Source organism: Lithobates pipiens, unplaced genomic scaffold (genome assembly GCF_037356315.1).
Source record: "Lithobates pipiens isolate NorthernLeopardFrog02 unplaced genomic scaffold, aLitPip1_a1.2 Scaffold_19, whole genome shotgun sequence".
Lineage (NCBI taxonomy): Eukaryota > Metazoa > Chordata > Amphibia > Anura > Ranidae > Lithobates > Lithobates pipiens.
In genome coordinates, this window is record NW_027507764.1 from 547,356,761 (window position 1) to 547,761,616 (window position 404,856).

At 43.5% G+C, this 404,856-nt stretch overlaps 2 protein-coding genes across 2 annotated transcripts; both read left to right on the forward strand.

Moving 5' to 3' along the window:
* The first annotated feature begins 113,009 nt into the window (after window positions 1-113,009).
* On the forward strand, window positions 113,010-195,083 carry COLEC10 (collectin subfamily member 10). The gene is made up of 6 exons (XM_077493253.1): window positions 113,010-113,216; window positions 150,325-150,396; window positions 160,695-160,766; window positions 180,099-180,152; window positions 188,145-188,240; window positions 192,051-195,083. Exons 1-6 carry the CDS (start codon window positions 113,081-113,083, stop codon window positions 192,437-192,439), a joined length of 819 nt encoding a protein of 272 aa, XP_077349379.1. The 5' UTR covers window positions 113,010-113,080; the 3' UTR covers window positions 192,440-195,083.
* A 6,336-nt stretch (window positions 195,084-201,419) lies between these two features.
* Window positions 201,420-361,761, forward strand: TAF2 (TATA-box binding protein associated factor 2). The gene is made up of 26 exons (XM_077493254.1): window positions 201,420-201,589; window positions 204,311-204,365; window positions 207,512-207,672; window positions 214,149-214,267; window positions 214,368-214,509; window positions 214,761-214,992; window positions 220,661-220,845; window positions 228,240-228,353; window positions 230,489-230,588; window positions 230,745-230,830; window positions 240,053-240,188; window positions 254,753-254,907; window positions 257,393-257,507; window positions 264,897-265,006; window positions 268,116-268,181; window positions 279,049-279,301; window positions 289,306-289,446; window positions 293,884-293,994; window positions 298,453-298,646; window positions 307,896-308,035; window positions 318,844-318,913; window positions 327,792-327,901; window positions 342,391-342,620; window positions 345,124-345,225; window positions 347,914-348,019; window positions 360,894-361,761. Exons 1-26 carry the CDS (start codon window positions 201,537-201,539, stop codon window positions 361,154-361,156), a joined length of 3,549 nt encoding a protein of 1,182 aa, XP_077349380.1. The 5' UTR covers window positions 201,420-201,536; the 3' UTR covers window positions 361,157-361,761.
* The last annotated feature ends 43,095 nt before the right edge of the window (window positions 361,762-404,856 follow it).

The following is a 404,856-nucleotide window of genomic DNA, read 5'->3' on the forward strand; positions in this document are numbered from 1 at the left end:
CTCAGAAGCAGGACGTGTGTAATGTTGGGTATAATACAAATATATTTTTTGTAAACGAATTAACTGTACAAAACCATGCTAATGCTTTGTATAGGAGCAGGGTTATATATCTCTCTCTGAGGTCTATACCTTGTGTAATATGCTATATGAACAAAGTTTGTGGTCAAGCTTTTTACAAGCTGTTGAAGTGTGTCTTGGAATTTGTACAGATTCAGACAAAAAAACCTTGTGAGATCAGAGGAAAACAGGGGGAAGGTAAGAGTGTAAGGGTAGCTGCTGAGGCTAGCCAAACATATACTTGAACCCACAAATTGTATGGTGGACTATCTCGGTACTGATAAATTCGAAGTACAATTCTTTGATAGAAATTAAATGTATTACATATAAAAAAAAGACAAGAAAACATACAAGAATCACATTAAAATGATTAAATAAACCGTGTATAAACACTAGGTTTCCCCTAGAGGCTTCTGTTGATGGAGTGTTTCCCATAGATTAACCAGACTTCAACTAGTTTCACAGTACAAACACTGCTTCGTCAGGAGAGTAATGTATAAGACAAGTAGTCAAATGAAACACAGGAACATGCAGTGAAAATTTACAATGAACATCAGGTAAACAAATACAGTTGAGCAGAAACAATGGAAGGTTGCTTACCCCACAGGCCAATTGCCAAGTACAAGACCCAACCGCTCAGAAATTACCCCCCCCCCCACAGCGGACAAGGGGGGGATTGTGCAGAATATAAATCTACATAAGAATAAGGGTAAAATTGTAAAGGGTACTGGGTCAGATATTGCCCACCTAAGGAATGAAAGACTGTGCTCCAGAAGGGGGGGAGGGGGAAAGCAGGGGGAGGAAGAAGGCGGGGGAAGGGGGGGGAGGGGTTGGTGAGGGAGGGGCAGGAAAATAAAAAGGAAGGGAAAGAGTGCTGAAAGGGGAAGGGGGGCGGAGAAGGGGACGAAGGTGAAGCCGAGGTAAGGGGAAGGGGGGTTGGGAGGGAAAAAGAGGGAAATAGGAAAGAAAGAAGAGGAAAGGGAAGGGGAAAATTGGGAGGGATAGGGAGGGGGAGGAAGGGGGAGGGGGGAAGAAGGAAAAAGATGGGGGGGGGGCAGGAGGGGAAGAGGGGTGGAGTGAAGGACAAGGGGTAGGGAATGGGAAGGAGGGCTGGTCAGGGGAAGAAAGTGCACATATATTTCATAATTAAATGGTGTAACCCACCTGTAATAAGATCTAAAGAGATCTTAAATAGTCATATACAGTACTCCGGGGGGGCATGTTAGGCAGGAACAGAGTGCAGGCAACGGAACCATGTAAAATGCACACTTGCCACAGAAAGTAACTGGGTTGATCATCCAGGACACAGCTGAATGGCTATCGGCTGGAAGTAAATAAACATGGTACCGATATTGATGTTGGATGAGAAGACCTGGCTCTTAATCTGCATTGCAGTTCATCCCATAGGTGTTCAGTAGATTTGAGGTCATGGTTCTGTATAGGGTAACCATGTAAAGAAAACACCACATAAGCGCTCAGGTGTGAAAGACAATAGCGAAGCAACTTAACTGAAAGCAGAGAGGCTAGTGGACTATGAAACTTATTGTCTGGTCAATCTGTACAGTACCAATGATCCATTTGTAGCTTTGCAGCCCACATACGATTGAGAATATCTTGATTTTAAATAAAAAAATAGCAAGAAGGGTGCACCAACCTTGTCTATTACCAAAACACTATTTATTGATAAGAAAGTAAAAGTATATACTCACAAAACTGTATGATCGTAAACATAAATGAATCATTGGACTGGGTCTCTTGGCATCTCCAAGGTCTGGGTGGCCAATATAGAAAACCTTATCAATCCTTAACTACCCAAAACGACACAAGGTCTTCTATATTGGCCACCCAGACTTTGTAGGGGCCAAGAGACCTAGTCCAATGATTAATTTATGTTTGTGATCATACAGTTTTGTGGTTACATGGTATAATAAATGGTGTTTGAGGAAATACACAAGGTTCGTGTGCCCTTCTTGCTGTTTTTCTTTTCTGTGTAGAGCACTTGAGTTCTTCGGCATCAACTTTGCCAAACTATGCCTTTTTTGGAGCTGGCTATTTGCTCAGGGGGACTGTCATGTTGGAACAGGAAATTATTTTCCCCAACTGTTACCACAACGTTAAAGGAGAACAACTGTCTAAAATGTCATTGAATAGTGAACCATTAGCATTACCTTTCAGTGAAAAGATCTGAACTGAGGGGAGTTCATAGAATATAAGCGGGATGAGCAGGTTTTCAAACACGTCTGTCCATATAATATACTGTATTTTGCTCACTTCTGAAGCTGCAGATTGATATAGCATGAGCTGAAAGTTTTTATATTTACTAACTCTGCACCTGCTCTTTAAAGGATTTTGCCCTTTGAAAAGGGTGGACAACCATCATTGTCCGTAACACATCTTTTGAAACCATGGTGATTGGAGTTGACCATGGGTCCCCAACATTTGTTGAAACTTATGACACTGGGATGACTTAAGAAACCTAGAATAGTGATGGCAGACCAAGACCGAGTAGTCCATCGAGTCTGCCCCTTTTTTTGTTTAAAAACGTTTTTATTTGGTGTAAATGTAGAATTACAACAGAACATGTCATTCAAAGCATATCAACATGTAATACAGTATGGAACATAACTAATCTCTGAGAAATGAACCGAAGGCTTACTGATTGGGGACATCTGGTGAGTGGCCATTCTGCTTGGGGACGGTGGCACAGTTTTGGTTATTTTAGTTGACACAAGTGGACTTTTGATTAGAAGATGATCGGTGATTAAGACGGCACAATTGGAGCAATCAAATTAAAATATCGCACAATAAGGACGCTATATTTTTTGCAATTATATATTTGGGATAATATGGGGGCACAATGATTATTTAGTGAATATAAGTATTATTAAGCATATTCTATTGAGAAGGGGGTAGTATAAATAGTGAGTGGGAGGCGCAATCCCCTAAAGATATACATATACATCATCCACTTACCCTGGTTTTTCTGGGGGGGCTAAGACTGGGATTGCAGCGGACCCTCAAACACAGCAAGGGGGAGGTTGAGCGCCGGTACAACTTGTTATTTTTAGTTCCTTTTCAGCCAAAATCCCTTTCAATATTAAAAACCGACTCTCGGGGTCCCTATATACTTATTGTACATCCGAGGGAAATGTGTTGTGCAGCAGTATAGCCACACCTCTGGATTTTGCTTTATATAGGGTAAAATAGGCTTGCTTATATGATCTGTGGAAGAAGGTTGGGTTCTTATCAGAGGCAAAGTGGGTTTCCTGTAACAAAATGACTTTGGCTCCCAATTTTTTATGTCGTAAAGGCCTTTTTCCGCTTATGGGGAGAATTAAAACCCTGCACATTGTGAGTAATACAAGTAATTACCATGAACTAAATTGTGTTCGTTTAAGCTCACCTGTCAGGGATAGTGTTACAGTTCGTGTATCACCCGAATTCTCTATCACAAGGGGAAAGTCATCGAAGAGATGTTGCTTTGTAAAGAGTGTTATGATCGCTATGCCTCAGAGACTGCTGAAAGGAAACCTGAAACAGTAGGTATTCAAACAACAAAAACATATCAAAAATAAACAACATAACTATAATGAGTAAATTAAATATTGGGTCAGGATGAAAATCGCATAAACCTGAAACAAAGTGATTTGTTATGTGAGAGGCAGAGGCGCCTCTCCCTCCAGAAGTCACACCATGAGCTCGAAAAGAGCTCCCAATATGAGCCAGATAGATGGTGAGCCATCTATTGACATATAATACCTTGTATAATTCTATTTTAAACATTGACATATCTTATATACCTTTATAGGAATCTCTGGTGCATTTGCTCCTGATGAGTGGAAAAATCCATGAAACGCGTCGAGCTACACTTGATGACACAGTTGTATTCCATATGGATTGATCCTTACCCAGTTATTATCAATATTTTATGATATTGCTCTTATACTAGTCAATAGATCTATATATACCCTGTGGGTGCATGTGCCAGTTTTGGGTCTGTCGCTGTGGCATTTTTTGCGCCATAGCATTTATATTTCTCTTAAAAATCATTTTCTCCTTTTTATTTATTTATTTATTTATTTGACTCTGATCTTATGTCGTTTTGACTGTATTATTCTACTCATTATGTTCAGGCCTTATGTGCAGTATATATGTATATGAAATAAATTATATTCTTTATGACTCTAGATGAATGTCATCAATTAAATATTTAAATATTATTCATTTACAGTTTGTCTCTACTATACAATTGCTTCATTTAAAGTCCCAACCCCCCTTTAGTTTTTGCTGACTATCGGGATGGAAGCACCATGCTGTGCTTCATTTAAAGTCCCAATCTCCCCCCTTCTGTTTACCTAATTTAGGGATGGAAGCAATTGTATAAAAGGGATTTGGCAGTGTTCCCCTGCTGTCCCTGGGTTTGGTTTGTCTTTGTTTACTGGATATTTTTTGTTAAGTCTCATATTTTTATGACACTCATTTCCATTGCTTCTATATATTTATATAAACAAAAGTTGGTTGTGTATATGGTAAATATAATTATGACAGACAGTACTCCTGACGCTGGCCCTTTGTTCCCACAGGTTTGGCCCCTTTTAGACATCCTATGCATGCTCTCCACCTGACTAGTAATATGCTCCATGTGGTTGTTCTGGCACAGGGTCTTGGCTTTGGTTTTTTCTCCCGTCGCGGGAGCTGCGATACGATCGGTGGGTCCTCCCTCTCCTCCCTTTACTATTTTTACGTTCGGGAGATTTGGGCGGACACCCCTCCTCTCATCGGCGCCACGCTCATCAAGCTTTTCAGCTGTGGCGGCGGGTATGCCGCGTGTGTGACGCCTGGGATGACGTCACACGCCGGCGCCCAGCTAAAACACCTGGTGTTCCCATGGAGGAGTTTCAGTGCCGGTCACTGAGTGGCTACTCAGCCCTGGTGAGGTCTCGTCCCCCCCATTGGTTCACCGTGTGGCGTTAGCGGCATATATATACATCCCTCACTCGGAGCTGGCCATTCATCGGACCGGTCTCTATCTGGGGGGTATAGCACACCTGTTGTATCCTTCTGCCGGTGGTGCTTTGGTGCAACATTTTGGTATGTTTTTCCCTTTTTCCCTTTCTCTTTTTGTCGGTGTTCTGTCTTTCTTTTTTTCTTTTTCATGTTTAATTTTTTGATTTTTTTTTCTTCTCCTTTTTCATCGTTGGGCTTTTTTTTCATGTCCTCACATTTATACATTCTCACCATCTATTTTTATACCCACTTAATTCCTCACTTATTATTTATTATTTAATCTTTCCCCACCATTATTAGGGCCGGTTCACACAGGGGGCGACACGAGGCGACACGACTTGCCGTGCCGCGACCTGACAAGTCGCCCCCGTTCTGTACTACGGAACCGTTCTAAGAGGAGCGACTCGAGTCGCTCCGACTTAGAAAAAAGGTTCCTGTACTACTTTTGGGCGACCTCGGGGCGACTTGCATTGACTTCTATACAGAAGTCATTTGCAAGTCGCCGCTGAGGTCGCAGCAGGTCGCGGTGAGGCAAGTCGTGTCGCCTCGCATCGCCCCCTGTGTGAACCGAGCCTTACTTTTTTTTGTTTTATTTTATATACCATGGTAATTACTCCTTGTGAAGTCACACTGGGTTCACTATATAAATAATTTATTCATAATACACCTCTGTTATGCACAAACACATATATTTAGCATAATATTTTGTTCCCAGATATTCCTGTTCCACTGATTACACATCATCACGTCTGGCTATATGAAATTGGCTGTCCACATTGTACACTTCTTTTGTTCGTCTGATGTTGCACCTCCATATTATGCCGCCTCAGCTCCCGTGGTGGGGTCTACATCCATGGCCTACCCTGCGCCGGTCACCATGTGCTGCGTGCGCTGTCTGGGTTGGTGAGTGTGTTTGGTGAGCCATCTATTGACATATAATACCTTGTATAATTCTATTTTAAACATTGACATATCTTATATACCTTTATAGGAATCTCTGGTGCATTTGCTCCTGATGAGTGGAAAAATCCACGAAACGCGTCGAGCTACACTTGATGACACAGTTGTATTCCATATGGATTGATCCTTACCCGGTTATTATCAATATTTTATGATATTGCTCTTATACTAGTCAATAGATCTATATATACCCTGTGGGTGCATGTGCCAGTTTTGGGTCTGTCGCTGCGGCATTTTTTGCGCCATAGCATTTATATTTCTCTTAAAAATAATTTTCTCCTTTTTATTTATTTATTTATTTGACTTTGATCTTATGTCGTTTTGACTGTATTATTCTACTCATTATGTTCAGGCCTTATGTGCAGTATATATGTATATGAAATAAATTATATTCTTTATGACTCTAGATGAATGTCATCAATTAAATATTTAAATATTATTCATTTACAGTTTGTCTCTACTGTACAATTGCTTCATTTAAAGTCCCAACCCCCCTTTAGTTTTAGCTCCCAATATGAGTGGAGTGGGGTGGCATGGTAATGACAACCGCTGAGCCAGCCACTAATGTATAGATATCAGGCATAGTGTGTGCATGCTGCCTTTTTATGTGTTTATAGGCAAAGAGCCAACCATGGCAGTCTGTATCTGCGACTAGCGCCTAGCGGTGATTTTTCTAAAAAAAGTCATGTATGTACAGACTATCACTCCCTTTAGTTGTATACAAGGAAATATGTCCACTGAAATAAAAAAAAAACAAAAAAAAAACCTCCACATGATACTTTCCCTGTCCACATTCCCATATATAGATAATCCAAAGGTTCAGGCGTATTTTACAAGCTCCAGCTTTCGCTCGGAGTGAGTATGATTTATTGTCTACTGGGATGGAAGGGGAAGTGTTCCACGTAGCAATGTGCAGTGGACTGTGAAATAGAAAACCAAGCAAAGGGAGTACTTGAAAAGAGAAACCACTAGGTGGCGATCTCACCATAGAAGGACTCAGTCAGTAACAGGTACAGTCAGGCGATGAAAGGGATAGCAGCTCCTAGAACAGGCATATGCAATTAGCGGAACTCCAGCTGTTGCAGAACTACAAGTCCCATGAGGCATAGCGAGAAGCTTACATCCACAAACATGACACCCAGAGGCAGAGGCATGACGGGACTTGTAGTTTTGCAGAGTGCTTCTTCTGTTGCATCTTGGAGAAGGAGTGCACCAAATTGGTGTTGGTCTAGGGGTGGTTGGTGGACGAGGGATGGCGGTAGGATCCAGCAGGCCCAGTTTTACCAACAGTTCTTGTCCCTCCAGCAGTGCAGTGGCAATATATGTAGTGCCATTATGGGGAACCGAGAGCTTAAAGGGAAAGCCCCATCTGTACTGTAAGCGTGCAGCAGCTAGTACTGTGGTGACTTCTTTCATCTTGCGACGTCTATCCAGAGTCGCTGGAGAGATGTCCGGATAAATTTGCACTGGGGTACCATCCAAAGTGATAGATTGGGAGTTGCGAGCTGCCCTGAGGATCTCCTCTTTTATAAGAAAATCTTTGAGGCAGAGAACAATATCTCTCGGGGGCTTATCAGGGGGGGTTTTCGGCGCAGAGCGCGGGGGATCTGGTCGCAAATAAATGCCTCCATTTCCTGGTCAGGTAGCAGTGAGTGAAACAGCTTGCATATAGAAGGGAATATAATCAGTGTTGGATTCGGGGATCCCCCTGGCTCTAAGATTGTTTCTGCAATTGCGATTGCCGAGATCTTCGACTTGAGATTGCAGATGTGTAACAGTCACAGAAATGGCTTCATATTCCCTTGAGAGATCGTTATGCTGAGTTCTTCATGTTTTGTTTCTAACTGGCCTGTGCGTGCACCTAAAGCTGCTATCTCTTGGGACAGGGTGTTAGTGCTTTTGTGCAGCTCTGACTGGAATTTAGAGGCTATTTTACTGTATATGGACTTCAGACTACGGTTCAGATCCCCTTTTGTGAGGGGGGCAGAGTACTCACTGTCTCGGTGAGGTGCTGTGTCCGCTTGAGGTTGCTGTGAAGAGGGAGAGGCAGGGTCACCGGCGCCATCTTGGGACATGTTTTACTTCTCTCGTGACAGCAGCAGAGAGTTCGTAAGGGATCTCTGCGGCTTTTCCGCCGCCTTTTCCTGTTTCGGCGGCATGCACAATGGGTTCCTGGGGGTGGTAGCAGCAGTTCATGCTGATTTCGCTGGATTCTGGCCCTATAGATCGCGGTGAGCGGAGCTACTCCGACATGTGGCTGATCCCACGGAACCCGTGCATGTGCCACCCCCCTGCCCCCGAGTCTGCCCCCCTTTTTTTTTTTATATTGTTTTTTTTTTTGTTAACTTTGTTGTCTGACTATAGACCTATGTTTATTCCAAGCATGTTTGAAGCCATTTACTGTTGCCAGGACAGTACAAATATCTCCCAAAATGACCCATTTTTGGAAAGTAGACAATCCAAGGTATTTAGTAAGAGGCTTGGTGAGTTTTTTGAAGTTGTAATTTCGTATCACAATTTTTTGGAAAATGAAGAAATGAAATAATTTTTTTTACAATATTTATTCAATTCTTTTAAACTTTTGATTTATTTATATATTGATTTTTTTAGGATATTCTTACATACTTTCATCAGAGCAGTTCAATGTCACCATAGTGACACTGTATTGCCATTCATGACAATTTTGCTTGCATTTAATTGTGTGATGGACATAGCGATCACATGATGGGTACTGAGCACCGTGATCCGCTGTGTCCACCGCTGGTGAGAAGTAACTTCCAGGACTGAGCACAAGAGAAAGTGGCCCAGCTGAACCTGTGAGGGCAGATGAGATCTGGTTGAGGCTGTGGGACCCTGGATGTACTTCAGTTTCGAAACCCTCAATTAACAAGTGCTATTTGACCCCTCGATTTATAAGGGGTCAATATAATTTGGTAAGAGGCTCTGTGTGCTCACTAGTGGTGGATGGTGTGGAAGGGTAACAATCTTTTCTCTGGGCACATCAGAAGTGCCCAAGACTTCTGGACTCTTTATTGGGACTTTTTGATTATTTAATACAGAATATTTATTTATATAGGCTCTATTTATATATATTTCGAGCACCACACTTTATTGATTTCATGTTATTTGAGTTTGTTGTCAACAAATTGTGTAAGCCGCTACTAGTATTTGGAGATCCAAGCACATTTGTTTTTTGAATATTCTGTTTACTATAACTGAACTCCCCATCACTAAAGCCCCTCTAACTGAATCTTTAGCATTGTCTATTTCAGAGATTTCCAGCTTCCAGGAGCATCAGCCAGGTATGGTATATACATAGTTACACTGATCCCAGATGGAGCAATTTAAGTATGTATAAAATATCCATACCAGGATTTCCTCTTTAAGGGTGCACTCACGCTGTCACGTACCTGGATCGTGAGCGTGACATGTAGAGGAGAGCCTCTCTTGCCACACTGGCTTGTGGGCCCCCGAGGTTGAGACAGTAGCCACAGAAGCACCGTGATGCAGAAGTGCCTGGGTTCAGTCCAGTATTGGTATGGCTGGGTGCTCGTGGCTGGAGATGCAGCAGGAAGACTGGTAGAGCTGGGTAGACCAAGACTGTGTTGGACTGTAATGCAGCGGAAACAGGAACTGATGCGACCCGTAGGGCAGGGCTGCAGCAGGCTGGAGAAGTAGATGCAGTCAGGCAGGTCGGGTCGGTAACGTTCTGGTGGATCAGGCAGAGCAGCAGGCAGAAGAGAAGTCCAAGAAGCAAGCCGAGGTCAGGGTATCAAGCAGACAAGGTTAGTAAGAGCAAGCCGTTTAGAGAACAGAAGTCAGCACAGATAATGGTTTTCAGGACACACAGACGCTGCATACCGAACAGCAAGAAGTCTTGGTCTGACTTCACTTTAAAGCGGGAGTCCGCCGGGACTCCGCGTTTTTTTTTTTTTTAAAGTCAGCAGCTACAAATACTGCAGCTGCTGACTTTTAAAATAGTGACACTTACCTGTCCAGCGCGCCCGCGATGTCGGCACCCGAAGCCGATCTCTAGATCGACACTCGAGTGCTGCCGCCGCCGCCATCTTGGGTATGGGAATCAGGAAATGGAGCCTTTCGGCTTCATTTCCCGGTTCCCTACTGCGCATGCGCGAGCCGCGCTGCGCAATGAGGACGGTCCCCGCTGCCTCTGGGATCTGTGTGTTTCCCAGCAGGCAGCGGGGCACTTGCGGAAGGGGGCGGGCAATTGCGGAAAGGGGCGTAATGTACGCCCCTTTCCGCAGAGAGCTAGCCCGGAAGTGGGTGCAGTTACCTGGATTATCCAGGTAACTGCACCCCCCTCCCCCCCTGGAAGGTGCCAATTGTGGCGCCGGAGGGGGGGAGCAATCCGATGAGCGGAAGGTCCATTTTAGGGTGGACCTCCGCTTTAAATAGCCCCTTTGGCGTCAACGTTGGTGACAGGCGCACATGTGTGCGCGCCAACGCACCATTAACGTGCGCTTCTGCTGAGCAATTCCTGCTGCCATGCCATGCTCATGCCATGAGTCCACAGAACTGTGCCTGGGAACAGATAAGCATACCATGCCCATGACCACTTGCATGAGGTTGACCTTGGTATGGTTCACTTATGGTCTGGTATGGTTCTCTTCAGTGTGAGCTCAAACCGTGCCTGAGCGCTGAACTCTCCATAGATGAATACGAACAGATATAGAAATCACTATAATCTGGTTGACAGAGGTGACGATTTAAGTGCTTATAGACCAGTATGAGTTCAGACCATCGGTGGAGTAGGAAGAGAGGACAATTGAATATAGAAAAGGTTGGGTTCAACCGTGCCTCAGCTGACCCAGGAGATAGCAGAATGAACTTATCAAATGTGTGTATCACAAGAATGGTTCACCAAACAATAAATATTTCAGTACTTCGAATATAAGTTTAGTTGTTGGCTAGTGAAATGTAGGAAGGAGAATTGTCATGGTAGTCACAAGAATTGTAGGGAGTTATTTACAGGGAAATTTACGAGTAGTTTTTAAACGTCCTTTTTGAGAATAATATACCTGAAATAATGTGCAGGATTTTTTTGCGCTTGTGACCTTACTCAGGTCTTCTCTTGCTGGATACAAGGTATAATAAAGCTTTTTATGGAGACTGTGGAATGACAGGTAGTTACCCATGCATCAGTCATGTGAAAGATGTTAATTCCCTTTACCTTAACTAACCTCCTGATCACCTGCCCTATATGTTCACAGAGACATTCCTGAACTACCTGTAATGGTTCACTGTAAGAATGGGAATGCAGGGGGGTAGCATGCTGTTAATGAGTCACTGATCTCAGTTATACAGACTACTTACAGACAACAATAGGCCCTTGAAGCTGATCTCACAAACTTTCATAAAATATATTTCTTTTTAGCCACAAAGAATATAAATCCACTTTTTGTGCATCAAATGCCGTTACAGGCACTCCTCCTGCTTCCCATCTCCTCTCTGCAGTGCCGACAGCTCTCAGGAGCGAGGAAGGGGCTGGTAATTATTTAACCATTTAAGGGGTGGGTCTCTTTTTTTTAGATGTTTTGTTTTTAAGTTAGAAACTGTTTTTTTTTTGCTAGAAAATTACTTAGAACCCCCAAACATTATACATTTTTTTTTTAACTATCTAGAGAATTAAATGGCAGCCGTTTCAATACTTTTTGTCACACAGTATTTGCGCAGCGATCTTACAAGCACACTTTTTTTGGAAAAAATACACTTTTTTAATAAAAAAATAAGATCAGTAAAGTTAGCCCAATTTTTTTTAATGCTGTGAAAGATAATGTTATGCTTAAATTGATACCCAACATGTCATGCATCAAAACGTGCAATTAAAAAAAAAAAATCTTATTTATTTTACCTTTTATTTTTTATATTTACACTGTTTAAAAAAAAAAAAAAAATGTGTCACTTCTATTCCTATTACAAGTAATGTAAACATCCCTTGTAATAGAAAAAGCATGACAGGACCTCTTAAATATGAGATCTGTGGTCAAAAAGACCTCGGATCTCATATTTACACTAAAACGCAATAAAAATAAATAAAAATAAATTGTCATTTAAAAAAAATAAAAAGTGTCCCTTTAAGAGCTACGGGCGGAAGTGACATTTTGACGCCGCTTCCGCCCTGCAATGTCATGGAGATGGGTGGCCATCTTCCCCTCACTTGTCTCCATGCCAAGGAAGAAGGAACATCCGATCGTGGTGGGGGGCCCTCTCCCACGCCTATAAAAGTGATCTTACGGCGAATCCACTGCAGTGACTACTTTTATCTTGAAGCGGACCGCCGGCCGAACAAGAAAATACCAGAGTTATGGCAGCTAGCTGCTGCAGTAACAACGATATCCCCCCGTCAAAGTTAGGACGTATATTGGCGTACGGCGGTCCAGAAGTGGTTCATTAACCAGCCTTCATTTTCTGAACACAGTGAGTGATCTGTACCAATTGCTTCTGTCTTCATTCTCAACTGAAGCATAGTAAACTATGTTTATTGCAGGCTGAAGAGAAAGGGACTGAGGAATATCTGTCCTCAGTTTCTTTCTCTGTCTAAAAAGTGAGACATCGGGGGTCTGTTTAGACCCTTGATATTTCACCAAAGCCCCATCATGGGGCTCCTAAAAAAAATTGTGAAAAATAATGAAAAAATAATAAAAATAAAAAACTACTAAGCGCTTCTTGATCTCTAATAACGCAGACAGGATCCTCTCCTCTATCATCGGATCTCAGGAAGAGAGGTCACTAACATGACTCAATTGTGTCAGACGTGGCAAAACGACATCCCGGGTCTAGTTGCTGAGGAGTGAGAGGAGGATATACAACAATTTCTACCTATGATGATTTCAGAAAGGGATGGGTTAATCCAACTGAAATGTTTGTACCGTGCATATTATTCTCTGCAGTAACTATCTATTATGTACCCTGGGGTCGACTAGTCCTGCTCTAGGTGTGGAACGGAGGTGGGCACATTCATATGGTCTGGTCCTGCCCTCCGACCCTATTGGCAAGGAGTGGTGGAGGAGCTGGGCGCTTTTGTGCAACAACGGGTCCCTCTGGATCCTGCTTTTTTATTATTGGGGGTGAGTTCCCAAATGGAGGTTTCCTTTCATCAATGGTGCTTTCTTCTCTATCCAACGTTTTATGCACAGAAACTTACCCTACCTAAATGGAAGACATCTGTGGCCCCCAGGGTTCGGCAGAGGAGAGAGTTGGTGAACCAGGTGCTTCCCCTTTATAAACTGATGTATATGGGTCGGAACTGCCTGAAAAAATGCAATACTATCCCTCCCATCTATCCCTTTCCCCTCTCCTCCCTCAGATCTGGTAGCTACTCCTCCTCCCCCTTACGTGAGTAAGTAAGATGGAGTTCCTGAATTGAGTACCCTAAATTCTGAGTGTATAGTAATGGAGTTAACCGCTTAAGCCCCGGACCATTTGGCTGGCCAAAGACCAGACCACTTTTTGTGATTCAGCACTGCGTCGCTTTAACTGACAATTGCGCGGTCGTGCGAGGTGGGCCCCAAACAAAATGTATGTCCTTTTTTCCACAAATAAAGCTTTCTTTTGGTGGTATTTGATCACCTCTGCAGTTTTTATTTTTTGCACTATAAACAAAAAAAGAGTGACGATTTTGAAAAAAACGCATTTTTTTTAACTTTTTGCTATAATAAATATCCACAAAAAATATATAAAAAAACATTTTATTTCCTCAGTTTAGGCCGATACGTATTCTTCTACATAATTTTGGTAAAAAAAACGCAAGAAGCGTTTATTGATTGGTTTGCGCAAAAACCTACAAAATAATTTTATGGCATTTTTATTAATATTTTTTTTTTACTAGTAATAGCGGCGATCAGCGATTTGTATTGTGACTGCAACATTATGGCAGACACGTCGGACAATTTTGACACATTTTTGGGACCATTGGCATTAATACAGCGATCGTTGTGATTAAAATTGCATTGATTAATGTAAAAATGTCACTGGCCATGAAGGAGTTAACACTAGGGGACAATGAAGGGGTAAATGTATGTCCTAGTATGTGTTCTAACTGAAGGGGGAATGGGACTGTGTAGGGAAACTAAAATATCGCTGTTCATACTCTGTATGAACAGACGATCTGTCAGTTCACTCCTCAGAGAACCGGAAACTGTGTTTACACACACAGCTGCCGGTTCTCCATGTGACCCGAGCGATCGCGGGAGCCCGATGGTGATCAAGATCGCCGGGCACCCGCATGAGCGCGGGAGGCGCGCGTGCGCTTCCGGCGGCGCACAAGCGCCCCCCTTGTGGCCATTTATGTTACCAACGTAACATAACGGCGATTTGCGCAGCCGAGCCATGTTGCCGCAGGGGCTAAGGCGTCTGGGTAAGACCCTGCAACAAATTTTATATGTATTGTATAATTGCTCTCTTCATTTTTCTCCATGTTATCAAAGATTATTTCATACAGTTTTTATTGACCTAATTGTGACTTATGTATATATCTCTAGATGCTTGTATTTCCTCAAGAAGCTGAAAAAGCGAAACTAGGTGAAATACTACACCTCCCCCATGAGTTATTGCTATGTTACATTGCGAAATGCTTTTATCTTTAATAAATGATTAAATCTTACGTTATAAATATTTTTTTCTTCCTTGTCTTTTCAGTGTTTATAAATGTGTAATGTGCACCGCAATAGTCCCCTTGCTCGCATTCTCTTTTGATGTTTCTGGCCGGAGACCAGAATTTCCAAATATTTATTCTATATATAATTGGGATGATGGTGCATCATGAAAATTAATATTCCTAATTTACTACTTTATGAGGCCATATCTAATTTTCAAGACTCCTGGGATGTATGACATCATTTTGGCCTAGGCCAGAAACCAGGAAGCAACTGAAGAGATTTAAAAAAAAAAAGGTTAAAACAAGAAAATATCATATACCTTCCTATCTATGTACTAATGCTAGCAGCATAAGTATTCATTTTAGTTAAATTACATTAAGAGAATGTAGTTCTGCTTTAAAGCATTACTAAACCTAGGACCCCTCCATTCTTTATATCTGGTCTCCCACAGTAATAGAACATGGAAATTCTATTATTTTAGTACATATAAATTGCTAAATACCTTTTCTCATCAACAATATATATCAGTCTTGTGACTTCTATTAGTGTCTGGTTAACACTTGTAGGAGGAGTTTTCATTCTCCTTTGACTGTCCTATGAGGCTGCAGGACCCCTGACCCTCTGTTTGGACTCTCTAGCAATACACACTAAACTGAGCATGTGCAGAGTGACTCCAAAGGTTCTGTACTATCAGGAGATGGATTGGGAACAGTGTAAGAAGAGGAGAATCAGAGAAGACAGGATCAAACAGCCTTTCTAGACAATGCAGAAGATTAACCCCTTAGGTTCCATGGTGAGTATAACCAGCATGCTTCACTGCATATACAGATTGAGTTTACTGTTGTAGGTTTAGTAACACTTTAAGATAAAGAAAGATAAAAAAAGATATCAAATGTATCAACAATATATACAGAAAAAGTTAATGACAATAAAAACACACACTATACATAATGTACTCAATGAAAAAAATAAAAAAAATAAAAATAAAAATGTAAAACTGGTAGATTTTTGTATGAATGCTCACACAAAAAATCTCAGTACGTTTCGATCAGCACATTTGATGATGTCATCAGATACTTATGAAATGTTGTTGAAAGGTGCTTTTAACATTTGATTTTAGAATGAATAAAATTTCCACATTCACTGTTAGAATTTCATTTTAAAATACTCATAGTTTTGACCTCATTAGAAAATCAAATGAATGTTCCTAAATGGAATTTTTTAAACTAATTTTTAACTAAAAATTCTCCTCGTCAGCTTAAAGAAGATAAATGTAGACATTTATTTATTTATTTATGAATTTTTTTTCATGAACTTATACAGACATACACCTGTCTACCCAAAACATGTGCTATTCGGGGCCCTCAGTTCTTGGAGAGTTGGTAAACTCCAAGTGACCGTACTCAAATTATTGGTATAATCCAGATCACCCACCACCCCCACATTCCTCTGATTCCTTCAAAGATTTACAAAGTGCAGGTCCTCCTGTCATCAATGAAGCATTCTGGAGCAAAGAAGAATCCCCTGCTACATAGAATGGGGATGGCATTTCCTATACAGTAAAACCTTGGATTGCGAGCATAATTCGTTCCGGAAGCATGCTTATAATCCAAAGCACTCGTATATCAAAGCGAATTTGCCCATAAGAAATAATGGAAACTCAAATGATTTGTTCCACAACCATTTATTCGTAAGTCCTTCAGTTTATAGTCCATATAAAAAGATTATAGCAATGTGATCAGGTTGTGCAACCATAAAATGTCCATCCACAAATGGAAGCCTCCAGGGGGGATTATAAGCAAAATCCAGTAGGAGCTACAGAGTATAAAAGAGAAGAGAGGTGTCTCTAAGTGTAGCAATATGGTTACATTTAATGAAGGTACAACACTTAGCAACTCACATGGTTGATGATTAGTGAGGCTTGAACCGCTCATGGAGCGCAGCGTGGAAGGGAAGACGTCAATGGTGGTGAGGAGGATGGTCTAAGTCAGGGGTGCCCAACCTTTTTAAGAGCGAGGGCCAATTAAGCAACTTGGTAACCAGTCATGGGCCACAATGAGCGGAGCGTGTGGATGACAGGTCACGGCTACTCTATACGCCCTCTGATCCGATCCACCCAGATGGAAGGGGATGAATTCCCCCTTTTTTTTTTTATCAGATTTTTAGTATCGCATTGGAGGCAGGCGGGCGTCAATGGACAAAAGTCTGTTTTCATCTTCCGCTCTGTAGAGGTGAATTGAGGGTCCGATTGGGTAGGGGCGATCGTGTGAAAAGGGCCTAAACTGCTTTCACACTGATGTGCTGCGGTTTACTTACACCGCGCATGCAGCGTAGTGCACCTGTGTCTATCCTGTGAGTTAACTGAACTATGCCATAGACTCTGCCTGTGGCAAAAGCCGGCGCTGTACAGGAAGCATTGGCTTATGGGGCTCTGCTCTGCAGCCACTTTCTTCCTCTAACACCAGCTTCATTCACAACACTGATGCTGTGGTATGACGGGTCAGCAACCTGCGATCTGGTCTTGCTAACCCGCCATTCCAGAGCAGGTGGTCACGGGCCACATCAGAGGGCTCCGCGGGCTACATGTGGCCCCCGGGCCACTGGTTGGCCACCCCTGGTCTATGTGGACATCTTTACCCCAGATGCCTGTATACTTAGATGTGCCTGTTTTATTCATCAACCATGTGAGTTTCTAAGTGTTGTACCGTCATTAAATGGAACCGTATTCCTACACTTAGAGGCACCTCTCTTCTCTTTTATACTCAGTTGTGACATCACGCTACTTGTATATCAAGACATTGCTTGTATATTAAGTCAAAATTCATTAAAAAAATGTTGCTCGTCTTGCAAAACGCTCTCAAACCAAGGTTTTACTGTATATCAACTTTGTTGAATCCTCAGCACAGCAGAAATCAGGCTACAAGTAGAAAGGGTCTGTGTTATGAACCAGTTGGTCCTGTTGAGCTCTACTGCATTGTGCCATGCTGTCATCCAGACAGCAACATGGGAAAAACTTCAGCACCATGTTGGCTGATTCACAGTCCAATGTGGAGTTTAAAAGTTGGGAAGTCACACCAAAAGCTACAAGTCGCAAGATCTAAATATTGGTGTCACTGTAGTGGTGGGGCAAGAGGTTGTAAATCAGAAAAGTAGCTGAATATTACAAAGTTTTGGCAAGTAAAAGAGGTCCCGTGTGTATTTCAGCTATGCAATGGCTGTTTGACCACAGTTCTTCTTTAAGTTGTAGCTTCACCCAAGTGCATTCTTCTTATCTCCATAATTGCCATACCATAATGCTGCATTCCGGTTATTTTAGGTGGTTTTGTAGCATACAAACAGTACACAGAGTCTAGTATGGCCCATAGAGAAATCACTCAGGGATTTTCCAAAGATGAATCATCGTACCCACCTGAAAACTGACCACTTTACAGACAAACTACAGAGCAGCTCAAATAGAATATCTTCCACTTTTAGTTATGAATTCAAACTCTGTACTTTTTTCTTTCTTTTTTGTTGTTGTTCCAAGAACCTTGTGGTTTTCACTGTTGTTTGATGGGTGTAAAGTACGGGAAAGCGCCCCCTGCTTGTTAGAAGTACTAGTGAAATGACTGTGTTTCCAGTTATGTAGGACGAAATTTGTTCCGCTCCTCAGAAAGGCTGAAGATAACGCCGTCATTGAGGTATATTTAAATCGAACTTGCTGTACGTTGTCTAGTCATTCTGAAACTACATAGGACATGGAACACTTTGAGTACAGTAAATGTGACTATGACAGTGACATTTCCGATGGCATTTGTAAAATTATGTATCATTGTTTATAAACAACAAATACTGTATACAGTATATTTTTTTTACTTTAACCACTAAAGATGACTAATATCTCCCAAAAGCAAGATGCAAAGTCATTCTAACAGTATTAAAAACAACCGCAGTATAATCAATATATTTTCATCTGCAGTATAAATATAAGATATAATAAATAATATTATATTAATATATGGTCTATCTGAATTGTTCAAGGGGATGCTGTCTGTATATCTTATGGTGACCATGCATATGCTGTTTTTTTGATCTGATTGATGTGTGCTTCAATCAAAATGATCGATTCAACAAATAACCATAACTTCTCTTCTGATCAATTTAGATCAGGGTTTCTCAACCAGGGTTCCTCCAGATGTTGCTTGGGGTTCCTTGAGCAATAAACGATTTCTGCCTCTTAGATGAGTAACCGCTGATACCAATTACGTTTTTAGCTATCTGCAAATGTAAGGCGCATTCTTCTCAATGACCATCGCAGTAATGTACTTTAAGCTGTAAATATAATGTAGCACTCTGGTGTTTAGGCAGGGTTGCTCCTAAATTTACCTGCCAGGTATAGCTGCCTTGGCTAATTGTTGACGATCAATTGATTTCACTCTGTCTGTAATTGCTGCACTTCTCTCTTTTGCCGCTAGGTGGCCGGGTGCCTGGTGGCATTAGATATGAGGACACTGCAAGGTCCGATTTTAGGTATATGGGGCATCTCAGCCAATAGGCAGGAGTTTTCTTGGATTCATTGGCCTGCTGGGAGAACCTATTTATTTGGGTGGAGTCAGGTTATTGGTGTTCTATGCCATCTGGATGGCTATCTGGGTGGACGTGTGTTGTATTGCCCGGGCTGCTAGGCCGGAGATTGGGCCTATCCTGGGCACATCTGGCTGCTAGGCTATCTGAGGGCATATCCAGAAGCGAGAGAGCAGCGCAGGGTTGGGATTGTGGGTTGCCGGCTGGAGAACCTGTCATGGCCAGAGGTTGAGGGGAAGCTGTCGCCACTAAGGGTCCATCCACCTTATTACCAGGGACCACAGTAAGTAACTGAAGCAAGTACCGGAGCAGTATTCTAACCAACCGGGGACGGTGAAGAATCAGGAAACTTAGTGGGTATCAAGCCAGGGACCCAGCCAGCGGCGTTGACTCTTGCAGAGCAGCTTTATGTGCCAAGCCAGGGACCAAGCAGGCCAGTGGGGTGAAGTTGAGAAGTATCTTGAGTGCCAAGCTAGGGACCCAGCCAAGAGGTGGGGATGATGCTTGAGGAAGATACTACCGCGAAGAGTGGAGGAACTCAAGCAATTCAGTGGCAGTGAATCATCTAGTCTAGTGAGAGAGACTGGGAGCTCAGAGTGCCGAAGAACTGTTATGCTGCATACACACGGTTGGATTTTCTGACGGGAAATGTTGGATGTGATCTTGTTGATGGAAAGTCTGACCATGTGTATGCTCCATCGAACATTTGCTGTTGGAATTTCCTCCAACAAATGTTTCTTAGCAGGTTCTCAAAAAGTCTGATTGTGTGTACACAAGTCCATCACACAAAAGTAAACACATGCTCTGAATCAAGCAGAAGGAGCCGCACTGGCAATTGAATGTCCTTTTTCTTGGCTTGTTGTACGTCACCGCGTTCCCACGTTCGGAATTGTTGGCCAACATTTGTGTATGTGTAATGTGTAATGCAAGACAAGTTTGAGCCAACAACCTTCGAACAAAAATCCATGGTTTTGGCAGAAAGTCCGATCGTGTGTACGTGGCATCACACTTTGTGTTAGGAACTGTTAAAGACTGTTACCATAGACAGTATTCCTAAACATGCAGATGTGGCACATGTTGCTGCATGCCTAGATTTTTTGGCTGGAGCTACACGGGTTGTTGCTGGGGGATCTATTGTTACTGACTGCAGGGGATCTATTTAACAGCTATTCTTGTCATTAACAAATTCCATCCAAATTATTTAGCACCACAAAACCATACTTGGTTCTGTATTCTCTAAAAGGGGCGGTACTGGGAGGTGGGTAAATTATGAAACTAGAGTTGCCACCTGTCCAGGATTCACCCGGACAGCCTGGTTTTTGAATCATATGTCCGGGTCTCAGTCTGTCTGAAACCCAGACACATTATTCAGACTGGGCTGTGGCTCCCCAAGTAACTGAGATAGTTACACAAAACGTTGTTCCTTTCTGGGACCTGCAGGCCCCTGTCTGGGGGCAGGTCCAGCATCTCTGGGGGGGCTGATGATGTCAGCAAGAGCAGTTTGGCCAGACCCACTGTTTAAAGTGTCCCAGGTCTTTTATAAGTCTATAGTGTATACTACATGGAAAAAAGCGCCCTGTGCCACTAAAGTGTTTGGGTTTGGCTTGAAGAAAAGGTGTCAACCCTAGGTGGAACCAAGGAATGGTGCTCAGAGGTGGGTAGGGGGTGGAAACAAGGGGTGACAGAGAAGGAGGGAGTACCTGCACTATTTCCTAAGAAGAAAAAAAAAGCCCAGGTTCAGACATTCAAAAAGCTCTCTAAGGTCCTCTGAAAGAAGATTGTGGATGCATGTACGTCTGGCAAAGAATTTAAAAAGCTCCCATGCTCCCCACTCCTACACTTCCCATCCCCTTATCTGCCCCGAAGATCCTCGGTGGGTGCTCAGAGGGTACCTGGCTAGTCTCGGCTTTTGACATTGCTTAATTGTTATCTTATAACATAATAATTTTTCCTCCTGTTGAGAATATGTCTCTCTTTCCTCGAAATCTATAATAGTCCTTTGCCAATTTACAGAGGTGGAGGGGGGGATAGCTGGGTCTGCCCCCTGCTCTGACTCCCCGGCAAGGGTAGGAGCGGTTTCTGCCTGTATTTCATGGACAGGCCTCTCCACTGGTTCCCCCTCCCCCTTGTTGAGGGATGGTGGACACATATTCCCTTGCCGGCGGCATCCTCGGACACTTCCGGGCGCGCACCTCAGGCACGTCCGCTCGTTTGGGCGAACGCGCGTGACAGATACTTCGCGCGCGTCCGTTCGATCGAGCGAACGTGCGTGACGTTGTGACGCCACGTGTTTGCGACGGAAGTGACGTCATTTCGGGGCCGGTTTCCGGCCTTCCAGGACGCCGGGGCGGCCACACGAGGCTGATCCTATCCAGGCAGCCAATACGTTCGGGATACATCGGTTGATTGGTGGGCGTATGCACCTATAGCCAATCTCCAGGCTTTATATACGAACCTTCCTTCATAGGAGGTGTACATTCATCCAGGAGGAAAGAAACCTGTACCTGTGGTTTGGTGAGCACTTATTTTCCCTTTGTATTTGACCTGTACTTGGTGACGTACTGCACCAAAACAAGCCTTTTTACTGCCCGTTTGACATGCGGACTGATCTAACTAATTTACAGATCGGACTTCAGGAAATACGGTGCAGGGACCGCGCCAGTTAACCTTTGGGGACTGACGCCTAAGTCGTCGTCCCGCATCTTCACCTTCTGGAACAGTCTCCCATTAGGTCTTACAATCCAGGTAATAATCTCACCACTTGCCTGGCTGTTCCAATGAGGCTAATATACCTGTTTGGTATTTTCTCACACACTACACAGATACACCTTCCTTACATGTATATATCATCATGCACTTGACACTCTTATTGACTATGCCTCCCACTACTGTCACCCATTTTAGCGCATTTCGTTTTTGCACACTTTCACATGCGGTATCTTTTTGTCTGTTTCGCTGCATGTTTTTGTTTGTTTTTTCTTCACTTTTTCACCACTTCCTTGCGCATTTTTTCTTTCTTTCTTTGCTTGAGTGCACTCTCACACCGTCTTCACCAGTCCACTTCCTACCACCTTTTCATTTCTACTTTCCCTCTTTTCCCCATCCCCTTTCTCTTGTGTGTCATGGCTTACACAGCAGCACACATTTACACACTCACCCATTTCTGTCCATCTTGTCCTGCGTTCCCCTTTTTTCCTAGGCTCCTTGGACCCCCAGGCATGACCCCCCCTCCCCCTCTCTTTTTTCTTTCTCTGTCCTGGCTTTAGAAAGCATGCTATATGGATATTTGGACAATTGGGGGCGCACATGTATATATGTATATATACATATATACAACCCTTGACATACATTGTGAGGATATGATATCATTAGCCTCATATCATGTATGCACTCTATGTTTCCAATGTCAAATAATCCTTGCTTCTAATTAATTAATTAATTAATTTTTTGCCTGTTGTTGGGATTTCGCTGCAGGTGTGACTCGCCATATCTCCGGTGTACCCTTACTCGCACCTACCCCCCCGGAGTTTCCTCTTCTGGGGGGCAAGGGATTAGTGTGACCTCCCGTGAGTCACGCCAGTGGGTTTGTGATGCTGCCTCCTCTTCCGTCTGGCATCTTGGCAACACATATGGACCAGGTACCACTCAAGATGTGTAAAGGAAATTGAGACATTGCCCTATGGGGGAATTTTTATCCGAAGCACTTTAATCCACCTTACCTACCTGGAAGTATATTATTGGGTAAACCATTTTAAATTAATATTGGGTATCCCTAACATGTATAACACCGGATTCATTTATTCAGTGTAAATCTTGTTTTTCTTTTAACAGACCACCATCTCTGAAGAAGACCCCCCTTGGGGTTGAAACGCGTTAGTTTTATGCTCCCACTGTTATCTACCCATACAGTGTTAACATAGCTGTGTCTGTTACTTTACTTCCATGTGACAATATATGTACTTTATATACATGATTTTGTCTGTTATTCAAGTGTTCAGGTGAAGCTCATGTTTGTTTTTACCAATTATTATTAAAATACCTTTTATACTACTTCTACTGGCTTCTATTACTGTCTCTTGCTGCCTAAAAACCCCGTTTGTGGGGGAACTAGTTCTATAAGAATTTAAAAAGTACACAAAATTATTTGAAATCAATGATTCCATTGTAAGTGGAGTAGATTTCAGAAGACTGCTAATTTGTTCAAGACTGGCCGGCCCAGCGAATTCAGCCCAAGAGCTGACTGTTTGATGGTAAAAGAAGTATCCAAGGACCCCAACATTTCATTGCAGAATCTGATTTTTTTGCATTCAACCATTAGGTTGAACAACAAAAAATTCACAGATTCCCACATTCACACAAGTGATGTGGATGCAGGGATCCCTCCTGCTGCTCTATTTTTTTTCTGTCAGTTGCCCCCCCCCCCCCCCCCCACACACACACACACACACACACACCAAAATACCCAGAGGTCAACCCTACAGCCATTAGCTGCATGCACTGATCGAATACTGTATTTCCAGCAGGACCATCAACAGAAGCCAATAGACTAACTTTTGTTGAACCAACAGGGGTACAGGCAGAGCAAAATTTTCAGTCTGTGTTTTTACCCTGCTTTATTCCTGCAACAGTTGGTGTCAAAGTGCATGCATCTACAAATCAGAAATGGATTACATCAACTTAACCTGCATTAAAGGTGTGCCAGAAAAAAGCCTTTGTTGTTCAAAAGGAGCTATAGAGCAAGATTATCATTTGCCATTAAAGTGGTTGTAAACCCATTGCAAAAACTTTAACCTACAGGTAAGCCGAGATTAAGGCTTACCTGTAAGGGCAAGAAATATCTCCCAAACCTAAAAGGTTTAGGATATACTTGCAAAAATAGCGGCGCAGATGTCTACGGGCGCAGGTGCACCGAGCGTGCAGTTTCTAACGGTGATCATGCCGTTAGTGGAGGCACCAGCACGCGTGCACGGGAGTGATGTCATTGCGGCTCCAGCCAGTCACAGCGCCGGAGCCACGATACCCGGAAGTCACTCCGGGATAGATTGCAGCGTCGGAAGAGGCGAACGAGGGCCGATGCGGGGGCTTCAATCTCAGGTAAGTAATTCATAATGAGCTAGTATGCTATGCATAGTAGTGTAGCACTGACCCCCGAAGGAGTTGCTGAAATTAGATTTGGGCCTGCACTCTGCTAATGAACCCCCCTTGAATTGGCTCAATCCCCTTGACACAACTGTGGTGCAATACAATATAATGTAATACAATATACCTGTATTGTAACCTCAGGATCCACTGGCTCCACCTGCTGGGAGAAAACAACACTCCACACTCTTGGATACTTAACCAAATATATTTTACTATGAATATGTTTCAAACGTGATTACAGTAATTGTGCTGTCATCCCAACATAGGACGATAGTACAATGGATTTCAACAAAAACAATTGCAAACAATATATATATATATATATATATATATATATATATATATATATATATATATATATACCTGGGAGCTCCCCCTACTTTTAAAGTTATGCGTGAGATCTCACTTAAAGTACTTAGTCTTTGATCTTCTTGTCTTCGCTAGCTAAAGTAACTCATTGTGATTTGTAATCCACATGTTAAAGTAAGTTAAGTTGAGGTAAAGGTGCTCCTGGTGTAACTTCAGTAACTATATTACAAGGCTTAGGACGTCAGAGTAGATAGGCCTCAAGCCTGCTCAGTGTAAGTTGCTCTGCTCCTCCTCCGTGGAACTATAAATCCCAGTGAGGCCTGTGTATGAGTCTAACTGAGTGTGAAAGTTAACAAACTGTGGACCGTGACCCGCTCACCAACTGGACCGGGGCTCCGTGTAATCGCTTTGGGCCGGTGACTGCAGCTTGCTTCTCCGTCAGCTGGGCCCGTCATTCCATTGCCCTCCGCTGGGTGAGTCCGGTCCCCCGATGCCCAAATGAGTGTCTCTGGATCTCTCCAATCCAGTCACTGTGTCTCTGGCACCGTCAGGTCACTCACACAAACTGCTGGATTCGCGCTCTGCAATAGCTGTAGGCCGCTTCCTCCGGGAGGACCTCCTCACAGATCCTCACAGGCAGGCCATGCGATCCCAAGAGACCTAAAATGGCCGCTCGGGATCCTTTTATGTGCTACCCAGCATGCAGTGCAAGAGAGGGTGCCCATGTGTAGGTCACCAAGCATCCTGGGTAAAAAGGTCAACCTTCAAATGTAAATAATCAGTCACTTCCTGTATTGTATTCAATGCTTGAAAAACCAAAGTTATCCCAGTCCACTTCCTGTATTTGACCGCTAGATGGCACCAAATACTAAGCTATAGAATTGTCCATAGGCTTGCATTGTAAAACATTAACATCACATTAATAGGCAAAAATATGTCAGCGCTACACTAGCTTATTATGCCTTTGTCTTGCAGGGTGTATTTTTTTTTCAGAGGCTTTACTTCCTCTTTAACCACTGGAGATCCGCGCTATAGCCGAATGACGGCTACAGCGCGGACCTGCTTTGCCGGGACGACGTCTATTGACGTCGTCCCGTGCATGAGCGGCCTTCGCGCTCTGTGATCAGCGAGTCTATGAGACTCACCTGATCACGGATGGGAGCAAGGGGTCGATCCCGACCCCTTACCACGTGATCAGCTGTCAGCCAATGACAGCTGATCATGTGACACAACAGAGTCGGTAATCAGCTATTTTTCCTCCTCGCGCTGACAGCGCGAGGAGAAAAGAAAGGCCAATCCCCGGCGGCCGTGAGAGGGACTTCAGTCCCGATCACGGCCAGCTCATCAGTGCCCATCTGCCCCCTGCCAGTGCCACCTAAATATTAAATATTAAATTAAATACTAAATATTAAAAAAGTGCCACCCATCAGTGCCCATAGTGCCACCCATCAGTGCCCACAGTGCCACCCATCAGTACCCACGGTGCCACCTATCAGTGCCCACAGTGCCACCTATCAGTGCCCACAATCTGCCTCAACAACAGTGCTGCACCTCAATGCCACATATCCGTGCCCATCAGTGTCATCTACCAGTGCCCATCAGTGCCGCCCATCAGTGCCCAGCAGTGCCACCTATCAGAGCCACCTATCAGTGCCCATCAATCCCATCTATCAGTGGTACCTATCAGTGCCGCCTTATCTGTGCCCATCAGTACTGCCTTATCTGTGCCTATCGGTGCCACCTTATCTGTGCCTATTAGTACTGCCTTAACTGTGCCTATCAGTGCCCACCAGTGCAGCCCATCAGTGCCCACCAGTGCCGCCTCATCAGCGCATTTCAATGAAGGAGAAAAATGACCTGTTTGCAAAATTTTATAAAAAACTATTAAACATGATTTTTTTTTTTTTGCATCTTTTTTTGTTTGTTTAGCAAAAAATAAAACTCTGAGCTGTAATTAAATACCACCAAAATAAAGCTCTATTTGTGGAAAAAAAATGATAAAAATTTCATTTGGGTACAGTGTTGTATGACTGCGCAATTGTCATTCAAAATGCATCAGTGCTGAAAGCTGAAAATTGGACTGGGCAGGAGGGGGGTTTAAGTGCCCAGTAGGCAAGTGGTTAAAGTTGCTGCAACTTTAAGTTGCACATATTTAAACGGTTTTCATTGAAAAAAACATGGGGTGCGACTTGTCATGCAACTTTAGTGTCCAAAGTCTCATAACAAGTCGCACAAGTGTGAATGGAGCCAAAACCTTCATTTGCTGCCATTACCCATTTTAACTCACAGTTAGCAAACTCTTGTGTTTAACACATAGTAATGTGTATTCAGTATACTCACCGTTCTTTACAAACATAAAAATGATAAAATTTCATTTAGGTACAGTGTTGTATGCCCGCGCAATTGTCATTCAAAGTGCATCAGCGCTGAAAGCTGAAAATTGGACTGGGCAGGAGGGGGGTTTAAGTGCCCAGTAAGCAAGTGGTTAAACATATACGCAAAGGCAAGGCTTCCCGAAACAGTTTTATGAATCAAACTCTGATTGATTCACCCAGGACAGAGGCTTTTGGAGCGAACTGAATTCTAACCTCTTTCCTACTGAATATGGGCCCTGGATTTTAAGGGAACACTACTCTTTGTGAGGTGTATGCCCGAGGACCCTTGGAGTAATGTTACTTTGGATTCAAGTCCATGTCTCCCGAGACACACATGGGAACCCTGTATAGGGCCTATATGACATATTAGAAATAGTGACGGCTTCACACTGTTGGGACTCATTGCAGATGCTGATGTCATCAACTCTAGCCACCTGTGGGGGGTTGTCTGCTAATATGTGTTTATTGTAAATGAGTCTAGTATGGCTTCTAAAGGGCTTTCACCCATTGTTATTTGTGCTAATTAACTCAGCTATTGTCTTTCTGCTAGCAAACCTTGTGAGCTGTGTTTATACTTGTAATACTATGTCTTTTGTATTTACTCTGGTAGGGGCCGAAAAGTCAAGACACCTAGGCTGGTTTAACCACTTCAGCCCTGGAAGATTTGGCTGCTGAATGACCGGGACATTTTTTTGTGATTCGGCACTGCAACGCTTTAACTGACAATTGCGCGGTCATGTGGTGCTGCACCCAAACAAAATTGACGTCCTTTTTTTCCCACAAATAGAGCTTTCTTTAGGTGGTATTTGATCACCCCTGCGGTTTTTATTTTTTGCGCTATAAACAAAAATAGAGTGACAATTTTGAAAAAAAACAAAACAATATTTTGTACGTTTTGCTATAATAAATATTCCCTTTTTTTTTTAAAAAAAAGAAAGCTAATTTTTTTCTCTGTTTAGGCCGATATGTATTCTTCTACATATTTTTGGTAAAAAAAATTGCAATAAGCGTATATTGATTGATTTGCGCAAAAGTTATCATGTCTACAAAATAGGGGATAGATTTATAGCATTTTTAGTATCATTATTTTTTTACTAGTAATAGCGGCAATTTTATCTGGACTACGACATTATGGCGGACACATCGGACACTTATAACATATATAAAAATGCACTGGTAAGGAAGGGGGTTAACACTAGGGGCAATCAAAGGATTAACCGTGTTCCCTATGTGTGTGTTTCTAACTGTAGGGGGAGGGGACTGACCTATAAGAAATTACAGATCATGGTTCCTAGCTATTAGGAACTCACAATCTGTCTCTCCTCACAGAACAGGGATTTGTCCATTGCTACCACCGGCCACGAGTATCGGCACTCTCGCAGTGCAGCGGGCGCACGCCTGCTATCCTGCTTAAAGGAACTGATGTATAGCTACGACGGCTCGTGGGATTGTGCCGACCTGCCGCAGTATAATGCCGGTGACTGGTCGGCAAGCGGTTAAATGACTAGTTAATTAGGTTTCTGTTTACAGTTGTATTGTTGGGGTAATTTGATCAGGAGAGAGGGATGTCATCCTGCTGTATATATGGAGATTTCAAAATAAAACAGTTCTATTTCTGGTGCACTCCAAGACTGGTGTTATCTGGTTCTTGGGGTTTCTATAGCCAGATCCATTGGTCTCGTGTTCCAGGACTTGGGAAGCCACTTCTTGGCAGAAATACCCAAAAGGGTGTCCTGAGTCTGTCACACAAACATTGGGGTCCTGAGTCTGTTACAAAAACAAAGAGTTGTTTGGCCACAGTAACAGCAGACATGCTTTGTGCAAACTGAAGGCAGTATTTCAGGGGAAGAACCTCAAACCAACTATGAAGCATGGTGGTGATAATTTTTTGGTTTGTGGTGGCTTTGCTGCTTTGGGGCGTAGGCGGCTTACAGTCATCAAGATTTCTGTATCATATCCAAGTGTGTGTCATGAGAATCTGATGTCATCTGTTCAAAAGCTAAAGTTTAACCACTTGAAGACCTGGCCTTTTTCTGACATTTGTTGCTTACAAGTTAAAATCTGTATTTTTATTCTAGAAAATGAACCCCCAAATATTATATATATATTTTTAGCAGAGACCCCAGAGAATACAACAGCAGTCGTTGCAATATTTTATGTCACACTGTATTTGCGAAGAAATCTTTCAAATGCAATTTTTTTAGAAAAAAATACATTTTACTGATTTAAAAAAAAACAAAAAAAAAAAACAGTAAAGTTAACCCAATTTTTCTGTATGATTTGAAAGATGATGTTACGCCGAGTAAATAGATACATAACATGTCATGCTTTAAAAGGTTTCTACATCTGAGACCCTATCAAAGCCTTTTCCGACTTTATTTGGGTCTCCAGCCAGCCAGTGGACATTCCGGGTGGTCGCTTGAGTCTCCCGGTGGGACTGGAGAGCCCAGGCGAGGGGCGCAAGGCAGTGGTGGGGGGGCGTCCTTTACCGCTGCTTGTGATACCAGCCAGGCGGCTGCTTAGCCACATTTGTTGTTATTACTTTTAGAGCCGGCTGTCAGCTCTAAAAAACAGTCCCGGGTGATGCTGCCTGCAGCTGCAAGCATCACTCCGGTACAACCACTTGAAGACAAATGATGTACAGGTATATGATTTGGCAACCAGTGGTTAATTAGAAATTGATCTCTCAACATAATAAAGATCTGAAGCACATTGGCAAATCCACCAAGAAATTTAAAAATGGAGGGTTATATTCTGGCCTTGTCAAAGCCTTCATTTGTACCCCATTGATATGTTAAAAAAAAAACTCCTACAGAACTACACTATATCTGAGCACCACAAGCCAAAAAGCTATTTAATTCTTTTGTAAAATTCAAAACAAATTCCCCTATCCATCCATGTCTCCATGCTTTATTATGCTGAAAAAATGCTTTGAAAAACACCCTCCTGGCATTTCTGTCCGTGGCCATCTTAAGTAAGGGGAGATGATTCATGTAACATTTACGTCCTGGAATTCATCTGCTCTTAGCTCAGGCATGCCAGCAGGCAAGAGGGTGTGCTTAGAAGAAATAACCCCTCCTCCCCTTGTTGAAGACCCCTGGGATGTAGGACATCATTTAACTAGGCCAGAAACCAGAAAGCAACTGAAGAAGTGTAAAAAAAAAAAAGTTTAAAAGAAGTAAATAGAATATACTTTTCTAACTATTTACTGAGGATAGCAGCTTGAGGATTAAAACTAGTTAATGTCGATTGAGAGAGTGAAGTTCCACTTTAACCACTTTCAGACCGGACCATTTTGCTGGTAAATGACCAGAGGTCTTTTTACACTTTGGCACTGCGCTGCTTTAACTGGTAATTGCGCGGTCATGCAATGTTGTACCCAAACAAAATTTGCGTCCTTTTCTTCCCACAAATAGAGCTTTCTTTTGATGGTATTTGATTGCCTCTGCGATTTTTATTTTTTGCGATATAAACGTAAAAAGACCGCAAATTTTGAAAAAAAATGATATTTTCTACTTTTTGTTATTAGAAAAATCCAATAAACTCAATTTTAGTCATACATTTAGGCCAAAATGTATTCAGCCACATGTCTTTGGTAAAAAAAAAGTCAATAATTGTATATTTATTGGTTTGCGCAAAAGTTGTCACATCTACAAACTAAGGTACGTTTTCTGCAATTTACGCAGCTTTTAGTTTACGACTGCCTATCTCATTTCTTGAGGTGCTAAAATGGCAGGGCAGTACAAAACCCCCCCAAATGACCCCATTTTGGAAAGTAGACCCCCTAAGGAAATTGATAAGAGGCATGTTGAGCCCATTGAATATTTAATTTTTTTGCCTCAAGCGATTGAATAATGACAAAAAAAAAAATTTTTTTTTTTTTTTACACAAAGTTGTCACTAAATGATATATTGCTCACACATGCTATGGGCGTATGTGAAATAACACCCCAAAATAAATTCTGCTGCTTCTCCTGAGTACGGGGATACCACATATGTGGGACTTTTTGGGAGCCTAGCCGCGTACGGGGCCCCGAAAACCAAGCACCGCCTTCAGGCTTTCTAAGGGCGTACATTTTTGAGTTCACTTCTCACTACCTATTACAGTTTTGAAGGCCATAAAATGCCAAGATGGCACAAAACCCCCACAAATGACCCCATTTTAGAAAGTAGACACCCCAAGCTATTTGCTGAGAGGCATGTTGAGTTCATGGAATATTTTATATTTTGCCACAAGTTGCGGGAAAATTACAAACTTTTTTTTTTTTTTTTTTTTTTTCACAAAGTTGTCACTAAATGATATATTGCTCACACATGCCATGGGCATATGTGAAATGACACCCCAAAATAAATTCTGCTGCTTCTCCTGAGTACGGGGATACCACATATGTGGGACTTTTTGGGAGCCTAGCCGCGTACGGGGCCCCGAAAACCAAGCACCGCCTTCAGGCTTTCTAAGGGCGTAAATTTTTGAGTTCACTTCTCACTACCTATTACAGTTTTGAAGGCCATAAAATGCCAAGATGGCACAAAACCCCCACAAATGACCCCATTTTAGAAAGTAGACACCCCAAGCTATTTGCTGAGAGGCATGTTGAGTCCATGGAATATTTTATATTTTGCCACAAGTTGCGGGAAAATTACAAACTTTTTTTTTTTTTTTTTTTTTTTCACAAAGTTGTCACTAAATGATATATTGCTCACGCATGCCATGGGCATATGTGAAATGACACCCCAAAATAAATTCTGCTGCTTCTCCTGAGTACGGGGATACCACATATGTGTGACTTTTTGGGAGCCTAGCCGCGTACGGGGCCCCGAAAACCAAGCACCGCCTTCAGGCTTTCTAAGGGCGTTACAGTTTTGAAGGCCATAAAATGCCAAGATGGCACAAACCCCCCCCAAATGACCCCATTTTGGAAAGTAGACACCCCTAAATTTAGGGGTACACTAGTGAGACTAGGTAATAAATGGCGGGTGCCCTGAAACTATAAAAAAATAACTAACCAACCAGCGTCACCTGTAACAGTTATATGGTGATCACTGGTGAAAGGGTTAACTAGGGGGCAATCAGGGGGCTTTATGCGGTAGTATATGGGGGTCCCTGGCGCTATAAAAAGCTGCGGCGAACCTAAATACCTACCTGCCTAACTAGCGTCACCTGTGACACTAATACAGCGATCAGAAAAACGATCGCTTATTAGGCTGGGTTCACACTGGAGCGATGCGGGAACGCCACGAATGCGCGGCGGGTTCCCGCATCGCATGCCTCCCGGCGGCAGTTCACACTGCCCTATGCGAACTGCTGGGAGTGTCAGTGAAATGTTAATGACACCCCCAGATCAGTTCGCATATCGCAGTGCGATCTGCAAACTCGGATCGCATGGTGTGAACACCCATGCGATCCGATTCTGCTGCGGGCCAAAAAAAGGGTCCCGTGCGAATTTGCGGCGGGTGCGGCGGGTGTGGCGGGTGCGGCGGGTGCGGCGAATGGCTGAACTCGAATCGCACAGAGATCGGATGTGATTTGCACTGCAGTGCGGTGCGAATCACATCCGTTCTCATAAACCGCTGCAATGTGAACCCAGCCTTAGTGACACTGGCGACGGGGGGTGATCACGGGGTTAAACCTTTATTGGGGGGGTTAGGGGGGTACCTTAGAACTAAAGGGGGCTAACCCTAACTGCCCTAACAGTTATTAGTCACAAATGACACCCGCCGGGTGATCAGGGGGTTAAACCTTTATTAGGTAATAAATGGCGGGTGCCCTGAAACTATAAAAAATAACTAACCAACCAGCGTCACCTGTAACAGTTATATGGTGATCACTGGTGAAAGGGTTAACTAGGGGGCAATCAGGGGGCTTTATGCGGTAGTATATGGGGGTCCCTGGCGCTATAAAAAGCTGCGGCGAACCTAAATACCTACCTGCCTAACTAGCGTCACCTGTGACACTAATACGGCGATCAGAAAAATGATCGCTTATTAGGCTGGGTTCACACTGGAGCGATGCGGAAACGCCGCAAATCCGCGGCGGGTTCCCGCATCGCATGCCTCCCGGCGGCAGTTCACACTGCCCTATGCGAACTGCTGGGAGTGTCAGTGAAATGTTACTGACACCCCCAGATCAGTTCGCATATCGCAGTGCGATCTGCAAACTCGGATCGCATGGTGTGAACACCCATGCGATCCGATTCTGCTGCGGGCCAAAAAAAGGGTCCCGTGCGAATTTGCGGTGGGTGCGGCGGGTGTGGCGGGTGCGGCGGGTGCGGCGAATGGCTGAACTCGAATCGCACAGAGATCGGATGTGATTTGCACTGCAGTGCGGTGCGAATCACATTCGTTCTCATAAACCGCTGCAATGTGAACCCAGCCTTAGTGACACTGGCGACGGGGGGTGATCACGGGGTTAAACCTTTATTGGGGGGGTTAGGGGGGTACATTAGAACTAAAGGGGGCTAACTCTAACTGCCCTAACAGTTATTACAGTCACAAATGACACCAATGCAAAAAAAAAAAAAAAAAAAAAAAAAATGACATTGGTGTCACTGTGACTGGGGGGCAGGGGTAATTGGGGGGGTGATCGGGGGGTAAAGGGGGGGTGTGAGTGTGCCTGGCATGTTCTACTGTGTGTGGGATGTGTTGGTGCAACTCACTGATCCGCTCTCCTCCGTGTCGGAACGAAAAATACCGACACGGAGGAGAGAATACATCACTTCCTCTCCTGTGTTTACATTACAGGAGAGGAAGTGATGTCACGGGGGATTCCTATTCGTCGGGAGCGATCGCGAGGGGGTGGCCATGAACGAATGGCCGTCCCCTCGTCCGGGATCGCTCCCGCACGAATACCGACCGCCGCAGGCACCGGGCGGGGGCCCGATCGGGCCCCCGACCCGCGGGAGGCAAGGGACGTACATGTACGCCAATATGCCTGCCCGTGCCATGCTATCGACGTACATCGTCGTGCGGCGGTCGGCAACTGGTTAAGTACCATATTTTTCACTCCATAAGACGCACCTAGGTTTTAGAGGAGGAAGACCAGGAAAAAAACTATTCTGAGCATTGTGGTTATTTGCTATTAGGGATGAGCTTATTAGGGCGAATTCCGAACGTTATGGGCCGTTTGCGCCAAATTCGTGTGGCGCTCACGGCCCACAATGCACTGCGTCATCGCAGTGCATTGCTGACTCATGATTGGCCAAGCATGCACTGTGACCCCGCATGCTTGGCCAATCACAGCGCCAGCAGCGAGGAGAGCCATGATTGGCCACAGGCAGGATGCCTGTGGCCAATCATAGCTCAGGCTGTGTAGTACACGCCCCACACTATATAAGGCCGCCAGCGTGGCGGCCTTGTGTAGTGTGTTGGCGTCTGAAGCAGTTAGTGGGTGTTCTGTGTACCTTCAACACAGTATACACCGATCGTTATCAGCCGATTTTCGATCTTGCTCTTCTGTAGTGGTTGTTGTCTGCGTGCCCTGACCGCAGTATACACCGCTATATTCACCTCACCTATATAGCTAGTGATCTATCTTTTATAATAGAGCTTGCAGTCAGTAGTGTTAGGAGCTTGTGCGTGCTGTCTGCGTGCTCTGTACCCAGTACACACCGCTATATCCACCTACATAGCTTTTCTCTATTTGAGCCCACTTGCCATCTGCAGGAGTTATTGGAAGTTGTGTGTGCCTCCAGCACAGCACAGTATACATCTGTATATACCCCTTTATCTCTGGTGTTCTATAATAAAGGCATCTGCAGGAGTTAGTGGGTGTCATGTGCCTCCAGCACAATATACACCTGTATCTACCCTTTATTGCTGTTCTCTAATAGAGCCATCTGCAGGGCTTAGTGGGTGTTGTGTGACTCCATTACAGTATACCCCTTTATCTCTGGTCTTCTATAATAAAGGCATCTGCAGGAGTTAGTGGGTGTTGTGTGCCTCCAGCACAATATACACTACCCAAATGCTGTTTTACCCAACTCCCTTCAGGCCATTACCATGTCTGGAAGGCCAGCAAGGAGAGGCAGACAGGTGCGAGCCGATAAAAGAGGGCAAGCAGGCTCTGTGTCTAGAGACAACAGTGCTGGTCGTGGACGCGGTGCATTGTCATCAGCACGTGGCCATGGGACACGCTTGTCCTTCTTTTCGGCAGCTGGACATGTTGAACCGCAACATGCCAACGACTTGGTAGAGTGGATGACCAAGCCCTCTTCATCCTCCTCATCCTCTCTCACCCAGATTTTTAGTTTTTGCACTATAAACAAAAAAAAGAGCGTTAATTTTGAAAAAAAAATGCATTTTTACACGGATGTGTGGCGATCAGGATGCGCCTCACATCTTGTCCTCCTTTCTGCTGACACAAAGGAGCCAAATGACCGGCCTGGTATTGCAACACGACGGCGGCTGCGGCAACGGTGGGGTGGGGAGTCCTGGTCAATATATGCTCCATAAGATGCACAGACATTCCCCCCCCATTTTCTGGAGGAAAAACAGTGCGTCTTATGGAGCGAAAAATACAGTAATTTTAGGTAGATGGCAATGCCATAGTCTGAGGCCAAGGTGCGTTATTTTTTTTCACAGTGCACAATTATAATCTATTGATATTTTTGTTGAATAAATGTTTGAAAAGACAAATTTGTCTTGTGTTTTTATTCAATTATATCACCTTTATCTGTAGGAAATGCTTGAGTGCAGATCTAATGATTTATTTTCAAATATGTTGAAAACGCCAACAGGTGTACTTATGGTTAGTTATACATGTGTATTCAAATGCGTGTTAATGTGCTTTCTGGTATGTGTAAACATGCATGCACCATGATGGATTATACAGTATATCATGGTAAATGCCACTCCAACCACATATGTACAGTATAAAGAAATGCACCTGTCCTTTAGTGCACCACAGTGGAGAGAGGTAAATGCACTGTGTGTTGTGGCACTCACAAAAGTGCAGCATGCAAAATGACATGACATTGTGTGAAAATGTAGGTGTGAAGAGACAATTAAAGAGGAACTGAATTGCTGAAGCTATGCCATAAAGGCAAGCAGATGACAAATGACTGGTTACCAGCAATAAATACTGTAGATTGTATAATCACTTTTTTAGTCTCCCTGCAGCTGATGTGTTTCCCCATTACAGAACTATGCCTTATTTTGCAATGTCTCTGTGTGGATCTTGGTGCCATACTGGTAGAGGCACGGTTTTGCATCCTCATGTCAGAGATGCTTTCTTGATGACTGATGAACTATTGACTGGTGGGGGGTATTTTTAAGAATCAGCAGGAAAGGTGCAGAAAACGATCCACAAAAAATGGATGATGATGAAGCAGTGAGATACTTGCATTGCAGGGCCTCAGGGACAGCTTCCTCTCCAACAAGCAGAACAGTGAGCAGCATGGAGCTGACATCTCCAAATCCAATCAGATGCAGTTACTTTTTGAGTATTTAGGCATTTGCAGGTGCTATGGCTGCTTGAATACAGAAGCCAGCCATGCAAAATCCTCCATGCATGATAAACACTGTGGATCTATTGATTTTCTATGTTCAGCCTGTGGGCCATCTTAACAGAATCAGGGTTTTTCTTTTTTCCTTTTCCCCACCCACCTTGAATACAGGTGATTTGATGATGGGTGGGGCAATACGCAAGAAGCAGCAGGAGGAGTAGAGGGAGCCTTGGTTCAGAGGAGGAATGAAGCCCAAGAATGGTGTCACATACCTAGTAGATGAGCCCAAACTGCAGAAGAAGGCCTCTCTTACGCCTCTGACTCAAGGCCCCTGATAGAATAAACAAGAGGTGAAGGAGTGCAGAGTAGCACGAGTGGCTGGCAGGATCAACAGCAAGGAGGTCAGTCCAGAATTCCAGATGGCACTGTGCAGGGTGGTCAGCAAGCTGGAACAGCTGACAGGAACAGCAGACAGGAACAGCAGACTATAGGCTGGAACAGACTGGAAGGAGATTCCCACAGGACTGGAAGTCAGAAGGGTCAGAAAAGCCGGGTCATACACAGACAGGTATACTGGAACAAAGCAGAGGCAGGGGCAGGGTCACTGGAACAAGCCGGGTTGGTATCTAGCGGGCAGCAGAAGGACCAGAGGAGCAGGCAGGTGCAACGTCAAGACAAGCCGGAAAAGTCAGAGGCAAGCTGGGTAATACACAGGAATAGGTTCAGAGTGACAGGTAACAAAGGGGAATGCTGTAGATCAGACAGCAATGATTCTGTGTGTGAGCCTGGCTTAAATAGCCTGTTTGGTGCTAGGGATCCCGTGTACGCTCGCGCATGAGCATTGGCACCTGCAAGCACACACCAGTTTGTCCAGATCTTCCATTTCTGGTAGCCTTTTCCTGACAAATAAACAGTCTTGTATTGCAGGTCCTCAGGTACAGCTTTTTTTCCAGAAAGGAGAACAGTGAGCAGCACAGAAGTGACATCCCTAAATCTCACTCCAAATCTCCTGATACATTTAGAGGCAGCAGTGTTTTAGATGATCTCAGATATACAGTCAGGAGGAATTCTAGACAAAAGGTAAATCTTTCAGTGTAGGTAAGGTAAATGTTGCCAAAAATATAGCAAATTTTCACTTTTTGAGTTCCGGCTTAAAGTTCAGATAGGTTTGACAATAAAGTCAACCTCATTCAAGCAGATAGAAACAGCTGAGTATATCTAAAAACTGTTGTACCTGGCAAAGGATCAGTAAAGTAATACATAAATGGCTGTCATCCCTTTTCCGTTGCACTAGCTAGCTGCAGAGTAAATACAGGATGACACCATCAGAGCTACATGCCACTGTCACACGCCAAAAATAAAATGTATCCTCCTGCTGCCCATGCAGATACTGCTGAATCTTACATTTCCAGCAGAGTCGGTTTTGTAGTTATCTGCCATGTGCTTTTTTTCTTCCTGCCAGCCCCCACATTACTATAGAATACAGTCATGACATATAAGGAATCATCAAGGACAGGGGGAAGACCAGACTTACAAAAGTGTTGAATTCTACAGGCTCTTCCGCCGGGGGTTTCTTCTACCTTCTGCAGAGATGGGCAGCAGGGGCAGTAAGGGGGCAGGTTTATTTTTAAGACTAATTTTTAAGGACAGAGCTGTTTTAAAATAAATATAGAAAATAGTAAGGTGAATGTCTTATAGTTAGAAATATATGGAGGCTTCTCCTGCTAGGTGGCTAAACAGACTGAAATGCTCTGAAGCTTGCACAGTTTCTCCAACTGCTCTTTTTGATAGACTTCTCATTGGGTAATTAATATCTGGCACACATCTATGATAAAGCGGAAACTAACTGTAATTATATGTAGCGCCGGCACTATGTGTTTGGTCATTTAATATTCCTGGAACCTCAATTTGGTTTTGGGTTCAATTACACAAATTTTTGGCCTCAGTACCAGTCTGGCTGGATTGCATGGTGTTCTGCCTGGTCATGGGTGGCGCTGTCATCTCTGGCAGGTGATGGAACGCAGTCCAGTCCAGTCTATTCTCTCTCTGAACCAGCCCAGTGGGGGGTTTCCTCTTGCTGTTCATTCTGGGAGAGGGTACTTAAGGTGCTGATGTCATGTGCTTCGGGGTTCCCGTCCAGAAGAGCTTTCTGTCTGTCTGGTCCTGGTCCTCCTAACCAGCCTCCAGGGCTCTGATGTCCTGGGGTGCGGATCCACCCGATTTCAAGTCTTGGGGCTGGCTGGCCCGAGACAATGTAACTGAAGGAAGGATTCAACGGTGGTCCGGTGCCATGTCGAATTTATGGAGAGGCCCAGCAACTGGAGAAGCATCCAGGGGAGGATTCTTCGGGAGAAGGCCACGCAAAGGTTTGCTTCTCAGAAAGAGCGTGGAGGCTAAGTTGAAAGACCCCAAGCGAATCTGATCTCGTATGATATCGCCGGACCGGCTGCAAGATACTGGTGCTAGACGAGGGTTCTATAAGCTGCCTACATCTTTCAGTTATTCCAGTGTTCTACAACATGTCTGTGGCAGAGACTTTATTCAAGTGTTCTACAACAAGCCCGTGGCAGAGACTTTATTCAAGTTGCCTATAGCAAGTCTGTGGCAGAGACTTCGCTTCATTTGAGCACCTTGTTGGCTGCTAGACCTAGTGAGAGAAGGACTATCCGATAAAGGTGAGGATCCAGTTGTGAATGGCTAATCTCTGGATTTCCTAATGTGAGAAGCTCTTTTCTAATTGACTTAGTTTCAAGAGTACCTTGACTTTCCACCTAAACCCTCTAACCTTACTTCGAGAGACTGTGTTTCGTTTATTCTTCTTTGCAAATAAAAATCCCATAAGTGGATCTGGTGTCAGTCTCTGCAGTTCTTGGGCCATCTACCTCGGGAAACCCGTAGACATACACAAGGTCAAGAAGGTAACGGTAAGCCCAATTAAATCAGCCGCTCCTCGGAGGTCAGTGCTACATATAGGTAAATCAATATATTCATATATTATTATTACTATTATTATTACATTGTCATCCTCTTCCACTAGTTAAAATTGATGTATGTACCTATATGCATTTTAGGAAATTTAAAATTCAAACTTGATTTTTACGATTTCCCCTCATTTGAGAAAAATGTGAAGTATGTTTTATGCATACAATTGATTTACTTACATTAACCTACCAATTAAATAAAATTTACACCTTGCCCTTTTACAACACCAGTTCTTTGAATTTCTTTTCAAATTGATATTTTTATTTGTTTTCTAAGTATGCACAAGACATTTTGTTTTTTTTTTACGTTTTTACGTTTATACATATATTTTATGGTATCTTTTGATTTTATAGATCTGAAGAAGGGAATGTAATATCTCAAACTCAATGGCTCCTCTTCAAGTTCTGATTAAAAAAAAAGAACTATGCTTGATATCCAAATTAAGTCTCCTGAGTTTCTGGTTGGTTTATCATTTTGTTAGAAAGCTTTTGTTTTAGGAGCATTCATTCCTTTTTTTAATTCTTAGTCAAAACGATGTTCATTTTCGACCACAGTGATGGGAAAATTCAAAGGAGCAGGATGGAAAATTTTTCTGAAGGAACAAATTTCTAACAGTGAATGTGTTTTTTGTTCAGGGAAGTCCATGCTCTTCATAATTGAATGTTAAAAGCAAACGTTTATTGAAGTACTTTAGAGCAACCTTTGCCTGGTCATTGAATGCACTGATGAAAATTTCAATACAAACGTTTGTACAAAAACTACTAGTGAAAATCTGCTAGTGTTTGGCCTACTTTAAAGCTGCTGAACTCTAATTGCTACTCCCAGGCTAGTAAATGCTAGCTCCCTGGCTGTCATGGGAATGCTTTACTGGCTGTATGCTTGTTCCAAATGTAGTCGTACCCCCCCCCCCCCGTAGGGGCTGCTGGTAATTGTGGTCCGTCTCTCACCCTGACAGGCACATGACTTTCCATACATTCAGCAGTCAAGAAATAGTCCTTGTACTTGTTTTTATTATTTTTATTGAGGGGATTATAACTTGGATGGGAATAGGGGACATATGGGATGCCCATTGGATCAATAGGAATTCGTTATGGACACAACTGTTTACATTCTGTATATGTACACCTCTTTTCTTCTCTCTCCAGCACTGACTTGCTTGTAGAATTACAACTCTGAGTACCAGCTAGCACTGAATTGCAGGCCTTACACTGGCTCAGCCAGACCCAAAGCAAAATGCACTTTGCAGGCAGGGACCGCGGGCCCCTTTGATGTACCAAATGTGGTAGTCCTAGTGCTAGCTGTCCCACGTGGCTACTGATCCACCTCTCCAGGCCCTGCCAGCCCTCCTGGCTGCAGCTGCCTCTTTCCCCTGCCCGTGCCCCACAGTCCTCCTTACTGGCTCAGACTGCACCCATTCCAGACCTGCTTGCTCCCAGTCCTCTCAGGCATGCCTCCCAGTCCTCCTGACTGTGTGTCACTCACCAGCCCTTTTGGCTGCATCTTGTTCTTCCTCCTGGAGACTTTCCTGGCAGTGTTCTCCCACTGTCCTCTCTTTTCTCCCGTGCCTCCTGTCCAGGACACCTCTGTGTGTCTTGAGAGGGTCCTGTCTGCACCCGAGCCCAGATCCAGGGTCAACCCCCCCCCCAGACTGGGGAGCTCCCTCCAAGCACACAACAGCATAACAATCCATCTCCAACTTCCACCTGAACAGCTCCTCCCCAGCTGGGCTGACGCAGAGTATTTGAGGGTGCCTGTCCCCAGCCAAACCAGGTTGGGAATTGGTCAGGGTCCTCAGCATACTCCTGGCAGCTCCACCTTACCTCTCCTCCTCCTTTCCAGAAAGTTCTAGTGCATTCTAGAAAAAAGGGGGGAGGTCTCAGTGATGCTACATGTGAGTCATCCAGCTCTCCCTGGATTTCTGCCAACCCAGGGATCAAAAACAGACAGCCTTGGCTACCAGCCAAGCCTGCATACATTTTCCTGTGCAAAAACAAAAAATAATATTTCTACTTCTAGCACTAGAGGGTGCTACACTGGTCATTGATTCTGGATGTACCAACACCAGAAAGAGAGTGATGCAACTAGCATCTTCAGAAGGAGGTCAACAATGTCTAAAGCCCCGTACACACGAGCGGACTTTTCAACATCCAAAGTCGGACGGACTGAGTCCGTCAGACTATTCGATCGTGTGTGGGCTGCAACGGACTTTTGACTCGCCAAAGTCCGAAGGACTTTAGAATATGGAACATGCTTCAAATTTTTCCGAAGGAACTCCGCCGGACCCGGTCCCTTCGAAAAATTTGCTCGTGTGTATGCTATTCCGACGGACTAAAACCGACGCTAGGGCAGCTATTGGCTACTGGCTATGAACTTCCTTATTCGAATCCAGTCGTACGTCATCACGTTCGAATCCGTCGGAGTTTAGTGTGATTGTGTGTGGCCAAGTCCGCTCCGCCGAAAAGTCCGTCAGAACTCCGTTGGAACTCCGGCAGAACTCCGACGGAACTCCTTCGGAAGACTGTCGGACATAAGTCCTCTCGTGTGTGTACGGGGCTTAAGTATTTCTTTGCGAATTGTTTTCTTTAAAACTTTTAAATCTATTATTTTCATAGGGTTTCCTCTTGCTGTTCATTCTGGGAGAGGGTACTTAAGGTGCTGATGTCACGTGCTTCGGGGTTCCCGTCCAGAAGAGCTTTCTGTCTGTCTGGTCCTGGTCCTCCTAACCAGCCTCCAGGGCTCTGATGTCCTGGGGTGCGGATCCACCCGATTTCAAGTCTTGGGGCTGGCTGGCCCGAGACAATGTAACTGAAGAAAGGATTCAACGGTGGTCCGGTGCCATGTCGAATTTATGGAGAGGCCCAGCAACTGGAGAAGCATCCAGGGGAGGATTCTTCGGGAGAAGGCCACGCAAAGGTTTGCTTCTCAGAAAGAGCGTGGAGGCTAAGTTGAAAGACCCCAAGCGAATCTGATCTCGTATGATATCGCCGGACCGGCTGCAAGATACTGGTGCTAGACGAGGGTTCTATAAGCTGCCTACATCTTTCAGTTATTCCAGTGTTCTACAACAAGTCTGTGGCAGAGACTTTATTCAAGTGTTCTACAACAAGCCCGTGGCAGAGACTTTATTCAAGTTGCCTATAGCAAGTCTGTGGCAGAGACTTCGCTTCATTTGAGCACCTTGTTGGCTGCTAGACCTAGTGAGAGAAGGACTATCCGATAAAGGTGAGGATCCAGTTGTGAATGGCTAATCTCTGGATTTCCTAATGTGAGAAGCTCTTTTCTAATTGACTTAGTTTCAAGAGTACCTTGACTTTCCACCTAAACCCTCTAACCTTACTTCGAGAGACTGTGTTTCGTTTATTCTTCTTTGCAAATAAAAATCCCATAAGTGGATCTGGTGTCAGTCTCTGCAGTTCTTAGGCCATCTACCTCGGGAAACCCGTAGACATACACAAGGTCAAGAAGGTAACGGTAAGCCCAATTAAATCAGCCGCTCCTCGGAGGTCAGTGCTACATATAGGTAAATCAATATATTCATATATTATTATTACTATTATTATTACATTGTCATCCTCTTCCACTAGTTAAAATTGATGTATGTACCTATATGCATTTTAGGAAATTTAAAATTCAAACTTGATTTTTACGATTTCCCATCATTTGAGAAAAATGTGAAGTATGTTTTATGCATACAATTGATTTACTTACATTAACCTACCAATTAAATAAAATTTACACCTTGCCCTTTTACAACACCAGTTCTTTGAATTTCTTTTCAAATTGATATTTTTATTTGTTTTCTAAGTATGCACAAGACATTTTGTGTTTTTTTTACGTTTTTACGTTTATACATATATTTTATGGTATCTTTTGATTTTATAGATCTGAAGAAGGGAATGTAATATCTCAAACTCAATGGCTCCTCTTCAAGTTCTGATAAAAAAAAAAGAACTATGCTTGATATCCAAATTAAGTCTCCTGAGTTTCTGGTTGGTTTATCATTTTGTTAGAAAGCTTTTGTTTTAGGAGCATTCATTCCTTTTTTTAATTCTTAGTCAAAACGATGTTCATTTTCGACCACAGTGATGGGAAAATTCAAAGGAGCAGGATGGAAAATTTTTCTGAAGGAACAAATTTCTAACAGTGAATGTATTTTTTGTTCAGGGAAGTCCATGCTCTTCATAATTGAATGTTAAAAGCAAACGTTTATTGAAGTACTTTAGAGCAACCTTTGCCTGGTCATTGAATGCACTGATGAAAATTTCAATACAAACGTTTGTACAAAAACTACTAGTGAAAATCTGCTATGCCCCGTACACACGAGAGGGATTAAGTCTGACAGACCTCCAAAGGAGTTCCGCCGGAGTTCCGCCGGAGTTCCGACGGAGTTCTGGCGGACTTTTCGACCGAACGGACTTGACCACACACCATCACACCAAACTCCGACGGAGTCGAACGTGATGACGTACGACTGGATTCGACGTAGGAAGTTCCTAGACAGTAGCCAATAGCTGCCCTAGCGTCGGTTTTAGTCCGTCGGAGTAGCACACACACGAGCGGATTTTTCAAAGGGGACCGGGTCCGGCGGAGTTCCGTCGGGAAAATTTAAAGCATGCTTCATTTCTAAAGTCCGTCAGACTTTAGCTTCGCTAAAGTCCGTTGCAGCCCACACACGATCGGATAGTCCGCCGGACTCAGTCCGTCGGAGTTTGGATGTCGAAAAGTCCGCTCGTGTGTACGGGGCATTAGTGTTTGGCCTACTTTAAAGCTGCTGAACTCTAATTGCTACTCCCAGGCTAGTAAATGCTAGCTCCCTGGCTGTCATGGGAATGCTTTACTGGCTGTATGCTTGTTCCAAATGTAGTCGTACCCCCCCCCCCCCCCGTAGGGGCTGCTGGTAATTGTGGTCCGTCTCTCACCCTGACAGGCACATGACTTTCCATACATTCAGCAGTCAAGAAATAGTCCTTGTACTTGTTTTTATTATTTTTATTGAGGGGATTATAACTTGGATGGGAATAGGGGACATATGGGATGCCCATTGGATCAATAGGAATTCGTTATGGACACAACTGTTTACATTCTGTATATGTACACCTCTTTTCTTCTCTCTCCAGCACTGACTTGCTTGTAGAATTACAACTCTGAGTACCAGCTAGCACTGAATTGCAGGCCTTACACTGGCTCAGCCAGACCCAAAGCAAAATGCACTTTGCAGGCAGGGACCGCGGGCCCCTTTGATGTACCAAATGTGGTAGTCCTAGTGCTAGCTGTCCCACGTGGCTACTGATCCACCTCTCCAGGCCCTGCCAGCCCTCCTGGCTGCAGCTGCCTCTTTCCCCTGCCCGTGCCCCACAGTCCTCCTTACTGGCTCAGACTGCACCCATCCCAGACCTGCTTGCTCCCAGTCCTCTCAGGCATGCCTCCCAGTCCTCCTGACTGTGTGTCACTCACCAGCCCTTTTGGCTGCATCTTGTTCTTCCTCCTGGAGACTTTCCTGGCAGTGTTCTCCCACTGTCCTCTCTTTGCTCCCGTGCCTCCTGTCCAGGACACCTCTGTGTGTCTTGAGAGGGTCCTGTCTGCACCCGAGCCCAGATCCAGGGTCAACCCCCCCCCCCCCAGACTGGGGAGCTCCCTCCAAGCACACAACAGCATAACAATCCATCTCCAACTTCCACCTGAACAGCTCCTCCCCAGCTGGGCTGACGCAGAGTATTTGAGGGTGCCTGTCCCCAGCCAAACCAGGTTGGGAATTGGTCAGGGTCCTCAGCATACTCCTGGCAGCTCCACCTTACCTCTCCTCCTCCTTTCCAGAAAGTTCTAGTGCATTCTAGAAAAAAGGGGGGAGGTCTCAGTGATGCTACATGTGAGTCATCCAGCTCTCCCTGGATTTCTGCCAACCCAGGAATCAAAAACAGACAGCCTTGGCTACCAGCCAAGCCTGCATACATTTTCCTGTGCAAAAACAAAAAATAATATTTCTACTTCTAGCACTAGAGGGTGCTACACTGGTCATTGATTCTGGATGTACCAACACCAGAAAGAGAGTGATGCAACTAGCATCTTCAGAAGGAGGTCAACAATGTCTAAAGCCCCGTACACACGAGCGGACTTTTCAACATCCAAAGTCGGACGGACTGAGTCCGTCAGACTATTCGATCGTGTGTGGGCTGCAACGGACTTTTGACTCGCCAAAGTCCGAAGGACTTTAGAATATGGAACATGCTTCAAATTTTTCCGAAGGAACTCCGCCGGACCCGGTCCCTTCGAATAATTCGCTCGTGTGTATGCTATTCCGACGGACTAAAACCGACGCTAGGGCAGCTATTGGCTACTGGCTATGAACTTCCTTATTCGAATCCAGTTGTACGTCATCACGTTCGAATCCGTCGGAGTTTAGTGTGATTGTGTGTGGCCAAGTCCGCTCCGCCGAAAAGTCCGTCAGAACTCCGTTGGAACTCCGGCAGAACTCCGACGGAACTCCTTCGGAAGTCTGTCGGACATAAGTCCTCTCGTGTGTACGGGGCTTAAGTATTTCTTTGCGAATTGTTTTCTTTAAAACTTTTAAATCTATTATTTTCATATTTTGCTTTACAACTTTACTTGCTTACCTTACTAACTTACCTGTGAAAAATTGCCAATTTCGCAATTATCTTATCAGTATGCATTATTGCAATGAAAACTATTATTTGTAGTTTATAATTACATATACACATGGGCAGCCATACTTGCTCATTCCATATGCAGACTTTGCTTAGACTCTCTCTATTCTCTGATGGAACAGACTCTAAAGCCCCATACACACTATCAGATTTTCTGCTGATTTACCAAAACCATATAATATATGTGTCAAACCTAAGGAGTTTCAATTTCAAAAATCAGCAGAAAATCTGATAGTGTGTATGGGGCTTTAAAGTGGCAGAAATCCAGACACCATATATGATCTTTGTCTAGGCTTTAAAGCCCATCTCAAGGCAGAGTATGTAGCCTACTGCTGCTCCCTCCCACTTCCATGCTCACACCAATCTCTACATATTTTTTTGCAAACATTCCTTCAAAGGCATTTTATTCTTACCTGAATCTGAAGACTTAGTAATGAGTGCATATTTTGTTTATATTTTTTTTTTCCTTTGTAAAACATTCTATTCCGTGCATATATGTATAAGCCGTGGATCTCTTGCGAAATGCGTTGGTCCTAGACGCTGACTAAAATCTTACTGGCTATATGTATCCATGTTTTTTGCAATTATTTTGTCTTATATGCATTTTTTATATTTCTGTAATTAGATTGGTATTTTAACCTTGTGATATTTCTTGGTGGCACATATAAAGTCCCATATGCCTATCCCTGCCCCTGATGGGGATCGGAATGGTGTGTTTTTTTTTGTATGGCCATTTCTTAAACCCCATCCTGCCAAATAAGGGCTACATTTGTAAAAGATAAAAATGACTGAGGAGAGACCAAAATGGCACCACATCCAACTTTTGTTTTAAAATATTTTAGTTAAAGCCAAACTCCGAAATGAGCAAATATTGTCTAAATACAAGAGTCATGTGTATTGTTCCTTGAATCTCATGTATCTGCATGAATGTGCTTTATGTATTTGTTGAGACTTTTCCTTCCTGTAATAAAGACCGGTCAGGGCTGCTCTCTCTCCTTGTGCAGAGAGACTAGTCTTGTCTCCGCCCCCCCTGTAGTTTTCTACAGTCAGTCTGTAGTGGGTGGAGCCTGCTGAGTCCATCCCACAGCTCAGTTCTCTGCACAGGCTATATAGAGCACAGTGATAATGTCACTGCTACTTTTTTAAGGTGATATCTGTTTTTGCAAAGGCATTTGGGGCATACAAAGTGGATGAATATAATTTGTGGCTACTATAGAATATATTGACATTAACGTTTTTGTGCCTGAAGTTATTGTCATTAAACACTTCATTTCCTTCCCCTGGCTTTTTTATCATTTTACATTTATGTTAGTTTGGCTTTGTTTGTGTTAGTTTGACTTTGGCATCCTCGCCTTGGGCGCTAGATGATCTTGTCCTGGCACTGTTCATCGGGCAGAGATGTGGGCTTCCAAAGAAGGACCGTCCCAGAAAGAAGAAAGAAGACACAGGACCCCACACATCATGTTGCCATGGATTCAGGTAAGTATTTTTTTAAGTTTTTAGAATAATCTTAATTATTTACAAATGTAAGTGGAGCATTAGCTAAGGCAGTAGTGGTGAGTGTGTTAAAGTTTATTTGAGTTCAGCTTTAAGTCAACTCAGAAGTAGTTGGTAATGCTGACATGTGCACCACCAATTCATTTAAAGTGTGATATTTAATGACAGGTCCACTTTAAGATAAGAATTCTGAGAAGCAATGTAAGTGGCAAGATGAGCATGCAGGGCAGGGCTCAGATTATCATTCTGTTCTGATTCACAGGTCTGGAAATGAATCGGTGAATGGAAGGTTTTATTAAGCATTTGCGGTGAGAAAATGTCACAGCTTTGCTTGCAGTTTTCACAGTGGATGTTATAAAGGGTAAGCAAAAAAGATCTGATGAATAGTCCTTCAAACTTAAGCAGCGCTAAAACATTTAAAACACAATAAATCTAATGATAGTATGTGAATCCAGGAGAGGAATAATGCAGAATATCTGTGTAACAGTTCATATAAAAGACATCAGCTGTTTGACGTTCAACCATCACCGCAACAAATGATTCCGCTCCCTTTAGGAGTGGCACTCACCGAATTCCCAATAAAGAATCGCCTTCGCATATATGTTCAGCCTTTGCGGTCAGTGCCAAAAGGACATCAGTCCGGAACTCCAATATCGATCAACCAGAAGGATATTGTGACGGAACCGATCCCACACTCCGATTGAGTGCTTCCGTCAGTATACCGCTTCCTAAGTCTGAATATAGATATCAGATATTCCAACCGCTTACAAGCACAAAACAAGACGACACATGCTTAGCTGCTCAACATGGACTGATTTATTAGAACCAAAATGACAAGTATTTATAATGCGGTAGAAGACTAAAACCTAACCTAATTAGCATGAGCTAATTATCTAATCATTGACCCAGACTAGTTGTCTGAGAGATAGGACTTTTCAGGGTTTGTCTCCTAGCTCACTGATTGACTATTCAATACATATTACCATAAACATAAACACAGGTTTAATTAGCACAAACAACAATGTTTTGAATACTCTTACAAGCCAGACTCATTTACACAACAGACAGGTGGCTGGAGTTGATGACATTAGCATCTGACAGTGTGTGTCCCAACAGCATGAGACAACACACATTATATATACATATATACAGCATTGAATCTGACTAGCACAGATTATAGTGGGGTTCTCATTCACCCTGTGCCCCTTAAAATCCAGGGCCCATAATTGATCGGCAAGAGGCTGGCATTCATTCCTCTCCAAAAGCCTGTGTCCCGGCTAGGTCTGTCACAGATATCAAACATTCTGATCCTATGCTTAGCACAGACCAAGCAAGCCAAAATCCTTTCATACAGCTCAGGCACAAGGAAGGAAAAGAATCCTCATAATGTACAACTGTAAAACTTTTATGCAAAAGAAAATCCCTTCCTCTATGCCAATGCACTTACAAACATAATGTAAAAAAAAAATTCAGTATAAATATTGCACTTTGTATTCAGTTCCGATATTCTCACCACCTCTCATGGAGATATGATCGTCTGAGGTGGTTCCCGGGAAGAGATCGGAGCCAGTGACAGAAGCAGCAAGCCATGTGGTTGGCATGGAATTGCAACATTATAGCCTACTAGTATTGTACATGAACCCCTTCTGATCTTCAGAGGTTCCCACCACAAAACGATTAAACTCACACTATACAAACCTATTGGTAATATCTATCAAGGGTCAAAAAGGCATTTTTGTAAACTGTGGGAATGGTGGCCAGTGGCCACCCAAACAAGCAGATCAAAGTGTCAATGCCTGTTCAAAAGGAAGCCGTTGTCACCACTCTCCCCCAAAGTTATCAAAATAAATATGTGCACATACATATACATACCCTCCCGAAGGTTCATAAAAATATGTCTAACCCTCCGGCCCGACCTATTGTGAATAATATAGGTTCAGTCTTAGCTAGATTGGGACAGTACCTAGATTGTTTTCTGCAGCCTAGTGTGACTAGCACCAAGGCTTATCTTAAGGACACCAAGGATTTTCTTTTGTGTCTTAATAAAATCAAGCTCCCGGAGGGAGTCGAGATTTATATGGTAATATGGCTTTTCTTTTGAATAAAAGTTTTACAGTTTTACACTATGAGGATTCTTTTTCCTTCCTTTTTCCAGAGCTGTATGAAAGGATATTGGGCCTGCTTGGTCTGGGCGATTCATAGGATCAGAAATTTTGATATCCTTCTGGTTGATCGATATTGGCGTTCCAGGCTGATGTCCTTTTTTGTAGTGACAGCAAAGGCTGAATATATATGTAAAGGCATGTGTGCTTCATTTAAAGTCCCAATTCTGTTCTCTCCTCTCATATAATATTGATAGGGATGGAGGTAGGCATTCCTTTAGTGCCAGCCTCATTCAAAGTCCCGAAAATTCTCCTTTTCCTTTAATGATTATGTAAAGGCAATTGTTTATTGGGAATTCAGTGAGTGAAACTCCTAAAGGGAGCGGAATTACTTGGTGTGGTGATGGTCGAACGTCCAAACAGCTGATGTCTTTTATATGAACTGTCACACAGATATTCCGAATTATTCCTCTCCTGGATTGACATAATATCATTTAAATTAATGTGTTTTAAATGCTTTAGCGCTGCTTAAGCTTGAAGGACTATTCATCAGATCTTTTTTGCTTACCCTTTATAATGTTTTGTACTAATAGAGGCGATTCAGTTCGCATTGTGCGCTATACAAGTATTTCATTCATTTATTCAATATAGCAGCTGATTAGTTTAATTAGAACTATTTGTACACCTAAGCGCTGGAAAAGTGACCCTGTTTACTTCCTTTTTGTGTTTCACAGTGGATGGCTGACGCCTTCACAGCACACAGCGAGGCATCTGTAATTGTGAGTTCTTAGTGCTTGACAATGAGCATCTTCTGTGGCAAGGGAGTGACTGATACATGTTATTGGTATGTAGGATGTAGCTTGTGATGAGGTTTGGGAAGCTGTAGCTATCTTCCAGCAAAGGTATGTCATTAGAAAAATGCATATCGTAAAAGGAAAGGTACATCCAAAGCTCATTTGGCTGTATTTCTCCTGTAAATCCTGTGACCTATTTTCAGCAGACAGTGGGCTGAAGTCCGTTGTCGGCTGACGTCACAGATCCAGTCCAGGCTGGGGTAAAATTGCGACAGTATGGTCAGGATCTGCCCACACCCCTGGACCAGCACCTGGCATCATCCTCTCAGCGAGCCCCCAAGTGCCTGAGCCAGCCACTTCTGCCCCTTCACAACCCAGTGCTCCAGTGAGTGTGGGGGAGCAGAGCAGAGAGCTGGTGACTAACAGTCACTGTCTCTCTGAGCTCTGCGAATTGAGCGATCAGTGGTGTTTGATTGTTCTCAGTCTTAGAGCCGTGGGGGGGGGGGGGGGGGCATCAGACTAGGAAAGTATGATTTTTTTTAAAAACGTCTCTTTTAAAGCTGACCGTCATTCAAAGTGCTGAACACAGGGTTAAAGGCCTCATTTACACTAGCTTCGCCCTCTGAATAGCGATCCGTGGTGGATCTCTTTTCAGAGCATGCAGTAGGGTTGCAGTGCAGTTGCAACGCAGCCCCATTCACTTTTCTCTAGTTGACAACAAACATTAAGCACCAGACAACATTTTAAGGCCCGACTTCAGAAAACCTGAAAATTGTCCCTTGCAGTGGGATTGTGCCTGCACTGCAAGGTTAAACTTCTCGTTTGGCTCTGTAGCCACCTTGTCATTCAGGGGTGTCTAGTAAATGTATCTTTGCTGGGTAGTAATTTTCCTGGGACAATTTGTATTTTCTCATTTGGTTTCTCACCTGTGTTTTAGGATTGCTGTGGTACCCTACTGCCACCACTATGTGTTACTGGCACTTAGGGAATTAGTTTGAGGATGGTAGCAAATCTTGTACCTTGAAACAATTAACCCTATATGTTCTATCTGGCTACCACTGGTAGTTTCCTGACAGTGGGGCTTGCTGGGGGAGGCTGTAAAAGGGGGCCTGCTGAGTTTTCTTTCCCCCAGACTTCAGCCTGGGGAGGATGTGTGCAAAGTGTTTGTGCTGTGTAGGCATGAGTCCTACAGGGCCTAGTACAGGGTTCTTCAAGCTGCTCTGCCTGGTCAAGGAGGGTATAGCTTTCAAGGAGGAAGACCCTGATGGATGTTTGCTGGAGGAGAGTTGATGTCCATCCCGGGGATCCTGGCACTCCCTTGGAAGTCGGGAAGCCCTTGTTGCTACTGGAGACCTAACCCTAAAACTCTCTCCCTGTAAAGCTGGAGCAATAAAAAAACTAAAGTGATTGGCGCCCTTCATTGTTGTGCACCGTTCTCCACTGCCACCATGGATCCACTCTGAGAAAAATGCCTTCTCCCTGCGGGGGATGAGCCCACTCCTCTAATCCATGTAGGAGGGGTGCCACAGGTCTAGGGGCATAAAAAAGTAGATTTACGTACCCAATCCTCCACTCCTCTGCACTGCGGTACTTGCAGCATGTTCTCCTTCATGTTCCAGCGGTCTAAGGTCCTGATGTCATCAAGTCCTAGAGTCCAGGGTCCATAGCTCTGTATTGGATGTGTAGACACAGAGAGACAACCCACTACAGGAGCATGGGGGGGTCACTGTCTGCCGGGGGAGCAGAGGATCAGGTAAGTAAAAATGTTATTACACTTTTCTAAACTAAAGGAGAAATTACGTTTTGCAGTGCAGATGCAGCACCACTGCAATTGAGAATTTTCACGATGTTGGGCTTTAAGTAGCATTGGCTAACTGGCTCCTGGGATCCACATTAGTGGTCAGTGTGGAAGTGACCCCTTGCAATGGTGGTTATTGTAAGTAGGAGATCAATTAACAATTGCTCTCTGCTCAATTAGCCCCTCAGGAATCTCAGGAGGACTCAAGGAGTGCCATGGAACCCTGGATGAGAAATGCTGGTTTAGGTTTATAACACATTTTTTGCTAACTGTAAAGGAAAAAAATACAATTATTTACTTCTCTCAAAAATTGCAAAACAAGGAATATAGTTCTTACAGTATGTGTAAACATTATGGCACTGTATGACATTATGACACTTTTATATCCCTAGGTCTAAATAGCTACTGTGCCAACACATCCATCAAGCTGGGATTTTTCTGTTCTTGTTTTGAATTATGTATACTGGATTGCACAATGATTTACAGCAGAAGTCATATTTAACTACTACATTTCTTACTACTAGAAAGGATAAACAGATTGTTTCCCATCTTATGTTTTTCTCTCAAGTCACTTAACCATAGGGTAATTTTCCCAAGCAAAGACACAAACAGCAATAAAACCGAATTCCAATTCATGAAACGCGTTAATATTTGCCAGGTCTGCATTGATGTCATGATGTCTACCATGTTGTCTGATGATTTTTATCTTCAATAAAGTCTTCACTTTTGCTTCAAACCTATGAGTGCGATCAAACCTTTTCCTGTTCCAGTATCAATAAAACCTTAGCGGAGGCTCTAGCACGTTGGATTAGCTGTTTACTGCAAAATGATTTTGGAAATGGGTTGTGCATAATGGATTTGGAGCACTGTGTTGGTGCCAAGGTGTGAGCCTACAGTATTTGTATTAATCCTTTGTGCTTTGATAATTTTTCAGTTCAGATAAAAAAAAAAAACACCTTTAAATATGCTGCTTTGCTACTGTGAAAATGTATTAAAAAGCAGCCTTCATTGCAATATTTACCTTAATCCCGGCGCAGTCCCCTAGAAACTTTGTGCTTCGAAATCCTAAACCACTCATCTGTTCTAAAGACTGCAGAAAAAATGGTACATATTGGGCTTTTGAGAGGAAAAACTAAAACCAATGGGGGCTTCAGGGAGGGGAGTTTATCTATAGTAATTTTTATTTTTTTAGTTTTGGAAAGAATGTGAAAAGGTTAGGGGTGTCTGATTTGTTTTGTTGGTTTTGCTTTCCTTGTCTGGGTTGAGAAGACTGGTTCTTCTTTTTAGACCTGGTGACCACTCGCAAGGGTATAGAAAGTAATGGGGAATCCAAAATCTTACAGTTATCACAATACAGTAACAGAGTGGATATCTTTCAATGGGGACACTTGCATATGAAAATCATAAATGGTCAAAACAAACACATTCTCATATGACTATTGGCAGTGCTGGATTTATAAGTTGGCAAAAGGAGAAATTGCCCTAGGCCCCCCTGCCAAAAGGGGCCCTAGACCTCCTTTATAAAAAAAATTTTAATAGTACTTATAAAATTAATTTTATTATTAAAAAAATGAACAAAGTGTGTGTCTGTTTCAGTATATGGAACAGTTAAAGCGGAGTTCCACCCAAAATTGGAACTTCAGCTTTTCTGAATCCTCCCCCCCTCTGGTGTCACATTTGGCACCTTTCAGGGGGTAGGGGAGACTAAATACCTGTCTAATACCACCCACGCGTATATACGCCACTACCCCCCCCCCCCCCCCCGCTGTCTTCTGGGAGACACACAGGTTCCAGGAATCAGCAGAGACCAGTGGGAACGCGCAGCAGGGAACCAGGAAGTGAAGCCACAAGGCCTCACTTTTTGGTTCCCTTACCAAAGATGGCGGCAGCAGCACCTGAGAGTCGAGGGACAGATAGGCTTCAGGTGCATCGCAAGAGCCCTGGACAGATAAGTGCCCATATTTTAAAAGTCAGCAGCTGCAGTATTTGTAGCTGCTGACTTTTTTTTTTTTATCGGTGGAGCTCCACTTTAAGCCTGACTTCAGAGGCAAAGAAAGGGAAGAGGGCTTCTGGCAGATGTTTTACATTTTAGGTTCAGCAAGTCAGCAAGAACTGATGCTACTGAAGTCCGTTTAGATATATACAACTCTATTTGAAATGCCCTCAGAGGTATTGAAAGTGACTTGGAGCAAACACCAGAAGCAAGACATGAACCTGGGGCATTGGGAGAAAAACTAAACTGTCTTGGAACTGCTCTGATGTCTAAAATGTAGAACATAATTATTGTACAGTTCAACAGTACAAGTAAAGCTTTTAAAGGAATTGACATTGAACTGAAAAAAGTGATGGATCTAGCTGATTCTCTGCAAAAGTTTTTGGATCACTTCAAGATAGGTATGAACAGCTGGAACTTGATGGCAGGAACTTCTGTAGCAAGCAATATGATGTAAACCCAACATCATTCTCATTTCTCCCAAAGAAAAATTCTGATGTAAAACTTTCAATGATATTTTAGACCAGTTGTCTGTTGCCTAACAAGAGCGCAGGGTAGCATACTATTATGACAGGTTCAAAGTAATAGTCAATGTATGTAGTCTACCTGATGCAGAGATAAAAACTGAGAAGAAAATGCTTTCCCTTGAGACTTCGGTAATGTGTTTATTGAGGAAACTGTCCAGTTTGCAGCCTTTGCCAAGTTCCGATCATGGCTCACTCCATATCAACAGGCATTTTTATTACACAATGAAGGGCTTGCTGATACCTTTCCAGGTGTTAATGTTGCTCCTAGAATATATTTGAGCATTGTAACACCCCCTGGAGTGCTAGGTATGGGTTTTGTGTTTGTGTATGTAAATTTTCAGGCTTGGCTGGCAAACAAGCTTGTGTGTTTTTCTGGGTCAGGGTTTGAGTGGCTCAGGTAGGCTGGATGTCTCATCAGCAACTTCTCTGGTGACTCCCCCTGCTATCTGGAAAAACGGGCCCACGGTCCCTGCCTGCAAAGAGCATTTGCTTTGGATCCTCCCATCAGTGCTAGCTGTTCCTGGGAGATATAGTTCTACAAGCAAGCCTGTGCTGGAGGTAGAAGAGGAGTGTATATATATCAGATGTATATAGTTTGTGTCCCTGAAGAGTTTCTACTGATCAAATGGGCATCACAACAACCCTTCCCCATCCAAGTTTAACTCCCCTAAATAAAAAAAAACAAAAAAAACAAGGCTGCAAGGACTGCTTCTTGTCTCAGGAGTGATTGAGAAATTCATGTGCCTGGCTGTGCAGGGTGGGAGATAACCAACATTCACCAGCGGCTCCTATGGGGGTAGAGCTACAACATGATGGTCACTAGTTGTTTGGGAGAATGATCATTCAGCAAATTGGCACTGATAAATAATTATCTGAGAACCATGATGACCCATGAAAGACTAAGTGCTCTGTGCCTATTGGCTGTGGAGAGCTGTGTCCTTAACCACTTGCCGCCTGCCATATAGCAATATGACGGCGGCAAAGTGGTTGCAATATCCTAACCGGACATCATATGACATCGCCAGAATATGAAGCCACTGTGCGCCCCCAATCAGTCTGACACACCGCAACACCGATCTAGGTAAAGAGTCTCTGACGGAGACTCTTTACCACGTGATTAGCCGCGTCCAATCACGGCTGATCACGATGTAAACAGGACGAGCCGTTGATCAGCTTTTCCTCACTTGAGCCAATCGACTGCTCCTCTGACGGGGGGTCTGTGCTGATTGATTATCAGCACAGCCCCCCCCCCCCGAGGATGCCTACACTGGACCACCAGGGATGCCACCACTAGTCACCACCAAGTATGCCACACATGGCAATCAGTGCGCAAAATGGATGCCATTCAGTGCCCACAATTGGCATCACTGATTGGCAGGCATTATTGTTTGGCACTAAGTGGCATCCATCAGTACCATCCATTAATGTAAATCAGTGCCACCTATCAGTGCCCATGCATGCCCATCCATGCCACCTATCAGTGTCCATCCGTGCTGCCTATCAGTGCCCATCAGTGCCACCTATGTGTACCCTTCAGTGCTGCATATCAGTGCAACATAAAGTTTACTGGCGGAGCACATTTTTTACTGGCAACCTGAATTACAGAACTCCTACTGAAAACTAAGTGAATATTTAAACAGTATAAACATGATATGGAAACACTGACAATACCTATAACAAAGTAATTTGCTTGATTTACACTTAACCAGTTGCCGACCGCCGCACGACGATGTACGTCGACAGAATGGCACGGGCAGGCATATGGGCGTACTTTTACGTCCCTGCCTTCCCGCAGGTGGGGTGCCAGCGGCGGTCGGAATCCATTCAGGAGCGATCCGGGATGAGGGGGCGGCCATTCATTCATGGCCACCCCCTCGCGATCGCTCCTGACGAATGGAAGTGCAGCGTGACATCACTTCCTCTCCTGTAATGTAAACACAGGCAGAGGAAGTGATGTAATCTCTCCTCCGTGTCGGTATTTTTCGTTCCGGCACCGAGGAGAGAGGATCGGTGAGTTGCACCCCCCCAATCACCCCTGCACCCCCAGTCACAGTGACACCAATTGCATTATTTTTTTTTTTATTGCATTGGTGTCATTTGTGACTGTAATAACTGTTAGGGCAGTTAGGGTTAGCCCCCTTTAGTTCTAGGGTACCCCCCTAACCCCCCCAATAAAGGTTTAACCCCGTGATCACCCCCCGTCGCCAGTGTCACTAAGGCTGGGTTCACATTGCAGCGGTTTATGAGAACAGATGTGATTCGAACCGCACTGCAGTGCAAATCACATCCGATCTCTGTGCGATGCGAGTTCAGCCATACAGATAGTATGGCTGAATTCGCATCGCACCCGCCGCACCCGCCGCAAACTCGCACGGGACCCTTTTTTTGGTCCGCAGCAGAATTGGATCGCATGGGTGTTCACACCATGCGATCCGATTCCTGTCCGAGTTTGCAGATCGCACTGCGATATGCGAACTGATCTGGGGGTGTCATTAACATTTCACTGACACTCCCAGCAGTTCGCATAGGGCAGTGTGATGCGGGAACCCGCCGCGGATTCGTGGCGTTCCCGCATCGCTCCAGTGTGAACCCAGCCTAATAAGCAATCGTTTTTCTGATCGCTGTATTAGTGTCACAGGTGACGCTAGTTAGGCAGGTAGGTATTTAGGTTCGCCGCAGCTTTTTATAGCGCCAGGGACCCCCATATACTACCGCATAAAGCCCCCTGATTGCCCCCTAGTTAACCCTTTCACCAGTGATCACCATATAACTGTTACAGGTGACGCTGGTTGGTTAGTTATTTTTTTATAGTTTCAGGGCACCCGCCATTTATTACCTAATAAAGGTTTAATCCCCTGATCACCCGGCGGGTGATATAAGTTTGAGGGTCAGATAGGGTCTGCGTCGTCCCAGGCAGCGTCAGGTTAGTGCCAGTACCGCTAACACCCACGCGCAAAGCATACACCTCCCTTAGTAATATAGTATCTGATCAGATCTATATTAGCGTCGCCAGCAGTTTAGGTTTCCCAAAACGCATTGTTAGCGGGATCAGCCCAGATACCTGCTAGCACCTGCGTTTAGCCCTTCCACCAAGCCCAGCCCAGCCCACCCAAGTGCAGTATCGATCGATCAATGTCACTTACAAAGCACAACATACATAACTGCAGCGTTCGCAGAGTCAGGCCTGATCCCTGCGATCGCTAACAGTTTTTTTTGTAGCGTTTTGATACAGTCGCTGACAGCCTAGGTGCTTTTTTACCTGTGAGTCTCACTAGTGTACCCCTAAATTTAGGGGTGTCTACTTTCCAAAATGGGGTCATTTGGGGGGGGTTTGTGCCATCTTGGCATTTTATGGCCTTCAAAACTGCGATAGGTAGTGAGGAGTGAAATCAAAAATTTACACCCTTAGAAATCCTGAAGGCGGTGCTTGGTTTTCGGGGCCCCGTACGCGGCTAGGCTCCCAAAAAGTCCCACACATGTGGTATCCCCGTACTCAGGAGAAGCAGCAGAATTTATTTTGGGGTGTCATTTCACATATGTCCATGGCATGTGTGAGCAATATATCATTTAGTGACAACTTTGTGAAAAAAAAAAAAAAAAGTTTGTAATATTCCCGCAACTTGTGGCAAAATATAAAATATTCCATGGACTCAACATGCCTCTCAGCAAATAGCTTGGGGTGTCTACTTTTTAAAATGGGGTCATTTGGGGGGGTTTGTGCCATCTTGGCATTTTATGGCCTTCAAAACTGTAATAGGTGGTGAGAAATGAAATCAAAAATTTACGCCCTTAGAAAGCCTGAAGGCGGTTCTTGGCTTTCGGGGCCCCGTACGCGGCTAGGCTCCCAAAAAATCGCACACATGTGGTATCCTCGTACTCAGGAGAAGCAGCAAAATTTATTTTGGGGTGTCATTTCACATATGCCCATAGCATGTGTGAGCAATATACAGTGGTGTGAAAAAGTGTTTGCCCCCTTCCTCATTTCCTGTTCCTTTGCATGTTTGTCACACTTAAGTGTTTCGGAACATCAAACCAATTTAAACAATAGTCAAGGACAACACAAGTAAACACAAAATGCAATTTGTAAATGAAGGTGTTTATTATTAAAGGTGAAAAAAAATCCAAACATCATGGCCCTGTGTGAAAAAGTGATTGCCCCCTAAACCTAATAACTGGTTGGGCCACCCTTAGCAGCAACAACTGCAACCAAGCGTTTGCGATAACGTGCAATGAGGCTTTTACAGCATCCTGGAGGAATTTTGGCCCACTCATCTTTGCAGAATTGTCCTAATTCAGTTACATTAGAGGGTTTTCGAGCATGAACGGCCTTTTTAAGGTCATACCACAACATCTCAATAGGATTCAGGTCAGGACTTTGGCTAGGCCACTCCAAAGTCTTCATTTTGTTTTTCTTCAGCCATTCGGTGGTGGACTTGCTGGTGTGTTTAGGATCATTGTCCTGCTGCAGAACCCAAATTCGTTTCAGCTTGAGCACACAAACAGATGGTCGGACATTCTCCTTCAGGATCTCTTGGTAGACAGCAGAATTCATAGTTCCTTTTATCACGGCAAGTCTTCCAGGTCCTGAAGCAGCAAAACAGCCCCAGACCATCACACTACCACCACCATATTTTACTGTTGGTATAATGTTCTTTTTATGAAATGCAGTGTTCCTTCTACGCCAGATATACTTGGACACACACCTTCCAAAGAGTTCCACTTTTGTCTCATCGGTCCACAGAATGTTGTCCCAAAAGTCTTGGGGATCATCAAGATGTGTTGTGGAGAAATTGAGACGAGCTTTGATGTTCTTTTTGCTCAGCAGTGGTTTTCTCCTTGGAACTCTGCCATGCAGGCCATTTTTGCCCAGTCTTTTCCTGATGGTGGAGGCATGAACGCTGACCTTAACTGAGGCAAGTGAGGCCTGCAGTTCCTTGGACGTTGTTGTGGGGTCTTTTGTGACCTCTTGGATAAGTCGTCGCTGCGCTCTTGGGGTAATTTTGGGCGGCCGGCCACTCCTGGGAAGGTTCACCACTGTTCCATGTCTTCGCCATTTGTGGATAATGGCTCTCACTGTGGTTCGCTGGATTCCCAAAGCTTTGGAAATGGCTTTATAACCCTTTCCAGACTGATAGATCTCAATTACTTTCTTTCTCAATTGTTCCTGAATTTCTTTGGGTCTCGGCATGATGTGTAGCTTTTAAGGATCTTCTGGTGGACCTTACTGTGTCAAGCAGCTCCTATTTAAGTGATGCCTTGATTGTGAACAGGTGTGGCAATAATCAGGCCTGGGTGTGGCTAGAGAAATTGAACTCAGGTGTGGACAACCACAGTTATAGTATGTTTTAACAAGGGGGGCAATCACTTTTTCACACAGGGCCATGATGGTTTGGATTTTTTTTCACCTTTAATAATAAACACCTTCATTTACAAATTGCATTTTGTGTTTACTTGTGTTGTCCTTGACTATTGTTTAAATTGGTTTGATGTTCCGAAACACTTAAGTGTGACAAACATGCAAAGGAACAGGAAATGAGGAAGGGGGCAAACACTTTTTCACACCACTGTATCATTTAGTGACAACTTTGTGAAAAAAAATAAAAATAAATAAAAGTTTGTAATTTTCCCGCAACTTGTGGCAAAATATAAAATATTCCATGGACTCAAAATGCCTCTCAGCAAATAGCTTGGGGTGGAATAACTGAAATGGTAGAAAGAAGTTCTTTCTGTTTTCCTGAGTTTATCAACATAGAGTTTAATTAGTATTAGGCTGAGGGAGACTATTGGGTTCTTTGGAAAAAAGACCTTGGCCTTTATTGCTATCTATTTATCCTCTACGAGTCCACTTTGGAATGGAAACCTGTTTTTAGGTAGCGCCACTTAACCCGATACCATTTCAGTTATTCCACTCTTAAAAAGGAATCCTATTAAGGGATTCCCTTTTTTTCCGGGGGGCAGCAGCCTATGTAGTGTTTTACATACAGGTATACTATATTTATACAGAGGTTTATACTGATCTGGCTTAAGCTACTCCTGTTGTTGAATAGCGCGGTTCTTCTATATTTTTATTTTTACTATCAAATAGCTTGTGGGTGTTTTGTGCCATCTTGGCATTTTATGGCCTTCAAAACTGTGATAGGTAGTGAGGAGTGAAATTACAAATGTATGCCCTTAGAAATCCTGAAGGCGGTGCTTGGTTTTCGGGGCCCCGAGCGCGGCTAGGCTTCCAAAAAGTCGACCACATGTGGTATCCCCGTACTCAGGAGAAGCAGCAGAATGTATTTTGGGGTACAATTCCACATATAACCATGGCATGTGTGAGCAATATATCATTTAGTGACAACTTTGTGTAAAAAAACTTTTTGTCATTATTCAATCGCTTGAGGCAAAAAAATAAAATATTCAATGGGCTCAACATGCCTCTTATCAATTTCCTTAGGGTGTCTACTTTCCAAAATGGGGTCATTTGGGGGGGTTTTGTACTGCCCTGCCATTTTAGCACCTCAAGAAATGAGATAGGCAGTCGTAAACTAAAAGCTGCGTAAATTCCAGAAAACGTACCTTAGTTTGTAGATGTGACAACTTTTGCGCAAACCAATAAATATACAGTTATTGACTTTTTTTTTACCAAAGACATGTGGCTGAATACATTTTGGCCTAAATGTATGACTAAAATTGAGTTTATTGGATTTTTCTAATAACAAAAAGTAGAAAATATCATTTTTTTCAAAATTTGCGGTCTTTTTACGTTTATATCGCAAAAAATAAAAATCGCAGAGTCAGTCAAATACCTTTAAAAGAAAGCTCTATTTGTGGGAAAAAAAGGACGCAAATTTTGTTTGGGTACAACATTGCATGACCGCGCAATTACCAGTTAAAGCAGCGCAGTGCCAAATTGTAAAAAGACCTCTGGTCATTGACCAGCAAAATGGTCCGGTCTGAAAGTGGTTAAAAAGTTAACACAGCATGAAATTATCAGCCCGATATTTACTGGCAGTTGTAAAAAAATCACTGATTTTTACAAACCGTCAGTAAATTTACTGGCGGTTGACAACCCTGGTTGAGGGGTCCCCAAACTCGAAGTGCCCTGGGCCCTTCCAAGGTCTAAATCCAGCACTAACTGTAGGCACTGTTAAGGTAATATGCTATCCATGCCTACAGTCCACCATGAATGCTGCTGCCAGACTTATCCACCTTACCAACCGGTCAGTATCTGCTAATCCCTCCACTGGCCTCCGCTCATCCAATGAATTAAATTAAAAAGGCTAACAACAATTTACAAAGCCATCCACAACTCTTCCCCCAGCTACATCACTAACCTACTGTAGTCTCAAAATAGCAACCAGATTGTTCTTTTTGTTCCTCCCAAGACCTCCTGCTCTCTAGCTCCTTTGTCACCTCTTCCCATGCTCGCCTCCAGGACTTTTCCTAGGCCTTTCCATCCTATGGAACTCCCTACCCCAATCTGTCCAACTATCTCCTATTTTGTCCACTTTAAGGCAATCCCTGAAAACCCCTCCTTTTGAAGAAGCCTACTCTGCCTCCACCTAACAACTGTACTTTTATACTTATCAGCTCATCCCCCACAGTTATTACCTTTTGTATCACTTGACCCTCTCTTTTAGATTGTAAGCTCTAATGAGCAGGGCCTTCATGTTGTAAAGCGCTGTCCTAACTGTTGGCGCTATATAAATCTTATAGTGCTGGGTTATTTTTAAGGGTTCTGTTAGGTTAAATGTCTTTTTTTGGAGAGGTTGAATCATTGTTTTATTTTCAAGATACTTTTATTGTGTTAAGTCAAGAATGCCTTCACGCAGACTTGCAGATTTCCCATAAGGTCACCATATGTTCCATGTAATGTGCAATCTGTATTCATTCAGGCAGACCACTGTACAGTGGGCCCCTGTGCCTTCAAGGAGGGGTGGGCTACCTTAGGCTCACCGGCCCTCTACCTATCTATCAGAATGCATGTGCTTCCATTGTGGAGGCTCTCATAAATTTACAAGAGTTAGGCCTGCAGAAATATTGGGGTGCCTTGGAGCAGCTTATGCATGTATTTTCAAATGTGTGCTAACTAAACCCCTGAGCTGGGAAATTTCCTTGGTTTTGTTTTCATTGCACTACATAGTTTTTGGTAGATCTAAAGAAGGTTGCACAGATTGTAATGTGTGTGGCAAGCTTTAAGCATGAGACCTAGAGAACCAGAATTTTTCAACTGCAGCTTCCATGTCTGTCTGATGACGGGTTTTCTTTATAACTTGGTACAGTTCTAGGATGACATCATATGATTAAAAATCATGAAATATAAAAATAAGGATTCAATTTAGCCATGGGCTTTATGGATCAAAACAAATGTGAAAGCTGAATCCGCTCTGCACATGGAAGACGTTATCCCTGGCTGGTTCTAATATCGCTCTGAAGTTACTGCCAGGCAGGGTGAATTTTTATTAGTCGGGAAACACATCGCCATTTTTATGTCCACATAAAAGTCAAGCATATGAGTGCAAGGAGGTACAGGTAAAGAGAGTTGGCAAAACTTCTATCATTTTAAAAATAACAAAAGAGAGGTCTAGCTAGGCCACTAATCATGTTAGAGGAAAATGTTTATTTTTTTTCAGGATCAGTCAGTCTATATGTCGTACAAGCAAAGCATGGGCTACCTTCATTGCAAGGAGAAGGTAAATGTGCCTGTTCGTTCTGATTGGTAGCACTATATAAAAGATTGCAAAAGTCCAAAATCCTTTTATCTGGGCACACCACCTACTAATATTCTATAACTGTGTGACCTTTGTCTCTGTTTTGCACTTTTCCATGATTCTGGACAGTATATTGTGTCACATTATAACTATGTTTAGTGTATGCCCTCCCCAATGCCAGTGATACCAGCCTGTTATTGATAAAATAACAAGCCAAGCCTAATGAGAAGGAAAGTATGGACGGCTGCACTACTGAAATGATGTTTTTACCCATAAAATCGAGTAAAAACATCAAGCACGCAGCAAGGGAATAAAAGGAATCCCCTATTGCATTTCGCACTGTACTACCACTTACTCCTAGCAGCTGCTGCTAGGAGTAAGTGCTAGAACAATGTGAAACATGCTAGCGGGTTCCTCTTATTCCCCTGCAGTATGCTTGATGTTTTTACCCGATTTTATTGAACTTTTGTAATAAGGGTGGTACTAGGTACCTGGGAGGTGAGCCTGACTTGGTGGAGAAGACTTCTCTTACGACTCTGGTTCAGGGTCCACTGGAGTGAGACAGTGGACCCGTGAGCGCAGCGGGGTAGGAGTGTCTGAGCTGGAAGCAGCAGTAGATGCAGGCAGTGGGAGTAATCCTCTGGACGGCTGGAACTGCAGGAACTGGCAGAAGCTTGTAGAACAGAAGGACGATCACACAGCCGGATAGCAGCAGACACTGGAACAGTGGAAGTGGATCCTGGAAGGAGTGCAGCACACTTGGAACAAGCAGAAGATTAGTCAAACAGGCCGGGTCAGATCAGGCAGGTAGAAGGCAGGAGCGGCAGGCAGAAGCAAGGTCACAGGCTAGCAGAGGTTCAGCATCAAGGATAAGCAGTCCACAAGCAGGGTCAGACAAGCCGGGATCAGAGCAGGAGAAGGCAGCAGAGTCAGATGTGAGCCGGGTCAATAACGGTAAACAGATAGGCAGGTAACAGAAGTCTCAGGTACAGCTGCAGACAAAACAGCACTGAACAAGTGCGGCTGTCACCTTTAAATAGGCCCACTGGCGCCAAACTGCGCTAGCGCGCGCCCGGGATGCACACTGGCACGCACGCACACGCCGATGCCGGTCTGTCCAACCACGCGTGCAGAGCCCTGACAGGTGGCTTCAATAGTGCGGACATCCTGACTTCCTTTCTCATTAGTACTTCAACTGCGAGCTGGGCTAGCACCTGATTGTGCTACTGTGGCAGATGGTAATCTGGCCGACTTGGAGCAGCATGTTTATTTCTAGTGGTTTCAGAACACGTTACGTCTGTTTAATAAAAGGGAAATTGTGGCCCATCTTGCACATATGTGTTGTATGTATCAGAACAAATTGTTATTAAAGTGGATGTAAACCCAATTCGTGAAATTTGAGCTGGGCACATATATCTGCAGTGTTTTCTTATCCCTCTTCAAAGCACTAAGTCCCTTGGCTTTCTCCTGCTCCAATCTTCTGTTATCAGCATGATAACTTCTGACAACTCTGAGACATGTGATAAAACCAGGCTGAAATTTGTGTTGGGGAGGTTGCTATAAATAGATTAGCAGACAGCTGAAGTATTCACAAGACAAGTCTGAGAGTCTCTGCCTATGAGGAGAGGGGGGCGTGTGCCTTTCCTCAAATCAACTGTCTTGGCTGTGTGCCCAGACTTCACACTCAGTGCAGAACAGGAAGAAAACATCTCTAACAGGATCTGAACATTCTAAACAGTATATAAAGCTGAAGACAGCAGATATACATGTATAACTTATGTACGGAGATTTGTTTCACCTCTGTGTACCATCTGAGGCTGTTCACTTCACTGGGTATATGTGAGGGTTTACATCAACTTTAAGGAATACCCAAACGTGCTGAATCAGGTGGGCTGTGTGAGATATGATGCATATGCCATACATGTTCTAGGGCGCTGCCCCAGGTTGCATATGGTGCATGCACCAGATCTCGCCTAGCACATGCTCTGTATGTGGATTGGCGCAGCATGTTATTCTCTGCAACAAGGCACCTTGCTCTCATATAGTGTATGCACAAGATTAGGCAAGGTTTCCATGGAAGGCTGTGGTGAAGTGCCAGCTGCGTGTACCCTTGTGGCCAGGGCAACATCACCACTGCCTCAGCGAAACCCAGACAGAAAAAAAGGAAGTTTTACAAAAATGCTTAAATCTAAGGAATGGCTTGTGTGACTTTTATGTGCAGCGGTACCCCTGTGAGGGCTGCTGATTGACTCTATACCCCACTGGCTACTCCAACTCTGCAGATCCTCTCTTACCTCTAACACCCTGGGTTCCATTCTGCAATGTAACGTTAGCAATGAGAAACTCACACAATATCCCTGAACCACTCAGAAAAGTTTACTAAAATAAGTAATGGAACACAATGAAGAGCATAAATAAACACAAATAATAATTGACAATTGTTATCAATTAATGCATGAATACAGAACTTATAACCTTATAATCGCTTTAAGGAGTATATGTGCACAGGTGCACAGAAGGATAAATACTCAATATCTTTAAAACATATATTAAATACCTTCCCACTGAGGCCTCAACACACAGAACAAAATGCAATTTATATTCTTTACATTCAAAAACACAGTATAAAGTCTAGCATATACTCAATGGCTCCCCCTAGGTTATATTTCAGAGTTCAGCTTATAAGCAGAGCAGCAATGCTTGGTAAAAGAGGAAAATGGTGAAAGTTCTTTCAACTCCGGATATCTTCAGCTAGCCTGATGTTTAAATGATAAATAAATGACTGTAGAACAAAAGGTGTGCTGATGATTGTGTAACTGAAGAAATATCACCACCTGTAGATTCCTCCTTACATGTGAGTGCAATACAGTACTGACCTTACAGCGTAGGGAAGAAACAAGACCCCAAAATCCAGCTGTATGATGCCTGTGAAGAAGTTGATTCACCTCTGTGGAACTACAAGTCTCACCAGCAGTCTGTAGAGAGAACACACTCAGCAATACTGTAATCTCTACTGGAATGGGCAGGTGTCCTCTCACCACAATCGACTCCAATGGCTGTGAGGCTCCATCTGGAATCCCCTCCTGGTGTCTCCGTCTGGTAAAATGGTGCCACCGTGCTGCAACTCCTGATGGGGTGAAGTGCAGGGGCTTCCGGTTGCTCTGAAGCGCAGGCCGGTCCTCTTGCTAGGTATAGTAAGGCTGTACACCAAGATCTCTCAGAGGTGGGCGATCCGGCTCTCTGTTGTATAGGCCGCAGTCTCTCACTCATGATCAAACACAGACCTCCTGCTGGCAAGTGCTAAATGGCTTCCAGAGAGGCTGAAAGCAGGCTGCACTGGTCCTTTTATCACTCCTCCCAGCAGGCAGTGCTCCGCGCTTTGCATTGTCTCTCCTGTAGTTCAGGGCTGATCCAGCTAACAGAGTCACTTTCTCCTCCAAACTATATCTCCCACAATACTTTGCTGCATTCCTTCTCAAGGAATAGGGAAAAATCCTAACAGAGCCCAGCGGCCAATAGAGGGAGCCAAACTAATTTGAAACAACAACAAACTGTTCAACTATAATAACTATAGTAGCAAACCCTTGGCTACATATGGATGGGCATGAACCATTCATTTTTGAGGGGTAAGGTACACTTAATAAAATTTTAAAAGTACATTTAAAAATACAGTCATTATAATGCCTCCATCACATAGAACCCCCTAGCCAACATTATTGACAGTTTAAACTGAAAAAAAAACTGGTGAAGTGAGCACTAAACCGAAATTGTACAGCTGCTAGCGAAAAGGCAATATAACAAGTCCTTCAAATCAATAAACATACAACTGCACAGCAGCAGTTTTTCCATATTGAATTGATTATTTTTATGTTTTAATGTTTTTTTATGCACATCTTTGATGATTATTGACAGTTTAGATATCACTTTCTTGTGACTCTCAAGTCAATGTGCTATATTCCATGTTTACCTATACATTATCTATAAATGAGGCTAAGAATCTTTCTTCTACACATTTCTCAGAACTAGTCCACTTGCTCTGGAAGACTAATTTCAATGACTGCAGATTCCAAGAGGCATGGTCACTAAAACCATCCTTGGGGTGCAGGGGCACCAAAAAACTGCCTGAGTGCCAACACAGATGAACTTGTGCAAGTCCAAATATGTGCAGGGAGTAATCATAAATGTCCAAGATAGATATGAGAAGAGGAGGAAATAAATGAGCTGACCGCACATCTCCGCTCACTAGCTTCCAGTCTCCGACCATGATGTTGTGTTAATAAAGCCAAGCTGTCAAGACAGGTATAACCTGGAAGATATGAGGATCCTAAACAGTGCTGGGGTTTGTAAATACCTGATTTCCAGAGAAGGGATAATTCTGGGACAGGCAGGCCACTGTCTGTGAGGTGGCAGAGGTGTGCTCTTCTTCACGGCTTCTTAAGGAATCAAGATGTAAAAAGTAATTTTATTAGTTAGAACCCCACCACATGTTAAAAGACTACATTAAAAACACCTACACACACAATACAAGAACAATTTAAAAAAACATACTTACTCTACACTCTTCCTTCCTGGCTGGTACGTTGGGGATATTACAGACTTTCCATCAAGACCCTGGGAATGCTAAAGATTCCAAATCTTGCAAAGAGATGAGCCTATGCACTGCAGTGGTTATCGGGTATTTCCTTTGCTCTTAGGGTAATGAAGGAATAGATGCCTACTGTCTCAGATTAGACAGGACAGTCCCACATCTTGGCCCACCAATGCTGTGTCCCTGGATCACAGCATCAACCCTATTGGAGTTACTACATATGAGCAGCAACTCAAAAAAGTCATTAGTTTCAGAAATCAGGGCTGCAAGGGGGCATACCCAACACATTTAAAGGCAGGGTCTTGGGGAGGAAGGGGGACCAACACTTGAAATGAGCATCATTTAGGAAGAACCATCCCATGGAGGGCATGTGATTTGGGTATGCTCATGCAGATGATAAATGGACAAAATGTGGGCCTTTGACAAGTTTAACAGTGTTTCAGGATCATAAGGTTGGTAAGTATTCAGGCTAGTAAAGAAGACCTGTGGTTTTGCCCATCATGGACAAAGCACTGGTTTGCATTAACCATGCCAATAGCAGGTTCTTAAAACATAATCGTGCCAAAACTTTTTATAAACCTTGATATCAGTTTGATTAAAATGACCACCATTGCTTCAAGCTTACAACTTTGTTAATGCTTTTTAAAGCTTTCTGTGCACATTGCTTTTATACAGACTACACATTAGATCAGTGGTACTCAACCTTTTGAAGAGCAAGGGCCACTTTAGTGATTTGGTAACAGGTTGTCGTGGGCCACAATGAAATGAAAATGTTAAGAATTTGGGATTTTTTATTTTGAATAGCATAATGAACGTTTTTCTCCTGTAGCGGCTGAATGCCAGAGTCTCCCTTCACGTCCTGTCCCGTATCCAAAACAGGAAGTGAAAGGAAATACCTCCAAAGTGAGGGAATCTTTGGTTGTCCCTTTTGAAAGATTTTTCCCCCTATTTTTGTTCATTTTTTAATTTTCTTCCACGTTCACACTCGATAATGGTAAAAAAGACAAATAGAGAGAGTGAATCACCTAATTAGGGACACAGGCAGCAGTAAAAACCTGATAGGTGCTCCAATCTCCTTTCTATCTGAATCTAAAAAGAAAAAGTTTTGCCTTAGTTATTCTTTAATGTATAGTTTTGAAAGAGTATGCACTCAGGATTCATGTTCTATGAGCTCCAACTTGCATGGTGAAGATCATTGCGAGGCCTTGCATTCTGGACAATGTTATTCTATTGCTATTTAAAGAGACATACCGTTGAGAGCTAGTATACTCCGTCTCTCATTAGGATTAATGGTATAATAGGCCACCTGGGGATTCCCTCTTTAGTGATAGAATATGCAGTTGTGCTCATAAGTTTACATACCCTGGCAGAATTTATGATTTCTTGGTAATTTTTCAGAGAATATGAATGATAACACAAAAACTTTCCTTTCACTCATGGTTAGTGTTTGCCTGAAGCCATTTATTATCAATCAACTGTGTTTACTCTTTTTAAATCATAATGGCGACAGAAACTACCCAAATTACCTTGATAAATAGTTTACATACCCCAGTTCTTAATACCGTGTATTGCCCCCTTTAATATCAATCACAGCTTGAAGTATTTTGTGGTATTTGTGGATGAGGCTCTTTATCTTCTCAGATGGTAAAGCTGCCCATTCCTCTTGGCAAAAAGCCTCCAGTCCCAGTAAATTCTTGGGCTGTCTTGCATGAACTGCACATTGAGATCTCCCCAGAGGGGCTCAATGATATTGAGGTCAGGAGACTGAGATGGCCACTCCAGAACCTTCACTTTATTCTCCTGTAGCCAATGACAGGTCGACTTGGCCTTGTGTTTTGGATCATTGTCATGTTGGAATGTTCAAGTACGTCCCATGTGCAGCTTCCTGGCTGATGAATGCAAATGTTCCTCCAGTATTTTTTGATAACATACTGCATTCATCTTGAAAACAATTTTGACTAAATCTCCTATGCCTTTGTAGCTCGCACATCCCCAAAACATCAGCGATCCACCTCCGTACCTTTCATCATAGGCCTTGTTGACTCCTCTCCAAATGTAGTGTTTATGGTTGTGGCCAAAAAGGTACATTTTGGTTTCATCACTCCAAATGACTTTGTGCCAGAAGGTTTGAGGCTTGCCTCTGTGCTGTTTGACGTATTGAAAGTGGGATACTTTGTGGCATTTGCGTAGTAATGGCTTTCTTCTGGTGACTCGACCATGCAGCCCATCTTTCTTCAAGTGCCTCCTTATTGTGCACCTTGAAACAGTCACACCACATGTTTTCAGAAAGTCCTGAATTTCACCTGAAATTATTTGTGGGGTTTTTCTTTGCATCCCGAACAATTTTTCCTGGCAGTTGTCGCTGAAATTTTAGTTGGTCTAACTGACCGTGGTTTGGTTTCTTTTTGGATTTCCTTTAATAACCTTCTCCTGTTTTATACAGTTCAACTATCTTTTCCTGCAGATCCTTTGACAATCTTTTGCTTTCATCATGACCCAGAAACGTCAGTGCAGCAATGGATGAAAGATGCAAGGGTCTGTCAGGAGTCCAGAAACTCAGTGACTTTTTATACATACGCACTAATTACATGCAAACAGATCACAGGTGAGGATGGTTAACTTTAATAGTCATTCAAACTCCTTTGTGTCAACTTGTGTGCATGTTATTACACCAAAATCACCATGGTATGTAAACTTTTGATCAGGGTCATTTGGGTAGTTTCTGTTGTCATTATGATTTAAAAAGAGTAAACACAGTTGATTGAGCACTGACCATGTGTGAAAGAAATGTTTTTGTGTTATCATTCATATTCTCTGAAAAACGGCCAAGAAATCATAAATTCACCCATGGTATGTAAACTTATGTACATTGATATTGTTATAATTGTGATTCAAAGTTGTTATTTACTTTGCTCTAGGGGATCTTTTCAACTGAGCTTTGACTCTTTACCCAGAACTTAGCTGACTAATACCCTGTTTACAAGACTCTCCCTTTGAACAAGTAAAATTGGAGAGAATTAATCAATCTTCATTCTGTTAGTGTGTTATTTAACCAGTTACCAACTATCCACTGCAGTTTTACTGCGGCAGAATGGCACGGTTGGACAAAACAAAGTTATGTAACATCACTTCGCCCTGTGGCCACTAGAGGCGGCGTATCGCCACCAGAGCTGATGCGAGTGCCTGGTGGTCACGATCACCACCAGGCTCCCAAGATTGCTGGTGACACACCAAGAACTGGGATCTGTGTGTGAACACACAGTTTCCGGTTCTCTAAAGGGGAAAAGAGACTGATCTGTCATCTCCCCTAGACAGTGCCATCCCCCCTTCAGTTAGAACACAGAGAGGGAACACAGTTAACCCCTTAACCTCTAGTGTTAACCCTTTCCCTGCCAGTGACATTTTTACAGTAATCAGTGCATTTTTATAGCACTGATTGCTGTATAAATGCCAATGGTCCCAAAAATGTGTCAAAAGTGTCCGGTGTGTCCGCCATAATGTCGCAGTCCCAATAAAAATCGGATCGCCGCCATTACTAGTAAAGAAAATAATAATAAAAATGCTAATGCAATTTTTTCAAAATTGACTCTTTTTTTTGTTTATAGCGCAAAAAATAAAAACCGCAGAGATGTTAAAATGCCATCAAAAGAAATCTCTATTTGTGGGGGAAAAAAGGACATCAATTTTGTTTGAGTGCAGTGCCGCATGACCGTGCACTTGCCAAAAATGGCCTGGTCATTCAGCAGCCAAATCTTCCGGGGCTGAAGTGGTTAAAGGTACATACAACATGTCTCTGTCAAAAACCATGAATCAGACTGAGACAGAAGTACAGTTAAATCTTACTTGTTTAATAATAATAAAAAAAAAGTAAACGGAGTAAATGTAGTCAAAACATAGCCAGAGTTCAGGAATCGGAATGAATAGTCAGACAAACCAAAATGTCAGGGAGCAAGAGATGAGACCCTGACAGTCTGTACCCAGAGTGTCAGGAGGGCTGGAAAGTTTACAAGGTCAAAGTGGAGCAGATGAACATGCAATTTTAAGCAACCAACTGTCAGGGCTGGGCTCAACCCTTCCTTCTCTGAGCTGGCCGCTCAGCTGTCGGCTAATTGCCAGCCCCTATCTCTCCACAGCTGCTCAGCTGTTGATAATATCCTGCTCGTCAGTCCTGCCTACTTAAGCCATCCAGTCCAGAGGAGCTCTACCTTCACCTTGGTCAACATCACAGAAACATCTCCTGCGATCCTGTTCAAGACTTGCTTTGCTGACATCCCTTCTGGCTCCAGATCCTGCTTGCTGTTCCACTAAATTGATCCCTGTCTTCTGGCTTGGCTGACTATTCGTTACACTTACTGAACTCTGGCTATTTTTTGACTACATTTGTTCTTTTTACTTTTATTATTAAACAAGTGTGATTTAACTGTACTTCTGTCTCGGCCTGATTCCATGGTTTCTGACACCACCAAATGGTCAGTGCTACAATTGTAAAGTTGATCATATACCAGTAAAATTTCATTCTTTTTTTTTGGCGGTAAATGTTTTTTTCCCCCTCTCCCCCCCAGTCCCTCTTTTTTGCTTTCTTCCCATCACTGGTTGTTTGCTTACTTTCCCCCTCCTGATTTATCTCTTCTCTGAGGGGATAAGATAACCTTGACGTCATATAATGTAAAGGTTTTAAATAGCCCAGAGAAATGAACTAGGTTACTAATTGAATTATGGAAACTTAAATCTCATATTATTTTTCTCCAGGAGAAACATTTCAGAAAAGATAAAATTCCTAGATTAAGAAATCATAGATTCCCAATGGTGTATCATGGTGCCTCTCAGTCATCTAAATCAAGTGGGGTTTCAATTCTTATTTCTAAACAGATCCCAGGAAGGAACTAAAAGTAATCACAGATGAGAAGGGACGTCTCCTAATCGTCAGGGGGCTTCTTTGTGAGCAAAAAGTTACTCTTGGTAACTTATATCTGCCAAACGAGGACCAGGTCTCCACATTGGAGACACATCTTTACCTTGTACAACAACACAAGGAGGGCCTCTTGTTGATTGGAGGAGATCTTAATATAGCGATTGATCCTTTGATGGATGTGTCGAAAGGAGTTTCTCATCTCTCAAATGCCAAATTACGTGAAGTCAAAAAATTCCTTAATGATTCTCAGTTGGTGGATACGTGGAGAACTTTACATGTACATGATAGGGATTATACATTTTTTTCAGCCAAACACAAGACATACACCAGAATTGATTATATCTTTCTTTCACAGAATGTTTTGATAGACATATCGGAGGCCAATATAGGCTCATTTACCCTATCGGACCATGCACCGACGAGCTGCATTATAGAAGTAGGGAAATCAATGCCTCGTGAATGGCATTGGAAAATTAATAAGACACTGCTGAAAGACTCGGAATATGAGAGACAGATAGCCCAAGAGTTTAAATCCTTTTTTGAAACTAACGACACAGGAGAAGTAACAGCTCTGTGCCTATGGGAAACACATAAATGTGTTATAAGAGGGATCTTGATATCTCTGGGGGCGAATAGAAAACGTCTTATGACAGCAAAGATAGACTCGCTACTGGAGATATCCAGACATGGGAAACTACTCACAAGAGATTACAAATCCCACAGATAGAGGAAAAGTTTGTGCGTCTACGTGAAGAGTTAAACTCACTACTTATAGATAAGGCAAAGGCTAAATTAACGTGATGTAGACAAACATTTTATGAATTTGTAACAAAACAAGTAGGATTCTGGCTAATGCCTTGAGAGAGATGAGGGCACGGAATTACATATCTCATATTTAAACAAGGTGATGTGTTGACTCTTCACAAAAGATAGCACAATATTTTAGGGACTACTATGCAAACCTATATTAGCTGGAGGGGCAGCATTCCCCTGAAACGACAGACAGTAAACTGGATGATGCAGGGAGATATTTTTGAACCTCAGGAATGCCGAGGCTACCAGAAGATATAGTGAAAGAGCTGGAGGCCCCAGTAACGACTGAGGAGTTTTAGGCCTCTCTCAAGTCTCTGAAATCGGGTAAGGCCCCAGGGCCGGATGGCTACACCCTATCTTATTATAAGTTATTTTCAGAGAAACTGGCACAGAGATTTGTGACCGCCTTTAATTCATTACGAGAAGTGCAGATAATACCAGCAGAGACACTACTAGACCACATAACAGTCATACCTAAAGAGGGGAAAGACCCTTCTATCTGCTCTAGCTACCGCCCAATTTCTTTGCTCAATGTTGATCTAAAAATCTTTACGAAGATCATAGCAATGCGATTAATGCCCTACATCCCTATGCTGATAGATCCTGATCAAGTGGGCTTTACTCCAGATAGAGAGGGTAGAAATAATACTCAGCGGGTGCTGAGTGCTATACCTCTCTCCCAAACTCATCATATGCCCCCTAGTGCTGTTATCCACAGATGTGGAGAAGGCATTTTATAGGGTTGACGACTGGAGATTTTTAAAAGCTATGCTACAACATACTGGACTGGTGGCAGGGATGCAGAGCTGGTTCTCAAATCTATATTCAACACAGATGGCACGAGTTAAGATCAGTGATATATTGTCAGATCCCTTCCCAATAGGAAACGGGACTCGCCAGGGTTGCCCATTGTCTTCTATCATTTTTGTTCTTAATTTAGAACCACTTTTGAGAATGATACGAGCCAACGGGGATATTAGAGGTATTTTAACAAAAGGCGGAGAACATAAAATTGCTGCTTATGCGGATGGTTTGATGTTCTTTGTTTCTTCGCCACTAATATCCCTTCCATCTCTACTACAGGAGCTGCGCACATATGGCTCACTGTCTAATTTCAGGGTGAATTATGAAAAGTCAGAAGCGATGGGGGTGGAGCTGGACACCAGATCGCTTCCAAATTTGTGTTTAAATGGACAAATTCTCATGTTTGTTACCTAGGAACAAAGATATCAAAGAAAGCGTTGAGGGCCTTTGAACTTAACTTTGCCCCTATGATGAGTCCGTTTAAATTAGATTTTCAACGATGGAACAAGGAGGTTTTTACATGGTTCGGTAGGATCAATATTATTAAAATGAATGTTATGCCAAGGCTGTTATACCTATTCCAGACACTACCCATAAAAATCCCCATGGGCTTTCTGTAAGATATTAGATCAGAGTTTATGAAGTTAATTTGGGCCGAAAAACCAGCGAGGTTGCATAGAAATATTCTATAGCTTCCAAAGGAGAAAGGGGGTGTGGGAGTCTCGGATCCAGTTAAATACTATGAGGCCTCTCATCTGGCACGGGTAGTGGTTTGGTATGTGCATTTAAAGAAACTATGGATCCATATGGAACAGCCAACTTTTGATTTACCTTTGGAGGGGCTTGTCTGGATTCCAGACAGAGACATTCCCCAATCTGCAAGAGACACCCAATGGTGGGTGTGACCCTACGAACAGTTAAGAAGATCTTTAAAAACACCACTATCTCGCCAGATACGACTCCCATGGTTCCAGTTCTGGGAACATCGACTTTTCAGCCAGGAATGACAGATCCCCGTTTTAAGGCCCTTTTACGACAGGGCACTAGTAGGCTTTTTCATTTTTCAATAGAATAGAGAGATTGAAGGCAATTTCTCAGCAGACCTAGATTTCCTTCTCCAGTTACGGCTGAGTACGTATATTCGATCTCAGTTAAGACTTTAATATGTGACCCTTCGACTTTTGAACAGATATGTTTAAAGGGGGAATCATTAAAACACTCACTGTCATATCTATATGCCATGCTAATTGAAATAGAGGCCCTACATGAATTGCCTTTTTTGCAATGTTGGGAAAGAGATCTGGGGGTATCTTTCTCACAGGCACAAAAGGATAGGATTTTATTTTTCGCTCACAAAGCCTCACTAGCAAGTAGATATCAAGAAGGAGGCTATAAAATCCTTACGAGGTGGTATAGAACACCGGTAGCATTGCATCGGATATTTCCTCAAGTATCGGATGTATGCTGGAGATGTCAGGAATCAGAGGGCACCATGATGCATATTTTTTTGGAATGTCCAGTGTTGAGGGAATTCTGGAAGATGGTTGAGGAAACTGTTGAAATGATTACGGGTGTGTCTTTCTCTTGCATGACACTCCATTGTCAAATGAAAAATATAAAAACTCAATGTTAAAACATTTGCTCACTGCAGCAAAGGCTTGTATTCCAGTATTGTTGAAAAGTAATATATCCCCAACGAGATTACAGTGGATGGCAAGGGTTTCGGAAATTCAACAAATGGAAGATCTGACTATGACACTGAAAGAACAGGAGGAAAAATATTGGAGGATCTGGAATCCCTACTTTCAATATAGGGAACAGACTCTCCTATCTGAGTAATGTTGGTCAATACTGAGATAGTTATTTAATAGTTCGAGATTGGGCAGTGAATATGGCTGAGATGGGCCTTGGGGGGGGGGGGGGGGGGGGTTGAGAGGGGAGGGGGAGGAGGATTCATTTTTTTTTTGTTTTTTTTCTCTCTCTCCTTGTTTATCTCTCTGCCTATAGAGACAAAACAAGGACTTGTTCTTGGAAAGGATAAAGAAATGGTGTTTATTTTGTTAAGAGATTGAGCATGTAACATGATAATTAATATCAATTAGGATTAAGATAAGAAGAAGAAACAAAATATATATAACTGTGGTGTTTGAAGCAACAGACCGCTGACATCCTTCAATATGTAGTGGGTTTTGAGGCCTAGTGGGTGCAAAAGTGGTAAAAGTCATTGGGCACCAGACACTTCTTAGATGAAAAAGAGGTTTTTATTTCTTTTAACAGCCCTTTAAAGAGGAAGTAAACCCTGATGGGTTTACTTCCTCTTTCATTCCCTGCAAAGGTAAAGCATAAGGGACTACTATGCATCGCATAGTAGTCCATTATGTGTCACTTACCTGACACAGGAGCCAGCGAAGTCAACGCTGTCCCCTGTAGTCCGGCGCATCCATCTTCTCAGTGGGTCTCACTGCTGCGCTACTGTCTTTCGGCGAAGCCGCGATGACATCACTCCCATGCATGCGCACTGGACCCGCCACTCGCAGCATATCGCCGTTGACTGCGGCACGCTCAGTGCGCCTGCTCGTCGCTGTCTACGGTGCATGCGCCATAGACAGCGGTGCCTGTCTTTCGGCAAATATCTCCTAAGGTTTAGGAGATAGTTCTTGGAACTACAGGTAAGCCTTAATCTAGGCTTACCTGTAGGTCAAAGTTGGTTGTAAGGGTTTACAACCACTTTAATGGCATCCCAGTCTTAGTCCGTAAGGTTCAATATTGAGTTGGCCCACCCTTTACGGCTATAACAGCTTCAACTCTTCTGGGAAGGCTGTCCATCAGGTTTAGGAGTGTGTCTATGGGAATGTTTGACCATTCTTCCAGAAGCGCATTTGTGAGGTCAAGTACCAATGTGGATGGGAAGGCCTGGCTCGCAGTCTCCACTCGAATTCATCCCAAAAGGTGTTCTGTCGGGTTGAGTTCAGTCAGGCCAGTCAAGTTCCTCTACTTCAAACTTGCTTATCCATGTCTTTAAGGATCTTACTTTATGCACTGGTCCAAATCATTTGGTGGAGGGGGGGATTATAGTGTGGAGTTGTTTTATAGGGGTTGGGCTTGGCCCCTTTAGTTCCAGTGAAGGGAACTTTTAAGGCGGCAGCATACAAAGACATTTTGAACAATTTCATGCACCCAACTTTGTGGGAACAGTTTGGGGATGGCCCCTTCCTATTTAAACATGACTGCACACCAGTGCACAAAGCAAGGTCCATAAAGACATGGATGAGCAAGTTTGGGGTGAAGGAACTTGACAGGCCTGCACAGAGTCCTGACCTCAACGTGATAGAACACTTTTGGGATGAATTAGAGCAGAGACCTTGAGCCAGGCCTTATTGTCCATATCAGTGCCTGATCTCACAAATGCGCTTTTAGAAGAATGGTCAAACATTCCCATAGACACACTCCTAAACCTTGTGGACACCCTTCCCAGAAGAGTTGAAGCTATTATAGCTGCAAAGGGTGAGCCAACTCAATATTGAACCCTACAGACTAAGACTGGAATGCCATTCAAGTTCATGTGCGTGTAAAGGCAGGCGCCCCAATACGTTTGGTAATATAGTGTATGTGTGTAATCCAATGTGAAACTTTGCCTCAGTGCAGGAGCTTCCTGTAATAAATACCACTCATTGCTGCTCTCTTTTCTTGTGCAGGATGACTGGTCTTGTCTCCGTCCCCTCCTGCAGTTTTCTACAGGCAGCCTGTAGTGGGTGTGACCTGCTGGGCTCCTCCCACAGCTCTGCTGTCTGCGCAGGCTATGTACACCACAGGATGATGTCACTGCTACTTTTACAAGGTAATATCCAGGTTTGCAAAGATATTTGGGGCACACAAAGTAGATTTATATCTTTTGTGGCCATTGAAAAATACAGTATATGCAAAAGAAAGTCGGTGTGCCTGGAGTTCAACTTTAACCATCAGTTGTAATAACCAGATGGGCCAAGGCAACATATTTCAGGGTGTCAGGTCCTGGACTCCCTCCCTGGAGCTATAAGTGTTAAACAGCGGTATTTGGTTGTCGCAATAGTACTCCCTTTAAGAACAAAATCAGATTTTCCATTGGATTAATGTTTTTGTAAGAGCAGCATGTCTATGGTAGTAAATGTCAATAAAATGTCTGAAAAACTGAGAAATTTTTTTACTTCTTCTACTTTTCTTCAAAGAATACATCGCTGCCAACTTCTGCTTGTTTAAGAAGTGCCTGCTCGAGAAATGAAAGGAGTTCTATTCTGGCCGGTTGGCAGAGAGAAAGATGTCAGCATTGCAGGGGAGAAGCTAAGCTGACGGCTGCTCTGCTAAGGTAAGGACATTACAACTTAGAAACCCACAAACTTACAAATGCTTTAGAATGAATGTGTGAACCTAAAGTCTTATCTAATGCCATAGGGACTGATCTACTACAGCAGTGGTCTCCAAACTGTGGCCCTGCGGCCGGATGTGGCCCTTTGCTTGCCTTTAACCGGCCCTTGAGGCATTTTTTCCTGCCACTGAAACCAAGAATGCCACTAACACCAACGAAGGGGCACAATTCCTTCCACTGACAACAAAAATGGGGCACTATTCCTCTCAACGACACCAACTATTTCTCCCCCTAATACCAACGTTTGGGCATTATTTACTCTGACTGGGCACAGTCTGCCCCCCCTAAAGTCTGAAGGAAAGTAAACTGCCACTTTCTTTACAAAGTTTGGAGATCCCTGTACTAAAGCATGCTGTGAGGGTAGTTGCACCTGTCTGTCATTTAATTGTCCAATCCCCCTCAGGGCAATTTGTACAAAAAAAACAAAAAAACATAATTCCTTCTATATTTGGTGGATGAACACAGATACACTTCACAAGCACTTTAGACTTTTTTTTAGATCAGGCCTACAGTTTGGAACGGTCTTTTTCAACTAGGTTTTCCATGGGACCCTAGGGTTCCACCACAGATTTCTAGGGGGTTCTTTGAGCAATAAGCAACTTCTGCCTCTTAGCCCCTGTACACACGGTTGGACATTCTGCCAACCAAATCCGTCGGATTTTGTCCGTCGGATTTTGCCTGTTGGATCTTGTCCGAAACTGTTGCATACACACGGTCGGACTAAGTTGTCGAAAAATCCGATCATTCAGAACGTGATGACGTAATTTCGTTACGATGGGACTAGCAGCCAATAGCTTTGATGTAGGAATTTGATCTGAGCTTGCGTGGCACTTGGTCCGATCAAAATTCTCTACACATGATCGGAGTATGTCTGATCGAACCAGTTGGTCGGGAAATATTTCCAACATGTTGGAAAATTGGGTCAGACGGATATTCCGACGGAATCAGTCCGATGCATACCACACACAGTCGGATTATCCGACAACACGGTCCGATAGGACACATTCCGACGGATTCTCCGACCGTGTGTACAAGGGCTAAGATGAGTAACCAATGACACCATTGATCTTTTAGCTACCTGAAAAAGTGGGATTGTTCCCAACTACCACATATATAAGGATCATTCTTCCCCTACTAATCATCACAGTAATGTTTCATCAGTTGTAGATATAAGAATTATTAGCAAGAGTTCCCTGAGACCAGAAAATTATTTCAATGGTTCCTCCATCTTAAAAAGATTGAGAAAGCTGATTTAGAAAGCCATGGCGAGCCATACGTGGTTCAATGTAAGTGATGCATTCAGTCTTTGTATCTTGAACAAAATCTAGGCCATTTAGATTTCAATAAGGATAATTCACGATCCGGCACTAGGCTGAGACTGTGACAAAGCCAGAAGTGGCTTCGATCTAGTCTTCTATGTAAAAACATGGAAGTGACGTAACAACGTCACTTCCAGATTACTCGGCTGCCAGTGGCGTCGATTTAAAAAAAAAAAAAAGACAGTATTCAGAATTGCTGTTTTTGGTGATCTGAATACTTTTAAGTGCAAAGGGCGGATTTGGGGTCTTTTAGAAGTGATCAGAATTTTTTTTTTAAAGGACAATGTAAAAAAAAAAGAAAAGAAAAAAAAAGGAAACATTTTTTTTTTTTAAAGCGCCCCCGTCCCCGTGTGCTCATGCAGCAAAGAAAACACAGGTGTAAGTTGCAACCCCATATGAAAAGGTTTTCAAATCACACATGTGAGGTATCATCACAATCGCCAAGAGCATTAATTAATTATTTAATTAGCATTAAAAGACCTCCTCGGTAACTCTAACTTGATAACCATTAAAAAATTTTAAAGCACCACCTATGGAGATTTTTCAGGTACCATAGTCTGTCACCATTCCGCGTGTGTGCGCAATTTCAAAGCATGACATGTTAGCTATCTATTTACTCAACGTAACATCCTCTTTCACATCATACAAAAAAATTGGGCTAACTTTACTGTTTACTTTTTTTTTTATTTCTAAAAGTGTATTTGTTGAGAAAAAATTGTGTTTGAAAGGCCGCTGAGTAAATACCGTGTGACATAAAATATTGCAACAATTGCCATTTTATTCCCTAGATATAAAAAGATATATAATATTTGTGGGTTCTAAGTAATTTTCGAGCAAAAAAAAATGGATTTTAACTTTTAAGCAACAAATGTCAGAAATAGGCATGAAAGGGTTTTAAGATAAAAAGCCTTCTGTGTGCAGCAGCCCCCCCTCAGCACCCCTCAGCCCCCCTAACACTTACCTGAGGTCCCTCACTGTCCAGCGATATCCACGAGTATCTCAGCCTTCTGATATTCCCCTGTTTGGCTGAGATACAGCAGTAGCGCCATTGGCTCCTGCTGCTGTAAATCAGTCAGCTAGCCAATCAGCAGAGCAAGGGGGCGGGGCCATTTCGGGCTCCGTGTCTGAATGGACACAGGGAGCTGTGACTCAGCTTGGGTGCCTCCATAGCAAGCTGCTTGCTGCGGGGGGACTGAACAGGAGGGAAGGGCCAGGATCACAGAAGAGGGTCCCGAGAAGAGGAGGATCTGGGCTGCTCTGTGCAAGTCTACTGCAACAGAGCAGGTAAGTATAACACGTATGTGATTTTTATAGGAAAAATTAGACTTTACAATCACTTTAAATTGGTGTCCACAAGGCAGAATTACCCCCCTAAAGACATCTAAAAAGATCACTGGCTCCTTCAAGTGGAATTAACCTAAGAACTATTCAGGCACAAATAAATGGGAGGTCAATCAGCTGATGGAACCTGTAACGACCTCTGGATCAACCCTAGGGTTCCACGGAACTCTGGTTGAGAGTGGCTAATGTAGGGACTACAGATGGCATATGGTTTTCATATACTATAGAACATTGATGTTGAGTTGCAGTCCTGGGGTATGGTCTGTCTATTCAGTCTGTATATTATACTACAAAGGGGGTGTTGGGCCCCTGTGGTTCTCCTGTGTATATTGCTGCTGAGTTGGCCTCTACTGGTTGGACAAAGTGATGGTTAAACAAGTATGGATCTATCTATCTCCTCGAGAAATGGACATAGGCTCAAAAATCTACAGTTGTTTGATAATATGAATGTACATAGATACTTGAGGGGCTGGACCTTGTTGGAGGCGAAATTTCACTACAAATCTAATGAGACTAGCAATAAGAGGCAGCACTACCCTAAACTATGTTACACTGCGTATATACAGCAATGAGGCTCCAGAAATTGTACCACTATTTTCAGGTTGGTAATTCAGGGTACTACCTTGGAACAATTTACATTTGCAGACATTCCCTCCAACAAAGCAAATAATCACTTTTGATTTCAATTCCACTTTAAATTTTGCTTTGAGAGAAAATGGACGTTGGGCCGCTTTAAGCGATGGTTCCAAAGTCTAGAGATCGTAAACACGTCAGTGGACAGCCATCACTTTTATCTTTTTATAGTAAGGCTTTCAGGGAGTTCCCTCCAGTGGTCACCACTAAATTGCTTTGGTTTCTTCGAGCCAAGATCATCAACTATTACTACAGCGTGTCAGAAAAAGCAGAACTTAACCTCTTGCGATTCTGTACCTGCCCACTTGAAAGAGGTTTTAGTTTCCTTCTATGATGCCAAATTGCCTCTTTGTTACAGATGTGACAGTTTCAGTTTTTGTCATTTTGAAACTATTAGTGCTTTGTTAGCGAAACCTGGCCTTCTTTGTAGATAACATCAGCGGTTACAAGCGGTTGTTTGGTTATGTATTATCTTAAATAGAAAAGAGGTCTTCAAAATAACCAGACTCAACTGCGCCACCCTGAGGCAAACTGTGCTACTACAAAATTATTTTTTTCTGTCTGAGTGCTCAGCACACAAAAATCTCTTTTCACTGATTATTTTACAATATTAGATGTGACCACTTTGTAATCTATGCCATATTAGAACAACATGGGGTAGGAATTTACATGTACCTTGCAAGGTCTAATGAAAACACCAAAACATAGAAATGTATGTAAAAATAAACATATCTTTATTCTATACATACACATAGTTGATTGTAAAAAAGTTCATAAAGAACTAGTTAAAAACAGTTACAGTAAGGTTGTCCAGGATGTTGTTATTCCAACTGGAAAATCCGGGTACATGGCCTACGCGTTTCACGGGATTACCCGCTTCATCAGGGCCTCAGATTATAACACAGAATAGCTATATTCTGTAATGATATATAAACATATTATTAAAAGAAAATCATATAGAAAACATATACCAAAATATATATTGGGTGGCACAGTGGTGTAGTGGTTAACACTCTCGCCTAGCAGTAAAAAGGGTCGCTGGTTCGAATCCCAACCACAACACTACCTGCCTGGAGTTTGCATGTTCTCCCTGTGCCTGTGTGGGTTTCCTCCGGGTACTCCGGTTTCCTCCTACACTCCAAAGACATGCAGGTAGGTTAATTGGCTTCTGTCTAGAATTGGCCCTAGTATGGAATGGGGACCTTGGATTGTGGGCTCCTTGAGGATAGGGACTGGTGTGAGTGTACAATGTACAGGGATAGGGACAATTGTAGACACTCACTGAGGATGGACTGGTGTCTTTATTCAACCTTAGTAACTATGTAACTATATACGTTCTGTCAGGGACCAACCCGCAGGAGAACTGGCATCAATGGCCAGCAGAATCATGGATCTGCAAATGCTAATTCTTCAATGCTAATGCGCATGCGGGCGAAAACAGCCAGGACAACATATTCGCCAGTATGCACATGCACGCACGCAATACGTGAGAGGCGCCAGTGTCCTATTTAAAGCCTGCTGCAGCAGTGACCAAATGCTGCATGATCTTCAGCTTCTTGTGTGTTCCTGAGTTCCTGTTCCGTTGTCTTGGATACCTGTTAACGACGCGGCTTGCCTTGACCCGTCTGATCTGTGTTGACCTTGGCTTGTTCCTGTTTACCCGCTTGACCTGCTGCCCTGTGCATGACCCCGGCCTGTTCCATTGACTTTGCTGCTGCTTGCTGTCCTGTGCATGAACTCCGGCTTGGCTCCTGACACGGCTTCTGGTTCCTTCTGCTGCACGATCATCTGGTACTTCCGAGGTACCCCTGCCCAGCGGTCTACCCTGCTCATCAGCTGCCTACCAGTGGACTTCTCTTCTCCACCTCAGCTTGCCACAGCCAGCAACCCCTGCTGCTTTGAGTATAGCTCTCCCTGTCACCTTCAGGGGTTCGCTCTGCACTTAGTCGCAAGGGAAGCCCTCCCAACATTTCAGCCTCCAATCAGGTACGTGATACCTTCATTGTGTATTTCAACAGTGTTAATAAATTATATTACATTAAATTTACATTACTTTCAATGATCAGTTATTAAATCTACAAAACATATTCCAATCAAAGCTTGTTATGGCACATTGTGGAAGAGAGAGAGAGAGAGAGAGAGGAACAGAACGAGCACCTATAACAAAGTGCCCATATAGTCTAAAATGCACCCCGTTACTAAACTTTAAATATATACACAAAAAAAAAAAGTCAAAGAAAAAACATAATTGAATTAGTTAAACCTGTACCTGTTAAAAGTCAATGAGCAGCTTGATGGGAGTAAAGTCTGGGGAGTCTGTTTTTTGGGGGGTTTTTTTGTTTATATATTTCAAATTTAGGAACTTGTTGCATTATAGACTATATGGGCACTTTATGATAGGTGCTCGTTCTCTCTCTCTCTCTTCCACAATGTGCCATAGTGCATATAACAAGCTTTGATTGGAATATGTTTTGTAGATTTATTAACTGATCATTGAAAGTAATGTAAATTAAATGCAATATAATTTATTAACATTGTTGAAATAAACAATGAATGTATATATTCGATATATGTTTTCTATATGAATTTTTATTAATAATATGTTCATATATCATTACAGTATATAGATAATCTGTGTTATAAACCGAGGTCCTGATGAAGCGAGTTATTCTGTGAAACATGTGGGCCATCTATCGGGATTTTCCAGGGTGGATAACAACACCCTGGACAACCTTACTGTTATGCCCCGTACACACGGTCAGAAATTCAGACGGAAAAGGTCCGATCAGATTATATTTTCGGAAAAACCGATTGTGTGTGGGCTCTATCAGACTTTTTCAGTCGGTAATTCCAATGGAAAAAATTTGAGAGCAGGATCCCAAATTTTCCGACAACAAAATTAGATTTTTTCCAATCGTTTGTAGAAAATTTCCGATCAGACAAAATGCCACGCATGCTCATCAAAGTAGGAGAGCAAAGCTATTGGCTACTAGCCTGAACGTAGTCCTGTAGGAACAAACGAGCGTCATGACGTTCTGAACGATCGGATTTTCTGACAACTTTGTCCGACCGTGTGTAGTTTCGGACAAAATCCGTCGGGAAAAAAAATGCGACGGATTGTGTGGTCGGAATTTACGACCGTGTGTACGGGGGGGCTAACTGTTGTTAACTAGTTCTTTCTGAACTTTTTTTTACAATTATGTGTTTGTATAGAATAAAGATATGTTTATTTGTTACATAAATGTATATGTTTTGTGTTTTCATTAGACATGTGCACACTAAAATATTTCGTTTTGGAATTTCGTTTTTGTCCGAAAAATAAATTTATTTAGTTACTCCTGAAATTCATTTTTATTTATTTGGTTTTGTTAAAAAATGCATTCCTCTGAAAATCCGAAATAATTAAGGTTGAATCTGTCATTGAAGGCTTATGGTGTCTGTCGAATGTTCTAAGAAGATTCGACGGAGCAGCTAAACTGTACAACGCCAATCGTACATTTCCGGTCGAATGTTCCGCCTACAAGCTATAGTAGAATTCTAATGTTGTATGACACTAGTAATAATTATATTTATTAATTATTATTACTAGTCAACCAACATTAGAATTCTTCTATAGCCTATGTAGAATAATCTTGGACTAATAGAGTTAGGTTAGGCACATTCAACCTTTTTTGCTATTGTCTCTATAATGTGGAATCTTTTCTCTCTATGTAGAATAATCTTGGACTAATAGAGCTAAGGTTAGGCACATTCGACCACAGGTTGGATGGATACAGATCGCTATTGTCAGCGTCATGTCGAATCTCCTATCTCTATCGAACTGTTGTCACAACAAAAACGAAAATAAAGCATTTGTTTATGTCAGATCTTTTGGTTTTTGGATTCTGCACGTTCGTGATCGTTTGTTAAAATGATAACGAAAATACCCGAAATTCTGACGAAAATTCATTCGGATGAAAACGAATGCACAGGTCTAGTTTTCATTAGACCTTGCAGGGTACATGTAAAGTCCCACCACATTTTGTTCTAATATGGTATACGTTTGTTTTGGGATGGTACCTTAGTAAGGTCATAATTGTCTCACACTGGTCCCCCGTACCTCTTTACCACTTTGTAATCTATATATTGTTCAGAATTTTAGACTAAAGTAAAACCTTGGTTTGAGAGCGTTTTGCAAGACAAGCAACATTTTTTAATACATTTTGACTTGATATTAAAGCAATGTCTTGATATACAAGTAGCGTCATGTCACAACTTATGCCCCGTACACACGAGCGGACTTTTCGACATCCAAACTCCGACGGACTGAGTCCGTCAGACTATCCGATCGTGTGTGGGCTGCAACGGACTTTAGCTTCGCTAAAGTCTGACGGACTTTAGAAATGAAGCATGCTTCAAATTTTCCCGACGGAACTCCGCCGGACCCGGTCCCCTTCGAAAATTCGCTCGCGTGTGTGCTACTCCGACGGACTAAAACCGACGCTAGGGCAGCTATTGGCTACTGTCTATGAACTTCCTACGTCGAATCCAGTCGTACGTCATCACGTTCGACTCCGTCGGAGTTTGGTGTGATGGTGTGTGGTCAAGTCCGTTCGGTCGAAAAGTCCGCCAGAACTCCGTCGGAACTCCGGCGGAACTCCTTTGGAGGTCTGTCAGACTTAATCCCTCTCGTGTGTACAGGGCATTAGTATAAAAGAGAAGAGAGGTGCCTCTAAGTGTAGCAATATGGTTACATTTAATGAAGGTACAACATTTAACAATATATTGCTACACTTAGAGGCGCCTCTCTTCTCTTTTATACTTTGTAGCTCCTGCTTGTAATGCCCTTGTGGAGGCTTCCATATGTGGATGGACATTTTACACAACCTATCACATTGCTATAATCTTTTTATATGGACTATAAACTAAAGGACCTATGAATAAATGGTTGTGGAACAAATCATTTGAGTTTACATTATTTCATATGGGAATATTCGCTTTGATATACAAGTGCTTTGGATTACAAGCATGTTTCTGGACCGAATTATGCTCGCAATCCAAGTTTTTACTGTATAAGTAGATATGAAACTGGAATTAAAGTATATGTAAACATTCAGCTAGTAAAAGTACCCATTCATTTAAAAATAGAAATGAAAGGCAAAATATTTGTGTATATAGATTAAAAAAAAAAAAAACGATATACTATATAAATATATATATATATATATATATATATATATATATATATATATAAATATATATATATACACACACACACATACATACATTGTTCCTATTTTTTTATAAGTGATACATGCCCTCTGTTCGCAGCTGCATAAAAGCTAGGGGAGGATTAACAGCAGCACACTGGTCTTCCCAGTGAATGGCTGTGCAGGGGGGGCATATTGGGACAAATCTGATAAATTAAGGAGAGCAGGCTGAGTTCTCAGCACAGCCAGAAAACAGACCTGGCTGTGCTTTCCTGCCTAGTGTGGTCAGTTTTTTTGTTTTGTTTTGTTTTTTTATTGGAAAGCAGAGGAACTAGCAGGAACACCAAGGATTTCACACAAAGGAAGTAATACAAAGAGAACAGGATACTTTTCATACAAGTACATGGTACAGCAGGCACATATTAAGAATATGAAATGTTGGGTTTACATATTCTTTAGAGCAAATTTGGCAGGTGTCTATGCAGGGCAAATCAACAGGTTTATTTTATTGCCAACCCAATGCACCCCGTCTCTGTTTCACTTCTCTTTACATGGGATAAGCACAATTTCAAATTGTCCCCAAGTTTTGCAGAAAATCTGGAGTTATGGCTACATTTTGCTAGTTAGGTGAAATGTATTGGAGTTGATGATGAAAGTGAAATTAAAGCTGAATTCCAGATACGGCAATCTTTGCATAGTTCCATTGGTCCAGCTTGGACCAATGTAAGTATGTATGTGCCATATCTGTGGGGTCCTGGTGGAAGCTGGAAATCAGTGTTGCTACACCAGCAAATGCCACTAGCTTCTGAGTCAGCACAGGAGCCATTCAGGGAACATGGTCCATTTTCTCAATGAATGCAAAACGTTCTCTGATTGGATGAGGGGGAGAAGGGGAGCGGTGACATCACAATCTCCACCTTATCCAATAAGAGAACACTTTGGATTAATTGATAACATGCAGAGTGTTTCCTGAATGGTGTTGAGGAATGCAGGGCAGCTGCTCGGCATGAGATCCAAAAGGTAGTGGTGATCACTGTAGTAGCGATATCTACTACAGTGTTTTCCAACTTCTGGAGAGATCCCACAGATATGGCACATACATACTTGGATTGGTCTAAGCTTGACCAATGTAAACATCGATATACCTGGAATTCAGCTCAGAGACTGTGAACATGAGACAAGTGATATTCAGACTGTGGATATAATATGAGATGGTAATAATACATAATACAGGAGATTGTCAGAGACTGTAGACATGACACACAAGATGGTCAGAGACTGCCGATATAATACAGAAGATGGTTAGAGACTGCAGATAAAATATTAAAGATGGTCAGAGAATGCAGACATGATACAAGAGATGGTTAGAGACTGCAGATAAAATATAAAAGATGGTCAGAGACTGCAGACATGATTCAAGAGATGGTCAGAGATTGCATAAATAATAAAAAGGATGGTTAGAGACTGCAGATAAAATATAAAAGATTGTCAGAGGCTGCAGACATGATACAAGAGATGGTCAGAGAGTGCATAAATAATACAAAAGTTGGTTAGAGCCTGCAAATAAAATATAAAAGATGGTCAGAGACTGCAGACATGATACAAGAGATGGTCAGAGACTGCAGATAAAATATAAAAGATGGTCAGAGACCACAGACATAATACAAGAGACCATTAGACACTGCATATATAATAAAAAAAGATGGTCAGAGACTGTAGATAAAATATAAAAGATGGTCAAAGACTGCAGACATGATACAAGAGATGGTCAGAGATTGCATAAATAATACAAAGGATTGTTAGAGACTGCAGATATGATACAAAAGATGGTTAGAGCCTGCAGATATATTACAAAAGATGGTCAGAGACTGCAGATAAAATATAAAAGATGGCCAGAGACTGCAGATAAAATATAAAAGATGGCCAGAGACTGCAGACATGATAAAAGAGATGGTCAGAGATTATAGACATGCTGAAGGAGACTGTCAGAAACTGAACCTATGGGAGTTGTTGGAGACTGGAGACATGCTTTCGGAGACAGTCACAGATTGGAAACATTACATAAGACTGCTAGAAATCATACCGTACCAGGACAATAGGACCACATGCCATACCAGGACAATAGGACCACATGCCATACCAGGACAATAGGACCACATGCCATACCAAGACAATAGGACAACACAGATTAACCACTTGAGATCCGCGCTATAGTCAATTGACGGCTACAGCGCGGATCTCCTTTTCCGGGACTACGTCTATTGACGTCGTCCCGTGCACGAGCGGCCTGCGCGCCCCCTGAGGGGCGCGCGCGGCGCGCTCTGTGATCGGCGGGTCTACGAGACTCGCCTGATCACCGATCCGTGCAAGGGGTCGATCCCGACCCCTTGTCACGTGATCAGCTGTCAGCCAATGACAGCTGATCATGTGATATAACGGAGCTGGTAATCGGCTATTATTCCTCAGCGCGAGGAGAGAAAAAAAAAGCCGATCACCGGCGGCCGTGATCGGGACATCAGTCCCGATCATGGCCAGCACTGCTAGTGCCCACCTGCAACCCTGTCAGTGCCCACCTGCCCCCTGCCAGTGCAACAATAAAAAAAGTAAGTGCCACCCAGCAGTGCCCATAGTGCCACCCAGCAGTGCCCACAGTGCCACCCAGCAGTGCCCACAGTGCCACCCAGCAGTGCCACCCAGCAGTGCCCACAGTGCCACCCAGCAGTGCCCACAATCTGCCTTAACAAAGGTGCTGCACCCGTGCCACATATCCGTGCCCATCAGTGTCATCTACCAGTGCCCAGCAGTGCCACCTATCAGAGCCACCTATCAGTGCCACCTATCAGTGCCCATCAGTCCCATCTATCAGTGGTACCTATCAGTGCCCATCCGTGCCACCCATCCGTGCCACCCATCCGTGCCACCCATCTGTGCCACCCATCCGTGCCATCTTATGTGCCCATCTTTGCCCATCAGTGCCGCCTTATCTGTGCCCATCGGTGCTGCCTTATCTGTGCCTATTTGTGCCGCCTTAACTATGCCTATCAGTGCCCACCAGTGCAGCCTATCAGTGCCCACCAATGCAGCCTATCAGTGCCCACCAATGCAGCCCATCAGTGCCCACCAGTGCAGCCTATCAGTGCCGCCTCATCAGCGCACTTCAATGAAGGAGAAAAATGACCCGTTTGCAAAATTTTATAACAAACTTTTAAACATGATTTTTTTTTTTGCATCTGTTTTTGTTTGTTTAGCAAAAAATAAAACTCAGAGCTGTAATTAAATACCACCAAAAGAAAGCTCTATTTGTGGGAAAAAAATGATAAAAATTTCATTTGGGTACAGTGTTGTATGCCCGCGCAATTGTCATTCAAAGTGCATCAGCGCTGAAAGCTGAAAATTGCTCTGGGGCTGAGGGGGGTTTAAGTGCCCAGTAAGCAAGTGGTTAATGTCTGCAGGGGCCCAAAGGGCCTCACAAAAATTGCCAAAGGGCCGCATATTAGGCATCAGAGCAGTAGAGGATGATTGGAGAGGCACACAGAGGTAATAAAAATCTTTTCTTTTCTTTTCCTTTCTGAAGAAAATTATGTAACAAGACTTGCTACATTTGTGAAGTATGAAATTCCATAATTTAATTGGTTAAATGAATCATGGCGAGACAATCGATAACATGTTTACATCCATATGACAAATATTCCTGTAAACTCACCTTTTTGGATACACACAGAGATGTGTCATGTACTGTATATTCTATGGATATATTGAGTTTCATAAATTAGAGTGTAAGATTACTTTCATGAAAAAATAAACTTCTTGTAGCACTAGAATTTTGGTAAATGAAATGACGAATCATTTCTAGAAAGAGTCCTTTTTATGTTTGCATGTATTTATTTATTCACCTATATATAAATGAGGCTTTAATGTGTCTCATTATGATGTCATTGTCTATGTGGAAGACCGTATTTAGATATTGCTATGTTTAATGACATAAACTCATGCACTCAGCTAGATGAGTCATTGCACTGAATGGAGTGGAAAGTGGCAACACTTTGATCTCTATTTGTGTGAATTTAGATTCTTTCTAGTCAAATGACTAAGCAGACATACCCGGCTCAAGTTATTTCGAATGGCATAAATTATACAGGGCCAGGATTATTATAGATGGGCATCATTTTTCGGTCGGAAACATCTAATCCTTCACAGCACAAAAACAAATGACTTAGCTGATTACACCTTTTAAACAGAATGAAAGTATAACTAAAGGCAAAACTTAGTTTGGGATAGCATGGAGAGGGATTAGCACACCTGTCAGATTTTCATTATTGTCTGTGCCCCCTCTAGATTTGAAAGAAATACTTAAATTTGGGGTTGTCATGAGAATAGGAAATGGGGGGAATATTCCAAAGGGAACACTAATTGGGGTTGTCATGAGAATAGGAAATGGGGGGAATCTTCCAAAGGGAACACTAATTCTGGTGACAACTAGGGATTCCCTTACTTTAGAGACATTTACTCTCACTTCCTGTTTTGGCTATGGAACAGGAAGTGACAGAAAATCTCCCCAATGGAATACAGATGACAAAATATAACCTGACAGGAGTTATAATCTTTCAGAAACCATGAAATCAGACCGAGACAGAAGTACAGTTAAATCACACTTGTTTAATAATAAAAGTAAATAGAACAAAATGTAGTTCAGGAACCGGAACTGATAGTCAGACAAGCCAAACGTCAGGGAGCCAGAGATGAGCGTAGTAAAACAGCAAGCAGGATCTGGAGCCAGAAGGGATGCCAGCCAAGCAAGTCTTTTAACAGGAGTGCAGGAGATCGTCTATGTGATGTTGACTAAGGTGAAGGCAGAGATCCTCTGGGCTGGATCGCTTAAGTAGGCAGGACTGACGAGCAGGATATCATCAACAGCTGAGTAACTGTGGAGAGTTAGGAGCTGGCAATTAGCCGACAGCTGAGTGGCCATCTCAGAAAAGGAAGGGCTGAGCCCAGCCCTGACATAATCATCCCTTTCACTACCCAAAATGGAGAAATAAAAGTTTCACTTCCAGTTCTACTTTAAAATCTAAGAGGGATCATCAATGTGTTTTGGTAGATGACCATTTGATTCCTGTATGTGTATGTGTATGTGTGTGTGTGTTGGGTGGGGAAAGTATTGTAATTCTGTGTCCAATAAACTGTTATGTGAAACATAGAAAAGTGGCGGCAGAAAAAAGACAGAGTAGTCCATTTTTTGTCTAAGTATAGATCTACAGTATGTTTGTCCCAAGCGTGTTTGCCATTCACTGTTGACTGACTCACGACCTCTGCTGGAAGTTTATTTCAAGCATCAACCACCCTTTCAGTAAAATAATACTTTATAAGATTAGTTTTGAACTCCAGGTAATTTGAGTCATGTCCCCGTGTTCTTAATTTTGGTTTTATGTTCAAAAAAACTGCCCTAAACCTTATTTACCCCCTTGATATATTTAAAGTGGAGGGCCACCCTGAAAAACAAAAGTACATAAAAAATTAGCAAAAAATCAGAAAAAAATAAAATGAAAAAATTGTTTTTTTTTAACTTACCAGAAATGCCTGTTTCAAGGCATATCGTCCTAATCTGCCTCTTCCTCCTCCGCGGTGATGTTCTGTCTTCTCTCCTCCGTGCGGTGTCTTCTGGGTAATGGGTCGCGCTGTGTTCTGGGAACTGTGTGTCCCAGAACACAGCGTGCCCCATTCACAAAGCGCTGCGCGACTCGCGCATGCGCAGTAGGAAACGGGCAGTGAAGCCGCAAGGCTCCACTGCCTGTTTCCCTTCGTTGAAATGGTGGCACTGGGACCCGAGAGCCAAGGGACGGGTCAGCCTCGGACGGCCGACATCGCGGGCGCTCTGGACAGGTAAGTCTGCTTATTAAAAGTCAGCAGCTACAGTGTTTGCAGCTGCTTTAAATTTTATTTTTTTTAAAGCTGGCCCTTCTCTTTAAAGGTTTCACTCATGTTTCCCTTTTCCCTTCTTTCCTCCAGACTGTACATATTAAGTTCCTGAAGTCGCTCTCAATATGTTTTATCTCTCAGAACTTTCACCATTTCTTTTTTTTTTTTTTTTGGGGGTTTCAAAGACTTTTATTAAGAAAAGAGAACAGTGTACATAAACTGCTGTACAAAATTGTAACACAAGGTATATATAAAAAAAAAGTACAGTTGCTTATTATATAAGTATTACGAACATATTGTTTAACATTTACTTCAAAGAGAAATGCATTACATTTAGATCTCCAGTAGGGGGTCTGGAGTGAGGGGAGGTAGATGAGGGTAGGAAGGGTGTAAGGAGAAGAGGGGGGGTAGGTGATGGGGAAGCTACAATAAGACGTTTATTATAGAGAGGGATAAAAGATCTCTTTGAGGCTGGGACCACTCGGAGAGGGCTCAATCTGTTTTAGATATGGGGCGAGGACAAAGGCTCTCTCCAGGTAGGAGAAAGTTATTATGGGGGAGATCATACTTGTGTAATCATGAGCAGGGCCTGGCTCTGTAGTCAGATAGCCAGTGACTATAGAATTTTCCTAGAGTCATGTGTGCTTTCGCAAAGAGGAATTCAATTAATAAATGTTCATTCATTCAATGACATTCGTGGGGGAAGGTGCACAAAGCTGCTTCCAGCGGCGGGCAATGGCTAGTCGGGCCGCTATGAGTATGTGTGTAATAATAGGGTGAAATTTTAGGGGCCACACTGAGGGGTCTAGACCAAAGAGAGCCGTCTGCGGGGTCACGACAGAGGATATGTTAGTAATCTCTCAGATAAGGGTGGAGATGTGCATCCAAAAGGTACTCATGGACGGACATTCCCACCACACATGAAAGATATGCCACAGTTCCTCCAGCATTTGCTAGAATGAGAAGGGAAGATTCTTGCTAGTTTTACTGGGGTGTAATACCATTTGTACAAGATTTTCTTTACAGTCTCCCAGTGGGAGATGTTTTTGGAAACAGTGGAAGGCAGGCGTATCGCTCGGTACCAGAGCAATGAGGGAATTTGGATTTTTAGTGTGGACTCCCAGTAAGATATCGCTGGGAGAGTTTCTTCTGGGGTCGGTTTTGTTAGGAGTCCACAGAAACAAGAAATGCCACGAAGTTTGGTGTTGGTTGTAGCTGCATTATGTCCTTGGTCCACGTATTTTGCGAAGTTGGGATGGAGGCCAGGATATTCTCAGGTAGATATAGAAGTCCTTGTTGGGGAGGTGAAATTGGTTTGAGAGTTGCTGGAAGGAGAGGAGTTGGTTATGTTGAAATGTGTCTCTGAGGGTTTTTATGCCTTGTAGGATCCATCTCTGTATTGGCAAGTCCAGAGATAAAAGTGAGATGGAAGCAAATGGAAGTTGGTATAGGGCTTGGGTGTGTATTCCACCTGAGGCTTGCAGAATCGTGTTTGTAAGTGCATTTACTGTTGGTAAATGAGAGTGCGTAGGGTGTTAACCCATCCAAATGGCCACTAAGATGTGTGATGGGGTTTGCATTAAGCTTGTGGCTTCAATAATAGTCCATGGATGTAATGAGGTTAGGTCCCATAGTTTTTGGGTTTGATCCAATATGATGGCTTTGTAGTATGATCTGAGGTTGGGGACTCCTAGTCCAGCGTACTTTGTAGGAGTGTTAAGCAAGGAGGCTCTAATGCGTGGTTTATGGGCTGCCCATATGAAATTGTTAATAATCCGTTGAAGTCTGGCTATGTCTGGTTTCAGCATTGGGATTGGTAAAGTCCTGAACAGGTATAGAACGTGCGGTAAGAGGAACATTTTGGTTAGGGCTATTCTGCCAGCCCAAGAGGCCCTCACAGAGAGAAGTGATTTGACAATACCTTGGAGTTTCTGGGTAAGCTGAAAAATGTTAGTACGGGGGAGGTCAGTTGAATGCAGAAGTAGGTCATGGAGGAGCTGGGCGCCCAGGAGAAAGGAGACACTGGTGAGATGCTAGTTTTGAGTTGTGGGGAGAGGGAGATCCCTAGCATAGCGGATTTGGAGTGATTGAATTTATATAATGATACTTGGCTGAAGCGTTGTAGGAGGGCACACGGGGGGGGGGAGGGGGGGGGTAGGGAATGTAGGGGGTCAACCCCAGTCAACCTCAAGACCGGCTATGTCCGTGTTGGTTCTAATTGCTTGCACTAGCGATTCGATCATCAGTGCGAAAATTAATGGTGATAGGGGACAGCCCTGGCGGATCCCATTAGTGATGAGGAAGGGGGAGGACAACAAGCCCGATGTTAGGACTTTTGCGCTTGGGGTGGAATAGAGGCCCAATATGGCTTGTCGGAACGGGCCAAGGATACCAAATTTTTGTAGGACCAAGTCTAAGTATAGCCAATTGACTCTATCAAATGCTTTCTCTGCCTCTAAGGAGATCAGCAGAGAAGGCATTTGACCGTGCTCCGCCCAGTAGATCATATCTATAAGTCTAAGGGGTACCATCCGAGGCTTGCCTGGAGGGGATAAAGCCTACTTGATCTGGGTGGACAAGATTGGGGATATATGTGGCTAAACGGGTGGCTAAAAGTTTTGCATATAGTTTAGTGTCAGTATTAAGTAATGATATAGGGCGATAACTGGCCAGGTCGTGGGAAGGTTCCCCACATTTATGTATGGTAGTGATCACCGCCTCTAGGGACTCAGATGGGATTTCTCCTGTATTTAAGAATCTATTGAAAGAGTTGCATAAGTGAGGTATGATTTGGTCCGTGTATGTTTTATAGTATTCATTTGTGTATCCGTCGGGTCCAGGTGCTTTGTGCAGGGGGAGTTCTTTTATGGCTTCAATAATCACTTGTTGAGTGAATGGCTGGGCTAGCGAATTTAGTTGCGAGGGGGAAAGTGAGAGGAGCTGAAGGGGTGCAAAGAAGTCTTGTATAAGGTCAGGGGTGGGATGTGATTCAGACGAAGATTGGGAGAGGTTGTACAATTTAGAGTAAAAGTGGCTAAATTCATCTGCTACTGTATATCTTTTGGGTTTGTCAGTTTGTGGCCCTTTTGGTTTAAGAGAAATGGGATTCTATTCTGCGCTGCTCTCTATTTGTATTGTTGGGCAAGGTGTTTCCCAGCTTTATTGCCTTGGGAGTACCAGGTGGGGCGAAGACGCCTGAGGTAAAAATCATGGTTTTTATGGAGGAAGGAGCTAAGGTCATTCCTTAAGTCGCTGAGTTCTTTTGCGTTTGCTAGGGTGGGGTTTTGCTTGTTTATGGATTCAACTGTGTGAATTTTTTGTAAAAGGGAGTTAATTGTGGAGGTTCTCTTTTTCTTCTCCTGGGTGCCCAGTTTAAGACACATTCCACCGGATAACTGAATTGTGGGCGTTCCACAGCGTAGTTGGGTTAGATACAGAGCCAGTATTGGTGTCAAAGAAAGAAGAAATCTCAGATCTGCTCTTGGGTCTCAGGAACACTGAGGAGTGCAGCATTTAAGCGCCAAAGTGTATGTCTGATGGGGGGTGGGAACATGGTGATAGTTATGGATACTGGGGCGTAATCCGACCATGTAATGAGGCCAATATTGGCTCTAATGATTTTCTGGAGTAAAATTTTGGAGACCAAGAACAGATCAATCCGAGAGTATGATTTCTGAGTATGTGAATAAAAAGAGTAATCCCTCTCGGTACCATGTAGACATCTCCATGGATCATGGAGGTCTTCTAGTGAGGCTACTGAGGATAGAGCTGTAGACTGCCTTTGTTTTGTATTGGATGTATCTATCTGGTTATCTAGGACTTTGTTAAAGTCACCACAAATTACGATATGGTCTTTGGGGTAATGTTGGACCTTATGTATTATGGAATTATAGAAGGCTTTTTGACCGGTATTGGGGGCATAGATATTCACTATGACAAGTGGTTGGTTATTGAAAGTGGCTGAAAGGATCAGATACCTACCTGCAGAGTCTTGTTTAAAGTGGGTAAGGGAAAAGTTTACAGATGAGCGCACTGCGATCATTACCCCCTTGTTTTCTTGTCAGCTCGTGCGTAAAAGCAATGGGGGAATAGTCTGTGAGAACACTGTGGGGGGTTGGGTTCAGGGAAGTGTGTTTCCTGTACACATAGTATGTCTGCTTTTTGTGTTATAGCTTCTCACCATAGAATGGATCTTTTAAAGGGGCTGTTGAGGCCCTTGGCATTCAAAGAAACAAAGAAACAATTGTGAGTGACATCACTTCTGGTGAGAGGGGCCAAGCGGAATGTTTCGCTATGGTACCGAGAGGGATATACTCCGATTTTGAGGAAAAGGAGAGGTGGAGGGCAAGGCTGTCAGAGCAGAGGTGTAGCAGGAGAAGATATCGCATACAGCGGGGTATGTGAGCAAGTCAGGCCGGCATGGAAGAGCGGGCCTGACCTGGTCACACAAAGTAATAAACAGTACAGCGACAAAATTCAAGTGAACAAATAAACAATATTTTCGACTCAGCAATAAAACTTTTTTTCTGTGAACTTAATAATTCAAACTAGTTGATGTGCTTAGCACATCAAAGGTAGTGGAGCATGGAAGGGGTATCATATATACTTCCACTCCCCCACTGCATCATTGTGTGTGAAACACATGACAGAACTACATTAACCAGCGTCAAATAGGTATTGTTTCTAGGAAGAGGAACCATAGTGGATATTGTATGTTACCTATTGTTGGAGGACGTCTTGTAGCTAAGTGAGAGCGTGAGTCCCAGGGGTTGGCAATTCTGGATGAGGGCCTCACATTAGGGGTGGGAGGTGGTACTTGGGTGATGAAGCCCCAGTTGTGGAGTTGTTTGAGGCCTTCCTTCAGAGACATAATGGCGACTTGCTGGTTGCGATGGGTCACCAGGAGCTTTGTGGAATGGCCCCATTTATAGTAACCGGGGCAAAAGCCCTGCACGCCTGAGCGGTGGTCGCAGATATGTCGTTGAAGAGCAACACTTTGTTGAAGGGGTCTGGTAGCGATCACATGGATCTCGCTGTGTGCATGATTTCCTCCTTGACATGGAAAAAATGCACTCTTGCCAGTATGTCTCTGGGGACAGAGGCTGGAAGGTGCTGAGGCTTGTGAATTCTATGCGTGCGGTCTATAAGCATGTCCTGCGTTATTAGTGATGGGACAAGTTTGCGGAACAATTGGTGGAGGTACGGTATTATTTCTGTTGTTGCCAGGGATTCAGAGACCCCCCCCCCCTTATTTTTATATTATTCCTTTGCAAGAGATCCTCGAGATCTGCGATTTTTAGGCGAAGTTGACTGATCACTGTGGCCTGTTCATCTTGTATGTCTACCATGGTGTTATGCGCTTTAGTGGCTTCAGAAAGGTGTTGCTCTATATGGTCAGTGCGTTGCTCTAAGGAGTTAACTTTTTCTTGAATTTGATTTACAGATATTTTAAGCTCTCTATATAGCTCTGCTTGTAGGGACATTAGCATGGCTTTAATCAAGTGCTCAGAGGCTGGATTATCGGTTGTTGGATAAGCAGCAAGTGGCTGTGAGGCTGTTTGTGCTGTGGAGGGACTACAGGTCCCAGCGCCATGCTGTTTCTTGGTGGGAGGCTGTTTATCAGGTGAATGTGCAGGAAAGTCTGCCAGCCTCTTACCTCTGTCTCCTGGGGATGTGACTTGCTTATTAGTCTGGTCCATGGGGTCAAGCTGTTCAGGGAGCGCAGAGGGATCCTCTGTCTGCTCGGTGGATGCTCTGGGCTTCCCTGCTCGCGGCCGGCGCCATCTTGCAGCCCCTGCTGTGCTGCCTTCATGTAGAAGTCTAGGAGTCTGCGGGGTCCTTTTAACTTTGATTTCTTCCGGGACATAGTCCCACAGTTGTGTCCTCCGTTTAGGAGGGTATGTGCTGGGCGGATGGCAGCTGGTTACGCTCGGCTGGGCTGTGGAGGAGCGGAGCGATCGGTTCAAGCGGCCATCATCTTCAGCGGCCAGGCCACGCCCCAACTTTCACCATTTCTGTTACCCGTCTCTTGACTCATTCTATTTCATTAATATCTGTAAGTGAGATCTCCAGAACTGGACACAGTTTTCTAAATAAGGTCTCACTAAAGAACTATATAGGGGAATCAGGACCTCCTTCCTCCTGCTGGTGATACCTCTACTAATGCGTCCTATAATTCTATTCGCTTTTCCCTCTGCCTGGTCACACTATTTGTTCATTTTACAATCATCTTAAATAAGTACCCCCAAATCTTTTTTCTCTGTAGTGCTAACCAACACTGTACCCCAAATTTTCTACTCTCTCAGGGGGTTCTTTTTCCCTAGGTGCATTATTTCACTTTTAGAAACATTGAACTGCAGTTTCTACTGCTAAGTGGTCTTTTTGGACCATTTTTACCAACTAATTTATATCACTGGGTGTACAATAGAGTACATTCCACTATGAATTTCTATTATGTATTCATTCTGGGGGATTTTTTTTTTTCTAAAAGGGACACACGTTCAGGTGATAATTAGGGTTTTACTCGCTTTCGAGGGATTTCCTCTAAATCCTGTTTTGGCTATGAGACAGGAAGTGAAGAAAAATCTCCCCAATGGGTTAGAAAGATGGGGGAAAAAACTGTCAGGGGTTATAACCATCCCTTACTTAAAGTGGTTGTAAACCCTTACAACCAACTTTGACCTACAGGTAAGCCTAGATTAAGGCTTACCTGTAGGTCCAAGAAATATCTCCTAAACCTACACGGTTTAGGAGATATTTGCCGAAAGACAGGCACCGCTGTCTACGGCGCATGCTGTGCATAATGGACTACTATGCGATGCATAGTAGTCCATTATGCTTTACCTTTGCAGGGAAACAAAGAGGAAGTAAACTCATCAGGGTTTACTTCCTCTTTAAATGTTTTGCCTTCAGTGACACTTTCAATAAGAACTCTAAAGTCAATCTGTAGCGGGCATACAAGTTGACTATAGAAGATGATTTCCAGTGATACAGAGTAAGGTTACTGTTGTATAAAAGACACCATAGTTTTTTTCAGCCTTTTATGATTTGTTGTTTGGTATCTTGTAAAGTATAGCCAAAGCCATCCCATAAACATGAACCTTCAGGTATTGGAATGTAGTGCCTACCTCTGCAGAGGCTGCCAGGCTCAGGTATCAGCTCCAGAGCACACAGACAAAACAAAGGCTCAGTCTAGGGGTGTATTCTTCTATTTTTATTGTAGTACGGGAAGGGTGAGGATACTTCAAAAACACAAGCATTTACAGGAGAACAGATTCTCAAGCAAAAATCCTTCAGTAGTAGGCTTAAATATTACTGGAGGTTGAGGGCACAGCCAGCTAGTCTGAGACTGTGTATGAGCAAAGTCCTTGTAGCAACCTCTGCCACCTAACTCTCAGTGAACAGGCACACCTGGTTTCCTAGGCAAAAGGTCCAACTCACAATGTCCAGAGACAGAGCTCCCCAACCAGCTTCCGTGACACTCTTTAGTAAAAGTTCTTCCCCAGCCCAGCTTCATGAGGTAGTGTCCTCCAGCAGATATCTTTCAGGCCCTCATCCAAGCACATGTCGAGGCCTAAAAGCAACAGATCTTTTATAGCACAGGCTGCATCCTGGAGAAGAAGCCCCAGCTCTTCTGGAAGAGCTCTGAACCGACCCTCCCAAACAATTATCTTCCCCCCAGCCACCTTCTGGGCACCCCCTTCCAGGCATTAGCTGAGGTCAGGTGAATATACATAACTCAGTGGCTTACCCTCCTACTCTTTCTGGAAGCTTCTTCCAGAGGCAGGCAGGAGCAATCAACCACCAGGCTTAGGAAAAGCTTAAACAAACCTAAAAAATCAATTGTTGCTCAGCTGAGTACAGCAGTTCCAAAAAACAGATTTGACCTGTTGCCAGAGTAGCCAATCACAAGGTCTCAGCAATAACACATGGGGGGGGGGGGGGACAAGAGGTGGGCTCACCTACACCTATGCAAACACTTTTTAAACAAAGATAAGTAAACAGTGTTTGCCTTGTAACAATTCATCACCCCACCCCTACACAATGAGCATCGGCAGGCACACACTGTACAGAGCATAACATGTGCCCACTGGTGTGCGTTGTGTAGGGGTGGTGTGATATAGCCCTTGAATGGGTTGTGTGCTTATCCATAAGGGGTGCCGCACCCCTAGTTTGCATGTGGGGTGCTGGACTCATAGGTTTTTATGAATACATTTTTTTGCCATAGGCTCCAATTGGCTTGAAAACGGTTGAGCTCCCACTTATGACACTAGCCAATCAATATTTGCTATTCTATTCTGGCTTCCTCTCCCGGCCAAGCAGGACAGGAGGCAGATTGGGTTGGCCGGGAGGAGAAGCCGAGGAAGCTGTGGAGGGGCTGAGTGTGGTGGGGACCATGGAGGGCTGAGTGTGAACCTGGGGGGGGTTGTTTGCCCCCCCAAAAGTTTAGCACCAGTCGCTACCGATGTTTATGCTGCTTAAGGTGCCAGGTGCTGCATGCAAGCAGCACAAATAGTGTACGTTCAGGACCCCTTACACCTGCACACCTGTCAAATTGGGACAAAGTGTGTCCTTGCAGCCACTGCATCACCATACACATACACGGGCTGCCTGCACACGGCACCAGGCAGCCCGGCTCATTCACGGACTACAGGCCTATTTGATTGTAAAACAATGAATGGGGATATTTCTTGTATTAAAGAATCCTATTTTCCCAAAAATAGAAATAGCGCGAAATAGCGTCCTGTGATAAGCAGTAGACACAGAGCAGGCTCTGACAAAAGTTTGCAAGTTTATATATACAGACATATCAGGATGTCCTGGCAGCTGGATTGTGTCATCTTCTAGTGTCTCCTATTACAAAGTTCCAGAAACCAAATATGAAATCCTTCCAATGACACCAATGATGGGGCATTATTTTTTCCCACTGTTGTCGGGACATTTTCTACTCCCAATAGCCACAGTCCGGCCCCACTGAAGTCTTAAGGACAGTAAACTGGCCCTTTGTTTAGAAAGTTTGAAGACCTCTGCATTGGACGGAAGGAAAACTATGGATCACATCTTTAGTAAAACTTCACAGTTTATGCAATATATATTTATATTTAAATGTACAGTATGTATGAGTTTGCATTTAAAATGCTTTTTTTCTCCATACAAGCCACAGTGAAAGTTGTTTAACTGCTTGAGATCCGCGCTATAGCCGAATGACGGCTACAGCGCGGACCTGCTTTGCCGGGACTACGTCTATTGACGTTGTCCCGTGCACGAGCGGCCTGCACGCCCCCTGAGGTGCGCACGCGGCGCGCTCTGTGATCAGCGAGTCTATGAGACTCGCCTGATCACGAATCCCGACCCCTTACCACGTGATCAGCTGTCAGCCAATGACAGCTGATCATGTGACACAACAGAGCCGGTAATCGGCTATTTTTCCTCCTTGCGCGTGACAGGGCGAGGAGAAAAAATAGCCGATCACCGGCGGCCATGATCAGGACATCAGTCCCGATCACGGCCAGCTTATCAGTGCCCACCTGCCCCCTGCCAGTGCCACCCAAATAATAAAAAAGTGCCCCCATCAGTGCCACCCATCAGTGCCCATAGTGCCACCCATCAGTGCCACCCATCAGTACCCACAGTGCCACCTATCAGTGCCCACAGTACCACCTATCAGTGCCCACAATCTGCCTCAACAACAGTGCTGCACCCCAGTGCCACATATCCGTGCCCATCAGTGTCATCTAGCAGTGTCCATCAGTGCCCATCAGTGCCGCCCATCAGTGCCCATCAGTGCCACCTATCAGAGCCACCTATCAGTGCCACCTATCAGTGCCCATCAGTCCCATCTATCAGTGGTACCTATCAGTGCCACCCATTCATGCCACCCATCCGTGCCACCCATCAGTGCCATCTTATCTGTGCCCATCTTTGCCCATCAGTGCTGCCTTATCTGTGCCCATCAGTACTACCTTATCTGTGCCTATCAGTGCCACCTTATCTGTGCCTATTAGTGCCGCCTTAACTGTGCCTATCAGTGCCCACCAGTGCAACCTATCAGTGCCCACCAGTGCAGCCTATCAGTGCCCACCAGTGCCACCTCATCAGCGCATTTCAATGAAGGAGAAAAATTACCTGTTTGCAAAATTTTATAACAAACTATTAAACATGATTTTTTTATTTTTTTTTATTTTGCATCTTTTTTTGTTTGTTTAGCAAAAAATAAAACTCCCAGCTGTAATTAAATACCACCAAAAGAAAGCTCTATTTGTGGGAAAAAAATGATAAAAATGTAATTTGGGTACAGTGTTGTATGGGCGCGCAATTGTCATTCAAAGTGCATCAGCGCTGAAAGCTGAAAATTGGTCTGGGCAGGAGGGGGGTTTAAGTGCCCAGTAAGCAAGTGGTTAAAGAAACTACTAATTCAAAAGCAAATTGAAGCAGGTCAGAGCAACTCAAGAGCAAGCCATTTTCCCCAAAAATCTTATTGCATTTCAATTGCGTCTGATGCCTGTGTGCATGAACTCTGTTAGGACTGAGGTTATAAATATTATTTTTCAGGGGTGATTCTTTACGTCAGTACACTTATACCCCCTTCCTGCCAAAGCCAATTTTCAGCTTTCAGCACTGTCGCTGTTTAAATGACAATCGCGCAGTCATGCTACACTGTACCCAAACATAATTTTTATCATTTTGTTCCCACAAATAGAGCTTTCTTTTGGTGGTATTTAATCACCTCCTCTGCGTTTTTTATTTTTGCTAAACAATTAAAAAAACACCTAAAATTTTGAAAAAAAAAAGTTTTCTTTTGTTTCTGTTATAAAATTTTGTAAATAAGTAAGTTTTCACTGACGGGCACTGATAAGGCGGCACCAATGAGGTGGCACTGACGATGAGCACTGATAGGCGGCACTGATGAGCACTGGTAGGCGGCACTGATGGGTGGCACTGATATGCAGCACTGATGGGCACTCATGGGTGGTACTGGTGGGAAATGATGGACACTGAAATGCTGCACTGATGGGTACTTATGGGTGGCAGTGATAGGCGGCACTGATGGGCACTGATATGTGGCACTGTAAGAATTGATAGACATCACTGATGGCACTGGCAGGCATTGGGGATGGGCACTGATTGGCAGGTGCTTGGGCACTGATTGGCATTTCCCTGGTGGTCTAAGGTGGCATACCTGGTGGTCCAGTGTGGAAGCCAATCCCTGGTGGTCCTGGGTGGGCATCCGAGGGGGGGTGCGCTGATAAACAGCACAGACCCCCTGTCTCGAGATAAACCGATCGGCGCTCCTCTACTGACGTCTGTCAGACATGAATGAGGAAAAGCCGATCAAAGGCTCTTCCTGTTTACATCATGACCAGCTGTGATTGGACACCGCTGATGACGTGAGATCAGTGTAGCGGTGGGTCAGACTGACACACCACACCACTGATCGCTGTGCTGCACGACCCCACGGGCGCGCAAGAGCGTTCGTTCTGTAGGGCCGTCATATGATGTCCACCCAAAATGAGAGCCACGCTGCCCAGCTGTCATTTGACGGTGGGTGGGCAGCAAGTGGTAGAATAATTTCTCAACTACATTACACTCTCCCTCCTCTTTGGCTAAGAAAGCAGCGGCAGCCATTTCGCTGAATGAATGAATGAAATACTTGTATAGCGCACAATGCGAACTGAATCGCCTCTAGGCGCTCTGGCGAGCTTTGATCATCTGCTAAAAGAGGAAGGTCTTAAGTTTTTTCCTAAAAGCCAAGTGATTTTCTTCCAGACGGATGTCGATTGGTAGAGCATTCCATTGCCGGGGCCCTTGGACAGCGAATCTCCGATCCCCCTTGGATTTATACCGGGCTTTGGGCACGAGGAGAAGGTTTTTGTTGGCTGATCGAAGAGTGCGGTTTGGTGTGTAATGATTTATTTTCTCCATAAGGTATTGCGGAGCTTCTTTATGCACGCATTTGTGGGTGAGGCAAAGGGTCTTGAACGTGATCCGATTTTTTACAGTTAGCCAATGTAAGCTCCTCAGCGAAGGAGAGATGGATCCCCAGGGTTTTTTCCCTGTTATCAGCCTTGCCGCCGTGTTTTGGATAAGTTGTAATCGCGCAAGTTGATATTTGGGTAATCCTATGTAAAGCGAGTTTGCGTAGTCCAGTCGCGAATTGATGATTGTTCCAACTACCACTGCTTTGTCATTCTTTGGGATAAAAGGGATGAGTCTGCGAAGCATGCGCAGCAGATGGTGAGATCCACTGACTACTGCTCCTATTTGCGCATCCATTGACATTTGTGCGTCTAAAATAACCCTGAGACTCTTGGCTTTGGTCTTTGGGGAGATAGTCTGCCCAAAGACAGTTATTGGAGACCAGGGGGTTTTTGTTGCGGGTTTATGATTTGGGTGTAAGATAAGCAGCTCTGTTTTTGATTCGTTCAGCAGGAGGGAGGTCATCCAGTCCTCTATTGATTTGAGGCAATTTTCAAGTTGTTGTTGGTGATCTTTTTTTCCATTGATCCTTAAATAAAGTTGTGTGTCGTCAGCGTAAGAGTTGAAGCAGAGATCTGAGCATCTGATGATTTGGAGCAGTGGGTGGATGTAAATGTTAAAGAGAACGGGTGACAAAGGAGAGCCTTGAGGGACTCCGCAGGTGACTGCCCGAGATTCAGAAAAGTATTTTCCTAGTTTCACTGTCTGTGACCGATTTCCTAGGAAGGACGCGAACCATTGGATATCTATGTCTTGGACTCCGGCTACTTCTGTGAGGCGGACGAGTAGAGTATTGTGATCTATTGTATCAAACGCTGCACTTAGGTCTAACAGTACGAGGAGACACGGATCGCCGTCATCTGCTGCTTCGAGGGCGTCATCCCAGATTTTCAGGAGTGCTGTTTCTGTTCCATGACCCGGGCGGAAGCCTAATTGCAGCGGGTCCAGGAGTTTGTTAGTATCCAGGTGGAGTTGTAGCTGATGTGCTACTGCTTTCTCCATGATCTTGGAAATTGTATTGAGGCTTGTAATTGGCCTACGGTTGTTTGGGTCCTGAGGGTCCAGGTTTGGTTTTTTGAGTAGAGGTTTGACAATGCCTTGTTTGAGGATGCTGGGAACAATCCCTTCGATGAATGATCGGTTTATGAGGTGGGTTATGGTTGGGGCCACGATGTCTGAACATTCTTTCAGTAGTTTAGTGGGGATGATGTCAATAGGTGAGGTACTATTACGCAGTTTATTAATGATGTTTTTTGCGGTGTCTGCGGTAATCGGGGATAGTGAAAATCTTGGCGGTTTGCGAAGTGTTGGTGCAGACATCCTCTTTATGTGTTTGCTGTCTGAGGTCTGATGTTTTCTTCTGACAGATTGTTTCCCTGATGGATTTGACTTTATTGATGAAAAAATCCGACAGTTTGTCACAGTAATCCTGGGATTCACTTTCTGGGGGTTCTAGGCACACTGGATTCATTGATAGATTGACTAGATTAAACAGTTCCCGTGGTTGGTTTGCGGCCGTTGCGATTGTGTATGAGAAGTGGTCCTTTTTGGCTTTGAAGATTGATTTCCGATAATTCTCTGTGATACCTTTGTAGTTAAAGTGGTTTTCCTCTGTGGGATTTCTTCTCCATGTTCTTTCCGCTCTTCTGCGTTCTTGCTTTAGTACGGAGAGGGAGCTATTAAACCATCCAGCATTTTTCTTCCTGATGAGAGCCCTGCGTTTTGGTGCTACCGAGTCTGTTGATTGCAGTAATGCCCTGTTCAGGGAGTTGAGTGTTTCCTCTGTAGAGTGGTTTAAGGTTATTGTAGATATCTTTTTGGACAGAATGGTTTTGAAGGATTCGGAGTACAGTTTTTTATGCGATCTGGTCCAGTGCGTTGTTACAGGATTCCGTTTTGCGTTGGTGATGTTGGTAGCGATTTTGAATTTGATGGCGTGGTGATCCGTCCATGGCAGGGTTATGTTGTCGAGTATGTTGAGGTCAATGTTCTGTTTGAAAATGAGGTCCAGGGTGTGTCCTGACCCTTGCGTGGGATTCTTTATCAGTTGCTGGAGACCCAGTTCTTCTAGTTGATTGATGCAGGCCGTCGTGATGGGGTCTTTGGGCTCGTTTGCCCAAAGGTTGAAATCTCAGAGTGCCAGGAAAATTTTGAATTTTAGGGTTTGCATTGCGAAGGATTCCGTGAGGGGTGAAAGAAGATTGCACTTTGGTCCCGGTGGTCTGTAGCACAGTAGAATATGAATGGTGTCATGGGGAGTTGATTGAAGATGAAGCGTCAGGGTTTCCATAAAAGGCACTGGGTTCTGTGATGATGATTTAGTGAGATCCAGGTAAGCTTTAAAGATCACTGCTAGGCCTCCTCCTTTTTTCCCTATACGGTGTTCGGTTAGGATCCTGTAGTTTTCTGGCACCAATTCGGTGAAGATGGTTTTGCAATCAGAGGTTAACCAGCTTTCGGTGATGAAGAGGCAGTGTACATTGCTCTCGATGATGAAGTAGTGTACTTCCAGTTTATGTTTGACTGCAGACCTGGCGTTAATCAAGGCGCAATCTAATTGTAGTGGTGGGGTAGATCTATTCCTGCGGTTGGGAGTTGCTAGTCGTCCAGTTTTTAATAGTTGTTCTCTTTGCAGTATTTTTTGTATGGAAGAAGGCAATGTGGTGTTGAAGTTCCTTAGTCTGTGCAGAACTTCCGCTGAGTATTTGAAGTGGCACATGGTTTGTGGATGTGGTTGATGATACGATGGGCCTAAAGATGCTGATCCTGATCAGGGTTATTGATCCTGAGGAGGGGCTAGGTATCAGACTTGCCGCCGTGCTTGAGGCTTAGCGCGCAAGTTGACCAGGGGATGCCTATATGGATGCGAAAGCAGTTGTTGTAATCGGTGGCTGGCTGTTCCAGCTACCTTTACTTGAGGTGAAGGTCCCTGTAATATCGCTGCTATGAATCGCAGCCAGTAAATCAATGGGGAGAGAGAGGGGGCAGGGCCGAAACTGCGGCTCTCTTTGTGCATGGACACGCAGAGCCACAACTCAGGAGCAAGCCTCGGGAGCAAGGTGCCCCCACTGCAATCTGCTTGCTCTTGGGGCACTTGGCAGGAAGGAGGGGCCAGGAGCCCTTGCAGGGGATCTAAGAAAGGGAGGATTTGGGCCTGATCAGTGCAAAAAAAACTGCACAGAGCAGGTATGACATGTTTGTTATTTAATAAAAACGAACTTGACTTTAATATCACATTAATGAACCTGGAGTCAAATGGAATCCACCTTTTATTCATCACACCTAGTAAAATGAAATCTGATTGATTGCTATGGGTCACTACACTGTGTTCAGTGCTTTGCAAGCTATTTAAAGTGTATCTATGGTCGAAAAAGTGAGCCGGCGGGGACACCGTATTTCTAGCACTACAGGTGTTTCCTACCCTATCCGGTTTTGCTTTGGCTCCATGGCTGAGCCTCCAAGGGGATGATATTTGATACACCATTAAAAGGCTTTTTTTATCTTTACTTGGTGACCGACTAATTAAAATTCAAGATCATATTAAAGAATTAAAGAGACACCTCTAATTTTTTGGCTCGTCTTACATCATTTATGATATTCTTATTTAAACCTCTGTGGTTTTCTACTTGCTCTCTGTCCTAATTTACCTACAATACTCCATCTCGATTAGAATTACCATTCTGTCTCGGCCACCCCCAAGGGTGGATAATTTGCCAGTCCAGGTGTCCCACAATAGACCAAAACACCATTAATTGTTGTACCTTACTGTTTGGAAGAATTGATCTGGCTCTCCACTTGTTTTATGTGGTGTCACCCAATATATGTTCAAGGCCAATCAGCACCTACCCATCTTTGTCCTGAGGAAGCAATTTGATGGGAAATGCATTGACAGACAAGCATGGAGGAGGTCATGGACCCAGCCTTTTGATATTATACTATACTATACTATTAATTTTCTTTTAAGGCTCCATGCCTCCATGTCTCGTTATTTGGGTATCTGTTGACCTTGTCCAGTAGAGGGTGGAGTTGTTTGTCATATTATGTGTAATTGTTTAACATTTTTGAAATAAAAATATGTTTTATGCTAATTATCCTTACCTCCTGTTGTGCCCACAAAGTCCTTTCATTTTTTTGAGAGAGTTTTACTCTTTCAATCCCTTTTCTACAATTATTGGATGTTGGTATGTTGGGGGTCCTCTCTTCTTATGGTCAAAATGTTAAACCATATATCCATTCCCACATTGTAATATCAAAAATGCATCACAGATATCAATATACTATATTTTTTTTATATATGCTCTCTTTATTGCTAAATTACTCTGGAATTCAAGACGTAGCTGGGTGTAGTAAGATGTCTGCTTCTGCCTTCTGACTGCAGGTGTTCTGTCAGATTAGCAAACCTGGTAACGGTGGAATGCATGTGCAGCTGACAGAACGTCCCTTCCATTACCTAATCTGACGGGTTCGCTATTCTGACAGAACACTTGCCCTCTGAACTACAGAGGTGCTGTGAGGAGGAGTTTCAGGGGGCGGAGTCAATACAGGAATAACTGCTTGCAGGTAGCAAGGTGCCATGGGATATGTAGTCTTTAGAGACTGAAAGTAAACAGCAGAGGGGAAGCTGCAAAGTATGCAGGGAATCCAGGAAGTTGTGGAAAGAGACGACCAGAGGACAGGCAATTCTCACGATCTGAAATGAGATTTTTCAAGCTTACACTTAATTGTGAAATAAAACTATTGTTTTTATTGTTAATACAATGCTGATGTTAGAAAATTAAAGTGTATGCTGTGACTATAGATCTGTAATTGACCTTGTCAGGCTAAACAACATGTTATTACAACAGTCCTCTGGCACTCAAGGCTAGGAAGCCAAAGTGCTCCCCCATCCAGTGCTTTAATTTGGAGCTACGAAAACCTAAACTTAAAACGTATACAAATGGTAAAAAAAAAAAAAAAAAAAAAAAAAAAAACTAAGAGAAGGAGTAAAGGAGTTAAACTATAACTAAAGGCAACAGTTTTTTTTGTATTGGCTAGAGTGGAGATGGAGTGCCCCCAATAAGGAGATTTGCCCTCTCTATTTGTCCAGTTTACCAATATCAATGCAAGTCAAAGAAAATCCCAAATTTTGGGTTGTCCCCAAAACAGTAATAGATGGGAAATCGTCCAGTGGAGACATTAGTTGATTAATTGATCTGGGGTTCCCCAGGGAATTCCCTTAATTTGCAGGGATTTCCTCTCACTTCATGTTTGGCTATGAGATAGGAAATGAAGCATAATCTCTAAAAAAAGGGATACAGATGGTGAACAAAAAATTTGACAGTGGTTATAATAACCCTCCCTTGCTCTATCCAAAACAAAAGAAAATGTTGTCTATATTTCTACAGTGCCTTGAAAAAGTATTCATACCCCTTGAAATTTTTGACATTTTGTCATGTCACAACCAAAAAAGTTAATGTATTTTATTTGGATTTCATGTGATAGACCAACACAAAATGGCACATAATTCTGAACTGGAAGAAAAATGATAAATGGTTTTCACATTTTTTACAAATAAATATCTGAAAACTGTGGAGTGTATTTGCATTCAGCCCCCTTTACTCCAAAACCCCTAGCTAAAATCTAGTGGAACCAATTGCCTTCAGAAGTCACCTAATTAGTAAATAGAGTCCACCTGTGTGTAATTTAATCTCAGTATAAAGTAGAGTAGAGGTTTGTTAGAGAACCTTAGTGAACAAACAGCATCATGAAGGGCAAGGAACACACCAGATAGGTCAGGGATAAAGTTGTGGAGAAGTTTAAAGCAGGGTTAGGTTCTAAAAAAAATATCCCAAGCTTTGAACATCTCACAGAGCACTGTTCAACCCATCATCTGAAAATGGAAAGAGTACGGCACAACTGCAAACCTACCAAGACATGGCCGTCCACCTAAACTGACAGGCCGGGCAAGGAGAGCATTAATCAGAGAAGCAGCCAAGAGGCCCGTGGTAACTCTGGAGGAGCTGCAGAGATCCACAGCTGGGAGAATCTGTCCGCAGGACAACTATTAGTTGTGCACTCCACAAATCTGACCTTTATGGAAGAGTGGTAAGAAGAAAACCATTGCTCAAATAATGCCATAAGATTTCCCATTCACAGTTTGCGAGAAGCCATGTGGTGGACACAGCAAACATGTGTAAGAAGTTGCTCTGGTCAGATGAGACCAAAATTAAACTTTTTGGCCTAAAAGCAAAAAGCTATGGGTGGCAAAAAACTAACACTGCACATCACCCTGAACACCTCATCTCTACCGTGAAACATGGTGGTGCAGCATCATGTTGTGGGGATGCTTTTCTTCAGCAGGGACAGGGAAGCTGGTCAGAGTTGATGGGAAGATGGATGGAGCCACAATCGGAATTTCGGCCAGAAAAAGACCGATGAGAGCTTTTCATCGGTAAATGCGACCGTATGTATGTTCTATCAGACTTTTCCTGGCCGAATTTCCGCCAGCAAAAGATTGAGAGCACGTTCTCAATTTTTCGATTGGAAAAAGTTCAGATCGGAAATTCCGATCGTCTGTACCAATTCCGACACACAAAATTCCTACGCATGCTTGGAAACAATTCGACACATGCTCGGAAGTATTGTACCAAATTTTCTCGGCTCAGCAATCCCTGGACCACTGGTGCAGCTTCAGGAGCAGGGCCGGACTTACCATTGGGCTTGACTGGGCCTAAGCCCATGGGCCCCACCCAATAGGGGACCCCGCCGAGATGCATAGCCAAGTGTATTCGGCTCCGCTCCGCTCACAATCACGCCCAGTCCCGCCCTATGATGGACATAACACAGGCACTGGGCGTGACTGTGAGCCGAGCTGAGTACACTCGGCTACTCTTGGACTGCAAGAGGACCCGAGAGGCGCCGAGAGGATCTGAGAGCCACGAGAGGACCCAAGCTGCCGAGAGGCACCGAGAGGACCCGAGAGCCACAAGAGGACCCGAGAGCAACCGGGGCGCCATTTTTAAACTTCAAGACTGCAATGACAAGGCTGCAAATAACACTGGGGCAAGGCTGCAGATGGACACGGATAAGGCTGCATTGATGGGCATTTAAATGTAAGTTTTTTTTCCTTAAACTTCCCTCCTAAAAGTTTTTTTCCTTAAAATTCCCTCCTAAACTTGGGGTGCGTGTTATACACCGATAAACACGGTAATATATAGAAGGTAAAGCCCGAAAGTGACTCAAGCCCTGCCCTGTTCAGCCCCGGAGGTAAGTACAGCTGTAAACCATAGTTAAGCTGGCCATAGACGGTCTGTTGTTTTTATTTGTTCAGCCAGTGGACAGAACTAAAAAATATAAATAAAATGGAACAGATTCCCCCATCCACACAAACAAGTCTTCTCATAAATATTATAGAATGCAATGAACCAAAGTGGTGCGTTTTAGTTTTCAATCATCCTGGAGTTTGCATAATTATCCTTTTTGCAGACCCCACATAGAATGCTCCACTATTGCACCATTCAGAGATAATTAAACATAAACATGTCAGGATAGGATAAATATTTCTGACACTGAGCAGAGACCTCGATGATAGAACACCAATTACTGAACACTAATGACATGTCTTTCTTACACATAGTCCCTGGACAGTCGGACATCAAAGACGGGTCCCCCGCACCCTCTGAACATGGTTCCTGTGATCCGTACTCAATTCGGCATCTACCTTGTTCTATTTGTATTTTTCCTCCACCGTACTGGTGCCTCCGAGGCTGAAAACCGATCGGATACTTGTTCAACGCACACCATATTACCCGGACCAAAAGGTAAGAGATTCAAGACAGGAAATAATTGCATATGAAGGCAAGCCAGACTGTGTGGGCTGCTTGTAGCTCTTTAAGGGCTCGTTTACACCACAAAAGTGCTTTGTGCACAGTTTTGCATGCGCTTGCAGCACATTTGCTGTGCTTTCTTAGGCAATATTTATGTTTTTTTCCCCAGAGTTGCATTTACATGCACTTGCGTTCATGTGCGTTTACATGCATTTCTGTGCGTTTACATGCAAAAAATGCAGCATGTTGTAATTTTTAAATGCACTCGAAAGCACCACAATAGTGTAAAATAAACTCATTGAAGTATTTTCAATTTTATTGCATATGCGTTTCTCCTGCATTTAAGGCTTCATGTACACGACTGCTGGTAAACGGACGTTCAGAGGCAGTTGGATGCTTTTTTTCAGCTGCCCCTGAACTCATCCAATGGTATCTTATGTGTACATGTACAAAGGTTTGTTTAATGTCGTTTTTAGGCAGTTGAGTTTAGAGGCCTTTTTGGAAAGCAAAAAAAATGAGTTCAGACGCTGAATTTAGAGTCATTTCAAGCGCCAAACGCTTCAAAATGAGGCTAAACGCGGTAAATCGTGTTTAGCAGCGTTTCGTTTACAGACGTTTTTCATTTTTTGCTATTTTTTTTTCAAACACTTCTAAACGCAAACGCAGCGTGTAAACGTGGCAAAACGGAAGTTTTAAACGTCGGTTACTATCTGTCAAGATTAATCGTTCAGGAGAGGTTGTAAAAAAAAGTCCTGTGTACATTAAATCGGGAGTCCGCCGGGACTCCGCGTTTTTATTTTTTTTTAAAAGCCAGCAGCTACAAATACTGCAGCTGCTGACTTTTAAAATAGGGACACTTACCTGTCCAGCGCGCCCGCGATGTCGGCACCCGAAGCCAATCTCTAGATCGTCTCTCAGGTGCTGCCGCCGCCATCTTGGGTATGGGAATCAGGAAATGAAGCCTTTCGGCTTCATTTCCCGGTTCCCTACTGCGCATGCGCGAGTCGCGCTGCGCAATAAGGACGGTCCCCGCTGCCTCTGGGATCTGTGTGTTTCCCAGCAGGCAGCGGGGCACTTGCGGAAAGGGGCGTAATCTACGCCCCTTTCCGCAGAGAGCTATCCCGGAAGTGGGTGCAGATACCTGTACTGTACAGGTATCTGCACCCCCTCCCCACTGAAAGGTGCCAATTGTGGCGCCGGAGGGGGGGAGGGTTCCGATGAGCGGAAGGTCCACTTTAGGGTGGACCTCCGCTTTAAGCCTAATGCCCCATACATACGATCGGAAACTCTGCCAGCAAAAGTCCGATGAGAGCTTTTGGTCGGAAATTCCGACCGTGTGTATGCTCCATCGGACTTTTGCTGGCGGAATTTCCGCTATTGAACTTCCTTTTCTAGTCCCGTCGTACGTCATCACGTTCAAAAGGAACAAACTTTCAAGCAGACTTTAGTCCTTTCGTGTGTGGGCAAGTCCGTTTGTTTGTATGTCCATCGTAACTCCGTCGAAAGTCGGGAAGACCGTCTGACCTTTTCTGTCGGAAAGTCCGGTCGTGTGTACACGGCATTAGTGTCACTTTAATCCAGAGAATGCAGAAAATGCAAGTTACAAAAAAACCTTTAGCCTTTACAACCACTTTAATGTAGCAGTTTTTGTTTTCCTGACCTACTTTTGTTACATGCTAGTAGATCCATGATTACTCTACTTCCTATAACAGGGTGACAATGCTGCTTGTTTGCAGTGAATTCAAACAGTAGCGTTGTCACCCTGTTTATTTAGAGCGTATTTATTTATTTTAAGTATTTATATACAGTAGCACTGGAAATTTACACAGCGCTTTTACATATTGTACATTTACATCGGTCCCTGCCCTCAAGGAATTTACAGTCTAAAGTCACCTGCATGCAACCTACACAGAATCATTTAGAAAGGAGCCAATTAACCTACCTGCATGTCTTTGGAGTGTGGGAGGAAACTGGAAGAAAACCCTTGCAAGCATAGGGGGAACATGCAAACTCCATGTAGACAGGGTCATGACTGCAATACAAACTGGGGATTCCAGTGCTGCAAAGAAGAAATTCTAACCACTGAACCACTGTGCTGCTCAATGCCTTTAATGCCACGTACACACGATCAGATTGTCCGGCGTACTTAGTCCGCCGAAACGCATTTCAGCGGACGATTCGATCGTGTGTGGGCTTCAGCGGACTTTTCCAGCGTGAAGTCCGGCGGACTAAGAGTATTTTTGCACTCCAATCTTCCCAGTCGGACTTGGGTTTCAGCGGACAATACGTTCGTCAGTATGCTAGTACGGCGGACTAAGAATGGCGCATGCTCAGAAGCAAGTACGAAAAAGGAAGCTATTGGCTACTGGCTATTGAACTTCCTTTTTCTAGTCCCGTCGTACGTACTGTACGTTATCGCGCAAGCAAATGTCGGACTTTCTGTGTGTCCATGTGTGGCCAAGTCTGTTCGGTAGAAAGTCCGCCGGATTATCCGCCGGATTGTATGTCGGACTAAGTACGCCAGACAATTGGATCGTGTGTACGCGGCATTAGAGACACAAACCTCTGGTTTAAAAACAATTCTATCCAAGTATATATAGTTAAAGGGGTTGTAAACCCTCATGGTTTTCACCATAATGCATTCTATACATTAAGGTGAAAAACCTTTTGTGATACAGCTCCCCCAGAGCTCCCCCGGTTACTTACCTTACTGCTGGAACGCACACGTCACTTCCGGTAAGCCACGGCACTGACGCATTTTGTCATATCCGACTTAGTCACGAAACGTGTCAGAACGGGGCTTACCGGAAGTGACGCATGTGTTCCAGCGGTGCGGTCCAGCCAGCAGGAACTCAAACAGACACACATCCGCTGTATCCAGCGGACGGTGTGAGTGCTTTCCGATGGCAAACCCCTTCTGAGACAGGCACAGTGCATTTTATTAATTTATGCTTCATTTTACATTAAGTTTGCTACTCAGTTTTTATATAAGGGGGGCTTTGTGAGACGTTGAATTGTTTACGGTTTTACACTATGTGGACATTACATTTTTTTCACATGAGCTTGGAACCCTATTGAAATTCTGACATCTAGTGGATGGTGTGGAAAGAACTGGTGCGAGGTGGAATAATCTTTATCTTAAAAGGCACAAATTCCTCAGCATTGTGGTGAGTGCATCCCCATAGGGGAGTCTTCATTGCACAGGGTGACCCTTGGTGGAAGCTTTTCAGCACAACAACAAAAAAAACACATCTTTCTGATCAGTCCATTAATCACTGGCAATTAATTTTGGACCGTTTATGGGAAGCGTTGCTGCAATATTTATGAAGGAACTGTGACATTTATATATATATATATATATATATATATATATATATATATATATATATATATTGTGAGGGGTTAGCTCGGTAGCGGGTGTGTGTGAACCCCTGGATGGGTTCACAACACAAAGTCAGGCACAGCAGACAGCGGTGTAGGTTCAAAAAACAAAAGATCCGGTTTATTTCTGCTTCATGCAGTGATACATAAACAGCCAAACAAAATAAAACAGGAAAATAAATCCTGGTCAGCTTGACCTCTAACTACACACGTAGACTCCCTGTCTAACAACTGGGTGCAGCCTTGTGCTGCCCCAGTCCCTGTCCCTGTCTCTATTGTAGGGGTTTGCCACATAGGCGTTAACTCACCGCACAGAACAGATCTCAGACTCCCCAGTCTATACACACAAAACTGGTTCCAGGATGGAGCATCTCCCTATGCATGCTGGGGTTTTTTGTAGAGGTCTTAATGAGCCCACTTACTTCAGCTGGGCTCATTAACTCTTCCCCTCTAATTGTAAAAGTCTGCATAAAGCCTGAATCTAGGACACACATATTTCCCATCCTGAATACAACCAGGTGATTTTACCTGCGTGCTGCCACATACCCCCCCCTCTTGTTTCAACCTTGGGGTTGTAACACAAGCAGCCAGACACGCATGTATCCGAGACAAAGCATCCACATTCCCCATTTTAACACCAGGGCGATGCTTAACTGTAAAGTTAAATTCCTGTAGGGCCAGGAACCACCTATTTACTCTTCTATTGGTCTCCTTGTTCTGAGCCATCCACTTTAAAGGAGCGTGATCAGTCACCAGGTCAAAGTGCCTACCTAGCAGATAGTACCGAAGGGAATCGAGAGCCCACTTCACTGCTAAACATTCCTTCTCAATCGTGGCGTAATTTACCTCATGGGACTTCAACTTCCTGCTGAGGTAAATGACTGGGTGCTCTTCCCCGTTCCAGACCTGGGATAACACTGCTCCTAACCCAACGTCTGATGCATCAGTTTGTACAACGAAGTCCTTAGAGAAGTCTGGTGAGTACAACACTGGCTGGCTACATAAGGCTGTTTTTAAGGACTGAAAGGCTTCCTCAGCCTCTGGGGACCATTTAACCATAACCGACTCTTTCCCTTTTGTCAGGTTGGTGAGGGGCACAGCCTGAGAAGCAAAATGGGGAATGAATCGTCGATAATAGCCAGCGATTCCCAGAAAGGCTCGTACCTGTTTCTTGCTGTTGGGACGTGGCCAACTCTATATGGCCTCGACTTTATTGACTTGGGGTTTTATCACCCCCCTCCCAATAGTGTACCCAAGATATTTGGCCTCCTCCTGTCCAATGGTACACTTCTTTGGATTGGCCGTAAACCCAGCTTACCGGATAGAGTCTAGGACTGCTTGTACTTTTGGCAAATGTGAGACCCAGTCTGTGCTATGGATAATCACATCATCCAGGTAAGCTGCAGCATATTTTTGATGGGGCCTCAGAATCTTATCCATTTTCCGCTGGAATGTTGCCGGTGCATTCTGTAACCCAAACGGCATTCTCTTATATTGGAATGCCCCATCTGGGGTTACAAATGCAGTTTTCTCCTTGGCCGACTCGGCCAGGGGAATTTGCCAATACCCTTTGGTGAGATCAAGAGTTGTCATATATCGGGCTGTTCCCAGCCGGTCAATCAACTCATCTATACGTGGCATGGGGTAGGTGTCAAATTTTGTAACTTTATTTAATTGTCTAAAATCGTTACAAAACCGCCAGCTCCCATCAGGTTTGGGCACTAGTACAATAGGACTGGACCAGTCACTCTGGGACTCCTCTATCACACCCAATTCCAGCATCCTTTGAACCTCCCCACGTATTGCCTCCCGTCGGGCCTCTGGTATTCTATAAGGTTTTAGTTTTACCCTTTCTCCTGGCGGGGTGATAATGTCATGCTCTACGCCAGATGTTTGTCCCGGAAGCTCAGAGAAAATCTCTTTGTTACGAAGTACAAACTCTTTAACCTCCTGTTGTTGGGGTTTCGATAAGGTGTCTGCTATTCCAACCTCAGGAACTAAGCAATCAGGCTGTACTTGTGACAAAGTCTCTGCGACTAGGGATTCCCTATCCCTCCAGGCTTTCAGCAGATTGACGTGATAGATCTGCTCCGGCTTTCGCCTTCCTGGCTGTCTAACCCTGTAGTTCACCTCACTAATTTTTTCAATTACTTCATATGGACCTTGCCATTTGGCCAGAAATTTGCTTTCAACCGTAGGGACTAGCACCAAGACCCTATCCCCCGGGGAAAAAGTACGGGTCTTGGCCCCACGGTTGTACACTCTCTGCTGTGCTAACTGCGCTTGGGTCAAATGTTCCTTTACAATTGGCATTACCTGTGCAATTCTATCTTGCATCAGGGCGACATGCTCAATCACACTCCTGTGAGGAGAACTCTCATTTTCCCAAGTTTCCTTGGCGATATCCAGCAGCCCTCTTGGGTGTCTCCCATAGAGCAACTCGAAGGGTGAGAAACCCGTAGAGGATTGGGGTACCTCCCTAATGGAAAACATCAGATAGGGTATTAGACAATCCCAATTCTTTCCATCTCTATCCACCACCTTCTTTAACATTTGTTTTAGGGTTTTGTTGAATCTTTCAACCAACCCATCTGTTTGGGGGTGATACACAGATGTACGCAATTGCTTCACTTTGTACAACTTGCATAATTCTTTCATAACCCGGGACATAAAGGGTGTACCTTGGTCCGTAAGCAGTTCCTTACAAATACCCACGCGGCTAAAAACAAGGGATAGCTCTTTGGCTATAGTTTTGGCCGAGGTATTTCGGAGAGGAATTGCTTCCGGATAACGGGTGGCATAGTCCAATATAACCAAAATGTACTGATGCCCCCTAGCAGACTTCATTATCGGACCTACCAAATCCATTGCGATCCTCTCAAAGGGGACCTCAATGATAGGAAGAGGTACCAGTGGGTTACGGAAATGTGGCATAGGTGCCGACTTCTGACACACAGGGCAGGAGGAACAATACTTTTCTATTTCCTTCATGACCCCAGGCCAATAGAATCTCTGCAGTACCCTCTCTCTGGTTTTCTCTGTCCCCAGATGACCTCCCAGAATGTGTCCATGAGCCAATTCTAACACCAACTCCCTGTAAGGTTTGGGCACCACAAGTTGCTCAATGGTTTCTTCTGCCCTTTGAGCCACTAGATACAGCAGGTCCCTTTCCACAGTGAAGTACGGGTAAGTGCAAGTCTTATCTGGGTTCACTAACTCGCCATCTATTTTCACCACATTTTCCCGTGCCTTTATTAGGGTGGGGTCTTTTAACTGTTCTGTGGCAAAATTTTCCCTGTGAACCTCAAGATCCGAAAACTCCACAGACGGCATGTTTTCAACTGAGGATGTTGGCTCCTCCCCAGTTTCTCGAGTTTCCCCCGCCAATACCGACAAGGGAAATTCAGGAGAGTCCTCACCACTCCCAGAGGAATTCTGGTCATCTTCCTGGTCTATAGGGGCACCAGTGGGGGGCTCAGGACAATCCCAGAGTTCCCAGAATTTTGGAAAATCCCTTCCCACAATAGCATCATGTGGTAAGTGAGACACTAACCCCACCTGATGAGAGAGGTTACCTTTGGGGGTCTCAAAAAACACTGAAGTTACAGGATACTCTCGGGTGTCCCCATGTACACAAATAACAGCCACCCTGTTCTTCCCAGAGACCTCTGTAGTAACTAATTCAGCTTTTATCAATGTTACCAGGCTACCTGAATCTAGCAACACATCAACATGTCTACCATTAATACACATTTTACATAAATGTCTCTCAGGTCCCCGAATGGCAGTGCATGCAACTGTCGCAAACAGCGACTGACGTCTCTCCCTTATAAAGTCACATTGCATAGGCTCATCCACAACTGGGCAATTGGCTGCAATATGTCCCTCTTGCCGGCAGCGGTAGCAAATAATTTTTTTCGCTGCCTCTTGCAGCATGGGCTTCCTGGGCTGCTCCCGCCAGACCTTAGGTAGAACTCCCACCCTCTCACTTTCTCCACCCTCACCCCTTGGAGTCATCTTACCCGCCACTGGGGATGATCTGGTCTTAGGGGGGAAAGTCCGTGAGTCCCTGGAAGAGGTGGTCAAGTTCTCTGTAGCCAAGTACCTCTCAACCAGATCCACAAGTTTATCTGCATTTTCTGGGTCTCCATGGCTTACCCATTTTTGGATGGCAGTAGGAAGAGCTCTCAGGAAACGATCCATAACCACACGTTCCACAATGTTTGGTGCGGTCAAAATCTCTGGCTGCAGCCACTTCCTGCTCAGGTGAATGAGATCATACATTTGAGACCTGGGAGGTTTTCCAACCTGAAAAGTCCAGTTATGCACACGCTGAGCCCGGACTGCCAGGGTGACACCCAGCCGTGCCAATATTTCTGCTTTTAGCACCACATAGTCTTTTGCTTGGTCAGGCTCTAGGTCATAATAAGCTGTTCCCCAGTTAACAGAGGGGCCACCAGTCCAGCCCATTGCTCCTTAGGCCACTTTTCCCTTTCAGCAGTCCTTTCAAATGTGGTCAAAAACACCTCCGGATCATCCTCTCCAGTCATTTTTGTCAGTAAACGGCTCACACCAAAGGATGCGGTATTATTGTACCCACTTGCTTCATTGGTCTGCGGACGTTGCTGTATCAATGTCTCTATTTGCTGTTGAAAATTCTGCTCTTGCCTCTGCAACAGGTCTATGAAGCGGGCCTGCTGCTGGGCTTGTTGTTGAGCTGCAAGGCTCTTTTGTAAAGCTGCATTTGTTTGCTGCTGATTTGCATTTGCTTGCTGCTGGTTTGCATTTGCTAGAGCCAGCTGTCTCAGTATCTCCTCCATTGCTGGCCTTTAAAAAAAATTGAAAAAAAACTTGCCAAAATTCTCCACCAACTGTGAGGGGTTAGCTCGGTAGCGGGTGTGTGTGACCCCCTGGATGGGTTCACAACACAAAGTCAGGCACAGCAGACAGCGGTGTAGGTTCAAAAAACAAAAGATCCGGTTTATTTCTGCTACATGCAGTGATACATAAACAGCCAAACAAAATAAAACAGGAAAATAAATCCTGGTCAGCTTGACCTCTAACTACACACGTAGACTCCCTGTCTAACAACTGGGTGCAGCCTTGTGCTGCCCCAGTCCCTGTCCCTGTCTCTATTGTAGGGGTTTGCCACACAGGCGTTAACTCACCGCACAGAACAGATCTCAGACTCCCCAGTCTATACACACAAAACTGGTTCCAGGATGGAGCATCTCCCTATGCATGCTGGGGTTTTTTGTAGAGGTCTTAATGAGCCCACTTACTTCAGCTGGGCTCATTAACTCTTCCCCTCTAATTGTAAAAGTCTGCATAAAGCCTGAATCTAGGACACACATATTTCCCATCCTGAATACAACCAGGTGATTTTACCTGCGTGCTGCCACAATATATATATATATATAATATATATATATATATATATATATATATATATATATATATATATATATATATATATATATATATATATATATATATATATATCTATATCTATCTATCATAGTTTGAAGAGTATATAACTGTAGCACTAACCCCCGAAGGAGCTGCTGGTTTAATTGGGCTTAACGTTACCTTCTTCACCTCGATTTGCGCCTAGGGGTTTCCCGTGGTAGATGGCCCAGAAACTTTAGAGACTGACGACAGATCCGCTTAAAGTGATTTTTATTTGCAAAAACGTAGTTAACGAACAGTCTCTTAGTATAGGATCAGAGGGTTAGGAAGAAAGTTCAGGTACTCTTATGCCGTGTACAAATGATCAGAATATCCGGCGTGTGTGTGCTCCGGCGGACTTTTTTTCCCCAAAAGTCCGTAGGACTTGGAAAGTAGTTTTGACTCAAAAATTGTCCGACGGACAATCCGGCCGATTGTGTGCTAGTCCCCCGGACTTTTGAAATGAACGGACTTTCCCGCACACGGAGAAAAGTCCGTTCATTTTGAACGCGACTCCAGGTAGCCGGGACTAGCGAAGGAGGTCAATGTCGCCGCGTCTTCCTATAGCTCTTTTACTAGCGGTGGCCTGGTCTTCTGTTGCCGCCGCCTCTTCTTCCGACTTCGGGGGGTCTTGTCCCAATTTTCGGTTCTTCTTGCCGGGTCTCCACTTTCTTCCTTTAGGTCTTTTACTAGCGGTGGCCCGGTCTTCTGTCGCCGCCTCTTCTTCCGACTTCGGGGGTCTTGTCCCCCTCTTTGGGTTCTTCATGCCAGGCCTCCGCTCCTTCTTCCAGCTCTTTTACTAGCGGTGGCCCGGTCTTCTGTCGTCGCTGTCGCCGCCGCCTTTTCTTTTTCCTTGAGATGCTGACTCGACGCTTTCTCTGGCCGCAATGACAGGGAGGTGTTGCGCGGCGACTTATATAGGGTCAATGGGCGGGGTCACCGGGTGATGTCCCCGCCCCTTATGATGTCCCAGTCCCAATAAAAGCTGACCATTTGTAGGTACCCCCACCAATGAAATATGGTTTTCCCCGGGGCGTAGATAAGGGCCGGGGTCGAGGGTGTTCAGACCCCCCCACGGGCAAAATAAAATGCATGGTATCCCTGCTCTGCAGCCGCACATGGCACCAGCGGCAGGCAGCACTGCAGTCAGTGGCACACTGAGTGGGTATGCCTAATTATCTATTACACTTGCTGCATAACGCCTGTTATGGTACACTGCCAGGCCAGTCTATGTTCATATGTATGTGGTACAGGAAACGCTGTGATCCCTGTGCATTTCCTGCACTATATTGCAATCACACTGTGTTTTTGATCTGCTGCATGTGTCAATTCAAAGTTAACAACTTCCCAAAAGAAGGTCACAAATGCAGTGTTTGTCTGAACCAGATGGCATGGTTGGTTTTCAAAAAAAGGTGCCTGCACTTTTTTGGTGCGATGTGGTGTGATTCAGCCCATTCAAAATGGGCTCAAATCACACCACACAGAATCGCATGTGAATTGCACAGGAATGCGGCGCAGTTCCTGTGTGCGAATTACATGCAAACTATAGTGTGAAACCAGGCTTACTGTGTTAATTGCGGTGCGATCAAGGCCCATTCATTTTGAATGGACTCAAATTGCACCAAAGTCATGCATGCACCAATTTTGGAACCGCACTGCAACCGGTTTGCATGGTCGTTTGGGGAATGCGATTTGGTGCAGGCAAACACACTGTATTTTGCAACCTTAGCTTGGGGTGTCGTTAACCGCTTCCCGACCGCCTCACGCATATATACTGTGGCAGAAGGGCACATACGGGCAGATTAACGTACCTGGACGTTGCCCTTTAAGAGGCGGCTAGCGAGCGCGTGCGCTTGCCGGGAGCTCCATGACCGTGATCGCGGGCCCCGGGAAACCGATGTCCAGGGATACCCACAAACGCCTCACGGTGAGTAAGAACGGGGAGATGCTAATGTAAACAAGCATCTCCACGTTCTGCCTAGTGACAGTGTCACTGATCTCTGCTCCCTGTAATCGGGAGCAGTAAACAGTGACATGTCACACACAGCCCCTCCCCCCCCCACCGTTGGAATCACTCCCTAGGACACACTTAACCCCTACAGCGCCACCTAGTGGTTAACCCCTTCAATGCCAGTGACAATTTTACAGTAATCAATGCAATTTTTTAGCATTGATCTCTGTATTAATGCCAATGGTCCCAAAAAAGTGTCAAAATTCTCCGAAGTATCCGCCATAATGTCACAGTCATGATAAAAATTTCTGATCTCCGCCATTACTAGTAAAAAAAAAAATTATCAATAAAAAATGCCATAAAACTATTCCCTATTTTGTAGATGCTATAACTTTTGCGCAAACCAATCAATAAATGCTTATTGCGATTTTTTTTCCCAAAAATATGTATCGGCCTAAACTGAGGGGAAAAAAATTTTTTAAATATTTTTTGGGGATATTTACTATAGCAAACAGTAAAAAAATTTTTAAATATTTTTGTTTATAACGCCAAAAATAAAGACCGCAGAGGTGATCAAATACCACCAAAACAAGGCTCTATTTATGGGGAAAAAAGGACATTAATTTTGTTTGGGAGCCATGTCGCACGACCGCACAATTGTCAGTTGAAGCGATGCAGTGCCGAATCGCAAAAAGTTCTCTGGTCTGGAAGGGGGTAAATTCTTCCGGGGCTGAACTGGTTAAAGTGGTTGTAAACCCTTTACAACCACTTTTTGCTACAGGTAAGCCTATAATAAGGCTTACCTGTAGCTAACTCGAATATCTCCTAAACCTCATCGGCACATGCACACTGAAGCAATAGCATGTCCGTGCCGTTGCTTCAGCTAGTGTGCGGTTACCAGCCGCTCCCGCATGAGAGTGACGTCATCGAGGCTGTCTGACACAACATAGTGCACTTTGCACCATAATAGCTAACCTTACTTAGGAGGTGCAAAGGGCACCATCTCCTTGTAAGTAGGTAGGCAGCAAACTCACTTTGCACCTATTCAGTTTGGACACTAATACTGGACAATAGCCAACAGGGTTCATAAAAACTGGAAGAAGGAAAATCAGGTTCTATTTTCTAAAGGACCTGATAAAATACAATTAGGACGTGATTGCTTACTAGCAGAGCCGGTACGGGGGGGGTGCCCTGGGGGTACAATTTATTGGTGGTGGGGGGGGGCACAGTGGAGTGTCCTTCTAAAACAGCTATCACTAGTTTGCTGGGACCGCGGGTTTCCCCAGCAACAAGTGATGCTGCGTGCGTGCGCCCGCCCCCTGCTCCTCACCGCGTGTCTCGGGTTTGTCAGAAGACCAGCTCGCACTCACGGACCACAAGTAGGGGCGTGACATCACGTGCATGCCCCGCTCCTCGCCCCCCTGCTACTCATAGTTCCCGGGTCCTGGCTCTCCATATCTTGCAGCTTCTGCCCCTTTGGTATTTCAGTTGTGCCCTCCTGCATTCAAGGTATGTGGGCCACATGTTAACCTGTGATCACTAATGGGCATATTTTTATTGGGCATATTTTGTTAAAGGTCACGCTGATGGGCACCTTTTTTATGTTAAGGGGCACTCTGATGAACAAATTTTATTTTAAGGGGCACGCTGATGGGTATATTTTTAATGTGCACACTGATGGGCATATTTTCTTAAAGCGGTGTTCCAGCCATTTTTTATTTTTTTTTACAAACACTGTAGCTGCTGACTTTTAATAAGGGCACTTACCTGTCCAGCGAACCCACTATGTGGCCCCCCCAGGCAAATATGTCCATCGGATCGGGTGCCGGCGCCACTATCCTAACTAAGGGAAACAGGCAGTGGAGCCTTGTGGCTTCACTGCCCGTTTCCTACTGAGCATGCGCGAGTCGCACGGTGCTTTGTGAATGGCCCTGTCATTTTATGGGACACACACATGCCCCAGAATACAATGGGGCAGCTCGCCAAAGAGGAGGAAGAGACGGAACAGCGCCGTGGAATAGGAAGAGGCCGATTAGGAAGACTGCCTAGCGACAGGGGTTTCTGGCAAGTAAAACATTTTTTTCCCACATTTTTTTTTATACATTTAAGGGACACATTTTGGTGTGCTCATCAGAGTGCCCCTTAACATAAAATGTGCCCATCAGCGTGCACATTAAAAATATACCCATCAGCGTGCCCTTTAACTTAAAAGGTGCCCATCAGCGTGACCCTTATTTTATGTTAAAGGGGCATGCAGATGGGCACATTTTATGTTAAGGGTAAGTCTGATGGGCATATTTTATTTTAAGAGCAACACTGATAGGCACATTTTGTATTAATGGGCACTCTGATGGGCACAACAAAAAGTGCCCCTTAACATAAAATCTGCCCTCTGAAGGGGCACTCTGATGGGCAGATTTTACATTAAGGGGCACTTTTTGTTGTGACCATCAGAGTGCCCCTTAATATGAAATGTGCCCATTAGGGTGTCCCTTAACATACAATTTGCTCATCAGAGTGTCCCTTGATATTATAATAATAATAATAATAAGTATATTCTTGTTTTCAAATGACATTGATTCTTTCTTAAAAAGTGAGAGGAGGAGGCGCAGTTTGCCATCTTCGCCCCCTGGGCAAATGGCCTTGTTCCAGCACTGCTTACTAGGGGCAACACATATCATTTTTCCTTTTTCCAGTCTTTATCATTTTGGCGCAATTTATTTTATTTAAAAAGACTTTTACTTAGTACCTGCTGTTGAACCCCCCCAGAGCAAAAAATTATCTACGGCTCTGGTCTGTCCATTCCCATGGGACTATTACTTTTGCTGGACACATCGTCTGCATGTAAATGTGGAAAATTATATAAATAAAGGCATGTGAAATAAGAAAAAGGAATTCATACGCTGTATACTATCATTACAGGTGTTAACCACATACAGTTACCAGAATACAATATTTTCAATTGAATGTGGTCCAGTCTGTTTTGTGGGCTGGTAAGGCTGCTTCTTCAGGTTTTCAGCTGTTTGAAAAAAAAAATTTGTACTTTTATCGCTGTTGGACATTTGAAAAAAAAATCTAAAGTCAAAGTGGTATCTTTTCCCGTTACAGAGTTACAAAACTTTTTAATATTTCTATAATATATACACACACACACACACTATTAATTTTGGATATAGTGTGTATATCTACTATATTATATTTGGTATGTTAATCCCCAAACTTTGGTGATGGATACATAGATACTCGGGGCCGTTTTTAGAACCACTGCACCTTCTTACTCCCTTATAGATTATTATTATTATTATACACGATTTATATAGCACCAACAGTTTACGCAGTGCTTTACAATGTATAGGGGGGACAACACAATTACAGTACAATACAAAAGGTACAGGAGGGCCCGGCTTGTAGAGCTTACATTCTAAAGGGAGGGGGTGGTGGTACAAAAGGTAATAGCTGCAGAGAATGATTTGATGGGGGTGGCTATAGATTAATTTTATAGATGAATTTTACTCAGTTTGATATTCTGTTGCTAATTTAAAGGCCAGATTCAGTTAAAGGCCTGTACACACGATCAGAAAATCATATGAAAAATACAGTTTTCAAAGCGATCGTACGATTAACTGATCATTAGTACACAACTGTCGAAAGTGTATGCAAGACAAGTTTCGGCCAAAATCAGTCGAAAAAAATCCGACGGATTTTGTGCTCGGAATGTCCGACTGTGTGTATGGGGCATTAGAGTAGACACTGCGAGCAAGGCTTTCTCGTCCGCATCAGTGCCTGACCTCACAAATGCGCTTCTGGAAGAATGGTAAAACATTCCCATAGACGCACTCCTAAACCTTGTGGACAGCATTTCCAGAAGAGTTGAAGCTGTTATAGCTGCAAAGGGTGGGCCAACTCCATAATGAATCCTACAGACTAAGACTGGGATGCCATTAAATTTCATGTGCGTGCAAAGGCAGGTGTCCCAATACTTTTGGTAATATAGTGTACGCCACGGCTGACGCAACCCCTACAACGCCAGCCAAAACTTTAACATCACAGTACACATTGGCATAATAAGCACACAAACCAAAAAATTAAGTAGGCGTCTGCCTACATGCCATTGTTGAAAGATGGTAGCGCCAATATCGAGGATAACTGGTTAGGAAATTTCCAAGGCAGGAGGGGTGGAGTAGGACATTGTATAGTAGGGGGCATGGCTGGACTTACCATTGGGCTTGACTGGGCTCAAGCCCATGGGCCCCGCCCAATAGGGGGCCCCGCCGAGATACATAGCCGAGTGTACTCGGCTCGGCTCCGCTCACAGTCACGCCCAGTCCCACCCTATGATGGACATAACACAGGGACTGGGCATAACAGTGAGCCGAGCCGAGTACACTCAGCTATTCTCGGCTCCGCTCGGGACTGCGAGAGGACCTGAGAGCCGCAGAGAGCTGCCAAGAGGACCCGAGAGCCGAGACTCTGTATCTCGGTGGTACCATTTTTAAACTTCAAGACTGCAATGACAAGGCTGCAAATGGCACTGACAAGGCTGCAAGATGGACACTGATAAGGCTGCATTGATGGGCATTTAAATGTAAGTTTTTTCCTTAAACTACCCCCCTAAAAGTTTTTTCCCTTAAATTTCCCTCCTAAACTTGGGGTTTGTGTTATACGCCGATAAATAAGGTAATGTATAGAAGGTAGGGCCCGAAAGTGACTCAAGCCCAGGGGCCCCCACCACCCCAAGTCCTGCCTTGGTAGGGGGATTGGCTTTTGGCAAATGAGGAGGAGTGATTTCTAGGCCAAGTCAAAATATGCATATTATGCCACCACCTGCAACTCTGTATATGAGGTCAGGGTCATTGGTGAGCTGCCTTCTGTAGAACGCACCCATGTTCTTGCTTTGGAAACTTTTTTCTAGTGACAGATTCCCTTTAATTGTGCCATTTACTGGCATGTCTATACACAGGCACTCATTGAAAATAACATTGTGTTCCATCACAGCTTGTTTGCTACAACCAAACACATCTGTCTAAATACTGAAAGTTGGAATGTGAACTTTTGTTACATCTGTTTTTCTGCAAATGTCCCGGGCACATGATATGCCAGGCACGCCCCCACTCACATACCAACCGATAGCCTACAGGACTTCCTCTGCCCCAGCGGGAGACCCAGAGAGGCGGATTCCCTGGGCGAGAGCATTGTTTTCCTGGTTTTAAATAAAGGCATCAGTCTGTTATTCTAAGGTTTAGGTTTCCCATGTTGTCTCACAAGTGGCTGAGCAGGCGCAGCGTACACACACTGAGCTACAACAACATCTCATGTGTCAGCTATTAGGTGGCATTGCCCTTTCTATAGATACATTGTTCCTAAAATCCATAGCTTTTTTTTTTCTTTACAATTGGCAAAAAAATACATTTTAAAGCGGAGTTCCGCCCAAAAATGGAACTTCCACTTTAAGGGAGGTGACCCCCTGAAATGCCACATTTGGCATGTAATTGTTTTTGGGGGAAGGGCGGAAACCCTCTTTTTAGAGGGTCCCAGCACCTACTTCCTTCTGGGGCACCGCGGCACCCGGAAGGGAGATCACCTCTCCCCCCTCCCTCTCAGCAATCATCTGGGACTCGTCACAGGTCCCAGATGATTGCCCGGCCAGTCACGGCACGGGGCTCGCGCAGTGGGTGCCCGGCTGTGAAGCCACAGCCAAGAGCCCACAGTTATAATGTCGGCGCCGCAGAGAGGAGGGGGAGAGGAGCGAAGCTTCATGCGTCCGCATCTCTGGACCCTGGGACAGGTAAGTTTCCGATTATTAAAAGTCAGCAGCTGCAGTATTTGTAGCTACTGACTTTTAATTTTTTTTTTTTTTAAGTGGAACTCCGCTTTAAGGGGTTATAAACCTGTAGCATGAAAAATGAGCAAATCCAGAGCACTAAGTGTCATTTCTGTCTGCTGCACGGTTCCTCTGCTATTATAGCATGAGTCACTCTGAAATTTTTTCTTGACACCAAGAGAAAAATTGTGATGGGGCGGGAGCCTGTGATTGACAGTCTCAGCTCTGTTCCTGTGTAAATGTGGGTGTGTCCTTTCCCTCCAATTAGCTCTCATTGAGCTCTGCAGAGTGTAACTTCAGTTCATTGACCCCCTGCTTTCTGAAAGCTCAGACAAGCTGTATAAATTATGCACTTTTATTGGCTGTAGCCAAGAGAAGACTGCAGATAAACAGGTACAACTTAATGAAAGAGGATTTGTTTAATTTGTTTGTATTACCCAAGGCCAGTCACTTCACTGAGTATATGTAAAGGTTTACAACCAATGGGAAAGTACAGTGGTTTTGTGCTTTTTGTATGTATTATGTAGGACTTACATCTCTCATTGTTCATAGACTGCTCTGTCAACTTACAGCTGATGGTCCCACACTAATGACAAGGGACCAATCAGAATGGTTCCTGACCATATTTATGACAGCTAATCCTGGTGCTCACATGACCTGCTGTCCATATCTGTCAATTTGCCCATCGTGTAAATAAAAAAATGAGGAAAGACTGCGAAAAATAAACAAAAAATTTTATTTTTATTTTTTCTTTACATTTTTGTAATTTTTTTCAATTGAAAAAATATGAGCTGAGTTTTTATTAAACCAGCTTACTGAATAATAGGGTTTTAAGCCCTTAAAGTAAAACTAAAGCCTTTTTTATTTTGGATAGAGGAAGGGAGGGTTATAACCCCTGTCAGTTTTTTTTGTTATTGTTTGTGTCCCATTGGGGAGGTTTTCCTTCACTTCCTGTCCCATAGCCAAAACAGGAAGTGAGAGGAAATCCCTCTAAAGTCAGGGAATCCCTTTTTGTTACCAGAACTTGTATCCGCATTGGAAGATTTCCTCTCTATTTCTGTTCTGTTGTCACACATAATTTGGGATTTTCTTTCCCTTTCAGTGATAACAGTAAACAGGACAAATGGAAAGGGTGAATCTATCTAAGGCAGGGGTCTCAAACTGGCGGCCCTCCAGCTGTTACAAAACTACAAGTCCCATGAGGCATTGCAAGGCTGACAGTTACCAGCATGACTCCCACAGGCAGAGGCATGACGGATTTGTAGTTTCACAGCAGCTGGAGGGCCGCCAGTTTGAGATCCCTGATCTAAGGTAGGTGCACATCTATGTGGTTGTAGTTAATGCGGTTTTCAGGCACGCTTTGCGTTTTTAAACCCGCGTTTTGATGTGTTTTTGCATGCAGTTTTCATGCATTTTGCATTTTTTTTTCTCTTTGCGGTGCATACTAGCTCATTATGCCATTTGCCTTGCAGGTGTGAAAAACACAAAAAACATATCAGCGGGTTTACTACCGCTTTAACGTGTTATCATATTGCATTAACTAGTGGATTATTTCTAGGGGATTCCTCACCTGAGTCTGGGCTTTTTATCCAGGACTCAGTTGATCAATAACCCCTTTTGGTAAACATATCCTTACTGCAGTAAAATCTAATATAATATCTATTTGACTTGTGTTGGAGTGTCATTCAAAGGTGCTTGCAAGAGGATTTCTGAACCCAGAGTGTCAGGAGAGTTGGAGCGTTCACGGGCAGACATTGTTTTTTTATTTTTTAATAAAGGGCTGGTGAAAAATTCTTGTACTGTCCTTATTCACTTTTACACTTTTTTGGTGAATTCGCATAGGGGAGACAAGGTGCTTAGTGGGGGGGGGTTGGGCAGATCCATCTAATCTATCCAAAACTAAAAGAAAAACCAAGTTTTGTATTTAGTTATACTGTACTATAAAAAATATTTTAAAAACAATTAGGTCAGCTCCTTTAGTGGTAGTTATGCCTTGTGCACGCGGTCGGAATTTTACAACAGGAAATATTCAATGTGAGTTTGTTGTCAGATATTCCGACCGTATGTACGCTCCATCGGACATTTGCTGTCGGAATTTCCGACAACAAATGTTTAAGAGCAGGTTCTCAAATTTTCCGACAACAAAACTTGTTATCGGAATGTCAGATCGTGTGTACACAATTCCGACGCACCAAGTCCACGATGCTCTGAATCAAGCAGAAGAGCCGCACTGGCTATTGAACTTAATTTCTCTTGGCTCGTCGTACGTGTTCTATGTCCCCGCCTTCTTTACGTTCGGAATTTCCGACATCATTTGGGTGACCGTGTGTATGCAAGACACGTTTGAGACAACATTCTTCGGAAAAAAATCCATGGTTTTGTTGTCGGAAAATCCTATTGTGTACGTGGCATTATTGTCACATTGACATATATGGACAATGCTTTCATGTTTTCTGGTTAAGAAAGGGTTACCCTGCATTGGAAGCTATCTCTGTGTCTTGGTGAGTTAAACAATCTTTGGATTTTCTCACCAACTCATTAAATTTTACAGCTGTTCTTGATATTTCACAGGAATATGCAACAGTATTTCCTCTACATCATATTAAAGTGGTAGCAGAAGTCTGTACTTCTGTTAAAGTCTGTTAAAAAATGCCCCCCCCCCCCCCCCCCCGGCAGCTTTAAAGTGGAGTTCCACTAATTTTTGTGTTTATTAACCACTTTCAGACAGGACCATTTTGCTGGCTTAAGACCAGACCACTTTTTGCAATTCGGCACTGTGCCGCTTTAACTGACAATTGCACGGTCGTGCGATGTGGTTCCCAAACAAAATTGCCATCCTTTTTTCCCCCACAAATAGAGCTTTCTTTTGGTGGTATTTGATCACCCCTGCGTTTTTTATTTTTTGCGCTATTAACAAAAATAGAGCGACAATAGCCATCAGCTGCCCTAGCTTCGGTTTTAGTCCGCCGGACTAGCACACAGACGAACGGATTGTCGAGTCCGGCGGACAATTTTGAAGCAAGTCTTATTTCTAAGTCTGCCGGACTTTTGGGAAGAAAAAGTACGCTGGAGCCCACACACTAATGAATTGTCCGGCGGACTCTGGTCATGTGTACGTGGCATAAGCCTGTATCTCAATCCAGCAAATAGATGATGACTTTGGATGATGCCAAAGATGGCTCTGTCCTATGGAAAGAAAAACAGATGCAGGTATTGTCAGGGATTATAAATACCTGTATTGTAAGTCAGGGGCGTATCCTATACCTGGCACCACCCCAGGCGGGCAGGCTGTGCAGTCACGTGTAGCGCCTCCAAGCACTGTGACCCGAAACCTAGAAGAATCCTCCTCTCTCTGCTCTCCCGGACAGCCAGGCCCCTCCTTCTCCTCTGCAAAAATGGCATCAACCGACCCAAGGATTGTCACTGGACGGCCAGCGCCAGACATAAATGCATGTAACTGACAGTGGCACACTTGCTGTGTGCTACTGCCAGTGGCATCAGCAGAGTTGGTGTCACTGTCACCTGGTGCAGTAAAACATGGTGTCACCCCCCCCCCCCCCCCAAAAAAAAAATAAAAAAATTCCTGTTTTATGAAAGTGTGGCAAAGATGGAGCATGTGGCACTTTTGTGTGCGCTTTCAGAAAATGCAGAAAAAAACAAGCAACCTAATAGAAATCTATAGGCCTGCATCTATAACTGAGGGTAAAATGTAGGAAGACCCCCTTTACATTACACAGCTCCCATATCTCTGGACCCCTTTACATTACACAGCCTCCCCCGCACCTCTGGACCCCTCTACATTACACACCCTCCCCACACACCTCTGGACCCCTTTACATTACACACCCTCCCCACACACCTCTGGACCCCTTTACATTACACAGCCCTCCCACACCTCTGGACCCCTTTACATTACATAGCCCCCAACACCTCTGGACCCCTCTACATTACACTCCCCCCCACACCTCTAGACCCCTTTACATTACACTCCCCCCCCCCCCCCCCCGCAGCTCTGCCTCTTCCTACCTTATTCGGGCATGCTGAGCGGAAGACACAGGAGAGCGAAGCAGGGAGCAGAACGAGAGAGAGAGACAGGAGAGCTTAAAGAGGAAGTAAACCCTGATGGGTTTACTTCCTCTTTTTTTCCCTGCAAAGGTAAAGCATAATGGACTACTATGCATCGCATAGTAGCTCATTATGTGTCACTTACCTGACACAGGAGCCAGCGAAGTCGCCGCTGTCCCCTGTAGTCCGCCGCATCCATGTTGCTTGTGGCGTCTCGCAGCTCCGACGAATCACAGCGGCGCAACCGCGATGACGTCACTCCCGCGCATGCGCACGGGAGTCGACAAATTTGGCAAATCCATTCTTGGATTTGCCGCATTTAGTGCGCCTGCGCGCCGCTGTCTACGGCGCATGCGCCGTAGACAGCGGTGCCCATTTTCGGGCAAATATCTCCTAAACCATATAGGTTTAGGAGATATTGCTTGGACCTACAGGTAAGCCTTAATCTAGGCTTACCTATAGGTCCAAGTTGTTTGGAAGGGTTTACTTCCTCTTTAATAAACAACGGGAGCTGCCAGCATTTACAATCAGGGGAGTGATTTTGCTTGGTGGTCTTGGCAACCAATCACTGGTTTGTTAATATGAAAAATGAACTCCGACAGCTAGCGCTTTCTGCTGTCTGTCTGCTGTGTCTCTCTCCCTTTCTGCCCCCTGCTCCGCTCTCCTGTGTTAGTGAGTGGTGGAGGCAATCCAGCGGCCGGTCCTGGGTGTCACCCCTCTGGTGAGTGTTACCTGGGTGCGGCCTGACTCCTCCCCCAATGTGTGGCCCCTGGGGTGCCCCACTTTTCCCCATTCGGCCCCCATTGGTACACCAGTGCCCCAAATACAAATCCTGCCCCCTTCTACTAAAAATCAATCAACAATACTTCCCAACTGTCCCACTTTTTCTGTGACATTCCTGAGATATGAAAAAAATCCTGCAAAGCCGGACTAAGGGCCAGTTCTCACCAGTGCGCACTGCGGGAAACCTGCGTTCCATGTGCATTTCTCACACTGCATTGAAAACGCACTACAGTTGTGATCTGCAGTGGGTGTCAATGTTAACATAATGACACCACAAACACAGGTCCCAAATGCATTTACCTGTATTGGATCGTACGGTACAGTAGTATCATGTGATCCATTTCCTTATAACTCTTGGTGCGGTCCGGCACAATTTCAGCTCACTCAAATGAATAGGCTGAAATTGTAATGCACCTGGAACGCATTTGAATCACACACAGTGTGATCCTGTGCAATTCATTGTATAAACTGACCCTGAGTCCTGGAACCCAGTGACAGAAAAAGTTCTGCCACCTGACTCCACTAATTTGCCTGGCAGGGGTGCACTAGTTTGAGCACTTGGGGCGATTAGCATGCATCTCTAGCGGGGTGCCCAGGATCCCAGATGCCATGATTGACCTCTGTGTAGCAGCCAGCATCTCTTTGAATTAGGGGTGGGGGAGAGGGTACTGCATGTGCTAGAGGGCACTTTGGGAGGAGAGAGGACTTCTGCTGGGATGGGGGGGGCAGATTTAATAGCCCACATTAGCACACCCCTCCAGGGAAAGTCAGTGCTCCAGCAGGATTTAGCCTGCATTTACTGGCAAGCAAGGGCCGAATAATCAAGAAGGTATGGCTGACACCCCCCCCATGCCAATGTGTGGCACCCTGGGAGGACCACCTGCCCCCCCCCCCCCCTGTTGGTACGCCACTGCTGCAAGTGTTATATTTATGCATACAGTAACTAGCAGGAAGCAGAAAACCACAAAAAATTAAGCAAAAGCAGCAAGATTCTTGTATGAAGATCCTGAGTTACAGCTTCCCCTCCAGCAGGGAGAACAGTGAACATTTTAGTAGTGACAACACCACTCTAAATCTAGTGAGACTAGCAGTCAGAGGCAGAAGTGCCTTAGATAATCTCACACTGCAGATATAGAACTATGAGGCTCAAGGCACAGAAAGGATGCTGCTATTTTCATTAGGAACTCAAGGCAAAAGGTACATTCTTCAGGGTACCACTTGGGCACAATTAAGATTTCTAAATGCCCTGTATAAGACAGCAAATGTTAATTTTTTGGGTTCAAGTGGTTGTAAAGGCACAAGGTTTTTTACCTTCATGCCTTCTGTGTGCAGCAGCCACCGCCCCCCCAGATACTTACCTGAGTCCCCTCTCAAACCAGTGATGTCCACGAGAGCCTTGGCTCTCCAGGGACTCACACTCCTGATTGGATTTTGGCCATTGGCTCCCGCTGCTGTCAATCACAGCCAGTCAGGATACGGAGGGGGCGGGGCCGAGCTGCAGCTCTTTATGTGAATGGACACACATAGCGCCTGCTTGGGTGCCCCCATAACAAGCTGCTTACTGTGGGGGTACCCAGCAGAAGAGAGGGGCCAGGAGCACCGGCAAGGGACCCAAGAAGAGGAAAATCCAGGCTGCTATGGGCAAAACCATTACACAGAGCAGGTAAATATAACATGTTTGTTATTTAAAAAAAAAAAAAAAAAAAAAACAAGGCTTTAATAGTGCTTTAAGGCTGACTTTGTTCCTAGTAATTTGACAATAATTAAATGGGTCTGTCTACAATTCTGCTTTATGCTGTCTTGCATCTTTCTCATACATTTGCAAATGTATGCTAACCCAGATCCATGTCTTGGTTATTGTATCAGAAATGGGTTTTAATTACTTTTCTTTTGTTGGTTTAGGTGGATGACTGCTGAGGAATTTTAATACCATGCTTATTATTGGGGATTTTTGCACCGAGATGGAAATTTTTTATTTATTTTTTTAACAGTTTTTAGATAGACATTTTATTACTTGTTAGCGAATGTGGCATTGAAAATAGTATTTCATTATTTCATTAATAACCGTGGTCCCGAGACAGACACATCAAAATTATTTATTAACTGTGACACAGAGAGTGCAGACTATTACTTTTTAACAATCGCAGCATTGAGATTAACATGTTTTTATTCAAAAACTGCTATGGAATTTTATGACCCTGGAACAGCTGTGGTATTTTATTATTATTTTTTATGATATTGGCATTGAGCCTGGTGTTTAATCTCTATGTAATGACGGTAACACTGGTGGTGTTTTATTCATTTATTGTATTGACAACGCTGTTATGAAGATAACCATGACCAGGCCTTTTTTGTTTACAAGGTAAAATCAGTATTTTTCGCTACAAAATTACTTATAACCCCTAAACATTATATCATTTTTTTAGCAGAGACCCTAGGGAATAAAATTGCGATCGTTTTTCTTATCTCACGCAGCATTTGCGCAGCGCTTTTTCAAACAGTTTTTTGGGGGAAAAATTGCGCTTTAAGGAATTTAAAAAAAATAAAAACATAATATATACTCACATTTTTTTACAATATGAAAGATGGTTGCGGTGATATCTCACCTGTGCTGTGAACACCGTTTACATATGCCTGAGTGACCTATGTATATGTTTGCTTCTGCACGCAAGCATGGATCGATTACTTTTTTATTTTTTTATTTACATTGTCTGTTTAGTTTTTTTATCACTTTTATTACTATTACAAAGAATGTAAACATCCCTTGTAATAGAAATAAGGATGACAGGCCCTGTTTAAAGTTTTTAATCTTTTTCTTCCTAGACCGGAAGTGACGGACGTCACTCGGCTCCTCCAAGGGCATAGAGGTGGTCAGTGATGATCTTGTCTCTGTTCACCTCTGTGACCAGCCGGTCGAACCGTTTCTCAGGCACACGGGTAAAAAATGGTAAGCTACACCAGAGTCCCCTCGCTTCTGAAAGCAATCTAGCAGCCAGGGGCGTCGGGAAGGGGTGGCTAGGGGGGGCTGAAGCCCCCCGAATGTGCCCCTGAAAAGCCCCGAGTCTCAGACATTTATTTTAAAATGTTAATCCCCAAGTCCCCCATGAAAGTGCGGCACTGCACTGCGCACGAGTGAGGATGAGCGAGCGCCAAGTGTACGTCCGTCGTCATGTCACACACAAGGTCCCGCCCGCCGCCCGTGATCCAAGGATTGACAGTCCATCATAGGCAGGGCTGCTGATAGAAACCATGGGGCCCCGTACAGCCTACCTGATGGGGCCCCCTTCTGCCCCAACCTCAACCCCACCTATCCATCCAGCGAAAGGGCTGATGTAGGTGGGAAGGGGTTAATGATGCCAAGAGGTGCCCATGTCTTACTTTGTAAACTTACAATCTTTTTTTATTTATGTGCATTATATTAAAATATGCAGCAAAGTCAGTATAACTGGCAGAATATGCGGGGGGTAGGTCAGTAGAACAACGGACAGAGTCCCCCATTTCATATCAGAGTCCCCTCCATCACAGAAGAGCCCCCTCCATCACAGAAGAGCCCCCTCCATCACAGCAGAGCCCCCTCCATCACAGCAGAGCCCCTTCCATCACAGCAGAGTCCCTTCCATCACAGCAGAGTCCCTTCCATCACAGCAGAGTCCCTTCCATCACAGCAGAGTCCCTTCCATCACAGCAGAGTCCCTTCCATCACAGCAGAGTCCCTTCCATCACAGCAGAGTCCCTTCCATCACAGCAGAGTCCCTTCCATCACAGCAGAGTCCCTTCCATCACAGCAGAGCCCCCTCCATCACAGCAGAGCCCCCTCCATCACAGCAGAGTCCCCTCCATCAGAGCCCCCTCCATCACAGCAGAGTCCCCTTATATCACATCAGAGCCCCCTCCATCACAGCAGAGCCCCCTCCATCACAGCAGAGCCCCCTCCATCACAGCAGAGCCCCCTCCATCACAGCAGAGCCCCCTCCATCACAGCAGAGCCCCCTCCATCACAGCAGAGTCCCCTCCATCACATCAGAGTCCCCTCCATCACATCAGAGTCCCCTCCATCACATCAGAGTCCCCTCCATCACATCAGAGTCCCCTCCATCACATCAGAGCCCCCTCCATCACATCAGAGCCCCCTCCATCACAGCAGAACCCCCTCCATCACAGCAGAACCCCCTCCATCACAGCAGAACCCCCTCCATCACATCAGAGCCCCTTATATCACATCAGAGCCCCTTATATCACATCAGAGCCCCTTATATCACAGCAGAGCCCCCTCCTTTTACAGCAGAGTCCCCTTATATCACAGCAGAGTCCCCTTATATCACAGCAGAGTCCCCTTATATCACAGCAGAGTCCCCTTATATCACAGCAGAGTCCCCTTGTATCACAGCAGAGCCCCCTCCATCACAGCAGAGCCCCCTTATATCACAGCAGAGTCCCCTTATATCACAGCAGAGTCCCCTTATATCACAGCAGAGTCCCCTTATATCACAGCAGAGTCCCCTTATATCACAGCAGAGTCCCCTCCATCACAGCAGAGCCCCTTATATCACATCAGAGCACCTCTCAACATCAGTCCCCATTTCAGGTTGGTGGGGGAGGGGGCCTCTCAGGAGGTGTTAGGATCGTTTACATTACAAAACATTTCTGACTGTTCGTGTTGTGTCTGTGCTGGCAGGCCAGATGCAGTGTCAGTGGGCCTGTTTTAATCTGTGCCAACATGAGAGAACTCTCCTGCACAGCAGCATGTCTCTTACCTAAAAAGCTCCTGTCCCGGGCTGCTAATTAGACTTCTCTCCTCCAACCAATGAGAGCAGCGGAGGGGTGTGGTCTTGGGTCTGTGGAGAAGGCAATCTAGAAGCTCTGGACTGGATTACAGAGCTCAGCTGAGGTCCTGGGAGACACAGATTCCTGGATTCTGTTTCCAGGATTTTGTAATGGAAAGATCCAGTGTGTAGTGTACAATGAGCGCAGGGAGCCACTTGTAAATTAGAAAGCGTTTTTTGGGTTTTCTCCACTGAACTGTCTTTGAAGCTGCACAGGCCCCCCCTGCTGGCTGGGCCCGGTACAACAGGGCTGGCTGTACTGGCTTATCAGCGGCCCTGATCATAGGCGTTGCGCTGTCATGATGGACCGATCAGTGTGGCCGAGTGTAGCCAAGTCCTGCCGAGTGTGGCCGAGTGCCATAGCAGGTCCTGCCATCTGGAGCCTGCAAAGCCATGATAGGCGATGCAGGCTCCAGAAGGCGGGAATTACAATGCGACCACCGCACCACATCCCTGCTCGGTGCTCGGGTGGGTGCGGCTCTGCTTTCCTCCTCTGACAACTGACTGACTGCCTGCTGTGACACCGCACACCACGGCTGAGCTGAAGTAGGTCAGACAGCGTATGTAAATGTCAGGGTATGTAAGTCAAGCAGGTCAGTGAAGGTAGTTCAGTGTAGGTAGGTCAGTGTAGGTAGGTCACTACCGTCAGTGTTGGTAGGTCACTACCATCAGTGTATATAGGTCAGGTAGGTCACTACCGCCAGCATCACATATAACACACCCCCTCCCCTGTTTCCGGCCTTGGACTTTGGGCTGAAGCCCCTGGTCTTTTTGCCACCTAGCAATGCCCCTGCCAGCAGCTAATGAGCCGCTCGGACTGCTTTCATGAGAAAACCAGCCGCCAGCTGAAAGGAAAAATACAGAGGTTGTGGCTGATAGCTTTAGCCGTATATATGTATTGCAATTAGCAAATGGTTTAAAAACCGTAGTGCTGAAACTAGGTCTGCATTATAAAGTATACCTAAATTTTAAACTTTTTTTGTTTTTACTTTTGAAAAGAATAAGGAAAATCTAAAACCCTTGCAGGCTTTTTTGTGTGCCACAGGGGGATATTCCTTCATCTCCTGTGAGAGGAGAGCGACCAAGAGAGAAGGACAATGCTATTACAGACCGCTATCACCGCAACAAGTATCCTCATTCACAGATTTGCTCTTGCAGGGATCCTGCCTTATGTTGTTGTGCCCCTAAATAACCAGTTAAGCCCCGGACCAATTTGCAGCCAAAGGACCAGGCCCCTTTTTGCGATTCGGCACTGCGTCGCTTTAATTGACAATTGCGCGGTCGTGCGACGTGGCTCCCAAACAAAATTGCCATCTTTTTTTCCCACAAATAGAGCTTTCTTTTGGTGGTATTTGATCACCTCTGCGTTTTTTATTTTTTGCGCTATAAACAAAAATAGAGTGACAATTTTTAAAAAAAAATTATATTTTTTACTTTTTGCTATAATAATTATCCCCAAAAAATATATAAAAAAACATTTTTTTTCCTCAGTTTAGGCCGATACGTATTCTTCTACATATTTTTGGTAAAAAGAAAAATCTCAATTAGCGATTATTGATTGGTTTGCGCAAAAGTTATAGTGTCTACAAAATAGGGGATAGTTTTATAGCATTTTTATAAATATTTTTTTTTTACTAGTAATGGCGGTGATCAGCGATTTTTATTGTGACTGCGACATTATGGCGGACACATCGGACATTTTTGACACATTTTTGGGACCATTGTCGTTTATACAGCAATCAGTGCTATTTAAAGTGGTTGTAAACCCTTACAAACCACTTTGACCTACAGGTAAGCCTAGATTAAGGCTTACCTGTAGGTCCAAGCAATATCTCCTAAACCTATATGGTTTAGGAGATATTTGCCCGAAAACGGGCACCACTGTCTACTGCGCATGCTCACTGAGCGCGGCATTCTCAGCAACGGAGCTGCTGCGCGTGTCGGCTCCCGTGCGCATGCGCGGGAGTGACGTCATTGTGGCTTCGCCGAATGACAGCGGCGGAGCTGCGAGACCCCACCAACAAGATGGATGCGGCGGACTACAGGGGACAGCGGTGACTTTGCTGGCTCCTGTGTCAGGTAAGTGACACATAATGGGCTACTATGCGATGCATAGTAGTCCATTATGCTTTGCCTTTGCAGGGAATGAAAGAGGAAGTAAACTCATCAGGGTTTACTTCCTCTTTAAATGCACTGATTCCTGTGTAAATTACACTGGCAGTGAAGGAGTTAACCACTAGGGGGCAGTGTAGGGGTTATGTATGATGTGATGTGTTTTTTTTATTGTAGGGGGCGTGGCCTGGCTTATGACATCACTGATCGTCCTTCCCTATAAAAGGGAACAGACGATCGGTGACAGCCACACAGGAAAGCACGGGGAGAGGTTTGTTTACACAGACCTCTCCTCGTTCTTCAGCTCTGTGACCCGATCGCGGGACACCAGCGGCGATCGGGTCCACTGGTCCCACGGCCACAGTCACGGAGCACAGGACTGGGTCGGGAGCGCGCCGCCAGTGGCACGCTCCCAACCCATGGCTGGGCACTTAAAGAATCACGTACCGGTACATGATTGTGCCCAGCCGTGCCATTCTGCCGACGTATATCGGCGTGAGGCGGTCCTTAAGTGGTTAACCACTTCAGCCCCGAAAGGTTTTACCCTCTTCATGGCTAGTGATGGGTTACGTAAACAGGTGGCCCTGCCCCCCTCTGATACCCCAGGAAAGCCATGGGGAAGTCCCCGTGCATCAGAGGGGGGAGAGGTCACCCAGGAACGTCACCACGTGGCCCCGACCCTCAGTTATATAAGAACTGTCAAAGCGAAGACAAGTCATACGGGACGTGCCTCCCATGGAGGCGGGTCGGTCACGAGAGAAGATGAATGGACTTTTTTAATTTTTTAATAAAGGACTTCTCCCAAGCTGTGTCTTGTCTTTTGTACGATTTTGACACTTTTTTTGTGAAATGGTAGGGGTACATTTGTACCCCGTTACCATTTCACATAGGGGGGGGAGGCCGGGATCTGGGGGTCCCCTTGTTAAAGTGGGCTTCCAGATTACAATAAGCCCCCCCACCCGCAGACCCCCACAACCACCGGCTAAGGGTCATGGGGATGAGGCCCTTGTCCCCACAAGGTGCTTTGGGGGCTACCCCAAAGCACCCCACCCATGTTCAGGGCATGTGGCCTGGTACGGTTCAGGAGGGGGGCGCTCTCTCATCCCCCCTCTTTTCCTGCGGCCTGCCAGGTTGCGTGCTCGGTTAAGGGTCTGGTATGGATTTTTGGGGGGACCCCCGCGCCATGTTTTTTTTTACATTTTGGTTCCTCTTAATATTCATACCAGACCAAAAGGACCAGGTAATGGACTGGGGGGATCCCATGCCATTTTTTTTCAATTACTTCTTTTATCTGTATTGATATACAATATATAATTCATTATACCCACGAGTACTTTTAAATTACTTTTTTTCCTTTAGAAATGTCATTTTGTTCTCGGACTGTTCTTTACAGGCATACTATAGATACCCCCCCCAGGTATGAAACGTAAAGGAATGTTTCACTTTTATTGTTTCACTTTAATCATTATTAAAATCACTGCATCCAAAAAAATCTGCGTTTTTAAAACTTTTTTTTGCATTGATACATGTCCCCTGGGGCATGACCCAGGTCCCCAAACACTTTTTATGACAATAAATGGCATATAAGCCTTTAAAATGAACACTTTTGATTTTTCATTCTAAGGTCCCATATATTTTAACATTGTTCCGCCGGCTTTAGAATTTGCCCTGAACACCGCATATCGTTCGGTATTCTGCAGAACATCTAAACAACCAAAGTTCGGCCCGAACTTATGCTCGGGCCGAACCATTCGCCCATCCCTATTCATGACTGACAATTAGACGGTCATGCGACACTGTGCCAAAAAAAATTAACATACTTTTTTTCCCACAAATAGGGCTTTCTTCTGGTGGTATTTGATCACCTCTGCAGTTTTTATTTTTTGCGCTATAAACAAAAAAAAAGATCGACAATTTTGAAAAAAAACAAAACAATATTTTCTACCTTTTGCTATAAAACATATCCAATAAAAAAAATAAAGTAAAAATCTAATTTCCCTTTTCAGTTTAGACCAATATGTATTCTGCTATATATTTTTGGTAAAAAAAAATATCCCAATAAGGGTATATTGATTGGTATGCACAAAAGTTATGTTATCTACTATGGGATAGCTTTAGGGACTTTTTTTTATATATATTTTTTTTTACTAGTAATGGCGGTGATTGGCAATTTTTAGCGAGACTGCGACATTGTGGCTGACAAATCTGACACTAAGTGACACTTTTTGGGGACCCGTGACACTAATACAGTGATCAGTGCTAAAAAAATGCACTGTCACTGTACTAATGACACTGGCAGGTAAGGAGTTAACATCATCGGTGATTGAAGGGTTAAATGTGTGCCCAGGGGGTTCTTGCTAACTGTGTGGGGGATGGTTTAACTGGGGATAGAGTGAGTTCCGATCTCTCTTCCACACTGACAGAACGGCGATCTGCCTTGTTTACATAGGCAGACTGCTGTTCTGCCTCTCTACGAACAATCGCTTGGTTCTCAGTGGGGATTACACATCCGCCGGACCTGCTGATTGGCTCCCGCTGTGTTCCAGACCCGGAAGAAGCAAACAACGTTCAGGAACATTGTTTCCACAGCAGGGCCAGTCTGGCGGTGTGCGGTGGGTGGTCCAGAAGCAATTAATGTGATTGTAAAGGTAATTTTTTCTAATAACAAACATGTTATATTTAGCTGCTCTGTACAATAGTTTTGCACAGAGCAGCCCTGATCTTCCTTTTCTGGGGTCCCCTGCTCGTGCTTCTAGCTCCACCCCCTTTCCGAGTGTCCCCATAGCAAGTTACTTGCTATGCAGGCACTCATGCAGGCTCGATTCTGAGTAGGGCTCTGTGTGTCCATTGATTCACCCAGCACAGCTTGTCCTCACCAGCTGCTCTTTCCACAAAGGCTGTGATTGACAGCAGTAGGAGCCAATGGCTCCCACTGCTGCCTCCATGTCCAGCAAGGCCCCTTTCACACTACCGTGACTTGAAAGTCATGCGACTTTGCAGCGATTTTACTGTGATTTTGTGGCCGTGATTTTGACACGATTTCAGGGAGTGCCTGTGTAAACTTGAGGTGTATGGACCTCAACTTGCATCAAAGTCGGACAAAAGTAGTACAGGGACTACTTTGAAACCGGTGGGACTTGAAGTCGCACAGATGTGAATGGTACTCATTGGAAAACATGGGGTATGACTTGTCATGCGACTTAGCAGTCCCAAGTTGCAGGGCAAGTCACATAAGTGTGACAGGGGCCTAAGTAGGGAGAGAGAGGAGAGAGCCGCTGCTCTCAGGCACAGCGCTGGATCAAGATCAGGCTCAGGTATTTAGGGGGGCTGGGGGGGGCCAAACACAGAAGGTGTTTTACCTTGCAGAGAATGTGTTAAGGTACAAAACCTTTATAATCACATTCAAATTAATGTGTTTCTTGCTAGGTTGTAATTTTAAAGCAGAACTTCAGTGTGCCTCCCAGATGGCTTGGCCCCCCTTGGGTGCCATTACTAAGGCACATGCACAAATGTGCCCACAGGCTCTTCAGGTCCTGGCAGAGCTTGATGGCACATCTGTGCACGTGCAGGGGATTTTCAGCGCATGCACAGAGAGAGAGAGAAAGAAAGAGAGAGAAAGAGATAAAGAGAGAGATTTAGGGTGAAGTTTTAATTTTAAAATTATAAATCTTTCTATGAATACATTGGCTTGTACCCACATCCCATTAAAGTGTAAGATAATAAAATGTAACAAAATTGTGTAGTGGGTACATAATAGCAACCACAATACTATATATATATATATATATATATATATATATATATATATATATATATATATATATTAAAATATATAGAACTTTATTTTTTAAATGCCTTAAAACTACATATGGACATATGCCATTCATTAAAAAAAACTATCTGCATACATATGAAAAGTACATATATCATAACACTTCACATATTAAAAAAAAAAAAAAAAAAACATCAAGCCTCCATATCACCCTAAACATCTAGTACTATATTGTATATTGCCCCAATCATCTCCATAGGGATCACTGAAGCAGAGGCATATGTGTTCCTCAACGCGTTTCCTAGACCATTGATCTTCTTCGGGAGTTCAACATTAGAATAGTATTATTCCATTACAATCATTCTGAAATCACCCATAATATACAGTAACTGTGTGGGTCTGTCCAATAATCCCAAGTGGAAATATCAATGCCCATAGACAATGTGGACATTTGTAATTACAGGACATATTCAGAGACATCAACTGCAAATTGATGTGTTTGATGGACTTTATTTTACAATAGGATCATGGGTTTCCATTTCATGGACACCATGTTAAAAGCCTACAACTGTTGCTACTTTGAGTGAATAATAAAGAGAGAAAACTATGATAATAATGAGAGTTAAATATTGATAATGAAACAGTATATGAAAAGGATTCCCACCCATTGATCGATTTAGGACTCTCACCAATGGAATGCTCATTACATTTGTGGTCATTGGGAAGAATGGCCCCTCAAAGACACGTAACAAGAACCCTATTGTCAATGGTTACTTATCTGAGAGGTAGGTATTGCTCATTGCTGAAGGAACCCCTAACAACCTCTAGAGCAGTGGTTCTCAACTCCTCTCCTCAGGACCCACCAATAGGCCAGGTTTGCAAGATAACTAAAATACATCACAAGTGATATAAGTTTCTGCTCAGTGATTGCAGTATTCTAGTCTGCATCTCTCTAAGGTAATACTTAAAATCTGGCCTGTTAGTGGGTCCTTAGGACAGGAGTTGAGAACCACTGCTCTAGAGCAACCTAGGGTTCCGTGGGACCTTAGTTGAGAAAGACTGGTGGAACAATTTCAGAGGGCAGTAGAACAGGGGCTACCAGGCATTCAGGAGGGGATCCTGCCACCTCCTGGATGTCTCCATTTTTTATTTTTTTTAAATCCCAAGGGTAGTTTGTATTACACTACCTCACCACAACTGAGAGCCAGGTGCTTGGCTTGTGGTTGTGGCACGTTTGGCAGGTGGTGCCACCTGACAGAGTCTTCAAGCCGATTTAAGTTTGCTGTGGCCATGAAGTAAAGCATGTCTTTAGCCCCTTCGGGCTACAATGGTAGAAAGTGAGTGGTGAGCCGCAATGACTAGGCCTCACTAACTAATGTCCTAGCAAGTAACATCCTGGGAGTATTCTAGCTTCAGGAGGTATGTAAATATCCTACACCTATAGCAAGGGCATTTTTCTGCTGCACAGTTTGCTTTTATCCCCAAACATCCTGTACCAGCATAGGCAGTTTTTTGTTGTTGTTGTTGTAAAGGTGAACTAACCCTTTAAGATAGCAAGCACTCACTTTCTGAGTCCAGGTCCACTTTAAGCAGAACATAACCCCACATATATTTTTCTTCCATCTCTCCTATTTAAAAGGTGGTGTGTAATAACATCTCATACTGTGAGAGAGGAGGAACGTGCCAAGCTGCCCACACTTCCTGAAGAGTCTGTGATTCTGTTTCCCACATCCCGCACAATTGTAAACCGATGTTCCTCTTCCCTGCTCTGTTTTATTTCATCTAAAGAGAACCTGCAATTTATTGAATTTGTTTTGGATGTCCAGAGCCAGCATATCCCCCAATTAACTCCTTCTCTCCGCTTGCCTCATAATATTTCCAGTAAATGCCCCGCTATCTGTTTTTGGATAAATGTAAATATATTACTCAGTGCTAAGGTATAGTGCGTCACCAGACACATAAAATAAATTTGCAGTGTAATAATAATAGCGTAGTTGTAATATTTAAAATGCATTGAAAAAAAAAAAAAAAAAAGAAAGGCCGGCTCCTGGAATCTGCAAGCTGCCCTGGTAAAGATGGATGAGAAGAGATGTTAAAAAGAATTATATATAAGGTGAACTCCATGCAAACAGCTAAATAAAAAAAATAAAAAAATACATATAATGGCTATGTTTTACCTGCCAAAGCATTTGTGTTTCTGTCCATCCAGTCCTAATGCCCTGTACACACGGTCGGATTTTCTGAAGGAAAATGTGTGATAGGACCTTGTTGTCGGAAATTCCGACCGTTTGTATTCTCCATCACACATTTTCCATCGGAATTTCCATCACACAAAATTTGAAATCTCGTTCTCAAATTTTCCGACAACAAAATGCGTTGTTGAAAATTCCGATCATGTGTACACAATTCTGACGCACAAAGTGCCACGCATGCTCAGAATCAAGCAGAAGAGCAGCACTGGCTATTGACGTAATTTTTCTCAGCTCGTCGTACATGTTGTACATCGTCGCATTCTTGACGTTCGGAATTTCTGACCAACTTTGTGTGACCGTGTGTATGCAAAACAAGTTTGAGCCAACATACGTCGGCAAAAATCCCATGGATTTTGTTGTCGACAAATCCTATCGTGTGTACAAGGCATAATGCCCCATACACACGGGTTGGACATTCTGACCACAAAATCCTTCTGATTTTTTCCGACGGTCGCACAAAGTTGTCTGTATAATCCGAACGTTCTGAATGAGGTGACGTCAAACATGTACGTCCGGACTATAAACGGGCCAGTAGCCAATCGCTTTCATCTTTTAGTTTATTCTGAGCATGCGTGGCACTTTGTCTGTCGGAATTGTCTACACACGATCGGAATTTATGCGATCAGATTTCATTGGAAAATTTTAGATCCTGCTCTCAAACTTTGTGCGTCGGAAAATCCAACGGGAAAAAGTCAGATGGATCCCACACACAATCAGATTTTCTGACAACAAGATCCGATCGCACATTTTACGCCGTTGTGTATGGGGTCTGGATTTTTTCCGACGGATTTTGGCTGAATTTGTCTGGCATACACACGGTCGCACAAAGTTGTTGGAAAATCTGATCGTTCGAAATGAGGTGACTAAAAAATGTACGACCTATGTAGAGGCCAGTAGCCAAAAGCTTTCGTCTCCAAATTTTTTCTTAGCATGTGTGGCACTTTGTGCGTCGGAATTCACTACACACGATCGGATTTTAGATCCGGCTCTCAAACTTTTTCTGTTGGAAATTTGTCAGATTTTCCGCCAACATAATCCAATCGGAATTTCCGACCGTGTGTATGGGGCATAAGAGTTACACAGCTCTGTCACATCACATCTCTGTTTGGTGGAACAGGAGACCTGATCTTCCTTCGCTGTAGTTTCACTTACAGATCTCCATCCCATTTTATTTTCTCCTTATTCCCCCTGTGCTGTCCATTAATTGGGGAGAGCAATGACTGAGAAAACATTTTGCCGAGTGGCTTAAAGTGGTTCTAAAGCCTCAAGGTTTTTTACCTTAATGCATTCCGCCCCGTGGACATCCATTTGCTCAGTGGGGATCGCTCTGTCGATCCCCGCTGAGCATGAAGATGACAGGTCCGTCTCTGCACTCTGTGCAGGGACGGACCTGTCAGAGCGCCGCTCTCCCCTATGGGAGATCGGATGACGATGGACCGCAGAGTCCGTTCTCACCCGATGACGGATGGAAAAGTACGTTTTTCCTCTGTAAGAACCAATAATTTGAATTGATGATTGAAATAAATCAAACCCATAATAGAATTATAACTTAATCTGTCCTTGCTTATCTTTTACATTCTTCCGTGCAGTTTCAGGTAATTATGAACTCTGCTCTCTCCAATGTGATCTTACGGTGGTTTTTCACTTTTTTGCTTTCTGTCTTATTTCACACGATGCACAATTCCCCCCTTGTGGGGTGGCTATTTTGGTTCATTTCCAGTTTTTTCTTTTTTACTCACCTTTGTTTCTTCCTTCCACCAGTCTGCCAACTAGTCCTTCTTTCCCAACTGCACTTACAATTTTCTATTTTCTGCCTTCACTAGTTTCTTGGGCTCACTCCCATTACTTTTGGTTTTGGCAGAGTGAACCCCATCCTCAATGGGTTATTTATCTTATTTTATGCCCGGTTGCCGATTTTGGATGTTACCTCAGCTTTCGGGGGGATGCCAATATACAACTCCCAGCGCCTCCGATTTTTATCACCGTTACCATCTACTATATATATTACTTGCGATCCCTAGGTAAGAGTGGTTAGGACTATTGTTATGCTCCCCCTTTTCCTATGCTTATAATCAATTACCATTGATTATTATTATTATTAATATATTATCTATCACAGGTGTTTTCAATATACAGCTGCTCCTGATGAGTGGAGACAATCCAAGAAACGCGTCAAGCTTTTTACTATTGGATGCTATGCCCCACTAACCATGATTCTAGTATGGGTTTGATTTATTGCAATCATCAATTCAAATTATTGGTTATTATTGTATACACACTTTGGAATGTCCTCTTTGTTCATTATTTATTATGTGTAACAATACCATTGTATTATGAATTTTATTGTGCTATGCTGATTATTATATTGCCTAATTTTGTTTATTACATACTGACTTATTATTAATACACCCATTGTACTATCATTTGGTGTGTTCCCAATAAATTAGAAATTTAATATATAATACTAATTGAATTAATATACCCCAAGTATCTTGTTTCATATAAAGTCCCACCTTCCACTTTTGCCCCCCTTCCCTTTCTCTTTATCAATTATCGGGGATGGAGTCTTGTGTACTGGATGGTCTACGGCTCATATAAAGTCCCACTTGCATTTATTTCTTCCAAAATGGATTCTCAATATGTTGTGTATTCATTTTTGTGCTTCCTCTTTAAATCCTACATTTTTTTTTTCAGGCGATGTTGGTGAAAATGGGGATATTGGTGAGATTGGAAAACCGGGAAAAGAAGGTCCTAAAGGATCAAAAGGTAAAATACATTTGTAGAATATTTTTACTGTGTTTAGGTGGAGTGGAATTTTAAAAATTAAGTTTAGGTATGGCAATTTTTACAAAGTTACCGTATTTATCGGCGTATAACATGCACTTTTTTCCCCTTAAAATCAGGGGAAAATCGCGGGTGCGTGTTATACACTGATCCTCCATGATTTTTGAGCCTCTGGGCGGCTTTCAGCCACCTTCGGCCCTTCTCTGTGGCTTTCGCCGAGAATGGCCGAAGGCGGCCGAAAGCTGCTGAGAAGGGCCGAAAGCCGCCGAGAACGGCCGAAAGTCGTTGAGAACGGCCGAAGGCGGCCGAGAACTACCGTTATTTTTAAAAATAAAACCTGAAAATAAAACTGACAAGGCTGAAAATTACACTGACCACGGGACAACGATGGACAAGGCTGCATGACAAGGCTGCAATGATGGACAAGGCTGCATGACAAAGCTGCATATGACACTGACAAGGCTGCAATGATGGACAAGGATGCATGACAAAGCTGCATATGACACTGAAAAGGCTGCAATGATGGACAAGGCTGCATGACAAAGCTGCATATGACACTGACAAGGCTGCAATGATGGACAAGGCTGCATGACAAAGCTGCATATGACACTGACAAGGGTGCAATGATGGACAGGCTGCATGACAAGGCTGCAAATGACACTGACAAGGCTGCATTGATGGGCATTTAAATGTAAGTTTTTTTTCCTTAAACTTCCCTCCTAAAAGTTTTTTTCCTTAAAATTCCCTCCTAAACTTGCGGTGCGTGTTATATGCCAACACGTGTTATATGCCGATAAATACGGTACATTGTCCAGCTCTGCAAGTTCCATCTATTAGTATGAGTAATAGGGCCTTTGGATAGCCTGAAGTAGAATTTCCTATGGCATATGCTGCTTAAATTTCATTTGGTCCCCGTTTTATTCAGTGCATAAACCTCTTGTATTCAGTTCCTAAGGCCCATGTACAAGTGAATGGGGTACTATCAGATACTTTTTCCCTCTCTTGTGGAACTAGGCAGGGATGTCCCTTATCCCTTCTCCTTTTTGGTTTGGCCCTAGAGCCACTTTCTTTTGCCATTCGGAAATCCCTTGATATTGTGGGTTTTTGTAGGCATACTGGTAAAGATCGGATTGCTCTTTATGCCGATGACACTTTGATAAAGGCAAATTGACAACTGCACTCTGCAAGTGCAGTTGCTCCAGAGCTTAATAAATGAGCAGAAGCTCTGCTGACTTCCATCCTCCAATCATGTTAAAGCAAAAATGCTGTTTTTTTTAACCACTTTAAGACCAGGTCTATTTTTCAAACTTGTTGTTTACAAGTTAAAATCATTTTTTTTGCTAGAAAATTACTTAGAACCCCCAAACATTATATATATATTTTTTTCTAACACCCTAGAGAATAAAATGGTGGTCGTTGCAATGCTTTCTGTCAACGACCGCCATTTTATTCTCTATAGTGTTAGAAAAAAATATATATGGAAAACAATACACTGTTTTGAGTTAAAGAATAAGTAAGAATAGTAAAGTTAGCCCAATTTGTTTTTATATTGTGAAAGATGATGTGTAAATTGATACCCAACATGTCATGCTTCAAAGTTGTGCCCGCTCGTGGAATGGCGACAAAACTTTATCCTTAACAATTTCCATATGCGACGTTTACATTTTTTTACAGGTTGCATGTTTGGAGCTACAGAGAAGGCCTAGGTCTAGAATAATTGCTCTCGCTCTACCGATCATGGTGATACCTTACATGTGTGGTTTGAACACCGTTTTCATATGCAGGTGCTACTCGCGTATGCTTGGCAGGACGGGGCGCGTTTAAAAGATTTTATATATATATATTTTTTTTTTTTTTTTTTTTACTTTTATTTTTACACTGTTCTTTTAAGAAAAAAATGTTGTCACTTTTATTCCAATTACAAGGAATGTAAACATCCCTTGTAATAAAAAAAAAAAAGCATGACAGGACCTCTTAAATATGAGATCTGGGATCAAAAAGACCTCAGATCTCATATTTACACTAAAATGCAATAAAAAAAAAATGCTGTTTGAAAAAAATAAAAATAAATGTTGCTTTAAGAGCTATGGGCGGACGTAACGTTTTGACGTTGCTTCCGCCCTGCAATGGTCTGGAGCCGAGCAGGGCCCATCTTCCCCTCACTCAGCTCCATACATAACAAGGAAGAGCACCGATCGCCTCCGCCACTGCCGGTGGCTCTGGTAAGGGGTGGAGGTTACCGGAGCATGGTGGGAGGGGGGCCCCTCTCCCGCCACCGATAAAAGTGATCTTATGGCGAATTCGCTGCAGAGACCACTTTTATCTGAAAGTGAACCGCCCGCTGAAGAAGAGGATACTGGGATTATGGCAGCTAGCTGCTCCCATAACAATGATATTCCTCTTCAAAGTACCAACGTATAATAGCGGGCAGTCCCTAAGGGACCAGTTTAGACAGGCCCTTAATGAAGTTCCTGCACAACAGGCCCTTAATGAAGTTCCTGCACAACAGGCCCCCGATTTAGCCGAATTACCAAAGGCTCTATGTTTTGCCAAAGACGCCATGAAAGATTCTATTCATCAGGCGTCCCGCCTTGCGCTTGTGCTAGTACACATGCGTAGGACCCTGTGGTTAAAAAATTGGTCAGCCGAAGCACCTTGCAAAAGGCTTATGACTGGTTTCCCTTTTCATGGGGATCGACCATTTGGGGAGGATTTATACAAATACATCCAAACGATTTCTAGTGGGAAGAGTACTCTTTTGCCAGTTAAAAGAAAGTACTTCCTTCATTTAAACAGGCTCTTTCCCCTGCGCCAGGGGCATCCGCCTCTAGGCAGTGGTGATGGCCTCCACTGTCAGACTCTAGAGGAAAGCCTCAGGGTCAGGCCCAGGCACAGAAGAAGACCATGGGCCAGAAATCTGCAAAGCAGAATACTAAAGCCTCATTATGAAGAGCCGCCCCCCCTCGCCAGAGTAGGGGGAAGACTTCTGCAATACTCAGAAGTCTGGCAAGAGGAAATTCAGGACAGATGGGTCATCTCCACAGTGTCTCTACAATACAAACTAGAATTTCGGGAGTTTCCACCGTCTCGTTTTCTGAGATCAAACATTCCCAAAGATCCCGGAAAAAGGCAATCTCTGTTTCAGGCATTAGACCGATTACTAGCTCAGGGGGTGATAATACAGATCCACACAGAAGAGCAAGGTTAGGGGTTTTATTCAAACCTCTTTACGGTAACAAAAAACCAGATGGAGATGTCAGACCCATTCTAGATCTAAAGAATCAATCGCTTCCTGAAGATCCGCTCCTTTCGCATGGAGTCGATCAGGTCAGTAGTTTCTATACTACAAGGAGGAGAACTTCTATCGACATCAGGGATGCATATCTGCATGTCCCTATATTTTCCGCTCACCAAAGGTTTCTGCGGTTTCGAAGTAGAACAGCAGCACTTTCAGTTTGTAGCCTTGCCCTTCGGGCTAGCCACGGCACCCCGCGTGTTCACAAAATTACTGGTCCCACCTCTAGCCAGGTTAAGGGCACAGGGCATAACAGTCTTGGTGTACCTAGACAATCTATTGCTAATAGACCAATCGGTGGCTCGTTTGAAGCAAAGTGTATGCATTACACCCAATTACCTGAAAAGTCTGGGTTGCATTCTCAACCTAGAGAAGTCTTCCTTAAAACCATTAAAAAAGCTAGAGTATTTGGGTCTGATCATAGATACAGCCCAGAAAAAGGCGTTCTTGCCTCAGGCAAAAATAAACTCTATAAGAGAGTGTGGATGGTCAGGTCAAAAGGAGATCCCTCCATTCGCCTTTGCATGAGGTTGTTAGGAAAGATGGTGGCTTCATTTGAAGCAGTTCCCTATGCCCAGTTCCATTCGAGACAGTTGCAAAACAGTATTCTATCTGCTTGGAACAAAACAATCCAAGCTTGCCAATGCAGCTGTCCCCAAGGGCGTCCCAAAGCCTCAATTTCTGGTTACTAACCCAGAATCTGCTGAAAGGAAAATCCTTCAAACCAGTTATATGGAAAGTGGTAACGACAGACGCCAGCCTTTCAGGCTGGGGAGCAGTACTAGAATAGACAACTGTTCAGGGACAGTGGTCAAGAACCGAAAGAGCCTTGCCCATCAATATCCTAGAGATTCGGGCAGTCCATCTGGCTCTGAAGGCCTGGACTTCCAGGTTACGGTATTGTCCTGTTAGGATCCAATCCAACAATGCCACAGAGGTGGCCTATATGAATCACCAAGGGGGCACCAAGAGTCTTGCAATGCAGACAGAGTTGAACCATATTCTAACTTGGGCAGAAAGGAATGTTCCGTGCCTGTCGGCAGTCTTCATTCCGGGAGGAGGGAATTGGCAGGCGGACTACCTGAGTCACCAGCAGTTATTCCCAGGGGGAATGGTCTCTTCACCCTGACATTTTTCGGGCTGTTTGCAAAAGATGGAGGACTCCAGATGTAGATCTTCTAGCTTCCAGATTCAACATGAAGTTAGTCAACTTTGTGTCCAGGACAAGGGATCCACTCGCATACGGAATAGATACGTTGGTGACCCCGTGGGATCAGGTCTCACTGATCTATGCATTTACCCCTATTCAATTGCTACCTCGACTTCTTTGCAGAATCAAGCTGGAAAGAAATCTGGTAATTCTGATAGCACCAGCATGGCCTATAAGGTCATGGTATGCAGAGATCGTAAAGATGGCAGTGGAGGATCAATTGGCACTTCCACTACGGCCAGACCTACTCTCACAGGGGTCGATATTCCATCCTACCTTATGAACGCTAAATTTAACGGCTTGGCTATTGAAACCCACATTCTGAAGAAATGTGGGCTTTCCAGGTCAGTTATCTCTACTCTGATTAATGCAAGCAAGCCAGCTTCCAGAACTATATATTATAGAGTCTGGAGGGCTTATGATTCCTGGTGTGAATTCAAGGGTTGGCACCCTCAGAGATATATTATAGGCAGAATTCTTGCCTTTTTACAATTAGGGGTAGAGATGAAGTTGGCCTTTAGTACTATTAAAGGCCAAGTCTCAGCTTTATTGGTCTTATTTCAAATACCGCTTGCTACACATTCCTAAATCCACCAGTTAGATCACATTTGAACCCTTGGGACTTGAACTTAATTTTGTCAGTGTTCCAAAAACAGCCATTTGAACAGATACAGCAAATTTTCTTAGTCCTTCTGACAAGGAAGCTGCTGTTCTTGGTTGCTATATCCTCAGCAAAGAGTTTTTTTTCGGAATTGGCTGCTCTTTCTTGTGAAGAGCCATATTTGATTATTCATGAGGACAGAGTGGTGTTACGGCCTCGTCCATATTTTTTGCCAAAAGTGGTCTCAGGTTTTCACCTGAACCAAGATATTGTCATGCCATCATTTTTTCCAAAACCATGTTCCAGGGAAGAAAAGTCACTACATTGTCTTGATGTGATGTGGTGAGAGAGGTCAAAGTCTATTTAAAGACGACTGCTCAGATTCAGAAGACTGATGTCTTATTTATTCTGCCAGAGGGTCCTAAGAAAGGACAGGCAGCATCGAAATCCACTGTCACTAAGTGGATTCGGCAAGTTATAATTCAGAATTATGATTTAAGGGATAGGACTCCCCCTTTTCAAGTCAAAGCCCACTCTACCAGGTCAGTTAGTGCAGTCTTGGGCAGTGCGTCACCAGGCCTCCATGGCTCAGATCTGTAAGGCCGTAACTTGGTCTTCAGTACATACATTCACCAAATATTATCAGGTGAATGTAAGGAAGCATGAGGATATTGCCTTCGGGCGCAGTGTGCTACAGGCAGCAGTATAAATCCTCAAGTCTGAGGGTACCCTGCGGGTTGTCTCTCCCTCCCCTCAAATAACATTGTTATGAGATATCCCATTAATAACTATGGCTATGTGTCCCATGATGTACAATAAAGAAACTAGGATTTTTATAACAACTTACCTGTAAAAACCTTTTCTTGTAGTACATCATGGGACACAGAGGTCCCTCCCCTCTTTTTGGGGTTTAGATATATTTCTTTGCTACAAAAACGGCGGTACTCCTGGAAGAAGGAGGGGTTATATAGGGAGTGAACTTCCTGTATTGGGTATACCAGTGTCCATCACCTGAAGGTGACTATATATCCACATAGTGATTACTATGGTGCTCTGTGTCCCATGATGTACTCCAAGAAAAGGATTTTACAGGTAAGCTGTTATAAAAATCCTATGTTTTTGTCCTCTCAAGCTCAGCATTTTACTAGATGGGGAGAATAGGCATTGCCCAGGACCCCGTACAAAGGGTGTTGCTATCCCAATTACCGCAAGATCCACTGGTCTGTTTATTGAAGGCCGGATTTTTTTTACTTTTATAACAATTCCCCCCCTTTTTGCTGATCCATAAGACCTGTAAAGCTATTCAAACGGTAGTGGGCTATTTACAAGAGTAGTCAATGTCCAGGCAAAGGTCGAAGCAGGCGGCAAGCATGAGAAAAGTTGGGGTCTAAGTGAAGGTCAAGGTAGGCAGCAGGTAAAGTGAATAACAGGGACAGGAAAAGTCGGCAATGAGCTGGAGAAAAGCGCAATCAGATGATCCATGTCACCTGTAATCAGAGTAACAGCAATATTATGCACAAGATAGCTTGTAAAAATACACATCCCCAGCCACCAGAAAGGAAGATTTTAACACCCTACAATGTGCACACCCATCATCTCGGATGCATGCTAATGCATCTGTTTTGGTTTAACATGAGTGCACCCATGCTTACATGCACGATCAGTCATAGCCCGATGACCATGTGACAAGCTGCAGACGGACAGAATGGGCCATACCACTGGCTGTGCATTAATGGATACTTGAGCAGTATCAAAACAACAGAGCAAAAAATAAAAATAAAAAAAAGTACACCTCATCAAGATACTGCTATATGGAGAAAGACACCTTGGTGGATGAACTAAGGGCCATCCACAAAAATCTGATAGCATATCACCTTTATAGGGTCCAGAGGGCTCAGTATTGTTTGATCGCATCATGATTTTTCCAGCTGTACAGAATGTGGAACCTAGTTTTGGATCAAATTAATATATGTTATGCAGTTAAATATCTTCATTATGTTGCTATGGAAACAATGAGTCGCACGGTTAGATATTGCTTTATAATGATGCAGCTCTCCGTAACGAATTCCCTATTTTTTGTAAGAAATGAGGAGCATAGCACCTTTTATGTTTGTCTGAGGCTAGGTTACATATATTGATTCCCCTGGTTAGCACAACTTGTACTCCTTGCATAGCCCATGTCACGGACCTCCATCCTCAACAGGATTATGTCTGCCGTAAATGCTTCTTTTGTCCGGTACCAGCCCAATACAAGACCCCGTAGCCCACCCAGTCACTAGCCGTAACTCAGTGTAGGGGGGAAACATAAGACTGTTTATTCAAACACAGGTACAAAGGGATATATAACTTCCACCTCCCTTTGCATAATGATTCAGAGTGGGGTAAACAGTCCAATCTGCAATAAGAGACACACAGGTATTCAAACATTTCAACAATAGACCACCTTATCTGCAGGGAGGGCTGTTGGAGGGATTCCCCCCTCCCAAGGCAGACAGACACAATAGAACAATGGGATACAGGCACTTAACAAACGTATAACAACCCCCACTCCACCTCAAACTATCTAGCAATGGTCTGTAAAAAAAAAAAAAACACTCCTACAAGAGTGTAGCAGTCTTAAAGGTGAAGTTATTCATCTTCATACATTTCTTGAAGGATATTGCTCACAAACATTAATGTCCCATATGAAAAGAGCCCCTTCCTTCTTTCAACACAAACCACAGACACAGAATCCAGAACAACAGTGTCAAAAGGAAATACTGAGTCCGATGTGGTTGTACGGTGAGTTGGGCTAGGCATACCCAACTGGGGCTCCCTATCACCCTGGGCCCCTAATAGACACACATAGGAGGGACTGGGGGAGCTGGACAAGGAGCTTCCAGTGCACTCCAAGTTAAGCTGGGCTCCACCAGCCCCCCGTCCCAAAGTGATTCTCATCACAGCCCAACTGTCTCTTTTTAAATTTAGTCTGTCTTAAAATGAAAGCTCCAAAAAAGACAGTAAATACTTACCTCTCTTGTCACCCACATCTAAGTAGGTGTTTCCAGAAAGGTTATTGCATGTGTGCTTTTATTGGCTGTTGCATTGTTTGGTTATTTTTACCCTGCTGAGCTGGTGCCTCCTGAGGGTCAAGGATTAACAATGCTGGTCAGGTTTTCCTGGTCTTTTTGGAAGGTACCACTCTTTGCTGGGGCAAATGTATAAAAGACAGAACCGCTTCTAGTTGCTGTGTCGAGGTCTCTTCATGTATAGGAAGGTAATCAGTGTGATACTGAACATGTGATCAACATTTTACTGCAAGATTACCCCTTAGCGGGAACCCAGTTGGGGTTCAAGGACTTGTGGGCTTGTGTTCAAAGGACTTTAAGGATAAGAACTTTTACTACAATTTCACCCCTTAGCACGGCGCCTCCTATTGACCTAAGAGGTTTCTGATCATGTGACCGATGTGATTGGCTATCACAGCGATCACATGATCAGAAAGCTCCCAATCACAAGTAAAGATTGGGAGATTTCCGTTAGCCACCGTAAGCTCTGTTTACATTGTGATACACATATTTGTGGCCTCTTGGCGTTAAGGCCCACCCACTGAGGGGCTGCATATATGCATACCGCTGGCGCAAAAAGGTTAAAGGTATGACTACCTCAATGAGCAGGAGGCATCGAAAGATAGCACGTTGTGAGAGGAATGGATGTCTGGGAACAATCAAGCTGTAATAATATTTAAACTTAAAAAACTTTAGTAAAATAACTTTGTTGTTAACATATTTTGCCTGGTCTGAAATCATACATAAAGGGGTACATGCAAGGCATATAACACCAGGGGACAAGACAATTCAAGAGAAGTAGTACTAAACTTTAATGTGCGGTTGAGCTAACCCGAGATGGCTATATTGCTAATGACTACAGTACTAGTGTCTATATACATATAGCAGCCAGCCAGTCAGGAAGTGGAGGTGACTTGGCATAGGTGACAGAAGACCCTGGTAGTGAAGGAGCCTCAGTGAGTGAGTGAGGCCTCAGGTGAGAATAAGCATTGAGCATGTAAGGAGTGGAGCTTCCTTTGAACTTCCTGGGAGTTAAGTCTAATCACATTTATGTATTGAACATATGGATCAATGTCACTGGGATGAGGTGACGGGTAACTGGGCTGGTGGAGATTGGTGCATGTCACGTGGCACTGGATCAGAAATGCTGCAAGGGAAAATAAGCAATGTGTAATGTGGAACTGTAATCCATAGTATACAGAGTATAAAAGTTCTAGAACTGTGCCACAGAATGTCTTTCTGAAGAAGTGACGCTCATTTACGGAGTGTGCCACCTTAACATCAACTCCATGTTTTGGTATATGCCTCTGTCGGCCTCTATGGGCATGAGTGTGTGCTCATCCTTGTCCCCACATTGTGAACTGCCCACACCATAGTCATGCGCATAAAGTGTGGCAGGTGCGCCTGGGCACACTGGGCTGTGCATATCCCCCCTGCTGCAGGCCACCCCCCCCCCACCAGCAGGAATTTTGGCTACCCTCCTATCCTCTGACTGCTGCTGTTGACATACAAGGGGATGTTTCAGGATGGAGAGCAGGAGAGAAGGGGCCTTTATCCTTTTCTGAATGAACACTGATCACTCACTGTGTTCATTCATAACTGAAGCATAGTCAATGGTTTACTATGCTTCCATTTGTGAATGAATAGAAAGCCACTCAGCACAGAGTGCTTCCCATTCATTCACTGTCCAGTGTAGAGAAAGGGACTGGCGAATCTTTGACCTCAGCTAAAAAAATGCACAGTGCTTTCTTTAAAATACAGATGTAAGAAAAGATATGAAGTAAGAGTGATCCACAGCGAATAAAGGAATCATTAAGAATGGTGATTAACAATGATGACACTGCTAACATTGTACTGTACAGCTTGTGATTGTTTTGTTGGCATTTAACTTTAATAAAAATAATTTATACAAAAAAAAATGCACAGTGCTCAAAAAAGGTACATTAGCTTGTTTATTGCAAGCAGGATAGCCCATTAAAATAAATGGATTGCCCTGCAATGTAAAATGCCGGATATTGTGCTAAGTAGTGTGAATGAGAGCTAAATAAAACGTGTGGTTCAAAAGGATTGGTGTGTTTAAGTGATTTGCATTTTTTTTTTGTATTGTTAACATGTTTTATATTTCAGGTGCTAAAGGAGAAATTGGGTACTTGGGTGGCCAAGGGCTGATAGGTAAAATTGGCCCTATTGGAGGAAAAGGTAAGACATTTTGTTTTCTTTTTAATGTTATAAAAAGTCAAAGTATTTCTATGAATGTAACATCGTTCCTTGGAATGATAATGTTAGTATTATTTGCAGTTTTTTATTATCTCTCTAGGATTTGGCACTTTTACACACATAGGAGAAAATGTTAGACCAAGAACTTTTGCTCTCCTGTGACTCAGAATCAGCTGACAGCAGGCTAAAGCATGTTCTCGGCTGACGCAGCAGAGCAGCTGGAAGGATCCCAACAATATAGTCAGGATCCATTCAACTGCCTGACAGACATCTGACTTCAGATCTCAGCGCTGAGCTGAGAGCCGAGGCTATCTGTGACTGCCCCCACTTTCGCCTGGCTCCCCAGTGAGTGCCAGAGGCAGGGCCGGCGCCATCATAAGGCAGCCATGTGGCTGCCTGAGGGCGTCAAGAGGGGGCCAAAGCCAGAGGGGCCCAAAGCCAGGGGTTTCCCACTCGATCCTTATCCTAGGGTCTGCAGCCGGCCCTGCTCGCATCTGTATACAGTTTAGCAGATACTGACACTCAGGTAACTTCACCCGCTTTTTTGAAAAACGAACATTTGGCCCTGAGAGCAAACGATAGTGCCATCATGTAATGACCGATCAATCATTCAGTGGATATAAATTAATAAATTTTTTGTTTTTTTACATATACCTAGTGCAAACAGTTCAGACGGGAAACACATTAACCTTTCAATTTATCTTTGGTTCAGCAGAAAATTTCCAAACTTGTCCTTTTTTTCGTCTCAAAAACATCCCAACGATTATCGATTTTGTGCACATTAACTGGTCGAAGAACAAATTAACTGTCTAAATGACCGAATTTCAGATGGTTTTTCATACAGTGTATGGCCAGCATTAGTCTCCTGAGCCATGTCCACAGGCTCTTGAGGCATGTATGCAGTCTTTGATCGTCTCTTGTGCCACGTATGCAGTGTCTGTGGACTGTGATGTAGGGGGAAGGTCGATGGACACTTGAGTAGGGAGGGGGCTGTAGTGACCAGGGACTCGCTTACATCAGTTTCCCTTTACACCAGAGACCGCAGCATTCTCCTTTTCATCAGGGTCCACAATGTTCCCTTTTTCATCAGGGTCCACAATGTTCCCTTTTTCATCAGGGTCCACAATGTTCCCTTTTTCATCAGGGTCCACAATGTTCCCTTTTTCATCAGGGTCCACAATGTTCCTTTTTACATCAGGGTCCACAATGTTCCCTTTTTCATCAGGGTCCACAGAGTTCTCCTTTACATCAGGGTCCACAATGTTCCTTTTTACATCAGGGTCCACAATGTTCCCTTTTTCATCAGGGTCCACAGAGTTCTCCTTTACATCAGGGTCCACAATGTTCCCTTTTAGCGATGAGCCAAACACCCCCCGGTTCGGTTCGCACCAGAACTTTCGAACGGACCCCAAATTCGTCCGAACTTTAGAACCCCATTGAAGTCTATGGGACTCGAACGTTCGAAATTAAAAGTGCTAATTTTAACGGCTAATATGCAATATGCTATCCTAAAAAGGGTTTGGGGACCTGGCTCCTGCCCCAGGGGACATGGGTCAATGCCTAAAATGTTTTTAAAAATGTCAGTTTTGGCGGGAGCACTGATTTTAATGACGATTAAAGTGAAAAAAAAAGTGAAATATTCCTTTAAATATGGTGCCTGGGGGGTGTCTGTAGTATGCCTGTGAAGTGCCACGTGTTTCCCGTGTTTAGAACAGTCCCTGCACAAAATGACATTTAACGGAAATAACACCATTTAAAACTGCTTGCGGTTTTAATGTTATATCTGGTTCCTGCAATATGGTTGAAAATCATTGAGAAAAATGGCATGGGTAGCCCTCCATGGCCATTACCAGCCCCTTTGGGTCTTGTACGCATATTAAGGGGAACCCCGTACCCATATTGAAAAAAGGAAATGCGTGTGGCCCCCAGGCCCTATATACTCAGAACAGCAGTATACAGGCGGTGCAAACAAGACAGGGACTGTGTAGGTTTGTTGTGTTAAGTTGAATCTGTTTGTAATTTTCAACTGGTACATTTTTAAAGTGTAGCTCCAGTCAAAAAAACTATTTTTAAGCTTTTTGGAAAACATAGGGAAGGGTTATCACCCCTGTATAATTTGTTTTGTCGTCCATCTTTTTTCATCTCACTTGCTGTTGTCTCCTTACGTTTGCAAGTAGGAGATGTTTGTAAGTTGGATGTTTGAAAGTAGGGGCCTGCCCTATATGCTCTGCAGAAATGGTGGAACAAGGTGTTGGTTTTGCCACAACATTGTAAGCCCTGAAAGTGACTCTTGGTGGGCGCTGGAGCGCCCTGCTGTGAACGATTATATCAAGAATTGTAATTGCATGCCATTGTTGAACAGTGGTAGAAAAATTGACCTTTGGTGGTTGTGGTGCTGGTGCCACAACACTATAAGTCCTCACAGTTACTCTGGGTGGGCACAGGAACGGGCCCTCCTGTGAAATATTATATCAAGAATTGTAATTACATGTCCCTGTTAAACAGGGGCAGAAAAATTGGGCCTTAGGCACTGGTGCTGGTGCCATGACACTGCAACCTCTTCCATATACTCTAGTTTTATTGCAGGAATTAGCCCTGCTGCAAAGCATTGCATCAAAAATTGTAATTAAACGCCCCTGTTAAACAGGGGCAGAAAAATTGAGCCTTAGGCACTGGTGCTGGTGCCACCACACTGCAACCTCTCCCATATACTCTAGTTTTATTGCAGGAATTAGCCCTGCTGCAAAGCATTGCATCAAAAATTGTAATTAAATGCCCCTGTTAAACAGGGGCAGAAAAATTGGGCCTTAGGCACTGGTGCTGGTGCCATGACACTGCAACCTCTCCCATATACTCTAGTTTTATTGCAGGAATTAGCCCTGCTGCAAAGCATTGCATCAAAAATTGTAATTAAACGCCCCTGTTAAACAGGGGCAGAAAAATTGGGCTGATGGCATCACCCAGAACCAGAAATGTTCTTCCAATATATCAGCGGAGGAGGAAGAGGATAGACAATCAACATAACAGGACAGTCACTCAGCATCAGCATAGGCAGTCTTGAAGGGATGTGATATTTCAAAAAAAATTATTCGGTTACATCAGCTTCAGGTGCTTGGTAGCTGTGGGTTATCCAAGACTGATTCATCTTGATGAAGGTCAGTCGATCAACTGATTCGGTGGACAGGCGCACCGTGATCGGTAACAAAGCCACCAGCAGCACTGAAGGTGCGTTCCGAAAGAACGCTGGATGCAGGACAGGCCAGTAACTCAATTGCATACTGTGCAAGCTCTGGCCAGTGATCCATCCTCAAGACCCAGTAAGCCAGAGGATTTTCGGTGGGAAAGGTGTCCAAGTCTGACCTTGCCCCTAGGTATTCCTGCACCATGTAAATCACACGCTGGCGATGGTTGCTGGAACCGATCATACCTTGGGGCTGCGGACTAAAAAACTTGTCTGAAAGCATCAGTCAGACGGCCACCTTCTCCACCGCTCCTTCTGACCAATGCCTCAGCAACACGTTGTCCAGGACCAGGAGTTTGTAACCTCCCAGTCTCTGGGAACGCGTTGCACAGACCTTTCTGCAATGCATCCGGGAGATGTCTCATCCTCTGCTCCCTCTGCGATGGCAAGATAAGGTCGGCAACCTTACCCTTGTACCGTGGATCAAGGAGAGTGGCCAGCCAGTAATGGTCCCTCTCCTTGATCCGAAGAATACGAGGATCTTTCCGCAGGCTTTGCAGGATCAGGGAGGCCATGCAGCGTAGGTTAGCTGAGGCATTCGGTCCGGAGTCCTCTGGGTCACTAAGGACAACATGATCCGCAGCTACCTCCTCCCAGCCACGTACAAGTCCACGGGTTTCTTGGGACTGTAAATCATCCCTACAAGACTGCTGCTGCTGCTGATGCTGAGTGCCAGCCTCCACCTCCATGCTGACACAATCATCCTCCTCCTCCTCTTCCTCTTCCTGTGTGATGGGTGGCACAGCAGGAACACTGTCTGGATAAAGGGGGCCTTGAGAGGCAAGGAAGTCCTCCTCTTCCTGCCTCTGTTCTGCCTCAAGTGCCCTGTCCATTATTCCACGCAGCGTATGCTCCAAGAGGTGGACAAGAGGTACAGTGTCACTGATGCATGCACTGTCACTGCTCATCATCCTTGTGGCCTCCTCAAACGGTGACAGGACAGTGCATGCATCCCTGATCATGCCCCACTGGCATGGTGAGAAAAAAACGAGCTCCCCTGACCCTGTCCTGGCGCCGTAGTCGCACAGGTACTCATTGATGGCCCTCTGCTGCATGTGCAGCCGCTGCAGCATGGCCAACGTTGAGTTCCACCTGGTGGGCATGTCACATATAAGGCGGTTCTTTGGCAGGTTCAACTCCTTTTGGAGCTCAGCCAGCCGAGCACAGGCATTAAATGATCGGCGGAAATGCACACAGACTTTCCTGGCCTGCTTCAGGACATCCTGTAAGCCTGGGTACCTGCCCAAGAACCGCTGCACCACCAGGTTAAGGACGTGAGCTACACAGGGCACATGGGTCAGTTGTCCCTGTCGGAGGGCGGAGAGGAGGTTGGTGCCATTGTCGCAAACCACCATTCCTGGCTTAAGCTGGCGTGGTGTCAACCACCTCTTGGCCTGCCCCTGCAGAGCTGACAAAACATCCGCCCCAGTGTGGCTCCTGTCCCCCAAACAAACCAGCGCAAGCACGGCATGGCATCGTTTTGCCTGCGTACTTGCGTAGCCCCTGGAACGCCTATGGAGCACCGTTGGTTCTGAGGACAGAGCACTGGAAGAGGCCATGGAGGAAGAAGAGGAGGGGGTGGAGGAGAGAGGTGTGTCACAACCAATAGTAGCATTTTGGAGGCGTGGTGGCAGAACAACCTCCAACACTACTGCACCTTGTCCTGCATCCTTCCCAGCTGCCAGAAGAGTGACCCAATGGGCCGTGAAAGACAGGTAACGTCCCTGTCCATGCCTGCTGGACCATGAGTCAGCGGTAATATGCACCTTACCGCTGACCGCCCTGTCCAGCGAGGCAAGGACATTGCCTTCCACATGCCGGTAGAGAGCCGGAATCGCCTTCCGTGAGAAAAAGTGGCGTTTGGGGACCTGCCACTGAGGAACCGCACATTGTACAAACTCACGGAAGGGGGCCGAGTCTACCAACTGAAAAGGCAGCAGTTGAAGTGCTAGCAATTTAGCCAAGCTAGCATTCAACCGCTGGGCATGTGGATGGCTGGAAGTGAACTTCTTTCGCCGGTCCAGCAGCTGGGGCAGGGACATTTGCCTGCTATAATCGGACGTGGGTTTACTGCTAGCAGAGTGCCCGGAAGCAATTGGCTGTGACACACCTAATTCTACACCTTCATTCCTCTCAGAGCAGGTTTCAGAGAGGACTGAAGGTCTAGTGTGGTTGGAGATGCCAGCTGATGAGGAGCAAGGAGAGGTCCGCTTTGTTCTTTGGTGTGGGTCTTTGAGGTACGCTTGCCAACGAGCTGCATGGCAGGTCAACATATGTCTGGTCAAGCATGTGGTGCCCAAGCGGCTGATGTTTTGGCCACGCGATTTACGCTTGAGACATATGTTGCAAATAGCAGCGGTGCGATCTGATGCACTCGTCTCAAAAAAGGCCCACACCAAAGAACTTTTAGAATAACGCGCAGAGGCAGTGCCCTGCACAGGCGGAGCTCTGCGGTGTGATTCAGTCGGTGTGCTGCCCCTAAGCTGGCCCCCAGAGGGCATCCTGCCTCGTTGGACATGTGCCTCCTCCTCCTCCTTCTCCTCCTCCTCCTCCTCCTCTCTCCTACCAGTTACCAACGTGGAGTCAGTGCCCTCATCATCCACTCCCTCTTCATCACTGGAGCAAACCTGGCAGTATGCTGCAGCTTGTGGAACATGACTGCCAGATTGATGTCCTTCTTGAGCATCCCCTCTCTCTGCATTCACGCTACTGCCTTCCTCTAGCTGAGTATCATCATCAGAGCCTACAAAACACTGGGCATCCTCCTGGAGCATGTACCCAACACTGTGCTCAAAGAGTTCAGGAGACTCCTCAGGAGGACGTGGTGGGTCTAGGGAAGGAGTCACTGATGATGACATTGAGACGAGGGAAGACGATGCGTTGGCAGCTGCTTTGCTAGTACCCTGAGACTGGGTGAGAGAGGATGAGGAGGATGAAGAGGGCTTGGTCATCCACTCTACCAAGTCGTTGGCATGTTGCGGCTCAACATGTCCAGCTGCCGAAAAGAAGGACAAGCGTGTCCCATGGCCATGTGCTGATGATAATGCACCGCGTCCACGACCAGCACTGTTGTCTCTAGACACAGAGCCTGTTTGCCCTCTTTTATCGGCTCGAGCCTGTCTGCCTCTCCTTGCTGGCCTTCCAGACATGGTAATGGCCTGAAGGGAGTTGGGTAAAACAGCAATTGGGTAGTGTATATTGTGCTGGAGGCACACAACACCCACTAACTCCTGCAGATGCCTTTATTATAGAACACCAGCAATAAAGGGTAGATAAAGGGGTATACTGTACTGGAGACACACAACACCCACTACGCCCTGCAGATGGCTCTATTAGAGAACAGAAATAAAGGGTAGATACAGGTGTATATTGTGCTGGAGGCACACGACACCCACTAACTCCTGCAGATGCCTTTATTATAGAACACCAGCAATAAAGGGTAAATACAAATGTATACTGTGCTGTGCTGGAGGCACACACAACTTCCAATAACTCCTGCAGATGGCAGATGGCTCTATAGGTGAATATAGCGGTGTATACTGTGGTCAGGGCACGCAGACAACAACCACTACAGAAGAGCAAGATCGAAAAATCAGCCGATAACGATCGGTGTTTACTGTGTTGAAGGTACACAGAACACCCACTAACTGCTTCAGACGCCAAAACACTACACAAGGCCGCCGCACTGGCGGCCTTATATAGTGTGGGGCGTGTACTACACAGCCTGAGCTATGATTGGCAGGATCATGGCTCTCCTTGCTGCCGTCGCTGTGATTGGCCAAGCATGCGGGATCACAGTGCATGCTTGGCCAATCATGAGCCAGCAATGCACTGCGCTATCGCAGTGCATTGTGGGCCGTGAGCGCCACACGAATTTGGCGCGAACGGCCCATAACGTTCGGAATTCGCCGAACGGGGGAACAGCCGATGTTCGAGCCGAAACGTATGTTCGACTCGAACACGAAGCTCATCCCTATTCCCTTTTACATCAGGATCCACAATGTATCCTTTTTCATCAGGGTCCACAATGTTCCCTTTTATATCAGGGTCCACAATGTTCCCTTTTTCATCAGGGTCCACAATGTTCCCTTTTTCATCAGGGTCCACAATGTTCCCTTTTTCATCAGGGTCCACAATGTTCCCTTTTACATCAGGGTACACAGAGTCAACCTTTACACCGCAAAGGAGAACCCTCTGTTGGGTTATATTAACCTGACCTTTATATAAACAGAGAAATATGTTTTTTTGCCTTTTGTTATACCTTGACCGCTTAAGAGCCGTCCCATGTACATGTACTGCGGCTGCGGCAGGGCAGCCCTTTAGTGCAAAGTCACATACCTGTACATCATTACTTGTTCCGCTGATTGCCTGTAGCAAAAAGTGTGTTGTAAGGGTTTACAACCACTTTAAAACAACCCGATCAGATTAGCAAAAAATACAGAATAAAAGCCCCAGCAAAAGAAGGGGACTTAGGGCTTAGGTGTACGCATAGGGTGCCTGGGCACACCCTTATTACCCCATGCGGTGCCGATTCCCCCTGCTTCCCGTCACCCCCTTGCACTGCTGCCAGCTTCCCTCCTCTCCGGGCGGGGAAGGGGCTGGTAAATACCTAGTTAACTGGCCTTCCTTTTCTGAATGAACACAGTGAGTGATCTGCACTGATCGCTCCTGTCTTCATTCTTAAATGAAGCATAGTAAACTATGTTTACTGCAGGCTGCAGAGAAAGGGACTGGAGAATCTCTGTCCTCAGTTTCTTCTTCTGTTTTCAAAAGTGAGACATCAGGGGTCTATTTAGACCCTTGATATTTCACAAAAGCCCCATAACGGGGCTCCTAAAAAAACGGTAAAAAAAATTATAAAAAATATTGTAAAAAATATATCAGCTCTGCTGATAGACGCATGTGTGTTTGTGCTCTGGGGTGCACACCAATGGCTTTTATACTCACCTCCCCAGAGACCCGTGTCTCCTACCTTCCCTCCAGTCTACTGCTATATCTTTCATCAATTCCTTTGACATGTGACAATTCTGTATCCCCTACTCTGGTCGTTACATCAAATAACAGTACAAGCTAACTCCTGCGCTCGAATGTGGTGCTTAGCGTTTGGTAGGTTATCCACTCTTCGAACCTATGGTCTGCCTGGCGCTGCAATACCTTGCCATCCTCCTAGGACTGTGGGTGTCTCTTCGCAATGCAGCACTAAACAAACAGACAGATGGCGCCCTGGCCTAGTGCATTACCTTCATACACACTTTGATAAGCAAATGATATATATACTCACAAACAGTGTCAATAGGTACAGGTGCATCTTATAAAATTAGAAAATTGTCAAAAAGTTCATTTATTTCAGTAATTCAAAAAGTGAAACTCATATATTTGATATAGATGCGCTTCACACATAGTGATATATTTCAATTATTTCTTTCTTTTAATTTTGATGATTATGGCTTACAGCTAGTGAAAACCCAAACCCAGTAGCTCAGAAAATTTGAATATTACACAAGACCAATTAAAAAAATAAAAATAAAAAATAAATTAAAATAAATATTTAAAAAAAATAAAAAAATGTTGGCTAAAGCCCCATACACACTATCAGATTGTCTGCTGATTTTTTCCATCAGATTTACCAAAACCATATAATATGAGTTCAAACCTTAGGGGTTTCAATGTGTATGCAATCAGGCAGGCCCTTGTACTACATGGTTTTGGTAAACCTGAAGGAAAAAATCAGCAGACAATCTGATAGTGTGTATGGGGCTTTACTGAAAAGTATGTCCATGTACAGTATAATATGCACTCAATACTTGGTCGGGGCTCCTTTTGCATGAATTACTGCATCAATGCGGCGTGGCATGGAGATGACCAGCCCTGTGGCACTGCTGAGGTGTTATGGAAGCCCTGGTTTCAAAAACCCCATAGAGAATCTGTGGAGTATTGTCAAACGGAAGATGAGAGACACCAGACCCAACAATGCAGATGAGCTGAAGGCCTCTATCAAAGAAACCTGGGCTTCCATAACACCTCAGCAGTGCCACAGGCTGATCGCCTCCATGCCACGCTGCATTGATTCATGCAAAAGGAACCCCGACCAAGTACTAAGTGCATACTATACTGTACATACTTTTCAATAAGCCAACATTTCTGTATTAACATTTTTTACATTTTTTTATTTAAAAAATATTATTATTATTTTTTTTTTTATTGGTCATATGTAATATTCAAATTTTCTGAGATACAGAATTTTGGGTTTTCACCAGCTGTAAGCCATAATCATGAAAATTAAAAGAAAGAAATGCTTGAAATCTATCACTCTGTGTGTAACGCATCTATATAAAATATATGAGTTTCACGTTTTAATTGAATCACTGAAATAAATGAACTTTTTGATGATATTCTAATTTGTGAGATGCACCTGTATTTCAGATATTCAAGATGTGACTGTCATCAGATCCTCAACACTTAAAGGGGTTGTAAACCTTCGTGTTTTTTTTTTTTTATGAAAATAACAAACATGTCTATATTTACCTGCTCTGTGCAATTGTTTTTCACAGAGCAGCCCCGATCCTCCTCTTTTGGGGTGCCCCGCCGGCACTTCAGACCCCCTCCTCTTCATCGGGTGCCCCCACGGAAAGCTGCTTTTCATGGGGGCACCCGTGCAGACTCGCTACCGAGTCCCACTGCTAAGTCCATTGACACAAGCAGTGGGACCCGGTCCTACCCTCGCTCCTGTGTCACTGGATTTGATTGACAGCAGTGGGAGCCAATGTATTAAAAAAAAAAATATCTATATATATATATATATATGTGTGTGTGTGTGTATTAAAAAATATACATATTTATTTTTTTCAAGCAAAAAATACTGATTTTAACTTTGTAAGAAACAAGTGTCCGAAAAAGGTTTCGTCTTTAAGTGGTTTAACTTCCCTCATTTACAGGCCCCAAGTTCATTCCTTTGATCTATGTAGGAAAAGTTACAATGTTTCTAGTTATCTACCAGCACAGACAATGTTGTGATAAACTTGGCAGACCGTTTTTTTTTTTCTTCTTCTTTTGACAGCTGAATGAGCAGAGAATTCTCTTTACTTGTTACATGAATGAATCAGGAAATTCTTCATAGAGATCGTGGGGGGGGGAGGGGGGTTTTAATCGAGATCACGATTTTTTTAATGAATAATCGTGCAGCTCTACTATGTAACAATCCTAGAGAATGAATATCAAATACACAACATACAGTGCTAAAATAAATTGATAATAAATAAACCAATGCTGACATAATCCACTCTTCAAATGAATGTGCATATCAAAATAACAAAAGAATCCACTGTAAAAAAAGGAATTAAGGAATTCAACAAATGTCCAAAGCAATACAAAGTTCAATGGAGTGGTTTCTTAAGCCAGGTACACACGATGAGATTATCAGACGAATAATCATCCGTTTTTTTTTTTTTTTTTTTTGCATGCTAGTCTCATATTGAAAATGAAGAGGTTACTAAACCCACAACAGTAAAATCAGTCTGTATATGCATTAAAGCATGCTTGTTATACTCACTATGGAACCTATGGTTCCTCTGTTTTATGTAAAAAGGCTGTTTGATCCGGTCTTCTCTGGTCCTCCCCTTCTTCCACTGTCCCCAAACAATCTTCTGATAGAACCGAGGCTAAGGGACAAGCTGCACATGCTCAGTTTGGTGTGTATTGCTGTTGTTTTTTTTTTCCTTGGGAGGGTGCATGTGATCAGCATAGGGCAATTCAGCACTGCCCAGACAGAGAGTCAGGGGTCCTGCAGCCTCATAGGACAGTCAGAGGAGAATGAAAACGCCTCCTACAAGCTTTAACCAGACACTGATAGAAGTCACACGACTGCTATATACTGCTGATGAGAAAAGGTATTTAGCAGTTTATATTTACTTAAAATAATTGCATTTCCGTGTTCTGTGTACTGTGGGAGACCAGATATAGTGAATGCAGGGTCCTGGGTTTAGTAACACTTTGTTAGTGATTGTAAAGTCTTGTTTTCTTTTTCTATGAAAATAACAAACATATTATACTTGCCTGCTCTGTTGCAGTGGATTTGCACAGAGCAGTCCGGATCCTCCTCTTCTCTGGTCCCTCTTTGGTGCTCCTGGCCCCTCCCTATTGTTGAGTGCCCCCACAGCAAGCAACTTGCTATGAGGGTGACCGAGCCGAGCTGCAGCTCCATGTATCCATTCAGACAAGGATCTGCGATTCGGCCCCACTCCTTCCCTATCAGGAGGGAGACACTTGTGGACATTGCTGGACAGAGATGGGGCTCAGGTAAGTATTAGCGAGGCTGCTGCACACAGAAGGCTTTTTATCTTAATGCATAGAATGCATTAGGATGAAAATCCTTCTGACTTTACAAGTCACACATATATAGGAGGTTATCATTGGAAATCATGGGGAACAACTTGTCATGCAACTTTGATGTCCAAAGTTGCATGGCAAGTCACACAAGTGTGAATAGAGCCTTAAGCCTTGTACACATGATCAGATTGTTGGCCAATAGAGAGTCAGACTTTTGTCAAAAGGGAGTGTGCCAGGATTTTGTCTTGCATACTAACGGTACACAATTGTCAGCCAACAAACACGATCGTAGTGACGTACTATGAGGAATTTCAGCTCTTGAGCGCCACCCTTTGGGCACTTTCTGCTAATGTCATGTTTGGTGAGCACTGATTTCGAGCATGCGTGTTTGTACTTTGGACTTTTGTGTGATGGACTTGTGTACTGACAATACGAAAATCTGACAACAGACCGTTGTTCGCTGAAAATTTACTAGCCTACCATCCAGCATTTGTTGGCCAAAAGTTGAATTGTCTGAAGGAGCATACCAATGGTCGGATTTTAGCACAATAGTCTGTCATCACACCATTCCCTGCCAACAATCAGATCATGTGTACGAGGCTAAGCGAAATCAAAACTTCAAGGGGACACCAGTGGAGGCCCGTGCACTGTGGGCCCCCATCCATGCGCCCGGCCCCTTTCAGGACGCCGGACACATGGATTCCTATGGCAGGGGTGGGAGGGGGTGGTGCCTGAGGCTCTAATAGGCTTCAAAATAGGGTGTGCTTGGGGCACAGAGAGTGCACCCTGATCCCACTCAATTGTGTGACGATAGCAAATAAATGTTTGTTATTTTCACACTAACCTTCCTCTCTGCCAATCAGGAGGCAGGGCATCAGATCTGTTTCCTGATTGGCCAAAGCCTATTGGATGCCTGGCACTTAGGTAGAGGAGGAGACAAGTGCTGGAGCATCGCCGCCACTACTGCAGGGACTAAGACCAACTCTCCGCACCAGACCACTACTATCTCCCAGGGCACCGCGGCCACCCTACACGGGCTCTTCATCAAAAGATATGCCGCTGACACCATCCCCTCCGTACTCGCCTATCAGAGCCGCTACCTGCCGCTGCCTGCTACAATGACAGGCTCCAGGAAAGATCACAAGGAGCCTGGACATTACAGCTGTATAGAGGCCGAGACCCAAACCAGCCACACCAGTGTCAAGTTAAGGGGCCCATCCTATAGGGTCACTGTCTGGGGCATGGACTGCAGTCAGCTTTTGCACAGTGGCTGCATATGATGGGCACTAGTGGCTACATATACTGGGCACAAGTGGCTGCAATTGACGGACACAAGTGGCTGCATAGGACAGGCACAAGTGGCTACATTTGATGGGCACAAGTGGCTGCATTTGACGGGCACAAGTGGCTGCATCTGATGGACACAAGTGGCTGCATGTGATGGGCACAAGTGGCTGCATATACTGGGCACAAGTGGCTGCATATACTGGGCACAAGTAGCTGCATGTTACGGGAACAAGTGGCTGCATATGATGGGCACACGTGGCTGCACATGATGGGCGCAATGGCTGCATATGATGGGCACAATGGCTGCATATGATGGGCGCAATGGCTGCATATGATAGGCACAAATGATTGCATTTAAAAGGCACAAGTGGTTGCGTTTGATGGGCACAAGTGGCTGCATATGATGGGCAGAGTGGCTGCATTTGATGGGCACAGTGAGGCTTCAATTGATGGGGGGGAGGGGGTGTTTCAGTATTTTTCCGTTTTTTTGCGTCCCCCCCCCCAAAAAAAAAAATTGATCACCAGCCGCCACTGGGAGACACATTATGTCAACTAAGGGCCACACCTATATGTATTTTCAGAAAATGAGACTTCATGCATTACCATTATAATTACACCTTACAACATTTTGACCCAGAGAAAGCCTTTCCTGGGTTATTGTGCTGTGGAATTAGGTGAGAATTGTAGCCAATACCAACCGGAGAACAGCTGTGGAGACTTATTTAAACTGGCTAATGGCCACAAATGAGAAGTGAAACATGCGGCCCAAAAAACACCAGATTGACAACCTGGACCTGATGTGTAGTTAACACCATCTAGTGTTTATTCTATGACATTACACTATTCTATGCTATATTTTTTGAGCATATCCACAATTATTAAAAGTGTGAGTTTTCAGTATTTTTTAGGTGTTTTTGTGTATTTATATTCAATCTCTTAAGAATTCTTCCAGAGCAGATAAAATCCATTTCAAGTGCTAGACCAGCCTTTTTCAACTAGGGTGTCTTCAGGTTTCTTCAGGGGAGCCATGACAAAATGCCAACAAATTACCCAAATGTGTATACAAGCCAGCAGGTAGTAACTCCACTTTTGTGGGGAAAAAAATAGCCAACAAAGAATAAATAATATAGCGTATACAATTGCGACACAAATCATATTGTCATTGAGTGTTATTATAAATTATCTTTAGTCCTCTGTAAAATGCAATATGGCAACCTGGAGCTGTTCTGTAAACAGAGTGTGTACAGAACGCCCTACCACAAACATCATTTCCTGCCTGTGTGATTGGCCCACTGATTTTCCCATAGAAATTCAGATTTTGGGCATCCCCTGCAACAGAATGTAATTTTTGGTGAGATACTCCCAATAGGAAATCATGTGTAAAGGGATGCAGGCCCAGTAGCTTTCCTCATTAGTGCCCTGCAGGTGCAGCAGCTGATTGATAATTATGAAACCACTCCTATTAGTCTCACTTTCCCACATGGACACAGAGAAACATACAGGGATTTCTTCAGAGTAACAAAAGGCAGGAACCTGCAACAAAGTTTGTTAACCACTTCCATACCGCAGGCCGTCATATGACGTCCTTGGTTTTTAGGGGAGATATCTGAATGATGTCTGCAGCTACAGGCATCATCCAGATATCGTTTTTTTTTAGAACTGGCGATTCTGAGCACAATAAAAACAATCATATCAGCTGTTCAGCCGCTTGAGCATTCTTAGCGGTGATGGGAGGGGCTTCTCCGCGCTCTCCTGTGCAATTGGGGACCTGGAGAACAAATCGGCCGGAAGAGAGGCATAGAGATTTCCGAGGGACAAATGGACCCGGCAATCTCTATGATCCTCGGAGGCCCCGGGCGCGCCGTTATTACGTCACGTCCGGGCCGCACAAGTAAACAAAGCCGAGATCTCAGCTAGAAAAGCATCAGATCGTCAAATTTTTAATTTTTTTTTTGATCTGATGCTTTCCGTCCTGGAGGAGAGATATGGGCTCTGATAGACCCCACATCTCTCCATAAAGAGGACCTGTCACACACTATTCCTATTACAAGGGATGTTTACAGGAATAAATGTCATCCAAAAAAAATTGTTAAAAGGAAAGTGTAAAAAAAAAAAATAGTGCCCCCTATCCCCACGAGCTCGCATGCAGAAGCGAAAACATACGTAAGTCGTGCCCACATATGTAAACGATGTCCAAACCACACATGTGAGGTATCAACACTAACGTTAGAGTGAGAGCAATAATTCTACCACTAGATCTCCTCTGTAACTCTAAACAGGAAACCTGTAAAAAAAATAAAAATTAAACCGTAACTTATGGAGATTTTGAAGTACCGAAGTTTGGTGCCATTCCATGAGTGTGCACAATTTTAAAACGTGACAAGTGAGGTATCTATTTACTCAGGGTAACATCATCTATCACATATAAAAAAAAATGGGCTAACTTTACTTTTTTTTAATTCATGACAATGTTTTTTTTCCCAAAAAATAGCGTTTGAAAAATTACCACGCAAATACCGTGTGACATAAAAAGTTACAATAACTGACATTTTTTCCCCTAGGGTGTCTGCTAAAAATAACATATATAAATAATGTTGGGGGGTTCTGAGTAATTTTCTAGCAAAAAAAAAAAAAGATTTTTACATGTAGGAGAGAAGTGTAAGAATTTGCACGGTATGGAAGTGGTTAATATCCCTGCAATGTACATGGATCACTCGGGTGAATTTTTTTTGTCTCAACAAAAGGGGAGTTACGCTTTAAACCTGCATTTAGTTACACAAAGCCGCAGGTTTTCATTGTGCACCTTGAGGCTGGGTTCACACTTAATGCTGATGCGGTTCCCAGCAGGGGTCCGGTGCGTCCCCGTTCATCGTTTCAGGTCCGATTTCAACCCAAATGTTTGGGCTGAATTCGGACCTGAAACGGAACAAAAGACGCACAGGACTCCTGTACAAATTTGCACCGGAGCCGCATCGGAGATATGTAAACCAGCTCCATAGAGAGCCGTGTCCTATCACATAGTGTCCCCCATCGGATAGTGTCCGCTGTGTACTGTGCATGCGCAGTACACAGCACACACAGATTCTGAAAATAGCCGAAGATGAACTGCGCCTGCGCCGTGAGTCCAGGTTCTAGCCCCACCATCCAAGTGGACATAGAGTTAGAATAAAAAGACCCGAGCGCAGCGAGGCCGTGCCTGAAGCGTGGCGAGCAAAGCGAGCCCGCGAGGGGCCCTCTAATATTTACAGCCCTATGTCCACTTGGATGGTGGGGCTAGCACCTCCACTCACGGTGCAGGCGCCGTTCATCTTCTGAGATTTTCCGAATCTCCTTCTGCTCCGTGCTGCGCCTGTGCAGTACGGGGCGGACAGTATCTGATGGCCGGACGCTATATGGCAGAACACCGGTCACAATCTCCTGCTATTGCGGATTGGATGCGGAAGATCCCACATCCAATTTGCAATAGCGTGAACCCGTATTGCAACCTTCTAGCCATCATTCATCCTAACAACCAATGATGTGATTGGTTGATAAGGAGGATGTCAGGCACCTGCACAGCATCCTTGTTTGTCCCTCTGTGTCAGCACTGATGTCACATTAGTTGAGTGAGAGATAAGAGAAACTCTGGAATACTAGTCAGTCCCAGTGTGGAAAGGTGTATTTACTTTGGAAGAATAAATCACCTCTGATGTCGGCAATCGGCATACCTCCCAACTTTTTGAGATGGGAATGAGGGACACCTATCAGCAAAAGTATGCAGGCATATGACACACACCCTACCACACCCCTTTAAAGGAGAATTGTACAAAAAAAGCAAGATTGTTTAAACACACAAGTGCTTTTTTTTACCACTACTATTCCTTTATATTGGCTTTTGGAATTTACAAATGCAGCAATTTAGAAATCAGATGAAAGGTTTAGGGCTGGAAAACACTTTTTGATAGATAAAAAGTGCATTTTATATACATCTATATAGATCAGACCAAATGAGGGACAAATCAGAGACAGTCCCTCAAAATCAGGGACAGTTGGGAGCTGTGTGTTGGGGGTCCTATATGTGTGGATGTTGCTGCATTATACATTATATATGTACATTATTTTTAAGGGTGGCTTGACTGAAAAAAGGTTGAGAAACACAGATCTAGACAGCAAGACTCAGGAAGATTCTGAACAAATGTGTCCCATGGAAAATTAGACAATTTAGTGCTGATGATAGATCATAGTGCCGATGTTCTATATTTTCTATATTACTTTTATTTTCCAAAAAAATGTTTCCCAGCGCTAAACCTTTCATATGATTTCAAAATTTCTGCATTTGTAAATTTCAGTTTTCCAAAGTAAGAAAAGCAAGAGAACAGGTTTCGATTGGTTGATATAGGCTACTACCTTTTTAATATTACTCTTTTCTTTGTTTAAACAGAAAAAAAAAATGTGTCTGGGTGAAAGTGTGAATTGTGTGACTCTAAAATGCCCCAGAAACCTTTTCTTTGTAAAATGTACACAAGAGTCTTATACTGTATCCTTGATGGTGGTTGTCACTTAGATGGACCACACTGCCCTCTTCTGGGCAGAAATCATCATTGCACTTTTTATTATGTTATTGACATACTGTCTATAGTAGTTACCATTAACCCCTTTCACAGTAGTCACATGATCGGGAGCCTGTTGCTCTGGCTCCTGATCAGAAGCTGTAACCAAGAGCTGTCAGTGACAGCTCAGTCAGCGTGCTGGGCGTGTGCAGTGAGCGTGCTCTTAGCACACAACCTCAGGCCCCTGTGGACACATACACTATATTACCAAAAGTATTGGGACGTCTGCCTTTACACGCACATGAACTTTCATGGCATCTCAGTCTTAGTCTGTAGGGTTCAATATTGATTTGGCCCACCTTTACAGCTATAACAGCTTCAACTCTTCTGGGAAGGCTGTCCACAGGGTTTAGGAGTGTGTCTATGGGAATGTTTGACCATTCTTCCAGAAGCGCATTTGTGAGGTCAGGCACTGATGTGGACGAGAAGACCTGGCTCATAGTCTATGCTCTAATTCATCCCAAAGGTGTTCTATAGGGTTGAGCTCAGGACTCTGTGCAGGCCAGTCAAGTTTCTCCACCCCAAAATGCTAACCATAACATACAAGGCCATTCACAACATCGTCCCCATCTACATCACCAACCTCATCTGCAGATATCGCCCAAATCGTCCCTTCCGCTCCTCCCAGGACCTCCTGCTCTCTAGCTCCCTTGTTACCTCCTCCCATGCTCACCTTCAAGACTTCTCCAGAGACTCTCCCATCCTCTGGAACTCCCTGCCCCAGTATATCTGATCAGCCCCTACCCTGTCCACCTTTAGGAGATATTTGAAATCTCATTTATTCAGGGAAGCCTATCCCACACCCACCTAACTGTCCCTGAGCCACCCCCATCAAATCATTCTCTGGAGCTATTATCTTTTGTACCACCACCCCCTCCCTTTAGAATGTAAGCTCTACGAGCCGGTCCCTCCTGTACCTTTTTGTATTGTACTGTAATTGTGTTGTATACATCATAAAGTGCTGCGTAAACTGTTGGCGCTATATAAATTGTGTATAATAAAAATAATAACTCCAAACTCGATCATCCGTGTCTTTATGGACCTTGCTTGCTTGTTTGTAGTAAACAATACCCCATCTTTGGTAATAAGAGGAGGGATAGTGCCCCATTGTTGTCAGTGGTGGAAACAGAGCTCCATCGTTGGTGTCAGTGGGAGGAACTGAGCTCCATCTTTGGGGAGGATTTGGGGAATTTGTAGCAGACTTGGTGGCCTTGTAGGGTAAAGGGTTTCTGAAGGGAGTTGGGGTTAACCATGGGGATGGGATCTTTGGAGGGGGCTGATGTTTTTTTCCATAGGCTGGGGGCTTTGCAGTGGCAATATGAGAGACTGGAGAGCACTTCAGGAAGTTGGGGGGGGGGGGCACTATGGGACATTGATGACAGTTGGGAGCTCTGTGGGAGACTGTAGAGCCCTGCAGGAAGTTTGTGGGCACTGTGGGACTTTGTAGGAGGTAGGGGGCAACACAGGGGCTGGAGACTCTTCAGCAAGCTAGGTGGCACAGCAGGGGGCTGGGTGGCGCTGTTGGAGATGGGAGGGCATTGTAGGGGCTGAGGGCTCTCAAGGAGACCGGGGACACTGTGGGAGATTGAGGGGAACTGTGGGAGTTGAAGTGCTCTACAGCTGGCTGGAGGCCCGGAAGGGAGGAGGAGAAGACCCGGCAGCAGGCCACAGCCCGGTGGTTGAGAACCCTTTCTTTAGACTTTCATTGTTCAGATATTTCTTTTTTTTTATTCCCTCTAGCAGATTTTAAAATGTTATTGTAAGAAATTTCATTAGAAAAGTATGTATGTCGGGATAAAAATTGTACAATGATTATTGGTTTGATTTCTGCACATATGATTCAAAAGAAAATGTCTTTGATGTTTGTTTTAGGGGACAAAGGACATACAGGCTTACCCGGATATCCAGGAGGAAAGGGGAAACCAGGTATCAGAATTTAGCTGCACATCATTATAGAAAACCTAAAATCTATGTAAGCCTAACCATTAAATCTCCAAATATGTTTTAACATGTAAATGACAATTCATAAGGATTTGTTTCTACTTGAAAAAAAATGTAATTTCAAACATAAAGTTTGAATTTGGTTGTTATTGTGCATTGTAGACCTAGGTACAATGGCTATCCTATGGATAATCCTGTTCCGATAACCAATGATTGGATCCGCTTTATGCAATCCGGTATTTAACCTGGAACCTCTCCTGACAAATTTTACTTCAGTAAAATGAAATCTGATTGGCTTCTATCAGTTAGGCTGGCCATACACAGAGCAAATTTCATTCCTGTAACCAGGGCCGGTGCTACCACTAGGCAAACTAGGCAGTCGCCTAGGGAGCACTGCTGCCCAGGGCGCCCAAACACTGGTGTTCCTACTCTCTTCTCTCTGCAGCTAAGTCTCAGCATCAGCAGGTAGCCGCTGCTCCGTTCGCACATAGGGGTTGATTTACTAAACTTGGAGAGTGCAAAATCTGGTGCAGCTCTGCATAGAAACCAATCGGCTTCCAGGTTTTATTGTTAAAGCTAAATTGAACAAGCGGAAGTTAGAAGCTGATTGGCTACCATGCACAGCTGCACCAGATTTTGCACTCTCCAGTTTTGGTAAATCAACCCCATGGTCTCAGAGGTGCAGCGGTGGCGGTGCATTGTATCTGTGTTCCGACTCCCGAATGAATGGAAGCAAGCAAACATTCATTGATGGGCACTGGGAGGCTGCATTGATGGGCGCTGGTAGGCTGCATTTATGGGTGCTGGTGAGGCTGCATTGATGAGCGCTGATGAGGCTGCATTGATGGACATTTTATTAAAAAGGTGGGGTGGTATACATGGGCAATCCTTGCACCAGCCCTGCCTGCAACCACAGGTTGCAGGAAGGAAATTCACTTATTTCCCTCAGCAACACAGACAGTGTTGATGCGGAAATCCCTCCTGCTGAACCATTGCCTTGATGGGGGAAGGGGACGGAGGAAGCCACCCCTGGGAGAAGCTAGCTGGTTATTCCCAAGTTGATCGATCAGCTTGGTATATTCAGTATTCAGCCTGCCCATACACGGTTGGAATCTCGGGTGGTTCCAGCTGATCTCCAGTGAAATGTAAAATCTTCCAATATTGGGGAGCCCAGCACTCCAAAGTTTAAATTCTCATTATTGTCTAGGGGAACAATAAAAAAAAACACTTTTACTTATCTTTATCCTTCACTCTCCCAGCAGCTGAGACTCTCCTGTTCTTTCCAGTGCCCCAGTTGCAGACAGGCCCTGCATTGTATGTGATGACATCACAGTGCAACCGCCAGTACTCCCTTACTGGTGGTCAGTGTAATGCCTCCTTACTTTGGTGGTCAGTGTGGAAAGGCCCCCTTTAGATTCAGAGTTGGTGTAGAAGAATTTCATTTCATTGGTGGCCATTGGGAAGAACTCTTATGCCCCGTACACACGATCAGAAATTCTGCCAGCAAAAGTCCGATGAGAGCCTTTGGTCGGAAAATGCGACCGTGTGTATGCTCCATCGCAAAAGATTGAGAGCAGGTTCTCAATTTTTCGGTCGGAAAAAGTTCCTATCGTCTGTACAAATTCAGACGCGCAAAATTCCTACGTATGCTTGGAAACAATTTGACACATGCTCGGAAGCATTGAACTTAATTTTCTCAGCTCGTCGTAGTGTTGTATGTCCCCGCGTTTTTGATGGTCGAAAGTTCCGAGAAATTTTGAGTGACCGTGTGTATGCAAACCAAGTTTTTTCCGATGGAAAATCTGCTCGTGTGTACTGGGCATTACACTTGTGGTCAGTGAGTAAAATCCCCCCCATACAGATAGCTAAAAAGATAAATGATGTCAGTGGTTACTCTTCTTATGCCGCGTACACACGTTCGGACTTTTCGACGGACTTGGTCTGGCGGACAATCCGAAGGACTTTGCAGCTGAGGTCCGCCTGACTTTCAAACGAACGGACTTGGCCACACACGATCACTCCAAGAGTCAGACGGATTAGAATGTGATGACGTAGAATAAGGAAGTTCATAGCCAGTAGCCAATGGCTGCCCTAGCATCGGTTTTAGTCCGTCGGACCAGCATACACACGAACGGATTGTCCGATAAAAGAGTCAGGCGGACAAATTTGAAGCCAGTCTTATTTCTAGGTCGAATTGTCCGACGGACTCTGGTCTGCCGGACCAAGTCCACCGGAAAGTCAGATCGTGTGTACGCGGCATAAGAGGCAGACGTTGCTCATTGTTTGAGGAACTCCTAGCAACCTCTGGGGGAACACTAGGGTTTCACAGAAGCCTGGGTGAGAAAGGCTTTAACAAGGAGTCTAAAGCCCCATACACACTATCAGATTTTCTGCTGAGTTTTTCCTTCAGATTTACCAAAACCATGTAGTAGAAGGGTCTGCCTGATTGCATACACATTGAAACTCCTAAGGTTTGACCTCATATTATTATAAGGTTTTGGTAAATCTGAAGGAAAAACTCAGTAGAAAATCTGATAGTGTGTATGGGGCTTAATTAGTACTCCCAGTTTTTACCTTGGCTACAGAATAATGATTACCTATGTTGTGGGATAAGGCAAGGTAGAGGGGTTAAGTATTTATGTGGAAGACAACTGGGCAGGGCTGATACCACAAATATGTTATCAGCCCACAACAAGACTTCTGGCACTCTGCATGTCTGGCAGATAGGCAGGTGATGTGCAGTACATGGCTAGGGGAGGAATAAGTTCCCCCAACAGGTGCTGAACCAAGGTGGCAAGGAGAACATCCAGGGGCTCAGGCCAAATGCTACCACACCTACATAGCCATTAAAGTGGACATTACAGAGATAGGGTCCTTTCACACGGGGCGGATCAGTGCTGATCCGCCCCGTGGATATCCGTTTGCTCAGCGGGGATCACTCCGTCGATCCCATCTGAGCAGGAAGATGACAGGTCTATCTCTGCACGCTGCGCAGGGACAGACCTGTCACAGCTCCGCTCTCCCCTATGGGAGATCGGATGACGACGGACCGCAGTATCCGTCGTCACCCGATCCGATCCGCCGACGGATGGAAAAATAGCCTTTTCCTCCGTCACACTTTTTCGGATCGGAGCGGCTCGGATGTCAGCGGACTTGTCACCGCTGACATCCGACGCTCCATAGAGCTCTATGGAGCATCCGTTCAGGTCCGCCTAAAAAACTGACAGGCGGACCTGAACGGATCGTCACTGTGAAAGGGGCCATAGAGTAGCCCACAGATGTAACAGTAACATCTCTCTTTTTCGAGCATCAGCATGTATGCATCTCCCCATCCCCAGTAATTCTGGGTAATATTTGCGAGCACCTTTTTAGAGCTTCTACCTCCCCTTCCCTCCAGCAAGAAGCTTACTTTTATCCTAAAATGAAAAAGAAAAAGTAGCACTGCGCTACGGATAATAAGTGCTGTAGGGTTAAGAGCTGCCTCTACCATTTATTTCCAACCATTTGGATGGAATAAGACGTGTGAAAGCGGGGTAGAAGTGGCGCTATTGCCTAATATATCCAAAGGAGAGGTTTGCTGTCTAAATACTTTTAGCAAAATTTATTTTTTCCTTTTGATTAGAAAAAAAATCCTAAATACTTTTACCAGAATATGTGTATCTTCAATTAAAAAATTAAAAGATTTATTGGGATTTTTATCGATGGTGTTAGACCCCCTGGTGGATTTTGGGTTACTCCAAAATTTGGGAAAAAAAAAAAACGTTATTTCTTTAAAGGCCAGCTTCCGGGTTTTCTATGTAGAAAAAGCTTATGTAAAAAGTATGAGTGACCAAAAATTGTTGCTATCAAAGAAATTCCACATGTAGGTGAAAAACCAAAAAGTGAATACATGTTCAATATTTAGATGTGAAATCCTATATTTAAGGCTGGGTTCACACCACAGCGATGCGGGAACGCCGCGAATCCGCGGCGTTTTCCCGCATCGCATGACTCCCACCGGCAGTTCACACTGCCCTATGCGAACGACTGGGAGTGTCAATGATATGTTAATGACACCCCCAGATCCGTCCGCATATCGCAGTGCAATCTGCCGACTCGCACAGGAATCGGATCGCATGGTGTGAACACCCATGCGATCCGATTCTGTTGCGGACCAAAAAAAGGGTCCCGTGCGAGTTTGCTGCGGGAGCGATGCGAATTCAGCCATACTATCTGTATGGCTGAACTCGCATCGCTACGGAGATCGGATGTGATTTGCACTGCAGTGCGGTGCGAATCACATCCGGATCTTCCCCCGCAGCAGTGTGAACCCGGCCTAAATCATGAAAATCGGTGGGTATAAGAGTGAAAATAAATAAACTAATAAAAACTAGTGTTTGACCCTCTGTGTGGTGTTGGAAATTTATAGCTATTGCCAATATAAAAAAATGGTGACAGGCCTACGTGCCTAGATCAATACCTTGTTATTACAACCGTGTGTTGAAAACTATGTAAAAAATTCAATATTGAAAATCTTAAAAATCCACATGTGGAATTTCTTTGATAGCAACAATTTTTGGTCACTTTTTACATAAGCTTTTTCTACATAGAAAACCCGGAAGCTGGCCTTTAAAAGGAATAAAACATTTTTCCAAATTTTGGAGTAACCCAAAATCCACCAGGGGGTCTAACACCATCAATAAAAATCCCAATAAATCTTTTTATTTTTTAATTGAAGGTACACATATTCTGGTAAAAGTATTTAGGAATTTTTTCTAATCAAAAGGAAAAAATATATTTTGGTAAAAGTATTTAGACAGCAAACCTCTCCTTTGGATATATTAGGCAATAGCGCCACTTCTACCCCTTACTTTTATCCTAAACTGGGGTTTAAACGCAGAACTTCACTGCATTTAAACAAACTAAAAACACTTTTAATTCATTTTTAATATTTAAAGCCAACTAACCCATCCATATACACTATATTGTCAAAAGTTTTGGGACACCTGCCTTTACATGAACTTTAATGCCATCCCAATCTTAGTCCGTAGGGTTCAATATTGAGTTGGCCCACCCTTTGCAGCTACAACAGCTTCAACTCTTCAGGGAAGGCCGTCCATAAGGTTTAGGAGTGTGTCTATGCGAATGTTTGACCATTCTTCCAGAAGCGCATTTGTGAGGTCAGGTACTGATGTGGATGAGAAGCCCCGGCTTGCAATTCATTCCAAAGGCGTTCTATCGGGTTGAGGTCAGGACTCTTTGCAGGCCAGTTAAGTTCCTGCACCCCAAACTCGCTCATCCGTGTCTTTATGCACCTTGCTTTGTGCACTGGTCCAAATCATTTAATGGAGGGCGGATTATGGTGTGGGGTTGTTTCTCAGGGGTTGGGCTTGACCCCTTAGTTCTAGTGAAGGGAACTCTTAAGGCGTCAGCATACCAAGACATTTTGGACATTTTCATACTCCTAACTTTGTGGGAACAGTTTGGGGATGGCCCCTTCCTGTTCCAACATGACTGCGCACCAGTGCACAAAGCAAGGTCCATAAAGACATGGGTGAGTGAGTTTGGAGGTGGAAAATTTTTAATTGACTGGCCTGCACAGAGTCCTGACCTCAGCCTGATAGAACACCTTTGAGCGAGCCCCTGCCTTAATATATACAACAATAGAATACCTCTAACATTGGGATTTTTAAGGCAATAAACAATGAAAAAATAATTATGTATAAAACAAATATATTATTACAATTTTTTTTTTTTTATAAACAGTAATCATGGAGTTAATACCCAAATCACAAAAAATAGAATAGAATTTACACATTCGGTGTGGCATTGGAAAGTGGCACATTTCAACAAAGAAACCTAAATATAACATAGTTCCAAGTGATAGGTAGTTGAGAGGTCTGACGCATTTTGAATTTGTGCATATAAATTCTTCATCCGGGACAAAAAGCCACTTTATGTCCACCCATTGATTCTCCACTCCAGGCATTCCACCAAAAAGAACGGTTTTAGACCACCAGGGGCCCAAGAGTAAAGAACTCAACAAGGACGTACATTTATCAATAGCTCCACCCTTAGTGCCTTCAAACCCCCAAACAAACCTCAGGGGGAAGAGAGAATAACAAGGGGCATCAGAATCAGATAGCAAAAATCCACGCCGCTCAACAGCTCTGGTCCACCAAAAAAGTAAGTCCTCCTATCAGTGTGGATAGCTGTCTCCTTGTATTTTATGGCCCCCACACAAAAATGAATGGAGCTGAAAACGTTTTTTATTGCCTTAAAAATCCCACTATTGGAGGTATTCTATTGTTGTATACTTTATTTTTCTGAGAGATCAAGTTGAATCACCTCCCCCCCCCCCCATCTCGAGTAAGGCCAGATGATTCATGTAGCATTTACTCCCTGGAATCCATCTGCCCTTGGCTCAGGCATGCATAAAGGAGGGTGTGCTTACATAAGAAAACCCCTGCTCCCCTCCTGAGGATGCCTGGGATGTATGACATAATTTGCAGGGGTGGACTGGCAACTCATGGGGCCCCCGGGCAATAGGAGATTATGGGGCCCCCAGGCAATCAGACAGGTAGGTACTGGAGAGGTGGGGTAGCTATAATCTAAGGATTTTTAGACCAAAAGGATGTCGGTAAGGGACATTTCAGAGACAGATGTAAAAAAAAAAACACAGATTTTTACATACTGTCCCTGGTTTTACTGAGGCTGGCAACCCTGATGGGGCCCCCTAGTGGCACGGGGCCCTCGGGCAGTGCCCGAGTGGCCCAATGGTCAGTCCGCCCCTGATCATTTGCCTAGGCATGGAAACCAGGAAGTAGCTGAAGAAATGTAAAAAAAAAAAAAAAAGGATTAACCCCCCTGACGGTATTCCCGAGTCTGACTCGGGGTGGATTTTTTATACCAAGAGCGGTATCCCCGAGTCAGACTCGGGACTGCGTCGCTGGATCCAGGAGGAGGTTTACTTACCTTCTCCCTCGGATCCAGCGTTGTCTCCCCGCTGTACGAGCGAGCCGTGTCTCGCTCGATGCATTACATCGCCGATCTCCGTGCCCTGCGAGCGTTGCGACGCACGGGCACGGAGATCGGCGCCAAATTCAAAAAGTGAAACAAACAGTAAACATACAGTATAATGTAATCTTACAGATTACATTTCTGTATGTAAATATTTCACATCCCCGTTGCCCCTAGTGGTCTGCCCAGTGTCCTGCATGCAGTTTTATATAATAAAAACTGTTCTTTATGCCTGGAAACTGGAGATTGCCCATAGCAACCAAAACTGTCACTGTACATCAAAAATGATTTTAGACCAGCTAGAAAACAGCGATAATAAATTAGAATCACTCGCAGAATTGAGCGATAGCGATTTGTGGGGAGATCCGTCATCAAATACTGAAAAGTAATGACAGTGACAATTCTGCAACTGAGCAAATTTCAGTGTTTTTGATTTGATTACATTATTGAATAATTCTTATTATTGTTATATTATTATTTGGTACAATTATTTATAATTATTTATTATATTATAATTTATGATTTAATTTTTCAAACTTTATCATACCCGGGATGTCTGCTAGACTCAATTTAACTTCGATTTAAGAGAGTTATTCCTAAGAATTGCAGGACTACAATATAAAACACCAAATTTTCATGCAAAATAATGGTACCGCTTTTAGCACCTAAAATCCGAAATAATCGTACCGCCAGGGAGGTTAAACAAGTAAATAAGATATATAGTTTCCTATCTATTTACCAATAGCAGCATAAGGATTAAAAATAGTCAATGTTGACTGAGGGATTGAAGTTCCACTTCTGTGTGATGAGAACACCAACTCAACAAATCCACAAACGTAGGGTTTCAGATGAACATTTGGGATTTTCCCACATTTGTGAATGAAATCACCCACCTCTACCCAGGAGTCCAGCATACTGGACACAGCCATATATGATGACCATGAGACTCGGATTGATTTGCACTCTGTTTCGATCCAGGCACTTTCTGCGACTGTGGAAGGTACCGCCGAGCTGTTGGACAGTTGGACCTGAAAGTCACTCATCTCAAGTCGTCTTTAATGTTTGTAAAGAACGGTGAGTATACTGAATACACATTTCTATGTGTTAAACACAAGAGTCTGCTAACTGTGAGTTAAAAATTGGTAACCGCAGCAAATGAAGGTTTTGGCTCCATTCACACTTGTGCGACTTGTTATGAGACTTTGGACACTAAAGTTGCATGACAAGTCGCACCCCATGTTTTTTTTCAATAGCAACCGTTTAAATATGTGCGACGTAAAGTTGCAGCAACTTTAACCACTTGCACTACTGGGCACTTACACCCCCTTCTTGCCCAGGCCATTTTTCAGCTTTCAGCGCTGTTGCACTTTGAATGACAATTGTACAGTCGTGCTTCACTGTACCCAAACAAAATTGATCTCCTTTTTTCCCCACAAGTTTTCTTCACACAAATAGAGCTTTATTTTAGTGGTATTCAATCACTGCTGGTTTTTTATTTTTTACAAAAAAAAATTTGAAAAAAAATGTTTTTTACTTTTTTTCTGTCAATAAATTTTGTAACTAAGTAATTTTTTGCCTTCGCTGATGTGCGCTGATGAGCCGACACTGATGGGCACTGATAGGCTGAACTGGTGGGCATTGATCAGTTGGCACTTATGGTCACTGATAAGGCGGGACTTATGGGCGCTGATGAGGAGGCACTAATATGCCACACTTATGGGCACTGATAGGCAGCACTGATGGGCACTGTTAGGTGGCACTGGTGGGCACTGATAGGTGGCACGGATAGGTGGTACTGATGGGCATTGATGGGTCACACTGATGGACGAAAACTAATGGGCATTGATCGACAGCAGTGATGGGCATTGATGGGCAGCACTGAATGTTATACATGCGACAAGTCACACTCATCCAAAGTTGCATTAAAGTTGCACTCCAAAGTCATGGGAATTTTTAAGAAATCAGTTCAAAGAGTAAATGAAATGTACAAACTCAACTAGCATTTATAGTCCTGCTGTACTTTAAGGAATTGAGAGGACTGAGAAAACACAGAGAGAACTTCTCAGAAAGGGGTTCGTTTTTATTATTTCACTTAAAGTGGTTGTAAACCCACATAAAAAAAAAAAGACCTGCAAGACAAAGGCATAATGAGCTAGTTTGCATAGCATACCAGCTCATTAGGTAATACGCACCTGAGATCGAAGCTCCCACTGTGGTGCACATTTCTCCCCGCAGTTACTTACGGGTATCACGGCTCCGCTGTGATTGGCCAGAGCCGTGATGATGTCACTCCCACGCATGCACACGGGAGCTGCAGGTAACGGCACACTCACTGAAGCAAACGGCACATACATGCCATTGCTTCAGTGCGCATGTGCCGATGACGTTGGCACATGCAGATACAAGGGACATCTCCTAAACCGTTCAGGTTTAGAATATATCCGGGGTAGCTACGGGTAAGCCTAATTATAGGCTTATCTGTAGAAAAAGGTGGCTTGTAAGGGTTTACAGCCACTGTAACAAAGATTGTATTTTACTTGTTCATAAGATCTCCTGCAGTAGCAGCTGCCTCATACCCTTCTTGTTATCTGTTCATCTTCTGCAACCCGTTGGTCCTCACTGATGCTCTTGGTTGAATCATCCTACACAGCTAATGGCATATGGAGACATTTGGGGTGCAGTATTGAACATGTCAACCAGCAGGATCCCTGAAACATTGCAGTTGATTTACTAAAGGCAATAGGCTACGCACTTTGAAAAAGAGCTTAAGCGGGAGTCCACCGGGACTCCGCGTTTTTTTTTTAAAAGCCAGCAGCTACAAATACTGCAGCTGCTGACTTTTAAATAGTGACACTTACCTGTCCAGCGCGCCCGCGATGTCGGCACCCGAAGCCGATCGCTCGCTCGTCTGGCGGGTCCTGCCGCCGCCATCTTGGGTATGGGAATCAGGAAATGGAGCCTTTCGGCTTCATTTCCCGGTTCCCTACTGCGCATTGCGCAAGCCGCGCGGCGCAATCCGGACGGTCCCCGCTGCCTCTGGGAGCTGTGTGTTTCCCAGCAGGCAGCGGGGCACTTGCTGAAGGGGGCGGGCGCTTGCGGAAAGGGGCATAACGTACGCCCCTTTCCGCAGAGAGCTAGCCTGGAAGTGGGTGCAGTTACCTGGATTATCCAGGTAACTGCACCCCCCTCCCCCCTGAAAGGTGCCGATTGTGGCGCCGGGGGGGGGGGGGATTCCGATGAGCGGAGGTCCATTTTAGGGTGGACCTCCGCTTTAGTAAATGAGCTGAAAGTGGTTGAAAAGGCCCAAGGAAAGACATTTGTGTGCAGCAGCCGCCAAGCCCCCCCCCCCCCCCCCAAATACTTAGCACTGTGCACAGGAGCCTTGGCTCTCCCAGATCTCTCCCTCTTCATTGGTTGAGATAGCAACAGGATGCCATCGGCTCAGCAGGAAGCCTGTTTGGGTACCCCCATAGCAAGCTGCAGGATGGAGGGGCTAGGAGCACTGGCGGAGGAGAAGAGGATCAGGGCTGCTCTGTGAAAAACCACTGCACAGAGCAGGTGAGTATAACATATTAAAATCACTAAATGGTGTTGCGCTACCAAACATAAATATTAACTAAAGTGCCTATTGCATATATATAAAGTGAATCACATGTATTTTATAGAGAACTGATTACAGAGGTGCAAACCCCACTTAGATGAATTTTATAATAAATATAGCAATCCCTCAAAAAGGTATCAATTACAAATATTCAAAGTGCCTGGTGCCTGAATATACACAATATAAACCGTAAAAAACTTGCGTATTAAAAATCTGTAGATCAAATATTACAAATAGCAGCCTCCAAATGTGCAATAATAAAGTGCAAAAAAATCAGGAAAGAATCAAATCAAGTGCATTTGAAACAAGTGAAATAAAACAACAAATGCAATATATAAGGACTGTGAATCACACAGTGCAAACAAGCAAATAAATAGAGTCCATAAACAGGATGGAATTTGGTGACATTCAGTAACTTATTCTTGTGCCTCTCTGGTGAAATACGGGTGGATTAATACTTCTGAGCCTCTCCAGTGTTCACAGCACACCAGGTGAAAAATGGCCCTTACCTTAAGGTAAACAGCAAATTTGCAGAGATCCAGAGGCTGTATCCCTTTTCTAGCAGTTTGAACTGACACCCTACACGACTGGTGCTAATCATTCAAAACATCAAAGAAAACATGCATAGTACAAACGAGCACAGCGCTCGTACTGCAGACGTCACTTCCGGTGTCCTATTCTCCTCGTATTCCTACACGTATCGTCACCTATCACGTGACTTCATCAGGGAATGTACTATGCATGTTTTCTTTGATGTTTTCGAATGATTAGCACCAGTCGTGTAGGGTGTCAGTTCAACCTACCAGGAAGGTGATACAGCCTCTGGATCTCTGCAAATTTGCTGTTTACCTTACAGCAATAAGGTAAGGGGCCATTTCACCTGGTGTGCTGTGAACACTGGAGAGGCACAGGAGTATTAATCCACCCGTATTTCATCGGAGAGGCACAAGAATAAGTTAAGAGATGCAATCACGGGGGTAGCTGTAGAGCACATTCAATACAGGGTAGGCATTCGCCTGTTCAGAAATTATAGATAAATATTCCTTACCAGACCAGGTGAACCCATCTGTCATACGACAGTGGGTCAGTAGAGCTTATATAGGCCAGGGCCCGATGGTCATCTGAGGAACACGCTCTGTTGTAAACAAAACTTTTTCAAGGCACTGTAGAAATCAGATTGAGTAAACATTCAGATGTTTCACCAAGGATGGGCCTTGCTCAGCAAGTGGATATTAAGTTCTTGTAAAATTTGGTAATTTTACTTTATCTTCTTTTCTTTCAAGTGATTGCTGGTATCCGAGAAACAGATGAGAAGTTTTATTACATTGTGAAAGAAGAGCGCAATTACCGGGATGCACTGACTCAGTGCAGAATCAGAGGGGGCACCTTGGCGATGCCCAAGGACGCGGCCACAAATTTGCTAATTTCAGAATATATCTCCAGCTTGGGTTTATTGAGGGTCTTCATTGGCATCAATGATCTAGAGAAGGAAAAGCAATTTATGTATGTGGATAACACCCCCCTACAGACCTTCAGCAGTTGGAAGTCCGGGGAACCCAATGACAAATCAGGATACGAGGACTGTGTGGAAATGCTCAGTACAGGCGCCTGGAATGATGTTGATTGTCAGCTTACAATTTACTTTGTTTGTGAGTTTATGAAAAAGGGTTAATGTAAAAAAATTAAGTACATGGATGACTTTGGTCTTAAAGTGCACCTTGGTTTTTTGTAATGCTACCCCATCTAACCGTAACTGTGCACACTGGCTATTGTAAGCGCTTTATTCCTCCCTCTCTTGTGTCATAGCTAGATAGCAGCTGTGAAAACTCTGTATATTGACTTTAGATTCAGAAGTCTGCCCAACTACAGTACAGTGGCATCATCCCTCTTAATTGGCTGGAACCTTTTTTTTCCTATTGGGTGTATTTTGATAGAGTAGGTAAAAGTCCAAACTTTTGGTAATTGTCTACATTCCATAGCTTCCTGTCCTGGTGACGCTACAGCAAGAAATAGGAGGGTGTAGATTCACTGGGACAGAAAGACACAGGGCAATGAAGGCAACAAAAAGCAGAAATATAGACAGCCTGTGAAAGAGAGCTGAACCTTGCATACTGTGCATAGTATACCCGAAAGCCCTGCACTCTGTATGTAGCGCACTCCTCAACCCTGCACTCTGCACAGAGCGCAACCCCTGAACTCTGTATGTAGTGTCACAGTGAACTCTGCACTCTGTACATAGTGCATCCCTGAACACCGCACATAACATACTCCTCATATTATTACCCATTTTAAGATACTCCCACTGCAGTTTGACCACACCCACCATTTGATGCAGTTCGCGGGGGGGGGGGGGGTGTTTGAGTGCTTGTGTTTACCCTTGAGAAAAAAAAGGTATGGATAAATGTAAATAGTCTTACAGATGCAACTGGTCCTTTGAGGCCATGAGGTCAACCGTAATGCTGATGCGGCCCATGCTGAAATTGAGTCCAACACCCCTGCCCAAGCATGATGTAGTGCAAGGGTCTGTCTGATTGCATACAAATTGAAAGTGTTCAGGTACGACCTCATATTATATAGTTTTTGTAAATCTAAAGGAAATTTGGACAAGAAATTTGTATAATGTATGGCAAGCATAAGGGGAGAAATGTCCTGCCTCCAAACCAGAGACAAGATCTTGCTTGGTGCCAACTACAGATCTTACAGTATGTTTTATACTACCTATTGCTTGCAAAAACTATTTTATTAACACATAATCATATTACTAGAAAACCATCATCTGTAAAGAAACTGTACTGCATTATGTACGTGATGTTTCGGCAACTATTCATCCCTTATTAATACTTCAACATTTTCATACATGCTAATATATTTAATTTATCAATACTCATATAAGTCCTCCAGGAGGTGGCAACAACTATCTCCAAACAATATTTCGTGGCTTCCTCAGAGAGCTATACTTGAGATATTCCAGTAAAATACAGGATATTCTTTTCGAAAAAGAGCAATAAGATAAAAAAAAAATTTGATTCAAAATATCATTATAATACTGTTTAATTATTCAAGGTAATCATATTAATGCCTACATATAGGTCGTAGGTAATAACAAGTAGCGGTCTATTTCCACTGGCCACCATTGTCTAGTCTTAGGGACTGAAGAACAAACATACAATACATATGGTAATTTGGGAAGTTGTTCCCATCACTATATGGAGCTTCATTCCATCCCTTCTTCTAAACAATGACTACGCACCCTGGATGGTATAAGGTTTGGTGTTGGAAGTGTTCAACGGCTTAGCCCCCATGACATTCTTCCCCACATGGCCATAGCTGCCAATTATGTAGTGAAAGGCCGTTGAAAGGCTTCCATCATCTGACCATCCATCTGTCCAGCAGGGACACAGACAGCACTGGTATCTGCAATCGTTTTCTTTTTTCAAGCCCTTTTTCATTTATTTTCAGCCAAAAATGTAATTGATTCCACTGTACCTACAGAAGAAGCCATGGTTTTCAACCAAGGACAAGACTACAGAGACCTCCTATTGTCCTCTTATCCATAACATAGATGGACAGAATTCTGTAGACCTCAGAGATAACTAGGAACAATGTAACTGATGTTAGGGTTTACGTACCTTTTTAAAACCTGACATAGGTTAGAACCTCTAAAAGAAAAGGTTTTGGTTTGGAATTCAAATTTAAAGTAGAAATCCGCTCTCCCAATCACCATTTAATATTTTTAAACCTAATGCTGATAGCATAAGTAAATAAAAAATTATATCATATTTACTTGTTTTAAACTTTTTATTATTATTTTTTTATGTTTTTTCAGTTACTTCCTGGTTTCTTGCCTAGACAAATGATGTCATATAGGAGTCTTCAGGGGAGGCAGAGGGGTTTTCTCAGCTAAGTACACTCTCTGCATGTATGCTTGAGCTAAGGGCAGATGGATTCCAGGAAGTAAATGCTACATAAATCATTTGCCCTTATTCAAGATGACCAGAAATGCTAGTGGGGTGTTTTTAAAAGTGATTTCTCAATAAAAAAAAAAAGCATAGAGACATGGACGGATGGGGGAGTTTGCTTTGAAAATGAAAAATAAATTAAACTGTGTTTTTGGTTTGTGGTGCTCAGATGCAGTGAAGGTCCGATTTAGTATTTGACATTGTTGCTTTCATATATGTTGCCTTGTGTTGTACGTGATATATTTTAAGGATTGCTTGTTATCATTTACTGGGGTAGAGTGTGCACAGAGGAAGCTTTTGTTTTATTCTTATGGCCTATTGTATGATAATAAAGTTTGATTTAAGAAAAAAGTAAAAGTTTGTCTGCTTCAGTTTTTTTTTGCTTTCCTAGCTAGATGTGATTTGACATCTTGCTATTGGGCAACCAATTCCATAGGAAAAGGTAAGTGCTTTTTCTAGTGATTCTGTTACTATCAATTAACATCAGCAATAGGTCAGCCTCATGCTAAACTAAAGCTGGGTACACACCATTCGTTTTTTTTTTCCATTCAACCCAGTGGGTTGAACAAAAAAAAACTCACACCTCAGATCAGAGCCGCTGTACTAACAATCCAATGTTAGTTCAGCTATCTCCCTGCTGAGCTATTGTGTAATGACAAGGGGAACCCCTCACCAGAACAGTCCGGTCAGCACTCTCAGCTAATGGTGAGGGTGCTAATCGGGAGCCTGCCGGCTGCAGGTTTTCCAGCATGCACGTCCTAACAGCTGGCTTCTGTTGGACTGTCTACCATACACACGGGCCGAATGTCGTCCGGCATTTGGTCTGTGTTTACTAGGCTTAAGGTCACACTTGTCACCTGGGTGTGAAAGATGGGCAAACGTTTTCAGTGAAAGCTGATTTCTGGGAAAATCTGCCCCCCACCCGAGGCGTATCTGGTGAAAATGGCGCCTATGGCAAACACTGAAATTGCACCCCTGTCAAAACAGATACTTTCAGATACTGCGGACAGGACATGAGGCTGTGGACATGGTAGTTTCCTACTCTGTCCCCCGTTCATATTACCATACCTTTCCACATCAGTCAATGTCTGTCTTCTGCTCTGTCACGGTGTTCCATTCACCTCTCCAGTCAGGCACTGTGCACATCAGTGTACTGTCCTCCTCTGCCGGGCCAGCTCCCCTCCCCCAGTAATGTCCTCCTGTGGCCTGTGCCTCCTCTCTGCACCATTACGCTGCTGCGGCACCGCTAAGATTACGCTACTGCACATGCGCTGCCCCGTCAAGCCCTGCAGGCTTTGGAATGGTTGCATGGCCGGCCCACGGCTATCATTGCCCGTAACAGGCTTTTACAGCAGAAAAGACCATACCTCCCAACTGCGGACCCCATTGACTTTAATGGCAGGCGAACCTTAAAAACCTACAGGTCATGTTTTCAGCCACAAAATACTTACTAGCTGTGCACACATAGTCCCACAACATGGACACTGACATAATAAAAGTATTAAGTGAATCTGGGATCGACAACGACAAGCATTCTTTTTTTATCTGTGAAATTTTGACAATTCAGGAGCGCATGAAGGCCATGGAGGAGAGGCAAGGTCAGGCCAGGCCATGAAGGGGATGCAGGAGATGATCAGTGCCACAGTCAGGGCAGCGCAGTCCTGTGCCAATGTCCCAGTGTGCCAACCTGTACTTGAGCCCCTCCCTCTACCCGGCCCTTACCCCCACCTATGCAGGGCTCCACTGCGGTGGTCCAGAGGTGCCAGTCCAGTGCTTATCCTAAGCCATGGTGCTGGCACTGCCTGCTGATTGGCTTCTCCGCTGCTATCTCCCTCACTGTCTGAAACCAGCACCGCGACTGAGACTGAGCACTGACACCAGCACCGTGATAGAGACTGAGCACTGACACCAGTGCCGTGATAGAGAGCACTGAGACCAGCACCGTAATAGAGAGCACTGACACCAGCACCGTAATAGAGAGCACTGACACCAGCACCATGATAGAGAGCACTGACACCAGCACCGTGATAGAGAGCACTGACACCAGCACCATGATAGAGAGCACTGACACCAGCACCGTGATAGAGAGCACTGACACTAGCACCGAGATAGAGCGCACTGACACTAGCACCGAGATAGAGCGCACTGACACTAGCACCGAGATAGAGAGCACTGACACCAGCACCGTGATAGAGAGCACTGACACCGGCACCGTGATAGAGAGCACTGACACCAGCACCGAGATAGAGAACACTGACACCAGCATCGAGATAGAGAGAGAGCACTGACACCAGCACCTTGATAGAGAGCACTGACACCAGCACTGTGATAGAGAGCATTAACACCAGCACCATGATAGAGAGCCCTGACACCACACCAGCACCGTGATAGAGAGCACTGACACCAGCGCCAAGATAGAGAGCACTGACACCATCACCGTGATAGAGAGCACTGACACCAGCACCGAGATAGAGAGCACTGACACCAGCACAGTGATATAGAGCACTGACACCAGCACCGTGATATAGAGCACTGACACCAGCACCGTGATAGAGTGCACTGACACCAGCACCGTGATAGAGAGCACTGACACCAGCACCGTGATAGAGAGCACTGACACCAGCACCGAGATAGAGAGCACTGACACCAGCACCGAGATAGAGAGCACTGACACCAGCACCGAGATAGAGAGCACAGACACACCATGTACTGATTTATAATAGAGGCAATGTCCCTATCATCTGGTGATGTCCCTATATAAGTCACCGCGCGGCGCGTCCCTGCCATTGTGAGCGGAGGCAGCGACGAGGCAACATCTGAAGAGAAGAGAAGAACAGAAGACGGCGACAGAAGACCAGGCCACCGCTTGTAAAAGAGCTAGAAGAAGGCGTGGTGGCCCGGCAAGAAGAACCGAAGAGGGGGACAAGACCCCCGAAGAGGGGGACAAGACCCCCGAAGTAGGAAGAAGAGGGTGGCGGCGAAGAAGAAAGCCGGGCTCCTCCGCTAGTAAAAGAGATAGCAGAAGATAGGAGTCCGGCGAGAAGACCCCCGAAGACGGACAGAAGACCCCCAGAGCTGTGTAATAAACGATTTTAACCCTTGTGTGTTGTTGTTTTTTTTTACATTTTTTTTACAGGTGAATGGGTAGGGGTACATCGTACCCCATGGTCATTCACATAGGGTGGGGGGCCGGTATCCGGGGGCCCCCTTATTAAAGGGGGCTCCCGGATTCCGATAAGCCCCCCGTCCGCAGACCCCGACAACCAACGGCCAGGGTTGTCTGGAAGAGGCCCTTGTCCTCATCAACATGGGGACAAGGTGCTTTGGGGTGGGGGGGCCGCGCGGCCCCCCCTTCTCCAAGGCACCCCCCCATGTTGAGGGCACGTGGCCTGGTACGGCTCAGGAGGGGGGGGGCGCTCGCTCGTCCCCACCTCCTTTCCTGGCCGGCCGGGTAGCGTGCTCGGATAAGGGCCTGATGTTGACCTAGGGGGGGACCCCCACGCCTATTTTTTGGCGTAGGGATTCCCCTTTAAGTCCATACCAGGTGACGGGGCCAGCGACGCCTCCTTCGCTGGCCCCAGCTACCTGGAGACGCGCGTGTGTGGGCGAGTCCGTTCATTTTAAAAGTACGGCGGATAGTCCGGCGAACTTAGCACGCCGTATTAGTCCGCTGAAAAAGTGCCGTGTGTGGGCAAGTAGCTCGTTCGGAAAGTCCGGCGGGAAGTCCACCAGACTAAGTCCGCAGGATAGTCGGCTACGTGTGTACGTGGCATTTTACAATCAAATGATTTGTTCAACCCACAAGTGCTTTTTTTTTGTTACCGCTACCATTCCTTTTTATTGACTTTTACAATTTACAAATTTACAAATGCAGCAATTTAGAAATTGGATGAAAGGTTTAGCACTGAGAAACACTGTTTGAAAGTTAAATAGTGCATTTTATATACAACTATAGTATCTCACAAAAGTGAGTACACCCCTCACATTTGTGTAAATATTTTATTCTATCTTTTCATGTGACAAAACTGAAGAAATTACACTTTGCTACAATGTAAAGTAGTGAGTGTACAGCTTGTAAAACAGTGTCAATTTGCTGTCCTCTCAAAATAACTCAACCCACAACCATTAATGTCTAAACCACTGGCAACAAAAGGTGAGTACACCCCTAAGTGAAAATGTCCAAATTGGGCCCAATTAGCCATTTTCCCTCCCCATGGTCATGTGACTCCTTAGTGTTATAAGATCGCAGGTGTGAATGGGGAGCAGGTGTGTTAAATTTGGTGTCATTGCTCATACTCTCTTACTGGTCACTGGAAGTTCAACATGGCACCTCATGGCAAAGAACTCTCTGAGGATCTGAAAAATGAATTGTTGCTCTACATAAAGATTATAAGATTGCCAAGACCCCGAAACAAGCTGCAGCATGGTGGCCAAGACCATACAGCAGTTTAACAGGACATGTTCCACTCAGATCAGGCCTCGCCATGGTCAACCAAATAAGTTGAGTGCAAGTGCTCTGCATCATATCCAGAGGTTGTCTTTGGGAAATAGACCTATGAGTGCTGCCAGCATTGCTGCAGAGGTTGAAGGGGTGGGGGGTCAGCCTGTCAGTGCTCAGACCATATGCCACACACTGCATCAAATTGGTCCGCATGGATGTTGTCCCAGAAGGAAGCCTCTTCTAAAGATAATGCACAAGAAAGCGCACTGAAGACATGCAGACTAAGGACATGGATTACTGGACCCATGTTCTGTGGTCTGATGAGACCAAGATAAACGTATTTGGTTCAGATGGTGTTGAGTGGTTGTGGCTGCAACCAGGTGAGGAGTACAAAGACAAGTGTATCTTGTCTACAGTCAAGAATGCTGTTGGGAGTGTCATGGTCTGGCGCTACATGAGTGCTGCTGGCACTGGGGAGCTACAGTTCATTGAAGGAACCATGAATGCCAACATGTACTGTGACATACTGAAGCTGAGCATGATCCCCTCCCTTCTGAGACTGGGCCACAGGGTAGTATTCCAACATGATAACGACCCCAAACACACCTCCAAGATGACCACTGCCTTGCTAAAGAAGCTGAGGGTAAAGGTGATGGACTGGCCAAGCATGTCTCCAGACCTAAACTCTATTGAGCATATGTGGAGCATCCTCAAACGCAAGGTGGAGGAGTGCAAGGTCTCTAACATCCACCAGCTCTGTGATGTCATCATGGAGGAGTGGAAGAGGACTCCAGTGGCATCCTGTGAAGCTCTGGTGAACTCCATGCACAAGAGGGTTAAGGCAGTGCTGGAAAATAATGGTGGCCACACAAAATATTGACACTTTGGGCCCAATTTGGACATTTTCCCTTAGGGGTGTACTCACTTTTGTTGTCAGCGGTTTAGACATTAATGGCTGTGTGTTGAGTTATTATGAGGGAACATCAAATTTACACTGATGTACAAGCTGTACACTCACTACTTTACCCTGTAGTAAAGTGTCATTTCTTCAGTGTTGTCACATGAAAAGATATAATAAAATATTTACAAAAATGTGAGGGGTGTACTCACTTTTGTGAGATACTGCATACCTCCCAACTTTTTGAGATGGGAATGAGGGACACCTATCAGCACAAGTATACAGGCATAGGACACACCCCTGGCCACGCCCCTTGAAAGGAAAATTGTACAAAAAGTATAAGATTGGTTTAACCCACAGGTGCTTTTTTTTTTCAACTACTATTCCTTTATATTGGCTTTTGGAATTTATAAATGCAGCCATTTAGAAATAGGGTTGCCACCTTTTCTTCAAGTCAAACCCAAACACTTTAGCGGCGCACAGCAATTTGTTCTTATACATATATTTTGCTATTAAATAACATTTCTAATCATATGAAGTTAATAACAAGGGCCCCCTTTTACATCTGAACTCGCAGAGTTTCCTTTCACTATAAGGGGGACTCAGCAGACTCTGATGTAAGGGAGAACTCTGGGGAGTAAATGATGCTCTGGGAACCATGATTTAAGGGGTAACACAGAGAACTCTGCTGTATGGAGAGGACTCTGATGTAAGGGGAAACACTGTGATCTCTGGTGTAAAGGGGAACTCTGATGTAAGGGATTACCTGAGAACCCTGACACTCTCAGCTTAGACAACTGCATGCAGCAACCCTGCTGGGAAGCCGGAGCCCAGTCTAAATAATGTGTCCGGGTTTCAGGCAGTCTGAAACCTGGACACATGATTCCAAACCCGAACTGTCCGGGTGAATCCTGGACAGGTGGCAACCCTATTTAGAAATCAGATGAAAGATTTTGTGCTGGAAAACACTTTTTGATAGATAAAGAGTGCATTTTATATACAACTATATAGATCAGACAAAAATGAGGGACAATGAGGGACATTTATCCAAAATCAGGGACAGTCGGAAGCTATGCCTGTCCCTTATAATCCAAAAACCTCATAAGCACCGTGTATTATAGATATCTCTCCAGTTCTCTGCTCTATACATAAGCAGAACAGTCTGCTCTCCTGTGTCTCACAATTCTCAGTACATGTCTGGTTCTAATAGACTCCCCCAGCAGGATCAATCACCAAAGAGGACAGATAATCCTGCCAGATTGTTAGGATTGACTGACGCTGTTTTCCCAATTCAAAAATGGCGCCCGAGCAGCAGTCACGGACGTCTCGCGAGATCTCCGCGCTGCGGAAGCGGAAGTGTTGTGGATGTTGCCCATGGCTGGCTTACAGAGGGAGCGCGGGACGGGGAGCTGAGTGTCCCCGGTCTCCATAGCAACGGGGCCAGACCGCGGAGCGGGGGGACACTGTCACCATGAACAGGAAGAAGGGAGACAAAGGCTTCGAGAGCCCCCGGCCATACAAATTATAAGTATCCCTAAGTGTTCCCTATATACACATCTCTGTATATGGAGCCCTCTCATATACATATATACACTACATACCCTTCTGTATACAGAACCCTTATGTACACCTGTACACTGTATATACTACATACCCCTCTGTATACACAGCCCTCATATAATGTATACACTACATCAATGCATATACTACGTACCCCTCTGTATACAGAGCCCTCATATATACTGTATATACTACATACCTCTGTATACAGAGCCCTCATATACACCTGTATGCTGTATATACTACGTACCCCTCTGTATATAGAGCCCTCATATACTGTATACACTACATCATTGTATATACTACATACTCCTCTGTATACAGAGCCCTCATGTATACCGTATATACTACATACTCCTCTGTATACAGAGCCCTCATGTATACTGTATATACTACATACCTCTGTATACAGAGCTCTCATGTACACCTGTATACTGTATATACTACATACATCTGTATATAGACCCCTCATATACACCTGTATACTATATACACTACATACTTCTCTGTTTATAGACCCCTCATATACACCTGTATACTGTATACAGAGCCTTCATATACACCTGTATACTGTATACAGAGCCCTCATATACACCTGTATACTGTATATACCTCTGTATACAGAACCCTCATATACACCTATATACTGTATATACCTCTGTATATAGAGCCCTCATATACACCTATATACTGTATATACCTCTGTATATAGAGCCCTCATATACCTGTATACACTACATCTCTGTATATAGAGCCCTCATATGCTGTATATACACTACAAAAATCTTTGTATACAGAGCCCACTTCTCCCTGTATACACTACATACCCCTTTGTATACAGAGCCCTCATATACCTGTATACTGTGTATATAGACTGCACTCGTACATACTTATGTGCCTCTGTATTCTCTATATAGAATGCACTGTCTGTGTATGGTCACCTTTACACATATATATGTATGTGTACCATGTGTATAAAATTCATACACCCTGCCCCATCGTGGCATGGACCCCACTAGACCTCTGACAGTATGCAGTGGTCTCTGGCACCAAGCTGTCAGTAACAGATCATCCTGTAAGATGTGAGGTGGGACCTCCATGGATCAGACTTGTTTTTTTCCAGCACATCCCACAATTGCTTGATTGGACTGAGATCTGCAGAATGTGGAGGCCAAGTCAAAACCTCAAAATCTTTGTTTCCTGAACCATTTTTGCAATGTGGCAGGGCGCGTTATCCTGCTGAAAGAGGCCACTGCCATCAGGGGATAAAGTTTCCATGAAAGGGTGTACTTGGTCACTAAGGATGAGCTCCGGTGTGTTTGCACAGCCCACGTGCAGAGCCCACCAGGAAGTGGGCACTGCGCTGCGCTAATCACAGGCAGTGAGGCGTTTCCTGATCTCTGCAGCTGCGCACAGGGACAATGTCTCACTACTTGTGATTAGACTTCCTTGCGGGCTCTACATACACGTGGGCTGTGCAAACACGCCGGAGCTCATTCCTTTTGGTCACCAACGATGTTTAGGTGGGGGGGGGGGGGGGGGTACATGTCAGGTAACATCGACGTGAATGGCAGGACCCAAGGGTTCCCAGCAGAGCATTGCCCAAAGCGTCGCAATGCCTCTGCCAGCTTGCCGTCTTCCCATACTGCATCCTGGTGCCATCTCTTCCTCAGGTGACACACACACGCTCAGCCATCCACATGATGTAAAAGAACACGTGATTCATCAGACCAGAACACCTTCTTCCAGTTCTGATACTCACATGCTTATTGTAGGCACCTTTGACTGTTGAGACACGGGTCAGCATGGGCACCCTGACCACCGGTCTGCAGCTATGCCACCTCTCACACAACAAACTACAATGCGCAGTTTTTCTGCTTTCAACAAATCAACTTCAGGGGCAACATGTTCACTTGCTGCCTAATATATCCCACTGACTTTCAAATGCCATTGTAATCAGGTAATCACTGTACCTGTCTGAGGTCATAAAATTGTGGCTGTTCGGGGTATGTATATATTTATGTGTGTGTATGTATGTGTGTGTGTGTGTATATATATATAATATTTTTTTTCCACCCCCTACTTCCCTTATCAGCGTGTGTGTGCGTGTGTATATAGAGTCCACTTACACATGCGTACCATACATACCTACCCATGTGCTATGTATATTGTGCTCCATACATACATATCTGTCTGAACACTGTATATATTAAAGCCAGCCATACATGGATCAAAATTCGGCTAGTTTAGCAGGGGCCAGCCAAATTTCAATTCGATTTTTGTCATGCGTTTACTTTCGAGGGCTATAGCCACTAACAGTAATCATTGTGTTCTCACAGCTGGGAAGGCTCTTTACATAAGCCCCCCCCCACCTCCAGCAGAACACAATAGTGCTGTGGAGGGCATTCCCCCATCAACACAGTCAGTGTGGTAGGAAAGTAAATCAACTCATCTATGGGCTGCCCTGCTTCACCCATACATACCTGTAATAGTGTGTATATAGACCCTGTATGGTACTGTGTGTGTATATACTATTTATCTCCTTCTCCGCGTATATATTATTATGTTGCACTCACACCATCCCGTCTGTAGCTGACCGCTCTTCCTTATAGCTGCCATCTCCATTACCATTTGGGCCATATGGTTGTAATGTGTGAATAATTTTGTTTCTCTTTCTCTTTATACGACTCACCAGGTAGTCTGCATCAGCAATATTAATTTTCAGAGGAAATCTGTCATAGTAAGTAGTTCTTCTTGTGTCTGATGTTACTGTAAAATGTTCTCCACTGACTGGCTGGTGGCGTTTGAAATATTTCCCCTTAAAAATATAGAACCCACAGATTTGAAGCAGAACTAAACCCACAGATTTAAAGATTTACAGACCCAAAAGTGCAACTTCTGCTTATCTGATTTCCCCCCCCCCCCCCCCTTCAGTGCCACATTTGGCACCTTTCGGGGCAAGGGGAACGGATACCCGTTTTTTACACCCTGTCCCCACTTATGGGAGACCAGGCCATGGCGAATTATGTCAGTAGCTCGGTCCCCCTTCTACTCCCTCCCCTTCTGTCGGGCCAGTGAGAAAGCGCAGCACGCTTTGCGCATGCACAGTAGGGACCCAGCTGTGAAGCCGACAGGCTACACTGCTGGGTTCCCTTACCCGCAATGGCAGCGGCAGTACCTGACCAGCCGCTGTAAACATCGGCTGCGGTGCTGGAATTGCTGGACTCCAGGACAGGTAAGTGTCCTAATGTTGAAAGTCAGCAGCAACAGTATGTGAAGTTGATGAGTTTTATTTTTTAAAGGGGCAGAACTCCGCTTTAAGTTTTAGAAAAAACGTTACGTTCCTGGGAATGTGACTATCACATTTGCTTGTGACCTCAACCAAACTGTCCAACCATCCAATGGCTGGTGTCATAACTGATCACATGTGCAGCACCATGGCAGTTGAAGATCAAACGGAGGCCAACATGGCAGCTTCCTTGGCTGAAATTGATAGGAGTGTTTAGTTCTACTTTAAAGGATAAGTTCACCTTTCATAACATGTTACACCCATATTCGAGATGTAAGATGTTATGAATGCACCGGCTCCTGCTCCCCCCGCTGTGCCAGCTAGCGGGGATCTTCTCCACCTGCTAGCTGTCAAAATTAAAACATTTTGTGAATGGAAAACTGCAAGTTGCCCCAGCCTTTGCGGCTGTCGCTTGCAGTTTTCAGTGAACTACCATGGCGCTGTGAGCTCTGAGATAGTTCATTCATTTTTCCCATCAGCATGTATCGGCTTCCAGGTACGAGCAAGCTGATACACCGACAGGTCTGCCGGAGATCTGCATGGCATCAGAGATCTCCCGATCACTGGCACAATGTTATACAGGCTCCTGCAGCAAAAAATAATAAATGCACATTTTTTTTACCTGAAAAAAAATGTGCATTTAATATTTTTTCTGAAAAGGTGAACTTATCCTTTAAATGTAGACAATATGTATGCGCAAAAGGTTTCGGGCCCCTTCACATCTGTTTGCTCTGGTGTATAGTGTAAGGCTCCATTCAAATTTGGCATTTTGGGATCTCAGGCAGAATTGCTGTGATTCTGCTCGCGATGTCAAATCACAGTACAATCACAAAACACCTTTCTTTTTCAATGGCACTTAAACGTTGTGCGTTTTTGGTGCTATGCGCAAAGCTTGTCGCCCAAAAGAAATTCATGCTCCTTTTTGGGCGATAAGCTTTGTGCGTTGTGGTTTGCCGCACGATTTAATGTGGCAAAGCATCAACACATAATTGGTGCGATTGAAAATGAATGTCAGCAGAGAATGTATTTTGTGATTGTAGTGCGATATGAGATTGTTGGCAGGATCACAGCGATTCTGCCCGAGTTCCCAAAATGCCAATAGTGAATGAAGCCCTACAGATTCCCATTTATTTGAATGAGCAGCCAAAAAAAAAAAAAAAAGTCAAACATACCCCTTTTTATTTTTCCCATTGCAGCAAATTACAACGTACAGTAGTGTGGTATAGTGCTTTGTGTTGTGTTGAATGCATGTGTGTTAGAAGTATGTTGGGGTGTCATTTAACATGTGTGCAGTTCAACATAAATTTTTACATGCATTGCAGTTTGCACTGTTTTTCAGGAATTCATTTAGTTGCTTTTACATGAGTTTGCATTGCGTTCACATGCGTACCAAGTTTGTTTATATGCAAAAAAAATTTATTACGTTCATTTTATTTGCATACCGTATATACTCGAGTATAAGCCGAGATTTTCAGCCCCTTTTTTTAGGCTGAAAGTGCCCCCCTCGGCTTATACTCGAGTCACCGCCGTCTGCCTACCTGATCTGCGTGCCGTGCAGACAGACGGCGGCCATTCCACTGTTCAAAAGCTGCGCCTCCCTGTCTGTGATAGGCGGAACACTCAATTTCCCAGCAGTCAGTGTTCCGCCTATCACGGATATCCGCTCATCCTCATACTATGGACGAGGATGAGAGGATGTCCGTGATAGGCGGAACACTGACTGCTGGGAAATTGAGTGTTCCGCCTATCACAGACAGAGAGGCGCGGCTTTTGAACAGTGGAATGGCCGCCGTCTGTCACAGACGAGGAGGAGAGGTGCGGCTTTTGAAACCTGGCATGGCCGCCGTATGTTTTTTATACATGCAGATCGGTGCAAAATGGCACACAGAGGCTGCAGAAGGACAAAGAGGCTGCAGATTGGCACAGGTAGGCTGCGATGGGCACAGGGATGGGCACGGGGAGGTACACAGGGAGGTATGCAGCTGCAGATGGGCATTGTTGACCCTCTTTTCCACTCTTTTAAGCTGTAACAGTAGCTGCTGCATGTCTCACCCTCGGCTTATACACGAGTCAATAAGTTTTCCCAGTTTTTTTGTGGTAAATTAGGGGCCTCGGCTTATATTCGGATCGACCTATACTCGAATATATACGGTATGTTTAAAAATGCATTTGGCTGCATCTGGTGTAAGCGAGCTCCTAATCCCTTTTACATAAATATGTTTATGCAAGTTTTAGAGTTATTTGTAGTTCTATTTAGGTTAAAGTCCGGCCATACACGGTTTGAATCTCGGCTGGTTCAGCAGGAACTGTGTGTGGGCAGGCTGAATGTACTAAGTTGATCGATTTGATCAACTTGGGTAAAACCAGCATGCCAGGTTTTACCTGCAGTTATTGCTTGCGGCTGCTATAGGCGCTAGTAATAATCTCTGGCTTCCTCAGTTATCATATCTGAGCTGATGGGAGGTGTGTGTGTATGTATGTGTGTTCAGCCTAAGTTTTCAAAGTCAGCAGTGGGCATAAATAACCAATTTTACTTTAAAATTGTATTTATTTATTTTGCTGTATGTGTTGATAATTGCTTGAGCGTCTTTCCTCAGGGATTTGTGGAGTTAACAATATTCCCTACGGTGGCCAATTTGAACAGGATCAAGCTGAACAGTAAACAGTGCAGAATATACAGAGTGAAAGTGAATGAGCTGGAGGCAGCGTTCATATACAACGACCCCACGCTGGAAGTCTGTCACCACGAGTCCAAACAGTAAGTGCTACAATTTTTCTTTTCTCATTCATCTGAATGCTGCTCGGTTGGCTTTACTGTACGAGGAAGACTGGACCAAGTCGCATCAAAACTTTATTAGAAGTTCGCCATACCTATACAAAGATAAATACAGGCTCTCTAATATGTGTAAAAATAAGTTATTGTCAATATTTCCATCGCACGCATTCCTGGAATGAGCTCAAAAGTAGCGAGTGCTGCAGCAACTACCAGCTGGAGACATCATAGATCAAGGCACATTTTTGCCAGCACACTACAGATCATCAAGTATTTTCCAATGCTTTTATTATTATTTATTACAGCTACTTATATAGCGCTGTCAATTTGAGCAGCGCTTCATTCATATATATTGTACATTTACATCAGTCCCTGCCCTCAAGAAACCTACAATTTAGGGTCCCTAACTTACATTCATACATACACATAGTAGGGCCAATTAACCTACCAGCATGTCTGTTGGAGTGCGGGAGCAAACCCACACAGGCACAAGGAGAACATGCAAACTCCAGGCAGGTATCAACGTGGTTGGGATATCAAACTACTGTCAAAACTAGGTACCTGTTCCCCCCAAATAAAAATGGCCATTTGTAATGTTGGAAAAGTGTACAACGGCCAAGGACACGGAGTGATGGTAGCATCTTCTCTTTCAATATAGAGCAGTACATCTGTGAATTCATGATACCATCAATGAAATGCAGCTCCCTGACACCAATGCAACCCCACAGAAGGATACTGCCACCAACCATGTTTCACTGTAGGCATCATGCATTTTTCTTTGTACTCCTCACCTTTGCGACACCATACAGTTTTGAAGCCATCAGTTCCAAAAACGTTTATCCTGATCACCCCAGAGTACAGAGTCCCAGTAGTCTTCTTTTTTCAGCATGGGCCCTAGCAAATTGTAGACGGGCTTTTTTTTTTGTACATGGGCTTTAGGAGAGGCTTCCTTCGTGGACTACACCCACGCATGCCTTTCCTCTGCAGTGTACGTATTGTGTCACGGGAAACAATCACCCCAGTTTGGCTTTCTACTACTTTAGCTAACTGCAGTGAACTTGCATGGCGATTTTATTCAACCCCTTTAATCAGAAGACGCTCCTGTTGAGGTGTTAACTTTATAATCAGCTGTCTGCTGGACACCTCTTTAATGAATAATCAGACTCACCTGCAGTTGAACTCATGTTAATTGGGATTTTGTTGTCTAAAATTTAGCTTTGCTCCTAAAAGCCGGTTCACACAGGGGCAGCATAAATTGCAGCGGGAATGCCTCAGGCAACCTGCACACAGCTTCAGCGGCAGCTTGCAAAATGACTTCTGTATAGAAGTCAATGCAAGTCACCTGGTCGCCCCCAAAAGTAGTACAGGAACCTTTTTCTAAGTCGGAGCGACTCAAGTCGCTCCTATTAGAATGGTTCCAATGTACAGAACGAGACGCGACTTGTCAGATGGCTAAGTCGCCTCTGTGTGAACCGGCTCTAAGACTTTCATTGGGGTGTATTAGAGCTGCACAATTAATTGTCAAGAATCTTTATCATGATCTTGACTAAAGTGTTTCACAATTGTTTCTATGCAAAGAATTCTCTCTGCTCTTCTGAAGCCACAGTCCTCCAAAGGAAGAGAAAAACTGGGCAGTCTGCCCAGAATCAAAACATTCTTTATCAGTTGAACTTAAATATAAACATTGTAACAATTCAATGGAATAGATTGTGTTTAAGTGAAAGAAGTTTAACCACTTAAACCCTATACCTTTTTCGGACATTTGTTGGTTTCAAGTTAAAATCTTTTTTTTTTTTTGCTAAAAAATTACTCGGAACCCCCCAAACATTATATTTTAGTAGACGCTAAGGATGAGCTCAGGCATGTTCACATACTCCACGTGCAGAGCCCACCAGGAAGTCTGTGCTGAGCTAATCACAGGCCGTGAGACATTGCCCGATCTCTGCAGCTGTGCATCGGGGCAATGTCTCACTGCCTGTGATTAGCGCAGCATTGCGCCGACTTCCTGGCAGGCTCTGTACGTGAAGTATGCAAACATGCCTGAGCTCATCCTTGGTAGACACCCCAGAGAATAAAATGGTGGTTGTTGCAATATTTTATGTCACACTGTATTTGCACAGCGGTCTTTCAAATGCAATTTTTTTTTTATTACTTTAATGAATTAAAAAAAAAAAACTAACCAGTAAAGTTAGCCCATCTTTTTTTGTATAACTTGAAAGATTTTACATTGTGAGAATCATGATCTTTTTATTCTAAGCAAAAAAAAATCGTGATTTTCATTTTGGCCAGAATCGTGCAGCTCTAGGATGTATTCATTTTTGCAAAAGCAGAGACAAGCAGCGCCAGCCTAACTGCAGTAATATGACACGCGTTTTATTTGAGTAGAGATGCACTCACTCTGTGTTTAATAAAAACAGGTTCATCATGATTAGGAAGGTCCGAATGGACAGTCTGGTAGGCAACAGACTCCAGTGGGGGTGATCCTGGGCAGGGCAGTTTTTTTTCCCTTTTTAGCACAACAAAAATTTATTTTTATTTGCATTCATTTTTGCAACATGGTCTTGAATGAATTTGTTAGGAAAAATACTTTTCTGTGTGTGCAAATTAACAATTCTTGGTTGCAATCAATGGCCCACATTTGTGGGAGTATTTTGTAGTATAGTGCCACATGGAAAATGTTGATTCTGAAAGGAAAGTAAAGGTTTTCTGACAAATCTGTTACTCACTTATGCTGAACACTGTAACTAAGATTTTATTAACATGACTGATCCCCTTTAAAACCTGTAAACTTAAAATTAAAATGAGTATTTAATGAGTGTGACTTTTTCTAAAAAGTAATTTATAATGTGCTCACTTTGTTGGAGTTACACCAGCCCTCTGGGTTCCATAACAAATTTACCAAAACACTTCCATCAATAATCCCTCCATTTATAGAAGGATTGACGATGCCAAGGCTATGTCTTCCTGCCAGTAGCAGCACACTAAAGCGGTGTCAGTGCCCACACTATCGTGTGTTCTGACTTCTTTAATAATTACACTGCTGCCGGCATGAAGTGTTGGCGGACCCTGATGCTTGGAAAGTTTGGAGGGAGCCAGATACTCCGCAAAGGACATTGGATTAAAGAAAACCCTGATTACAGATGATGTAAAGCCACCCATAGACATAAGATCCTGCTCTCCAGACTTGGAACTTTCTTTTCATAAACCGTAACAGTCTTCTCGGCTGAAAATATGACCTATTTGCAAAATTCATGTGACGGTAGAAGGTCATTTTGGGATAATGCAACCGGGAAAAGAAAATGTGTATTGCCTGCAGTCATCTTTTATAATGAAACAATGTACAAATATTGTTTGGCAAATTAAAGTCGCCTCCAAAAAATCAACTTTACTTTTGTCTGTCATCGGCTAATGTTCTTTTGTATGAATGATCTTCGCTGAATGAACGTTTAGCTCAATAATACTAATTAGCTCTTAAAATGGTTCTAAGGGCTCAAGGATTTTTACCTTTATGAATTCTGTGCATGAAGGTAAAAAAAAAAACAGCCCATTGGCTCTGGCTGCTGTCAATCGCAGCCAGTGAGCCAATGATGGAAAGAGGGAGCGCGGCTTATGCTCCATACACACGATCCGATTATTGGATGAATGATCGTCCGTTTTTTTTTTTTTTTTTTGCATGCTAATCTCACGTCTAATCTGATGAGTTTACTAAAGTCATGAAAATTCTCGTACGACCGAATTAAAATTTGGAAGTAATGCATTTGTATTCCATTTTCGAACGACAGCTGCACTGATTAAACAAAAACTTATACGAAAAAAATTCTGTCCATGTCCGATAGAATAATATCCGATGAACTGTCCTGATCAGCTCTCGAAAGCTCTGTACTAATGATCCGATTTTTGTACGATCTAATCGAATGCAGCATTTTTCGTATGCTTTTTGGATCATGTGTGCAGGGCATTACTCGATTGTCTCCACTGCAAACTGCTTGCTTTGGGGGCAAGTAGGAAGGAGGGGCCAGGAGCGCGAGAAGAGGAGGATCGGGGGCTGCTCTGTGCAGAACCATTACACAGAGCAGGTAAGTATAACGTTTGTTATTTATATATATAAAAAAAAATTGAATTTATTATTACTTTAACCACTTCATGATTAAAGCAAGGCATTTTATTGCGATACGGCACTGCATTACTTTAACTGACAATTGCATAGTCGTTCAATGCTGTACCCAAAGAAAATGCTTGTCCTTTTTGCTTTCCACAAATAGAGCTTTCTTTCGATGGTATTTGATCAACTCTGTTGGGGGGATAAAAAAATCTAATTTCTTCATCAATTTAGGTCAATAACTTTTCTGCTACATGTTTTTGGTAAACACAAATCCCAGTAAGCGTATATTGTTTAGTTTGCACAAAATTCATAACGTCTACAAACTCCTTTTTTTTCTCCTTTTTTTTTCTCCTTTCTTTTTTACTAGTAGTGCCAGTGATCAGCCACTTCTAGCGGCACTGCGATATTGTGGTGGACAAATCGGACACCTAACTGACCCATTTTGGGGACCAGTGACACTAATACAGTGATCGGTGCTAAAAAAAAATGCACTGTCACTGTACTAATGACACTGGAAGGGGAGAGGTTAACAAGGGCAATCAAAGGGTTAAATGTATGCCTAAGTTGTGCTTGCTAGCTGTGGGGGAAGTGCTTTGACTGCTTAGCAGGAACACAGGATCAGTAAATTCCCCTCTCACAGAATGGCTGTCTGCCTTGTTTACATATGCAGAATGCCGTTCTGCCTGTGCCCAAAACGATTGGCAGGTCCTGGTGGACATTGAGTCCGCCGGACCCACTGATTGACTCCCGCTGTTTCCAGTCACAATGAGTGTGGGTCACCGGCAGCATACGCCCCCCCCCCCAGACTCGGAAGTGTCAGATCACATACTAGGTACATGATCTGGCACAGAGCATGTGCATGGGGCGGTCTGCAAGAGCTTTGAGTCATGGACCCCATTAGAAAATCCTAATTTAAAAAGAAAACTTTACTTCTGGTCCCCTTGCAACAGAATGTCATATTGTGCTAGTATGCATCACATACTAGCACCTTATGAAAGACTTGTTTGTAAAATGAAGTCCTCCAGCAGTGTGCCGTTACCGCTGACGGAGCTTCCATCTTCCGGTTTTCATTCCGGGTTTGCGGGCTCCAGCTGTTTGAATGGGCAAGCCACTATTATCTCATTCCTGCGTGCATGCGGGAGTCACAGGTGCTGCACAGCGCTCTCAGTGGACGGCATGCCATCCATTTAGAGCGCAATGCACATGTATCGGCAAGATCACCGGCTGCTAGTCTTTGGAATATCTTCTAAACGGTGAGCGTTTAGGAGACGTCAATTTTACCTTCGGGTAAGGTTTTTTTTTTATAAGCTTTATTTGTAGGTAGAAGTGGACTTTACTACCACTTTAAGAATCTGATGGAAGCTATGGACCCCCTCTCCAGAATTATTCACATAAACACAACTTTGAATGCAATGAATATTTAAACTTTATTTAATTGAAATTTATTGCCTTATATATATATATGACCTACAAAATGTTTGAATAAAGTTAACAAAAAACTCATGCAAAAAGTAATGGGCACTCATTACAAAAATGAAATACAATCATCTGGTACAAATTAAACAAAACAATCTAATTTGGACCATCGTCCGGTAACTATGTATATGACATACCTGGCTGATGCCGCTGGAAGTTGTAAATCACTGAAGTAGACACCACTGCTCTAATGATCTCCATGTCCCTTGTTAAGCAGCCAGCCTGATGTATTGTAAACACAGGAGGTCGGCCACTCGGCTCAGGTCCCATGCAGAGAATGTTTCCTGAATGATTGCAAGTGTTCTCTTATTGGACGAGGTGGAGAGGCAGGATTTTGACATCACGCTCTCTATCTTGTCCAATCAGAGAACTGTTTACAATAATTCAGAAGATGCAAAGCATTCTCTGAATGGGACCTGAGCTGAGTGGCTGACCTCCTGTGTTCACAATACATCAGGCTGGCTGCTTAACAAGGGACATGGAGATCATTAGAGCAGTGGTGTCTATTTTAGTGATTTACAGCTGCCTTTACCAGGTATGTCATGTATATATAGTTACACTGGTACAGACTAGACCAATGTAACTATGTATGACACGCCAATGTCTACAATTATTCTTTGACATTGGACTGCATGGTGATTTAATACTGTTTGGTTAATGCGGTACTGAAGTCCTGGCATCAGTTATCTTTAGAAATGCTGTCTATTTGTATTTTGTATTCTCATCCCATTTTTCTGTGGGATTTTGACTGTCTTTTACATTGTGTCTGTGTTATTAAAACTGTGGGCAGAGGTAACTAGTTTATCTACACCGATTTGCTATCCAAATAAAGGATGACATATACTTTTTAAATTTAAATTCTGGCGGTTTTCTTTTCTCTTAGACGAAATCTGAATTATTTTTCCAATGCGTACGCAGCAGCTGTCAGTGCAGTTGACCCGGATGCTGGAAACGGTGAACTCTGCATCAAAGTACCATCAGAACTGTGGAAACATGTTGATGGTAATGTACAATTAGATTATTTTCCTGTTGGTTTATGCGTGTGAATATTTTTTTCTTTTTTTTTTTATCATTGCTGGTGTATTCCTTTTGGTTTCTGCAGAGTTAAAAGTGCTGAAGGTGTACATTGAGTTCTCCCTGGACCAGCCGAAAGGCGGCCTTCATTTTGTTGTTCCCAATGTGGAAGGCAGTATGGCAGAAAGAGGGGCTCATTGCTTTTCCTATGGATACCAGAATTCCACCAGGTAAGCCGTAGTCCTGTTGGCTGGATTTTAATTGTATTTTAAAGCAGAGCTTAATTTTTACAAATTAATTACAAAATAAGTTGCCCCAAATTTTAAAAATAAAATCAGTTTTCAATGCAATATTCACCTTCTCTCCAGTGCTGCCTACAACCCCCTCCCCCAGATAGTCTGCTCTGCTGATGACTCCTGAAAAGTCCACGCTGCTGCTTCTTCTAGGTTGAATTCTAAGCCCTGTATTCTCTTGCTGTTAGGTTTTGGTTCCCGTGTGTGGACTCCTATTCAGAGCTATGCACATGGAAGTTGGAGTTCACAGTCGATGCCGCCATGGTGGCTGTGTCCAATGGGGATCTTGTGGAAACCGTTTACACCCCCGACATGAGGAAGAAGACCTTCCACTACACCCTCGCCATTCCAACTGCATCTCCTAACATTTCTCTGGCTGTTGGCCCTTTTGAGATTCTTGTGGATCCTTACATGCATGAGGTATGAATATGTTTCTTAATCTGTTGATAAAATATTATTGTACTTTAGGACCCTGTTGACCTGCTGCAGTTGTTTGACATTAAAGTGGTTCTAAAGGCAGAAGGTTTTTTACACTAATGCATTCTCTGCATTAACCACTTGCCGACTGCCTTATAGCAGTTTTACAGCTACAGGGCGGCCGCAGTGCTCAGGATCCTGTGTGTGTGTGTGTGTGTGTGTGTGTGTGTGTGTATCTCATATGTATATGTTTGTGATCCTGCTCCTCCGGGTATCGGACGCGAGTGCACACCGCTAGAAGCTCACTCCCACTGTGATTCTACATATCAGGTCCCGATGTCTGCCAGCACCCGCTGATTTTTGGGTACACAGGCAAAACAGTGATCTGCCTATGTAAACAAGATTGCTGTTCTGTTAATAAGGAACGCACGGAGCCTGTGTTCCTGCCTTCACCTAGTAAGCACCTTCCACACTACAGTAAATAACCAGCTAGGCACACAGTTAACCCTTTGATCACCCCTGATGTTAACCCCTTCCCAGCCAGTGTCATTAGTACAGTGACAGTAAGTGTCAAAAAAGTGTCAGTGTCCATTTTGTCCTCGGCAATATCGCAGTCCCACTGGGATAAGCCACTGATCGCCACCATTACTAAAAAAATAAATAAAAATCCATAAATATATATCATGGTTTGTAAACACGCAAACCAATCAATATACGCTTAATGGGATTTTTTATCAAAATTATGTACCATAGCAAAATACATATTGGCCTAAATTGATGACGACATTAGATTTAATTTAATTTTTTGTTAGAAATGTTTTATAGTAGAAAGTAAATTTTTTTCAAAATTGTCTTTTTTTTGTTTATAATGCAAAAAAAAAAAAAAAAACGCGGTGATCAAATACAACCAAATGAGAGCTTTTTTTGTTGGGGAAAAAAAGGACAAATATTTGATTTGGGTATTGTCGCAGGACCGTGCAATTTCCAATTAAAGTGATGCAATGCCATATAGCATAATATAAATACCTCCCTCCTCATTGGCTCAGACACAACAGCGGGAGCCATTGGCTTCTGCTGCTGTCAGTCGCAGTGAGGAGGGAGCAGGGGGCTGGTAGCGAGCACGCTAGAGTGCCCCACAGCAAGCAGCTTGCTGTAGGGACACTCGGAGAGGTGGAAGAACTAGGAGCGCTGGAGGGGGACCCTAGAAGAGGAGGGTCGAGGCTGTGGTAAAAAGGGCAATTTTCTGTATGCTGTTATAACGCGCCAACGGTATTTTAATAGGCTACTCCTTTTTTTGCCACTGCAACCCACTTACAGAGGCATGGAATTCACCTCTACTCCAGCATGCCATAATCCATGTTCTGCTTATGTTGCCCTTTCTACCCTGTGTCACTTGTGACTGAAACATTTTTGATTTGTAGCTTCACAAAATGTTTTTTTGAGTAATAGACATTTTTTACATTCTCATTTATTAAGGGAAAATATATATCTTTGACTTTGGGGTTATATTGACACTTTTAAGAGGACTGAACACTACCAAGCAAAAAACTGTAGGTTAGCCCAGAATAACCCCTCCCATTACCAGCATGCCTTAGTTTTTGCTAGTGTCCTAGGAAGATGGATGGAAATCCAACCTAACTTTGCTGCCATCATTTTTTTCTTCCAACATTTTTGCTTCAATGAAGACTCTTCTCTGCGTTGATGCTATGTTGAGCTGGCTGGCTCGACCATCCTCAGCTTGGCTTTTGGATTGCCACGTCCAGACCCCGCAGGACTGGACATTGCGGGGCTAGTCTGTTAATGACATTCGGGCACTGGGTCTTGTGTCAGGCACTTTCCAGACACTGTTCTGGTGACAAGTTATCTGCAAATGCTTTCCAAGTCTAGAACAAGGCATTGCTGGTTCACACTTATGCGCTGCCAATTTGGTGCAAATTTTAAAATGGTACACAGTGCAAATTCTGTTTGCCATGTGCAATTTCAGTGCAAATTTGTGAGGGGAGTGATCACAACTGCGATTTTATGTCTATGCAGTAAATAAAAAATTGCAGTGATGTGAACCCTAGACTGAGCTTTCACTCTGGTCCCATAGAAGTCTATAGAGCTGAAATTCGCATTGCATTTGCATTGAACCCTTTTTTGATCTGGATCAAATTTGCACCACATATATGTGAACAGCCTTCATTGGAAATAATGCTTTTTTAGATGACATGGGAATCTCTGATTTTCGGATCACATAGAATTTTCAAAAGTGTGAACCGGTGTTCTGCCTAATAGAGTCCGGCCATCGATATGTGTCCGTTCCGTACTGCGCATGCGCAGTACGGAGCAGACGAAGCTTCGGAAAATCTCCGAAGCTGAACGGCGCCTGCGCCGTGAGTGGAGGAGGTAGCCCCACTATCCAAGCGGACATAGGGTTTAGAATTTTAGAGGGCCCCTCGCGGGCGAGCTTCGCTCGCCACGCTTCGGGCTCGGCCTCGCTGCGCTCGGCTCTTTTTTATTCTAACTCTATGTCCACTTGGATAGTGGGGATAGAACCTGGACTCACGGCGCAGGCGCCGTTCGTCCTCGGCAATTTTCGGAATCTGTGCTCCTGTGTACTGCGCATGCGCAGTACGCAGAGGACAGCATCTGATGGAGGACCCTAATTGACAAGACACCGGCACACAAGGCTTGCTTTGTCTCTGAAGATTCGCTTAGTGAGTATGCCGATCAAGGCTGAGCTCCAGGATCTCCCTCTTTCACTTAGATCACTGGGGCACCTTTTAGGCTGGGTTCATACTAAAGCGTAGCGCGCTTTACAGCAGGGGTCTGGCGCGCCCCCCCCCTGTTCACCATTTCAGGTCTGATTTCAGTCCGAATTTTTGGCTGAATTCAGACCTGAAATGGACCAGAAGATGCACAGGAAACCTGTGCAATTCGCATCAGAGACGCTCTGGAGATATGTGAACTGTCTCCATAGAGACCCGGTCACAATCTCCTAACATGCGAATTGGATGTGGAGAAACCTCCGCATCCAATTCGCAATTGTGTGAACCCAGCGGAAAAGGTTAATGCTAAGGGACAAAGCATTGGTGTCATCCACTGACTTCAATTACTGTATTATGTCTCCAGTTCTCTTCCTTGTTAGCCTGCTGTGCAGTATGTGAGTCTCTAGCTCACAGCCCCAGATTCCCTTTTGGTAATCCTGAATGTTGGGTGATTCAGTTTCTAGTTGCACCATCCTGAGTGGTTCAGATAACTCGGCTTCCAAGCTTATGGTGTAAGGATTGGCTTCATCCTTTTCAAACTTGCAAAGAAATACTTCACTGTCTATGTGAGTGTTCCTTGATCTTTCTGGCATCAGCATAGTTTTCCAATGCAAGCCTACCATTCAGTCTACGGCATTCTACCTGGTGGAGAGTTCAGCCTCGTCTGATGCAACTTTGGACATCAGATCCTTTGGGCAGCTCTTGAGCTGTGGATAGGTCTGTTTCTTTGTTTTTGTTTTTTTGCCCTATTGATCATGTTGGGCCTTTTAAAGTTTGCTTGCTGTGTTGCCCAATACTCAGGCAGCTTTTAGACCCTCTAAAGGTGAAAGACTTCTTGTGTACCTTCATGGTTGAGTAAGAAAATACAGTTGTGTTCATACGTTTACATACCTCGGCAGAATTTATGATTTCTTGGCCATTTTTCAGAGAATATAAATGAAAACACAAAAAACTTTTCTTTCGCTCATGGTTAGTGTTTGGCTGAAGCCATTTATTATCTAGCAACTGTGTTTACTCTTTTCTTTTAATCATAATGACATGAGAAACTACCCAAATGACCCTGATCAAAAGTTTACATTCCCTGGTGATTTTGGCCTGATAACATGCACACAAGTTGACACAAAGGGGTTTGAATGGCTTTTAAAGGTAACCATCCTCACCTGTGATCTGCTTGCTTGTAATTATTGTGTGTATAAAAGGTCAGTGAGTTTCTGGACTCCTGACAGACCCTTCCATCTTTCATCCAGTGCTGCACTGACGTTTCTGGATTCTGAGTCATGGGGAAAGCAAAATAATTGTCAAAGGATCTGCGGGAAATGGTAGTTGAACTGTATAAAACAGGAAAGGGGTATAAAAAGATATCCAAGGAATTGAGAATGCCAATAAACGGTGTTCAAACTCTGATCAAGAAATGGAAAATTTGTGGTTCTGTTGAAACCAAACCACGGTCAGGTAGACCAACTAAGAATTCAGCCACAACTGCCAGGAAAATTGTTCGGGATGCAAAGAAAAACCCACAAATAACTTCAGGTGAAATACAGGACTCGCTGCAAACATGTGGTGTGGCTGTTTCAAGATGCACTATAATCAGGCACTTGAAAAAAGATGGGCTGCATGGTCGAGTCACCAGAAGAAAGCCATTACTACGCAAATGCTACAAAGTATCCCGCTTACAATTCGCCAAACAGCACAGAGACAAGCCTCAAACCTTCTGCCACAAAGTCATTTGGAGTGATGAGACCAAAATTTAGCTTTTTGGCCACAAACATAAACACTACATTTGGAGAGAATTCAACAAGGCCTATGATGAAAGGTACACCATTCCTACTGTGAAACACGGAGGTGGATCACTGATGTTTTGGGGATGTGTGAGCTACCAAGGCACAGGAAATTTGGTCAAAATTGATGGCAAGATTAATGCAGTATGTTATCAAAAAATACTGGATGAACATTTGCATTCATCAGCCAGGAAGCTGCACATGGGACGTACTTGGACATTCCAACATGACAATGATCCAAAACACAAGGCCAAGTCGACCTGTCATTGGCTACAGCAGAATAAAGTGAAGGTTCTGGAGTGGCCATCTCAGTCTCCTGACCTCAATATCATTGAGCCACTCTGGGGAGATCTCAATGTGTAGTTCATGCAAGACAGCCCAAGAATTTACTGGGACTGGAGGCTTTTTGCCAAGAGGAATGGGCAGCTTTACCATCTGAGAAGATAAAGAGCCTCATCCACAAATACCACAAAAGACTTCAAGCTGTCATTGATGTTAAAGGGGATAATACACAGTATTAATAACTGTAAACTTTTGATCAGGGTAATTTGGGTAGTTTCTGTTGTGATTATGATTTAAAAAGAGTAAACACAGTTGACTGATAATAAATGGCTTCAGCCAAACACTTACCATGAGTGGAAGAAAAGTTTTTGTGTTATCAGTCATATTCTCTGAAATGATCTTATGTACTTGCCCTCAGGTTCCTCCCCCTTTGTTATTTTAATAAAAATAAAAAATAAAAACATGTTCTACTCCCCTGCTCTGTGCAGTGGTATTGCACAGAGCAGCTCCGATCCTCCTCTGCAAGGGACCCCCCTTGCAGCTATCCTGGCGCCTCTTCTTCTTTTTCATGGGTCCCTATAGCAAGCCGCTTGCTGGAGGCGCTGTACGCTCCTGAGCTGGGTGTCTGTGCTCCATAGACCCCCTCACTTTTTCCTCACTGCGTTTGATTGACAGCAGCAGGAGTGTTGTATGAAGCGGAAGAGAGGGGAGAAGAGATGCAGCCCTGGATTTTTTTACTCCTGGTAAAATAGTTATCTATTTCAGTGGACGATTCTGCTGTGAATCAAGGTGGGGTAACATAGCTCTTGCACTGTCTTGATCTCTGCATTGACTTCACTATTGTGACTTCCTTTTCTTTAGGTGACTCACTTTTGCCTGCCTCAGTTACTACCCCTTCTGAAGCACACAACCTCCTACCTCCATGAGGTGTTCGAGTTTTATGAGGAGATCCTCACTTGCCGATACCCGTATTCCTGCTTCAAGACGGTGTTTGTCGATGAAGCTTACATGGAAGTTACAGCCTATGCATCTATGAGTATCTTTAGGTAAGTGTTTGAAGATCCAAACTGTTTTTAAAGCTGGTTTAAGCTGTTCCCACCTGCGCTGTAGCCGATAGACGGCTACTATGTTGTATCTCTAATTCTGGGAGGATGTCCTCCTAGTGTGCTCCTCCCACGCACTCCCTGCGGCACACATTGGGCACGCTCTGTTACTGCTGTGTGCTTTGGATACAGCTGATTACAGATTGGGGTAAAGGGCCAATAACAACGTCTCTTTAACTTGTTATTATCTGTGTCCAATCACAGCTGTCACAATTTTTTTTAAATAACAAACATCATACTTGCCTCCACTGTGCAGCTCGTTTTGCACAGAGTGGCCCAAAACATCCTCTTCTGGTGGCTCTCGCGTCTCCTCCCTGCATCAGATAACCCCCTGGGAGAAGCGATGTCCCGGGGGATTACCTTGCAGGCGAGCTTCCGTGTCCAGTATTTGGCATCCATAGAGGCCGAATGCAGGATTCGGATACCCACCCCCCCGGTGCCCACGTCATTGGATTTGTTTGACAGCCATGGGAGCCAATGGCTACGCTGCCATCAATCTATCCAATCAAGACGGAAGCCCGTGGAGAAAGACAGCATGTCCCCACCAACTGAATAAAGGGGTTCAGTAAAGTAAAATGGGGGGCCTGGGGGGCCATAGGATGCATTAAGGCAGGGCTCGACAAAACCCGGGCGCCAGGTCGCATTGGCGACTAGAAATAGCGACCTGGCGCCTGGGGCATCACAGCTGGGGGTATCCTGTCTCTGTGGACCCCCCCAGCGCGATCGCGTCGGGCCGTTCCGCCGGCAGCCGAAAATTTAGGCCGCGGCTTTGAGGCCTTCTGCGGTCCTATGATTCCTTATGGAATCTGGCGCCCTCTTGTGGTCGCCGTTGGTATGACAAACCAGCAATGCCTCTGCCTGTTTTATATTACCTGCCTCTTCTTCCCTTTATTTAGAACCCCCTAAACATTATATATATATATATATTTTATTCTAACACCCTAGAGAATAAAATGGTGGTTGTTGCAATACTGTCTGTCACACCGTATTTGTGCAGCGGACTTACAAGCGCACTTTTGTTGGAAAAAATAATTTAGTTGATAAAAAAATAAGACAACAGTAAAGTTAGCCCAATTATTTTTTATATTGTGAAAGATAATGTTACGCCGAGTAAATTGATACCCAACATGTCACGCTTCAAAATTGCACCCGCTCATGGAATGGCGACAAACTTTTACCCTTTAAAATCTCCATAGGCGACGTTTAAAAAAATTCTACAGGTTGCACGTTTTGAGTTACAGAGGAGGTCTGGGGCTAGAATTATTGCTCTCGCTCTACCGATCACGGCGCTACCTCCTATGTGTGGTTCGAACACCGATTTTATATGCGGGCAGGACAGGGCGCGTTTAAAAATTATTATTTTTTCTGCTTATTTTAACTTTTTTTTTCCCACTGTTCTTTTAAAAAAAATGTTGTGTCACTTTTATTCTTATTACAAGGAATGTAAAAATCCCTTGTAATAGAAAAAGCATGACAGGTCCTCTTAAATATGAGATCTGGGGTCAGAGAGACCTCGGATCTCATATTTACACTAAAATGCAATTGAAAAAAAAATTGTCATTTGAAAAAAAATTAATAAAATGTCCCTCTAAGAGCTATGGGCAATGACTTGGAGACGGGGGGGGGGGGGGGCGGCGACGGCGGCGCTGCTATCTTCCCCTCACTCGTCTCCATGTCAGGCCAGGGACAGGTCCGGATCGCCGTCACGGACCTAACTTTTTAAGCTGGCTCCTAGATTCCAACCAAATTTGTCAACCCCTGCATTAAGGTGAAAAAAACTTGAACCTTTACAACCCTTTTCACGTATTTTACAGACTAATTTGAAATGTATACCAGAAGTTTCCTGTGTCAATGAACCTTTCTTGGTTAGGATCTCAATTTCTCAGCAGATCCTGCTTGTCAGTTTTTGGTTAGTTGGACCATGGCCATTGCCTGTAGTTTTGTATGCCATTGTTTTTCCACTTTTTCTTGTTCAACATTTCTCTAAATTCTCCACTTTTTGGTAAGCCAAGTAATGCCTGATCTGTCCTGCAGATGGCACTCTTGGCCTATGGTAATATATGCACATATTGGGGTCAATTCACTAAAAGTTAAATGCCACATGAATGTTTGCGTTAAAATTACTCATGCAGTGTTTAACTAATGAATGTGCAATTCACAAAATAACACACATTAAGTACCGCATGTGAGGACCTCCAGCTGCGGCATGAGGTAAAACATTTAGCAGTGGTCTTCCTACCATTGCTAAATGCGACGATTCAGCTCAGGGCTGCAGGTTGTTAAAGTGGTAGTAAACTCCACTTTGTGACTTTTACATACAGGTAAGCTTATAATTAAAGTTTTACTAAACCCAGGATCCTGCATTAACTATATCTGGTCTCCCACAGTACATAGAACATGGAAATGCAATTATTTTAGTAAATATAAACATCTAAATACCTTTTCTCATCTGCAGTATATAGCAGTCTTGTGACTTCTATCAGTGTCTGGTTAAATCTTGTAGGAGGAGTTTTCATTCTGCACTGAGCTATCCTATCAGGATGCAGGACCCCTGACCACCTTCTGTCTGGACAGTGCTGATTGGCCCTGTGCTGATCACATACACCCTCCCAAGAAAAAAAAAAAACAGTCTCTAGCAATACACACCAAACTGAGCATGTGCAGCCTGACTCCATAGACTCTGTCTTTTCAGGACATGCTTTAGAGTTAATGGAAGAAGAGAAGGATCTGTGCATATGGAATCAAACAGCCTTTTTACACAATGCACAGTATTAACCCTTTAGGTTCCACAGTGCGTATAACAAGCATGCTTTACTGCATATATAGACTAATTTTAATGTTGCAAGTTTAGTAACACTTTATGCTTACCTATAAGTAAAATTAATATCTCCTAAACATTCATTGTTTAGGGATATTCACTTGTTTGGCAGATGGTGACGTCACTGAAGCATACTGGTTGAAGGAACAGCATACTCATGCCGTTTCTTCAGAGCTCTGCGGAGCTGTGGCTCCTGGGCTCATATGGAGGTGTAACATCATTGTGGCTTGGCCATTCAAATGGGCGGAGCCTACAAACCCCAAAGAAAAACCAGGGGAAGATGGAAGCCTGGCAGCGGTGACAGCGCACTGCTGGAGGGCTTTGCTTTAAAGTGTTACTAAACCCACAACAGTAAAATCAGTCTGTATTTGCAGGAGAGCATGCTGGTTATACTCATTCTGTGGAACCTAAGGGGTTAATCCTCTGCATTATGTAAAAAGGCTGTTTTAATCTGTCTTCTCTTAATCTCACCTTCTTCCACTGTCCCCAATCTGCTGAGAGAACAGAACCATGGAGGCACTCTGCACATGCTCAGTTTGGAGTGTCTGGTTAATCGGCACTGTCCAGACAGGGTCAGGGGGTCCTCCTACAAGCTTTGACTGATAAAAGTCACAAGACTGCTAGATACTGCTGATGAGAAAAGGTATTTAGCAGTTTACTAAAATAATTTAATTTCCATGTACTGTGGGAGACCTGATATAGTGAATGAAGGGTCCTGGATTTAGTTTAGTTACCCTTTAAAGTGGTTGTAAATCCACTAACAAAAAAAAAACCTACAAGACAAAAGGCATAATGAGCTAGTGTGCATAGCATACTAGCTCATTATGAATTACTTACCTTAGCTTGAAGCCCTTGCAGCAGTCCTCATACAACGCTCCGGTCGGCGACATCACTCCTGGGTGTCGTGGGCTCTGGCGCTGTTATTGGCCGAAGGTTGTAAAGGGTTTACAACCACTTTAAGGGAAGTCTTTCATAATGTGCTAGCATGCTCCATTGTGCTATTACCTTGTAGGGGGACCGGACTTTTACAGTATATAAAAATAAATAAAAAATGGCATGCGGGTCTGAAATAGATTTTTGGAAAGAGGAGGCCTCACTCAAAAAAAGAAAAAAAAGCGCATGGTACCCCCCAAAATCCATACCAGACCCTTATCTGATCATGCAGCCTGGCAGGCCAGGAAAGGGGAGACGAGTATGTGCCCCTCATCCCCTTTCTCCTAAACCATACCAGCCAGGCCACATGCCTTCAACATGAGGGGGGAAGGGGGCGTCTTGCTGGGCTTGGGGGTGTACAGTTTACCACGGTCCTGGGCTCTACAGAGAAATGGGAGAGCCCAGGAACCACTGTGGGTTGCTGTAGCTAGGGGGGTCTGCACCTTCAGAGCCCCCTTGTAGTGATCGGTCAGCTCTAAAGCTGCCTGAATTACTTTTACCAGAACGCTTATCAATGACTTAAATGTAACACTCCCTGTAGTCTGCCGCTGGTGTGAAGTAGCGAGTTCTCTGAAGACGATTCTTATTAGACACGATTTTATGGTGTAAGTGATACCTTTTTATTGGCAAACTAAAAGCAGAATTTCACTCTCCTCTCCAGTCTGAAACTTATGTGCAGGTTTTTTTGGCCTGTCATGATGTGTGGTACTTGTTGTCCAAACCTATGGAAATATGAACATCAACAGGTAATGTCAGACAGTAAGCTTTCAGTGACTGGACAGTGTTCAGAGTATTGCTCATGATACCTGCGCTTTGTCTTGGGGTCTATTCTCTGCGTCTGCACTGGATATGAATCCCAGACCAAGACTTTACACAATGATTCAACTTATCTTCACATTGGAGCGGTGACTGGCATTTTTCCTTTTCGGAAGTGCGACAATCATCCAGGTCACAACTGTTTTTATCTATGTGCCACATTTGCAAGGCGGTCCGGAGGTGCTGCATTTTACTGCTGCTCTGTGACGATATGAATGAAGTATCACTTTGTGCAAGTAAAGTTGACAAAAGGGAACTGTGTGATGTGGTACCACACCGCTCCCTTCCGTTCCTCGCTGCAGCCCAAACCCGACAGCTGCCCGCACGCTAGAACAGAGCATTTTAGAGTATGGGAGCCTAAATGGACCCTATGCTGAGTTTAAGCCCCACTCCTTAAAGTGGTAGTAAACGCTCTCATTATTTTTATCAACAGGTAAACTTATAATAAGCTTACCTGTAGGTAAAATTATTCTCTCCTCAACGTGCACTGTTTAGGGTATATGCTAGCGAACAGCAGTCGGTGCCGTCACTAGCACATGCGCTCTGAAGGAACGGCATACCCATGGCTGGTGCAAGGATTTTTGACACCCTAGGCGAAACCTAATTTTGCCGCCCCCCCCGGCTCCACCCCTGACTTCACCCCCTTTGTCCTGCCCATGTATACCCCACCTTTTTAATGAAGCACCCATCTAATGCAGCCCACCAGTGCCCATCAATGCAGCCTCACCAGTGCCCATCAATGCAGCCTCACCAGTGCCCATCAATGCAGCCTCAACAGTGCTCATCAAAGCAGCTTCACCAGTGCCCATCAATGCAGCCTCACCAGCGCCCATCAATGCAGCCTCACCAGCGCCCATCAATGCAGCCTCACCAGCGCCCATCAATGCAGCCTCACCAGCGCCCATCAATGCAGCCTCACCAGCGCCCATCAATGCAGCCTACTCGTGCCCATCAATGAATGTTTGCTTGCTTCCATTCATTCAGGAGTTGGGACACAGACACAGTCCTCCGCCGCCACTGCGCCTCTGATACTATGTATGAACGGAGCGGTGGCTGCCTGCTGATGCTGAGACTTAGTTGCTTGTTGCAAAGAGAACAGAGTAGTAACACCAGTGGCCGGGCGCCCCTAGGCAGCAGTGCGCCCTAGGCGGCTGCCTAGTTTGCCTAGTGGTAGCACCGGCCCTGGGCATACCCGTGCAAATCTTTCAGAGCTGTGTGCCGCAGCCGAGACGTTCATCATGGCTTGGCCAATCAGCTGGCAGGAGTCCCTGAAACCCCGAGGGAAGACTGGGGGAAGATAGAAGCCTCTGCAGCGGTGACAGTGTGTCACTGGAGGGCTTTATTTTAAGGAAAGTATTTTATAATGTGCTAATATGCAGTCCATACTGGCAAATTATGATATTGCCTTGCTGGCAGTGCATTTTGATATTTTTTTTTCTTTATAGACTTTACTATCGCTTATAATTCTACAGTAATTCACCTGGTCAGTGAATCTATGTATCGGCAGACTGATATTACTCATATTGACTTGGGAGCAACCAGTCTGTTGGATTCTAGGCATGTCTTTACTGCACTATATCCCCCCTTCCCCTGCACCACTGCCAGCGGAACACAATAGTGCTGCAGGAGGCGTTCCACCAGCAATTTCACCTGTGGTGGAAGATAAGAGAATCTAATCATCCTGTGACTGGATGGTTAAATGACGGTGGGAGACTCAGACACACACACAGCCTGCAAAAGTGAGTACACCCCTCACATTTTGTAATGTAAAGTAGTGAGTGTACAGCTTGTATAACAGTGCACAATTTGCTGTCCCCTCAAAATAACTCAACACAAAGCTATTAATGTCACTGCTGACAATAAAAGTGAGTACACCCCTAAGTGAAAATGTCCAAATTGGGCCCAATTAGCCAGTTTTCCTCTCCGGGGTCATGTGACTCATTAGCATTACAAGGTCTCAGGTGTAAATGGGGAGCAGGTATGTTAAATTTGGTGTTATCGCTCTCACTCTCTCATACTGGTCACTGGAAGTTCAATATGGCACCTCATGGCAAAGAATTCTCTGAGGATCTGAAAAATGAATTGTTGCTCTACATAAAGATGGCTTAGGCTATAAGATTTCCAAGACCCTGAAACTGAGCTGCAGCACGGTGGCCAAGGCCATACAGTGTTTTAAAAGGACAGGTTCCACTCAGAACAGGCCTCGCCATGGTCGACCAAAGAAGTTGAGTGCACGTGCTCTGCATCATATCCAGAGGTTGTCTTTGGGAAATAGACGTTAGCATGTTACTACTCCTCATGTGAGTTTCTAAATGTTGTACCTTCAATAAATGTAACCATAGTGCTACACTTGGAGGTGCCTCTCTTTTTTATATATATATATATATATATATATATATATATATATATATATATATATATATATATATATATATATATATATATATATATATACTGTAGTTCCTGCTGGATTTTGCTTCTAATCCCCTTGTGGAGGCTTCCATTTGTGGATGCACATTTAATGGTTACACAATCTAACCACATTGCTATGATCTTTTTATATAGACTGAAGGACTTATAAATAAATGGATGTGGAATGAATCATCTGAAATTCCATTATTTTTTATGGGGAAATTCACTTTGCTATACGAGTGCATTGGATTACAAGCATGTTTCCTGAACCAGCTATGTTTGCAATCCAAGGTTTTACTGTATTTAAATATTAGTTATAAGTTTGACTTTTTGTTATCCTTTTTTTTTTCTTCTCCAGCACAAACCTCCTCCACAGCGCTATGATCATTGACCAGACCCCACTAACTAGAAGATGTCTTGCTCAGGCTCTCGCACAGCAGTTCTTCGGCTGCTTCATTTCTAGGATGTCCTGGTGAGTTCAGCTGCCTTTATGGAAAGACTGATCCTTTGGGCCAAATATTATTGCCCTTATTTGTCACTAGATGGCGCTGCACATATTTTTTTTTTTTTTTTTTTATGAGCTTTGGATGCATTACCTGGAACTATTGTCCCATCCTGCTTTGCCTTTCAGTTAGAGATGTAATTTTTAGGGCAACATGTTCTTTCATTTTAGATCTCCATATCTTGTATCTTATTTAGGATCACAAAACGTTTGTTAAAGGAGTATTAAAGGCTCAGTATTTTTTCTGCTAATGCTTTTACAGCACGTTAAAAACACCTCATCCCCAAACACTTATTTGCTCTCCTTATCACTGCAGCCGAGTCTTCCAAGATCCATGCTGTTAGGCCAGCCATAGATGGATCAAATCACTGGCACCCAGCCCAGCCTCTCAGCGAGTGTCTGAGAGCCTAAGCCAGCCGCTCCTGCCCCCTCCACATCCCAACATTTCAGTGAGCGCTGGAGGGGCAGAGCATGGAGTACTGAGAACTGAGCAATTGGCGATATTTAATCGCTCAGTTCTCAGTCTTCGAGTTGGCGGGGGACAGATGAACCTCGGGGGGACCTAGGTGAATGTGATAAAAAACTAAACAAAAAAACCCCCCCAAACTTCTCTTTTAACAGACCAAAAAGGGAGCAAACACGAGAAGTTCATTATTGGGGCTTACATACACTTGGTCCTTGAGCTGCTTCTTCCTTCCCCATTCTGAGTTTAGCAATCCAGAGGATTGCAAGAAACTATTAGGTCAAATTCAGGTACTTACACCGCTTGCTATTAAAAGGGTTGTAAACCCCCATTTTAAAAAAAGAACAAAAAAAAAAACAAAGATGCCGACATGCTTACCTCCACTGTGCAGTTGGTTTTGCACAGAGTGGACCCAGTCCTTCTCTTCTGGGGTCCCCCAGTGGCGCTGATGGTTTCTCCGCTCATCGAGTGTCCACATTGGAGAAGTGCTCTCCTTGGTGGATACCCATGCGGGCATGCTCCCGAGTCCCACATCTGTGTCCATTCACACAGAATGCTGGACTCGATCCTGCCCCTCGGCGCCGCAAATATTGGATTTGATTGAAAGCAGCGGGAGCCAATGGCTGCGCTGCTATCAGTCTTTCCAATCAGGACATGAGACACCAGCCAAGAGCTGGTGTGCTCGTTCCTGGCCGGAGAAAGATTGGGGTCAGGTAAGTAAAATGGGGGCTGAGGGAGTTGGGGGGCTGCATCTTAATGCATTAAGGTGAAAAACCATAAGGGTCTACAATCCCTTTAAATAAGAAAAAATAATAATAAAGTAATGTCACAGCATGCATTCATGTATGCCTTTCTTATTTTTTCTGCCTATAGTTTAACTTTAACTTGGGTTGTAACTTTTTTGTTAGGAATCATAGATAATATACCCACCATTCTTCTGTTTCCGTAATACTAAGGGTACTGTCATCCTCATGCCGACAGGATCCCTTGGAATGCTGAGTAACCTAAATTTCAGAAGAAGACACGGCATCACAGTGCATAGTGTCTTCTCACAAGATTTGGGCTGCTCAGCCTTCTCCAATATCTGGAAACATTTTTGAGAAGCTGCGCCAAATAAAATAATATCAACTATTCTAATGCAGCACCAAAAATTAGTAATGACTAATACAACATAAGATATAGTGATTGAGGGCGCAAATAGACCATATATTAATACAAAATGAGTAAAAACAATCAGTGGATGTAGTGCGTATTAAAACTTGTCATCAATTCAAACATATGTATGTGTCAAAAGTCCAAAAACAAGACAAAATATTAAAATATATAGCAGTGTAATCGGGTCTTATTATGTAAACTCCAACACTGTGCCTCCTAAAGTGCAATGTGCTTCAAATCTAATGTGCTCACTAGATATCTTTGGTCACAAAGTGACCCTCAGGCATATAAATCAAAGGATTCCTTCCTCCACTGGGTAGGTTCCTTCAAGCCACACACAGTTTTATCCAACTGCTTTTTTTTCCCTTGCACTATCATTATGCCTTTTAGTAGGGAAATCTTGAAAAAGCATCATTGCAGTGCAAGGCCCTTCACCTGCAAGAATGAAGTCTAGTGTTGGTGTTAAAGCAGTTCCTTGTATTCCCAGGTCTGATGAGTGGGTCCTGAAAGGCATCTCTGGTTATATTTACGGTCTGTGGATGAAGAAAACATTTGGTGTAAATCAGTACCGGCACTGGATCAAAGAAGTGAGAATCTTTATTTCCATGAATGTCTTGCCCAGTTTATCAGTATGCAATACATTCCCATCCCCGAGGCTTGTGGTGTATAAATGAATAGAACAAGATGAGTGTAATTGGTGTGTTCATGACTGATGAGTTGCTGTCTTTCATGTCTTTTCCTAGGAGCTGGATATAATTGTAGCCTATGAACTGAAGACGGGTGGTGTGTTGCTGCACCCCATATTCTCTGCTGGAAAGGAGAAAGACAAGTACGTTTATAGGGATGCTTAGCATTTCTAATGGGATCTTCACTTTTGTCACTTTTGTATTTTAGTTCTCTGGTTTGTTTTGTCAGAAAAACTAATTTTTTTTTTCACATAAGTTTTAAAATTGTAATTATGTTTTGTCAAAAAACAGAGATTCGATACATCTCAACATGTACAATTCCCAATTTTTTGATCTGCCATAAATCCAGTAAACTCCATAACTTTCTGTGCAGCACCGGAAATCCCAAACAATGTTATCAGTTCTGCCCAGATCACTTATGTGGGCTACATGATACCACCCCCCATGTTATGCAGAAGGGGAGATGTTCTGTAGTCCTAACACACTTCCTGTCCTAGGGCAACAACACTACTCTTCTAATGAGGGGGGAAAAAAAGTTAAAGGAGCCACCACATCAAATGAATGGTAAGCTATGACATATAGAGCAGGTCTGGAGTTCATATACAACTTAACCCTCTTGCCCCAGCACCCCAAAATATAGTACTCACCTGTTAGTCCCACAAGATCTACACCTTGCGTCCACCAGGAGCCACATAGTCACTACTGCTTATTCTGGAGACTGACCAAATGGGATTTTTCTTTGCATACGCAGATAAAATGAGGGGCCAGTCAGAGAGTTTGTGGAAGCACTTGTATAGCTGCCCATGGGTCACACAACATGGATCTTTAAGAAGCATAGTAAGGGGAGTATTAAACTTTGATGGGTGGGGGGAGTAACTTAAAGGAGAGTTACTATATAGAAAAGTATGTTATCCTTTAATCCAGATTATTTCACTTAAAATGTATGTGAAGGCAACATAAAAAACAATGTGTAGTACATATCTACAGATTATGCACATCCCATGTTTATTCCTTGTTCTGCCAGAAATGCACTGCTAATATTCTTTTGTGGAATTATATCACATACTGTTTTGTAGACTGAAATTGTAGGATATGATGCCAGGCCTACCAAATTGTTATAGACTAATTGTTCTGTAGTGCAAGATAAGAACAGTGAGGACTTCTTGAGATTACACAGGAAGTGTAGACAGGACAGCTTTGAATTTCTGTCTCAATCCTTTAAAGTGGTTGTAAACCCTTACAACCAACTTTGACCTACAGGTAAGCCTAGATTAAGGCTTACCTGTAGGTCCAAGAACTATCTCCTAAACTTACACGGTTTAGGAGATATTTGCCGAAAGACAGGCACCGCGGTCAACGGCGATATGCCGCGAGTGGCGGCTCCCGTGCGCATGCGAGGGAGTGACGTAATCGCGGCTTCGCCGAATGACAGCGGCGGAGTAGCGAGACCCACCGAGAAGATGGATGCGCCGGACTACAGGGGACAGCGGTGACTTCGCTGGCTCCTGTGTCAGGTAAGTGACACATAATCCACAATCCATGCTGTTAGGCCAGCCATAGATGGATCAAATCACTGGCGCCCAGCCTCTCAGCGGGTCTCTGAGAGCCTAAGCCAGCCGCTCCTGCCCCCTCCACATCCCAACACTTGAGTGAGCGCTGGAGGGACAGAGCATGGAATACTGAGAACTGAGCAATCGGCGGTCTTTGAGACCCACCGAGAAGATGGATGCGCCGGACTACAGGGGACAGCGGTGACTTCGCTGGCTCCTGTGTCAGGTAAGTGACACATAATGGACTACTATGCGATGCATAGTAGTCCATTATGCTTTACCTTTGCAGGGAATGAAAGAGGAAGTAAACTCATCAGGGTTTACTTCCTCTTTAAAGTGGTTCTAAAGCCTTACCTTCATGCATGAATGTAAAAACAATTCGGTGTCATAGAATCCCCCCAGCCGCCCCTTCTCCGACTCCTTTCACACCGAGGCCGTTTTCAGACATATTAGCGCTAGAAATAGTGAATTTAAAGTGTCTGAAACTGCCTCCCGTGCTACCCGAATGTGAAAGCCTGAGTGCTTTCACACTGGGGCAGTGCCCTTGCAGGGCATTAGAGAAGGTCCTGAAAGCAGCATCTTCCTGAAAAATAAATGGGCAGTGCTTCCTAAACATCACAGCATGGGCGTTTTTAACCCCTTCTTTGGCCGATAGCGGGGGTTAAAAGCGCCCCACTAGCGGCCGAAAAGCGCTGCTTAAAAAGTGCTAAAGCCATTGCTGCTTTCACTCAAATCCTGTGATGAGGAAGGAAGGGTGTGGCTGGGCCGAGCATTTCTGTGTGTGTCAATAGAAGCAGACAGGGTGGCTCGGGAGTGAGTCCGCACGAGTGCCCCATATAAAGGAGCTTTCTATAGGCACTTGCAAAAGAGGAGGAGACAGCAGCATTGGTAGGGGACCTGAGAAGGGGAGCTTTGGGGCTGCTGTGTGAAAAAACATTGTATAACATATTTGTTATTTTATTAAAAAGGAAAAAATAAAGAAAAAATTAATATATATTTAAAGCTGATCTTCATTTTTCCTGTCACTTGCAATAGTTTTTGTTTTGGCCAACTGGTCCAACACAAACTATTTCCTATGCTAACAGCTACAGTAGCTTTCAGCGCTGTATTGAACTGTATGTATTTATAAAAACCCAACAGGATAAAGCACCTCAAATCCTACTATTGCATTATAAAATACAATTTATTGGACATCAAAAGTATAAAAAAACAGAACAAATCCATTGACCGTGTCAATCAGCTACCCAAGGAGGGGGAACTCCAGCCCCCAAACATCCCTCTACCCCTCAATCACTTCCAAGCAACTTTCCCACCCAGAGAACCCTGTACGAGAACATTTTTGGAGTTTATTCCTTTGGGAATTTTCAAACGAAAAGTCTGAATTTTCTAATCGGCTGTTGAAAGTTGTGTACACACTATACAAAAATCGCATGAAAATTCTTTTGACAAAAATGTTGCCAGATTTTTGTTAATGTGTACGAGTCTTAACCTGAATGGTGCCTATCATCACTGTAGTAGATGTCCCGCGGGTATGACGCATGCATACTTACTGTATAGTGATCCAAGCTGGACCAATGTAACTATGCAAAAATGTATCATACCTGCAAATTATCTTTGCCAGCACTTCATATGTTATACTTTTTTGGAGCCCCAGAAAAGGTACACAGTACCACCCCCATCCAACCCACCTCACCTCCAGACTCGATAAGAAAAAACTATTTGCTATTTGTGGACAAACCTTCCAATCCATGGCTCTTGGATTCAAATGGCTTAATTTTGTAAACGGCCTAGCACTATGTTGCATTCGTTATTTTCTAAGAATTGCCTAATCATTCTTGGAATAAAATTGGTATGCTGGACTGTTGGGAGGCTAGAAAACAAAATTCAGCAAAGGTTTGGAGTGTGAGGTTTGCAGGTTCCCAGTCTCCCCTTGCAGACCAGCACCTACAGTGCTCCTGGTTGTTACAGAAGAAGTACATTTACATATATTTTGGATGGATGATGGGACTGTCTAGAGACCCCTGGAATATTACCTGATGTGACACATTAATGCCTGACTGGTAATTGCCATTAAATCTGTTTTCTCAGAAAGACGTCTGTTGATGTGGTATCTGGAGGGGGTGTTATTCCTATATGAATTTTCCAACACTTATACATTAATCTTTATTTGGGCAGCATAGTAAAGGCATAAATAATCCAGTTTGTTCATAGCTGCCTGTTTACAAGTCACTGTTGGAAGTTTTCCAACATAACTGACCCAAATGAACAGACTTTCACCAGTTCTGCCTCTCAGCTAAGAAGGCCAAGAGAAAAAAAATATTCCATTAATCCCTCTGCTAAGAGCCATTTAAGTACATATGTTGACATGGCTGAGACTTAAAGGACTAGTATACTAAAATGAATAGAACAATGGTGCCCTTGTTAGTGAGGGACCTTAACACAAAAATAATAGTTATGAATATTTTTCCATTTACGTATGGGTGATATATCTAGGGAAGTCATAACTTTAATATAAACCCGTGCTGAGGGAAATATAGGGGCTGTCATTGCTGGCCTCCTCCCGAATATGCAAGTTGTCTGATTCTGGCTTCCATATTTTGAAACGCTGACCTGGACCAAGTGTAGAAATCACAAAGTTGATGTGGCTCAGGGCTCTTTAACACCGGCAGTAAAAACAGGCGGCTTTGTGGCTGCAGAAATTTTAACTTGGTCTGCAGAGTTTGAAAGGCGGCACTGCTGGTTACATTCACCCACAGACCTCAAGAAGCTTGGCTTGCAGTTGCCAAGCAAGCATTGGTACCAAAATTCTTGGTTTGCAGTTATACTCCTAAAAAGTACAGGCACTGTTTGGAGAACCAACAAATGGCAGTGTGTGATATAAATGTTAGCCCTCTGCACCTAGAGTGGAACCAAAACACCAGGGATGGTGTTGTGCAAAAGAGCAAACAAGATTTCTCTTAGTCCAGCGCTGGAGGTGATGTCTACAAACCACTTGAGGCATACTTTGGAAAAGTCATAAAAATGTCTGTGTCACGTTTTGTGATTAAAAGATTTATCTTGAAATCAAAGTCAAAAGATTCCAAGAATGGAAAGGGTTAAAATATGGCCAACGAACAATGTTAAATATCATGCTTGATTATTAACCTTGATCTCCCACAAACCTCAGCAGGCATATCGGGGCCAGTGCTGGGGGGGTGTGTAGGCACCCGTTGTCGCATGAACATCCACCCAATGGAAGGGATGACTGACAACTGGTTGAACCTGAAAAGATCCGTGATGTGGAGAGGCCCCCAATGGCATGGCCAGAGGGCTCCAAACCACCGGATGGGGCAGCTGGTGTAGTTACATTGCACTGGATGTGACGTCACCAATACAGAGTGATGTCGGACCGACTCTCCCCAGTGATGCTTGCGATGGAATGCAGATTCTGTAGTAAAGCGGGATAGAAGGCTGTCAGCAGGCTGTAGTCAAGACCACTCGTTTTGGGCATGCCCGTTTATCAAATCATCTGATTCCTTATCATCCCTTTCATAAAGCGCCATGCCCAAAATAAATGCATGCACTCTAACGGTGGCTACACATTGTTTTGTGCTGGCTTCCTGGTGGTTATAATGGCAGACCATTCCTACACAATGTGTGTTAGCATGGCCACTTGTAGCCACGATTGGAGGTGTATTTGATAGGGAGGCAACATAGAAACACAATGGTCACCTCATAACAGGAAGTGCCTTATGGAAGGATCATCGGGTATTCTTTCTGGAAAGATTTAAATTGATTTGTAAAGGCATCTTTACAAATGCACCCGGTGCGCGCCCGCAAACCGCTTCTTAAAGGGCAATGTACAGGTACGATCTGCCTGTACGTGCCTTTCTGCCGACGTATATCGGCATGAGCCGGTCGGCAAGCGGTTAAAATGCCTATGCCATTCAGAAACACTTGATTTCTTCATGGAAGTATCATAAGCCTGTTGTAACAGCTAAAGTTTCACTCGCACTCCTGTCATTTTTCACACAAAATGTGATGTTTATTTGCTGCTCCAGATTCCTGTCACTTATTTTCTGCCAACAGCGCAACGCCAGCATGTGTTATTATTTCTACTCCTCTGTAAAGACTAGTCAGCTGGACTGCGACCCAGGCGAGTGCAAGTTGGAACACACTCAAGTGTGAATGGCTGTGTGACTCACCACCACACTACATTCCGAGAATTAAATTGCCACACCTTGTACACTTACCTGCTCTGTGCAATGGCATTTCACAAAGCAGTCCCTTATCTCCTTTTCTGAGGTCCTCTCACCAGTGCTGTCTACTCCTCCTCTTTTAGTTCCCCCATAGCAGGCTGTGTGCTGTGGGGGGGACACGTGTGTGGGTGTGCTCCTGAGCCTGGCTGTGTGCATCTATAGACACACACACACAAAGCATGGCTCAGCCCCACCCCCACTCCCTTTCCACAGGATTTAATTGACAGCGGCCGGAGCCAGTGTCTCCCACTGGCTGAATCTGTGTCCTGTGTGAGGGGATAAGGAGAAAGAGTACAGACAGGTACAGCACTGGATCAAAAGACAAGTTTTTAAGATGAGAGGGCAGCTGATCATGAAAGGTTGTTTTTTGTTTTTCCCCTCAATGCGTTAAAGGAAAAGTACAACCAAAGCTCGTTTTGGGTGCAGTTCGCTCTGCACTCCTGTGATCCGTTTTCAGCTGACAGCGGCTGACGTCACAGAACAGGTTCAGGCTTGGGCACGATTGCCACCATATGGTCAGGATCCGCCCACATGCCTGGACCAGCACCTGTCAGCTGCACATGCTTTTCCACCGCTACCAGGGTTGCTAATCTGACAGAAAACCTGCCATCAAAAGGTGGCAGCAGACATCTTACTAGACCCAGCTCTTGAATCTCAGAGTAATTTTAGCAATAAAGGGAGCGTATATAAATAAATATAGTTTATTGACATCTGTGATACTGTTTGGATGTCTCATTTTAAAAGCCTAAAGGTTTAGTGCTGTCACATTAGCAAACCTGGTAGCAGAACGAATGAGCAGCTGACATGAAGTCACTTACGTTACAATATTTTAAGGGTTCACTAATCTGACAGAACACCGGCCGCTCCCGTCTCCTTCAACAGCCCAGCGCTCCAGTGAGTGAGGAGGTACAGAGCAGAGAGCCGGTGAGTGACAGTCAGCAACTCTCTGTTCAGGGAGCAGTGAGAACCGAGCAAATGGCGGTGCTTTGATCGCTCAGTTCTCAGTCTCAGGACTGATGCTGCATCCAGATTAACAAAAGAGAATCCCATACTTCTCTTTTAAGGTATAAAAAAAACAAACAACCGTTTATGCCTTTAGAACTACTTTAATGAAGATTGAAAACAAGTTTTAAAATTACACAATCATGTTAAAGTGGTTGTAAACCCTTACAACACAGAAATATCTCCTATACGGTTTAGGAGATATTTGCCCGAAGACAGGTACCGCTGTCTACGGCGCATCGGCTCCCGTGAGCATGCGCGGGAGTGACGGCTTCGCCGAATGACAGCGGCGGAGCTGCGAGACCCCACCGAGAAGATGGAAGCGCCGGACTACAGGGGACAGCGGTGACTTCGCTGGCTCCTGTGTCAGGTAAGTGGCACGTAATGGACTATGCGATGCATAGTAGTCCATTATGCTTTGCCTTTGCAGGGAATGAAAGAGGAAGTAAACCCATCAGGGTTTACTTTCTCTAATGCTTATAGGGAATTTCAGAGACTTAGTGTCCAGGGACTCTCATTCAACATGCGCTCTCTTGTGCCCGTCGCTGGTAACTGATAATAAAGTGATCATGTTTCTATGCATATAAATCCTGAAGAACCCCTAAGTGTCATGTGCTGTACCACAAGTGATACCTTCCTTACACTTTAGGAAACATTGGGGGTTATTTACGAAAGGCAAATCCACTTTGCACTTGGAAGTGCAGTCGTTCTAAATCTAAGGGGTAGATCTGAAATGAGGGGAAGCTCTGCTGATTTTAGCATCCAATCATGTGCAAGCTAAACTGCTGTTTTTTTATTTTCCTTGCATGTCCCCCTCGGATCTACAGTGACTGTACTTTCAGGTGCACTTGTAGTGCAAAGTGAATTTTCCTTTAGTAAATAACCCCCTTTGTCTGATAAAGTCAGTAAAGATGTCTCGTTTTTGGAAAACTCACTCATTTTTTGAAAATTTCTCACTTTAGAATGTTGTCTAATACAGTGAAACCTTGGTTTGAGAGTAAGGGCTCCTTCACATGGACGTGTCCGTGTCCGGAACCTGCTCTGCTCAGCGGGGGATCGCTCCGGCGATCCCCGCTGAGCAGGAAGATGGCAGGTCCGTCTTGGCACACTGCGCAGGGACAAACCTGTTAGAGCACCGCTCTCCCCTATGGGGGATCGGATGAGGATGGACCGCAGAGTCTGTGGTCATGCGGTCTGATCCGCAGACGTATGGAAAAGTAGGTTTTTCCTCCGTCACACTTTTTCAGATCGGAGCAGGTCGGATGTCAGTGGACATGTCACCGCTGTATTCCATCGCTCCATAGAGGTCTATGGAGCATCCATTCAGGTCCACCTGAAAAACTGACAGATGGACCTGAACGGATCGTTCATGTGAAAGAGACCTAACTTGGTTTGAGAGAGATTTGTAAGACCAGCAAAATTTTTAAATAAATTTTGACATGATATACAAGCGATGTCTTGATATACAAGTAGCGTCACAACTGATTATAAAAGAGAAGAGAGGCGCATCTAAGTGTAGCAATATGATTACATTTAAAGTGGTTGTAAACCCTTACAAACCACTTTGACCTACAGGTAAGCCTAGATTAAGGCTTACCTGTAGGTCCAAGAAATATCTCCTAAACCTATATGGTTTAGGAGATATTTGCCCGAAAACAGGCACCGCCGTAGACAGCGGCGCGCAGGCGCACTGAGCGCGGCATTCTCAACGACGGAGCTGCTGCGCGTGTCGGCTCCCGTGCGCATGCGCGGGAGTGACGTCATCGCGGCTTCGCGGAATGACAGCGGCGGAGCTGCGAGACCCCACCAAGAAGATGGATGCTCCGGACTACAGGGGTCAGTGGTGACTTCGCTGGCTCCTGTGTCAGGTAAGTGACACATAATGGACTACTATGTGATGCATAGTAGTCCATTATGCTTTGCCTTTGCAGGGGATGAAAGAGGAAGTAAACTCATCAGGGTTTACTTCCTCTTTAATGAAGGTACAACATTTAGCAATATATTGCTACACTTAGAGGCGCCTCTCTTTTATACCCTGTAGATCCTGCTGGATTTTGCTTCTAATCGCCTTGTGGAGGCTTCCATTTGTGGATGGACAGCCACGTTGTTATAATCTTTTTATATAGACTATAAACTAAAGGACCTGTGTAAAGAATCATCTGAGTTTCCATTATTTCTTATGTGAAAATCTGCTTTGATTTACAAGTGTTTTGGATTACAAGCATGTTTCTGGAACAAATTATGCTTGCAATCCAAGTTTTAGTGTATGTTCTTATACACTATGCGGGAGATTTACTAAAACTGGAGCACTCAGAATCTGGTGCAGCTGTGCATGGTAGCCAATCGGCTTCTAACTTCAGCTTGGTTAATTACGCTTTGACAATAAATCCTGATTGGTTTCTATGCAGAGCTTCCCCAGATTTTGCACTCTCCAGTTTTAATAAATCTCTTCATATGTCTTTCTCTGTTACAACAATTATGATGTCTTATTACATTTGTGTACTGCATGAAAGGGATATTTTGGGATATTTGTTCTTAGAATAGTATTACATCTTTTTTTGTTTTGTATTTACAGTCCATCTTCTCACCTTCATTTTTCCATAAAACACCCTCATACTTTGTCCTGGGAGTATTTCAACATGTTTCAGTGCAAGGCTCACCTGGTCATGAGACTGATAGAAAACCGCATCAGTATGGAGTTTATGCTGCAGGTAAGTGCCCTGTTCTGGTGGTATGGTTTTTAAGACCTTGAAAATTGCATTTATCAGCAGGTATTTAAAACATAATTATCAAACAGCAGGATAATCTTTTAAAGATGAACTCCTTTAAGTTTAAAAGACTAACATTTAAGCCTAAATGTTTTTTACCTTAATGCTTTCCTTGCGTTAAGGTAAATGTTTAGGCATTAGTATCCCTACTCACTCCCCATTTTACTTACCTGATTCCCTCATACGATCCAGTGCTGTGCACGTCTACAGTTCTCTTCATTCACTTCCTGGTCTCATAGGCTTTGCTGAGGCAGTGGGAGCCATTGGCTCCCGCTGCTGTCAATCAAAGCCAGTGACAGAGCAGTGGTGGGTGGCGAGTGCCATTTGTCTGTGTCAATAGACACAGACCGCATGGCTCAGGAGGGAGCCCATACAAGTGCCCCCATAGAAGGTGGCTTTCTATGGAGTCACTCAGCAGAGGGGGGAGACAGGAGTGCTGGAGGGGGGCCAGAGAAGAGGAGGTTCGGAGCCGCTCTGTTCTATTCCTAAAAATGTCCCCTCCCAACAATCTATTCTAGCTAACCTGTATAAAAAAAATGTATATGCTTGCCTATTGTCAGCCTGCTCTGATCTGGTCACTTGAGAATGGAGAGAGTACCTGAAATGGCTGGGAGCCATGACGTCACCTATAGGTTCCCATGGTGCAGCTGTTGCCAGCAGTCCCTCCTGCAGTTGCCGCTGGCTGACATAGGGGAACCGGATAATGTGACTGGATCGCAGCATGCTGAAATTAGGTAAGTGTATGTATTTTTTTACACAGGTTAATGTAATGAGGGGGGGGGGAGGGTATTTTTAAGACTAGTTAGGCTTTAGCTGGAATTCTATTTGAATTCAGTTATGTATTTGTTCAAAAATAATTTCATTTATTTTAATTACAGCTAGCATAAATACCTGAATCTGTCCTTGTATTAGCTTCTCATAAAGTCCTGCACAGCAATACTCAGACTGTCGGCTAGTCAAGCCCTATCTTTGCACAGTGCTGTTATCAAATCTGTTTTAATAATGAAACATTGTGTGATGTGCTACTCATTCCTTGTCCACTCAGCAGACTCGGGATGACTTAATAACCAAACAGTTTTATACCAAGTGTATGTCAGGACAAAATATTAATAATAAAATAAAATGTACATCATCTTTGCAATGCATGCACGTTTACCAATGTTTTTCCTCTTTACAAACACTGCAAGTGCAGCAAAATTCTTTTGAATTCTACCAGAAATCCAGTGTGCTCCAATCTTTCTTTAGTGTGCTGCTAACACTGCCTCCGCTACACTGAAATCCCAAGCAGTGTCATCTACCCTGTCTGATAGTCCCTGCTGGACTACAAAAGACCTCCCCCTATCTTTATCGCCAATACAAACAGGGGTGTTCTGTAGTCCAGCAGGAGAGATCACACTTCTTGGGATTTCAGTGCAGCAGAGGCAGTATTGTCCGCACCTTACATGGAGCTAGGTGTGCACTGGATCAAAAATCAAAATCTTTTTTTTTTCTGTAATTGAAGCATTTTAAAATGGCAATCTTGGTGAAGTACACCGATCAGCCATAACTTTATGAACACTCACTTACTATAGAGTAAGTCCCTCTTTTGCCACCAAAGTAGTCTTGACCCGTCGTGGCATGGAAGCCACTGGACCTCTGAAAGTACAGTGGATATAAAAAGTCTACACACCCCTGTTAATATGTCCTGTTTCTATGATGTAAAAAAATGAGACAAAGATAAATCATTTCAGAACTTTTTCCACGTTTAATGTGACCTACAGTATCTCACAAAAGTGAGTACACCCCCTTACATTTTTTTAAATATTTTATTATATCTTTCCATGTGACAACACTGAAGAAATTACACTTTGCTATAATCTAAAGTAGTACGGTAAGTGTATAGCTTGTCTAAATTTGTAAATTTGCTGTCCTCTCAAAGTAACTCAACACACAGCCATTCATGTCTAAACCGCTGGCAACAAAAGTGAAAACACTCTGAAGTGAAAATGTCCAAATTGGGCCCAATTGGCCATTTCTCCTCCCCGGTGTCATGTGACTCGTTAGTGTTACAAGGTCTCAGGTGTGAATGGGGAGCAGTTGTGTTAAATTTGGTGTTATCGCTCTCACTCTCTCATACTGGTCACTGGAAGTTCAACATGGCAAAGAACTCTCTGAGGATCTGAAAAAAAAGAATTATTGCTCTTCATAAAGATGGCCTAGGCTATAAGAGGATTGCCAAGACCCTGAGACTGACCTGCAGCACGGTGGCCAAGACCATACAGCGGTTTAACAGGACAGTTTCCACTCAGAACAGGTCTTGCCATGGTCGACCAAAGAAGTTGAGTGCACATACTCAGCGTCATATCCAGAGGTTGTCTTTGGGAAACAGACATATGAGTGCTGCCAGCATCGCTGCAGAGGTTGAAGGGGTGGGGGGGGGGGAGGGTCAGCCTGTCAGTGCTCAGACCATACGCCACACGCTGCATCAAATTGGTCTGGCAAGGAGTACAAAGACAAGTGTTGCTCTAAAAACAATGAATAACAAATAAATAAACATATAGAAATTATATCCAATATAGATCACATATATGTTGTAATAAATAGTCCACCAACCACAATGTGAATGTAGATATCCTGTAGAGTTCTGGTGACTTGTAGGCAAATCCCATACACCAAAACCACCTAGTGCTTTGGTTCAGATGGTGTCAAGCATGTGTGGCGACAACCAGGTGAGGAGTACAAAGACAAGTGTGTCTTGCCTACAGTCAAGCATGGTGGTGGGAGTGTTATGGTATGGGGCTGCATGAGTGTTGCCGGCACTGGAGAGCTAAAGTTCATTGAGGGAACCATGAATGCCAACATGTACTGGGACTTAGTGAAACAGAGCATGATCCCCTTAGTGCGGAGAGTATTTTTTTTAAATTGTTTTTACTGGTAATGGTATCGATCTGCGATTTTTAGCGGGACTGCAACATTGCAGCGGACACATCTGATCCCAAATGACACTTTTTGGGGATCAGTGACATATTATTACATTGATCAGTGCTATAAAAATTCACCGATCAATGTAAAAATAACACTGGCAGGGAAGGGGTTAACACTAGGGGGTTATAAAGGGATTAAATGTGTTCCCTGGGTATGTTCTAACTGTAAAGCCCCATACACACTATCAGTTTTTCCTTCAGATTTACCAAACCATGTAGTACAAGGGCCTGCCTGATTGCATGCAAATTGAAACTCCTAAGGTTTGACCTCATATTGTATTGTTTTGGTAAATCTGAAGGAAAAACTGATAGTGTGTATGGGGCATAAGGGGGACGGGTTACCAGGGACATGACAGAGATCACTATTCCCTATCATTGGGAACAGAAGATTTCTGACATGTCATCTAGCAGAACAGGGAATTGCCTTGTTTACATTGTGCCTCTGTTCCCCATTCTGCCTCTGTTCCCCATTCTGCCTCTGTACACCGCAAGCACGGGTCGCCGACGGGCATCAAGTCCACTGGACTCGATGCAGCGGGTGTGCACTATCTTCTATGCAAAGACTGACATACACCTACGGTGGTTTGCGCAGGAGAGCCGATCTGCAGCAGTATAATGATGGGAGCTGGTCGGCAAGCGGTTAACACAAGTTTGTTTGTGATTGCTTAATTCTGAACATGGCTACATCCCTAGTTTATGAGAAGGTGTGCACACTTATGCAACCACATTATTTTATTTTTACTTCCTTTTCAGTTTGTTGTTCAATTGAGTTGCACAGTTTATAAGTCACATTAAAAATAGAAGAAGTTCTGAAATTATTTATCTTTGTCTCATTTTTTTACATCACAGAAACCTGCCATTTTAACAGGGGTGTGTAGACTTTTTTTATATCCACTGTATGCTGTGGTATATGACCCCAAGCTGTCAGTAGCAGATTCTGTAAATTTTGAGGTGGGGCCTGCATGGATCGGACTTGTTTTTCCAGCACATCCCACAGATATTCAATGGATTGAGTCAGCACCACAAATGCCTTGTTGTGTTCCCTAAACCATTTTTGATCCATTTTTGTAGTGCGGCAGCGCACATTATCCTGCTGAAAGAGGCCACTACCATCAGGGAAAATGGTTTTCTTGAAAGGTTGTACTTGGTCAGCAACAATGTTTAGATGGGCGGTACGTGTCCAATAACATCCGAATGAACGGCAAGACCTAAGGTTTCCCAGCAGAACATCACCCAAAGCATCACACTGCCTCCCCCCACTTGCCTTCTTTTCATACTGCATTATGGTGCGTGCCATCTCTTCCCTAGGCAAGCGACACTCACACAACCTGTCATCTATACGATGCTAAAGAACATGCGATTCATCAGACCAGACCACCTTCTTCCATTGTTCTGTGGTCCAGTTCTGATGCTCAGATGTCTGTTTACTGTGGACACTTGTCAGCAAGGGCACCCTGACCGGTCTGCGGCTGTGCAGCCCCCTACACAACAAACTGCAATGCTCATTTATTTGTTTTTTCTGCTTTCAACACATCATATTCAGAGACAACATGTTCACTTGCTGCCTAATATATCCCACTGACTTTTAGATGCTATTAAAACAAGATAATCAATATTTCATTTAACCTGTCAGTGGTCATAAAGTTATGGCTGATCGGTGTAAGTATACGCAAGAAACTGAGAGCACTCTTGTTTAATCTCATTAAAAGTTCTGTTTAGTTGTGATTATCCGTGTTCTCAACACTTAGGACTAGAGGTGATAACACATTGCCCGGCCAAGATGTAAACCTCTTTAAGATGATAGTCTGCTTGGCTTTGCCATATTTCACACATCTTTGCAATTCCTGAAGGCTTTCATCTGTTTGTGACGCAAGTGTAAAGTATGTCTTTTGCAGTATTCTGATTTATAGATGGCTGGTATATCAGCCTTACCCTTCTCTTCACAAGCAGCGCTCTGATGTCTGCTGGGAACTTGTCTGGGATCGGCATACCATGTAGACAGATGCCTCGCTCTCTAATTCCACATGGCTAGCACTTTTGTTATTTCTAAACTCTCCTGTTTTGGATTCAGTAGTCAACGAAAGGAGGTGTCATTGGCTGCCAGAGAGCGCACTTTCTTCTGAAGGTGTTTAATGGATCGACGAGAAAATGAGTGTTGTAGTAGACAGGGCTGTTATTGGAGCAGAGGAGAGAATAAAAAGCAGGCACCAATAACAGGATGATTTAACAACTGCTGATCACCTCACCCTCCTACCCAGACATGAGAAATACATCCAAAGTAAATGGAACACATTATTGACACTGGCCCAGAGTACACGCAGGAAAGAGTACAGTCAGGTTGCAGAATACCTAAGAAACAGAGAAATAAGTGCTAATATATACCTAAACCAAAGAGCAAAAAAATATAATATGTTTTATCTTTTTAAAGTGGTTGTAAGTCCTCCCTACTGACTTTTAACTATAGGTAGTGGAAATATTTCCTACACGTGCGCCGTTTAGGAGATATTTCACTTGAAGTGTGCCGATGATGTAATGTAATGCGCTGTGAAGAAATGGACCACCGCGCTGTTTCTTCCCCTGCGTGTGCCTTTACTGACTGCTCCCGTGCGCATGTGCGGGAGTGACGTCACGTGGCTCTGGCCAGTCACAGAGCCAGAGTCCGTGGCCCCTGGAAGGAAGAGGGGCGAAGATGGACACAGCCTGCACAGGGGACAGCAATGGATTTGTTTGCAGGTAAGTGTCAGATACTAGCCCATTATGCTTTTAATGTGCAGGAAGCAAAAGAGGAAGTAAAACCCATCTGGGTTTACTTCCTCTTTAAGTCCATAGATGTAGTGGCTGCGTTGGTTTCCTTTTTTTTCTTTTTTTTTTTTTCATTTATTTTTACCTGGTAATCCTTTTAATAATAAACATCCTGCCCTAGGGTAAGAACACTTTCTTTATTTAAAGTGGTTGTAAACTGATTACAACCACTTTAACCTACAGGTAAGCCTAGATTAAGGCCTTAATCTAGGCTTACCTGTAGGTGCAAGAAATATACCTGTAGGTGCAAGAAATATCTCCCAAACCTAAAAGGTTTAGGAGATATTTGCAGAAATAGCAGCACTGATGTCTATGGTGCATGCGCCGTAGACATTGGGCACAGGCACACTGTGCGTGACACTTCTAATGGCGATCGTGCCGTTAGAGGTGGCACCAGCGTCATCGCTGCACCAACCAGTCACAGCGCCGGAGCAGCGATACCTGGAAGACACTCCGAGTCAACATTTCAGCGACGGAGGAGGTGAACGAGGGTCGCTTTGGTTGCTTCAATCTCGGGTAAGTAAGTCATAATGAGCAAATATGCTATGCATACTAGCTCATTATTTTTTCTTTCTTTAACCACTTTCAGACCGGACCAATTTGCTGGTCAAAGACCAGACCACTTTTTGCGATTCGGCACTGCGTCGCTTTAACTGACAATTGTGCAGTCGTGCGACGTGGTTCCCAAACAAAATTGACGTCCTTTTTTTCCCACAAATAGAGCTTTCTTTTGGTGGCATTTGATCACTCCTGCGGTTTTTATTTTTTGAGCTATAAACAAAAATAGAGCGACAATTTTAAAAAAAAAACGCATTATTTTTTACTTTTTGTTATGATAAATATCCCCCAAAAATATATAAAAAAACATTTTTTTCCCTCAGTTTAGGCCGATACGTATTCTTCTACATATTTTTGGTAAAAAAATTGCAATAAGCAATTATTGATTGGTTTGCGCAAAAGTTATAGCGTTTACAAAATAGGGATAGTTTTATAGCATTTTTTATTAATAATTTTTTATTATTTTTTTTTTACTAGTAATGGCGGCGATCAGCGATTTTTATTGTGACTGCGACATTGTGGGGGACCCATCGGACATTTTTGACACATTTTTGGGACCATTGTCATTTATACAGTAATCACTGCTATATAAATGCAGTGATTCCTGTGTAAATGACACTGGCAGTGAAGGGGTTAACCAGTGGGTGGCAGTGTAGGGGTTAAGTGTTCCTAGGGGTGTGTTACTAACTGTGGGGGGGTTGGGCTTTCATTTAGAGAACACTGATCTCTGCTCCAATCACATGGAGCAGAGATCAGCGTCACTAGTTGCTAGGCAGAATGAAGAAATGCTGTTTACAACGGCATTTCTTCATTTGGCCGCTCCGTGAGACGATCGCGGGGATGCCTGGGGCGATCGAGTCCGCGCGCTCCCGATGGCAGGGCGGCAAATTTAAAGGGACGTACATGTACGCCCATTTGCCTGCCCGTGCCATTCTGTCGACGTACATCGTCGTGCGCTGGTCAGCAAGTGGTTAAAGAGAGGGTTTCCTTCCTCTTTAAGGTGGTGGAACTTTGCCATCCTAATGGCCTGTAAACACAATCCGAAAATTGTATGAAAAATGCAGTTTTCGAATAACTCATACGATAATTGGATCATTAGCACAGCGCTTTTGAGAGCCAATCATGACAGTTCATCCCATATTCGATCGGACAAGCGCAAAAATTTTCCTCGTATGATACCAGATGATACAATTTTCGTTAAATCAATACAGTTTTCATCTGAAAATACAATACAAATACACTACAACACATAACGGCACTTTTTGTCTGCTAGCAGGGTGCTTTTATCCCTCACTAGGGGCCAAAGAAAGGGTTAAAGGTACCCGTGTTTCGGCGCTTCGGCAGCGCTACTCATTTATTTCAATGGACAGGGCAGTTTGGGAGCGGTGTATACACCCCTACCAAACTGCCCTGAACATGCTGCTTGCAGGACTTTTGTTCACTTCCTGCAAGCGCACCGACCCAGTGTGAAAGCACTTGGGCTTTCACACTGGGGAGGCATGAGAGGTGCTTTACAGGCGCTATTTTTAGCGCTAAAATGCCTGAAAAGCTCAAAGGGGCCTAAATCGCTTCCCATTTTTTATTCTGTTGTGCGAGGGTTTGGTAGAGGTAAACTAGACGGTCAGTAGTAATGCTTGTGATAATACTACATTTTGTATATCCACCATAAAGACACCCGAGGCGTTGCCAACATCCCAAACAATATATGTACTAAAGGAGATACCCCCACAAAATGGGCTTTTTAAAGGCAACTGAAAATCATAATACTAGAATAAACGGCCATCAGTACTTTATTACTTCATGGTAAAATATACAGACAGGCAACAACATATTTTATACTTCTATAAAATCGATGAACAATGGCTGAATAGCCTGTAAGATTTGGTGTAAGTAAATACCCTCTTCATGTGGACACATTTTAGAAATGGTTATTTTATTTCATCAGGGGTAAACAGTGGTGTAGTGGTTAGCACTCTCACCTACCCTGTTTCCCCTAAAATAAGACCTAGCGTGATTGTCGGTGTTGGCTGCAATATAAGCCCTACCACCCAAATAAGCCCTACTCTGTTTCCTCAAAAATAAGCCCTACCCTGAAAAGAAGACCTACAAGGACTTTAACTAGGGCTTATTTGGGGGGTAGGGCTTTTATTGCAGCTATCACCGACAATCACACTAGGTCTTATTTTAGGGGAAACAGGGTAGCAGTAAGAAGTGTTGATGGTTCGAATCCCAACCGTGACACTACCTGCCTGGAGTTTGCATGTTCTCCATGTGCCTGCGTGGGTTTCCTCCGGGTACTCCGGTTTCCTCTCACACTCCAAAGACATGCAGGTAGGTTAATTGGCTTCTGTCCAAAATTGGCCTTATGAATGGGGACCTTGCATTGTGGACTCCTTGAGGGTAGGGACTGATGTGAGTGTGCAATGTACAGGGATAGGGACAATTGTAGACACTCACTCAGGTTGAACTGGATGGACTGGTGTCTTTATTCAACCTTACTAACTATGTAAAGTAGAGGAAGGATGGCACACTTTTTCTACAATTTAATTAATATTTGTAAAAAAAAGTACAATGATAGACATAAAATACAAAGGCTATAGAAATGTAATAGCAATGCATAAAAAATTTGAAAAAAAGTTGCGCTACTATTGTGTCTAAAAAAAAAAGTTCAGCAGCCAACATCAACAATATATTGAATTGCGTAACAAACAGAAAAAATATAAAATGCAGTGCTAGTGAAAATATCAAGTCCCCAGAGTAACCCCCAGGGATAAGTGCTAAACTAATGACTACTAGTTGGTGAAAACCAGCGTCATGCAAATACACAATGAATATGTTAGTGTGCAATAAAACACAAAAAAACCTTATATAATATAGACAAATGCATAAAAAATGCCTGTGAAATAAAGACCAAAAAGTGCAACTAAACGTTCATCTGTTAGGTGCTGTATAGTCCTATTTAAAAGTGAACTTGGAGTGATGCTTCTTCAAATGATGGTAAGTATTAATAAACAGACATCTCCATGTGACGTTCACAGATGTAGATATGAAACAATAAAAAGATTGGGTATGCTTACCGCAGAGAATGGACGCACGCCGTATAGCGGTGTGTCAGACAGGCATGTACATCATCCAATCCAGCAGGTCTTTGGTGGAAGACTTAGATGATGTAGAGATGCACCTCGGTAACCACATCTGGGAAGGCAGAGGGTAGATGGTACACACCAGAAACCACAACAGGCAATCGATCACCAGCTAGAAAGGATATGTAATACTCCAAACGGCCTCCAATCATGGGGAAAAAAATATATAGAAAAGGGCCTCCACATGCTGCGTGAATCCAAGTAAAAAATAATATTTATTTAAAAATCAAAAACATAAAATGTACAAACCACCAATCATGATGGGTACACAAAGTGATCACATATAAAAAGGAATTGCGTGGCATCCAGAGCACAATAAGCTAGCAACCCGACATGTTTCGGACCATAGTCCTACTGGGGCATATGACCTATTGTTCAGTACCACGCTATTATAAGAATGCTGTTAATAATTAAAACAGATCAGTTTGCCGTACTGACACCGGAGATCTCCGATGACCAATCACGAGCCTGCAGTGCGCATCGTCTCCTCCTCCCTGTATCATGTGCCAATATAGAACAGCCAATTGGTTATGCTGAACGTATAGATATGCATACCATCCAGCAAGGGCAAAACACCAAGGGTAGCCACTATTGAATTAAAATTAATTGATCATCATCCACCATCGCCAACTGGTAAAACTGGGATCATCCACTGGCAAAACATACAAGTCATGCCAGTAGTATATAAAGGAAAAAAAAAAGTATACAAAAGTAAGGGTAATAAAACCCAATAAAGTATACCTGGGACTCAACAACTCAATATGGTGCAGTTCATAATTCAAAATTATATCCCCCTATTTTACTAAATAGCCAAGTGGACCCAAAGGGTTCAACAAAAGGAGAGTGCACAGGGGAGACTGAATTTCTATCACAATCAATGGGTATTTGTACATCCTATAGAACTGATAACAAAACACTTTTAGTCGTATAGCAACAGACCAAAAGAGCAAAAAAAAGTGGTTCATTTTTAGGGTGTGCATATAATTTAAACAGCCCTCCACTCGTTTTCATCAAAGGTGCTGTGCCCTTTTATTCCCGTTCACTGAAGGACTCGTGAATTCCGAGACTTTTGGGTAATACTGCTGCCTGTAGGAGGACTTGGACACTGGTAGACAAAATATTAGTGGGCAGCCCAGTATAACCCCTCCTACTCCCAGCATGTCTCAGGTTTTTGTTGGTGTTTTTGGAGAATGTATGTCTTTTCACTGGTCTGCTGAGAATAGTCTAGTTTTTGATGACTATTCTTTTTTTTTTTGTTTTTTTTCAATCAAGATAATTTTTGTTATTCAAAACTTCTCCAAATTGCTTGAGCTGTTCGCTCTACACGACTACCTGGACTGGTGTATCCTCAGCAGCAGTAGGTTTGGGGGCCTTACCCAGGCCTTACTGAACAGATGCGTGTGGGTTTGCCTGGAATATGATCTTCGGGCACTGGGTAGGCTCTGCATTGTGGCATTTCCAGACCTGCTTGTACTGTTAATTGAGTTCTTAAAGTGTTACTTAACCCAGTAATATGAAAATAGTTCCTCTGTCCCACTACAGTGCCCACAGCTTATAAATCTTCACTTTACATTAAAATACTGCCGCTATATATCTTTTTTGCTGATCTGTATACCACGGCCACATGATAAACTGCACAGTTTGTCCAGTGCTGAGTTTTCAGGTAGAAGGAGATTTCCACTAAAGCCTGTATACCTGTGACCTGAACAGTTCAGCTAAAACAGGAAATGTTCTCTCCAGCAATAGAGACTAAACTGAGCATGTCCAGGACAGCTACCCTCACTGCCTTGCCAAGATGGACAGTGTAGGAGGAAGGATCTGTCCATATAGTGTCAGAGCCTTTTTACACATTGCAGAGGATTAACCCCTTAAATTCTACAGTGAGTATAACAAGCATGCTATTCTGCATATACAGACAGATATTACTGTTGTGGGTTTAGTAACTCTTTATGTCTACCATTAAAACTGTATCAATGTGAGATAAGCAATACTACTGTTTTATTAGCCAGTTTTCTTTTGTTTTAATCTATGTAAAAATGTTTTACTTTTTATTGAGGATAGTGGATGTGTTGCTCAATATGCTTAAGTGCTCATGCACACGGACGTTTTAAAAAACTGGCTGCAAAGCCAGCTCCGATGCCTGGAAAAATCGTTGTTAAAAACGTGATTTTTACCGCGTTTTGCATTGGCGTTTTTGCGCGTTTTTTAGCGTTAGCGTTAAGTAGCGTTTTTTTAAGAAACACATCTCTTGGCTATAGCACTCAGAAAACAAAGAAAATATGTTGCACGTTTTTGCGCGTTTTTGCGCGATTCGCGTTTTTACAGCTCTAGCTCCACGCCACGGAACGCACTGGTCCTGGGTTTTTTTTACAGCTTAAAAACGCCTATGCCATTTGCAGCTCAAAAACGCCTAGGTGGGCATGAAGCCATAGACTAACATGGACAGCCGTTTTTAAGCTGCAAAAAAAGCTCAAAAAAGTGGCTGTAAAAACGTCCGTGTGCATGAGGCCTAAATAGTCCCAGATAACCCACATTGTGCCTTGTTTTTGTGACATTATGTAGATGAGACTATCTTGGCTCTTATTGAGAGGTTTCACACCACTTTAAAACTAGTGGATCAGCCTGCAGCTTCAAGCAATGCTGTTACTTGTTAGTTTTTTTTTTTTTTTTTTTTTTTTCAATATCCCTAGAGCCACATTTCTGGTGTACCCACTGTTCCCAACCGTTGTTTTACGGAGACTAGGACATTCCTGACAAACTGTTTACACATCCCAAACTTTGGCAGATCGGTATCCATTTTGAGGACACCTTTGTTAAGTGGGCTATTTCCACCATGATTTGTATCCTGCCTTTAACATAGCACTGATGATCCTATTGACGGACGCACCTTTGTTTTTAAGGATCCTATTGATGGATGGAGATTATTTCCAATGCTTTATTTCCTCTGTCAGGCCCTGCCTTGCAACCTGCCTTGATACTAGTTTGTTAAAATCCATTTGCTTGGACTAAGGCCATGTGAATGGATCCAGTCTTCTTCCAAGCTGATCCATTGCTTATAAAACATTTAGCGCTCATGGCTGCATTTCTAAGCTATTTTGTGGATGAGTTTCTAGAAGTCTGCTATCTCATTTTCCATAGGAGTCTCATGTCAGTAAACATGCAGAGGACTCTGAATAAACTATTGGGCATGCAAAACGTGTCTGCTGCCTTCTTCTCTTTGGAGCTGCCGTGGACACCCTCCTCAAGAATATCCAAACCCCCAAGCCAAGCACCCAGTTCTGCATGAAGGGGTGCCCCCACTTTCCAAAGTTGGGGTGGGGATGGATTGCATTATCTGTTGGCCTTAGTGGACAGCCAACATCTCTGATGCCTGAGTACAGGAGGTAGTTTCCAGGGACTACAAGGTAAATTTCCACTGCAACAACCAACCCCCGCTCCCCCCTTTTTCAGTTTTCAGTTCATATCTTTAGACCAGCCTCTGTCCCTGCACAGATTAGCAGCTCTCCATACATTCATCCCCCCCAGTACCTGTGTTGGCAAAGTTGCAGGGGTTTGCCTCAAACCTTTTTTTTCTATTCCCTAATTTAAAGGGCACCTACCCCATCTTGGAGCTCCGCATAGAATTGCCCACATCTGTCCTATAGCTTCTCTTCACCAAGGAAACTTTTTGGCCCCTGTGAATATCAATAACTGTGTATATACATGACCCTTTTTCCAGAACATCATTGATCTTTTAACTTTGCTTTAGGCTTTTATCATTTCCAGTTTGTGGGAGTGGATGGTGTCAGTGTGTTTTTTAATTTTTTTTAAATTATTTTTACAATTGAAACGTTTCAATATTTATTAATGACGATTCTTTTATTTTATTTTTTTTGTTTTATTTTATTATTAGCCCTTTTGGGGTGTGGCTTTGGTGAGTTACCAAGGGTTCTTAACAGAACCCTGACATCTCCCCTTTGAGACGGGAAAGGGACTGAGGACAGAGCTTCCACAGTCCCTTTCTCTGCAGCCTCAGCTGCACTGAAATGAATGGAAAGGAGACAGGGGCTCCTCTCCATTCGTAAACGGAAGCATTGTAAACGCAATTTACCATGCTTAGTGACCGTTGGGAATGGTGATCACTGAACCTGTTCATTCGGAAAGGGAAGGAGCTGGTAAATGACATTTACCGGTTCTTTCCTCTGCTCTCCATCCTGACAGATGGAGCACGGAGGGGGACCGGAGCACGGAGGGGGACCGGAGCACGGAGGGGGACCGGAGCACGGAGGGGGACCGGAGCACAGAGGGAAACCGGAGGAGGTTATAGGGAACAGTTGGGGTGATCGGTGCGAAGCTTGGAGCGGGAGTTACAATTACCAATCTCCCTGTATAGATTTCAATAAAGCAGCTGAAGGCAACAGGGGGAGCGGGGGAGGAGCGGCTGCTTTATTGAAATGTATACAGGGAGATATACAGGGAACTCCAGAATCCCCCCCGGGCCACACCGATCACCTCTGACTGCCCAGGTATCGGTATCGGTGCAACCCTAGTTAGTACTGTATGCTGTCTATGCAGGCACATAGCTGGTTGTGTTAATTTGGTTTTAATACAAATTCTGTAATTATGACTGTATGCATGTGTTATGTGGGGGGGGGGGGGGGGGGGTAAATCCAGCACTGTCTACTGGAAACAAAATGGAGAAGACATGGACAATAAGACTCCAGTGTGCATATGTGGCGTTTTACTGTTTTATGTTTGTAATGTAAAGAAAGTAATACATTATTTTGCAGATTAAAGAACCGTTTAACACATTTAATTGTTGAGAAAAATGAATTTGTATACAATAAACATAAAAGCTGAATGAGGATGATGCTCTTCTGAGCACAGATGTGATACATAAACTGTCTTTCATTCACCTTTGCTTTATTATATTCGTTATGGTACCCTGCCATACTTCAGATGTGATTTTTTTTTTTTTTCCTTTCCTTTGACGTTTCTGCCCAGTTCTGCGTAGCGTTTCATGGCTCCTAATGACTGCTGTCCTTTTTGTTTCTCACTCAAGGTTTTCAACAAGCTTTTAAGCCTGGCCAGCACTGCTTCATCGCAGAAGTTCCAGTCCCACATGTGGAGTCAGATGTTGGTTTCCACATCTGGCTTTCTGAAATCCATTTCCAACGTGTCTGGAAAAGACATCCAACCTCTTATAAAGCAGTGGGTGTATCCTTTTCATCCTAATTTTTTACTGATGTTATTATTGCCAGCCATATGTCAGTGATACGGTAAGGACCACTGTAGAAATGAAGTCCAAAGAAGTAAATGTTACAACCTGTGAAACTGCTGGCCTCTCCCTCTTCTGTGGGACCTTTCCTGTGAAACTTCTGAAAGGTGGCATGCAACTTTTTTTTCAGCCAGAGCTTTAAAGAGTGACAGTCATAGATAGGTTTCTGTAAGAATCTGAATATGCAGTCTTGGAGCTTGTTCATACCAGTGGGTTTTAGGGGAGGTGTAGATAAGAGGAAAAAAAAACCCAGCCATGCAGCATTTGATGCCATTTCTGCTAAGTGAGAGTTGATGCTGGCAGGTCTCTTCTACAGCAAGAATGCCTGAGTGCATTCTTAGTGTTGTACATTGAGCAGGAAACGTGTAACTTAATGTATAATTTTTGGCATGCCTTGGTGCCAAGATGAATTTAAAGAGAAGTGTGCTAAAAAAATTTAAAAAAATACATACACCCCTTGATCCGATGCTGAAGCTGTCCCGCACCAGCTCTAAACCAAGAACTGAGTGATCAGAGACTGCCCGATTGCTCCATTCTGAGCACAGAGTGGTGTCTTTCAGTCAATGCTCTCTGCTCTGCTCCAGCGCTAACTGGAATGCTGGACTGTGGAGGGGACAGAACAGCTGGCTCAGGCTCTTGGTGGCCCACTGAGGCTGAGCCAGCTGCCTGTCAGGCACCTGCATGGATCCGGACATTATCCAGGCTCTGGATCCTTCCAGAGCCTGGACAGACGGGCTGTTTTCTGACTCTGGGTCACAGAATGCAGCACTAAGTGACCATGAGACCCATAGGAGAAGTATTGCCAAAAGAACTTTGAAGAAGATTCTTCTCCTTTGACTCCCATTCCCATGCACAATAGCTAAGACATCCCCAGACTGGTCAGTAAAGAGTGTTGAACCTAGAATAGGACTGGGGCAAAGATATTGGCAGCGGTGACTTGGACATGAGAGAGATCACGGCTGTTGCATACAAATTCGATTTTGATCATCCCCTGCAACAATGATGTCATAATTGGTGAGATACTCCCAAAGGGAAATCACATATAAAGGCATGCAGACCCTGCAACTTTACTCATTAGAGTCCTGCAGGGGCAGCAACTGATTGATGGTTATAAAAACTCCCATTTAATTCACACCACACTTTTTTCCATTTTGAATAGAGTAAGACCCCTTTCACACTAGCAGTGCCCGGCCGTTAGCGCTAAAGCACCGCTTGTGTTTAGCAGGGTTTTGGCTGTGCTTTTCGGCTGCCAGCGGGGCACTTTTTACCACAAAAAAATTGTCAAAATTCCCGTTTTGCAACGCATTTAAAGCACTTTTTAGTCTCTTTGGAAACGCTGCCCATTCATTCCAATGGGCAGGGCGTTTTGGGAGCGCTAGTTACATCACTCCCCAACTGCCCCAAATATGCTGCATGGAAGACTTTTTGTAACGTCCCGCAAGCACACCACCCCAGTTTGAAAAGACACTGTAATGAATGGGAGGTACTTTTCAGAGGCTAATTCTAGTGCTAAAATGCCTGAAAACCACCTCAGTGTGAAAGTAGCCTCAGGGAGGGTAATAAACCCCTATCAGATTTTTTTTTTTCTCCACCTGTCTCCTATTGGGGAGATTTCCCTTCACTTCTTGTCCCTTAAACCAATGTGGTAATATTGTGTGACATTTAAAAAAAATCTGAACTACCACTATTTTATTCTGTAGGGTGTCTGTTTCAGAAAATATATAAGGTTTGGGGCTTTTATGTAATCTTCAGGCCTAAAATTATTTTTTAAATATATGTGCAAAAACTACTCCCCTTCGGGAAGATCTTGCATGTTCCACCCGAAAGCTTTGTTATAAAAAAAATGGCTCCTAACTTTTTTTTTTTTTTTTTTTTAGCTGGCTCCTAGATTCAAAGCAAATTTGTCAAGCCTTGTATTACACTCAAAAGGACCCCTGAAATTTGCATTTTGAATGGCCATTTTTTGTAGCCCCTTTAGCCCTTCCTCGTTCACATCGAATGCGGCTTTGTGCAACTTCATCTGAACTCACACAATTCCAAAGCCGCATTTCAGTCCAACTTCGGGGGGCAACTTAAGAAACATCTGTGTGGGTTCATGCAGAGATATCTATGGAAGTCGCCCTCGAAGTCGCCAAAAGTAGTGTAGTAACTACTTTTGGAAATCGGTGTGGCGCCTCAAAGTTGGGATTGCACCAATTGGGACGGTGCCATTACCAGTCAGATCATGTCGATGTGAACGGTGAATTGAGGACAGTTGTGTTTGTAAATAATGCACTTTTGTACTTTATATATGAGATGAGATTCATATAATTTGTTGTAGGAGAGCTGTATATTGAGAGCACTATTCTTGTTAATAAATCGCCCCCATCGGGTAATTTTTACATTCTGATATATTGGTGTGAGGCCCTTAACTCTGCCATCCAGGGACCAGAGCAGCGTTGTTAAGTTTTACGGAAGCTTTGCTTTTAACAGAAAGCGAAATGTTTTGGAATTGGAGATTAAGCAGGACTTCACCTCCCCGGGAACTCAGAAATATGTGGTAAGCCCTAGGTTTCTTTTGGTGTAATAGAATTCCAAGGGTTGATAGGTTTTCTTTGCATCTCGTAGAAAAAGAAAAGCAAAAGAAGCCAATTCTAAGTGCAGTAGATCAATGTTTCTCAATTCCAGTCCTCAAGTATCCCTTAGGCCCCTTTGACATTGATCCGCCCCGTGATGATCCGCTCGCTCAGCGGGGATCGCTCCGTTGTCCCTGCTGAGCCGGCGGCGGACAGGGTGGTCTCCGCACACTGTGCAGGGACCGCCCTGTCAGCTCTCCGCTCTCCTCTATGGGGATCGGATGAACACGGACTGTCTGTCCGTGTTCATCCGATCCTCTCTGCAGATGGATAGAAAAATATAAATTTTCTCCGTCTGCAGAATCGGACAATTGCGGAGGCGGACAATAGCGGGTGTCTGCGGATGTTCATCCACAGACACCCGCTATCCCATAGAGATGCATGTATGTCCGTATTTCATCCGAAAAAAGGATGGATGAAATACGGACATACTGTCCGCATGTGTGAAAGGGGCCTAACAGGTCATGTTTTCATGATTTCCCTCAGACGATACAGCTGTGGTAATTACTAAGGCAGCGAAACTGATCAAATCACCTGTGCAAAATAATGGAAAGCCTGAAAAAAATACCTGCTGGGGGTACTAGAGGACTAGAGTTGAGGTACATTGCAGTATATCAGGGTTTAATACATAAAAACCGATTACAAATCCCCACAGGGATCGACTGGTAAATAAGCTCATCAATTTCTCCATGGTGGTGAAGAAGGAGCTAATGTGCATGCCCGAAACGCGTTACCACCCCCTTGACGTTATTTCAGAGAGCTTGTGGTCCCCGCTGGCTCCCGCGTGGTGGCTTTTTCCTGCATTCTGGGCATTTCACTCCACACCGCTGGGCAGTGGCGGGACACTTATTTACAAGTTGATTCCTGTGAGTGGTTTTAAATGTTTTTGATGTATTAAACCCTGCTCTACTGCACTTAGAAGCACCTTCACTTGTTTTTATATTTCTACCATAGTTTGCTTCTCTCATATGGAGTGCTGCTGAAGTGCATCCCAGGTTGCCTGTCCATTGATTTCCTGCCCATCATTGACTTTCATTCAGATTTCACCATTTATCAAAGAGTTAACGTATACTTTTTTTTGTTGATTTCATTGCCTCTCGTGGATTAAAAGTTATTCATACCCGAAAAAATAAAATTACAACCCTTTCGGTGAAAAAATTTAGAAATTAATATGCAGTGAGATTATCATTTTGCTAGCAATCTCCATCGCTATTGTCTTTCCTGTTGCATCAGTTGTGCAGAGTGTCCATCTCTGACGCCAACTGATCTGCATTGTACTTGAGACTCTGTGTGCTCAGTAATCGGCACTCAGCAACATACATGATTTGACCAGCCTGGCTTCTTCTTCTGTAGTACAAAGCTATGTGAGAGCACTTGTATGAGGTGAGTGGCTGTTACTCGGCTATAACATCATGAAGTACCAGAAGCAGCATTCTTCACTGAGAGAAAAAGATGCTTTTCAGAAAGCTATAAAATACAGAAATTAATACAAAAAGCAGTTTAGGTGCCTGAATTTTCGTTGGTATCAGCATCTTGCAATTCCCTGCACAACAGACCTCAGACTGAGAGAAGGAGAAGCCAGTCAGTTGTACTGTAGTGCCTATTTGCTAACAAATTACATTACTGATAGGAGGGAAGAGCAAAGAGCTAAGCGCATCAATGGAGCGACAAGCTACTTGTAGCAGACCTTGTACTAAATGGCAAGGTAATAGTGCCCTACCCATCTACAATTGCCAAGAAAACGACATTTAGAAAAATGCACTTGCCTTAGCCTGGCTTCAGATATGTTTTAAAAGAGAAGTAGTATGAGTTTGTCTTTTTTTTTTCTTATTCATTTTTAGCTAGTTGGATTAAGCATCGTTCCCCCGGCACCATTGCACTGAGAACCGAGCGATCGAACATCGCTGATGGCTCCGTTCTCACAGATCCCCAAGCGGAGAGCTGCTGACTTTCAATCAGCAGCTCTCCTCTCTGCTCCTCCTCGCCCGCTGGAGCGCTGAGCTGTGGAGGGGCAGGGAATGGCCGTGGAGAGGCTGAGGCAGGCATCAGTCCAGGCACCTGGTGGATCCAGGCTTCCATTGTCGCGGTGCCTGGACCAATTCCTGTGACATCAGCAGAGGATGGACTTCAGACCACTCTCTGCAAAACGAATTGCACTCCTGTGATTCATAGGAGAAGTACAGCCACACAAGCTTTGGCTATACTTCTCCTTTAACTGCTTTAGAAGACATCAGGAATAGCTAATCAACAGTGAACAAATGTAAATTGCATACTCCAGCTCAAGTGCTTCATCCAGACTTTGATGGTTGAAACTCAGTGTTCAGGCTAAGAAGTTCTGTCCCATATATAAAAACGATCAGTAAGCCGGAAAAATCTTTATTGGCTACATTCCAGTATAAAAAAACAAAACAAAGGAAGGGTACAGACCCATAAAGTTCAGATACAGACAAAGGATAGGGCAGACAGCGGACATCACCTATAAGTGAAAATTCCTTTAATGCTCAATCGTAATATTCAGAAATACATAAAGATAATAGGCAGAAGATATACAGTTAAACTTTGAGAACAGAATAACCACCAGTGTGCACACCCACAAGATAGCAGTTCACACAATTTATCCATTTATATTGCCCAAGTGTCATGACAATCACAAAAAGGGGTCCATTGGCGGGACCAAGGGAAAGGAGAAAGAGGTCCAGGAAGTGTCTTATTGAGGTGTTAACTGATAATTAGATAATACAGACACCATGCAGGCATCGTTTGCTCAAAACCCAAGGGCCTCCAAATGGTGATATCTGGTACATTAATCAAATATAGACATGAATCACAACTATTCAAAAATTGAACCAAAGACATACATGCAAGTGATCAAGGAAGAGAGCAGAGGTAGGTATCATGTAGTGATGTTTACCAGATGATGGCTAAAACAAGCACACTACATACCTCCTATAGCTCATTTTCCAAGATCTACCGAGCTGTCAAAACAAGGTTGGTGTTGTGAAAAGTCCTCTAATAGAGGGTCCCCTATGGTAATATCAGTAGATCAAAAAGGTAAGTCCTAAGCCGCTGAAATAGGCATATATAGTGCAGGTATGTATTGGCCAGCTTATAACAAAGATCACAAATTAGCTAATAATCCAACCTCAATATGATGATAATCCAACCAATGACTTTAACCACTTCCAGCCCAAGGGTGTCATATGACGTCCTGGAATTTCAGTGGGAATAGCTGAATGATGCCTGCAGCTGCAGGCATCATTCAGATATCCTTGTTCAGGTGGCGATTCTGTGCACCATAAGAACGATCATAGCGGCATTTCCACCGCTTGATCGTTCTTACAGGCGACGGGAGGGACACAAACCCCCCCGTCCGCCGCCATCTGGTGCTTCTCCGGGCTTTCCGTGCCATCGGGGACCTGGAGAAATAATCGCCCGCCACCGGATGACAAGCATAGAGATTTCTGGTGACCAGAATCGGAGGCCCAGGCGTGCCATTATGATGTCACGTCCGGGCTGCGGATTTGAACAAAGCAGCGATCGTGGCTGGTAAGCATGAGATCATGGATTTTTTTCCAATATCACACTTTCCAGCTTGTAGAAGAGATGTGGGGTTCTTATTGACCCCGCATCTCTCCATAAAGAGGACCTGTCACAAATGATTCCTATTACAAGGGATGTTTACATTCCTTGTAATAGGAATAAAGGTGATCAAAAAAAATGTAAATGCCGTTCAAACTACACGTGAGGTATCGCCGCGTGCGTTACAGTGAGAGCAACAATTCTAGCTCTAGACCTCCTCTGTAACTCTAAACATGTAACCTATTAAAAAATGTAAAGCATTGCCTATGGAGATTTTTAAGTACTGAAGTTTGGTGTCATTCCATGAGTGTGCTCAATTTTAAAGCATGGCATCTTGGGTATCTATTTACTCAGCGTAACATCATCTTTCACATTATACAAAAAAATTGGGCTAAACTTACTGTTTTGTTATTTTTTTAAATCATTGGAAAAACTGTTTTTCCCCCCAAAAAAGCGTTTGAAAAATAGTTGCGAAAATACCATGCGAGATAAAAAGTTGCAAGGACCGCCATTTTATTCCCTAGGGTGTCTGCTAAAAAAAATATATAATGTTTGGGGGTTCTGAGTAATTTTCTAGCAAAAAAAAAATAATTTTTACATGTAGGAGAGGAGTGCCAGAATAGGCCCGGCATGGAAGTGGTTATGTAGCAATTTTACCAAATGTAAGTTAATGTGAATTACGGTAAGTTGATCCAAAAGAGGTTCTGCTGAGCTGGATAAATTCTCAATAAGGCTGTAGTGAGTTGTGCTGCATGTATAGGACATGGGGCTTCACTTAGTGCCTATGGTAGCCTCAGAAAGTATGAAGCTACCATTGGAATGTCCGTGGTTGCTGGCTTTAGCTCTGCTAACTCGAGTCAAAGGGTTCTGTGCCTTGAAATTATCAAGTAGAAGAAGAGACTTTGACACAGTCCTAGTTCAGCGTGAAAAAGAATGGATCTTCTGCCTAGGGCCTTTGGTCCCGAAAGGGTTAAACAACTAATTAAACTTTTTGTGAACCATTGATTATTCTGTCAGGTCTGTGTGTCCTTTGAGCAACCATGATTTATTTCCCAATACATGGTTGCAGTCCACAATATATGTGAACATATGTGTGTCTTTGGCCAACTGGACTATAGACCTATAAATGTATGGATCTATAGATTTGTGAAGCTATAAATATCATCGAAATTGCTAAATCTCTTAATGTACACTGTTAAAAAATGAGACTCAATTTTCTGTATCTGACGTTATCAGTAACATCCCCTTTGAATTGATATTGGATATGTGCCTATTTTCTAAAACAGCCATAAGATGGCGATAAACTATTACCCAATGCACTACCAGCAACCAGCCAGTGCAAGGGTTAAACTATTCAACCCCAAGGACTAGCTCCGCCCCCAGCACATGCCCAATTTCCTGTTTGGAATCATTGGAAAAGTGGTATAAATTATCACAAAGCATGGGGTAGTCGCTACCCTGAAGAAGTTCACAAACCCAGTGGACGAAACACGTTGTTTAATAGCCACAGGACACCCCCTATCCCACATATCCTTCTGGTACCCCTCGGGCACCCCCTTTACCTTTTTGGATACAGTGCAGATCCCTGTAGGACTTCCTAAACTGAACTCAACACCGGCTGTATATCTACTGCTCTAATTTTGTGCAAGTAATCTGCACTCATGCCGAACCCCCCCCCCCCCCCCCCAGACTGAGTGGGGACCGGAGCCGATTTCAAATTTTGAGGACATTCCGATGGTAGCTTCGAAATTCACGAGCCTCCCCATGCTGAACAGGATCACCAGGAACTCGTGACTAAGCCGTGAATCGTGGACTTTCCGTAGATAACCTCGCACCTCTCGAGGCTCACCTTGTTCGTGGCGGTCCTGAGTTAGCAGAGCTCATGCCGGAAATCACAGACATGCCGATGATAGCCTCATACTTTCTGAGGCTACCATAGGCACGAAGTGAAGCCCCATGTCCTATATATGCAGCGCTACTCACTACAGCCTTATTGAGATTTTATCCAGCTCAGCAGAACCTCTTTTGGATCAATTTATCGTGAGTAATTCACATTAACTTACACTTGGAAGAATTGCTACATTAAAGTCATTGGTTGGATTATCATCATATTGAGGTTGGATTATTAGCTATTTAGTGATCTTTGTTATAAGCTGGCCAATATATATATATATATATATATATATATATATATATATGTGGCTATTTCAGTGGCTTGGGACTTACCTTTTTGATCCACTGACATTACCATGGGGGACCCTCTATAAGCCCTTGTACACATGGTCGGAGAATCCGTCGGAATGTGTCCTATCGGACCGTGTTGTCGGATAATCCGACTGTGTGTGGTATGCATCGGACTGATTCCGTCGGACCCAATTTTCTAACTTGTTGGAAATATTTTCCGACCAACTGGTTCGATCGGACATACTCCGATCATGTGTAGAGAATTTTGATCGGACCAAGTGCCACGCATGCTCAGATCAAATTCCTACATCAAAGCTATTGGCTACTAGCCTGAACGTAGTCCCATCGTAACGAAATTACGTCATCACGTTCTGAATGATCAGATTTTTCGACAACTTAGTCCGACCGTGTGTATGCAACAGTTTCGGACAAGATCCGACGGATTTGGTTGTCGAAATCTCCGACCGTGTGTACAGGGGCTTAGAGGACTTTTCACAACACCAACCTTATTTTGACAGCTCGGTAGTTCTTGTAAAATGAGCTATAGGAGGTATGTAGTGTGTTAGTTTTAGCCATCATCTGGAAAACGTCACTACAGGATACCTACCTCTGCTCTCTTCCTTGATCCCTTGCATGTATGTCTCGGTTCAATTTCGAATAGTTGTGATTTATGCCTATATTTGATTATTGTACCAATATCACCATTTGGAAGCCCTTGGGTTTTGAGCAAACGGTGTCTGCATGGTGTCTGTATTATCTAATTATCAGTTGACACCTCAATAAGACACTTCCTGGACCTCTTCCCCTTGATCCTGCCCCCCCTTGACCCCTTTTTTGTGTCCCGATTGTCATGACACTTAAGGCAATATAAATGGATAAATTGTGGGTGTGCACACCTGTGGTTATTTTGTTCTTAAAGATTTTTAACTGTATATCTTCTGCCTATTATCTTTATGTATTTCTGAATATTAAGTTTGAGCACTAAAGGTATTTTCACTAATAGGTGATATCTGCCCTATCCTTTGTCTGTATCTGAACTTTATGGGTCTGTACCCCTCCTTTGTTTTTTTCTACTAGCTTACCGAGTTGAGGACAAAAGGAGAAGGCGCCACCCACACAGGGTGGGTCAGTATCCCTATATTGCTAATGTATTGAATACTGATGTTATTCAATACACTGGTCTTTTGACGATCTGATAAACCCCCTTTTTTTTCCTATACATTCCAGTATGTACAGTGTCTAAAAACTGACGCGTTATGGCCAAGGTAGCCTTCCTCAAGATGCTACGAAGGTTGTCTTGACCGAAACGCATTAGCTTTTAGACACTGTATATGCTGGAATGTAGGCAATATAGATTTTGCACTGTAGAGTTTACTGAGTTGTCAGCTTTCTGATTGTGATAGAGCGAATCAGCAGTGGTGCAAGTGGCTCAACCCATGAGAGATGAAAGCTAGATGCAAATGGAAAAGGTTAAAAGTAGAAAAACTTTCACTGAAACTCAATTCTCTGTGCTTCTTAATGGCTCAATATGTTTTTGTATTCTTTCTTAGGGCCCCCTTAAAGTAACTGTTCAAGAGCTGGATGGATCATTTAACCACACTTTACAGATTGAAGAGAACAGCCTGAAACATGACATTCCCTGTCACTCGAAGAGCAGAAGGTGATCAGTGGAGACCGATGGTTCAGTCGGGGCCTCCTGTCCCATGTCTGCCCTACTCTTTGTTTTCATTTCCTTTGTGTGTTTTAAATCTATAATGATATACAGCACTACAGGCCATGCTTGAAACCCTATATTACATCTTTCCTCAATGTTGATACAGTTTTAAGTGTCTTAATAGCACATGTGTTTCCACTTTGTTGCCCACCGGGATCCTGTTCCTTAACACATGTTTAATCTTCTATAAACAGAAGGCAGCCTATACACATGGACTGATCATAACCTGCTGTCTTAACTTTGAACAAGGTACAGAAGAATAATGTTTCCAGATTTCATTTTAAAGGAACACTCCCTAAAAGAGGTTGTAAACCTCAGAAAAAAAAAACCTGCAAGACAAAGGCATAATATGCTAGTATGCATGGCATACTAGCTCATTATGAAATACTTGCCTTGGAACGATGCCCTGCAGTGCCACCTGCACTCCCACAACCGACATATTTCACCGGAGTTACTTCTGGGTTCGCGGGCTTCGGTCCCGTCACTCCCACGCAATCATACGGGTGTCACCAGTCACGGCACGGGTGCTGAAGAAACGTCACGAGCGGTGCAAGTTTAGGAGATATTTACAGTACCTACAGTTACGCCTTATTTTATAGGCTTACCTGTAGGTGCGAGTGGTGTAACAGAGTTTATAACCACTTTAAGCACTGATTTGAATATAAATGGCAATCAAACGGAAATGCTTTTATATGGATAGCAACAGTTTTACCATTCCACCATTTCCATTTACCTAGAACAATTACAATTGTATAACCCTCTCAACTGTTCTCTGGTGCTTTGGACATTGAGCCTTCTCAGCAGTTCTCTGCTGGTTTTGTATTTGGCACGTTAAAGTGGAAATTTACCCATAGCAACTTGATCAAATATAATGTTCTTTTAGCAAGGAACATACATTCCACATTACTATCATTGCTACCAAAATTAGTGTGTGCTGTAAATTTTCTCCAGCATTGCTCCAGTTTCTTCTTGCTGGAGGCGGCCATTTTACTGAAGCCTAAAGGCCCTGAACAGCAAACCCATCGATTTTAACTGTTTTGAAAAAATGTTCCTAGAAAAACAGGATTGCTGTCACATTTGCTTGTTTTCTCAATTAAACCATCACGTGGCTGGAATCATGTGCAGAACCATGGTAGTTTCAGATCAAACAGAAGCAGCTTCTTTGGCTGTAAAGGATAAATGGGTTTAATTCTGCTGTCAGCAGATCGGCCTCTACAAATTTGTCAGTGCCTAAAAATAGAGAGCAACTGAGCATGTGCAGAGCAGGTTAAAGCAGTGTATTACTGGATTTTAAACAGTATAGATGCTTATTTTATGTTTTACATAGCTATACCTGCAAAAGGAGCTAGCCTGAAGGGATCTAGCAGGACTTAATTTTCTTACGGAAATGGTTCCTACTCTTGGTGAAATTCCTCACCCATTTCCTTTAGCACCTATGCTTCTTTAGTTATGGAGCGATCTGTAAGTGCTGTAGAAAATGACAGCTCAGACGTCGCTGCAGTGATGACTAATATATATAGATATCACCCTTGCACTCCAGCTACGTACTAATACTTTGCTGGTCGACAAGTGGTTAAGTGAAGTTGTCCTTTACAGCTCCACTTCATCAGTGTAACCCACACACTTTGCAATCTTCACTGAGTGGCCTTGGCTGGCACAACACACAGCCTTTAACCTAAAAACTTCCAAGTAAGTTACTGTGCCTAATGCTTATGGGTACAGCAGCCTCATTCAGTTACTTTTCTAGATGGCTGCTTGCCTCTGTGAATCAGGAACACAATAAGCTTAGGGAATGCATATGCTGTGCCAGGCAGGGCAGTGCAGTAGAAAATTCTCTGTAGCAGGGCTGAAGGTTTATATATTTAGTTCTATGGATTATACTGAGGAAGAGGTGGAGCTGTTAAGGACAACTGAAAGCTAAAAGTGAAGCTGTCTTTGTAGTTGGCTACAGTCCTCTTTTGCCTGATTTAGTTTGTTACTGTCCATTTAGCAAAATTTATATGTCTGTGTATCTTCTACAACCCAGGTAAACTTGCCACTCCAGCATTTTAAGGGACAGTTGGGCTTTAGTCTAGGACAGTCTGCAAACTGTGGCCCGGGGAGCCAGATGCGGCCCTTTGCTTGCTTTTATCCAGCCCTTGGGGTACCATTATCCACAGACACCAACAATTAAGCATATGTCCTCCCATTGACACCAATAATGGGGCATATGTCCTCCCATTGACACCAATGAAGGAGAACAATGCCTCCCACCGACACCACAAATGGGCCACAATTCCTTCCAATGACACCAACAATGGGGCACATTTCTTGCCACTGACATCAATGATGGGGTACAATAGTACCCCATCATTGGTGTCAGTGGGAAGACTTCTGCCCCATTGTTGGTGTCAATTCTTCCCAAAGACACCAACAGCTAGTCATATGTCCTACCACTGACACAAATCAAGGTACAAAATTCCTCCTATTGACACAAACAAAGAGGCACAATTCTTCCCACTGACCCCACAATGAGGTACTACTAGTCTTCCCACAGACGCCAACGATGGGGCATAATTCCTCCCACTGACACCACCAATGGGGCGCAATTCCTCCCACTGACACCAACTATGGGGTACTATTCCTCCCACTGACACCATCAATAGGGCATAATTCCTCCCACTGACACCAACGATGGGGCATTGTTTACTCCCACTGTCCTCACTCTGGCCCCTCCACAGTCTGAAGGACAGTATACTGGCCCTTTGTTTGGAGCATTTGGAGACCCCAGCTCTAGGATCACAGCGTGCTTGCATCTCTAAGTAAAATATGACCAATGCAAAAACCTTCTCTATGAATTATAATTTGCTGACTGGAAAAGCACTGCTCTCCATCAGTATAAATATGTTGGTGGCATTTATTTTGGTGGAACATATTATTACATTTGGTTTACACAATTATTCTTACTTCAGAGCCCTACTGTGATGTATTTCAATTGGTCTCATCCCTTTCCATGTTCTGCTGCTTAGATTATTGACATATTCAAGAGGGTTTTTTTTTTTTTTTTTTCCTTTAGAAATAAAAAGAAGAAAATTCCACTGATGAATGGGGAAGAAGTTGACATGGACCTTTCTGCAATGGAGTAAGTTGATTTTTTTTTTGCCTATTCTAAAAAATCATGGAATAATTAAAGTGGTAGTAATGTCAGGTGGTTGATTTGTTTTACATACACGTAAGCCTATAATCCTATAATAAGGCTTACTGTAGGCGTAGTAAATATCTCCTAAATGTGCACAGACGTAACCTCACCGGTGCATGGGCACTGGGCTCTGAACAGACTGCCATCGCAGCCGTGCTCTAGAGCTGCTGAAGAAATTATATGGCTTATTGTAGCTTCTTAATGTTTTGTTTTAAAATTCCCAGCCATGTGCTGGCTTACTCATTTGTTGCAATTTAGTTTACTAGTTAGTTACTTTGCCTTTTTTTATTTATTTTTTTAGCTTCGATTAGTTTCAACTAATCGGTTAATAACCTTAAAAAAAGTGTGGTGTATAATTTAGTTAATATGTAAAGTTTAAAGAAAAGGCAATTTAGTCTTAAATATCTCTATGGAGTGGTAAATATAAATAACCAACTATATGGTTAGGGAGCAAAATAAGTAATCCACTCTGAGAATAACAGACAGAAGAGATATACTGTATATACTATTAGAGGAGATATACTGTATATACTATTAATGGGTGAATCTGGTAAATATCATCAGACTTGGAGATCAAATTTGTTTTATTTAAAAAAAATAATGTCTTCCTTCAAAAGAAATGTAATTTTAAAAACGTTTGTTCGATTTTCTAATCGTTAGTGGGGTCAGATCAACATTCATTTTCAACCACAGTGAGGGGAAAATTTGGAAATAGAAAACTGCTTGGTCAAAGGAATTTGCAGACGGTGTATGTGGTTTTCGTTCAGAAATTACATTCATTTTAAAAACAGAATGTTAAAAACCAGTGAAAATTTCAAACATTCTTACATTCAGAGAATGTACAAAGATTTTCTGTCGGACTATTCTCATCTGAAAATTGATCCGTGTGGCCAGCATAAGGCTCTGTACACACCTATGCAGTTTGCTTTTGATCGGTTTCTGCAGTGCTTTTTGTTGTGCGTTTTGATTTTTGCACACGTGATTTTGCGGCGATTTGTGTTTTCGCATTTATTTGGGCCAATTTGTTGTTGGGCAGAAAAAACACAAATTGCTGCAAAAAAAAGCATTACATGCTTTTCTGCAGCTTTTCCATTGAAGTATATTGAACCAAAAAGCACAGTTTTGCATAAAAAAAATAGTACCTGACCCTTTCCAAATACACAGCGGCTGAAAAAAGCATAGATGTGAATGTGTTCTATAGGAAACCATATGTAGTGCATTTCTGCAAAAAGTACCAAAAGACACAAAGTTGTGAACCAGGTCTAAGGCCCCTTTCACACGGACAATCTGTTCAGGTCCACCTGTCAGTTTTTTAGGCGGACCTGGACAGACACTCCATAGAGGTCTATGGGGGGACGGATGTCAGCGGTGACATGTCTGCTGACATCCGACCCGCTCCGATCCGAAAAAATGTGACGAAAGAAAAACCTATTTTTCCCTCCGTCTGCGGATCGGATTGGGTGACGACGGACTCTATGGTCCGTCTTCATCCGATCCTCCATAGGGGAGAGCGGCGCTCTGATAGGTCCGTCCCTGCACAGAGACAGACCTGTCATCTGATTGCTCACCAGGGATCAACAGAGCGATCCCTCGCTGAGCAGAGCGGGCTTCGTACACAGACACATCCGTGTGAAGGAGCCCTAAGATGTTTGGTAACATAATTGGGTGAACAAAAAAAAAAATTAGCCCTTTATAGTACAAAAAAGCAGATAATCCCTACTGTAAGGGGTTCCTTTTTTTTTTTTTTTTTTTTACTGTAGATCTGTGAAAGTAATATTTACAGTAGCGATTATTTGCTCTTTTTATACTGTAAGGGCTTATTTTAGTTTTTTTTTTTTAACCCCATTATATTACTGGCCAATGAATCATTTATGAAAATAATAATCAATTAACTTCATAATCAATTAGTTGTCGATTAGTTGTTTCAGTCCTAATAATTATGCATCCAAAATTGAGTGCTGTAAATTGCTTCCAGCATTGCTCTGGTTTCTTCTTGCTGGAGGCTGCCATTTTGCATACTGTTTTGTGGACTGGAATTGATGTCAGGCCTACCAAATTGTTAGAGACTAATTGTTCTGTAGTGCAAGAACAGTGGGGACTGCTTGGGGTGAGACAGGAAGTGTAGACAGGACAAACTCAAGCAGCTTCCTTGGCTGGATAAGTGGGTTTATTTCCGCTTTAAGGCTGTCAGATGATCGGCCTCTACAAACTTGGCAGTGCCTACAAATGGAGAACAACTGAGCATGTATAGAGCAGGGTGAGACGGTGTATTACTGGATTTTAAACAGTATTGACACTTATTTTTTTATATTTTACATAGCTATACCTGCAAAAGGGGGGCCAGTATGAAGTGATCTAGCAGGACTTAATTTTCTGACTAAAGTTCCACTTTAAGCAATATAATCAACTGCAGGGCTCTTTATTTTGACACAGTTATGTACCAAAAGCCTGCACAATTATAATTTTAGAACAAAATTTCTTTCTAGTCCATTGAGGGACACAGGAAATCTTAATCTTCCGGATATACTGCTGCTGCCTAAAAGGAGGAATAGATCCTGTCTGTCAAGAGAAAAAAAAATTCTGTAGGCCGGCCAAGGTTAATTCCACCTATTACCAGCATGCCTCAGTAGTATGCTAGTTTGCTTGTGTCCTTAGAGGATGGACGTCTTTTCTACAGTTTTGCTGTGGTAAAAACGAACTTTATTGCCAGTACTTTTTTTCTTTTTCTACTTTGGTTTTCTTTCCTTCAATTAAGACTCTTCTCTCTACATCGTTGTTTGAGCTTTGTCTCTTCGACTGCAGTTTTTCAACACAATCATCCTCAACCTTTCCGTTGGAATGGATGTTGCAGGATTAACCTAGAAGTTTTCTTAGGGCACTGGGTTCCACATTAAGGTGCTTTTCAGACACTGTTCTGGTAAAAGATACAGAGCCAACGGTATTGCCTCAGCGCTTGCCCTGTCACTGAAGACTCTTTTAATGTGTAGGCTAGTCAGGCCAAACACTGGGATGTACTTCAATGTTCCACCCTTATTCCCTACTTCAATCAGTTTTGTCAAAGAAAGAGTGAATGCAGTGGGCATTGAGCAGTGACATCATCCTCTGGGTGGAGTGACACACGCTCTGCAACTCTTTACTGCCTTTCATTGCTTCCTGAATACCTGCCAGCTGTTGCTCTACGTCCCTCTGGAAAGCCATCCACCGCAGATTGCTTTCCAGTGGGCGTTGGCCATTACTGCCTGTCTGAAAGAGCCCTTATGCAAAACCAGAAAGGGATCCTTGCAGTAGGACAAGATAATAGTAAGGCCCAGGACTTCCTCCTTGCCTATGGTCATTTCTCTTTTACCCTCAAGCAGGGCATCCTTCTTTCGTTCCTCTATTCAGCTGCAGCTCACAAAAAGGAACCTCCCCTCTATTGACTCACAGTGGTTCAGGGTGTGAGGATGGACCTAAGTGTGCACCAGCTTCTCATTTCATCAACTCTAGGTGGCCCAGGCAGGTCATCATCCAAGCTTATGTCTCACGAATCGGGTTCCACCCTTCCCTATCAAGTTGTACTTTAGTAGATCTGTAAGTGCTTCTTGGCATCAGGTTACCATTTCCGAGATTTGCAAGACTGCCACCTAGTCTCCTGTTTACATGTGGGACAGGTTTTACCAGGTAGATATCTAGATCTCCTTTGATGCCACCTTTAGGCATCCTGTCCTTTTAGACAGATCTTTGAGCTACAAGCAATCCCCAGATCTTTTATTTATTTATTTTTTTGTGGGTCTCTTAAGCTCCTGGTACACACTAACAGATTTTTTTTTTTCTTCAACCCGATGTTAGTACAATGAGCCATTGTGTTCAGACAGGCGGACACCGCCCCGCCAGAACACACCGATCCGAGATCTTAGCCATTGGCAAACCTTTTTCTGTTCATTTCCCTTCTATCAGACCAACTGCAGTACACACGGGCCGAATGTCAGTACATGCGATGCCGTCTGAAATTCGGACAGTGTGTATGGCCCTTTAGCATATTGTTGCTGTTGGACAAAGGTGCCACCCCTCTGTGTTTAATGATTATGCTCTCCGTTTTGCTTTGCTACAAAACTGAGGCTTGCTAATAGTGGGAAGGGTTTCCTGGGCTGGCCTATCTTTTTTGTCAGTCTTCAACTTTTTTAGTGGCAGCAGTATAAGCTGAAGGCTAAAATCTTCCCTCAATGGACTCCAAGTAAGGCTGGGTTCACACAATTATGAATTGAATGCAGGATCCCTGCATCCAATTCGCAATAGCAGGAGAATGTGACCAGCTCTCTATGGAGCCTGTTCACGTATCTTCGATGTGGCTCCGATGCAAAATTGCACAGGAGCCCTGTGCATCTTTTGGTCTGGTTCAGGTGTGAATTCAGCCCAAAATTCGGGCTGAAATCGGACCTGAAACGATGAATGGGGAAGCACCAGACCCTTGCTGGGAACCACATTGGCATCCCAGTGTGAATCCAGCCTGAAGGATTTTAAGGTGAGTGCAAAAATCCTCTTAGATTTTTTTTTTTTACCCCATAAGCCGCAAAAATGAAGGTAAAGATCCCCAGTATGAAAATCTTTTATGAATGTATATTGTCCTGTTTTTTGCAAGCATTCATTGGGAGAGATTCACTAAAACTGAATAGTGAAAAATCTGGTGTAGCTCTGCACAGAAACCAATCAGATTCCAGGTTTTATTGTCAAAGCTTAATTGAACAAACTGAAGTTAGAAGATGATTGGCTATCACACAGAGCTGCACCAGATTCTAAATGTTCCAGTTTTGGTAAATCTTCTCAGTAGTGCTTGAGAATACAATAGACAACATTCTAAAGTGAAAACTTTAGTGTTTTCCAAAAGGCTCCTTTTACTGACTTTATCAATGTTTCCTAAAGTGTAAGGAAGGTATCACCTGTGGTATAGCAGATAATTAGGGGGCTTCACGATTTATATGCTTAAAAATATGATCATTTTATTATCAGTTACCAACGATATGCACAAGAGAGAGAGTGCTTGAATGAGAGTCCCTGGACACTAAGTAGATCTGAAACGAGTTTCTGAAATCTCATATAAGCATTAACATGATAATGTCATTTCAAAACTTGTTTTCAAACTTAAAGTAGTTCTAAAGTCTTTTTTTTTTTTTTTTTTTTTTACACCGTTATGCATTCTCTGAGTGCTCCAGTTTTAGTAAATCTTCCATGTCTTCTTATAAGAGTGGTCCGTACTTTCATGATAAGTTGTGTTTCATAGGGTGGTCTTTCCCTGCTCTTTCATTTGCTGTAATAATCACTACCATATGGAGTTTGTCTTCTGAGATCAGTAACATCTGTGTAATGGTGTCTTTATATTACAGATATATGAGATGTAGGTAGGTTGGTCTTTTAAAGAACATTGATCACAGCAGGTCGAAAACTCTTCCTAACAACTTCCTATGCTCATTGCTTTGGGGTAATATTTGATCATTACTATTTTTTTAAAACTTGCACTGTCTAAGCACCGACTGTCATCTTTGCTTCCACACACTCCTGCATCCCAGAACATTTCATGTGCCTCTCCCCTTCTTTGAGATTCCTCTCACATGCTATTCTGGCAATTTCTCAACTTGAAACTTACAAGTGCAAATTTAGAACCATGGTAGATGGTGGCTCTATGTATACAGATAATTGGGGTGATTTCAGGAATCAGCTTCAGTCTGCATTGTCTTTAAGTGTCTTCCATGTTTATAAAGCAGTTTTTTTTTTTTTTTTTTTTACATTTTCATAGAGTTGAAAAAATTGAATTAAATTGGATACATATGTGATGTTCAAAGCCTGACTGGCCAATGTGGAAGACATATGTTACAAGGTTTTATCGCTCTAATAAACGTCATGACTCTGTAGCAAAGTTCAGTTGACCACACGTGTTGGACCCCCGCCAAGCCCCAGGGGGGCCCCGTACTTTGCAGCCTGGCCAATAATGACATCAAGTTATTAAGTTCTTCATTTTATTCATGTATTGTATATAGCACCATTGATTTATGCAGCCCTTCATGTTCCATGGATCATTTGCACTAGTCTCTATTAACTCAGTCTTTTGGTTGTGATTGCAGTGCACTCCTGTGCAAACAACTAGACTGGGTACGATGTTCAACTTACCTAGAAGCAGGTACCACTAAAGTGATTGTAAACACCTTGTAAAAATAAAAACAATTCAGTTTAAAATAGAAATGAAAGGCAAAAAAATTGTATATAGATTTAAAAATAAAAACTTTCATATACCCTATTTCTCAGCTGCGTAAGAGCTGGGGGAGGAGAAGCAGAAGCACACTGAACTTCCCAGGGAAAGTCTGTGCGGGGGGGATGTCAGGGCAAGTCTCATCATTAGAGAACTGGCCACGCTGTGCTTACTGCCTGGTGTTGTCAGTTTTTAATAGGAAAGCATAAGGGCTGGCAGGAACACCAGGGATTTTACACAAAGGAAGCAATACAAAGAACAGGATGAAAGTACATGATAACAGCAGGCACGTAACCGCAATATGAAATTCTGGGGCAACATATTCTTTAAAAGACACTTATACCATTTGGTCCCTGCAGATTTTGCTAATTTCTTTGCTGCATCTACCTTTTTTTTTGCACTTGAACTCTCACCAGTTTTGCCAACATCCGTGGCTTGTTTCCTCTGATCTTACTAGGAACAAGGGACCAAAGAACCACCCACAGCTTTATATAGATAGAGGGATACAGTGCCTTGAAGAAGTATTCATACCCCTTGAATTTTTCCACATTTTGTTATGTCACAATCCAAAACATAAATGTATTTTATTGGGATTTTATGTGATAGACCAACACAAAGTGGCAACTAATTGTGAAGTGGAAGGAAAAGGGTAAATGGTTTTCCAAATTTTTTACACATATGTGAAAAGTGTGGCGTGCATGTGTATTCTGCAACCCCTGAATTGAGAGTGACATTTTTGCCCGTTCTTTGCAAAATAGCTCAAGCTCTGTCAGATTGCATGGAGAGCGTCTGTGGACAACAATTTTCAAGTCTTGCATCAGATTCTCTTAAGGTCTGGACTTTGACTGGACCATTCTAACACATGAATATGCTTTGATCTAAACCATTCCATTGTAGCTCTGACTGTATGTTTAGGGTCGTTGTCCTGCTGGAAGGTGAACCTCTGCCCCAGTCTCAAGTCTTTTGCAGACTCTACAGATTTTCTTCTAAAATTGCCCTGTATTTTGCTTCATCCATCTTCCCATCAACTCTGACCAGCTTCCCTGTCCCTGCTGAAGAAAAGCATCCCCAAAACATGATGCTGCCACCACCATGTTTCACGGTGTGAACGGTGTGTTCAGGGTCATAGGCAGTTTTAAATTTCCGCCACACATAGCATTTTGCTTTTAGGCCAAAATATTCCATTTTGGTCTCATCTGACCAGACCATCCTTCTACCACATTTTTGCTGTTTCCCCTACATGGCTTCTCTCAAACTGCTAACAAGACTTCTTATGGCTTTCTTTCGACAATGGCTTTCTTCTTGCCACTCTTCCATAAGGGCCAGATTTGTGGAGTGCACGACTAATAGTTGTCCTGTGGACAGATTCTCCCACCTGAGCTGTGGATCTCTGCAGCTCCTCCAGAGTTACCATGGGCCTCTTGGCTGCTTGTCCGATTAATGTTCTCCTTGCCCGGCCTGTCAGTTTAGGTGGACGGCCATGGCTTGGTAGGTTTGCAGTTGTGCCATGATCTTTCCATTTTCGGATGATGGATTGAACAGTGCTCTGTGAGATGTTCAAAGCTTGGGCTATTTTTTTATCACCTAACCCTGCTTTATACTTCTCCACAACTTTATCCCTGACTGGTCTGGTGTGTTCCTTGGCCTTCATGATACTGTTGGTTCAGTAAGGTTCTCTAACAAACCTCTGAGAGCTTCACAAAACAGCTGTTTTTATGCTGAGATTAAATTACACACAGGTGGACTCTATATACAATTTAGTTGACTTCTAAAGGCAATTGGTTCCACAAAATTTTAGCTAGGGGTATCAGAGTAAAGGGGTCTGAATACAAATCCACGCCACAGTTTTCAGATCTTTATTTGTAAAAAATGTTGAAAACCATTTATCATTTTGCTTCTACTTCACAATTATGTGCCACTTTGTGTTGGTCTATCACATAAAATCCAAATAAAATATATTTACTCATTTGGTTGGAAGATGATGAAATGTGGAAACTTTCAAGGGATATAAATACTTTTTCAAGGCACTGTAGATATATGTGCATGTGGCAATGAAAACCTGACAAGGGTTCTGACCCTTTCCTGCTTTACTACCAAAAAAAATTAAAAATTTGGTACTTGATATTTGTATCTGTTGGGGAAATTTCCACTCGCTTCCTTTGCCAATGACAGAGCGCAGCAAGTGGAAGGGGTAGTCTTCCCAATGGGGGCACAAGCATTCGTAATAACTAAATATATTAAACCAAAAACTTGCCGCCCTCCAGAGCGCTTGTGATTAACAGTGAAAGTGATCTAAACAAATTATACTAAAACTTGGATACAACAAAAACTTAATAGGCAGCTGCTTTAAAAACTCTAAGAGAGTAATACATATCAATAAAAAACAATGTAGATCAAGCAGAGACCCCCCCATTGTCATATGCTTTTTACTTGCCTATTTGGGGTAAGCGTTTAATCCATAGGGAGCGGGATGCACTTGTGGTGATTGGTGGTGTCCTCACACATTGAGCACGGCTGAACTCAGATTTACGGATGGCACCATTCTAATAGACTTCTCACATATACGGTGGACTATCATGTTTTATGCACAATAGAGAGACAGAACCTTTCTGTTATAAAGTGTATCATTCATGTGGGCAGTTATATTTTGTGTAATTTTTTGAGTGCTGCTGAAGTGTGGTGTTGGTTTTTTATTGATTTGTATTAACTAGACAAGTTTTTTCCCTTCCTCTACCACCTCACTAAGACCCCTTTCACACCGAGGGCGTTTTGCAGGCGTTATAGCATTAGAAATAGCGCCTGCAATCCGCCCTCAAACTGCTGCACCATTGTCTCCAGTGTGACAGCCCGAGGGTTTTCACACAGGAGCAGTGCGATGTCAGGAAAAGTCCTGCCAGCAGCTTCTTTGGCGCGGTGAAGGAGCGGTGTGTTTACCGCTCCTCCATCGCTGCTCCCATTGAAATCAATGGGGCAGCGCTGCAATACCGCCGGCAAAACGTAGCTATTGCGGGCGGTTTTAACCCTTTCTCTGCCGCTAGCAGGGGGTAAAAGCTCCTTGCTAACAGCCAAAATGCGCCGCAAATCTGACGGTAAGACGCCTCTAAAAATAGCGGTGTTTTACCGCCGACGCTATGGGCGGCGCAGTGTGAAAGCCCTTTTAATAAAAATGTATTATTGCAATTTTTCAGGTAGATTTCCTATATAACGTTCCTGTACCATTGTTTACTATCATCAGGATGGGAATAAGGACCGGTCTACTCGGTGGGGACAGGAACAGCAGAAAACCCCTTACAGGCTTTAACCCTTCATCACTATATTCAAAAGAAAAGTTTTGGATGAATTCAAAAGCAAGCCATAGATTACGTGGTTTTCTTTCCTGCAACAAGAGAGAATCGCTTGATATCCCCATCAACACAGTCAGTGTTGATGGGGAGGATCCCTCCAATAGCGCTGTTGTGTTCTGCCAACGAGGCACCTTCCCTGCTGGCAAAACACAATGATTATTGCTAGCGGCTAAAGCCTCCGGCAGTAATCGCATGTAAACGGTGCAACAGTCTGGTTGTACTGAAGCCGATCGATGCATTGACTTAAGTACAATGAGCCTGCCTATAGATTAATATTATTATTTTACAGGATTTATATAGCGCCAACGGTTTGTGCAGAGCTTTACAACAGGACAGACAGTACAGTTACAATGCAATTCAATACAGGAGGAATCAGAGGGCCCTGCTCATTAGAGCTTAAAATCTAGGAGGGAGGGTCAAGTGATACAAAAGGGTATTAACTGTGGGTGAGCTAATTAAGAAAATAAAAGAACAGTTGTTCGGTGGAGTGTAGGCTTCTCCGAAGAGAAATTTTTTCAGAAATCGCCTAAAAGTAGATAGATTTGGAGATAGTCTGACAGATTGGGGTAGTGTATTTCAGAGGATGGGAGAGGCTCAGGAGAAGTTCTGAAGGCAAATATGGGAGGAAGTGATGAGGGAGCTAGAGAGCAGGAGGTCTTGGGAGGAATGAAGGGAGCGGTCAGGTTGGTATTTTGAGACTAGGCTAGTGATGTAGCTGGGGGCAGAGTTGTAGTTGGCTTTGTAACTTATTGTTAGTATTTTGAATTTAATTTGTTGGGTGAGCAGCAGCCAATGGAGGGATTGTCAGAGAGGGGTATAAATGGATTGAATTTCGGCCAGTCCCTGCTGAACCATCTGAGATTCGATCCATCTATGGCTGGCTAAACTTTTGGGGTCCAGTCCTTCCATGGCAGGACATGGACAGGTAGCGGAGAGTGTCCTGTTGACAAGTTACAACTCATGTAATTCACCAATATTTCCTAATTGACTCCTTTTGTGCTTATGGTCCTCATTGCGCTAGCACAGACTGTGGTGTCCAGAATGGCATTTGACATTTTTAAGACCACAGATACAAAATAAAGGGTAGATGCTGGGGGTCGCAGAAACGGAATGAAAGCAGTGTTGGTAACGCACGTGTAAAAAAAAAAAATACATTGTGGGATACTGCTAGGCCTTATCAGCATTGGCCAATGTATCCTTGGTGGTGGTGGTGGTTGGTTATTTCCATGACATTTTTTTGTTGCAGTGCTGACTCCCCCTTGCTGTGGATCAGGATTGACCCCGACATGTCGGTGTTGAGGAAAGTAGAGTTCGAGCAGGCTGATTTTATGTGGCAGTACCAGTTGCGTTATGAGAGAGATGTGGTGGCACAGGAAGAAGCCATTCTAGCCTTGGAGACCTTCCCTACACCTGCCTCTCGTCTCGCACTGACAGACGTTCTCGAGCAGGAACAATGCTTCTACCGAGTCAGAATGATGGCATGCTTTTGTCTGGCCAAGGTAAGAGCTCTGGTGACCTTTACAGACCATTTAACAAAGACTGGCTAGTTAAAGTGACTTATCCTTTATTGTCTTGTTTAATCTGAGCATTTTCAAATAGCACTGTAGTTGTCTAATTGTTTCATAATGCTGAAATGTTATTACTACATTGTCATCTTTCTTGTTTATAACACATATATGTTACGTTGTCACTTTAAGTGATTCACATAAAACCTTCACAAATCATGAAGACCAAAAGTTAATGAAATATAAAAAAACAACAATGTTCATATTAAAGTGTCCATAGATTATTGTAAAGTTTCAAGTGCATAAACCCAGAATCCACCAGCCACTGTTTACCAGACAACAAACAGCCACACAGCTGCTGACCAGAGACTTAGACCTCAGATGCAGGGAGGTCTCATAGCACTTAAGAGATAAAACCCCAATGAATGGATGATGACAAATTGACAATAGTTAATCCCAGGCATAGCACTCCATGCTTCTAGCTTGTCCTGTTTGGGGTTTTCAGTAGATAAATCACTCAGAATAATGTCTCAACAGTCACTCAGACAGAGGGAAAGGCAAGCAGAATCCTAACAGTGAAGTACATCTATACCATGCTTTATTCAAATAAATTGTATAAACTGTACACTAGACATGTGCATTCGTTTTCGTCCGAATTTCGGGTATTTTCGTTATTGTTTTAACAAACGATAACGAACGTGCAGAATCCGAAAACCAAAATATCCGACATAAACAAATGCTTTATTTTCGTTGTGACAACAGTTCGATATAGATAGGAGATTCGACATGATTCTGACAATAGCAATCTGTGTCCATCGAACTATTAGTCCAAGATTATTCTACATAGAGAGAAAAGATTCGACATAAAGATTCGACATAAAGAGAAAAGAGAGAAATGATTCAACATTATAGAGACAATAGCAAAAAATGTCGACTGTGCCTAACCTAACTCTATTAGTCCAAGATTATTTGACATAGAGAGAAAAGATTCGACATGAAGATTCGACGAAGCAGTCGCTGCAAGTGGACATTTATGGTCAAATGCTCCACCCATAGGCTATAGAAGAATTCTAATGTTGGTGGACTAGTAATAATAATTAATATAATTATTACTAGTGTCATACAACATTAGAATTCTACTATAGCTTGTAGGTGGAACATTCAACCGGAAATGTACGATTGCAGCGTCGTACAGTTTCGCTGCGCCGTTGAATCTTCTAAGAACATTCGACAGACATTATAAGCCTTCAATGACAGATTCGACTTTAATTATTTCGGATTTTCGGACGAATGCATTTTTTCTAACAAAACAAAATAAATAAATAGCGAATTTCGGGAGTAACTAAATAAATTAATTTTTCGTACGAAAACGAAATTCCAAAACGAATATCTACTGTACACTCAATAAGAAAAGGTAAAAAGCATATTTCAAGTGCCCGCTTGCTCCCAAGGCTGGCATGATGACCTCCCCACTTAGCTCCGCCTTACGCATTTCATCCAAAGGAACATCTTCCAAGAGGCTACAGAGACGTCCCTTCAGACAAAGACAAATAGTACGTAGCTAATCCGTGACATCATCACGCTCGTCCATTAGAGAGTGTGGCTGTCAATTGTTTGTTTGTCAAAGCACTTTTAGTGCAGATTATATATTGTTTAATTTTTGCATCTTTCTTGTTTGCTAGTGTTTTCTCTTTGGGTTAAAGTAGAATTTACATACTCGAGAGCATGCGCGTTTAGTGATGGTTTTATATAATGTACATCATATTAAAATTGCAGCACTGTCAGGCATTGTATAGAAGAGCTGTCCAATACAGTATAGGCTTCTGACAGGTGTGATATGAAGGAATTGTCTTATGCGGCACAGGCCCCCTCTCAGACATAGTATGGTGGAGCGGTTTCCTATAACACCTATTTCTGTCAGACTTGATATGGTAGAGCTGTTTCATGTAACACAGGCTTTCCTTTGGACCAGGGGTCTCAAACTGGCGGCCCTCCAGCTGTTCCGAAACCACAAGTCCCACAAGGCATTGCAAGGCTGACAGTTACAAGCATAGGCAAAAGGCATGATGGGACTTGCAACATCTAGAGGGCTGCCAGTTTGAGACCCCTGCTTTTAGGCTGTGTATGGCAAAGGTTTTTCTTTATCGTGCATCATGGGACACAGAGCCTTAAGTAATTACTTAATGCGTTATAGGCCACCTTCAGGTGAGGGACACTGGTAATCCAGGAAGTTCACTCCCTATATAATTCCTCCTCCTTCCAGGAGCAAATCAGTTTTTTCGCCAGTGTCTAAGGTGTTGGTCACGAGTGAAGATGTGCTCTAAGGAGCTCCAGGAGGGATCCATGCTGGATTTAAATAGCCTCCATAGACCAGATTCATCTAAAGTGCCACTGAGGCCTAAGTGGATAGTACCTGGGACCTCGTATCCGAAGCACAAGGTTTTTGCCTGTAACGCCCCTTTGTAGGGCTTGACCCCGGGAACCCAGGGCTTAGGTATTGCTATATTATCTAAAGCTTTCCTGGTGGGGTGCTTTACAGGTCCAAGGGAGTTGGAACCCCGATATCTAGGGACCCGGTCCTTGAAGGTTTGCAAAACGCAGCCTGTCGTGATGTGTGAAGGTTGGATTGTCTGTTAATTCAGCAAATCCTGCGGCGGGGATAAGGTAAGGGAAGAAACGTAGGTACTCAAAACACCTATGTATTCTTCTATTAGGAAAAACATTTTCTCATGCCTTAATTCTCCATTAGAGGGAGTCTATGCACACACCTTACTCTGTTGTATTCACTGTAAAGCTCAGTCAGTCTGTGTGTGGCCGCAGCAGCGTGTGCAGGGGGATTCCTCTCAGGTAAAAGAAATCTGCCAAATGTTTTCTTTCTCCTCCTGAAGGGTCCAGAGGGTTAGGGGGACATCGGTGGTGTACCGCCTTACATTACCCCCCTGCCGTGGGTGTTGTGGAGGTCCCGCTGGTACTGCTAATGTTGTTAATGTTGACTGCTGTTACTGTTATTGTGTGCCTGCTGCTAAACAGGTCTCTGCCTACCCGAAAGTGCTGCGCACGAGCGCAGGAACATTTTTAAATGAAAAGATGGGTGGAATTTTTTTCAGAGGGGGTGGGGCCTAAGCTTGGTGCCGTGAACGTCCACGGGGACGCATAGCAGGCAAAAACAGATAAAACTACAGTTGTGACAGTCTCTCCTCAGCTGACGAGGAGGAAACAAGCAGCCTGCACACAGGGACACAGGAGCTGCAGGACACGTGAGGGTTGCAAGCTGGTATTCTTGATACAGGAAGGACACTTTTTTCCCAGAACTAGGCTGAACTTTATAGCGGCTTTATTTGTCAGGCTATATTCAGCGATTGAGTGCATTTGTATAGTGCCTCTGTTTTTGTGGTTAGGACTATGCCTAGCAAAAAAAAACCCAAAAAGACCAGAAAAGTACTAAAGCTTTCACCCCCAGATGCTAGGATCTCGAGTCACATTTCCACACTGTCATCCTTGCCTAAATTACCAGTTATGGCAAGCCAATGTGAGCCATTGGAACAAATTGATGGTGCAACTGCTTCTCACATTTCAGCCCCTCTATACGTGACTGAAGATGTCCTTTCCTGCACCCTGCAGGGTCTGGAAGGAAGATTAGCGGCTTTAATCGCATCCTCCATTCAAATGGATAGGAAACGTGCTAGATCCCCCTCTCCCACTTCAGAACCTTTGCAAGGGGAACAGTGGGCTCAGGATGAGGTGTTACCCTCAGTCAATCAGGAGAATAAACAAACCGATGATTCCTCTGTGGAGGAAACAACGGTTGATGAACCTTTTTCAGCCTCGCATTCTGAGAAATTGCTGATACAAACTCTTACGGAGATGGTTCGTTCCACTTTCATATTGTCTCCTGAAAGCTCAGTTTCTTCCTTGGGTTCCTTAAAACCTTCTCAGCCTCTGCATGCGTTTCCTGTCCATGCATTGCTAGAACAGCTTGTTTTTGCTGAATGGTATCACCCGGATAAGTATTTTCTCCCTCCTAAGACATTTTCAGTTCTCTATCCCATGGAGGAGAAATTCACCCAGAGATGGAAAGTACCAGCAGTTGACGCTGCATTTTCCAGTGTGAATAAAAGCCTAACTTGTCAATGCACAAATGCTTAAGGATCCAACAGATAAGAAGTTGGCATCCCTGTTCAACTCTTTTTCCTTCGCAGGTGCTGTTACTCAGCTTGCAGTCGCTGCTATAGGCGTCTGTCAATCCCTAAAGGACCAATTTAGACAGGCCCTTTAAAGAGGTTCCTGCGCAACAAGCCCAGGAATTGGCCAAAAGCATTATGCTTTGCCATAGATGCCAGTAAAGATTCTATTCACCACCATCTCGCCTTACCCTTATGCTTGTACATATGCGTAGAATACTGTGGTTAAATAATAGGTCAGCCGAAGCACCATGTAAAACCCTCCTAACTGGGTTCCCTTTTTATGGGGAGCGTCTATTTGGAGAATATTTGGGCAAATATATCCAAACAATTTCTAGTGAGAAAAGTACTCTTTTTACCAGTCAAAAGAAAGTATAAACGCCCTTCAATTAACGGGCTCTTTCCCCAGCACCAGGGGCTTCTGCCTCTAGGCAGTGGCGATGGCCTCCGCCATCAGACTCTAGAGAAAAACCTTTAGGGTAAGACCCAGGCTCAAAAGAAGTCCTGGGGTCAGAAAACTGCAAAGCAGAATCCTAAAGCCTCATCGTGAAGAGGCAACCCCTCTCACCAAGGTGGGGGGAAGACTTCTGCAGTTTTCAGAAGTCTGACAAGAGGAAATTCAGGACAGATGGGTCATCTCCACAGTAATGCTGGGGTACAAGCAGGAATTTTGGGATTTTCCACTGTCTCATTTCCTGAGGTCACGCGTTCCCAAAGATCCAGAGAAAAGACAATCTCTGTTTCAGGCACTAGACCGATTTAATATCTCAAGGGGTGATCGTACAGATCCCCACAAAAGAGCAAGGTCTGGGGTTTTATTCAAATCTTTTTATGGTGCCAAAACCAAATGGAGATGTCAGACTCATTCTAGATCTAAAAAAAGTCAAAATCAGTTCCTGAAGATCCACTCCTTTCACTTTGAGACAATCAGGTCAGTAGTTTCTACCCTTCTAAGAGGAGAACTTCTGGCATCAATCGACATCAGGGATGCATATCTGCATGTCCCTATATTTGCCGCTCACCCTAAGTTTCTGTGCTTCGAGTTAGAACAGCAGCATTTCCAGTTTGTAGCCACAGCACTCCAGGTGTTCACAAAGGTGCTGGCCCCACCTCTAGCCAGGTTAAGGGCACAGGGCATAACAGTCGTAGCATACCTAGATGATCTATTGCTAATAGACCAGTCGGTGGCTCGTTTGGAGAAAAGCGTACACATTACAACCAGTTACCTGGAAAGTTTGGGTTGGATTCTTAACCTAGAGAAATCTTCCTTAATACTGCTAATAAGACTGGAGTACTTGGGTCTGATCATAGACACAGCCCAGGAAAAGGTGTTCTTGCCTCAGGCAAAGATCAACTCCATAAGAGAGCTGGTGCCGATGGTCAGATCAAAAGGCGATCTCTCCATTCGCCTTTGCATGAGGTTACTAGGAACCATCGTGGCTACATGCGGAGCAGATCCCTATGCCCATTTCCATTAAGATTTTCCAATGCGGCTGTCCCCAAGGGTGTCACAAAGCATCAATTGGTGGTTACTAACTCAGAATCTGCTGAAAGGAAAATCCTTTAGACCGGTTTTCTAGAAAGTGTTAACGACAGATGCCAGCCTTTCTGGCTGGGGAGCAGTACTAGAAAAGACAACTGTCCAGGGACAGTGGTCAAGAGCCGAAAGAACGTCTGGCTCTAAAGGCCTGGACTTTCAGGTTATGGGCTTGTCCTGTCAGGATCCAATCCGAAAAATGCCACAGCTGTGGCCTATATCAATCACCAAGGCGGCACCAAGAGTCTCTCAGTGCAGAGAGAGGTGAACCATATTCTAACTTGGGCAGAAGGAAATGTTCCGTGCCTATCGGCAGTCTTCATTCCGGGAGTAGAGAGTTGACAGGTGGACTACTTAAGTCGCTAGCAGTTATTCCCAAGGGAATTTTCTCTTTACCCCAACGTATTTTGGGCTGTTTGCCAAAGATGGGGGACTCCGGACGTAGATCTTCTAGCGTCCATGTTCAGCATGAAGTTAGTCAACTTTGTGGCCAGAACAAGGGATCCACTCGCATGCGGAATGGATGCATTGGTGACCCCGTGGGATCAGTTCTCACTGAGCTATGCATCCCCCCTATTCACTTGCTGCCTCGACTTCTTTGCAGGATCAAGCTGGAAAGAAAGACGGTAATTCTGGTTGCAACAGCATGGCCTAGAAGGTCATGGTATGCAGAAATTGTAAAGATGGCAGTTGTGGGCCCATGGTCCCTCCCACTACAGCCAGATCTCCTTTCACAGGGACCAATATTCCATCCTACCTTACGGTCTCTAAATTTAACGGCTTGGCTATTGAAACCCACGTTCTGAAGAAACGTGGGTTCTCCCGGTCATTTATTTCTACCCTGATTATGCAAGGGAGTCAGCTTCCAGAACTATATATTCTAGAGTCTAGAAGTCTTATGTTTCCTGGTGTGAATCCAAGGGTTGGTACCCTCGGAGATATATCGTAGGCAGAATTCTTGCCTTTCTACAATTTGGGGTAGAAATGACATTGGCCTTGAGTACTATTAAAGGCCAAGTCTCAGCTTTATCGGTCTTATTTCAAAGACCACTTGCTACACATTCTTTAGTCCGAGTTTTTATGCAAGGGATGAATCGGCTTAATCTGCCCATCAAACCTCCCTTGAACCCTTGGGACTTGAACTTAGTTTTGTCTGTGGTAGAAAAATGGCCATTTGAACCGATACAACATATTACCTTAGATTCGTAAGACTGATGTCTTATTTATTCTGCCAGAGGGTCCTAAGAAAGGACAGGCAGCGTTGAAATCCAATGTCGCTAAGTGGATTTGGCGAGGTATAATTCAAACTTATGATTTAAGGGGTAAGATTCCCCCTTTTTAAGTAAGGGTGCACTCTACCAGGGCGGTTAGCGCTTCTTGGGCAGTGCGTCACCAGGCCTCCATGGCTCAGATCTGTAAGGCCAAAACCTGGTCTTAAGTGCATACATTCAAAAATTTTTATCAGGTGGATGTAAGGAGGTATGAGGATATCGCCTTCGGGCGCAGTGTGCTACAGGCAGCAGTATAGATCCTCAAGTCTGGGAGTACCCTCCAGGTTGTGTCTACCTCCCCTCAAGTAGCACTGCTATGGGACGTCTCATTAAGTAATTACTTAAGGCACTGTGTCCCATGATGTACGATAAAGAAAATAGGATTTTTATAACCGCTTACCTGTAAAATCCTTTTCTTGGAGTACATCGGGGGACACAGAGGTCACTCCCCTCTTTTTTGGATTTAAAGTGGTTGTAAAGGGATTTAAAAAAAATAAAAAATAAATAACAAACATGTACTTACCTCCACTGTGCAGCTCGTTTTGCACAGAGTGGCCCCGAGCCTGCTCTTCTGGGGTCCCTCGGCGGCTGTCTCAGCTTCCCCCCGCAAGTACTTCTCACGTTCATGCGAGCTCCCTCGCATGGTGAGAAGTACTTGCAGGCACGCTCCCGTGATACAGCCGGCGGCTATAGCCACTCACTGTATCACTCAGCCCCGCCCCCCGGTGCACCACATGATTGGATGTGATTGACAGCAGCGCAAGCCAATGGCTGCTCTGCTTTCAATCCATCCACTCTAGCCAATCAGCGGCAAGGGTGAGCGGCGAAGAGGACGTGCATTAAGAATGCATTAAAGTGGTTGTAAACCCTTACAAACCACTTTGACCTACAGGTAAGCCTCGATTAAGGCTTACCTGTAGGTCCAAGAAATATCTCCCAAACCTATACGGTTTAGGAGATATGTGCCCGAAGACGGGCACTGCTATCTACGGCGCATGCGCCGTAGACAGCGGCGCGCAGGCGCACTGAGCGGGGCATCGTCGATGACGGCAATGCCGCGAGTCTCGGCTCCCGTGCCCATGCGCGGGAGTGACGTATTTTCTGGTCCGGCGAATCACAGCGCCGGAGCAGCGAGACCCACCAAGAAGATGGACGCTCGGAACTACAGGGGACAGCGGTGACTTTGCTGGCTCTTGTGTCAGGTAAGTGACACATAATGGACTACTATGCGATGCATAGTAGTCCATTATGCTTTGCCTTTACAGGGAATGAAAGAGGAAGTAAACTCATCAGGGTTTACTTCCTCTTTAAGGTGAAAAAAAACTTTTACCTTTACAACCCCTTTAAGTATATTGCTTTGCTACAAAAACTGATGTGCTCCTGGATGGAGGAGGGGAAATATAGGGAATGAACTTCCTGGATTGGTTGTACCAGTGTGCATCACCTGAAGGTGGCTTATAAGCCATTTAGTAATTACTTAAGGTTCTGTGTCCCATGATGTACTCCAAGAAAAGGATTTTACAGGTAAGCTGTTATAAAAATCCTATTTTTTAGATGTTACAAGGCTCTCAGGATTGGTATGAAGCAACTGTCCCCTACAGTACAGGCTTCTGTCAGACTGGTATGGGGATACTGTCTTATACAGCACTGTCCTCTCTGTCAGGCTTAGTATGGGGCAGCTGTTCCATACAGCACATGCCTCTCAGTCTGGCATGGTATGGAGTAGCTGCCTTAAACAGCACTGAACTTGCTCTCATTCAGGGCATGGACCAGCTGTCTCCTACAGCAACAGGCCTTTGTCAGACGTGGTATAGTGGAGCTGTCAAATACAGCTCAGGCCAATGTCAGGCATGCTGTTGAGGAGCTGTCTCATACAGCACAGGTCTGTCTTTTTGGGCACGATATGGAGAAGCTTAATGCACATATTTTCCAGCACATTGTGGATTGCCAAGTGTCATCCAAATCTTTTATTGAAGAAAGATCACATCACCTTGGTCCTATGTGGCTCCGAAATACTGCACTTGGTCATTTGTGATGTAATCTTTCTTCAATAAAAGCTTCAGATGACACTTGATTGATCTGTGTTGTGCTGGCAGATATGTGCATTGATCTGTGATGATTCAAGTTGTCATTTGGTATTTGCTGCAGCACCCACTACTTTTGAGCTCATTCCAGGAACGTGTGCAATGGGAATACTGACAATAAAAGGAATCCAGATGCTGGCACAACATTTTGTAAATGTTGAACACAGAACCTAAAAAGTGCTGACTGTCACTTTAAATAAGCTGCTAGCTGGCTTCGGCAGGCTTTCAGCAAGCTTCAAGAAGTGCTGAAGCCTGCTTAGCAGCTTGCTTAAAGTGGCAATCAGAGCTTCGGTTAGGATCTGTGCTCAGTATGTACAAACTGGAGTTAAATGGTACTTTAAAAGATTCAACAAAATTTCTAAAAGTTCTGCAAATGCTTTGTCAAAGCTTGCTGTTCACACTGCTCTTATACAAGCTGAAGCCTGTGTGAAACTGGTCGGACTGGCAAAATGAGGGCTGGCACGAAAAACCTTTCAGTCCTAGCTGCATGCACTTATGCTAAGAGTAGGGAACACAGTGAGCACATGGATAACCTCATCAATGTGCTTCTGTTTGATGGTCCAGTTAGCAGACTGGGGGCTTCTCCTTGACCAAGTTGTGCTGCTTTTTCAGTGGTGTTTGAGGACCTGGTTGTACTGTCTGGTTTTCTGTATCACAAAACTGTCTATAAGGGTCTCACAAAGCCTTTGGCAGGCAAACCAGTTCACATCTGTGCATTTATCTTCTTGCTCCGGAGTTCAGCTTTAACAATTACAATTTTTGTCTTTGCTCTTTTGATCATCTTCATTGAATATTTACTTTGTAAAAAATGTTTAAGTTGTATAATGATATCATTTAAATCAACTGGAGACCTCCCTATGCTGTTTAGTGCCGAACTTTGAAGAGCATCTGTTTGTTAATGTCTTGGCTGTACAATTCGACCTAGATTGCAAATTCGATGGTGAGCACGTGGACCGGACCTCCAGCAATGAAGTCATTATTTACCCGCATGTTTTGCTGCAAGAGCTGCCCAAACATTGTAAAAACAAACAACTTCATGAATTTCCAGAGCTACTTTCTACAGAAGGTAATTACAAGTTGTTTATTTGTAATAAATTATAGTTGATCTTTTTGGCTTTGTTTTTTATGTCTTTTGTTTGTGTTTTGGTCATTTCCACTTAGCAGATGATAGATAAGAAACACTTCTACAGCTTTAAAGTGAACTGTACTTTAAAGCGGTAGTAAACGCCAATAAAAAGAAATTGGGCCCGAAAAGGGTCTGTAATGACAAAAATAAATAAAAATAAATAAGCACATCATACATACCTGCTCTGTGCTGTGGTTTTACACAGAGCAGTCCCAAATCCTTCTCTTCTCAGGTCCCCCATTGGCTGTGATTGACAGCAGTGGGAGCATCTCAGCCATTGAGGAGGGGGAGAATCAGGAGAGCCTCTGCTCTTTTGCAGATTGCTAGATCGAGATCAGCTTAGTTAAGTATTAGGGTGAGATGCACACTTTTTACCTTCATACATAGAATGCATAAAAGTTAAAAGAACTTGAGAACCACTTCAGTTATGTATCACATACTAGCATATTATGACAGATTTGCCTTAAAACAAAACCCTTCAGCGGTGTGCTGTCATCGCTGTCGGTGCTTCCATCTTCACTTGGTCTTCCGTCCGTTTTTGCAGGCTCTGGCCATTTGAATGGCTGAGCTACGGAAATTAGAAAATAAGAAAATACAAAAATTCAAATTTTTGGATTTTTTCATTTTGGAAATTCGAAATACGGAAAATCTGAATTTTCGAATATTCCAATTTGCGAATATTCAGACAAATTCATTAAGCGGGATTTCGTTCGAATATCTCAGAATTTACGAATTTTTCGAAATTTGTTAAACGAATTTGGAACTAAACTAATTGCACATGTCTAGTTATAAACCCTCAAGGTTCTTCACCTCATTGAATAGATCCAGTGGCACGGGAGGTGGGGGCGGGGCCGAGTCCTGCTGTCTGTGTCAATGGACAATGGCACCATTCCTGTGCATGCGCATAGGAATTACAGTCATGGCACAGCGCTCTCCGTGGACAGCATACTTCAGTATGGAGATATTCACTGTACTTACAGGTAAGCCTTATTATAGGCTTCCCTGTAGGTACAAGTCATAAAGTAAACTTTACTGCTGCTCTTAAAGTTTAGTGTTGGGAAGGGTTAGGCCCTCTTCCAAGTTTTAATTGTGGGTTGTGCTGAAAATCACCCCTCTTCTTTTTCTGGTGACAAAGGATAAGTGAAAATCCTACGTTGAAAGCAAGAGGTGGTGGGAGATCTTCCAATGGGACCAGTTCTGGTGACAGAGGGGAATTGCCCTCATTTTGTGATTTCCTCTCACCTATGGCCTCAAGGTAGACAGTATAGGGATATCCTTCTAGTACAACAAGACACAGATAGAAAAAGATACCCAGGTATGAGTTTTAAACCTTCTCTATCTTATCCAAAATGTGGGAAAAAAGAGATTTTGGCTAAAAACACATTGTAAATGTAAAAGTCATAACTTTTAGACCACAAGATGCTTGCTATAACCAATGGGCAGAAAGCCCTTGTCTATACTCCTCACTGATTTAGTTTTACTTTGTGCCTAAGTTCTGCCAGGGGCCATGCCCCCCGTCCACTGTGAGTGCCCTTTTCTGACCGCTAAGGCAGTTATCGTGTCTTAAGAAAATCAGGGCTGAATTATAGGTTTACTTTAAAGTGTAACCCCAACTCTTGCTTGCTCCCTATTGGTTTGTTAAATATACAATTCAAAGACTTTTAATGTGTTTCAAAAGTACAAAATATACATGAAAAATGAATTTGAAATGGTGCTTTCTGTCTGTGCACAAGGAGGGCTTATGGAGATGAGGAGTGGGGAGGAGACGAGAAGAGGGCTCTGTTCTTTGTAATCCATTAGAAGTGAAGAAGGCAGGGCTGACAAAACCTACTTAAAGGCGTTATAAATAGACATGTAAAAATTAGTTTGTTTTCGTTTCTTTCATTTTTTGGGGGGGTTTTTCCCCCGTTTTTTGGGTCATTCGTTATGATCGAAAATTCATACATTTTTAAATTCGTAAATGCGTAAATCCAAAAATCCAAAATTAGAGAATTCGTCAATTTGGAAATTCGAAAATTCGTCAATTAAAAAAACTGAAATTCGTAAAATCTAAAATTCTGAAATTCGAAAATCCGACATTCATAAAATCGAAACTTCGTAAATTCGAAAATCCGAAATCCAGAAATTCGAAATAACTAAGTATTAAAATATAGGTATTGGAATTTCCTTTCAAATTTGGCTGTTAGTGAACGTAACAAATACGAATTTATGCGAAGTTATGAATTATCCAAAAATAATGAATGTCGCATCTAAACAAATGGAACGGGAACAAATTAATAATAATAATAATAATAATAAAACGTTTTATTATTCAAAACTTCGGAAATTCGAAAATACAAAAATTCTAATTTTCGGATTTTTGAATTTTGTAAATTCGAAATACGGAAATTCGGAATGTTCGAATATTCTAATTTCCGAATATTCCGAAAAATTCTTTAAAGGGGGTTTCGTTATTCGGATAGCTCAGAATTTACAAATTTTTCGAAATTCGTTAAATGAATTCGGAACTAAACTAATTGCACATGTCTAGTTATAAACCCTCAAGGTTTTTCACCTCATTGGATAGATCCAGTGACACGGAAGCCGGGGGCGGGGCCGAGTCCTGCTGTCTGTGTAAATAGATGCAGCAGCGGGACTTGGGAGCGTGCCGGCACAGGTGCCCCCATGGACAGCGGCTCTCCATGGGGGCACCCAATTTGGAGGAGAAGCCAGGAGCGCGGAGACTTGGGACCATGCCGGCACGGTGCCCCAATGAGCCAGAAGCTCCGACGGGACACCCCAGAAAAGGAGGATCAGGGCCACTCTGTACAAAACGATACAGCTCTGTGTTACTTTAACTGACAATTGCGCAGTTGTGTGACTCTGTACCTAAATACAATTTCTGTCCTTTTTTCCCCACAAATAGAGCTTTATTTTGGTGGTATTTGTTCAGCTCAGCGGGTTTTATTTTTTGCGCTATAAACAAAAAACGACTGACAATTTTGAAAAAAAAATATTTTTTTTTTTTAACTTTCTGCTGTCCAATGTAAAAAATGTAATTTCTTTACCAATTTAGGCCAATATGTATTCTGCTACATGTCTTTGGTAAACAAAATCTCAATAAGCGTATATTTATTGATTTGGGCAAAAGTTATAGCATCTACAAACTATGGGATATTTTTATGGATTTTTTTTTTTTATATATTTTTTTATATAGTAATGACGGCGATCAGCGACCTATATTGGGACTCTGATATTGCGGCGGACAGTCGGGACACTGCCACTTTTGACACTTTTTGGGGATCAGTGACACCAATACAGTGACCAGTGCTAAAAAAAAATGTCACGGTACTAATGACACTGTCTGGGAAGGGGTTAACAGGGGCGATCAAAGGATTAAATGTGTTCTTAGCCAGTGATTTATGAAACTGTCGGCGTTGCCTGTACTAGGGGAAGGCAGAGATCTGTGTTCCTGCTTATCAGGAACACAGGATCAATGTCTTCCCCACTGACATAATGGCAATCTGCCTTGTTTACATAGGCAAAGCTAGTCCTGCCTGTCCAGGATGTGCTGGATCAGGTATTAGGTATGTGATCCAACACAGAAGAGCCAACACACACACACACACTATTCGGTCAGCAAGTAGTTAAAGCGGAGGTTCGCCCAACAAAATAGTTAAAAGCCAGCAGCTACACATGCTGCAGCTGCTGGGTTTTAATAATAAGACACTTTGTCCTGGAGGAGGGAGCCCAGCGGTGACGTCATGGGCCACGGCATGGACTCCCAGAAGTGGAAACAGGATACCTGTAAAAAAAAAGGTATTCCCTCCCAAATGGTGCCAATTGTAGCACCGGAAGGGGAGAGGAGACAAATGAGTGGAAGTTCCACTTTTGGGTGGAACGCCGCTTTAAAGGAGGAATATGGACAAAGGGTGGCCCTTAGTTCCCCAGACTTTTGCGTAACATCACAGAGCCGCTTCAGACTCTGGAAGGACCATATTGTCTGGATCGACCCAGATGCCTCAGACAGGTGGCCCAGCCTCTCAGCACCTGAGCCAGCCATTTCTGCCGGCTGCACAGCCCAGTGCTCCAGTGAGCACTGGAGGGTCAGAGCAGACAGTTGGTGATTGTCAGTCCCTGCACTCTGCTCAGTAAAGACCTAGAACTGCGTGGCCAGCAGTCATGTGATCCCTCGGTTCTCCAGCTTAGAGCCAGCAGGGGGACAGCTGTAGCACCCACCTAGAAGAGTATGATTGTTTTGTTGTTTTTGTAATCCTGCACTTCTCTTTCAATGCAGTGTTTTTTGCGTGTGTGGGGGGATAACAAGGATCTAAATAATTGAAATGCAAGGTCCTCTTGAAGTATAAAGCTAGGCATCTCCAACCTCTTGTCTTGCAGACTATGCCAGTCGCTATGGCTTTGCTCAGAGATATTCATAACCTATGCCCTAAAGAAGTCCTCGCCTTCATCCTAGATCTTATAAAGTACAATGACAACAGGAAAAACAAGGTAAGACTTTCTCATGTTCACAAAAAAAAAAGTAGAAATGGACAGTTATCTATTGAACCCCTGGATAGACACAACCTTCCATATCTAAATGGCCTTATGGCAGAGAGACTAAACATAAACGCTTCCTGCTGGATACAGTGGATTTTTTATTTTTTTATTTAACCTGGGGAAAGCACAGAGGAAAGAGCATAGCTAATAATTATGCTTTCCAAAATCTGTGTGTTACCTTGTTTTGCACTGTTTGCTCAGCTTTGGAGCAGATGATGCTGCAATTAAGGAAAGTTCAGAAGGTCCACGCCCATTGTAATCTTTCCCTCGTGGGATGTGTTATGGAAATGCTGTCATGCAAAGTCCTCCTTATCAGCCAGCAATAATGGATTATAGCATACATGTTTTTCCTTTTAAGTGTACAATGTAGTTGTACTAAGATTAATACGGTATGTAAATATAAATCAAAAATTGCTAAACTTTATAGCCAGCTTCTTTTATCTACTTTGATCTACTTCCCACAGTTTACGGTAACTCCACTTCACTGGAAAGTCATTTGACTAATTTGTTTACACCAAGTGTTGCCGGGAAATTATTATAATTAGTTTAGCATGGGTACATTTTATTTTCATTCATATATATATATTTATATTTATTTTTTCATTCAAATATGTTAATTTCTGATTGTGGTGCGGTATTAATCTTGTAAAAATAAATCACAATTTTTCGATCCATATTGCAAAAAGATGATGCAATTTTATTTTATTTTTTTAAGCTTCATATTCTAATCAGTGATGGGATGCCCATACTGGTTTTTAACTTTCAAGTAGAAATGTGACCAGGCTATGATCAAGATAATACTTACATGTGCTTAACAAAAAGTAAATCCACCTTAAATAAGCCCCTCACTATTCTGTAGCTGCAGACACTGTGGAACAATTCATTCTCAAAGTTTAGAATAGAAGCAGTGAACTACCCTTTCAAGGTCAAATGACAGTGTGTGTGAAAGAGAGAAAAAAAAAATTATATATATATATATATATATATATATATATATATATATACATACACATACACACACACGTATACACACTATATTGCCAAAAGTCTTGGGACACCTGCCTTTACATGAACTTGTGGCATCCCATTCTTAGTGTGTAGGTTTCAACTCTTCTGGGAAGGCCGCCCACAAGGTTTAGGAGTGTGTCTATCGGAATGTTTGACCATTCTTCCAGAAGTGCATTTGTAAAGTCAGGACTAAAATGTTAGAAGAGAAGGCCTGGCTTGCAGTCTCTACTCTAATTCATCCCAAAGATGATGTTATATCAGGTTTGAGGCCAGGACTCTGTGCAGACCAGTCAAGTTCCTCCACCCCAACCTCACTCATCCATGTCTTTATTGACCTTGCTTTGTGTACTGGTCCCACTCATTTGGTGGAGGGGGGATTATGGTGCAGGGTTGTTTTTCAGGGGTTGGGCTTGGCCCCTTAGTTCCAGTGGAGGGAACTCTTAAGGCGTCAGCATACCAAAAAATGTTGGACAATTTCATGCTCCCAACTTTATGGTAACAGTTTGGGGTTGGCCCCTTCCTGTTCGAACATGACTGCACACCAGTGCACAAACAAGGTTCATAAAGACATGGATACACTCCTAAAACTTGGACAGCCTTCCCAGAAAAGTTGAAGCTGCAGATGGTGGGCCAACTCAATATTAAACCCTACGGACTAAGACTGGAAGCTATTAAAGTTTGTGTGCATGTAAAGGCAGGCGTCCCAATACTTTTGGCAAGATGTGTATGGGTGTATATATTTTTGTGTGTGTGTGTGTGTGTGTGTGTGTATATATATATATATATATATATATATATATATATATGTGTATGTGTGTGTGTGTGTGTATATATATATATATATATATACATATACATACACAGTGGTGTGAAAAAGTGTTGGCCCCCTTCCTCATTTCCTGTTCCTTTGCATGTTTGTCACACTTAAGTGTTTCGGAACATCAAACCAATTTAAACAATAGTCAAGGACAACACAAGTAAACACAAAATGCAATTTGTAAATGAAGGTGTTTATTATTAAAGGTGAAAAAAAATCCAAACCATCATGGCCCTGTGTGAAAAAGTGATTGCCCCCCTTGTTAAAACATACTATAACTGTGGTTGTCCACACCTGAGTTCAATTTCTCTAGCCACACCCAGGCCTGATTATTGCCACACCTGTTCACAATCAAGGCATCACTTAAATAGGAGCTGCTTGACACAGTAAGGTCCCCCAGAAGATCCTTAAAAGCTACACATCATGCCGAGACCCAAAGAAATTCAGGAACAATTGAGAAAGAAAGTAATTGAGATCTATCAGTCTGGAAAGGGTTATAAAGCCATTTCCAAAGCTTTGGGGAATCCAGCGAACCACAGTGAGAGCCATTATCCACAAATGGCGAAGACATGGAACAGTGGTGAACCTTCCCAGGAGTGGCCGGCCGCCCAAAATTACCCCAAGAGCGCAGCGACGACTCATCCAAGAGGTCACAAAAGACCCCACAACAACGTCCAAGGAACTGCAGGCCTCACTTGCCTCAGTTAAGGTCAGCGTTCATGCCTCCACCATCAGGAAAAGACTGGGCAAAAATGGCCTGCATGGCAGAGTTCCAAGGAGAAAACCACTGCTGAGCAAAAAGAACATCAAAGCTCGTCTCAATTTCTCCACAACACATCTTGATGATCCCCAAGACTTTTGGGACAACATTCTGTGGACCGATGAGACAAAAGTGGAACTCTTTGGAAGGTGTGTGTCCAAGTATATCTGGCGTAGAAGGAACACTGCATTTCATAAAAAGAACATTATACCAACAGTAAAATATGGTGGTGGTAGTGTGATGGTCTGGGGCTGTTTTGCTGCTTCAGGACCTGGAAGACTTGCCGTGATAAAAGGAACTATGAATTCTGCTGTCTACCAAGAGATCCTGAAGGAGAATGTCCGACCATCTGTTCGTGTACTCAAGCTGAAACGAACTTGGGTTCTGCAGCAGGACAATGATCCTAAACACACCAGCAAGTCCACCATCGAATGGCTGAAGAAAAACAAAATGAAGACTTTGGAGTGGCCTAGCCAAAGTCCTGACCTGAATCCTATTGAGATGTTGTGGTATGACCTTAAAAAGGCCGTTCATGCTCGAAAACCCTCTAATGTAACTGAATTAGGACAATTCTGCAAAGATGAGTGGGCCAAAATTCCTCCAGGACGCTGTAAAAGCCTCATTGCACGTTATCGCAAACGCTTGGTTGCAATTGTTGCTGCTAAGGGTGGCCCAACCAGTTATTAGGTTTAGGGGGCAATCACTTTTTCACACAGGGCCATGATCGTTTGGATTTTTTTTCACCTTTAATAATAAACACCTTCATTTACAAATTGCATTTTGTGTTTACTTGTGTTGTCCTGGACTATTGTTTAAATTGGTTTGATGTTCCGAAACACTTAAGTGTGACAAACATGCAAAGGAACAGGAAATGAGGAAGGGGGCAAACACTTTTTCACACCACTGTATATATATATATATATATATATATATATATATATATTATAGAGATAGATATATTTTTTCCTGTTGTGGTGAAATCTTTTCCAATATCTGTTGTTTTTCCACTTGTCTCCTGTGTACATTTCCCTCCCTATACTCTCTTCCTAGGTTTAGCATGAATAATTACCCAACGTGATTTACCATCTTGCACACAGTACTACTGATGTTTGAACATCTGCATTTTTTATACGTAATTTCAGGCGTTTCTGATGTATTTTGCAAGCATTTGCGTGTATTCACATGCACATATTTGCGCACATTTGTGTGTAATCGTATTCTTCTGTTCTAGCTCCCAGAATGTTGTCTTCATGCCCATACTCGCATGTGCGTGTGTTTGCATTTAGCAGCTTAAAATACTGACCTGGAACACGGATTTTATTTTTTGCCTTGTCTAATTATATATTTATTAAAACATTTTTTTTTTTTTTTTACTCATGAATTTGCAGAGCTTGTTTACGAGCCGGTGTGTACAAGCACATTGTAAACAATGGGCTGTATTTTAGATGAAAAACGCTGTATACAGTTTTTTCAAGCTGCGGTACGCAAGAGGCCAATTTAATAAACCTTTCTTTGGTTCTGGTAACTTTCTTGCAGCTTGGCATATATGTATGTCCTCTACATTGATTCAGGGAAAATCCAGTTGCATCTTGGGGGATCAGGAAGGGATTTTTTTTCTCCTGCTGTAGCAAATTGGATCATGCTTTGCTGTAATTTTTCGTCTTGCTCTCAATGAACTGTGGGTATAGGATTGTGTAAGTGGGATTGTATGGTTTTTGTTTTTTTTTGGGTTGTTTTGTTTTGTTTGTTTTTTAAATAGATGGATTTGTGTCATTTTTTTCAGCCTGACTATGTACAGTAATTATGTATCGCCCTCTATTCTCAGTTTTCAGATAATTACTACCGGGCAGAACTCATCGATGCTCTATCTAATGGAGTAACCCCAGCTGTAAGTGTTAACAATGAATCCCGGACCCTGGACAATCTGAATGCTGATGTCCGCCTCATCCTAGAAGAAATTACCCGTTTTCTGAATATGGAAAAGCTTCTTCCAAGTTACAGACACACAATAACAGTCAGGTAAGCTATTAGATTGGATGACACGATCTGTTGTATAGTGGATTGGTATATATGGCAGGGCAGTGTAAAATATTTTCAAAATTAATGGAAAACATATGATATTGTGTTTACGAGGCAGAATGCTTTTAATGGCATATGCTTTCTCTACCATAAATGTGTTTTTTTGAATGCATGTGGTATGAATGAGCCTGAAGTGCTTTCCGTTAAAGTTGAACTCCAAGCACACAGTTAAAGGATAAGTATAGGCAAAACTATTTTTACTATATTCCTTCTAGGGGTCATTCTGCAATCCTGTGACCCCTTTTCAGCCAACAGTGGGCTAAAGCCTACTGCTGGCTGATTTCACTCAGCCTGTCTAGGCTAAGAAAAGATCCCAACTTTAGAGTAGGGATCCACCCAGAAGCCTGGTCTGTCACCTGGGTCAACCTCTCAGCGAGCTGTTGAGAGCCTTAGCCAGCCCTTCCCACCCCCTCCACAACCCAGCACTCCAGTCGCTCGAGAGGGACTGGGGGACAGATGCATCATCCTATCAATGCTGCATCCAGCTAGGTGAGTATAAATCTCTCTTTGTTTATCGTACATCACGGGACACAGAGCAGTCGTTACTATATAGTTATACGCCACCTACTGGTGAATGGACACTGGTAAATCAAACAAGAAGTCCTCCCCTATACAACCCCTCCTACACAGGAAGTACCTCAGTTTTTTCGCCAGTGTTTGTTAGGTGGAATGGTCACTGATGTGACATGTGCTCTTGCAGCATAATTGGAGGTCTGGACGGTTCTATTAAGGATCATGGACTTTAATCAGATCCATTTAAAAGAGCTATCAGCCAAAATGGATGGTACCCGAGCCTCATTGGAAAGAGAGACAAGTCCTCAAGGTTTTGCCTGTAATGCAGCCCTATGGCGCTGGACCCTGCGTAATGGAACCCCATGCAGTGTTTGTTCTGACCAAGGTGCTTTCCGGCAGGGTGCTATATGGGTCCAGGGGCGTGGAACCCAGATTAAGGGGGACCCAGTCTCTGAAGGTCTTTTATGACAAAAGCTCACCGTGATGGGTGAAGATTGGACTCCTGTTATGTTCAGAGTCCTGCAGCAGAAATAGTAAGTCTGCATTTTTGCAGTTTCTCTTTTTTTTTTTTTTAAAGAGAGATCTGACTGACTGTTCTCCCAGTGGCCACTGGGGGCAGTGTGCTGTTTAATTATGCTATGTAGTTAGTCGTGTGGGCTGCTGTTTCTCCTCCGGCCACTAGGAAGCGCAGGTCACTCAGTATGGCCTATTTTTATATAGGCAGGAAGTGGAAGGGCGGCCATTTTAAGAAAGCCATGTGGTCTTGGGAATACCAGGTGGGGCCTATGGAGACATAACACCAGCCCATGGATACTAGTGAAGTGTAAGTACTTACTATGGGGGAAATGTGTGGATGGAGAAGCCATGATTATATACTGCTTACTTACTGCTTAATCCAGGGGGGGCCTGTACAACTGAAAGTGGATGCACCCCTAGCAGTGCTTTTTAAAGTGTTGGCTCTCCAGAATACTGTGCATTTGGCATTATGTATTATTATTATATAGGATTTATATAGCGCTGACAGTTTACGCAGCGCTTTACAACATTAGGGCAGACATTACAATACAATACAATTCAAGATGGGGAATCAGAGGGCCCTGCTTGTTAGAGCTTACAATCTAGAAATGGGGCCTGGTGCAGTTGAACAGGTGCTAAACTAGTATGGTGCCAAGTACAGCATAGTATACATGCTTGCAAGCTTGTTGCCTAAACACATGCTTGAATAAACACTTTTTGTTCGCAAGCTTGTTGCCTAAACACATGCTTGAATAAACACTTTTGCATAGATTTTGCATACATACATGTGACATAAGCACATGTTTAGAATAACATGGGCATCGGTGCACTTGGAGGAGTTGTGTCTCCAGAATAGCATGCAGTCTGCAGTAGCTTAGTTTTGGGCTCCCTTTTCACACTTGTGCGATTTGAAAGTCGTGCATTTGGGCCGCAACTTCAATGCGTTTTTTTTCAGCGACGTGAAGCAGTGCCTGTGTGATCTTGAGGTCTATGGACCTCAAGTCGCGCCAAGGTCGGACCGGAGTGGTGCAGGAGCTACTTTGAGGTCGCTGCAACTTGAAGACGCACGGACGGACTCATTGGAAATCATGGGGTGGGACTTGTCAGGCTACCTTGCAGTCCCAAGTCGCAGGACGGGTTGCACAGGTATAGAAGAGGCCTTAGGCTGTTGAAGCTGCATTGGATGCCTGTGTACTTGTCTAATCCTGACTATAACTAGTATGGGCCCAGGTGCGGTTGGGCATGTGTAGCATATAGTATACATGCTTGCTTACTTGCATAGAACACAGGCCTGCATAGGCACATGTTCGCAAAGGGCCCTACCTCATGGCCCCCGTGCCCGTCAAGCAGGTGGTGCCCAGGATGCAGCCCCCCAAGGCTGACCACGACAGCACGTCTGAGTGGACGCATGTTGCATAAATGCAGGTTTTTATAAGCATATGTTTGTATAGACGTGTGGGCATAACTGTGTATGCATGTTCCATAGATATACATGTTTGCGTGGATGCATGTTTGCACATGGTGCTTAAAAGCGTGTTTGCTTAGATGCGTGTGGCATAATTTTATGTTGCAAAAACACATTTCATAAACTCATGCTTGCTTATTCCTTAACCACTTCAGTACCCGGCCATAGTAAAATGACGTCCTCTAGTTTGTGGTGGGATATCTGAGTGATGCCTATAGCTACAGTCATCATTCAGATATCAATCTTTCCGGCTGGCGATTCTGTGCATGATGAGAACAATCATAGCGGCAGTTCCACCACTTGATCGTTCTTATAGGCAACGGGAGGGGATTTCCCCTCCCACCGCCATCCGGTGCTTCTCCGGGCTCTCCTGTGCCATCGGGGGCCAGGAGAAAGAATCGCCCGCCGCCGGATGACGAGCATAGAGATTTCCGGTGACCACATGGTCACCAGCCATCTCTATGACCGTCGGAGGCCCGGGTGTGACGTCATAACCCGGATGTAAACAAAGCCACGATCACGGCTGTCAGCATGAGATCGGTGATTTTTTTTTCCTGATCTCATGCTTTCCAGCCTGGAGGAGAGATGTGGGGTCTTATTGACCCCATATCTCTCCATAAAGAGGACCTGTCACAGATTCCTATTACAATGGATGTTTACATTCCTTGTAATAGGAATAAAAGTGATCAAAAAAAAAAAAATTAATTAAAATGAAAAAAATTAAAAAAATTTAAAACGCCCCTCTCCCCGGTATATCGCGTTCAGAAGCGAACGCCCACTTAAGTGCCGCTCACATATGTAAAACCACTCAAACCACACGTGAGGTATCGCCACGTGCTTTAGAGCACGTGCAACAATTCTAGCACTAGACCACCTCTGTAACTCAAAACTGGTAACCTGTAAAAACCTGTAAAAAATTTTAAAGCATCGCCTATGGAGGTTTTTAAGTACCGAAGTTTGGCACCATTCCATGATTGTGCGCAATATTAAAGTGTGACATGTTGGGTATCTATTTCCTCGACGTAACATCATCTTTCACATAAAAAAAAATTGGGCTAACTTACTGTTTTGTAATTTTTTAATTCATGAAACCGTTTTTTTTTTCCAAAAAAAGGCGTTTGAAAAATTATTGCACAAATAAGTTGCAATGACTGCCATTTTATTTCCTAGGGTGTCTGCTAAAAATATATATATATATATATATATATATATATATATATATATATATATATATATATATATATATATATATATATATATATATATATAATGTTTGGGGGTTCTGAGTAATTTTCTAGCAAAAAAATAATGATTTTTTTACATGAAGGAGAGAAGTGCCAGAATAGGCCCGGTATTGAAGTAGTTAAATGCATGTCTCCATGGTCATGTATTGCGTAAGTGCACTTTTGCATCGACATGCACTTTTGTGTTTTGCTTAAACGCATACCTACATGTTTCCATAAACACATGCCTCCATAAATACATATTGCTTAAACGCACGCTGGGAGGTTTTCATTTATACTCCACTGCATACATATATGCTTAGTTTAAAACTTTAAACTGTATACATATGTGCTTAGTTGCCTAGGACAACATACATGCGTGCAAATTTGCTTTGGGACACATACATATGTGCTTATTTCCTTGAGCTGCATACATAAACACATGCAGGACAAGAATACTTGTATACCTGCACGTTTGCATAACTTAGGTACCTACATAACGGCATGCCTGGGTACCTGCATACTTGCATACGTAAGGGGTTGCATAACAGTAAACCAACATTGTTTTAGGCCTGCAACCTTGGAGGACTGTGTATTAGGTTGGCTAATATAGTTACTACGTTATTTACCTGTTATACCAGTTAAATGGTTCCAGAAAGGAGAGGCAGCCAGGTGCACTGCTCTCAGGTTCTTTCTTTTCTTTCTCCAATCAGTAGGGGAAAGGAGATTGGCCTTAAGTACCATTAAGGGTTCAAGTTCATCCCTATGCATTTTTTCCAGAGGCCATTGTTTCTCACTCCTGGATTCATACTTCATACAGCATGTAGCGTAGATAGTCCTACGTGTCAGGCCACTCTTGTGTCCTTGGGACTGAGATTCGCTCCTGGCTGTCTTTGCAAAGGCCATTTTTTGAACCAATTGGGAGACTATTAGTCCCTTATCTTGGAAGATGGCTTCTTTGGTTGCTATCACTTCACTAAGTGGAGTATCCGAGCTGGCAGCTCTTTCATGCAAGGAGCCATTCTTGGTTGCACATCATAAGGTGATCTTGCCTCCTAATTCATCTCTATTGCCTAGAATGGGTTCTAGTTTTCACTTGAATCAGGACAGTGTCTTGCTTTTTTTTTTTTTTTTTTTTTTAATCCACAGTCGGCAGGAGAAAGATCGCTACCTACTCTAGAGGTAGTTCAGACGCTCAGGGTCTACTTGAGTTGTCGGCACAGGTCAGGAAGCCTGATTTGTGCAGCCAGAAGAGCCCAGAAAGGGCAGGTGGCATCCAGGTCGAATGTTTAGCAGTGGATCTGCTAGTTTATCAATGATGCCTATTATTTTAATGAGCAAAATCCCATTTTTTTTCTATGGACAGGTTCTCTACCAGGTGTATGTGGGAGTATCTTGGGCCATCAGGTGTCAGTGATCCAGGTGTGTGAACCGCTATTCAGTCTTTAAGTTTATATATCCACAGGGTTTTTACCAGGTGGATTCAAGAACATTGAGGAGACTGCCTCTGGTCTCGGCATATTCCAAACAGTAATAGTGACAGTTTCTGCAATGGTGTCTCCCTCCCCTCAGGGGCATTGCTTGGGGATGTCCCATATAGTAATGACTGCTCTGTGTCCCATGATGTATGATAAAGAAATTAGGATTTTTTTTCTCCAGCTTACCTGTAAAACTCTTTTCTTGGAGTACATCATGGGACACGGAGATCCCTCCCCTCTTGTCTGGGAATTTTCCTGCTTACTTAGGGGGGGTTATATAGGGGAAAACGTATTGTTTGATTGATTTACCAGTGTCCATTAACCACATAGTAATGAAAAATACTATTTTTTTTTTCAAAGCCATGCTTCTCTTTTAAATACACAAATGCATACATGGGAGCTGTCTAACCTGCCAGATAAGTTTGTATTTCTGGCTATTCAGTGCTGAGATTTCCACAGCCCTGCCCTAAAGCACAGCCCTCTCCGGAAGATATGTAGACCTGTTTTTCTTTTATACAGTTTAATAGCATTTACAGATTTTGTTCCTCTCCTGGCCTGTGACTGAACAGTGGAAGGAAAAGCAGTAGTTGAAGTGACAGGGAGACGAACTGTGCTCTCTCTGGGCATTTTCCTTGTTTGTACATGAGCACTTCACATCTGACTCTTTTGCTGCTTCTCCATCCCACAGTTCTGCTTTACAGGAGGCTGATACCAAGTCATACTCAGATGTTTAACTGCTTCCCACCCGGCCTATAGTTAAATGATAGCCGAGCAGGAGCTTTCCCATTCGGGTGGACTTCATATGATGTCCTCCCAGTCATGCTCCTCACTTGATGAAATATCATTGTACCGAGCCAGCCCCAGTACCATGTGATCGCTGTGTCCAATCACAGCAATTGCAGGACAGTTTTACACAATGTACTATTGCGTTGCTCTCTGGTCACAATGACCACATGGAACAGACAGGGCCAATCACAGTGTATCTGTACCATGTAATAGCCTTGGCTAATCCCATCTTTCACAATAGTACACAATGAATGAAAGCTATTCTTAAAAATCATTGCTTGTAAAAGTGATCATCAAAAAGCACTTAACAGAAGATAAGTTCCATATGCACTGATCCCCATGGCTAACACACCCCAGAAGTATTAAACTTACATAGGAAGAGCAATTGTGCACACCAAATTGTTTCACCCATAGGTAATGTCTACTCTTACTACTTAGACCAAGTAGAGCCTGAAGCGAATACCGTTCTCCTCTGCAACGTTGCAGTTTTGTGTTACTTTGTGGTTATTAGAGGTTTACACAGATATCTAGCTATTTCCTTTAGACTCCTTTCACACTGAGGCACTTTGCAGGCGCTGTAGCGTTAAAAATAGTGACTGCAAAGCGCCCTGAAACAGTGGCTCCATTCACTCCAGTGTGAAAGCCCGAGGGCTTTTACACTGAAGTGGTGTGCTGGCAGGGCATCAGGAAAAGTCCTGCCAGCAGATTCTTTGGAGCGCTTTAGGAGTGGTGAACTCACCGCTCCTAAAGCGCCCCTGCCTATTGAAATCAATGGGCAACGCCGGCAAAGCAACGCTGTAGCAGGCAGTTTTAACCCTTTTTCGGCCGCTAGCAGGGGTTAAAAGTGCATTGCTATCGGCCAAATAGTGTCGCAAAAATTATGGTAAAGCGCCGCGTTTTACCGCCGACACCCAGGGCAGCTCAGTGTGAAAGGGCTCTAAATCTCTATTCCACCTACACATGCCTTACTAATTTGTTATTTTAGTTCCTTTTTGCAACTAATGTGGCGGGGGTGTAGTCCTCCCGCCGAGGCACAGTCTGTTCCCAGACCAGATCCCTCTAGGGGTGCCTAGAGGGAGAGGAGAGGCCTTCTGCTCTATATACCTGCCTATACATAACACTTTACATTCTAAACTTTTATCAACGTGCACGTTTATTGTTTACTTTGTTTTCTATACTCATCTATGGAATCCTATTCGATATGTATCATTATATAGCAAACAATGTTCACCTTTTGTTCTTTGATAAAACGTAATAAATAAAAAAATCTAAATAAAAGAGAAAAAAAATCTTAATGACTTCCACTACGTAGTACAGTGATAACACTGTACCCAAGGGTGATTGAATAGCATTAAAATAAAGCCCTATCTGTCTCAAAACAATGATACAAATTTTATTTGGTTACAGTGTTGTAAGTGCCCGTGCTTTAAGCTGAAGTTTGGCCTGGGCAGAAAGGGGGTGAAAGTATCCAGTGTTGAAGTGGTACACTCCTTGCATTGAAAAAATAAATAAGGTGTAATAATCAATACTCAGCTGCATTAGTTTGAGCCTTTTATATCAGCCTTGAGCTCAAATTCACATACTGTAAGTAACTGAGCAAGCTGAAGATGAATCGAGATGCTGCCTGGTTTCCGGTTTTCAGTCTTTCAGTGAGCGAAAAGTAGACTATTGTGATCCTGGAGAATAATAAATAAAAGGATAAAAAGTAGATGAGTGGGATTTAGGGCTGAAACAACTAATTGATTGATTATGAAATTAATCGACAACTAATCGATTATGAAATTAATCGATTACTAATCGATTATGAAATTAATCGATTACTGATTTCATAATCGATTAATCGGCCAGTAATATAATGGGGTTAAAATAAACTAAAATTAGCCCTTTATAGTACAAAGGGAACAAATAATCGCTACTGTAAATATTACTTTCACAGTTCTACAGTAAACAAATGAACCCCTTACAGTAATGATTATCTGCTTTTTTTTCTACTATAAAGGGCTAATTTTAGTTTTTTAGTTTTGTTACTAAACATCTTGGTTCACATCTATGTGTTTTTTGGTGCTTTTTTCAGAAATGCACTACAGTTCATTTACATATTTTCCTATGGGACACGTTCATATCTGAAAGGGTCAGGGACTTACCTTAAAGCAAAATGGTGTTTTATTGGTTCAATATACTTCAATGGAGAAGCTGCAGAAAAGCTTGTAATGCATTTTGCAGCAATTTGTGTTTTTTAATCTGCCCCAAAAAAATGCAAATTGCAGTAAAATCACGTGTGCAAAAATCAAAACACACAGCAAAAAGCACTGCAGAAACAGATCAAAAGCAAACTGTATAGGTGTGTACCGAGCCTTATGCTGGCCTTACAGATCAATTTTCAGATGAGAATATTCAGACAAAAAATCTTTGTACATTCGCTGAATGAAAGAATTTTGTTTGAAATTTCACTTGTTTTTAACACTCTGTTTTTAAAATGAACGTAATTTCTGAACAAAAACCACATACATTGTCTGAAAATTCCTTTGACCAAGAAGCTTTCTATTTCCAAATTTTACCATCACTGTGGTTGAAAATGAACGTCAATTTTTTTTTTTACGGTTATTAACCGATTAATCGAAACAATAATCAGCCAACTAATCGATTATGAAAATAATCGTTGGTTGCAGCCCTAGTGGGATTCAGATTCAGAATACTTTAATAATCCCAGCAGGGAAATTTATAAAAAAAAAAAAAAATCCCTCTCTTGATAGCCATACATAGTAAATAGTTTGGGTAGCATACATTGGCCAAAAGATTTCCGAATGGCAGAAAGTTTTGATGCATTTTGTTAACTGAAAAATATGTTTTCAATTGTAGAAAAAATGGCACAGCTGAATTGAAAAATAATGAAATATCTATTCCTTTTTGTAAATGAGCCCCTGTATGTTATAGGAGGCTTATCACTCTCATACTTCCCCCCCCACATAAGGTTGACTTCTGTACTATAATTATTAGGATTTATTTATGAGCAATGCATGTGCTTCCCATTGAGCCAATCAAAGGCCAGGAGTAGGTAAGAATATGAGAGAAGCGCATGGTTTCTATGAGCAATGAGGTATTTCACTTTCCTCCAGGCCTTGTATCCCTGGGTAATATAATCCATTGCATGGTATTTATTTTTTGTTTCTGAGCCGTGTGTTTTTTGTTTACTGTCTTGTTCCTTTAGCTGCTTGAGAGCCATCCGTGTGCTTCAAAAGAATGGCCATGTTCCCAGCGACCCAACGCTTTTTAAATCGTATGCGGAGTATGGACACTTTGTGGACCTCCGGGTTGCTGCTTTGGAAGCAATTGTTGACTATACAAAGGGTAAGACCGTACTGTGACCAAATTCAGAAAATCTTGTAAACCTGATTTTGGAGTTGTCTTGTCAATTCTTTTGCTGCACCTTGTAATCTATTTCTAGCGTATGTATGTATATGTGTATATGCACTATATTACCAAAAATATTGGGACACCTGCCTTTACATGAACTTTAATGGCATCTCAGACTTAGTCCGTAGGGTTCAATATTAAGTTGGCCCACCCTTTACAGCTATATAAGCTTCAACTCTTCTGGGAAGGCCATCCACAGGGTTTAGGAGTGTGTCTATGGGAATGTTTAACCATTCTTCCAGAAATGCATTGTGAGGTCAGGCACTTATTTGGACGAGAAAGCCTGGCTCGCAGGCTCCACTCTAATTCATCCCAAAGGTGTTCTGTTGGGTTGAGGTCAGAACTCTGTGCAGGAACCCGGCCCTGCCCCCTCTCCCCTGAGTGGCTAACTGACTTTGATTGACAGCAGCAGGAGCCAATGGCGCCACTGCTATGTCTCAGCCAATCGGGAGGAAAGTCTCACTGGTGAACATCAGTGGAGAGATATGGGGCTCAGGTAAGTAATTAGGGGTGCTGGGGAGGCTGCTACACACAGAAGTTTTTTTATCTTAATGCATAGAATGCATTAAAGCGGGAGTCCGCGTTTTTTTTTTTTTAAAAGCAAGCAGCTACAAATACTGCAGCTGCTGACTTTTAAAATAGTGACGCTTACCTGTCCAGCGCGCCGCGATGTCGGCACCCGAAGCCGATCTCTCGATCGTCTCTCGGGTGCTGCCGCCGCCATCTTGGGTATGGGAATCAGGAAGTGGAGCCCTTCGGATTCATTTCCCGGTTCCCTACTGCGCATGCGCGAGTCGCGCTGCGCAATAAGGATGGACCCGCTGCCTCTGGGATCTGTGTGTTTCCCAGCAGGCAGCGGGGGACTTTCGGAAAGGGGCGTAATCTACGCCCCTTTCCACAGAGAGCTATCCCGGAAGTGGGTGCAGATACCTGACTGTACAGGTACCTGCACCCCCCTCCCCCCTGAAAGGTGCCAATTGTGGCGCCGGAGGGGGGGAGGGTTCCGATGAGTGGAAGGTCCACTTTGGGTTGGACCTCCGCTTTAACCACTTCAGCCCCGGAAGATTTTACCCCCTTCCTGACCAGAGCACTTTTTGCGATTTGGCACTGAGTCGCTTTAACTGACAATTGCGTGGTCATGGGAAGCTGCACCCACAAATAGAGCTTTCTTTTGATGTTTATTGATCACCTCTGCAGTTTTTATTTTTTTGCGCTATAAACAAAAAAGAGCAACAATTTTGGACAAAAAACGCATTATTTTTAACTTTTTGCTATAAAAAATATTTCCCCAAAATATATTTTTTAAAAAACTATTTTTTTTCCTCAGTTTAGGCTGATACATATTCTTCTACATATTTTTGGCAAAAAAAAATCACAAAAGGCGTATATTGATTGGTTTGCGCAAAAGTTATAGCGTCTACAAAATAGGGGATAGTTTTATGGCTTAATTATTTTTTTTTTTATTAGTAATGGTGACGATCTGCAATTTTTATCGGGACTGTGACATTTTTGACACTGGACCATTTAGACCCTTGTCATTTATACAGCGATCAGTGCTATAAAAATGCATTGATTACTGTGTAAATGACACTGGCAGGCAAGGGGTTAACCACTAGGGGGCCATGAAGGGGTTAAGTGTGTCCTAGGGAGTGATTGTAACTGTGGGGTGGGGGGGTGAGCTACCTAGGACATGACAGCTATGACAGGGAGCGGTGATCTCTGTCATTAAACTAGGCAGAACAGGAAATGCCTTGTTTACTTCCCTGTTCTGAGCCTCCGTGACACGATCACCGGGAGATCGGCGGACATTGAGTCACGCTGTAATCGGCAGGGGGCGCGTGCCTGCTATCCCGGGGACGTACAGGTATGCCCATTTGCCCACTGCTGCCACTGTGCTGACACAGATCGACGGTCTGCAACTGGTTAAGATAAAAAAAAAACTTCTGCCTTTACAACTCCTTTAAGCATTGCTGTTAAAAAGTCCAACCTGTAAACTTTTAAAACTGTCTGAGTTCCTTACCCATAACGACTGCCCCATAACAAATTTACTGCTACAGGGCGGGCGTTCTGTGCAGAATCATGTATATTTACAAGATTCTGCATTTCCACCTAGCTGATTAGTCACAGCAGAAGGCAATCAGTGGGTGCTGGCAAATGGATGTCCGCCGGCACCTGCCAGTCGTTGAGGAGAGACGCTGGATAGAGCTCAAGGCAATGCTCCGTCCTGATAGCAGGGATGTGATGGATTTTCTCTCCCTGCAAAATAGGTAATAAGATCCATCACATCCCTTATCCCAATAAATGCACCACACAGAGTACACAAAAACACTGACACACATTTAACCCTTTGATCGCCCTAGATGTTTAACCCCTTCCCAGCCAGTGTCCTTAGTACAATGACGGTGCACATTTTAGCACTGATTGCTGTATTAAGCCTCATACACACGATCTGACTTTGTACAAACTTTCCTGTGGATTTTTGTACAAAGTGCGTCGGCCGAGAACTTATCTTGCATACACACGGCAGGACTTTTTCAGCCAACTTACACCAAATCATGTGGTTTTTCTGCTCTTTACCACCACCTTTGGTCAACTTCTGTATTGTCTGATCTTTTGCATTGGTTCTAAACATGTGTGTTTGTACTTTGTACAAAAGTCTGATGGTTTTCTGTACACACGATCAGACTTTGCTCCATCTGACTTTTTTTGCCAGAAAGTTTGTCCGTTCGTACAGCCAACGAAAGTCCGATGAAAACCGAAAAAGTTTGTCCGATGGAGCGTACACACGGTCGGATGTTGCTCCAAAACAGCTAATTTGCATGATCGTGTGTATGGGCCTTTAGTGTCACTGGTTCCGGCAAAGAGTCAAAAGTGTCAGTGTCCAATTGTCCGCCGCAATATTGCAGTCCCACAATAAGTCCCTGATCGCCGCCATTACTTGTATTAAATTAATAAATAAAAATTCCAGTATATATACCATAGTTTGTAGATGCTATAACTTTTGCTCAAACCAATCAATTCTTATTGGGATTTTTTTTACCAAAAATATATAGCAGAATACATATTGGCCTAAATTTATGAAAAAATGCTCATAAAGCCTCTCTGCTGTGCTTTTAATCTTCATTCAAAATAGTGAGTACTCCATGTAGTGCAACCAGCTCCCATTGGGGTACAAGCTCTCCAAATTTAAAGTGATTGTAAAGGTTTTTTTTTTTTTATTAGAAAACATGTTATACTTCTCTGTGCAAGAGTTTTGAACAGAGCAGCCCTGATCCCCCCTCTTCTGGGTTGCCTCAGCGGGGCTCCTGGCTCCTCCTCCTCTGGGTGCCCCACAGAAAGCTGCTTTCCCTGGGGGCACCTGTGTGAGCATGCTCCCGAATCCTGCTGCTGCATTGTCCATTGAAAAAGACAGCAGGACTCAGCCCCACACCTCTCTCTCATGTCACTGTATTTAATTGACACCTAATGGCTCCTGCTACTATCACTCTATCCAATGAGGCCGGAGATACTAGAATGCATTAAAGTGGTTGTAAACCCTCCCGCACAACGTTGTCCCATGTAAATCGGCATAAAAAACCCTAATAAACACTGCTTGTAGATATCTCCTTGCTTAGTTTTGTTGTAATCCTTTTTGTTCTTTAGAATGACGTCACTGAGCATGCCCAGATCTCCCCTAATTTACGGCACACTCTATGTGCTTGTCTATGTGTTATCAGGACTTCCTACGGCACACTACTGATATCCCAGGAGACTGCAGAATCATTCAGAGCTTCCTCCTACACCCCATGTGACATGACATGCAGTGTAAACTTGGCCATTATTGCAGTCTTATCAGCTGACGCTGATAGGACTCACACAGGCAAACATTAGACATCGGCACAAGTAAATACTATGAAATAAAACAAGTCAGTAGCTATGAACAGGGAAGCAGGGTTGCCATAGAAACATTGGATTGAGAAAGAGGCTTGGTTAACAGCACAGGAAGTGCTCAATGTAAGGGCGGAAATACACTCCACTGTGCACTCAGAAAACAATACTTAAGATGGCGCTGCCTAACCCCTGGAAACCAATTTTTTAAGTTTCCTTTAACAGTAAGTAATATGTGATTTGGGCTGGATTACAGTGGCTATAGTTTGATAATTACCTATTATAATGGACTAAATGAAAAGAAGCATCAGAGTGGGAGAGTTTACTTCCTCTTTAAAGTGAATGTAAACCCACTCTCATCCTTTCTAAACTACTGCAATATTGGTTATCTAGAAGGATATACATGCCTCCTGCATGTATACTTATCTGTCAAATGTCTCCCCTCTGTCAGCTATGAGACCCGAAGAACTGCAAATTTTGTGGGTGGGTCTGTTTTCCAGGGCTCAGTGGGTGGAGTCGTGATGTCAGTAGACTCCCCGCCCACCTCTACACTCCCCTTATCAGCGTACATTTTCTCCTGTGTATTTCTTACACTGAACCTCTGCTGTGATCACTAACATCCAGTCAAAACCCAGAAAAGTCCCCACATGACTTCAGCATGCCAAATCATGCTGAGGTGTGGAACAGCCAATCCTTGCAGAGCAGCAGAAGAAAGGAGTGGGGGTGGGAAAATAATGCATGTCTTGGGCTAATGCACGATATATGTAAATCACCTGTCACTCACAGCAAGGGGGAAGAGCAGACAAAGTTTTCCATGTTTGTCTGTTTTATTTCACTGAAAAAAGATATGAGGATTGCTCAGAGCTGGATTAACTCTCTGTGGAAAGACTGGGCACAGCTGATCTGAAATCCCATACTCTATATTGTGCCAGACAAAAAAGAAAATTTTCGGGTTTACATCCACTTTAAGGTGAAAAACCTTGAGCCTTTACAAACCCCTTTAAAGCGGGATTCCACTGTCTTGATCGTTTTTTTTTTTTTTTTTGCATACTGACAATCATTATTATAATTAAATCTAACACTTACTTTTTCGTTTTTTCCATCCAGCAGCATGCTGTTTTGTCATTAAAAAAGATTTTATAAAACCGTCTCCTGACGGTTGTCATTTTGCCTGTGGGCATGTGAAGCCCATAGGCATCCTCTTCCGGGATAGTGCGCTGATAAAAGACCAGCATGCACCACCCGTTCGATTAGATCTCGCGCATGCGCTATATCGAGCGCCGTTGTAGTGTCATATTTTGCTGCCTGTTGGAACGCACGGCACGAGTGTTTGGAACGCATCGCGCATGCGCAGTACGCAATTTCTGGCGGCAATGTCACTTCCGCAGCATCCTGTGATAGGCAGCAAAATATGACACTACACCCTCGGTGATGCCCAAGGCATCCTGGGAAATGGTGACATACTTCTCCCAGGAGCCTTAGCGAGCCGGGCTGCCGAGGGAAGTGACGTTTTTAGCCCGGGCAATGGAAGAGGCAGATTTCGTGGGACCACCTAGCAACCGCAAGAAATAGGTAAGTAAAAAATTTTTTATTATCCAATTAATTTTATTAAGACCCTTTGCTGCACATACAAGTTAGGTTATATTTTTGGTGGCAACACCACTTTAATTTACTTTCTGAAAACAGATCGGCCAAAATAGCTTTGTTTTACTCAACAGTGGGGATTCATCCTTCCAGCGGGTAATTTTCATCCAAGATAGATGTTACAAAACCCAGGGAAACCATAGCAGCACAATCATGTAATTCTGTAAAACATCCAATTTTTATTCATTTACAATCCTACTTCCAAGCGCAGGCTGTTTTTCAGCTCATCTCAAAACTCTGATACTCTGTGTTCCCAATGCGGACAGCTGCCAGCTATGGCTGAGCCTCAGGTCTTTGCTCTCTTTCTCTCCTGACTTGATAGCCTGCAGACTTACACAGATTGAACCACACCTCAACAACGTTTCGTCCGTAGAGGACTTTCTCATCTAATGATGTATTAATGAATGCAGAGATTCATGGATGTGTGTCTTTTATATCTGCCTGGAGCTCAACATTAAATGCACATAATTACCTGAACAAGCTCAAGCCATTGCCTCGTTTCTAAGGGCAGAAGGTGCCGCAGGCTCGGCCAGCTCAGAAATGTCACTGCTGCTCCTGCAGGCACTGTCTTGTTTCCACCACTATGCAATATCGATGCAATGTAATTGCCCTACAATAGGGGTTCCATTATCCTTTAGCTGATCTCTTTCCCTTGTACGCTTTAAAAGCATTAAATATAACTACAGCAACCTTTTAAGTGAGAATTTCCCATTAGAATCTTTTCAGTGGCCCCTCTAGTTAAATACCATTTGTTGACTCTTGCAGAGTTTAAATGTTGTAACAGAACAATTTTCCCTGTGCTGACATTGCGCTCACTTTACCAATACCGTGCATAAGAACAGAGTGTACTTGGCTCTTGGCATACTAGCTGCCAGCTTCAATCGGGTTGTTAATAATTTCATCATCTCATGAGGTGCTTTGCAGCCTGCAGGGTGTTTGATGGCTGACCGGTTTCCTGCTTAATATTGTAAATCTCTTCATGTTTGTTGCTGAATCTGAAAGCTTTACTAATAACTTTGACAAATGCATCAGTGAAGATATTAGGACTGTGGAGACATGTCCACTATGGTGCCACACAAGGTGTTCCTATATGTTCAAATTCTGGAAGTACATTATTAAATGCAGCCATCAGTCATGTGCAATGCAGATCACAAAGAAGCGCTATGGGATCAGGTGTGATGGCGATTCGCAACAGCCCACATGAAAAGAAATGGATCATTTACAGCAACAGTTAGTGCGGGGGTTAGGGATTTTCAACAAGGGTTAGTGCTGGGTTCTGGAAGGATTAGCTTTGGGATCCGTTGTTCAAGGATTAAAGTGATACTAAACATACACAATGTTTAACTTACATTGTCCCTTCTGTTTCTGTATATGGATGATGTCGCTGTAACCATCTAAGTACCTTTCTTCCTAATTCCATATACAGCAGTCACATGACCCAGACCTTTCCCAGTCTGTCTGCAGGGAAACCTAAGCAGGAGGAGCCTCTAGTTTTCTGCTTCTGATCACATGTACATAAATAAAAAACTAGAAGAAAATAAAACAGCATTTTGAATAAAGCGTAAAAATATCAATAAACTTTTTTAAATTGTCATACAAATATTTATTTTAAATCAAATATTTATAAGTTTTTGTCAATAATATGGTGTGGGCATATTTCTGCCAGTCACAGGCTGTCACGCCCTTCCAGCCTGTGTCTTAGAATAAGAGGGAGGGGAAGCCTCCATTAACCTACATGTTTAGCTGGTTAGTGGGCATGGAGGAGGAAGGAGGGAGTGGGCTGTCACTTACCGCTGTGTATACACCCACATGTGTGACTCTATAGTCACATGGGCTGCTCAGATGGGAGATAGAAAATTCTTAGCATAGAACATACTGAAAACTGAGCATGTGCAGAGTTGCCAACACCACTGCAAAATCCCTACCTGAATTGGGGACATGAAAAGAAGGGGAAGATAGAGAACATCGGGATCAACCAGGTTTATTGCAGATACAGAAAATGAATCTCATAGTGGCTGAGTGAGTATGGACAGCATGTAATACACCATTTATTGATAGATTATTACGATGTGGGTTTAGTGACACTTTCATGTTAGGGTTAGGATATAGAGAGATTAGTGTTATGCCTGGTACACATGATAAGAGTATCAGACAAATGATTGTCCGTGTTTTTTTTCTTTTTTTATTTTTTTTTTCCATGCTAGTCTCGTATCAAAAACCAATAGGTTACTGAAGTTATGAAAATTTTCGTACTTGGGAATACAACTTTGGAAGTGATACATTATAATGTGTTCTTTCATTTCCGATCATTCTTGGTCATGCAATTTTTTTTTTTGCACAAATACTATACCAATTACATGAAAATATTTCATTCTGTTATATGAAAAAAAGTTTTGTGTTGGTCCCCTCGGATAGTCGCATGACAGTCATACGAACTGTTATGATCGACAAGCTGTGTACTAACGATCAGATTACCAGGCAATCGTTCCCCCCAATCACCCCCCCCCCCCCGATCTTCTCATCATGTGTACTAGGCATTGGGGTTTAGGGAGGTTTGGGGTAAGTAGTACAGGTTGAGTTTTTGCGTGGAGTTTTAAAGTGGTTTACAGGTGAGTCCTTTTGACATCTTCTTTTTCCCCAGCTAAGTAATGATTCAGATGACTTCGGGATTACACCGGGATTTCCCCTTTTACCATCCAAATGTATCAAAATATTGTTTCCTTTATGTGAAAGGATACCTCAAACCAATGATGTGTTGGTGAGGAGCCTGTCAGCAAGTGTGGACCTACACCCTCCAGTCTACCGAATTCATCAGTTTATAGTGGAAACAAAACACACACCAGAACTCAATCAGAATAGCCAGGCAGAAATTCTTGTGGTTTCCCTCCCCTAATAAAGGCCATGAAACCTTATAGTGTTCTTTCCAGTCAGGCTGGTATTGTAAAATTCCTCAACTAGCATGCAGTTTAAGTGAATACAATTTTACACCATTACAGCTTGCAAGATGGAAGTAAAGATCGTAATACGTACCTATTACCTTAAAGTGAATGTCCATGCAAAAACTAAAATCCCTGCATCTTTAGCCACCACTAACCTATCTAGCCCTGAAAAGAAAAAAAAAAATCTGTATACATACCTTTTCTTCAGGCGATCCGACCCAATCTCCAGCGGCGGAAGCTTTGATCCCATGCTGAGCTGTCAGCTACGACTTCGCTGTGTGGGCGGGTGCAGATGACACGTCTGTCAATGGAAGCCCCATAGTAACTCTATGGGTGACGTCACTCCCCATTCTTTTCACAGCCCTTGTCGGATATGTATTCAGCAGAGCTTCCGTCGCTTTTCCCAAAGATCGGTGGTGCCGGCAGACATCCATTGGCTGACACCCGCTGACCGACTTCTGCTGTGATTAATTATGGCAGAAGTGGCACGCCCCCCCCAGAGGGAAGTGCAGAATCACGTTTGTGTGTGTGTATGTGTATAGATAGATATATATATATATATATATATATATATATATATATATATATATATATATATATATATATACACGTGTTCCTGCGCAGAACAGCTGTTCTATAGCAGTGGTTAAGCTTTGACAAACAAAAAACCTGGAAGCTGATTGGTTTCTATGCAGAGCTAGTTAGTAAATCCCATAGTGTCATCACATAATGCAAATGATGACATGAATGACACTGAATGAGTAAAGTGGACATGGCATCTGAAAGACGGTGTTTCCAACCGTTATGAAATTTAAGAACAGTTTTTAAAATCCGTGATTTTTTCATCTGTCAATGAATGACCATTAGGAAAAATCGCAGATTTTACAAACTATCCTTGAATTTAATAGAAGTTGGCAACCCTGCTGAGAGTCAATACCAGAATAAGTGTCAATCACAGCTGCAGCGGTGTAGGTTACTTGTAGGTTGAACAAAATTATCATAAGTTTTTTTTTTTTTTTTTTATTTGTCTACCAAAAAAAGGTACACATCTAAACATAAATACATATAATGACATCATAGAGTTAGACCAGCCAAGTTGCACCACTGCTCAGCAGCATCCCGCTGCTCTGTTCTTTCTCAACCGATGATGCCTAGAATTTAACTGTAAAATATATGTAAACCCAACACTTCATATTCCTGATATATGCGTGCTGTACCATGCACTTGTATGAAAAACGATCCTGTTTTTTTGTTTTGCTTCCTTTGTGTGAAATACCATTTGTCCCTGCAGTTCCTCTCCTTTCCTGTGAAAAACTGACCACATTAGGCATGAGAGCACAGCGTGGTCATTTCTCTAGCTGTGATAACTCAGCCTGTTTGTTCTCCAATGAACAGACTTGTGCTCCCCCCCCCGCCCCCCCCCCCCCCCCCCAGCATTCACTTTGAATGTCAATGTGCTGCTGTTTCTCCTCCCCTGGGTCTCTAATCTCCTTTTGAAGCTTAGAACGGAGGATATGAGATAAAGTGAGGCAGGGGAGTATTTATTATGTTTTTTTATATACATAAATGTTTTGCCTTTCATTTCTATTATACTGAATGGGTGGTTTTAGGGTTTACATATACGTTAAGACTGTAACCGTGTATATTTTTGAGTATGCACCAGTCACTTTTGGATTTTTTTTATTTTTAATCTCCATTTTGTTATACGGACATTAATTTGTGCTTATTGTGCATCTATTGGACTTTTACATTCATTTGTTTTCTGCTTTTGAATATGATGTTTGCACACTAATTGGGTTTTCAGAACTTATTATCAGTTGTACACCACACCACCATTATTCGTTATATTATATCATTTATTTACTGGGATTTTTATTGGATTTATCACACTAGCCTATATACGGCTTGGTGTACACTTGTTTTACCCGGCTTCTCACCTATGTTTGGGATTTTCTCCCTTGCATCTCATTCTAATCTTAGCTTCCCTTATATATTACACATGTGAGTTTTACATTTACTTTATTTTTTGTTGCATAGAACAGAGCCATTTCCCTCTCTTTGTACCTTTTTTATTGTAGATTTCACTTTGTGAAGTTTGTTTTAGGGAGGCAGCAGTTCATCCCACTCCTTAGTGCGGAACCCTTGTTTATTTTTCTGACGGATTTTTTGCTTGCCTTGGTTTTATGATCTAGTTTACCCTTAAAGGTGAAAGAGATCCTTTAATGAGGGTAATGACTCTGGTAAGCAAGTATTTATAATGGAAGTAAATTTGATTGCATCTTGTGTTTACAGCGGACAGAAGCTCTGATGACCTGCAGTGGTTGCTGAAAATGGCACAGGATGACCCACTGCCATATATAAGGTATGGTGTACAGCCTAAAAAGCAATAGAATGGGAATTAATAGGTAAATGTATGTTTTCACTTAAGATAACCTTTTCACGCTGCTTTTTGTTAAAACTGCAAAGATTCATCTGTTTTTCCATAGCTTTGCACAGTGCATTCTTTTACTAATCTGTTATCTGCATTCTGTTTCTTATCAACCAAATTTTATCAGGCTCTAATACAAAACAGAAGCCATTTTTAATTAGATAACCTCATGTGACTGGTGTTTATACTGACCAGCAATCCAGGTTAATTAGTTTTATAGAAGGAATTTTAATTGCACAGTATTGAAGCTATACCCACTAGGTGGCAGCAGAGTTCAGCTGTCATTGTATTGGGGGCAGTTTTACAGATGTGTACTGTAAGATGATCAGCGCTGCTCCTCCAGCTATAGAAAACACATTTTCCTTTTATGGCTAGCTTTCTGAGATTAAATAATCCAGATGTTATTGATGTGAGCTGGGCAGACTTCTGCAGAACCACTGGGGCTCATTTTGCAGCTTCAGTGGGGAAGATGCAGCGCTAGCCTGTAATATGTCCTTAAGCACTGGACTTTGCATTAGGTACTCACCTAGATACCTATGACCCAACATGTTGAGTCAGCTTCAGAGTGCATCACAGGTCCATGTTGCACCCACAGGTGGAAATCTGTCCGAAGACCCGTTTGGATGCAAAGTCTGGTAAACACTTGATGCCCTGAATGGCCTACTGTTGCCTATCCCAACCACCCGTGGCAAGTAATTGGGCTTGCCCCTATGGTTTGCAAGCTGACACCCTAAGAGTTGTATTTTCTTTCCCCCTACAAGTGTTACCCTGGGAGCTGCGGCCCTTTAAATTTTGTCAACACTCCATTTGAGCCTTGCGACAGACATTTCCCTTTGTTGTGTGCCTACAAAGACCAACCTTTTTTTTTTTGGCACCATGACACTTTTTTACAATTTGTCACCTGTGCCTTGTGTAGGTTGCAGCTCACTGTTGTTGCTGCCGGGTGCCTTGTAAGGGCTACATACACTCTCTCCTTCCACTAGTTCTGAGAAACATGTAGCTGTGCGCTTGCACTTTCTCTCCATCACTGCCAGTGCTTCAGCACCCTACACTGTAAGGCCAAGGATACCTCCTCCTTGTTGCTACCTTACAGTACATGGATCACAGTTGATCCTTTCTCCTGCATTGTTCATTTGGCAAGTCAAGAGGGAGTCTATGGATCATCCCATACACTTGACTTGCCAGGTTTGCCCTGGTGTGGTGTATCACAAGTTCAGCACTGGAATCGGTGAAGTTCTTCCTCCAAGTGGTTTGGAATGTGCTCATAATTGATGCAAACCTGTCTGGCTGGGGATGAGTCCTAGGTCTCTTTTTGGTACAGGGGGTCTTGATTGTTGAAGGAAGCTTGGCTTCCAATCCAAGCTTCAAGGAGTCACCAGATGTCTTGTGACTCAGTTACTGGCCTTGAAATAACTTTACGTTCCAGCCCTGTTTGTCGTGTACATCGCAGACATGGAAAATTAGCAGGTGAACTTCCTCAATCCTCAGCATCTGGACTGTAGAGAATGGCCTCTTTCATACCTGTTCGCAGACCCCTGTCGCAGGTCGGGAACACCGAACATTGGCCTCCGGGTTTCCAGGTTCAGCAGTGTATTTCACTGATTCTTATTGCACCAACCTAGGCTGATGTGTCAAACTTTAAAGTGCACTCTCTGCTGATGTCATGGATATCAGTCCAGGCACTGCGTCATCACAACAATGAAGTCTGGATCCACCAGGTGCTTGGACTGGTGCCCGTCTCAGCCTCTCAGCGAGCCGCTGAGACGGCCTGCTCTGCCCCATACACAGCTCAGCGCTCCAATGAGCATGGAGGGAGATGAGCAGAGAGCTGTGACTGATAGTCTGACAGGTGGTGTTTGTTTGCTCGGTTTTCAGTGTAGAGGCGCCGGAGGACAGATGAAGCATTGAACCAATGCTACATCCACCTAGTTAAGTATAAATGTGGGGGGGGGGGGACTCATAATTTTCTTTGAAACATCTCAAGGCTTTGTGTACACTTGGCCATCATTTACCACAGCTTCAGGAAAGCGCAGAATGAGGCTAAATCATTGTAATTTTTTCACGGCCAAAACCGATCCTGAGCGTGATTCTTCCGCGTTGAGAGAGGTTGAACCTCACCTACCTGCAGCAGCTCCTAAACTCTGCTAAAAGCCTATATGTACATTGATACATTGGCTTTTTATTAGGAACTTTGGAAAAACAAAACGCCAAAAGCTCCTAAACTAAAGTTTAGGAGTTGCTAGTATAAATGAAGCCTTAGGGGATTTCCTCAAATGTCTGGATGTGGTTTGATTCCATCTCTCAGCCCCCTTTCAACAGCCTGACTCTGTCATTAATGAGGGTCCCCCTAAGGGAATGCCTGCTTCTTATTCCACCATCACTGGATAGATTTGACAGGTCATCATCCAAGATTAAAGGCAGGGTTTCCCCTTTTTCCCAGTCTCAGATTTGCAAGGCTTCAACCTGGTCCTATGTTCACATGCTCCTTAAGTTTTACCAGATGGATGTTCGGGCCTCAGCTAATGCTGGCTTCGGTCCTGAGGTTCTTCAGGTGGTTTCTCTAGGCTGTTAACTCTATTAACCTGTTTGCCTTTTGAGGGCCTGTTAGCCTTAGTTTGCTCTGTTGCCCACTCCTCAGTTGGACTTTACTTGGATGTCCCAGTGTACCCGGATGCCCATCCCATGTCCCGTAATGTGTGACTAATAAATTTAGGATTTTGGACTTACCATAAGATACTTTTCTTGGAGTACATTATAAGACATGGCTTCCTTCCCTCTGTTCTTATGATCCCTCCTCCTACCACAGTTTTTGGTTTGCCTGTGTCTGCTCGGACACAGGCTGCCTTTCACGCTCGCCTGGGCTCTCTCGTCCCACTGGGAGGCCTGAGTGACTAACCAGCATGTCTGGAATTGACTGAACGGGTCTTGGCTCTAGTAACCCGGAAGCAATGTCATGACATCACTTTTGGTTTACTGAAGACAAATGCTCCAAATTTAAAAAAATTACTGCATTCAAAACAGCCAAACTTTGTGTTTTGAATGCTTTTAAGTGTAAAGGAGGGATTGGAGGTCTTGTAGATCCCAGATCCCTCCATAAAGAGTACCTGTCACTGACTAGTACTGTCACAAGGGATGTTTACATTCCCCGTGACAGCAATAACAATGATCAGGAATTTTTTTTTTTTTTTTTTTAAGAGACTGTAAAAAAAAAAAAAAATGTAAAGCTCCATATGTAAGTTGCATCCTACATTCCACGAATGTAAACGGCTTTCAAACCACACCTGTGAGGTATCACCACGATCGTTAGAGAGAGAACAATAATTCTAGCACAAGACCCTCCTCTGTAACTCTAAACTGGTGAGTAACTTGTAGAAATTTTTAAAGCGTTTCCTATGGAGATCTTTAAGTAACGTAATTTGTCGTCATTCCACAAGTGTGCGCAATTTCAAAGCATGACGTTAGGTATTTTTTTACTCAGCTTAACATCATCTTTCACATTGTACAAAAAAAAAGGGCTAATTGTATTGTTTTTTGAGTTTTTTTTTTTTTTTTTAATTCATCAGTGTCTTTTTTTTTTTCCCAAAAATTGCATTTGAAAGACCGTGTGACATAAAATATTGCAACAATCGCCATTTTCTTCTCTAGGGCAGTGATGGTGAACCTTGGCACCCCAGATGTTATTCAATTACATTTTCCATGATGCTCAACTACACTGCAGAGTGCATAAGCATCATGGGGAATGTAGTTCCAAAACAGCTGGGATGCCAAGGTTCGCCATCACTGCTCTAGGGTCTCTGCTAAAAAAAAAAAATATACAGTATCTCACAAAAGTGAGTACACCCCTCACATTTTTGTAAATATTTTATTATATCTTTTCATGTGACAACACTGACGATATGAAACTTTGCTACAATGTAAAGTAGTGAGTGTACAGCTTGTATAACAGTCAATTTGCTGTCCCCCTTTATGCAGCGCACCGATTCTTTTTTTTTTTTTCAGATCCTCAGAGTTTTTTGCCATGAGGTGCCATGTTGAACTTACAGTGATCAGTATGAGAGAGTGAGAGCAATAACACCAAATTTAACACACCTGCTCCTCATTCACACTTGAGACCTTGTAACACTGAGCCACATGACATCGGGGAGGAAAAATAGCTAGTTGGGCCCAATTTGTAAATTTCCACTCCGGGTGTACTCCCTTTTGTTGCCTTTTGTTACAAGCTGTACACTCACTACTTTACATTGTAGCAAAGTGTTATTTCTTCAGTGTTATCACATGAAAAGATATAATAAAATATTTACAAAAATATGAGTGGTGTACTCACTTTTGTGAGATACTGTATATATAATGTTTGGGGGTTCTACGTAATTTACTAGCAAGAAAAAAAAATGTCAGAAAAAGGCTTGGGCATGAAAGGGTTAAAATAGAACTATTTGCCCTGTGTACCATTATCATTAAAAGTGAAAGCAAATCCCAGATTTTGGGCTGTCCTCAGAAAAGTAATAGAGCATAAATCTTCTAATGGGTACACTTGTTCTGGTGACAGCCCCAAGGGATTCCCCTAAATTGCAGGGATTCCTCTCACTTCCTGTTTTGGCTATGAAACAAAAAAAGTGAAGGAAAATCTCCCCAATGGGGTACAGATGCCCGAAAAATAATCTGACGGGTTATAACCCTCCATTGCTCCAAAATCAAAACCATATGAAGGAGAAGGGATCTCACCACTCCAGGAGCACACATGCAGGCTGTAAACTGTCTCAGGTGTTTGCTATTGCCACTAGCAACAGACAAAGAAACAAGCTCTGGACTGCCGCACTCTTCAGAAAACCACTTTCTTTTATTGGAAAATCACATCACAGCTCAACAAACACAGCGAACAAGGAAAAATTGCTGACGTTTCGCACTAACTGTAGTGCTTAATCATCCTATGATTAAGCACTACAGTTAGTGCGAAACGTCAGCAATGCTTCCTTGTTCGCTGTGTTTGTTGAGCTGTGATGTGATTTTCCAATAAAAGAAAGTGGTTTTCTGAAGAGTGCGGCAGTCCAGAGCTTGTTTAAAATCAAGACCATAATGGAAAAAAAATGTTTTGCCTATAGTTCTAATTTTAGTACACCTATTTGTTACAAACAAAAACTGGATATCTTATGAAATAATAAAAAAATCTTTGTTTTTTTCCCCAGCGCTGTGGTTCTGGAGTACTTAAATCTTTGTTTTGCCTGCAATAGATTAGTACCCCAGAATGGGGGGTATCTTGGGAGGCTCAATGCCCAGGAAGATTGGCCCAAACTATTACAAGCCCTGTAAACACATGTAGATCTCGCTAAACGCAGTCCAGACGAGATCAGCATTGGCGGAAGTTGAAAGCCAAATATATATGTTTTTTTTTTTTTTGCTTTGACAGCATTTAGCTGGCTTTGTGTGTGTTCCTTCAGTTTATGTATACCGTGTGTGTTTCGCAAAACGTATTAACTGCTGTATAGCTTGCCGCAAGACAGCAGAGAAGTCGGAATATCGTGACTCTGCTTTTTCTATGTTCTAGACATGGGAACGCTGATTTGAATGTGCTCATAAATTGTAAGAGGCCCCTTTTGTGGGGATAACCACAGCGTTAGCAGATGGAGGGGCTGTTCTGGCAAACAACTACGGGGGATGTCTTTATGCCGCCAGCATAAGTAACTGTTCTTTACTTACTGCTGTGACCTTGCATGTGCTTTTTTTCCCCTCTCATTTAAAAAGCAGCAGCTAAACACTGAATGAAATTAAAAACAGCCGATGTGTTGATCTTTCCGCATTAGGCAAATCACAGCAGGCAAGCGCTTGGCTCAAGGGTGGAGGCAGGACACGCTCTCAAAATCAGTTATCTATATTTAAAATATATAAAATTTACTTTTCTATCACAAATCACTGCCTTTAAAAAAAAAAATATATATATATATAATATATTTTTTAAATAGTAGGCATTTATTAGGCATTAGTGCTAGTACAGAAGGTGCAGGGCGTACAAGTAATTGTGGTCCCATGGATAACCAAGGCAGCAGTAGATGTTCAAGGAATCTCAAGTATCAGAAAAGAAAAAAAGGAGAGCATAAAACTGGAACGATGGGCAAATAGGGTGTAGTTGAGGGTAGGGGAAGAGGGATGAGAAACTGGTGGGGATGAGGAGAGAGTTGGGTGTCCAATGAGGGGTGTCAGGATTGCGACAACTGCTACTTGTCAGTATTGATGGTTAGCGTTACAGGAGATGGTTGTAAAGGCTGAAGGTTTTATTACCCTCATGCATCCTATGCATGAATATAAAAACCTTCAGTATGCTATTCTTCCTTGCAGCCATACTAGCCCGATCGTGATCCAGCGTTGTACATGAGAACAACTGCTCTCCCGGGTCTCTGCCATTGTCTCCCACTGCTGTCAATCACAGCCAATGTGGAGAGCGCAGGAGGCAGGCCAAGTGGGCTCAAGTGCCTTCATAGCAAGAGGCTTGCTATGGGGGCACTTGGAGAAGAGGAGGAGCCAGGAGCACTGGTGGGTGATCCGAGAAGAGGAGGATCCGGGCTGCTCTGTGCAAAACCACTGCACAGAGCAGGTAAGTAAAACATGTTTATTAAATAAAAAAGTTACCCTTTTAATATCAGTTTAAATTGTGCAGAGCTCAAGAAAGCAGGGAAGTCAGTCCCTCAATGCGTTTTTAGGTGCTAAAATGTTTAACTTTTTTTTTCTTTTTTTTCTTTTTTGCATCTGTGAAAGTGTGGATATATTTGTAGCACCATCCTATAATAGGTTTACTAGAGGGGTTCAGGTAAAATTAGTCTTTGTAAACATTGGCACAATGTGTGATTATTTTTGACTGGGTTTTACAGGCTGCAGGCTTAACTATTTCCCCCTGCCTTCTAGTAGGTTCTAGAACAGGGATAGGAAACCTCGGCTCTCCAGCTGTTTTGAAACTACAAATCCCATCATGCCTCTGCCTCTAGGAGTCATGCCTGTGATTGTTAGGGTCTTTCAATGTCTCATGGGACTTGTAGTTTCAAAACAGCTGGAGAGCCGAAGTTCCCTACCCCTGTTCTATAATGCAGTGGACTGGAAGAGGCAGACTCTGAGCTATGAATATTGATGGGAAAATGTGTGTCCAGAAGGTGAAGAGAGAATCCATAATTAGTCTGAGGCCTGGAGCAGCAAGGTTCTTGTCCTGAAGGACGAGATCCCAGCCTGAAGCCTGTTGAAAATAATTAATCGTTGTCCCAGTTCTGTGGGAGCTTGGGGGGGGGGGTGCCTATTTTCCTAGAAGCAGTTTTGAACCAAGTCATGGGGATGCACTGAGGATTCAGCCTGCTACAGTGTCTATGTAATATTGGCCAGGTGGTATTCAAGCATCTGGAGACAGCAAGTAAAGGCCTGGAAGAGGGATCCCGGTGACTGTTTTAGTGCTGCTAAAGTAGGATTTGCTCTTATGGGAGTCCCAAAAGTGTTTGTGTCTCTGTCCAGGGGGTGGGGGAGTCCTACAAATATTTGTGCACTGAATTCTGAAGCATCACAAAGCTTTCCCACACCCCATCCAAGTTTAACTAGCAGTAATGCATAAAAAGACATGCACCACTGGGTTATTGTGAGAAAGACTGTTCAAATGTTGTATGCCTGGGGATCCAGACAGGAAGAGAGCCTGGGACTAATCGGTGAACCTGTAAGGGGTCTGCGCTACATACAGTGCTTTAGCAAATCAAATGTCATTCAGTTAATGAACGAGATCTAACTGGGTATGGTTAGCTTAGAGCAGCCCCCATCCTCCTCTTCTCCGTTCCCTCACCGACACTCCTGGCTCCCCCCCCCCCCCCCCCGCTGAGTGCACTTGTGTGTGCTTGCCCCAGAGCTGTGTGTCCATAAGACAGAGCGTGGTTCAGCCCCGCTCCCTTCTCATTGGCTGTGATTGAAATGGCTCCCGCTGTTGTGTCTCAGCCAATGAGGAGGGAGAGACCCGGGAGAGCCGCTTCTCTCATGAACTTTGCTGGATCGGGCTTAGGTAAGTATTATGGAGGTGCTGAGGGGGGAGCTGCCGCACTGAAGGTTTTTTACCTTCATGCAAAGAATGCATGAAGGCAAAAAAAAACTTCAGCATTTACAAACACTTTAAGTCCCTTTTGTTGTTCCAAGGACCAACACCTATTTTAGTTGAGCTTCAGTTATTAGAGTTCTTTTATCACACCCTCGAAAATTGATTTAGTTTTGGGTAGATGCTAACAAGTTAAACATCCTTATAGCTCCTTATATTTTGTAGGGACTCTACATACCTACTGTTTCTGGAGATCCACATTCCTGCTGTGCCCATAATGAGCAGCTCTCACCTTCCCTGTTAGATTTTTGGAGGGGTTGTCTTTTTTTATTTATTTATTTATTTATTTTTTGCATTATGGAAACTGTTGCTGGGAACATCTTGTTTACACTGGTGGTAGCGATCACCACAGCAATGTGTTTAGACATTGATATAATTAATGGCCTGTTTATTTGGATTAAGGCAATTGTTTTTCAAATTGTTTCCAAGCGCCTGGAGATGTAGCGCACGCACGTGCCGGTTTGTCTTGGTTGTGCAATTATTATGCATTCTTTAACCCCTTTTTAGTGAACAATGCCAGCAAGTTTTATGTTGATCTAGTAATCTGTAAGTAAATGGACTCGCTGCTATACTTCCCATAGAGAGCCTTGGTGATAGATGTGGTTCCCTTGTACAAGATGTTTGTGAAATCAGAATACGTATGTATTTCATTAAACGCTGGAGCAATCAGATGTTCTCTTTTGCTTACATTGTTCCTATTTCTAGGCATAAGATCTTCTACATGTTGACAAAGAACCCACCGTTCACAAAGAACATGGAGTCACCCTTGTGTAATGAAGCTCTTGTTGACCAGCTCTGGAAGCTGATGAATTCAGGTAACCCACTAAACAGGCTTATAGAGAGAGTTCAAAAATTTTGTATGGTTTATTTTATGATTTTTATTTTTAAATTAAACTTATTCAATGTTATTAGCTGTCTTTTTTTCTACTTATTAATGCGCTAAAAAAAAAAATTATATATATATATCTATCATATTTTTATTTTTTTTGTCATTGCTATGCAATTGTTATCTTTAAATCATTTACATTAATACAAGAGGTATCCATCACTCAGTTTGCAGTACATGCTGGGATTTCTATTAATAAAGAACATCATTGCCTACTTGCTTTTTGGTAGCCTGTTTAACTAATCTATATGATTTGTCTATACTATAAGGGAGGTAGATTCCTGCTTAAAGTGGTTGTATAGTCGATTTAGGTACTTTTACCTACAGGAAAGCCTATAATAAGGCTTACCTGTAGGTGAAAAAAAATCCCCTAAACCTGTACGGTTTAGGAGATATTCCCCTCGCAATGCGCCGCTGACTGCAACGGCGCATGCGCACAAGGGATTCTCGGCTGGAAGTCCGGCAGACTCCGGACCCTGCCGGGAAGAAATCTCCCGCGCGCATGCGCGGGAGTGCCAATATCGCAGCTCCGGCCACTCACAGCGCCGGAGCCGCGATACCCGGAAGAAACGCCAAAGGGAACATGTCAGCTCCCTCGGCGTGGATCGGGGCCTCGTTCTAAGGTAAGTATTTCATAATGCGCTAGTATGCGGTGCATACTAGCTCATTATGCCTTTTCCTTTGTAGGTGAGTTAAAAAAAAAATAATTCAGCGGGTATACAACCGCTTTAAAGTGCAAGTTCACCTTTACAGAAAAATCTGTAAGGTGAACTTACACTGGACTGCCTCCCCATCAACCCCCCCCCCCCCCCCATCCCCCCATGTAGCTTTTACTTTTTTTTTTTTTTTTTTTTTTTTCAACTATTACAGGTATTTATATAGCACCATCAATTTACGCAGCACTTTTACACATATATTGTACATTCACATCAGGCCCTGCCCTCAAGGAGCTTACAACCTAAGGTCCCTTAGAATGTAAGCTCCTTGAGGGCAGGGACTGATGTGAATGTACAGTATATGTGTAAAGCGCTGCGTAAATTGATGCCTTCCTTGGATGGACTCGGCTCGCTCCGCTGATCCCTGTTAAACAGGCGGATGGCAGGTCCATCTCCGCTCACTGTGCAGAGCGGAGACAGATCCAGTTCAGCTCTCCTCTTTGGGCAGATCAGATAAAAATGTGCCACCTGTCCGTTTTCATCTGATCCGCCAGTCGAATGGAAAATAGGACCACCATTTGATCGGATTGGATAGCGGCGGATGTCAGCAGACATGTCACCGCAGACATCCGCCGATCCATAGGGGTGAATGGAGCATCTGATCAGGTCCGTCTGACAAGCTGACAGGTGTACCTGATCGGACAGCCTGTGTGAAAGGGGCCTAACTCACATTCATACATACTAGAGCCCATTTAGACAGGAACCAATGAATCTACCAGCATGTCTTTTGAGTGTAAGGCCTCATGCACACTGTACATTTTTGGACGTTTTTACAGCTGCTGTTTTTGGCTTCAGATGTTTTTTTCTACAGTCAATAAACTCACACATAGGCTGTTACCAAGTGTTTTTGGCTGTAAAAAAAAACCCAAAAACGCGGCTCACCATAGTTTTTACATTTTTTTGATCCATTTAAAATTTTAAAAAAAACGCTATTGTAAAAACGTTGAAAAACTCACTGCAAAGCTACTGGCGTTTTTACATACCGTTTTAACATCCAGTGTGCATGAGGCCTAAAACGAAACCGGAAACCCACGCAGGCACAGGAGGAAGATGCAAGCTCCAGGCAGGTATCACCGTGGTTGGGATTTGAACCAACGACCACAGTGCTGCCAGACGTAAGTGCTAACCACTTAGCTATGGTGCTTCCCACATTTACTTCCTGGAATCTATCTGCCCTTAGCTCAGGGATGCCGATGGGAAGGTGTGGTTAGCTATAAAAGTCCCTTTACCATATGAAAGAAAAACAAATGCCCATGAAGACTCCTGGGATATAGAACATTATTTTGGCTAGGTGCTGATTGACAAGTTACAAGCTAGTGAATCAGTAATGACAATGCTGAAAGCCTGACATTTGTTGGACTCACCCCGGAAAAATGGATGCAGATCCTCTTATTGCAGGACTCCTTTTTGGGGGGGGGGGGGGGTGTCATCTAGTTTTCAACAGAAGCAGCAAATTAAATAAAGTAAGGGCAGGCGGGACTTTTAAGATATCAAAGGATATAATATTCAATCAAAGTAGAAAAATATATACATTTTATTTAAACAATCCTTTAAAATCACAATAAACATTTACAAGAATCACGTATTATCTCTTATGACATGTACAACCACTTATTACTCAACATGTTTCACTCAGAAGAGCTTCTTCAGGAGTTTTTGAAAGTGTTGCATGAAGTTATATATACTATAAGAAAAACAACAATTGTAAATAATTACGCTTGAAAATTGCCATGGCTAAAATCGCATGGCATTTCAATAAGACATACCTGTATGTATTTTGAAGAAAATATTCATACATTATACAAAGTACATTTTATACAGAATAATGGTAAACTGGAGATGAATGCCTACCGGATGCTTGTGTTCAAGAAATATAAATGTTTTGATTCCTAGATTGAAGCCAGGATTTACAGGATAGGAAGACCTTTGGTAACCAGAGACAGAAGAGGAAAAAAAAAATCATCATGTTGGATAAGGATAGGAATAATATTAATAAATGTGGGGTAATCAGTAAATAGGGTAAACGTTTACCTAAATTCCAAACAGTAGAATAAGATGGAACCAATTTAATCTTCCATCCCTAAGATGAGGGGATGATCAAATGGTTGGGACAATAAACAGGGGGACAGGAGGTGGTAAGTGCCACCCCTTTTTTCCAGCGCCCAGAAACACACCTGTGGCACTCCTGTTGGGTTCTACTGTTTGAGGGAGCAACCTGTATTGTCCTATAATCAAGTAAAAAATGCATTTTTTTTATTAATGGTGATCTCTATATAAATATGGTTTAAATTTTCAACATATTAAATGTTTCCAATCATTGTCTGCAGTTAACCATGGGGATAAGTTTGAAAGGGGGGAGAAAGTAAAAGCAGAGCCCACGAGGACCAGATGGCATTTAAAATCCTCCATAGCTCTGCGGACAATACCCCCCTTACACTGCATAGGCAGATGACTAAACACCAAGGAAGCTTCTTTGTGAAATGTTCTGGATTATGATGGGTTAATTTCTATGAATTTCATACCACCTCATGGACTTATCGCTTTCAACTTTTACTGGGCGCCGGGAGAACAACTATCGCCATGCTTTTGTGTTCTGACACTCGACCTTCTGGTCTCAGCTCCTGCAGCTGCAGGGTTGCATCATGCCCCCTCCTTGTCCTGCCTACCTCCTCCTACCCAGTCACAACGCTTTGTATTATGTGAACAAATTCACAAAATACAGAGGGGTGGTGTGGACAGAGATGCTCTATGTGAGAAAGCAGTGTCTCTCCTGTCAGAGTGTCAGAGCCCCAGGAGAATAGTGATGGCTGCACTTCTGGAGCTCCGTAAAACTGTCAGATGTCCACAGATAACACTCGCCTCATTGGATGTAACTCAGTTTGCCAGCACATGTTACAAAGTTCTAAACAATTTTATATATAGTGCTGCTCTAATAACATGTGCAACCAATAATGGTGGAAAAATAGTGTGCTGTCCAACATGGAGTCTAGGATATACACAGTCCAAAATCCATCCAGATATATGTGGCACTATCGTGAGATCGCCACTGACTTCCTATAAGGTTGTGCTTAAGATCATGGATTTTGGCTGCATACACAGCAGCGGTTTTACATGAGTGAGGCAGCAGTACTCCCCCTTTTATTAAGGCTTACTTAACATTTACAAGTAAGTGCATATTTGTTTTTGCCATATCAAAGAATGTTTCAAGAAGTGAGCATTATGAGCTTTATTTGTTTCTGAGCTGAGCCACATGAGGCTGTGTTTGGAGCTGGCTGTGTTCATGGTTCCTACTGATGATTTATTGAAGTTGTGTCCATTCACCTATGAGAGTATCCATCTATGTCTGGGGTGCTCAACCTTTTGAAGAGTGAGGGCAGGGCCACTTTAGTGACTTGGTAACTGGTCGCGGGCCACAATGAGTGGAGCAGAAGGAAGACAGTTCCATGTCCTATGCAAAGTGGATGCGGATACAACCCACTCTACTCTATGGGCCCTTGGATCACATCTGCCCAGATAGAAGGGGGCGAATCGGATTGGAGGTAGGTGGGGTGTAAATGTCCAGAAGTATGTTTACATCTGCGGCTCGATAGAGGTGAACGGAGGGTCAGACCGATGGTGTCAATTGGACCTAAGGCTGTTTTCACACTGATGCGCTGTGGTTTACCCACACGGAGGGTGCAGACAAGTGCAGCTGTGGCTTCCCTGCAGGTTAGCTGTACTTTGCCATAGACTTCTGTTATATCCTGCAGGTGTGGTGCACTTTCTGAAAGTGCACTAAACTTGCAGGTAGTAACAGAAGTCTATGGCGCAGTGCAGGTAACCCGCAGGTGTTCTGCGCTGTACCTGCAGATCAGTTTGAAAGCAGCCCAGTATCCACCACAGAACAGATATGCACATATATACACTGTGATTTAAGTAATAAACGTAACTTTAATAACAGTTTTCCATCCAGGTATCGCCGGCTGTTGTCCCAGGCAGATCGCATTTAGTATCACTTCACCTGTGATAGGAGGTGGCGCTATACAGGAAGCATCGGCTTATGAGGCTCTGCAGCGACTTGCTTCCTCTACCAGTGTTTTTTTTTTTTTTTTTTAACAGAAGCTCTACCAGTGGATTTATTCTCAACACTGATGCTCTGGGATGGCGGGTTGGCAACCCACAATCTGGGCTTGCCAACCCACCATCCCAAAGCAGGAGGTCACGGGCCATATGTGGCCCCCGGGCCACTGGTTGGGCACCCCTGATCTATGTCTATTGATCTGACTTTTCTTAATCATCATGCTAAGTTTGGCCTTTGTAGTAGGGGCTAAACTATAGGCTGAGAGCACAACCTTAAGGGAAATCGGTGCATTCCTCACAGTTTTGTCATATACAGTGTATACCTGGAAGGATTTTCAATTCATTATTTGACATAGACTCTATGTTGGAATTTGCACCATAAAAAATACTGTACACTTTTTTTTTTTTTCTTCACCATTTATTGCCATTGCATTTCTTCTCAATCCCTGTCATGTGTCTGGGAGAGGAAAATGGAAAGCTCCCCTATGTGACATAGCAAGGGAAAAAAAAGAAGAAAAACCTGGCCAAGGTTCAAATAATTCCCTACTCTACCCAGAACTAAAAATAAAGATTTTGCTATCCATACATTGCCATTGCCACTGGAGCATTGGCAATGGCAGCTATTTGTTCACGGTCATACTAACTGGATGGGCACATGTGACATTTTCACAGGCTGTGAGCTTGCTTACAAAAATGGCATGGCGCAGATGGGGAATAACTATTATCTTTGTGGCGTTTAACCCCTGCCTGGAGTTCTGCTTTAAGTGTACAGAGAGCCTAGGAACAAGTTGCTTGTGTTGTATAAAGGCCTCTAGCAAAGCTGAGCAGTATTTAATGTGCCCCATGTAAATAGTTATTTGTGAAGCCTTCCATTGAGAAAAGACGCTCTGGCATATGCATTTAACCACAATCTCTGTCCCCTGGGAAACCACACATAGACTGCTGGCTTAATTACTAACTGAGGCCATCTTTAGGGGACTTTTTTGGTTTTCCTGCTCGGGTTTCTCTCATAATGTGTGAAAGGGATATTTGAGCCTGTCACATCAACAACACTTGTAACTTTTTGGAAACCACGTGCTGAGCAAGCATCGTGCATTTCATGGCTTCCCACTGAGAGTCTTTGTAAAAGTGCTTGATGTGTGCATCAGGAAAAACATAAAATCCCTGCAACTGAAGTGTCATGTACTGTATGAGCCTAGGTTCTCTTGGCAGGCCATTAAGTCTAAGAAAAAGCAGCGTTTGATGGAGCTTCGTTTACAGATGGCACGGAGATGTGTAATATAGGAGATTAAAGGGTTTGTAAAGGCAGAAGGTTTTTTAGCGTTATGCATTAATAATAAAAAGCCTTCTGTGTGCAGCAGCCCCCCCCCCCCCCCCCCCTTACACTTACCTGAGTTCCCTCTCTGTCCAGCAATATCCACAAGTGTCTCAGCCGTCCGAGATTCTCCCTGCTGTTTAGCTGAGACACAGCAGCGGTGCCATTGGCTTCTGCTGCTGTCACTCAAAGTCAGTTAGCTAATCAGGGTAGAAAGGGGGCCGGGTTGGTGGGCCGTGTCTGAATGGACACAGGGATCTGTGACTTGGCTCGGGTGCCCCCATAGCAAGCTGCTGGCTGTGGGGGCACTCAACAGGGGGGAAAGACCTGGAGCACCTGAGAGGGACTCGAGAAGAGGAATATCGGGGCTTCTCTGTACAAATCCACTGCAACAGAGCAGGTAAGCATAACATGTTTTATATTCATAGGAAAAATAATCAAGACTTTACAATCACTTTAATATGGGTGTAACATGTTACTAAAGCTAGAGTTAATATTTAAAGTGTTACTAAACCCACACAAGTAAAAGCAGTCTGTATATGCAGAATAGTATGCTTGTTATACTCACTGTGGAACTTAAGGGGTTAATCCTCTGTATTGTGTAAAAAGTCTGTTTTATCCTGTATGCACAAATCCTCCCCCCTCCTGCAGGGTCTCTCTGGGCAAGGCCGGATAAGACAGTCAGAGTGGTCCCCCTGCTCAGTTTGGTCTTTCTTGGTGTAGAGAATATTTCCTTGTTGAGCTGAGCTAGTCAGGTCACATGGTATTGACATCACACATGTGGGCGTGCATACAGATCTTAAATGACAGCCCAGTCCCTGCCTCCCTCCTCCATGCCCAGTAACTAAAAAAGAACACAGTGGATGTGATGTCACATCATGATTGATGGATGATCCGCCTCCCATAACAGCGTGAGGACACAGACTGTAGTGGAATTCTCCTCCTACCTGAGCACTCAGGCGGACCCTGCAGTTTATCACGTGACCGTGGTATACAGATCAGCCAAAAAGGTATATAGTGGCAGTATTTTAATGTAAAAAGAATATTTATAAGCTGTATTTACTGCAGGGGAGTGGATGAACTATTTTCATATTACTGGGTTTTAAGTTACTCACTAGTAGTATAGCAAAGGATAAGGCTGAATGACTGCTCTAGTGCTTCTTCAAAGTCAAGTCAGCAATGGCAGCCTCAATATTTCTGTTCTGGGTTCCACCTAACTGTAGATTTAACATTCCCTTGCACAATTCCCATGCGGAGGGTCTTTTAATGCTACCTCTTATTGACAGCCAGAAGCCAACACTGCACTGACAGCTCAGATCTCTGCTAATGATGAGGGACCAATTGAAGAATGGAAGTGGTTCCTGAACACTTTGACAGTTATGAAAAAATATAAATATGCAATATATATCTTTAAAGCTTGTATCGTAAGCCAAACTCTTAGACCCCTTTCACAGGGGCTGTCTGATCAGGTCTGCCTGTCAGTTTTTCAGGCGGATCTGATCAGACCCTCCATTCACCCCTATGGAGCGGCAAAAGTTCGCTGACACACCCTGCTATGCAATCCTATCCTGTCCACCAAATCCAGGTGGGTTGTGGTCCTATTTTCCATCTGGCTGGTGGATCAGATGAAAACGGAAAGGTGGTCCATTTTCATTAGATCTCCCCGTAGAGGAGAGCAGGACTTTGACAGGTCCGCCTCTGCACAGTGAGCAGAGACGGACCTGACATCTGCCTTCTCCGCGTGGATCGTTCCCTGCTGAGCAAGCCGAGTCCATCGAATGGTTCAGCCCCATGTGAAAGAGGGGCCTATGATGTCTTCAAAAATGTATAAACATTTGAATATGCAATTTAATCAGTGTTGGTCAATTTAACAAGTGAATGCTGATGCTGCTAAATTTGGTAAGGGCAGCTAGGTCACAGAAACGTTAAAATGTAGATATGATGCTACCTGATGGAATGGAAAAACCTTACCATTACTGGGCTTCAAGTTCAGGAGCTGGACACCACTAGCCTGCAGTCAAGTTATTTTAGTTTTCTGCACTGTGATTTATTTCATTGGTTGTTGTAGACTATGCGGTGTGTTTTACTTACAACTTGTAATGCAGTTTTTGTCTGTACCACAGTGTTTGTTTTTTCATGGATTATTCACATTAGTGCACTTAATCTATGGGTAAAGCCTTCACTGGTTCACCATAGGGGCACCCCTAGATTCAGAAATATCTTGCAAAACATTTAGGCTGGGTTCAAACTTGTGCAATGACAGGTATGGCATGTGATTTGCACCGCATTGCTGTGCAGATCACATGTGATGTCTGTGTGATGCAAATTAAGCCATATAAACTGGCTGAAATCACATCATTCGCACCAAAGTGGTGCAGGGCCCTTTTTTTGGTCCGCTCTGGAATCAGGGGGCATGGGTGTTCACACGTATGTGATACGATTTCTGCACCATTTGACAGTTTACACTGCGATCTGTGAACCGATCTGAGGGTGTCATTAACTTTACATTGACACCCCCAGTGGTTCACAGATCTCAGTGTGAACCAGTGTGCGATGCAGGAACTGGCACTGAATCAAAGCGGTTCTTGCATCGTACCAGTGTGAATTGGAACTGCTTCACAAATCTTCTACATATTGGCATTTTTACAATGTTTCACTCTGCCGCTGCTGTAGTTAAAGTCATATTTGTCAGTAGGGATGGGCTGAACACCCCCCGGTTCAGTTTGCACCAGAACATAAATTTGGCAGAACACACGAACACCGTTAAAGTCTATGGTACATGAACATGAATAATCAAAAGTGCTAATTTTAAAGGCTTATATGCAAGTTTTTGTCATAAAAAGTGTTTGGGGACCTGGGTCCTGCCCCAAGGGACATGTATCAATGCAAAAAAAAGTTTTAAAAATGGCAGTTTTTGGGGAGCAGTGATTTTAATAATGCTTAAAGGGAAACAATAAAAGTGAAATATTCCTTTAATTTTCGTACCTGGGGGGTGTCTATAGTATGCCTGTAAAGTGGCACATTTTTCCCATGTTTAGAACAGTCCCTGCGCAAAATAACATTTCTAAAGAAAAATAAGTCATTTAAAAGTACTCGCACATTGTCGGTCCCGGCAATACAGATAAAAGTCATTGAAAAAAATGGCATGGGATCCCCCCAGTCCATTACCAGGCCCTTTGGGTCTGGTATGAATATTAAGGGAAGCCCCGAACCAATTAAAAAAAAAAAATTGTGTGGGGGTCCCTCCAAATTCCATACCAGACCCGATTAAGGGGAACCCTGCACCAAATTTTATTTTATTTTTTTAAATGGCGTTGGGGTCCCCCCAAAAATCCATAGCAGACCCTTAACCAAGCACACAACTTGGCAGGCCGCAGGAAAAGAGAGGGGGACGACAGAGGGCCCCCCCGAACCGTACCAGGCCACATGCCTTTAACATGGGGAGGGTACTTTACCCCCCCTTTTAGCCCACATTGGCCTCATCTTCATAACCCCCAGATCCCCCCCCCCCCCTGTTTGAAATGGTAACGGGTACATTGTACCCAAACCATTTCACAAAGAAAGTGTAAAAATGTTAAAGTCCATTCATCTTATTCTCTCGCTCCACAGACGGACCAAAAAAACAAACAAAGCCGCAACCGACCCGCCTCCATGGGAGCCTCCCACCATATGATGCGTCTTCGCTTTGACAGTTCTTGTATAACTGAGGGCGATGTACCCGGGTGACCCCACCCCGCCCCCCTCTAACTCACGGGACCTGAAGGGCCTGGTATTGAATTTGGGGGGACCCCCCACACAATTATTTTTTTATTTTGGTTCGGGGTTCCCCTTAATATTCATACCAGACCCAAATGGACTGGGGGGATCCCATGTTGTTGTTTTTAAATGACCTTTATCTGTATAGCCTTGAGTATTTGAATGTACTAAATTACTTTTTTTCCTTTAGAAAATGTCATTTTGTGCAGGGACTGTTCTAAACACGGGAATAATGCACCACTTTACAGGCATACTATAGACACCCTGAGGTACGAAATTTAAAGGAATATTTCACTTTTATTGTTTCATTTTAAGCATTATTAAAATCACTGCTCCTGAAAAAACGCCAGTTTTTAAAACTTTTTTTTGCATTGATACATGTCCCCTGGGGCAGGACTGTGGTCCTTTTTATGACAATAACTTGCATATAAGCATTTAAAATTAACACTTTTGATTTTTCATGTTATTGTCCCATAGATTTTAACGGTGTTCCGGGGGCTTTAGACTTTGCCCCGAAATATTGTTCGGTGTTCGCAGAACATCCGAACAACCAAAATTCCACCCGAACTTATGCTCGGGCGAACCGTTCGCCCATCCCTATTTTTCAGCTGTTAACAAATACTTGCCATATTTGGGAATCGATAAAATTTTGAACATTAATATATAAGTTATTGGTAAATCTATCAAATAGAACTGATCCCTAGTAACATATCCTTGCATATTATCATTTCAGAATAACATATAAATAATAATCAGGAAAAAATGATGGATAGAATACATGTGGGACTTAAATTATAGCATCCAAACAGAGTATAAAGAGAATACAATTTACAACAATTTACATTAAAAGCACTACCTGTATACATAGCATAGAAATGTATTCATTTTGAATTACAACTATGATTGTATCAGGAGAATAGTATAACAAAAAAAAATCATAGTTGAGAGTCAAATGGTCAAGGTTCATGTAATGTATACTGATAAATTTAATGTGAAGATTTGTCTAAGCTCTTATTGAAGTTATACATTGATTTTATACTCTTATGTTTTGGATGTATTTTTTCTCAGTGCTATAAAATAAAGTCCATTTTAATTAATGTACAATGAATGTGTGTGTGGGATGATAGCATGCTAACGAGTGATAATTTTTTTTTTATGTGACTGCCTCTTTTTGGTAATCGGGTAAAATACATAGCTAGATTGGGTAGATGGATAATCTATGATGAATATGGTCTCCGGTAATTGTGTTGATATATTTGATAATATGCACCATATAGACTGTTTTTAGTTAAGAAAAAAAAAAAGTAGAGGCGTTCCCTGTAACCGTATTAGCTATTGCACAGAAACCGCACTGTAAGAAATTGTACCCCCTAAGTCTTGGCAGTGTGACACATTGAAACAAGGATTTAATTGTGTATCTCAGAGCTCTGAATTTGTTCATTGTTGATCTATTTTCTAATCAGCGATTTGCGCTCTGGGAGGTGGGGTGAACTGACAGGCTGCTCGCCAGACAAGCAATCTGCCAAATGTTATAGTAGGGAACTGGATCCTTTCTTTGTGTCCTCGAGTACAGAATACGATTTTGTTTACTCGAAGGAAGTCTGAGTTCTGTTCACTGCATAACATTCAAAGTCTCTGTAACATTTTCTATATGGGTTTGTATTAATCAGCCCTGGCAATCTGTTAGAAAGCTGCTGTTAGGTTTCTGAATTGTCAGCTAATAAGTAAAGTAACTTGTTAAAGGATAAGTTTACGTTTTAACAAAAAATAAATGCAAATTTTTATTTTTTTTTGCAGGTAAAAAAATGTTCCTTTATTATTTTTTGTTTCTGGGGTCTCTAAAGCATGCAGATCTCCTGCAGACCTGTCAGTATATGTGTTTCCGTTCATCGTATGGGCAAGCAGATACAATCTGACAGGAAGACTCCATCAACTACCGCTGCGCTCCACAGCGCAACAGTATTTCAGTGAAAACTACAAGCTGACAGCCTCAAAGGCTGTCAGGACTTGTAGATTGTTATTCACAGAGAACTGAATGAGTGGCAGGGGCAGGCAAGCGGAGCCCCGCTCAGACATTTTTTTTTTTTTTTATTTTATTGTGACAGCTAGCGAGGGGGTAGAAGATCCCCCACTAGCTGTCACAACGGGGGATCAGGGATGTGTGGGGGCTGGTCCGTTAGTAACGTTACTCCCTGAATTTGGGTGTAACTTATAACATGATGCGAAAGGTGAACTTATCCTTTAACTTTGACACTGTGGGGACAATTAGAGCGTGTTTTTTTTCCAAAGCTTTGTATAGTGTTAGAACCTATCAATGAACCTATTAATGAAGAATTCCAGTTACGGATATTTTAATCATTGTCACATTGGTCCAGCTTGGTTGAGCAGTTATGCATATATCGTACCTGGTTGATGCTGCTGGAAGCTGGAAATTATTAAAGCTGACACCACTACTCCAGTGATCCCCACTTGTTTCTGAGTCCCATGCCCGAATGGTTGCCCTGCTGCATTCTGAACACAGGAGGTCGGCCACTCAGCATTTTATGAATGAAGGCAACATTGTTCTCTGATTCGACAAGGTGGAGCATTCTCTGGTGAAGAGATAGCAAAAATTTCTCTGAACGGTGCTCATACCAGGTGGCCGACCTCCTGTATTCAGTAAGCAGACGTGTTGTCCAATCAGAGACTGCTTTGCCTTCATTCATAAAATGCTGAGTGGCCAACTTCCAGTGTTCAGAATGCAGTAAGGCAGCCGCTCCGCATGGGACCCAGAAATCAGTGGGGTAGCTTTATCTACTTCAGTGATTACTAGCTTCCAGGGGCTTCAGCCAGGTATGGTATATACATAGTTACATTGGTTCAAGCTGGACCAGTGTATTTATAAAATATTCATACCTGAAATTCTTTTTTAGTTTTTTTTTTTTTTTTTTCTTATTGCAGTCTGTGTCTCCATAATGGAAATAATTTTTCTCTTTGTGCCAGTGACCATTGTCACCAGAATTGAAAGTGAGGGAAAATTCAGAATTTTGGCTTGTCACCAACAGAATCTTCCACAGGGAACAGTTGCTCCAGTAATACTCATCCAAGCGGGGATTTTCCTCATTTTGAAAAAGTTTTCCTCTCACTTCTTTTTTGTCTAAAGGACCTGAAGTGAAGAGGAATCTCTCCAAAATATTGTACATGATATGGATTTTAACTTTCCCTAATGTATTCAAATTGATTTAAAAGGTTTGGGCTTTGGATATACTTTTACCGTACAAAACTACGAACTTTGCAAAACTATACAATGGGAGATTACAAACACAGCTTACAGCTCTTGTGTAGATAGACGATTCATTTTTTTTGTTCAAAAAGCAGGTTGAACGAAAAAAAAAAATGATTCCCACATTCACAAATCCACATTCGCGTTGGATGGGGGAACCCTTCACCTGCCATTACATGAATCAAAAATCGGGTCGAGCTGGATGTATGGCCGCCCTAAAGTAGACCTTCACTAAATTGATGAACTAGGCATCATGTACTCTTCCCCTCTCCACAGTTTTGCCACCATGTATGGGCAGCTTAAAGCATAACGTTGGACAAACTTTTTTCTTTTTTTAGTTGGAACGACTGGGGTCAAGTTAAAGTTCCTGTCAGGCTATTGTTTCTGTCTTTGACCCTGCTACAGAGATTATTCACTACTTGCTGTCTCTGTGGGACAGAACTGGATGAGTGTGGTTGTCATATTGATTAATGAATATGCCACGGTTGGCAGTTTGGCCAAGCAGGCTGCAAACCAGCAAAACTTCTGAACCCAAATTCGAACACCATTGAAGTCAATGGTGACTGAATTCACACGGTCGCTGAACTTGAACTCCCGCTGCTAAATGCCAAATTCCCAGCTGGAACATTGTGTAGCGGGACTCTCTGCTGTCAGAATACACTGATCAGAAGCTGCAGCCGCTAAGAAAGTAAATTCCAACATTCTCGTTCAACAGAAGTCGATAGAACAATCAAGTTCACACATGGATCGAAATGCGGCTGTTCCCTGCTGAACTGGCTGAATTTTGATACATCTATGGCCAGCTTTAGTACACTACTGTGCATCTGCATCATCTAAGACAGCCTTTGTCAAACTTTTTAACCCATAGGAACCCTTATAATAATTTTTAGGTCTCAGGGTATCCCGGCTAAGATTAGTCTATCAGGGGTCAAGAAAATCCCCCCTACATTGGTGGTCAATAGAAAGAATGCTCACCTAATAGTGGTGCTTGGAATGCCACCCGTACAGTCAGCTAAAAAGATCATCCAAGTGGTGGTGGTGAAATTATGCAGTCACCATCAGATAGGTCAATCAGCCACAGCTCAAGAAACTCCTAGCAACCTCTGGGGGAACCCTGGGATTCCATATAGCCCTGGTTAAGAGTATAAATAAACAATTTGTATCCCCTGAGTGTGTTTAATTCCAGAATTCTCTTATTTTAACATAGTGTGCCTTTAATCAGTAGTCAATTTACACCTGAAGGGAATGAATTATGTATACTTCTTCATATTAACTTTCCCCGGTAACCACCAACCTTTTAAATGTTGCAGGTACTTCCCATGACTGGAGACTGCGTTGTGGGGCGGTCGACCTGTACCACACACTATTTGGCCTCAACAGACCTTCCTGTCTGCCATTGCCAGAGCTTGGACTAGTCCTTAACCTGAAGGAAAAAAAAGCTGTACTGAACCCAACCATCATTCCAGAGCCGGTGACCAGCAGCCAGGATCTTGTGCCAAATGCCAACATGCACGGGCAAGTCGGAGGATTTCAGAGCAGCGTAAGATTATTAATATACATGGGTTCTTAAAGTTTAATGCACTTCTAGCTTAACATCATGTTCTTAGCTTAGAAATAATCCATAATATTGGCAGCATGCAGTAATTTATACTATAAAAACTGGCATAGCTGAGAAGCTTCTACCTAAATCGGCTTTTCGCCTTTTCTCTACTTGGTTGCGTACATCCATCCATAAAAATGACTGATACAGAATGGCATCAGACTAGTTAATGATGTGTGAGCATCTATGAGCAATCTGGAGCACCTTTGGGTCATAGTACTTTTATAGAGACCTGGATGACCTTAGTTTAGATATTTACAGTATGTATTCCACAGAGTGGAATTAGAAACACACAGGGGCACCTCAACAGTGATCTTTGGTGATTTTTTTTTTTTCTTTTAAAAGTAAGTTGAGTAGAGCAAAGGTCTCCCAAGCTTTGGGCAGGATGTAGCCCTTTGCTTGCTTTTATCTTGCCTTTAGGGCACTATTACAGCCACTGGCATGATGGGGTCACTCTTCCTCCCACTGATATCTACAATGGGGGACTATTCCTCCCATTGATATCTACGATGGGGCGATATTCTTCCCACTGATATCTACAGTGGTGCACTATTCTTTCTCTGATATCTACAATGGGGCACTATTCTTTCACTGATCTCTATGATGGGGCACTATTCTTTCACTGATATCTACGATGGGGGCATTATTCCTCCCACTGATATCTATGATGGGGCACTATTCTTCCCATTAATATCTACAATGGGGGACTATTCTTCCCATTAATATCTACAATGGGGGACTATTCTTCCCATTGATATCTACAATGGGGAACTACTTCTCCCACTGATAGCTATGATGGGGCACTATTCTTCCCACTGATATCTACGATGGGGGACTATTCTTCCCACTGATATCTACGATGGGGCACTATTCTTCCCACTGATATCTACGATGGGGGACCATTCTACCCACTGATATCTACGATGGGTCACTATTCCTCCCACTGATATCTACGATGGGGCACTATTCCTCCCACTGATATCTACGATGGTGCACTATTCTTGCCACTGATATCTACACTGGGACACTATTCCTCCCATTGATATCTACGAAGAGGCACTATTCTTCCCGCTAATATCTATGATGGGGCACTGTTCTTCCCACTGATATCTACTATGGGGCACCATTCTTCCCACTGATATCTACGATGGGGGACTGTTCTTCCCACTGATATCTACCGATATATCGCACACATAAGTTTTATAAGGTTAAAAGAGATGTTGGGATTTTTAGAATGGTGTGTGCGTGCGTGTGTGTGTGTGTGTGTATATATATACATATATGTGTGTGTGTGTATGTATGTATATATATATATATATATATATATATATATACATCCATCCATCTAGATATAGATATATATATATATATATATATATATATATATATATATATATATATATATACACACACAGAGTATATCCACTTCCCGATCGCCCTATAGCAGTTTTACACTGCTACAGGTCGGCCGCGCTGCAAAAGGATTGTGTGTGTGTGTGTATACGTGATCCTGCACTTCTGGGTATCGGGAACGAATGCGCGCCACCAGAAAATCATTCCTGCTGTGATTCTACACAGTGGGAACTGATCAGCGGGTCCCGTCAACCCAACGTCCACTGGCACCCGCTGATCGTTCAGTACACAGACGCAAACAAGGCAGATTTCTGTTCTGTCAGTAGGGAAGGAATTGATCCTGTGTTCCTGCTAAGCAGGAACATGGATCAGTGCCTTTTGCTAGTAAAATCACCTCCCACACTGACAGAAAACACTGGTTAGGCACACAGTTATGCCTTTGATCACCCCTGATGTTTAACCCGTTTCCCAGCCAGTGTCATTACAGTAACAGTGCATAATTTTAGCACTGATCACTGTATTAGGGTCACTGGTTCCCGAAAAGTGTGAGTGTCCCGGCTGTCTGCCGCAATATCGCAGTCCCTCTGTAAGTCGCTGATCATGGCCATTACTAGAGAAAAAAAATCCCAGTTTGTAGACGCTATAACTTTTGCGCAGACCAAATAACATACGCTTATTGGTTTTTTTTTGTAGCATAATACATTTTGGCCTAAATTGATGAAATGTATTTATTTTTTTAATTTTTATTGGATATGTTTTATAGTAAAAAATATTGGGTGTTTTTTTTTTTTGTTTTTCTTTTCAGAATTGTCTGGTCTTTCTTTGTGTTTGGTGCAAAAAATAAAAACTGCAGTGGTTATCAAATACCAGCAGAAGAAAGCTCTACTTTTGGGTACAGCGTCACATGACTGCACAATTGTCAGTTGTAACACAGTTCCATATAGCAGAAAATTGCTCGGTCATGAAGGGGGGGTAAATCTTCTGGAGGGCAATAACTGAGGGACATATATGCAGTCTGCACAAGTCTTATATACAGTAGTTTGGGTACTGTGATTATAAAGTATGTTCTTCACTTTCTTTGTTTTCATAGGAGGAAGATGTTAAAGAAGTTCTTTCCAGTATGATTGTGCATCAGCCGGGTATGAAAAGGAAAGCGGAGGTTCTACTTGAATCTGTATTGGAACCTGGACAGGTACTAGACAAAGATGAGAACAGCAGAAACCTAAAACTTAGATTGAAACAAAGGACATTACAATTCAAGATAAGGAAATGCAGCATGATAGACAAGGATTGTGGAAATTTCTGGACTTTCTAGATGAAGTAAAGTTTTCCTTTTGATGTTCGCATTTGATAAAGTGGATAAGGGTTAGAATCTATGTGAGGTTTTCAGTGTTGTCGGTGTCCAAGTTTTGAAACATTCCTATCACTTCCCCTTATGGTGACTTCTGCCACCTTTGACAGGGTAATGATTGAAAATCTCACAGAACAGAAAAAAAAGGCCTAAAAGAGTAAAGATAATTGCAGTTGTCATACAGACTAGGGTCTGTGTTGAGAAACATGCCCACGCGCTGGCAGGAATCATGCTCGCATTCTCTGCTATATTTGGCAGCTTCTCCTAGTGTTGAGACTTTTCAGTTGGATTATAGCAAATAATTCCTTCACTCCAGAAAAGGTACAGAGGCATGTGTGATTTATGTTTTATTTTTTGGTTGGGTTCACACTGATGCAAATCGGATGCAGGGTTCCCCGCATCCGATTCACATGACAGGGGAGAGTGACTGGCTCTCAATGGAGCCGGTTCACACATCTCTAGGGCGGCCGTGGGGTGCAAAGCAGAGGGGTCCTGTGTGTCTTTGGCTCTGTTTCTGGTCCAAATTCAGGCAGAAATTCTGAACTGATTTGCCCCAGAAAAGGAGAACAGAGAAGCACATTTTTATTTCTCAACACATCTCAGTAAAAACAAAATGGGCCCCCCTCAACAGCTAGTTTACAATTGGAACGGAAGGCAATAGTTCCAACAGTTGTTGAAAAAGCCTATTATGCCATGAGATGTGTTGAGGAATGGAATTGCTGTACCTTTCCAGGAATAAGCCCCTCCTCTCTAATGTCTCCCACAAAAAAAGTCCTCTCTGAAGCCTATCGCCATTTATCTTTTGGGTTGAATGATGCCCAGCATCATTTAATCCACTTACTGTGAGCAGGTGGTGATCATAGACATACTCCCTGAGGGCGTATTATCATGCTGGCTATGGCCCATAGAAGAGTGCTGTGCAGAGTGTCATCACATATTACATAGTGCTGGCTAATGTGGCTTTCTGGACTTGCCCACTGCTGGGGAAAAAAAAGATATGTACAGTATATATTTAAAAAATATATAAGTGGTGCAGGTGTACTGACAGGAGGGGCAGGTGTCCAAGCTGCAGTTCCCCTTTAAGTGTTCGTTTATTATAAGGTTATGTATATGCCACAGGTGTGCTTTTCAGATCCTTTGCCACAGTTTCAGTCTCTAAAGCAGGGGTCTCCAAACGATGGCCCTCCAGTTGTTCAGGATCTACAATTCCCATCATGATTAGTCATGTTTGTGAATGTCAGAGTTTAGCAGTGCCTTATGGGACGTGTAGTTCTGCAACAGCTGAAGGGCCGCAGTTTAGAGATCCCTGCTCTAAAGGCTGGTATATACTATGAGAAAATCGGGCGAATGATTTTCGATTTTCCTCGTTTCAGCCTGGGTTCACACTGCTATGGGATTGAAACTTGCATAATTTCATTCCTGCATGTCAGTCCGACGATTTCAGAGACATCTGTGGTTTCCTGCACGGATGTCTATTGAAATTGGACCTGAAATCGCCTAAAGTAGTACAGAAACTACTTTTGGGATTCGGACGGTTCCATTGCGGGCAATAGCTGATGATTTGGCATTGCATCAATGTGAACCAATGCTCGCACCAAGTCAGAACTGAGGAAGGAAATAATGTTTATTGTTTCTGATCATGAGCAGTCTTTCGTTTTCCGATTTTTAAAATTTTTTTTACAAAAATGGTACACATTAACTCCCCTTTCACACTGGGATGGTGGATCCGTTGGCGGTAAAGAGCCTTTATTTCTAGTTGCGCTTTACCGTCGTATTTAGGGGGGTAGTCGGCCGCTAGCGGCTGAAAAAGGGTTAAAACTACCCGCAAATCGCTGCTGCAGCAGCACTTTGCCGGCGGTATAGCTGCGCTGCCCCATTGATTTCAATGGGCAGGAGCAGTATACACATGGAAGCCCTCGGGGCTATCACACTGGAGTGAATGGAGCGGCTCTTTCAAGGCGCTTTGCAGGTGCTATTTTTAGCGTTGTAGCACCTGCAAAGCACCCCAGTGTGAAAGGGGTCTAAATGAAAAACATTCGTTCTGTTCATGTACGAGAAAAACTTTGGAGTTTGCCCCCTTTGGAAATTTTTAATTCTGAGTCGGATGTCAACTTGTGTACACACTATAAAAAAATAAATCTAACTTTTCTACCTTGTACGGAATATTTCTTCAGATTTTCTCATAGTGTGTACCCCCCTTAAAGCAGAGTTCCACCCAAAAATGGAACTTCCACTTATCCGGTTCCTCCCCCGTCTGGTGTCACAATTGGCACCTCTCAGGGTAGAGGAGGGAGCAGATACCTGTCTAATACACACACAGGTCCCAGAAGACAGCAGGGACCAGTCAGAACGTGCAGCGCAACTCGCGCATTCGCAGCAGAGTGACAGGCTGAGAAGCCGCAAGGCATTCACTTCCTGATTACCTTACTTAAGATGGCGGCGCCTTCACCCGGAACCATTAATAACTGTTATGTCATTAGTTATTTAACCAGGGAAGTTGTAATATATATTGATTTCCTTTTTTTACAGTTCCCAAATATACTAGAAGAGGAAGAAATCGATATGGATACCGTACATGACAGCCAAGCATTTATTTATCATCATTTAAATATGTTGGAAAGACCATCAACACCAGGTATTATTTCAGGGGTCAAATCAAACATTAATTACTCTGTACTTCCTGTAAAACCTTCTCCCTTTTTATTATTTTGGGGGAATTGGCTGGTGTGTTAATTGTGAACACCTATTTTTTTTTTTTTATTATTAAATTTAAAATGCATGTTTTAGGCAAAAATTAAAAAAACAAACCTTTAGCATATCTCTGCAATTCATGCACATTTTCATATTTTATCCCTTTAAAAAGTGCAATAGAAAATACAGTTTATTTGGCAGAAATCCAGTGATCTTCATACTTCCTGTTTGAGCTGGCAACACTGTGCTTGGGCTGGACTAAAATCACAAGCAGAATGATCAGCCTTGCCCAGTTCTCCTCTGCAGGACTACAGAACACCTCCTACTTGTATTATGGAGAGAGGAAGGGATTCTGTTTTGACATTAGGTAAGAATTGGACAGAACTGACAACACTGCTTGGGATTTCAGTGCAGCAGAGACACAGTTGTTAGCTCAAATGCATAAGTGAAAACGACCTGCATTGGGATAAAAAAATACTCATTTAATTTTTTATTATTATTTTTTATTTATTTTTTACATACAGTATATAGTTTAACCATTTGCTGACCGCGCTATAGCCAAATGGGGGCTACAGCTCAGGGAGGGCATCATATGATGGCCTCCCATGATCTTGCCCGCTGCACACTTTGTGATCACAGTATCTGGAGGACACTGCTGATCACAGATTAAGGTAAAGAGCCAATCACCGGCTCTTTACCACGTGTTCAGCTGTGTCCAATCACAGCAGATCATGGATATAAATAGAATGGTTATCAGCACTCCTTTCTTATGCTGTGACCAGATGAGGAGAAGAGAGCCGATAACCGGCTTCTCTAAGGTTGGATTCACACTGATGCGATTGCAGACATTGCAGGTGATTTGCACCACATTCCTGTGCACATCACATGCAATGTCTGTGTGGTGCAAATTCAAAATCGCATCACCTTCGCACCAAAATGGTGCAGGACCCTTTTTTTTTTTTTAATGCACTGGGATCGGATCGCATGGGTGTTCGGACCTACACGATCTGATTCCACAGTTAGCACTGCATTCTGTGAACCGATTTGGGGGTGTCTATTAACGTTACATTGACAGCCTGCAGCGGTTCGCATAGCACAGTTTGAACTGCCTGCGATTCTGATGCGGTGTGAGAATCCGCACAGGAATCACTGTGGTTCTCGCACTGCATCAATGCGAGCCCAGCCTTAACCAGACATGTACACTTGATAATCAGGGCACTGATTATCTCTGTCCTGATTATATCAGCGCAGTCCCAACAGTGCCCACCAGTGTCACCTATTATTGCCAACATCAGTGAAGGAGAAAAATGTCCTGTTTTCAAAATTTTATAATAAACTGCGTAAATGTTTTTTTTATGTTTTTTTCATAATGATCTTTGTTTATTTAGAAAAAAATAAAAAAAAACTCAGTGGTGATTAAATACCACCAAAAGAAAGCTCTTTTTGTGTGAAAAAAAATTATAAAAATGTTGTTTGGGTACAGCATTCCATTACCACACAATTGTCATTGAAAGTACAACAGGGCTGAAAATTGGCTTGGGCAGGAAGGAGGTAAAAGTGGCAAGCCGTTAAATGAGTTGTCAGAACCATAGACTTGCATCAAGAAACTATTTATTAATAAATAATAAAAAAAAAAAATACTTTAGTTGGTAACTAAATACGAAAGCTCAGCACAAATTGTTAAATTTTATTTATACTAAGCATTATGTGTTCCAGCACACAGCTAACATCCTGTGTAGTAATCCTGTTAAAGACTCTGTGAATATTATTAGAATTAATATTAGCATTTTTTTACGTGAACTAACTTGAATAACCTAAGGCAACCACAGTTCTGTGGAAAGATCCATTGCTCTGTTTTTTAGCAATGCAAAAATAGTGTTTGTGTCCATGATCTTCAGATAAATAAAAGATCTTTTTATGGCGTTAAGTCCATTTATCGTAATTTCCAAATAGTCTGTCCAGATCAGATTTTTGGTTTGGCAGAGTGGTCATATTTTGCCCACACGCAGTGAAATGTCCATTTGGGTTGTAAATACAATTACTTTGTACTTGCAAACGGAAATCCTAATAATCACTTTCACATGTCTTCCTTCCCAAATGTTCCCCATTGCTTTTGCCTACCAATTGAACATGTGTTTGCAATAAAGCAGATTTGTACAGGAAGTAAAATACTATAGATTTAAGTTTGCATCGGCTACTTGGATACGTTTTAAGAAGGGGCATAATTCACACCAATTGATCAAATAAGAGCAGCTTTTTCAGGTAGCAATGGATTCAACAAATATCAGTCTAACTAGGTATAACTGTATCTCCTCTTCTCTATAGTCACTATACTCCCTATATCTGTAGTGGCAGCAGACTGTCACAGACCTCCCAAAAATTTTCTTCTAATGCCGCTACTCACGACCGGGCTTTTCGACGGACAAGATCCAATGGTCTTCACAATGGACTTTCCAAATGAACGGACTTGGCCACATTCAATCACACCAAAGTCAGACGGATTCGAACGTGATGACGTATGACCAGACTAGAATAAGGAAGTTTATAGCCAGTAGCCAATAGCTGCCCTAGCGTTGGTTTTTTGTCCGCCGGACTAGCATACACCCAAGCAGAATTCTCAATAGGAAATGGGTCCGGCGGAGTTCTGGCGAAAAAAATTTGAAACATGTTCTATTTCTAAAGTCCATCAGATTTTTGGACAGCAAAGGTCCGATGGAGCCCACACACGATCGAATAGTCCAACGGATTCGTTACGTTGGATTTTCGCTGTCGAAAAGCCCGGGCCCATGTACGCGGCATAAGATAGAGACCATCATTAGCCATGTTGGATTTCCTTTAAGTTGCAGAAGTTTGTTGAGAAAAGCCAATAGAGATTGAAAATTGTGTCTTTTGTTCTCCCATCCCTCACATCCCTATTTATAAACATGCAAGCTTGGGCAACGTAAGTGTGTATTGTTAATGAAGAGATATTTTTGAAAATCTATTTTCACCAAAATTAATATTTAGGGAGCTATTGCACTAAAAGCAACTTATCTCCTCTGAGACATCAAAAATTAGACTGGACCTCTCTGATCTGCAAAGCTTTACAATACATAATGTCGAAACTTATCAAAACACAATATCTGCATGTCTTGCTCATTTACAAATGACAGAAATAAGAGGCGTAATCCACACTTTAGAAAAATAGGCAGAGCTACTGGTTTATAGCAGACAAAAAGAAAACGAGAAAAGCGCCTCTAAGTGTAGTATATTAAAACATTTATTTTACAATCCAAAATGACAACTCGCATGAGATAAAAAGAAACACGCTTATCACTCTATGCATGTCAAGCTGTTGCTGAAACAGCCACTGTGTAGGAAGGGGAAGCTGGCAAGTCCAACGGTAGAAACAGCAAGGCAGTGAAGGAGGAAGTGCTGGTAGAGTGTAGATTGGACCTTTGCCGCAGCAGCAGGATGTCACTGGGGCAGGAAAGTTCACAACGCGTTTCGGAGCATGCTCAGTGCCGATTAGGGGCCATGTGTGCTCGCCGGCGCATGTACATCCTTAATCAGCACTTTGCATGCTCCGAAACGCACTATGCACTTTCCTTCCCCCGATGACATCATCCCACTGCTTTAGCAGTCCACGGTGTTGGGGGGGGGGGGGGGTTGTCCCCCTGTCAGAACACAATAAGCCCGCTGGGTTGAATGGAAAAAAAAATGTGTGTTTGCCCAGCATTACAGCCCTGCGGGCCATCACAAGTGCAGTAGACATAAACAGTGTCTTCTATGGAGTAGGGCTTGGGCAGAACAAGTAATGGGCAGGGTTTGAGGAGCCTTGAGAATGTACAACAGACAGTTTGTAGTTAGGTGGGCTAAAAGCTACCTGTAACCTGTCTATTAGCCCTTTCACTGTCTGAGCCATTTTTTCTTGTGTTTGTGGGTGTAGAGGGAGCATGTTAAACTACTTTAATAATTATATATTTTTTTTTTTACTTTATCACCACCACAAGGGGGCTGAGAAGCCAGGTGATTATGAGTCGGGAGATTCTTAGACTTAGACTGTGTTCAGGGTTTGGCAGGTTCTGGAGATCTCTTCTATCATGGCCCAGACACCTGTTTTTTTAAATATCAGGGATATGCAATTAGTGGACCTCCAGGTGTTGCATAACTACAAGTCCCATGAGGCATAGCAAGACTCTGACAGCCTGAAGCATGACACCCAGAGGCAGGGGCATGATGGGACTTGTAGTTTTGCAACAGCTGGAGGTCCGCTAATTGCATATCCCTGTTTTATATCCTCATTCTCTTCTGGTGGCTCCTTTTCACCAGTGGTGCTAGTGGTATAACTTCAGACCTGTCCTACCCTTGTGAGGATGCTTCCAGCGCACCCTGCCCCTTTCTGTGGGGCAAATCATGTAGGATTGTATCTTTCGGTTCTCTACCAATCTCAGGGGCTATTGTGCTGTGATGGTTGAAAACCTCCTCCTAGATATCTCGCTTAGCAAGATTGGTTGTTTGGCTAGGCAACCTCCTCCTCATGGAGGAGGTCATGTTCATTCTATATCAGGTACTTCTCTTGTTCCACTTGTTTTGGTGGGTTTTTGTTTTCCCAGCCTTTCACTTGTTATGCCCCGTACACACGAGCGGACTTTTCAACATCCAAAGTCCGAAGGACCGAGTCCGTCAGACTATCCGATCGTGTGTGGGCTGCAACGGACTTTTGATTTGCCAAAGTCTGACGGACTTTAGAAATGAAGCATGCTTCAAATTTTCCCGACGGAACTCCGCCGGACCCGGTCCCCTTCGAAAACTCCGCTCGTGTGTATGCTACTCCGACGGACTAAAACCGACGCTAGGGCAGCTATTGGCTACTGGCTATGAACTTCCTTATTCGAGTCCAGTCGTACGTCATCACGTTCGAATCCGTCGGAGTTTAGTGTGATCGTGTGTGGCCAAGTCCGTTCGGCCGAAAAGTCTGTCAGAACTCCGGCGGAACTCCTTTGGAAGTCTGTCGGACATAAGTCCTCTCGTGTGTACGGGGCATTAGGCTTGTTGTTTCTTTGGGTGGAGTCATTCCCCTCTGGCAGTGGGTCTAGAGTATCAGGTTGATACGCTGTGTCCTCCCTTTGGTTGTTGACATCTTCACTTGGCTTGTAGTGGGCTTCGGCTCATCTGGTCAAATTTGGGCATGGGTTCTTCAGCTGGTTCTGAGTTGAGACCGTCCCGCTGTCTCTTTTTGTCAGCCTGTTAATGGCTGTTACCAATCACTCATTTGGACTGCTTTTGAATGTCTCAGCTTATTCCTTTGTCCTTCAATGGATGAGAAAATTATTTTCTTAGAGTTCATTGACAGATATTGGTACTATTTTCTGTATTTTTGATCTTGCTCTTGCTACTGCTTTTCCCCAAATTAAAGGGCTAACTTACAACTTTTTTGGTGCCAGTGTCGAAACACCTCTGTAGGTAGCACTATAGCCTAGCTGTATCTGAATTCCTGTATCCCTCAATGAATCAGCAAGTACAAAAAAATGTGTGTTGAGGCTTTTCTGTGCTTTAAACTGCTTTAGTTGGAGGGCTTTTTGGTTTCTATTTTCCCACCTCATCGTAACCTGTTGTGTTAAATCTCATGCACACTTCAGCTGTCAAATGCCCATTTACAGGCATTTGACTTTTTTTTTTTTTTTTTTTTCCTGTCCCTCTATGTTAACCTATGTGTCCATTCACACATAGGTGTTTACAAGTATTTAGAGAGGCATTTAGGGGCAGAAATCTGAATGCACCAAAATGGCTCTCAGGGGAGGAGCATTTGGGCTGGAAAAACGTTTAACATGGCTTTACTTCAGGCACGTTTAGTGTTTGAGCGTTCATTTCTGTGGTCAGAATAAATTAATATTCTGGCCAATTAAATTAATGAACACTCAAACGCTTGACATGCCTAAATGCGTTTTTAACACGCTCACTTTCTCCTGTTTGCAGAAGGGCGTTCAGAACAATCTAATGCGCTTTAAGGCTTTATACTTTCTTGGAGTGTAGATACTGACGCTTTAGGAATACTGTCCTAAAGGGTGGGGAGTGAGCAAGCAATATCCCTTGTGGACTAGGCCCTGCAAAACTCCATAGTCGTCTCACTTTATAAATGCATGTTTCTTCATTAGTGTCTCTTACTTTGTATATAATTTTCTCAGATTTTATAAAGGGTTTTATCTGTCTTCACCCAGAAGCTCAAGGGAAAATTACCACCAATTAGCCATGATATTTACCACATCATTTAAGAATTAAATTTCAAGGGGGAATTATGTAACGGGAACACAGACAACTGCCTGAATGAATTAATGTTTGTCGCTGGCGAAGCCTGGCTAAAATTGCTGTTATGATTAATGTCATATGTTTGGAAGATTAAATGACTCGTCACAACGGTATCAACAAGTTCATTGTTTTAGTGGATTTTGCCTCACATGGAATTATGCCATGCAGCATTCAACTAATCTGCCTCCTGTCATTTACCATGAACTCAAGCAGCCCTAATTAGAAGTGCAGTAAATGATTATACTTCATAAACTTGTTGGCAGCAAAGCATTCAAAGAAATACAAACTTTCTGCTAGGGGGTAAAAGGGGACTCTTGGCTCCCTATTCTGTAATTTTTCTTAAAGCTGAACAGGCTTACCTTCAGTCTAGCACAGTTGTACAGGCTGCCCTCCTGTACTGAAATAGCTTGTTCACTCCTGACAGTGTGCATTATAAGCCTCAGCAAGTCATAGAACCCATTCTACTTCTGAGCTGGAGGATGTCCTGTATTATCTAACCTAGGGGTCTCCAAACTTTCCAAACAAAGGGCCATTTCTTTTTTTATACATCATGGGACACAGAGTCAGGCTAATATTCGTTACCTGCTGGGTTATACTTCATCATCGGGTTAATATACACTGGTAGACCAAAGGTCTCCAGACAGGAAGTCATCCCCTATATAACCCCTCTCATACAGGAAGTACTTTCATTTTTTCTTTAGCGTACATCACGGGACACAGAGCTACAGTATTTACTGTATGGGTTATATAGGCACCTTCAGGTGATGGACACTGGCACACTCGAGACAGGAAGTTTAGCTCCCTCCCCTCCCTTACTGGGAGTACCTCAGTTTTTTCGCCAGTGTCTTAGGTGTTGGTCATGAGTAAAGATGTGCTGTGCTGAGCTCCATTGGAGAAATCTTTTCTGTGGCAGGCCATACAACCAGATCCGTTCAAAGTGTCTTTTCCAGGCCGAATTGAAGGGCACCCGGGCCTCGTGTTGGAAGAAACAAGGTTCTCCCTATAACGCTTCTCTTTTTAGAAAGCTGGACCCCGGGATCCAGTACTTCAGCCATATTTCCTGGCGGATGCTTTACAGGCCCAGGAGTGTGGATCCCCTCATAAAAAGGGGCCCCGATTCCTAAAGGTTTTTAACGGAGCCCACCGTGAGTGGTGAAGATTGGGTCTGTTTGGTTTACCACAGAACCCTGCAGCCGGATAAAGTAAGAGAGATTCCTAAGGAATTTTTTTAATTCTTGTGGGTTTTGTCCTTTAAGTAAATGTTGCTAATGCTATGCCTAAAATCACCACCAGGGCTGTCAAGAGCACGTACCTGATTCCATGCTCGTCAGTCTCGCTCTGTGTCACAAGCCACGTGCTTCCTCCGAGCCCAAGCTCCAGGTGGGAAGGGGGGTTTTTCTCTTCAGGAATGTCCCCCTCACAGTTTCTTTCCAGGCAAAAAGGTATGGGTCAGTTGGCGGTATGCCGCACTGCTGCCGCCGCCATTACGGCGACTCTCCATCCACCAGCTCTCCTCCACTCCAGCCCCCCCTCTACATGCAATCCGGTCGGATCGGACTTATTTAAACAAAGATGAGGGGGCGAAGGGGTGGCTGGAGGAGGGGGGCGGGGCCTCAATGCAGTGTCGGAGAGGTTCATCGCCCACAATGCAGGCTATGCATAGCTATAAAGGTGCACTTTTTGCAGGTGCATACAGCTAAAGGAGGGACACAGAGCAGATGGATGGCATGTGAGTGTTGATCGCACAGGCATTCCCAGGCACGTTTACTTAGCATCGGACTGAGCCTTGATAGCAGCGGCAGTTGCTGGACTATTTTGCTCAGCAGTGGGTGCATTTCTGGTAGTACCTCTGCATTTGTACTTGGCACTATGGGCAGAAAGGGAGGTACAAATGCCCAAAAAAATAGGGTCTCAAAGGGATCTCCTTCAGGCTCTGAGGACCCTCCCTCTGCAAAGCCACCTAGGGAGGCTGGTCAGAGTGAGCAATCGGGGTTAGGGGCTGCAACTGCCTCTGGAATTTCAGCCCCTGTATATACTACTGGATTGGAGAAAAGGTTAACGGCCTTAATCGCATCTTCACAGAGTGGAAGAAAACGCTTTAGGTCCCCTTCTACCACCTAGGACCATCAAACAGAGAAACACTGGGAGAGGGAAGATGAATCCTCCTCAGGGGACCTTGAAGAGACTGATGACTCCTCTTCCAAGGAATCAAGTGGGAAAGGACCCTCTTCAGCTTTACAGGCTGAGAAATTGCTGGTGCATTATCTTACTGAAATGGTCCGCTCCACATTTAAGTTACCCGTAACTTGGTTGCTTGAAAAACCCACTTCTTGTTTGGGTTCACTGAAGCCTCCTCAAGCTGTGCATGCTTTTCCTGTCCATTCATTGCTGGGAAAGCTTATATGTTATGAGTGGTATCACCCAGATAGGGTTTTTTCCCTCCTTAAAAGTTTTCAACACTTTATCCTATGGAGGAAAAATTTACAAAGATGTGGAGTATACCAACAATTGACGCTACTATATCCTCTGTAAATAAAAGTTTGACTTGTCCTGTTGACAACACTGAAATGCTTAGGGATCCAACCGATAAAAAATTGGAATTTCTGTTAAAAAAATTTTTTCTCCTTGGCAGGTTCAGTGGCGGCAATTGGAGTGTGTCAGTGAGACCATTTGAAACCGGTGCTCAAGGTTTTCCCTGAACAGTCAGACCCAGGAGTTAACCAAGCTGCCAGCGGCTTTGTGTTTTGCAGTTAACGCAATCAGAGATTCTATCCTTCAGACCTCTTGCCTTACGCTTAGGTTGGTGGATATGCGTAGAACCATGCAAAAAGCTCCTGGCTGGTTTTCCTTTCCGTGGTGTAAGGCTGTTTGGAGATGATTTGGACAATTATCTCCAAAAGATTTCAAGTAGGAAAAGTACCCTTTTGCCAGTTAAGAAAAGGAGTAAACATCCCTCATTTAAACAGGCTCTTTCTCCGGTGCCAGGGGCATCAGCCTCCAGGCAGTCGCGACAGCCTCCACCGTTAGCCCAGGGATAAAAGAAGTCCTGGGGGAGGAAACCTACAAGACAGAACGCTGAAGTCTCTTTATGAAGGGGCACCCCCGCTCATTCGAGTGGGGGGAAAGACTACTACAGTTCTCTAGGGTCTGGCAGGAGGAGTTTCAGGACAGATGGGTCGTCTCCACAAACTAGGTTACAAACTAGAGTTCTAAGAATTTGCACAGGATTCGGAGAGAGGGGGTTCCAGTCATTCTGGTTGCACCAGCCTGGCCAAGGAGGCCCTGGTTTCCGGAGATTGTGAGACTGACAATAGATGGGCCATTGACTTTTCCACACGCCCTGATCTACTGTCTCAAGGTCCTATATTCCACCCCAATTTATGGTCTCCAAATTTGACGACATGGCTATTGAAGCCTGGGTGTTAAAGAGGAAGTAAACCCTTCCAAACAACTTGGACCTATAGGTAAGCCTAGATTAAGGCTTACCTGTAGGTCCAAGCAATATCTCCTAAACCTATATGGTTTAGGAGATATTTGCCCGAAAATGGGCACCGCTGTCTACGGCGCATGCGCCGTAGACAGCGGCGCGCAGGCGCACTAAATGCGGCAAATCCAAGAATGGATTTGCCAAATTTGTCGACTCCCGTGCGCATGCGCGGGAGTGACGTCATCGCGGCTTCGCCGTATGACAGCAACGGAGCTGCGAGGCGCGACTCCCGTGCGCATGCGCGGGAGTGACGTCATCGCGGTTGCGCCGCTGTCATTGGTCGGAGCTGCGAGACGCCACCAGCAAGATGGACGCGGCGGACTACAGGGATCAGCGGCGACTTCGCTGGCTCCTGTGTCAGGTAAGTGACACATAATGAGCTACTATGCGATGCATAGTAGTCCATTATGCTTTACCTTTGCAGGGAAAAAAAGAGGAAGTAAACCCATCAGGGTTTACTTCCTCTTTAATAGACCGTGGCATCTCAGGACCGTGGTGTCTACTCTAGTAAATGCTAGAAAAGCTGTCACTAGGAAGATTTATCATAAGGTCTGGAAGACTTGCATTGCTTGGTGTGAAGCCAGAAAATGGCATCCTCGGAAATATGTGATTGGGAGAATTCTCTCTTTTCTACAGTCAGCTGTGGAAATCAAATTGGCCTTCAGTACAAGCAGAGGTCAAGTTTCGGCCCTATCAGTATTCTTCCAAAGGCCTTTAGCCTCCCATTCACTCATCCAAAACTTTATGCAAGGGGCAACTGGCTTTCTCCCCCCATTAGGTCACCTATGTGTTCTTGGGACTTGAACTTGGTGCTGTCTTTGTTACAGAAACAAATTTGAACCTATTAAGGAAATTCCATTAGACTTGCTGTCACACAAGCTGGCCTTCCTGATGGCTATCACCTCAGCCTGTCAGTGGAACGGATGGTACCCCATCGTTTGCGTCAGTGGGACGGATGGTGCCCCATCGTTTGCGTCAGTGGGACGGATGGTGCCCCATCGTTTGCGTCAGTGGGACGGATGGTGCCCCATCGTTTGCGTCAGTGGGACGGATGGTGCCCCATCGTTTGTGTCAGTGGGACGGATGGTGCCCCATCGTTTGCGTCAGTGGGACGGATGGTGCCCCATCGTTTGTGTCAGTGGGACGGATGGTGCCCCATCGTTTGTGTCAGTGGGACGGATGGTGCCCCATCGTTTGGAAGTACATGTAGAAACACACGGAGAAGAATCAAGGCAATTCTCCTTTCTGTAGCTGACTAAGACACTGCATGCAACAGCCTGGAACTGTCCACTCTTTCAAAATCAGCACACATTAGCAAGCTGCACTGCAAACCTCTTAAGCAAGGTGGAGAGAAATGCACCATGGTGTAGTAGATTTTATGAAAATAACTCAAAGGTCAATAAAATAAGAGAAGAAAAAAAAACATGTACAATATTGCATATAAGGAACTCAAATTACAAGCCAAGGCAGCAGCATGATGACAGCGCTAGAAACTCCTCCCTACGTGTTTCGTCTTCTGTTGCATGCAGCCTCCTAGTGGATTTCCTAACAGTGACAACAGTAAACCAAGCTTGCATAATGTGTTGAAACAGCCTTTTGGGGTCTCCATTGAAAGCCTGTGATGCAGGGTGATAATGCATGCAGGCACACAATTATGAAATCGGGACAGAGCATTGTCATCTTATAACAAGAAGTGCCTTAACATGAGCCTTAATGGCAGATTCACCAACTAAAATTTAAATGGGTTTACTTCCGGGTATCCACGGCTCCGGCGCTGTGATTGGCCGGAGCCGGATTGATGTCACTGCCGGGGATGCGCCGTCGCTGACGACACACTAGCTGAAGCAACTCTGACCCTTAAAAATCTCCATAGGTGAGGTTTTCTTCTAAGATTGCCCTTTATTTGGCTCCATCCATCTTCCCATCAACTCTGACCAGTTTCCCTGTCCCTGCTGAAAAAACAGCATCCCCACAACATGCTGCCACCACCATGTTTCACGGTGGGGATGGTGTGTTCAGGGTGATGTGCAGTGTTGGTTTTCTGCCACACACATAGCATTTTGTTTTTAGGTAAAAAAATTCAATTTTGGTCTTATCTGACCAGAGCACCTTCTTCAACTTGTTTGCTGTGTCCCCCACATGTCGTTCTGCAGACTGCAAACGGGACTTCTTATGGCTTTCTTTCAACAATGGCTTTCTCTTTGCCACTCTTCCATAAAGGCCAGATTTGTGGAGAGCATGGCTAATAGGTGTCTTATGGACAGATTCTCCCACCTGAGCTGTGGATCTCTGCAGCTCCTCCAGAGTTACCATGGGCTTCTTGGCTGCTTCTCTGATTAATGCTCTCCTTGCCCGGCCTGTCAGTTTGGGTGGACAGCCATGTCTTGGTAGGTTTGCAGTTGTGCCATACTCTTTCCATTTTCAGATGATGGATTGAACAGTGCTCCGTGAGATGTTCAAAGCTTGGGATATTTATTTATAACTTATCCCTGCTTTGAACTTCTCTACAACTTTATCCCTGACCTGTCTGGTGTGGTTCTTGGCCTTCACGATTTGTTCATTAAGGTTCTCTAACAAACCCCTGATGGCTTCACAGAACAGCTGTATTTCTACTGACATTTAATTACACACAGGTGAGCTCTATGTACTAATTAGGTGACTTCTGAAGGCAATTGGTTCCACTAGATTTTAGTTAGGGGTATTGGAGTAAAGGGGGCTGAATACAAATGCATGCCACACTTTTAACATATTCATTTGTATAAAAAAATTGTAAAACCATTTATCGTTTTCCTTCCACTTCCCTATTATGTGCCACTTTGTGTTGGTTTATCACATAAAATCCCAATAAAATACATTTATAGTTTTGGGTGTAACATGATAAAATGTGGAAAATGTCAAGGGTTATAAATACTTTTTCAAGTATCACTGTATGTGTGTGTGTGTGTGTGTGTGTGTATGTATATGTATATATGTGTATATGTATATATAATATAATTATTTATTATAAGTTTCAGCATTCCTAATTTCCTTCTTGTGCCAACAGGAAAAGAACAGTCTTCTATGGAGCTGCTTATGCACTCGGTTCCCCAAACACCTCTGGTTTTCATCAAAGAATCCAGTTCATCCAAGCACAGCGATCACCATCATCACCACCACCATGACCATAAGAAAAAGAAAAAGAAGCACAAGCACAAGCATAAGCACAAACACAAGCATGAAAGTAAAGAAAAGGATAGGGATCCACTTCCCTTCTCCAACAGCCCTGCCAGCGGACGCTCAATCCGTTCCCCCTCGCTCACTGATTGAATGCTGGTTTGGTTCCTGCCACACAACACTTCCCGCAGTGGACCGTTGCCGGAGTCCAGTCCATCATTGTGAACTGATGCATCGATTTGATATGTGACCATCAGTCATTTTTTTAAAACTCAGCAGGTTGAACAAAGCTGCTTTCTCATTGTCTAATCCTTTCCAGTACCGCTCAGCCCGCAGGGGCTGAATCCTGGAAATGTCCTCTTGCAGTAACTACCAGAAGTATAAACAGCCAGTTTTAGTTTTACAGAGTTAAGAAAAATAAAAAATATGACTAGGCTTTGCTAGCATTTCAGGGCTGTTTTAATGCCACAGCTCCATCTGACACTTGTAATTACATTTTTGTAAGGATTCATACACACAGGTGTTTTGACCTGTGTGCGTCAGTTATCAGCATTTTTGAGAGCACAGGTGCAAGGTCCAGCCCCGCTGCCTGCAGCCATGTTTTGAGCCATATGCATTCATGGAGGTATTCCCAAATGTGTTCTGGGCATACATCCTAGAATGCTAATGACCCTAAATGCAAGTACTACTTGGCACAGAGCCTAGCCACCGCGTATTCCAGTAATCAGGGACTTTGACAGGCTGCTGGCAGCAGGGCTGGATGCTGCACCTGAAAAAAAACTGGAGGTGACACACAGGGGCAAAATGCCTGTGTGCACGAGGCACAAGAAAACAAATGCCTTGTTCTGCATACACCAGTAAACATTGTGTGCGTCGTGTCAAGGATGTGACGTATACACTGTAACCAATAGTGAATTGTTATTGTAAGACACATACCTCCTAAGGAGGCATTTTTCTATACACGCTGTTTTGCGCTGTGTACGTCTGTATGAACTGAGAAATACATCTCGGTTCTCAATAGACTGTTTTACACTTTTTATTTTTTTTTGTTTTTATTACCTACAGATATACATTTTTAAAATGATTCTTTTTTTTTTTTTTTTTTTTTTTTAGTCCACAGTCTTCAATAAAAATGAGAATCATGACAACATATTGTGTTTTTTTATTATGAAGTTGATTAAGATTGCCTTTTAGGCTAAAGCTGATGTTACAGTCTGATTGTACAAGGTTGATAGATATATCTCTATCTCTATCTCTATCATTCAGTATGGCTACTCTGATCAGATTTAAATAGCAAACCAAAGACCTCTATTCGATTTGATTTAAAAAGCTCTTGATTTTGATTGTGATGAGTGTTGAATTGCTGTGGCAGAATTTAGTTGACTGTATGTGAACATTTAAACTATTTTGTGTGTGCCAAAAAATTGATCTTAAAAAGCAACTAAAGGCACTGTACTTGCCTCCTTTCTAATGGTCCAGGTCCTGTGCCGGCATCTTCTCCCTGAGTGCCAGTCTTTGGGCATCTACATTGGCTAGCGCAGGATGAGGTAATCTTATCCCGGCACACAGGGACTGTACAGGCTATGTGAACTGAGCTGCGCATGAGCACCCAAAAAACACGTTTTGTGAAATGTGGGGGTGCTGTGACAATTTAATGGCACCCCTCTGCATCTGCTAAAGAGCAGCACATTTTGCCTTCCAGTCGGGGAACACATAGTTTACACGTGTTCCGGGCCCCCGCTACAGTGGGAATCTAGCCTAAAGCATAACTATACTTGTGCTCAAGTGATGCAGAGTCCATGAGCACCCTTGCTGCCTAGTCTTATTTCGGGTTCCGATGGTCACCCATTTTAATTGGCCGGGCGGGGATAATGTAATTCCCACATAGATGCCTAAATTGTACACTGAGCTGTGCATGTGCATCACAAGTGGATAAGAATACTTTAACCATTTTGCATCGGTGCCTCCCGGCCCTTTAAGACGTTTCAGATGCCTGTTTATGATCGAAACTGCCGTGATTGGCTGTCACGGCAATCGCATGATCGGAAAGCTCCTAAACACACGACGTGATCAGGAACTTTCTGTTAGCTGCCGGTAACTGTGGCAGGAACGCACTGGGCACGCACTCTTGGCACAGCTGAGTCAGCTAAATGGTACGCAAATATGCGACTGCTCAGCGCTAAGGCCCACCCACCGAGAGGCCACATAGTTGCGTACTGTCGGCGCCTAGGGGTTAATGTCTGTTGTGTCTCTTCTGCATAAAAATTCTGCCGGTTCCCAATTATATATTTAGAAAGTAAAGTTCTGTGCTCATGCTGAGCAATTTAATAGGCTAGAAACGTTTGTTTGTATCTATTCAATATTTTCATGTGTTTGTTGCATAGCTTCATATTGTAATTGTTGAAGAATAGCTTATTTATGAAGACTGCTACCTTGATTGATCACAAATGACAACGTGAATGACCTCCATTAGTTCTTTACCAACGACCATGCAGTGTAAGGGCCCACCCAGTTGGATATAAATTGAATGGATTCTTTAGTCCAGGGGTCAGAACTACAATTCCTATCATGCCTGGTCATGTCTGAGAATGTCAGAGTTTTACAATGCCTTGTGGGAAGTGTAGTTCCACAACAGCTGGAGAGCCGTAGTTTGCAGATCCCTGGTTTATTCCCTCACATTTGAGTTTTAGTAAATTTAATCAGATTATACTCTGTATGGCTGGTTTAACCACTTTCAGACCGGACCAGTTTGCTGGCATAAGACCAGACCACTTTTTGCGATTCGGCACTGCGTCGCTTTAACTGACAATTGCGCGGTCGTGCGACGTGGCTCCCAAACAAAATTGACATCCTTTTTTTCCCACAAATAAAGCTTTCTTTTGGTGGTATTTGATCACCCCTACAGTTTTTATTTTTTGCGCTATAAACAAAAATAGAGCGTTATTTTTTACTTTTTGTTGTAATAAATATCCCCCAAAAATATATAAAAAAAACATTTTTTTTCCTCAGTTTAGGCCGATACATATTCTTCTACATATTTTTGGTAAAAAAAAAAATCGCAACAAGCGATTATTGATTGGTTTGCGCAAAAGTTATAGCATTTACAAAATAGGGGATAATTTTATAGCATTTTTATTAATAATTTTTTTTTTTTACTAGTAATGGCGGCGATCAGCGATTTTTATTGTAACTGCGACATTATGGCAGACACATCGGACAATTTTAACACATTTTTGGAACCATTGCCATTTATACAGCAATCAGTGCTATACAAAGGCACTGATTCCTGTGTATATGACACTGGCAGTGAAGGGGTTAACCAGGGGGTGGCAGTGTAGGGGTTAAGTGTTCCTAGGGGTGTGTTAATAACTGTGGGGGGCTGGGCTTTGTGTTAGTGAACGCTCATCTCTGCTCCAATCACATGGAGCAGAGATCAGTGTCACTTGTTGCTAGGCAGAACGGGGAGATGCTGTTTACAACGGCATCTCCCCGATCAACCTTCCCCGTGAGACGATCGTGGGTAGCCCTCTGGCTTTCACACTGGAGTGTCTTTTTCAGTGTGAAAGGGACCTTAGTGTGACAAATATGCAAAAAAATCAGGAAGGGGCAAATCCTTTTTCACAGCTCTGTACATCAGTCTGGGTTCCAATGCATGGATGTACACTCCAGGATCTATGTGGCTGGCTGACTGCATGGTAAACTTGGGCATCCTGGACAGGTAAAGACAGCCCTTCACAGGGGTGTAAAGATCAGTATGCCCGTGTGAACGAGGCCTTAGTCTGCATTGAAGAAATATAAAAAAAAAAATATATAAAAATTAGGTTTTGTTTTTATATTGGTACCACCTAATCAGTGCCCATCAGTGAAGGAGAAAAAATACTTAGTTTCTGTTAGAAAATGTTGTAAATTAAGAAACTTTTTTTCCCCTAACTTTACGGTCTTATTTTTTTTGCTAAAAAAAAAAAAAAGGCAGTGGTGATTAATTACCACCAAAAGAAAGCTCTATTTGTGTGAAAAAAATTGATACAGCTTTAATGTGGGTACAGCGTTGCATGACCGTGCAATTGTCATTCAAAATGTGACTTCGCTGAAAGCTAAAAATTGGCCTGGGCAGGAAGGGGGATGAACATGTCCGGTATTGAAGCGGTAAAAGCGGAGTTCCACCCAAAAGTGAAACTTCCGATTATCTGATTTCCTTTCCCCCTCCGGTGCCACACTTGGCACTTTTCAGGGGGGAGGGGGAGACGGTTCCCATTTTTGACAGATACCCTGTCCCCACTTCCATCGGACCTTGCCATAGTGAGGTACGTCACAAGTACGGCTCCCTCCTCCTGACATCGCTGGATTCCAGAACAGGTAAGTATCCTAATATTAAAAGTCAGTAGCTACAGTATCTGTAGCTGCTGACTTTTAATTTTTGGAGGGGGAGGACGGAACACTACTTTAACCGCTTCTGGACCAGCCGCCGCAGTTTTACTACAGCAGGTTGGTTCCCCTGAGTGAAACCACATAACTATATGTTGGCTCGTGGGGTCCGGATAGCAGTCGGTGCACAGCGGGGGTGTCAATGCTCCTGGCTGACAGTCGCGATGACCGCCGGCCACGAGCGATCGAGACCAGCAGAGACAGAACAAGGACGAGTTTGTGTAAACGCACACTTCCCTGTTCTGTTCTGACAGGAGTGACAAATCGTGTGTTCCTATTAGCTAGGAACCATGATCCATCACTTCCTCTAGTTAGTCCCCTCCCCCTTCAGTTAGAATCACCTCCCAGGGAACATAGTTAGCCCCTCCACTGCCTCCTAGTGTTAACGCCTTCACTGCCAGTGACATTTTACAGTAATCCCCGCAGTCACGATAAAAATCGCTGATTGCCACCATTACTAGTAAAAAAAAAAAAAAATTATAAAAATACTATAAAACTATTCCCTATTTTGTAGACGCTATAATTTTTGCGCAAACCAATCAATATACGCTTATTGCGATATTTTTGGTAAAAAAAAAAATATATATTTTTGGGGGATATTTATAATAGCAAAAAGTAAAAAATATTGCGTTTTTTTTTCAAAATTTTAGCTATTTTTGTTTATAGCGCAAAAAATAAAAACCGTAGAGGTGATCAAATTCAGCCAGAAAACTATTTGTGGGAAAAAAAGGAAGTCAGTTTTGTTTGGATACAACATCGCACGGCCGCGCAATTGTCAGTTAAAGCGACGCAGTGCTGAATCGCAAAAAGTGCTCTGGTCAGGAAGGGGGTAAATTCTTCCGGGGCTGAAGTGGTTAAAACCGTGTTAAACCTAAAGCCAAAAAATTTTTATATATTGCAGCTTACCAATCATTAGATGTGGTGGCTGCATTCGTTTTCTTTTTTTTTAGGCTTTTATTCCCTGTGTTTTGACCTGTGCCCTCGTTCACACCAATGCAATTTGTCATGCGATTTGACAGTTCAATATTGCCTGACAAGTTGCGCCCTATTTGCAGCAATGGAACCGAACCGTTCAAATAGTTGCATCTCTGAAATTGGTTCCTGCACGCGATTCCATTGCAACTTGCATTGACTTCTGTTAAATGAAATCGCACATCCAAATCGCACTGATCTGCGCCTTTGAAATCGCACTGAAGTAGAATAGAATTATTCCCTTGCTGGCCTGAAACCCTCCTGACTCTACGGACATCTCACTGGTGTGACTAACGAGGGAACAACTTCATAGAAAAAGATAAATGGGTCTGTTGACCTTTTTTAGCTTGTGGCAAAAGCATTACTTGTGTAATATGGAACATATGTTGTAGCTTTCAGGTCTTTGAAATTGATTGTGAGGCTCAAGGTGGCAAGCAAGTGATTTTGGGCCAAAACTTTTTTGTACTCCAAAAAATTCAACATGCAGTCCGATAATACACCACTTTGCCCAGAAAATTGTTGCAGTTACAAATGTTTTGGCGTTCTCATGTTTATTTCTTTTGTTTGTATTGGTATCACACAAAAAAGTGGAGAAACAAAAAGCCAAATCTAAAACATTCCAAGCAGAACTCAAAAAATGGACTGGACAAAATTATTGGCACCCTCAATTTAATATTTGGTAGCACACCCCTTGGAAAAAATAACTGAAATCAATCGCTTCTTGTAACCATCAATGAGTTTCTGATACCACTCTACTGGAATTTTGGTCCTCTCTTTCTCCAACTGCTGAAGGTCTCTTAGATTGGAAGGGTTCCTTTTCCCAATTGCTTTTCAAAGATCTCTTCACAGGTGCTCTATGGAATTTAGATCTGGACTCATTGCTGGCCAGTTCATCACTTTGTCTTAAATCATTTCTGAGTGCTTTTTGACGGTACTTTGGGTCACTGTCATGCTGTAAGACCCACGACCTCTGACGGAGACCTAACTTTCAGACTCTGGGCCCTACATTGCACCCCAGAATTCTTTGGTAGTCTTCAGATTTCATAATGCCATGCACACAGTCAAGACATCCAGTGCCTGAAGCAGCAAAGCAACCCCAAAACATCAGCAAACCTCCACCATGTTTGACTGTAGGCACTGTATTCTTTTTTTTAAAGGCCTCATTTCTTTTTCTGAAAACAGTAGAATGATGGCCGCGTGAGGTTGAGTTTTTCTGAGCTCCCGGCCGCGCTGTCCTACCCCGACTGCTACCTTACGGGACCACGGCATGCTTGCCCCGAAAAAACACCGGATGAGAGCCACAACACGCGGGAACCCCGCCGCACGAAATCCGGATGAAATCCAGCGATTCTTCCGGCAGATACAGGGCCCTTCATCGGGAGCCATAGTTGCAGCTCCCAGAGGACACATCCGCAGCACGCCAGCGCAGCTTTGCCAGATCCTGCCTCTTCACACAATGATACACTGGAGGTTTCCCCAGCAGTGGCGATGGCTTTCTCCCCCCCCGGAGCAGAGCGAGGTGGACTGGGACATCAGGGCTCTTTTACAGGCCCTCCCCACCAGATCAGATATTGAGGCACTGATCCTCCGTCTTGAGGAGACCCAACGGAGGGACATCCAGGAAGTAAGAGGTGAGGTCTCTGTTCTAGCGGAGCGGGTGACAACGGGGGAGGCCTCGGTCTCGTCCCTGGAGGGGGATCCCGGAGAGCTCGGATGCGGAAGACCTAGGGGCGGTGGTGTTGGGCATCTTCCGCACAGTAGTGACAGACCCAGATCTAGTCGTGGAGCTGGATATAGTCCACAGGTCACTGGACCCGAGATCGGTGGACCCAGGTAGACCCCGCAATGTACTGTGCAGGTTCCACCGCTACTCCCAAAAAGAAAATGTCCTTCGCCGTGCATGGGAACATGGCGATGTGTATGTGGGGGGCGCACAGGTTAAACTCCTGCCGGATCTGTCCAGAGCAACCCTCAGACGCATGGCTATGCTACGTCCCCTCCTAGATGTTGCAAAGCAGAGAGGCTTCACCTACAGATGGAGTTATCCCCTTTCAGTGACTTTTAGAAAGGACACTAATGCCTTTGTCCTGCAGACCCCGATGGACTTGCCGGCTCTGTTTCAGTTCTTGGAGGCTGACACAGTCCCAATTCCGGATTGGCTACAAATTCTTCAGTGTCCAGCTGGGAGGCCGGGTCCTTTTTTGTTTCGTGGCCCGCTCCCTCCCCGCCAACAAAGAGCAGGACGGAGACATCATTCGGCCTCAAGAGAGGCTCAGCGTTAGTAGCCTTTTACACCTACTACCCTTGCCCCTCATCACCCGCTGACATTTCATAGATTGCCATTTCTCCTGAAGAGTGCTCTGGGCGACTGCGGGCACTCTCCTTCTTACCTCAGCATTTGGGAGTTCTGACAGGTTCCACTGTAGTCCAGAGGGTGCTGTGACCCCCCCCCCCCCTAAATATCTTGTCTGCATTTGCTTGCCCGCAGGGCTATTGTTTGGATGTTATTACAGCCGGGGGGTGGTTGATCATGCCCGCCCAGATCCTAAGTGTAGTTTGAACCCGTTGATACCCGGCCTATCTTTCCTGGAATCTGGGAGTCGTGGGGAGGGCTCCTGGTATGCGGTCTACTGCCCCGGAGGGGTGGAGTGAGATCAGGGACTGGGGTCACTATCCCCCCCCCCCCCCCGCAGAGCCTGAGGGAACAGTTTCCATGTTGGAAGGGCCCAGGGTGAGGGGAGGGGGATGGCTACCCTAACTTTGGCTCCCTGGCAGAAAACAAGGCCGTTCACCAGTTCATGCGGAACCCCTAGCCAAGAAGATCTGTTGATGAAGGAGAACTATTGGCCCGGAGGTCTGACATCCTGTGGGCATTTTTGGGGTGGAGGGGGGATCTGTACTGCATAACAACTGTACATGCTAAATCGCCCTTTTCTGAATCTTATTCTATGTATTCTTTGAGTTGAGTAGCTGAGTTCTGTAGTGTAGAAAGGAATACCTGCGATAGTCCACCCTATACGTAAAAGAAACTCAAGTTACAGGTTGATAAATGTTCCTTTTATCTTTATTTTATTTTTTTGCTCTCTATGTTTATTTCTTTTATAGCATGCCATTGCACCTTATGTCATATGCATATGTTGGGGACAGGCGGGGAGGTCCAGGAGTTCGCCTCTTGGTCTTATCTGTCCTTCGTCCCACATAGGACCGCACTCTATATCCAGCTTTTTGTGCTGGTGAGTGCATAAGCAGACCTCTGCTGTTTTAGCACTGCTCTAGCCACACTCCTTGTGCTGGCTCTTTAACCTCCCTGGCAGGTATGATTCAGTCTGGAATTAGGTGCTGAAAGCGGTACAATTATTTTGCACAGAAATCTGGCTTTTATTTTGTAGTGCTGTAATTCTTAGGAATAACGCTCTTAAATCTGTTCAAACCAGAGTCTAGCAGACATCCCGGGTATGATAACGTTTATAATATAATAAAGAATAATAAAAATTATTCAATAATGTAATCAAATCCAAAAACACTGAAAAATTGACACTTTTTGGTTGCTATGGACAATTTCCAAATTCCAGGCAGTAAAAAACAGTATTTATAATATAAAAGTGCATGCAGGGCACTGCACAGACCACTAGGGACAAAGGGGGTGTGTATTTTTTAATACAGCACTGTAATCTGTAAGATTACAGTGCTGTGTGTGTTTTGTGTCTTTTTACTTTTTTGAATTTGCCGCCGTTCTCCGCTCCCGTGCGCCGTAACGCCACAGGGAACGGAGCTCGGCGGCATTCGGCACTGTGAATCGAGCGCAGGACGGCTCGATCACACAGCGCGGCGGACATCGCTGGATCCAGGGGACAAGGTGAGTAACTCTCCCTGTGTCCTCCCCTGCATCGAGCGAAGCCATCCCGAGTCTGGCTCGGGGTTACCGCTCCTATCAGTATATTCCTACCCCGAGCCAGACTCGAGATTACCGCTAGGGGGGTTAACCCCTGTCTCTTCTAAGTGGACCCCGGCCCACGCTTTCTATCTCTACTTCTTTCCCTTTACCCCTCCGTTCCCCTCCCGTTCCCACCCTCTTTCCCCATCCCCCTCCCATCGGAGGCAATCCCACGCCCCATTCCTAAATCCCTCCCCCCCTCTCCCTGAGACACGATGGTGGACTCGATTATAGTGACCTCTCTAAACGCTAAGGGGCATGTTGATTCAGGACCTTAAGAAATCATGTGGCCTTCATTCAGGAAACACGTTTTAAAAATTACAAACTCCCTCTTCTCCGTACCAGACTCTTCCCTCAGACATATCATTCCACTAACCCGTCCTCTAAGTCCAAAGGGGTTTCCATTTTGATCTCTAATAGACTGCCTTGGTGTTGCCAAGATGTATTAGCTGACCCAGAAGGTCGCTACGTTTTTCTTTTTTTTTTTGCAAATTTGTGTTTATTAACAGTTTTCAACACATGTAATACAAAACGTACAAAACATATGCCCCACATCCCTCCTCTCCCGTGCAGCCCTCCAATAACGCCAAATCACATACCATGTACACCAGCTGTACCCCTCAGAAAGCTTACTACCCATCAGTAATGGTGTTCCTGACCCCCGGAGAAAAGTAAGGAGCCAATAAGACTTAGAGCAGCACCCTGCCCCCTAAACCAGCCAGTTGGTTGGGGGTCGCCCCCCCACCTAGGAATTTAATTCAAAGTGTCCTTGTTATCCATCCAGCCCTGCCACACTTTCTCAAATTTATTGGGGCATCCCCTACTTAGATATGTAGCCTTGTAGAATGGTAGTGCTTTATTTATCAAGCTTTTCCAATATGATTCCGTAGGCGGTTCGGGTTTTTTCCAACATAACAGAATAGCTTTGCGTGCATAAAATAAGGACAAGGAAATCATAGTTCTCTGCGCCCTACGAGGCGCTAACTCCTCCACCAGCCCCAGCAGACATGCCGCAACTGTAAGAGGAATCGGCACCGAGAGTACTGTTTGTATGGTGTGCGTCACTCCCTTCCAAAAGTGTCCGATCTGCTGGCACTGCCAGAATATATGGTCAAAGTCAGCGCGATCAGCTGTACAACGCCAGCATCCCGCCGATCCCGTACTATACATCCTAGATAGTCTTACAGGGGTATAATACACCCTGTGGAGAATTTTGAATTGAATAAGTCTGTCTCTGACTGATACCAGGGTTTGAAATGGGTGATCCCACATGTCGTCCCAGTCCTCCCCCCCGAAGTCTGTCACTAGGGTGCTCCAAGTGTCCCTACATTTTTGCACCGGTTTTGGCCTGTCTACGAACAGCTCTTTATAGACTGCGGACAGGGGCTTCAGCAAGTCCTCCGTCCGCAGCAACCTCTCTAGTGGAGACACTCCCAGCAACAGCACCTCAGAACCTAACTGCGAGAGAAAGGCATGCCGCAACTGGAGGTATCGAAAAAGGTACCAATTTGGAAGGTTATATTTAACTTTCAGTTGGTCAAACATAAGTAGCTTCGTCCCCCCCACTACATGTTTCAGTTGTTTAATGCCAACCCTGGCCCATATCACTGGGTCAGGGATTGCACCAAAATGTGGCAGTCTAGGATTAAACCAAAGAGGGGTGTCTGGTGACCAACTCTCCACTGTGTGCTTCATCAAGACCTGTACCTTTTCCCAAGCTCTCACCGTTACTCGCATTGAAGCCGTCAGAGACTGTGAAGCCCGTGGGCCCCTGTATACCAAGTAGGATAGACCTTTGTACGATCCCAGAAGGGCTGCCTCTAGAACCGTTGCTGAGTCCCCGTCATCCCTTGTTAACCAGCGCCTGGCGACCACCATCTGCCCAGCTATGAAATACTTAGAGATCCGTCAGTGCCAGGCCGCCTTGACCCCAGGGCTCCTGCAAAACGTGAAAAAAAGAGCACGGGATCCACATTGGCGAATTTCGTAAAAAAATACAAAAAAATCGGCAAAACTTTCATTTTCAGCAAGTTAACTCTGCCAATTAGGAATAGGGGTAGATGTTTCCATGCGTCCAGTTGTACCTTAACTCTGGTCAGCAAGGGAAGGAGATTAAGAGACAGATAATCTCCCACCCTCGGCGACACTCTCACACCCAGATACTTAAATTCCTGTACCCACGCAATGGGAACTCTGGTGGTCGCCAGAGCGCGGGCCGCTACGTTTTTCTTAAGGGCCAGATTGGAGACTCCCCCTTTTTGCTTTTGCAACAATATATGCCCCCAACGACCACCAGGACAGATTTATTAGATCCACTTTGGACAGGCTGATGGACTTCAAAAGAGGCCAACTAATTCTGGGGGGAGATTTTAATGTTCCCCTGGCTCCCTCCTCTTACACCTCCACAGGCGGCTCTTCGATTCCAGTAGCAAACAGAAAACGCATAGTGAAATCTATTATGAGGGTCCAGTTAGTGGACATATGGCGCTTGCAACACACTGGAGAAAGGATCTATACCTTTTATTCCCCGCCACACAGGCTGTACTCGAGGATAGACTTCTTCCTGGTACCACATGACCAACTACATTTGGTGAGCTCCATTGGGTCAATTACGTTGTCTGACCACGCACCATTCTCCCTTAGTTACACTCTTTCTGCCAACCCTTCTCCTAGATCTATATTTTGGCGCCTTAAAGAAAGTCTCCTCCAAATACCTGAGGTGTTAGCAGAGGTCTCTACAGACCTGGACCTCTTCTTTAGGGAAAATTAGTCACAGGGAGGCGACCCGGGTATTCTTTGGGAGGCCCATAAGTGTGTCATTCATGGCATGCTTATTAAACTGGGTGCACACATTAAAAGTACACGAAACAAGCAACTCGCTACCTTGCTGTCCAAATTGTCCTCCCTAGAGGCAAGGCACAAACACGCTCCAACGCAATCACTAGATCTAGAGTTAGACGATTCGGACTCAGATTCAGGACCTGTTACATTATAAAGCTAAGGCGACGCTACAGTTCTGCCGCAAAATGACATACGAGTCTGGAGATAAGTGTGGGAAGGGATTGGCCAACTCAGTTAAAGATTAAAAGTTAAGGTCCTACATTCCCCAGATCGTAGACCCGAAGGGGCAGATGGCCTCTACCCCTGCACAAATAGCAAGAAGCTTTGGTGATTTCTACACCAACCTTCCATCCTCGGGTACTAAACCAAAAGACATAGACAACTGTATTGCTAATTCCCATCTGCCCTCGCTCCCCCCAGAGTCGCAGGAGGTCTTGGACGCACCGATCTCCTTAGGAGAAGTACAACGAGCAATAGGATCCTTGAAGCTCGGTAAAGCGCCGGGCCCTGATGGCTTTACAGCCCAATATTATAAGACTTTCACCCACATCCTTGGACCTCACCTGGTGACTTTTTTTAATGTCTTGGGTTTGGATAGGAGTTTTCCGAGAGACCCCCTTAGAGCCCACATCTCCTTGATCCACAAGGAAGGGAAAGACCTGGGCCTCTGTGGGAGTTAACGGCCCATTTCTCTTTTAAACCTAAATTTGAAGTTATTTTCCAAAATCTTAGCGACTAGACTGACGCAACACCTTCAGTCTCTTGTGCATTTAGATCAAGTCAGTTTCATCCCCGCCAGAGAGGCTAGGAACAACACGACGAAAGTAATTAATCTCTTATCCGTGGCAATATCCACCCATACCCCCTGTGTTTTTGTGAGCACGGATGCTGAAAAGGCATTTGACCGGGTGAGCTGGGACTTTGTTCTCAGTTCTTCGGCATATTGGCCTGGGGGACAGGATGGTGAGGTGGATAGGTAACATCTATTCGAGTCCTTCAGCCCAAGTAAAAGCTAATGAAGTGCTCTCAGCCCCCTTTACTATTGGGAATGGAACCAGACAGGGCTGCCCCCTGTCCCCCCTGCTATTCGCCCTGGCGCTGGAACCGTTTCTCTCCACAATTAGGCTAAACCCGAGACATATCTGGTCTCCAGGTGGGCTCCTTACACTGCAAAATTGAGGCTTATGCAGATGATATGTTCTCAGAATTTCTCTCCCAAACTTCCTCCGGGAGTTTACACTTGAAAATAGATTTCTCTAAATCAGAGGCCATGGCAATTGTGATTCCCCTCCCAATGTTACGGGATTTGCAAGCCAATCATAACCTTAAATGGACAAGTACGGCATTAAAGTACCTGGGTACTCTCATCCCATCCGAGATCTTACATATATTTAAACTGAATTCCCCCCCCCCCCCCCCCCCGTTGATTAGGACACGAGGTTTGCTAGAGAAGTGGCATGCAGGCCTTTACTCCTGGTTTGGGAGGTGTAATCTCATTAAAATGAGCATACTGCCTAAGTTCATCTATCTCATCCAGTCCCTGCGATACATATCCCGGTCTCTTATTTTAAGCAAGTACAGGCCCTTTTTACCCGATTTGTTTGGGCACATAAAAAACCCCGACCTTGACAGACTCAGAGGGGACCTTTCGGTTGCCCTTTTGGAGAGCGGTGCAATTGCACCACTTCCTACATTCCATTCCTAATCCCCAAGACTACGCTCGACAACTGATCGTGTTGAAAGATCTCTGCACGGGCACAGACCAACTGACTCATACCCTGTCCCAAACATATTCCCTTCTGAATACCCCTTCAATCCAGCAACAGTTACCCTGCCTCTCACAGTGTGAAAAAAGATCTTGGTTGTACGTTCTCCCCGGCACAGAGTCAGCGTATTATTACTTTAACATTTAAAACCTTCATCTGTACTAAAATACAGGAACTGAATTTCAAGCTCCTCACACGCTGGTATCTGACACCTTCCAGACTTCATAGATGTTTCCCCTCCTCATTGGACCAGTGCTGGCGATGCAGAGAGGAAGAGGGCACATTGATCCACGTTTTTTGGTCGTGCCCTGGACTATCGGACTTTTGGAGAGAAGTTTGTCGTATCTCCCAGGAGTTTACGGAGATGCCTATCCCAGAGGATGTGGCCTTTTTCCTCCTGCACCATACTCAAATCCCGGTCAAGACTTACAAAAAGTCCTTGCTGAGACACCTTATAAATGCAGCAAAATCTTGCATCCCTTTGTACTGGAAGCAGGGTTCACCCCCCTCAATGGCACACTGGATTCGGAGAGTTGTGGAGATAAAGAGGATGGAGGATCTTGTCCCTACGTCACAAAATAAACAAGAAATTTAAAAAAGAAACATGGGACAAATGGAATGTCTTTGTCTTTTCCAGTGAGGGCCTCCGTCTCCTACTGCCTTAGCCATCTCCAACTGTTTTAAGATTATGGCTAGTCTGCCCTAGCTTGGACCCGATGTATACCGTCGTGTCTCTCTCTCTCTCTCTCTCTCTTCCTTTTCTCTCTCCTACCTCCTTCCCTCTTGTTGCTGCTACTTCCTTCCTCTAACGCTCTTTAGGAAAATGAGAAAAGTTGGCAATTGGGACCCCTACCTTCCTCACTCCTGGAAAGTTCCGGGTGAGGAGGGGTTAGTTTTAGACGTTGCATAAGTCTTGGACGTTGTCCTTTGTCCGTGTTTGGATACACCATGTTATGTGACACTTGCCTTGTTTTGTTGTAATTGTACATAATCCATGCTGTGATATTTTGCAAACTCTGCCTGTAATGTGGGGACCCTCTATCCCTTCGTTTGGAGTTGAATAAAATTTATATTTGAAAAAAAAAAAGCTGTAATTGTGTTTTGTCTTTCCACAGCGCATTCTACCAAAAGGATTTTGGCTTCCTCAGGTAGTTTTGGTAAACTCTTTCATTTTTCTATTTTGTCCATGTTCAGGGAGATTAGCCACAGTGCCATGGACTGTAACCTTCTTGACAATGTTGCGCACAATAGACACAGGAACATTAAGATCTCTGGAGATGGACTTGAGATGTCCATGCTTTTCCACGATTTTTGTTCTCAGATCCTCAGACAATTCTTTGCTGCTCTTTCTCTTCTCCACGTGGCACACAAAGGTGCACAACAGAAAGGCTTATATATGATCAGACACCACTGAGTCAAACTAGCCAGTAAAGTTTGCTTTGGCCACTCAATTGTACATTAGGCGCTCACCTAGACATGAAGTGCAATATGTGTCATTAGTCACCGGGTGATATGCAGGTCCAGGGCCATGGTCTTTTTCTATGGTTCTCAGACCCAGATGACCCATTTGGGTGTTTGCGCACCAAGATGTGTGTAGTATGGACCTTTTATCACAAAAGTGGCACATTCAAGGAGAAGCTTCTGCATCAATGTTTACTTGGGCAGAGCTGCGTACGGTCATTCACTTTTCCTGGGGGCTGTGCACAGCACATGCTGCTGGGTGGCAGGAAGTGTTAGGAATTTGTTAACATTGGCACACAGGAGCTGGCAAGCATCCCATGTGCTTGAAACCTAAGTCTACCAAGCCTGCACAGATGCTCCTCTCAAAATAAAGGGGTGTCCAGGGCCTCTGAGTCCAATTTGTCATTTCAAAAGGGTAGAAGATAGAGGTTCTATCTCTGTCTCCTCCTCAATGTTTTACCTTTCAATCTGCCAGCTTCAGACTAAAAGAAAGCAGATTTAATGACTACCTTGCACCAACTTTCTGTATGAGGAGTGCTTGTACCAGTTCCTCCCAAAAAAATTTCAATTCAGCCTTATTCACAGTCCCAAAACCAAATGTGGGCATCCGCCCAATGCTAGACTTAAAATCTCTAAAGGGATGTCTTTGTGTACCAAATTTCTGTATTGAGTCAACAAAATCTACACTACACTAACCCATCTTCCCCTTACATCAATCTTTTCTGTGTTTTGCTCTGGGAGACCAACACTTCCAATTTGTAGCACCATCATTCAGGCTCTCCTCTGTACCTCAAGTGTTCACAAAAGCTTCTGGCTCTTCTGCAGACCCAGGGAATTCATGTCACAGGTTACATCGATGGCCTCTCTCTGAATGACCCTTTAAGGGGCTAACAATTGGCTGATTTTCCCTCAATGAATCACAGAAAATCAGAACCGAGGATAGAAATAATGTATGAAAAGTCTCGTATGACACAGGCTTTTTTTTTTTGTTGTGTCTGATCATGCGCAGTCTTTCGTATCTGATATTTCTCGTACGAAAAACGGTATACATTAAATGAAAATAGTTTTTTCTGTTCATGTGTGAAAAAAATGTTGGAATTTGTCCCTTCGGAAATTTTCATTTGCAAAGTCGAAATTGGATGTCGAAAGTTGTGTACACACTATATGAAATTCGAACGATTGTGCCTTGTCCAGAATTTTTCTTCCGATTTTCTTATAGTATGAGACAACCTGGTCTGCCAACCTGTGTTATCCAGAGGATGATTCAGTTCCTTCAAACTTTTGGCTGGATAATCAAATTTCCAAAGTCTGCTCTCCAGCCCTCACAGCATATAGAGTACCTGGGTCTAATCTTGGACACCGCTTAAGCCAGAATCTTCCTTCCTTAGGAGAAAGTTGCTTCCCTAAGGTCCCACATGTGGACTCGCAGGTCAAAACTCCACTCCTCAGTTAACCACTTCATGAAGGTCCTGGGCCGGTAGCCTCCTTCGAGTTTCACGCCAGACCTTTTCAATCCAACATACACATGATATGGAGCATGGAAACCCAATCCTTGGATCATCTGATGCTTCTATCCAGCCAGAAAAAGCTCTGCCTGAATCTCCAGCACTGAGATGCGGGTGGAAGAGAGGTCTCTGCATTCTTGGATCTTTAGAAATCTCTGTCAAAGGTGGGGAAAATCAGATGTGGACATCTTGGCTTCTAGGTTCAACAAGCTGAACAAATTTGTAGCCAGAATCGGAGATCTACTAGCCTTCAAAGTGTATGCTTTTTAGTGATTCCTTGGGCTTACTTCAGACTTCTTTATGCCTTCCCTCTGATGAAGATCCCCTCCCTTGGCTGCTGCTCAAGATGTAATTCTCATTGGGCGAAATTTGTCCAGAAGGAAGTGGTACACAGACATCCCAAGACTTCTGACAGACAAGCCTTGACCTCTTCCAAACAAACCACACATACTGGCTAAAGACCCCCCTAATCCATCTTGCTTCTCAGTCGCTGATTTTAAAGGCAGGGAAGTTGAAACTCAAGTCCCTAAGGTATAGGGTTATTTCAGACTCTGTTATTTCCAACCTATTTAGAGCAAGAAAATCCAACTTCTGTGAGTATTACCATAGCAAATGGAAGGCTCCCTTTGCATGGAGTGATGACAGAGAGCTGAACCCTAGGAAATACTCTTTTCCTTGTATTCTGGCCTTTTCCTCAGTCTGGTCTTGATCAGTGTTTGGCCTTGTGTACCACCTCAAGGGGCAGGTTTCTGCTTCATCCATACTCTTCCAGAAGCCTCTTGCCATGCAATCTCTTGTCAAGACTCTTCTTAAGGGAGTAGTTTATATAAATCCCCCCAATTTAAAGAAATGTGTCACCCTGGAATCTCCACCTCATGCTTTCTGTCCTTCAAAGACCCCCCTTTGAACTGATAAGAAACACTCTTTGGAAGTCATCACACGTAAGTTTGCCTTCCTAGTTACTATTACATCTGTTAGACGTATTTTTAAGATGGCAGCTCTTTCTTGAAAAGAGCCATGGCACCCATCTGATAGGATGCAATCATTGGTCAATAAATGAACCAGGTGGCACTTACCACAACTCAAATTTTTGACAATTCAGCAGGCTAGCCTACAGCTGGCCATACACACATACATTTTTTCTGTTCAGCCTGCAGATTCCTCCATCCACACTACACATTGTGGATTGATAAATCTTTGCATTTTACCAGCCTGGCCCCGCTAGCTGCAAAACACTCAAACATTGGCTGCATCTGATTGAATGCAGCCGTTCTTTGGCCAACCATTTTCCACCCAGCTCCTTCGAGAGGAATGTTGGAAGGGACATGGCCAACAGTTTTCTGCCCAGTTCCTTTGGGAGGGATGGCGGAAAGGGAGATGACTGACATGCCTACCTAGTGAATTTTGCCCATTTTATGGGGTACTGGTCGTAATATGATCAGTGCAGTTTGACTGCATTCTGACACTCCAGATCTACATCCTTGTTCCAGCTGGACATACACTTTAAATGAAAATATTGTATCAGTGTAGTGTATGTGTTATCATTAAGCCTTGCCCTGGAAAATAGGAATAGACAGTGCAATAATGATTTTTGACTGTAAACTAGCCATTTTCAGAGTAGTTGAAATTACTTTCTAAATATTTCATTACATTCCTTATCACTATTTGGAAATGCATGATTACACAACTCTCTCTTCCCTTGTTTTTCCTTGTGTAACTGAATTTTTAATTTTTTAATTTTTATTTTTTGGAGCTATGCATTGTCTGGCGGCTTAACCACTTCAGCAGCAGGTCGGCTAGTGGTTTAAAGCAGAGTTTCATCCACATTTGCATCTTTGCATCAGCTGCTTCAATACAGCAAGGTAAAACAACATAAATTACTTTGTCAAAAACCTATGTACTGTTTTTATTTTACCCCATACTCATTTACATTTGGTAAAGGGGGCTTCCAGATTCCGATAAGTCCCCCACCCGCAGACACCGACAACCAACGCCCAGGGTTGTCGGGAAGAGGCCCTTGTCATGAGGACAAGGTCCTTTGGCATGGGGTTTCCTCTTAAAATCCATACCAGACCTAAGGGTTTGGCATGGCTCTTGGGGGGGACCCCACACCGTTTTTTTTTTTTCTTCATTTTGGTGTGGGGTTCCTTTTCAAGATCCTCTGTGCACAATTCGCACTGCAAATCAGATCATCGTGATCCGACTTCTGGTGTGATTGCTATTCTAATTAATGGGCTCTCATAAGGAACCATTGAATAGGGGTAGAGAAATGCAGCTAAAAGCTAGAGCTGCTAAACGTGCATTAACGGCAATACAAAAAGCTATTAAATACGTTTTTTACAGCTGCTTTTTCCTGGCATTAGTGGCGTTACAGCTTGTTTTTTCTAACGCTCTGTGCATGAGCCAATTGTTTTTACATTTTAAAATGGGGTGCCTCGAGACTGTCCAGAACTGACTCTACCTTCCCTTTGCAACATGACTTCTGCCTGGCAAATTTACTTCACTTGTGTGTCTCCTTGTCTGCTGTTGCCAATGGAGAAACTCAAGAGTTGCAACCCTGATAGATAATGTCAGCCAAATACTTTAGGAAAGTTTTTTGTAACTCGGCCTAAGCATTTGCCTATCGCCGGTGACCCAGCAATCTATATTTAAGTAATTGTTTACATATCTAGTAAAGGCTTATTGTATGCCTTTGAATATCGTACCCCTTATTTGTAAAGGTCTGATATGGATTATGGGGGGGCCCCCACAATGTTTTTATTTATTTTTTGGCTTGGGGTACCTCTTCAAGATCCTCGGTGCACAATTCGCACTGCAAGTCGGAACATCATGATCTGACTTCTGGTGCGACTTCTATTCAAATGAATTTGCTCTTATAGGGAACCATTGATTTTGACATGTAAAAAAAAAAAAGATTCACATGGCTTAACAGTGCTAAGCCGTGTTTAGCAGCTTTTAGCGGCATCAGACGTTTTTACAGCTCAACAGCCTCTTCTCCTGAACGCACAAACTGACCTTTTTTTTTTACTGCCCCTAAACGCCTCTGACAGTTTTGTGTGTATGGACACATAGACTAACACGGAGGGGCATTTAGAAGCAGTTAAAAAAAAAATGCCCCTAACAGCAGCTGTAAAAATGTCCTGCGTGCATTAGTCCTTATAGTTTTACATAATGCAGCAACATCTACACAAGTAGCACACCAAACATTAGAGGTGATTTATTCTTCCAAAGCAAATACACGTTTCCAAACTGGTACTGACTAGTATTCCAATGTTTCTCCTCTCCCTCAGTTTTTCTCTATCACTCAGCTAATGTGACCCCCAATGCTGATTAAGAGAGGCAGGGGAGGGTCAAACAAGAATGCTATGCGGGTGACTGACATTCTTCATATCAACTGATGATGCTATTGGTCGTTCGGATGCAGGCAGCTAGAAGGTTGTAATGGTGCACAATGAAAACCTGTGGCTTTGTGTAACTAAAAGGTAGGCTTCATCTACACGCCGCCTTTTATACAAGTTTGGGCAATTTTTAGGCATTTTGTTAAGGCATCCCTAAAGAAACCTCAAGGCACCCTGGTTGAAAAAGGCTGCAATAGATGAAGCTTGGCATAATTGAAAATATATGCCAATATGTCCTGAGTAAGAATGAGGTTTGGGTTTGCTGCTACCATGGGTCACATGCCAATCCTCTGTGTTCATGAATCACCAATTTGTGGACAAATGTTTGCAGGTTTGCCACCAGAGATAAGAAACAACTTATAATTCAGTGTACAGCCTTCTCAGGCAATACTGAAGAAATGGATAATTCAACCCCCTTCTAAAAAAAAAAAAAAAAAAAAAAAAAAAAAAATAGTCTGCAAACTTTACTCAAGACTTACGAACCTGGCCTTAGGCCCTCTACTACATGGCGTGGCTGTGACCCACCAGTCAGGAGGAAACGGAGGCTGTGCCATGAGGACCTGATCACACTACACTGTTTTTATATTTTTCAAAAAGTTTTTTTTTTTTTATTATTACGCATTTTTTTTAATTACCCAGGCTCAACTGCCTAAACAGTTTGCTGCTTGTGTTTTAGTGGCTGCCTTGCAGTCTGACTTGGTTCTATTGTAAAGACCCAGCACAGATGTTGCGGTGAGATTTGTGGCTACTGCTGCTCTGTAAACCAATGAATATAATGCATTATGCTGCTCTGAGGCCAATATAGTTCATTGCAAACAGATGGTTTAAATAAGCCATGTAAAATTATTTTCAGAGTGATGGCCGCGTGTTTGGTCAATCGATCCATCTATAAATCTCCATGTATTAGGAGTTTATATAATTGGACATCTGGTCCTGAATCCAATTACTAAGTAAATGATTTTATATGCTGATTTCCGTGCTAATCACTTACACTACTGAAAGGGTTGCATTGTTTAATGTGTAATTATGCTAGTTACAATGCTTTCCAGCTGTTTCTTGAAGTTTTCACATTGGTGAAGAAAAAAATAAATTTGCATTTAAAGTGGAACTCCAGGCAGAAATAGAAAAAAAAAAACATTTATTATAATTGCATGTCCATTAATAGAAATTCAAGTATGTGTTGGCCATAGAGGCCAGTGACAAACTCTTCTCCTAGTGGTACTTTCAAGGATCTCTCATGCTGTTCCAGCCTATTCACTGATTTGTTTCCAAGGGTGTTGTGCCCAGGGGTATGTTACAGCCATCTGTCTGAAGGTCAAGCGCTTCTGGACCATAGTCTATCAACTGATACATACAGTGACTGGTGTCTCTTTCCACAAGGACCCATACAAAGCTTTGCAAAACAAAAAAAAAGATCAGAAGCCTGTGCCAATGCCTAATTTAAGCCGGTTACTCATATTCTAACAGATGTTGAAAGAGTTGTAGCCATGGAAATTCCCACACATTACCCTTTGCGAAAGTCAAGTACCAGGTTTCTCAGGTTATGTTTTATGAGAAACATATGGTTATACAGAATGACATTATAAAAATATTTAAAAAGAAAGTTTTAAAACTGTGGATCAAGTCCTACCTCTATGCAGGGGCGGACTGACCATTCGGCCAGTCGGGCACTGCCCGAGGGCCCCGGACCACTAGGGGGCCCCATCAGGGTTGCCAGTCTCTGTAAAACCAGGGACAGTACCGGTATGTAAAAAATCTCTGTTTTTTTACATCTGTGTCTGAAATATGCCTTACCGACATACTTTTGGTCTAAAAATCCTGAGATTATAGCTGCCCCACCTCTCCAGTACCTTCTCAGCCAATAGAAACATGTCTGTGTATACTGTGTGTTCATGTATGTGTATACTGCGTGATTGTATACTGTGTGTGTGTATACCGTGTGGCCCCATAATCTGATTGTCTGGGGGCCCGATGAGTTGTCAGTCCGCCCCTGCCTCCATGTTTCATGGGGACTCTGACAATCTAAAATCAGAACTCTTAGGCTTTGCACTAGAAGATTGTAATTATGGTTGGCTCCTCCGCTTCACTGTCACCTACTGTATCGCCCCACCTTTCCCATCCCTTCCCCTCCTTTCCTCCTCTTGTTTCTCTTTCCATTAGACCCCTGGACACCAGGTTCTCCAATCCTAATTCCCATTAGGTGCTGTCCTCCACTGCATTATCCAATTTGATAAGGAAGCCCCTGTTATTTTGTTGCTATGTATGATTCTCTGCCTCCACTTGTCCTAGCCTTGGACAGATTTGTCTTTCTGCTGACTATGTGTTCTGTATTATTACGCATATTCTGCATTATCTAAAGAATGTATTTACCTTGGTTACGCTGTACTCAACTGTCAAGTGAAACTTACATATGCTTGTACTACATTGAATGAACAAAAAAAAGTTGAAGCATTGAATGTATTTTTCAATGCAGGTGCTTGAATCTGTTTTGATATCGGACTGCCGATATCCTCTGTGCAGAAACATTTGGATTGTGAAGCTCGGTATTGGGAATCAGATCCCCAACGAGTCCGTCGGACAATTCAATCTTGTGTTGGCTCTATCGGACCATTGCTTGCCAAAAATCCAGCGGACTTTAGAAATGGAACATGTTTTAAATTTTTCCACCGGAACTCCGCCAGACCGAGAAATCCGTTCGTGTGTATGCTAGTCCGACAGACAAAAAGCGACGCTAGGGCAGCTATTGGCTACTGGCTATAAACTTGCTTATTCTAGTCCAGTCGTACGTCATCACGTTCGAATCCGTCGGACTTTGGTGTGATTGTGTGTGGCCAAGTCCGTTCATTCAGAAAAGTCAGTCGGAACTCTGCCGAAAGTCCGTCGGAAAGACCGTCGGACCTAGTCCCTCGAAATGTCCGGTCGTGTGTACACGGTATAAGACCCCTTTCACACTGAGGAAGTTTTCAGGCGTTTCTGTGCTTGAAATAGCCTCTAAAAAGCGCCTGAAAACCCCATCCCTTTCTGTGCAGTGTGTGCTTTCACACGCAGTGCGCTTGAGGGACATTAGGAAAAGTCCTGCAAACAGCATCTTTGGGGCAGCTTGGGAGCGCTTTATTTAGCTCTCCCAAAACAGCGCTTCCAAAGTACCTTAAAAGCTCTGCAAAAAAGGAATTTTTACCTTATTTTTAAGGTGAGAACCTCCCCGCTAGCGGCCAAAAAGCACCGCTAAAGCACCACAAAAAACGAGCAGCACTTTGGCGCTAATGGCACGGCGCCGCAGTGTGAAAGGGATGTAAGGTGGAAAGTCTAGGATTTATTTCATTATGAATAAAAATTCGGACAAAATTTTCTAATTCCCCTAATGTAACGAATTTCAACAAATCCGAAATTAATTATAATGAAACAATAAAATGTATTTGTATTCATTCAAAACTTTTGTTAATGTTTGAAGCATCCAAAATAATGTAGCAACAAAACGATTGATCCAAATTGATTAGGATCCGATTAATGTTTATGTTGCATTAACATTTTTCATCATTATAAAAAATGGACTACATATGAGATGGAAAAAATATTTCAATAAACACAGTAAGGTATAAAAATGAAATAAGACGATAGCTACTTATTGTGTTTGGGTTGGATGGAGGTGGGTCCATCGTGCGCATCTTTACTGGAAAGAGATTACCTCATTATTCAACTGCTGCTCTTTCATTTTCCAATCATAAGGCATACCTTGGCGTGCAAACACCAGATCCCCACTATGAAAAAGGATGCATCTGGATTACAGGGTTGGAGTATGTAACAGGTGAGTGGGCCAATGGTCCAGGGTTCTCTTCTTCCTTACCCTTTGGGTCTGTGGTACACCAGTGTGTGATGTTGACTGACTTTGCCCTAATGGAAAGTCTTGTTCCGGAATGAGGGGTATTTTCTAGGCTGTCATTTTCATGAGGTTGGCCTATGGTGACTCCTATGGCTCTGCTATTTTACTGTATATGCAGCCCGACTTGTGGCTTGTGCTGACTACTAGGATGGCATTCTTTTTCTTTTTTTTGAGGCACCAACCTTTTTTACCCTATTTTGCAAACTTTTGTAGGTAAAATAATATAATGGAATGTAGTTTCTCCTATATGTGTGCAAATAAATGTTTCCTAGTAGGGTACACCTGCTAATTGTGTCACTTATTGATTTTAGTAAAAGCAAATGATTGCTACTCTATGGAAATCCCTGATTATCTGGCCCTGAAGAGGCAGACGCTGTCTGCAAAATGCATCGACCGTGCACAACTTGAAATTGTTCAAACATTTTTTAAGACATAGTAACAGGTGTGGTCATGGGGAATGTGTACATACAACGTACATTGATGTTCAAAATTACTATGCCTTTTTGATACATTGTGTACCATCTTTAAGCTGAACTCCAGGCAATGACGATCATTTCACTATTCCATAAGTAATGCTTGCCCCTACCTGAGTCTGTGTTCTGATTTTTCAGTTGGCAGAAGAGCCATAAATCCTCCTCAAAGTTCTGGGATTTTCTGCCTCTGGGTAGTGATTACTGTTTTAAACAACTTCTCGCTGCTGCCCTCCTCCTTGAAATGGGTAACGGTCTCATAATAGTGTCTCTGTAGTCTGTTTGCAGTGCTGATGTTCTGCCTGTAGAGGGCAGAGCTTATCTGCCACTCTAACTGCCCATATCTCTGTCAAAAGACTTTGATGGACAAGATATTCCATAGGGAGCTGTAGCTTATGGGGCCAGTGACCGAGGAGGAAAAAACTCCCCTGTCACTGGCCACAGATATGGCAATGCACATCACTACAGGACCAAGGACTTATGAGACATGTAGTTATAATGGATGCACATATAACAATCACACTGAACATTTAATCTCCCCTCTTTGGAGGAGGCCTAGTCTAGATCTGAGGGCTGTGACCCTTGAATGGGAATTTGGAAATAAGCAGGAGACCCAATAATTAAGAGTACTGCAATTCTTTCTCCTTCCACCTCGCTGCACTATTGAAAAGCTACTCTAATATGGGACTGTTGCCTTCTTTATGGAATGTTTGAATACGATTTACTGTACTTAGGAAATTGTACTGATCCCCTTTTGTGGACTGTTTTCACTTACTCTTAAAGAAATTCAGTTCAAAAAGCATCGTCAGCGTTGTGTGATGTAAGAGAGTAAAGGTGTCAGAATGCACAGCCAATACATAGAGCATCTTTGAGTAACCGGTGCAAATCTGATCAGCTCCAGTGGTGGTGGTTAAGGAATGGGGTCATCCACCCAGAGATGGGAGAGGCCCCCATGAGGAACACTCAGCGGGTGACTTTGGCCGCCATGTCTTTTGGATCCTGGGTATTTGACTGGACTTCTGGATCCTAAGCTAAACCACACTGGAACTGCAGTGCCCTATGTGGAGTGTACTTAATGATGTTTAGGGGTTGGTGTGGACTTGGATCTGGGAATGGAGTGCAAAGGTCTCAAACAGTCATCTGTGCACATGTTTGTCAGACAGTGAGGTCTGCGAGGGCTTGAAATGGTTACAGAGAACAGAGGATGGGCTGGATAACCCTAGTAGGGCCCGAGATGTAGGATTCCAACACATGGAGTAGCTTGGGGCCCTTCTACAGGAAGAGATGGTTAGAGACTCCAATTTTGCAACATGTGTTTAAGAATGGGTACCTATCATGTGCTGGAGATCATTGCCACAACTACCACTATTACACCTCAATACTCAAACTACTGGGGTCTACAAAGGCCACATAGCAAGTACCATACTGCAACATGTGGCCCTAAGGCCACAAGCAGGGCAACAAAGGTGTACTGGGGACTTTTTAGTTTGGTTCCTCTGAGTCCTTAAAGTGTTACTAAACGCAGGACCCTGCATTCACCATATCTGGTCTCCCACAGTACACAGAACATGGAAATGCAATTATTTTAGTAAATATAAACTGCTAAATACCTTTTCTCATCAGCACTTAGAGCAGTCTTGTGACTTCTATCAAGGTCCCACCAAGCAATGGTTAAAGTTTTTAGGAGGAGTTTTCTGACTGTCCTATGAGACTTAATGACCGCTGACCCTCTGTCTGGACAGTGTTGATTGGCCCTGTGCTGATCACATTAACTCTCCCAAGAAAAAAAAAACTCTATAGCAGTACATACCAAACTGAGCATGTGCAGCCTGACTCCATAGTCTCTGTGTTATCAGAGAATGATCAGAGGACAGTGGAAGGAGGAGAGGATAAGAAAAGACAGGATCCAACAGCCTTTTTACACAATGTGGAGGAATAACCCTTTAGGTTCTACAGTGACTATTACAAGCATTCTTTACTGCATATACTGTACAGACTGATTTTACTGTTGTGGGTTTGCTAACACTTTAAGGTCCACTTTAATTTTATATAATCTGTCATCCACAAATTCAGACCAACTCAACCTGCAGCCTTCTGTTACATGAGTCTGTGCCATGCATGAGGGGAAAAAAAATTAAATCCGGCAACTCATGCATCCAAATGTGCTGATTTTATTAATGCAGATGGAGTACAGAGAAAACAGAGCCTTACGCGTTTTGGCCCATAGCCTTAATCGTAGCCATTTTCCCCCTCTATACTGTCCTCCTAAGGAAGACACTGTAACCCAGAGCACCCATTACTCACCACCTCAGATAATTTGTCTGGGCGTTGTATTTTTATTTTTTTTATTCTGTGCCATGCGTTCTTCCTTTTTGAGAACTAGAGGGTGGAGCTTGGAACCCTTGAAATTATTTATACAGGCTCTGCATCAGGGCCATTTTGTTAAAGGACACAGCAGCCGCAAGAATTTCAACGCAAAGAATGAATAATAAGATTTAAAAAAAAGACCCTTTCAGCAGACAGGCTGTGTGCCCCAAGTGAATTTCAATATGGAATAGTCATGTCTGACCACAGAGTACCTTTAATAACCTAATGGCCTTCAACAGAAGAGAACTGATGGCTGAAGCTCAGGCAGGAAGTGCAGGTAATAAGAAAAGTTATTGTGTCTTTTTAGCTGCTTTTTTAGCTGTGTAAGGGTTAGCAGAAATAAAAACTGCTGGATGAGAAAATTTCTGGATAAAACTCACTGGCTCCGGCTGAAAGTGATTGAGATCATTGCCACATGGAAGCACTCGGTTTTCTCTGTAAACATTTGATGTATAAAGTTCGTGTCTCGGGAGAAACATTGGCCTTTTTTTATTTGCAGGTTTTACAACTCTGGCACTTTGATTTGGGCCAGCATGAGACAAATCATCAATTTTTATAAGAGGACGCATGTGATCCGAGGTCACGTCGCGTTTCAAGTGTGGCTTTGCTTCAGACGGGATGGAAGTGTTAAAAGTGACCCAGCTTCAGCTAGCGTGACTCTTGTGTTTAATATTAGGCTTAAAGCACATTAAACACTTCCAGGGTGGTGCTACTGGAAGCTCTACCAGTGAGATAGGGACAGAAGAAAACCACTTAACAGTGTAGTGATGACATTAAGCTGACAGACAGAAACCTATAAAGACATTTTTAAAGGAAAGGAAAGCCTTTGCTGAAGAAAACATTAAAGCACTGCTGCCTTCACAGTTTGGAAATCCAATAACCTAAGAACTTCTTTAACTAATGCGTATGCAGGTAATTCTTTCTGACTTTCCTGATGAGATGGTATTAGTTATGGTGAGAATGGACTAAAACAGTGGTCTCCAAACTTCGGCCCATGGGCCAGATGCGGCCCTTTGCTTGCTTTTATTCAGCCCTTGGGGCACTATTTCATCCACTGATACCAACAACGGGACTTAATTTCCCCCACTGACACCAATGAAGGGGCACAATTCCTCCCAATGACACCAACAATGGGGCACAATTCTTCACACTGACAAGACTCCCAAGATGGGGAATTTTTTTTTTCTCACATTGGGACCTTTTCTACTCCCAGTGGCAACAGTCTGGCCCCCCTAAAGTCTGAAGTACAGCAAACTGGCCCTTTGTTTATAAACTTTGGAGACCACTGAACTAGAGCAATCAAAAAGTCCTCCACCTGAATGAGTGCATAGCACCAGGGCAAAGACAAGGGGCGGGGTGGGGGGGGGTAAAAGGACACCAGACACAGGGGCATTTTCTTCCAGTGACACTACTGATGCATTTTTACCTATCTTCCTTTCAGTGACATCACCGACGCAGGGAGAATTGTTCCCATTCCCTTCCAGTGACACTACTAATGCAGGGAAATTTTTTCCTTACAGTGACACCAAACGATGCAAGGATGCATTTTCTCTCCAGTAACACCACCCATGCAGCGACATGTTTTCCTTCCGGTGATACTAATGATATGGGGCATTTTGTTTTCACTGATGCAAAGACTCGTCTTCCTTCCAGTGAAGCCACTGATGTAGAGACATTTTTTTCTTTCCATTGACACCGCCAACACAAGCACAGGTTTTCCTTAAAATGAAACCACCAACACGGACATTTTTTTTCCTTCCAGTGACACGGAAGCAAGGACACATTTTCCTTCCAGCCACACCACCAACACAGAGACATTTGTTTTCTTCAATTACATCACCAATGCAGGGGCATTTCTTTTCCTTCCAGTGACACCACCCTATGTAGGGAAACATTTTCTTTTGCTACTGCTAGTCCCATATTTGGGCATCAACATTAAACTGCAGTTTGCTGCAGTGTACCACAACCATTGGCAATACTTCAGCACATGTCATAAACATTACATACATTTCGACATGGCATGGCACACTGTGTGTGCTGTTTTTATCCCCATCCCCCCTCCACCTGGGAAGAGGACGCAGGTTTACCATTTTTTGGGTACTGGATGACCTTATCCCAGCACTACATAGTACAAAGGGTATTCACATGTCTCAATCCAACACATTAGCCAAAAATATGGAGATTTATTCCTCATTTCAAGACAGTGGGCAGCACCATGCAAATGATTACTTTTCCCCCCTCTCAACCAGATGCCCATTCTAAACTTTCTGGTGTATAGGGCAAATATAGTGTAAAATTAGAGTGTAAAAAATTTCAAAATGGCAAACAGTGGGTATGGAAGCCAATATACAGTATCTCACAAAAGTGAGTACACCCCTCACATTTTTGTAAATAATTTTATTATATCTTTTCATATCCCCCTGGCTCCTGGTTCCCCTCCTGCACATACCAACCTTTTCATTCTCTGTTACATTATTTTTAACATCTACATTTTTAATTCTATCTTTAGAAGTTATAATTTGAAATAGGTGATTTTGACCGTCTCTCTATGAATGGCAAACAGTGAGTGTGAAAGCCATGGACTAGGGCTCGGGATCCACCAAGGTGTTACCAATATGATCTGTCTAGAGTAGACCTCATTCTACTTTCATATTTAGTCTTTGATATGTCTTTCTATAGACATCATTTTTGAGCAGCCCCCCCCCCCCCCCCTATAGGATGCAAATGAAAGCTATATGAACTCATTGGGCATTGCTGTGTATATATATATATATATGTGTATATATATATATATATATATATATATATATATATATATGTGTGTATATATATATATATATATATATACAGTGGTGTGAAAAAGTGTTTGCCCCCTTCCTCATTTCCTGTTCCTTTGCATGTTTGTCACACTTAAGTGTTTCGGAACATCAAACCAATTTAAACAATAGTCAAGGACAACACAAGTAAACACAAAATGCAATTTGTAAATGAAGGTGTTTATTATTAAAGGTGAAAAAAAATCCAAACCATCATGGCCCTGTGTGAAAAAGTGATTGCCCCCCTTGTTAAAACATACTATAACTGTGGTTGTCCACACCTGATTACTCTAGCCCCACTCAGGCCTGATTATTGCCACACCTGTTCACAATCAAGGCATAACTTAAATAGGAGCTGCTTGACACAGTAAGGTCCACCAGAAGATCCTTAAAAGCTACACATCATGCCGAGACCCAAAGAAATTCAGGAACAATTGAGAAAGAAAGTAATTGAGATCTATCAGTCTGGAAAGGGTTATAAAGCCATTTCCAAAGCTTTGGGAATCCAGCGAACCACAGTGAGAGCCATTATCCACAAATGGCGAAGATATGGAACAGTGGTGAACCTTCCCAGGAGTGGCCGGCCGCCCAAAATTACCCCAAGAGCGCAGCGATGACTCATCCAAGAGGTCACAAAAGACCCCACAACAACGTCCAAGGAACTGCAGGCCTCACTTGCCTCAGTTAAGGTCAGCGTTCATGCCTCCACCATCAGGAAAAGACTGGGCAAAAATGGCCTGCATGGCAGAGTTCCAAGGAGAAAACCACTGCTGAGCAAAAAGAACATCAAAGCTCGTCTCAATTTCTCCACAACACATCTTGATGATCCCCAAGACTTTTGGGACAACATTCTGTAGACCGATGAGACAAAAGTGGAACTCTTTGGAAGGTGTGTGTCCAAGTATATCTGGCGTAGAAGGAACACTGCATTTCATAAAAAGAACATTATACCAACAGTAAAATATGGTGGTGGTAGTGTGATGGTCTGGGGCTGTTTTGCTGCTTCAGGACCTGGAAGACTTGCCGTGATAAAAGGAACTATGAATTCTGCTGTCTACCAAGAGATCCTGAAGGAGAATGTCCGACCATCTGTTCGTGTACTCAAGCTGAAACGAACTTGGGTTCTGCAGCAGGACAATGATCCTAAACACACCAGCAAGTCCACCACCGAATGGCTGAAGAAAAACAAAATGAAGACTTTGGAGTGGCCTAGCCAAAGTCCTGACCTGAATCCTATTGAGATGTTGTGGTATGACCTTAAAAAGGCCGTTCATGCTCGAAAACCCTCTAATGTAACTGAATTAGGACAATTCTGCAAAGATGAGTGGGCCAAAATTCCTCCAGGACGCTGTAAAAGCCTCATTGCACGTTATCGCAAACGCTTGGTTGCAGTTGTTGCTGCTAAGGGTGGCCCAACCAGTTATTAGGTTTAGGGGGCAATAACTTTTTCACACAGGGCCATGATGGTTTGGATTTTGTTTCACCTTTAATAATAAACACCTTCATTTACAAATTGCATTTTGTGTTTACTTGTGTTGTCCTTGACTATTGTTTAAATTGGTTTGATGTTCCGAAACACTTAAGTGTGACAAACATGCAAAGGAACATTATACCAACAGTAAAATATGGTGGTGGTAGTGTGATGGTCTGGGGCTGTTTTGCTGCTTCAGGACCTGGAAGACTTGCCGTGATAAAAGGAACTATGAATTCTGCTGTCTACCAAGAGATCCTGAAGGAGAATGTCCGACCATCTGTTCGTGTACTCAAGCTGAAACGAACTTGGGTTCTGCAGCAGGACAATGATCCTAAACACACCAGCAAGTCCACCACCGAATGGCTGAAGAAAAACAAAATGAAGACTTTGGAGTGGCCTAGCCAAAGTCCTGACCTGAATCCTATTGAGATGTTGTGGTATGACCTTAAAAAGGCCGTTCATGCTCGAAAACCCTCTAATGTAACTGAATTAGGACAATTCTGCAAAGATGAGTGGGCCAAAATTCCTCCAGGACGCTGTAAAAGCCTCATTGCACGTTATCGCAAACGCTTGGTTGCAGTTGTTGCTGCTAAGGGTGGCCCAACCAGTTATTAGGTTTAGGGGGCAATAACTTTTTCACACAGGGCCATGATGGTTTGGATTTTGTTTCACCTTTAATAATAAACACCTTCATTTACAAATTGCATTTTGTGTTTACTTGTGTTGTCCTTGACTATTGTTTAAATTGGTTTGATGTTCCGAAACACTTAAGTGTGACAAACATGCAAAGGAACAGGAAATGAGGAAGGGGGCAAACACTTTTTCACACCACTGTATATATATGTGTATATATATATATATATATATATATATATATATGGAAGTCTACTGTATTCTGTACTTTTATCTTTCTTCCCCCGTGTATAGGTGGCCTCAGTGATTATTCAGCGGTCCACGTCGAGGGTCAAAATTTAGAATAATTATGCCCAAACCAAACTGCAGTTCAGGTGTAACATTAAATTTCAAAAACACTCTTCAGGAGCCGGCGCTACACACTCCCCCTGGTGCTTTAGACGATGTCCCCATCGTCTAGGTAAAAAAAAAAAAAATAGTTCCTAAACCTTTAGGGTAGGAATGGGGAAAGGGAAAGAATGAAAAAACAATATATTGCAACATCACAGTATATAAAACCATTTGCATTAGGAGAAATACACATACCACCCAAATTCTACCTACCTATCTACACCACCCCTGCTCCGGCAGTCTTGATAGGAGATCTTTGGTGAATCCTAAAAGAAAGAAGAAAACACACAAACAACAAAATGCACACAAACTTATTAGAAAGCAGAATTCCATTCCAGTCTCAATGGAAGCCTCTCTTTTAAACGTTAAACCCTTTTTTTTTCTAAACAGGTAAGAACAGTAAGATTTGTGCCGACTCATGCCACCTAGTGATCAGAGTCAATGAAGTGCAGTCTTTCCCTAAAGCAGGTACTGTGACCCATAAGGTAGCCTTGACATGGCGTTCTGTTGAGCTGACCCTGTCCTACTACACCACAGTCCTTGCTTTTTTTTTTTTTCAGGAACCCGGGAAAAAGTAAAAACTCTTGCAAGTCCAGAAAAACACAGTTCCGGTAGCCTCTCTTCTACCATTCTACCATCTCTTCAGGAGCCGGCGCTACAGCAGTATAAAAATGTTATGTACTCCTCTGGGCTTGTACTGTATGTCTATTAACCTAAACAAACTAAATTATTTTAAAGATGTGTTGTACCCTTTTTTTAATGCATCCCTGAAGAAGGAGTCTTTCTCTCTGAATGTGTTGGATGATCCTGTGTTAAAAATCATACAGACAAGATAACCCAGGATATTGGGTATTCATATGGTTGTAATGTATTGCAATATACAATATCTCACAAAAGTGAGTACACCCCTCACATTTTTGTAAATATTTTATTATATCTTTTCATATCCCCCTTGCTCCCCTCCTTGCACATACCAATCTTTTCATTCTCTGTTATATTATTTTTAACATCAAAATTTTTAATTAGAAGTTATAATTCGCAATAGCAGGAGATTTTTACCCGCTCTCTATCGAGCCAATTCACATATCTCCGCTGCGGCTTCAGTGCACATTTGCACAGGAGCCCTGTGTGTCTCTTGGTCTGTTTCCACATTTTTTGGCTGACATGGGACCTGAAATAGTGAACAGGGACATAGCAGACCCCTTCTGTGAATCGCATGTGAAGATAGTGTGAACCCAGGCTTAGCTGTCTGGCCTGAGAGGACAGAAACTGTCATTTACTGTATCCCAGGAATCACCCAACTGTAGGAGGTAGAAGATGGGGACCACAAGTAAACTAAACTGGAGCCTTCCCCCTGCAGTTCCCTCTAGCGGCAGAAATGCATATTTCTCTTGTTTGAGATCTACATTGAGAAGTACAGTGTTACTTGAACTGTATTCCAGGATTTGCTTGCCTTCAGCTGAAAGAACTTGCAATAATTTAAGACTTTACATAAAGGCTCAACTTTTTTTTTATTTTTTATTAAGGTCTTCATGTTATATAGTTTGAATATCATGCCATAGATATCAATCAGAGTGCAACATATTACCAATCCAAAAGAACATATTCACTTTTTTTTTTCTACCACAAAAAAAAAAAAAAACGCTTTGAACCAAGCATGGAAAAAAAATGGTTTCCCCCCCCCCCCCCAATTTTTTTTGGGGGGCGAGGGGTTCCGGGCCTTCCCATCTCTACACAAGGCACATTCACAAGTGTGAATGCACCCTAATGTCGTAAATATTTTGGTTAATTTAAAATCCTTTGTCCATGTACACCTGCCTCCAGAGTATGATACTATTCATTGCTCATCTGTAATTTTTAGCACAGTGTTTAGCAGTACTGTACAGCCCTAAAGGTTTTGTTTGCAAAGCCCATGGTTACCTTACCTAGGTTTATACAAGTTCCTATCTTGTTTAGTCAATCTGAACATATTGCACAAGTCAAAAAAAAAGCTGAGTTTGCTGCTTCTGGTTACATCTGACTTGAACTGGAAAAATGTAAAAATGTGTTTAATGAGGACAAGGACTTTCTCGGGACCCCCATAGACTTTACAGCACAACTTATATTGAACATTTTTTTACAAATAGATCTTGTTACAATTAAAAAAAACAAAAAAAAAACAACTGAATACAGTCATCATGCCTAAAAAGACTCCCACATAACTGCAATGTGGTATGTACATGGACATAGAAAGTACCCACTACAACCAAAGATATTCAAATTTACAAAAAATATTCGCACAAACGCATTGGGAAACCGTTTCTCAGTTGGTATATTTCTACATGGTTCACAGCATTAAGCATCTTCTTCAGGAAATGTGGAACTCACAATATCTAAATAAATAAAGATTCACAGAAAAATAAACTTTGGGAAATTGAACATCATGTGAACCACCAATGAGTCATTGTTCCAGGACTAACCCAAGGCTGGAAAATGGATCATCAAGTCCAGTGCAATCAGACAGGAAGCCAAACCCTTCACGCCGGCAGGCATGGTAGAAATATAGGCAGATCTGAAATAACCAAAAGCTGAAAATTAAAAAATACATAAGTGGGTGGTGTGCAGCATGGTGCAGAGTTAATAATTCACACACAGGCAAGTGCAATAAACTTGTATTGCTGCAACACGCCAACAGTTCAAAACAAACCTGGTAAGAAAGCCACCCAGCCGGGCACATCTACAGTTCAGAAGGGAGACATAAGTAGATTCCAGTAGGAATGACAAAGTTTATTGCGAGGGGACTGAATGCGGCCTGGCTGTCTGATCCCCATTTAGGAGATTGTCCAGAGAGTACGTGGCCTTACTTATCCTCTTCGTTGGGAACCTTTCCCTAACACTTTTAAAGATACAGGGAAGATACAAACAGGGGACTGGAGGTCCAATTTCAATACAATTTGATTGATTTTACTTTCTGTCTTGATATTGGGTACCGTTTAAAAAGTCCCGGGGGTTGGTTACCCTCCAGTCCCCTGTTTGTATCTTCCCTGTATCTTTAAAAATTCACAATTTGGGATGTGGTACCACCTTATGTCTTGATCAAACCCCATCTATTTAAATCTTTTGCATACTTTCCCTAACACTGTTACTGCCCCTCATAGACGGGGGACCTGTCCCTATTCCGCATGACCCAGGATGGCTGCTTGAGTCACATGGAGTGGCAACATCCAATTGAATAGCTTCCCTAGTGACCCAAGAAACCATAGAGGAACCTTGTCCCTCCTGACTTCTTCTCCAGCATCAGAGCCACTGGTGAGCGCCACCTGCTGTGGAGAAGGTAGACTGCACCTGCCTACACTTACACAACTCATGTTAATATATTGTACATAAGCCCAAACAATTGAGCCAGTTAAAACAGAAGTATGAGGTTTGGTTTTGTTTTAAAATCAGACTTGCCTATGTGGATGCAGCATCAGTCCCCTGTTGGCTCTAAGACTGAGAACTGAGCTATCAAACCCCCCTCTGATCACTCAATGCTTAGGGCTCCCTGAGCAGAGAGCTGATGACTGTCAGTCACCGCTGTCTGCTCTGTTCCCCCCTCGATCCCTGGAGTGCTGGGCTGTGGTGGGAGTGGGCGGCTCAGGCTCTCGGCTGAGCAGGGTGCTGGTCCAGGTATATGGATAAATCCGACTTCATTGTCGCACCCTTGCCCGTCAGCCTGCAGTCTGCTACAAACGGGTCACAGGAGTGGAGAACAAACTGCACTCCTGTGATCCACAGAAGAAGTACAGCCAAACTAGCTTTGGCTGTACTTCTCCTTTAACACCAGTGCAAAACAACACTTAAGCAGAGATTCCACTCTTGGGTGGAACTCTGCTTTATGTGATCCTTCCCCCCTCTGGTGCCACATTTGGCACTTTTCGGGGGGGGGGGGGGGCTGGTAACTGCTTTTGACAGGTGCCTGTCCCCACTTCCCGGAGATCGTTCCGCAGAGCGATCACTCAGACATTCGGCCCCCCTCCTCCGTCACCGGGCCATTCAGAAAGCGCAGAGCGATTTGCGCATGCAAAGTTGGGAACTGGCTGTGAAGCCACAAGACAATGGCAGCGATAGTACCTGAGAGATGTAGGGGTGCCGACATCGCTGGATTCCAGAACAGGCAGGTGTCCCAATATTAAAAGTCAGCAGCTACAGTATGTATGCTGGGGGGACGGCAGAATTCCGCTTTTACTTGCCAGTGCAGAATGGAGCTCCATTCTAGTGCAGAGGTTATCTCTGGAAATCACACAACGTTGATGGTTTTGGATTATTATATTTTGGTGTTTAGGTGGAGCTGGATTTTTACTGGACCATATGTAGTCCCTGCCACTTTTGGTCCACCTTTGAATGCTGGAGTTATACTCCTTTTGGAGGTGTACAGGCAAGTTAAGTGTTGTTTTTCACTGGTGTTAACTGGTAAATTTTTTGGGCTCTGGATTTAAATGAATGTGTCCTCCTCTGAGCTGGCACTGCCCTTGGAAGATACCTGAACAAAGAGGGCTCAATCCTTCTCGGAGGGAAAGGGGGGGGGGGGGGGTACTGTCATCTCTGTAAGAAGTAACAAATGCCTGGAAGTGTCACACTTACAAACACGAGCATGCACTTACAAGGAAACATTACAATCTAGGTCCACTTTACATTCCAACTGACAAATCGGAGAGCAAGAGAGACCTTCTGTATTTAATGGATGGGGTCAGGTTAGAGGGTGTACAAAGAAGGGAGGGCGATTTTGAAGACATGATAGGACCACCTGAAGGCATGTCTATCAGCCAGCTGTCAGGCAAACATGTAAGCACAGACAACACTTTTATATTTTATCAAGAAAACAACATCAGCCATGACAATTCAGGCCATGCTGTTCTCAGGGACGCCCTTAGGATGCATTTTTTCACTTCTAATGTGGATTGGAGTTGTTCTGGTTACTTCTATCTGGGATTATCTGGTTTTTAGCAGTTGTACAGTATTTGCTTTTGATGAAAATAAGCTCATTTTAGTTGTCAATTATTAACAGTGTCTTAACCATTATTTCTTTCAGCTCAGGTGTTCAAATCAGGTCCATGAGGTCCTCTAACAGTGCATGTGTTGTCTACTGTCAAATACATTGCGAAGTCTCCCAAAGTTGGTGGTCATATTTCTCAGTTGCCAGTCATAGGCAAAGGTTGGGATGTATGATATAATTTGCCTCGGCACAGAAACCACAAAGTAACTGAGGAAATGTAAGAAAATAAAAAAGTTTATAACATGTTTTTCTTCAGATGCTTCTATCAAGATCTTACTGCCTATTGTGTATGGCAGGTTTTTTTTAGTTAGGGTTCCTCCAGGGGTTACGAGAGGTTCCATGAGCAATAAGCAATGTCTGTCTCACTGACACCAATGGTCTTTTTACTCATCTGTAAGGGGGAATACTTTCCAATGACCACAAGTGTAAGGAGCATTATTTCCACAGAACATTACACAAATGTATCATGAATTGTAGACGGTAATTTTTAGCAGGGGTTCCCTGAGACCGGAAAGTTATCTCAAGGGTTCCTCTGTGTTGAAAAGTTTGAGAAAGGCTGGTTTATAGCTACCTAGCAGTTTCTGGATTGGTAACCTTCAGTGGATACCATGCCCAGATCCCCAGTGTGGGGCCAGCATTCAATGTTTGCTTCAAACATCACATTCTTCCTCGGGTACTCAACTTTAGCAGGTCTTTTAAACAACAGGTCTCATCTTTGTGCATAAGTATAGACTGGTTCTTGGGTCTAGACAACCCACAGTAATTCACACAGAAGCGGATACATAGGTGCAGGAATTGGCAGAAGTTCACTGTATTGTGCTCATTTTCTTTTAAAATAGTCTCTAACGCTTTCAGCACAGTAGGTCATTTTATTACAAATTTTACATTTGGGAGGTTTTCCCTTTCCGGACATAGCTTCAGGATGGTGATTCAGTTGCAACACACCTTGTGGCTTACACACTTCTGCCTGCCATATCTGCTGAAAATGCGCACAACACATTCACTGCACTTTCTCCCACCTTCTGATACAGAGACACAGCTGAGGAACATGCTCAGCACCTGGGTTATAGTGGGGTCTTGTATTTCAGACATGCAAAACCCCACACCTTCTGTATCAATTCTGTGAGTACCCCATAAGGGGATCCCTTCTCTTCAGCAAGAGGAGATCACAGGCACGAGTTAGCTTGGACAAAAAGGCCAAATAATTTACCCTTTGCCTACAGGAAACACAGAACAAGCCCTGCACTGTACAATTAAGATAAATGCTTTGCCCTTACAAACACTTAAACTAGAAAAGTGTATCACTGACTGAAAACTGAAACTGATTCACTGTTATGGGATCTTGAGGATGGGATTTGAGCATTACTGGTCTAGAGATGTCAGTTCTCCTTATGGAAAAAATGACACAATGCTCTCACATGGTCCCGGAATGAAAACCAAGCTCATCACACAACTGTGAGAATTCACCTTCGGAACCCCTGTATGGATGCCACTAGATGTAATCCATGCAGCTAAAGGCTCCTCTCCCAGTGTTTGTGTGTTAGAAATGAAAGAGAATAGCGAGGAGCCGGCCGCAATAGCGCCTTGTGTATGACAGCCACTGGGATTATGAAGGGCTGGCAATCATTCAGTAGAACGGTGCACCCAAAGGAGACTGTGCGGGTTGCCATAGGTTTGAGGTTATGGGCCTTATTTGGCCTGTGGGCCACGGGCTGAACATGCTTGATCTAATACTACCCTCTTCACTGATTGGCAATGCTGATGTCCAAGGGTGGCTACATTTATCCTAGATACAGTGAAGGAATGAATGTAGCTACCATAAGATAGAATGTGTATTTTTCAGGGGGCTAACCAGAAGAGAAATGCACAAAGACCTGACATATTTGCCAATTTCCAACATGGCAGGGCTCATCTGCGCAGAAATGTGGGCAGGTGTTTTGGAGCAGTTCCCGGGTGCACGCTGTACGCAATCGTTTCTGGCGCCCAATGGCCTTTGTAAGGACAGCAGTATGCTCATAAGTTGTGGGTTGATTGTCAGCTGTCTGTAACCCCTGCTTCTGTGCATTCTGTTCTCTTGGATTTCCCATTACTGACCCAGCTTGCTTCCACAGACTCTGCTCTTACTTGCTTTCTGTATATGACCCCAGCCTGCTTTTGACTATGCTCTTGCTTATATTCCTGCCTGCTTACCATGACTGACCCTGGCTCTGACTCTTCACTACGGTTCCTGCTCAGCCCATCTGCACATCCAGAGATTTACCTGGCCAGAAGCGGCTGGTTCATAAGGGCTGCTGTCCCCCTAGTTTGCATGGATAGGTTTCTAAGAGGTTTTTTTCTTTCCAAGCCACATTATTGGAGCCTGAGGCTCTAATTGGCTTGAAAAAGGTTGGGCTCAGGGAGCAGAGTGCTCCAACCCACCCACTTGTGACACTAACAAATCAACATTCGCTATTGTCTTCGGGACAGGAAGCGGACCGGGTTTGCTGGAAGGAGAAGCAGAGGAAGCCACATCGCTGAGACCCACTTGCGAGCTGTGATTGCCTGGTTGGAATGGAGGGCTGTAGATCGAGGGGATCTGCACTAATGAGACTCCGCTCCTCCTGGGAACCTGAGAGTACATGACTGCCTGCCATATCTTCTGCAATCCCCAACATTGTCTCCTGAAACCCTGATTTATTTTGCCCCCCCCCCCCCCCCAGAGCTGAATACCTAATTTAACCTGCCCAGAATCATGCCACCACACCTGGCCCTGAGGTCATTCATGCCAGCTCTGCCTGCAGAAGGTGCCGCAGCACAGCCAACCATTTGGCAACAATACAGCTGACAACCCGTGCTTCTTATGCCGCGTACACACGAGCGGATTGTATGGCGTACTTAGTCCGTCATACAATCCGACGGACAGTCCGTCATACTTTCCACTGAACGGACTTGACCACACACGGATAGCCAAACAGTCCGACGAAAGCTTGCACGATGACGTGTACAGCACGTACGACGGGACTAGAAATAGGAAGTCCAATACACAGCAAAGCACCTTTCCGCCGTGTAAATCCTTTCTGAGCATGCGCCATTCTTAGTTCGTCCAACTAGCACACTGACGACCGTATTGTCCGCTGAAACCAAAGTATGACGGACAGAATTACGGAAATTCCGAAATACTTAGTACGCCAGACTGCACGCTGAAAAAGTCAGCTGAAGCCCACACACGAGCGGACTGTCCGCTGAAATGTGTTTCGACGGACTAAGTACGCCATACAGTCCGCCCGTGTGTACGCAGCATTAGGACGCAGCACCTCCTGTTACCAATCTCATGGGTGCTCAGCAGCAAGGGAAGCCCTTTCATGACTTTGGCCTCCGACTAGGTACGTGACAGTATTTCTGGCCAATCACCACATGATAAAATAAAGAAATAGAAGCTTGAAAAAACAAAATGAATAAAACCACATCCAATGATTGAATGAATGAAGTTACAATATATTACGTTTTTCACACAAATTTAATAAATAAATGTTTGCATATTCATGCTTTTACGTTTTTACAAAACAGTTTTTTCAACTCTGAAATGAAATGATTTGAAATGCACAACTGAACACTGTTTATAATATCTATGTACATGCTAATGGCTTATGATCTAGTCTATTACAGTTATTCTCACCTTTACCAGGAGAGTAATAAAACAAGTGTGAGCACCCGAGGACACCACCGCAGGTCAAAAGGATTTGTGGTCAAAATCCTGTCTACCAATCACAGCTTTTGTGGTACTGTTTTGGCTTTTTTTGTGATGATGCATCCCAGTAGACGGATTCCATTATAGAAGTCATTAGAGATATTTGCATTTCAACAACTGGCTTCCTGGGACAATAATTACTATTTAAATAGCCATTATTCAGGGAGAACAAATGGCGTGTGTAGCTTGACAATGGCTTTATAGTTTGCCTGGTAGTGTCAGTGTCAAATGCAAGTGGTCTGCTCTGGTGTCTAGAACAAGTGACAGCTAACTGTATGTAGTGAATGATGTAGTCTAGTAGTTATCTACTTTAAACTATGGGGAAAATCAAATATGTTATATTCTGTATACTACAGTGTGTAAAAAGCATTAAAATGTTTCTAAAGTTAAAGAAAAAAATGTGCACAAAAATAAAAAACATGCTAAGTTTGCCTGCTATGTGCAATGGTTTTACACAGAGCAGCCCTGATCTTCCTCCTTCTTCTTGGGTCCCCCGCTGGCCCTTCTGGCTCCTCCTCTTCACCCAGTGCCCCCATAGAAAACCACTTCCTATGGTACACTCGTGTGGGCCCTCTCTCGATCCCCACTGCCTGTGTCCATAGACACAGACAGTGGGGCACGGCCCAACCCCCTCGTCACAGAGTTTGATTGACAGGATCAGAGCTCCCGCTGCTGTGGATCTGCCCTGTGATGAGGGACGAACAGAGAGAATCGCTGCTCTCGTGCCCATCGCTGGATCAAGGCCCCATCCTCTTGTCAAGAGTTTGATTGACAGAATCAGGAACCAATGACTCCCACTGCTGTGGATCTGCCCTGTGATGAGGGACGAACAGAGAGAATCGCTGCTCTCGTGCCCATCGCTGGATCAAGGCCCCACCCTCTTGTCAAGAGTTTGATTGACAGAATCAGGAACCAATGACTCCCACTGCTGTGGATCTGCCCTGTGATGAGGGACGAACAGAGAGAATCACTGCTCTCGTGACCATCGCTGGATCACGATTACTCATGGTCTGAGCTGGACCATTGTAACTATGCAATCATAGCCATATCTGGCATTCAGTCTTAAATGGGCTACAGGCTAGAACAGTCCAATCCTCCACCCTCTGTTTCTCCATGCTGGAGTATTCTAGTTCTCTTTCCAAGGCCATAAAGCCTCATACACACAATGAGAATATTGGACGAATGATGTTCCTTTTTATTTGCATGCTAGTCTCATATCGAAAAAGATTAAGTTACTAGACTTATGAAAAGTCTTGTAAGACAGAAAACAATTCCTGTGATATAATGTGTTGTATTGTAATGCATGCTTTCATTTCTGAACATGAGCGGTCTTGTTCACCCAACCTTTTACAGACGAATACTGTACTGATTAAATGAAAATCATTTGTTCTGTTAACGTATGAGAAATATATGTTGTGCTTGTCCCTTCGGATAACTTCGCATGAACTGTCCTGATCGGCTCTCGAAAGCTGAGTACCAATGATCGGATTATAGCACGATTACTCCGAAAGCGGTATTTTTCTCATTTTGTGTACTAAGCTTAAAATGGAAGTTTAGGCGCAAAAACGAACTCTAATCCTACTCTATGCCACATTCCTAAAACTGATCTAGCCCTGTAAAGCAAACATCTCTGTACTCACCTGTTCTGCAGCTGCTTCGGTCCTGCGCTGATCTGTCATTGGCGGCTTTACTGTGTAGGCGTGTGCAGGAAGCCCCATAGTAAGTCTATGGGTGACATCACTTCCCAGCCATATCCTAGCCGTCGTTGGTTCTCTCCTGCACACAACATCCACCGCTGGAGACCGTATTGGCTGCAGAAAAGTTTATGTATAGCAATTTTTGCTTTACAGGGCTAGATAGATTAGTCTTAGAATGTGGCATAGAGTAGGATTAAAGTTAGTTCGTTTTTGCCTAAACTTCCACTTTAAGCCTAGTACACACAATAAGTAAATCAGACCCAGCGGGTTGAATGGAGAAAAAACAGACCGATCAGGTTGGAGCCGCTGTACTAACAATCCGATGTTAGGACATCAGTCTCCCCTGCTGTTCTATTGTGTTCTGACAGGGGGAAGGCCCCCCCACCACCAGAAAACGCCGGTCAGTGCTTTCAGCCATTGGCGGGAGCCGGCCTGAAGACCATTTTTGGTCATGACCCTTCAACTGGCTTCTGTTGGACCAGCTGCCGTACACATGGTTAAATGTCCCCTACCCCACCATGTAAAATTCAACAACATCGCCCCCATCTACATCACCAACCTCATCTGCAGATATCACCCAAATCGTCCCCTCCGCTCCTCCCAGGACCTCCTGCTCTCTAGCTCCCTTGTTACCTCCTCCCATGCTCGCCTTCAAGACTTCTCCAGAGCCTCTCCCATCCTCTGGAACTCCCTGCCCCAGTCTGTCCGATCAGCCCCTACCCTGTCAACCTTTAGGAGATCCCTGAAAACTCATTTATTCAGGGAAGCCTATCCCACACCCACCTAACAACTGTCCCCGACCACCCCCATCAAATCATTCTCTGCAGCTATTACCTTTTGTACCATCCCCTACCTTTAGAATGTAAGCTCTACGAGCAGGGCCCTCCTGTACCTTTTGTATTGAACTGTACTGTAATTGTGTCCCCCCCCCCCTATACATTGTAAAGTGCTGCATAAACTGTTGGTGCTATACAAATCGTGTATAATAATAAAAATGTCGGAATGTCGGTTGGTTTCTATTGAACCGGCTGATGTCGACCAACAGTCGGCCATGTGTACTAGGCTTAAGTTAATTTTTGTCTA

Excerpts from the sequence above, each read along its gene's own strand:
- COLEC10 (XM_077493253.1), top strand. The coding sequence starts at position 113,081 with ATGGTTCCTGTGATCCGTACTCAATTCGGCATCTACCTTGTTCTATTT. Across the intron at positions 113,217-150,324 it reads CATATTACCCGGACCAAAAG|GCGATGTTGGTGAAAATGGG; the intron begins GTAAGAGATTCA and ends TTTTTTTTTCAG. Across the intron at positions 188,241-192,050 it reads TTTAATGTTTGTAAAGAACG|TGATTGCTGGTATCCGAGAA; the intron begins GTGAGTATACTG and ends TTTTCTTTCAAG.
- TAF2 (XM_077493254.1), top strand. The coding sequence starts at position 201,537 with ATGAACAGGAAGAAGGGAGACAAAGGCTTCGAGAGCCCCCGGCCATAC. Across the intron at positions 228,354-230,488 it reads TTCATTTCTAGGATGTCCTG|GTCTGATGAGTGGGTCCTGA; the intron begins GTGAGTTCAGCT and ends TTGTATTCCCAG. Across the intron at positions 308,036-318,843 it reads AATTGTTGACTATACAAAGG|CGGACAGAAGCTCTGATGAC; the intron begins GTAAGACCGTAC and ends TTGTGTTTACAG.